At 45.4% G+C, this 574,773-nt stretch overlaps 6 protein-coding genes, 5 long non-coding RNA genes, 2 other non-coding genes and 1 pseudogene across 45 annotated transcripts; 9 read left to right on the top strand and 5 right to left on the bottom strand.

Annotated features, from left to right (window-relative positions):
• Positions 1–1,495: 1,495 nt before the first annotated feature.
• Positions 1,496–3,255, bottom strand: LOC109493458. Its single transcript, XR_002147713.2, has 2 exons — positions 3,022–3,255; positions 1,496–2,794 (listed from the first exon to the last, which is right to left on the bottom strand). It is a non-coding gene; the product is annotated as an uncharacterized LOC109493458 (long non-coding RNA).
• A 43,721-nt stretch (positions 3,256–46,976) lies between these two features.
• Positions 46,977–59,373, bottom strand: SKA1 (spindle and kinetochore associated complex subunit 1). Of its 2 annotated transcripts, none has more exons than XM_006938908.5 (7): positions 59,205–59,373; positions 58,515–58,613; positions 55,845–55,969; positions 54,210–54,307; positions 51,199–51,336; positions 48,084–48,253; positions 46,977–47,295 (listed from the first exon to the last, which is right to left on the bottom strand). In XM_006938908.5, the coding sequence occupies exons 2-7, from the start codon at positions 58,600–58,602 to the stop codon at positions 47,147–47,149; spliced, it is 768 nt and encodes a 255-aa protein (XP_006938970.1). In that variant the 5' UTR covers positions 58,603–58,613; positions 59,205–59,373; the 3' UTR covers positions 46,977–47,146. The 2 variants fall into 2 exon arrangements, with proteins under 2 accessions (XP_006938970.1, XP_023097761.1); XM_023241993.2 differs by lacking the exon at positions 59,205–59,373 and adding an exon at positions 58,778–58,903.
• A 104-nt stretch (positions 59,374–59,477) lies between these two features.
• LOC109493061 lies at positions 59,478–69,647 on the top strand. Its single transcript, XR_002147085.2, has 3 exons — positions 59,478–59,593; positions 62,378–62,414; positions 69,229–69,647. It is a non-coding gene; the product is annotated as an uncharacterized LOC109493061 (long non-coding RNA).
• A 4,781-nt stretch (positions 69,648–74,428) lies between these two features.
• LOC101094632 lies at positions 74,429–78,137 on the top strand (annotated as a pseudogene).
• Positions 78,138–90,016: 11,879 nt separating this feature from the next.
• On the top strand, positions 90,017–95,826 carry CXXC1 (CXXC finger protein 1). Of its 3 annotated transcripts, XM_006938895.5 has the most exons (15): positions 90,023–90,408; positions 91,190–91,308; positions 91,409–91,509; positions 91,801–92,036; positions 92,128–92,331; positions 92,747–92,773; positions 92,851–93,096; positions 93,261–93,368; positions 93,540–93,724; positions 94,016–94,223; positions 94,303–94,413; positions 94,538–94,587; positions 94,726–94,822; positions 95,141–95,293; positions 95,377–95,826. In XM_006938895.5, the coding sequence occupies exons 1-15, from the start codon at positions 90,406–90,408 to the stop codon at positions 95,521–95,523; spliced, it is 1,995 nt and encodes a 664-aa protein (XP_006938957.1). In that variant the 5' UTR covers positions 90,023–90,405; the 3' UTR covers positions 95,524–95,826. The 3 variants fall into 3 exon arrangements, with proteins under 3 accessions (XP_019670829.1, XP_006938957.1, XP_044898213.1); XM_019815270.3 differs by lacking the exon at positions 92,747–92,773 and having other exon boundaries at positions 90,017–90,408; XM_045042278.1 differs by lacking the exon at positions 90,023–90,408 and having other exon boundaries at positions 91,801–91,875.
• On the bottom strand, positions 91,064–96,437 carry LOC123381436. The gene is made up of 2 exons (XR_006588400.1): positions 96,299–96,437; positions 91,064–92,598 (listed from the first exon to the last, which is right to left on the bottom strand). It is a non-coding gene; the product is annotated as an uncharacterized LOC123381436 (long non-coding RNA).
• Positions 96,438–96,876: 439 nt separating this feature from the next.
• MBD1 (methyl-CpG binding domain protein 1) lies at positions 96,877–111,064 on the top strand. 26 transcript variants are annotated; one of them, XM_023241990.2, is made up of 18 exons: positions 96,877–97,030; positions 98,454–98,588; positions 101,016–101,130; positions 101,192–101,388; positions 101,476–101,558; positions 101,709–101,749; positions 102,122–102,268; positions 102,364–102,492; positions 102,665–102,739; positions 102,890–103,009; positions 103,092–103,160; positions 103,737–103,904; positions 104,256–104,555; positions 104,649–104,786; positions 105,138–105,272; positions 105,359–105,420; positions 106,567–106,638; positions 110,095–111,064. In XM_023241990.2, exons 2-17 carry the CDS (start codon positions 98,479–98,481, stop codon positions 106,604–106,606), a joined length of 1,929 nt encoding a protein of 642 aa, XP_023097758.1. In that variant the 5' UTR covers positions 96,877–97,030; positions 98,454–98,478; the 3' UTR covers positions 106,607–106,638; positions 110,095–111,064. The 26 variants fall into 26 exon arrangements, with proteins under 26 accessions (XP_023097758.1, XP_023097757.1, XP_023097756.1 ...); XM_023241989.2 differs by lacking the exon at positions 110,095–111,064 and adding an exon at positions 108,307–108,355; XM_023241988.2 differs by lacking the exon at positions 110,095–111,064 and adding an exon at positions 108,300–108,355.
• On the top strand, positions 105,387–147,650 carry CFAP53 (cilia and flagella associated protein 53). 2 transcript variants are annotated; one of them, XM_045042280.1, is made up of 9 exons: positions 105,387–105,420; positions 111,210–111,544; positions 115,361–115,590; positions 116,063–116,236; positions 130,701–131,004; positions 134,758–134,976; positions 142,007–142,223; positions 144,069–144,171; positions 147,142–147,650. In XM_045042280.1, exons 2-9 carry the CDS (start codon positions 111,311–111,313, stop codon positions 147,368–147,370), a joined length of 1,710 nt encoding a protein of 569 aa, XP_044898215.1. In that variant the 5' UTR covers positions 105,387–105,420; positions 111,210–111,310; the 3' UTR covers positions 147,371–147,650. The 2 variants fall into 2 exon arrangements, with proteins under 2 accessions (XP_044898215.1, XP_044898214.1); XM_045042279.1 differs by lacking the exon at positions 105,387–105,420 and adding an exon at positions 110,187–110,309.
• Positions 147,651–169,740: 22,090 nt separating this feature from the next.
• On the top strand, positions 169,741–172,186 carry LOC123381435. Its single transcript, XR_006588398.1, has 3 exons — positions 169,741–170,150; positions 171,681–171,866; positions 171,983–172,186. It is a non-coding gene; the product is annotated as an uncharacterized LOC123381435 (long non-coding RNA).
• A 611-nt stretch (positions 172,187–172,797) lies between these two features.
• Positions 172,798–513,417, top strand: MYO5B (myosin VB). Of its 3 annotated transcripts, XM_045042264.1 has the most exons (41): positions 172,798–173,065; positions 317,674–317,784; positions 327,530–327,701; positions 332,061–332,205; positions 366,064–366,220; positions 373,164–373,307; positions 374,621–374,702; positions 379,874–379,981; positions 383,513–383,622; positions 389,019–389,284; positions 399,492–399,573; positions 400,032–400,172; positions 408,231–408,353; positions 409,111–409,194; positions 421,707–421,862; positions 422,753–422,850; positions 428,397–428,483; positions 442,056–442,167; positions 446,249–446,460; positions 448,289–448,445; positions 450,303–450,542; positions 457,923–458,156; positions 470,669–470,753; positions 472,007–472,152; positions 473,503–473,622; positions 475,968–476,108; positions 479,728–479,793; positions 483,576–483,815; positions 484,882–484,982; positions 491,323–491,400; positions 494,150–494,348; positions 494,508–494,601; positions 496,749–496,892; positions 498,961–499,112; positions 499,728–500,048; positions 500,844–500,933; positions 503,626–503,776; positions 505,070–505,355; positions 505,945–506,119; positions 508,148–508,228; positions 513,058–513,417. In XM_045042264.1, the coding sequence occupies exons 1-41, from the start codon at positions 173,039–173,041 to the stop codon at positions 513,208–513,210; spliced, it is 5,871 nt and encodes a 1,956-aa protein (XP_044898199.1). In that variant the 5' UTR covers positions 172,798–173,038; the 3' UTR covers positions 513,211–513,417. The 3 variants fall into 3 exon arrangements, with proteins under 3 accessions (XP_044898199.1, XP_044898200.1, XP_044898201.1); XM_045042265.1 differs by lacking the exons at positions 172,798–173,065; positions 491,323–491,400 and adding an exon at positions 281,780–281,898; XM_045042266.1 differs by lacking the exons at positions 172,798–173,065; positions 499,728–500,048 and adding an exon at positions 281,783–281,898.
• LOC123381434 lies at positions 174,043–177,609 on the top strand. The gene is made up of 2 exons (XR_006588397.1): positions 174,043–174,852; positions 174,944–177,609. It is a non-coding gene; the product is annotated as an uncharacterized LOC123381434 (long non-coding RNA).
• Positions 513,418–523,943: 10,526 nt separating the features above from the next.
• LOC111559112 lies at positions 523,944–524,026 on the bottom strand. The gene has a single exon (XR_002740116.1).
• Positions 524,027–524,103: 77 nt separating this feature from the next.
• Positions 524,104–524,246, bottom strand: LOC111559113. The gene has a single exon (XR_002740117.2).
• A 277-nt stretch (positions 524,247–524,523) lies between these two features.
• ACAA2 (acetyl-CoA acyltransferase 2) lies at positions 524,524–558,760 on the top strand. Of its 2 annotated transcripts, XM_003995181.6 has the most exons (10): positions 524,524–524,987; positions 531,133–531,299; positions 535,176–535,304; positions 545,057–545,173; positions 546,505–546,652; positions 548,859–549,034; positions 549,862–549,991; positions 554,693–554,763; positions 556,949–557,103; positions 558,346–558,760. In XM_003995181.6, the coding sequence occupies exons 1-10, from the start codon at positions 524,972–524,974 to the stop codon at positions 558,428–558,430; spliced, it is 1,194 nt and encodes a 397-aa protein (XP_003995230.3). In that variant the 5' UTR covers positions 524,524–524,971; the 3' UTR covers positions 558,431–558,760. The 2 variants fall into 2 exon arrangements, with proteins under 2 accessions (XP_003995230.3, XP_044898198.1); XM_045042263.1 differs by lacking the exon at positions 531,133–531,299.
• Positions 558,761–574,773: the final 16,013 nt, after the last annotated feature.

Here is a 574,773-nt window from a genome sequence, read left to right as displayed (position 1 = left end):
CCCGAAACTCTGTATCATTTTTAGGGTTTGCCCACTTTTTATTTTCATGCATTAGTTAACACCCAATTTTAACAAATCTGGTGGGACATCCGATTTGCTTCGTGAAATTCAGATAGGTTTGAACAGAAATCCGTAAGTAGCACATACAGTGGGAGCGTTCGGAACTAGGTCACAGCGTCTCACCCCTGTCACCCTCTCCTCTTTGGCGCCCCCCAAAGGGCCTGCCCCCCCCAGCTCTGAAACCAAGCTCCCTGCTCTTAGGGAGAACTCAAGACTTCCCTGCCCTTTGATGTTCTCCAGTTTTTTACCCACTTCTAGTTACTACTCTCTGAGACAGGAAGCTGGAGTTTGCTAAGTGTTTGACGAGCGCTGTAGGGAAAAGTGCGCTTCGGCAAAAACCTATATTATCTAGGCTCTAGAAGACACCCTTGGGGTTATCTGATTCGATGGAAAAGGTTTTACTTCTTGAAAAATTGTAGATAATTGACAACAATGCAAAATAATTCCTGTCTATGGACATGTAAATTCTGTTCTGTCTGATAGGGGTTCAGCTGACATTCAGTTGAACCCACCATTTTATTGCAAGCAGTAAGCAAGCCTGTCCTTAGCCGAGGAGGAAAATAGCCTCAAGGTTGCTTACTACAAACACATCCTGAGAAATGCCTCGCATTTTTGTCATACCCAGAAAGCCGGGTAGGAGCACAGAGACCAGGGAGAGCTCTCTCTCCCAATAAGGACCTATAGTTGAGTAAAAAAAGCCGGCCACAGAACTGCATGTATGGTAAATCCCATTTTTATAAAACTCTATAAAATTTTGTAAAATTGTATTTGTAAAATTGTATAAATGTATTTTTAATTTTTTTTTTAAGTTTCTTTACCTATTTTGGAAGAGAGAGAGAAAGAAAGAGCCCAAGAGCAGAGGAGTGGCAGAGAGAGAGGGAGAAAAAGAGAGAGAGAGAGAATCCCAAGCAGGTTCGTCACTGTCAGCACTGAACCCAACACAGGGCTTGTTCTCAAGAACCTCGAGATCATGACCTGAGCTGAAATCAACAGTTGGACACTTAACCAGCTGAGCCACCCAGGTGCCCCTGAAATGTACTTTTTATAAAATGTGTATTTATAAAATGTATAAAATCGTATGGGTGTGTGTGTATGTGTGTGTGTGTGTGTGTGTGTGTGTGTGTGTGTGTGTGTATAGGTATGTTATATAACATACGTGCTACATGCCTGAAAAACTGTTTACCAAGAAGTTAACAGTGGGTATCTCTGAGTGACTAGATCAGGTGATTTTTAAACTTTCATCTCAGTACCTTTGTGTTATTTGAATTAATTTCAATGAGAATGTAATAGTTTTCACAAAAACCATAGTTATTCTTAAAAATACTGGGGGGGATCACAGTTTAGAGGCGATTGCAAGATAAATTCACACTCAAACCTAGGTTGATCAAATCCAGGAGCAAACTGGCAATAGCAGGAATGAAAAGTAACCAGGAAGCCAGGGGCTGACACGCATTTACTGGTTGTTATGCCAAAGACAAGGGAACAGCCAAGGCCATGGTCAAATTCATTTTGACATTTGGGAAGTCTGACTCCATGGTGAAAATCCAGGAATAACCAGGTCCATGCAGACAATGATTCTGACATCATCCTAGCAGATCTTATCCTTTTGAAATGACAAGCCCAAATTAAGCAGAGACAGAAGGAAAAACCAGGATTTCCCCCATTAAGTCGGTGTCTTTCTATATCTCTGGGCTAAGTGAAGTCACTGTTCAAATATAGCACTACCCTGTTACAATACAGCTTGTTAGGATATGCAAGGAGTTAAAACATGAGCCATAAATATAATGGCAAAAGCATTATGATTCTGGGCAAATTTAGGAGTTTCGCTGTAATACCTGATGCCTTTAAAATGATAACAGGTTTACTAGCAAAAAAAAATCTGAACTGTAAAACTTGTGATTGCTAATGAGTAAGTTCACCTGCTTTGAAATGTCAGATAAAGTCAGTGGCATTATCTTTGGGGGTCCTGGCTTTTAGGGTATTAAAGCTGCCTTTACCAGTTGTTCCTTAGTGTGGCAGCTGTTAATACAGTTACCAGGAGGCTTGGTCCCAGCCTTGTCCCAGAAAAGCGATTGCTAATAACTGAGCTGGGCGTAAATGGAACCGTTCACGGGATCAGCGGGGTTGGAGTTGGAGTCCTCTGCCCCCAGTGTTTCCCCGTTACCAGTTTTCAAAAAGAAGACACTGGAGCCGGAGTTGTCAGGACGGTTGTTTGCAGAGAGCTGGGAGCTAATCCAGCAGACGAGGGAGCAGAGGAAGGGCGCTCCAAACCTGGAGCCGAATCAGAAATGAGTGCAGGCTCCAGCAGCCAAGATGCAGGTGCAGGTGCAAAGCGCGGTGAGCCGGCTGGAGAAGCAGCGCTCCCGGGCAGGGAGAGTGCCAGCTCTGGGCTCTGGCCCTCTGGCTCTTCCGGTGGCTACAGGCAGTGCTGGGCTCCAGGACCTCCTGACCTTGCACAACAGCTCAGAGAGGGATGGTCCCAGATGAGGTCACGAAGCCCCTTGCAGCTCTCACATCTGCCGGTTGGTTGTCTGGTCCGTGAGCAGTGCCCGGGAGCATCCTCGGGCCAGGGGCTGAGGAGCAGGGCAGATCCTGGCAGCAGCCACTACCTGAATGAGAACAGATATGACATACCCAGGGCTCTAGGGAAATAACCTGGAGACATCAGCTCCACCGCCATTTTCTGCTCTGCTGCGTCGTGAGGGGAAGGCCGGGCATCTCATTTCATGAGTAACTGAAAAATGCAAAATATCAGATGAAAATCAGAGAAGTCTTCATCTGCTATCTTCACAGGTCGGGCGGGGGGGGGGGGTGTTTTTATCACGACAGCAGTATGTATAAATTTGTTCTATTATTCTGTTGTTGGAGGCATTTAACGAATATCTTCTGCACCTGTAAATCTCATCTCAGACAAAAACCCATCCAGGAACACACAGCACCCTCCACAGAGTAAACACTCACCATCTATTTGGTGGAATAAACAGATGAAGTGTCCAGTGTATAGCGGTCAGAACTGGCCCCTTCCCCCTTAGCGGAGGAATCCAGAAGGATTCTAAATCCTCGGACTACCCTTCTTCTGTGAGGGGGATATCTGCCCCACAAATAGTCCTCACCGGAAAGTAGAGCTTCTGTTGCAAAAGACAGGAAAGGACACATTTCAAAAGCTTTTATGTGCTGTAGGAAATGAAAGCCATCCAGCAGGGATAGACGGTCTGGCTGGCAAGGCATTTTGAAGTGGCCCTCGTTTCTTAGACACCACGGGACCTCTGGGCATTGTCCGTAGGCAGGAAAGAAAGCACTGAAACTGGTCTGCATGGTAAGAGAAAGGACATTATGGGAAGGAGGGACTGAGAGAGATTATGCCATATTCAAGAAAAAGAAGCTTCTCCTAAAGTGGCTTAATACCATGCAGTCTAATAATTACTGTTTGCTCACTGGAAGAATGTATGGGGGTGTGCATCCATGCATGCAAATGCATTTTTCTTACTGCACTGAACCAGGTTTTGCATTTTATTTAACGCCTGAACGTGTTTATGCCTTGTCTCCACAGCTCAACCGTAGGAACCCTGAAAGCAGGAATAGAGTTAAATCTCTGCACCTCTGTGGTCAATAGACAGAAACAAATAACATCTGGCAAATTAAAGCTAATTCCCCCAAACACCAGCCCCGTTTTGCCTGCTCTGTGCTGATTAGAGTTAATAGTTCGACTGATTAGAGCAAAAGGTGTCTTTGCCAGGAAAGCTGAACTTAGAAAGGAGAATGGTGGTGACTTTTCCCACAGAACACTGACTTGTTGCAGCCCAAGGGACCCAGGAGGCAAAGGAAAAAGTAACCCTTAGCTTCACTCACAGTCACTAGGGGCATGGTGTTTAGAAGCAGGGCAACTCAGAGTTGATAATTCTTTCTTTTCTAAACTTTCTGATTAAAATGAGATGAAAGCAGCTAATTTGTTTTTTACTTTATATTTTTTTATTTTTTATTTGGGAGGGGGAGGGGAAACAGGCAGAGAGAGAGAGAGAGAGAGAGAGAGAGAGAGAGAGAGAGAGAATCTTAAGCAGACTTCACGCTCAGCACAGAGCCTGACGTGAGGCTCTATCCCACACCTCTGGGATCGTGGCCTCAGCTGAGATCAAGAGTCGGATGCTCAACCAACTGAGCTACCCAGATGCCCCAAAAGAAACTAATTTTTATCAATCTTCTTTCTTTTCTGTTCTCTCTGCCTAACAGCACATATTTTCCCACGGTCTGGGATTGTCAGTGAATATAATAGGGACATTATGGGAGCAGTAAGAGGAAGCATTACCCCTGTAGCGAAAACTGCACTAGACAAGGGTCTGGAGACCTGGATTGGGATCCTAGCCTCACTTACCAGCTGTATGACCTTGAGAAAGTCAACACATGACCCCAGAGGATCCTCTGAATGTAGAATCCTAGACCAGAGTTGGCAAAGTACAGTCAACAGGCCAGATTCAGTGCACCCCTGTTTTTATAAATAGGTTTTATTGGAGCACAGTCACACCCATTCTTTGACATATTATTTCATGCTACAATGGCAGAGTTGAATAATTGTTACAGAGACTCTGTGTCCTGAAAAGCAAGAAATATTTACTATTTACAGGTGCCTGGGTGGCTCAGTCAGTTAAGCATCTGACCCTTGATCTCAACTCAGGTCTTGAGCTCAGGGTCTTGAGTTCAAGCCCCACATTGGACTTCACGTTGGGCATGAAGCCTACTTGAAAACAACAACAACAACAACCTGAAAACAACAACAACAAAAGACATATCTACGATTTGGCCTTTATTTTTTATATGTATAGGAAAAAAAGGTGTACTCTGTTCTAGACTCAAGCCCTAGCTCCTGTTAGCCTTGGAATTCCAATCCCCACATACAGTTTTCTCATCAGCAAAGCCTAGGGTGCTATAGAGAATAACTAACGATGAAGCACTTATGAAACAGAATTCCACATAAGAGCACCATTTCACCACGGAGAGCCAAAGAGCTCTTTTCTACAGAACCCTGTGCTCCGCCGCCTTACAGAGCAGGAGTGGGCACCTGCCTGCAATGCTGAAAGGTTCTCGTTTATTCCTGATGCTTCAGCAGAACGGAGGAGGGAGCTCAGCCGGCACTGAGCGAGTCTTTGCTGCTGCGAGGCACAGTGACAGGGAATAATGGGAAAAATCTGCTTGCCGCACGTCATTGATTTTAGACACGTATTTTTTAAACATTTTAATACTTCTGAAATCAAGATGTAGTTTGTCATAGATGAGTCCTTGGGCCATAATGAGTAGCATTTTTACTTTCTGAGTGGTGCGTACAATAATGGTACTTCTCACAATTCATGGTTCAATGATACAGGTTCAGTGATACAGGGTGAATAAGGGAGTCAAAGACCTGTTCATTTCACCCAAGTCCTGAGGGCCGAGAACAGGGGAAGGAACATTCCAGATAATGGGATTAGCCTGTGCAAAATCCCAAAGGCAGAAAGTAGTGTGGGGCCCTTGAGGAACCGAACGAAGGCCAGTGCAGCTGGAGTGAGAATATTCCAGGAGGACCTGGAAGTGTGTGCCAGGTCATTCAGTGCTTTGGGGGCTGTGATCAGGTGGGTTTCAACAGGAGGGTGACGCACACCCACACAGTGTTGCATTTCTGACAGCTTTGCCTTTCCAGAAGGGAAAGGTAAAATCCACGTTATTTGTTTATGGGGCGTGATTAGAATCAGGAAGGCTGGGTGGGGGGAATTTTAGCAGCACAGGCAGGAGAAGGCCGTGGCCACCACCAGGGTGGGGCAATAGAGGTGGAGAAGGGGTGATTTGCCGGATGCTTGGAAGGTGCCCCAGACAGGAACCCCCTCATCGTCTGACCACAGACTGGGGGATGAGTGCAATGGGGGAGGGAAGAAGGTGGAGAATACAAGTCTTCCACTGGGCTTGTTCCCGTAGTGGGGGCCTGGCTTTTCTGCCTTTCTGCAGTTACCTCCAAGGATACTCTGTACTCTCCTCTAGTCTCTGCCAAGCCCAGCACCATGGAACCCTCTTAGGGGGAGGAAAGGGTCCCCAGTGACGAGATGGGGTCGCCTCTTTCCACTTCTCAGCCTGCCCTCCTCAGCCCATCTCTCCTTCTGCCCGTTTGCCCGATTAACCACTAGATGCAAATGCTGTGGGGACGTACAACTGCTCCTGCCGTGATTCACCTCGGGCTCTTTGCAGTGTTTTCTGCCACTGAAAAATGGTCCTGCCCAGACTGGTCAGTGGCAAATCCTTAGGGATCCTGGTGTTCACTAACAGCCAGCCCACTGGGCAGTTGTCAAAAATGGTAAGGGAATGATGTGCCTTTGCTCGGGTCCCCAAGCCCCGGCATAGTCCACGGCGGGGGCCAGTGTACAGGAAGCTGGGCTCTCTGCTCCTGCTGGAACGGCCCCTCACCGCTCTCTATTTCTCTAAGCCCACATGCATCGCTGATGTGAAGCCACCCAGAAACCTCACAGAGCACGCACCAGCCTCCCCCACTCGGAAGTGGCTCCTCTGTCTGCTGCCTCCCTAGGGATTTCGGGGCTCTGTGGGTGTTGATGAGTTTAAGTTCAGATAATGACAGGGAACCGCGTGAATGTTCTCGGTGACTGGCTTTCCTGCTGCTCGCCCACCCCCGCCTGCCTCCCGCAGCTTCAGCCACTACCAGGAGGCAGCACCAAAGCCCCGTGGGCCCAGCCGGCCGGCAGCCCCCGCCCCCCACCTCCTGCCTGCTCATTCCGGAGCATCTGGCTTTGCCTCCCCATCATCTGGCACTTGTGGGACCGATGCCAGTGACTGGGTGCTGAATCGGGGGTGGAGCCCTGTTTGCTGCCTCCCAAAATATCTGCTCCTGTGTTTTGAATCCCTCTGGCATTTGTCATCCTTTTCTTTGCTCATTTAGCATTTAGCTTATGATGCCTGGAGTCTCAGGTTCATTTCACGGCGCCGTATCTTATCGCTGCGACCAGATAGTGAGCTCCCGGGGAGCCAAGCCCGTGTCTCCCGGGTCATGTTTCTCCCACAGGGTGCCGCACCCAGTGCCGTGAGAAGAGGGATATGAGCTATATGGGAGAAGAACACATAGTGGCTGACCAAAGGCTTGACTGGGTCTCCCAAGATTTCAGAATTCCGGAAGACAAAGTGTCTTCGCAATTCCTGTCTTGGAATTGTGTCTCAGGTGGACTTGGCCTCAAGAGACGCCCACATTGAAGAGAGAAGAGAGAAACCAAGAGCAGGTGGGTCCGAGGCCAGAGGAGGTCCCAGGCAGGCCAGCAGTGCAACCTGGAAGACCGTGGTGGAGTGGTGTTCCTGGCTAGTATTGACATCCAGAGGCAGGGCCTTCTAGCAAATGGTGACAAATGGCTTTCATCTTGATGGCCAATACTGATCCTTAAGAGTGGCTGCCCGACGTGCTTTGTAGCAAGAGATCCTAAGGCTGCAACCACACCCAGTGGGAAAGATTGCCAGGCCCATTGGTACTGACGGCATGAGACCAGGGGAGGGGAGAGAGAGCGCGCCTTAGCTCTTCTCTCCCAGACGATGCTGGGAACGTGGACTTGGGTGAATGGCAGAATTTGTGGTTCCAGGAGCTCCTTCTGTGAGGAGCAGAACCGTGTCCAGAAGTGAAGATGAGGAAGGTCTGGCCTTCATGCCAGGATGAGCTGGCCCAGTCCAGGCAGCTGGTCACTCAGTGGACAGCTCAGGACAGCTCTCCTGTGGGATACCTGAAGCACAAACAGAAAATAGAGACGGGGATATGCACAATCATGGACACAAGGTGAAAGGAGACAGGCCCAGTGTAAGGCTTCGGCTCCCTGGGTTCACCTCATATACCCCAGATTCTAAGCTCTTGGTGAGCAGACCAATTCTGCAATTCTAGACCCCACTCGTTAGTGGAGCTAAGCATTTTAATATAATAGTAGCCAGATCAGATTTGCATGTGAGGCTGGGCTTTAGTGGGGAGCATGCTGCCAGGGACAGGAATTAGCAAGCATTGAGATCCCGTTTGCATCTTTAACCTAAATAAACACAATGGCCTCCCAGCCCCCAGGTTTATTCCACTCCAGTTCATCATTACTGATGATGCCAGAATGTTCTGTCGAAAGCACACATCTTTTCCCGGGAGCCTCTTGTTAAGATTCTTCAATGAATCTTCACCATCTACAGAGTAAAATCTAAGTTCGCTAGAGTGGTATGTATGATGGGACCTCCATTATAGACACCCTCTTGCTCTCTAGCCTGATAAGAGTGTCCCTGTTCCCCTGGTGGCCTTGGGCCATGCTGGATAGTCTTCACAAACTATGTGATTTATGGCTGGGGCGGGGCAGGGAGGGCTTTGGCTTGCATAGTATCCGTTTTCCCTCTGGAGGGGCTGGAGACTCAAGTCAGCCATACAGGTGGTCAGCCATGTCTGCGTGCTTAAGCCCCAGTAAAAATTTCTGGGTACCAAGGTTCAGGTGAGCTTTCCTAGTTGGCAATGCTCCATGCACACCATCACATATTGTTTCTGAGAGCAACTGGTGCTGTCTGCTGGCCGCTGAGGAGTCAGGGGAAAACATCTGGAAACTGTACGTAGCGTCTCCTGGACTCTGCCCTGTGTGCCTCTCCCTTTGGCTGAGTTTAATCTGTGTCTTTCTGCTACGATAAATACAATTGTGAGTGTAATTACTTTGCTGAGTTCTACGATTCCTAGAAAATTACTGAAACTAAAGGTGGTCTTGGGGCCCCTCAAACCTGCAGTTCGAATCAGAATAGCACGTGCCCTTGGGAGCACTTGGATTTGCAATCGTGCACTCTAGTATTAAACGCTGCAGCAAGGGATGTCCTTATTCACACATATTGAGACAGTGGTATGTGTCTTTAGCCACATTACTAGAGGTTAGTTGCTGAGTCAATGCTTTTGAACATTTTCAATTATAATAGATAACACCCCACTGTCGCTGTGCCCCCAAATAGCCCACCCAGTTGACACTCCATCCTGAGGGTTGAGAAAGTCTGTTTTCTCACATTATCAACCTGTTTTCCCCCAATCTACCAGGCTTGTTTGTTTGTTTTAAAGGTAATCCACAAAACAATATGTATTGTTTTCATCTGTGTTTTAAAATTGTGGGTGAAGTTGAGTATTTTTTCATATTGTGTTTTGATCATTTGTATTTCTTTGAAGAATTATTGATTCGTGATTTTCCTGTTTTTCTCCTGTATTTCCACATTTATCTTATAAAAGCTCTATGTATATCAGGGATCTTAACCTTTTGTCTTTGACCTGAAGTGTTTAAAATCAGAAATCATACTTTCCTATGGAGCAATGTTCCTTCCAAATGCCAAAGGGGTGTTTCTGCATGGGGAAAAATTACTAACACATTTCCTCAAAGGTAAAACTGTATTTCTGCTAAGTCTTGAAGCCCAAACCTATGTTGCCTAATAGAGCTTAAACATACTGACAAGAAAAGTCAACCATTCTGCTTGAGTTTAGGGATAAATAATTTCATGCCAAATGGTAATTTAAAAACTGAATTATTGCAACAAAAATGAGGTCAAATCACAGTGCTCACTTTAAAGCTTTACTGTGGCTTCATCTGAATCCATCATGCCAAACCCACAGCAAGTTGTCTTTTATAAAGGGATACTGTTTGAATCACGTTATCTACCATAGAGTTAGACAATCGCCTATGTCCCTTGAGGCTCGTACCACCCTTAGACCTGGGCAGGAGGGGCCCCAGCCCTGGACTTGTGCTTCCAAAGGCCCACTGATCATATATGCAGTCAAAACTGTGTGCCTCAGTCACTCAACTTATAGTCATTTAGAATACATAGCTTTAAGGGTGCCTGGGTGGCTCAGTCTGTTAAATGTCTGACTCTTGATTTCAGCTCAGGTCATGATCCCAGGGTCATGCTCAGAGCCTCCTAGGGTCAGGCTCTGAGCTGAGCATGGAGTCTGCTTAAGATTCTCTCTCTCTCTCTCTCTCTCTCTCTCTCTCTCTCTCTCTCTCCCTCTGCTCCTCCCCACTGTTTGTGAGCACTCTCTCTCTCTCTCTCTCAAATAAAATAAAATAAACAAAAGACATAGCTTTACACATTGTGGGGGCAGTTCTGATGCCACATTTAAAAAAAAAAGTTTATTATTTTGATAGAGAGAGAGAGAGAGAGCACAAGTAGGGGGAAGACAGAGAGAAACGGATCGAGAAAGTATCCCAAACAGGCTTCTCATTGGCATGTGGGGCTCGAACCCACCAACCGTGAGACCATGATCTGAGCCAAAATCAAGAGTCAGACGCTTACCCTGCTGAGCCATCCAACTGCCCCTAAAAGTTAAATTCTTAACATCAGTGTATGAGATTAGAGGTATGTTTAAAATTTTTATAATGTTTATTCATTTTTGAAAGACGAGAGAGACAGAGCACAAGCAGGAGTGAGAGCAGAGACAGAGGGGGGACACAGAATCCGAAGCAGGCTCCAGGCTCTGAGCTGTCAGCACAGAGCCTGACGCGGGGCTTGAACTCATGAACCGCGAGATCATGACCTGAGCAGAAGTTGGACGCTCAACCGACTGAGCCACCCAGGCGCCCCCGGGTGTATTTTAAAGGATACACCTCAGGAACTACCACATGGGAGAGACGCAGAGTGCAAAGGATAGAGGGCCAGTGCCTGCAGAACTCCCACACCCTCTCCAGGCACATCTCCCAGCATCTCCACGTGTTCACCAACCCAGAAGCTCCTTGAACCCTGTTGCTTAGGGATTTTTATGGAGGTTTCGTTACATAGGCATAATTGAGTAAATCGAGTAAATCACTGACTGCTGGCTCCCTTCCATTCCCTGGAAGCCTGGGGATGGAGCTGGATGTTTCAGTCCTCTAAGTAACCGGCTTCTGATGACCAGCCCCCACCCTGAAGCTCTCTAGCCCCTCCCCCACCCTCTCTCATAAGCCATCTCATCAGGTCACAAAGACAGTCAAGTCCAAAAGTTTCAGGAGCTTGGTGCCAAGAACTGGGGACAAAGACCACATATTTATTCTTTATTATACCACACACATATTCATCAGTTTCACAGTTGTGAAGGTATATTTGTCAAGGCAGAAATGAAATACACTTTAGTTAACTAATTTGTTAGCTGGATTTTTAACTTTAAAATATTTAGACATTTGGTCATGCGGGCTATCGTTTGAAACCCTGTCCTAAGCCCCACAAACGTTAGGAGCAAGCCTGCTCAGCGAGCTGACCAGGCCATGGGGAGAGAGGCTTTGTGTCTGTGAGTCTTTCCCATGCCATCCAAGGATGGGGTCTGAACCTCCAAAATAGAACCCTCGGGAGAAAACAGCAGTAGTGGCCAAGTGGCTTCAGAGCCAGACAATCTGATTTCTGTCCTAGCTCTGTCACTTGCATGCTGTATGACCTTGGGCAAATTATTTCACCTCTCTGAATTGAAAGTACTTCACCTGTAAAAGCCACCTCACTGGGTTATTGCAAGAATTAAATAAGAACGACTATGAAGTGCTTAATACAGTTCCAAGCACTTAGAATACATTCGATAAATGGCTTCTGTAATATTGTTGTGTTAGTACTACCATTCACTCTCATCTAACCAGACCACACAGCTTTGAGGGCTTTTAGAATGCTGGGCACGGTAGCAAATGATCCCCACAGTTCTAACTAAATACAGTCCTGGAAACCTCCTGCCAAAGACCCATCCAGAAAGGCAGACCCCTCGAGTCAGTCCCCTACTCTCAGATGCTAGGGACCCTCCTATCCGTTTTGGAGTGTGCTTAAGTGCCAGGTGGTTGGGAGCAGGAAAATGGAGAATTCTATGTGAATCTGGAGACCTTTCCAGGAAAGAGAGGTTAGAGTCTGGGGGATGGAGAGGACAGGGTTCTAAGGGACTGAAAATGTTCTGAGTTAGTCTTAGGTCTGACCTCACCCAGCATACTCAATTGTGCCCACCCAGATGGTTGGGAAACCCCGGGGAGAGTCAGGTTTCCGAACTCTTTTGTAGGTTTCAATTTTTTTTTTTTTTTTTTTTTTTTGCCAAGAATCCATCTCAGATGCCAGAAGCAGTTTATACTACTACCATTCTGGCCTCAAAATCGAGAATAGTGTAAAAAGCACAGCGATATCACCCTCTGCTCTGGTCTGAATATTTGTCTCCCCTCTGAAATTCATATGTTGAAATCCTAAAGCCCACAGTGATGGCACTCTGAGGCGGGGTCTTTTGAGGTACTTAGATCACAAAGGTAGAGCTCTCAGGAATGGGATTAGTACCTTATAAGAGAGACCCCCCCCCCTTGGCTCCCTAGGCCTTCCACCATGAGGATGCAGCGAGAATCCTGTCTCCACCCTGATCTCAGACTTCTAGTGTCCAGACCGTGAGCAATAAATTTCTGCTGTTCATAAGCCACCCAGTCTGTAGTATTGTACAACTGGAGCCCAGACAGACTAAGATACTATTCATGTTTAGGGGATGCGGAGATGGACCCTACATGATGATGATGATGATGATGATGATGATGTTGATGGTGATGATGATGATGGTGATAATAGCAATAGTAATAGAGCTTGAAATTTGAAAAGCATTTGGAGAAAATTCAAACCATTATTACGATTATCAATAATGTTACAATAAATGGGGGCGCCTGGGTGGCGCAGTCGGTTAAGCGTCCGACTTCAGCCAGGTCACGATCTCGCGGTCCGTGAGTTCGAGCCCCGCGTCAGGCTCTGGGCTGATGGCTCGGAGCCTGGAGCCTGTTTCAGATTCTGTGTCTCCCTCTCTCTCTGCCCCTCCCCCGTTCATGCTCTGTCTCTCTCTGTCCCAAAAATAAATAAATGTTGAAAAAAAAAATAATGTTACAATAAATGAAGACAGAGCTTAACGTTGGGGATAGAAAAGGACCCGGAACATTTTCCTCAACAAAGCTTCTTGACGGGGCTCTTTCTTCTACCTTCAGTAAATGAACGTTATTTATGTGTTCTGTTTCTGCGTAGTAAGAAATTACAGGCAACCGGCTTGTCTGCATTTTACCTGCTTTAAGTTGTTCCGACTCCCATCTTCCTGGACGAGTGAACTTTTCTTTCACTGATCTCTGAGTCCGTTTCCAGGTTCATTTCTGACATACTTAACAGAGGGGGAATAATCTCCACCACGAAAGTAATCAGCCTTTAGGGGAAAAAAATTTAATTTCACATTTCATTCAGCTATACAATCTGACACCAGCCAGTTTGGTCAGTTTGCAAGAGCAAAGCTTGCTTTCTAAAAAAAAAATAAATAAATAAAGTGCATTTAAGACTGGAATGGACTTGGTCTTCAGCCTGCCCAACTCTCTCTTTACAAAGGGGGAGACGGAGGCCCAGGGGAGTGATGTGAACTACCCAGCAGAGCAGAGCCGGTCTGATGCCATGGCCTCCAGCCCAGCGTGTCCCTTCAGAGGGACGAAGGGCACTCACAGACCAGAGGTCCTGGCTTGGAGGCCCCACCATAGAAACCTAAGGTGTCCTTCAGTGATGACAACATCTACCTTTCTAGGTAAACATCTATCAAAAATGCAGCATAGAGAAGATTCTGGGAGAAAAAAAATGATATTATTTCCTATGATGGAAGATCGTTTTATTATACAGAAATGTTCAAAGCACAAGAAAGCTCCGGAAATATAATGAGCATATGAAACGTTCTCTGCATTTGAAAAATCTCCCCTCTTAAGACTGGAAATGGAAAGAAACAGAGATGGGAGGAACCAATACTGATTTTTACAAGGTTTCTTAAAACGGTGTGAGGGGAGGCCTGGATGGGGGCTGGCAGGGCTGAACTGTGTCGCTCACTAACTTACTGTGTAGGATGTGGGCGAGTCATATCACCTCCCGAGACTTCAGTTTCTTTTCTTGTAAAGTAATGGTTTTAAACTAAATGCTTTCTAAGGACTCCTACGAGCATGGAAAGTTCCATGCAAAGTTATTCCAACCACCTGCAAATCCTCACCAGCTTCTTCCAACCTTATGATTGCCTTCTTGATAATGATCACTTGAGAGAGTGCCGTGAGTGTTTTTCCGTTTTAATTAAAATCCCAGCCTGCCTGAAAATTATTTCTATCAAGCCAAGGACCCAGAAGCCCGTGCAAATTAACATGGATTGGCATTGTCAACATTCTCCATCACATCATATTTTATTTTTCATCTTGGAGGTGGATAGATTTTTCAATTTGTTATTTCTAAGTTGTCTTTAACGCTTGCCATGTCTCTGGGTGTGCATAATGGGTAGCCTGCTCATTTTTCCAGCCCATTTTAGTTAAAAACAGGTAGGCCAAAGAATAATTCTTCCAGCTCTCTGCCGGATGCCACCAACCAAGCCACCATATGGTCTTCTGCCCTGAATGTGGCCTTTTAGCCAGAGACATTCTGTTTGGAACTAACAGATTCTCAATGTCAAATCTCAGTGTACTGACACTTGGGTTTTTCTGACTGCTTTCCTATTTTAATTAGAAACTATAATGTATATCTCCAATCTACATCTCAGGAAACCTGCCCAATTGCAAGATAGCGGGCTTACCTCAGGAAGGTAGTGCTGATGTGGGTGACGATGACATAACATTTACCATGGGCTTATGACATACCAGGCACTATACTAAGTATCACTGTGGCATATAAAGAAATATATTTGGGCTTTATCCTCAGTTCCTGGCATATAGCTCCTAAGACTCTAGAATGTCCCAAGGGATATTAGTGTCTTTTGTCATTTGTAATGAGCCCCTTTCACTGCACCTAAGCTTATGCTAAGGAGGTGACTTAGAGTGACCTAGGTAGCCTCCAGATGAGGCTGATTGCCAGAAAGACCCAGTGATTGGAGAGTGGGAACTTTCAGGCCCTCCCACTGACCCCTGGGAAATAGGGGGGTGGTTGGAGAGTGAGCTCCATAAAAAGTAATGAACAAGAAGATTCGGAGAGCTTCTAGGTTGGTGAGCACATCAAGGTGCTAGAAGGGCAGTGCATCCAGAGAAGGCAAGGGAGCTCCATGTCCCTTCCCCATGCCTGGCCCTTTGTGTCTCTTCCATTTGGCTGTTCATGAGTTGTGTCCTTCATAATAAACCAGTAAATTTAAGTAATTTGTTTGGTAGCAAGTGATCTAACTTGAGGTTGGGGTTGTGGGGTCCCCTGATTTATAGCTGTCTGGTCAGAAGTCTAGGTGGCCTGGGACTTACGACCGGTGTCTGAGGTGGAGGCAGTCCTCTGGGACTGAACTCCTAAATCTGTGGTTACTGATTAGTGGTTAGTGTCAGAATTGAATCAAATGGTTGGGCACCCACTTGGTGTCCCGGATAATTGGTGGTCAGTTTGGAAAACACGTATTATCCCATAGCAAATCCTCACGACAAACTTACGGGTCAAGTACCAATATCACGCCCATTGTACAAAAGCGTACCGTGATCATACTCCTTGTACAGATGTGGACCACGCTGCTTGAAGAGGTTAAGCAACTTTCTCAAGGTCACACCATAAGCGGTGTAGGCAGGATTCCAACCCCAGCCATCTGATCTCAGATTTATCTGATGCCTTAGAGAATGGCAAGAGAATAGAATGATCCCCGTGCCTGTGAGTGACTTGGCATGACAACAGCCTGAGAACAAAGACTGAGTTGTTGTCAGTTGGCCAGCACTTGCTTATGCAACCAGCATTTAGGAAAAATCTACCATGTGCTTAACTGTGTGAGGCACCCAGAGCCTAGGTGACTAAGACAGAATCCCTACACCCTTGGAACTTGCAGGCGAAGAGCAAGAGCAACAAAATGTGCATAGATTGTCACAAATGAGCAACAGAACATGCCATGTGGGACATGCCATGGAAGGTACAAAGTACAGGGGATTCAGGGCAGGCCACGCATTTCAAGCTGCAGTGATCAACAAAAAATTGTAGGCTCTGTAAATAACTTTTTCTCTCCAGTTCATCTGAAAAACTGACACCATCCCACCTCAATGTATTATTTCTTTATTTCTGTCTGTATGTGTTTCAGTGAAAATGCATGTAAAAAGTCAAATGCCTATTGCTTATTGGGAGTGGACCAAGTGGCTTATGCATTCTCCATTAGGGTGGAACCTGGCAAGTTCTACCCCCAGAGAAGGTCTCTGGGGCGCATAGCAACCATGGTACCTAGCCCAAATGACTTGAAGTGACAGCATCTCCTTCTCCTGGTGATAAAGAAGGCTCTCCATCGTTAGCACTGCTCATCAAGACTCATCTTCACTGTCAGACTCCTGAGCACAGGCACCACGTCAGTTTAATGCAGAGCTGTGAGGCTCTTTCTGGGGCAATCCTGGTTTAGAATGCGATTCTGTTGTCCTACAGGTGCTCTCCTATTTGTCTGACCTAGTCCCAATTTTATTAAAAGGGTCACTGGAAACTTAATGAAAGGTACTGTAAAGTAGGAGTCAGGAATCCTGGGTTCTGGACCCAGCTCCGGTACTAACCTGGATAATCTTGGGCACAGAATTCCATATCCTGGGCGAAAAACTTCATATCCTAAAGCCACAGCTTTCTCATCTGTAAAATTTGGCAATTGGTCTAAATTTTCCAAAGGGAGTACCACTGACTTTTTAGTTGGGACCATTCTTCTTAGGTTGAATTGCTCATGTATGGCAGGATGTTTAATGTTCCTGAGCTCTAACGGTCAGTTACAGAGCCCCCTACCCTCAGTCATTATGAAAATTAAATATTTCCAAATGCCCCATGGTTGGGGGGAGGAATATGGGGCAGTGAGGAGGGATGGGGATACCACTCCTGGTTAAGGGTCATTGAGCTAAGTAATCTCTAAAAGGGCCTTTCTAGTTGATTCTAGTTGACAAACATTGGGGTAAAGGGTTGTCTCCAGGCTACTTCCTGGAAGTATTTGAGGTGTGCTGTCTCCACAAGAGCCTTGCAAGAGCCTTATCAATACAGACCTATTGGTTGTCAGGTGTGCTGGAATATTCTAGGTTTTCATGTTGGTGTTTTGTCCCATCTGAATCCTATAGGCATATAGAGCATTGAATTAAAGCCATGTAAGCCCCAGTAAAAGGTTATTGTTGACAGCCAGCTTCTTATTCTGACCAGACAGAACATCCATTCATGAGATCATGAACTTGCTATTTCTTCACCTTCTTTAGCAGGTCTGCTATTTCCAGTATGTACCTCTTCTTAGCTGTCAAGGAAAGCTCAGACACTAAAACTTCTTGCTTTATTACTACAAATTAAGAACCCAGAAATGGCCCAAATGTCTTTCATGTGGGCCAGGAGGCCAGTGTTTCCGGGATTCAGACTGGTCACCATGGCTTTAGGCTTGCCAGCTAGCTGCCTCCTGGTAGGAGCCCTCCCGGCCACCAGCAGCTGGAAGAATTTGGGCTGCAAATGGCATCACTTTGCTGTTAATTGAAGTGAAGTAGCATACTGTGTTTAAGGGACTTGAACGCCTGTGTGTGTTTATGAAGCATGAATAAGTTATGACTTTCTGTCTAAGAATCTCCTTTGAAAGCAGCTGCTCTGTGCTCCCGGCCTGGCCCTCGGCTTTGTGGCTGCTCCCGGCTGTGGCTTTGCTTAGTCAACACCTGTGACGTGGGGCTAATTGTTTTGTCTTTTGAAATCTCTTCTTCTAACACAGTCTTCAGAAAGCATCCTGTAAAATGTGATGCTTGTCACATTGTGGCCCTCCCTCCTGAGCCATCAGTGTAGGATCTGGTGGCTGGAACTAACCTGCATGGATGGGGACCTAATTCAGCATGCAGGGAGCGGGGAGTTCAAATTGGCTTCACTGGGGCACCTGGGTGGCTCAGTCAGGTTAAGCATCTGACTTTGGCTCTGGTCATGATCTCACAGTTTGTGAGTTTGAGCCCTGCATCGGGCTCTCTGCTGTCAGCACGGAGCCTGATTCAGATCCTCTATCCCCCTCTCTCTCTGCCCCTTCCCAGCTCATGCGCTCTCTCTCTCTCTCTCTCTCTCTCTCTCTCTCTCTCTCTCTCTGTCTCTCTCTCTCTCTGTCTCTCAAAAATAAGTAAGCCTAAAAAAAAAAAGTCTCAAATTGGCTTCACTCTGTCTTGGGTCACCTCTGCTCCGACCTGCAGCCGCAGGGGGCTTCTGTCCAGCAGTGGTAGAGGAAATGAGCCAACTCAGAGGTGAATGCCAGGAAGCCAGCCTGGGGGAGGAGCTGGGACCGCAAATGTCCTCCAGGCTGAGGAGCATAGGCCAGGCACCATGCACTGACTGAGCTGAGGCCAGAGCTCCCCTCATCAAGGCAAGTAGAAAAGTAGTCCTTGTTATGGACTCCTCTTGATGGTGTTACTGCTTAGTTGAAATATTAAATACCCTGCTCTGTGGAGAATCAATCTTAAAACGTGCCTCCCCCGAGAATGTCCACTGTGCAGAAAACGGAAGCAGTTTTCATTTCTCATTATTTGCAACATCATTACATTCTATTCTTTATTTCTTCAGAAAGTCTCCAGTCTCACTTTTCTTTCCCCAGTTCTGGCCACCACCTCGATCGAGACCCTCATTGATGCACACTTCGATTACTTTTGTAAGCTCTGGGATAGAAACATAATGAAGAGGGTAGGAAATATTCTTCCAGGAGATCAAAAACCTTACAAGCTTACAAGGTGCATTGAATTTGCCGATCATTGCTGTAGACCAAGTGGAATGTTCTGGTCGTCTAGGATTAGTTGAACATTCTCCAGGGAAAAGACAGAAGAGGGATCCCCATCCCTAACCCCCATTCCCCACCCGCAATAGGTGCTTCTAGCTAGAGAGCATCTGTCAGCATCTTGGCTCAGGGCATTGGAGAGGAAGCAGCAGATGAAATCAGAGGAAAAGAGCCTCATCTTGCATAATCTGAGGCAGGCACTGTACCCAGGCAGGCTTCCTGGGCTGCCTTTGCAAATGCCCTAGAGAGATAGGTCATAGCCCTCTATATGTGAAACATTCTCATTCAATATTTAGAAATCGACTCACTTTATGCTGATCCAAAGGATGTAGGTGAAAACTTTGCCAAAATGCAACATGGGACTTGGCTGTATGTTGAAATTTCACATTTTGCCACCAACACTTAAGTCAGAGTCAGTCAGCATTCCATATAGTCACTTGGAATTAAAACACGGGATCTGGACGCCTGGGTGACTCTTGACTTGACTCAGGTCATGATCTCACAGTTGGTGGGATAGAGTCCTGTGTTGGGCTCCTCACTGGGCACGGAGCCTGGTTAAGATTCTCCCCCTCCCTCCCCCTCTATCCTTCTTTTGCTCGCACATGTGATCTCTCTCTCTCTCTCTCTCTCTCTCTCTCTCGAAAATAATTCTCGGGTCACCTGGGTGGCTCAGTCAGTTAAGCAGCTGACTTCGGCTCAGGTCATGATCTCATGGTTCATGAGTTCGAGCCCCGCATCTGTCCTGCTCTGTGTTGACAGCTCAGAGCCTGGCTCTTGCTTTGGATTCTGTGTCTCCCTCTCTCTCTCTGCCCCTCCTCCGCTCACACTCTGTCTCTCTTTCTCTCAAAAGTAAATAAACATTAAAAAAATTAAAAAGATATTCTCTAATTCCAGATTTTCTTTTCTCGATCTTTTACTTTAGAATAGGGGTCAGCAAACTACAACCCATAGACCCACCACCTGCTTTGGTAAATAAAGTTTTATTGGAGCACAACCAAACCCACTCATTCACATTTCCTCTGTGGCGACTTTGGCTCCAATGGCAGAGTTGAGTCATTGGTACAGAGAGCTTATGGCTCACAACCTAAAAATATTGACTATGAGGCTCTTGCCATCCTTTGTCCTAGAACTACCAAGAGACTCCCAATAAAAAACCTAAATGTTTTTAAGAAAACCTAAATGCAATATGCAGGGCCACAGGCCCAGAACACGGGCTTTGACTTCAGGCCAACTTAAATCCGGGGTCGGTCCCTTACTAGCTGTGGAATCGCATAAATGAGCAGCCTTGTCCTTCTCTGCTCAGGTTCCAGCCATAAGTAACATACATCCCAACTCAAACAGGCTGAAAAGCTTCTAAAAGATGTCATCTCATATGAAAGGAAGTCTAAAAGCAAAACAGCCTTCCGGGGTTAGTGGATTCAAAGACTCAGCACTAACTCGGAGCCCCAGGGTGCTGTTGTTAGTGATATCTGCATCCTCAAGCTAACAGCGGTTCCAGGCAACAACCTAGACTCAGACTCCCGGAAGAAAAGAACCCCTCTTTCCCTTTGGTTCTCTCTTGGGAACAAGAACGAATCCCCCAAAGTCCAACAGCTGGTCTTCCCTCATCTGTCACTGGCAGCTGCCAGGTCACACGGCAGTGGTTATGGGTTGCTGAACTGCGACATTAGTTTAATTCACAGTCTCATTCGTTCTTTTTTAAAAACTTTTAATTTATTTTTTATGTATTTTTTTGAGAGCTAGAGAGCAAGCTGGGGGAGGGGCAGAGAGAGAGAGAGGGAGACACACAATCCAAAGCAGGCTCCAGGCTCTGAGTTGTCAGCACAGAGCCTGACACGGCGCTCGAACTCTCGAACTGTGAGACCTGAGCCAAAGGTGGACGCTTAACTGACTGAACCACCCAGGCGCCCCACGTTCTTACATAAAAGCTTGGGGACCAGTCTGGAAACAGTGAATCAGGATAGAACGGGATATAATAGGAAGATCTGAATGCCTCGGAAACATCCAAACCCAGCAGAAGGCGCCTTTCCTTTGCCTTCCGATGAGGTTATTTCTGCCTAGCGAGGATGCCTGAAGATGATGGCTGAGGTGGGTAACTTCCAAGTAGGCTCCTTCTCCTCATGATTTAGCTCAACCACCCCAATTTTTTTGTAGGCTTTTGACTAGATTCCAGCTTCCAGTACCGGCATAGCTTGAGATGTCACTCTAAAGACAAATCCAGGAGGAGCACACACCAAAAGATATGCAAGATATTGCCAATGCTTACTTTCCTTCTTTTTTAAAAAAACATATTTATTTTTTGATAGAGAAAGAGAGCACTGTGGGAGCAAGGGGGGAGGCAGAGAGAGAGGAAGAGAGAGAATTCCAAGCAGGCTCCGCGCAGTTCGGAGCCCAACGTGACTCAGGGCTTGATCGCATGGAACCGTGAGATCGTGACCTGAACCGAAATCAAGAATTGGATGCTCGACCGACTGAGCCACCCAGGTGCCTCTGCCAATGCTTACTTTCAAAAACTCGCAGAATACGGGTTTAGACCAAGGAAAGAGAAACTTAATTTTAGATCGGGCTGAATTTATTGCTATTTGGGTGTACCAGAAACCCTGAATTCAATATTCCAGGTTGAGCATCTGGAAGTGATTTCAGTTGTGCTTTCAATTCATTGACTGATACCTGGGCTCAGGGGTGGCCTAACTGCAAGGTGTTGAGACGCCAGAAATTTGCTGGCATAACCGTAGGTTAGTGCTTCTCGAGCTTTAATGTGCTTACGAATAGCACGGAGGTCTTGTGAAAATTCTAATTCTGTAAGATCTGGGACAGAGTCCAAGATTCTGAATTTCTAACAAGATCCTAGGTAGGTGATGCCAGTATTCCTGGTCCTTACATACTTTGAGTAGTAATGATACAGAGAAATGACCCAATGCCTTGGGGGATATAGGAATGTTGGAGTGGATTTATTATGGGCATCCCACTCATCCATCGTCTATGTGCCTTAAAAGAACCTACAATACATTCCCTTAACCAAGCTCTTGAGAATTATGTTGGTGAGTATTGCCATAATCTTCAAACGTAACCATAGGGTCTATTCTATACAGGCTGAGGATGCTGGGGGGAGAACCTAAGATGGACACGAGTTTCTTGGTTTTTATGACAATGTTGGAATTCCAGGGTAGATCAAATCTCGGAACAGTATTTAATTCCTAGAGGTAAAGTGGAGGAGTTGCTGAATAGGATATGGGACTAAAGTAACAGAATAGTCTTACTCATGGGGATCTTTGGCAATGGTCATTGATTATAAGCAGCTTAGAACTTGAGTAGATGGTCAGTCTACTTAGTTCCTTATCAATCAATATAACAAACAAAATCTAAGTCTGATGCACAGAGACCCGAGCACCTGTAGTAACAGTTATAACTATTTATGGCAATAGTCATAGCTCCTGTCTTAAGTCAAGTTCTTGGAAGCAGACCCTGAAATGAGGATTTCTAAATTTTTTTTTTCAACATTTATTTATTTTTGGGACAGAGAGAGACAGAGCATGAACGGGGGAGGGGCAGAGAGAGAGGGAGACACAGAATCGGAAACAGGCTTCAGGCTCTGAGCAGTCAGCCCAGAGCCCGACGCGGGGCTCGAACTCACAGACCACGAGATCGTGACCTGGCTGAAGTCGGACGCTTAACCGACTGCGCCACCCAGGCGCCCCGTGAAATGAGGATTTCTATACAAGTTATTCACTAAGGAAATGCTCCCAGGAGAAACTGGTAAGAAAAAAGGAAGGAAGCATGACAGGCAAGGGAAATAAGCCAAGCAAGGTGCCTGATCCCACAGGGAAGTCTGGAGTTTAAATTATCTCAGAGCTTTTTCTTTGCTTCAGGCAAGGCAGCTGGGCTTCACACCCTTGCTCCAATCAGTCATTGACTGGGAGTCCCATGAGGGAGGGGATCATGAGCTCCCAGGCACCCCAGCTTTCTGTGCATGTGGCTACAGTGGCTCCAACAGCTAAAGGGCAGATGTCTGAAGAACGTTGTAGGTAATGGGCTGTTAGAAGCAGAAGAACCCAGAAACCAGGGGAGGGTGCACGGAAATTGAAAAAGGGATCCAGGGGGATATGGGTGGACACAGAATTTCTGCTGTAATACCGCATCCCACACTTAGTTAATTCACAGACTTAGAATGCTCTGAATGAAGGGACATTGCAAGGAAAAGATCCCACAGACCAACCAAAGTACATACTTCAAGTGTTCCTTTCATTCTTGTCCAAAGGAAACTGGGGCCACTTACCAGGGCAAATGGACTTTGAGGAATGGCAATTATCCAGCTTCTTGGGGATTATCAGACACAGGTTCTGAGCTGACACTATTTCCATGGTCCCAAAATACTACAATGGGTCATCAGTCACAGAGGGCACTTGTGATGATCCGGCACTGAGAACTTTGCACCGAGTCCATCTCCTGGTAGCTCTAGTGAGACCCCCAACACTGGCCAAGGTTATTTCCCCATTCCTGAGGGTAGAGTCTGAATAAATAGACTCTATAGTGGGCAGAAGTTCCACATGGACTCCCCTGTCTGAAGAAGAAGGCGATTATGGTAGAAAGACATGAAAGGAAGCCCTGGAGCTCTGTCTTCCTTCCCAAACTATAAACCAAGACCAATACTGCTCCCTGAAAGAACTGAAGATCTATTGAAAGACTTGGAGGTAGTAACCACATATTTGGTTAATATAAAAGACGGCTAAGTCTTAGAAAAATGATGCTAGCTTACGCAAGTGATGCAGCAATTGTGGCTGGTGTTCCAAAAGCTGTTTCTATCAAAACAGATTAACACAGTCTCCATGACCTAGTATGTAGTATTGACCAGTATATTTGTAAAAATATATTGAAAGAAAGAAAGAAAGAAAGAAAGAAAGAAAGAAAGAAAGAAAGAAAGAGGAAAGGAGAGAGAGACAGAGGGAAGGAAGGAAGAAGGGATAGGGAAGGAAGGAAGGAAGGAGGGATGGGGAAGGAAGGAAGGAAGGAAGGAAGGAAGGAAGGAAGGAAGGAAGGAAGGAAGGAAGGAAGGAAGGAGGAAAATGCCAGGACAAAATTGTTTATCTTGTTAGGGACTGCAGTACACTTTCACAATTTTATAGAATGTCCCACATTCTGGATTTGTTTAAGTGTTTTCTTGTGGCTGTGTTGCTCAGACCCATTTATATGCCACAGCTCTGAGAGGGCCCACACTGAGAGAAGTCTCATCAGCCAGTCCAGGCTGCTGTACCGCAGCTCTGCCATTTGGTGCTTTGGCCAAGGAGATCTAATGACTGTGGCAGATCGGCATGCTATAAGGAGCCTATGACAAGCCCACGGGGACACGTTTAGCCACAGTCCCGAAGGGTTTTGAAATAAAATCATGCCCTGTTTAGAAAGTAATTATTTTCCTTTTGAGATACGGTTCCTGGATTGCTGCTATACCTTGGTAAATGTTGAGTACCCGGTTGCCATGTGACATAGAATGTGAGTTGCTGCTCATTGATTGGGTGTTTTCTGATACATCAAGCATTAAAGAAAGTTGCATGTGCCCAGAGCACTCCATCAACAAGAAGGAACAATATATGGTAGTCAGTCTCTAAGGTGACCTCCAACGATTCCAGCTCGGGTATTCATGCCTTGTGTAGTCCTCTCCCACACTGCATCAAGTTTGGTCCGTGGGGCCATTGGAATACAGCAGAAGTGACGAAGCTAGGTTATAAAAGACATTGCGATGTGCGCCTTGTTTTCTCTCTTGGATCCATTGCTCTGGAATAAGCTGCCTGCCACGTAATGAAGACACTCAAGCATCCTATGGGGAGGCCCGCCTGGCAACCAACTGAGGGCTCCTGCCAACATCAAGGGAAGACCTGAGACCTCTTGCCCTCAGCCATGTGAGGAGCCCTCAGGGAAGTGGGTCCTCCAGGCCCAGCTCAGCCTTTGATGCCTGCAGCCCTGTGGACACCTGGAGTACAGCTTTGTGAGAAACCCTGAGCCAGAACTACCCACCTGAGGCGCCCCCACGTTCCTGACCCTCGAAGACTATGTGAGATGAGAAACATTTGTTGTCTTAAGCTGCCGTGTTTCAGTGTAGTTTGCTAGGCAGCAATAACAGATACACACTGTCGTGTATTAGAACAGGCCTTAAATCACACATAATCGTCGTGAGGAAGCTCACATTCCCATGGGCCTACACGTCACTACTGCCTCCCTCAACGGATGGGGAGTTTCCTAGAGAGTTTGAGTTTTCAGAACTGTCTGCATGTTACGTAGGTACCAGTGGAGTGACATAATGGGCCGTGAGGTCAACGCAGAAGACAATTCCTCCTGACGGGCAGAACTTAAAGCTGCACATCTCACTGTCTTCTTTGCCTTGCAAACCTGCCTTGTAGCTAGAAGACATGTCAACCAGTCTCTGCCATGTGGACACAGCAGAGTGGATCTTACTTAGCAACGAATGCCAGAGAAACAGAATTCCATTCTCGTGTAGGTAGTGGCAACAGGGGTGGCTGTGTCCAGTTTCCAGTGGTCACAACAATGTCCAGTGCCCGGTACCGATGGTACCAGTGACACCAGTGTAAGTGGTATCTTTATGGAACAAGCTCCGTGGAACTATTTTGGACATGGTCACTGGACTTGTTCCTAGAGCACTCTGGGATATCCTGTAAACTACTCAATCTTCTAATAAATTCCTTTTCAGCAAAAATTGGCCAAAACTGGTCTCTATTGTTTTCATTTAAGAACCCTATGTAATAGATTGGCTATAATTTATTCCTTCCTATCACTACAAGTTTTGCCACAGGGCCTTTGCACATATTTTCTTCCGCCTGCCTAGAACATGTTTCTTCTTGCTTCAGTCAGTTATTTACTATTCATTCTTAGAATCTCAGCTAAATTGTGCTTCTTTTCTTTTTTTTTTTTTTTTAAGTTTGTTTACTTTCGAGAGAGAGCGAGCATGCGTGAGCAGGGGCAGAGCAGAGAGAGAGAGAGAGAGGGAGAGAGAGAAAATCCAGAGCAGTCTCTGCACTGGCAGTGCAGAGCCTGGCGTGGGGCTCGATCTCACAAACCATGAGATCATGACCTGAGCTGAAACCAAGAGTCAGATGCTTAACCAACTGAGCCACTTAGGTGCCCCTACATTGTGCTTCTTAAGGAAGGCTTCTCTAGCCTATCATCAAATATTCTCACAGTGCCATTTACCTCTTCTTCTCATTATTTATCACCTTTACACGCACTAATGTACATATCCCCTTTAGCATATAAACTCCCTGAGAAAAAGGACCATATCTGTTTGGGTCACTATTATATTTCCGGGGACTAGTCCTGTGCCTGGAGCATAATAAGCGCACAACAAGCATGTATTGAATGAACAAACGAAAGAAAGAAATTGAAATGGTTTCCCCAACCTTTCGATGGATTATCACAAGAAATGAATGAGCATATACATAAAGCAGACATCAGAATTCCTGGCACAGAGAGGTAGATCGGCAGATGTCCACGGAATTCTTCCTGGCTTTTCTGCCCCCATTCCTTGCACTCAGCTCCAATCCCTTCTTGGTCTTCAGCTCTACTATCTAAACAGGTGAAGGATATTTTATGAATCCTCGAAACACAGCTGATCACACATACGGAAGCAACTAAATGGTGAAAACACTGGTTACTCTGAATCCTCTGTAATCAACACTAAATTACTCAACGGACAAAGACTCTTTCAATTCTGTTCTACCTGCAGAAAGGATCCAAACTGCTCTCAGAGTTCTGGCTTGTTACAGCTATTGCTGTTCTTGATGCCCCCACGTAAATTACATGCCTGTAGCGCTTTCTAAGCTTAAGAAGTGCCTTTTTGTTCTTAGGTTCATTCACACAGTGTAGGCTTGTGTGCAGGCTTCTCCGTCCCCCTCACTGATAAATTTCTTCAGGGTCTTGTTCTTAGGTTGAAGTACCAATTAGAAGCTGCTTTGGGACGGCTGATATAAGCATATGTGACTAAATATATACAGTTACATGAAGATTTACAAGGGAGACCGATCCAGGCAAAACGCCTGAGCACACATAGGGTGAACTTGCATGTTGGCACGGTCTCATCCGCCCACACGCAGCTTCACAGAGATGTTGCCATGGAATTTCTTTGACAATGAGAAAGACTCCCTGTCTGCGCGCTATTGTTCTTCCAGAGATCTCCTGCACTTGCAAGTTCTGTTTAAATGTCAGGCCCCCAAACAAGGCCCTTAACTACTTTATTATTCACTTTTGCCCTAACTGAACACAAAGCCACCAGCCAAGAGTACGAGCTCATCAAAGGCATCCGTGGGGGAGATACTTGCCATTCAGAGAATTCTAATGGCTAGGTTCTGTTCATTCACTCTATCTTTTGTTAATTCAAAAACGGCAAAAAGCGCTTTTTTTTTTTAAATCTGCAAATGTCTAGTCCTCCATTCAGTTTCATTTTGAAGACTAAGACTAGGCAGACGATCTAAACTACGTTTGCAAGGAAGCAGCTCAGTCCAAATTGCATTTTATGTAACTCACCCTAATTAGCCGGCAAAAGTGCTCAGCAAGGAATCCAGCTGTTTCGCCAGAGTGAACCTTTTGAAGTCTCCCCTCCCCAGCCCCGCCGAAATTAGAGCAGTCACCCAATTTTTCTGTCACAAAAACCAGACATGTAACATTCTGTGACTTAGTCTTCCCACCAGTGTAGGAGGAAAACATAATAAAAGGAAGTCGTTTATGCAGTAAAGAACAATCTAGCAGCACTGAGAGTAAGACTCGCCCAGACTAATCCTAATTCAGTTTCTTTACCCCAGAAAATCAGTGCGCAAGATCAGGACCTTACTCCGCACCCTTACGGGTCCAGGGAGCTGGCAATAGATTGAGGGCCTGCCCCGATGATGGCATCGTAAAATCGTTGGAATCCAGCCTCTCTGAGATGCTGTACTGAAGTTTTATGAGGTGTGTAGGTTTTTTCTTTTTATATCCACTTCATCTGCAAGATTTATTTGCTGCTGTAGATCAAACCAGGACCTTACTGAACTGAGACCTGAAAGCAGCAATTGAGTCAGCCTTGCTTCCAGGAGCACACTTTTCTCTTTTGAGGAAAAAAGAATTTATCTTCATTGAAACAGGAGAGCGAATTGACTTTGAATTGGTAAACTTGAGTTCTGGTCACAGTTGCATCCACCGTCTAGTGGAGACTTCAGCCAAATTACTTGTCCTCTTATTTGCAAAATCAGGGTTGGATTAGGTAATCTCCAAATATTGGAAATTGGAAGGGAATTCTGTTAGGCCAAACCTGATAAACCTAATCTGTCCTAGTGAAAGAGGCATGAATCAGACACATGACTTCAGAAAAACAGTAAATGACAGAGATGCCTGAATGTCCTATGCCCAGCGACAGGTCTACAAACATTTAATGAAGAGCTCTTCTGTGCTTGGCACTTTCATAAGTGGCTTTGATTCAGCTTGTTTTCCTGGTGGTCACCAGAAAAGGACGCTGAGGACCCCAGTTTTGCCCACGGCATTTATTACTGTTAAGCTCTCCAGGCCTGGTCTCTCTAGGACGTCTTAGTATGGAGTGGCTCTCAGTCCAATATATACCCTACAGACCCAACTCTCTGGGTTCAAGTGTCTTTCCTTTGGCTCTTCCTTCTCATTGGGCTCAAGTGTGCAACCACCTAACTGCCTGAGCCTAGCTGGCCTTCGGGCACATTCAGTGGGGGTGTTAAAAAATATTGAACAATTGGTAAAACCAATTGACAGTCTGCCCAGTGTAAACAGCTGAATGTCAGCCCTGAGTTTATGCTAACCTTGCATGATGCAGCACCATGTCCCAGGGCCTTTGCACATGCCATTCACCCTTCCTGGAATGAGTTGTCTCCCCTCTTTACCAAACTGTTGCCTACTGACTCACTCAGATGAGATGAATCCAATCAAGGAATGAATCCTATGCAAGGTACATTCATTTTCTATGCAGACTCATTGTCCTTGGTCTTCTTTCTTCAACAGCAGCATTGATTAAACACTAGCAGTATGCATGGCATGGTAACATTTATATTTGTAGTTCTCTATGTGGGCTGGGAATGAGAGAAGTAGCTTAGCAAAATTTCCCAGAGATTCCTTGGTTCCCTCACCTCCACCTCCCCTGCCAAAGAAAGTTATTAGTTTGGCTAGGCATGAGCTCTCATGTCAATGAATTTTGTGCATAGATCAATCGATGCTATTGAATTCAGGTATGCTTCATAGAATAACACTGATACGCTTTCGAAAGTGGTTTGTAAGACAAATGTTTCTGACAGCAATGATCATTTCCCATTGGTTTTCACTGGAATTTTAAAGTTAATGTTGCCAGTGAGAAAACACTAGTCTCAAAAAACAAGTGGGAATACCATTCAACAATTATAAAGCCATACACTATATGATGCCATTTATATGACATTATGGCAAAGACAAAACCTCAGGGACAGAAAATAGATCAGGGGCATTTAGGGACAGGGGATTAACTTCAAAGGGGCAGGAGGAAACTTTTTGGGGCAGTAGAAATGTTTTATATTTCCATTATGGTAGAAGTTACATGGCTGTACGTATCTTAAAATTCGAAGAAAGGTACACCTTAATTTACTAAGGTATTTGATTTCTACTTCAGTAAACCTGGCTTACAAAAATAGTACAATTTTAAAGTGAACTAAAACTCCAAAACTTTCATGACTTTCTAGATAGAACAATACCTGGTGGTAATGCAATTGCCCTTTTTTAATGGGCACAAGTGTCCCCAGGCTCAAGAAGCACAACATCTTATGTGACACTCCCTGCCAGGGCAGTGTCTGTGAAGGGGTGGGGTCTGGGAAAGAGGGGCTTGGCGCCCCAAAGCCAAGTCAAAGGCCGCACTGCTGTATGGTCAGGCCCAATGTGTAGGACAGGGATGGGGGATAAATTCTGAGCGGAAGGGTAGGAAGCAAAGTAGTGGGCTGGGCTGGACAGAAGTACAGAGAAATCTAGATGCCAAGCTGGACGTCGGGCAGAGCAAAGAGAAGTGATGGAATAAACTGAGAATCAGGATGTAACTGTGGCTCTAAAGATGTAGAAACCAGAGAATCCCGTTGCTCAAAAGAAATCCGTGCCCCACTGATTCTCTACTTCATCAGATTCACACAAACACACATTAGAATGAGGACAGGACCTTCTTTATTCACCACTGTATCTTTGTCACTTAGAATAGTCTCTGGCATATGTTAGCAACTTAATATACATTTCTTGGTGGAATGAATCATCTGTAACATGTGGCGGGCAATAAATACAGGCGTTAAAACCAGGGGGCTGGAGTTAGCAAAAGTGGGTTCAAATCCCAGCCGTGTAACCTTAGGCAGTTTGTATAACTTCTCTGTGGTTCTGTTACTGATCTATGCAATGGGGCTAACACATTGTGGGCTCATACTGGGGACTGAGATGGGAACCTGTAGGTAAAACCAGTGCCCAGCAGGCAGGATACACCAGGAAAGGTCACAAGTGATCAGTTACTGCAGCCCCAATCTAGCCCACAGATACGGATATGACCCACACAGAAATTTTTTAAAATACTTAATTAGCAACATTAATAAATTGGTAACTTTTACATAAATATCTGGATCTTGGGCTTTCCTTTATTTTTTAATTAAAAAAATTTTTTTAAGTTTATTTATTTATTTTTGAAAGAGACAGAGAGAGAGAGTGAGCTGGGAAGGGGCAGAGAGAGAGAAAGAGAGGGAGAGAGAGAATCCCAAGCAGGCTCATGCTGTCATCTCAGAGCCAGATGCGGGGCTCAAACTCACGAACCATGAGATCATAACCTGAGTGGAAACCAAGAGTCGGATGCCTAACCAAATGAGCCACCCAGGTGTCCTCTTTAATAACTGAGCCTGCCTTCCCCCAGGGCAACCATAAACTGGTTCTTACGTAGAGACCCCTCCCTTTAGACAGGGCAAGTAGAGACCCCTCCCTTTAGACAGGGCAAGTGTTGTCCGCCTTTTGTGTTGTCCCGCCCACTTCCTTGTGACACCACCTACCTGGACGTTGTGGAAATGTGTTTGCACACCAGCAATAAATGGCAGCAGTATGGTTCGTGTTTTTACAATTGCACTTTAATAAAGTGCATTTTGAATGGCTTTTCTTAAATTTTCATGACCACTAGAGGGCAATACAGATACAATTTTTTTTAAATAGCCGTTAATATTTTTTAAAACATTACACATGTTTTTAAATATATGAATCATTTTCATAAATACTATTATATCTTTATGTACATACATATACAGAAAGAAGGTTTTTTTTAATGAGGACAATGGTGATATTTTTATTGTTAACATCATCCGATGCAAAGAAGAGAGGAGACACCAATAGGACCCAGCAGAGACCTGATACCTGAATAACTGAGACTCACCACCTAAGTAGTTAATATGGAGGAAAAGCACAAAGAAACAGCTCTTCCCTGTGGTTCCAGGCTCCTAGAGCAGGGAATTCCTACGTTTACTCCCCCCCCCCCCCGACATTATGGGAGTGTCCTGCCCCATTTCAAATCTATATGCTATATGATGCTTGGCTGGTTACTTAGCCTTTCAGTGCAGTGTCTTCTGCATCAGTAGAATGAGGATTATAGGGGCACCTGGGTGGCTCAGTCGGTTGAGGTTCCGACTTTAGCTCGGGCAGTGATCTCACGGTTCATCAGTTCAAGCCCCGCATCAGGCTCACTGCTGTCAGCACAGATCCCACTTCGGATCCTCTGACCCCCTCTCTCTCTGCATCTTCTGCACTCATTCTCTCTCTCTCTGTCTCAAAAATAAAAATAAAAAGAGGATTATATGAATTGATATACTCAGCAACAGCTGCATGGATGAGTGTGTGATCCCTGCGATCTCATAGACCCCTTTCCCTCTCCTCAGAAAGGCCTCATGCTTGGGATTTAACGCCCCTACCTCGTCACCCTCACGAAATTCTTAATAATTTCATCTTTGAGTTTGCATTTTGTAAGTGAAGTCTCATGGGACAATGGAGCAGGTGCCAGGGACTTGGAGCCTCCGTCCACACATAGTCCTGCCTCTCACAGGGAGCCCAGGATGGGTCCTCTGCCACCTGCTCCCGGCCCCGGCCCCTAGGACAATGACAACAGTGAGATAGTGGGAATGTGTCCTGTAGGAACACAAATCATAACAGCCCAGCCTTCGAGGTCAGGGAGGCAGCCTCCATGCTGAGTTCTGAACCGCACCCAAGGGAGGCTCAACCTGACTGGTAACCAGAGAGTGAGGAGTCCTGGAAAATCAGGCTGGGGGTGGGGGCACAGCCTGCAATCAATCTGTTCTAAGCCAGCCACTGCTGCCCCCAAAAGTACCATTAACTCTGGCAAGAAAAACTGGACTCAGACGGAATCACAAAAGGTTTAGCACTTCCCTCAAGATTAAGTATATCTGTAGTACATGGTTCCTTGGTGGATCCTTCTAGGTGATCAAACAATCTATGCAAGAAATTATATATTTTTTCTTGTGTATTTACTTATTTTGAGAGAGAGCACAAGCAGGGGAGGGGCAGAGACAGAGGGGGAGAGAGACAATTCCAAGCAGGCCCCTCGCTGTTGGCAAACGGTGAGATGACACTTAGCAGACTGAGCCACCCAGGCTTCACTGTGCAAGAAATTATCTTTGATCAAACTACTAATGATCTCAAGGGAGCATAAACCATATCCATTACTGGGGAAATAGAAATTTAAGAGAAATTAAAAATCATATCAACATTAAGAAGGTAATAACATTTCAGCTTTTTTCATTATCATTTTAAAGTATTCATAAACTCCTATGACTCAATTGAGAATTATCTATAAACTCATGTTATCATTGGTGGTATTATAATAAGGAAAGCAGTAATAAGTTTATATAGCTTAAGATTTTTTAAATTTATTTATTTTGAGAGTGAGAGAGAGTGTGTGCATGAGTGGGTGAGGGGCAAAGAGAGAGAGAGGGATAGAGAGAGAATCCCAAGCAGGCACCTCACTGTCAGCACAGAGCCCCACGCAGGGCTCAATCTCACGAAATGTGAGATCATGACCTGAGTTGAAACCAAGAGTAGGACGCTTAACTGACTGAGCCACCCAGGTGCCCACATAGCTTAAAATGTTTTACTTTATTTTTTAAAGTTTATTTATTTATTTTGAGAAAGAGAGGAGAGAGACAATGAACAGAGGAGGCACAGAGAGAGAGGAAGACAGAGGATCTGAAGTGGGATCTGTGCTGAGAGCAGAGAGCCCACTGTGGGGCTTCAACTCATGAACCGTGAGGTCATGACCTGAGCCAAAGTCAGATGTTCAACTGACTGAACCATCCAGGTGCCCCAATGTTTTAAATAACTAACCTGAACGGGGAAGAAATCCACCTCCCCCTGCATTTACATGAAGTATTAGTTTTATACCAAATTCACCTACCAATTATTAAGACAATTCTCTTTAATTATCCCTTTCTGTTTTGCAATGGTAAACATTTTAAGAAAACATGATTTTAATTGTATAGTTAAATCTAATATCCACGACTTTTCATTTTATTTCTCTGTTCTACAGAACCTTGGTAAATAAATATTAGTAAATGACAAAGTTAGGAAAATATACATTGAAAATCTTACCTCTAGGGGCGCCTGGGTGGCGCAGTCGGTTGAGCGTCCGACTTCAGCCAGGTCACGATCTCGCTGTCCGTGAGTTCGAGCCCCGCGTCGGGCTCTGGGCTGATGGCTCGGAGCCTGGAGCCTGTTTCCGATTCTGTGTCTCCCTCTCTCTCTCTACCCCTCCCCTGTTCATGCTCTGTCTCTCTCTGTCCCAAAAATAAATAAACGTTGAAAAAAAAATTAAAAAAAAAAATCTTACCTAGATTTATAAAAAATAAATTCATAATGCTTCTTCCTACTCAGGTTTACCTCCACAGCCAAGTTTTTTTCAAACAACTATTTTTTTTAATGTTTATTTTTGAGAGAGACAGAGAGAGAGAGAGAGAGAGAGAGAGAGAGAGCATGCACATGCGCATACGAGCGGGGGGAGGGGCAGATAGAGGGGCTTGAGCTCATGAACTGTGAGGTCATGACCTGAGCCAACTTGCACTGCAAGGTCATGACCTGAGCCGAAGTCAGAGCCACAAAGGTGCCCATCAAACAACCATTTAAAAACTCTCTCTTTTGTTGTATCACGTAACCGATGTGTACTGACTGAATCTCAAATTCACCTTAACAATAGGAAGAATCACCTTATAGATGTTCCGAAGCTAGAAAGATTTAGCGACATAGCTTACAGACTTTTTTGGAAGTACTCCAAATGCCTAACAATAAGGAACTAATTAAGTAAATACATCATATGAGAAAGTATGCAGTTATTCAAATAACGTTGTGGAATAGTATTTAATGGCATGGAAAAATGTTTATGATCTATTAAATAAAAAGAACAAGTTATACCTTATTGCACAAGACTCTTTTTATACATTTAACAAAAAGAGCTGGAAAGAAGTAAGAGTGGAAGAATGTATCCCCATTCTGAAAAGTGGTGGCCTTCGGTGCGGGGGTGAATTTTCGAATGACTTTTCTGGTTTTATTAGTTGCTATGCGTAAGGCACGACGTGTGGTACATTAAACCATTTCAAAGTGCATTGCTCAGCAATGGGTCATACCTGAACTCTTAGTCAACAATTTGCAAATAACTTATGATTTACCCTTTTATTTTTTTATTTCTTTTAATTTTTTTTTAACATTTATTTATTTTTGAGACAGAGAGAGACACAGCATGAACGGGGGAGGGGCAGAGAGAGAGGGAGACACAGAATCGGAAGCAGGCTCCAGGCTCTGAGCCATCAGCCGAGAGCCCGACGCGGGGCTCGAACTCGCGGACCGCAAGATCGTGACCTGAGCTGAAGTCGGACGCTTAACCGACTGAGCCACCCAGGCGCCCCTGATTTACCCTTTTAAAAAGTTAGAGTAGATTCGTATTTATACCTGCAATGACTTTCCTGCTCACTTGCCTTCTTTTTTTTTTTTAAGTATTTGTTTTGAGAGAGAAACAAGTTATAAGTTTATTTATTTCTTTTGAGAGAGAATGAGAGCGAGAGAAAGCACAGGAGGGGCAGAGAGAGATGGAGAGACAGAGAATCCGAAGCAGGCTCTGAGCTGTCAGCACAGAGCCCGATGTGGGGCTCAAACTCACGAACCAGGAGATCATGACCTGAGCTGAAATCAAGTCAGGTGCTTAACCGACTGAGCCACCCAGGCACCCTTCACCTTGCTTTCCGTATGTTCTCTTAAGCAGGAGAAAAAAAATGTGGGTACAGGATACAGTTGGAGGCTGGACATATCCCTGGATCCTCCCTGGGCGTGCGTCCTGCACAGGGATGTTAGAGACTGCCCTGTCCCTTCTGCTTGAAGCCCCTCTTCTCCTAACTGCTCTTAGGCCTTGGCCTACGTATCGCTTCCTCCAGGAAGCCTTCTTTAATCCCTATACATATATGTCAGGTGCTTCTGGGTGTCTCTACAATATCCTCTACACACAATCAACTCATTGATTGCATGTGTTTTTTATATAAGCTTCATGGGAAGGAAACTGGTATCTTCTTTATATCACTGATGCCCAGCCCCTAACATACCTGAGTCAAAGTAGATGCTCAGTAAATGTTTGTCAAGTGGATAATCCAATCGGATTAGGAAAAGAAGTGAGTAGCCAAGAAAACTGGGCCAGTTTCTTTCCATCCTTATAAATAATCCACATGATCCCTTATAGCAGAGAATAGACACTTCCCCATCTGAGATTATAGCCGCCTAGAGGATGTCTTATCAATATAACGTGAGATTTAACCCTTCATAAAATTAAACATTATAGCCCAGCAAAGATCTTGGGGCCTAGTCTCCTAATGTTGCAAACAAATACTTCAAAAACAAGAAGACTGTTTAAAAACAAGAAGACTTTTCATTGTGTCTCTGCCCCAGCAGCATACGCAAGCAGAAAATCACACCTGGCACATGGATTCCCAGCCCACAGGGGCAAAATACTGCTCTTTACTGAACTCGAAAGGGTGCCCTGGGCCCCAGAACCAGGAAATGTAGCGGTTAACGTGGCATCGAGTCTCTTCTGACTCAGAGCAGGTCAAGGAGGGATAAAGAGCAAATTGTCTTGTCACTCCTCCCCCAGGACCGAAGTCAGCCCAAATTCACAAATGGTACAGGTGTTTGTGAATACCCGTCTCTGAATCCAACCCCACCTCCAAGGAGAACCTCAGAATAGGAGAGAACCACCCACCTCCACGCCCTGCCCACACGGAACAGCAGAGGCTTGGGTGTTTCAACTCAGGGAAGCCAATGATTGTACGCTTTCTCACGGTCTCTAACTTGGAAAGGATTACCAGAAGTGAATCACTATTTCTAGCTTATTAATACCAACAGCTTCTTCTGATAACACTCTTCTCTAACAAGAGAGCTCTGGCAGAGGTGCTTTCATCAACAAAAGTATAAACAGGAGCCCAACTCTCTTGATATTCTTCCAAGCTCTGGAAACAGGCCAGAGTTAAGTTTAGGTCTATAAGTGTCCCACTTGAAGAAAATCCTAAACCCCAAATGCAGATGTCTGAAACAGAAAACTGTAGTTTTTGTTACCTTCTACTCACAGAGCACAGCAGGCCCATGACATTTTGGATTACTAATGATCAGGGAGATAAGGGGTAATACCTACGTTCTGAAAGGCTACCTTGGGACACCCGGCTGGCTCAGGCAGTAGAGCACGGGACTTCTAATCTCAGGGTCATGAATTTGAGCCCCATGTTGGGTGTAGAGATTACCTTAAAAAAATAAATAAAAGGCTACCCTGCCGTTCTCATCAAAAAGATCCAGAGGTAGCTTCCTAGGTCCCGATTCCAATAATGGAGGAGTAGGACAATGGGCTAACTCTCCCACAGATAACAACTATAAACCCTATTCAAAATATTTTTAAAACCAGCTATTTGAAAAGTCGGGAAAATGGCCCAAAGCAGGCAAAACTAGAAAGAACATGCCCCTCAAAAAAAAGGGGGAGGGGGTTGCCCCGGGTAAGATCGACATTCAGACAGGTGTTAACCAGCTATCTGCAGGTAAACTAACATCCAGGTAGAGAGCTGCAGTCTTACTTAATGGTTTGAGGTATCAGAGGAAGGAAGGATTTGGGGAATTCTGGAGCAGCTGGAAATAGAAGGGTGAGATCCTGGAAATGAAGGAACCAGAGAGGGAGAAGTCCCCAAATCGATTTACACATTCCAGTGAAATACTTGCTCTGCCTGGGGGACGGGGAGAGCTCCCAGGAGCACAGGGGAGAGCAGCAGCTGGGAGGGTGACCGAGCTGAGTAAAGCCCTCAGTTGCTCCCCACAAAAGGGGAGACGAAGTGTAGACACCAAATCCCGCTAAGTCAGGGGGTTTCATCAAACGTTGTTGGCTTTCCATTGAAACAGCAGAGGGCCTTAGGAGTAAATAGCCTGTGTCCCAAGACTGATGAATAAACAGATGAAAACACGCACACAGTGGGAATACCAGAAGGCAAAGAAAAAAAGGAGTCTGAAATGGCACCACTCACAGAGTTTTCCTTCCTTCTCGAGTGGGGAAATACCCATTTCTTCCCTACTGTGTATTTCTCTTCCCTGTATGTCTTCTTCACCTTTACCAAGAAGGCTTCCCTTCTGACACTCCTGGTCACCAAATATATGAAGGTCTTTCCCCACACCAGGCAATTCTCTATGACACCAGGTGGGTGTCCTACAGTTTAAGTTCTGCCACCATCTACCCAGAGATGGCATCAGATTCTACAGGTTAAGGGCTCAGTCCCACAAGACTGCCCTCCCCTGACCACACACACAAACACACACACACACACATACACACACACACACACATTTCACACACACATACACATTTCACACACTAGTTGCAAGTTGCAAGCTCAGGTTGTTACCTCAAAATCATAACAGTAACTATGTATTGGCTGATCACAGCTTATGGGCAAATGAATGAAATGAATGACAGCAATGTTCTAAGAGACAGGAGGGGAAAATTGGGAATGTAAAAGGTACCTGCACTACCTGTGAACAGCAATTATGTTATTTGGGACTGGACGTCAATTAATTGTAAAAATATATCACAAATTCTAGTGCAACCACTAAGACTATTTTTTTAAACTTTTTAAGGTTTATTTTAGAGACAGAGAGACAGAGCACAAGAGGGGGTGGGGCAGAGAGAGCCAGAGACAGAATCTGAAGCAGGCTGCAGGCTCTGAGCTGTCAGCACAGAGCCCGCCTCGGGGCTCGAACCCATGAACCACGAGATCATGACCTGAGCCGAAGTGGGATGCTTAACCGACTGAGCCACCCAGCGCCCCACTAAGACTATTTTTAAAAGAAGTATGATTTCTATGCTAAGAGAAAAGAAAAAAACCAGAATCATAAAACGCTCAGTTAAAACCAGAGGAAGAGAAGATTAAAAAAACAAGAAATGAGGAACAAATGCAGCAAATAGAAAATGGTAACAAATATGACAGATATTAATCCAAATATATCAACAACCATTTTAAATGTGAACTGGCTAAATACACCAGTTAAAAGGCAGAGATTGACCAGACTTAAAAGAAAAAAAAAAAAAAAAAAGACCAACTATACCTTGCTTACAGAAACTCACTTAAATATAAAGACACATAAAAAAAATTTTTTTTTAAAGGGGCGCGTCTGGGTAGCTCAGTCAGATAAGTGTCCAACTTTGGCTCAGGTCGTGATCTCGCAGTTCATGAGTTCAAGCGCCAAATCAGTCTCTCTGCTGTCAGTGCAGAGCCTACTTTGGATCCTCTGTCTCCCTCTCTCTGCCCCTCCCCTGCTCACGTGCTCTCTCTCTCTCTCTCTCTCAAAGATAAATCAACCTTAAAAGAATTGAATATAAAGACACGAATAGCTTAAAAGTAAAGGGTAAAGATACACCTTGCTAACATGAATCAGAAGAGACCTAGACTAGCTATATTAATTTCAGGTGAAGAAACAAGAAAAATTTTCAGAACAAGAAAAATTGTCAGGGAAACAGAGGAGCGTTAATGATAAAGAGGTCAATTGTCCAAGAAGACATAACAATCTACAATGTGTATGTGCCTAACAGGGCATCAAAACACACAAGGCAGGAACTGATGGGCCGGGCAGGAGAAACAGACAGGGCCACAGTGGTAGTTGGGGACCTGTCCACCTCTCTGTCCGTAACTGGTGTATGCAGAAGGGACATAGTTGAGCTAAACAGCAGCACCAACAAACAGGATTTAATTGACACCCGTAGAATGCTTCATCACAACACTGACAGATTACATACTCTTCTCAAACTCATGTGAAACATTCACCGAGATAGACCACAAGCTAGGCCATAAATCACACCTTAGCAAATATAAAATAGAAGTCACCTAAAGAATGCTCTCAAGCCGACATGAAATTAAACTCAAAATCGGTAACAGAAAGATAGCTGGAAAATCCCAAAACATTTGGAGATTAAACAACACCCTTCTAAACAACACACAGGTAAAAAAGGAGTCTCGAGAGAAATTCAAAAATATTTTGAAGGAAGGAAAATGAAAATACAACTTATCAAAATTTGTGGCAGGCAGTGTAAGCAGGGCTCAGAAGAAAACGTAAAATGGTACAGCCACTCTGGGAAGCGGTTTGACAGGCTAAAAAAAACCAGCAACTAAATATGCAACTGTCATGGGATCCAGCAATGGCACTCCTGGGAACGGCATTCCCAAATAAATGAAGATTTATGTTCACACAAAAAACTACTTGACTGTGTACAGCAGCTTAATTCATGAGAGCCACAAACTGGAAACCATGCAGATATACTTAAACAGGTGGAATGATTCAAGAAAGGATGCTGCATCCATATTATCTACACCATGGAAAACTACCCAACAATAAAAAGGAACACACTGTTGATATATACGACAACCTGGATGAATTTCCAGAAAATTATACTAAGTGAGAAAAAAAGCCAATCTCAAAAGGTTTTATACTATGTCATTCTTCTCTATAACATTTTTGAGATGACAAAATTATCGAAATGTCAAATGGATGCGTGTCACGGGCTAAGAAGGGGGAGTGTTGGGAGGGAAGCAAGTGTGGCTACAAAGGGCAGTAGTAGGGATCTTTGTGGTGGTGGCAATGTTTGTATTTGGATTGCATCAAAGTCAGTATCCTGGTTGTGATCTTGCACTATATCCGTGCAAGACTTTGCCATTGAGGCAAAGACTGAAGGCTAAAATCTCTCTCTGTTATTTCTCACAGCTGTATGTGAACCTATAATTATCTCAACGTAAAAAATTTAAGAAAAAAAGTGATAGGGGTGTGAGTTACACGGGTATATGCACTGGTCAATACTCACTGATCTATATTCTTAAGATCTGTGCACTTTACTGTATGTAAATTGACATACAGCCTTCTAATCATACCATCATTTCTCATAAATATTTTTATATGTGTTCCTTAGAGATTTATCTTTTTTTAAGTTTTAATTCCACTGTAGTCAACATACAGTGTTATATTAGTTTCAGGCGTACAATATAGTGATTCAACAATTCCATCACCCAGTGCTCATCAAGGTCTCTCTTAATCCCCATCACCTGTTTCATCCATCTCCCACCTACCTCCCCTCTTGAAACCCTCTGTTTGTTCTCTATAGTTAAGAGTTTGATTTTTTGGCCTTAGAGACTTAATTTGACTTTAACAGAGTTCAACTGACATTATATTGAATTATTTCTACTTTCTAATCATATGCATGGTCTTGGCTCCAGTTTGAGTAACACTGTTTGAAATATATCAAGGAGGATTCCTTAATAGCTTGAGTAACACTTTTTTTTTTTGCCACTTGTATTAATAGATATGTTTTGGAACAATGACAATAGTTTATTAAGAGATGGGCTGTTTCATAAAAGAAATATTTAGTATTATGAAACAAAACTGCATGCTATAACATATAGTTCTGTTCAATATGCCACCATAATGTCATTTATGATTAGGTATAACATTTAGAAATTGTGAAATCTTACAAGTATTATCTAATAAGCAAAATAAATTAGAAAACAATATCTGCACTGAGAAAGAATTATCAGGGTTTTTAGTCAGTGAAAACTTCTTTTTATTACTCAACTAGTAACTTAGAATTTTAGTATTTCTTTTTTTTAAATGTTTATTTATTTATTTTTGAGAGATAGTGTGGTGTTGGGGGGGGGGCGGGTAGAGGGGCCGAAAGAGAGAGGGAGACAGAGAATCTAAAGCAGGCTCCGAGCTGTCAGCACAGATCCTGACATGGGGCTCAAATTCCTGAACAGTGAGATCATGACCTGAGCCAAAGTTGAACGCTTAACCGACTGAGCCACCCAGGTGCCCCAGGGTGCCATTATTGCTCGAAGCTTAATATTCACAGATTCTTTGCTTAAAAGATGAGATTTCCATGTAATTATCAGCAAATATTTTTTATAATTTTTTATAATCCAGCCAGCCAGAATATCCTTTAATTTCAACACGAATGTATTTCCCAGAAGTAACTGGGAATATTAGAATCATAGAATATTAAAATTGCAAGGTCCTGAGAGAGATTTTTGTTCAACCATCTCTCTATATACAAAAGGAAACTGAGGCATGAAGTCCCTTACCCAAGCCACAAACTCTTCAATGTGCATTCAGAAACATTTATTTAGCACCCTCTACTGTAAAGCCCTATTAGATTGGCTGGGGACATAGCAGTAAATATTAGAGACAAAAACTCCTGGCCTCAGGAGCTGATACTCTCGTAGAGGAGAAAGACAAAAAATCGTTAACATACATAAACCATCAGATACACATACATGCTATAGAGGAGAATAAAGCAGGGAAGGGGATGTATTGCAGAAGGGAGATGTAATTTTAGACATAGCATGGCCTGAGAAGGCCTAAATGATCAAATAATGTCAGATTTAAAGGTGAGAAGGAGGGGGTTCACATGGGTAAAGGGTGAGGAGCTTTCTGGATGGAGGCAACAGTCAGTGCAGAGGCCTGAGGGAGACTCCTATTTGACCTGTTCCAGAAATAGCATGGAGGCGAGAGGGGTGTCTGAGTCACAGAAGGATGCAGGAAGAGCCTTCCAAGTCTTTGGAAGGACTCAGAAATGGGGAGCTATTCAAGGTTTTTGAGTGGCAGAGTGACCTGCTTTAACATTGGTTCAGTAGAGAATAGACAGTAGGGAGGCAAGAACAAACACAGAGACCAGTTAGGAAGCTTTGAATTAATCCAGGGGAGAGACGATGCCGTTTGGGACCAGGGTGGTCAGTACGGAGCTTGTGAGAGGGGGTCAAATTTTTGAAGGTAGACCCAAGAAGGAGGAAATGGCCGACGTAGGACCAGAACCCAGGTTTCTGATGCCCTAGTTTTCTTTTTGATGCACCGTGTTGCTGGATTATTTTGTATAGTCCCAAGAAATCATTGGATACCTGAGTCACAATAAGGATTATAGTTGCAATTTTTCATATGCAGCTTAGGCACGGCTCCCAATCATTCTGGCAAGACGTTTGTAACTGGAAATAACTCACATTTGTCCTGTTGGTCCATCAGAAAGAAGAAAATTTTAGTTGCCTGCACTTTTTGAGTTGCTGAATTGATCCTAGACTTATGGTGAAACATTCTGACATTATATGCCTCCTAGCGTGGCGTAATATGAAGTCGACAGGACTGCCTATGAAATATTGTTAAAGACTTAATCATGAATCTAATTAAGACTTTAGCTCTATCATCCAGTTTATAAGAAACACAGGGGATAGAGACACAAGCTAAATATCATCATGAAGAAACGATCAGACATCCAGATATAAATAACCTGGTCTCCTAAAAACAGTCCAGTAACAGAAAACAAAACCCAAACCAAAACAACAGGGGGAGCCTGTTCTAGCTTCAAAAAGACTTAAGAGCATAACCAAGGATAAACCATGAACCTTGATGGGTGTCTCACATCTTTATTCATTTATCAGTGGACACTTCGGTCCCTTCCATATCTTGACTGTTGTAAATAGTGCTGCGGGAAACATTGGGGTGCACACATCTTTGTGAATTAGTGTTATTTTCTTTGGGTAAATATCCAGTAGCGGAATTACTGGATCATATGGTATTCCTATTTTTAATTTGAGAAACCTCCATACTGTTTTCCAGAGTTGCTGGACCAATTTACATTCCCACCAACAGCGCCCAATAGTTCCCTTTTCTCCACATCCTCGCCAGCACTTGTCTCTTGTCTTTTTTATTCTAGCCATTCTGACAGGTGTCGGGTGATACCTCGTTGTGGTTTTGATTTGCATTTCCCTGATGCCTAATGATGAGTATCTTTTCATGTGTGTGAAGACATGGGTTTCTTGAATTATGCTGGATGTAAATATTATGTTTATGCACAAAACAGTGTATTTGGCATCTTATGCATGGAGAAATGATACACGTATATAAGCTTGATATCTGAAAAATATATCACTTTTCATGAACTTTTACATGTTTTCAAATAAGCTTAGGCAGGGCACACCCTCTACAGGTGATTGATGGGGACAGATTTTCATTTCCAATGCAGGCTTAACTTAATTATTATAAGCCCACTTGCTGCCTTTTCTCACAACTGTAGTGCAATTTCAGACTAATACTTTCATCATCTCTTGTTGTACGATCAACTATGCAAAAAAAATAGTGTCTTTAAACCACTATAATTTATTTTTCATGATTTCTTCCAAGTCCTGAATTCAGTCAGAGCACAGTAGGGGGCAGCTTATCTTGGCTCCTTGATGCCGGGGACCTCAGCAAAAATCACTGGGGGCTGGAATCATTTGTTCACATGACTGGTGGTGCTGGCAGTTAATGTGACCTCTCCATGTAGCCTTGGCTTTCTCCCAACATGGTGACAAGGTTCCAAAGGCACACCTCCCAAGAAAGAGACAGATGGAATTCATATTGTCTTTAATAGCTAGCTTGGAAATCGTGCAGTGGTATTTCCTCTCCATTCTATTGGCTGAAGCTACAAAGATATGTCCAGATTCAAAGGCAGGGAACAAAGATCCCGCCTCTTGATGGAAGTGTTGATAACACATTGAAGGAGTATGTGGGATGGAATATGGAATTATCCCATCCATCCATCTTTGGAAAACACAATCTGCTACAAGTAGTGACAGCTAGATCTCTTCCCTTAAAGTTACATTTCACCCTTTGTCTTAGCAAGTAAGACAAACACCAGATTCACATCCAGAGACACAAATCGGATGAGGCCAAAAGGATCTGAGGGGACACCTATAATAGTTAGGAAATGTGAAAGGGGACAGAGTATCCTAAGGAGAGGTGAAACAGGACAGAGGTTGATCAGATGTACCCTGAACACTTTTAACTACTGTGTTACCTAGAGAAAAAAAAATGTGTTATCTATGAATAACTAACTTAAAAAAAAACAACAAAACTTTTAAAGGAACAGAAGAAAGACTTTATCACATAAAAATTGGTATCTCGGGGCACCTGGGTGGCTCAGTCAGTGAAGCGTCCAACTTTGGCTCAGGTCGTGATCTCTTAGTTTGTGAGTTCAAGCCCCGCATCAGGCTCTGTGCGGATAGCTCAGAGCCTAGAGCCTGCTTCATATTCTGTCTCCCCTTCTCTCTGCCCCCGCCCCATGCTCATGTTCTGTCTCTGTTTCTCAATAATAAATAAATGTTTAAAAAAATGTCTTTTTAATTAGTATCTCAATATAGAAGCCTGAGCAAGGTGCTGGGTCTCTGTTGCCTAGCCCTCTCCTCCCAGGGCCCACAGGCTGGTGGGCCTAGGAGGTGTGAGACCAGGCCTCAGGCTCCGTGGCACCCAGCTGGAGACAGCCAGCTGGAATCTGTTGCGCACCAGGCCACAGGACCCATGGCAGAGAACTGTGGCAGAAGGGGCAAGGCCCAAACTTCTGGAGAGCCATGCTGTGGGGACCATGGGCTGCAGGAGAAAGGTGCTTAAAGACGCAAGCTACTGAAGAGAAGATGGAGAGCAAAGGGTGAGGAGTGAATCTGAGGGCAGAGAGACCCAGGACCACAAGATGCATCCAAACTTAGATTTTTAAAAATGTTATTTTCAAAAATACAGAAGTTGAACAAACCTGTCATTTTTTTTCTGAAAATGAAGTTCAAGTAACAGAGGTTAGTTCTTGTTTGAAAATCAATGTCTTTTTAAAAAAAAATTTTTTTAAAGCTTTATTTTTACTTATTTTGAGAGAGAAAGCACAGACAGGTGAGGAACAGAGAGAAGGAGAAAGAACCCCTAGCAGACTCCACACTGTCAGTGCAGAACCTGATGTGGGGCTTGAACTCACGAACCCTGAGATCATGACCTGAGCTAAAGTCAGATGCTTAACCGACTGAGCCACCCAGGTGCCTGAAAATTAATGTCTTTATTCTTCCTTGAGGGACAGTTTACCAAATGTATGCCCAAATTAACGTAACAAGTTGATTACATGCTAATGATTAACATAGAGACTAACTGCTCCCCTCAGTATCCATTCTACAAGAATTAAACACATTTCTCGACAGTTGTTCACTATGAGTTTCAGGAAGAGATATTTCAAGCAGATAAAATGTTTTTTATGGAGAAAAATGATTTATAGAGAAAAATCAAGCAAGACTTAAAGTAAAAGATAATGCCATTGTTTTTATTTAAAGCAAGACATGAAAAATTAAACACATCTGCATTTAAATTAGGGAGGAAGGAAGGATAACAGTATGTAGTGCCCATAATATACTCCGTGGTCATCACAGTGACAGTGTTAACCAGGCCACCAAGCCTTGGGGGTCATTTTCCCCTCTGCTACAAGAATAGACCTGCCAAGCAGATGGCCGAGACCGGGATGGTTAACTTTATGTATCAACTTGACTGGCTGTGGGGTGCCCACATCAAACCTTATTTCTGGGTGTGTCTATGAAGGTGTTTCCAGAAGGGATTAGCGTATGAATCAGTGGACTCAGTAGACTACCCTCCCCAACGTGTGCGGGTATCATCCAATCGGTGGAGGACCTGAATTCAAAAAAAGGTGAAGGAGGAATTTACTTCTTTCCTGCCTCATTGCTTGAGCTACAACACCTTGTCTTCTCTGGGTCTCAGGCCTTCAGACTTGGACTGAATTGCACTCTGGCTTTCTTAGGTCTCCAGCTTGCAGACGGCAGATTGGGGGGCTTCTCGGCCTCCATAACCACACGCACCAATGTGTCATCACATATCTGTGTGTGTGTGTGTGTGTGTATCCTATTGCTTCTAGAACTCTGGAGAACACCGACTAAAACACACATAGCCAGTCTCCCCAACTGTGAAAGAGAAAAAAACATCCTAAACGCTTGCAATCCAACCACCCATTTTCCATGACAACTCTCGACTTGCTTACACGTTATCATCTTTTTCATCTCAATATACTTTTATTACAATATCATTACAGGTTGATGTTTATAAATTGGTTTACACTGCATGTATTTCAGGTAAGCTGTTTCCAACAACATATGGGAAAGCAGAATCATCACAGGGAGGGGCTGCCTACAAATCCAACTTTTGCCTGTTCGCTAAAATGCCATTGATAGAATTTTGACATTCACGACCTTTAATTCTAATGAGCCTGTGTACTCTTGACCTTATCTTCTCGACCTTTTTCTTCCCTAATCATGTCTGTACCTATCTTATTGGGGTCTACAGCACTGTCACTAAACACAAAAACAAAACCTGAACATTTTTTAATTCCGTTACATGCCTAGCACAGAGGCTCATATGGTAGGGGGTTACCCATGTGCTGAAAGAAAGTGAATTTGGGACACCTGGGCAGCTCATTCAGTTAAGCGTCCAGCTCTTGATTTTGGCTTAGGTCATGATCTCATGGTTCATGGGATGGAGACCCACACTGGGCTCTGTGCTGTCAGCATGGAGCCTGCTTGGGATTCTCTCTCTCCCTCTCTCTCTGCCCCTCTGTACTCTCTCTCAAAATAAGTAAACTTAAAAAAAAAAAAAAAAAAAAAGAGGAGTGCCTGGGTGGCTCATTCTGTTTGGTGGCTCACTCTTGATCTTGGCTCAGGTCATAATCTGTTTGTGAGATCAAGCCCCATGTCAGGCTCTGTGCTGACAGCGTGGAGCCTGCTTGGGATTCTTTCCCTTTCTCTCTGCCTCTCCCCTAAAATAAATAAATTTTATTTATTCAAATAAATAAAAACTTAAAAATATATACCTGGAAAAAATATTTAAGAAAAGAAAGTGAATTTTAAAATACATATGCTTTATTTACTAAAAAGTTTCATTTTTATAGTCAAGCAGAAAAGAAAATAAGAAAAGCAAAGAGTTATATATAAAGAAATTACATATAAGGAAACTATAGGAGTGGCCTCTATACCCGACTCTTGGCCAGTTCTAGAGCTCAGGAGGACTTCAGGTTATAACGTATCGGGTAAGGCCTCCCCCTCGGACCTCGGAGAGCCTCCGGCAGTGTCGTAAGATATTCAGTATTACATGAAACCGCTTGTCAGCTTTCAAAGTTGTGAACTCCTTTATGTCCGCTTCCACTATAAAATAATGACCTGAAAAATAAAGATATTTGTGCCAATTTTCACGAGGACAACTTTCAAGATGAATCTTTAATGTGGTACAATGTGAATATGAATAACATTAATCATTTTTACTATTAGGCAACTGGAGTGAGATGCGGTATTCTTGCTGAAACAATCATTGTTCAACTGCAGTTGCACAATGTTTGTGGTAGCATTTTAGAAATGCACTCATCTGGTGGTACCCACTTTCCAAGAGGGAATATAGTATAGTGGTTGAAAGAATGAAACCCCCGTAGCTCTATCCCTTAACTGGCTGACCTTGGGCAAGTATCTTAAGTTCCTTTTGCCTAATCTGCAAAATGGGAGTAATGGTACATACCTTGTAAGATGTGAGGACTAAAGCTCTCAGTACACTATCTGGTACATGTTAAGTGCTATGTAAGTATGACCAAGTGTTCTTCATTACTATTCTAATTCTGAAAACCCTGGGTATAGTTTCATAATAGACTCTAAAGCCATGTTTCTCAGCCTCGGAACTACAGACGTTTCTTTTCTGTGGAAGCTGTCTTGAGCACTGTACTAAAGTGTACTTTAACAGCATCTGTAGTCTCTAGATGCCAGTAGCACCCCAACCCTAGTTGTAACCACCAAAAATATCTCCAGAGATGGTAAAAATGTTCCTTAGTGGGAAAGGCACCCCTGGCTGAGAACTACCTCTCTAGATTTAGAATTTTCTAGAATAAGTTTTGTTTCTCATGAGTTAGTTACATTCCAAACGGCTGACGTGCACACATACATATATATGCTATCATTTTTACCTTTGGTATCCTTTGTTTCTTCATCAATAAATCTGTGATAGAGATTTCTGGCCACAGAACTCATAGACTTCTTCGGCTGATATAGGATCTTGTATTTACTAACTATTGCCTTGTTGATTTCTTTAATAACATCATTAATTTGACAATAAGTTAAGCGGGATTTCATGTACCTGCAAATAAGTATATGATTCATTTTTTAAAAGAATCATTATACAAAATCATTTTCTTTGAAAAACATTTATGATGACTTTATACAGTAGCAGCTATTAGAACTCTTTATGCCAAAAAAAATGTATATCAACTTCCAAATAAACCACACATCTCAACAATTGAAAAATTAAAGACATACCACAACGTATCAGTTGCTTATCTTCCCTACTTGCACCTAGATATATTAACCTCCATTACCTACAGAAATAATACTACAATTTAAAATAAGGTCTCAAATACTGATTCAAATGGACTGGTAACTGCAAGCCAGAGGTTTAAACATTTTTAAATGTTTGTGAGCAACGGAAAGAAAAATTTAAATATTAATAAATTACTCACACCACTCTAGTTTTCTGCAAACTTATCTGTTCTGAGAAAGAAAGAAAAAGAAAGGAGGAGGAGGAGGAGGAGGAGGAGGAGGAGGAGGAGGAGGAGGAAGGAAGATGCGCAACAAAGGCCACAACAGAGATGGCAATTCCCATCAGGACACAGAGCGGATCGCACAGGATGATGGCAGAGAAGAGGGCTGGGGGTGAGTCAGAGGACGGACTCCACCCCACTGAGCACTGGTCTTTCTCTAAATCTACTCTTCCAATCCCTTCTCCCCCTTGCTATGCTCCCCGTCACCTATAGTCTTAGAACATAAAAACAGGAGACTTGATTTCTCCGTATACACCAAAACCCAAACCCAATGATCTGCCTCAATTCTTCCCTTCAACAAAATGTGGGTTCATTATGTGAAACACTGCCCTTCTCTTCTCTCCAAAGGGACAGATTTCTTTCTTTCTTTTTTTTAAATGTCCATTTGTTTTTGACAGCAAGAGACAGAGCGCGAGCTGGGGAAGGTCGGTGAGAGGGAGACACAGAATCCAAAGCAGGCTCCGGACTCTGAGCTGTCAGCACAGAGCCCGACGTGGGGCTCGAACTCATGCCACAAGATCATGACCTGAGCCAAAGTTAGACACTTAACCAACTGAGCCACCCAGGTGCCCCCAAGGGGGCAGATTTCTAATCAAAACTTACTTAATATAAAATAATACATGAATATGTTTAAAGGAAAATGTTCATATAGATCAAAACACATTTTCATTGTTCTTTTCTAAATTCATTTTTGCTGTTGTTGTTTCTAACCACAATTCCCACAAACTGTTGATCCCACAAACTACCCCCCCCCCGTCCAAAATAATTCCTTTAAATCCTCTGAACTATCACCTTAATTTCCTCAATACCTGTCCCCCCTCTTCTGCCAATGTTCTCCACTTTAACTCCACCCTCAGTATTAACTTTTTAAAGATAAATAAATGAAAGCCCCATGCCTGGAATACATTCTTCCTTACCCCAATCTTCCAAGTCCTCTCATTCACTAAATATCCCCTTAGTTTAAAAATGAATACTCTGGGCGCCTGGATGGCTCAGTCAGTTGAGTGTCCGACTTTGGCTCAGGTCACGATCTCATTAATTTGTGAGTTTGAGCCCCACATCAGGCTCTGCGCTGACAGCATAGAGCCTGCTTGGATCCTCTGTTTCCCTCTCTCTGTGTCCCTCCCCTGCTCTCTCTCTCTCAAAAAATAAACATTAAAAAAAAACACAAAACTCTACCATGCCTATTCCGATTTCCTTCATCTCTTCATGGAAGCATTTTCTAAAAACCCATCTACTCTACTGATCCTCACACACATTTGCTTTTCCCTTTAGCTCAGCTAATGAGCAACAAAAATAACAATTTAAAAAACTGAATAGCGCCAAACAGAATTATCATGAAAATGAAGCAATCATAAAAAGAAATGACTGACCAAAAAAAAAAAAAAAAGATTAAAGAGAAAGGTCAGTCTCATTTTGATGAAATGTAATACAACTATTAAAACCCAAGTTTACAAGAATAGCTAACAATGGCAAAATGCTCATGATAAAAAAGGAAGTAAGTGGTATTTACTGTATAACTACATTGTTGTCATAACAATCAGAAACAACCTATTATATACGTGAAATTAAATAAATATCCGGGTGGCCGAATTACAGAGGAGTTATTTTCTGACATCAAATATTTTCTAACACGTATTATTTGTATAATAGAAACGTAGTAAGAAATGCAGTAATATAGAGCCAAGAAATTAAGCAAAGCCCTGGAACTACATTAGTTTAAAAACATGAGGTTCCATGACGGGCTCTCCATTATTGTCCTCTGTAAAGAGCAAAGACCTTCCTCCAGGGAAGTTATCTGGTCTTACTCGCCCCTGTATTCTCCTCAGTGACCCAGGGCCTGGAACGAGCATGTGGCAGAAGTTGAGGAACAAACAGAAACCAAACACAACACTTGCCATTCCAATTCTCACACCTACGCAGCACGCTTTCCTTAAAAGTACAGCGAAACTGAGGCTACTTCTAAATTTTTTTTTTTTAACGTTTATTTATTTTTGAGACAGAGAGAGACAGAGCATGAACGGGGGAGGCACAGAGAGAGAGAGGGAGACACAGAATCCGAAGCAGGCTCCAGGCTCTGAGACATCAGCCCAGAGCCCGACGTGGGGCTCGAACTCACGGACCGCGAGATCGTGACCTGAGCTGAAGTCGGACACTTAACCGCCTGAGCCACCCAGGCGCCCCCTGAGGCTACTTCTAAAATGTAACTGGATAAATCTCTATCACAAAATGGTCCTGGAACTCAGCAACAGACTGACCCATCTCTGGATCTCGCTATGAAAAGGTTTGACAACTAAATAAAAAACGATTTTAAGCATCTTCAAGAGACTTCCTGCATTTTCCTAGTACAATGTTAAGACTATTTTAGAAAAAAATCAATATTTGAACACAGAATACTATGAATATAATCAAGCTTTATGATTTAAACAATCATGTACGTCGACCATTAAAGAGTTGAATGTTAAAATTTATCTTAAATACTTACGCTGGAATGCCATTAAACTCATCGGAAGTTATAAATGACATTTCTTTAATACTTCTTTGTTCTTTTGGGTGCTTCTTTGTGGGTGCAGGTTCCTCAACTTTGACTGGTTCTCCAGGGTCAACATCTGGCACATTAACACTAGGGAACAGAGATGCACACAGTTGTACAAGTGATGATCAGAATTCTGCGGCATACTAGAAAGTTTTCCCAACTGAAAATACTCAGTAACAAATACAAGATTCGTCTCGTGATTGTTTTAGTCATTTTTTGCTGCCCCGACTCCTATGGTTCATGAAGATCTGAATAGTGAAGAGAACACTGAAAAATTAAATCCCCAAATCTTCAGTAATAGAATTATATTTATATACCCCAAACATGGTGCATGCAGTAAATATGCTAACCATCTTCACCAGTCATTCCTCTGGCTCCTCAAGGCAGTATGTGCAAAGCTGAACTTATCTTAACCTCTCAACAGCTTCTCTTCCTGACTCCCTATTTCTGGATGTAGAAGCATTAATCACCTTCTACTTCTATTTTTCTAATTTATCCCATTGGTTGCTAGTATCAGTCCCTGCCTGTTGCAGACTCATTTTAGTTGCCAGCAATGAGCATGGAACTCTTGGATTCAGTCCTACCCAAATTTTGGAGTCAGTGAGAAGCCTAATATAGCTCCTACCCCACTAGCAAAGAGTCTAGAAATAGGCTGTAGCTTCTGGGTTATTTAGCTGCCAGGGAAGGAACAGACCCTTGTTTCTAGCAGCAAATGAAGCCATACTGGCTCAACTGTTCCAAAAAAGAAATGGGTTATAGGAAAGAGGAGATCGAACCCAGGAGTGAGTGAAGGGAATCCCAAGAAAGACAGGGAAGTGAGACCCCAAGATGACAGCTGAGCACCAGACACAGGGCAACCAGGCCTGACTGAGATGGTAAGACTGAGGATGGCCGTGTTGTGTGTTGTCAAGATGAAGATGCTCAATGCTATGGTCCCATCAACCTTATATGAGTGTTAACGTGAGACATCATGGTGAGGTTGGCTGACTTTTCTCTGTGCTTATCTTCACCAGGTGCTAAGGAAGCTCATGATTTCTCCTTCATGCCCTGCTGTGAGTATCAGCTGAAAAGAACCATTTCCACCTGCAGAAATGTTCTGCTTTGACTTTGGCTGAAAACTGAAACTAAGCCATAGCGAAGTCAGAAGAAAAGTCCTCCTATTCCCCAGACCATATTCCTGCTGGATATCCAACATCTAGTTCACACGACCATCCTGGCAGATCTCCTGTGATGACCTGTGATCCTAGCATTCATTCATGACCTTGCCCATCACTTTCTCCTTGTAGGGAAATCGCAGGGCACCCTGACCATGCCAGGAACTCTGTTGAGCTTATCTTCTTCTGGAGAACTCCAGCCATCAGCAGAAATGTGGCTCTTCTACATAGCAAGGCTCATGCCTTCCTTTAAGTTTTTCAAATTTAAACAGTATATTGTTTATAGAAACACTCAGGTAAGAGTATGATTATCATAAACACCAGGATGACTACCTCTTTGACAGAGGAAGGGTCTGCAAGGGAAGAAGGGTTGTAAGGTACCAGGAATATCCTATTTCTTAATCTGACTGGTAGATACACTGATGTTTGTTTATTCTTCTTCTTTAATTTGCACAAATAATGCTTTAGTCACTTCCTGTGTGTGTGTACATATATATATTTCAAAAGTTAAAAAATTTTAAGTTATCCACGGCGTGTACTTGGAACCCTGGAAGAAGAATCCAGAAGCCTAGAGAGGTGGAGGTGGTGGAACCCTGGAAGGGCAAAACACAGGAGCTCTCAAATCACACAGACAAATGATGATGGGAGATGGCATTCAGAGCCAGGCAATGAGAGAAGGGAGGCCAGGGACAGACAAAATCTTGCAGGGACAGCAGCTTGGCTGAGGGCTACAGAGAGCAAGACAGGCTGAAGGCACGGAGTTCCCGTCCCGGTGATGGGTGGAAGGCAGCAGGCATGACGGGTGGGTAACAAAGAACCAGTCAGTTGAGCCTTGGACACGCACAGTTGGAGAGAACAGCTCATTTATCAAGCTCCCAGCAAGCAATTAAAAGAGCAGAACCAGAGGTCACGTCAAGGCTGGAGTTGGACATTCGAGAGCATTAACAGTGGTGTAAGGTAAGCGTAAGCAAAACTCAGCAAAACTCAGCTGTAATTTAAAGGAGGGCAGCCAAGTCAGAGACGCGGGACAACAAAGCACCGTGGCAGAGCAACAAACAGAATTTCAGGAACAGAGAGACAGAGAGATAAAATCTGAGAAGAAGGATCAGGGCTCAAGGGGGATTTCTTGATGAGTTTCCTAAGTGTGGTAGTAATAGCAGCCCAGAGCCAGGCTCAGGTCAGGGGCTCTGCGGCAAAGGGGAGGCGCAAGCATATACAGGCAGGGAACACAGCGGGGACACGAGTTTGAGGGGAAAAGCGAAGCCAAGTTTTTGGTTCCTTCGGCTGTTTTTAAGATGGGACGTGTATGAATCTTATTTTTACCCTAAGACAATGGTTCTCAGGAGAGAGACTGTCCCCCAGAAGACATATGGCAATGTCTGGAGACATTTCTCATTGTCACAACTGGCCGGGGGCGGTGAGGGCGCCACTGACGCGTAGTTGGTAGGTAGAGATCAGGGTTGCTACTGAACAGCCTCACTATCCTCATAACAAAAAATCATCTAGCTAAGAAGGCAACACAGCCGAAGTTGACAAACTCTGCTCTAAGGGAAAGAAATGAGAAAAAGTAGGAAAAAAGAGCCTAGCGGACACTCACCCGTGGGAAAGAGGGACGACATCGTCCAGAGGCAGCAGGATAAGACTGGGGCAGACAAAGCGAAACACTATTTCCAGTGTAAGTGACAACAACACTAACACTAACATAATCACTAACAAAATCACAAGCACATGAAAACGCAAAAAAGAGCTGAGGTGTTTAACAGTTTTACAAATGCAGACAGGAAAAATAATTATAAATACACTTACAAGTTCTGGGTTACTGTTACTTGAGGCAAATGGGGAGGAATGTTTTCTTTGAGATGTTCCACATCTTTATAATCCTCTTCGAGAGATGCACAGAGTTCCTAAAATTTAAAAAATGCTCCCCAATAAGCGGCTGTCCTGCCTGTGTGTGTTTTAAGACATTTTAAAGAACACAAAAGATTCAACCACAATCACCATGACTGGGAGTGTTCAGAACACAGAAGAGGTGGAAAAGCACAGGTAGCAGCAATATTTTTTTAAGAACCCTTTGGTTTCTAGAGCTGTTTTTGGATGGCAACATTGTATCTTTCTCTACTGTTTTTTTGTTTTTTGTTTTCAGAGAAAACTGCTATAATCACATTACAACAGCTAGGGTTGACATTCAACTTCAGCCTTGGCAAGCAACTAAAAAATGCATGAAGGATTTATGTTTGTCATTCCGGTAAATTGCCTTTGTTGACTTAGCAAACCTTCCCTGGTGTTATCTGTGCAACAGCACCAGGGTGACAATGCATGCCTGGAACGCATGTACGAGAAGCTACACAGAACGATTTCCACTGCTGACCTGCATAATTCTCTAGCTTAATGGAAATTTCCACTGGATCATAATTGCTTGTGTTTGTTTTGTGTTGTCTTTATTTTACCTTTCACTAGAACTTGAGGCTATGAACTCATGCAAATGTAATAAGAAAAATACTCTACACCTTAGGAGCCCTGTCATCTGACTCTCAATCAAAACATGAACAAAAATTCTACGTAGGCTTCACTTCTAAATTTAACATTCACTAGACACACACTTAACTTTGGGTACTCCCAGGCAGGTTAGAACTGAAACCAATATTGGTTTGTTTTGAATTTACAGGACATCTCTCTTTCAAAGAGCCAAATGATGCTCAAGCCACTAATTTCATTTCAACTAATAGTAGGATAGGCATATTCATGCCCATTCCTATGAAAAATCTTTACAGAGCTTAAGGATTATGAGGCTGAAAGGGTCCATAGAGGCCCCTGTTCACTCCCACCGAACACATCAATGGCTCTCAAAGCTTGAGGCAATGATGGACAAATTTGAGTATTTTCTCAGAAGTATACAAGCACTTTCACTAGCTTAGTCAATTAGAAAGCTTATTTAGAACAAAATGGTGTGTGAGTGGGGCTCAAGTTTTTCTTGAGAATCCTTGTATTACATTTTATAGAACAGAGAAATGCAGAATGGAAGGAACCTAAGAAATAGTTCAGTATGCCCCATTAATTTCCAAATGAGGACAACAAGACCCCAAGGCGTAAGATGGCTTTCTCAGCATGGCAGAGGGTGCTAAGGGCAGCCAGAGTGAGAATCCACATCTCCTCACCCCAGGGCTAGTGTTCCTTCCACACCACTCTATCAGATCATTTGTTTCAATTAAAGCTACCAAGAATTATTCAGGAAATCTTCCTTTTTAGTAAAGTTCAACTTCAAGAAGAAAGAAACACCTGTGGAGTTCTGGAGTCCTTTATATTAATACAATGTAAATGACATTCTATACCATTAATAATAATTTACAAATCTAAGAACATTTGAAAGTACCCTTCAGAATTCCCTGGATTAGGCAATTTGTATTTATTGCCCTTTTGTTTCTTTACTGAAAAAAATGTTACCTTGAGTGAATGGTTGGTTTGTTCTTGATACTGAATTTCCAATTCCAATTTATTTAGAAGTTCATTTACTACAATGATCTCATCTCCTATTTTATCTAATGTAGTCTTCAAGGTAGGTTCCTGACCTATCAATAAACAAAGATAAAATGGCAAATAAAATATATAGAAGACTATTAACAAAACTGTACTCTTTAACTCAACTGTACCCAATTAAACTCTTGGACCAGAGCTTTACTTTAGATAGAGATGCTTAGGGGAAGAGAAAGGACTATTGTTTCAACCCTAGGACCTGTCTCCATGGATAATCTTAAGATCTCATTTCTAAGTAATTGGAAGAGAAGGAAGGGAGAGGTAAGTACAAAGCGTCCCCCGAGTCTTCTGTTTCTGGCAAATTCTTCCACCATAATAAAACACTTAGAAATGTTAGATAAAAGAAACACCCTTCTACATGCATAGCTGAGCTTTCATGAGAATAAGGTAAATCCCCAAGGGCTTCAACATGAAGGCAGACACACAGACTAGGCAGTGTGTGTGAGTCAGTGTTGCAACAGCCCTGACTGGGGGTGCAGAGGAAACCTGGGGAGAGAAGGCTGCCAGTCTCAGCAACCTAACACATTTGGTTTTAATGGGGATAAGAGCCAAGGCTTTGGGACTTCAAAGCACAGGGTGTTAGAAGTTAGAATCCCAAATGAGGCTTCTTCATGGGATATATCTTCAGCGAAAGTGTAAACCTTAGAGTTCTAATCACTGGCCAGAGAGAGAAGCTGATGTTTTGGACTGGCCCTCAGGGATGTGTGGAAAATGGGGGAGAGCTTCTCTTCAGAATTTGTTAATAGCGGCTTGGGATTCACTTGGGTTTGAAATTCACATTTACACTATCCACACTATTCACTAAGCAGAAAAAGTAAGATAAAAAGTCACAGGCTAGTAATCAGTCTGGGGTACTTGAAAGAAACAAACACCAGACATCTGTAAAGTAGCATGCTCTCGTATTCCCAACCCCACCTCCTGGCACCTCTCTCTAGCTCCATAGATTTGAGGATGGGAAAGCTAGAGTCTCCTCCTGCCTAGAAATAAAAGAAGTAATAAAAAAAATTTTTTTAAGAACAGATCAAAGGCACAAAAGAAAAACTATTCTCATAATCAAATCTTTCCATCTTTACTTCTAGTAACCAATGAAATACACATAAACAAAAGCATAATTAGGGAGGCAGGAAAAAAAAATAAACAAAAGCACAATTCGACCCTATCTGTAGATTATGAAAGCAGAAGAGTGAAATGGTCAGAAGATTCAAGGCCTAAAGTCAGAGATGCCAGTACCTACTTTAAGGTTACTATGAAGATAAGTGAAAAAGTACATGTAAGATGAGTTGAACACTGTGCCTGGAATCTAGTAAAACATTCAGTAAATGCTAACCCCTACTCATCATTATAATGACAAACAACATATAATTCTACCTAATAGAGCAATGCTAATTGCATTAGGTTCATAACAACTAGAAGAAATTAGTAAGTAAAAGAGTATTGATGTCTCTACCAAGATTAATTTCAGGGGATTAAATAACTAGTTTCGATACACTGGTATCTCCAATAACTTTTAGTCATTCAGGGCCTTATCTACTGATTTGTAGAAATATAATCAACTGAGCAAATACGCTACTTTTGATAGTAGTAATCTAGTACATTACAGCAGTCAAAAAACGTGTGGCAAACAAGTTACTGGGCTCTATTAAATAAGCTATGGAACCAGAAAGTCAAATTATTCTTCCCACATACACATGATGGTTACCCAGTATGTAGTAATCTAATAGGTCACATTGCTTCGGTCAGGTCTCATGCTTTGGTGGGGTCATTTGAATTCAAGGTTTAATAGCTTTATAGATCTCCAAATTTTAGGTGTTTATCCCACAATAATCACGCCTCCAGAAAGAGATTCTAAACAAGTTATTAACACACACAAAACCAAGCAAACAAAAGGTTTAAATTATCAATTCATACTACAAACTACAGAAAAGTTCACCACGATGGTGCCAGTTCTATCTGAACTCTGCCTATCAGTAAACCTTAAGCTTGCCCAGAGTGGACTGGGGAGCTCATAATTTTTATAAATAACATCTTCCCAGACTTAACAAAGATCACCTATTTCTTTGCACTGTCCCTGCCACATCCTTTCAGCACTTCAACACATTCTGGAAGATGGTTCCAACCTCCAAGTTTCCTGACCTTAAAAAACTGGACATTTTCAATTGTTTGCTAGTCATACACACGGAGAAGCTTCCTCCAAAGTAGACTGTGAGATGGGTTATGGGCTATTTCTACCTCTGTGGGTGTTTTCCACTTCTATATTTCTCCCTTACCTTTCAGTATCTCCATTTAGCTTTAGAACCACAAATGCCCCATAACCTTCAAATCTTACTATTGTGCCTTGTGTATCTCAAAAAAACATAAGCAATTAAGTCTAATTAATATCCAGTTCGTTGTTCAATATAACTGGCATTTTAGTACTCTCTGCAATAGTCAAAATATTAATGCTGGAGTGCTTCAAAAAACCACTACTCAAAAAGTTCAAATTACTGGTCACTTAACTAGGTAGGTGTAAGATATTGAAAGTGGAACAATAATTAAAATGCATTATCTATGTATAACATCAGTGAAATCTGTTCTACTTACCACAGTTTCTTAATGACAGCATTCTTTTAATATTGCCAATTTTTTCATTAATATGAGAGCATAACTGTTCCAGGTCTGAGGAGGCCATCCTTTAAGCCTCTGAAGAAACAAACAAACAAACAACCATATTTACCAAGAAAAGGCCAAATTTCTGTTCACTTTCAAAATCCAATAATGGTAAATACCCATTTCTTGAAAAGAAAGTACAAAAACTCAATTTCTTTTAATTTTATAAAATTCAGCTTCTAAACACAGTCCAGTACCTGTCTCTGAGCCTTCTGTAATCAACGCATCCCAAACCAAAGTACACGGAATTTACGGGGACAAATGCACTGTTTACATATAATGACAACGTTGAGATCTTCTTTAAAAATGCAAAGTACACATGACTTTTAAGAAAAAACACAGTTAAGTACACAGAAGTAGGTCCAAGTAAGCATGTCTTCCATGCTGTGGGGGTCTGGCGCTTTACGGTTTGGGGTCCATAAGGAGGCAGAGGGAGGGGAAGGAAGGGAGTCAGTTAATCACTCGCTCCGAGGATAGGACAGAGTATCTAAAGCAACCACTCCAGCTAACCGAGCGGTGGAAAGACAAGGCCGGCTCCACGGCTCCGCCCGGCTGCCCCGCTCCCGCACTCCGCCCCAGGAATGCCTATCGCCGGCTCCCGAGGGCACGACCCCCAATTCCAACCTCGCGAGGGTCCGGGAGCAAAGCGCCCACTCGCTGCGGGTTTCCGAGCCGCCGAGCCCTTGAGTCTCCTCTCGGCCAGAAGCCCAAGATCGCGAGACGCGACTCAGAGAGCGAAATTCAAAGCGCCCGCCAGGATCCGGCGCCGCGCAGGCGCACCTCGGCGTTCCCGGAACGCGGGCTTAAAGACAGTTCGAGTTACGGCGCCTTCCGGGGCCGCCCCTGAGCGGGGGGAAAGGGCGGGGAAAGGGCGGGGAAAGGGCGGGGAAAGGGCGGGGCTGAGTGGGCTTTGAAGCGCCCGGCTGCCTGGGCCACTGCTCCTCCTAGCGCAGGCGGTGAGGCGTGATCCCTGGCCGTCACCACCCACCGGCCAGTGGCCGCGAGCTCAAACAGTGAGTGTCCAAGCTGGCTGCACGTTAAAATCACCAAGGGCAGCTTTTACAAATTCTAATTCCATTGAAATCAGGCGCTCTGGAAGAGGGGCACACTCCCTGATATTTTAAAAAGCACCCCAGATAACTCCAAAAAGCACCCAAGTTTGTGAACTTAGAGACGGGGAGGGACCTTGTCCTCATAGAGTTTACAGCCTCTGTGAGCGCGAATACACATTTAAGATAAAAAAGGTTAGGGGCGCCTGGGTGGCTCAGTCGGTTGGGCGTCTGACTTCAGCTCATGTCATGATCTCGCGATCGTGAGTTCGAGCCCCGCGTCGGGCTCTGTGCTGACAGCTCAGAGCCTGCAGCCTGTTTCAGATTCTGCGTCTCCCTCTCTCTATGACCTAACCCCATTCGTGCTCTGTCTCTCTCTGTCTCAAAAATGAATAAACGTTAAAAAATGTAAAAAAATATAAAAAAGGTTAATTATCCCTGTTGAAAAAAAAAAAAAAAAAAAAAGGGAAAGTATCCCGGAGCTGGTGTGGCATCTCCACAGTCATCAACTATGCAGATTCCTTCTAACTTTTGGCACCACCCTCCACAGCGTCATGCATTCTGGTCTTCAGGTTGTCTGTGAAGCAAGATGACCCTGCCAATTCCTTCCTCAGGTCTTGGTCTAAGGCAGCAGAAAAGAGACAAGGGTCACATTCATGGAAGCTACACCCAATGGCTTCTATCTGATTTCACAGGTCATTCACATTTGCAAGCAAGACTGGAAGAAAAAAATCATCAAAAAGTTTTTTGATTTAGATAGTTACATTGCATCCTGAACCATGTAGGGGTTCTGCTTGTAAGGGAGAAGGAGAGCATAGGTTCTGGATAGGCACATAGCAGCCTCGGCCATTTCTACTTACTACTTTTAAAAATCTCTGAGGGAAAATTTCAAACTTATAAAGTTAGAATTGAAGATAACGAACCCCATGCTCAACCCATCACCCCAGCTTCAACCATTATTAATTTATCTCAAATTTTTTTCATCTGTACCTCCGGTCCTCTTACCTTTTACCTACTGGAATATTTTGTTTATTTTTTATTATTACTATTTTTATTTTAGAGAAAGCATGCAAATGGGGGAGAGGGGCAGTGGGAAAGAGAGAGGGAGAGAGAGAGAATCCCAAGCATGCTCCACACTCAGTGCAGAGCCCTACTTGGGACTCAATCCCATGACCCTGGGATCATGACCTGAGCCAAAATCTAGAGTTTGGCTGACTCAGCTACCCAGGACCCCTGGAATATTTTGAAGCAAATCTCAAATATTATATCTTTCCATCCAAAACATCTACAGATTTATCTCCCGAAAATAGAAACTCTTTAAAAATTACCATGTTAGCATGATCACACATAAGTATTTTAACAATTATTTCTGAATACCAAATATCCAATGTTCAATCCCCTGATTATATCATCATTTATTTTTAAACTTTCGTTTGTTTGAATTAGAATCCAAATAAGAATCACACGTTGTTATTTGGTTGATACATTTTTAACGTTTCTTTTAATTTTGACATACCTACTTATCTAAGGCTAAGTCATTTAACAGGAACAAAGCCTTTCATTGTAGGAATAAATGTAAGACCTCAAATGTCAATATTCTAAGAAAAATAACACAGTAACACAAATTCACCCTGTAGCATCAAGAACAAACATTATCAGATTATTTCCCATGAAAAAATAAATAGGAAGATGAGAGCATAAAGGCACTGAATTCAAGAGGAGAGGGGGGGAAATGTGGAAAAAATATAGAAATGAGTAACTGGATTACACTGCCTAGTTCATATATCTTTCTAAGACAGGATTATTTGTCAAGACAGAAACTCAAGCCAAACTGACTTAAGCAAGAAAAAAAAGACTTCATTTGGCTTATAAAACAATAAAGGGTACATGTGTAGGTCTTAAGTTACAGCTGGAGCCAGAAATTCAAACATTTTATTAAAGAACCACCTCTATCTCTCAGTTCTGCATTCCTCTGGGCTGATTCCATTCCCAGGCAGCCTTTTCCCTATGGTGACCGCTGGTACCTCTAGACTCAGACTCTAATAGGTTAGCAGTTCTTGCTTTCCTATGGAATGTAGCAAAATCATTGGTCTAATTTGAGTCATCTGCCCAGTCTTAAACTAAGCAGCCTGTTTAGGGGGGTGGAATGGTCAGGTTGGCCACATATCCTGGAGCTGGGAGTTAGGATAATCCTACCCACAACACAGGGTCTGAGAGTCGGACAGAAATGGTTTCTGGAATGTAATTTTACAGACAAGGATGAGGAAATTGGGAGGGGTTGTTTTGAACAAAAGTTTGTTGGAGAAAAACAAGAGTTTCTCATTGGCTGAGTTGCAGAGGGAATTGATTTTTTGTAGGGGATGCAATGTACATCTTTCTCTGTTGGGGTCTGTAATTGATTATTCCTTCTTATTGATGATTCTTCTGCTGGGGTCTATAATTGACAACTCTTCCTATAATTGACATGGAATGGTAAGGCTCCTTCTAGTCTCCTGATTCCATGTCAGAGAGGTTTCCCTTTATTTTTATATGAGCAAGATAGAAGAAATTGCTGGACTGGTCCTTGCAAGAAATATAAGCAAGAGTAAAAGCAATGTGAACTCTAGTCTTCAGGGAAAAATAATAACAATGATAACATCAATAAGCTTTTAGTGGGTACTTAGTCTAATTCAGGCATTTTGCACAGATTATCCTATTTAATCTTTGTAATAAACATGAATACTTACAATTATGATCTGTAATTTACAGATGAGGAACTGAGGATTATAATCACGTACTTGCACAAGTGAGTATCTCAGAGCCTGTCCTCTTTTGATGAAACTCCGTTACCTCTTGGAACCAAAAGGGTCTTTCACTCACCCCCGTGTTTTATGTTTTGAACCTAAAGACTTCCATCATTGTTTCATTCTCTCATGCCATGCATATTCCACACGTGCAATTCTGGATTATTTATGAATTCTAAGTGTTTGATACTCAACTGACTTTGACAGAAAATACTTTTCTTTGTACTTTTTGTACTTCCTTTTTGTCCTTTTCTTGCAGCGAGGGGTCAAGTTTAATTTATTTCTGGATGTCCCCAAGTCAGAATCAACTAAGATCCTCATTGTAGAATAAAGATCAAAATCTCTTTAAGCAATAGGACTCTGCGCTTCTGGGAAGCTGGAGAAATATTTAACCCTCTGGTTTTAACGGTGGATAGTGACCAATAAGTTTGGGGACAGCTTCATAGCTCTACTTCCTGAAGAGGGAAAGCTCCCAGTGTAATAGACGGGGTGCATTCTGAGATACCTCACAGATCAGAGATAGGTCTGACCCTTTGGGGAGTTATAACATTCAAGGCAGATTGTGTTTTTACATTCCCTGCTAAACTACGCTCCTTTATCTTGTTCTTAAGTCATTTTCCAACTGACAATATTAAAACCCAAGGCGTATACTCATTACACAGTTCTCATGGGGACCATTTCTCAATTCTCATCGCCTGTCAGAGCAGCTGAGGTGAATCAGCCCAGAAAATCAAACTCCTCACTTTTACAATGTTTCATACCCTAAAATGATTTATGCCTCTTGGTGGCATTTTTTTGGTTTTGTTTGTTTGTTTGTTTGTTTGTTTGGTCGAGGGGTTTTTTTTTTAAACCAGAGAGAAAAAGAGAAAGAAAAAAGCTTACACTTTTCCCCTAGTGTTCTCTCCTCATTTTATGGAGTCTTTATCCAGTGTGTGCTTTTTTAGTGTTATACTTAGAGCCCCAATTTCCGGGCCACCAGGGTGTCTCTTACAAAGACTCAGAGGGATGTAGTATGATTAGAGGCAGGGAAGGAAAGTCACTAGCATGAAAACTACACACACACTTCTCTCTCTGAGAGAATTCCACCCATTAGTGAGAAAGAGGAAGACGGGGGGAAAAAATATCAAGAGACCTTTAGGTAGTCCCAGCTCAGTCATTAACTAGCTCTGTGAACTTGAGGAGTAGATGACTTCTGACATCATGCTCAGCTCAAAGCATTAGGGTTTGTTCCTTTTGAGAAGTATTTCCTGGGGAGCCTGGGTGGCTTAGTCAGTCAAGCACCCTACTTCTGGTTTCATCTCAGGTCATGATCTCATGGTCGTGGGATTGAGCCCTGAGTCAAGCTCTGTGCTGGGCATGGAGCCTGCTTAAAATTTTCTCTCTCCTTCTTCCTCTGCCTCTTCCCCACTCGCACGCATATGTGTTCTCTCTCTCTCTCTGTCTCTCAAAAAGAAAAAAAAAAAAAAGGAATTCCCTCTTCCTGTGACCTGCTTTTAAATATAAACATGACAAGGTGGAGAGTAATAGACTTTTAAGTTAAAAGGGAGAATTAAGACTGACCCACATTTTGCTTTCCCTACTTCTTAACAAATGTCCCCCAAATAAGTTTTTTTTTAAATCCTTGCCTCCCAAAAAATCATTAATAATTGGCAATAAACAGAGATAATGTAAGGTAATAAACTTCAAAAACTGATGTCAAGGAGGGAAGTAGAAGATTCTGGAGCAAAGTGGAAAGGCAGAGGCCTGACTCCTCACCACACCACCACCTGAAACCATATTGGAAAACCCACAAATCTAAGAATTGCGAGCAATCTGAAGATTACCAACTGAGGGATAGCCTTTCTTTCCTCCCTATTCTTGGCAATCACTCCGTCTCTGAGTCCAGTTTCCCATTGGGAAATGACCCAAAGGTTGAGCGTGTTCCCCAAAGGGATGGACTATTCGTTGAAACTGCAAAAAGCAGAACAATGGCTCGGTGCATTTAACAATGAAAATGACAAAGTGGGGGAGGCAAGGAAGGAGGAAATCATGCAAGGAATGGTAAAGAAAATGATCTATAGGAATACGTAAAGGAATAGCAAGACATTTTATATCTCTGTGAATTGTATATATACTAATTAAAAATAAGACTTCATCAGGAAGAGAGTAAAGAGAAACAAAAGAAAATGATAAAAAGGAGAGCTTCAGACTGAAAAATATAAATTGAGGGGTGCCTGCGTGGCTCAGTTTGTTAAGTGTCTGACTTTGGCTTAGGTCATGGTGTCACGGTTTGTGAGCTCGAGACCCACATCTGGCTTTGCCCTCACAGCTCAGAGCCTGGAGCCGGCTTCGGATTCTGTGTCTCCCTCTCTCTCTGCCCCTCTCCTGCTCATGTGTGCTCACTCTCTCTCTCTTAAAACCATACACACACACACACACACACACACACACACACTTATTAAAAAATTAGTGGTTTCCCTAGAATTTGCAATATACTATAATATTTGTGGAGCTAAAAAAATTTTTTTTAATGTTTATTTATTTTTGAGAGACAGAGACAGAGCATGAGCAGGGGAGGGGCAGAGAGAGAGGGAGACACAGAATCTGAAGCAGACTCCAGTTTCCACCTGGAGGGGCACCTGGGTGGTAAGTTGGTTAAGTGACCAACTCTTGATTTAGGTTCCGGTCATGATCTCACACTAATAGAATTGAGCCCTGCGTTAGGCTCTACCCTGAGCTTTGAGCCTGCTTGGGATTCTCTCTCTCCCTCTCCCTTTGCCCCTCCCCCTCCCCCTCTCAAAATAAATAAATAAACATTTAAAAAATATACGTATATACATATAAATTGAGGGGCCAAAAAACACGATTACAGAATTAATACACTGAATTACAAATAGCAAGGAATAGAAGAGACACCTTTGGAAATCAAGTTAAGAGAAAACCTTAAGATGATCAGAGTGCATGCAGTTGAAAAAAAAAAGAAATTAATGAAAACACAGAGAAGCCCACAGAAACAGCAGATAGAAATGATCCAACATGAGGATAATTTGTGTCCTAAATGCAAAGTAACCCCCATAATGGCCAGAAGATTTAATAAAGGTGATTACCCAGAAAAAAAAAATTGAGCTTCTAGGTGGAGATGCACACCACACTCAAAGAAAAGTTATTAAGGGACGCTTTACAACTGTAAATATCAGAGGTAAGTTATTCCACCTTAAGGATAAAGAAAGAATACTTCAACCATTCAGGTGAAAAGCGAATTGACTACAAGAAAGAAAAAAAAATCAGGCTGGCTGGCTGGCCTCCAACAACGGTACAGTAGCATTCCTCCCCCCATATTCTTTTTTTTGAAAAATTTCAGCCATACAAAAAAATGGAAAGAATTGAACAGCAAACATTCATATACCCTTCACTTAAATTCTTCAAATTGAAACATTTGCAATTTTTTCCTTCCTATATATCTGTACATACACAGTGGTGGTTTTAAAACTCCACAAATATAGAACCTGGAGCCTGCTTCAGATTGTGTCTCCCTCTCTCTCTGCCCCTCCCCCACTCATGCTCTGTCTCTGTCTCTCAAATAAACATTAAAAAAAATTTTTTAGCCCCACAAATATTATAGTATATTGCAAATTCTAGGGAAACCACTAATTTTTTTATGAAAGAAGTATAACTGTTTACCAATAAAAAATGCTCAGGGCACCTGGGTGGCCCAGGTTGAGGGGCAGAGAGAGAGGGAGAAAGAGAGAATCCCAAGCAGGCCCCACATTGTCAGTGCACTGGGCTCAATTCCATGAACCTTGAGATCACAACCTGAGCTGAAATCAAGGGTAGGACACTTGACCCACTGAGCCACCCAGGCACCCCATGGGCTATAAAGTACACCTTCAACAATTTAGAAGACTACAAGTGGTACAAAGTATATTTTTAGACTACAATGGAATTAAACTCTTAAAAGTCGTATCTCGAAATTGAGTCACATTGTTGGGTTAGGGCTTCAACATACGAATTTTGAGGGGACACGACTCACTATATCGTACACACACACACACATTTTCAACTATGAGAGGCTAACTTATGTCTCTGGCTTCTAGAGTCTAGCATTTTAACGCAACAGAATGTGTCCATGTAATAAAAGAATAAGGTGAGAAGTTCAGCGGCCTGTTGAGGGGAAGGGACAAGGACGCAAATAAAAAACTTAATATTTTTTCAATAATATTAAGAAGGAAATCTTTCTTCCTTCTACCTCACATATTCTAGAGGATGGTTGTTGCACTTGGGGGGCATAAAATACCCAACCCAAACAATAACAAGGTATAAACAGCCCCTTGAATCCTGACTGGTTGTGGCTAAGCTGACCTCAAGAGAGACTCAGAGCTGACTAGAAATTGGAGCACCAGTTTCTACTAAAAGAAAAGGAGGACGAGATGTATTAATAGAGCAGCTTTATAGTACAAAATCGCCCCAGTTTTCCACAGAGATTGTATGTTACTGTTTTCTGCCATATGCTTAGTTCACACAAAGAAAAGAGTAAACGCACTACATAATCAATGCCTTGACAAAAATAAGACGGAAAAAAACCTGGGTAATTTGAGGAGAATTTAATCAAAGGGACTGCTTGAAATACATGGCAGAGTTTTCAGAAGGTGACAATTGATGGTGCAGTTCCCTGGGGTTTATAACCTTAAGGAACAGTTATTATCTCTAAATGTGAAGACTTAAAGTCACATGAGTTTGGGGAGGCAGCTCTGTGGAAGCGGCCACCTGGCAGGAGCTGTGACCTCTGGTTGGGTTCAGAGCACCCCTGTCAGAAACTCAACAGGAAGGAAGCTAGGAGAATAAATATCTGCCCGTATTCTCCTCCCACCTGTGGGTCTTCTTCTGATAACCCCTACTTCCATTGGCTGGACCCATCCTGAAGCCAGGAGGCAAAGGGAACTCTTGAAGCAGTCCATATAGGTCAGGCTCCCTCAGTCCAGGACTGGGTGGACAATCACGGAGAGTGGACCTTGAGGAGAAGGCAACTAACACGTACACTTAGGTCGTGGCTTTCACATATCGATATACTTTGAATTTGGTAAAATATTTCTTAGAACAGAGCATCAGTACTTTATGTATAAATATTTGAGATCAAGTATTATAAGTCACAAAGACCATATCTTTTGACAGAGACTTTTCCCAAAACATTGAACACGTAAAGGACACTGTTATATTCATATTTATAAACTGGGCCGTTTCCAATTCTCGAGGCAGAGAACAGCAAGCCTTGCCAAATTTTCTAGAATCAATTAATTGCAGAAATACCTGCCAGTCAGATCTCTACTAATGGGTCACAGGAAAACCAGAAAGAACTGTTTGTATACCATTTATATAGATGTGTTCATTTTGCTTAATATGTTCTAATCTTCTAGAACTAAGGTGTTTTTCTTGCTTACCTTCTGCAAGTTCTTCTCCTTAAAAAAAACTTAGCAATAAAAATGAAAACTCAAGGAGTGCCTGACTGGCTCAGTTAGTTAAGCATCAGACTCTGGCTCAGGTCATGATCTCATAGTTTGTGAGTTCAGGCCCTGCATTGGGCTCCATGCTGACAGCTCAGACCCTGGAGCCTGCTTCGATTTCTGTGTCTCCCTCTCTCTCTCTCTGCCCCTCCCCTGCTCATGCTCTCTCTCTCTCTCTCTCAAAAATAAATTAACATTAAAAAAAATTTTTTAATGAAAACTCAATTAGAATTTCATTTTATTAACTGTCATCATGATGTCCAAATCTGTATAATGAGGTGATTTCCATATTTTGGAAAATTCTATCTGTGTAGATATGACCAAGCAAACAGAGTATGCTTCTATGTCTTGTGTAAGCCTTAAAGCTAAATTAATAATAATTCATGTATTTCAAAGATGCTTATAAGATTTTAGATCTTTACATCAAAGATTGATCAGACCTCATTAGAACACTCCCAGGATTTACTATATCTCCCAGACCTCCAAATAAACTTCCCAGATAATTTAGGAAATGGTTGAATTACATCAGAAATCTCTCACATGATGTTAAATTACTGTTATAGCAGAGGGGACAAACCCAAGCACAGATTTATCCTCCCAGTAGCTATTGACGTTTGAGAGAAATGGAGGCTGCCTAGAAGGGTTCTGAGCCGCAAACAACTCCCCAGAGCCTAGCCGCACTCATAGGAAGCAACACAATCATGCCAGCTCAGATGTGCCCATGCCACAGTGGTGCCTACAGCAGCAAAGTTCAATCCTTCCCCTGTCCACAGCTTAGCGGTTCCATGCACATTCTGCAGGTGAGTGGCTCAGCTCTTCCCTCATCACACCTCAGTGAAGCTGCTCCCAGGACCTACACTGGCCCATTTTCTTCTCTGCCAGACATGGGTCCCTATACCCCACTGCCAGACCATGCACTTCCCCTTAATGCCTGGGCCCAGCTCCCTGCCCCACTTCACACGATGCATTTCCACACTACCTGCCCCGTTGCCTGTCGGAGCAACAATCCCCACCATCCATCAGGCTCCATGGGTCTTGCCCAGCTCTTGGTTATGCCCTTCCATCCATGGCAGCTATGGAATGGTAACAGCACCCTTCTCTGTACTGACTGCCTCATGCTTATTGTTCATCAAAATAGGCTGGTGATTCAGCTCATGGAAGGCCAAATCAGAATTCAACTGTGCACGGGCCCCTCCCCCAATTCGGATGTTGAAGTCCTAACCACCACTACCTCAGGATGTGACCTCATTTGGAAATGGGGTCTTTAAAGGGCTAATCAAGTTAAACTGAGGCCAATAGGTGGGTACTAATCCAATATGCCTGATGTCTTTATTAAAAGGGGATATTTGGACACAGAGATACAGATGAAGGGAAGACACGGTAAAGACGCAGGGGGAGTACAGGCCAAAGAGAAGGAAGCGTGGGACAGAACCTTCCCTCACAGCCCTCAGAAGGTACCAATGCTGCCAGCACCTTGGTCTTGGACTTCCATCCTCCAGAACTGTGAGACAACAAACTTCTGTCATTTACGCCACCTACTCTGTGGCACTTTGTTACAGTGGGCCTAGCAAACCAATATAGGATATACTGCTACACCGGGCTCTGGATTTACTGATTCATTACGACGAAACCGGGCTCTTCCCGGTGATATTGTTTTGTTTTGTTTTGTTTCTTAATGTTTACTTATTTTTGAGAGAGAGAGAGAGAGAGAGAGACAGAGACAGAGACAGAGCATGAGTGGGGGAGAAGCAGATTGAGAGGGAGACACAGAATCCAAAACAGGCTCCAGGCTCTGAGCTGTCAGCACAGAGCCCGACGCGGGGCTCAAACTCACAGACCGCGAGATCATGACCTGAGCCGCCGGACAGCTCAACTGACTGAGCCACCCAGGCGCCCCTTGTTTTATTTTTTTAAACCATGAGCTCTAAAAGAAACGTTGTTTTGTTCAATATATTCGGTTTAAAAAATGGTGAGAGTGTTCATTTAATTTTTATGTAGGTCCTTAAGAGTTAAGCTTTGAGTGGAGAAGTTTTGTTCCTTGATGATGCAAAAAGGCTGAGATTTTTACCGTAAAAAAGAATGCTTGACCTGTGTTTGGTATCCATAAGGCTTCGGCAAATCAAAGTTTTAGTCAGAACAGCGTATAGTTGCTGTCTTCTTCAAAGTCGGTAAAGCAAATGTTTGCTTTGCTGAAACGCTGGTTGGAAGGCGCCTCTGCCATGTCGCCACTAGATGGCAGGGCAGCAGCGTTCTTCCTGAGGCCACAGGGAAACCAGAGGCAAATTCAGGCCTGCTGGGAAAGTTTGCGAAGATAGACCAAAAAGTTTAGTTTTAGTTACTTTTTAGCTTATCTTCATAAACTTCACTGTCTTCTTTCTCAGCACTTGCTTTTTCTTTTATAAAACGAGCACATGTTTTTAGCTGCAAATCTGAACAACACGGAAGAGTGTAGGGCATAAAATCAAAACTCTCATTTATTCTACCTGTCAGAAGCAAATAGCTGGAGGTCCTGCTCCTGGGGATAACATGGCTAGAGCATGGACCATTCCCTGAATTCTGTGTAAATACCTCTGCTCAAGGTTCCCTCCCCACCCATTTACTATGTATGTCACTCAAACCTCACAGAATCCCAACTCCAATCCAACCCTAACCCCAACCTACAGTCCCCCCCTTGGTTATTTTTAGAAATTTGTTAGCAGTGTTCCCAGTGCTCACCATAAATACCAAATCTTGTGACAGCTGCAGCATCAGATATTAATCTTGGAAAGATTGATAAACTCTGCCATTTTTAATTATAGGTAAAACACTGACATCTGAAGAGACATCACAGAGAAATCAGACTTTGGTTAAGAAACAAATGTCACTTTGTGTGGTCAGACATAGGAAGTTTACTTATTTCGGAGTTAAATTGTAAATTCCTATTTTTTGAATTAAAATACAGTAAAACTGACTTCTTACAGGTTTAACACATGTATTGATTTGTATAAATTCCATCACGATCAGGATCCAGAGAAGTTCCAGCACCCCAAAACAACTCCTCTGTCCCTTTGTCATTACACCCTAATGGCCTCTAAAATCTATATGTAATTCTCACGTGGCTTAGTCACTTACCAGTTCTAATGCCCAGTCCTCTGGTGTATACCTTCTGCCTCCTCACCACCCCAGCAATGCCCTGCCTAAATCAACCCAAATCTAGGCATGGGTGTAGTGCTCCTTAAGCCCTGAATCTTTCACCAAGTTTTTATATTGATTTGCAAACTATAACAAGGTAAGTAAATGTATTTGATCCTCAATATGACGGAAAGATTCTCAGATAAACACACACACACACACACACACACACACACACAATCCAACTATGCAGTTTGAGACACACCCAAATATATAGAAAGAACAGGCTGTGTGCAGACAGCATTATCGTTTCAATCTCACCTCCAGAGTAAATCTAACCCCTTCAAGTTCATAAATTGTCTTGAATTTAGATTTCAAAGATACTATAGATGTATGTACGACATGCGTAGACTTCTTCAGACTTTCAGGGGAAAACCTGGAAATGCTGAGCCTCCTTTTCTCCTCCTGCTTACACCCAAGGAGAAAGCAGTGATCCTCCCATAAAGATCAATCTCCCCACTCTGTACAGGATTTTGCCCATTAAATTCTGCCTCCTGATTACTGTGTAACTGGTATCCTATCCTATAGGACTTATATTTTATTTTTTTAATGTTTATTTATTTTTGAGAGAGACAGGGAGAGACAGAGCACAAGTGGGGGAGGGGCAGAGAGAGAGGGAGACACAGAATCCGGAGCAGGCTCCAGGCTCTGAGCTGTCAGCAGAGAGCCTGACGAGGGTCTAGAACTCACAAACAGTGAGATCATGACCTCAGCCTAAGTGGGATGCTTACCCGACTGAGCCACCCACGCGCCCCGGATTTATATTTTAAATAAATCTTCTAGCTCTGATCAATTAATCAGTCAATCAGTGAATCATTCAGTACAACTAAATGTCCCTGGCTTCAATTCGTTTGCTTTTAGCACTGTTTTTCACAAACATTTTTTTCTGGTGTCTGCTTAAGATTCTCAATAAAGCCTCTTGGTGAATTTCCTAGCAACGTTACCTGCAGCTGGCAAATATGTCTCTCAATGGCAACAGGGCGCATTACAGCATCCACTATACCTGTAAATTCTATTGCTAAACTATTTCACACCCAGAACGGAATGTGTGGATTATCTGTCCCATTAGCTATCCTGCCCTTTCACCTGGACTGCCCCACATATGTTCAGGACAGATTTGGAATTGGCAACATTGTCTTATGAATCATCACAATCAGATTTGTTATTGCTTAGAAAAATAGGGTCAAATTTAGAGTCCAGCTCTCAGGAGGGGAACCAGATTAGGAATGGTTTGAGACATATGGTCAGGGGGTGAGCTGGGTGATTGTGGCAGGACTCCATGCTTCCCGGACAAAGTTGCCTTCGTGGCTGTCATCTTCAAAGGAAAGCCCAGGTTCCTTGGAATGACACAAAATTCTACTGCTGGCCTGGCTCCTGCCTACATCACTAGCCTCAGGAACTACCCCTCTTGTCCAGCAGTTGATGCCATAGGAGCAGCTAGTAAGATTTGACAGATGAGTTCACCACTTAACCCACCACCAAGAAATAACCCCCATGAGTCAGCTTTCATATATAAATGATCTCTCTGGAAAACCATCATTTGTGGTCTCAAAGGCCCTTCAGTCTCCATGACATTGACACCCGGGAAGGCTGTCGCCTTGTGATGGGGTGTGTATGTCCCAAAGGAGACACAGGGCTGGGAAGCAGATGATCTGGGCACGGAGCTGGCCATTAACCAGCTTGAGATATGGAACTAGTTTTTCATCTCGTGGAGCGTGGGCTATGGAATCTCATGGAGCTGTGGGAGTCATGCCTTTGTCTCTCAGTCTTCTCCCGGCTGTCCACCACCACTTTATGTGACCTGCTAGCAGCCTGGCTGAACCCACCCTGCAGACCCGGACATTGGAGGAAGGATGGAGGGCTGGAAGGACTGCAGTTGTGTAGACGACCAAGGGAATGCTGCTCACCATAGAATATCACTAGGTTCTGCATTCCGCTGTAGACTGTTGCTGTAAGCACCCTATATTCCTTTGTTTCTGCCTAGCCAGTACAATACTCCAGACACTACTCCATCCACACTTATGCAATCACAGAGACACTGGCTTAGCCCCTGCATTGTGTGTGGCGCAATGGAAGACCCAGGTGGTCACAATTATCCCAGGCATTACTGGTGGGAATGTAAAATGATGCAGCCGCTTTGGAAAACAGCCTTGCAGTTCATTGAATGATTAAATATAGAGTTATCGTATCATCCAGCGATTCCATTCCCAGGTAGTAATTCCCAATAGTAATGAAAACACGTGTCCATGCAAAAGCTCATCCACGCATGTTCATAAGCATTATTCATAATTGCCAAAAAAGTGGAAATCCAACCCAAATGTCCATCAACAAATGGATGGATGAAATGTGTTATATCCAAACACTGGGATATTATTTGGCCATAAAAAGGAATGAAATACTGATATATGCTACCACAAGAATGAATCTTGAAATTATGCTAAGAAACCAGTCACAAAATGCTAATATTATATGATTCCATAAATATAAAATGTCTAGTCTAAGCAAATCTACAGAAACAAAAAGTCGATTTTGACTGCCTGGGGCTGGAGAAGTTGGGGAGAAATGAGGAGTGTCTACTAATGGGTACAAAGTTTCTTTTTTGAGCTCATAAAAATGTCCTCAAGTGATTGTGGTAATCTTTGCACAATTATGTGATTATACTAAAAACCATTGAATTGTACATTTTAGATGGGTAAATTCTGTGACTTGTGAATTTTACCTCAACAAAATTGCTTCTTTAAAAAAAAACAGGGAGATAAAATAAAATACATTGTTGGTGAAACTGGTACAGCCGCCTTGGAAAAGCTTGGCAGTTTAAAAAAGTTAAACATACTCTTATCATGTCACCCTGCAATCCCACATAGGTATCTACTCCAGAAAAATGAAAATTTATGTTCACACACAAAAAATTGTAAGCAAATATTTGCAGTGGCTTTATTCATAACTACCAAAACCTAAGGCCTTTCAATAGACAGATAAAACACGGTACACCTATACAAATCTAGCGCAATTAAAAAGAAGAACAGGGGCGCCTGGGTGGCTCAGTCGGTTGAGCGTCCGACTTCGGCTCAGGTCACGATCTTGCAGTCCGTGAGTTTGAGCCCCGCATCAGGCTCTGGGCTGATGGCCCAGAGCCTGGAGCCTGCTTCGGATTCTGTGTCTCCCTCTCTCTCTGCCCCTCCCCCGTTCATGCTCTGTCTCTGTCTCAAAAAAAAAAAAAACAACTGATAAATGCAACAACTTGGAATTTCACAAAACATCCATCCAAGGGAAAGAGGCCTAAGTAAAGGGTTCCTTCTATATGACATTTTGGAAAAGGCAAAATTATAGCAGTAGAAAACAGATCTCACACCTTCCAGGTGGTAAAGATGGGGGGAGAGGTTGACTACAATGGGGTAGCACCAGGGAAATTTCTGGGAGGTGATGAGACAGTTCTGTATCTTGATTATGGTGGCTGTGTACATATTACCGTGCATTTGTAAAAATTCATGGAACTGTACAGGAAAGGAATGAATTTTATCTCATGTAAACTAAAATAAGTGGACTAAAAAAAAACAGGGGCGCTTAGGTGGCGCAGTCGGTTAAGTGTCCGACTCTTGATCTCAGCTCAGGTCATGATCTCGTGGTTTGAGCCCCACATTGGGCTCTGTTCTGATGGTACGGAGCCTGCTTGGGATTCTGTCTCTCCTTCTCTCTGCCCCTCCCCCACTTGTGTGTTTTCTTTCTCTCTCTCTCTCTCTAAATAAATTAATAAGCTAATTTAGTTTGTCATTGGGATAGTGCAGCAGTTTTCGGGACACAACAAGGATTTTCAGTGTTACTTTCAGTGTGAGTACAGCTCATATACTGATATGTAGGGAGGGTTGGTAAAAAGCAAGGAAAATGAAATGTGAGTTGGGGTCTAGTTGGGCAGGGTTTGTCTGCCATCTCAGAAAGTGGTCAGTAAAGAAGACCCTGGGACATCTATGAGACAAAGATGTGGTCTTGTAAGGCCCAGATATACAGCAACTAGAGAGGTGGGGCTGACAAACTAGACAAGAGATGCTGACAATGATTTTCAGACGTAACTAAGGGAGAGTGAACCTAATCACAAGAAAAACAAATGAGGGGCGCGGGGGTGACTCAGTCAGTTGAGCAACTGATTTGATTTTGGTTCAGGTCATGATCCCAGGGCTGTGGGATACAGCCCCCTGTCCAGCTAGGTGCTGAGCTCGGAGCCTGCTTGAGATTCTCTCTCTCTCTCTCTCTCTCTCTCTCTCTCTCTCTCTCTCTCTCTCTCTCTCCTCCTGCTCGTGCTCTCTCTCTCTCCAAATAAATAAATAAATAAATAAATAAATAAATAAATAAATTTAAAAAATAAGTAAGAAAGAAAAATGACTTATTTTAAAATTTCAGTTTATTAAGGAGAGGAGAACAGATTACAGGGGCCCTTTTTTCCTCTCCAAGGCCAGAAGAAAAGCTCAAGTTCCTACTGCGCTCCTAGCAAGAAGCGCCTACATTGATTGTTCCCACTTCCGGACAGGCGGACATATCTACAGCCAGCTAGCAAAGAGTCTGCAGGATCTCAGCATGTAGTTAGGGACTAGATCTAGTTTTTAGGTAATACGCAGCCTGGTGGCTGCTTTGCTCAGCCATTGGGTAAAGCTTTGCAGGTCTGCAGTTCTTATTTGTGTTGTTTTACATAACCCACACAGGTTTTAACCTGGTACTTGTGTTGCTTGCCCCGACAAATAGTGAAATTGTTAACATGTTCCGAACACCCTAAAAGTACAGGTCAGGCCCAAAGATTCCTCCTGATGGATTGAGGCAGCTGCTTGTTCAGTGCTGAAATTAAAATCACTTACCTTGTTAAGGAAGAGTTGTAAGAATGGTTGACTCTTGAACAACATGGTGATTAGCAGCATCGATCCTGTGTGAAGTCGAAAATCCACATGTAAGTTTTGATTCCCCCAAAACTTAACTACCAATAGCCTGTTATTGACCAGAAGCCTTATGGATAACATAAACAGTTGGTTAACATATATTTTGTATGTCATGTGTATTCTATATTGTATTCTTATAACAAAGTAGGTTAGGGAAAAGAAAATCATATGGAAGACTAAATACTATACTGTATTTATACTATACTATGTTATATTCTATATTGTGTTTATTTTTAATCGTGTTTAAGTGGGCTAACTGGTGCAGTTCAAATCCCCGTTGTTCAAGGGTCAAGTGTAATCTTAAAATACTACAGCAATAAGAGGCTTGGTGACAGCTGCCCTGGAGGCAGACAGGACAGGTGTACCCTGTGTGAAGCCAGAGTGCAGTGGGGAGCCTGCAAAGCTCTTGTCTTGTGAAGACCTTGGAACCCTGCAGTCCAGGAATGGCCCCAAAGATGCCCACAAAGATCTGGAGAGAGCAGTGGAGAATAACATCTTGCGGGTGGTGGCCCCAGTGCACTCCCAAGAGGAGCCATCCAGTCCAGACACTCCTGTAAACCACCCTGCACTATTCTGGGCACCCAGGGGCACATCCGGCACAACCTCTATGCTTTGCCTCAGGAGATCTGGCTGGAAGGCCACTGCTGGGTGATCTCTAGACACTGATCCCAGAGATTCCCTCCAGTGGCCTGGAGTCTGGTGATGCATGGGAAACCCAGACGCCGCTAAGGTTGCATGCTTCCAGCTGTTGACCTGGTCCACAAGTAGGGAGTCACCTCCAATGGCTCCTGGAAAACACCTGACTCAGATGTAATCCTCTGCAATTGCATTGAGTTGATCCATGAGCAGTTGACTGTATCCAAGGACAGATGGATCAAGAGCTGGGCACCAGGAGGAACAGAAGGATAACTGTGTATGACAGTTACCACTTGGAGATGGCCACTCCAGAATGGAGCGAGGAATTCCTCCGTGCAGCACGACAGCCAGAAGTGGGAGCTGGTGAGTGAGGGCCAGCAACCACGGGACATTTACGAAGATGAAAATGATGAGAACAGTGAGGAAAACTGGCACAGTGGGTGCCCACAGGAGGCGAACGGTGCCAGAGATGAAGATTCCAGAGGCTCTGATGAATAGGACAGCCTCAGGGAAAAGGAGAAAGGCAATGGCAGACCAGAGGTGTGAAGCAAATATCCTTCAGATGTGCAGGAGTTTGGCTCTGACAACCCCAATGACCTGGATTCAGACTGATGATGATCCTGTGATATCTATGAGGTTCTATCACAGGTCCTTGGGGGCTCTGTGTCTGCAGCATCAGCTGTCCTGGTTATGCCTTCTTGGGTTTCCTAGCTTAACACATGGAAGGAAGATACATGGCCAACATCACCATCCTACCAGTGAAAACTTGTGCTGAAGAAGTTTGTCTTTTCCAGTAACACCAGGGCTCCTTTGCTTCCATCAAAAATGATACTATAGTTAAAAAAAAAAAAAAAAAGCTGTGAAAATGAAGCTTCTTGGCGCAGGCATTTTCCCACTCTCCTCCTGTGCTGAAGCCAGTAAGTGGAGGAGAGGCTCCTGTTTCCTCGGCACTGGGACTTCCTACCTCACCAGGGCACCTGCCTCCAGTAAAAGCCTGTTTCTCTTAATAGAGGGAATCTAGAAGGGCTACGGTGGGACCCTTATGGCAGCACAGGCTGGATAGTAATAGTCATTAGTGAAGGAAATAGAATCTGCCTGAGCTCTGAGAGGCTTTGGTTAACAGCTGTCTCCACCTCCCTGCTTTCTGACTTTGATAATGGTTGTAAATATCGCTGTCTTCCTCTGGCAGTGGTGCCAAGAAACAGGGAATGTGTGAATGTGATACTGTGTTTAGTGAAAGCTAACTTTAAACATGAAAAGGAAACAGCAGAGCAAAAGAAAAAAAAAATCAGTGACTTCCCTCTTCTCCTATTTTTGTTTGATTGAAGGAAAACATCAGTTCAAACGAAAACGTAAGCTTTCTATTTGTTACACTTCTTTGTAGTATTACGAAGATTTCTCGAAATCTTTTGTATCATGAGCAAATATAAGCATGTATATTGTAAATTCGTATAGGATGACATCGAATAATACATTTAAGAACAAACAAAACATTTTATAGCTGCGTTCGTGTTTTGAAATGCAAACAATAGCAGTCCATATGAAGAAACGTAAAAACCATCCCAAACTATTTCAAAGAAATCACACAAGAATGATTTTATTTTTGTTCTTTGTTTTCTTTTTGCGGAATTCCCTGCTTTGCTTGAGATCAAAAGAATATTAGAACAATAACAGTTTTTAGAACAGCACGAAACAAAGACATAACATGGCAGCCTGCCATAAACGTTCTGAAAACTGCAAACCTTTATTTTCCTATTTTAGTGTAGGTCCTGCCAAAGTGAGCGCTTGTTTCATCTCCCTAAATCATCAGGAGAAGAAAGAGGAGTAAGCCAGGAAACACCGCAGGGGGAGAAAGTCATATCACAGTGCTAGAAAAAACAAGTCAGCAAAGAGTGAGAAATTTAGTTCGGTTGTGGTATGAAAGGCGATGCCTGGCAGAGAACAGCAGTTATCCAGAGCAGGCTCCAGCAGGCGTCCCACTTCGTGAAGGGATTCCCCCCCTCCTATCCTAGTACTCAGGGCCCCCACATAGTAGGGAGGACAGGGGTTGGGGCTGTCATATCCCAGAGGAAACAGCCTCGGGTTCCCTGCTCCAAAGAGCCAGATTCCTGAAGGGCTGCAGACGCCAGCCTATGAGGAGGTGGGTTTTCTCCGTGTTTTGCTCCCCATTGTCTCACAATCCCCTGAGGTCCGTGATATACTTCCTGGCCTCCAAGAGGTCAAACCGGTTCCCATCCAGAGATCTTCTTGTGCCACCTGTCCCCAGACCTGAGCTGGCTGGGTTTGGTCTCTGTGATCTTCTCACCACGTGGCGGCAGAGGGTTGAGTCCTTGAGGGGGTTAAAAGTGGCTTGGCCATGGGCTCCCATCTCATGCCACTGTGCTAGGACTTCGTAAAATTAACATTGTTAAGTGGAGCACAGGGTGCTGGACGGTGAGCCCCCTGCTCCCCAACCCTATTTCAACAACAGACCTCAAGACAAATTGCAATACAGAAGTTTATTACTCACAGGTCCTGAGGGAAGTACCCCGCTTTCCTCCAGGGGTGGAGAGATCAAGGCAAAGTACAGATGGGGAGGTGGGACCTGGGCCACATGCCTTTAATTAGGGTCCCTGGGTGAAGTGCTTTGGGGTTCCCAGGCTGAACTGATCAATTCAAACCAAAGAGTGGGGTTTTGGTAAGTCCCAGGAGGTCTTATCTAAGTAGTGAGTAAGGCTTGGGGAGGCAGGTGAGATTGTTGACCACATGGGCTGTTGGGGAAGTCATATCTGGAATTTGCCTTTGCTTGTGACTCTGTGGCTGCTATCTTGGGCCTGCGCTTGCAGGAGGGGGCTAGTGTCAGTTCGAGGCCCTTGCAAGCCCCTTGGCCAAACAGAATGGATGGGGTGGGGGGGGGGGAGAAGGCAATACCTTGGAGTAGCTTAGCTAAACTCTCCATAGAAAGCCTGCCGATGGTCTGCTGCAGACCACGGCCTAGGAAGGCGCGCAGCCTTCCACCGTGACCCTGGGTCTGCTGGGAGCCACCCTGGCCGTGGGCAGCGTCTGCAGGGACAGTGCCAGCCTCGGGGACAGCCTGGGTTTCCTGTCGCTGACCTGAGGCCCCTCCAGCTCCGGGTGCACCCGACCGCCTGGGGATGCGGGATTTTTATTATGGAAATCCAGCCTTGGAGAAGCAGGTTCAGAGGTTGGACAAACCCGGAAAAGGCCCACCGACCCCACGCAGGACTCGATTTCAGGTCGGTTCATTTGCGAGATGCGGCGCTCTTGGAACACCTATGGTCTCTGGTTGGGGCCCCTCCTGCGGATACCACTGCGGGGAAAGCACCCACCAGCGGCGGAGGGGACCAGGCAAAGGGCAGGCAGAGCTGCGGCTGCCCTGGGACTGGGTGGGAGGGCGGGACGGCGGGTGCACCGTGACCGCCACCATCACCTCCGCTGTCCCCAGCCTCTTCCGAGAGGGCACTCTAGCCCTCTCACCCCCATTTTCAGCCTGTACAGTAAATAGCCAGATAACAAAACTCTTCCCGAACTGCTAAAAGAGCCGAACTATGCACTCTTGGAGCCAGATGAGAGCGAGCCATACTTTTATACCTATCATACAATTCACTGTATAAATTGGAGTTGTATTTAGACCTTCAGCCTTTCCAAAGGAAAGATGTACTAGGAATTAGTTGGCCTTCCGGGCAGAAGGGTATAATATCCAGGGAGGCTGGCCTGGGAGGAGAGAACAGTGCAGACACTCAGCTTCTCAGAGTCCAGAGAAAATAGCTAGTTTTGGCGTCCTCGGTTCCCATGGTGACACTGCCCACTCTGGCAGGAGCAAACACAATCACAACCATCCTCCTCAGGGAGTGGGGAGTCCGGGGCCACCTGAATGCCACACCTTAAAGCAGTCCTCACTAGTTACTATGGTTTGTGAGATCGTCCCTCTATGGGGTAGCTGCTGGTATCAGAGGCCTCGAAACTTGCAGACAACTAACCCTCTGATTTCGTGGAAGTCAAAGGCCTCATACCTGCTACTGATTGTGGTGGTAATGGTGACAAGTCAAAGGTAGGAGGGGAGGGGACTTGGAGGTGGTAGGAGTAAGGGAGGAAAGGGTGTTAATGACCTGCACCCTAGACTCTAGAAACTTGTCCAGGCTGCCCCCAATTCCTAGACCCAGCCTAGCCCAACTGGATCTGCAGTCAGGGCTCCTGTTAAGAGGAAAAGGTGACATCTCGTGTGTGTAAATTGGAAGCCTTGATGTTGCTACTATGGCAGTACTACTCCCAAACTGATCTACAGATTCAAACAACCCCTATCAAAATCCCAGGCTGACCCCTTTGAAAAATTAGACAAGCTGATCATAAAATTTTAGGAAAATTTAACGAATCCAGAAGAGCTAAAACAATATTTTTAAACAATAATTTAAATATTTTAAATACTTTATTCTTTAAAGAATAAAGAGACTCACACTTCCTGAATTTAAAACTTACTACAAAGCTACAGTCCTCAAGACATATAGAATATGGTACTGGCATAAGGATAGATGTGTAGATCAGTAGAATAGAGTCGAGAGTCCAGAAATGAACCCTCATGTTTCTTGTCAATTGATTTCTGACAAGGATGCCATAACTATTCGTTGAGGAAAGAATAGTCCACAAACATTGCTGGGACAACTGTATATCCATATAAATATGAATGAAGTTGGACCCCCTACCTCACACCATATAGAAAACTCAAAATGGATTTTTTAACTCAGAATGGACCAAAAACCTAAATGAAAGAGCTTAAACTCTAAAACTTTTTGAAGACAACATAGGTGTGAATCTCTGTAACCTTGGATCAGGCAGTAGTTTTTTAGATATGACATCAAAAGCACAAGTAACAAAAGAAAAAATAGATAAACTGGATATCACAAAAATTAAAAACTTTGTTTTTCCTTTCCCATCCACCCACCGCCCCTCTGGTAACTATCTGTTTGTTCTCTACAGCTAAGAGTCTGTTTTTTGGTTTGTCTCTTTTTTCTTTTCCTCTGTTCATTTGTTTTCTTTCTTAAATTCCACACATGAGTGAAATCATATGGTATTTGTCTTTCTCGACTGGCTTATTTCATTTAGCATTATACTCTGTAGCTCCATCTACGTCATTGCAAATAGCAAGATTTCATTCTTTTTTATGGCTGAATAATATTCCATTGTATATACATAAACTCCATCTTCTGTATTCATTCATCTGTTGATGGACATTTGGGCTGCTTCCATAGTTGACTATTGTAAATAATGCTGCCGTAAACAGCAGTGCATACACCCCTTCATACTAGTGTTTTCGTATTCTTTGAGTAAATACCCAGTAGTATGATTACTGGATCATAGGGTAGTTCTATTTTTCATTTTTTTGAGGAACCTCCATACTGTCTTCCACAGCGGTTACACCAGTTCGCATTCCCACCAGCAGTGCATAGGTTCATTTTTCTCCATATCCTTGCCAACATTCGTTGTTTTTTGAGTTTTTGATTTTAGCCATTCTGACAGGTGTGCGATGATATTGGGGTTTTGACTGCATTTCTCTGATGATGAATGATGTTGAGAATCTTTTCAGGTGTTTCTTGGCCGTTTGTCTTCTTTGGAGAAATGTCTGTTCATGTCTTCTGCCCATTTTTAATTGGACTATTTGTTATTTTGGTGTTAAGTTGTATAAGTTCTTTATATATTTTGGATACCCACCCTTTATTAGATATGTCAATTGCAAATATCTTCTCCATTCAGTAGGCTGTCTTTTAGTTTTGTTGGTTGAAGATTAAAAACATTTGTGCTTCAAAGAACACCATCAAGAAAGTGAAGATTTGGGGCACCTGGGTGGCTCAGAAGGCTGAGCGTCTGACTTCAATTCAGGTCATGATCTCATGGTTCATGGGTTTGAGCCCCGCATCGGGCTCTGTGCTGATAGCTCAGAGCCTGTAGTCTGCTTCAGATTCTGTGTATCCCTCTCTCTCTGCCCCTTCCCTGCTCTCTCAAAAATAAATAAAACATTTAAAAAAATTTTTTAAATAATAAAAATAAAAAGAAAGTGAGGACTTAATTGACAGAATGGAAGAAAATGTTTGCAAATCCCATATCTAATAAGGGATGTATCTAGAATATTTATAGAACTATTGCAGGCAAGTATTTAACACAATGAAAAATAGGCAAAGGGTGTGATATTTCTCCAAAGAAAATATTAAAATGGCCAATATACACATGGAAATATGCTCAATATCATTAGCCATTAGGGAAATGCAAATCAAACCCACAGTGTGATACCACTTCACACACACTAGCATGGCTATAAGCCAAAAGACAGATCATAAGTGTTATTGAGGAATTGGAGACATTAGAATCTGCACACACTACTGGTGGAAATAAAAAACAGTGAAGCCCCTTGGGAAAACAATTTCTTCAAATAGTCAAACATAGGGTTCCCATATGACCCAGTGACTCCATTCCTAGTGTTATGCTTAATAAACCTATATGTTTTTCCTTAGCAGGGTGATGGTTTGCAAGCATCCATCTTGTGCAGCAGGTGAAGGACCCCATTCCTGGTGGGACATAGTAGTGGAATTGGCCAGGTGCTATATGATGCACATGCTTACACACAACAAAGGAGCATATAATGGGTCAGAAACAAAGATATTCCCACACGATGCAATAAGAGCCCCACTGGCTATGAGCAACCAATACCCACTGGTGAAACTGATCTTGCTTTGTCCCTTCTCTATGTGAGTAAAGCATTGTTTTATCTAGTGCCTCTCTAAGTCATGTCTTTTTTGATGACCCTGACAGGAACAGACTATGGAGTGTGTTGATCTCCAGAGACTTCTCCTCTTCATTTCACATTGCTTGTTTCCTGACTAAGATCCTAATCCCTAGAGTCTGATCACCTGGACTATTGATCCATTTTCTGGCTTAGGTCCACTGTGTTCCTCAGTTTTCAGAGCCTGCTGCATTCTGTGGCTCCCCCATCAGGCTTTTCATTTAGCTGCTCCTATGCTGGGCTTCCCTTAGTCAGTGCCGAGCAGCGCTCAAAGCAGGAAGAGTATTATTAATAACATCAGATTTATTATTACTGGCTGTGTGGCCTGGCAAGAGACTTAGGCTCCCTAAGTCTTAATTGCTTTCACTATAAAGTGGGGATAACAATCCTAACTTGCAGGGATTAAAAAAAAAACATTTAAATTAGTTTAAGAATTATTTTAAAAAATATTTATGGACATGGAAAAGTATTCCTCAAAAAACATTAGATCAAAACATTAAAATATAGAAATATTTTAGAATGTATTCTAGAACCTAGAAATACCACAGAAGCCCAAATCTATTTCTTAATGTTTATGTACCTACATGTACATATGTAAATACATTAGCAAGTTAACAATGCTTCTCTTTAATGGTAGGATTATGGGTGGGTTTTGTTTCACATATTCCTAGATTTTCTAGTTTTCCTTTAGTGTGTTAGTATTACAATTAGAAGAAAAGTAAAGGAAAAATATCACAGATCATACTTTCTTTTCCTTGTAAGTTTTAGGACTTTACTAAGTTACAGTGTTTTGCTACAATAAAACTCTAGATTAGAAAGACCTTGAGGGGGCCTGGGTGGTTCAGTTGGTTGAGCTTCAAACTCCTGATCTCCTTGATCTCATTCGGCTCATGTCATGATCTTACAGTTCTTGAGACTGAGCCCTGTGTCCAGCTCTGTGGGTGTGGAAGCTGTTTAGGATTCTCTCTCTCCCTCTGCCCCTCCCCTCCTCAAAAAAATAAATAAATAAATAGAAGACCTTGAAAAGTTACTCTGCCTCTTCTGACAGGATTTCACTGGTGTATTTCTTCGCTGACCCACTGGTGTATTTAAAACATAATTTCTCCTCCCATTTCAGAACATTTTTGTGGCTATCTAGCAACTTTTTGTGTTCTCTTCCTGAGTCATTTACAGAAAGGTAACTGCTGATTATTTTTAAGATCTTAATGAGCATGATTATGTATTAACTAACTGACATTTATCTATGAGGCACCAGGTAGATGGTGCACCACATACTAACAAAAGTAAAGAGCTTGTGTCCCTGACTTCAAAGAGGTTCCAGTTTAGTTAGTGCAATGAGAATAATATATGTTAACCAATCAACGATATTCAGCGGTATTTGATCAATAGTAATCTTTATGGTATGGAAAATTAGTTCTCAAAGTGTTGTCTGGGGATCCCTGGGGATTCCTGAGATTATTTCCGGTGGTGCAAAATCAAACTGTGGTAGGTCCCGTCCCTAAGGGTAAAAAACAAACAAAAAACCTCGAGGCAACCTGGTTATAAGTATATGTGACAACATCCTTCATGACCTTGTAACATAAGACCACTTAATCAGACTACAGGTTTGTATGTTACCATCTTTGGGAGACAAAAAAGTGGAAAATATGCAAAAAACTATACCATGTGGTGCGTTCAGGGCTCAATTCTTCAGTACGAACCCAGGTGAGCAGTGCCGGCAGGAATAAAGTTGCTTCCTGGAAAGAAAAGCCTCGGTGTCACAACTCTCTGTGCAAGAATCCCAGTACAAAACCTTTTCATAATATTAAGGCTCCCTCCCCCTTCTCAGCTTATTAATAGTTGCACCAATGGGGTAAAAGCGATGGTTGGTAAAACTGGAGACACTTTAGCACAAACACAGGCAGTTTCTCCACACTATACACTTGACCCCTGAACAACACATGTTTAAGTTTACATGCAGATTTTTTTTTCAATAAATACAGTAGAGTACTGAAAATGTGTTTTTCTTACTTATGATTTCCTTAATAACATTTTCTCTTCTCTAGTTTTATTGTAAGAATACAGTGTATAATACATATAAACACATAAAATACATGTTAATAGACCGTGTTATCAGTAAGGCTTCCAGGCAATAGTAGGTTTTTAGTAGTTAAGTTTTGGGAGGGTCAAAAGTTATGTCAATTTTTAACTGCATGGTGCTCAGTGCCCCTAACCCCCACGTTGTGCAAAGGTCAATTGTAATTAGTGTATTTTAAGATGGGAATTTTTAACTTTTGGTCTTAGGATTCTGTTATACTCTAAAAGTGGCAGCCCAAAGAGTCAGTTAAAAACAAAAACAAAACCAGCCAACCAACCAAACAAACAAAATAAACATAGGTTCATGAACGGGAATATTGGCTGGGGCTGTGTAATGGCTTCTTCCCACATAGCACAGTAATCGCACCTGCTTTTTAAATTTTTAAAAATTTTTTAAATGTTTATTTTTGAGAGAGAGAGAGAGAGAGACAGACAGACAGACAGCATGAGCGGGGTTGGGGGGAGCAGAAAGAGAGAGGGAGACACAGAATCAGAAGCAGGTTCCAGGCTCTGAGCTGTCAGCACAAAGCCCAAAGTGGGGCTCAAGCCCATGGACCAGACCACGAGATCGTGACCCAAGCTGAAGTCGGATGCTCAACCAACTGAGCCAACCAGGCACCCCAACAGCCTGTTTTTGATTTATAGCTGACAGTGAGGTTTAAGAGAGGTAATAGAGTAGCTTACAGCCTTTCAAGCAAAACCAGGACAACCATAGGGCTAGCTCAATTGCATTCAGCAACACCTGTCTTGTAAGGCACGTTCTATCTGGGGAAGAAAGAACAGTTTTTCTTGATGGCCAGAGTGATTATGCAGCATAAGCACATAAACCCAAAAAACTTAGCAAATAGGCTCCTACATTTGGGAGGTGGTTTATCAGTCAGTCCTGTGGGCAGCCTGTGATGATGCTTTGGGACACTGACACTGAGGCTTTGACTTGCCAACCAGTGGGTTATCTATCATCTATTAACAGGTTGGACAATGGGGGGACCCTTAGTCATCCACCACTTAGGCAAGAGCATTTGCTACTGGATCCCAGGGAGTTTTAATGTTCACTGTCTTAAACTATCAAGTGGACAAGCAGTCCTTAAGCTTAAGTAGTGTGGTGGCTAATAAGGCTACATGTATCACTACTACAGCTGTTCAGCATGGCTTGCCATTCTTCCACAGACTCAGTTAATTAGGAGACAAAAAGCTCAAACACATTCAGACAGTTTATTTTACAAGGTCATCATGGTATCAGTTTCCTGCATCCCTAGTCCCATTAAACAAACAAACAAACAAACAAACAAACAGTAAATCAGAGGAGCCATATGGGTAGTACCAGTGGTGGTCACTTTTCTGCTGAAAAATCACCTCTAAACTTGAGTCAAGTGCTTCTATAACCAGCAGTCATTCCCAAAGCAGAGGTGAAGTGGTAAGTCTTGTGGTCAACTGCAGCCGGGAAGATGGATGAGAAATGGCCTTTGGGCTATTTCTCATAAGGCTGCTTCTCTCCCTTGGTTTTGGGGAAATCCAGGGCATTCCACTGAGACTCAGACTGCAATTAAATTTTGCGTACTTGGCCTGTATGGAGATGTATAAGGTAAACAGAGTGTCATGGTATAACTAGTCACTTGCAATATTTCAAACGTTAAATCAGTCTTGCATTTGGGTGATCATTCCTGGCATAAATACACTTCTTCATGGTGTATTATCATTTTTATAAATGGCTAGATGCAATTGCTTATATTTTGTTAATGACTTTGCATCCATGTAGTAAAAAATTTAACTTTGCCTAAAGACAAGTCTGTCTTTTACTCTCCTTGGCTTCTGGAAGGTAATCTCTAAGCCCTTTAATGTCATTCCTGACAGAAATGTCTTTGCCTGAGGGCCTTTAGTCACCAGACAGTCTAATAATGTGACTTAGGGTGAGGACTCTGAGTCACATGGTATGATCTCCTCCTCTTGAGGGGACAGAAACTGTGATCAGGCACATGGGCAGTCAACAGTGCATAAGTAATGGAACTCCAATAAAGACTCTGGACAGCAAGGGTCAGGTGAGCTTCTCTGGTTGACAATTCTCCATGTGTGTTTGTCACATATTGCTCCTGAGAGCAGCTAACTCTGTCTATGATTCCTAAGGGACAGGATAACTCAAAGCTCTGTATTTGGAACCCTTCCAGACCCTGTTCTATGACAGATTTTGATCCTCTCCCTATGATACCTGTGAATACAATTTTCAGTAAGTTCTGTGAGGCCTTCTAGCAAATTAGTTGGGAACCCCTGAACTTGCAATTAGTGTCAGAAGTAAGCATGGTTTGGGAGAACTCTAAATTCTATAGTGATGTCGAAAGTAAAAGCAGTCTTTTGGAGACTGTTTCTCAAAATTTGTAGCATTTATGCTCGTGGGGTAGGTTGGCCTGTCATTTTCTTTTCTTGTCTTTGTCTAGTCTGGTATCAGGGAAATGATTCTGAAAATGAATTGGGAAGTATTCCTTCTTCCTCTATTATCTCAAAGACTTTGTATAGGATTGGTCTTTTTTCCTCCTTAAATATTTGATGGAATTTATTAGTGAAGCTATTTGGGCTTGGGGTTTTCTTTGTGGAAAAGTTTTTTAATTAGAAATTCAAATAATCTAATAGCTGCTTGGCTATTCAAAATTTCTATTTCTTCAAGTGTTAGTTTTGCTAAGTTGTCTTTTTCAATGAATTTGTTCATTTTATCTAAGTAGTCAAATAAATATATTGCATTAGGTTGGTATAAATGTGTGAATAATATTCTCTTTTTAATATCTGTAAGATCTGTACTGATAGCTCTTTTTGCATTCATGAGGTGAGCAATTTGTGTTTTCTCACTGTTTTTTCTTAACCGAATAAATCATATTTAATTTAATAAATTATACTTAAATATTATAGTAATTGAATATAAATTTAATTCATTCAATTTAGTTATGTAACATTGAAATGTAATGAATTAGGTGAATTTGAATTCAAATTTAAATGTGTTAAATTAAATGGAAATTGAATTAAATTAAATCATATTAAATAAAACGTAAAATATCAAAGTAAAAAAATTAAATTGAAATTAAATGATACTTGAACAAATTGAATTAATATTAAATTATTTTGAACCAAATTAAATTGAGTAAATCAGAAGTCAGTAATGTTAAATTTGAGTAATTACATTTAAGTCATACTTGAACTATATCCCCTTAAACTTATTTTCATACATCAAATTGTAATTAACTTAAAATTGAATTACATGAAATTCATAAATTGATGTTAAACTAAATTTATCTGAGTACCTTACCAACACATATTCATTTATACTAAAACTAATACATTAAATGAACAATTAATTTGATGAATTAAATTGTTTATTAAAATAAATTACAATCAAATAAAGATAACTCAGTATTAATTAATTTAAAAAAGGAGGCAAGTCTGGATTTGAAGTTCCATTTTGTGGATTAAAAACCTGTTTTAGGAAGAGAGGGTTACAGAATCCATGTTGCGGTTTCTGTGTCTTTGGTGTCTGTGATGGTGTGGAGGGGACAACGAGTAAAAACGTTTAGGAAAGGCGAAAAAATAACAAAACCCCAGATATCTGAACCATACACAGGACAACCATCAGTAGCAAAGAAGTTGCTATGTCCAGAGCCAAGAAATCCAGAATAAATGTTAGCAAAGAGTGAAAATTTTCATTTTCCCCAGACCCCTCTCTTCAACCCGAATCAAGTCGTTCTGACTTTGAATGTGGACGTGTGGACACTTAGTATGACCACGACTCGCGTATCCCGTGGGTCAGTGATGGGGGCACTGACCTTTTGTAAGTCATTTGACCTCCGTGGTTGCCAGAGTTAGATCATTACCCTGAGATGCCTAGCTCTCCGATCTGTCCAGATTTTTTTTTTTTGTACTTAATCTAATTTAAAACAGAATGTTAAAATTAATTTTATAGGAAAGAATTGAATGTGTATGAAACAAGAGAACCAAAGCGGACGTCACCAGGAACCTGTCAAATCCACAGGTCGGGGAAGACTTGGTGAAGCTAGTGTCTCGGATTTCAAAATCTACTTTGGTTAGGCCACTTCTCACCAGAGTCGGTCAGTCCACCACCGTTCATGGCCTTGCACCGTTGCTTGGGACTAATTCGGAGAAGCGAAAGCACTCCTGCAAAAGCCCAGGGGCTGAACAGTGCCAGGCCTGGCTGAGCGGGAAAGAGCGGTGGAAGGTAAACGTCGGAGACATAACAGGGAGAATGGTTTCCTTCGCAGCGCACGACACCCAGTCTGCTGGCGTCCCATTTATACATGTGAAAGGGTAAAGTGATTGAATAGAAGAATGAGTGTGACTTGATACAGGTCGTGTTTCGGAAGCCGCCACTTTTTCTGTGAACTTCTCAGCAGGACAAGCCTCCGGCGTACGGAATCGATGGTCAAAATGGCGGCACCTTGTGGAAGCCGCGATTAAGGCGCTGCCATGTATTGCCTGTAAACGTACGGACTCGGCCATCTTACGGAATCAGATTCCAAGATGACGGCATATGCGTGGAAGTGGCGCATAGGCGCGGCCATGTTGCCTGTAACGTTGTGTCCGTACAAGTGGTCACCGTACGGACTCGGCCGACAGAGTGGCGGTGATCTCGGGAAAGCTGCGATGCAGGTGCGGCCATGTTTCCCGCACTTACGGATTCGGCCGCCTTACGGTCTCAGTAGTCAATAGTCAAGATGGTGGCGTCTGAGAGACTTGTAGCGGCTCTAGGCGCCGGATCTACTTGTTTGCTGCGGAGCCGACGCATTGGGCCTGCGCAATAAGAGTACGGTGCCCGGGAGGCGCGACCAAAGCGGAAGTAGTTGTGGGCGCCTTTACAACGGCCGCGAACGCCAGCGAGAGGTCTGTGCAGCAGGTTCGCGGGTCGCTGGCGGGGGCAGCGGAGGGGTGCGCCGAGAGCGGAGAGATGGTGAGTACGAGTCCCGGGAGGGGGTCGGCAGTAGAGGTCAGTGGGATTGGTAGAGGCGGGGTCCGTGAGCAGAGGCAAGAGAGTCTGTGGTGAACAGTAGGAAGAGTCTGGGCAGTATGGTGGGCGCCCGTGGTGAGCCTTAACAGGGGTCTGTGGGCAGAACGTTGGGGGTCTGAAGTTCTGAAAATTTTCTGATGTGTGAACCATCTGGGAGTTTTGTGATGAGCCATTTTAGGGGTTCGTAATGGAAGTTTGGTGGGGGTCTCTCGATAGATAGTTCCGTGGCAATCCGAATGGGAGATTGGGCAGAGCCGCACCAGGCAGTGTGTAATAAGCTGTGATGAGTCTGTGTCAAGGAGTTCGTGGGGAGCCGTGCTGGGGGGCGGGGTTGTCTGTGGGGTTAATAACGGGAGATCTATGGGAAACGGTGTTGGGAAGTGTGTAGAATATATCCCGTGGTGTCTGTGAGAAGAGATGGGGGCAATATGTGATGCGCGGTAGTTTATAACTAACCGTTATGAGTGTGTGGATAGAGTAATGGGGTGTTAGTGATGGGAAGTCTGAGACAGAATGATGGGATCTGAAAGAACGGTATTGGGGTGTTAGGGGTGAGTGATGGGAGTTTGTGGGGACCGTGATGCAAAGATCTATGAGGAACTGTGATAGAAAGTTTATTGGCAGAATGTTGGGGTTTGTGGTGAGCCACGATGGAGCTGTAGCAAGGAATGAGGCACCATGATAGGGGTTCTCTAAGAAGCCATGATGGGGGGGGGTCCCACAGGAGGGTGATGGCTCAGACCCAGAGCCTCCAGATGCTGGAGAGGACAGCAAATCGGAGAATGGGGAGAATGCACCCATCTACTGCATCTGCCGCAAACCAGATATCAACTGCTTCATGATGTGAGCCGGGGAGAGGAGGGTGGGGCTGACACCTGCAAGGTTGGGTGAGGCTGATGGGTCCGGCCCCTCACATCTGCACCACTCACCCCATCCTCTGCAGCGGGTGTGACAACTGCAATGAGTGGTTCCATGGGGACTGCATCCGGATCACTGAGAAGATGGCCAAGGCCATCCGGGAGTGGTACTGTCGGGATTGCCGAGGTGAGGGGGGGGTGCCTGGACAGGGCAGGCAGGTCCACCTGCCTTGAGGGAGAATCCATAAAGGGAGGGTGGGTCATAGGGAGTAGTGACGGGTGATTGTTGGTTTGTGGTGAGTTGGAATGGAGACTCCACTGTGAGCCCAAACACAGGGTCCCACCAGAGGGGTTAGCCTGCCCTGGAGTAGGGGGACAGAGCAGGTGAGTGGGACAGAAAAGAAGAGGAAGAAAGAGTTCTGGGACCATCCAAATCCCTCATTGTTAACCTGTCCTGGTCCCACTGTCTGCCCCGCAGAGAAAGACCCCAAGCTGGAAATCCGTTATCGGCACAAGAAGTCACGGGAGCGGGACAGCAATGAGCGAGACGGCAGTGAGCCTCGGGATGAGGGTGGAGGGCGCAAGAGGCCTGCCCCGGATCCAGATCTGCAGCGCCGGGCGGGGTCAGGGACAGGGGTTGGGGCGATGCTTGCTCGGGGCTCTGCTTCGCCCCACAAATCCTCTCCACAGCCCTTGGTGGCCACACCCAGCCAGGTGAGTGGCTGCCACGGCTGGGATAGGTAGGGTGATCCCGTGTCAGGCCCTCCTTGGGTTCCTGATTTCTGTTCCGGGCCCCTTCCCCCAGCATCACCAGCAGCAGCAGCAGCAGCAGCAGCAACAACAGCAGCAGCAGATCAAACGGTCAGCCCGCATGTGTGGCGAGTGCGAGGCCTGCCGGCGCACTGAGGACTGTGGCCACTGTGACTTCTGTCGGGACATGAAGAAGTTTGGGGGCCCCAACAAGATCCGGCAGAAGTGCCGGCTGCGTCAGTGCCAGCTGCGGGCCCGGGTGAGCATGGGTAGAGCTGGGCAGGGCCAGGTGGGGGCGTCAGTGTGTCCAGGAGGAGCTCATTGAGGCTAGGAGGGGTGGGCCAGGTGAGGTGGGGCCTACTGCACATAGACAGGTGGGAAGGAGCCTGACCTGTCCAGACGAATGGGGCGTGATCAGGTGTGCAGGGCTAGCAGGGGCGCCTCCAACCCCAGATGGGCAGAGTAGAGCCAGATGTTTCAAGGTGGTCAGGCATGTCAGGCCAGGTGGGGCAGGGTTCAGCATGTCCTAGTGATGAGAAGTAGGAGCAGTGGGTGTGTTTCTGGGGAGGCGAGGCAGGGTTAGTTGGTGGGGCTAGGCTCTTGTGGGAGGGGCTAGGGCAGGGCCACCCTCCATCCACTTGGGGCTGACCTGGGCCTTCCTCCTGCCGGCACAGGAATCGTACAAGTACTTCCCTTCCTCGGTGAGTCCAGCCCCCCAGGGCGGGGCGGGGCATGCGGGCAGGGCGGTCAGGGCCAGTCCTGAGATTCTGCCCTGCAGCTCTCGCCAGTGACGCCCTCAGAATCCCTGCCAAGGCCTCGCAGGCCACTGCCCACCCAGCAGCAGCCACAGCCATCACAGAAGCTGGGGCGCATCCGTGAGGACGAGGGGGCAGTGGCATCATCAGCGGTCAAGGAGCCACCTGAGGCTACGGCCACACCTGAGCCACTCTCAGACGAGGACCTACCACTGGATCCTGACCTGTACCAGGACTTCTGTGCAGGGGCCTTTGATGACCATGGCCTGGTGAGCAGGTGGAGCGTGCCATGGTGGAAGGGTGGAGGTTACAGAAGCTGAGTTTCCATGATGAGGAGAGAGAAGGCAGAGTATGGAAGGCTGATTTGGGAACTGAGTAGGGGGTGGGGTAGTCACAAGTGGGGCAGGTGGGTCAGCATATGCCTCACTTGCAGCCCTGGATGAGTGACACAGAGGAGTCCCCGTTCTTGGATCCTGCCCTGCGGAAGAGGGCAGTGAAAGTGAAGCATGTAAAGCGTCGGGAGAAGAAGTCTGAGAAAAAGGTGACGGGAAGGGTGAAGTGGGTGTGGGAAAGCAGAGGGCAGGGAGGCGAGGGAGAGGCAAAGGTCAGAGGCTGGATGGGGCAAGAGCCAGAAGGGGGTGGAATACGGGGGGAGGCAGGCATTCAGGGCTGACTTCAACTCCACCCTGACCTGACTTGCTTTGTCCCATAGAAGGAAGAGAGATATAAGCGGCATCGGCAGAAGCAGAAGCACAAGGACAAATGGAAACACCCAGAACGTGCCGATGCCAAGGACCCTGCGTCGCTACCGCAGTGCCTGGGACCTGGCTGTGTGCGCCCTGCCCAGCCTGGCTCCAAGTATTGCTCAGATGACTGTGGCATGAAGCTGGCAGCCAAGTGAGTCATTCCTGGAGAGTTCAAGGGAGTCGGGGAGTATAGGGTCGGGCACGACCAGATGTCTTCCGGTCAGTCACCTGCACACTGTTCGGTCCATGAAGCACCCCCCATCCACCCCTCATCCATCTACCATTCTGGTGCTCATCTGCCTTTTTATCTACTGCTCAGTCACTTATCCTTTTGCCGTTTGGTCACCCATCCGTTCTACCATTCTTGGATCCACCCCCCGCCCCACCTATTTTGTTGCTTGCCACTTTCCCTGCCTGCACCCAACCAACTGCCTCCCTGCAGCCGCATCTACGAGATCCTCCCCCAGCGCATCCAGCAGTGGCAGCAGAGTCCCTGCATTGCTGAGGAGCACGGGAAGAAGCTGCTCGAACGTATTCGCCGTGAACAGCAGAGTGCCCGCACCCGCCTCCAGGAAATGGAGCGCCGATTCCATGAGCTTGAGGCCATCATTCTTCGTGCCAAGCAGCAGGCTGTCCGTGAGGATGAGGAGGTGAGCAGGCCCAGGCCCAGCGGTGCGGGGCCCAGTACCTAGTCCTGACTGGCCTCATCGTTCTTTCTGCTCCACACAGAGCAATGAGGGTGACAGCGACGACACGGACCTGCAGATATTCTGTGTCTCTTGCGGGCATCCCATCAACCCACGTGTTGCCTTGCGCCACATGGAGCGCTGCTACGCCAAGGTCAGGGTGTCAGCCTGAGGGGGAATCATCAGTGGGTCCGTGGGGGAGAGACGTGTTGTCTGGGGGGGTGTCTTGGGATGCAGCACACATCCACAGTTCCCTCCATTTGTGCTCATCCCTCCAGTATGAGAGCCAGACGTCCTTTGGGTCCATGTACCCCACACGCATTGAGGGGTGAGTGTGGGCGCTACGTGGAGTTAGAGCAGGGAGGTCGAGGCTGGGGTCAGAAGTGGCATGTTGGGGCAGGATACGGGCACGGGCAAGAACAGGTGGGTCTCCCTCCACTACCCTGTCTTTACTCCAAACCCCCAGAGCTACCCGACTCTTCTGTGATGTCTACAATCCTCAGAGCAAGACATACTGTAAGCGGCTCCAGGTGCTGTGCCCCGAGCACTCACGGGACCCCAAAGTAAGGTTTTCCCTCAACTCCCCCGCCCTTCTGTCCTTTCTTCCTCCTCACTGGCCCACATTCATCCCTTGCTCCCTCCTCTCCCCTCCTTCCTTACCTTTTCCCTACTTGACCACTTCCATGACCCCTGCTTTGCCTGCCTCATCATCCTTCATTCCTTTCCTTTTTCCTCTCATCTCCTGTTCCTCCCCTTTTCCATTCCTCTCCTCTCCCTGAACTTTCCATTCCTTCCTTCCTACCTCCCTGACCACTTCCCATTCCTGTCTTCTTTCCTGCCTCACCACCCCCATTCATCCCCGACCCCCCATCTCGCTGCAGGTGCCAGCTGATGAGGTATGCGGGTGCCCCCTCGTACGTGATGTCTTTGAGCTCACAGGTGACTTCTGCCGCCTGCCCAAGCGCCAGTGTAACCGCCACTACTGCTGGGAGAAGTTGCGGCGTGCTGAAGTGGATTTGGAGCGTGTGCGCGTGGTAGGTTTTGATGCTGGACGTGGCTGGGGTCAGGCGGGGCTTCTGGAGCTTCTTCTCATGGCTCTTTTCTGCTCTCCTGTCAGTGGTACAAGCTTGACGAGCTGTTTGAGCAGGAGCGCAACGTACGCACAGCCATGACTAATCGGGCAGGATTACTGGCCCTGATGCTGCACCAAACGATCCAGCATGACCCACTCACTACCGACCTGCGCTCCAGTGCTGACCGCTGAGCCTCACAATGGCGCAGAAGTCCTCACACCCTGCATTCCAGGCTGGGGAGCTGCCCTGAATCCCCCATTTGTCTGTTCTGCCCTTCATATGTTTCTCCGGCGGTCCTGGAGTTTCTCCCTGTACCGATCCACCATTTGACTGCCCGGCTGCTGTTACCAGGGGGTCTCCGAACTTTTTCCTGTTCTTCTCTGTTCCTTTGTTTCTCCATTCTCTGTGCCTGGGCGGGACTGTGGAATCCGCTCACTCTTGCCTCCCCCCTTCCTTGTTTTGTTAATAAAATTTTGAAGAACTAAGAAAGATGACTACTGATGGTTTCCACACTTTATCCAGCTGCGACTGCATTTCTAAAGCCCTTGGGTAGATGGGCTGTGGCACACTTATACCTCAGGAGGGGCTGCAGTATACAGCTTCGAGTACTCTGGTGGCATTTACTCTGTGCTCTGCAGGAGCCCCCGTGGGCGTGGGGGATATGACTTGCTGAGAGCCCAATCACCTACATTCTCAGCCTTTCATTTTGAAACTGGGTATCCAGTTAGCGCTAATTCAGCGTGTGGCTCATTTACCACTTGTGTCAGCACTGACATTCTCCAAACTAGATGTATTCAATGGTGTTCAAGGGACACAAGGTCCCTTGTTCCCCACAAGCCTCTCTTTTGGGACACGTATGTAACAGAAGTCTCCATCCCGCCCTCTTGATGTCAGTCCGGGAGTCCCCACAGCACTACGTTTCCAGAACGGACCCGCCCTTCTCGGTTGCACGGGCCTTCTGTTTACCTGCGGCGAGGCACGCCCCCTTCTCCAGTTCCCGCGGAAGGAGCTGGGCTCAGCGTGCGGCAGTACCAGTCCCCGCGCGCTCCTGTAACCGTTCGGCGGGCCGGAGCGAGCGGGACACAATAGTCCTGGGGCAGATGTTCGTGGAACCGGAGAGCACAGGCGCGACGACGTAAGCGAGAGGTGGGAGAGGAGGGCTACGGCACAACCTCAGGCTTCTCCGCCCCTTCCGCTAGGTTACCCCTGGTGGAGACCGCCAGGGAAACATCATAGGGCCCCAACCTTCCTCGCCCCCTTAAGAGAGCGCAGGCGCAAACCAGGTGGGCGGAGTGGGGCGAAAGCGTCGGTTGGCGAGGTGAGGAGCTCAAGTGTTGCAGGTCTCCGGTGGGGGTGCGAGCCGTAGTTGGATGTTAGAGCGCAAGCGCAGTAGTGCCGGGACGGGAGGCGCGCGCCGCTGTGGGACTGAGCACGCAGGCGCGGAGTCCTCCCCACTAAGGGCCAACGCTGGCGGGGCATTAGCGCGCAGGCGTCTTGCCGGGAGCGGAGCCTTAGAGGTGGGCAGCGGGTTTCCGGTTCCGGGAGCAACGAACGGCCGCGGCAGCGACAGCTATCGCTTCAGAGGAAGCGTCTGCGGAGGAGGAAGAAGAGCAGGGCAAGGCGGGAGTCACAGGCGGGACCCTCGCCATGGGTCCGCGGACCTAGAGCGGCGGAAGCTACCGGCCCGGTGCCGAGCTGGTGAGACAGTCGTGAGGGTGGAAATGGAGAGCACTCAGGCGTAGGATGGGGAAGAATTGAGGCTCAGAACGCTGACGGAGAGGAATGAAGGGCCCTCAGGCCGACGAGTGGGAGGAATGGCGGCGTCGGAATATTGAAGGGAGGAATAGAGAGGTTTTGGCGGAGGACGGGGAGGAATGGGGCTTAGGACGCTGACAGGTGGACGTGTCGGGAGCCTGGACGAGGACGGAGAGGAATGGGGAAGGATCTAAACGCTGAGGAGAGATCTCGGGGCCTCTCAGGTTAAGTAGAGAGAAACGGGGGTTCAGAACGCCGAGAGGGAGAAATGAGGGGTTCTCAGGTTGATGACGGGAAGAGATGGAGGCGTTGGGATGCTGAAAGGGAGCGACGGGGGCTTCCTCTGGAGAACGTGAAGTGAGAGGGGTTTAGAATGCTGAGCTAGGGATGGGCATGATCTTGGGACAAGAACGGGGACGAAAGGGGGTTGGTTCAGCATGCTGAGGGGAGAAATCAGGGTCTCTTCAGGTGATGAGCGGAATAGAAGATCGGAGACACGGAAGGGAAGGGATGGGATGAGAAACTTTTTAGCTGAACATGAGAGGAACAAGGAGGTCTGGGGACTGAGATTGGGGAGGACTTGTGGCTCAGAACACTGACAGGGAAGATGAGGAGGCTTTCGGGCTGAGGAGCAGAAGGAATGAGGGGGTGTTCAGGGTAAAGGTGTGGAGAAGCTGCGGGCTGTCTGGCAGAGGACACAGGAAATTGAGGCAGTAACAGTGGAGGTAGCAGGTAAGAGGACGTCAGAAAGGGAAGGAATGGGAGGGCTTTGACTGAAAGGGAAAGTGGGGACTCCTGGGTCAAGGAAGGGAGCGAACGGGAGGTCAGAATACTGAGGCAAAGTGCTGGGACCTCGGTCTGGGGACGAGCAGAATGGGGGCCTCTTGGGCTGACGATGGGAGGAATGGGCCCTCTCAGGCTGACGATGGGGGGTATGGAGGTTTCAGGGTGACAAGGGAGGAATAGGGGCCAGTGGGTCAACGATAGAGAATGTCTCCTGGGGGGAATGACAGGGTCCTAGGTTGGCAGTGGGGAGAAGTGATGAGTTCTCAGGCTGAGGATGGGGAAGAATTGGGGATCGGGACGTTGAGGGAGGCATGAGGATCTTTGGGTTGAGGATGGGGACTTGAAAGTTGGAGACAGGGCTGCCAGGTCAAGAAGGGGTAGGAATGACAAGCTCCTGGGCCCAGGACAGGGAAGAATGAGGTGGGAAAGGGGATTTTTCTCTTTCTTGTATTGGCCAGTTGCCTGTGGTAGGTCCCAGGTCTTGGAAAAGCATTACTAAGTACCGGCGGTTTGTGTGGTTAGGGCACAACATGTCCTCCCCTAGAGCCTCAGTTTTCCCACTGCCCCCTCCGTGTTGCAGGCCGCTGCTCCTTCCTGTGGCCCCCATGGCTGAGGACTGGCTGGACTGCCCAGCCTTGGGCCCCGGCTGGAAGCGCCGTGAAGTCTTTCGAAAGTCAGGTGCCACCTGTGGACGCTCAGACACCTATTACCAGAGGTACTGGGTGGGTTGTGGACAGAGTCACGGATAGGGCTAAAATCAGGGGGTGTGCTTAAATTTGTGGATGGGTTGAAATTATGCAAATATAGTCGATTCTTATTATTTGCAGATTCCATATTTCCAAATTAGTCTACTCAATGAAATTTGTACTCTCAAAGTCGGTACTCACTATACTTTCATGGTCATTCATAGACATGCACAGAACAGCACAAAATTTAAGTTCCCTGATACACTCATTCCCAGCTGAGGTTGAATGAGGCCTTCTTATTTTAGTTCATATACTGTAAACAAGTGTCTTTTTCGTGATCTGCTAAGTGCTGTGTTTTTCACATTTTTGCACTTTTTATTGGTGATTTTCATATTTACAATGCCCCCCCAAGTATAGCGCTGAAGTGCTGTCTAGTGTTTTAAGTGCAAGAAGTCTATGATATGCTGTAAGAAGAGAATAACACATTAAATAAATTTTATTTGTGAGTTGCAGTGTTGTTAGGTGTGAGTTCAATGTTAATGAATCAAAAATGTGGTACATTTAGAAAAAGAAAAGGAAATGTTCTGATTTCTGCACGAGTCTGCTCTGGAAAATGCTGAAGTAACATGTATGGTATGTGATGAAGTTAAGGGAAAGGTGGAAAAATAGCCAAATTTGAAGATGCATAAGGAAATACTTAGTAAAATAAAATGTAGTAGACAGTGTGAGAGACTGGAAGCCAAGGACATTGATGGTTGTGTTACCCCTGATTAGGAATATGTTAAACCTGTCTCAGCTAGTACTGACTGGCTCACACGTTTCAAAAGGTGTACATCGTGAAAGACGTTAAATTTGCATACAAGGCAGGTCCTGCAGATCAAGAGTTTGCAGAGGAATTTTAAAAATACCTGGTAAGTGTTACGTGTGAAAAGTGTCATGCAGAATAGGTTTTACTGAGGAGACTGGCTTGTTTTACAAGGACCGTGGTAAAGGTAGCTGTGTGACATAAATGGTCTCCAAAGCTCCTGACTTTAAATCATTCAAAGGCCATGCTGTCAGTCATTCGTAGGAATGTATTAAGTAGAGTGTCTTTAAATAGGAAAACAATAAAACAAGGTTACATATCGATTAGTTGACAGAAATGTCCCCTGAGGCTCACATTACCTTAACCTATAGTTCCATAAGAACAGAGGTTCTAGATTCACTAATTCAGTGTTCAGCGTGACTCTGTAAGACATACCAGGAATAATGGGAATCGAGTATAAATGCACAAAATGTACATGTTTATATGCAATTCACATTTAAGGATCTAAGGTGATTATTGAATTTTTTTCACTCTTCCTGAACTTTTTTTTTTTGTCTAAGTAGTTGTTTTTGTGGAGGAATATAGCAAAATCATGAATATAATTATGTTTGTTTATACTTAATTATATGTTTATCCTCATATTCATAATTTGTGTGAAACTCAAAATTTAAAATTTTAAATACTTTTGTCAAAAACCGTAAAGCAACAGGTTTTATCTTAATTAGGGCAAGATAACGAGTATGTTACAATTTTGTGGATGCTGGTAGGATATAGGAGACTCCTGGGTCAGAGATGGAAGATAGTTCATTATTCACAGTAACAGCAGTATCCAGAATGTCATTATTTTTGTGCCAGTTCCCCAAATGCCAGTTCCCATAGGGTAACGAAGAGAACTAACATCTGCCCATGCATTGGGTTGTAGGAAAGGAACCCTGAGCTTAAGGAATCCAATCTTTTATAATGTTAGGACAGTAAGGATGCCTTCCCTTTGCTCTGGAAGGAGAACTTATCTCTTATCTTCCAAGGCTGTTTGCTGTACAAACATCCTTGAAAAGATAGTTCATAACAAAGGACTATCAGTGCCTCTCTTGCAAGACATGCAGAAATGCTAGAGACCTGTGGGGTATTCTCTCTGAGAATATTAGTTGCTCCTCCTTTGTTTTACATGTAGTTGCATTTGTTTGTTTACGCATGTCTTTATATATATATATATATATTTACATGTTCATTTATTCACGTGTACGTTTTCAGACGCTTGCTTCTCTTGTGTTTTTCCTTTCTATGTATTTAGTACGTTAACTTTAATGCATTTATACATCATTCGACAAGTTTGTATTTCTGTCTGTGTTTATATTTATTTACATGAACAGACTACAATTAGTAGTGTATGTTATAAGTAAACATGTATTTATTTATGTTTGTATTTTTCATTTGTGTTTGTATATATGCTGGTATTTATACACATTTTGTGTTTCTGCTATGCAAGCTTAGTTGGGGTAAGACCTGGTAGTGCTCACAGGCCAATCCCAGGCTGCCAGCCCTCTATCCCCTGCCAGCCCTGCAGGTCTGTTCACGAGCCCAGTGGGAGGGTTGTGTGGGTGGAGTGGCCATGGCTCCACCGGGGTACCAATCCATCCTGGCCCATTCCCAGCCCCACAGGAGACAGGATCCGAAGCAAAGTTGAGCTGACCCGATACCTGGGCCCTGCGTGTGACCTCACCCTCTTCGACTTCAAACAAGGCATTCTGTGCTATCCAGCCCCCAAGGTACTATACAGTGTGGGGTACCCAGGCAGGGGTGACTGAGCCACCTAACACCCACCCACAGATCTCTTCCTGCTTTCCCTCTCATTTGCAGGCCCAGCCCTTAGCTGTCCCTAGCAGGAAGCGGAAGAAGCCTTCACGGCCAGCCAAGACTCGAAAACGTCAGGTTGGACCTCAAAAGGGTGAGGTCAGGAAGGAGGCCCCAGGAGATGAGACCAAGGCTAATGCTGACACAGCCCCAGCTTCACTCCCTGCACCTGGGTGAGTGTTGGCTTAAAGTGAGCCAAGAGGGTGAGGGTTGTGGTTGGAGACGTACTCAGCCTCCCACACCCATGTTTCCTATCCCAGGTGCTGTGAGAACTGTGGAATCAGCTTCTCAGGAGATGGTACCCGAAGGCAGCGGCTCAAGACATTATGCAAGGACTGCCGAGGTGAGTGGCCCCAGAGCCCTGGGAGGTAGAGGTGGAGCAGATCTGATGTCAAGCTGGGACACCACTGTCAGCTTTCAGGTTGACTGGTGGATGAGGTTAGATATCTGATGCTCCTTGTCCACTTCTCTTCTTCCGTCTCCCTTTCCTCAGCGCAGAGAATTGCTTTCAACCGGGAACAGAGGATGTTTAAGGTAAGCACGACCTGCCTCCTCCTCACAAGTGTGCGGTGGGAGCAGGATGTGATGGGGGCTGGTAAGAAGGTCTGAAGGAATGATGATGGATCCATAGGGTGTCAGAATCATTTTGTAGGGAGCTAGCTATGGTCAGCGGACAGTAATGTGTTAATGGGGTGTCAGTAGACACAGCGATGAGGTTAACCAGGCACTTGGAGACTTTGGGGATGGCCTCTGGTGACAGCTTGTTAGTAGTTGTCAGATACAGTGATGAGGCATATGGTGGACTACTAGACATGGCAGTGGGGGCTAAAAACATACACGTAAGGGGCAGCATACCTGGAGCTACTCTGTCTGGGCCTGTGACCTCGCCCCACCCATTCCTGGCAGCGTGTGGGCTGCGGGGAGTGTGAGGCCTGCCGGGTAACCGAGGACTGCGGGGCCTGCTCCACCTGCCTTCTGCAGCTGCCCCATGATGTGGCCTCGGGGCTATTCTGCAAGTGTGAGCGGAGACGGTGCCTCCGGATTGTGGAAAGGGTGAGTTGGGCAGGTAGGGTGGGCCCAAGGCTCACCCTGTCCTCTGGCTCTCAGAGCCCTGGCCCCATACATCATACCTCTGGCCTCCCTGACAGAGCCGAGGGTGTGGAGTGTGCCGGGGCTGTCAGACCCGAGAGGACTGTGGCCGTTGCCGAGTCTGCCTTCGCCCTCCCCGCCCTGGTCTCAGGCGCCAGTGGAGGTGTGTCCAACGGCGCTGCCTACGGGTGAGTAGAGGGGCCAGTGCTGTTGGGGCCAGGGCTGGGGCAGAGCTCATTCTGCTATTAAAGTTGCTACTGCTGCTGCTGCTTCCTCCCAGCCTTGCCCACCTCATGTCTTCTTTTCTCCCCCACCTCATGCTCACCTCCCTGGCCTCACCTACCTGCCCCTGTCTGCCAGCACCTTGCCCACCGTCTCCGTCGCCACCATCAGCGATGTCAACGACGCCCTCCCCTAGCTGTGGCTCCCCCTGCTGTGAGTGCTGCACCCCACCTTCTGTCTGCCTGTCCCACGCATGCTTTCTGTACTCCTTTTGGGGGTGGCGGTGGGGGTGGGGGTGGAGGTAGGGGTCCTGTGTCTGCCTGGTTCCACCAAGCCTAAACTTCTCTTCTGGCTTTCTCCCAGGGTAAACGTAGCCGCCGTAGAGGAGGCTGCGACTCCAAGATGGCTGCCCGGCGGCGCCCCCCCCGAACCCAGCCATTGCCTCCAGTTCCCCTGTCACAGCCTCCAGAGTCCCCAGAGCTGGTGAGGCCCTGGTGGGCAGGGGGAAGGCACAACTATAACCTTACCCAGTACCTGCCCTGACCCCACCCATTTGCCTCTGCAGCACCCCAGAGCCCTGGTCCCCTCGCCACCTGCCGAGTTCATCTATTACTGTGTAGACGAGGACGAGCTAGTGAGTGGCCCCACCCTACCTGGACAAGCCTAGACCCTCCCAGGGCACTTGGTTAATCCCAAAGAAGCAACTGCTGCAATGGGCCTAATAGGGGAACAGCAAGACACAGTAATGGGTACTAGTATGGGATAAGTAGACAATGGGGGAGGGACTAACATGGGATCGACAGGTGCAGTGATAGTACCTAACGTCAGATGAATCAACACTCTGGTGGGGCTAATAGGAAAAGCCAGCATAGGGAATGGAGTTCACATAGGCTGAGCAGATACAGCAGGCACAGCATCGGCAACTATAGAGGGTCAGCAAAATGCCGCTGGAGGTGGGGGTCAAAGACGTTGTCTTGGTAACCACTGGTCTAGCAGATGAAGTGATGGATACTGCGTTGGAACAGCCACAGTCCTAATGCTCTTGGGCACTGTCCGGTGCAGTGATAGTGCCTGGTGTTGGAACTAACAGATGCTGAGGTGTGACTGAGACCAGTGCACAGCCAGTTCCCTCTGATGGAGCTAGTGAAGGGGCAACAAGAACACTCGAACAGTGCCAATAACAGCACCTCCCCTTTTGCCTGTCCCCCAGCAGCCTTACACCAATCGCCGGCAGAACCGCAAGTGTGGGGCCTGTGCAGCCTGCCTACGGCGGATGGACTGTGGTCGCTGCGACTTCTGCTGTGACAAGCCTAAATTTGGGGGCAGCAACCAAAAGCGCCAGAAGTGTCGTTGGCGCCAATGCCTGCAGTTTGCTATGGTGGGTGATGCAGAAGAGTGAGGTGGGTGGGCTACATTGACCTAGGGCCATCCCCCCTTCCCCACCGTGCCTGGGAATGGTGGGCAGGCCTGGTGGGTAGGGCAGGCCAGATTCTGCATCTTCAGAGGAGTAGATGGAGCGGTGGGTTCAGGCAAAGATTAGCAAACATTGTGCTGGGATGAACGAATCTGAGTGGCAGTGGCATTAACAGGAGACTAGCAAGCTCAGTGATGAGGGCTTCATGTGAAAGCATGTTCTGTGCCGTGACTAATGGGGATTAGCAGGCATGTTGATCAGGGCAGGGTGGTCAATCATTGCATCAGGTGGCCATAACACCGTATCTTTCTTCAGAAGCGGCTGCTGCCTAGTGTCTGGGCAGGATCTGAGGATGGGGCAGGGCCGCCCCCACCTTACTCTCGTCGAAAGAGGCCTGGCTCTACTCGAAGGCCCCGTCTGGGTCAGATACTGAAGACCTCCTTGACCACACCCACAACCCGACCAGGCCATGCCCAGACTCAAATGAAACAAGAAACAGGCAGTGGCTTTGTGCTGCCTCCACCTGGCACTGATCTTGTGTTCTTACGGGAAGGTGCAAGCAGTCCCGTGCAGGTGCCTGGCCCTGCTGCAGCTTCCACAGAAGCCCTGTTGCAGGTGAGGATCCCATCTTAGCTTGCCCTTCCCAGAACTACCCAGCCTTGTGCCAGGAAGCTGGGACCAAGACTGCTGCAATCCTCCTTCACACAGGAGGCCCAGTGCCCTGGCCTGAGTTGGGTTGTGGCCTTACCCCAGGTGAAGCAAGAGAAGGCGGATGCCCAGGAAGACTGGACACCGGGCACAGCCATCCTGACTTCTCCTGTATTGCTGCCTGGCTGCCCCAGCAAGGTGGGGGTCAGTGATGGGTGGTCTGTGAGCAGAGTGATGGTGAGCCATGATGGTGGTTCTTTGAGCAGAGCAACAGATATGCTGATTGCAGCCTCACCACAAAATTACCCCACCTGTCTGACAGATGCCCCACCTTCCCCAGGCAACTAACTTTGCCTGCTTTGCTGCCCAGCTAACAAAAATGGAACTCTGAGGAATGGGAAAGGTTTGTAGGCAGAGAGATGGATTTTCCAGGCTGAAGTGTGACAGAAGCGGGATTTGTCAGTATACTGACAGGTTGGCTGATAAGGAGACTCTTTTCTTAGGCCAACCCTGTCCTTCTGACTGCTGCCTGTTTCCCACCTCTCCCAGGCAGTGGACCCAGACTTGCCACCTGTGAAGCAAGAGCCACTGGACCCTGAGGAGGACAAGGAGGAAGAGAGCAAGGATGACTCCGCCTCCGACTCGGCCCCAGAGGAGGAGGCAGGAGGGGCTGGCACACCCGTGGTCAGTGCTGGGGGACATTTCACCCTGCCCTGAACCTGCTTAAGCCCCATTGGCCATGATGACCCATGATGTTAATTCTTCCCCAGATCACGGAGATTTTCAGCCTGGGTGGAACCCGCCTCCGGGACACAGCAGTCTGGTTGCCAAGGTGTGCCCCGCACAGTGAGGGGTGGTATGGGGTTGGTGCTGGTCAGATATGGGCCCTGAGTGTTAAAAATAGAGCCAGCAATTTGGCATGAGGCAGTGGGAGGTAGAGGCTTCTGTCACTGTGCTGATCCCGGTCAGTGAGGGATTATGTGTAGGACCCTAGAGATTTCCCCTGAGGTTCAGATTAGGGCTTTCCTTGGGTGTATGGGGTGGGGGCTGGGGAGTAGAGAGACAAGGGTTAGTGGAGGTTAAGGATTTGATGCCCTGTGATGAGATTTGAAAGAAAAAGATAAAAGCCTGGTCCATATCTTTCTAAGAAAATCCAGAAGGAGTCAGATTTAATATATAAATTTTTATCCAGTGAATCATCATTTGGGGTTTTGTGGGTGTCTGGAGTCTCCAAGAGATGACAGGTGGGCTGGATAGTGGTGGGTGGGCAGATCTGGGCCCTGAGATGTGCAACTGTGCAATCTTAGGCTAGTCCACCTCCTGGAGTGTCCTCTATGGAGAGAGTTGGGCTGTGTTTCTTGAACCTTTCCTGAGCCTGTTGAGGTTATTAAGAGTTTCAGCTGCTTCACAGAACTGTCCCTGCAGGCCTGGCAATAGGATGAAAGATAGTTGTCCCTAAGGACAGGGCTGGTGGGAGGAGGACAGGGGAATACTACCTCCTGCAGAATGTTCGCAGGCTGTGTGCGTGGTCCCAGATACAGGCGACATAAACTGTTGGCCTAGGCACCTGGATTCCTTTGTTCCTACAAGCTAGTTTCTGCCGGCTGGAAACTCCTGCATCTGCCTTGGTTAGTTTGCAGGTACAGACTGAGTACCTGCTGGGTATACTGCAGTGTGAGAGATAACATGATGAATGCAATGACCCTGGAAGGCTTATCCTTCAGGAGACATGGATTCCTGTCTTCAGGGAGCTATCATCTAAGGAAATAGTTTCCTTGTGTGTGAAATCATTATATGTTAGTGGAGAAGGTAATGTTTAGTTGTTGGTATTGGAATATTTTAGCAGAGAGATAAGAGATAAGGGATAATTATGGGGAAATGGGTTCCAGGCACAGAATACTAGGAAATGGTTTTGTGATGCTCCATTTTACAATGAGCGAACCTCATTCAACATATAGTCCTGCTCCCTCTTCTCTAGGTCCAAGGACCTTAAAAAACCTGGAGCTAGAAAGCAGTAGACTGGAGGCTTCTGCAGACTGTAGGATTCAAGGTGATAATTTACAGACTGGCTTTATGAGAGACAACACTGATCTACTCAGAGCTGGACCATAGGCTGAGGGGCTTATGTAGGATTCAATAGGAACTGGAAAAACCCACCACCAAACCTGAGAATCAGGCCTGTTCAGTACTTTGAGATTATAGAGGAAGTAAGCAGGAAAGGAAGAGAAAGAATAGAAAGTTGTATCTGCTCCAACTGGTGCGAATCTCGGGAGCTTGACTGATGAGAAGTGTGGATATTATGGGTGGGGGATCTGGGGTGGAGAGGGGATGTAAAAGCCACCACAAAACAGCCTATACAAGCCATCTTCATAATAATTTTTCAATGGCTTCTGGATGAGACCTGGTAGTGTTTCTGAACATTTCCATTTCCACAGAAAGACAGCATTTGAAAATGTAATGTGAATAAATGAGGAAAGGAACTGCTATTTGGTTAGTTCCTCCTACTGATCTATTTAATTCTCAAGTCTTTTTAGGAAGACAATGATTTTTGCCCATTTTTACATACGGGAAAACAGACTCAAAGAAATTACATAACTTGTCCAGTGTCAAACAGCTAGTATCAATAAGCATAGAATCAAATCCAGGTTGTAAAAACCTTGTTGTTTAAGCCACCAAACGGTAAGCCATAATAACTATATTCGATAATGTGTAATGTTATAGTAACAGAAGTTTCCAGTGACCTTGAAAACAAGGTGGACTACTTTAAACAGAACAAATCCTTTACACTGCTGCCTCTAGCGTGGTTTAGGGAGTGCCAAGGTTGTATGGATGGGGTCACCTTGTCACAACACCCTTTCATCCAAGAGACTGGGTTCTTCCCAGGCCTTGGGTGTCGTAAATATTTCTCAAACACTAAAGGACATCCTTCCCCAGTGGACACTTCGTTTTGCTTGTTGCCCTCATTCTCCTCTGCCAAAGCAGTCTTCAGAAGTAAAGCTGCCAGCCTGGCTCATCTTTGCTGACAACTTACCTCCCTTGCCTATTGATGACTTTTGTGCTTGGTTTCTGCTCTTGGCCCCTCTCTATTAGGAGTATGAATTCCTGCTTCCAAGTCCTGCATAAAGGCCAGTCTTGACTCATCCCTGTCTCACTTCCCAGTTCTTCATAAAGTGCCGGAAAGTTCAGGCCTGCAGTTTGTTATGTAGCCAGCTTCACAGGGCTGTGACTGAGTGCATGCCTCCTTAAATTTTGTAGCTGTCTGTCTTCCCCTGCCTTTTTCTAGTCCCAGCCCCGCAGCTTTAGGTATTTCACATGTAGGTTAGATATTTCCCTACCCTTAACCCTTTCTGCCACCCTCCTCTGTTCCTTCCTTTGCCTTACCTACTTGAGCCAGAGTCAAGACTGGATAATTTACTGATACTGTTTTGCCCTCCCCAGGACCCAGCCACCCAACCCTAGTATTCTGTAATGTCCTAAATGAAATTTATATGATGGGCATTCAGACTCTTCTAAGAGTCTGGCTACAGTGTGTATCACAGTACCGTTGGAAAAGCGGCACCACTAATTATATATACATATGCATATGTAGGTATATGTGTATATGTGTATATTTTAAGGGACTTCTAGGGATTTGACCTTATGTAGTAGTGGGAGCTGGTTAAACAGTCTCTGTAAGGCTGTTGTCTTTACATCTAATGCTGGAGCTTGAAGTCTGCAGGGCAGGCAATCGGGAAGGGAAGATGGATGTAAAGTGTGGGAGACGGAGGACGCTTTGGCGCGCAGGAGCACGAGCACGAGCACGAGCTGGAACCGGCGAAGATGGCCTAGAACCCATGTCAGTCTCTCACCACCTCCAACTTCGATAATGTGGGTGTCCTACAGAAGAAGCTGGTGCCCTTCATCACAGAGTTAAATACTCATCTGACCCAGGAATTAGAGACGCTGAAGGAAGATCCCAGGGAAAGTGGAGCAGCTGCAGGCCTGGCTGCAGGCCTGACTGCTGCCCCACACCAACGAGGTGAGCCAGCAGATAAGTGACAACATGTGTGAACTGCAACAGTGCCTGGTGCCCCGCACCAACCTTCCGAGTGTAAAAACAGTATGCTGCTGCTTGACTTCTGCCCTCCAGTTACCAGGCAAAATGTCTCTTGTGGCCCATCCTAACCGGAAGCATACGGGGAAGGGAGTTCTGGGAAACGTAGCCTAGTCAAGGTGACACATTACAAAGCCACCCTGCCATGAATCAGCTCCCAAGGGTCTCACTGCTCACCTGAGGATAACTTGATAAAGCTACGTTGCTGAAAATGCAAAGCTGAAGACCATGGATTTCATGGTGACCCCAGCAAGTACAGAAATTCTGTCAAGCCCACCCAGAAAAAAACTTGCTGGTCTCGGCTATTTTTGTATCATTCATTCAAGTATTGAGAACCTGGCCCATGGTAGGCACTGTACTTGATACTGGGATACAGGAATGAAAAAGATATAGTCCATGCAATTTTATTAAATACATCAATATGTATTACAAATGGTGAATGGATATCCAACTTTATCATGGAATTTAATGGTGAAAATCTAGAATTCAGGAAAACTGTCGGGAGGACAGCCCTTGCGTGAACCTTGTTGGGGCACAATAGGAATTGGAAATAATATAGTTTCTATCTCTGAGCTGTTCTATTTTAAAATTATTTTAAAATGATTTCTATTGTCCTGTTTACTGTTTTCATACATTTAGTGTTTATTTGGGGAGTGTCTTGATGGTGGTAACTGTTAACTCTGAGAAAGCGGGATGGTGGGTGGCAAGATCTAGGTCAGGTTCTGTCCTAGGACCAATCGCTTTCTAGGCCTTGGGGCAGCTTGGCTGAAAGCTGAGGCTCCCCTAGCTGGGCTCTAGTCCTGGCCCCGCCCCTCCACCCTCCGAAGAGGCCCGCCAGGGGGCGCCGGGGCCGCGGTCATCCCACCAGGGCTCGGGAGACGCGCTGCCCCCCACCCCTGGCCTCGGCGGCCCTGGGGCGTGGCCTTTGCCCGGCTCAGAAGCCAATCCTTGGCGGGACCCGGAGAAAAGGAGAAAAGCCGACTCTCCTTCTTCACGTAGTGGTAAAACAGGCAAAACCGAACTGGAGTTAAGTTACGGGGAGCGCCCAGGGTGAGGGTGCGGCACGACGAGTTCTGACCGACGCTGGGACGTTCGAGGGCAGCAAAGTGTCGCCAAGGGTCGCCTTCCCCTGTCGCCGACCTCATTTCGACGGGATCCTTCGGGCTGTACGACCTCTGGGGGTGCCCAACGGGCTCTCTCGTAACTCCGCTGCTGTTCCCAACGCCCGTGCCTGACTGAGGGCCTTTTCATTGCCTCCCTTTTTCCCCAAAGGTGTAGTGTGAGGGGTGGTTCCACCCAGATCAACCGGCGGGCCAGTCGCCCGTGGGACTTGAAGATCAAGGAACTGACCCTCAGGACTCTGTCCAGGGAACCGAGACGACCTCTAATTTCTTTCTTTTTTGTTTGTTTCAGGCTACGTAAACTCTTAGCAGTAAATGAAAATGAGTATTTTACCGAACTGCAATTGAAAGAAGAAGCATTATAGGAGAAAAAAAGACAAAATGACAATTATTAAAAGAGATTATTAAAAAGAAAAAAAAGAGACATTATTTTGTGGCTGAAAAGCTGAACCAGCAATTCAGGAAATGGAATCCAAATCTAGAAACGTACCGCATACAAAATCCGAAGTGGGTGGATTACAAATGATTAAGGAATGCTAATTTACAGTAAATTGCAGCCTTGCGACGGTATACACAGTAGTTGTACTTTGGTTGTTAGATGTCAGTGACTAGGTTCTGATTTTATTCTGTGCTCTAGTGTTTTGTGCTCGTCCCACTTTAGAAGGAGAGTACCAAAGTGTCATTCTTAATCTGCTTTTAGTTACCACCACGTTGCTTTTGACCAGAAGTACAGCTGTGGTCTCCACCTGTGCTGAGGGCCCCTTCTAGGTTCCCTGATCTGTGTTGCCTGTTCCCCTTCCTGGGATACAGATTCTCAGGCCTCATTGCCTGCACTTCTTACTCCTGTCCTGACCCTGTTTTACTGGGATCCTTAACTCAGACTGTTGGCCTTTATTTTGCCCAGCCATGTCATGCCATGCCCTCCTAGCCCATCTGATCTGCCCCCTCCCCCCATCCTAAGGTACCCCGAGTCAGCTCTGGTTTCTGCCTAGTGCAGTAGGAAGATTTTATTAATAACAGGTTTATCATTATTGGTTTGGGTGGGCTGACAAGACAGGCTGTCTAGGCCTTAATTGTCTTAGCTGGCAAATGAGAATACCTGCTGTTCCCATCAACCCTCTAAAGTATTTGTGAGGCCCAAAGGTTTTATGTGTGAAAGTACCTTGCAAATTACCGTAAAGAACTACACAAATAGAAGGTTGTTGTCCTGTGATGATTACTACCATCATCAAGATTCACTTAAAAATGGCCGCAAAATTTAACCTTCCCATAAAATATCCACTAACTTTTCTCATGCTTTTAGGCTGATTACAGGATATAAATAGCAAAGTCATTTGGAATGTAATTAGATCTTCGCCTTCACTTCGGGTTAAGGAGGCTTATTTCTGTTATTCTGATGAACCCTAGAGGAAGGGAGCGAGGTCGCCGGAGGCCTGGCCAAGGGCGGGGTGAGGACCGCGCAGACTCAGCTCCTCGTCTCCGGGAGGAAGTTGCGAGCTCCGGCGTCTATGGTCACCATGGTGACGGGACCGACTTCGGCCCCTCCCACCTGCCCCTCACCCTGCAGGGCGCACCATGGCAACCAGACCTCTGCATTGCGGAAGCTGGTCCGGCTGGTCTCCACAGTCGGGAAACCCGCGGCGGAGGCCGCCCCCATCCCGAGGGACTCGAAAATGTACAGCCAGCGATTTGGCATCATACAGCGGGAGGTTAAGGGCCCCACTCCCAAGGTGGTGATCGTGGTAAGCACGGGATGTGTGTGCGGGACCCTACCGCTTTCTGCATTTCCCTGCACTCCAAGCCCAGCCAAGCCCATCCTGGCCCCAGCCGCGGCTCTCATAAGGGGAGCAGGTGCCTGATGTAGTGGGGGTTGAATTTTGAAAGAAGGAAAGATAGGTCATTCACCTAGCTCCTGTACTCTGTCCCTCAACCCACCCCCTCCCGCCCTCGCACCAGTTATATTTAGATTCTGTATTTGTAGAATCACCACTTGGGATACTGAGAGTTTTCAGTCTCCAAGACACCCAAGGGAGGTCTGTCCCCTTGTGATGTGGCGTGTCTGTCACGGAAAGGGTGCTGGGCTGGGGCAGGACAGGAAATCGGGTCTGGGCTGGTGGTGATTCAGCTGTATGCTCTTGGGCTGGTCCTGCATTCCCTGAGGAAATTGTATAAGAAAGGGGGATTGGGCTGTGAGGGATTGTGAGGGGTTATAGTGCCCTTCCTGTACCAACTCCACTGTAACAGAAGTGTCCCTGCAGGCCTGGAAATAGGACGGTTGGTTGCCTCTAAGGCTCGGGTGGTGGTAGGAGGCTAGGCGAATGTTGTGTGCTGCAGAATTTGATGGGTCTTGCTCAGAACCCCAGACACTTGGTCTATGCACCTGGATTCCTTTGTTCCTACAAACTAGTCTCTACAGGCTAGAAAGCCTTCATGTGTAATTCAGCAATTACAGAGGTATATTCTTGAACCCCTGCTGTGTCCACAGCACTGTGGGAGATACAGGGGTAAATACAATGACCCTAGGAGGTTAATTCTTCATTAAAAGTCTGATCCCTGCCTTCCTCTTGCTTGTTTTCTAATTACAGAAACAATTTGTTCATTCATAAAACCATTAAAGGCTAACACGATAGATAATCATGTGCTATATTATCTGTGATGGTACTTAGTGGAAGAAATATCAGGAATAAAGAAGGATGCAGTTTTACTATGCACCACAGTGCACATAGTGTTTCTCAGTCCACTTATAGACCTGCTCCCTCTTCTCTAGATCCAAGGACTGTAGGTCCTGGGTCTGGAAATCAATAGATTGGAGACTTCTACAGACTGTAAGTTTCAAAGGGATAATTACATATTTCATGAAGGACAGAAACTGATCTATTCTGGGTTCTGTATCCCAACACAGAGATCAGGGGCTGGGCTATTGTTCGTGTGCCATCACTTGTGGTGGGAACCAATAAGGAACAGGAAAAAAAAAAAATATTACCACCAAACCAGAGAAGCAGACCTATTGAATACTTTGAGCTTATAGAAGAATAAAGAGGAAAAGGGAGAAATCAGAGTTGTGCATCTCAGATGTCAGAGTGTGATAAGAAGCGTGGATGTTAGAGATTGCAGAGTTTCGGTGGGGGAAGAATTAAAGCCGCCAGAGATGAGACTTGATGCTAAACAATTCCTCCAGGAGAAAGCCATAAATGATATAACATCTGAAGTAATGGAGAAGTAAAGGAGCAGTTATTTGGTGAGTGCTGCTGAGGGACCCAATTACTTAATTCTGAAAATAGTTTCTTAGGAGCGCATTTATTTTGCTCATTTTGACAGGTGAGAAAACTGAGACTCAGATTAAGTACCTTGTTCAAATTCATAGAGTTATAATGGGTAGAGGCCAGAATCAAATTTAGACTGTAAAACATTGTTTTTTAAGACATATAAACTATAAGCTCTATTGTTAGAAACTGTAATTGAACATGTTACAGTAACAAAAGACTTCAGTGACCTTGGAAACACAAAGTAGTTTTTTTAAATATAATTTATTGTCAAATTGGCTTCGATACAACACCTAGTGCTCATCCCAACAACAAGGTAGTTATTAAACCCTATGTTCTTCTGCCTTTAGCATGGTTTAGAGTTGCAGTGTCCAATATGGTAGCCACTAGCCACAATGGCTTTTAAGCACTTGAAATGTGCCTGCAGTCACATGTTGAAATGACAATATTTTGAATTTATTGGTTAAATAAAATACATTATTAAAATTAACTTCCCGTTTCTTTTTACTTTCTAAAATGAGCTACTAGAAAATGTTGAACTATAGATTTGTTTTACATTATATTTCTGTTAAGCAGTATGGATATTGAGTAATGCTGAGACTGTGCATGGATTGGTATCACCTTGTTAGAGAACTCCAGGTCATATCTTACTCATCCAGACACTGGGCCCTTCCTGACTACCAAGTCCTATACAGGATACCCCAAACCTTGAAAGGTTTCCCGATCCCTGGCTACTGCTAAGGGTGTTTCCCACCACGCTTCACGTCCATTCTCCTTTTCAGTCAACATGTACTTCAGAGCCAGGCTCCTGCTCTGACAACTCAAGATAATTGATTCTTGGTGATTTGGTGCTAGGTTCTCAGCCCATAAATCTACTGGGAGCCTGAGTTCCTGTGTATATCCTGCCCAAGGTGTAGTCTTGACTCTGCTCTACTTTATTATCACTGAATCTGTATTCATAAAGTGTCATATATATTAGAGAACAGTAGTTTGCTAATTAAGTGGCTCTAGGCTGTAAATAGTTCTGATATGGATTAGCTATCTACCATGATGTAACCTCCAACATCATCTGTCTCCAACCCATCTCAGACCTGTCTTATCTTGTTCAACTAAATTTAGGTACCTGTATGTGTACCTTGAGCCCTGAACCTTTTCATCAAGTTATCTGCAAGTGTTGATTTTCTTTTCTCAGGAGACTCCTTTACCAAGACCTAACACCAGTATTCTGGTAATCCCAACAGGGATGTTCTAAGTGTAAATTAGCAAATTGACTTTCTGCCTTATGAGTAAGAATTTTGATACTTGCAAATCAGTATCCCAGAGTCTCACTATTCATCTAAGGTTGACTTGCTAAATATGGCTGAAAGTACAAAGCTCAAGACAGTGGATTTCATGATGGCACCAGGAGGAGCAGAAATTGCATCAAGCCCACCCAGAAAGCTTTCCTTTCTTTCTTCTTTCCTTCACCTTTCACACTGAGAACCAGTGGTGGTAAGGCATTGTGCTCAAAGCTAGGAATATAGAAATGAGGAAGATAGTCCATGTGATTTTATAAAATGTATCAATATGTATTCAAAATGATGTATGTATTTCCAACTCTTTAGTGGAAGTTTGTGTAAAAAGAATATAGAAATTTAAGTTATTCCAAAATGTCAGGAGCACTGCCCTTACATTGGGCACAATAGAAACAAGAATAAAGCTTTGCCATCAGTTTTTTCCCCCTTTTTTCTCTTCTCTTTTCCCCTTCCCTCCTTCCTTACCTTCCTTTCTTCTTAGTGGAGGGTGTTTTATTTATTTATTATTTTTTTTTTTATTGTCACAACTCATTGGAGAGAGTAGCCTCTTCTAGTTGAAAGTATTTTGATGGTAACTATGTTGTCTACCCATGGAAAACAATGCAGGACAGTGGGGGGCAAGATGAAGGTTACGAACTAAAAGATCTCTAATTCTTATTCTATTTAGGTTCACTCTGAGTATTTAAAGACTATTACAGCACTTAATGTTTCTGAGTTTGACTAAATAATCTCTAGAGTCCTGCTCAAAGTTTTAACTTCATAATTCCATGAACTTTTACTCAAACGGCTCTTAAGAAATATTTGAGACTGACTTGATGACATTGTAAGTATAGGCTTCAAAGAATCAAGTTAAACCTTAGGCACTTGAGCTCTTTGTGGTTGTAGCCAGTTGCATTACTTTGATATACCCAATTTTATTTAATATTGGTGGAGATCATGATTAATTGAAAATATGCAATTGATTTTTGATCGATTGTGAGTGATTATTATTTATTTTCAGAGAGCTAAGCCTCCTAAAGTTCAAGGGGCTGAGCAAATTCTGCAAAGAATCCAACGCAGCCATCAGAAACATCATGCTATCTTGGCTTCCATTAAGTCAAAGGAGCGGGATCGCTTGAAAGTTGACTGGGACCAGCACAATGATCACAAATTTGTGGACAGTCTTGTGAAAGCAAGAATCAAGGATGCCATGCAAGGTTTTATCATCAACACTGAAGAAAGACGAAATAAGTAAGGTTCACAAACATGGTGCTTCAGACTATAAAACAATCCCAAAACCTTAACATGAGATTGACCAAAAATCAAGTGAATTTTTAAAGTAAGGATCATGGCTGAGATATTCATATCTCTACCAAATCAATAGCTACTGCTTGTTTGTATTTTCATTTGTGATAACCCACATTTGATAGAAAGCAAAAGAATGTGTTGTTTAATATTGTTACTTTAATTAAAACCTGTTTATATTCTTTTGCTGAAGATGTACATTATGTATCTAATTTGTATGTGATCAAATAAAATAGGGCAAATGTCAGTCTGTTTATTGCGTTAAATGGTGACTAGTATTATTTTATAGAAAACTACAATGATCTTTTCCTTGCAAAATTTATGGCGAAATATGTGCTTTGGGAATCAAATAAATAATCAGTTGGTAAAATGGTCCCTGTGGCATGACAGTTTTAATTTTTTTGTAATTTTCTTTCAGGCTACGTGAACTTTTAGCCTCAGAAGAAAATGGATATTTTACTGAAATGCGGTTGCAAGAAGAAACAATTGAGGAGAAAAAAGATAGAATGAGAGATAAAACCAGATTATTGAAAGAGAAGAAAGAAAAAGAGAGACAGGATTTTGTGACTGAAAAACTAGGCCAGCAATTCAGGTAATGATACAGAAAAACACACACAGAATCTGAAGTTGGTGTATGAAAAACTGATTTAGGAATGCTAATTTATAGCAAAATATGGCCTTAAGATGGTATACACAGTAGTTGTGCCTCTAAGTCTTGGTAATTATACACATCATTGGATAGTGCAGGCACTGAGGGTTTACTGTTGTTTTGTAGTGAGAATGCTTAGGACCTACTGAGTTAGTAAATTATAAGTATTTAATATAGTGTTATTGTCTATAGTCATAATACTGTACATTAGATCTTCAGAACTTATTTATTCATCTTATAACTGGAAGCTTGTGTCCTTTGATCAACATTTCCTCATTTTTCCCACCTCCACTCCCTGGGAACCACCACACCTTTCTACTCTGTATGCATTCAACCATTTTTTTTTTTTTAATTGAGAATACAATATTGCTCTTTCTCTGGCTTAACCCACTGAATAGTGTCATCCAGGTTCATCTATGTTGTCTCAAGTGGTAGGATTTCCTTTTTTATGTTGAATAATATTCCATTTCATATATCTATGTGTATATACATAGATATGTGTGTGTATGTATATCTATATATATGGCATATATGTCACACATTTTATTTATCCATTCACATATCACTAGACACTTAGGATGTTTCCATATCTTGACTATTGTGAATAATGCTGCAATGAACACGAGAGTGCAGATATCGAGATACTGATTTTATTTCCTTTGGATATATGCCCAGAAGTGGGATTGCTGGATCATATGGTAGTTCTATTTTTAGTTTTTTTAGGTTAGGAATCTCTATACTGTTTTTCATAATAGCTGTACAAATTTATATTCCCACCAATACAAAGGTTTCCTTTTCTCTACACCCTTGCCAACATTTGTCATCGCTTGTCTTTTTGATAATAGCTATCCTAACAGGTGTGAGGTGATATCTCATTGTGGTGTTGATTTGCATTTCCCTGGTAATTAGTAATGTCAGGTACCTTTTCATGTACTTCTTGGTCATCATTTGTATGTCTTCTCTGGAAAAATGTCTATTCAGGTTCTTGGCTCATTTTTTAATCGGGTTTTTGGGGGGCTACTGAGCTGTTTGAGTTCCTTATATATTTTTATTTTATTTTCTTTATTTTTTTTTTTAAGGTTATTTATTTTGGGAGACAGAGACTGAGTGCAAGCAGGGAAGGAGCAGAGAGAGAGGGAGAGAGAGAGAATCACAAGCAGGCACCACACTGTCAGTGTGGAGCCTGATGCGGGGCTCTAAATCACTAACTTTGAGATCATGGACCTGAGCCGAAATCAAGAGTAAGATGCTTAACTGACTGAGCCACCCAGGTGCCCCATCCTTATATATTTTGGATATTAATCCTTTAACAGATACATAGTTTGAAAGTATCCCATGATTGCCTTTTCATTTTGTTGGTTGTTTTCTGTGCAGAAGCTTTTTAGTTTAATGTGGTCCCACTTGTTTATTTTTGCTTTTGTTACCATTCCTTTAGGTGTCATATCCAAAAAATCATGCCAAGACCAATGTCAAGGTGATTTTTCCCTATATTTTTGCCTATGTGTTTTACAGTTAACAGATTTATGTTTAAGTCTTTAATCCATTTTGAGTTCATTTTTATGAATGGTATATATAGTAGTCCAATTTTATTCTTTTTCATAAGGATATCCAGTTTTCCCAAGACTATTTATGAAGAGACTATTCAATAGTGTGTAATGCTTCCAGCTTTGTTCTTTTTTATCAATGTTGCTTTGGCTATCTTGATAGCCAATGGCACAGGGACCGTTTATCAAGATTGATTTGCTTCTTTTGTGGTTCCATCTGAAATTTTGGATTATTTTTTCTATTTCTGTGAAAAATTTCATTGGAATTTTGGCGGGGATTGCATTAACTCTGTAGATCACTGCATAGCATGGACGTTTTACCGATATTGATTCTTACAGGACGCCTGGGTGACTCAGTCAGTTGAGCGTCCGACTTCAGCTCTGGTCATGATCTCGCAGTCTGTGAGTTCGAGCCCCGTGTCGGGCTCTGTGCTGACAGCTCAGAGCCTGGAGCCTGCTTCGGATTCTGTGTCTCCCTCTCTCTCTGCCCCTCCCCTGCTCATGCTGTCTCTTTCTGTCGAAACTAAATAAAACATTAAAAAAAAATTTAAAAAAACAATATTGATTCTTACAATCCAAGGACAAATATCTTTCCACCAATTTCTGTCTTCTTTTTTTTTTTTTTTTTTTTATCAATGTCTTACAGTTTTCAGTGTATTAATCTTTAACCTCCTTGGTAAAATATTTTCCTAAATATTGTGTTGTTTTTGATGCTTTTTTCAAGTGGGTTGTTTTCTTAACTTCTCTTTCAGATAGTTCATTTTTAGTGTATAGAAATTGCAACTAATTTCTGTATGTTTTCATATCCTGCAATATTACTGAACTTATTGATTAGTTCTAACAGTTTTTTGGTTGAGTCTTTAGTGTTTTCTATATATAAGATCATGTCATGTGCAGACAGTTTTAGTTCTTTTCCATTTTGGATGCCTTTTATTTATTTTTCTTGCCTAATTGCTCTAGCTAGAACCTCCAGTACTAAGGTGAATAAAAGTGGCAAGAGTAGGCCCCCTTATCTCATTCCTGATTTCAGAGGAAGAGCCTTCAACTTTCTACCATTGAGTATGAAGTGAGCAGGGAGCTTTACATATATGGCCTTTATTGTGGTGAGCTACATTCTTTCTGTACCTAGTTTGTTGAGAGTTTTTATCATGAAAGTATGTTGAATTTTTCAGTTGCTTTTTCTGCAGCTATTGTGATTATCTTATAATTTTTATCCTTCATTTTGTTAATGTGGTGCATCACATTTATTGATTTGTATATATTGAACCATCCTTACATTCTAGGGATAAATCCCACTTGATCATGGTGTATGATCCTTTTTTTTTTTAAAGTTATTTATTTTGAGACAGAGAGAGAGCAAGAGAGAGTGAAGGGGAAGGGGTAGAGAGAGAAGGAGAGACTCCTAAGAAGAGCCTGATGCAGGGCTTAATCCCATGAACCGTGAGGTCACAACCTGAACTGAAATCAAGGGTTGGATGCTTAACCAACTGAGCTACCCAGGTACCCTAGTAGATCCTTTTAATGTGCTTTTAAATTTGGTTTACTAGTATTTTGTTGCGAATTTTTGCATCTATGTTTATCAGGGATATTGGCCTGTAATTTCCTTTTCTTGTAGTGTCCATGTCTGGTTTTGGTGGTAGGGTAATGCTGGTCTCATAGAATACATTTGGAAGTGTTCTCTCTTCTTCAATTTTTTGGAAGCTTTTGAGAAGGATTGGTATTAATTCTTCTTTAAAAGTTTGGTAGAATTCACCAATGAAGCCATCTAGTCCTGAGATTTTATTTACTGGGAGATTTTTGATTAGTGATTCAATCCCCGAGCTCTTATTGATCTTTTCAGATTTTGTATTTCTTCATGATTCAGTCTTTTTTTCTTTTTCTTTTCTTTTCTTTTTTTTTTCACATTTATTTATTTTTGAGAAACAGAGTGAGAGAAGGCATGAGCAGGGGAGGGGCACAGAGAGAAGGAGACACAGAATCCGAAGCAGGCTCCAGGCTCTGAGCATAGCGGTCAGCACAGAGCCTGATGCGGGGCTCGAACCCATGAACTGTGAGATCATGACCTAAGCTGAAGTCGGACGCTCAACCGACTGAGCCACCCAGGCACCCCTTCATGATTCAGTCTTGATAGGTTTATGTGTTTAGGAATTTGTCCATTTTTCCCAGGCTATCTAATTTGTTGGTTTGGAATTGTTCATAGTAGTCTTCCATGATCCTTTGTGTTTTTGTAGGATCAGTTGTAATGTCTCTTCTTTCATTTCTGATTTTACTTATTTGAGTCTTCTCTCTTTTTTTCTTAGTCAAGTTACAGGTTTGTCGATTTTGTTAATTTTTTTAAGAAACCAAATCTTAGTTTGATTGATTTTTTTTCTATCATTTTGCTAGTGTCCATTTTATTTGTTTCTGCTCTAATCTTTGTTATTTCCTTTCTTCTGGTAACTTTGGGAATAGTTTGTTGTTTTTCTAGTTCCTTGAAGTAAAGTTATATTGTTTACTTGAGACTTTTTTCTTACTATAGGTGTTTATTGCTCTAAAATTCCCTCTTTAAACTGCTTTTGCTACATCCTGTAGGTCTGGTATGTTGCATTTCCATTTTCATTTGTTTCAAGATATTTTTTGATTTTCCTTTTTATTTCTTCTTTGACTCATTTGTTGGTTGTTCAGAAGTGTGTTGTTTAGTTTCCACATTATTTGTTAGTTTTCCAACTTTCGTCCTGTTATTAATTTCTAGTTTCATACCATTGTGGTAAGAAATGATGCTTGATAAGATTTCAGTCTTTTTTTTTGTGACCTAGCATATGATATATCCTAGAGAGTATTCCATGTACGCTTGAGAAGAATGTATTCTGCTGCTGTTGGATAGACTGTTCTATATATGTCTATGAGTTCCATTTGATCTAGAGTGTACTTAAGTCCCATGTTTCCTTATTGATTTTCTGTCTGGATGATCTATGCACTGTTGAAAGTGGAGTATTGAAGTCCTTTACTATTGCTACATTGCTACAGTTTCTCCCTTCGAATCTGTTAATATTTGTTTAATATATTTAGGTGTTACCTGTATATATATTTATAATTGTTATGTCCTTTTGATATGTAAGGACCGTCTTTGTCTTTTTTTTTTTTTTTTTACAGCTTTTGAGTTAAAATTTATTTTGTCTAATGGAAGTATAGCCATCTCTTCTCTTTTTGTTTCTGCTTGCATGGAATATCTTTTTCCATTCCTTCACTTTCAGCCTTTATGTGTCCTTAAAGCTGAAGTGAGTGTTTCGCAAGCAGCATATATATGGATCTTGTTTTCTTTCTGTTCAGCCACTCTGGATACTTTCAAATTTCCTGTCTTCGAGTTCTCAGATTTTTTATTCCACTTGATCAAATCTGGTGTTGATGCCCTCTCTTGCATTTTTCATTTCATCCATTGTGTTCTTTAGCTCCAGAATTTCTGTTTGGTTCTTTTTTATGATTTCTGTCTCTGTTGAAACTCTCATTTTGTTCATGTGTTGTTTTCCTGATTTTGTTGAATTGTCTGTGTTGTCTTGTAGCTCACCGAGCTTTAAAACAATTATTTTGAATTTTTTGTCTTTAGGATTGCTTACTGGAAAATTATTGTGTTCCTTTGATGGTGTCATTTTTTCTTGTTTTTTTTTTTTTTTTTTTTTTTTGTGTGTGTGTGTGTGTGTTCCTTGAAGTCTCTTGTGGCTCTTTTCACATCTTGAAAACAGTTACCTCCTCCAGTCTTTACTGGATTGCTTCAGGATAAGTATACCCTCACAGGCTGGCCCAGCTAAGAATTCTGAGGCTTTCTCAGACCTTTTTACAGATGTGCCTACTCCATACTTTTTGTTCTTTCTTTTGGGGAGAGGATTCTCTCAGTCCTGCAATGCTAGGCCGGGTGCTGAGAGACTCCTGTTTGTTTTTCCTAGTATGGCACCCCAAAATGCCTAAATTTGTGCATCTTCTCCCAATCCCACAGAATTGGGCCAGCTTTCTGTACATGCCAGCTAGCCATCTGCAAAGGCCCACACTCAACATCCAGTGGAGCACAAGTAGGAAGCTGGCCATAGGGGGTATGCCATGGAGTATCTGGGGTGTTTGTGGCTCAGCTGGAGGGTCTGCAGGCAAGCTGTCCCCAGTAGTTCATGGGCAGGCTTCCTGATGGAGTCCATGTGGCAGTTAGGAGGCTCTGCATCCCATGATGATTTCCAGACCCTGGTTGCTGTGCTCCTCACCTCTTTCAAGCCCTCAGCTGTGCACCTCAGTATTTGGGGTGAGGCAAGAAAGAAATGGGCCACTTGGGGGAAGTCACATGCTCGCTCGTGTGTTTTCACTTTCCACTCTAAGAGAAATCATGGACTGAGGGGTGTCTGTCTTGGCACTGAGTTCTGCTACCTTGGGGGAGAGGTGACAAGGATAAAATGAAGCTGTTCTTACTCTCTTCAATGTGTCTATTACCAGATTTTTGTCTCTAGTGGTATGCCATAACTTCTCCGCCAGACTCCTGGACTCCCACAAAGGTACTCTCAAACAACCAAAATTGATGGTTTTTAAGGGGATAACAGTAGAAAATTGCTATTCGACCACATTGCTCATGTCCACTCATGCAGGTACTGAGTTGGTGTAAGTACTGTGCTCTAACGTTCTGTTCTTGTCTCCCAATTAGAATGGAAGTACCAAGTGAGATTCTGTTACTGAATTTTAGATATTAATCTCAGACATGCTATTGGCAGAAAGTTCCTGTCCCAGGAAGTCTTTGGTAGAGTTGAGTTTTCCCCTAGTGCTGTAGTCTCTACCTGTGCAGAATGTATGCTTGGTTCCCTGTTCTTTATTGTTTACTTGACTGGCCTCTTGGTCCTTGGAGTCTTAACCTTAACTTTTGATCCACTTCCTGACCCAGACTCACCGTGACTCTCAGTTTTCAGATCTCTGGTCTTCACTATACGCACTCCAATCCTGTGGTTGTCTTCATCAGCCCTTTTTGTTTTGCTTTTTCCCTTTTGGGAATACCCTGAATTTATACTCTCATTTCAGACCAATACTCTAGTTACAGAGGGAAAATTTGAATGGAACTACCTGAGATGATTTATATCATGAAGAGCTTGACGAAGGCTTTTAATTTCACAAAGTGTGAGAGATTCCTTCCTTCTAAAGCAAAGGTATACTAAAAAGCCTCAATGTGTTGTATTCCTTCTTAGATCTACAACTCTTAGAGCAAGAGCACATTTACATATTTATAATTTCATTATATGTGTAATTCCTCAGTTATATTTTCAGTGGCTCTAATAATGCCTTCTAAGAGTGTGCATCAAGAATTACCATTATGTATCTCAGGATGGTGTGTTCATTTTGCCCCCTTTTTTTCATTCATGTCTCTTAATATAGTGATGATCACATGATGTGACCCATGGAATGCCCCCAATTATCCACTTTATCAGTCTCTTAATTTTGGAGTAACTGATTAAGACTTTTATCTTCAGAAGGGATTTTTAAAGTTCAAGTATCACCCGGCAATGCTTAAAACATAGCCATTATCATTTAGTAATTAAATAATTTATTTCTGGGCCCCTACTTTGTGCCAGGTTCTGGGATTGAATAATAGACTGATTGGCTTCACACAAAAACAAATGTCACTTAGGCTATCAGGTCACCAAATGTGAGTGGGGCAGCTTGTGTATCATGTTACTCTGGATTTGGGAACAGAGTAATGTAACAAAGTAACAAAACGAAGTTAATGTAAACCCCGAATTAAAGTCTAGCACAATTCAGAAGGAATGTAAGAGTTCATTTTTCACAGCATGCAGAATTGGAGCCAATGAGAAATCCAAAGGTCAACAGGTGTGAGAAAACAGCAAAACCAGGCATGTAGAGAGATCAAAACATGGTTTCAGAGGCAAGGCTTTTGCCATCTCCTCTCTCTCTGCCATGAAGTTGCTGTTAATCATAGAGACTGCCCTAAATCCTCCTGGTAGAAGCCCAGAGGACAAGTAAGCTAATTCAGTGGGGAGTTCATACAGATCGCAGATACAGCTGTGCCAACAGAGTAAATTAAACTGCTCACACTGGAGGGAATGGCAAGTTCCAGGGCTTAGGGACCTGCTGGAGGAGGGCAGTGAAGAAAACCAGAGTGGTAGTAATGCATATGTCCAGAAGGGACTTGCTGCTTTCCTCATCTAGCATATAGGTGACTTGAGTTCCACAGATATTAATTTTCTTGAGTCTTCAAGCTTGTAGTAACCAAGACAGGATTAGACTTGGATTTTCTAGCCTGTGTAAAGTATAGCCTCACACCTTGTCCTTGATAGGACTTGGACACTCCCTACCGGCTTCTGGAGGGGAAGATGCAGGGAGGGACAAAGGGGACACTAGCAAATGAATTTCAATGGATCATTCATATATTTTCCACTCCTTGGTGAATGCTTCTGAACACAGTAAGGACAATGAGGTTCAAAAGTGGTTTGGGCCATTAAAATACCTATCAATTTGGTAACATCTTACAGATTTCATAGACAAATCTTGTATAACTAAGTATATAGCTTCACAGAGAAGTTGTACAACTTGCTAGTTAGATAAGTTGTTATCTTTTTGAAGAAACAGTTATATCCTACAGCTTTATAATTTATCTGAAAACAAATTGTTTATAGTGCTTTTAACATAATACTGCCAACTCTTTAATACAGAGCATCAAACATAGTTTTCATTCATTATGAGAGTGAAGGGTCAGGGTTAAATTTTGACCAAGGATGCTAAATCAGGCCCCATTATTGAAAATTTAAGTGGAGCTTTAACACATATATGGAGCAAGATGAAATTACTCCCCCTCCTCCACTGCCTTCTCCTCCGCCTCCTTTTTGTATTCCATTGTATGAATATGCCACAACGTATTTGTTCATTTTCCAGACAATGGGCATTTCGGTTATTTCCAGTTTGGGACTCTTAAGAATAAAGCTGCTATGAACATGCTTGTACATGTCTTTGGTGGACATGTGCATTCACAGGGACATGTGACCCATCTGATTGGGTCATTTTTAGTGTTCTTATTCTTCCAAACAGAGACATTATTTTCAGTAATAATTAAATGAATAATAATAAGATAGCCAGTGATTTCTCTCTCTTTTTTTTTAATTTTAAATTTCAAAATAATTATACATTTACAGAGGTGCCATGTACCCTTCTCCCGGTTTCTCCCAGTGATTATATATTACATAACTATAGCCACACTATTAGGGAAATTAACAGTGGTGCAATATGTGTGTACAGTTCTGTCTCCTTTTATCACACGTGTAGGTCCATCTAACTCACCACCACAATCAAGATACAGGTCACACCCACTCCTCTCACCCCCTTCATTCTCGGCCTCGGGCAGCCACTAATCTCTTCTCTTTTTCCTTTCACCATTTCAAGAATGATACATGCATGGAATCACACAGTATTTGTTCTTTTGAGATTGGCTTGTTTTCATTCAACATGGTGCCTTTGTAAGGTCCATCCAAGTTGCTACACATATCAGTGGTTTGTGCTTTGTGTTCCCTTGTATGGATATACTTAGGTTTGTGTAAACCATTCACTACTGAAGGACATTTTGATGGTTTCTACTTTTTAGCTATTATAAATGAATCTAATATGAACATTTGCATACAGATTTTTGTGTGACCATAAATTTTCATTTCTCCTGGATAGTTGTCCTGTGCTATTGCTGGATCTTTATATGTGTGTTTAGTTCTTAAAGAAACTGCCAAAGTGTTTTCCGGTGTGGTTGTACCATCTTATATTTGCACCAGTAATGTATAAAAGACCAAGTTGTTCCATGTTCTTGCCAAGATTTTTATACTGTCACTGTTAGAGGTATGCAGTGATATCTCATCATGGTCTTAATTGGCATTTTCCTAATGACTGGTGATGTTGAACAACTTTTTATGTGCTTATTTGGTATCTGTGTATCCTCTTTGGTAAATGTCTCTTCATGTCTTTGCCCATTTTCTAATTGGATTACCTATTAAGTTTTTAAAGTTTTTTATATATTCTAGATATGAGTCCTTTGCATAGGATATGTGCTTTGGAAATATTTTTCTTCCTAGTCTGTGGTTTGTTTTTTTTTAATCCTCTTAACAGGGTCTTTCACAGAGAGAGAATTTTTAAATTTGATGCAATTCTATTTATCAATATTTCTTTTATGGATCATGCTTTTGATGCATCATGAACTTTGTTTTTAAGTGTCCTATATTTATATACAGTTAGTGACTGGATCCCAGATTAAGGTAGGCATTTTTTGGTTTTGTTTTGTTTTGGAGTGTTTTTATTAAATGAATACCCTAGGATGTATTGTCAGAACACTTGAGGATAGTCTCGCCTCTGTTAATTACTGATAGAGGTGACAGAATGAAGTACCAAAGAATTCAAACTCCAGGGCCAGACTGCTAGGTCTTCAGTCCCAGTTCCACCACATATGAAATGTATGAACTTATCTAAGATGTTTAATTGCTCTGTGCCTCTATTTTATCTGTAAATTGGGGACAATAATAATAATGAAATTGCAATAATGTTCATCGTGACATTGGTTGCTATGAAGATTGCAAGAGTTCATACATGTCGAGGGCTTAGAACAGTGCCTGGCAAATAATACCCACTCCGTAACTGTTGCTAATATTACAACTATTGGCTATGTGGCTTGGGAAGACCATAAGGTTTCCTGAGTTTCAATTGCTTTAACTCTAAAATGGGGATATTACTTGCTGCTCTAAGTTATAAGACACTTGTGAGGAGAAAATAAGACTTTTTTCTTAATTTTATTTTTTTTAATTTACATCCAAATTAGTTAGCATATAGTGCAACAATGATTTCAGGAGTAGATTCCTTAATGCCCCTTACCCATTTAGCCCATCCCCCCTCCCACAACCCCTCCAGTAACCCTCTGTTTGTTCTCCATATTTAAGAGTCTCTTATGTTTTGTTCCCCTCCCTGTTTTTATATTATTTTTGTTTCTCTTCCCTTATGTTCATCTGTTTTGTCTCTTAAAGTCCTCATATGAGTGAAGGCATATGATATTTGTCTTTCTCTGACTAATTTCGCTTAGCATAATACCCTCCAGTTCCATCCACATAGTTGCAAATGGCAAGATTTCATTCTTTTTGATTGCCGAGTAATACTCCTTTGCATATATCTACCACATCTTATCCATTCATCCATCGATGGACATTTGGGCTCTTTCCATACTTTGGCTATTGTTGATAGTGCTGCTATAAACATTGGGGTGCATATGTCCCTTCGAAACAGCACACCTGTATCCCTTGGATAAATGCCTAGTAGTGCAATTGCTGGGTCGCAGGGTAGTTCTGTTTTTAATTTTTTGAGGAACCTCCATATTGTTTTCCAGAGTGGCTGCACCAGCTTGCATCCCCACCAACAATGCCAAAGAGATCCTCTTTTTCCGCATCCTCACCAACATCTGTCGTTGCCTGAGTTGTTCATGTTAGCCATTCTGACAGGTGTAAGGTGGTATCTCATTGTGGTTTTGATTTGTATTTCCCTGATGATGAGTGATGTTGAGCATTTATTCATGTACCGGTTGGCCATCTGGATGTCTTCTTTGGAGAAGTGTCTATTCATGTCTTTTGCCCATTTCTTCACTGGATTATTTGGTTTTTAGGTGTTGAGTTTGATAAGTTATTTATAGATGTTGGATACTAACCCTTTATCTGATATGTCATTTGCAAATATCTTCTTCCATTCTGTCGATTGCCTTTTAGTTTTGCTGATTGTTTCCTTCACTGTGCAGAAGCTGTTTATTTTGATGAGGTCCCAGTAGTTCATTTTTGCTTTTGTTTCCCTTGCCTCCGGAGACGTGTTGAGTAAGAAGTTGCTGCTAAAATAAGACTTTACTGTGAGAGTTGCCTGGGTGGCTCAGTCAGTTAAGTGTCCTACTTCTGCTGAGGTCGTGATCTCATGGTTCATGGGTTTGAGCCCCACGTTGGGCTCTGTGCTGAGAGCTTAGAGCCTGGATCCTGCTTCAGATTCTGTGTCTCCCTCTCTCTCTGCCCCTCCCCTGATTACTCTCTGTCTCTGTATCTCTCTCAAAAATAAGTAAAATTTTAAAAATTTGTTTCAATCTGGCTTTCTGTATTTAAAAAAATAAGATTTTACTGTGAAAGTACTATGTAAAGCACTGGCAAACAAAAGGTTTTTCTCTTATCAATGATTATTATCATTAATATAGATATACTGTCTGTAGATAAAAGTGACCATCCCTGAATCAAGTGTTCTCAAGGTTAAGAGAATAGGTGAATCATTAGGATGTAGGGAGGAAATATTTGATGTTTTTTTTTTTTTAATCTCATCTGTCCTTGGTTTTTTACTTTTGCATATATTTAATAATTTATGTGATATAGTGACATAGTAATAATTGCATATGACTTATAAGTAATAATCCTACCTGTTTGTAGGTACATAGAATTTTTTTACTGAAAGGGATACATAATCAAAAAAGTTTGAAGACATATTGATCTAAAGAAATACTTGATATGGGCATCTTCATACAGTGTTAATTTATGATTTCTTGACAGCATACATCCTCAAATGACTTACAATGTTTTTGTACTCTGATTTTATATTAAGGGAGGGAATTACCTTAAGGAAATGATCAGAGATAAGCAGAAAGAGCTACATTTAAGAATATTCATTATAGGGGCACCTGAGTGGCTCAGTAGGTTGAGCATCTGACTCTTGATTTCTGCTCAGGTTATTTTCTCACAGTTCATGAGATTGAACCCTGTGTTGGGATTTGTACTGACAGTGAGGGACCTGCTTGGGATTCTCTCTCACTGTGTCTCTCCCCACCTCCCCAGCTTGAGTGCTCTCTCTCTCTCTCTCTCTCTCTCTGTCTTCCAAAATAAATAAATAAACCTAAAAAAAAGAACATTCATTGCAACATTATAGTAAAAGTCAGAAGTAACCAATATGTTCATCAAATAAGGCAATTTTTAAATAAACTGATATATTATAGGCTCCAGCCTCTATTCCACAGCTTAATAAATTATAGTAAAGTTTTGAGGTTAGGAATTACTTTTAAGAAGACTTCATGAAGAAACATTCCCAATATAGTGTTAGGTGAGAAAATTAAGATATAAGGAGATACGAATATATGTATGTAGATATGCAGAATGACCCCAATTGTAGTAAAAATGCACATACAGAAGACTGGAAAGAAATATGCTAACATGCTAAAAGCAGTTGTGTTTGAGTAGTGGGATTAAGCATATTGTTAGTGTCTTTACACTTTTCTGTATTTTCCAGTTTTTCTGCATGTGTTAGTTGTGTAATTAGAAAGAGGTTTTCTTTTTAAGAAAAAAAATATCATAAGTCATACTTGTTATTCTTAGGCTTCAGATTTTCATTAATTGAATAACTTTCCTGGAGTATAAGTCATAAGATTTGGAAGGACTTTAGTTAGTTGTCATGGCCAATTCTGATAGAATTTCACGGATGAATCCCAGACAGATGAGTTCATTTTTCAATGTTAAAATGTTTTGGTTTTTTTGATAATGTAACAATTTCAGCTTCTGGAATCTCTTTGAGCTTTTCATAGAATGTAGGTAACTGCTAGTTGTCACTATTTTGCTAATAAGTGTGACTGTATATATAATCAATTTAACCAAGAATTATTTATTGGACATTGGGTAGGTAGTATGGGGCATATATTCCTGAAATGTATTCCTGAGTCCCAGCCCTCACAGAGATTCCCCTTTAGTTAGGGAAATGGGTCTAGTCTTTATCAAATGTTGAATGATACTCTACTCTACAGGGTCAATTTCTGTGGTATTGACCACTCTTGTAATTTTAGATATCATTCTTTCTTTCAGCCTTAGCAACTAAAATTCTTCAAAGTTCTTTACTGAGCCCATTCTCAAATTTTAGCTTCTTGATGTTGAATTTGATGAAATCAGGAAGACTTGATGTTTATAAACATTGCCTTGAATCAGAGGTTCTCAAACTTGGTTGTATGCCAGAAGTTCCTGAGGAGCTCTGAAAAAATATAGATGCCTGGGTGCTACCCCCAGATATTCTGATTTAACTAATCTTTGAGTATCAGGGGGAAGAAGTGGAGAGTAGAACTTTAAAGATACCTCTATGTAATTCTAAAGTGTAGGCAGTATTGAGTATCGCAGCCCTTAAATTAAAAATGGGCTCAATGAAGAACTTTTGAAGAAGTTTGAATTACCAAGAGTGAAAGAAAGGATGAGGTCTAAACACTTACTGAAAGAGCATTTCTTCTGGAATGGTGACAGAAGCCTGGGTATGAAAAGGCAGCATTTGGGCTATTTTCCCAGCTCTGGCAGAACCCCCTTCAGTGACATGTATCCTGCCAGGAAGCCAGGGGCATTGGGTCGACTTCACCATGACATGCTGACCCTTAGCTCTTTCTATGGCATGCAGGGTCTCTTCCTACCAAAGCCTTAATCTATTTGTAATAGTGCAGGGATCCTTGCCTCTTCTGTTTCCTCTACAGTAGTAATAATAGTTACCATTTATTTAGCTTCTATTATTTACCAGATATTTTCATCCATTTTCTCTGATCCTTAACAGAACCTTGAAAAAGAGTTGTTTTACAGATAAAGAAACAGGCTCAGAGAGGTCTAGTTTTTGATCCAAGGTCACACAGAAATGTCAGCTCTCGGATTCAAAGCCTGCTCAGCCTGACTCCAATGCCTGTGTTTTGTCTATGACATCATGGTGCCTACGTCCCTGCCGCCCCTCACATGTCTCCTCGGCTCTAGGTCTTTCATTTTTCTTTCTCCAGTGTCTGTGCAGATGTGTAACTAAATAGAGCCGTGTCTCATGGAAGGCTAACTTTTGCCTTTTTAAAATTCTCCTTTCAGGGAATGCTGCGAGGAACTCCGTGTTCACTTGTTTTGTGTCCATCAGAAGAAGGTGTGCGAGGAGCGGAAAGCACAGATAGCTTTTAATGAGGAACTGAAAAGACAGAAACTGGTGGAAGAGCAAATGTTCTCAAAGCTCTGGGAGGAAGACCGATTAGCCAAGGAAAAGCGAGAAGCCCAAGAGGCAAGGAGGCAGAAAGAGCTGGTGGAGAACACACGCCTGGGGCTGAATGCCCAGATCACCAGCATCAAGGCCCAAAGGCGGGCCGCGCAGCAGCTGAAGGAAGAGGAGGCGCGCTTTGTGGTGGGCCTTTTACAGTGCTTGTCACAAGATGATCTGCTCAGCGGGTGTAGGACATGGTTACATGCGGTTTGCCCAATGGCCTGGCTGCTTCACAGGGGCAGCAGACCATGGTTAGAGTCTGGGATTCCAAGGCCCAGTTAACAGTGCTGTTCCATTGCATTGGGCAAGTGACTTCACTACTGTGACTTGGGTTCTTTATCTAAAAAATGAGTCAGGAACACGTGGGTGGCTCAGTTGGTTAAGTGTCCAACTTCAGCTCAGATCATGATCTCATGGTTCATGAGTTCAAGCCCTGCATGGGGCTTGCTGCTGTCAGTGTAGAGCCCGCTTCTGATCCTCTGTCCTTTTCTCTCTGCCCCTTCCCTGCTAGTATACACATCTCTCTCAAATATAAACATTAAAAAATTAAAAATTAAAAAATTAAAAATGAGGCAAAAGACACTTGTCTTTGTTGTGAGGGTGAAATGTGAGAATCATGGGCAGTACCGTAGAGGGTAAGTGGCAGTTTGGCAACATTCCCCCATTCTTTGATATGGATAACTCCATAGGACTTCCATGACCTATGTAAAGCATTATATAACAGCTATAGAGGCTCCCTTCACCCCAGTCACCAAAATCAATAATTTCAGGTCACTGCCCCTACTATATAGAAACTAGAGGGGCGCCTGGGTGGCTCAATCAGTTGAGTGTCATACTTCGGCTCAGGTCATGATCTCATGGTCCATGAGTTTAGGCCCTGCGTGGGGCTCTGTGCTGACATCTCAGAGCCTGGAGCCTGCTTCGGATTCTGTATCTCCCTCTCTCTCTGCCCCTTCCTTGCTCATGTTCTGTCTCTCTCTCTCTCTCTCTCAAAAAGAAAAAAAAAAAAGAGAAAGGTGTCACTGGAAATGTATGAAAGCATTAAAAAAAGTAGCAATTTTATACGTATATAGAGCTTCTAGCAACTGATACTTTAATACCACCAAATTTAGGAAGAAGGTATATTTTCCTGGGAAATCTCAAGTTCTGAGATTTGGAACCATAATAAATGTTAAAGGTAAGCTTTTTCAGAGCCCCTGAAAACCTTCCCTGGGTTTGAAACTGTTTTCTCTTAGAGAGTTTAGTGGAAGATGCCTAAATATTTTAGCTTCTCTAAGAAAATTGAAACTGCTTCTGTTCTGAGATATCAACACATTAGGTATAGAAGGAGGTGTCTCAACATAATGACAATATATGACAAGCCCATAGCTAACATCATACTCAATGGTAAAAGGGTTTAAGCTTTTTCTATAAAATCAGAAAAAAAAACAAGGGTACCCATTGTCACCACTCCTGTGCAACATAGTACTGGAAGTCCTTAACAGAGCACTTAGGTAAGAAAGAGAATAAAAGTCATCAGAATTGGAAAGGAAGAAGTAAAATGGTCTCTATTGCAGATGATAAGATTTTACATCCAGAAAATTCTAAAGATTGTACCCCAAAACCGTTAGATCTAATCAACAAATTCAGTAAAATTGCAGGATAAAAAATAAACATGCACAAAAAGTGCATTTGAAAGAACAAAACGGGAAATTAATATCGGTATAATACCTTCAATTAAAGTTATTCTTTATTTAAATATAGTAAAACCTTTGTATTTGACCAGTTTCTACATGCACTCTTGGGGGGAAGGGATATGGTTCTAGAAATTTTATCACATGTATAGATTTTGTAAGTACTACCAAAATCAAGATACAGAACTGTTCCACCATTCAAAGAAACTCTTTTATTTTTTTGTAAGTTTTATTCATTTATTTTGAGAGAGAGTGTGTACAGGTCAGGGGAAGAGCAGAGAGAGAGGGAAAGAGTGGGGGAGGGGGAGAGAGAGAGGGAGAGAATCCCAAGAAGGTTCCTGGCTGTCAGCACAGAGCCCAATGCAGGGTTCAAACTCACAAACCTCAAGATCATGACCTGAGCAAAAATCAAGAGTTGGATACTTAACCAACTGAGCCACCCAGGTCCCCCTCAAAGAAACTCCTTTAAAGTTACTCCTGTATAGTCGTAACCTCCCTCAATCCTAACTCCTGGCAGCCACTGATATGTTCTTTATCATTATCATTTTGTAATTTTGAGAATGTTATATAAATTTCACCCCTTTTAATGTTTTATTGTGAACATTTTCAAATGCACAGAAGAGTACAATGAATCCCTCCTCTACCCATCTCCCTGTTTTAGCAGCTGTGTAATTTTGCCACACTGGTTTCTTCTACCTGCCCCCAACCCCACTCCATTTTTACGTTTTAAAACATAAATACCAGGAGGGTCATTTCCCCCTTAAATACATGTCAAGTGTGCATCTCAACAAAGGACATTTCCTGACATGTGCCAATATCAGACCTAAAAAAGTTAACTGTGACTCCTTTTTATCATCTAAAATCAGCATCTAATTTCCATCACAGCCTAAATTATTTGATATTTAGAGAATCCAAACATGGGTCTTATAGTCTCTTTAGAGGGAATGACTGTTTCTTATTCAAGCCAGGGTGCATTTGAGATGGAAAGGATGCAATAAATTCATTACATCAGCACAATAGGTGTGTCATCAGAACCACCCCAGGGAAACCAAGACGTGGCCAACTGCTTTCAGATCTCTTAGTCTTGAACAGGTCTCTGCTGTCCCATCCCATCTCCCCCATGTCTCAGAGTCTGGGTTTGGTTGATTGCTTCCTCCCGGTGTAGTCAGACTTACTGTTAAAAAAAAAGTGTGTCCGGCTATTGCATTGGCTTTCATGTTTGATAGCCATTACTTTTCCTTAGGTGCTGCAGCTCGGTTTCACATTTTTGTTTGAACCTCACAATTCATTATTTACTGTTCATGGCATTACTGGGAAAGTCTAGCCTATAACTCTCTCCCTCACAAACCGGGGATCATGGTGATCATGGCTGTTGTGAGTCTCGGTTAAATCACATTGGGAATTGTACACCATCCTCACTGTTGCCACATCGTCTCTTGTCCCAGCTGGGCAAGTACTTATCTATCCCTCTAGGACGGCTCAGCTGCCTCTGGCAGGAGGGCTAATGCTTCAGTTTTTACCACGTCCAGGCATTTTACCAAACCCACAAAGCCCAACAGCATTGGTGCCCCAGTTGAAACTGCTTGATTGGCCAGGCAATTAAGCCCAGAGGGTTAGAAAGAGAAGAAAATAAGAGGAATGGGGGAATACTTTTAAAGGAGTATTTGTTATTGGTAATTTTGCATGTTTAATTTTGTATATGCAGCTGATGTGCACATTTCCATTTTTGAGCTCCTATTGCTGCATAATAATAGATCCATATCCAGAAGTTGCAGGTGTATATAGAAAAGTCTGGAAAGCCAATGCACTGAAATGTTGAGTGTGGTAGTGTGGGAGGGATACAAGGTTAAAAGTGATTTCTCTTTATATTTTTCTGCATTTTAAACTGTAAAACCATTTATTATTTTATAATCACAGCACAAAGCCTTCTTGCTGACTCAGCAATGAAAAGGCAAGTTTTCTATCCTACAGTCCCTCTAAATTCCAAGAAATCCTTGATTTTCATCTTTTAAGTGAAATGCTTGGACTTATTTGTTTTGTCCAACTGTATTGATACATTGTCTTCATTATTGTTTTACCTTAGGAAAAGGCAAGTTTTCTATCCTACAGTCCCTCTAAATTCCAAGAAATCCTTGATTTTCATCTTTTAAGTGAAATGCTTGGACTTATTTGTTTTGTCCAACTGTATTGATACATTGTCTTCATTATTGTTTTACCTTAGGAAAATGACAAAGCACAGGTGAAACTTGAGAATGAACAGGATAAGCTAAAGAAACGAAAGACAAAACAGGAACTTAGGGCTGCTTTGCAAAAAGCGCTCCTAGAAAAGACAGAGCATACTCAGCAGGAATACAGAGAAGAGCAGGACTTGAACATGAAACTCGTGCAAAGGGCCCTTCAAAACTTACAGGAAGAGGCTGATAAAAAGAAGCAAAAAAAGGTAAGATATTTATTCAGTGCCTACTATGTGCTAGATGAGATTCCTTGCTGAGCTTTTAGTCTTACAGGAACCAGCCACATGTAGAATGAACCATACCCATGCTACTCTTTTTTTTTTTTTTTTTTTTTATGTTATTTTTTAGAGATAGATAGCGCACACGTGTTGGGAGGGGCAGAGAGACAGGGAGACACAGAATCTGAAGCAGGCTCCGGGCTCAGCTGTCAGCACAGAGCCCGACGTTGGGCTCAAATTCACGAGCCGTGAGATCATGGCCTGAGCTGAAGTCAGATGCTCAACCAACTGAGCCACCCATGCACCACCCATGTTACTTTTGAGTGTGGTTCACAAACCAACAGCATCAGTATCATCTGAGAAGATGTTAGAAAGAGAAATTCATAGGCTCCAGAATTAGAATCTCCGAATTGAAATCTTGGCAGGAGCAAGAAATCCGTTTTAACAAGCTCTGCCAGGGGATTCTGATGCTCACTGAATTTAGAGAACTCCTATAACGTGGTGTTGGGACTGTCACAGCAGGATGGGAGTGAAGGAAATGAGTGACTAAGTATGCTGGGAAGCTAGGGAGGACATCAAAGAGAAAGTGGTATTCAAGGGACCTCAAAAGATAGGTAAAGTTTTGTCAAGCAGAGGGCAAGAGAAAAGCATTCCAGTATTCAGTATTCAGCTGTTTCTTTAAAACTTGTATTGAACTCTTGAGGGTGTTGTGCTTTTCCCATAAGTACTATTTTTTGTTCCTTTTTAAAAATTTTATATTTCAGAGTGGTTTTAGATTCAGAGCAAAATTGAGCAGAAGATACAGAAATTTCCCACGTACTCCCTCCTCCCACACATGTACAGTCTCTCCCATATCAATATCCCGCAACCAGAGTAGTACATTTGTTATCATCGATGAACCTATATCGACACGTCATTGTCCCCCAAAGCCCAGAGTTTACGTTAAGGTTTACTCTTGGTGTTGTACATTCTGTGGGTGTGAACAAATATAAAATGTCATGTATCTACCACGAAAGTATCACACAGAGTAATTTCACCAGCGTTAAAATCCTCTGTGCTCCCCTGTTCATTCCTCTCCCGACTCCAAACCCTTGGAAACCACTGATCTTTTTACTGTCTCCACAGTTTTGCCTTTTCCAGAATGTCATAAAGTTGGAATCATATAGTACGTTGCCTTTTTAGATTTGTTTATTTCACCAAGTAATAGGCATTTAAGTTTCCCCTATATCTTTTCATGGCTCAATAGCTCATGTCCTTTTAACTCTGAATAACATAACATTGTGTGGTTGTACCAGTTTATCCATCTACGTACTGAAGTATATCCTTGGTTGCTTCCGAGTTTTACTGATTGTGACTAAAGCTGCTGTACATGCTTGTGTGCAGGTTTTTGTATGGCTGTAAGTTTTCAACTCATTTGGGTAAATACCAAGGAGCGTGGTTGCTGGGTCATATGGTAGGAGTATGTTTAGTTTTGTAAGAAACTGCCAAATTGTCTTCCAAAGTGGCTGTGCCATTTTGCATGCCCACGTTGTTCAGGGTCAACTATACACACTAGAGGCCTGGCTCAGAGCGGAACTGCAAGTATGGGCTCTACTGCTAGTTGAGGCAGATCTCAGTGAGCTCCACTGGGTCAGTAGGGGTGCACCTTGCAAAGGAATGTGGGGTGTCCTCCACTGAGCTTAGAGTCACTGTAACTTGGGCTTGGGCTTCTGTGTCTAATAGAGCCAGGAGTGTCTGGTTATTGCATTTGTCCCAGTGGACCACCAGAGTTGTAAATGGGCGATTGTGCAGGCAGCAGTCGCTGCCAAGTCCCTAGCGTAATTCTCTGGGAAACTGCCAAGCCTGCAGGTCAGGGGAGTTGTTTGGGAAAGAGAGAGCCTTGGGACTCTCTGAAGGCCTTTGAGCCATTAGGATTGGGCTCTGTAGTGAGATAGTCACTTGTTTTAAAGACAGGAGCTTGGGGCGCCTGGGTGGTGCAGTCGGTTAAGCGTCCGACTTCAGCCAGGTCACGATCTCGCGCTCCGTGAGTTCGAGCCCCGCGTCGGGCTCTGGGCTGATGGCTCAGAGCCTGGAGCCTGTTTCCGATTCTGTGTCTCCCTCTCTCTCTGCCCCTCCCCCGTTCATGCTCTGTCTCTCTCTGTCCCAAAAAATAAATAAACGTTGAAAAAAAAAATACAGGAGCTTACTTCATGGTTGTCCCAATATAAGATCATTGGGCACCCCCAATTGGGGGAGCTGCCAGTAGAAGGCCTCCTGCTATTTGAAATGTCCCAGACATTGTTTCCTGACAGCTTTGGCATGGGAGCTCCAGGCCCAGGAGGTGTGACGTGGGTTGCAGAGCCTGGCACCTGAAGGCTGGCTTGGGGGCTGTGGGCTGCCTTGGTACTGTAAAATCTGGTAGTCTGGGTAAGTGTCTCTTTCACAGTGTGGCTATCAAGTCTACTCCTTCCAGTGACTCCTAAATAGTATGGGAGGTCCCTACAAAGTGGAGGAACATGGCCTTGTAATTTTGGAGGAGGGTTCCCTATAAAAAGAATTCTCTGGATTTGGGGAGAATTGGGACCTCTTCAAGATTGGAGATGAAATCTGGGTCATCTGGTTGCTATATTCAGAGAAGTGATAGACCCATTGGACCATACCAGTCTTACCAAGGAGTCAGGCCCCATCTAGTGTGTTCCGCTGGCTTTGAGCCTTTGTGGTAATAAGTATAATAGAAGGGTGAGGTCAGCTCCACACCATAAAAATCCAAGCAAGCAATGGAAGGGATTCTCCCTCCATCTTTAGAGCTGGTGCCTTAGGGTTTGGACTGCCTCGCCATTGGAATTCTTGATTATGGTGTTTCCCTTTCCCAGGTGGAAGGCTAGAGGGGCCCTGCATTTGGGTATTTCCCTTCTCCCAGGTCGGTTAACTGGGATAAAACCCCAGCAGTTTAGGCTCTGGTTAAATAGTTTCTCCTGAGAACAACCTGAGAATAGAATGCTCTGGTGTATTTCAAAATGATTCCTTTTCTCCTCCCTCTGCGAGAAACATGAGAGGATTTTTCTGTGATTTTCACTATGAGAACCTGGTAGAGCTTCAGGAGGTAAAACTCAAGAAAGTGTGGTCTCCCACACTCCTCAATGACTGGGCCCCCTTAGAGTTTTTAACTTCTTAGAGGTGTCCACACTAAGCCTCCAGAAATTCATCAATTACAGGTTTTCCTACCCGAGCACTGGTTCCCACAGATTTCTGCTCAGGGGTTTCCACTGTGGTAAGTTGTGATTCTTTGTATTTACCTGTATGTTTCTCTAATTTGGGGCAATGGTTTGCCCTGTGACCTTGCTTCTGTTATGGATCTAAGGTTAGTTCTTGATTTAAGTTTGTAAGCTTTTTCCTTGATGTTAGGATGACAGAGTTGCAACTTCTAAGCTCCTGACATGCCAGACTGGAAACCAGAAGTCTGCTACTATTTTTTAAATTATACTTTTTTATTTGGGGATAATTTTAGATTCACATGCAGTTGAAAGAAATAAACAGAGAGATGCTATGTACCCTTTATTTAGTTTCTCTCAATGATGCCTTGAAAACCTATAGTCTAGTATCACAGTCAGGATACTGACACTGAACTGTCAAGATACAGAACATCCCCATCACCACAAGGATTCTTCATGTTTCCCTTTTATCTGTTCTCCATTTCCCTAATTTTGTCATTTCAAGAGTGTTATGTAAATGGAATCGTATAGTGTGTAACATTTTAGGATTGACATTTTCCTTCAGCGTAACTCTGGAGATTCATCCAGGTTTTTGCATGTATCAGTAGTGTGTTTATTTTTATTGTTGAGGGGTATTCATGCTATGACTGCACCACAGTCTGTTTTTACCATTTACCTGTTAAAGGTCATCTGAGTTGTTTCCAGCTTATGGCTATTATGAGTAAAGCTCCTGTAGTCGTTCATGTACAGGTTTTTTTATGTGAGCACAAATTTTTGTTTCTTTGGGAAAATGCCCTGAAGGGCAATTGTAATTGCACGTTTGGTTTTTTAAGAAACTGCCAAACTGTTTTTCAGAGTAGCTTTACCATCCCACCAATAATGTACATTCCTACTAACAATGAATGAATAATTCAGTCTCTCTACATCCTTGCCAACATTTGATGGTGTTATTTATTGGTTTTTTACTTTAGCCATACTGATAGATGTATAGTGGTATCTCATTGTTTTTGCATTTTATATTTCCATAATAACTATGATGTCAATCAACTTTTCGCATGCTCATTTGCTATCTGTATTTCCTCTTCAGTGAAATGTTTTCTCATAATTCTTGCCCATTTTCTAATTGGATTATTTGATTTCTTTTTTTTCCTCTTGAGTTTTTGTTCTCCATTTGATCTCCATAGATCATTTTATTTTGTTTTTTAATAGCTTCATTAAGGTAAGTCATATAACATATGATTTGCCCATTTAAAACATACATTTTAGTGGTTTTTGGTATATTCACAGATATGTACAACCATTCCCACAGTCAATTTTAGAACTTTTTTAATGTCTTACTATTCCCTCTTCCCCACCCCCTACCCCTATTCCTAAGCAACTACTAATATATTTTCTGTCTCTATAGATTTGCTATTCTGGACTTTAATATGAATACAATTATATATTCTGTGACTTTTTGACTGGCATCTTTCATTTAGCACAATGTTTCAAGGTTTATCCATGTTGTAACATGTATGAGTACTTCATTCTTTTATGCGGCTGAATAATACTCCATTGTATGGATATACCACATTTCCTTTATCCATTTGTCAGTCTATGGACATTTGATTTGTTTGCAGTTTTGGGCTATTATGAATAATGCTACTGTAATCTTGTGTAAATTTTTGTTTGGACATAGGTTTTTTTTTATCTTTTTTCCCCCCTCTTAGGTATATACCTAGGAGTGGAATTAATGAGTCCTAGGGTAACTTTATGTTTAAGTTTCTGAGTACTTGCCAAATTGTTTTCCAAAGTGGCTTTACCATTTTTTGTTCTCACTAGCAGTGTGAGAAAGTTTTGATTTCTCCACATACTTGTTAACATTTGTTATTGTTTGTCGTTTTTTATTTTAACCATCCTAGTGTGTTTAAAGTGATCTGTTTTGTGGCTTTGAGGTGCATTTCTCTAATGACTAATGATGTTCAGCCTCTTTTTCTGTGCTTATTGACCATTTGTATATCTTTCTAGAGAAATCTATTTGAATCCATTTGAAATTTCAAGAAAACAATTCCAGTCATTTCCCCAATTTTTAATTGGGTTATTTGTCTTTATTATTGAGTTGTTATAGTTCTTTATATGTTCTAGATACAAGTCCCTTACACATAAGTTGTGTATATGTATACACACACACACACATACACACACATATATATATACACACATATATATATACAACCCACAGAATAAAAAATATATATATAAATATATAAACTATATATATATTTTTTATTCTGTGGGTTGTAGTTTCACTTTTAAGGGATGGTATCCCTTGAAGTCCCAAGTCCAATTCATCTATATTTTGTTTTGTTGCATGTGCTTTTGGTGCCCTATCTAAAAATCTGTTCCTAAACCAAGGTCAAGAAGATAGTGGTCCTATGTTTTCTTCTTAGAGTTTTATAGGTTTAGCTCTCACATTTAGGCCTTTGATCCATTTTGAGTTAAATTTTGTATATGGTGTGAGGTAGGGGTCCAACATCATTCCTTTGCATGTAGATATCCAATTGTTCTAGCACCATTTGTTGAAGAGACTATTCTTCCCCTATCGAACTGTCTTGGTACACTTGTCAAAATCAATTGAGAGTGAATGTGAGGGTTTATCTCTGAACTCTCAGTTCTATTTGATTAATCTACATGTCCATCCTTAGGCCAGTGTCACATATCTATTTGTCTTGATCACTGTAGCTTTTGTGGTAAGTTTGAGATCAGGAAATGTGAATCCTCCACCTTTGTTCCTTTTCAAATTGTTTTGGCTTTTCTGACTCTCTTGCATTTTCATATGAATTTAGAAGCAACTTGTTGATCTGCATAGAAGCTATTTGGGATTTTGATAGGGATTATTTTGAATCTGTAGACCAAATGTAGGCTATTGCCATTTTAATAATATTGCCTTCTGATCCGTGAATGTAGGATGTCTTTCCACTTATTATTTCAATTTCTTAGTTTTCAGAGTATACGTTTTGCACTTCTTTTGTTAAATTTATTCCCACATATGAGACTATGAATGCAAATGCATTCTGAGGGTACAGTTCAGACCTTGCTAGCCCCCCCTCAGATCTATGATATTCTCAAAAGAGATCAGACCAGAGACTAGATAGAACAGCACAAATATAATACCATGAACAACAGAGAAGCCAACTAAAATGCCAGCATAATAAAGCCCAGTTTGAAGCCTTAGCTGCACATTAAAATCACTTGGGGAACTTTGTTCATTAGACAAGAATCTCTCAGGATGAGATTCAGTCCTTGGTACTTTTTTAAGCTCCCAGCTGATTCCACAGTATATCTAAGGCTGAGAATGTCTGTCACAAAGCATCAAGTGACTCGGCTTCTAGTCAGAGACTGTGCCATCATAGTAGTAATGACTTACTTTGTTTATCAGGTTACAATTTCATAACCTACATAAATGAAAAGCTGTATAATTGAAAATTATCTGGGAACTGCTTTGAAAAATACTTTGGGAATGTGTTTGAAGTAACTTGTTTAAAAATGTATTATAAAGCACAGGTATAAAGAATAGTACAATAAAACCCTCCTGTGTCCTTTACTTAACTTCAATAACCACCAACTACTGGCCATTCTGTATTTCATCTGTGCCCCACCCATTCCCTACCACCATCCCTGGATATTTCGAAATGAACCCTAGACATAATATTTCATCTGTAAATGTGTCAGTATGTAGTTCTAAAAGGTTGGGATTGTAGCTTTAAAATATTGTTTTAAAACTTAATTTTCCACACCATATCACATCTACATGTTTGACTACATGAGGTAATCTTTCTGTTGTGTAGGAAGAGATGGCAAGAGAACAGGAAATATATCGTCGATATGTGGCACAGAGGCGTGAGGAGGAAAGAGCTCAGGAGAAAGAATTGGACAGAATATTAGAGGCAGAGAAGGAGAAGAAGTTGGCTGAGAAGGACAAGGAGCTGAGACTTGAAAAGGAGGCAAGGAGACAACTTGTGAATGAGGTCATGTGTACAAGAAAACTTCAAGTTCAAGAAAAATGTAAGGAAATGAACTATAATAATAATATAGTGGGGCCTTAATTCAACTTAAACAGCAACCAAAAAATTTATTAAGTAGGTATTATATGTAAAATGATATGAGGATTAAGGCAAGACCCCTGCCTTGGAGAACTTATCTAATTTAGTACATGGAGTATAAACATACGAAGAGTTTTATATCCTAGCAGATTCTAAGTAGTCATGTGGGAGATGTTTCAAGGTTAAAGGAACAGTATGTCTATTGAATGGTCTGTGTGCCTTAGTGATTATAAAGGAGAATGAGGAGGTAGGGCACAGCACGCATACATACCCCTCCTCCCTTTTATCTGTCCTTCTTTTCTTTCTGCAGGTGTCTCTGTGCCTTCATATCTGAATACCTTTACTTGGGTAGTCTTCCCTGTCTATGATGTTTCTGATCTTGAGAAATCCTGGAGATCCTTCAAGACCAGCTCAAATGTCTCATTCCTCAAATATGTCCCCTTATTCATAATAAATCCTCTTTCTGGGGCTCTCCCTGTGGCTTGCTCAATCTCTGTCTTAGCACGCCTTTGTATGCCCTCAGCTCCAAACAGTGCTTGGTCACAAAAGGAAATATCTGTTGAGAGGGTCAACAGCCACCTCCAGATTTCCATCATTCCATGTCCAGCCCAATGAACCAGAGAGGCAGTAGATGAACACATTTACCATTTGGGTACCACTAGACTCCACACTAGTTGTCTTTGCAGGAGAAAGCTCATCTTGGTTCCACTAATTGATTCTCTACTCCATGAATTATAACAGCCATTGAAAATTATTAGGCCCATGTTGGGTGGAGTTGTAAGAAAATTAGAAGAAAGCTTAAAAGCTAAAACGATTTCCGTGTTTACCCATGATAAATGTTTTAAAAGCTATTGAGGCAACATGGAAAATTTAAGTATTTGGGGCCATTTTTAAACAAATAAACAAAATCAACCATAATTCTACCACCCAGTGATAGCTACTATTCACTTCATGTATTTCCTTCCAGTATTATTACTATGTATATCATTTCCCTTCACAAGTTAGGATCATGTTGAATATATTGTTTTAGAGCCAGCCTTTTCCACCTATAAACATTTTTCCAGGTCATATTTCTTCAATTATAGAATTTGTAATGTTGCCTAGAAATCCATTATAAAAATGGACCATAATTTATTTTACCTAAACACAACTAATAGACCTTCAGATTGTCTTGAATCTTTTTACTACTATTTTAGCATTGCAGGTTACTATCTCTGTACATAGTTCTTTTTGGCTCATGTATGATTATTTAAGATAAGTTCCTGTAAATGGATTTGGGGACCAAAGATACATACATTTCAAATGTATATTTCCCAATTGTATTTATTCTTCTGTGAACTCTGTTTCCTTTGTCGTTTTCCCCCCTTACTGGATGCTTATGTTTTTAAAATTTAATTTACAAAAGCCTTATATATTATATACTAAGGCTTTTTCCAATATTTATTTTGTCATAAATAAACTCTCATTAACATAAATGACAATAGAACTGTTTGTCCTCAAGAAGAAAAGGGTGAGAAGTGTTCTGACAGTGGTAACCTGGTTTGAAAAGGCTGATCATAGATTTGCAATGAAAAATGGTTAAGAAAAAAATATGTGTAGATCACAGCACATTCAAACCTAAACCCTCTTCTTCCCTTGATGAAGATGACTGACTACTTGATAAGATGACTACTTATTGACCTAAGATGTAGTCAGTGAGTGTAAGCTCTGCCTCTCTAAAGACAGGATGGCATTGATGCCCAGAGGGATGGCAGCAAGTCTTGTCTGAAGAAGGTCGTTTAGCAAAAATTACTTTTGTCTTTCTCAGTGCAACGAAAGGCAAAAGAACAGGAAGAGCGTGTTATGGAACAGGAACGTATAAATGAAGGTCTTAAAGAGCTTAATCGTGAAGAGAAGGAGAATTTTGCAAGGTATGATTTTGTTTTCTTTATTATTGTTTACTACCTAAAAAAAGGCAGATTTTTAGCGTGGAAAGAGGACAATGTGCCGTTATTCATGCATTATTGACATTTTTTAACATCAGTATTAAATTTGTCTTAAAAGCTCAAGTCGGTTTACAGAATTTCATATAGAAATAAGCACCAGCCATCTTGGTAAAATTAAATTTTATTGCTATTGTGTATATTGTGATTATAGACATTAGATATTAAACTGGACAAACATCTTAAAAAATAAAATACATTAGAAACAATTTTTTAAAAATAGGCCCCAACATTAAATCCTAATGAAATAACAAGAAGACTATTCTCCTCCATGAAACAAACCCTGAAACACAGTGTGGCTTCATTAGTTGGATTAGCAGAAATGGCTTATGGGGATAGCAGTCCATGCAAAATGTCCTCAGGAGAATTTTTGCAGCTTCACTGGATGGGAAAACTGAAGTGTTCTAGGCACTTTGGGAAATACCAGTGCCTTCCTTTGCTAAGTGGCCCTCTGATCACCACAATCAGGCTGTGGTGGAGGAAACAGACAGATAGATGCCTCCTTGCAGCATTTCTTGGACCATAGCATAACCTTTCACTGATGACCAAGATACCCAACTCAGGTGACCAGTGTGGTATAGGAAGATTTGGCTCTTCTAATTGCTGGTCACCCTTCCTGTCCCTTGGGCCTGTCCGCTGACTTACACACTCACTGGATGCATAGAAATAAGTTCTTTTCACTCTAGAAAGACTGTGGTTTATGTACCTGAACCTATTGTTAGTTTGGGGGTACTCACTTTAATATCTGGCCTACCCTACTGACTTCCTGCTACTGCCTCTGTTCTGGAGGTCTTCTCATTTTTAAAAAGTTTATTGTTGGAGATGTGAGGGGACTTGACAAATAGAAACTTTCTTCCCTGCCCAACTTCTGAATCAACTGAGAGAGAAGAAAAACAAGTGTATATGGAAGGTGTCACAGCTACCTATTGGTGCATAATAAAATAACCCCAAAATTTGTGGCTTAAAGTGAGTTATGATTATCTCTCATGATTGGTTGACAAGGCTCAGCTAGGTGGTTCTTGCTTAGGGTCCCACATGTGGTTCAAGTCAGTTGTTGGACGGGGTTGCATTCATCTGAAGGCTCAACTGCCCTGGACTCCTCCAGTATCTTCTCATATACCTGGCAGTGTATGTTGAGTTGGGGAGCTCATCAGTATTATCACCCAGAACACCTTCATGTGGCCTCTCCATGTGCTTGGGCTTCTCCCAGTATGGTGGTTGGTTCCGACAGGGAGAGTTCTAATAGTGAACATTCCAGTAGGCAGGAGGGGAAGCTGCCAGGCCAGGTAAGGGCTACGCCTAGGACTGACATAGCATAACTTTTGTCATATTCTACTGGTCATAAAAATTGTCACTGGGCCTATGCAGATTCAAGGGGATGGAGACATAAGCCCTACCTCTTGATAAGGGGAATAGAGGTTCACATTGCAGAAGAGCATATGGAGGGGAGCTATCACTGTAACCATCTTTAGAAAATGGAATCTGCCACAGAGGCTTATGCATCTTTGTTTTATGATAAAAGCTTCATTTCTGATAAAAGCTGATAAAAAATGTGGCTTATAGATTATAAAATGGCATGAGCACTATGGAGAAAAGTAGGAAGTTTCCTCAAAAAATTAACAATAGAACTACCTTGTGATCGAGCAATCCCACTCGTGGGTATATATCCAAAATAATTGAAAGCAGGACCTTGAAGAGCTACTTGCACAGCTGTGTTTATAGCAGCACTGTTCACAATAGCCAGGAAGTGGAAATAACCCTAATGTCCACTAACAGATGAATGGATGAACCAGATGTGATATATATGTACAATGGAATATTATTCAGCCTTCAGAAGGAAGAAAATCCTGTCAGATGTCACTGCATGGATGAGAACCTTGAGGACACTATGCTAAGTGAAATAAGCCAGTCACAAAAAGACAAATACTATGATTTTGTTTATACAAGATATCTAGAGTATTCGAATTCTGCACGGCAAATAGAATGGTGGTTGCCAGAGGCTGGTGGGAGGGAGAGAGAAGGAGCTATTGTTGTTTAATGGGTATAGAGTTTCAGATTTGCAAGATGAAAACATCCCGGAGATCTGATTCACAACAATGTGAATGTACTTAACACTGCTGAACTATTACACTTAAAAATTGTTAAATGGTCAATTTTACATTATGTGGTTTTTACCATAGTAAAAAAAAAAATCACACTATAAAATTTAATATGTGGTTTATATGTTTAAAATGTGGCTTGTAAGTGGAAGAAATTGTCTAGTTAATACTGAACAGAATGAGGCACCTTTACCCACCCAGTCACCAGCAGTACCAGACCAGTGCAGGTCTCTCCAGTAGAAAGCAGGGGAGAAAACAGGCAGACTAGCCTGTTCCGGTGTTACCATTAGCAAAGTCACTTCTTGGGGCACCCCGGTGGTTCAATCAATTAAGCGTCCAACTCTTGATTTTGGCTCCAGTCATGATCTCACAGTTCATGTGATGGAGTACCGGTGTTGGGTTCCGTGCTGACGGCGTGGAGCCTACTTGGGATTCTGTCTTCTCTTCTCTCTGTCTCTGTCTCTCTCTCTCTCAAAATAAATAAATAAACATTAAAAAAGAAAAGTCACTTCTTCCTTGGGGAAGAGTGGAAGAAGAGATGGAGAGAGGCCAAGGACTCGCTCCAGATAGCAGGAAATATTCTGAGTGAACCAAATCAATATTTGTTCTATGTCTAGCTTAATTATTATTGTGTAATAAACACATTATTGAATTTTCCATTTATTTCTTCCACTCTCACCCTGATTTTCACAAATTATTTTAATCTGACTTCAAAAATTCCATTTTAATTGTAATGCCTTAAGTGAATCCAAATGCTTACCATTTGTAATTCTGTACTTTAACATTTCTAATATCTTAGACGTTCCAGTTTGGCCCAGGAGTACAGGAAGCAACTTCAGATGCAAATGTCCTACCAGCAGCAAGCCCGGGAAGCAGAGAAGGAAGAGGAACGCAGAGAGTTTGAAGCAGGGATGGCAGCAAACAAGATTTGCCAGGACAAGATCCGGGAGATCCTATCCGTCCATCCCGTGCTGCCCCGAAACATTCATCCCATGCGGAGGGCGTGCCCTGATAAGCTCCCACCATAGTCTCACAGATGTTAATATATTTTTTTCTCAGTCTTTTAATGTTTTTAACTACAGTATGAGTTCCTTTCAACTCACAGATAAACTTTCCTTTATTTCTGAGTTTGCATAATTCCACATAATGTTATTCCTTCAAATTAAACTTCATGCCTTTTTTTTTAGGCTTTATAGACAGACTTTCAAGTCTGAATGAGCTATTTCCTATCACACAGTTACTTTCCTGACTTATCCCCATGCCTCTGTTTCATATTCATTTATTAATAGCTACACTTTCTTTCCCCCATTTCCTCTTGCCTCCTTTCTCTTTTGTCTCATATACATGACTCACCATATCAACAGGGCAGAGCTGGGCCTAGGAATCACTTTCATAAGCCCACTTATTTAGATATTACACAAATATGTACCATTCATGTGCCAGGCACTATTCTGGTTCTGGGACTTCAGCAAGAACAGAACAAACCCCTTGCTTTTGTGGAGCTTACTTCCTGGTGGAAGAAACCGGGCGATGTGTTAAGTGTTATAAAGCAGGAAATGGCAAGAGTGCTCAAAGATAAGTTTGAGCAGCTGATACTTGAATGAACCACCCATATGGTTATCTGAGGGAAAACATCCCAGGCAGAGGAAAGAGCCAATGCAAGGGCCCTGGGGCAGAAATCTGCTTAGTGCATTTGAGACATAGAGTGGAGTGAGTGAGGAGAGAGTGGTAAGTGGTTGAAGATTAATCAGAAAGAAGGGGCCAGATGATGTAAGGCCTTGGAGCCATGGTAAAGACTGGCTTTTACTTGGCTGTGAAAAGCTGTTATAGGGTTTTGAGCAGAAGAGTAACATAGGATGTAAGAGGGTTGCTGTCTGCTGTGTTGAGAACAGACTTTAGGCAAAACAGACAAGAACAGACTCAGTTAAGGAGGGATCACAATAACCCAGGTAAGAGGTGGTGATAGCATGGTAGCCAGCCTCCACGATGGCCCCTAATGATCCTCTCCCCTGTATTTCTGCCCTTGTATAGTCTCCTTCCACCCTGAACCATGGCTACCCTGTGTGACAAAGTGTTATAGGATCTTCTAGAGAGTCTCCTTAAAAGAGAAGGGAAGGAATTTTTGGAATGGTCGAGTAAGGGGCTCTGGAAATCCTCTCCAAAATGCAATGATAAAATGGACACCATTGTCAAGAAGAGCCATTTCAGGCCTGGAAATTGACCAAAGGCATGCAACAGGTTGAGAAGCATTTATTCAAGAAAATCTACTAAACCTTCGTAAGAATGGTGAGAATCTATGGCATTTTAGCCTGGAGCTGCTGCCATATCTCCCTCAGCTACATGAGGCAGTGGTTCTACCAAGGCAGGGCATGGTATGAGGACCTGCAGCCTCACTGCCAGATGACGCTGACTTGATTAGGAGCAGAATTTGGAAAAAAAATCCATGCTTGGGGCATTGTCAAAATAATAGTGATTTTTTAAAAAAATATTTTTAGAGTGTGAGTGGAGGAGAGAGGCAGACAGAGAGAGAGAGAGAGAGAGAGAGAGAGAGAGAGAGAATCTTAAGTAGGCTCCATGCTGTCAGTGTAGATCCTGATTGTGGGGCTCAATCCCATGACCCTGGGATCATGACCTGAGCTGAAATCGGGACTTGGATGCCCAACGGACTGAGCCACCCAGGAGCCCCAAAATAATAGTGGTTATAGTGGCAGTCAGGGAAGGCCAACATCACAGCTAACCTGAGGTTGTGATACTGATTGGGACAAGCAACAGACAGACCAGCCAGAAATTTAGAGGAAGATTTGGGGAACATGACAGCCATAATGGACTTTGATGTTTGAATGGGCTTCCATATATTCTTGGTAGTCTGGAAGGCCGTATGGGCATAAAGCTATATGCTTGCTCACGAAAGACCTGAATAGGTCCTAGTAGTCTATGGATCCTTGGCCAAATGTAAGGTCTTGAACATACAGAAGGTAAAAGTTGGGTCAGATTTGCAAATGGCCTAAACTTTAAATGAGTTCCCTAACCTTTACACAGATCTATCAGCAAAAGGTGCAAACCTTACAAGTTTAATCACTCACTGAGTAGTAAGCTATAGTGACCCAGGGCCACCCCTAGGAAGCCAGCCTTAAAAATAAAACAGGAATTAAAAAAATAAGCAGACATCAGCGCTATCTAGCCAGGTTGTATAAAGGTTTAAATGAAGTCTAGAATGTGTATGTAATTTGATTAACTATAGAGTGTTACAGACATGTGGGTATTAGTATCAGACTCATCCCCCCCATGCGAGGGTTCTCTCCTCGTTCTCTCATTTGTGTCCACCTTGCTCTTTTTGCACTCTTCCATTAATAGGGAGGTTCAGGGGCGTCTGGGTGGCTCAGTCAGTTAAGCGTCTGACTTCGGTTTGGGTCATGATCTCACAGCTTGTGAGTTGGAGCCCCGCATTGGACTCTGGGCTGACAGCTCGGAGCCTGGAGCCTGCTTCGGATTCTGTGTCTCCCTCTCTCTCTCTCTGCCCCTCCCCCGCTCACCCTCTGTCTCTCTCTCTCTCTCTCTCTCTCAAAAAATAAACATTAAAAAATTTTTTAAATTAAAAAAAATAGGGAGGTTCTTTATATCAGACTGAAATCTATCTCCTCAAGGAAGTGTTTGCAAAACATATATCCAACAAAGGACTCATTTCCAGAATATATAAACAGCTGCTACAATAAGAAAAAGATAACTCAGTAGAAAAAAATGGACAAAAGACTTGTACTGACACTTCATAAAGAGAATAAGAAAATGGGTAATAAACAGGGAGGTGCTCAACGTTATTACTCACCATGGAAGTAAAATTAAAACCACCATGAATCTACACACTCAGCGAAATGGGTAAAATGAGAAAGACAAGCAAACAAGTATTGGAGAGAATATCAAGCAACGGAACTCTCCTACACTGATGTTAAGAATATAAATTTTAAGGGGGCGCTTGGGTGGCTCAGTCAGTTAAGTGTATGACTTCAGCTCAGGTCATGATCTCATGGTTCATGGAATAGAGCCCTGCATTGGGCTCTTGTGCTGACAGCTCAGAGCCTGGAGCCTACTTTGGATTCTGTGTCTCCCTCTCTCTCTGCCCCTTCTCCCACTCACACTCTCTCTCTTTCTCAAAAATAAACATTAAAAAATATATATAAATTTTAGGGGCGCCTGGGTGGCTCAGTCGGTTGAGTGTCTGACTCTTGATCTTGGCTCAAGTTACGGTCTTGTGGTTAATGGTATCAAGCCCTGCACCGGGCTCTGCACTGACAGCACAGAGCTTTCTTGAGATTTTCTCTCTTTCTCTCTCTGCCCCTCCCCTGCTCTCTCTCCCCACAAAAAAACATAAAAAAAAAAAAGATTGTTCATAGAAGCACTATTCATAATAGCCCAAATTAGAAGTAGCCCAAATGCCATCCAGAGTAGAATGGAAAACTATACACAATGGAAATGAATGAACTCTGCTACATGCAACAGCATTGATTAGCCTCACAGACATAATGATGAACAAAATAAGTCAGATATGTGCTATGATGTTCCACTTATGAAAAACTCAGAAGCAGGTAAAACTAAGTTTTGGTATTATAAATCAGGTGATTACCCTTTTGGGGAGAGTGCCTGGAGAGGGACTTCTGGGTATTATTACTGTTCTGTTTCTTGATTTTTGGGTGGTGGTTATTCAGTGTGTTCACCTTGAGCAAATTCTTCAAGCTGTACATTTAAGATTTGTGCAGTTTTCTATATGTGTGCTGGGCTTCCATTAAGAGTTTAAAAACAACCAACCTTCCTGAAATAGCTACCATTGGTGATAGTGCTGCTTTCTGGATCTTTACCAACTGGATCTAATATTTGGAGACTACTATCCTGTCTCTTGCCATTCTCCAGGTAAACATCTCTCATTGGTCTATGCACTGCAGACCCTTCATCATCAGCTTGCCCTCTAGTGGTCACTGGACATTTTCCCAGATTTATATTAAAACAGGATGTTCAGAACTAGATAAAATCAGTCCAGAAGAGGTCTGCAGAGACCAATACAGTGGGACCATCACTTCCTGTAATCGGCACATTATACTTCATTTAATGCAGTCCACAGTTGAGTGCCCACATTCCAGTCACAATTGTAAAAATGTGGGCATAATTGTCTTGTCCTTGGCAGGCCCTACCTGCTTATTATAAACAATAAGAAGCTAGAAAGGGGAGAGGCTAGAGATTGAGCTGTTTGTAAACCTTTGAATAGCAATGTCTGATGTTCAGAAAGCTCCAGTTGGGGAACACAGGTGGGGAGGGTGGCACACCCAGAGAAGGCATGGACCCTCTGCCTTCCCCATACTTAGCTCTACCTGGCTACTCTGTTTGGCTGTTCCTGAGTTAAATCCTTTATAACAAATCAGCAAATATAAAGAGTGTTCCTGAGTTCTGTGAGCTGTTCTAGCCAATTATTGAAACTGAGAACAGAGGGTCATAGGAATTCCCAATTTATAGCCAGTTAATCAGAAGCATAGGTGGCCCAGGACTTGCGACTGGCCTCGGAAATGGGGCGAAGGCAGTCCTGTGGGACTGAGCTTTTAATCTGTGGGGTCTGCACTAACTGCAGATAGTGTCTGAACTGATTTGAATTGTCGAACTTTGGTGTCTTGGAGAATCACAGAATTGGTCATTTGTATTGGGAAACACCCCAGTTAGTAGGTGGTGGTATTGGCATTTGAACTCTGTCTGGATACAGAGTCTATGGGTTTAGTTTCTTTGATTCACTGCCTCCCCACAAACAGGTCAAAATCAATGAATTATAGGCTTTTAGAACATAAACATCTATCACAAATATTTTAGTTTATTTTGCAAATGATAAAGCAGACCCCCCCCCCCATCTCCTATCTCTTGGTTCAGCACTTTTTTCATATAACATCATGATTTGTTACCAAAATCCAATGTATCAAAGCAGTCTTAATCAACCATATGCCCTTCAAGCGTGGCTGTTTAGGCAATATATAGCATGAGGCTATTTTCACTCCATTTCCAGCACTTTTCGGCCTCTATCCACACCTTTATGTTTGCTAACAGCATTTTGGTGCAAATCCATCAAGTACACTTATGCATACACATTCCACAAATTACACAAGGCATGAATATTTTTCTTTCTACAAAGCATCCTTCTCATATTTTGATTACATTATATAAACTGGGCAAACAGTCTCTCAGAATATAGATGAAAATTTCATTTAATAAAAAGAATAGCTTCCTATATAGGGAAGTCCCTGAGATAACAGGAAAAGATCAAAAGAAAAAGATGTGATTCAGTTTATGCCTCCTGAGAAGCTGTTGGCTGGATGAGGGCTCTAGGAGCCAAAAATTGCCTCCAAGTATAAACTCATTTCTATAAAGTTCTAAGACGTGTGTTTTGGATAGAGGCTGAGTGTTATTAACTTAGTGCTTCCAAGCATTGTGATGTGGGACTTTTATTTGAAGTGGCTTTATAGATAAGGTTCTGGGAAAGCTGACATAACGAGACAGTTTCCTGTTAGGTTCTTGCCCCGTGGGCCATTAATCTGCTGTGTGACTTTGGGTGAAACTGTCTGGGATGCACTTTTCTTGCCTAAAAACCAAGGTGCCTCTAGGCCTGGGAGAGACCTGAAGGAGTGTCTAGTCCAAACCCTTCACTTTATAGATGACAGAGTGTCTCACGCTATGAGGACTTGGCTGCACTTAGGTTATTTGGTAGGTTGTCCCAGAAGCAGAAGTTCGGGATAGGCAGAGTAGCAAGGAGGAGCCAGTACAAGAATGTGCTAGAGGGAGGTTACCACTGCAGGCGATTGGGTCTCATGCCACTTGGGAGCCTTCTGAGGATCTGTGGAGAAAACCTCACAGGTATGTACTGTCCAAGGTGGATGCCAGGCACTTACCACCCCACTCCTGCCCTCTTTTGTTGAGGGGTGCCCCTGTAGTAGTTGGGAGGCTCTGGGGGTTGTGGGAAGGCCCTGGGTGAGAACCCAGAGTCATGTGCGGTATGTGCCTGAGGCGTCCCCTGGTGCCTCAGACAGAACCATCGCTAGAATTCGGGGGGCTGAGGGAAGCAGTGATACAGGGCACCTCAAGGCGAGAGAAGTTATGAAGACTTCTGATCTGGCCAGCAGCACACAGCTAGAACTATACTTTTTGTGTGTGTACATATTTTCCGTGTGTGTGTGTGTGTGTGTGTGTTCTAACTAGACGGATGCTCGAAGCAGGTGCCAAGTCTTAGATATCTCAGATGATCCTAAGCTTTCAGCACAAGACTTTGTCCAGAGCAAGTCCTCAGAAAATATTTCCTCATTTGTTTTGGGGAGAGAAAGGAAGCATCAGTGGCCAGGGTGAAAGGATGACCATGGAGCCTTATTTCTGATTCTTTAGCATCCAGACCTAAGAGGGCCTCACAGGACTGAAATGGGATAAGGCCAGGCCGAGAGAGACAAGCCCCAAAGAACACTACAATGGCCAGCAGCAAGCCAGAGCTGAGTCAGGAGGCAGAGAACCCTGACAACGAAGAGGCCACGCAAGACCTGAAGCAGGCAGGCAGCTGGGCGGGGAGATGTCATCTGAAGTAGCAAGACTTGGCCATTCTATGGCTCCCAGATCTGGACAGGAAATGTCTTTCAGTAGCCACAGACTTTGGCATAGAGCAGGTAAGGGGCTCCTGAAGGCAATGTGACATGTTTGCACTCTCTCTCCCCAGTGGGGGAGCTAGAATTTTCAGAGACTCACATCTCGATCAGACACCCAAGGCTGGTGACCATTGTACACGTCTGCTTTTGCTGTGCCTCTAGATGCAGAGCCCAACTCTAGGGCTTTCAGGTGAGTGACTTCCTGGAGCCAAAAACAGGTTATCCACATTGATGTGGACAGTGCGGGGTTGAAATGAAAGGCATTTTGCCCCTTCGTGGTCTTCTGGTCACTGAGGAAGGGTCCTCCCTTTGATGGCAGGCTCCCCTCTGCCTCTCTGCAGGCATTGGTGGATTTGGGGTTAGTGAAGGAAAGAAGATACAACCACAACCACGAGGGGGCGATAGCAAACACAAGCTTCAGTGTGGGGTGGGGAGGGGGGCAAGGTGCTTGGACAGGGTTGCTGGAGAGACTATTCCTTCACAGCAAGAGACCCAGACAGTAGGGAGAAGGAATAGAGGACAAGGGAAATCCCGGGAGTAAGGGGGATCGGGGTGGGGCTCACATGTCCAGGTGATGTTGGCCAGCACAGTGGGAAGTCTCTGGGTCAGAGAACTCCAAAGGGACTCTGGCAACATGGGGCTTGACTACTGCAAGGCCCTATCTTAGTAACAGCAGTTGGGTGGGGTGTCTTTTGAGAGAGAGAGAGAGACAGAGCGTGAGGTGGGGAGGGGCAGAGAGAGAGAGGGAGACACAGAATCCAAAGCAGGGTCCAGGGATACACAGAGCCTTGACGTGGGGCTCAAACTCACGAACTGTGAGATCATGACTTGAGGCAAAGTCGGAAGCTTAACCGACTGAGCCACACAGGTACTCCTGGTCTATTTTTAAGATAATTGGCTGTGAGTATGGCATGGGAAGGCTTTTGAACTAATAGGTTTCTGCCTTCAGTGAAGAAACAAACAACCCAGGGGCCAATACACGGAAGGCACCTTGGGTTCTTTCCTCTACCTCTGAGCACCAAGAATGGAGCCGTCACCCATCCCTAAACAGACACACACCCTTTTCCCCATGCTATGCCTTTACTCAGTAAAGGCATCCCCCCACTGTGGGATCACAGCCTGCTCTTGGCTGAGAGCCCAGCTCAGGTGCCGTCTATTCCATAGCGCCCCCTCCCACCCACCGCCCACCCAACTCACTGAAGGTGCCAGGCTCCCTGCTCAGCCCCAGCTCTTTGTTCCTCTTTCCTTTTCATCACACATGGCAGTTTAGCTGTGATCTGGCCCGCGTCTACCACTAGATTTGGAGCTCTCTGAGGGAAAGGGCCTGCTAGGAACCAACGTGTGTCCCCCTCAAATTCATATGCTAAAGCCCTAACCCCCAGTGTCACTATTTAGAGATAGAGCCTTCGTGAGGTAATTAGGTTTTATGAGGTCCTAAGCATGGGGCCCTCATCAGACAAGGCTGGTGTCTTTACAAGGCCGGGGGCGGGGGGGGGGGGGGACACCAACAATTGCTTCCTGTCTGCGTGCATGGAGAAAAAGCCCATGAGGAGCAGTGAAGAGGTGATGATCTTCAAGCTGGAAAGGGGGCCTCCCCCAGAAACGAGCAGCCTGTCGGCCCCTTGATCTTGGACTTCCAGTCTCCAGAGCCGTGAGAAAATAAATGTCTGTTGGTTAAGCCACACAAACCGGTACTTGGATGTGGCTGCCCAGGCAGACTAATGCAGAACCCTATCTTCTTCCCCTTAAAAATCTCCCACAGTGCCTAGGACAGGGCCTGGCACATAGAGACTCCTCCACAAACGTTTGCTGAATTGAATTGTGATGTCCGAATGAATGAGTGAAGCGCGGTGTTGGTGGTGCTCAGAACCTCTCACAAACCCGGTGGCCTCCTCCGTGGACAGAGCAGAAGGGAGACCAGCCCACCAATGCTCATCTACAGCTGCACCACCCAAAAAGCTTGGAAACCAGAAAGTCGGATGCTAAAACTCATTTAGCAGCAAAACCTGACCTGCACAAGTGTGAAAGTACCTGAAATGATCTCACTAGGTTTTACTACAGAACTACTAATGCTTTTGATTACTGCCCCAGCTCTCGCTGAGAGTATTATAAAATCTATGGCTGAGGCATTCTATTACCTGTCTAAAATCCAAAAAATTTAGAGTTTCAAAACATATCTGGCCCCAGGGATTTCAGATAAAGGACTGTAGCCCTGTGGCACCGGAGGGGTTAAAACCAACCCCGCAGCTGTCAACCCGAGGAAGACCACCGCTAATTATCTGGTACGTAAATAAACTTCAATTGCTTTTTGAACAGAATGAGAAATAACTTAATCCTACACTAGGGAGATGTGTGATTGGAATGAAAACGTGTTTATTGATATACATGCTACAGATGAGAAGTTTATTTCATCAGCCTACAAAATGTGCTGAGTACAGTTTTTAAAGATGTAATGAAAAAGTGGAGTATTACCTTGGAAAATAGCAGTGGTACAGCTTAAAGTCCAATTGGTTTTTTATAAATTGCCTTTAACAACTGGAGAAATCAATAAAAAATGCAATTATAAGAGCACCAAAGATTATTCTTTATGACTATCGGCAATACTACTATAAATAATACGATACAGTTAATTTGCTGAATGTACAAAGTATAGTAGGTTTTCAGCAGAAAAGTCAAAGTCTTTAGTAATTAGTGCTCTCTTGGCTATGTCAAGCCCCCTGCGAGACCCTATGGAGACAACGATAGAAGACTGATACAGTTTCTTCCCTTGAGGAGTTTAGCCTTGTCAAAGATCAAGACCTTGGAAAAGAAATAAGTGGGAAAAATACAAGGCAACATATGATAGTGCTGTGTCAAATACAATCAAGTGTGTAGAACAAACTAACTGCTCAGCCTCCTTTTAAAGGCTCCAGAATTTCCATGCAGCTTGGCTGAAGGGAGAACCAGGTTGGAAGACAGGCATAGAGATCACGTCTTGAAGGAGCATTTGAATAGCAGCACCCACTTCTGGTTTAGATTTTGTTTCTTGGGAGTACTTGGAGGAGGAGCTTTTGGTGACTGGGAGGAGGGGTGGTATCATCCAAGTTATACTTTGGAGTCGCACCATTGCTACTCTGCGTTTCTGGAAAAGGGAGAGGTTTATTATGGCTGAGGCTCTCAAGGAAGATTTTTGAGAAAAGGTGGCACTTGAGCTGGACTTACAGGTCATGTGGACTGTAGATGGCCTTGAGAAGGAAGAGGATATTTGGAGGGGAGTCTGTTGGGGGCAGGTCATAGTCAGACGTGGACTCAACTCGGTTGGGGAATCTGTCCCATTTTCTGAAAAAGAAAAAGGAAAAATTTCCCAAACTCCACCCGATCTCAACAGAAATTGCCTACAGAATTTCAGTAACTGCGTACCCCACCTCAGGCATGCTTCATGAGCAAACCACCCTACCTCCCTTCTCACTAAGGGTGCAGTTTTGAGTATACGGTTAACACTATTAGACATAATCATTTGGACCACTCACAGCAAGAAGAAAAAGGTGAACCATTGGGTGATGGGAAACAGGGTGCCTGCTGGGCCTTCGTAGCTTTCAGACTCGGGGCCTGGATACTCTACTGACATCCAAGGTCAGGTGAGAGGTCAGACAATTGAGGGCAGTGGGGACATCCCTGCCATGACTGTTAGGAAATTAAATGAGATGATATACAAGGTCAGCACTCAACAAATGCCACATACTATCATTCAACGTCAGAAATTTCATAGGCCATGATACGTATCATATCCTTCCAGTGAAATTACGTAACAGCCCGGAGGTGCTCAGTTTCTACTCCTAGTCATGTTAGTGCTGATTTAGAACAGTATGGCTTTCTTTCTCGAAGCTGTAACATCTGTCATCTGCATTATTATTACTTAACAATAACAATTCATATGTATTTGGTGTTTTAGAAGTGTGTCTAGTTTTACATGGTCCTCACCACAGCCGTGGACACTGGGCAGGGATTTTTCTCTTTTCGTAAGAGGTACAGCATCCAGACAGCAAAACGTGGGAAGTGCACAGTGTGGTGAATGTTTTCATGTTTGCTCCTGTATAACCCCACCAGATCATACTTAGAACGTTTCCAGCACTGTGTCCCTTCCCATTCAGTGCCCCCTCAGAGATGACCACTGTTCTGACTTGTAGCACCATCTGTTAGTTTCGCCTGATCTTGAATGTATACAAATGGAACCTCATGAAGAAAGTAGTCTTCCGTGTCTGGTTTCATTCACTCAACATAATGTCCGTGATTCGTCCATGTTGCTGCATATGTCAGTAGTTTGTTCTCTGTTATTGCTGGGTAGTATTTCACCGTATGAATCTACCAGAATTTATTTACCCATTCTCTTGTAGGCAGGGATTATTACACAAAATTTACAGATGAAGAAATCCAGGACCAGAATGACTTAGTCTCTTAGGATTAAGGGACTCAGTTCAGACAGCTGGGGAGGTCGGGATTTGAACTTGAGTTACCTGGCTCCAAATCCAGTGATCTTTCTAACATACACTGTGAAGCATACCACTTCTGAACTTCTGAAGCTTTTTTTTTTTTTTTAGGTTGCAGAACTTTGAACTACATGACTTATAGTGCCTTAACTCACTTGAAGAGAATAAGTAATTCAACAAAAAGCAAAAGCCAAAACAAAAACCCCATTTTGTTGGGAATCCTCACATGAAAACGTAGGTGTGTACTCCAAGTGAACACCTTGCCCTTGGTAGGCTTTGAACAAATGCTTTGTGGTCCTGAGTCATTCAGAAGTCCTGGGATGATGGATTCAGTTCTCAGCTCTCAAGGTATACAGCTAAAGTGTGGGCAAGGCTAGGGGAAGTACCAGTGCCTCCCTAGAGTGGTCTGCCTGTGGTTGGCTGGCCCAGGGTGTGTGTGTGTGTGTGTGTGTGTGTGTGTGTGTGTGTGTGCGCGCCACTAATCATGGTGACATTCCAAAGCCCTGTTGTGCATATAGGCACTTACCTCTCCCTGCACTGGAAACTGAGGCCCATTGCTCTGTTTCTGCAGGCCCCCGCCTTCCGAGGTCTCTCAGGAACCAGCTGTGGCCTCTCTAGCTCTTTCTCCAAAAGGACTGATGGCAGTCTTGCTGCAGCCCAGGGAAGCAACCATGACCGGCACCTGATGGGGGGAAGAGAAGCTGGAGGCAGGTCAGAGTGATTTGTGGGAAACTGGGGCAGGGAAAATAGACCCAGACAAGGATTTAGGACAATAACACAAAACAACAAATCATTTCATCGTAAATGCTGCAAATCAAATTCCAAGTCTGGGGCCAAGAACCAGAGAAATTTATGTGCAGTGAGAAGGCAAGGGAGGTAATCACTCAGGTTGAATGTGCTTTCCCAACAATGTGTGCTAAATACAGGTGTCTGCACCATCGAGAAGAGGGGAGACTCTTCCATTACTTAGCAGAGAAATCACACATCCAAGCCGCCCAGGTTACAATGGTAAAAAATACAAAAATCAAGTTCTATCTCTGGCAGTTCCTGTGTCCGCTTCTAGACCCCCAGTCCCCACCTCATGATGTGCGCCTCTCCTCCGAGCCCAGCACCCAGTGGGCGGGGCTCCCTTCTACTACCTTCCCATCTCTCATGCCTTTCTCTCCCACAAAGACACACAGCTGCCCATCCTCTCCACCCCGCCCCCCCTGCCACCTGTACTCCTCTCTTTTCTGTTTTTTAATGTTTATTTATTTTTGAGATGGGGGGAGGGGCAGAGAGAGAGGGAGACCAAGGATCCAAAGCGGGCTGTGCGCTGACAGAAGAGAACCCTACGCGGGGCTCAAACTCACAAACCGTGAGATCAGGACCTGAGCTGCAGTCAGACACTTAACCAATCAAACCACCCAGACGCCTGTCCTATCTCTCTTTCCTGGCTCCAGCTCGCCTGCTCTTGGTGTGTGCAATACCCTACCCTCACCAGAGAATGTTCGGGAAATCTAATCTCCGAGACTCCTATGACCCAGGTTTAGACCAACATCTTCAAGGACAAACCTGCTTAAGGGCCTTGTGCCACCACGAGACTCCTGGGGATGGACTTTCAGGTGGCTTTCCGGCGTTTGTTATTTCAAATCACGCCAGCGTGAATAAACTCATGAGCCCATCAGCAACGTGAACTCCTAAAGTGGAATTTCTGGGTCAAAGGGAATGTGCATTTTGATGTTAGATCATAATTGCCAAGCAGGCAGCCATCTCCTCATCTGTGCTACTGATTAACTTCAGAAAAGAAGGGGCTGGTGGACGGCTCTAGGTCGGCTCCGTGAGGAAGAACCTGGCCCCTGTCGTGTTTCTTCAACTTTTTGGTGTATGCTTCAAGTCACGCTTCAGAAAATATCAGCAATTTTGTTGATACATCCGGAAGGATTGAAAGGAACAAAGCCAGGCAAGTCTGAGGTGACTACCACACACCATTCCTGGGGCGGCCCAGCGTCGTGTGGGGTGTGTAAAGCCCCCAGCTGGCACACTGGGCTGATGTGCGTGTGGACAGAGTGCTCGACTGCACCATCTACACTGTCAGCGTAAGATGTGACACAAACGTGTTACCCCATTTCTTGCCTCTCAGTCAAAGCAAAGGGCATCCGGTTCATCAGAGTATGTGTCTTCTCCATTCGCAACACAAATACATGTTACATTGTATCGGAATTTAGTGATCCACCGGTGACCGTTGACGGCTGCCTCAGTGTGTTGTGGGAGGCTAACTAAGAACCACTGAGGGGCGCCTGAGTGGCTCAGTTGGTTCCGCATCCGACTCTGGCTCAGGTCATGATCTCACGGTTTGTGGGTTCGAGCCCTGCGTCGGGCTCTGTGCTGACAGCTCGGAGCCTGGAGCCTCCTTTGGATTCTGTCTCCCTCTCTCTCTGCCCCTCCCCCACTCATGCTCTGTCTCTCTCAAAAATAAATAAACACACACACACACATACACACACAAAAAGAACCACTGACGGCCAAACCAAACAGATCCCCCAGGAGGTAGCAGGAAGTCTGGGAAGGTCCCTGCGGTGAGTGGGAGGAATCCTGGCAGGTGAGTAGAATCCTGGCAGGTGAGTAGATCGCAGCATTGGGAATCTGGAAGCAAGATACAGGCAGGTCCGGGCATCCAGGAGGAAGTGCTGCAAAAATTGGACGAAGGCGTGGGGCCTGGGCTTAAAGATGCATCACAGACCAGGGGGAGACTCTGGTGGGCCAGCCGAGGCTTTTCCTGGGGAAGTGTGGGTACGACATGGGGATTCCAACAGAGAGGAGGACACCGGGGCAAGAGGAGGGTTCAGGCCCTATAACCAGACTGTGACAGAGGCTTGGTTGTAAGGAGTAAAACAGAATCCCAGTGACTGGAACTGGAGTTCAAGGCAAAAGGAGTGTCAAGACCAAGTCAAGGCCATGCATCGACTTTGGGCTTAAAACTGGTCGCAGCCCCTGGGTGAGATTGCCTGTGAGTGCTACCGGAGGTACGAGCCGCGGGGAGCCAGGGGCTGGACAGTTACTGCCCCGACCACTTGTGGAATGAGCTTTAAGACCAGCTAGAGCAGGAATGGCAAAATGCTGGAGTCAAAATCACCTTATATCTGTGAGAATTTTACAGCCTGATTTATGGAGTAACACATGTTGAAATAGAGGCAGACCATAAACTTTTAGCTAAAGCATAAAAATAAAATGCTAAATGATACGCCTCCCCACACTCCTAAGCTGTCAAGGCTGAGGATGCAAATATTTCTGGGGCTCCAGCAGGTGGCTGCTAGTCAAAGGCCCTGGAAAGGAGGTGCACGCTCGCTTGTGCCCATGTGCCCGCCGGTCCAAGGCCCCACCACTCCCCAGTGTCGTCATTTGGTTATCCTCACCAGCCTGGGTTGCTCCCTGGGGTAGGGGTCTTGCCTGTCACTTTGTTGTCTCCGGTGCCTAGTAAATGCCTGGCTCTGTAAAAGCATGTTGAATAAATGGGTGAGGATGACAAGGAAGACTTTGTTTTGCATAAACGATAGCAGCTCCAGCCCCACATTTTTCCTTTAATGGGACAGAACTGCCACTGGACAAGGACATCCTGAGGTGTCACCTGTGATGGTTGAATTACGTCTCCCCAAAAAGATATGTTGAAGTCCTAACCGCCAGTGCTTCAGAATGTGACCTTATTTGGAAATAGTTTCACTGCAGATGTAATTACATAAGATGGGTCATACTAGATGGAGCGGGTGGACCCTTAATCCAATATGACTGGTGTCATTATACAAAGAGGAAAGGACACAGAGAGACACAGACGCACAGGGAGAATGCCACGTGACAATGAAGGCAGAGACCGGAGTCACACAGCTTCAAGCCCAGGGGCCCCAAGGGTCCCCAGCCACCAGCGGAAGCTGGAAGAGGCAAAAAAGGGTCATCCCCTAGAGACCCAGAGGAAGCGCTGCCCTTCTGACACCTTGATTTTGGGCTCCAGCCTCCAGAGATATTACATGTCTACGGTGTTAAGCCACCCAGTGTGGTTCTTTATTATGGCAGCCTCAGAGAACGAATAGTCACCCAAACCACCACTTTCACTTCCATTGGGAAGAATCATGCTTAAGATTAGGACATCCTTGGGGCGCCTGGGTGGCTCAGTCGGTTAAGCGTCCGACTTCGGCTCAGGTCATGATCTTGCGGTCCATCAGTTCCAGCCCCGTGTTGGGCTCTGTGCTGACAGCTAAGAGCCTGGAGCCTGTTTCAGATTCTGTGTCTCCCTCTTTCTCTGACCCTCCCCTGTTCATGCTCTCTCTCTGTCTCAAAAATAAATAAATGTTAAAAAAAAAATTAAAAAAGATCAGGACATCCTTAAGGATTAGAGAATCAAACAGCTCGCATTCTCCAAGGGGAGGGAAACAATGCACAAATCAGTGAGGAAAAGGTATACTATGCTAGACTATGAATGCAGCATGGGGAAAATAGAGGGGCTGGGGAATACGGAATCATAATAGGACTCACAACCTTAAATGAGGTGGGCAGGGAAGGCCTCCTGGAGAAAACCCTGAGGAGGTGAGGGGGAGGAGGGCAAAGGCTTACTGGGGGACTGGCCATGAGGTATGTGAGGGACCAAATGATGCCAGTGGAGTGGAGTGGAGAGCCGAGGCCACTGTAAAGACTTTGGCTAGATGAGTGGGGGAGGGGCAGAGAGAGAGGGAGACACAGAATCAGAAACAGGCTCCAGGCTCCAAGCTGTCAGCACAGCTGACAGCTGAGGCACCCAGGCGCCCCTATTTTTTATTTTTTGAGAGAGAGTGTGCGTGCGTGAGCAGGGAGGGGAGAGGGAGAGAGAGAATCTTAGGCAGGCTCCCCACCCAGTGTGGGCCTCCATCTCAAGGACTACGAGCTCATGACCTGCGTCGAAATCAAGAGTCAGATGCTTAACCGACCGAGCCACCCAGCCAATCCCTAAATATTAAGAATTTAAAGAAAGGATCTGGCAGGTGTTGTGCTGGGTCATATTAGAACCCGAGGCCAGGGGTGTCTTGGTGGCTCAGTCGGTTGAGCATCTGGCTTCAGCTCAGGTCATGATCTCGCGGTCCATCAGTTCCAGCCCCATGTCGGGCTCTGTGCTGACAGCTCAGAGCCTGGAGCCTGCTTTGGATTCTGTGTCTCCCTCTCTCTTTACCCCTCCTCCATTCACGTTCTCTCTCTCTCTCTCTCTCAAACATAAATAAACATTAAAATGGCGCCTGGGTGGTTCAGTGGGTTGAGCGTCCCACTTCGGCTCAGGTCATGATCTCACGGTCCGTGAGTTCGAGCCCTGCGTTGGGCTCTGTGCTGACAGCTTAGACCCTGGAGCCTGCTTTGGATTCTGTGAGTCCCTCTCTCTCTCTGCCCCTCCCCAGCTTGCACTATCTCTCTCTCTCTCTCTCTCTCTCTCTCAAAAATAAATAAACATTAAAAAAATTAAAAAAAAAAAGAACCCAAGGCCAATGGAAAAAATGTGTGTCCCTATTTATATGTTTTGATGTGTTTCTTTTTTTTTTTTAATTTTTTTTTCAACGTTTATTTATTTTTGGGACAGAGAGAGACAGAGCATGAACAGGGGAGGGGCAGAGAGAGAGGGAGACACAGAATCGGAAACAGGCTCCAGGCTCTGAGCCATCAGCCCAGAGCCTGACGCGGGGCTCGAACTCACGGACCGCGAGATCGTGACCTGGCTGAAGTCGGACGCTTAACCGGCTGCGCCACCCAGGCGCCCCTTGATGTGTTTCTTTAATGGTTAACTTTGTCCAGAAATAGATTTTGAAAATATTACTTATGATAGTGTTTGCTTCATTAAAGCAAATACGTAAAATGATAATACATTCTGTTTGGCGGATCGTATCGTAAAGGGTTAAAGACTTGGGGTGTTCAAACCTTTCACATCCCAAAGAAAATTGGTTCTTGATCACCTCTTGGGAGATAACCTGTGGGTCTTTGGAATTCTGCCTGGGAGTGAGTGTCTTTGTATAGCCGGGGCCTAGGGCCGTCCCAGGGAGTTCATACTATCCATGTGGTTTGTGGTGAATGCCTGTTTTTATTCACCTGGGGCCTGACCATGCTGTGTCAGTTTCACCATGGGGGTGGAAGGTTTGGAGACTGGGTAGTTACAGTTAGTCAGTGGGCACTCCATGCCTAGGTGACTGACCCCCAGTAATAACCCTGGAGGCTTGGGTGAGCTTCCCTGCTTGGCGATACTTTGTACATGTTGTCACACATCCTTGCTGGGAGACGTAGGTGCTGTCCCTATTAGTCCACTGGTAGGGACAACTGGAAGCTTGTGCCTGCTCTCTCCTGGACACCACCCTGTGCACCTTTTTCCTTTGCTGATTTCTAGTTTGTATCTTTTCATTGTAATAAACCAAAACCATGAACGTAACAGCTTTGCTGAGTCCTGTGAGTCCTTCTAGGCAATCACCAAACCTGAAGGTGGTCTTGGGGGAATCCCTAATCCAAATATAAATTAAGTATTCAAACTTAAAATAATGTTGTGAGTTTTAGTACACTTACTTCATGATTTTTCAATCTTTTCCCACTCCTTCAATGTCTTGGGGAAGAAAATTGCCTTTAAAAACTCCACAAAGGGGCATTTGGGTGGCTCAGTCGGTTAAACGTGATGAATAGTAACCATGATCACTTTGTGGTTTATGCAAATTTCAGATTACGGCATACACCTGAAACCAATATAATGTATGCCAATTTTATCTGAATAAAAATAATAAAGAGGGAAAAGGAGGTCCAGGTAAAGGCCTGAGATGCTCTCCTTTAAATAAGGTGAACTGATTGCAACATCTATTTTAGCTTTCATTAAGTAAATTTTACTTTTTTTGTCTCAAAAAGAGAAAGGAAGGATGGAAGGAAGGAGAGGAACAGGAAGAGAGGAGGTCAAAAGCATAGATGAAAATGAGGAGACCAATCTGGTGGCTTTTGAAGAGTCCAGCAGGAAATGGCTGGGGCCTGGTTAAGGGTGTGGTGGCAGGAGAGATGGAACGAGGTGGCAGGTTTGGGGACTGGAGATTGAACTTTGGAGATTGAGCTGTGAAGTCTTGCTGATAGATTAGAACTGAGAGCTGAGAGGAAAGGAAGAACCAAGAGGACTTTGGGGTTTTGTCTTGATGGTAGATGCTGAAGTCCTACATCCATATGAGTAAGATTTGAGGGAAGAACGTGTGTGGCAGATAAAAATCAAGATTTTTGTTCTGGACAGGTTAAGTTGGAGATATCCTGAGACATATGTGTGGAAGAGTCAGGAAGGCAGCTGGATGTTTGAGCCCCCCAAACACATTTTATTTTTGTCTAAACATCTAGTCTCTTGTAGGGTGCCTCAAACATGGCGGGTGTTTAATAAATAACATTTACACTAATATTGTGTCACAGGCTACGAGTCTGGAGTTCTCCCTTGTCCAGCAAGAGAGGGAACGTGGAATTGAATACAAGAGACACTAATGTCGGGAGAAGACAAGAGCTCCAAACAGGACTTTCGTCTCCTTATTTATTGAGCTCACAAGATCTTACCCACGTGGTGAATGTGAAGAAAACAAGATCTTACCCACGTGGTATGAATTGAAGAAAACAAGCTCTTACCCACGTGGTGAACGTGAAGAAAATAATCAGACAGTAATCGTTAATTTGTGTGTGTAAGAAGTGAAGGGTCTGGGGGGCAAGTGGAGTTTGTGATCAAGGTACATTGACGCCAGATGGAAAGTAATTTCCTGCAGGTGATATAACAAGTTACTCGTGATCCCATTACAATATCGAGCTAGCTAACCTCGGGCGCTTGGACCCCGTGGTGGTGGCTTTCCCCCTTAAGCTTTTTTCTAAACGATTTATGTAAGGAGAGCCATTTCCCACAATATTTTTAAAGAAGAATCAGAAATGTATATACAAGGCTCAAAGTTAGAAAATGATCCAGGTTTATCTGGTCATCCATCGCAATCAGCTTCTTTTTGGTAGATAACAGTTGTCCAACCTTGAGGTGGTGGCTACAGGTTATAAAGGCCATTTCTGTTCAAGTTCTGCCATATGTACGGACATTTACTAAACAAGACTTCATTGGCAAAGTAGGTAGAGAAATCCTACAACTGGCTTTGTAAGCTTGATGAAATCTCAGGGCTCTGACCTTTTAACAGCTCTGACCATACCTGTAAGGCAGGGGCCCGGGAGGTTTACCTGCATGCATTTCAACATTTCAGAGGAAGGATTTTATGCCTTCTAGTCAGCGTTACACAGTCAGAAATCCTCCTAAACCATTGGCTGCACACAGGACACAATTAGGACCCAGGCTTGGCTACCCTCCCTAATGATGCAGGTTCCAGAACACTCAGGATTCTTGCTGTGGCTTGTTTTAGCAAGGGTGGGGAGTGTCTCTGGCCAATCCCCAAATTATGGAATGTGGCCTTTTCTGATATGCCACCTGCCCACCCTGGAATGTAAATTTCTGATAGCAGGAATTTCCTGATAACAGAATAATACCAGGCTACCCCTAGAATTCAAGCTCAAACTGATTGTGTCTACTGAAGCATTTCAAAGTATATTATAGATATTGCCCATCTCTGGCACCAAATAGAGTAGAAACACATCCATGTAGGGCCAGAAGGCTTCCTAGAGAAGATGGGTCATAGGGTAGCTGTAACGCAGAGGTTCTTGACCTTGGCTCCGCTCTAGAATTACCTGGGGAGTGTTTAAAGAACACACCCCAGAAGAAGTAAATTGGAGCTTCTGAGATACAGGGGTCAGCCTTTGTGAAGTGATTCCCAGGTCATTTGGGTGTGTCCCCAAGATGGAGAATCACGGCCTTAAAGAATGAGTAGGATTTGGAAATGGCATTTTCCAAGCAGGCTTTATTAACTTCCAAGATTGTGTAATTAACAGAAGCCCCGAAATCCATCTTCAGACAGCTCCTGGCTCTGATTCCCCCTCACTTTATCTCAGGATGTGAGAAAAGTCTCATTTGGAATCAGGTAGAAACTTGACCCCCCCCCCCCCCCCGGCCCAGCCAGACCTCTGTTTGATAGTTCAAATTTGATTTATTAATGGGCAATATGGACTGAAGGGCCTGCTTTCTGAGCAAGGCAGGTGGGGAGAGATTGTGAGTGAAATTCTCTGCTACTCAGGCAGGGCTCGCGAGCCTCAACTTCCAAGTTCTTGCCAGAAGTGACAGGCCTCTTGGCAGCCAACCAGCTGTATGGCTCCGGGAGGGTCCCGCCTCCTCTCTGGGCGTCTGTTTTCTCACTTATAAAATGAGAAGGATGGACATCAATCTCTTTGAGGTCTTTCCAGTTGTGACTGCCAAAGATCAGGGAATTGTGGAATACAGAAAATGAGAGAAAAAGCAAAAATAAAACTGGCTGTTGGGAAAAGTGTCCAGAAGAGGGCGCAAGAGGCCGGAGATAAAACATACTGTAGGCCCTGGCCATTCTCTGCAGAGACCCTGCCTCTGCTTCCCTGAGAGCAGGCCAGGCTGAGGGGCGGCAGTCAGAGGACTAGAGGCTCAGAGCGGATGTGCAGACCGTGGCTTGCAGGCTCTTCATTTGCATTTTCTTTGATCCACACCACCTCATTTTTCTCCTCTCTTCTCTCCATTCAAGCTCCAATAGATATGCCATTCCATTCTTGGCCTGGGGAGGGGGGGCTGGTCATGACAGATATTTACATAAACAGCCTCTGGCCATGCGAACAGCTTCTATGAACAGAGATTTTGGGGGTCCTAGGAAAGTGTAAACTCCACCTTTTTCTCTCCCTCTTCCCCTAAGAAAAGAATGCAGCAGTTTGTCTAGTAGGAAGCAAAACCCTTCATTCCATTTGGGATTAAAGTCAAGCTTTCAATGAAACCCCCACTGAAGAGAACAAAGGATTTACAGTCTTACCAGTTGCACAGGACTGATATCAAACCTTCCCAGGGAGCAAGCTTTGAGATGGGGCTTTTCTTCCCTTGATGTTATCAATACCGCATTTGTGACAACAGATCTGAACCCCCCCTTTGGTGTCTGGAGCCAAGGTGGACGGAGGGCACGCCATCAGAACACCATCCCTGCCACCCAGTGGTGGTCCAGCGTCCCACCCAGTGGCAGAATTTATAGCAACCTTGACAGTGATAGTCCAGCCTCTGCTTGAACTATCCCAGGGACAGCAAACTCGCTTCCTCGTGAGAGGCCTGTTCCTCTCTTCAACAGTTTTCCTTATTAGAATGTTATGCTTAATCTTCTTGGTTGTCCTGGATCAACTTCCTCCCTGTGGTCTGAGTGTGGTCTCCACTACGCAGAACCAGCTTAATCTCTCTTTCACATGACAGATTTTTAAGTATTTGAAAATTATTTAAGTTATGATGTCCCTATTTCTCTGGTTGGGGCACCTGGCCTCACTATTCCTCAGTCCCTGGAGTGGAAAGTCCCTCAGTCTTTTCTCTCTCCACCTCTCCTTGACATTATCTTCAGCTATCCCCACATGGCAGGGCTCCCACACTCTTCACCACCCGCCTCCACCCACCTAAGAGTGCAGAAATCCAGGTTGGGTCCTGTGTCAGGGTCTCGCCCATATGGGGGAGGGGGATCAGAAGTCACTGCTGAATCCCTCATGGGCTGAGTGCTAACTTAGAACAGGTGAAAAATAAGTCTGCGTTGTCCCCAGAAAGACTCAGAAACGACCCTGAAGAAACTGCAAAGTTCAAAGCGTTCCACAGCATCAAGGCTGTTAATGCCATTTTATTGTTATTGTTGTTATTATTTTTGTTAAGTGAGCTCTAAGCCCAACGTGGGGCATGAACTCACAAGTCACGGGCTCTATTGAGCCAGCCAGGGGCCCGGGTTAATACCACTTTAAGTCCTAAGTTCCTAATAAAGGCCTAGTTGGGGAGTTTGCTCAGGAGGCTGCCTTCTGCTTGGTGGGCTTCGGACTTTCCTGCTTTCAGACGCTCTAAAGGGATTTTGAAAGACCATGTATGTCTCCACACATTTTTAGTTTAATAACTAAAATTTTAAGAAGTTTAAATAGTTGCAGAAGATGCAATTTTTGGCATATTGTACCTACTGTCGGCTCAAAATAAAACAGTCATAGCACCCTTGTAAATCGATTCAGTGGGTTCTAACTGCCACAGCATTTTGATACCCCAACACTCAGTGGGTCCAAACTGCACACATTTATTATCTCACAGTTGCTGCGGGTCACAGACTTTATTAGCTCCATTTCTTTGAGACACAGCTTTTCTGAATCCTCTGCCTGAGGGTGTCTCACGTGGCTACACTCCAAGTATCAGCTGGGGCTGTGGTCTTCAAGTCCAGTCTGGAGGCTCAACTAGCAAGGAATCCACTTCTGAGCTCACTCACCTATTGGGAGAATTCAGTTCTGTGCACCCTACACCAGCTGGGGTATTTATTAAACACACAGACTCGTGGACTACATGTGGACCAATTGAGTCGGCACCCCTGACACCCCTTAATCCTGCTATACATTAACATTAAGGAATCACGGGCATAAACACAAAGGCTTAGGCTCTAGAGATATAGTTGAGGGTCTGCTTTCTGACCTAGAATGTTTCCCCCACCAGCCTCACCTTGCTCATCTGTGAAAGAGATTTATTACCCACGCTTTCTTTATAGGGTTGCTCTGAGGCTGAGACCAGACAGGTCACAGAGGAAGACACTTGGTAAATTTTCTGGCACAAGGTATGTTTTAAAATGTCTTTATTATTATTCAAAGGAGGGAAGGACCACATCTGATTGTGCGATTAGAAATTCACAAAGCCCTGGCCAACAATAGGATTCTCCTCAGGGAGGAGATTCAGTTCAGTCACATGAACTGAGCTTTTTCATCTGTGCCAGGTATGTTTGAAGCTAGAAAGTTGGAACCAGGTTGGAGGTGGGGAGGAAGGATGGAAACAAATGAGTTTCAGGTTAACGCCAGGTCCTAGTGGTATTACTGGTGTTGTCTACCTGGAAGGTGGAAAGGTGGGTCTATGGTAAGGTTAGCATTGGATTTGAGCGTTAACAATGCTGTGAGAGGCAAAATGGGGCGTGTGGATGAGAAGAAGAGGTTCCGAAAATGGGCCACAGTTTTATTGGAGAACTAGAAAGCAGAGTTAGAAAAGGACATCGCAAAGGGATGGTGAGAGAGGCTGGGAAAACAAAAGGAGAAAAATGATACATGGTAAGGAAGGAGATGGTTTAATCTAGGTGGTTAACCTAGGCAATTTACCTAGTCAATTATCACGCCATGCTTCAGAGGGAGAAGGCAATGTCAATAGGTTGGAGGTGGTGGAATCACTTAGAAAGGGACTAAAGCAGCATTTTTTTTAAAGCTTTTAAAATTCATTTAAGTAATCTCTACACCCAAGTTGGGGCTCAAACTCACAACCCAGAGATTAAGAGTCGGATGCTCTTCTGACTGAGCCAGCCCAGCACCCCTCCAGCAGCATTTCTTAACTTTGGCTATCATTAGAACTACCTGGGAGCTCTTAAAAATCCTTTTGCCCAGGCAGCACCCCAGACAAATCAAATCAGAATTTCTCGGAGTGGGAGCCAGGCATTTGTTTTTGTGAAAGTGCAGAAAGTGTTGAGAACAGGTGAATTATGGAGGACTTTGTGTCAGTGGAGCCAGCTGGTAGCTCGTACCTCGCGAAGTTTCGCAGGAAAGGAGAACAGAGAAAGAGGTGCTGATAGAGGCAGGACCACTGATGAAGCATGGTGGTAGAGAAGCCAATGGGGTCCCAAGCAGAGGTGAGGACTGAGCCTAGCAAAGGGGGTGTCTTAGTCAAAAGGAGAGAATCCTCTGGAGAGGTGGGAAGAGTGTTGGCCCCACCCCCAGCCTTTCTGATTCAGTACATCTGCGTCCTGACAATTTGTATTTCTAACAACTTCCCGGGTGATGTTGATAGCCCCGGGGGCCACACTTTGAGAGCTACTAGAGAATAGGAAAGGAAACTATGCAGACAGATTTTTGAGTGAGAGAGAAGTGGTGGAGCCATTTCCTTTATGCTCCTGTCAGTGATATGAAGAGCTGCATTTCAAATCCATGGAGAATTCTCCAAACTTTGGTCACTGCCTTTGCCAACCTTGAGAGTACAATCATTTAGCATTGTGGAGGTGCTTACAAATTTCGGATACTAGGGTCCCACTGTTTACCAATAAATCAGAATTCCCGAGGGTAAGATGCCTTCCTTGGTACTGGTAAAACTCCCTGGGCTATTCTCTCTGAAGAGGCACAGCTGTGAAGGGCTCGACAGGTGAATTAAATGGAGAGCCTGCATTCGACGTGGGAGGGTCTTAAGTGGGAAGAGTTTAAGAAGCCTCTTCCAGGGCCAGCGGCTCTAGAACAATTTCTGCAGCGGGGACGGAAGGCTGCTCTGCCTGAGAGCTCACCCTCAGAGGAAATTCCTCATCCAGGTATGAATACCATCACTCAGAACGCTGAGACCGTCTTCCCCTACAGTACGCACTCTCCCTTCACCAAACCTGGCCAGTTCTTTGCCTTTCTGGCCGAGGCTTATCTTTTGCTGTAGGTCGAAGAGGGACTGAAGCTGGCAGACTACACGTCCCTAGCAGGGGCGACAATAAATGAGGTAGAAAGCGGCTAGAGGAATGGAGAGTGCATCTAAGAAAGGAGAAAGTGCAAGACTTTCTAGAAAAACCACAGTCCTCTGGGGGGGGAAGCCTAATTAGAAGCCCTCGATGAAACAGGCAAACAGAACAGATATTCCCCTTTCTCCTAGTAAGGATTTCAGCCCAGGGAGTTCTGTTTGATGGAGGCCACCGTTGGTATATCCGAGTCCCCTTCTATAATCTCTTCTGACAACTGAATTTTGAGAAGGAGAATGTTGAATACAGCCACGTAAAGTCGGAGGAAAACGTATGGAACCTTTCAGCCGTAGACTTTCCCCTTTATTCCTCTACTCCCTCGCTCCTTCTCCCCTCGCCTCCTGTCAATTTCCCTCTTTCTTGTCTCTACTCTATCCCTGCCCCGCTTCTCAGGGTCGCAACCCGCGAGCCTCGGGAGCGAGGCGCGGCAGGTGCCGCACCCTGCGCGCACCTGTCCCGGCGTGCGCTCAGCGGCCAGCAGGGGGCAGCCGGCCCCGGCTCCTCGCCCGGCCCCGCCCCCGGCCCCGTGGACCCCGCTGCGGCGGGGGCGCGGGAGGGCGCGTCCAGCCCGGCCACGGCAGGGCTCAAAGGCGGCGGCCGTAGCGTCCCGGCCGCCCGCTCCGCCTCCGGCCCTCCCTCTCCGGCGCCCGCACCTCCTCCCATACCTGAGCGGGGAGCGGCGCCGCGCCTCCTCCCCCGCCCGCAACTCCTGCCCGGCCGCAGCTGCGCCGCCACCGCGGGAGTAAAGGTCGCGCCGGCCGAGGGCGAGCCGGCCGCGGCGCCTCCAGGAAGCCGGCGGGGCAGGTCGAGGGGAAAGAGACAGGGAAACTCTCGGCCGGCCCGGGAAGATGGCGCCAGGCGGGCCGACCGTGAACTGAGAGCCAGCGGGCGGAGAGGAGTCGGGACCTGCCGCCCGGCGGGGCACGAGCGGGGGCCACACGCCAGGCGCGGTGCCCGGGCTCGGGCCGGCCCGCGGGGTCATGTCGGTCAGCGAGCTCTACGGCCAGGTGAGTACGGGCCGCGCGCTGCGGTCCCGCCGGCCCAGGTGAGGGCGGCGCGTTCCCGGCTGCCTTGGCCCTCGGGGGGCGCCCTCTCCCGCAGCCTGAAGAGGCGGGGGGTGGGGGGCGACGGGAGCCGCCGAGTAGCCTTCCCCTCGCCTCCTCTCCGGCGTCCCGAACTTCGGGTGGCCGAGAAAGTTTGGCTGTTCCGGGAGCGCCCTGCGCTGACTCGCCGCGGCTCCCGGCAGCACCTCGGCTCTGCCCATGATCTGGGCTGTCGACCCCTCCCCGAGGCCCTGCCGTCGCTTTTCTCGCGCGGTTCTCCCGCTGACTTTCCCGGTCCGTGGGGGCGTCCTCGCCAGCGCGGAGCCTGGGGCGCGGTGACTGCTCCGCTGCCGCCCCTCCCCTTGCCGGTGGACCCCTCTCTAGCTGCCCTGCAGCGCCAGCTCGCAAGGGCGTCCCTCTGAGGCTTTCTTCGGGGCACCAGTGGGGGGGAACCCCGAACTTTAGGGGGTGTTCGCACACTTGAGGTGGAAAAAGGGACCCACCCTGCTGTGAGGGGCCCGGTAACTTGTGGGAGGTGGAGGTTAAGCGATGAGTAAAGTGAGATGCTTTAAAGGATCTGCAGCGATCCTGGGGGAGCGAATTCTGAAGTTCCCGGAGGTGGGCGGCTGGAGGTGGTCCCTCTGCGTGGGTACCAGGAAGGCCTCAGTAACTGCTAGGAAAGGGTTTGGAGTAACGCTGACCTGGGGGTGGAGTGTGGATTTCCAGAATGCCCTCAAGGTCAGAAGGGATGTGCGGGGCTCGGTCCCCACGGTCGGGAACAGGTGCGGCTGGGTGGAGGCGCTCTGCTTCCGCGGCAGTTCTTTTAAAGTTAAGGACCAGCCGCCGCCTCCCCGAGCGCCCACGGCCGTGCAGCAGCATCAGCCACCGCCGCCGAGGCCGGGCCCCGCTCAGGCTTCAGGGTTTGGGGGGGCGGGGGGGACGGTGAGGGGCCTGGGCCTTTAAGCAAGTGCCCCTCCCCCCAGTAAGTTTTAGATACTTGCACGCCTCGTTTTTTCCGGGGCCGTGACCCGTTTGACGGTGTTTTGTGCGCCCGTCTACGTGCGGAGTGGGGGGGCGGGGGGGAGGTGTGCACGCGTGGGTGTGCGATTCCCGGGGTACACGCCCCGGCCGACAGGTTTAGGCGAGGAGGAAGAACTACTTCCGCATCCTCACCTAGCTTTTGCTGCCAGGTGCCCCGCGCGTGGGCGAGCTGTGCGACTGGGTGGGCTGGCTACTTTTTGTTCCACGAATTTTCCGACTTCTCCCGGAAAATGATGGAACCTACCTAGGCTGATACTCAGGGGAAGTGGCTGCAGAGACTGTAACCCAGGTGGGGTTGTGGGAGCCTCTTACACTTTTACCCCCAACCCCGCCATGGTTCTCGGCCCCAATTGGAGATGGGCTGCAGTTTCTGGAAGGGGCGGTGGGGGGGGGGGGGGCGTTGGAAACGAATGTAAGCTGCAGGGAAGGGGTGGGGGAGGTTGGTGAAAATCTTTGGCATTTCTGGCTTTGGAAAGCGCCCCGCCTGCTTTATCCCTGTGAGTCTTGGGAGGAGACCTCAAAGCGCCAGTTTTCAGCTTTTCCCTTTAGTGGGTTGTCATGAACTTGGATTAAAGCTGGATACCAGCGAGGTGGGGGAGAAACTTGGAGTGGAAAGCGCCGAAGCTTTAACACCGTGAAGTGCATGGAGATACAGTGCCAAATAAAGTGCCTCAACGGGCTATACCTGCAATGTATCAAAGTCTCATCAGGTAATTGCTGTAGCATGTGAAGCGAATCATCAAATGAACCTGTAACTTTTGAAGCCGTGATCTTGAAAAACCATATTGGATTGTTTTTTAGGGACCACACTTCCAGGGGAAAACACTCAATTTTGTTAGAAATGAGTATATTGTACATTATAGGTGAGTATATTACATGTTAATTGCTAGAAATAGTTGGGAGTCTGAGGTAAAGTTAGAGTGTAATTTTCTGGGCTTGTACTTAAGACAGAACTATTCTAGGAAAACCGATTGGGAGGACACACAAGTCAAAGTAGCTTAGTGGGTGTGAGGGTTGGACGTAGCTCAAAATAGAATTCCTTCCTAAGGTTGGGGGGTGGGGTGGGGCTTTACCTGGCCATTAATGGGTTTCTAGTTCTTAATCGTGTCCAGGTTTATGAATCTGAAATTGAGACTTTCTGTGGCCCACCTAGTGGCTTCCAGATAGAATCTCTAAGCAGTTCTGTCAGCTAAACATACTTCTGCCTTACTATGAGAAGCTGTTGCATTGTTTCCTAACCATTATCCCCCTACTTGCTAGGCTGGAGTCTCAGTATGCATATGAATCACAAATTACGTAGAGAAATCGTGCCTGCTACTCAGATTCATTTTCTTAGGGAGATGATTTGTTCATCTTGGTGTATTAAAATAGCCAATGTTCTCCCTTTTAACTTGCTAGGCTAGTCTAACGTGACGAATGCTGGATCCAGGCACGCACTCTAATGTATTATGCATGATGGAAATAATTATCCATTATGTCAACAGCATTTATAAGTGGGATGGAAATATTAAAGCCCTTTATTGACTATACCTGTTGCTTTAGTGGCCTAGTTGGAAGATCCTGTTGTGAATGAAATCTTTAAGTGCATAAGCTAACCTGGAAGTACAGTTTCAGTTAAGAACTTAATGTCTCTGTCTACTCCTAAGAAAACACTTCCAAGTTCCTATTGTCTTGCTCTTTGCCTATCTGATTTCTCCAACTGGAGGCTCTTATGTTGTGTGAATTTTTTGTTGGAGTTTTTAGCCCTTGGCAAAGGGCACTTTGTATTAACAAGGGCACACCTGTTTTCAGATGACTGCATACCTCACCTTTGAGAAATTGGCTTCCTTTGTAGTGAAGCTTTTCTGGGTGGGAAAAGAAAATTAAAGTCCATGGCAGACACTTTAAGGGTGATGTCAAGGTGAGTCAGCCTTAACTACTCTTCCAGAAAGTTGGAGCTGACCATGGGTGATCCTGTCACAAATGGCACGTATGTGACAAATCTGTCTTGTGCGTTGGAAACCTGGGTGAATTTGTCCCGGGAAGGCACCCAAACACATGCAAGCATGGGAGGTACAACTTGATTGTGATAATTGCGGAAAATAATCTGACTTTGAAGTAAAAAAAAAAAAAAAAAACTCTCAGGCTGAATAACTTCTTCCTATAAAACCCTTTATAGAAGGGTTATTCTTGGTGGAAAAACTTAAATATTTCTCAGATCATTCTTTTCAGTATGCTGCTTTTGATTTTTAGAGTGGGAAATCGCCAGACTGAAACCAACATCCTCCAATGACTTTTTCTTGATTTTCCCCCGCCCCTCCCATGAGTAGTTTCAGAGAAGTGGTTGGAGTGCTATCTTATTAGTGGAGCCACCTTGTGTGTGTTAATGGTGGCTTTGTCCTATCCTTTGCCTTGAGTAGTGCAGGTTTCTCCCAAGTGTCTGGAAGATCTCAGGAGCCTCCCGTTTCCTCTGTACCCACTGGTGGAGGCGCTAATGTTGAAACTCCTTAGGCTCCCAGGTGACATTTCAATAACAGCAGTGATGGTAGAGACATTAAGTGCTGATAGTGTTCTTCTGTCGACCCTTGACTCTTCTGGACACTACCTGGTGCTTGTTCACTCCTGATGGCACCTGTTTCCGTCAAAGGTTCCTGCCACCTGAGAATCCATCCCCTCCCCACCCCCACAACCTAGGCGCAGCCCTTCAATCAAGGGAGTGTAACAGTTGTAGTTTCCAATGCCCCCCAACCTCGGGAAAGGGACTGCCCTAAGGTGCGGCCCGTGCTCTTTCTAGAGCTGTGGAGGTTGAGCCAAAGTTCCTCTGCATGAACTTTGCTGAATATCACACCCCTGCTTGCTGTCTTTTCCTTCTGTCTCCACTCCCCTCCCCTGGGAGCACTGCCTAATGGATCACCTGAATCGGGAGTTTTCATTTCCTTCCATTTCAGGATCTGATTGGGGGAACCCTGCAGCTTGGCTGCGTGGATGGTGAGGAACTTCAAGGCTCTGGCCTCCTCAGCGTCCCGTGAAGCTAAGCATGGAGGCTGTTAGTAGCTCCTGCCTCCCTCCTCCCTTCTCAGCATCGCCCTTTTGCTGCTATTCAGTCCCACTCCCTTTCCCGTCTGCTCCCCTTCATCAGATGGGCCTTACAGGCAGAGGGCTCCTAGCTCTGCTGCGAGCATCAGAATTCCAGAGTTCGCATGCAAATTGTTACTGGGTTCACATGGTATGTTCTGTATTGTGTGCAGTGAGCGAGCTTGCCCTGCCCTACCTCCCATTGTCCATGGTTCTGGTCCTGTGCCTTCTTCCCAGTTAGACTGAGCACCTGGAGGGCAGAGGCTGTAGCAAACGTGTTTTTAGAGCCTCCAGTGTTCAGCACTGTGCCTTCTACTTAAGAGATTACTTGAGGGCTTGTCTCTTGGTTCCTTACCTGCCCCCCGGCCCCCAAGTCCTGCTGGAACTTCTCTGTAGCCCTGTGCTGACACCAAGTCTCCCAACTCCGACCTCTTGGGAAAGTTTGGATTCTAGCTGCTAGTTTTCTCCAGTTTTCTTTTGGTTAATCTTTCACTTCATTGGCTGCAGGATGGCCACCCTTCAGAAGGCTTTTTGACAACCCCATGTCTGGTTGAAGTCTTACTGCACTTTAATAGAGCTGGCATTCACTTGCTATTTAGAGGGCTTAAGGCACCTCTGAGTAGAAACTAAATACCCTTTCTAAGGTCTGGCAAGGGCTTTTTGTTTTTCTTTGGTATTTTCTGTGGTAATGGTCAACTATAGACTGCACACAACCTTTAAGTCCAAGTCCAGCCTTCCCCAAGTGATTGTGTATTTTGTTATACGTAATTTTGAAGGTAGACCTGTATCAGTTGAGCTAGTTGACCCATTTTAGATTCCCACAAACCACGTTAAACAGCCCATTTAAAGGGGAGTGAAGGGAGGTGTCGGAGTGGTTCAGTTGGTTAAGTGTCTGACTTTGGCTCAGGTCATGATCCCATGGTTCATGGGTTTGAACTGAGTCCACCTGTCCTGTCAACTCGGGGCCTGGGGACTGCTTCAGATTCTGTCTCCTTTTCTCTCTGCCCCTCCCCCACTGCCATCCTCTGTGTCTCAAAAAATCTTAAAGGGAAATGTGTGTTCTGATGGGCTTGTCTGCACAAACATTTTGCGTGGTCATCAGGCAATGAAACCTCAATGCACAAAATTAAGATAGCGTTGCCATGTGTTGTGGGAGGAGCGCAGATCCTGTTCAAGGCATTTGGTGGAGGCAGTGGTCAGGTGGGCTGCAGTTGGGAGAGACTTAATAGTAGTGGGTTGTGAGTTGGCCTTGAATGAACAGGACTTGAAGTGGCATGGTGACTGGAAGGAGGGTGTTCTCAGAGGACCATGGGAGAGTAGTAGGAAGCATGGGAGCAGGGGTGAGTGAGACTGATCTTGGGGGTAGTAGCCATAGTAATAACTTCACTCTTGATCATGAGAGAATTCTAGACTGCTAGAAAAGTTGCAAAAATAGCATGGACTTTGTGCATTTTTTCAAACTTCCCTAACGTTAATACCTCACATAAGCACAGTCCAGATACAGTGCATACCTATGAACCTTATTGGAAGTTCATCAGTTTTTCCATTAATGACCTTTCTCTGGGTCAGGGTCCTTTGTAGGATTCCACATCTTGTTGAGCATTTAGTGCCCTTAATCTCCAATTAGGGACCGTTCCTTGGTTTCTTCTCTTTCATGTCCTTGGCAGTTTGAGTATTGGTCCGTTATCTTGCAGAATGACCTTCAGTTTGGGCGACTCTGATCTATTCTCCTGCTTACATGGGGTTTTTGAATTTTTGCTAAGATTATATCAGAAGTGATGGGGCTTAGTGCAGCATTTCAGGAGATGTGGGATATCCTTGTGTCCCATTTCTGATGGTATCACTTTGATTCCCTGGTTAGAGTGATGTCTATCAGTTTCCTTCTATTGAGAGGGATTTACATACTGAGATGTATTGCTTGGTATGCCTGTCTTGTTTTTTTAGCCACTTTGCGATTGAGCCTAGAACTCCACAAATGTTTGTGAGCAAGGGCAGGAAGAGAGTCAAATATGACCTTGAAGTTTATGACTTGATGTTAGACCATGAGCAGCAGGGGGAGGGGCAGAGAGGGAGATGCAGGATCCAGGCTCTGTGCTGATAGCACAGAGCCTGACACTGGGTTCGAACTCCTGAACCATGAGATCATGACCTGAGCTGAAATTGGATGCTTTGTCTACTGAGCCACCCAGGTGCCCATGGAGTAATAATAAATTTAAGTGGAACGTATCTTGGAGAACCTAGGACCTTAGAAGGACCTTAGAAGAGAAATGTTAAGATCTGGGGTTCTTACAAATAAAGATGGGTGGAAGTTTCTCTAAAGAGATACAAATCTTGGTGTGATTTTTTTTTTTTTTTTTTTTTTTTTTTTTTTTTTTTTTAAATATCTGATCATGACCTTGGTGTGGACAGTCCTGGCTTCTGGCCATGATCTTGGTATGGAAGGTTCTGAGTATGCAGTTACATGTTAAGCTCTGACAGCTTGGAACAGGTACATTCTGAGCCTTGATTTATCAAACTGGGATGGTACCCATGTCCTAAGACTGTTGGAGGATCATGTGCTTTAAGATATAAAGTGACTGTCGTGCAGTGTCTGGCATGCTGTATGGATGTAGCACCTGCTCAGCTTGTCCCCCTTGAGTCACAGTGCTGGGTGGTGGCCTTTTCTCCTAAGCCTCACTTGCCATTCTGCAGGGGCATTGGCCACAAGGGGACTCGACGAGGGAGAAAGGGAAGAATGGTTTCAAATAAGTCTAAGTTGTAGACAACCAAGGCATGGGAATAAAAGGTTCCACTCTCCCACCACCCCTTGGGGAAGGAGCAAAGAGTGGTTTGAAAGAAGTTTTCAACTTAAACTGTGCCTTAGAGTTTTTAAGGGAAATTAAACATTTTTCACAATGCCCTTTTTTTCTGTGGATACAAATGATTATTGAAACAATGCCTACAATGCGGGAGGGGGAAAGGCAAAGGCTCTATCAACCCCATTTCCAGAAACAGCTGCTCTTAGCTAATGTATAGTTTTCAGACCTGCGTGTTTCAGTGGGGGAACTACTGAGCACTTGAAATGAGGCCGGCCCAAGTGGAGAGGAGCTGGAAGTGGAAAAGAGCTCAGATTTCTAAGACCATACAAAACATCAATGTAAAACATTTATACTCTTAGGTCGATGAAATGTTGAAATACTTTGGGTGTATTGGGCTTAAAGCATTTGGCCTATTTTTAACATGGCTACTAGAAAACTTAAGATTCCATGTGTGGTTTGCTCTGTTGCTGTTGTACATCAATAAAACAGTGATGCCTGATACAAGATCTACTTAAAGATGGGATCATGGCCTATGTATTACTCCAGATCTTAATCTATGGCCCCCTCCTGTAGCATATAGAAGTAACTATCATTTAATGACTGTACAATACAGCATATTATGGACTTCCCATAATGTTTACTGTTCCAATTTTGATGAACATTGAATTGTTTACAACTTTTTTGGTGTTGTGAAAAATGTTGCAGAATGTTCTTGAAGCCTCTTTCAAGTATTTGCTTAGGATATGTTCCTAAAAGTAGAACTACTGGCATGCATGATTAGTCCTCCTCAAGGTGACCAGGAGCTTCCAGAAAAGAAAGGATCTGTTTCTTCAACTCTCCCCAGCACTGGCCATTGTTTTAAGTTTTTTGTTTTTGTTTAATTTTGAGAGACCGAATCCTGAGCAGGTGCCATGCTGTCAGCACCGAGCCTGATTCACCTGATCTAATGAACCGTGAGATCATGACCTGAGCTGAAATCGGAAGTCAGACGCTTAGCTAACTGAGCTGCCCCCGTGCCACCATTGTTGCTCTTTTTAAACTTACACCACAGGTTTCATTTTTGACTTAATTTTCACTGGAGGATTGAGCTGCTTCTGCTTAGTGTGCTCATTTGTAGTTTTCCTTATATTAAGTATTTGTAATATTAAGTTTAGAAATAAGTTACAGAAACCATAATTTTCAGGATAAAATACAGATTTTTTAAAAGGCACATTGGCATTTTCTCCACTTAGAGCTTGCACATTTCTGAGCTCTATAATGGGGTGGGGGGTGGAAAACTAGGATAGCTAACTTATGGAAGCCTAACATTGCAGTAGAGAAAAAAAGAACCCTCGTGAACTATTGGTGAAGCCACTGGAAAAACCTATGGAAGTTTCTCAAATTACCATGTGATCCAGTCATTCCAGTGCTGGGTATTTACCTAAAGAAAACACTAATTCAGAGTCCTAATTTATGGAGTCTTTTTTGGGCCAGCTGTCTTTTTTATATCTCCATTTTATTTCCACTTAAAGTTAACAGTGTTACTGGTTTCAAGAGTACAACCCAGTGATTCATCACTTACCTAGAACACTCTGTGTTCATCCCAACAAGTGCCCTCAATGCCCATCGTCCATTTAGCCCATCCTGCCAACTGTCTCTGCTCCAACCCTGTTTTTTTTCCTCTGTATGGGAGTCTCTTGTGATTTGCCTTCCTGTTTTTCTTTTTTTCTTCCTTCCCCTATGTTCATCTGTTAAATTTCATGAAGGAGTGAAATCCTATGGTATGTGTCTTTCTCTGACTTCTTTCACTTAGCATAATGCCCTCTAGTTCCATCCACATTGTTGCAAATGGCAAGATCTAATCCTTTTTGATCTCTGGGTAATATTCCCGTGTGTGTGTGTGTGTGTGTGTGTGTGTGTGTGTGTGTGTGTGTATCCATATCCATCAGTCAATGGACACTTGGGCTCTTTCCATATTGGGCTATTGACAATAGTCTGCTGTAAACATTGGGGTGCATATGCTCTGAATCAGCATTTTTGTATCCTTTGGATAAATACCAGTAGTGCAATTGCTGGGTCGTTGGGTAGTTAATTTTTTGAGGAACCTCCATACGGTTTTCCAGAGTGACTGCACCAGCTTGCATTTTCACCAACAGTGCAAAAGGGTTCTCCCTGTCTCCACGTTCTCTCCAATATGTTGTTTTGAGTTGTTCATTTTAGCCATTCTGACAGGTGTGAGGTGGTACTTCGTTGTGGTTTTGATTTGTATTTCTGTGGTGAGTGATGCTGAGCATCTTTTCATGTGTCTGTTAGCCATTTAGAGGTCTTTCCTGGAAGAACGTCGGTTAATGCCTTTTGCCCATTTCTTCACTGGATTATTTGTTTTTTGGGTGTTGAGTTGGAGTTCTTCATAGGTTTTGGGTACTAACCCTTTATCTGATCAGTCACTTGCAAATATCTCCCATATACTATACACAAAAATAAATTCAACATGGGTGAAGGAGCTAGGTTATTTCTAAGTGCTATGTAATAAATCACTGGTAACTCCTCCTCATAACCAGTGAGGGAGCTGGGCTTACATGACCTGCCCGAAGCTATACTCCTCCTGAGTGGTGGAGTATGACCTTACCCCTAGGTGTCTGGTCAAGGGCTGGCTTCTGCCAACTTGCCTCTACTGCCTTCCACGAGGTTTTGTTTCATTGAGGGTGGGTCTGCAACCTCTGTACAGAAGAGTCAGGCACATGGGGGGTAATTTCTACCTAGCATTGTCCTGCCCCCCCCCCACCCCCCCCGCAGTGGCAGAGCATCCCCCCAGAGCCAAAAGGATGGTCTGACTGCAGAAACAGGGCGGATGATCCGACCCTGTAGTTCATTCTTTTAGGAGCTTAGTGCTTTTCTTCCTTTTACTACCACCACCCTCAAACCCATGGGCATCTTGGTGCTTCTTCACACTGTCCCAAATGCAGGCAAGATCATCATTGGCTTTCCTTTGTTTTCATGCTCTCGAAGTTCATTCTCAAGAGCTAAATGGAACGAAAGATGTGACACTCCAGCAGTGTAAAACTATAAACTGTAACCGCTTGTTTGCTCCTTTCCAGGCACTTTGTGGCCCCATCTCCCCTCCCCCAACTGCATAGCGGGAGCATGTTCCTCCCTACCATGCTTGGTGTCTACTGAACTTTTCATTCTAAGATTGGAGAGCCAAGTCCAAAGGCTTCTCGGTTAGGAGTATGCCCTGCTCACTGTTGGCTGGGCAGTTACTTGCAAACTGAACACTCTTAACTCTCAGGTTGTCCACTTGGCCGTCTCAGACCAGGTGTCTCCTCCAGCATCTGAGGAGAGCAACTTACAGAAAGATAACCAGGACTCAAACCATTTCTACCGTAACTGTAGGTGCTTATCTGGGGCTTGGTCAAAGCACTTTCAGAAGCTGCCTCCAAGTTAGGGGCTTTTTAGGTTGGACACCAGGAGGGAGGTCCTCGTATTGTCTGGATCCTGGCATGGAGGAGCACCGGTAACATATTAACTTGTGGAAATGATCAAGCATGTATATCTGAGCTCTGAGTTAATGGCTCAGAATGGTCCTCTTAACATGTATTCTACTGGCTCATAAATGACTGCCCTCCTAGGAGTGATTGATATGGGCCTGGTAGGTTTTTCTCTCCTTTGCTGAAGTTTGGGGGAAGGAATGAAGAGGCCCATTAAGAAAAGAAAAGCTAACAATCTTAGAGCTTCTGTTCTAAAGCTCAAATGTGTTGTGATGTGAAATCCTAAAAGTTAACAACATCCAGATGCTTTCTGTATGGAGTTCAGAGACTTTCTTTCTAATATCCTGTATACCACATTCAGGTCCTCTGGCTTAGAGACCAGCCTCCACAAGTAAACATACTGGGCAGTAGAATTCTACTTCCATATGTATTCTGACATGGGTACTGGTCCCCTCTGGGGAAGATGAAAAGGTAAACTGCTTGAGCTGGAAAACCATACGAATACTCTATCTACTTGGTGTGCCCTGGCCATTCACTTGGGATTTAATTTCTCTCTTGGTAACTGGCCACCAGACCCGGGTGCAATTTTGCCAATGATGTGATGCATGCTTACAGCGTATTATCTCATTTTATATGTGGCTAGTATCGTTTAAGGTGCTTTAGAAAAGATTACATATGGAAGGACACCACTTCTATGAACTTCTGAAATTAGCAAAATGGACTATCTTGAAGGATGAGGAAAGTGTGAGGGGAGGAACAACCATAGTAACCTGGGGGGGGGCATAGAGTGGGAGAAATGGGAGTGGGAAGTTTAGCAGTCGGCTAGATTGCATGGTGAGTTCACAGGCATTTGTTACTGTGCTCCATCAATTACATGTCCCACTGATTCTACTAAAAATAGGATGAGTTACAAAGTCCAATTTTATAATAAACCTTTGAGCTAGCTAATCTTGGATTTCTTTTCTTATGCATGTGCAATTGATGGTTGAGTGTGTATTTTGGCAAGATTGCTCTCATTCAAGATGTAGGTTGAATCTTCTCCCATCCCTCTGTTCCCAAGATGCGATTTTTGCATACTGTAGAAAATCAGTAAATGCTATTGAACTGGTTTAAAGCCTACCTGTACTCCCCTCCTGTTTCTGGGCCATGTCGCTTTGAGGAAAGGCTTTTTTTTTTTCCCTCCCTTCCTTAAGGACCCACCTTTACCGTAACATGCCCCCTGTCATTTTGGCTTGGCTTTTGGCTTAGGATACACAGTGGAAGGCGCATCTGTTGCCTCTGGCACTTGCCTGAACCTAGGAGTGTGGAGCCCATCGGGAGATACTTCAATGTTGTTTTTCTTTGTTACTGTGCCCAAAGGCTTAGCACAAGGTGTGAATGTGGAATAACAGCAAAGTAACATTTGTGGGTATGAATGCTAATATAAAATTGCCTCATTTTTTGGAATATCCTAATCTGTGCACAATGCTGTTAAATTTCTTGCCTTTCCGAAAGTGAGTGCTTTACATTAAACGCATTATCTTTTTATTCCCAATTACCTCCTTTAACAGGCTCAGGCAGATCTGAGTCCTGAGTGGGGGTGGAGTGGGGGCAAATACTTCTCTCCATCCTTAACGTGAGGTCGAACAAAGCAGATGGCTTTCAGAGAAGCCTCGATGAGTCATGGAAGAAAAATTAGATGCAGTCTGAGTTGTCTTCTCTCACACAGAAACGGCGATCCTTCATCTTTATCTGAAGATGAATCTTCCCTTAGTTGTTCACTAAGCCAACAAGTGTTCTGGTATCTTCTACCTGCCAGGATAGAGGTCCCGGCCTGTGCATGAGGCAGAGAAGAGCCCATCCCTGCAAAGTAGTCTGTTGACCTTGTGTTCTTCCAATCTGGTGGTTTATCGTATGAATAACCTCTAAGAAAGTATTAGTGCGTTAAAAGGGGATAAATCGCTTTATCTCAGATTTAATCATTCTCAATTTGCCTACACTCATTGAGGGCTAGTGTTTGTTTATAAAATGAGGAAAATGGTTTCTCAGCCAGAAACCAATGTTTCTTGGCTTTGAACTGCTTGCCCTTCTGTCACTTTACTGTGTGCATACGTGTGGGGAACTGGGTAACAAGCTGTGTGTACCACAATGATGAGAATGCCCTTGAAATGTGATGATGGGCTTTATGACAAATATGGCAGATCATATCTATTTGGATGAATGCTATTTCCTCGATATGCCTTTGGAATTTAGCTTCAAATAGCATGTGTTCTTTTTCTTTTGTATGGTGGTAATCTCTTATGCCTGGGAGATGGGTCTTCCTGGAGATCTGCAAGAGTTCAAAGAATCAGGTTGGTTGAGTGAGGTAGGTGTTTGCTGACCTTCACTCTTGTTACAGACTGAGTGACTTGTAGGCATTGGTGCTGGTTTTGTGGAGCCTCCAATTAGCTGTCCTCAGGAGCTAGACTTTGGATGATCTCCGTGATGGATTGGTGTAGAGCCACCCCGGCTGTCAGGAAAAGACTGATTGGAATGTAGTCCTTCTGGTCTGCTTGATTAAACATCTAAAGGTTCATCAAATTTTATAGTTACACTGACTTAGTCTCCTATATACATAAAAAGATATGTATGTTGATATGACCAATACAGGGGTGTATAATTGCCTCAAAGTTACAACAAGTATAATAGCCCTAATATCTTTGGATGATCATATGGAAAGCCCATTCTACCTGACTTCATAACCTCTTTGAAGCTTCTTTCCTCCAGCTATGCATCAGGCAGGATGTTAGCCACTCAGTATAAGAAAGGGCCGAGTAGCATTATTCGTAATAGTCGAGACCGAAGCAAGGCCATCATGGATGAATGGATGAGCAAAATGTGGAATATCCATACAATGAAGTAGTAGTCAGCTTTGAAAGAGCTTGATATATGCTATATCTTGGGTGAACCTTGAGGGCATGACCAATGACAAATATCCTAGGAGTCTACTTATGAGGTACCTACAGGAGTCAAATTCAGACAAAGTAGAATAGGGGTGCAGGAGGGAGGGGACAGTCAAGATCAGAGGTTTCATTGGTACAGAACTTGAGTTTTGCAAGATGAGAAGTTCTAGAGATGCACGGTGGTTATGGTTGTAGGACAACATGAATGCACTTAATGTTACTGAATTTTACCCTTAAAAATGAAGATGGCGAATTTTGTTATGCCATAGTTAAACTAGGGGCAGTAAGTAGAACAGGGATGATAGAAGTTAAGAACATAATCTTTAGATTGGCGAAGCTTGGGTTTGAGTACTGGTTCCCCGTTGACCAGCTGTGTGACCTCGGGCAATTGCTCAACCTCTAGGCTTCTGCTAACTGTAAAATGGGTGGGAAGCTAGTACAACCCTCAGATGCCTGCTGATGATCTAAAAGAACATTTTATATCCTCTCCTAGGAGTTGCTAGGTCTTCTGAGAAGTTGTAGTTCAGTGTGGGGCAACATAAGGGTGAAGTGTGAAGGCTTACGAGGGTGCTGATTCATTGGCTCTAGTCCGTCTACATGGGCAGGCAGCCTTGGATTGGGTCCTAAACTAGCAAAGCCACCAGTATTGGGGAGGCTCTATGGCTATGTGCGTGTCCTCTTTTTCAGGTGTGGAGAGGGAACAAAAGGAGTCTGAAGGCCTTCGTTTTGAAGGCCACCTATTCTCTCCACCTTAAAGCACCAGACCTAACTGTTGCATTGCTTAGAATCGTGGGGCTCTGCCCCAGATTGTACTAAGAGGGCCCACCATGGCACACTAAGACACCTGTGTCTGTCTTTAGCCCTTTCTGGCACTGGGCATACCTGGCTTTTGTTGCAAGGATATTTCAAGATGTTGGCTCTGTTCTTAGGAACAGGCTTAGCTGGTCTGAGCATCCCGCCTAATATGCCAGCGTAGTATTGGGCCAGAAAGATGCCCACGGCCTTTGAGGCTTTTGGGACCAGTGGTGTTTCCTTCCATGCTGATCCCATCAACATGAGTCTGTTACTCTTGGCTCGGCTTTTTTCTTCTGCCCTTTGCCTCAAGTACCCCTTTCTGAGTTTCCAGTTCAGATTGGCTGTAATACCCACAACAGATTGGCGGTTGTTACTGTCACTAATGACAAAAGTTCTAAAGCTTTCATAGAAAGTTGCCCCTTGACTGGCTGTTCTTAGGTAGTACACATGGTCCCAGAGGACTTTGGCTCCCTAGGCCCAAGGAGCTTTTAAAGATGGTGGTCACTGGAAACCATGTGCTTCCCTCAATCTGTGAGTGCTGCAGGTACTAGAGCCACAGTTCCCTCACTTGGGGTCACTTGGGGTGTAACAAAGCCCCAGAGAGCTGGTGAAAATCCAGATGCTGCATCTCAGTCCTGTAGAATTGGATTTGGGAGAGGAGTCCTGTGCTTGGCTTTCTTGCCAGATCATGCTTCTCTATGGTACTCACATCTTTGAGTTTCTGATTTTACTAATCCCTGCCTTAGATTCTGACTGTGGCTTCCAGATCTAACCTATCAAACCTTAAAGATCGTGCTGGATTATGGGCCTTAACAGCCTATTAGAAGTGGTTCGGTAATCCGTTTTCTTGGATTTCATCTATCTCCTCTACTGAATGTTTTAAGGCCATCCTTTCTCTGTAGTTTCCTCTACTTTCTCCTTTGCTTCACATTCCTTAACCTTAATCCACCCTTCATAAAGGCCCCAGGGATCACCTATTGTTGGTATCCGTGAAATCTGACTGGCAGTGTGAAACCAAACCCCGCTCAGGCTGTTGGGGTTCTGCAACACTCAGCCAGGTAAAGCGTTCTTCCTGGATGGGGCAGATGTTCTGGGTGTCTGAACTGTGCCCAGTTGTGGTGTGAACCATCTCAGAACTTGGAAACCTCCTTAAATGCTGGCCAGAGAAGGATGTGCCCAGGATGGTAAAGAACCCCCACAGCCTTGGAACTGTAGTCTGTATCCAAAATGATGTAGTTCAGAGTCAGCCAAGTAACTGGCTAGGCCATGACGGTTTTCCACTTTATCTCCCTCTGTAAGTCAACTCGATGCTGGAACTTAAAATGAAGCCTTCTGTGCTTGTGCTTTGAGCATGTCCTTGCTGAGCTAGCCTATGCATCTCAAGTTTTTTTTTTTCCTGTTAAATGCTTGTCCAAGGTGGCCATCTTAAATGGTAATTTTTCACATACTGCTTGTTCACCGTGGTGAACAGTGGTTCGTATTTGAGTTAGTTCACGGCACTAAGGCGGGCAAGTTGGTAGTTCTCAGTCCTTCTTGAACAGTGTTCTACAGGTGGAAAGTAGCATTGATCTTGCTTCGTGCCAAGTCGAGCCGTGAACTCCGTGGTGAGTCTGCAGCCCTATTTTTGCCGAGATGGCAGTTTTTTTAGCTCCCTGTGCCGGCCTTGCCCTGGCCCACACCTGAAACGTCTTCCACTCTTGGTCTCTGTGGGTTGGGCAGTGTTGTATAACAGATGTAGATATTTAAGCATCTTTATCTGGCACAGTGGTCGGCATAAAAGGTGCATAGGAGCTAGTCTTACTGGAAAACCAACAAAGTCAGTAGAATAAGTGCGGAGAATCAAGGAGGCATCTTAAGACCACAGAAGTGGTGGGTGGGGTTGCTGCTCAGTGGCAAGTTGAGGTTCTGGGGTGCTCCTGACTGTGCTGAAGGAAGTTTGAGAGGAAGTATCCCCCTCTTGCTCCTTGTCAGTCCCTCAGTGTATCCCTCTGTCTCCAGCTGAGGGTTGAGGGTTGAGGGTTGGTGCCCCTGTCTAGACCCCTACTTCAGTGGGTGGGGCTGAAGAGCAGAATCTCCTCACCTTTGAGCTTTCCAGCCCCAGAGCTGTTTGCTACGCTGTGAACTGTTCAAAAGAGCTGCTCTTCTCTCCAGCTTCGGAGGCTCTAAGACTGGGAGTGGGATGTAGGGTTGACAACTTGAGTGCATAGGGTAGGATAGGGCTGATGTCTGGATGGCATAGCCCTTTAAGACTGACGACACCAGGGGCACCTGGCTGGCTCGGTGGGTTGAGTGTTTGACTTCGGCGCAGGTCATCTCCTGTTCTGTGAGTTCGAGCCCCATACCTGGCTCTGCTGACAGCTCAGAGCCTGGAGCCTGTTTCAGATTGTGTCTCCCTCTTGCTCTCTGCCCCTCCCCTACTTGTGCTCTGTCTCTAAAATAAAACATCAAAAAAAAAAAAAATTAAAAACTGACAACCTCAAGGAAGGATCTAAAATAACCATTCCTAGAAGTTACCATGCCACTTGAAGGCAAAGATGGGAGTATATAAAAACCTAAACAATGGCTATAAGCAGCTATAAGAGTATTGTCCTTTTAAAAAGTTCTTCAAAAAATTTTTTCTAGAGCATAAATACAGTAATGCCCAAATTATGAAAATACATCTTCACGAATCTTTTCAGTACTCTCTCCAACGCACTGAGCTGTGCCTTTAATCGGACCATGTAGTCCTTTGTTGAAGGTTATTTTGAGAACAAAGTTAATTTAGCATCAACTTTGCTTTTTTGTAAGATGGCCTTGTTTCCATAAAACACGTAATTGTTATAATTGTTTTACTTTTGATGTAATTGTTTTACTGTTGCAACTTTGTTTTAAATGGGTCCTATGAAGTTTTCAAAGCTCAGTGGTCATAATCTCCCTTAAAGTAACACTTATTATCCTAAATAAGCATTGGCTATGGTTTGTCTGGTGCTGCACTAACAGGACTGAAGGTGGCTTGAGATACAACCAGGGATACACCGGCAAGAAGCCTGTGCCATTGACTTTCACCTGGGATGATAAATGACAAGTGCACAATTGTCTTACAGGTATAAAAATTGTTGCAGCCTTTAGAAAAGGATAGTGCTATTGATTTTATGTACTGGAGTAAGATTGCTAACCCATTAACCTCCTTATCTCTATTGCATCAATACTATGATCTGCAAAAGTGGGACTTCAAAATGGAAGTTTTGCAAAGTTCTTGAGGTGAATTCTGCCCAGGGACTCTTTGGCCATTGTGAAGTGTTGGCCTGGACTGAGGTACAGCTGTGGAGGGGGAGGTTAGATTTGAAGACCCACAGAAAACAGATGTTCTTTGAAGAGAATTAATGGTCCCACTGTCCCACAGCTTTGGCAAATCTGGCTTCTTGATGGATGCGCTTACATGTTGAGAATGCAGCTAGGTGTGCTGTTAAAAGTAATCCCTAGAAACCAACCAACCAAAAATCCCCACAAAAATCTCAGTTCTGTGAGCGATCACCCTGCTTCGTGAGGATATGCTCCATGGTGAGGGTGGGATGAGAGGCGTGAATCTTTTTGCTTAGGCAGTTTGGAGCCTCTTGAAAAGCGAGAGCAACTGTGATGGACAGCATAAAGGATTTTCAGGGGTAATTCTGGTGCTGTATGACTTTTTGATTGGGATTGACTCTCCTCCTCCAAGGATAGGATTCCAACTATGTTCTAATGTTGACCTACTCCAGGGGATCTCCATAAATGGAGCTCAGCCAGAGGTAGATGCCTGAAAACTCTAGTGTTTGAGGAACAGCTGGGGGATCCAGGGCTTATAGGCTGGCGAAAGGAGCTGTTATCCCTGAATACTGCTGGACTTCGTCTCTTTTCGGAGTTTTTCCAAAGATCAGAGTGGTCAACAATGGGTATCTGTTCAGGAGGCCTGTTTAGCTTGGTGTACAGGAGTGCATGGCCACCGAGACCACCCCCTACCTCAACTAGGGGAGATGTGCCACCTCGTGCAGGGATGAAGCCTTTGTCTCTGTAGGTGTTGGAGCAGGCTGGACACCACCCAGCACGGATGATGTAGGGGAGTGCCTCAGAATGAGAGTTTGACCCCTATGACCTAAACTACTTGCCTGCCTGAAAGTTGGCTAGAAAGGACTATATAGGGAAGGAAAGAAGTGACAAGGAAGAACTTCAAATAAAGAAGAAATCTATTTTTTTCTTTTTTTTTTTTTTTGAGATTCTACTTATCTGTAAAGTATGCTAAAAGAAACTGATCTACGGATTTTACGTTTCCACCTCCATTGAATTCTAGTATCTTTCAGGATGAAGGCCTGTATAGGTTGAGTTGAGATGCATACAGGAAAGGGGTGAGGAAAGAGATAGGAAGGGCTGGCGAGGTAGAGGAGAGGGAAAGCACCAGGTGGGCAGGCATGGTGTGGGCTCTGCGGCTGGGCTGGGGGTGGAGCTCTATAGACCCTCTTAACACAGAATGTTGGTTCAGCCCTAGAAAAGCTGCTGCAGTGAAGTGAGATCAAATCCCCTGAGAGCCGGTTGGGCTGTGGTTGGCATTTTTTTTTTTTTTTAAGACCTCAGTTCCCCATAATGCTCTGGAAGCTGAACTTAGCTCTATATCAAGTATCTAACTGGTGACAGATCCAAGATGGGCTGATGTCCTGGTGTGGCTGGCTGCCTTCTGATTCCCCCTGCCATCACTCTGCTTGTCACTTGATAGGAGCCCTGGCATGGGCTGTGTCTTTCTAGGAACAGGGTCTGATGTCTGAGATCAGATGCTTTCTGAAGTTGTAACATGTCTATCAGGCAATTCCCTAGCACACTCTGTGAGGCATTTGTATAACCAAATGAAAGAGAAAGACCTTTTCCACTTATGCATGTGAATCCATGTCTAAAAGCATATTACTGTCCTGCCCCAACCCCCTAATTCTAGCCCTTTGGGAAGGGAGTGATGTCCTTGAAGGAACCCACAGTGGGTTGGCTTCTGCTTTTCCCCTTAAAAATCCGTTTGTTAAAAACGATTGTTCATATCTGTTGCTTTCTAAGTGGCGCACACATAGTTGTCGTCTTGTTGTTCACAAGTACCCTCTGAAGTAGAGCTAAAGAAGCTGACCTTCCAAATTATCAGGTGATGTGCTCAAACTTCCTCTGCAAGGTGGGCAGATGCTAGGCTGCGGGCAGCAAGGTCACATGGCATCCTGGTGTTGTACCTCACTGGGAACTGAGCGCTGGTGGAGGTGGGGGAGTACCATGTCCTGCGGATTTGCTGTGGGTGTGTGTTTTCCTGGATACTCAGTAGCTTGTTTGTATCTAAAGGAGTTAAGTTACAGGTCACTATTTGTTACTATGTGTGTCTTTCCAGTTTCTGGTCTGTTAGTATCTTCAGGCTGACTCCACAAAAATGCACACTGACTTGTTCTATATCTAAGTAGCCTAGAGGGAGTGGGGTTAACGGAGAGTATGGAGTTCTCTGCTTGGAGACTTAGTTGCATATTACAAATTTATCAAGTCTGATTTTTAACACTACCTTGGCCAAGTCCTTGGATCTCTCTAGGCCTCTGTTTCCTCATTTACTGAATGAAGTAGGACCAGGTCTTTTGTTAGGTCCTTCTGTGATTTTGCAAGAGTATCCCTTAATCTGGGTCACAATGTATATGTTGAAAAAGGGAGCAGTGCTGCTTCTTCCGTCTAACTACGTAGGGTGAAACTGTTCAGCCTGAAAGTGTGTACAGTTGCCAAAGATTCTACTCACCATGAAAGATGCTTAGCAAAGATGATCTCCCTGTTTCTCCCCACCACCTCCCTATTCCCAATTTAGTAAGGGCAGCATCCGGGATTTAATCCTAAACCCTGAGTTTAGGGCATCCTCCCTCCATACCCAGTCTATCTGCAAGCACGTTGACTCAACTTCCAAACAGTCCGGATCCTTGCTTCTCTCCTGGCTCACTGCTCCGGCCATCAAACCTACCCCAGTGTCTGGCTGGATAATGGCAATGGTCTCCTGACTGGCTTTCCTGCTTCTTCCCTGTCTCCTTCTAGTTTCTTCTCCCAGTAGCCAGATGAATCATAGAAAGTGCTCATTGGACTCAGTCATTCCTCTTTTTGAAACCATCTAGCAGCTTCTTTGCTTCTGGAAGAAAACCCAAACCTGTGCTGGGCCTATACGACCCTACATAATTTGGCTCTTGCCCACTCTTCCCGAATAGTATCCTAGTTTTCCTCCCTTGCTGGTCGGTCCATTCTGGCTGCCTCCTTGCTTGTTCATGGAGCTCTGCAGTCGTCTTGCCCCTTTAGTGCTTTTGCCCTAGTCCTGCATCAGTGTTCTCTTCCGGTCCTGTCCCCCTCCTCTCCGCCCTCCCCCCCCCCCCCCCCCCAGTGGCTGCTGCTCCTCACCCAAGCCTCTGTGGGGTCACCTCCTTGGACACCTTCTCTGCCACCTACTCCATCTATTCCTCATTCTCTTTGCACTTAGCGTGGTCCCTGGCACTTGGTTGTCTGAGCTAGATCCTGGGGTCTATGAGAGCAGCACTTAGCATAGTCTTCCTCAAATCTCGAGTGCCAACAATGTGTGTAGTACATAGATGGTAGTCAAACATTTAGAGCCAAGGAAACTTGAGGGTGTTGGGGTGGCTCAGTGAGTTAGGCGTCTGACTTTGGCTCAGGACATGATCTCGGGGTCTGTCGGTTTGAGCCCCACGTCAGGGCTCTGTGCTGACAGCTCAGTCTGGAGCCTGCTTCCGATTCTGTGTCTCCTCCTCTCTGCCCCTCCCCTACTCGTGGTCTGTCTCTCAAAACATTAAGACAAAAGACCAATGAAATTAAAGATTCACCTTATAAAGTTGCAGTTGGCAGACTCCCTTATCTTAGATTTTTAGTAACAGAATGAGGGAGATCTACCCTGTCACTGAGTAGGAGTCTTGTTAGAGCCTGCCCAGACTCCAGCATGATAGGACTCACTGGATCAGGAACCTACTGGGAATGTCAAGTCCCTAGGCCTCGGAATCAGTGTGCTTTCTCTCCGGGTCATCTTGTAAGATGAAATGGTCTGGACTCTGTGTTCATCCATTCATGTTCACACTCCCGTGTTGGGATGCCCTAGCACAGTTCAGCCTTGAGGAACACAGGCCCCCAGTGGTCATTAGAACAAAGTCCTCTGCTGATTCTGTGGACTTAAGCAGCCACTCTGGTTAGATCCCTTTTTTGGGGGGTGGGGGGTAAATAAGCACCGGGAGGAGGACTTCTGCATTTGCAGAGCTGGTTTTGGAATTATCAGAGGAGGAGACTAATGGCTCTTTGCCTGTGATCTTTTCAGGTTTGTTTTCAGGGCATGCTAGATGGGACAGTGCTTGGCCCTGCAGTCACGAGGTGGTGACCATTTGTGGTGGCTGGTTCCTTGTTCAGGATCCTCTGCCCCCTCCTCCTAACCTCTTGACAACATCTTCCTGTGCAGCCATGTGTCTTAGGCTGAAACTCTAACTCTCCAACATTCTAGGCTTCATGGCACACGAACCAGAAGTATCCTTCTGTTTATGCCAGCTTGAAGTCTTCTCTAGCCGGAGCATCATGACTGATACGTTATCAGTTGATTACTGCCTTGTAGGACTGACTCTTTGCTGCTGGCAGAATGTCCACTCCTCTCCTGATACACCTTGAGCTTTTCTGTAGGCATGCTACTTCTATGTGGAATATTCTTCTTCCCCTAAGTTCCTTCTCAAGGCTAAGATTTATAGCTTTTTCCGTAAACCCTCTTTGACTACCTCAGCCTGGGGGAATCTACTTTTGGTTCTCCGAAGCAGGTACCTTGAGGTCTGTGTTACTTGGGCTTGGCATTTGCTTGTCTGCTCTTACACCTCTGCTCGTGCCATAGGTCTGCAGTGTTGTTAATTTCTTAGATGATTGCTTAACTTTTTGCATACTTTATCTCCTCAACTCCTCCATGAGGGCAGGGACTGTGCCAAGGGCCCAGCACAGTCTTATGTAATCGGTATTTAGCACTTGCTGATCTGAACAACTGGGCTGCAGGAGGACGGGCAGCCAAGCATTTGAGATGCCGGTATCTCAGAAGCTTTGAAGGGCCTGAAAAATACTGAGGGGATGCTAAGGTGATATAAGGGGAGCCTCAGGGAAGCAGGGATGGGCTCCTCATGGGGAACCATAGTTTACTCAGTGCGCCCCCCCCCCCCCAATTGCGGTATCTTACCAAAGTATAGTAGAAAGTCACACCTAGGATTTTGTCACTGATAAGGTTAAGATACAAAACCCTTCAATCTCCAGGGTCTCTTCCCTCTCCAACATACCTGTTTCCATCCTCTTTAATCTCTAACAACCACTAATTGGTTCTGTTTGTAGAATTTCATCAGAATGTTACACATAGGGAGTCCTACAGTATGTGACTTTTTCCTCACTAAACCTGTTGGAAATTGGCTTCGGTTGTTGCAGGATGATTCTTTATTGCCGTATCACTTCGTGGTGTGGATGTACCACAGTTCGACCGTCTATCTGCTGAAGGACCCACAGGCCGTTTCCAGTTCATGGCTATTAGGAAGAAAGCTCCTATAAACTTTGGCGTACAGGCTTTTGGGTGAATGTAAATTTTAACTTCTTGGAGAGAAATGCCCAGAAGTGCAGATTCTGGGTTTTTGGGTTCATGTTTAGTTTTTAAGAAACTGCCCAACGGGGGCGCCTGGGTGGCGCAGTCGGTTAAGGGTCCGACTTCAGCCAGGTCACGATCTCGCAGTCCGTGAGTTCGAGCCCCGCGTCGGGCTCTGGGCTGATGGCTCAGAGCCTGGAGCCTGTTTCTGATTCTGTGTCTCCCTCTCTCTCTGCCCCTCCCCCGTTCATGCTCTGTCTCTCTCTGTCCCAAAAATAAATGTTGAAAAAAAAAATAAAAAAAAAAAGAAACTGCCCAATGTATGAGTGATCTGGCTTTTCAACTCCTCAGCATTTTGTCATTTTTAAAAATTTGTAATTTTAGAACCTTCTCAGATTTACAGGAAAAAAAATGGTTCTAAAGAGTTGCACATCCCCGTTTCTATTAACCTATTAGCGTGCTACACTCGTTACAGTGAAATCCATATTCACACGTTCTTAACGAAAGCTTGCACTCTGCTCCCAGTTCCTTGGTTCTTAGCGTCCTTGGATGCTCCTGGTGTAGCTGAGGAGCAGTGATGGGGACGTCCTGAGACGTCTCAGGTGCTGTGGTGGGAAGGAGAATCCAGGAAGGGCCCCCCTGATGTGGGCCTTGCGTTGAGAGAGACAAAGGGAATTCAGGCATAGTCAAGGAAGGGACAGCCCGGTTTCTAAAATGCCAGCTGTCAGAACTGTCCTGAGTCTTCTGGAACTGCAGGCATCTGAAAGGACCTCAATAAATCACCTTGTCACCAGATTTTTCACTTTCTTAGCTGTTGGACAAGTTTGACTTGGCCTTCATCCTGACCTTTGGTGTGCTTGGGTGGTTTGAGGGGAGGCGGGCAAAGGGAGAGGTCTGCCTCTGACGCAGTTGGAGTTAGTGGTGAAGCCAGAGGACTGGTCTCCATCGGGCCCTTGCCTTAGGGGTTAGCATTTTAATTAGCCATCTATCAATGCGGTGCTGAATAATGGAGAAATAACAAAAAGCCAAGGCCCCATGTGGTACTTCACAGAAGTACAATATAAATAGCACGGAACCTTGACCTATGAGAAATTTTACAACTTTCTGTAATGATGCGTTGTATTTCTGAGCAGTTGGGTAACCTGGACTGGAAGCCCCCAGGGCAGCCGTGGCCTTTATGCTGAACACACAGGTTTCTACACATGATGATAAAGTGTGCCTCACACATGGGGCCCGATGGCAGATGGGCTTGGGTTTTAGAGATTTAAACATTCAAGTTACATATATAGCTTGAAAAAATGGACGAAAGGTCCCCAAGGCATAGGATATAATCACTTGATGATGGATCATTGCCTGTCGCAGCTGGGAAGGGAGGAGCAAGAGGGCTTCATGTAGGGCAGTGGGTCTTAAACCAGATCTTTAAGTCCATGGGATGTGGGCTGGAGGACAGCAAGGAGGCAGTGTTTACATGAATGTTCATGGGGTAGAATCTGATTGCTAGAGCTATTTCTTGCTGTGACTTTATTCTCATCTATAGATGGAGTCTCCAGATTGAGGCTGGGACAGTTGGTAAACCTCAGAAAGGGGGAGGGTGAATGGGGTGGGAAAGAAACCGATGCTAGGAGTTTCTTACACCCATCACCTATGTGACTTTGGTCTTTTCAGGGGTCAGGAATAATCTCACACATGTAAACAAAAACAAAACAATACAACAAAGCTGTCCTCTGTACCTGGAGACCTGCAGTGACTCCAGGGAAGGCACCCAATATATTGCTTCAAACAAGAGATGCTCAGTGAGGTCTTTGAACTTCCAAATGGTGAATGCATACAAGGAGGCAAAAGCAGAGGGAACCTTGTGCAACACACAGCAAGGATTTTCCTAGGGAACTGCAGGAGAGACTTGGGTGTTTGGACAAACAGTCCCAGCTGGGTTGTGCTTTGCCAGGAGGGTAGTTGATGAAAATGCATTGGGGGATTCAGGTAACTTTTAACTTGTAGGACTGAAACCCTGAATCTAGTGTGTGTGTTCAAGATTGGCAACTCTTCCCAAGTGAAATAAAAATTGATGTCCGAGACTGATAAATGTATACTTGCACTTGGTTTTGCTAAAGATGGAAATGTGGTAGGTCACGCCTGGTGGGGGGAAGCTCTAGTGTACCTTCCTCCTCCCCCAAAGTTATACACTGAGAATGTGAGGGTGACCTGTCACCCCACTGATCTCCACGTTGATCTGATTTGGTCAGCTAGGAGATGTCCCCTTCCTCACCACTGCACATACATCCCTTCCACAACTGCACTCAGTGGAGGAGGATCACCTTCCCCAATATAGGACTGTTCTTTGGTGAAGGGAATAGGTGTAGGTGCCCTTCCCTGCTAGACAAGCCTTCAAGGTCCATTTGCAGGAGAACATAGGGTAGTCAAACTTCTAAGACCTACCACCCTCACCCCCAAATTAAAGCTGTGCATTAAGTTCCTATTAGTGATATCTTCGTGGGAGACCCTTAACCTCTTCTGATGAGGAATCTTAGGAAATCTAAACTCTGAACCGATGATTTTTCTCTTGGTAGCTGGGGATGGGAAGTAAGAGGTAGAGGGCAATATCTTTGTATACAAAGCAGTTCAATTTTTTTTTTTTTTGCAATGAACTTAACTCTTAGTCACAACAAATTAGAGTAAAATATTTGGAGGATTATATGGCCTATAATTGGGATGTACCAATCTTTTTTTTTAACCTGATCTTTAAACAGAAGACATAATTTGCTTGTGCCTATCCTTTCTGTGGCATAACTTAAAGGCTGTTTGAGAAAATAATTTGGGCTTCTGTTACTGATCTTCCCCATCAGTTAGGTGAACCCACTATAGGGATTGCTCAAAATGTGTGGCAGGAAGTCCTAAGGCTGGTATGTGTTCTCAGGAAGACAGGAATGGCTTGCTGAGAACTGGCATAGGGTAATGACTTCTCTGGTTAACTGATAGGACAGGGACAAGTCTGAGTTTCTGCATTTTGGGAGAGAACTTTTGATGAAGTGCCCAAACCTTGGGATGGAAGAGAGCCATCCACTAGCTTTGTAGCTTGAGGGAGCCCTTTAATAACTTCATCAAAGTGGCATTGTCACTGTGTGAACAGACTCCTGTGACAAAGAATCTGGCCCCGGTTTCCCAGCCAGGTAATTTTAAAAGTTAAACAGTGGCCTTCTGGTAGATATTGGTCTCTCTCCTGTGTTGGTCACCAGTTAGCTTTCCAGATCTGCAGACTTGCAGCCAACCCTTGCAAGGTGGGGATCATGCTGAGTGCACTGGAGACCCTCCAAAGCCCTGTTAGATAACTGAGCCAGACCCTCCTGATAGAAGGGAAGTTGGAGGACCTCCCCCCCCCCCCCCCCCCAACAAAGAAACCTATAGCTCATGATATGTCAATTCCAAGTCGATTCCCAGTCTTAACACTTCTTGGCTTTGCTTTGGCTTCAAGAAGGAACATGTCTCTGGGTAGAAACTGTTAAAAATTGTGTCGACTTCAAGACTTTATTCTCAACCTGTGACTTCATGCCTCCAAATAATGTATATGAATACCTTATCAAGGGGACCTTTCCCTTAAATGGAAGTACTGTTGCATAGGGGGCCCCCTCACAGCTGTCAGTCAAGCTGACACCTGTTCTTTTCAGATCCTCCCTGATAGCAGAGGTGAGGTGTTAGCCATGAGAATGCTGTCATGGGTCAGGATGGGATGTTGGGCTGTAGTTGAAGGGCATACTACCCATAATGTGGAGATGTAAGCATGTTGGAGGTCTCCTTTGACCCTCTATTTCAGGCCTAAGGAACCACATAATGATCAGGAAAACAGAAATGTGATGTAAAAGGTGCCCTGGGTTAGACCCTGGGTTACAAGCTTGTGGGCCAGCTTCTGTGGTCTTGGAGTCCTGTGTGAGTCTCGGGCTACCCCAAGATGGTCACGGACAACTATCTTGTGGTTTCAAGCAGAAGAGAGACCCTTGGTTTCCTTGAATTTCCTGTTGCCTGGAATGTTGCACCTCCTCGAGCTTGAATTCTTCGGTGATGCTACTGGGGGTAAACCTAGTAGGGCTCTGCTCCTGCCTATATGGCTAATGTGACTTTCATGGAATTCAGACATGGAAGCAGGGATGTTCAAGGTCCTCTAATCTGTATTTTGGGGATCTCAGAGGAAACTATAGTTTGTCACAACCATGCCACCTCTCTCCTGTTACTGATAGAAGCAAAATAATGGCCCAGAGTCAAGTCCAGCACAAGAGCATTCTTAGGGGGGTTATGTGTTCATCCTGCTGCAGCTTGAGACCCCCTGGTCTGAGAGGTGTCTGGTCCCTGCTGAATGAAGCCATTTGTGCCCAACTAGCTTTTAGGAGATGCTGACTGGACTAGAGGCTGTCTTCTCCAGAAAGTGCTCAGAGTCCTGGCAGAAATGTAGCACAGAGCGGTTCCCTCCATGTCAGGTGCCAGGGTTGCTGGCGATGCCTGCAGTTCATGAAATACAATAGGATAAACCAAGATTTGTGTCCCAGGAGACTTTTCCCGTTTCTGCCTAGAGCTGCTGCTGGGGGTTCCCCCGTCCCTTACGTGGACAGGCTGAAAAAGTAAAATGGCGTTGCAGATGAACGTGTGCTGGGCTGGCCTTGTGGCAGTGGGAAGACCTGCACAAGAACGGCCCCTGTTTACCTGCCTCCTGGGAGAGTGGAGGGCACCCAGAAGAAGACCGTGCTGGGGCCATTCTCTCTACCTGCTGCAAGTTTGACATCGGGAGGGATTCATTTCTACCCGTGATTTTTTTTTTTTTTTTTTCCTCCCTCTCGGAAAGGAAGGAGGTGTTATGGGGAGAAAAAGAAATACAGGCGGGCCTGGTTGGACTTCCTCACCAGAGGTCTCTTTCTACATGAAGTCTTGAATTTGCATCTTGGAAAACAGACAACCTTGGTAGCCATTAATCTCAGAAGATCTGCTGATTGCACTGCGTTCCACGAAGTCATTTTTGTTATTAGCTACAGTTGCATGAACACGAAACAAATCACTGAAATGTAAAACGCGGTTGCCTTAACCAGCTCATAAAAGGTCTCTGCCAAAGGCACTCTACTTCGCCTGGGGATGTTGCTATTAGTACCACAGAACATGATCAGGAGAGCTGCACTGACAGCACTAGAATGGGTTGGGGTTGGAGGGGAGGGTGGGCGGTCAGCTGGGAGATGCCGAAACGGTCGTCTTCCAGTTGGGCAGTGCTACGCTGATCTCTGGGCTGCGGATGATGCTGCCCCCGAAGGTTGGCACGATGTAGGACTCAAGTCTGTAGAGACACCATGACCTGATCTGATCCTTCAGTATCTGCCCACGGAGGGGATGTGTATAAGAAGTTAATGTGATGTGGTTGAGAGTTCAGGCATGGTCCCGAGCTGGCTTCTAGAATATGCCACAGATTTTTTGACCTCCGCCTCCTTTTGTTGGCTCCACAAAGCTGGGTCTGAGCGGTGTTGCCAATCATACAGAAAATATGCCCTTAAGATGCAAATGTCTTTTATGGAAGTGCTGATGTTCCCAGTAAAGCTGCACAATTTTTCCAGATTGTTTAACAACATACTAGACTTTATCCTTGTGGCATCAAAAACTGGGTGCAAGGATTCCTATTTTGAGTGGTAACATTTCAACTGTATGTTAGCGTTTGGCAGGAACTTGCTTGGGTAGGGAGGTGAGGGGAACGTCCTGAAGGTTATTTTCCTTGTGTTGCTGTTGGAGAATGCTAATGTGCAGAAATAAACTTTAGAACCTGATTCAGAGAAAGAATTTGGGCCATACAAAACAGTTGTAGAGAAAGGCCCTTTCCTGCAAGATCAAAGCCTAATGGAATCTGAGAATGTAGTGAAGGCCCCCTTGTAAGAAGGGCGTAACTTCTCTGCCCTGTACTAGGAATACTGCCACTGAAAGAGGGGCCCATTGGACACCTGCCTTGCATTCAGGCTATGTTGTGTATAGTAATTTCCATAAAGCGGAGGGAAAACAAAACCCAAACTGATTAGTCAAAAGCTGGTGGCCCTACCCTTGATAAGGTTTGTCACCCTCAACTTCCTGAACTGGGGCATAATTGAATCCTTAAAAACCACCCACTCAAAATCTTCGACTGCATCCTGTTTTTCCTCTAGAAATGCTCTCCCTCTGCCTTTGGCTTGGCAGTGGGGCTTGGGCTTCTGCACCTTGATCTGAATTTGTGTTCAGGACCCCTAGGACACTTGCTTGGCCTTAGTCTCCTGGTTGTCCCACAATGAAGATCATCTAGAACTTGATGGTAAGGATGCTTTCTAGGTATCACCCAGGTCCCTGCCTCGGGCTGAAAGAAATTGGCATTGGGGCTGCATGTTTGTTCTACAACCTGATGTCTTGAGGGGGAGGTGGAATATAAGAGTGACTCATGCTTCTGGAACCCTAGTTCTTACATCCTCTAAATTCCTTTGCTATCTATGGTCTTAGTCACACAGTTGAGCTCAGGTGTTGAGGGGAGAGGGGTTTCTTCTTGGTTTAATGTGAGCTTCACAAGAGGGTAACTATGGCTTCCAGTGCTTTGTGCCCAACCCCCAACATTGAGTCCTGTGCTCTTAGAGGGACACAGAAAAACTGAGGGATGCCTTGAAGGAGAAAGGCTGGGATGGTGAGGGAGGCAGGAAACCAGAACATGTGAGACATGGTTGAAACGTTTCAAAGGCTTTTCTTAGAGAAGTGTTCAGATGTGGGTTGATAGTGGACATCCAATGCTCACTCCCAAATACTGTGTCTTCACATAGTTGAGTTCAATGTTATGAATCAAGAGTTGGGGTGGGGAGAGACAGGAAAGCTAAGGTCACTGAGGATTTACTTCGGGCCAGTCCTTAAGATGTGTGGTTTCCCCTCTGAGGTCACAGCTATGATTGGCTGGTAGGTGAAAGTCTCCAAAAGAGATTCTAGCCCAAGCTAAGGACACAATCTTCAGATGCCTGCAGTTGTCCCCTGAGCTGCCCCCATGAGCTGCCTCTGCTGGAATTTCTGTGAGGGAGTGTACCTGCTCTATGGCTTGTCCACAGGAATGTATCGAGTTAAAGGACCATCCTTTTCTGAGTTAATCTTTGGGGAGAGATCAAAATGTCTATTTTAGAGGATGCTGGTCATGGTCTCAAATATTAACTGGTCTATAGGTTGCTCAAGAGAAAAATGTTGCCCAAGACCTACCTGTAAGGCCCCTTTCCATACTGGGGTCTTATGGCTGTGGCCTCTTACAGAGCTTTCTATGTAGCCCTGCCCCCGTAGACAGCTGCTAAACATAAAAACCAACACCTCCCATAGAGCAGAATTGAGGAAGCAATCACCCTGGATCGATCCCAAGTTAGGGATGCAGGTGTGCACCCCTAGCAGGTCCTGTTCTACTTCCATGCTTAAGTTGGATGTTCTTGCCTGATCTCTTCCTCCTCCGGAATTGCTGACCTTGGTTACATTGTGCTTAACACGTGGCCTGTGAATGTGGGGAGTTCTTCTTGCTCCTGTACATGCCGTCTTTGGCTGCCTAAATCCCACTTTGTGGTGCCCCAAAATCTGGCTTTGTTACATTCGTTCATCTTGCTTGTCCTATTTCTGTGAGGGTGGGCGGGGGCTGAGCAGAGGAGCTCCTGCTGCCTGAAGCTCAGCCTTCAGTAGGGCAGCTGTGTAAACAGCATTGGAATATGCAGTAGAAGGTGAGGGAATGAAGAGGATGCAGGAAGGGGGGCTACCATGGCCTGGGGTATTCTAAACCGTGGACTTGGAAGACCTTGAAAAGTAGACAATAGAAAAAGGTTTAGGAGGCATGGAGCAGCATGAAGGCCCAGAGACCGAGGACACTGACTTGTTCTTGGAGTAGAAGATTCTCCTTGGAGGTTACTGAGAGAAGTCTATGTAGGGGAGATGAGGTGTGAGTCAATGTGATGTGGGCAGAGGAGGAGCCCCTATGAGCATGAGAAGCTGGTGGTACAATGGTCTAGTGGGCTCGGTGGCTGTCTGGGGGACTGGGTAGGCCCCTTAAGCTCTCAGCTTGAGTTTGCTGGGTTATAAGTTTGGGCACAGGTGTGGCAGGTAATAGACATGGGAAAGCACCTTGGAAATGCCATGGGGTTGGTACATATGGAAGGTTTTCTGTAGGCGTTGAGGTCATTAAACATTAGTCAGGAAGTGAAGGTAAAACCTCCTTTTCTTGGACAGCACGGGGAGGGGGTAAACATGTTGTCCTAGAACTCATGCCTGGTTTCCTAGGAGGCCTTTCCAGAAGTCCGGGGAGAATTGCCTGGGGTTAGCTGTGGGTTTGGTTAACCGGATTTTGAGGCTGTGTACTCTCTCAACTAGGGTCTGTTGATTCCCCCCCCCCCCCCCCCCCCGAAGTGACTGACAGCTGTAGACAAACCTGTCTGACTTCTTTGGAGTCAACCAAGGGCAAGGAGTTGAAAGCTGCTTTGTCTCACAGTTGTTAGTCTTCATGCCTGAGAGGAACTGTAGACTGACCAGTGCTTTGTGCACCAGCTCTCCTTTGGAGATGCCTGTTAATAACGATAACCACAGACGTCATGGTGCCATGGTAATGCCAGGTACACGTCTGTGTCTAACCTGGAAACTTGATGGCAACTCCTATACATTACCTTTTTTGCCCAGTTGTCAACTATTCAACAAGCTTCTACCTGTGCCAAGGGGTTGGTAACCATAGTTTGGTCCTCAGAAGGTCTCAGGGAGACCATGACCGGGCAGGTTTTACACTAGGAGCTGAGGAACTGCCATTCCCACTTGGGTGCTCAGAACTGTGGACCCTGACCCTGGACAAATCACGCCACCTCCCAAGGCTTCGAGACTTTCCCTTGAAAATGAGGCCATTGGACAAGATGATCTTGAGGGCTCTTTCCAGCTACTTCTGTATTAGATGATTCTGACTGTTCATGTATGAAGGCCCTATGTAATTGTAAGTTACCTGAACGGTACAGATAGTAACAGGTAGGAATTCACACAAGAATACAGTTGTAGGCCCTAATGGTCAGAAATGGCTTTGCCAAGAAGGTAGAAAGGGAAAGTCTGAATATATGAAAAAAGAGACTCCCCTGCCCAACTGAACTGTTAGGGGAGGAAAGGGCAGATGTGGTTGAGGATGCTGAAGTGTGCTAATTGGGAGGCCCAGGAATCTTTCCTCCTCCTCTTTTTGTGCTATAAATATTTGAGGATCTATGATCTGCCAGACACGGTTTCTGTTTTAGGCACATGGCCCCAAGAAGACCTTATATAAAACTAATACAACTTGCATATTGATGTCTTTGACCTCATTACTTGGTGATCCCTATTACCCACTCCTGTTCCCTGGGAAGTGGCTTTTGGTGCCCCTTTCCATCTTCGATATCTTCCCATCCTGGTTTCATCTTCATAGATGATTTTCATAAATAGCATTCTATTCAGTCTACAATTGTATAATTTCACCATTACTTAAGGGCTCACTCTATAGCAGGCATTAGGTGTGCATTTGTAAACAAAACAGACCTGGTTTCTGCCCTCAGAGCTTCTGGTCTAGTGGGAAAGGCCAACACTAAATCACTACACAGATAAATGGGAGATTATCAGATGGAAAGTTTAGATTTGAGATTGTAATGACCTCTGGGAGAAAGTGAAGGATGAAGTTAGGGGAAAGGGTGTGACTGGAGTTGGGGAAGAAAAGTCTGTTTCAAGCAGAAGGAAAAGCCAGTGCAAAGGCCCAGAGGTAGGAAAGAGATTGTAAGGTTGGAAGAAGTATAACAAAGGTCAGAAGTGTTGTAAATAATGAGGGGAGGGGGTGCCTTGAGATGAAAATAGGGAGATAGGCCAGGGTCACATAGGGCCTTTTGGTGAGGTAAGAATTTGGGATTTTATCCTATAGCTAAAGGAAATCAATTGTTGCATTTTAAAGCAAGGAGTGACCTAATGGATTTTAGGCTTAATGATTGTGACTCCATTGTGGAGAATGAACAGTTTGGGGGACAGGAGTTGACAGATCAATTATAGGAGATTGTTGTAGCTTGGGTGAAAGACCACATTGGTTTGGACTTGGAGAGAAGTGCTAGAACTTAGTGATGTGCTGGGGATGGATGGAGGGAGAGGTCTCCATTAACCCCTGGCTTCTGGCTCTATATCAAAATGGGAATGCTCTATCCTGATGTTTGATGTTGAGATTCGCTCCTAGAATGTTTCCTACCCATTTCTATACCTACAGAAATAGAGCTAAAGATACGACTTCGTGCATGTGGCTCTTTGCATCATGAAACCACAGATATCTCCATGCTTACTCTGTAGATAACGTGTGTTTAGCGTTTTTTTTTTTTTTTTTAACACAATATACTCAGTGGCTGCTGGAGGAATTCTTAAGGTAGTGAAACTATTCTGTATGCTAATACAATGGTGGGCACGAGTTCTCTTCTACTTGCCAGAATCTGAAATGCAGGACACCAGAATGAACCTGCATGTAAACTGTGGACTTGGAGTAATGTGTCCTGGAAGATGGATTCTAAGAAATACACCACTCTTAAGAGGGCTGTTACTAGTGGGGGGTGCTATGCATGGGGCAGGGGCCATATGGGAACTTGGTACTTGCTGATCAATTTTTGCTGTAAATCTAAACTCTAGAAATCTATAAAAGTTGGGGGAAAGGGATGGACTATTGAGTATGCACTGATACTAGATGGTCCCCTAGAAGTCGATTTTAAATAGGAATATATTTTAATCCATATTTCTTGAAGGCCACTGCACTGGTCCTCATTAGTTGGGACCTGGTTGAGATTTGACTTCAAGCCAGAACAGTCTGAAGGCTCTTGTAGGCTGTGTCCCAGAAAAGGCAGGAGACCTCTCTGGAACCTCCTTGAACATGACCAGAGCAGGTGCTATTTTCTCGTGATCCTAGAACTGGAAGAGCTTCTAGCTCATGTCTTTGACCTACTAGTATTAAAGGATGTTAACGTTTTATTTTTATTATTTACTTTTAAGTAATGTCTACACCCAAAGGATGTTAACTTAAAAAAAAAAAATTTTAATTTTGTTATGGACAGAGTGTGAGCAGGGCAGGGGCAGAGAGAGAGAGAGGGAGACACAGAATCCAAAGCAGGCTCCAGGCTCTGAGCTGTCAGCACAGAGCCCGACGCGGGGCTCAAATTTGTGAGCCACGAGATCACGACCTGAGCCAAAGTCGTATGCTTAACTGACTGAGCCACCCAGGCGCCCCAGGGGTTCACTTTTAAAAACCTCCAACTTGTGTTGAAGGCATCTTTGACACTGTGATCTTTATTTTTGAGTGAGGAAGGGTGTGCCCTCACACGTGTGTGCAAGCAGGTGGGAGGGAGAGAATCCTAAGCAGGCTCCATGCCATCAGCATACAGCCCAATAGGGGGCTCAATCTCTTAAACTGTGAGGTCCTGACCTGAACCTAAATCAAAAGTCAGCTGCTCAACCGACTGAGGCACCCAGGAGCCCCTCTTCTGTATTTCATAAAGCATTTTGACATCTTAGTTTGTAGTGTTTTTTGAGAAACTGGTAGTTCTCAAAAGCTAGCCAGAAAAATGATTTTGCAGATGAAGACCAGTGCCAAGTCTTACGTGAACACTTTGCTTTTTCCTCTTTTTACATCTGTTCTGGTAGAAACTCCTTGTACTCACAGGGAGTGCTGGGCAAAGCGACTTAATGACCTCTCTGATAGACTTGAGAGCTTTTGAGTCTGTCATTGGCATGTGGCTCAACTGTCGGAAGGTGGTTAGGGACGTGTGCACAAATGCGAGGAAGATTTTTTATTCTTCAAGGATTGCCAAGATATGTAGCTGGTTGAATATAAGCCCTGTTGTTCTTCTAGTTTTTAATGTTTTTGACAGAACATGTGAGTAGGGGAGGGGCAGAGAGAGGAGACAGAATCCGAAGGAGGGTCTGTGCTGCCAGCCAGCACTGATGTGGGACTTGAACCCACAAACCAGGAGATTGTGCCCACTGGAAGTTGGGTGCTTAACTGACAGAGCCACCCAGGTGCCCCATCCCTGTAGTTCTTTGAAATCTTGCCCTAACATGGGTCTTTTTTTTTTTTAGATGGTAAGAATATTGGCTAAAGTTTAAATTAAGCTCTATTAATGAAGAACTGTATTTTAAAGACAAAATAGAATGGAAGAAATGACTTGGAGCTGAACCTGAAATGAGGTCTAGTCCTATGTGCCACATGATTGCTTCCTGCCTGGAGTGATGGCAGCTACTGTTCATGGAGCATATTCTGTGCTAGAAACCTAACATACGTTGATGTTTACATTTGGAAAACAGGCTTAACTTATAGTTTTGGAGGTAGTCTGAGAGTTTAAACCACCGAGTTAAAACTACAGATTAGTCTGTGCTCTATTGCAGAACTTTTCAATTGGCTTCTGCTACCTTTTTAGTTTGTTATAAGCAGAGGTACCTAGAAGGTGGATGGAGTGCTAGGCTTGTAAAACCTCAGTCTGCAACATAAGAGCCCATGCCAGGCAGGACTCAAAACTGCCTTGGACAGCTGAGAATCTACCTGATTTCTAAGGGGATTTAGGAGAAGGAAGCTTTGGACAGCTGAGAATCTACCTGATTTCTAAGGGGATTTAGGAGAAGGAAGCTTCAGCACCCTCCCCTGGCCATTCATTCCAGGGTCTTACAGAGCCCCTGCTGTTGTGCAAAGGTCTTCCTTGTGACTAAGTCTAATCACTCCTGCCTGTGTGTGGCCTGTGCCAATTGCAGGCTTGTTGAACAAGCTAGTGGATTATTAATCCATATTTTTGCTTGTTAATCCTATTGTAATGTTCTCATGGTACTTCCAGATAATAAGTAAACGTGAACTCAAGTGGTTGCTGTAGACTAGAAACTTAAGGTACTGAGATGATTGAGGACTATTTGCCCAAGCTCTTCAGGCTCCACCTTGACATTGCCACTACCTGCTTCTCCCCAGTCTGCTGGTGGACTTAGAATTAGCTTTACCAATCAAAGGAAGCATGGTATGGGGCACTGACTGTTAGAATTTTTAAGATGAAAGGAGCCAGAGGTACCTGGGTGGCTCAGTTGGTTAAGGGTTTGACTTTGGCTCAGGTCACGATCTCACCGGTTTGTGAGTTCGAGCCCCACGTTGGGCTCTGTGCTGACAGCTCTGAGCCGGGAGCCTGCTTTGCGTTCTATTTTTCTGTTTGCCCCATCCCCTGCTTGTGCTCTGTCTCTCTCAAAAAATAAAGATTAAAGGAGCCAAACCTAGTATACACAGAGAAGACTCTTGACCTCAGTGTTGTGTGGGCATGGAGTGTCAGAGGTTTCTTGCGGTTGACTACTTTGCTAAGATTTTAATTCACAGAATGGATATGGTAATCTTAGAAAAAAAATTGAAACCACACAGAGATCTCTGAGAAGTGAAAGTCCCCATTTGCTCCTTTCTCAATCCCTCTTCCTTTCAGAGGTCACCCCTGTTCTTTGCTAGGCACATGCCATCTACATACATACAAGTGTGGGGTCTGTTATCTAAATGGGGAGGGCTCTTTGTGAGGTGACCACACAGGTGTAGAGCCCTAGCTGTGACTGGGAAGGGTCCTCTGTGCTCACAGGACCCAGGTGGGCTACCTGCCCTTGTGGTGGTTCACACAGGGGCCTGGGCCTCATTGACTTCCTACTGTATTAGCTGATCACATGAATCCTGACATTAGGAAATTACAGATGGTACTGGAGATGTGCTCTGGGGGCTCCAGAGGGTAAGGACATCGCAGTTTTGGACACCAATTTTATTCAAGTCCCACTCCCAGGCTAATCTAGTCTTAATTTTACAAGGAAGATGAAATCTTTCTCCTAGTTCTAAGGCTGCTGTGCTCATAAATTGCCAGAATATACTCCATCTCCTAGGTGTGTCTTATGTTCTAAGTCCTGTGTTGCTATTAAGATCTCTGTTGGGGTGCCTGGGTGGCTCAGTCGGTTAAGTGTCTGACTTGGGCTCAGATCGTGATCTATCAGCTTGAGTTCGAGTCCTGTGTTCAGGCTCTGTGCTAACAGCTCAACCTGGAGCCTGCTTCGGATTCTGTGTCTCCCTCTCTGCCCCTTCCCTGTTCATGCTCTGTCACAAAAATAAACATTAAGGATAAAACTCATTCACAGGATCCCACCTAGCTTGGGAGTCTGTATTTTGAAGTGAGTGCTTGGATATTGTGCCTCACACAAGGCCTCCCTTTAGTCTTCTAGACCTTGACCATGACCGTAACTCTTACTGAAACTAGAGTGAAGTACATATGTGCTGTGCTATCCTATTGGGTGTTCTTGTGAAAGACCTAATTGAGAAAGAAATTACAGCCATGACCGTGAGACAACCACTTGAAATCTGCATGGAGACCCCACTAGCAGTGACTTTAGTTTATTTTCCTTACAAAAAATGCAGGAAACCAAATTCTTTGTTGCTGACTGTCCAAGGGTAGAATCCAGAATTCATGAAGGTATGAACAAGGGGCATGAGTTACTTTTTGGTATGATCTTTGTTGTTTAGAATACAGATTTCTTCTGATGAAACTATCAGTCTTCCACTCTATGTAGGTTTTAAGAACCCTGATATCAGAGCTAAGGGAACGATGATTTGAGCATTCCTGAGCTCCAACACCTAAATCCTAAAACCTCTTCAGGTTTCTAAAGTCATCTGGGCCTGTGCATGGCTTTGGAAACAGATGACCTGCCCCTACTTAAGTTCTTACCTGGGGGAGCTTTTGACGTCTGGATCTGTGGTCGATCTCCTATGTGATCAGGATGATGGAGGAGGCTTTAAAGCTCCCTTCCGTGTTTAACACTTCAGAAATTCTGAAATAAAAATCACCAGGAAATGGTCCTTAGAACCATGTTGAAACGGTACCTCACTTACCGGGATTTTCTGGTTCTCTTTCATCTGTCTTAACATCGGAGGGATCCCTTTCATTTCCCAGCCCAGACTCCTCATCCCTGAGTATTCTGTTCGGATTCCATGCAGTAAGTGCTGTCTGTGGGGCTAAGCCTTTAAACACCCAGGGAAGGCTCTGGAACCCTGAGGCAGCTTAGGCTGTAGGATTAGTCAGGTGGCTTTCATTAACTGCCTGCCACCTCAGCAGGAAACACGGGCTCAGCTGGGACACGGGATGGGCAGACTGCTTGCCACCAAGGCCTGGAAATCGAACTGCTGTATAACGTGTTGGTCTCTACCTGAGGAATTGTGGTCTGGAGAGGATTTCTTTGTAAGGACTCAGCATTCTTGTTTACATGATTCTCCCTGTGGCCCCAGCTGTCTTAGAGGCAAGGGAGGCTCTGAGCTGTGTGGGTGTCCCCCTGCGGCACAGGTGCTCTGGCTGCTGGATTTGTGCATCCCTAGAACTGAAAGGTAGAGTGAGAAAGCTGGAATCCAGGAGACGGGTTAGAGGGTGGACGCTTTGCCAGAGAAAAAGGGCAGGTCACCATGACACCGAGTGATGAGGTCAGAGGGCTGATCGCCTTCATGTCACTTGAAAGTAAAGGCGTATACTCCGGTGGCCCCGAACAGTTTTGTGATCTAATCCAATCCTAGCTATGTCCAGTCTTCTTAACCAATCAGGGTTTTAGAAAAACCCGTGTATGTTAGGATTTTACTAGAACAGAGGGTCTTTGCTGCATAGTCGTACTAAATTCACATGATAATGCCCTGCAGTTTATCGCAGTTTTACAAATGGTGGAGCCTCTATTCACTTATCGTGAAGATCTTAGACTTCACGTACAGTTGTGACAGTGAAAAATAAATCAAATGAAAAAGGAAAACTGAGTCCATGCTCATAAGTCACATTCATGTCCTTTCTGCAAAAAGGAAAAGCCACACGTTAAACACTTGAAAAGGGTGAACCCATGAGGTATGTTCAGTGTAATTTGCACATGAAACGGCGGCACTATGGTCACTCAAGATGGAACCTGCATTTAAAACCAAATGACTTGAAAGCCGCCTGGTTTCTGGGAAGGCTAATAGAATTTGAAGATGCTATTCTTAGAATCGTGATCTGTAGAATTTAAGAGGGCTGAGATCTAGACCCACTCAGTGACGTCCTCAAGGTGATCCCCTTTCTAGGTGTTCACGAATTTGGGGAAGAACCCAGTGGTGCCCAGCCCACTACTCCCAGAAAGAATTCATGATGGGTCATAGTATGATGGAAATTCTTTATTGTGGGAGTAGCAGATTGGCATGCTACTCTGAACTAGGACGTCTTGGTACGTCTATTTTTTTTTCAAGTGGTCTTCACTGAGTTGGTATGCTGGGTGGGAGGAAGATGAGGGGATTGGAACAAGAAAAAAGCAAAACTTAACCCTGGAGTAAAAAAGGGAGGCAAGGTCTCTGAACCACACTCAGGGGAAGACCAGAAGCTTGTTCTAAGAGATGGTGTCCTGTCTCCTGGGGGACAGGGTCAGGCTCCTAAAACCTGGGCTTAAATAAAAAATCTGGGGCATCTGGGTGGCTCAGTGGGTTAAGCATCTGATTGATTTCAGCTCAGACCATGATCTCATGGTTTGTGAGCCTGAGCCCTGCTGACCGTGTGGACTCTGCTTAGGATTCTGTGCCCCTCCCTGCTTGTGCACACTCACTCTCAATTAAAAAAAAAAAAAATCTGTACTTGCTAACGACCATGAGCCTGCAAGGGGCAGATGCCAGGCCTTGTGTATGCAATGTAGTGGAGCATGCCTGAAGCAGAGGTGTGCAGGGGACAGTTGGGTGTAGTTCATGTAGTTTTACCTTTGGTAATGTGCTGTGGCTTCCACTGCCCTATTTCTGTCAATGCTGTTAACTGTTCCTGCCTCTTGTCTTCCTCATGGGATATAGGATCTGGAAACCTAGTTACTGAGCAGCTTAGGATGCATATCTCTTAATATTTCAGGTGTAAGCATCAGTGTGCTGGGCATGGTAGAGATGAGAGATGGAATAGGGCTTTTTTTTAATTTTTTTTTTCAACATTTTATTTGGGGACAGAGAGAGACAGAGCACGAATGGGGGAGGGGCAGAGAGCGAGGGAGACACAGAATCGGAAGCAGGCTCCAGGCTCTGAGCCATCAGCCCAGAGCCTGACGCAGGGCTCGAACTCACAGAGCGCGAGATCGTGACCTGGCTGAAGTCGGATGCTTAACCGACTGCGCCACCTAGGCGCCCCAATAGGGCCTTTTGATAAGAAGTTTGATACTCGGGGCACCTGGGTGCTCAGTCAAGCGTCTGACTCTTGATTTTGGCTTAATCATCTCACGGCTCATGAGATTTAAGTCCCACCCTTAGGCTCTGCACTGACAGCACGGAGCCTGCTCAGAATTCTCTCCCCCACTCTTTCTGCCCCCTCTCCTCGTGTGTGTGTGTGTGTGTGGGGGGGGGGGGGCGCGGCATGCCCCCTCTCAAACATGAAAAAGCCAAGAAAGAATTTCTGATACTCAGTCCACAAATATGGGATGTATGTGTGAAGCGAAGGGGCTCTGGTGAATGATGTCGGGGAAGGCTTCCTGGAAGAGGTGCCACTTAAAGATGTAGAAGAGAAAGCAGGCAAAGAAGGGGAGGGAATTCTGGGCAGTGGGAATGTTATCTGCAGAAGTGGGAGAAAGCACTGTGTTCAGGGACTTAGAAGTGCTCCAGAGGGTCTGGAGTCTGGGAGTAGGGAGCAGCAAATGGTAACCAGGGAGGTAGGGAGAGGTTGATTGGGGCTGGGTTCATGAAAGGCCTTGGGTGCTACCTATGGTGTCCAGATTTTACCTGAAGCAATGGGGAATCTTAATTGGATCTTTAGTTTCATCACTGGAACGGAAGGTCTGTGAGCATGGGAACGATGTTTGGCTGACCGCTGGTATCTTCAGGGCCTGGGCTGGTGTGTGGCACATAGTGGTTGCTCAGTGAAGACTGTGTGAACTTCATCAGTGTGGTGTATTAAATCTACCCACGTGTTTCATGGTGGATTGGAGGTGGGAAGTGTTAGGAGCTGCTGGGGTGCTAATCAGGAGGTGACTGCGGTAATGGTGACTCAGGAGAGGGCCATAGTGCTCAGAGGAGAAACGTGCCTTGAGAGCCTCTGGGAAGACCTACAGACTCACTGCGGCTGGTGAAGGGAAAGAACGGAGGGTAACTTGGATGCTTTTTGTAGGAGAGAACCCTGTGTGGGGCAGATGGAAGGGTGGGGAATTCTATTAGGGACATGTTGGGTTGAAAAACCTGTTGTGGGTGTTGACCTGTGAACCTTTGAACAGGAGTTTTAGAGCCCAAGAAGGCATTCCTGGAAATGGAGACTTTAAAGACTCACTAGGGATCAGGTAGAAATGGAAACCGTGAGCTGTCAGTCCCCTGAATGCAGAGGAGATAAGCTGGGGACTGCCAATGGAGCCCTCTGAAATAATGATGCTTAAGGCACCCGGAGCAGAGAAGTTATGCAGGGGATGGAGGTCGATAGTTTAAATTCAAAGGTACAGAATTGTATGAAGTCCATTCTGCCCCTTCCTTTCTTTCCTCCTACCCTCCCCAGAAGTAGCTGCAGAAACCATTTTGTCCTGTATCCTTCTAACAGGTTTCTGTGCCTAAATAAGGCTAAATATATATATATGCATTTCACTTTGACCCAGATGCCTTTGACTTCTATAACATCCCTTTATTTACTTATTTATATCCAAGTTAGTTAGCATATAGTGCAACAATGATTTCAGAAGTAGATTCCTTAATGCCCCTTACCCATTTAGCTCATCCCCCTCTCCCACCACCCCTCCAGCAACCCTCTGTTCTCCATATTTAAGAGTCTCTTATGTTTTGTAACCCTGTTTTTATATTTTGCTTCCCTTCCCTTATGTTTGTCTGTTTTGTCTCTTAAAGCTCTTATGAGTGAAGTCATGTGATAGGTCTCTCTAATTTTGCTTAGCGTAATACTCTCTAGTTCCATCCACACTTCATTGTATATACATACCACATCTTTTTCCATTCATCTGTTGATGGAAATTTTGATATTTTGGCTATTGTTGATAGTGCTGCTATAAACATTGGGGGCGCGTGTGCCCCTTTGAAGCAGCACATTTGTATCCCTTGGATAAATATCTAGTGGGGCAATTGCTGGGTTCCAATCTTTAATTTTTTGAGGAACCTCCAGACTTTTCCAGAGTGGCTGCACCAGCTTGCATTCCCACCAACAATGCAAAATGTTCCTCTTTCTCATACTCCTCGTCAACATCTGTTGCCCGAGTTGTTAGCCATTCTGACAGGTGTGAGGTGGTATCTCACTGGTTTTGATTTGTATTTCCCAGATGATGAGTGATATTGAGCGTTTTTTCATGTGTTGACTGGCCATCTGGATGTCTTCTTTGGAGAAGTGTCTATTCATGTCTTTTGCCCACTTCACTAGATTATTTTTTTGGATGTTGAGTTTGATAAGTTCTTTTTAGACTTTTGGATACTAACCCTTTATCTGATGTGTTGTTTGCAAATATCTTCTCCCATCCTGTCAGTGGTCTTTTGGTTTTGCTGATTGTTTCCTTCACTGTGCACAAACTTCTTATTTTGGTAAAGTCCCAATAGTTCATTTTTGCTTTTGTTTCCCTTGCCTCTGGAGATGCGTTGAGTAAGAAGTTGGTGTGGCCTAAGATCAAAGAGGTTTGTTTTTCTTTTCTTTTCTTTTTTTTTTTTTACCTGCTTTCTCCTCGAGGATTTTGATGGCTTCCTGTCTTATGTTTAGGTCTTTTGTCCATTTGGAGTTTATTTTTGTGTATGGTGTAAGAAAGTGGTCCCAATTCATTTTTCTGCATGTCGTGGTCCAGTTTTCCCAGCACCACTTGAAGAGATTGTCTTTATTCCATTGTATACTCTTTCTTGCTTTGTCAAAGATTAGTTGGCCATACATTTGTGGGTCCATTTCTGGGTTCTCTATTCTGTTCCACTGATCTGAATGTCTGTTTTTGTGCCAGTGCCATACTGTCTTGATTACAGCTTTGCCATACAGCTTGATGTCTGGGATTGTGATGCCTCCAGCTTTGGTTTTCCTTTTCAAGATTGCTTTTGCTATTCGGGGTCTTCTCTGGTTCCATACGAATTTTAGGACTGTTTGTTCTAGCTTTGCGAAGAATGCTGGTGTTATTCAGATAGGGGTTGCTATAACATCCCTTTGATTAAGCATCTATGATTCATGAAGAACACCTAAGGAGATGCCGTAGAACATAGATGTAGTCTTGGGGCTGAATTAAGATTTAACAGCTCTTGATGAAAGTGCAGGATTTAAAAACGATTACACAAAATGGTAAGGGCTACGTTATTTGGTGTTTGTGCTTCTTTACTGAATGTACATGGACACAGGGTGGAGAGCATAGCTGTCTGCTTCCTGGTTCCTTCCTACCTGCTGCTAGTGTTTTGGTGTATGTCTCTTCACTGAGGTTGCCAGGCAAGCCCAGTCTCCTGGCTGCACTGAACCAAAGCTGTCCTGTCCAGAAGCAGCAAGGTCCTCGGAGGACAGGCTCCATCCAGGTTGGCTCATCTCTAGCTATGTGTCTGCCCTGTAAGGAGAGGGTTTTCCAAAGTCGTCCTGCCTGACTGGATAAAGACTGTGCTATTCATGGGCTATATGACCTTGTGTAAGTGACTTCACCTCTCTGGGCTTTAGTTCCTATCTGTAAAATGGGCTTGGACTAAGATGTACAGCACAAATACTTTGGGGTAGCTGGCCCATATACTTGCCTAGGGGGTTAGACTGAGTGAAGGTAGAACATGAAAGTCCACTGAAGAGAGACCTTATGTTATATGACTTGCTCTCAATAAGTCCTATTAAACTGAGATGCTGAAGCCACCTTTTCCACCTTCTAGGGAAGTGGCCTGGTAACTTGTGGATTGAGAAAGGCTGCCCTTTTAATTTATGAAACAAAAGGTTAAAAAGTGCTTTGAAGTGTATCACTTCTTGGTAAATGGCTTATTCCATCCATGTCCTAGACACCTGTGAAGGCCATTGGTGTGACAAGTTTGCAAGTTTAGCTAGAAGGGGTCGAGTGTCTAAAACACCACCTGAGTAGAAAACCATTTCCTCCCACACCCCCTCCCATAGGCCTCTGTATCTTTCAAATGTCTTTTTTTCCTTGTTTGTAGAAATCTCTTCTGGGACTACCAATGACAAGTTGAATTCCATCCTCGGATGACTTTGGGTTAAACTGGTTGGATAATCTTTTCAGAAATGTTGTTAAAAGTGTTTTTTAAAATGGAAAAAATACTTGATGAAAACATTTTTAAAATGGTTTCCGTCAGCTTTTTTTTTTTTTTAATGTAAATACCTCCGTTTTGGGGGCTGATCCTGAGGGGATTGCTGCTCCTAAAACTTTTAAAGCCACCTGGAAGTAGGTCACTTTGTAGTAATTCTAATTTCTGCATTCTGGTGGGAGCTTCAACTTTGTAAGAAAGACCTGAAAATTCCTGGCAGGAACAGTGTCCTGATGGGACGTGTTGAATTGCCATCTTCCCTAGAGTCCCTTTTTCAGGGTACCTAGCAGATCAATCGAAAGTATGTACTGAACACAAATGTGTCCCCAGCATGCTAAAGGATTTGAAGAGGTGTGTAGAAATCTTGCCGGAAACTGTTCCCGGGACCTGGAGTCCCCCAGACTGTGCATGTGAAGTAGGAGGGACGTGGTCAGTCTTCTGAAGCCCTGGGATGGGGGTGGGTGGGTGGTAATTTAGATGAACTGTGTGCATCTATTCTATGCTTTCTGGGTTGTGACAGAGGGTTTCAAGAATTTATAACCCATACAGTCTCTGCAGACCCTTGCTGGTATCTTCACTTGGTTGGAATATCTGAGGTGCTCCCAAGCAGTGCTCTATCATCACTGAAGAATAAATTGATCTTCCTCTTGGGTCTGTTTAGGGCCATTTCTGGGTTTATTAGCTACTATCCTGTACGTATGTAGTTCATGGAGAGCATCTTCCGGGAGCTTTTATTTTCCACTTTGGTCCCGTTTCTGGATGGGAGAGTGAGAAATGAATGTTACAAGGGCCTGAGTTCTCAGGACAGCTGTGCCTCTTGTCAGCTTCCTCACTGTAAACCCCAAAGACTTTGGACAAGGTGATGTGGTCTGACTAGAGGGCTGAGTGCCTACTGCGTGCTCAGCCCTAGGCAAGAAAGACCCTTGCGGGAGCAATGAAAGGGCAGAGTGCAGACCAGAAGGAATAAGGTGGCTGCATGGGAAATAGTTTCTCTTCCTTGCACACTAGGCTCTGACTTGATGTTGTATCCTTCCCATGGTGCCTGTCCAGAAAGGATCTTCCTGTACTTATAGATACCCCTAAGAAGACTTTGAGGGGTTCTCTGGATCTGGTGCTAATAATCTATCTAGAACTCTTTAGTTTTTATTCCCAGCCTTCATGGATCTAGATAAATATTTGTGTAATTAATCATCTCGGATCTTAAGACCCAAAGAGGTCAACCATTCCCAACTCCTCTTTCCAGGGCTGGTGTCAGCCAGGTACTGATGGACACCTCCCAATGGCATAAGGCCATGGTTCTGAGCCCATGGAAAACTCACATTGCTACAAGGTGGTTCTACTCCATAATGGAGGGCTTTCTCCTGAGTTCTTCCAGACTCTGCTGCTGCCCTCCTGAGCTAAGGGGAGAATGCCTACTGTATTCTATGTGACAGCTCTTCAGATGTTGTTAGGTAACACAACCTTCTCAAGGCCTCTCCAAGCTAAATAACCATGTCCCATCCTCTGGGCTACTGGTCACTTAACAGACCCTTTATTCTCTTCTCCTTAGGAGTACTTGCTAGTTGGTCAATGACCTCAATGTATAGTGCTCAGGGCTAGATGCTATTACCATGATGGATTGGGACAAGCAAGATAAAACTAAATAGGTGTTCAAATATTTAAGTTAAAACTGTAATGTAAGTGCCAAATTCCCGTGGGCTGGACAGAAGTCTGAAGAACTGATGTGGTTTTTGTTTAGCTCATGCTGAACTGAGTTGGTAATTTATCAGGAGTTTCTGTAACTCTCTTCCATTCTTGAGAAACTCTCCTAGCCTGTCTTCTGGTGCTGGTCTTCACTGTGCTTTCTTAGGACTACAATGATTGCTGTGCTTGGATGTGGTAAATCCATACACTTGGTTTTGCCGGATAAGGTAAACCTAAGTGGACCTTGTTGCTGTGATCATTAGACCCAGTTTGCTCTTTAAGCTCTTGGAACAGCTCTGGCTATCCTTAGGTTGGAAAGGGCTTTTGGGGGTGTGGGACTTTGGTACTCTGGTGCTCCCTGCCAAGCACAGCAGACAGGTGCAACTGAAACATTTAGTTCTGCAGCTCATACCTTCTATTTTGGTTTAAAGGACCAAGCACAGACCCCAAATGGCACAACCCCCCTAAATTTCTCATCAGAACCCTTTTCTCTCCTGTCAGGGACATTAAGAGGCTGCTACATTGTTTGGGAAATAGATGTGGCCGTCATTTGACTGCTCACCAGTGTCTGGTGGTCATCCTCTGGCCCTCTGGTGAAATTGTATTTCTTCCCCTGGTTGAACTTGGGCATGACAATAGGGTTTGGTTTGGCCAATGAGATGTGAGCAGAAGTAATTTGTGATGTTTCAGATGTGTACTTTGCCAAGCTTTTTCTTATCCCCACTATAGTCACCTGGACTATTCCGGTAGGAGCTGCTCCATCACTCTGAATCCAGATGGGCTGAGGCAGAGCAGAATCCCCAGCCAGCCTGTGATGAACTCCAAGCCAGAAACAAGTGTTCTTTGTATGCCAATAAGATTCTGGGTGGTTTTTGACCATGGCGGAATGTAATCACTCCTGATTGATGGATGCATTTGATTATCGGGCTTCTTAGGTTAGCTTCCTAAAAGGTAGCTGGGGAATTATTTGGTGTAATTGGAACAAATGAAGTTCTATGGGTCCTGGAACCACATATTTCCCATGGAGAAACTGTGCTTTAAAGAATAAATTGCATGTGGACTTTTTCTTCCTAGACTTCCAATCCCTTGTCACTGCCTCTTCATCACCTTTATTTAATTTTTTTTAATCTTTATTTTTGAGACCAAGCATGAGCAGGGGAGGACCAGAGAAAGGAGGAGACACAGAATCCAAAGCAGGCTTCAGGCTCTGAGCTGTCAGTACACCTAACTGAGCCAGCCAGATGCCCCACCTCCTTAGCACCTTTAAAGAGATGTGGTAGAGAAGAATGGGCTGGCTCCAGCTCTGGAAGTCTAACCTTGTATCTTGGCTCTGTATTAATGGGTCAGCATATTCTAATTATGCTGGGATTAGTCATTTACCTCCTGGGTATTTAAAAAACAAAACACTTAAGGTGCCTGGGTGGCTCAATCGGTTAAGTATCTGACTTCGACTCCGGTCATGATCTTGCAGTTCATGGGTTCGAGCCCCACATTGGGCACTCTGCTGTCAGTGCAGAGCCTCCTTGGGATCCTCTGTCCCTTTCCCTCTCTCTGCCCGTCTCCTCATGTGTGCTCGCATGATCTTGAGTGCTCTTAAACATTAAAACTTTCCTATAAAAAGGTCTGGCCTCCTCACAGGCTATCAGTGTGATTTAGAATAGGAGCTGGTTGTACCTTAGGGTTCGGGTATGGCCCTGCTGGAAAGATCAACAGTGTGCTACATGGTGGGGGCCATGCCCAGAAGGGCTAGAAATGGGGATCAGCCTGGTAGGCAGCTGTGCACTCCATGCTTTTGAAAAGATATGTAGGTTTTTTTTTGTTTTGTTTTTTAAAGCCTCCAGCACTAACCAGTTTGCAAATACCAGTGGGGTGTCCTATCATTCAATTTTGACCCATCTGCCTGGAGTTAGCCTCAGATCTCACATCCCGCAGGTAAGGGCTCCATCTGCCAAGAGTGCCCCCACTTGAGACCCCACTCACAGGTCTTGGTTTGTCACCAGTACTTCTGACTGGGTACCAGGTGGGATTCCCATGATGTTCCCCCCTTTGGGTTTGATAATTTGCTAGAAGGGCTCACAGAACTTAAGTAAACTTAGCAGTTGGTTACAAAGGTTATGATCAAGGATGCAGGTGAACAACTGGGTAAAGACTACAGTCCAGAGGGTCCTGTGTGTAGGAGCTTCTGTGCTCACAGTGGGGCTGTGCCTCCCTTCTGGCACATGGAGGTTCATCAGCCTGGAAGCTCTTTGAACCCTGTGCTTTAAAGGGTTTTATGGAAGCTTCATCTCGGAGGTGCCATTTGATCTCCAGCCACCTGCCTCCCTCTCCCTCTCTGGAGAATGGAAGATGGGACTGGAATTTCCAAGCTTCTAATCATGGCTTCGTCTTTCTATGTACCAGCCACTACCCGGGATCCCACCAAGAATCCCCTTGTTACAGAAACCAGTTTAGCTACTACCCAAGGATTTCAAGGAAATTAGGAACTGTGTCAGCACTGCTATGGAAACACAAGAGTGTTTTAGGAACCAGAGTCAAAGACCAAATATCGGGTACTAGGGGCAGAAGCTGATATATATCTTCATGGTAGTCGTTCATACTTAATGAGCCCTAGTAACTCTAAATGCTGAGGCTCAGGTGAACTTCCCTGGGTGACCACGTTTGCTAGATATGGTCACCTACTGATACCAGGACTGTAGTGCACTGGGTATTGCTCTGAACTCTGCCCATGTCTCTTCCTTTGGCTGATCTTCTTGCGTATGCTTTTCTTGTAAGGAACGGTGAGGATAGTAGCTTTCAGTGAGTTCTGCTAGTACGTTATTGAACCCGAGGACCTGTGAGCTGGGGCTTGCTGGCAGAAGTGAGGGTGGTTGAGTGGACTGTGTACCTTCTGACTGGATAGTTGGCCCTGACTCTTAGCACCAACCCCCTCTCTTTCAAGACTCCCGAGTTTGTTAGATCCCCTTCCTATTTCTCTGCTGAACAGAAAGAAGCTATTTCCATTCCCTTGAAAGGCTGCTTGCTGTTTTGATTATAAATGCGGGAGAGGAAGGACTGAGAATCGTTCTTTGCGGACTTGGAGAATTGCCATTCTGTAGTGGGTGTGAGATTAGACACACCTACGACTCCAGTTCTGTGGAACCATCAACCACGTATGGGAGAGTTTATCTCTATATTGCTCAACAGCCCCAATAACTGGAAACTTCTATCTGCAGTCAATCAAAAATTCTTATGCACTGAGGCATCCCTTCAGTTTTTCTCCTCTGTTCACCTACTTTGGCCCCATGTTCGGAAAGAGTTGCTATCTTCTAGTTTGAAGAAATCACTTGTGTTGTTTTCCTTGGGTATCTTGCAATAGCAAGCAAATGGCCCCTTGTCTTCCCCAAATGGTAACTAACAAAGATAGCCTAGAGCAAGTAGCATAGAGTCATTTTAAATGTTCTGTGCAGACCTGAACATGAAATTTGGGGGTCTCCTCCAATTAGAGTTTTAAAGAATGACCTAAACGTCACACATAGCAAATAGAAGTGTAAAATTATACATCCAATTTATGTTGATGCCTCTTTGTTAATGGTTACACCGATCAGTTCCCTGTCCCCCACCCCGAGGGTGATTATAACTTTCAAAAATAGAACTTGCTGAATTAAGCTTTTCCAATGAGCTAAAGAATTCATGCTGGTCAACTATGGTGCTTAATAAATTTTGTAAACTGGTTTTTGAAGGAGCTGTAAAGAAAATGGGTTGAGTCCTGGTGGGGGTGAGTGGTGGATGTGGGAAGGAGCAGCCTTACACTGAGTCCTCCTGCTTGCCTTGGGGCTGCTGGCTGCATCTTAGGGAATGGAGTGAGGACACTGGCATATAGGTGGTACTAGCCTGGTTCCTCCTCCCTTAAATTCAAGGCCCTTGTTACTGGTTGTATCTGTGGAGCAGTGTACTAGGCAGTGTGGTTTCTTTAAATGTTGGCACCACAGTCCTTCAAGGGGCTTCCTTCACTCACCTGCGTCTTTTGCGTTGACAGCCTGTGACTTGGTTGTACCCAGATCATGACCATGGAGGAAACCAATGCTGAAAACTCCGAAGCTGAGAGTCTTATTTAAGGGTTTATTTAGAATTTCTTATTAGAATAAGAGTAAAGTTGGAAATCATTTTGATCATACATTTTGAGGTTCCCCTTTGGGAACCTTAAGGAAAGAGCCTATAATCTGCTAGGGCTCAGACCAAGGAATTTTTTTTTTTTTTCTCCAGTTAAGCATCCCTTTCTAGTATGGTTTGGGTCTCTTAATGCACACCATGTGAAGTCGGGAAAGAGTCCTAGCTAGAAGTATCCCTCCGGATGCTGTGCACCCTTGGAACTAGCACTGTCTCCAAGAACAACAATCAGATGGTGGGAACACAGGGATGTGGAGAATGGGTTTCCTAAATGCCTGTGGACCCGAGTACTTCCTGTACTCTGGCCTGCCCAAGGTGCTGCTAATTCTTCATGCTGGTGAAACCTTTTCACATTATTCTACACAAGCTGCTTGGGCAGGCTAACAAGAAATTTATTAGCCTGCATTGACTTACTTTGTTTACGGGTTGGGAACAGAGTCCTAGGAAAATGGAAATGGGAAGTACCTATTGTGGGTCCACCCTGGGTGGCCCTTGTCATGCGGATGGAGGCACAAGCCTCCCTGCCCAGGAGACCCTGGACCTTCTTCCTCAGAGTGGACCTCCCAGGCCTATGAGGTTTCATCTCCCGAGGGAAATGGCTGGGCTCTGGCCTAATAAATACAGGGAAACTTTTACCCTATTTCCTGGTGGTTCAGAGGAATAGGTTCTTTTTGCAGTTAGCTGAGGACTTTACTGAAGCACCAAAGTGCTTCATAAATTGTCTTTGGAGGATCTATCACAGAGGCCAGTGAGCATAATTCCACTTTATTTTCTTAAACTCCGGAGTCCCCAGAAGAACTTAACATTTTAGTGTGGTTTAGCATGGGATTCTGTCAGGGTCTGATGACCTGGGCTGGGCCTTTTCTCCCTCTTGTAAATGGAACCAGAGTAGTGCAGCACTGTATTCTTAGGACATTCTTTAATCTTCTCCTGAGCTGCCTGCTCCTGTAGGCCCTGTTGCTGCTTGAAGCGGCATGGCTCATGTTTAGTGTTCCCCTCCCACTGGACAGATTTCACGTGTTCCTTTTTGCCCATAGCTCCTTGCCATGACCAGTTTGTTTCCTGGGTGGGAAAGATGGCAGGAATGCCAAACACTAGTAAGTTGTTTTTTTTTTTTTTATGGAAAACTTTGCTTTTAACATAAGTTACGTTTAGAAATGTACTTTTGTTCTTGTCTCCAGAGGTAACTTATTAATAAACCAATTGACAGAGCTGTGATAGACCTTGGAGATAATCTATCCAACATCCTTATTTCCAGGTGAGAAAACAAAGGCCCAAATGGAGACGGACAGAACAGGACCTTTTCTGTGCTCTTTTGTGCCCTTAGTTTGATGGCATTCCGTTATGCCAGGGCTGACCTGAAGGTGGGTTTTGGTTCTCAATCGTGGTGATGCCTTGCTGCGGTGCGGACATATAGTAGGCCGTGAAGTGTTTTTAAATATGCCCATGGAGTGTGGACTTTCCTTGTTGGTAGTTGGGACTGAGAATCCTCTAGAAGTGTATCAGTGGTATGTATACCTGCAAAAGCTTCTGGTTGTTGAACTGCCCTTGTACAAGCCACGTCTCCCCTGAATTAGCTCATTCAAAAATATTGGAGACCCTGTTGTGCTAAACACCTTACAAGAGGCTGTGAGGGACATAAAGGTAAGAATTGGCCTTTGTCCCAAGGTGTTTTATGTATTTTGGACAGATAAGCTGTTGACACCAATCATATGTGTGTGCTTATGGCAGGGCCTTGGAATATTTTGGCAATTGAGGATGGAAAGATCATGGTGGAGTTGCTGGTTAGATGTTTCATGGAACTAATAGTAAAACACTGAATAGCTACTATGTGCTGGGCACTGTACTTAAACCATTATCTCCTTTGATCTTTGCTATGCAATTCATGGTAGGAGGTTGTCTCCTTATTTAAATTAGAATTGAGAGGAGGATACTACTTTCCCAAAGAGCCACTAAGTGGCAAGGCTGAGATTTGAACTCTGATGTCTGAGGCTCTAAGGCCCATATTCTATTTTTCTGTGCCCTGCCTACTCTGGTTGCACTTGGGCCTGCACCACACCCCCACACCCCCACGGAACTCTGTTTTGAGCTGAGCACATGGAGAACAGGCCAAATTCCTTCTAAGTAGGGGGGACGTCAGCACAAAGGCTTAGCTTGTGTTTGTGCATCCCTTGCTAATAGTCACAACCTCATCTGATCCTTCCTTACTGATGTGCATAAATATGAAAATAAGAAAATTGTCCTTCCAGAGTCTGAAGGCAGCTTAGGCAGTAATGTGGGTAGAAGGCTTTCTCATCCCCTGAACTTGATATTCCAGTCAAAATGGTTACTCTAATTAGCAAGAATAGAGGAGAGCTTCTCCATGGACCTGCTGCATGATCTTGGAAACATCACCTGAGTTAAAATGTCACCCTCTGAAGTTCCTGAATGAGTGGATCTTGGAAAGCTCAGAGGGTTCCAAAGCTCTGTCCCTGAGAAGAATCTTTCCACGTGGACTCAGCAGATCTCCTGCTTTCAGGCTCTGTGGCTCTGGGCAAGTTACTTTGTCTCCTTTCCCCAGCAAATGGGATGATGAGCATCATCTGTCTCCTGGGGGTTTTTGTGGGGATGAGAAGATCTGAAAGACACTCTGTGAATTCTAACCTATCGGACTCTTCAGCTGTTCACAACACATGCATATGTCCATGCACCTGCCACTGTGCAGCACCTCCAGGTCTGGACAAAGGGTCCATGTCATGAAATCGTGGTTTCTAACACCCTGACAGCATTGAGGCACTTGAAAGTTTGCTTTTCCAATAGTGGGACTGAGAGTACAAGGAATCTCCCTTAACTTTAACATCCCCACTTAGGTTTAAGAAATAAACAGAAAATTCCCCAAGTCAGCAATTCAAATACATATACCCTCTACTATGGGGGAATGATTGATCCAAATCTAGTGGTTAATTGTGTCAAATTCAGGGGATGGGGTGGCTTTGGGGCAGCCTGGAAATCCCTTTCCTTGGTGGTGGGTTCCAGGCTCTTGAAGGAAAAGTGTGTGTGTTTACAAATGGGACTGAAGTCACCTTTAGAATGGATTTCTTTGCAAGGATGGATCTGATCAAGTCTTGTTTTGCAGGATTATCTCTTCTTTCACCATTACACAACTGATTTTTGAGCTGCTCCTGCACTTAGGTGGGTTCAGAAGACAACCTCCTATTAACTAGTGTGCCTTGAAAAATCTCATCAGGCTTCCTTGAGAGAAGTGAAATTGGGAGGAAATGGGGCCATTTTGACCTCCCCATGGAGTATAAGAATGAGACTGGGCAGGTGATTTCGGGCCTAGAGGGGCAGAACGTTGCTGCAAACTTGGTCCTGAGGAATAAAGACTGTCCTTCTCTTCTGTCTAGCACAGTGTGTAGATGAAGAGAGGTTGGGGGGAGGGTATTGTCATCTTAGAGGAATGTATATCTTACAATCAAGCCAGCAATTCAAAGCAGCCTTTATAACTGCTGCCAAGAACTTAATTCCAGAGCTCTGGGTCCGTCTCTTTAAGTGACTGTCTTATCTCCTGCAAAGAGATCTGGGAGTGAGCTGCTGTAGGCATTGATGAATTGATTCAAGCCATCAAGGGGAGATATTAAGGTGGTTGAAGAATAGTCTTTACTTGTGGAGTTTACAGTTGACTTGGGAGACGAAACTCAGCACTATTGACCTTACCGGGGCGGGTGGCTCCACCTCAGCTTGTGCTGCAGCCCCAGGCAAGGGAGAGGAGGACACTGGGCCAGAGCTAATGGTGCTTGTGCACAGGAAAGCCTGGAAACTGCTGCGTTGATTTATCCCTGATTCAGGTTTTTTTCCCCTAAGTTTTAAAATTCCAGTTAACATACAGTGTAACATTAGTTTCAGGAGTACAATATAGGGTGAATGACTGGTCTCACTTTGCTGATACTTCAGTCCTTTCAGCTCCAATCCTCTTGAAAGTAACAAAATTCCTAGGTAATGAATGGGCATATTTTAGAATTCAAGAGATCAAAAGGAGTGTGGTGATGGGTTTTTCTCCTACCTTTATCTCCAATTAGGCATTTCCTTTCTCTGGAAGCAAGTGGTGTTCCCCACTTGTGGTTTTTAGATATTTTATATCTAAATAAAACATCTATATATCTGTATATTTTCCATATATTAAAATACAGATTATATAGGTCTACTTATATATGGATATTTACGTGGGTATACAATTGCATGTCTGTATCTTACCCATTCTTAAAATTCCTTTTTCTCCTGTTTTGAGATGATGGTGACCTACAACATGTAACATGACACGATGGTTTAGGGTATACAGAATGGTTTGATGTCCTTCTTGTATTGTCAAACGACTACCACAGTACTTAACACCTGTCACTTCACATGATTTTTGTAGTGAGGATACTTAAGATCTACTAGCAACTTTCAAGTACATAATGTGGTATTGCTAACTATAGTTACCATGCTGTACATTAGAGCCTCAGAATAGATTTATTTTATAACCGGAAGTTGGTACCCTTTGACCAACATCTCCCTGTTTGTTCCAACCCCCAGCCCCTGGCAACCATCACTATTTCTAGGAGTTTAGGATTTTCAGATTCCACATATAAATGATTTGGTATAGATCTTTGACATCGTTTCAGATTATGCCATCAAGGTCCATCCGTATTGTCACAAGTGGCAGAGTTTCTTTCTCCTGGCTGAATATTCCATTGTGTGTAAACACTACATCTTTATTGTATCCTCCCTTAATGGACACTTAAGTTTCCATATCTTGGCTATGGTGAATAATGCGATGAATTTGTTGGCATATAATTGTTCATAGAGCTCTCTTGGAGATCTTGATTTCCTTTCTTTTGAGTATACACCCCAAAGTGGATTGCTGGATCTTATGGTAGTTCTATTTTTAGTTTCTTGAACCTGAGTATTGTTTTCCATAATGACTGTACCAATTACCTTGCCCCTGTCAGTGCACAGGGGTTCCTTTTCTTTACATCTTCAGAATATCTCTGGTCTTTTCGAAAAAAGCCAGTCGTTCTTATGAATGTGACGGGGTATCACATTGTGGTTTTGATTTGCATTTCCCTGATCGTTAATGAGGAGGATCGTTTTTGATGTACCTGTTGGCCATCTGGATGTCATCTTTGGAAAAACGTCTATTCCCTTCTCTGCCCATTTTAAGTTAAAGTATGGGCTTTCTTCTGTTTTGAGTTGTATGAATTCCTCATATTGGATATTGATCCCTTAATAGATATTCTATATGTATCTTGTCCTACTTCATGTTACCTTCTCATTTTGTTGCTTGTTTCTCATGCTGTACAGAAGCTTTATAGTTTGATACAGCCTCACTTATGTATTTGCTTTTGTTGTGCTTTTGCTGCCCCATCCAAAAATTGCTGCCAAAACGAATGTCACAGAACTTTTCTCTCCTGTTTTCTTCTAGGTCTGTGTTTAAGGCTTCTTATAGTTTCAAGTCTGTTTAAAGCTTGCATCCATTGTGAGTTAAATTTTGTGAGGGATGTGATGAGGGTTCATTTTATTCTTTGTTTTCCGGTTATCCAGTTTTCCCAATAAAACGGAACAAACTATCCTTTCCCTACTGAGAATTTGCTTCTCTGTCGAATATCAGTTGACTGTACATGGCAAGGATTTATTTCTGGGCTCTGAATTCTCTTGGTCTAAGGATTGGTTTTTATGCCAGTACTGTAGTGCTTTGATTCCTGTAGCATTGTAATATAGTTTGACATCAAGGGTGTGATGCCTCCAGCTTTGTTCTTAAGATTGCTTTGGCTATTTTGTAGGTCCATCTGAATCTTAGGATTGCTTTCTATTTCTGTGGAAAAATACCATTGAACTTATGAATCTGTATATTGCTTTGGGTAGCATGGACATGTTTTTTGTTTGACACATTTATTTTTGGGACACTGAGACAGAGCTCAGTTAAGGTAAGGTATATCGGACACTTAACTGACTCAGCCCCACTTTCTTTGTGGTTTTTTTTTTTTTTTTTTTTTTTTTTTACTTTTGAGAGACTATGAGGGGAAGAAGGGCAGAGAGGGGGGACAGAGGATCCAAATGGGGCTCCTCACTGACAGCTGTGAGCTTGATGTGGGGCTCGAATTCATGAACTGTGAGATCATGGCCTAGCTAAAGTCAGACACTCAACTGACTGAGCCACCCAGGTACCCTTGGGTAGTATGTACCTTGTAACAATAATTGGTCCAATCCAAGGACCCCGGATATGTTTACATTTTGTCTTCAGTTTCTTTCATTAGTGTCTTAAGGTTTCAAGTGTACAGAACTCTCAGTATCTTGGTTAAACTTGAATATTTTGTTTTTGATGGTACTAAAAGGTTTAAAAAACTTCTCATACTTAAATGTTAATGTAGAGAAACAAATGATTTCTATATGTTGATTTTTATATCCTGCGACTTAATTGAAACTGTTGACTAGTTCTAACAGGTATTTTGGTGGAATCATCAGGATATTCTACATATAAAATCATTTCATCTGAAAAGACCAATTTACTTTCAGATTTGGATTTCTTCTTACCTGACTACTCTGGCTAGATTTTCCACTACATAGTGGAAATATTCCACTATAGTGGAAATAGGATTTCCACTATTAAGTTGAATAGCAGTGGTGAGACTGGGCACCCTTGTCTTGTTCCTGGTCTTAGAGGAAAAGCTTCTAGCATTTCACCATGGATTATGTTGTTAGCTATGGGTTTGTTGTACGTGGCCTTTATTATGTTGAGGTATGTTCCCTTTGTGCCCTAGTTTGAGAGTTTTTGTCATGAAAGGTGGTTGGATTTTGTTAAATGCTTTTCTGGATCTGTTAGCTTTTATTTGTATTAATATGCTGTATCACACTTACTGATTTGTATATGTTGGTCCATCCTTGCATCCCAAGGATAAATTTCACTCGATCATGGTATATAATCCTTCTAATATACTGTTTAGTTTGCTTATGAGATACACATTTATCTTCAGTGGCAATGTATTGGCCTGTAGTTCTTTCCTAGCATGGTCCTTATGTGACTTTGGTGTCAGAGTGGCTCTGGCCTGCTAAAATTGCTTTGAAACTTGCCTGTCTCTACTTTCACAGAAGACTTTGAGAAGAACTAGCTTTGATTCTTTTTTGAATGTTTGGTAGAATTCACCAGTGAAACTATCTGGTCCTGAGTTTTAGGGGAAGGGTTTTGATAGCTATTGGATTCTCCTTAGTTGCTGTTGGTCTGTTCAGGTTTTTAATTCATGACTCTGTCTTGGGATTTGTAGGTTTTTAGGAACTTAACCATTTCTTTTTGGTTATCTAATTTGTTGGCATATAATTGTTCACAGTACTCTTTTATCCTCTGTATTTTTGTGGTATCACTTGTAATGTTTCCTCTTGTTTCATTTGTGTCTTTTTCCTGAATAGAGCTAAAAGCTCGTCCATGTTTTACCCCCCAAAAAACCCAGCACTTAGTTTCATGTTTCCTATTCTTTTTTATTCTGCTCTGATCTTTATTTTATTCTAGCTCTGGCTTATTTTTTTTTATTTTTAGGTTTATTTTGAGAGTGCATGAGTTGGGGTGGAGGGCTGGAGAGAATCCCAAGGTCCCACGCCCATATGGGGGGGGTTCAATCTCCTGAACTGTGAGATCATGACTTGAGCCAAGATCAGGAGTCAGATGCTTAACACTGAGCCACCCAGGTGCCCTGGCTTCATTCGTTTTTGTTCTTTTTCTAGTTCCTTGAGATAGAAAGTTGAGAACTCTTTTCCTAATGTAGATGTCTATTGCTATGAACTTGTTGCTTGGGAACTGCCTTTGGTGCATTTCATTCCTTTTGGTATGTTTCCATTTTTATTTGAGGATGTTGTTTGATTTCCCTTTTGGTATCTTCTTTGATCTATGGTAGTTGAGGATTGTTTAATCACATTTTTTTCATTTTCTGGTTTTCCTCCTATTGGTGACAACTAGTTTCATACCATCATGTTTGAGAAAGATATTTGGCATGATTAGTTTTACCTGTCCTGGAGAATGTTCTGTAAGCGGTTGACAACGTGTGTTTTGTTGGACAGGACGTTCTGTATGTGTTAGGCTATTTTGTCCAAAATACAGTTTAAGTTTAAACTGTGAGTGGTTTTTTGTTGTGGTGGTGGGTGTTTTTTTGGTTGGATGCTCTATCCGTTGTTGAAGGTAGGTATTAAAGTCCTGTATTACTATTAAAGTATTTTTCAGATCTGTTGGTATTTGCTTAACATATTTAGGTGTTTTAGTGTTGGATGTAATTGACCTTTGTCATATAGTGTTCATCTTGATATCATTACAACTTATGAGTTTATTTTGTCTGATCAAAGAATAGCTACCCATGCTTTCTTTTGTGTTCCATTTGCATGGAATAGCTTTTCCGTCTCCTCAGAGCATATATGTGTTCATAAAGCTGAGAGGACTTTCTTGTATGTAACATATAATTAGGTAATGGGTGCTTTAAAAAAAAAAACCCCAAAAAAACCCAGGCATCATATGCCTTGGGATCAGACAATTTAACGTGCTTACATCTAGAGTAACTATTGATATAGGCAAGGACTTACTAGTACCATCTTCCTGCTTTTGAGGTGTATGGTTTCTTCCTTTCTCTCCTGCTTTTGTCTTTTTAGAATTGATGATTTTCCATGGGGGGGGGGGTATGCTTTCTCTGTATTTTCTTGGTATCTGCTCTAGGATTTTGCTTTATGGTTACCATAAGCCTTACATAAAACACCTACTGATGCTGATACCCACTTGATTACATACAAAAACTTTACCTTTCTACTCCCTTTCTTGTGTTGCCAAAAAATATACTTTTTTATATTGTATATTAGTATTGAAAGTTTTATATTGTACATTAACAAAATTATAGCTTGTTATTTTAGTACCTTTTTCCCTCCACCTTTTTAGTAGAGTTGACACACTACCTAATGACTGTATTAAAGTATTCTTAAATTTGTCTGCTTTACCAGGGTGGTGTATATTTTCATGTTAGTAATTAGAATCCTTTCATTTGAGCTTGAGTAACTTATTTCAGCATTTCGTATAAGGCAGGTCTAGTAATGAACTGTGTTTCTCCATCTTCATTTCTGAAGGATAACTTTCCTGACTTAAAGTATTCTTTGCTGACTGCTGGAGTACTTTGAAATCTATCCTCCTCTTTTCTGGCTTGTAAGGTTTCTACTGAGAAATTTTCTGATGGTATTATGGTAATTCCCTTGTAAAGTCATAAGCTTTGTTTCTCTTGTTGATCTTAACATTTGCCTTTGAGTTTTTACAGTTTTATTACAGTGCGTATTGGAGAAGATCCTGGTGAGTTGAATTTGGAAAACTAAGCTTCATGAACTTGGATGTCCAGATTACTTTCCAGATTTGGAAGTTATCAGCCATTCATATTCATATTCTCTCTCTCTCTCTCTCTCTCTCTCTCTCTCTCTCTCTCTCAAAATGTTTGAGAGAGCATGTGTATGTACACATTAGAGGGGGAGGGGAGGAGAAAGAGGCAAAGAGAATCTCAAGCAGGCCCCATGCCGTTAGTGTGGAGTCTGACATGGGGCTCGAACTTGGGAACTGTGAGATCATGACCTGAGCTGAAATCAAGGTCAGACACTTACCTGACTGAACCACCTAGGTGCCCTTCAATCATTATCTCTTTAAGTACACTTTCTGCCTCCTTCCTCCTCTTTTCCCCCTGGGACTTGAGTGTTTTAGATGGCTTCCCTTGATGGTATCTAGCCAGTTCAGAGGCTTTCTTCACCCTTTTTCATTTTTTTTTTTTTTTACTCCTGATTATTTCTTCTGCTTGATGCACTCTGATGTTTCTGCTCTCCATTGCACTTGTCATTTCATTCATTTTATTCTTAACCTCCAGAATTTTTTTTGGTTCTTTGTGATTTCTATCTTTGTTAAATGTCTCATTTTTATGTATTGATTTCCTGATATCACTTCTTTCTCTGTTTTGGAGCCCTGTGAGCATTTTTAAATCCACTGTTTTGAATTCTTTATCTGGTAAGCTATAGATTTGGGTCTTTGGGGTTGGTTACTGTAAGATTATCTTTGGCTGGTGTCCTGTTTCTTAGAATTTTTATTATGTTATTTGAAATTTTAAGTTGCTGTCTAGGCATTTGAAGTAGCAGTCACCACCTTTTGTCTTTACTGATTTCCAGAGACCAATACCTTCCATCAGCCCTGCTAGGGATTGAGGCTTTTTTCAGATCTATGGATACATGTGGAAAAATATGGATATATATTTTTTTCTTTCCTGGCCAAATTCTTAAGCTTGTACACCTTCTCTCTGTCCTGCAATACACCAGTATGGGGCAGATGTTTTCCTTTTTGTGTTCTCGTGGGTTGTGTTAGAGTTCACGTTTGTGGTCTGTCTCTGGCTTGCAGATTCTGGCTGGTTCACAGAATGTGCTAGCTTAGCCATCTGCTAAAACTTGCTCTCACTGCCACTGGGAGTACCCCTGGAGCTAGCCATGGGGTGGAGGTGTGTATGGGCCAGGATTGTGGAGTGCTGGGGGGTGCCTATAGGCCAGGTGGAATCTACAGGTGGTGTCCCCAGCAACTTGTGATTGGGCTTCTGTGATGAGGCTTCCGTTAGACTCCCCAAATGTGCTCAACTGAGAGGAATGGTCTGTGTTCTCCAGGGGCTTCTGGGCTGCAGCCAGGAGGGGCTGGAGCTAGTTCATAGGCTAGGATCTGCAGCCCCAGGACCAAGGTTCCTTGATGTGTGGGTGGGTGAGATCCCTCCAGGGTCCCTTGGTATATGATGCTGGATCCCACAGCTCTTTGAAAGGTACTTTTGTCCATGGATGGGTGCCACATGGGGTGGGGGGGGGTGAGGGGTGGGGATAGGACAGGTGATGACTTATTCATCTTACAGCACTCTTCCCCCTTTTTCTTTTATCCCCCCACCCTGTCCTTTATACATGGTAGCTAAACATACTCCTATGCATTTGCTTCTGTAACAACATAGCTTGAAGATCGTTCCCTTTTGTTGTTTAAAGAATTTGTTTTCATGGCTACATGGCTGTTATCCCTAGATGTGTGTAGGATCGCCTGAGAGCTAGTAGAGGACCGGGAGACTCGAGCTTCTTGAATCAGGACACAGCCTAGACCTTTTGACCACCTTGCCCAGAGATTCTAATAAGGCCCAGAGCAGAGAGCTGCTGCCCTGTGGCCAGAAGAGTCCTGTCCTATGGCTCTGCTGTATATATTGACCCAGGCCCTGCTAATGGAATGTTTTTGGAGTTAGAGTTTGGGATACCCAGGCAGTGGTGGGAAGGCTGGAGCTAGGTGTTCTTAGCTTTTCTTGGTTTTGGGAAGCAGAGAAGTCTCCACCCATTCCTCAGGAGTTTCTATGGTTGTGTTTGCACCTGCCTTTGCTTCGGTGTCCTGTGTCTCAGGTCCACAGCCTGTGCATCTTGTCTGTCTGGCCTCTTTCCACCTCTCATTCCATTTCTGTCCTTTTCAGCCCATCCTTTCTAAGCCAGGTCAGTCATGCTTCCTGAACTGTCATTCCCAGGGTAGTGTTCAGATGGAATTGTTGAACTTCCCCAGATGGGTTCTTCTGTGTGGCTGTAGGAAGTAGAAAATAGAAAAAGGAAGAATGTTTAAGAAGTACGTGAAGCTTTGGGAACATGCTTGAATGCAGACGTATCCGGGGACGTCACAGAAGTGGGGCACTTTGTCTTTTTGAGCAGCTATTCCAGATTGACGTCTGGGTGTGACGACAGGCAGATTAATGTTCCTCACATCTCCCTGCAGCTCCAGGGGCGCTCCTGGCCTTGAGTGGACACTGGGGATACCTCTGTGTGAAGCAATGGGGCAGGCCTGGCATGGGGTATGAAGGAAACACGGTATTCTGTGGTCAAGGAGTTTTAGACTTCAGATCTCAGAAGTCCTTTGGGCATCTCTGAAGACCTTGGGTCTTTGAAGTTTCATTTTTTGGTGAAATGATCCCTTTTCTCTAGCAGCTGATAGGCAATAAGATATTAAAAGATGTTTATAAAACTTACCTGCCTTTCAGGTTTCCCTAGGTAGTTTCTGAATTTCATGCCCCTACTTTTTTAAACACTGGAGCTTAAAACCTAGTGCCTGTTTGCTCTTGCCACCTGCTTGATGGTAACCACCCTAATCGGTTACTAGACCAACTCTGAGCCGGCAGCCCTAGTCCCAAGAACAAAGATGGTAGAGAAAGGGGGCAGTTTGGCATAGGTAGGCATCTTCCTGGATACAATAAAAATGCTAATACTAATTTTCTTCAGCCTATGGCAGACTGCTATTGACCAGGCTTGTTAGTCTCTGTAAGAGTTAATGACCATAATTAATATTGAACATTAGGACTGAAATCCTATCCCAGTACCTAACCTATATATTAACTTCATATTCAATCTTTACAACTGTGGAAGTTTATCTTTTAGATAATGGGAGACTCAGGCCAGAGAGGTTTAGTAACTTGGATAAAGGCACACAGCTAGGAAGCAGCAGAGCCAGGATTTGAGCCTCAGGCTCCATAATCACTACTCTGTACCCCACAAGCATGTTCTGATGTTCAGTCCTTAAATTCCTGGAAGATCCTCAAAGGACCACAGCAGACACTGCAGAGAGTGGATGGTGGTTTGGAGGGAGTAATACTCAGTCCTTGATTTTGTTCTTGAAGTGGAGAGAGGAGGTATTGGCATGTTAAGTCGGGAGTAAAAATCGCAAATGTGGTATCTTTGTCAGTGCCCATTGTGGAAGCAGGAGCCCCTTTCAATAAAGAATTCTGCAGATTCTTTGTGGGGGGAAATGGTGACGATTGGGGGGCACTGCAAGTACAAAAGATACGATTGTGGACTGTGGTTGGTTTGGTATTCAGCCTGCTGAATAATTAGAGTGATTTATAGTTCATGCAGAGTGTGTGTTTGGAAGTCTAGTACTGCTACAAATAATGGAGGGGAGGGCATCCTCCTGCTGTTCTCAAACTTGTGAAATGTCCCATTATCACTTCCTGTCATGGTGACAAGTAGGCTTTTGCCCTGATCTCTGTATCCAACTAAATGCTTTCAAACTGCCTGTTGCCCCATAGGTTTTCAAGCTACAAATGCTTTTAAGGCACTGCTCAGCCTACCTTGCTATCCAAGAATAATAATTATGATGATTTAGCTCCAGGGAGTACAAAGCACTGTGCTAAGTGCCATGCAGTATTCAAATGCTTGAGGCCAGGGTCAGAAAGGCTTACTTAGTGGGCGTTTGTAGGAAGTGGAAGGTGGGCAGGGGGCTCAGCACCGATTGCTCTTCCATTGATTGATGCTGGATGTGGTTTAAGACCACTTCCGATAGAGCTTTGGCTGCCTGTCTTACAGTCCTACTGATGTGTTCAGATTCCCAGCACAAACTGTGCTTGAGTAGAGTGAAATGTAGCTAACACCTGGAAATGCTAGCCAGGGAGTTAACCCAAGGAGGGTTGGAGTATGAAAATAAGAGATTCTTAATAAAAGATTAATGTATTGTGATCTGTTAGGAACAGCTCAGGTAATTGCCTTCCAGTAATAGTTCATACAGTGTTAATACAGTGAAACTTGTCTCCCCCCCCCCCCCCCCCCCGCTGTCTGGGTATTGTAAATTCAGTGTTCTCCCTTTAACGTTACACTCCGTGTGCGTTTTAGTATGCTCTTTTGAGAGATGGTGTTGAAGCAGTAGCTGGGATTTTTCATGCTCTGTGCAGTGCCTGTGAAAATGTAGAGTGTATCAAGCTGTGAACCTCAACTGGCATTGACCTGTCCCCGGAGGGAAACAGTTGGAGCCTCGCTGAAAAGAAATTGTTCAATCTTGTCTCTCACTCTGGGGACTTAGTAATCAGTTGTAAATAATCACATAGGAAACATTTATTTTTGGTCAGTAGAAATAGTGGGGAACAGGATGTGAGAGTAGAAGGATGCTGGGGCCCACCTTACCTCGATACCAAGGTGGAAAGCAAGGTATTTTCCCTTCTCCCTTAGGGTCCTCTAGGAAGCTACAGGTAGGAGGTGTGGAGGAGTAGAAGGAGCAGGTGGAGGAGTCAGTGCAGATGTGACTGAGCTGAGACCCGCTGGGCCTGGAGAACGAGCATCATGGGGGAGGTTTAAGGAAAAAGGTCAGCTCTCAGGCTTACAATTGAGGTGGGTGATGAGATGAAAAGGGCACGCAGATAGTGGTAAGTGCTAAGTTCCCGAGCCAGTGAATCAAAGTTGACCCTGAGGTGCAGGGTGAAGTCTCACTGCTCCATCAATTGATTGGGCTTTAAGGGGTTTGTACTTGTGGCTCAGGCATGGAGGGTTTGGGATTATATGGGGTAGAAAGGAGAGAGGGTAGATTCTCCTGCCATGAAGGGCTTCCTGAAAATGTTTGGAGTTCATTTACCCTGATAGCAGAGGAATGACTGTTATCCATGATCCTATTGGAGTTCTTAGAACTGTTGTCTTGAGCTCCCCTCACTCTTCTTGGCCAGCCAGAGGAAGTTGGAATTCACGGTGAAAATGAAGATCAGGTGGAAAACAGAGCTAGAAGTGGGGTTTTGGGTGGTCTCCCATTATGCTGTGTGTCTATGGCCTCTGTGCCTGAGGAGTTCCACCCTAGGACCCACTTAGAGACGAGGAGGCCATCTGACAGGGATTCACTGAGACTCCTTGAGCTGGCAGCAACCCCCACCTACAGTGACCCTCACTGAGGGTTGACCTGCTGCTGATTCTTGGAAGCATTTTCCCCTTAAGGGAACTACTTTTAAAAATGTAGAATAGGGTTGCCTTGAGTGGCCCAGTCAGTTGAGCATTTGACTCGATCTCGGCACAGGTCATGATCCTCACAATTCAGGAGATTGAGCCCCTTGTCAAGCTCTGTGCTGGTAGTGCAGAGCCTCCTGGGGACTTCCTTTCTGCCCTCCTCTCTGCCCTTCCCCAGCATGTGCACATGTGCATTCTCTTTCAAGGATAAAAAATAAAATGCAATAAAGATGTTGACTCTGGAATAGGACATGTTAACTTAGAAACACGAGAGTGAAAATTTCAAATCGTGACTTGGAATTCCGTTAATGTTGGAGTTACTTGACCCTAATTCCCTCCTCTTAAAAATGAAGGCACTAGAGCTGGGGAAGTGGCTTGCCCAAGGTCCCAGAGCTGGTTGAGGCTGGTGCTGAGACGGGAATCAGGCTGGCCTGTGGACCAGATGTTGTCTTCCACCTTTATTGTGGTCCTGCAATGGCTACCATGACTTTCATTCAGGGAGCAATGAGGACTCGAGGAAATGCTCCAGCTCCTCCAGTGGTTACTGGAGGGAGGAGGCCATCTGTGTATCACAGGCTGGAGTAGTAGGGAAAAAGTCAGCATGAGAAGGGGAGGTGGGCTGAGGCCAGTGGGAGGCTGAAAGAAGATCGTGCCAGGAACAATCCTGTGTGTCCCAGGTGCTTTCTAAAGAGTGGTCCGGTGATTGCCTATGGGACAAGTACGGTAGGAAGGACACCATTGTCCAGGCTGAGCAGTGGGGTGTCCTTTAGAAAAGGACCTAATCAGCTAATACCAGTGTTATCAATTGGTTGACCATATCATCATGTAACAATAATTTAAGGAATATTTGGATCTTATTAGGGGTCATGGAAAAAATCTCTTCATAATTTTAAGCTTGTGATATGCCTTTCCATCTTAGTGTTTGTCACAGGCAAGTGTAGAAGGCTTGATTTTCACCTCCAGTCCTTGGCATTGGGGATAACTCTGGGTATGCCTGTTACCCAGAGGGGGACAGGGTCACTTCTTTACCCAGGATATTAGATGGTGGTGATGGCATTTCAGATCCTACCTGGTCTGCTAGTAAAAGGAAAGGGGGGATGGTCATCATAGAGGCATGGTACCTATAACCCCTACAAAGGGTAGCTGTAAACCAGTTTCTCTGACTTCTTCCAGTGCTACTCAAGAGAATCGGATTTTGTTCAATAAGACTGTTTCTGTGTCATCTGCAGCCTGAGTTGTATGCATTAAATGACTTGAGCATTAGGTCTCCCTTTCAGATCTAAGTTTCAATTAACTCCATTCTGTGATTTTGTGTAATGAATAATACTGGCTCACATAGGGCTTTGATGTTTTTAAAGCACCTTGACATAAATCCTACCATTTGATTCTCACAAAAATCCCTGTGACCAGAGCAGAACATGGCTCTCCTCTGACCCCAAGGATCAAGGGTTGGAGGAGAAGTTTTGCCTCACACTCCACAGCTGGGACGTGATAGGCCCTGAGGCCAGAGGCCAGTGCTTCGGATGGCTGAGCCAGAACTTTTCCTGCCATGGAACTGCTCAGTGTGGGCGAAATGATGCCTGGAGCTCAAGGCAGCATGGACCAAGGGGCAGAGGAGCCTCCTCATGGCTCAGAAGCCCTAGGGAAGCTACATTCAACCCTTATACAGATGAATTCATTCAGGATTCTTGTTAGAGTGGCAAAGCACCTCACAAAACCAGTGGTTTGCATTTATGTGTAGATAATGTCCAGGGAAGGGTTGATGGCATCCTGTATAGATCCTCATCTGTACTACTTTGTTCACTGGCTTTGAGGAGTTTCACAAGTGGGGTAGGGAGGGGTCACTATGTGCTTTCCTGGGACAGGTGAGCCCTCCTAGGCATTCCTGACTTAAAAAATCTGGGGCGCCTGGGTGGCTCAATCAGGTAAGTGTCTAACTCTTGGTTTTGGCTCAGGTCATGATCTCCTGGCTCGTGAGTCTGAGGCCTGTGTTAAGCTCCATGCTGGCAGCACAGAACCTATTTGGGATTCTTTTTCCTTCTCTCTGCCTCTTCCCCTGCCCCCCCCCCCCACTCGAGTGCTGTCTCTCCCTCCTTCCCTCCCCCCGCCAAAATAAATGAACTTAAGCACCCTCAGCAGATTGTTTTTCTCTCATGACTTCTGTATCCTTGCCCACCAGTTGGGTGGACACTACTGGACTTCATTCCTGTCTCTTCCTAAAGGAGCCTTTGCCATTGGCCAGTAAGACCTTCTGTAGCAGCTGCACAAATGGACTATGTGTGGGTGCACTTACCAGGATAACTTCTCTGCAGCTTGTCTGCACCCCCTCCACAAGCGCTAAGGATGTTTTCAGGCATAAGCCATCTGACTCCCATCCATCAAATTCTATGGGGCAGCTGGGGAGTTTTCTCCTCTTCCAAAAAAACTTAATTACCAGTCCAAGTGCCTTCTGGCTAATCATTAACCAGCAACACTTTTTACTTTGTCAAATAAGTTCTTAGAAAAAGTCACGAAAGGTTGTGTGTGTGTGTGTGTGGGGGGGTTTGGTCGATGGGACTGATGTATTTTTAATTGTTCTCCCAGTGTTCACCAACACTTGTTAATCGGATCACTAGGTAGCTGGCAGCTGATGGCAGCCAGCCTGGCACTCAACCTTGCTGTGCTTACACTAGTGTGTTGTGGCCCCCCCCCCCCCCCCCCCCCCCCCCCCGCCGCCCCAAGTGTGTTCCATGTAGGCTGCTGTGGATGTGCTGAGTGTTCAGGTGGGCTGGGATTCTCTGCTGCTCCTCTCCTGGGGGGTATAAGTGGGAAGGTCATCAAAAAAACTGGTTTTCTTTTTTTCCTTTCTGCTGAAAGCACATTCTGTTCATTTTAGGAAACTTGGAAGTCGGGAGACAAAGCCACTTGTGTGACCTTTCTTGTAGGGCAGAGTCTCTTGTTAATGGTAGGCTCATCGTTTGCCCTTTAGAAGCAGAAGGTAGAGAATATTAGGCTGTGCTTACTGTCAAAAGGGCACAGATTTGGGAGGCTGACTCCTGCCTGAGTTCAAATCCCAGCTCCACTAGTGACCTGGGGGCAAGTCCCTTCATTTCTTCATGCTTCGACAATTTCCTCTTCTGCAAAATGGAGGCGATGTCTCCCAGGGCTGCATGATTGCAAGGGTGAGTACATGAAGGGCACTAGGAAGTGGTACCGGCACATGATGAGCTCTCTGAGTGTAGGTGTTATTACTTGCCAATGTTAACCTGCTCCTGGGTCATTTGTCTGCTTTTCCCTAGTGTCGAATGTATTGGAACTTATTTCCTGTCTCCTGTTCCAGCACGTGTCACTTATGGGGTCTATGTTGCAGTGGTGGTACAGGACAGCATTAATGTAGGTCAGACGCTTGCCAGTGACAGTGTTCCCTGGAAGGGAAAAAGATGTGATGCCCTGGGTTTTGTGGTGCGTGAGCTGTTGTGGATGGACTTGGCAGCCTGTGGGTCTGTAGCCAAGGGGTTCTGAGTACCACTTACAGGAGTTTTCTGTGGAGGTCCTTGCCTCCTCTGGAGTGCTACTCTGGCAGAGCCTCCCCTCCACCCATCCCCATTCCTCAGCCTCCACCCCCACCACTAGGGGGTGAGACCTGGCCATTTCCTTCAACTTAGCTGGGTGTTGCCTACCTCCTGATCATGCCTGAGCTGGCTAGGACCTCTCCATCGTGCATCGTTAGCGTGGAAAGTAAGGGGGTTTTGAGACTGATTCATCACTATGACTTAGCAGGTTGTTTTACTGTGACTTTAATTAGGCTCCACGTGTTTCATGGAAGCTGTCCTTTGCAGCTTGGGCGATGAAAAGCCTATTTTTCTAGTGGACTGCAGGCCGATTAGGTACTTTCAGACTTCACACCAAAGCTGTTTGCACTGGTGCCTACCTTCTCATGGGGCCACTCCTGCTTTAGTGTTCTTTGACGTTTTATCCTCCTAATCCTTCTGAGGTGAACAACATGATTCTCCATTTCATGGATGGGGAAACGGAGAGGTTAAGTGAGGGACTTAGGAAGTGTTAAACAATCTGATTCTCTGGTGCCGGGATGGGGCCTTCTCCCCAGGCTGTTTGCCCTTTATGTGAGTGCGGTGTTGAACTGTTCCTTTAGCTCTTGACTAAGTCAGAGGGAGTGTTGAGTTCTCCACTGTCACAGGAGCAAGAGGTGGCCCGTTAACCTGCCCTATGCTATCTCAGACACACCTCTCTCTCCAACCTGGACAAGGACAGTGGCCACCTTGCTCCAGCCTTTTCTACTATCCACATCGGATTCCTTTTCTTCCGTTTTTGTGTGATTGGCAGGAGCACAGGTACCCTATGTGGCTGCTTGCATGGAGGGTCACATTCAGAATCCACCAATGGTCTTTAGATGATCTGGTCTACCTCTTATGCCTCTGTCTCCCCCTTCCCCCTCCCCCCCCCCAAGCCACTTGCTCATGGCCTTGTTCATTCATTTGAATGCATCGTTTCATTCTGTTTCTTACTTGTAGGAACTAACTTCCCCTTTTCGCTTTGCCAAGCCAATGGTGTAGCCTATTAGTATGTGTTCTCCGGAGAGATGAAAACTGGGAGAGAGGGAGTGTGTGTGTGTGTGTGCGCGCGCGCGTGCACGGGTTGGGGGCAGGGGAGGTAACTAGCTCATGGGATTATGGAGGCCAAGTAGTCTCCCAATTTTCTATCTGTAAGCTGGAGACCTGGGAAAGCTCCTGGGTAGTTCCAGTCAGGGTACAAAGGCCTGAGAACTGGGATTGCCAATGGAGTAAGTTACAGACCAAAAGCTAACAAATTTGAGGCCTGGGAGGAGGCACAGTTTCAATTTCAATTGAAGGGCAGGGAAAAACAGATGTCCCAGCCTGCAGACCAGCAGAAGAAATGCTCTTCTGGAGCCTTTTTATTCTGTTCAGGCCTTCAGCTGATGGAATGAGGCCCATCCACATCAGGGAGAGCAAACGTACCTTCCTGTGTCTGCCATTGAAATGTTAATCTCACTCAGCAGCATCCTCAGACCCAGCAGAATAATGTTGACCAAACATCTGGGCACTTCTGTGGTCTAGTAAAGTTGGCACGTAACATTAACTAGCACAGGTAGAAATCTTTAAAGCCTCATCTAGGGGCTCTTCATGGTTGTGGGATTGAACCCCACATCAAGCTCCATGCTGAGTGTGGAGCCTGCTTAAGATTCATTTCTCCCCCCCCCCCCCCACCTTTGCTGCTCGTGTTTTCTCTCAAAAAAAAAAAAAAAAAAAAAAAACTTAAAAACCCTATCTAAATCCCACTTGCTCTGCAGTGCTTTTCCTGACTACATCACCTCCCTTGCAACTTGGCTTAGCTGGATTCTTCTTCAACTCGGTTGCCCCACCAGAGCTCAGCATTTAGTGGCCCTGTTTTGCATTGTTCTCCAACTATTTTTGCTGGGTATCTCTTAGCTCCTCCACTAGGTTTGAAGGACAGATACCATACGTAACTTGTAATCTTTCCCCTTCCCCATGGGATAAAGTGCTAGATCAAGAAAAGCTTCTCTTAGCTCAGTTTCTCAATGGATAAAATGATGCTGAACTTGGCTCCTGGGGTTTTATAGACCAAGGGCAATGGGTTTGGAGAACCTGGGGTCTTCTTCCTACAGGCAGCCAGAGAAGGAGGGTAGCCAGGATTTAGTGTATAGTAGGTGCCCAAGTATTGCTGAGATGTTTGACTTTTTTTAATAATTCAACTTTATTTTTTTATTTAAGATTTATATCCAAATTAGTATAGAGGGAAGCAATGATTTCAGGAGTAAATTCCTTAATGCCCCTTACCCATTTAGCCCCTCCCCCCTCCCACAACCCCTTCAGCAACCCTCAGTTCTCCATATTTGAGTCTCCTTTGTCCCCTTGCCTGTTTTTATATTATTTTTGCTTCCCTTCCCTTATGTTCATCTGTTCTGTGAGATTGCTTGACATTTTAATTAATGGTTTTGGATTGTTGTAGGTTCTATGGCGTGGTGGGGTGGGGGGAGGAGTAGGGGACTCCAACTAGCCATGTAACCTCAAGCAACTTGCTCTCTGGCTTTACCACATTTCCTGTTTAATGGAGATAGTTGCTTCTGCCCTACCTGCCTCTTGGGTCTTGTGAAGGTAGAATTAAGGTAATAATAGCTAACTTTATTTTTATATATGGTAGGCACTGTTCTTAAAACACTTCCCATATGTCAACTTAGTTGATTTCATCTAGCCCTTGCAAGTATGTATTTTCTAATTTGGCAACTGAGGCTCAGAGAGCCTTAATTCATTCAGGGTGACAAAGCCAGAGAATAGCCGGACCTGGGGTTCCAACTCAGGGAGTCTGGCTCTCAGTGCACACTCTTAACAAGAGTGTGCTGTAAGATTGTGGGGAAGGGTGTTGGAAGCTTGGAGAACTCTAGCTAAGACCCATTTGAGTAGGTCCTGGAGATGATCATGCATGACTGCAGTTCCCTGGGGAGCGTGCCAGGCCTGGACCATGTATGAGTTGAGAGCAGGAATGTGTACCGCAGGTCTTGTCAGCACCTTTGCTCACCAGAGTGACCCGTTGCATTCACGACACGTTTCTGACAACTGAGGAGTCTGTTTTCCAGACAGTCTGTCCTTAGCTTCCCTGTGATTTGCCCTCTTAGCTCTGGTCTTCACCTTTGTGGCTTGTGCATCTGTTGTAACTAAGTGACCCTTGGTGTTAGTATCTCTTGTGGAGAGCAGACCCTGTCAGGGTTTGGGGGCAGAGGCTGTTTTCTCCACAGTTTTGTCACTAGTGCTCTGTGTGGCATCTTGCCAGGGGTCCCACATCTGGAAAATGAGCATGATAAGCAATGGACCTACCTAATCGAGTTGGTAAGATAAGTATATGGAAACTTACTACTATCACCATTTTTCATTGTGTAGTTCTGGTTCATTAACTACATTCACTTTGTTGTGCAAACATCACTGTTCTCCATCTCCAGAACTTTCTTCTCTTCCCAAAGTGAAACTCTATGCCAGTTAAACATGAACTCCTTATTGCCATTTGCTTCTCACCCCTGACAAAAACCACCATTCTGCCATTTCTCTCCAAATTTCCCTGTTTCTAGTCCCTCGTATAAGTGGAACATAGATTTGTCCTTTCGTGTCTGGTTTTAGCATAATGTCTTCAAGGTTGGGTTCTGAGCATTTCCTTCTTCCTAAGTAAGGTAATTTTCCATTGTATGTATACACCAGTTGCTGTTTATCCATTCGTTTGTCCCTGAACATTTGGATTGTTACCACCTTTGGGCTTTTGTGACAGATGCTGCTATGCACTTTGGTGTGCAAGGATCTTTGACATCCTGCTTTTAGTTCTTTCTGGCATATACCTGTAGATGCTGAATAATCAGTTGTAGGGTTGTTTAGAAGATTAGGTAGGCTGGTAATTGGCAAAGCTCTTACAACAGTTCCTGATGCATAGCAAACACGAGGTATTTGATAAACGAAAATAAAACTGTGCCTTTGTATCAATGGATTCCTTAACTCAGACCATTTCTTTTTAGTATTTAGAAAGGTGTGTTTGGCCTAGTACTTCTTGAAAAAAGGGAGCTCTAAAAGTAGTTTCGTGCCTCCCCTCTGACCCCACCTAAGTGGCTGGGCCTCCCTGGCCCCTGTTGCTACAGGGAGGAGTTGATAAAGGAAACATCTCCTGGCAGATGGCTGCAACCTCAGAGCAGTGGTTGGGGGAATAGCTGACAAAGGGGTAAGGGGTGCAGTTGCAGAAGACTTTGCAGCTGTTCATATCTGGTCCTTCGAGTCTGGTTTTCAGTGCTGTGGTCTTTTTATTGATCTTTGTAGTGATGCCTCTGTCCTCTCAGGAGATGATATGGCTTCTCCATTCTTGGATGTCTGCAGTTTATTGGGGGGGGGGGAGGTAATAAAACATTTTTGTTAGACTGCTCAGAATTATCAAGTTAGCAGGAGAGATGTCCCAAAGCAAACAATGCCATGAAGTTAATGATGGGAAGGAGGCTATGGTAAAGGTTTGAAACTTGGGTCATGGGTCTGTGCGTTTTCTAGGTTGGAAAACAGAAGAAAGAGCATGGTGATGGCTTCTGTAATGGAAATGCTACTACTCCGTGACTTGAGGGCATGTGATGGGACCACGGGGCTTGGGACAAGATAAACCAGTCTTCCCCATGGGCATGTGTCTGTTCAACTAAAGATACCACATCTTGATGAAAATGTTCTAGCCTGTGTTGGAAGACTCGCAAACCTGTTTCTACAGTGAACTCTGTAAAGCTTTGAGAATAACATTATAGTTGCTAGAACCTATCTCTAAACTCAAGAACCAGTTAAGTAGTGTTATCAGAGGGTATGTCTGGTATTTGCAGACAAAGCATGAGGAAATTTCATGCTAATTACAGGTTAAAGTGTGCCTTTTCTGAATCTTTAGATTGCAGTTCAATCAAATTTAGAGCAAAAGCGTAAGTTATATGCTAGTAGATATATTTTATGAGTGTATATATACATTCTGTGTATATGTATAGAGAGAGGGTTCATTGGCTTATTAGTGATTCACATGACTGCTTTCAATGGGAGGAAAAGGCATTCTCCATCAATGGCCTGTGTCTGTTGTGTACATGCACAAACAGACCCTATCTGAGGAGACAAATGATCCACTAGATAAGATACCTGAAGGCAAGGGTCAGTATCAAGCCTGGTGCCTGGCACACAGCAAGCTTCCACTGGGTATTTGAGAAACAACTAAACAATGACACATTTGTACCCACTCTTTGGAAACGGGAATCTTGTTATCTTCTAGAACCTATTAAAAACGATTCCAGGTGAAGTTTACGAACCCTACAATGTATGCAGTAGAGTGGCATTCAGTACATGGACAATGTTGTGGAACTACCACCTCTGTCTGGTTCCAAGATGTTTCCATCACCTACAAAGGAGTCCCTGTACCCATTTCTCCCTCCCACTAGCGCTGGTAACCACTACTCTGCTTTTTGTCTCTACGGATTGGTTTATTCTGGATATTTCACATAAGTGGAGTAATAGAAGATGTGACCGTCTATGTTTAGCTTCTTTTAGTAAAGCATGATGTTTTTATCTGCATTGTAGCTCATGCCGGCATTTAATTTCTTATGGCTAAAGTCCAGTGTATAGATCTACCACATTTGGCTTATTCCTCAGCTGATAGACACTTGGGTGGTTTCCACGTTTTTAGCCATCAGGAATAGTGCTGCTGTGAACATTTGTGGGAAGGCATTTGGGTACCTGTTCTCAATTATTGTATGTGCCCAGGAATATGCTGAATCATGGTATTTCTATGTTCAACTTTGTCAGGCTACACCAAATAGTTTGCCGCACCAGCTTATATCCAAACCTGCGATGCATGAGGGTTTGGATTTCTTCACGTCTTTGCCAACTTGTTTTCTATTTGGACTTAGTCATCCTCGTGGATGCAAAGTGTTTATCTCCTTGTGGATTTGATTGGTAGTCGAGGACTGCCTTTAAGCAACACCAAGAACAACCTTGTTTTTACTTGTGACAGACTTCTTGGAAGGAGTGACCTTAAAGTGAATTGTGCGTGATCAGGAGACCAGTGGATTTGGTGACAAAATTGTCATTGAGTGTTTAGCTCAATGCCTCTTCTGTCCGTGTCATAGTACTTTCTGCGCATTAGGTTTAGTTCTCAGATGGCCCTGTATTTTACGTGTGAGGAAACAACCCGGAGTAGCTAAACTGTGCTTAAGGTGGTGTGGGTACTAGGTGTGGCTCTGGGGTTCAGTTCAGGGCTGCTTATCTGACTCTCAAAGCCCTGAAGAGCTCGTGTTCTTTCCCTGGGGAGTTTGAATCTCAGCAGTAGGCAAAAAGAAACCTGTCTACTTGGAACATTTTAGTAAAAAGCAAAGCCTTCAGATTGTGATGGAACAGTCTGATGTTGACATTTGTTTGAGGTCCTGGAGTCTGGGGTGTCTGCTGCTACATCCATGAGTTGGGGCCTCAGCTGCTGGTGCATCCCTCGGCTGGCGGCTCCTGACGAAAATGCTCGCTTCTGTTAGAATAGGGCTGCATGGTCTTTCTGTCCCAGTGTCTTGTTCAGTGAAGACTTCGTAATTGAATGATGAGGTTGAGGAAGCACATACGGGGAGCCACGACTACAATGAATTTTGAAGAACATCTTCTGTCAGGTGAGAGTTGGTTCTCAGTCAATATTGGCCGAACTAAATTGAGTGGATTTTCTGGGGGGGAAAAAAATCAGACTGAATCCTATTTCAAAAGCATGGTAACCTGATGTTTAAAAGAGTCTTTGGTGCATCCTGTTCTACATAACCCTTTGGATGTGTCTTTTGGTTTCAAATATTAGGTTTGTTTAGTGTGAGATGAGCATTGGAAATTTCCTTATAAATCATTAATACTATAACTCTTACTGTATAGAGATCAGTTTATGTAGTCTCTGTGTTTATTAAGCCACTTGGGAAATTGACAGGATGATGGAATAATGGAGGCCTCAAGCTTACACATCTGGCAGGGGGGACTGGAATGCCAAGTATGAATTAAAGACCACGTAGGGATAGTGGTGTGTACACTGGGGGATTACAGTGCCCCTGGGGGAGTTCAGAGAAGGCTTTGTGAAGGTGCTTGGAGGGAAGGACGGGGAAAGCACTCAGGACAAAGACTTGGCAGGGGAGGGACCCAAACATGGCCTGGAGGAATTTGAAAAGCTAGAAGAAGGGAAAATATTTCAGGTATGGGGAGCAGTGTAGGCAGAGGCCCAGAGGAGAGAGAAAGTACAGCTTGAATTGCTACTGAGTTGCTGGACTTGGCTGGCTTTTTGGCTAGAGGGCAGGTTGGAGGCGGACAGAACAGATCCCTAGTGGAGTCTGGCCCAGAAGCTCCTGGAATATGTGAGGGCTTCTAAGCAGGGTATGGGCGTGTTTTCACCATCTGCCAGCTACCCAGGAAGCTGCTGTGCTCATCAACTACTTCTGAAGGTGGACTAACCTTGAGGTGTAAACTGGTAGGTGGACTGGCCCAGGAGCGGGGGCAACCCCTGACCCCGGCACAAAGCATCACCCAACAGCACCCCATGCAGGGGTTATTTGCTTTTTGGACGTGAAGGACTGAAGGCTCAGGTATGGAGTGACCCACGTGCAGAGGGAGGCAGCCTCCCTGGCGAGGGGCCATGGCTCTGCCCAGGAATGCGGATGGATCACACCGGCTGAGGAGCAGTACCCTTGACAGCCTGGAGTGCTTCCTTAGTCTGCGACCCACTGGGGCCTCACGGGGTTCTGTGTGGCCCAGAGAAGTGCGGGGTCTTCCTCCGGCTGCCCCCATCTTCTTCCATTTTGCACCCTCTGTGAGTTAGGGCAAGGTTTCAGGAAACAGACTCTAGGAAGTCAGCTTGCTTGGCTGGCCAAAGGGGGACTTTCTGGAGAGTAGGTCCTGTGACCCTGGGGAGCATGGGCTTTGTAGGAGGCCAGTCTTGAGCAGACTTAGCCTTCAGCCTGACTCGAGTCTTGTCCACCTTTCAGACTCTAAGGGCTCCCTCAAGAAGAAACACGTATTGTGAAGGTGGGGAAGCAGACTAGCGTCCGATGTGATACTCTGTCCCCAAAAGGAAACTACACTGAAAAGTACTGCTCGATGAATCTTTTTCTTCTCAGCATCCTATAAGTGGAAGCGGGTTTCTTAAATACTTAATTTGGCAAATGTATATACACACAATATTGCTTGTGGAGTACACAGTGGTGTTTCTTGTTTAATACCTTTCTGAATGCCCCATGGGCTTGGAAGGTGGATATTTTAAGATTCTGTTCTTGGTGAACCCAACATCTAACTTCAGAGTTAGGAGGAGGCTGTACCCTCCCCTCCCCCAAATCTTCCCCCATTCTTAGGTTACTGTGGGAGCAGAGTCAAGTTAATCAGCTCATTTAAGATATTTGTATTAGAAGTATTCAAAGCAAACTAAATTTTCTTGCAAGATCCCTTCTAGCTAGTCCTATTTCTACCGTTTTACTTTTTGATGTTTTTATCTATTTTTGAGAGATAGTGAGTGGGGGAGGGGCAGAGAGGGGACGGAGGATCCAAAGCAGGCTCCATGCTGACAGTCCTATGTGGGGCCTGAACTCCTGAAGTTGGACACTTGACCGACTGAGCCACCTAGATGCCCCTTCTAACAGTTGTCCAAGAAGCCCTGGAAGAAGAACTTGAAAAAGGGCAGGAGTAGATCTCTGTGATGTGCCTGACTCAAACAACTTGGGTTGGTTTATATCGGTGGGTTTTCTTCCTTGAATGAAGGAAGACACTTGCAAATACTTGTGCTGGAGACGAAGAGCCCTAATTCTCCTCCCTGACTCTGGGACTTCGTGCAAACCACTGCATCTCTGAATCTTCCCTTGAGAGTCCCAAGATTGTCCTTTCTGCCTGAGTTTTCTCTCTGGCATTGTCATGGGAACTGGGCAGACCATTGAGCAGAAAACTTCTCCTGCCCATGAGATTACTCTGCAGCGACAGCAATCTCTGAATCCACAGACAAAAGGTCTGAGGGAATGGAATGCAGCTGTTGGTGTAATGAGTGAGGAGAGAAAATAGAATTTGAGGATTAAAAAAATATTAAGGTGAAAGATGTGAAGAGCCTGTAGCATAATTGCTATTTGGTTCCATGTTTGCAGTTGGGTTAAATATTGTCCAAGGGCCCCTGTGTTGCAGAGCAGGGCTAATCAGAATGTGCATCCATCGTGAGCTTGTTAGAATCCAGCTTCTTGGACCCACCTCAGACTAGTTGAATCAGTATTAAGTGGGAAAGAGCCCAGGAATCTGCCTTAACAAGTCTTCCAGCTGATTCTTCATGCTGAAACTCAGAGAATCCCTGTTGTGGAAGTCTAGTGTTTGAGGACAACTTAGGGATCATGTACACTTATAAGTGAAGAAACCAGCCCAAAGAGGTCAGGGGCTTCCCAGGGAGGTCCATAGTTGACTCAAGTCTTGTTAGCAAGTTAATAGATGAGCAGTGGCCTAGGCCGTTACTATTTCTAGTATGGTTTGTGATCAGCATCCTTGGCACCTGGGAGTTCATCAGAAATGCAAATGCATGGGTGCCAGGCCTATGGATCAGAATCTCGGGGTGAGGGAGGGTGGTTAGCATGGTTGAGGGGATTCTCAAACATAGCCATGCATGTGAATCACTAGCCTAGGCTCTTAGCTCTTTGTTGTGCTTCTCACACCCAGAGACACTTTAAGTTACTAAAGGCCATAATCTTGTGAGATTGGTTTTTCTTTTGGTGGGGGGGAGATTAAGATTGGAAATGTGGTCTTACTTACGGATTTTTCCTATAGCAGCAGATTAGGATCTGCTGGTCTGAGGATGAACAGTTGTCCCAGTTTGTCTAGGATTGACATTTTCCTGGATGAGGGGCTTTCAGTGTTAAACTGGGAAAATCTGGGACAAGTGGGCCCAGTTGGTCCTGCTAGCTGGTCTCAAGCATCTTTTTTAAGGTTGACTATATTCCATTGAGTTAGAATGATTTGACAAACGTTGTTTTTTCTTTTTAAACTTCCTTTTTTTGAGAGAGCGGGGAAGTGCATAGAGGGAGAATCCCAAGCAGGTGCTGTGCTGTCCGTGCAGAGCCCAACATGGGGCTTTATCCCATGAACCCTGAGATCATGACATGAGCCAAAACCAAGAGTCAGATGCTTAACCACCTGAGTCACCTAGGTGCCCTGACATTTTCTTGACTGTATTGAGTGGAGGAAGTGCAGTAATGAAAAGGCTGTTTTTTTAACCTTTTTTGTGTGTATTTTGAGAGCGTGCTCAAGCTGGGGGGGGGGGGGCAGAGAGGGAGGGAGGGAGAGAATCCCAAGCTGGCTCTGCACTGTCAGCGCAGAGCCTGACACGGGGCTGGAACTCAGAAATTGTTGAGAATGCTACCTGAGCCAAAATCGAGAGTTTGATGCTTGACTGAGCCACCCAGGTACCCCGAGAAGGCCATTTTCATTAAGTGCATGCTAATGTATGGTTGCCATTCACTTGAATCCATTATCCTTCTCCACGTGAAACCTGGCAGTGCAGGAGGAAATAGGATGGGCAGCCCTAATTTGTTCCTTTGTAAGTGGTTACAGTTCTGAATTGTGAGCCCCTTGGATGCACAGCATGTTGTGCCACGTGGCAGGGAAATTACATAAGCCAGAGACCTGTTCTGTGGGCTCTAATGGCCTTGTGTTTTTTTTTTTTTCCTCACTTTTGTCTGGGCTTTTCAGAGCTTTTAAGGGGTGCTTAGGTATTAATCCTATTTTCTAGAATACAGGTTTTAGTTCTAGACAGGAAGAAAACCAGACTCCCAGGGAGAGAGGGGGCAATGGCATGGTGTGCAGAATTATATAATCCAAAGTTATTTTTCCAAGTGCTTAACTGATGTCTTCTGGAGTTTCGTGTACTGTGCTTAGAGCTCATGGGAACTTAGAGTTCAGACTCACTGTTCCTGATTGGTGAGTTGGGGGTGGAAATGGTTTTCCAGGACTGTGGAGACTGGTTTTAGCAGAAGGGTAGGATGTTGGCTCTTCCTGGAAGGACCTTGCAGGAAAAGCCCAGAGAGCTTATGATTTATGAGCAGGCTTGGGAAGCCTGAGGTCCCCCTTGACTTAGTTGTAGAAATTTACTGCTGTCTCTTTGTAGGAACTTGTTCAGTCATTCTCACTCACGTTCCTTTTTTACTCCCAAATTGGGACCAAAGAATATATTCAATCCTTCCTTAATAAAGGGTACTTTATTTATAGGTAGACTTTTTTTTTTTTTTTTTTTTCCGACAGAGTGAGCACATGAGCAGAGGAGGGGTGGAGGCAGAGGGAGAGAGAATCTTAAGCAGGCTGGGGCTTGATCTCAGGACAGTGAGATCATGACCTGAACTGAAACCAAGAGTTGGATGCTTAACCAACTGAGCCACCCAGGTGAAAGGGCATTTTAAAAAGTTCTTAAATTCCAGTTCTTAAACATACAGTACAACATTAGTTTCAGGTGTACAATATAGTGATTCAACACTTCCATGTGTTATCTGGTGCTCATAACAGGTGCACTCCTTACTTAATCCTCATCAACTATTTCACCCATCCCTGACCAACTCTGGTAACCATCAGTTCTCTGTAGTTAATAATCTTGTTTGGTTTGCCTTTTTTTCTTTTGCCCTTTTTTCTTAAATTCTATGTATGAATGAAATCATACGGTATTTCTAATTCATTTCATTTATCAGAATATTGTCTAGTTCTATCCATGTCATTGCAAATGGCAAGATATTCTTTATGGCTGAATAAGTGTCTCTCCCATATCTTTTTATCCATTCATCAATTAGATGGACATTTGGCTGCTTTGATTAGGCTATTTTAAATAATACTATAAATATAGGGGTGCATGTTTCTGCTTGAATTTGTGTTTCTGTAGTCTTTGGATAAATGTAATGTGATGGCTGGATCACAGGGTAGTTCTATTTTAACTTTGTGAGGAACCTCCTTAATGTTTTCCAGAGTGGCTGCACCAGTTTGCATTCCCACCAACAGTGCAAAAGGGTTCCCCTTTGACCACAGCCTTGCCAGCGTCTGCTGTTTCTTGTGTTGTTGATTTTAGCCATTCTGACAAGTGTGAGGTGATGCCTCATCATAGTTTTGATCTGTATTTCCCTGCTGATCAGGGATGTCGAGCATCTTTTTCTGTTGGTCATCTGTGTTGTCTTTGGAAAAACACCTATTCATGTTTTGTCGTTTATTAAAAATTTTTTTAATTTACATCCAAGTTAGTTAGCATACAGTGCAACAATGATTTCAGGAGTAGATTCCTTAATGCCCCTTATCCATTTAGCCCATTCCCCCTCCCACAACCCCTCCAGTAACCCTGTTTGTTCTCCATATTTAAGAGTCTCGCAGGTTTTGTCTCTGTTTTTATTACTTTTGCTTCCCTTCCCTTGTATTCATCTGTTCTGTGTCTTAAAGTTCTCATGAGTGAAGTCATGATATTTGTCTTTTTCTAATTTCGCTTAGCGTAATATCCCCCAGTTCCATCCATGTAGTTGCAAGTGGCAAGATTTCATTCTTTTTGATTGCCAAGTAATACTCCTGTGTGTGTGTGTGTGTGTGTGTGTGTGTGTGTGTGTGTGTGTGTACACAGATACATACTGCATCTTCTTTTTCCATTCATCCATCGATAGACAATGGGTTCTTTCCATACTTTGGCTGTTGTTGATAGTACTGCTATAAACATGGGGGTGCATGTGCCCCCTTGAAATAGCATACCCCTATCCCTTGGATTAATGCCTGGTAGTGCAATTGCTGGGTCGTAGGGTAGTTCTATTTTTAACTTTTTGAGGAACCTCCAGACTATTTTCCAGAGTGGCTGCGCCAGCTTGCATTCCCATCAGCAGTGCAAAAGAGATCCTCTTTCTCCTCATCCTTGCCAACATCGGTTGTTGCCTGAGTTGTTAATGTTAGCCATTTTGACAGGTGTGAGGTGGTATCTCATTGTGATTTTGATTTGTATTTCCCTGATGAGTGATGTGGAGCATTTTTTCATGTCAGCCATCTGATGTCTTTGGAGGAGTGTCTATTTATGTCTTTTGCCCATTTCTTCACTGGATTATTTGCTTTTTGGGTGTTTGATAGCTCTTTGTAGAGTTTGGATACTACCCCTTTATCTGATATGTCATTTGCACATATCTTCTCCCATTCCGTCGGTTGCCTTTAATTTTGCTGATTGTTTCCTTTTCTGTGCAGAAGCTTTTTATTTTGATGTCCCAATACGTTCATTTTTGCTTTTGTTTCCCTTACCTCTGGAGATGTGTTGAGTAAGAAGTTGCCGTGGCCAAGATCAAAGAGGTTTTTGCCTGCTTTCTCCTTGAGGATTCTGATGGCTTCCTGTCTTGAGGTTTTTCATCCATTTTGAGTTTATTTTTGTGTATGGTGTAAGAAACTGGTCCAGGTTTTTTTGTTTTTGTTTTTGCATGTTGCAGTCTAGTTTTCCCAGCACCATTTGCTGAAGAGACCATCTTCATTCCATCGGATATTCTTTCCTGCTTTGTTAAAGACTAGTTGACCATATGTTTGTGGGTCCATTTCTGGGTTCTCTATTCTGTTCCATTGATTGGAGTGTCTGTTTTGTGCCAGTACCATACTGTCTTGGTTACAGCTTTGTCATACAGCTTGAAGTTTGGGACCATCATGCCTCTTGCTTTGGTTTTCTTAAGATTGCTTTGGCTATTCAGGGTCTTTTCTGGTTCCATACAAATTTTAGGATAGTTCTAGCTCTGAAGAATGCTAGTGTTATTTTGATAGGGATTGCATTGAATATGTAGATTGCTTTGGGGTAGTATCAACATTTAAACAATATTTGTTCTTCCTATCCAGGAGCATTGGTATATTTTTCCTGTGTGTGTGTGTGTGTGTGTGTGTGTGTGTGTGTGTGTGTGTATTAGTTTTCAGTGTATAGATTTTTTTTTTTTTACCTCTTTGGTTAGATTTTATTCCTAGGTGTACTATGGTTTTTGGTGCAATTTTAAGTGGGATCAGTTCCTTGGTTTTCTGTTGCTTCATTGTTGGTATATAGGAATGTAACTGATTTCTGTGCATTGATTTTATATCCTGCCACTTTGCTGAACTCATGGATCAGTTCTAGCAGCATTTTGGTGGAATCTTTTGGTTTTTCCACATAGGGTATCATGTCATCTGCGAAGAGGGAAAGTTTGACCTCCTGGCTGATTTGGATGCCTTTGTGTTGTCTGATTGCCGAGGCTAAGACTTCCAATACTATGTTGAATAACAGTGGCGAGAGTGGACCTCCCTATCTTGTTTCTGACCTTAAGGGGAAAGCTCTGTTTTTCCCCCATTGAGGATGATATTAGCGTTGGGTCATTCATATACGGCTTTTATGATCTCGAGGGTATGATCCTTTTTTTTTTTAATTTTTTTTTTCAACGTTTATTTATTTTTGGGACAGAGAGAGACAGAGCATGAACGGGGGAGGGGCAGAGAGAGAGGGAGACACAGAATCGGAAGCAGGCTCCAGGCTCTGAGCCATCAGCCCAGAGCCCGACGCGGGGCTCGAACTCCCGGACCGTGAGATCGTGACCTGGCTGAAGTCGGACGCTTAACCGACTGCGCCACCCAGGAGCCCCGAGGTATGATCCTTCTATCCCTACTTTCTTGAGGGTTTTATCAAGAAAGGATGCTGTATGTTGTCAAATGCTTTCTCTGCATCTATTAAGGGGATTATACGGTTCTTGTCCTTCATTTTATTGATGTGAATCACATTGTTTTGCGGATATTGAATCAGCCCTGCATCCTAGGTATGAATCCCACTTGGCTGTGGTGTATAATTTTTTTTAAATGTATTGTTGGATCTGGTTGGCTAATATCTTGCTTAGGATTTTTGCATCCATGTTCATTAGGGAAATTGGTCTATAGTTCTCCTTTTTAGTGGGGTCTCTGTCTAGTTTTGAAATCAAGGTAATGCTGGCTTCACAGAGTTTAGAAGTTTTCCTTCCATTTCTATTTTTTGGAACAGCTTCAAGAGAATAGGTGTTAACTCTTCCTTAAATGTTTGGTAGAATTCTGTCCCTGGAATCTTGTGTTTTGGGGGATTTTTGATTACTAGTTCAATTTCTTTACTGGTATGGCTCTGTTCAAATTTTCTATTTCTATTTCAGTTTTGGCAGTGTATATGTTTCCAGGAATTTGTCCATTTCTTCCGGATTGTCCATTTTATTGGTGTATTATTGCTCATAACATTCTCAATATCTTTTGTATTTCTGCTGTGTTGGTTGTGATCTCTCCTCTTTGATTCTTGATTTTATTTTGGTCCTGTCCTTTTTGATCAAGCTGGCTAGTGGTTTGTTAATTCTTTCAAAGAACTAGCTTCTGGTTTCATTGATCCGGTATTTTGTTTTGGTTTCAATAGTGTTAATTTCTGCTCTAATCTTTATTAATTTCCTGTCTTCTGTTGGGTATTACTTGCTGTCCTTTTTCCAGCTCTTTAAGGTATAGGGTTAGGTTGTGTATCTGAGACCTTTCTTCCTTCTTTAGGAAGGCCTGAATTGCTATATACTTTCCTCTTATGACAGCTTTTGCTGTGTCCCAGAGGTTTGGGGCTGTGGTGTTATTTTCATTGGCTTCCATGTACTTTTTAATTTTAACTACTTAGCCCATTCATTCTTTAGTAGGATGTTCTCTAGTCTCCAAGTATGTTACCTTTCCAAATTTTTTTTTTTAATTTTTTTTTTCAACGTTTATTTATTTTTGGGACAGAGACAGAACATGAACGGGGGAGGGGCAGAGAGAGAGGGAGACACAGAATCGGAAGCAGGCTCCAGGCTCTGAGCCATCAGCCCAGAGCCTGACGCGGGGCTTGAACTCCCGGACCGTGAGATCGTGACCTGGCTGAAGTCGGACGCTTAACTGACTGCGCCACCCAGGCGCCCCTCCAAATTTTTTCTTAATTTCAAGTTTCATAGCGTTGTGATCTGAAAATATGCACGGTATGATCTTGATCTTCTTGCACTTGTTGAGGGCTGATTTGTGTCCCAGTATGTGGTCTATTCTGGAAAAACATTCCATGTGCACTGGAGAAGAATGTATATTCTGCTTTAAGATGAAATGTGAATGTATCTGTTAAGTCCATCTGGTCCAGTGTGTCATATAAAGCCATTGTTTCCTTGTTGATTTGATTAGATCTGTCCATTGTTGTAAGTGTGGTGAAGTCCCCTACTATTATGGTGGTATTATCAATGAGTTTGTGATTTTATATATTTGGGTCCTCTCACATTTGGAGCATAAATGTTTACAATTGTTAGGTCTTCTTGTTTTTTTGCCTATTTTTTAATTGGATTACTCATTTGTTGAGTATTGATTTTTGTAATTTTGGACGCTAACCTTTTATCAGACAAGTCGTTTATAAATATCTTCAATTCTGTAGGTTGCTGTAGTTGATCTTCCTTCACCGTGCAGAAGCTTATTTTGATGTAGTTCTAATACTTTGTGTTTCCCTTGCCTTATGAGACTTCCCTAGGAAGAACTTGCCATGGCTGACGTAAGAGAAATTATTGCCTTCACTCTCATCAAAGACTTTAATGGTTTCAGGTCTCACATTCAGGTCTTTAATCCATTTTGAGTTTATTTTTTGTGTATGGTGAAAGACAGTGGTTCAGTTTCATTCTTCATGCTGCTGTCCAGTTTTCCCAGCACCATTTGTTGAAAAGACTTTTTCCATTGGATATTATTTCCTGCTTTGTCAAAGATTAATTGACCATATAATTGTGGGTTCATTTTTGGGTTTTCTGTTGTGTTGATCCGTGTGTCCATTTCAGTGCCAGTACCATGCTGTTTTCATCACCACGGCTCTGTAATAAAACTTGAGGTCAGGAATTGTGACCCCTCCAGCTTTTCTTTTTCAGGATTGCTTTGGCTATTTGTGGCCTTTTGTGGTTCCATAAAAATCTTAAGATTGTTCTAGTTGTGTGAAGAATGCTGTTGGTGTTTTGATAAGGATTGCATTGAATGTGTAGATTGCTTTGGTTAGTATAGACATTTTAGGACTCTGATTTTCTTGAATTTGGGGCCTGTTTTGTGGCCTAACATGACTTATTCTGGACAGTGTTCCAGGTGCACTTAATGTGTGTTCTCCTGTTGTAGGGTGTAAATGGGGTGTTAAAGTTTCCTACTGTTAGTGTATTATCATTTAGTTCACTTGTCTGGTAGATCTGGGTGCTTCCATGTTGGGTGCATAAATACAACTGTTATATATTCTAGGATTGTGCCCTTCTTTGTCTCTTGTTAGAATCTAAAGTATTTTGAAGGAGTTTCCAAATAGACTCCTCAAGTACTTGACATGTTAGTCAGGAAATGCTACAGGTCTCAGAGTTAGAGCTGAAGCTGTTTCTGGCCACAGAAGTGACTGAACCTAGCATGTGTCAGTGATGCCAAGCCTATGTCCTGGACTGGCAAAGTGACATAGCTCGTGTCTGAGCTTTTCTCTTGGATTTGAGAAACTGGTACCTTGTTTTGCATTTATTTGGTAACAGAACTTTGAAGACTCTTGGTGGGTACTTAGATGATGGCTGTAAATTAAGGCAACTCTTCACTTGAAGTACTCCATCCATGCAGCAAGAAGACACCTCTTAAGGGAACAAATCTCTCTACATATTACTTGGGGGATTGAGAGGGAAAGAAAAGCGGCCACATCTTTGGAGTGAGGGCAATTGCTGTATGTCCCAGAGCTAAGAACCTTGGTCTTGTAGAAACACAGGGAAGTGTGGCATGATTAGTCTTAGGAGTCTATCCTCAACTCCTCTATTTTTCTTCTACTTGTTGGAGACATTTTAGATCTTTGAGGAAAACCCACTTATGAGGAAAATTTTAATGTTTATTTTTTAAGAGCGTGTGAGTGGAGGGGCAAAGACAGACAGGGAGGCAGAGTCGGAAGCAGGCTCCAGAGCCCAACGCAGGGCTTGAACTCACAAGTTGTGTGAGAGCTTGACCTAAGCTGAAATCTGGATGCTTAACTGATTGAGCCATCCAGGTGCCCTGGAAAATCACTATTTAATTCAGTGTCTCAGTCCTGGAAAGATGGGGAAGCTAGGTAGGGACTGGGTTAGAAGATGGGAGGAGGAATGATATTTATCTTGTCATCTATGATTAGTTGTAGCTGGAAACATTCCAAGTCTGCTTCCCCCCCCCCCCCCCCCCAAAAAAAAAGTGGCAGGGAAACTGACTTTGGCTCAGGTCATGATCTTGTGTTCCATGAGTTCCAGCCCCGCCTCGGCTCTGTGCTGACAGCTCAGAGCCTGGAGCCTGCTTCAGATTCTGTCTGTCTCTCTCTCTGCCCCTTCCCTGCTCATATTCTGTCTCTCAAAAATGAATAAAGTTACCCCCCCCCAACCTTACATAGTAATACCTCTCACCAGAAAAATATTCACTGCTCCTAAAAATCCCCCAACATATTACAAGTGCAAATATTTGATAATGGGGCTTTAAACATTTAGTGGTTCTAGAACGTTCTGTAAGATATTTGAAGCCATGCTAATGATTAGAGTTCTTCTAATTAGACTTAGTTTTAGTAAACCATTAGCTGAGGACGTGGACAACGTTGGGGAACACTTTCTAGGGCCTGGCCATGGTAGGTGCATAGTACACATATTTGATAAACTGGGAATAAAGGGGCTCTTCTAACAGGAGAAATGACATAAGGCAATTGAGTCTAGCCTTAAGTGTCAATTCCACCGAATTTTTTTTGGAAGATAAGCCAAGGGCCCACTCCTGTCTGAGTACGGTGAGGCGTCTTGGGGGGGGGGTGCGGGGGGAGAGCACCTTGCAGTGTAAGTGAGGTGCTGAGAGGCAATGAGAGTAAGCAGTCAGGTGTTGATCCCGCCTCAAAGGTCGGGATCAGTGGTGACTTATTGTCACTAAGAGGGCAGGTATGATTGAGCAAAGGACAGAGGTGCAGGTGTGGAGTCGAGTGTAAATGATGGCCAAGAACAAAGATGCGGCACCTGAGTGGGCCACCAAATCCTGGGACTCGGAAGGGGGCAGGGATTTCAGCTTTGTTCCCCTTGTGTACTATGAGGAATCTGAGGCTCAGCAGGAACAGGACTTGTTCAGTACCAAATTGCCTGTTACTGGGAGAGCCCAGAGAAAAACCCAGATCTTGTGGCTTTCTGGTTCGTTTTCTGCTACATCCTTGACTTTCAAAGTATTCTGTGTAGGGCCTGGGAGATTCCTGGGGGGAAGAAAGGAGTGGGCATGTAACTGTGTGCATCTTTTGCAAAGGAGGGTTTTCTGCATAAACCAGATCTTGGAAAGCCCTCCATGGGCTTCGCCAGGGAGGCAGCCACGTAAGCACACCCTCCACCTGTTGATGTAACGCCAGCTCTGGTCTCCCAGCACCTCCCAACCTTACAGTTGCATTTTTGCTCCCAGGTGCAGTGGCACCAGCCCCTCAAGGAGAAGGATGCACTCTTCTGTTCTGGTCCTTCAGGTCTTTGCCAATTTCCCTCTAGGGCAGTGTGAGTTGAGGCTTTTGAAGGAGTCAGCTGACACTTGAACATGCTTTGCCCAGCTCAAAGAAACGTCCGATTTGGGAACCGGTTATGTAATTTTATTACATAAACCTGTTTCTCCCTGAGGCCTCAGTTACCCCTTAATTAGAAGCCAGCTGCCCTTCTGGGCTCTTGGAGGATTTACCCTTTTACGTGGTGGGTCTTCTGAATGAGATCTTGGTGACCAGGAAGAACTAGTGTGGGTTTGGAAGTTGCCTAAGAGATAAGTTAGGCAATTGGTTGCTTTGACTTTGAAGCCCATGGTTTTTCTAGTGACTTTTTTTTAATACCATATTTGCCAAAAGCACTGATGTGATAGTCTGGAAACTTAATATCCTTTACTTTTACCATGGATGGTTGGAGAAGGTAGAAGTCCTCAGCAACCTCACTTAGTGCTTTGTGTTAACGGTTACTAAACACATGTTGTGTGTTAGGCTTTATGCTAATTGCTTTAAACATAATTACTGGGTCACTTAGGATCACCCTATAAGGGCAACACTTGAGTGTACTAGAATCTCAGCTTTACAAATGCAGAATCTGGGCCTCTTAGCTCACCCAGAACCAAACGGGTAGTAGGAGACAGCAGAGTGGGGGCTGGACATCAGGTGTGCCAGCTTCAGAGCCTGGCCTGCACCGAACCCCTGTGTGGTTCAGCATCCAGAGCATGTCGGGGGCGGTGGGGTGGGGGGCAGGTTTGTTCCCAGGGCTGGGCTGTGGCCCCACACTGCGTTGGACATGATGGGTGGACGACTAGCTGGCACCCTTCTGTCTTCCTCCTACCCCTGTCTCCCTGGCTTTGTGCTCATGGAATGGGCTGCCATCAGAACAAAAGGACGGCAATTGGCATTCATTCTTACTGAACGCGTTATTTTTTTTCTTGGTCACAATGTAATGCCTTGTGCCACGCACTAAGGTTTGGGGGGAAAATAATCCCCCGTGGAAATGAACTCCATGGTTGCAAGTGCCCATTTATAAAACATAGGAGTTGGCACACTCTTGCCTTTCTCCCTCCTGATACCTAGACTGCTGCTTCCCCTCTGTCACTTTGTGGCATGGCAGGCAGGACCTGCTGAGGATTGCAGGATGGGCACAAGCCTTCCTAAGAAATCTAGCTGAAGACTTGGGCTGGAGTTGAGACATGGGTTTTCCTTACTCTTTGGGCAACTGTGACTTTTTGTGCATTGTCCAAATTTTAGATAAACTCAGTATTGTAGTATATTTTTAGGAGAGAACCAATTTCTACCACCTTTTCCTTCTCTTACCTGTGCCTCGGTGTATTCATCTGTAAAACGGTGCTAACGCTTGACTATTGCCGCTATTTCATAAGGCTGACATCAAGCCAAACGAAGTAAACCCGGCATGCTGGGTGCCTTAACGAGCAGGCAAAGGACCATTAGATCAAGCTCAGGTGGTAGATGGATTTTAATGATCTAAATGGGGCTGTGAGGCGGAAGTTTAATCTTTTGCAATCTGATCCCATTTGTTCAGTCTCAGGACTTGGGAAATCGATAAAATGAGTTAATTGCGTGTTCTCTCTTTCACTGGTGTTAGCAGCTCTTTAGGCTTTGGACAAAAGCTAAACCCTCCTGTACTTGAAGCTAAAATTGCATTTGAGATGCCTGGGAGATAAGAACAGCAGCCCGAGTTGCTCTCAGCAGAGGATAACCATGAAAGCCTGGAAGGGAAGTGGGGACGAGGGCCTTTCGGAGGCACTCCCTGATGTAGTCTGCCTCCACAAACCCCTGCACCAACTTCTGTCTTCATGGGCCCTGCGGTACCTTTCTCTGGGTAGCTGATGCTCTTTTGGACACTCTTAAATAAATCATTTGTTTTTATCTTTATTATTTTTTTTAGTAATCTCTAACCACCAATGTGGGACTCAAACTCATGACCCTGAGATTGAGTTGCATGCTTTACCGACTGAACCAGCCAGGTACCTCTCTTTGGGATACTCCTTAACACACGGAAACAAATTAGAGTTCCCTGTCTGAGCCTGCTAGTTACAAGGCCACACTGGATGTCCAGACCTATAGAAGAAAATAGCAGCTCTCTGACTTAAATAATTAAACCCTATCAGAGCAGCGTTCCATGGCTGAGTGATGAGCTTTGCTCTGTTCACTTGTCCCTAATCTTTCCACAAACGTGAAACGTATCGCCTGCCTCCAAATCCATGGTGAGCCCTGTAGTAAAGCTTGCAGAATTTGTCCTAGCAGGGAGACATCTGTGACTCTTGGGAGACTAGATCAGGCTTCTGGTTTTATGCCAGAGTACTTCTTGAAATTGCTCTAGAAGGTTAACTTTCCAAGGACAGGTGTTTCGTCTGCCCTGTTCATGGTTCTGTGCCATGAACTTAGAACCAGGCTGGCCACAGAGGTGATGAGCAGTTGTTTTTTTTTTTTTTTTTTTTTTTTTTTTTTTTTTAAGAGACTGGATGGGAGCTTTAGAAAATGTTAACATTCAGTGTAGATGGATGGGGGCAGGGCCAGGGACACAAGTGAAGCAATTTCCCCCTTATTTTGGGGGGAAACTGCTATTGAATCCTGGCAGTGGGAGAAGTCTCCACTGGTACATTATTCATAAGCAGTCATGGAGCTTCCATGTAACCTTAATTAAATGATTTGAAAGTTTAATGGTGGTGATAGGCTTGGGTGTTTGGGATTTGATGATTTTACTGCATTAATAAACATCACACTGTAATAAGTGGCCCAGTTTGTTTTAATACAACTTTATTGTAGTAAAAGTAGAAAGCTGTTACACGGGGGGGGGGGGGGGGGGGGGGGGAAGTGTTGGAAATTGGTTCATTTTCATAGCGTCTTTACAATAGGGATTTTATTGTCATTGTTACTCCTCATAAAAAAGTTACTGAGCTCTACTTTGTGCCAGTTTAAGAAACCTGCAGTGTGTTGGGTGTGTGTGTGTGGGGGGAGGGGGTGTTAATTGCTACAATGGACATGTATACAAGGGGTATGGGGACCAAAAGGGCCTAAGGCTAAGTGAGGCAGACAGAAAGGGTTTTTCACAGGGGCGGGGCAGGGGGGAAGCAGGGGACCATGTTGGGGTACCACACAGAGTGGGTGCTCAAAGAAAGGCCTGGCTGGTGGTGGTTGGCTGGTTAAGGTAGCATGGAGTTTCTGGCCTGGGGCATGAGTGCCCCTACCACTTGCCTACCTGTGGAAACCTGGTTTGGTGGGTGTTAAGGCTTCTATGAAGCCAGCCAGCCATCTACCTTTTTTGTGTGTTATTTTTTAAATTTTTTTTTCAACGTTTATTTATTTTTGGGACAGAGAGAGACAGAGCATGAACGGGGGAGGGGCAGAGAGAGAGGGAGACACAGAATCAGAAACAGGCTCCAGGCTCTGAGCCATCAGCCCAGATCCCGATGCGGGGCTCGAACTCCCAGAACGCGAGATCGTGACCTGGCTGAAGTCGGACGCTTAACCGACTGCGCCACCCAGGCGCCCCTTTTGTGTGTTATTTTTGAGAGAAAGTGCAAGCAGGGGAGGGGCAGAGGCAGAGGGAGACAGAGCCTCCAAAGCAGGCTCTGCGCTGACAACAGCCCGATGTGGGGCTCAAACTCATGAACTGGGAGATGATGACCTGAGCTGAAGTCCAGCGCTCAACTGACTGAGCCATCCAGGTGCCCCTTCGCCTATCTTTACCTCTTTTTTTTTTTTAACGTTCTTAAATTTATTTTTAAGTGAGCATGAGTGGGGGAGGGGAAGAGAGAGGGAGACAGGCATGCGTGCGCGCGCACACAATCCAAAGCAGGCTCCAGGCTCTGAGCTGTCAGCACAGAGCCCCAATGTGGGGCTTGAACTCAAGAGCTGTGAGATCGTGACCTGAGCCAAAGTCAGACGCTTAACTGACGGAGCCACCCAGGTGGCATCCCTAGCTTTACCTCTTGATACGGGATGTCTCTGTGTTTAATGCTGTAATTTGGGTCAGTATTGTCATTGTCCTGTACAGAGGACTCCTCGTTTATTCTGTAGCAGTGTCTCAAAGTGAGGCTCAGAGAGCACCTGTGATACAGTTGCTTTGGTGGGTTATTAGAAATGTGGACTCCTAGACCTATCCCAGCTCCTCTAGCGAGCAGCTTTTGGTTTGTTGTTATGCTTTCCCCCCACTTAGTATTTACAGGCCTTGCTTCCTCATTTCCAGCTTTTCTCAGTTGTCCCTCTCCAGAGTAATCAGAGAAGGCCTCTCCATCTAAAGCAGCACTCTGGGTTCTCTTACTTGGGTTTGCTCCCGAGCCCCTTATCACACTTTGCTTTTCTTTGCAGCAGGTTTCTGCGTCTGATTTTGTCCTATTATTCACAAGTTCCATGAGCGCAGTGACCTCGACTTTTCCTCCACTTGAACCTCAGTGCCTAGAGTCTGCCTAACATATAGTAGGTGCTGCATAAACATTAGGAGACTGTTAAGTGTGCTTGAGTTGCCTTACAGGAAGAGGAGATGAGTTAGAGGCAATCTCTCAGAAGGTTGAAGGAATGACTGAAAAGGCTGAGACTCAGATGCTGCCCTCTTAACATCCAGTTTGCAAACTGAGTTTTACTTTCATGAGCTAACTTGACTAGCATAAACTGGAGAACCGAAGGACCTGCACACTGCATTGGTAGAAGTAACCATGATGGCCGTTTTCTAGACCTTAGGACTGACTCCTTGAGGAAGATTGGGTTCTTTAGAGGGCCTCTGGTTCTTTTGAGTTCTGTGTTAGCTAGTTGAACCTGGAGGACACATGTTTGAGTGAAGAGGAAATCTGTCTGGAGAACTTGTCCTCTCTGCATGCCCCAGACCAAGACCCCGAAGGGTCTGGTCTTCTACCTACTCATGTAGATCATGATCTTGAAGTTGGGTGCATATCTGTTTCAATCTGTGACTAAAAATTTACTGTGCAGTGCCTTTTGCAGGGCAGGGACTTGGCAGTTTTGTGAATAGAATTTGCTTCTGTAGAAAATAAATGTAACTTCTCTAGTAAGAAATGCTACTGATGATAAATGGCAGTAGGGAAACCTTTAGTACTGGCCTCACGGCATACCTTCCAAGTGGTAGTGGTTAAGCTGAGAAGCCAATGGTGTTGAGAATAGAAGGCACAGCTTAAAGCTTCTACTCTAGAAATCCTGGTGCTAATCGAATTTGAATAATATTTCTTTAGGCCTTTTTTTTTTTTTCCATTTCCTTAATGTCCTCCACCAAAGAATGAAAACCTTAACAGAACCTTTTCAGAGGGAATATGTAACATCCTAAAAAGAAATTTTAGCATTGTGGAAATCTCATTACTGTAACCATTTTCAAGCAGTGCTCCTATCTGCTGTGATTCTGTTTATAGTGCACTATGACATGGGATGTTTTTCTGATGTATTTAAGACCTTTTCTAATCTGAAATCATGTTTGGTTTTGTTTGCCTTTCATCTATTAGCTGTATTGTTGGCTTAGATATATTTTTTTGATCCATAGTCTACATTAAGATTTTCCAGGTGGTTAATAGCCCTATCTCTTGAAATTCTTTACTGATGGAATAAAAGCTTGGTTTCCCTGTCTTCAGTGGGTTCTATACAGGAGGGTTCTGCATTTATAGCCTGTTACTGGCTGGTTTGAGTGACACGTGTTTAGAGCTGAAAAGCCCATTTCTCATGGCAAGATTTCATTTTTTATGGCTGGATAATATGCCATTGTGTGTGTGTATACCATATTTTTGAGGGAGAGAGTGCGTGAGCAGGGGAGGGACAGAATGGAAGACATGGAATCCAAAGCAGGGTCCAGGCTCTGAGCTTGTCAGTACAGACAGACACCATATATTTACCAGTCAATTGATGGACACTTGCCATTTGCAATGACATGGATGGAGCTAGAGTTTATGCTAAGTGAAATAAGTCAAAGACAAATACCATATGATTTCACGTGTGTGTGGAATATAAGAAGTGAGCAAAAGGACAAAAGACCAAGAAACAGACTCTGAACTATAGAAAACAGATGGTTATCAGGGGAGGTAAGTGGGAGGATGGGTTAAAGAGGTGATGGAGATTAAGGCATGCACTTGTGATGAGCACTGGGTAATGTACAGAAGTGCTGAATTACTATACTGTCTACTATAATGTACATTAACTGGAATGAAACTGTGTATAGGGTGCCTGCTGGCTTGGTAGAGCAGGGAGTTGTTCCTTCGTCTCTCAAGGTTGTAGATTTAAGCCCCATGTTGGGTGTGTGGAGATTACTTAAAAACTTTTTTTTTTTTTTTTTTAAAGAAACAGCACGTTTAACTGACACTGGAAGAGAGGCAGGGTGATTTAGAGCATTGCTTTGGAGTCCAATAGAGCTAGGATCAAGTCTCAGCTCTGGTAACTTTCAGTAAGTTATGCTTGGCAAGATTGCTTAATCTTGCCAATTATGTACCCCATTTATGTAAAATGAGAGTAAGCATTATTTTATTCGCTCAAATACTTGAGTGCCTACCAACTGCTGGGGATCCCTAGAGCAGATGGTAGGGGCTGGCTGTAGCCCACACAGAGCTTACGGAATAGTGAGGGAGATAAACAAGACAGTCTTTAGTTTATAGACACTGTTGAGTGCCAGGAGGAAAAACTGAAGCAGAGAAGGGAAATATGGAATGGCAAAGGGGGTGATGGTGGTATTTGAGGCTGTATGTGGAGAAGTTCACATTTGGGCAAAGGCTTTAAGCAGTGAGCAGCATGGCTATCCGGCAGAAGGACATTGCAGATGAAAGGAATAGATGTCCAGGCCTGGTAGTTCTGAAGAACAGCAAGGAAGTCTGTGGCTGGAGCTGAATTGAGGGAGTGGAATGTCAGGGTTGATAGAGGCCAGATTGCATAGGACCATGGAAACTACTGCAGGCCTTTAGACTTCTACTCTGATGTGAGGAACCAGCGGAGAACTGTGAGCAGGGCAGTATGTTATCCTAATTTTCACGCCACTTTCTGTGGGTTGACACTTGTGAAGGGTACCAGCAGGTGTTCTAGCACAGTTCTCTACAAGGTTGGTATTAGTATGAGGATGGAACCCATGTCTTGTTCTCTGAGCACTTCCACCTTTGACAAAGCTCCCATCAGGTGTGGGTAAGGTTGGAGGGCTGGTGGTCTGGAGTGCATGTTGTGCAGGATGACTTGACTCTTGGGGGACGTTTTTCAAAACTGATGGTGGTTTGTGCATGTGGAGGGTATTCATGATTTCTATGGACATATCTAGTATCATTAGTAGTACTGATTCAGATTTATTAGCAAAGAGCAAGACTTCATTTTTAGGACCCAAGATGATTGCTGTTTACGCACTAAGGAAGCACTGTGGATTGTTGAAGATCCATGTCAGTAGGAGGTCCATCTGCACGATTCCTATTTCTGGGCTTTTTAGAAACATCCACATAACTGAGGAATGCTTAGAGAAGTTGTCATGTTTCTGCCTTTGGTTCAGATATTTTCATTACAATCCTAATGAAATCATGTGGACTCAGTTGACTCAATGTTTATGTTAAAACATGGGTGAAATAACCTTTGATATTTAAAGTGGATTGAAACATTGTGGTATATTTATAAAAGGGAATAGCACATAACAGCTAAACACACACAGCATGAAAAGATCTCCATTTTTAGAGGAAAAGTAGTAAGATGCAACACAGTACAAACTTCATGAAGTTGGATTATAGACCAAGCTCAACCTGGTAATTGAGATATTTATATAAGTGGTCAACTGATAGAAGCAAAGGATTTCCTGAGAGGACAAGATAGTGGTTTGCCTCTACAATCGGTTCTATGAAAAGCAGCTGGAGAGGGTGACAAGTAAGTGGGTTACCTGACAAGGCCAGTTTATAAGGCAGCTGAGAGCTCTGTTCTAGAATCACTAGGATGAGTTAACTTGAGAGGGCTGGGGGGTGGTGCTTGCGGAGTGACTGGTGATTTTGCCCTTAACTGATGTGCCCAACTAGGCTCCGTGCTCTGAATGGCTTATGTGAGGCCCTGTACTTTTGTTACTCTAAAGCAGTGGTTTTTTTCCTAACCATTTTTGGGGGTTACATATCCCTTTAAATTGGATGGAGCCTTTCCTCAGAAGAATGACCACTGCAAACACAGTAACTTAAGCAAATCTTGTTTAACCTGGCAGCTTCTTACCTGTTCTCCATTGCTGTAGTTGTGCATTTTCAAGAACATTGTAAAAATGGAATCTTGTGGTTCAGAACTTGAGATGGTCTAAAGTGTACGTTTTCCCTTGTTTCTTAGGTTCTGTATAGCTGGTCCAGAGCTCACAGGTTAAGGAGACATTGGTTCATAGCTACACTGTTTTGGTGGAAAATAGCAGCTCAAGACTGCAATGATATTCTGGCTTTCAGCATCCATCCGATTTTTGCAACTAGAATCCCTCCAAATTGTGCCATCCTGGCTGTTGACCCAGATCTGATCTACTCTGGGACCAACAGCCATTCGTTGCTTCTTACCATGCAGTGCACTTCTTGTTGATGCCCCACTGCTAGTGACCAGTCTTAGTCTTGTTTGTTCTAAGTCTCATCCTGGTCTGAATTCCTACCTTGATTGCCTTTTTTTCTTTTTCTTTTTTCCCCAGACACTTCAGTCTGTGGTGACAGTCTCCTAAACCCCAGAAACCAAGTCTTCACTTCCTGCCACCAGACATCCTTGTGTACCTTCTTGAATCTTCCCGATGTGAGCTCCCAGAGTGCTCCATTTTGGCTCTTCCAGCTGAGCCCCCAATCAGCTCACAGGTGTTGCTGTTCTGGCCTTCTGTGCTTCTGTGATGGCTAGTGTTTACATCTGGCAGGGCTCTTGTCCATCTGCTTCTAGTTTGAAGGTTACTAAGGCTAGATGGTACTTCTAGGGTCCACATCTGTGCATTCTCTGGATACGAGTTGACCCCGAGGGCCCTGCAGAGGCTTGGCATGCTGATGACATGGCAGCCTGTCACCACATTGGCTTGATTTTTGACCCTCCCCCCCCCCCCCCCCCCCCCCCCCCCCCCACTTCTGACACCAAATATCTCCATTTCCACGTTTAGGTGTAGGATTCAAACACTGAGTCATCTGGGTTACCCTCTTGCCTTTTCTCTTTTCAAATCCTACCTTTCCAGAACAGTCTAGTACTTTCATTCTGTTCCTACTTCCGCATGTACTGGGTGCTTAGGTGCCACCTGTTTCCACAATGCTATACTCCCAAGGCATATGCTGCTGTTGTAAGGAGTTGAGAATGGATTTCACAGATCATGTACCTTGCAGTCTCTTGGAGCTGCTACTGCTCATGCTGGTGACTCCAGAATAAAACCTGATATGTGAAATCTGTTGGCTGTACAGGCTAGAGTGTGGTGACCTACTTTCCACCTCTGTTCTTGATTTCTGTTTGCCTGAGTGTGGCCCTCTGAGGCGTATGGGGAGGAAACTTCAGCCCCTATTGAGAAGTTTTAAATTACTTTTATATCTCTCAGGTTTTCTCTGGTTGTAAACTGATTTCCAGGGAAACCAGGAATCAGGGTTATTAAGTGCAATGTGAAAAAGCAAATCAATCAGATTGGAATTGAGAAGAGATGCAAAGAAGGAAGACTAATCTCTCAATTGCTCCTCTGCCTCCCCCAAAGTCCTAAACTGTTACTTGTGGGCTTGTGATGGTTTCTACACACCTGGGGATTTGAGGGTGTTGTATTATTTGAAGGGTGTCTGTATGTACCTGCTCACAGATCCACACCCATTTGATAGGATCCTTGGAATACATGCATGTGAAGCCAGGTAAAAGGCCAAAACTCTAGTGTTAGACCCCTAAGTTCCAGTATCCAAGGATATGAATTGTTCTTTTTGACTTTGGGAAAGGCTATAAAAGACTTGTTGATTTAGCTGTAACTTACAAGAGCATGGTTTGAAATTCATTGTTAAAAAAATTTTTTTAATGTTTATTTTTGAGAGAGACAGAATGCGAGTGGGTTAGGGGCAGAGAGACAGGGAGACACAGAATCCGAAGCAGGCTCCATGCTCTGAGCTGTCAGCACAGAGCCCAATGCGGGACTTGAACTCACGAGCTGTGAGATCATGACCTGAGCCAAAGTTGCTCAACCAACTGAGCCACCCAGGTGCCCTTGAAATCCATTGTTACTAAAATTAATGATATTAGGGAGGAACTGTTTCCATTGTTGTAGGACACCCCAAAATGTATTTTCTGATGCCCACACTATGTGAGCATTGTTCTTAATCCCAAAGAAAGAACAACCACAAAGATAGGAATAACTTAATTATATAATCTTTCAAAGTGGTAATCTAAACAAAGTCAAAGCATTTTTTCAAAACATAACATTGTATTGTAGACCAATGTTCCAGAATGATGCTTTCTGGTTGTTCAACCCATCTGGAACTCCATAATCTTGATGGAAAATTACTAGGATCCATCGAATTTCAAAAAGATCTGGTATGTTAGAAAAAAGTTGTTAGGTGTTTGAGATCTCTGTAAAGAAAAGATTGAGATTTAATCAGCCCACACTAAGGAATTTGAACAGGATAGGATTGTGAGATACTGATGTTAGCTTCTAGGCAGAGTTGGACTATGGAGGGTCTTTGGCCCTCCCCAACCTCCATGGTTTAGGTTGAAAGAGTATCGACACAAACTAGTTAGAAATTGGAGACCAAAGCAGTGGCTTAAGGAACGGCTAGGCAGCACTCTTTCACTGTCCAATTCAGGTGTATTGGTAAACTGAGGTCCTGGCTTGGCCAAAATGCCAAGATGGCTCTGCCCACAGCAGGCTGTCGGGTCTGCTAACTGGGAGGCTGGAAGCCCTGGGTGAGCCCAGGAAGAACAAGGAGGTGTAGGGGGTGGGACAGGTAGGAAAGAAAGCCTGTTTTGAGAGCATGATAACCACCTGCTGACAACATCCAATCCTGAATTAGCTACTTCTCTCCTTCTGTGGAGGAATGAGTTTCCAGGGTAAATAAAGACAAAAATCTACCTCTTCTTTGCTGGAGAGCAATGTCCTTGGAGAGGACAGAAAAGTCTGAGGACCTGAGGCAGAAAATGGGGAGAGGAAAGAAAGGACTTGGAGAAAGTCATTGGTTCATGTAATTCTTTTGCCTTGGTGATTTGGTGAGAAGTTCAGACCTCAATATGCATGCAGAACAGCTGGGACATTTTTATGGGGAGATTGTTACACGTTCGGTTAGGGTTTGGGAGATGGCGTGTTTCAAAGCGGCTCCTGGGTGCTGCTACTGCCCCTGATCCGTCGACCCTACTTGGAGCAGTTGGGCTCTGATCCTGTCTTCTGGCCATGCTAGACTGGGTTGGAGCAGCCTCTGCCCTGAATCAGGGGCATTTACTAATTGCAGACTTTTCCTCTGACTTACTATTCCTAACTTGCCTACACCCTACTTCCCTAGCTTCTCTGTGGGTCTGTGTGATGCTGACCCATTGGGGAAGCTGGCCACCTGGTTTTTCTCCAGCTGGGTTGCATTTCTGAGTTTTCTCTGAATACTTTCTTCCTTTCCCTAGGGTTAAGGCTCAGGGTGGTTTTTAGTCTTTTTTTTTTTTTTTTTTTTTTTGGTTTGTTTTTAACCTTTATTATATATGGCAATGAAGATTACTTTAAGACTTAAGGTGAAGATTACATGGTACAGAGACAATCGAGGTACAGATGATCATGGTACAGGGATGACTCCAGGATACCAACTACTGCCTCACTATAGTACTCATAGTACTCACTCCCTGGGGCTGCCTTAAGGGACCGTTGCCAGATAGTAAACAAAGTTCCACTAGATTTTGATGAGCCTGAAGGCCAATGCCTTCCAAAGCGGAATTTGGGGTTTTGAACATCAGTTTCATGTGGTGGTATTGGCTCCAGCTCCCCCTGAGCCACATCCATATTTAGGAGTCTTTACCATGCTCTAGCTGTCCCCTGCAAAGCACAGAACAGAGAGGGCCCGACACTGAGGAGACAGCCTCTAGCTCGTTAAGTTTGCTGATCCCTAGACCTGGAAGAGAGAAGGTGAAGAGCACCATGTATGAGCCTTGGACCCTAGTGACCTGGCCCTTGTAGTAGTCAATATCTTGGAGTTTAATGAATCAGTATTACCTGCTTGGGGGAAGAATAAGGAACTAGGTGACGGGTGCCTTTCATACCATGCACACCGTTTTTGACTAGAATGTAACTTAAGGATCGCTCTGGTGCGTAGTGGCTGAGGTTTTGTTAATGGGCCTGTTGCTGTGCGGTAATAGATGGTTCCTAGATGTTCGGTGAAGCTGGGATTTCCATGCCTCAAAAGGTACTCTCTCCAGCCGTTGCTTGAGCAACAGAACCAGTGTGATGCATCAGTGTCTTTAGTGTGACAGCTCAGGAGAAACAAGATCCTGATTTAGCAGAAACAGATGTCACAGAAAATACTTGCTTTAACCATGACAAAGTGAAACTGTGAGTTAGTCATTTGAGAATTTACTCTAGTGAATATCCAAACAGATGTGCTAAAATAGAAAAGAAAAAAAAGCTCTCCATCATTGGACCACTCCAGCTTATGGTTTTACACTCTTCTGGCAGTTTCCAGACTGGGCTATATTAAAATACTTGAGCTGTGAATCTTGGCTCTGAGCTTGGAAGTTGACCATCAGGTTATGGGAGGTAAATCCTTGAAGGTGATTTTAGGACACTTGAGGGTCTGTGTGTGAACTAGGGAGGCTTGGCCTTGTGTCCAGTGTTTTCAGCCAGCCTAATAAGCTCATGGCACATACTATTATGTGGCCTTGTTCAGTATCTGTATTTAGTTAGCCCTTTTGGTAGAGGATAGGTTCATGTGTCTAATGTTGAATGCCCATTAGTATCCGTGAAGCCAGTTGGTTTTGGAGGGGAAATCACTGCAAGAAACCTTGTATTCCTCAGCTAACCATTCTGCAAATGCAACATGGGAACAGTGGAAGGGATGCAACTCCATCCCTACCACTTAAAAGTAGCTCACAGCTCAACCAGAAATGTCTTCAGACCTTGTCAATGTCTCCTGGTCAAGATCATCTCTTGCTGAGAACCTCTTGTTTATACAGTCATTGTGTTCCAGGGTATGAACCCTTGGAGGTGAACATCCCAAGAGCCAGTTACATTTGACTTTGCTGAGAGGCAAGGCTTGTGGCTCTGCATCAAAGCCAGACCTTTGTGAGTGCAAGGAACCCATAGGCACCTTGTCAAATTGCTGGACACAACCTGTCCTTCAGGACACCTGTTACTAGCCTGCTTTGGAGCTGCTAACAGCCTCCTGTGCTGAGAAGCCTCACATTTTCTGTCCAAACCCATTTCCCCCATTGCTTGACATGGATTTATTATTTGGGGTGGGCTTTTTTCGTCCTTATATTTGAGTTTTTATTCTGAGCAGTAGGTGCGAAACATGAAGATGTAGATGGGTCTTGAGTTGGAAGTGTGAGATTTCAGACCTCGTTAAGGAACTCCAGATTGAGACATGCTGGGATGTGGATTGCATCTGTTGGTTTCAGAGAAGATGGGTTAAATGGAAAGGAAATGGGAAACTTGTTGAAATGGAACCGCAGTTGGTAAGGGTCACTCTGCTCTTCGAGGCCTACAGAGGCCCCTGCTACCTGTTCCTCAGATTCATTCATGGGAGGATAAAGGTGCATGATATGGACAATTGCCTGAGTGCTGAGGGAGCTATGTAGGGAGCACATGGCCTTGGCATTTTGGGGTTTTCTTGAATGGAGGGAGTTGGGCTACGGGCCAGAGGTTCATTGGTCTGACCCGCTCCCAATTGGTGGAGGCCTCTTCCTTGTGCCACTCCTCAGTGGACTTCTGTTGGTACCTGAGTTACCTGTGGCCCAAGGGCAGGTAGTTTACACTCAGTGCTTTGATCATACAGGAGAGCTTACTACGTAGTGTCCCTTACCTTTGTCTACATTAGTTCCTTCCTGTTTCTAGGCCTTTTGCCTTTTTCTTCTGTTTAAGTCCCACCATTTCCAGCAGCCTTTACCAGTTGGTCTGGCTCCCATACTACTGCACTTCCAGTCTTTGCCACACAGTTGAACACTTAAATGTTTTCAAAGCTAAGTTGTGGTTCACAAGCTCCTTGAAGTTAGGGTTGTATTTTTTTTTTTCTCTGTGCTCATGACAACTAGCTTGGAACTTGGTTATTTCAGTATTGGTTTTGATGCAGCTCTTTGGGACATCTAGTACGCATGTTATACTTTGGGAATCCAGAGAACCTAGCAACTGGGTTTGGAGCCTGTTAACTCCAAAGGAATAATTAACAGTTGACACCTTCATCTTTTGATAGTTTGGGCAATGTGTCTATGTGATCTTACACTGCTTAAAATCAGTTTCTGTCTATGGAACTGAGTTAACTTTTTAAAAAAAATTTATTGTCAAATTGGTTTCCATACAACACCCATTGTTCTTCCCAACAGGTGCCCTCCTTGCCCATCACCCACTTTCCCCTCTCCCCCACCCTCCATAAACCCTTAGTTCGTTCTCTGTCCTTAAGAGTCTCTTATGGTTTGCCTCCCTCCCTCTCTGTAACTTCTGAGTGTTAACTCTTAAAGTATACTCCTAAGTAAACAAATTTGTCTTGCTTGGCAGAGAATGTTAGATCTAAGCAAACTACACTGAGGAGGAAATGTTAAATATTTTAATTGCAAGGAATCATTTACTCTGATCTTGAGACATGGTCTCTTGCCCAGAATTCAGAGGCCGGTCAGTCTCCTTTTTCCTGGCTCACTCCACTAGCTTCTTTGGCCAAAACAGCACTCAGTTTCCCCTTTGAGGGTTGAGTGTCTGTTTCCTGGATCATGACCTCCTTTTGCCAACACCAAATGCTGCTGCCTCCAGTTTCCTGTCACTGCTCCATCTGTGCCACTTGAACCTGGGTGTCTTCAGGGGCTGTGGTCTGCTGCCCTGGCTGCTTTGTTGGCATCTGGTCCTTTGACACCTGTACCTGCTTCATGAGCTGTCCAGGGCTTGCCTCTAGACCTTGCAAGGCTTGGGATCTGCGTCAGAGGTGGATTCTTTTTCCCTGATCTGATTTGTGTTTGGTGATCCATTATCTGGAACCAAAACTTTTTGCCTGTTCTGTCTACACCTCCATCGTACTCATTGCTTGGGAAATAAGCCCCACATTCTGCTGCTACACAGGGATGGAGTTTTTAACAAACATCCCAGAACTTAATGTCTAGATAGATGTTTATTGTTGAGTGAAGTAACTTGAGGACTATACCGGCCACACTGCTATTGCCTAAGTTTTGGGAATTCTCTCATGGTGTTCCAGCCATTTTATAAGCTGCACATGGACCAAACAGGTGTCCTCAGTGTAACTCAGTTTAAAAAAAAAAAAAAAAAATTTTTTTTAGTGTTTTATTTTTGAGAGAGAGACAGGGTATGAGTTGGGGGAGGGACAGAGAGAGGGAGACAGAATTCAGAAATCAGGTTCCAGACTCTGAGCTGTCAGCACAGAGCCTGACGCGGGGCCCGAACCTGTGAACCACGAGATCATGACCTGAGCCAAAGTCGGATTCCTAACCGAGTGAGCCACCCAGGGGCCCCTAACTCAGTCTTTTTGAGCACTTCTGTCAGGCTAGGTAGTACACTAGATCTGGGAATCAAAAGGCTAGTTAAGGTTACTTTCTTGGAGCCTTCAGTCAGGTTGAGATAAGTGGATGAGCAGCTGTGTCCAGCCAGAAGCAACAGCATGTCACAAGAGAGTCAGGATGGGTTTGAGAGATTTGTCTGTGGGGAGTGGGTATGGGAGGAAAGTTAGAAGGCTTGAGTCAGGGGCGCCTGGGTGGCGCAGTCGGTTAAGTGTCCGACTTCAGCCAGGTCACGATCTCGCGGTCCGTGAGTTCGAGCCCCGTGTCAGGCTCTGGGCTGATGGCTCAGAGCCTGGAGCCTGTTTCCCATTCTGTGTCTCCCTCTCTCTCTGCCCCTCCCCCGTTCATGCTCTGTCTCTCTCTGTCCCAAAAATGTTGGAAAAAAAAAAAAAAAAAAGGCTTGAGTCAAAAAGGATGGGGAGGGTTTCAAGAAGAGATAGGAAAGGAATGGAACATTCCAGAAAGAAGAAACCATATTAGCAGCAGTATTTTGAAAAATCTGGGGCTTGCTCAGGAAATCGAGTAATTTGATTTGACTGACTTAACTGCGTGGGGCAGTGACAGTGCCTGTTCACACTGGCTCATGGGTGGGTGCCAGGTGAGGCTGCAAGGTCTGCGGGCTCAGCAGGGCCTCCCAGGGGAGCTGAGAGCAGACTATGCCTGGAGGTAGTGGAATATCACTGCCGTGTTGAGGAACCAGCAGAGAATCCAATGTTGTGCCTGGGGTGGGAACGGGAATGCAGGGGCAGGGTAGAGGGGATTGGAGTTTTTGTCTTCGTTTTTAAAGTCTATTCCATGTGCTCAGGCCAGTGGAAAAGGCTTTTAAAGGTCAGGTTGAGAGTGGAAACTGTGGCCAGTGGAGAGTCAGCCTAGAGGGCCTTGAACAACAGCCTAGGATATTTGGTCTCAAAGGGGCTCTGGAAATGCTGATCCTTCCTGAACCAGGAGTGACTACGCCAGATGGGTGCTTTGAGTAAAGTGGATCGACCAGCTGCTAGGTAGGATGGGTTAGAGAGATTAGAGACCTGGGACACTCACCAGCCTATGTGGAAAGGCAGAGAACAAATGTGTGGACCAAGATGATTCCCATATGTAAGGGGAGTGTTTGGCAGTGGGGGAGCGTTTGGTGGCGGGGATGGGGGGCAAGACAGGTGGGAAAGAATTTTTTAATTTTTTTAATGTTTATTTTTGAGAGAGAGGGAAACACAGACTCGGAAGTAGGCTCTAGGCTATGAGCTGTCAGCACAGAGCCCGACATGGGGCTCAAACCCAGGTACCATGAGATGAGCTGAAGTCGGATGCTTAACCAACTGAGCCACCCAGGGGCCTCTGGGTGGGAAAGGATTTGGGGATGGCTTAGATGCTAGGTGACCACAGGTCCTTGTTGGCTCTGGAAATGCCTAGTTTATGCCTATTGATCTGACTTGGGTTAGTCATGGAAAGCTGCCTTTCTGTTGGTGAAAAATGGTCAAGTGAGGCAATTTCATATGGTTCAACCTAATAATAAAAGTGCTTCCCTTCATTCTCAGATGTCCCTGTTTAGACAGGAAACGATGTGATCATCCTAATGGTGAAGCGTTGAGGCACAAGTCATGCCCAAAGTTCTGAGCTTAGTGATGAGGAGAATGGCCTGGCACTAGAAGTAATCAGGATTGTGAGGTGGGTGATACTGATCTACTTTGTTTACTACGTTTGGGACAGACTGACCCTTCCACATGATTCCATTCTCTTACTGAAGCTAGAACAGTTTTACCCCTGAGGGATACCTTCAAGCATAATGGCTGTGAAGGTTGTTTTTCTAGGAGCCATAACAGCCATCATTTGGGCTCTCGGAATATTGCTTTGAATGGCATGGCTCACTTTAGGGGGTGTGAGTTCTGGTGGCTCGGTTGCTGAGCAGCCCCCTGTACTGTGGAACGTTCCTCAGGTGGTCAGAGCAAGTAGCTGGTCAGTCAAGGCCCTGGGGTTCATTCTTTTTAACCATGTCTCTTAGATGATTATAGACTATTTCCAAAAAGGCAGCCAGCTTCACATGTGGTTGCTCTTAGCAATGGAGGCCGGGCATGGGTGTGTCTTTAGCTCAGGGGTGATCCCCCGTCCTCACCCATGGAGCCCTGTGGGCATACCTGCTTCATTATGTGTCCAGTGGATAAGCAGAAATGCTGCTGTAAGCTGGTTTTAGTCTTTATAGCAAGATGTTGCTTCAGTCCCTTGACTTCCTGAGTTAACTGTAGGCCATGGTGTGCTGAGGAAGGAAATGCAGGTAATTGCTCTATTTCATGGGTGGAATCTTTGGCCATGCCAAGGCATTGGTCCTCAAAGGATAAATAGCTTCGACAGGCAGACTGTGACAGAAGGTAGTTTAGTGAGAGCACATTTTCATTTTTATTTTTGAAATGGGTGCACTCAAGAGGGTCCCTCTGCGGGAGATGTTGCAGGGAATGTTTAAAACCTACAGGTTTAGGTTAATGGGCAGATCAACAGGAAGTGGGCCCTGGTTTCAGTTTTTGTTGGTCTGATCGTTACAGAAAGAGTTAATATTGTATCAAGTGGCATCGGTGTGGCATGTACCAGATGCATAGATAAGAATTCTAAGGACACCAGAGTATTCAGTCTGTGTTAAATATTTGATAAACTACCTGCGGGATCGCTTTTGCTTTTTTTTTTATTTTTCCTTGTGAGATGTGGTCATGGGGCAGTAGTACAGGGTGAAGGCTATGTCTGCATGTCTCTCCTGGATGGCAGTTCATTCTGAAGGGAAGGAGTAAGCCATTTTCTAGGTTTCTTTATGCAGTCTTGCACATCTTAATTCCTTACACAAGAATTCATGAGTATGATAGAAAATCAGAAAGATGTAGAAAACAAAGTAAACTTATTTACCTTACCCCTCCTTCTCAACAGATCTCCTCTGTTTAATTATTGTTTCTCTATCAGATTTATCAGATAAGCTGAGGTTTGGTGTAACCTTCCCAGACCGGCCCTTTGCAAACACAGACTATATATATCTGTAGATCATTACAAAAAAGATCATACTACATATGTTTTGTAATGGTGTTTTTCATTTAATACACCTTGATTATCTTTCCAAATCACACGTACTTGTGTATTCATGACTCACGTGGATGACTGCACAATCTTACTCCCCCACTGTTGATGGAAACTTACGCCACTTCTCCAATTTTATAATTATAAACCAGGCTGTAGTGAACACCTCCATGGAGTCTGTCATCCAGCAAGTGCTTGTGTAGAAGACACGTCTACCTCTTGATGTGAGCAGTCTTTTAATTTCTTTTTTTTTTTTTTTTTTTTTTTTTTTTTTTTTTTTTTGCCAGATGCATAGGTTAAGTGGTATTTTTTAATGGTCTTGAGTCCTGACTGAGGTGGAGCATCTTTTCATATGTTGGCCCTTTATAGTTCTTTGAATCCTCTATTTATAGATTGCTCATATTTTGTACCTGATTGAAAGGAGCTTCAAAAACCATGGACAGTAAACTGTTGTCTGTTGGTGAATGTTTTTTTTCTTCTGTCATTTGATTTTAAAACTGTTGAGGGAGGGTCTTTAAAACAATGAATGCTGTCAAATATGTCAGTTTCCTTTAGGCATTCTGAATTTTATGTCCTGCACAGGCTTTCACATTCTTGGAAATAAAGTATTTTTGGAGCCCAACGGTCTTGACATTTATTCAGTGATTCAACTAATATTAGAGGATCTACTTAATGTGTTCTGTTCCTGCCGACTACAGTAGCCTTTCCTCCCCCACTTAATTTCCTTTTGAGTTCCAGTATGTCACTGGCATTCATTCATCGTGGTGGCTTTTTAAAAACTGAATATCCCCCTGTTGGAAAGCTGAAAGTTCTGGTCCGGCTCAGCATTTGACCAACCTCTTCCAGGAGCCCCATGGTTTCCATGGTGGCTTTATAACCCTTTCATAGCTCCTTGAGAAGACTGGGTGCTTTCTCGTGATCTCTGGGCCAGAACCATGGGCTTCAAACACATCTGCCTTACTGAGGTCACAACCATGACCGGAAGCAGGAGCTCTTCGCTCTGTTCTCCCTTCCCCCATTAAACTGGGTCAACCTTGGGCTTGCCACTGATTTTTTTTTTTCTCCTCTTTTGCTCATTCTCCAATGTGAGACCCAGTGGTCTCTTCTCAAGCCTCTCCCATCATTGGTGGTTGGCTTCATGATTCTTCAGAATTTCAGCTTCGGGCTGTGTCTGCTACTCTGGTTTTCTCACTGACCATTTATTTCTGCTACTAATCTTCTCTTCCCATCTTTTGAGCCTCTTATTTGAAATCCCTTCAAGGCAGGCAGTTATTCATTTGGATTCTTCTCTTTGTTTCTGCAGGCCCTTAGATGTGTCTGCCTCATTTCCTGGACTCTGTCTTTGCAGCTGAAATTAGAAACCTGCAGAAGCATAACAGATGCTAGAGTCTCATGAAGTAACGGGCTCAAAATAGCTCAAGTCTACTGGCAGAAGATTTGGCTATGATTCAGTGAGTGCCCACGATGGGGCTGCCCTGACTTAGGTCTCTTGTTTCCCAGGCTTTTGAGGATGGCTTGAGCACATCATCCCCTTGGCCCAACCTTTGCCTTTTCTTGTCTGATTTCCCCTTTTTTTCCTTTTAGTATATTTGAAGTTTTGGGAGACTTGTAGGTACAAACCTGTATGTAAATGGAGTTGAAATCTACAGAAGCTGCAAGCAGACACTGAACAGAAGCCAGGGGCTACTGAGTGGCATGTAACAGGGTGTGGCTGTATGTCAGGTGGCTCTGGGCATGTGGCTCATTTGATAAACAAATGACTGCCTGTGGATCACAAGAGCGTCCTTTACCAGGAAAGCAGCAACTTGGACCAATGGAAAGCAGAATAGTAGCTAGATTGGGGTTGAAGTTTGGGGCTACCAGTTACTTTCTGCGTAGGTGCCTCCCTTAACTTGTCTGAGTATACCTACACCATGGGATGGCTCTGAGGATTAAGGGATGAGATTAGTGTACGTTGAATACTGTTAAAGTGCTGTCTCTAAATGGTAATGACCACTTGAGTATTTGTGGATATTGAATTTCTGAGAATACAAGGATAGGCGTGTCAATAAGTTGAGTGAGTATATTTGTAAATGCCCTAGGAGACTTTGCAGACGGAGTCCTGAAGAACTACCTCCTGGTGTAGGAGGGGAATGCACAACATTTATATCCCCGAGTGCTCACTGATAAAGCTGCTGTGAGAGGGACTGCCAGACATTTGGCAACTCCTTTATAAACCTCTGGGACATTTGAATGATACTTGAGGACTCTGTCCAGTTTCCTTTGACCAGTGACAAGTGGTTGCAGTGCATCCATATGCGCTGGTGGGGCTGTTCCTCTTCAGGTCTTCAGGTAGGGCCCCCTCTTACGAGAATTCCCTTATGCTGGTGGCACAGGGCTACCCAGGCACACATCTTCTGATACGTGATTTGACATGCATGTCTTCATAGAAACAGGTTTACTCTATTTGGGGTTTATAGGTTGTGTGGGCTGTCCTGGGGAACCTATCGTTTCTAGGATTGTTTCTATGGAAAAAGTCAATTCTGACTTCCACATTTAGAACTTAGAACATAGCTTATTTGCATGTTGATAAAACCCTTACTTAGGCTGTAGAAGAATTGGGGACCATGTTATAGGAGAAGTGGTGATACAATCTGGTTCTTAATGGATCCAAGAGGTGGTAACTCCCCTGTATTGTATTATAACACATGCCAGGTCAGTTGTAGGAAGTCTTTGGTGCATAAAATGCAAGGAGGCTACTCTGCTTTGATTTTTAAAAATAGATTTTGAAATCTTGGTTCAAAAAAAATCAAGGATTAAAAGGGAGCAGGAGCAGCTGCAGAAAACCCACTGTGGTGGGATGGTGGGGATTGCCCTGTTCATTGTAAATGCTAGTTGTAGAGCACGTGGAAGTTGGTAGGGGAGTTACAGATGGATGTGGAAGCAAATCCAGTGAGGGATATTAGTTAACATCCTATAGCTGTTTCCTGGAATCCCCGTGTTTCAGTTCGTTTGGGCTGCTGTAATAAAATGTCATAGACTCAGTGGCTTATAAACAAATTTATTTCCCCAAATTCTGGAGGTTGGGCAGTCCAAGATGGAGGTGCCAGAAGATTTGGGGTATGGTGAGGACTGTCATCTTGATGTGTTCTCACCTGGTGGGAGGGAATAATTCTGGTCTTTTCAGCCCTGCATAAAGGCACTTATGCTACCTGTAAGGACTCCACTCTTGAGACTTGCTATGACCTTCCAAAGGTCCTACCTCCAAACACCATCACACTGGGGATTAGGTTTCAACGTGAATTTGGGGCAGGGGACACAAAATTTTCCTCAGAGGAAGTGTTGATTTGCTTTTCCTTTTTTTAAATAAATTTGTCATCAAACTGGTTTCTGTACAACACCCAGTGCTCATCCCAACAAGTGCCCTCCTTAATGCCCATCATTCATTGAGCCCATCCTCTCCCCACCTCCCCCCAGCAACCCTCAGTTTATTCTGTGTATTTGAGTCTCTTATGGTTTTTATATTTTCCTTCCTTTCCTCTGTTCATGTTTTTTTAATTCCATATGAGTGAAATAAAAAATATTTCACTTCTGACTTATTTTGCTTAGTATAATACACTAGTTCCATCGACATTGTTGCAAATGGCAAGATTTTATTCTTTTTGGTCACTGAGTAGTATTCCATTGTACATATGCCACCTCTCCTTTATCTGTTCATTTGTCGATGGACATTTGGGCTCTTTCCATAATTTGACTATTGTCGATAGCACTGCTATAAACATTGGAGTTGCGTGTGCCCTTCGAAACAGCATTTGTGTATCCTTTGGATAAATACCTAGTTGTGCAATTGCCTGGGTCATTGCAATAGAGGGTAGCTCTATTTTACTTTTTTGAGGAAACTGCACACTGTTGTCCAGAGTGGCTGTCCCAATTTGCATTCCCACCAATGGCACAAAAAGGGTTTCCCTTTCTCTGCATCCTTGCCAACATCTGTTGTTGCCTGAGTTATTCATTTTAGCTGTTCTGACAGGTGTGAGGTTGGTGTCTCATTGTGGTTTTGGTTTGTATTTCTCTGAGTCATATTGAGCATCTTTTCATGTCTGTTAGCCATCTAGATGTTGTCTTTGGAAAAAAGTGTCTATTAATGTTTTCCCATTTCTTCACTGGATTATTTGGGGGGGGGTTAGGTGTTGAGTTTAAGTTCTTTATAGACCTTGGATACTAACCCTTTATCAGATATTATTTGCAAATATTTTCCGTTCTGTCATTGCCTTTTAGTTTTGATTGTTTCCTTCTCTGTGCAGAAGCTTTTATCTTGAAGTCCCAATAGTTAATTTTTGCTTTTGTTTTCCTTGCCTCCAGAGACATGTCTAGTAAGAAGTTTCTGTGGCCGAGGTCAGAAAGGTTGTTGCCTATTTTCTCCTGTAGGATTTTGGTGATTTCCTAGCTCACATTTAGGTCTTTGACCCGTTTTGAATTTATTTTTGTGTATAGTGTAAGAAAGTGGTCCAGGCTCATTCTTCATGTTGCTGTCTAGTTTTCCCAGCACTATTTGCTGAAGAGACTTTTTTTTTTTCCATTGGATACTCTTTCTTGCTTTATCAGAGATTAGTTGGTCATGCATTTGTGGATCTATTCCTGGGTTCTCTGTTCCATTGATCTGTGTCTGGTTTTGTGCCAGAACCATACTGTCTTGATGCTTACAGTACAGCTTAAAGTCTGGGATTGCAATGCCTCCAGCTTTGGCTTTCTTTTTCAGGATTGCTTTGGCTATTTGGGGTCTTTTCTGGTTCCACTGATGTGCTTTTCCTATCTCAACCCCTAAAGAAGGGTTCCTATTATGTAAGCTTGAGATGAACTGGAACAAATTATATTTTCAAAAGAAAACAGACTTGCCTTCTGGAAGGTTACTTTTGCCAGGTGAGTGGCCAGAAATAATGGACGTTTTTCTACAAGGGTCTGTCAGGCACTAGCATGCACTTTCTACTGGATTGAGCATTTTGGAAAAACCAAAGATGTATGATACACAATCCTTCAAAAGTTTATAATGTGGATGGGTAGATAAGATAGATATGCAAAACAGTGACTGGAAAAGACAGTATGAAATGAATTGCTTTGCTACAAGTCATTTTTGGAAGATGGGGATATAAATTATACATACACGAATGCATACATTTTAAATGACCGTGTGCTCAAATGCCTAATCCAGGTAATTAGAGAAATTTGGTGATTTCTGAAGTATAGGCTCAAGCTTGAAGGAGGGCAAGACTATGGGTTGTGCGAGAGGATGTGTCAAAATGTAGATTTTTAAAAAGCAATTCATTGTTGTCTGTTCTGTTCCTAATGAGCTAACCTGGAGTTAAACCGAAGAAGACCCATTTTTGTCAGAAAGATTTTGCCTCTGCTTTCCCCAGTGTTCCCACCTATAGTTAAGCTGCCTGGGGTGGGGACAAAAGGAATGGAAGCCACTTTTCTGATGTGTGTGGTAGCTCTTCCCACTGACACCTGCCCAGTGAAGCTTCCTGAGGCTCAGCTCTGATCTCGCCTTTATCTGGTTCAGAAACTGAGTAGTTTCCTAGAGCGTGAAGTCCTCTCTTCTGAGCATGGTGTCGAGGGTCCTCTATCATCTGTAATCCTGACTTCCTTGTACCGTCCTTTGTCCACTAAACCCACGGCCGGCCTTCAAGCAGGCCCCCTCCCCCACAGTGGCTGCCGTGTGTTCTAGGAGAGATTTTCTTCCTGGGACGCCTGTTCCCTGTCCTTGCATGTCCTTCAAAGCTCTGCTCCCATGTTAATGTTTCCACAAAGCTTCCCTTGCCTCTCTAGTAGAATCCCTGCCACCTCTTGGTTAGTGGCATCTAATGCCTACTGCTCTTGGGGCTCTTGGTACGTTTCTCCCCCTGTATTGTGGATGTACGTGGAAGTTTTTTCTCCTCCCCACTGGAAAGAGCAGAGTCCCCAGGCCCTTCTCAGCTTGGTGCATGTGCACCTAACATCACCTGTGCTTCCCTCACAAGAGATCTTCCTTTCTTTTTTTTTTTTTTTTTGTTTTTAATTTTTTTTTTCAACGTTTATTTTTGGGACAGAGAGAGAGGGAGACACAGAATCGGAAACAGGCTCCAGGCTCCGAGCCATCAGCCCAGAGCCTGACGCGGGCTCGAACTCACGGACCGCGAGATCATGACCTGGCTGAAGTCGGACACTTAACCGACTGTGCCACCCAGGCGCCCTGAGATCTTCCTTTCTGAGGAAGGTGCCTCACAGATCAGAACTGGCAGCCTGAGCTTGGTACCCTGTACTCTGTTACTCAGGCCTTCAGCCCTAACTAGAAAACACCTGGGTCTCTTTGTTGCTATTCTCACATGTTGGTGTGGTGACTTTTGCTCAGGTCTGCATAGCTGATGGACAGAAGCAGACAAGCACAATATGATTCCATTACCATTCAGCTTTATAATCGTCTCCAAGGCGTTTGTCCAAGGTCATTTCCCAGAGCAGCTGGGGGTATTAACAGGCAGTGGTTTGCCAACATCAAAATCCTACCTGGCTGTAGCTCAGGGAAGGCTCTCTCAGGATGCTGGGAGAAGGCTGAAATACTGGGATGCGTCCTTGGTGACGTGCTGTTAAGGGGTTGGGTAATGGCGATGCGTGGTTGTATTTACAGCTGTTGGACACCCTAGATGTGCCATCGTTGTGGGTCTCTGCATGATTTTCTAGAGAGGGCTACCACTCTGTTGGTCTGGTTTGGGGATATTACAGAGTGACTACCTGTTTTGGTCATTGGTTGCTGTATACAAACCACCCCATCATTTAGTGGCATGAAGGATGTATTTTCATGTTTTGTGATTCTGTGGTTTGACTCTTGGCCAACCTGTCTGTGCTCGTGGCTTTAGCCTCTACCTGTCACTGTGAGACCTCTAGGCTCATTTCCTAAGACTTTGTCCCTCTGGGCTCTACACATAGATGCCCATAGCTGCTGGTGTGGTCAGCAAGATTCCTCCAACGGTGGCATTTCCACGAGGGAGCTCTTTATTTTTGGCCTATGTGCAAGAGTTACATAACTTGCTTTTAGATCTTCAATGCCTCCATGGTGCGTGACATCCATAATAGATACTGAGGAGTGTGAACACTTACGAGGATCACCAGTTGGAGAGTTGGATAAACAATGGTATATACACACCTACAGTGAAACACTGAAATTGGTGCATCAGATATCTGTGTAACAAGGGAAGTATCAATGGTGAGTGGGCAAAATTATGGAGTATATAGTATATGCTACCATTTGTCTCAAGTAGACAGCCAAACTACACTGTGTATTTATGGATGTAAATTGATGTAGTCTTGATACGCCAACATGCATGTGAGAGAATCGCTACACTGTCCAGTTTTTTAGGTAGACAGTGCAATGATGAAGGAACCCTCAACCATGAGTTTGTGTTTGTTTTTAAAAACCTAAGGAGTAGAAACAGGCTATCACATGTTAAAATTGTATGTTGGGGATATGGCTATCTTCAACTCCTCTGTACATAAAATCTGCAATATTTTATAGTTAAGTGTTTTTAAAAGGAAAGATCCTGACATGCCAGAGATTCACAGAAATAAACATAGGCTCGGTGAGAAGGTAAGTAAGGGATTTGATGAGACATTTCTGTGCCAGAGATTAGCACCCCCAGGTGACTTGGTTTGCACCTGACCCGTTTTTTCCACTGCCCCATGTCATCCCATTGTACTCAAACCTAGAATGTTTGGTGACATTTATGACTTTCCAGCCACATTGGTAATGACTGCCTATGGCATGTGTCTGTTAGGCTCTGTTCTGGGCACCGAATAGCCAGATGATATTTAGGGCCTGGCTTGTTAGACCAGTGTTCTGACCTCTCTGTAAGGAGAATCTCTGTTGGCCTCCCTGTAAGACCTGGGGCTTCGCACAAGATTGTTGACTAAACCTCCCTGGCAAAAACTGTGTGTGTGACTCCAGAGGCCTGAGGAGACCTGGCCAAGCGTTGGGAAGTGCTGGTCGCCTGGACTAGGGACTGTCTGAATTGTCCGTGCATCTGTCCTGGCACCTGCTACATTGGTGCTTAAATATTTATTTGAACTAATGGATCCAAGAATGTTTTATTAATGTGGCATTGTTAATCAGGATGGGGATGAGACCTTCTCCCTGTAGGCTGAGAGTAAAAAATGATTTATTAAGTTTTAAAGAGTAATAACAAAGAGCCTGGAAAGAAACCTTTCACCTGGACGGAGTTTCCTGGGAGCAGCTCTTGGAGGTTCCTTTGCAGGAGACCTTGAAGTTCTGACCTGTGTGCTGGTGGTCATGCCTGGCTGCTTTTCTCAGCTTCCTGGGGGCAGGTGGCCACAGCTCCCCTCCTTGTACCGTTGGGCAGACTTGACCCACGGGGCTCCCCTCCTCTTCACCCCCTCCACTGTGACTACTTCATGGTCAACTCAAACTGCAGCGTCCCACAGAAAGGGAGCTGAAGCATTTATGGCGACCTTGCAATTTATGGGCTCAGGGAGGCAAATGGATAAGATAATTGTGTCCTCTCCCCACTTGACATGCCTGTGTTAACAGTGGTCAAAGCTAAAATGGGAAATAGGGGGCGCCTAGGTGGCGCAGTCGGTTAAGCGTCCGATTTCAGCCAGGTCACGATCTCGTGGTCCGTGAGTTCGAGCCCCGCCTCGGGCTCTGGGCTGATGGCTCGGAGCCTGGAGCCTGTTTCCGATTCTGTGTCTCCCTCTCTCTGCCCCTCCCCCATTCATGCTCTGTCTCTCTGTCCCAAAAATAAACGTTGAAAAAAAAAAAATGGGAAATAGGGCTTCTCAGAAAGGAATTGAAAACTAGGAGCGTTTCTACTCTATTCTGAGTGGTTGCCTTTGCCTGTGGGCCACAGCTCTGTCATAAACAGCCTACATGTGTTAAATGATCTTTGCACTTTTATGGGTGATTACATCACCTTGTAACTTAGTTTTAAACGGTTTGGTTATCTCGGTTTCACAGTACACGTAATTTCAAGAAGGCGGTGATAAGCGAATGGCTGGTGCCCTTTGGAAAAGTAAATGGATAAAATAGTCTTTGTTTAGCCTGGGAGTGGAGATGGGCTGGTTATTAGCTAATGATGACTCTAGGGGTTACAGATTGAGATTTTATGAAGTTCTAAGAAATAGGTCTGAAGGCTTTTCCTGATACACTTTTGGTTTCCTAATTCAACTAATATGCTGTGTTCATATGTTGGAAAAACTGCTGGCCACTCATGAGTAATGTAGACAGAAGCTGGGAAGGCTGGTGATGTTCTCACATACGGCGGGGAACGTGGACATGTCATGGCTCTGAACTGGGCACAAGGTGGAAGTGGCCAGAAAGCTGCTTCAAAAACATGGGCTCCAGTCCTGACTCTGCAGTCACACAGGATAAGTGGACACGAAGTCCCTTTCAACTTGCCAAGCCCTGCCTCCTCTGCCCCTTTATTTTTATCATTCCAGAGGTGGAATGATATTTATCCTACCTACTTCTTAGGGGAGTTGTGAGGTTTAAGCCAGGTAAAGATAAAAGGTCTTTGGAACTATAAGCCAGTTCTGTTGTCATTTCCATCATAGCAAACATCAAGATCCTCAGGCTGTGTAGATCTGGCCATAAGTTCCCAGAAGGTAGGAGCATAGAGAACTCTGGAAGTCTCTAGCAAGGCAAACACTGCTGTGAGTGAGGAGTTCTCTAGCCCTGACTGTATGTAGGGCCCAAACTGGATAACCATATTTCTGCCAGGGATTGCAAAGAAGGGATTTGGAAACTGAGTTGATAGTTCCTTTTAAGGGTCTCTCTCTTTCTCTCAGGTGTCAAGTGATGTCATTTAGATTCCCAGTGAACACACTTTTGCACCTAGCGACCCACTGCAAGGGACAGAAAACAGAATGGTCCAGAGAGAACAACAAAGTGGTAAAGCGGAGGTAGTAAAAATAATAATAAAATAAATAAATAAATGGTGTATAACCCAGAAGATAAAGCTAATAAAAGATAAATCTTTCACTCTGTTGGAATTGTAGTTTATCCTGGGTAAAAAGCTAAGGGGGAAACAGATGTTCCTCTTTTTTCTTTCCCTTCTTGCTTTGCAAAGGAGGAAATTGAGGCTCAATTTCCACGAATTGAAATGGCCACTATGTTAGCTAACTAGATGCCAGGGATTGATCTAAAAACTCCATATAATATGTCCTGGAATCTTCCCATCTACCCCACAGGAGGCACCTGATGATAAACTGAGGCCCAGGGAGGTTATGTGACTAGCCTGAGCCACACAGCTAAGAGGCAGACGGTCTGGCTCCAGAATCTTTTTTACTAGGACACTCCTGTGGCAGTTGTTCAGGGAGATGACAAAGTCCTATTCTGTAATTGACTTTAAATTGCAAATCTCCCTTGCGGTGGACTGGAGTAGGTGCCTGTGGATGGCAGAGTTTGAGATTCCTGCTGGTCTTGTGGGTCAGGGTGACGATGCTCCCTAGGGGGTATACCCCCATTTCACCCACAGTGGTATGTGGCCTTGGGGAGCAACCTTGCAACTGAGCTGCTACGTTTTCAGAATAGTTGGCCAGATGCAGGAAGCCTTCTGAGGCTGTGATTGAAAGCGAAGTTAATGTCCTTAAGCAAGGACTGAATTTTCTACTTTGTCTTTGCATCGTCAGTGCTCTACTAGCCTGTCGCGTGCTTGCTAAACTGCCATCTTCTCCGTCAAATCCAAAAGTCGTCTTTATCGGGGTGGTAGTTTCAAGTTCTTAGCTAAACTGAAATGAATGTCAGTGACTAAGTGAGCTATTAGGAGACAAAGCAGTTGGGGTAGGGGATCAGAATGATATTTAGGTCCTACTCCTGCAGTTATTAGGCCAGTCTCTTGAGGTAGAAGGGATCGGGGCTCCAAAAAAGTTAGGTGGAACATGCTAATATCACACACATCTACTTAGGGTCCTAGCTTTAAGCACAGTGAAGAGTGAGGCTCTTGATCCTGAATTGGTTTGACTTTTCAAGAATGCATTTTTAAGTGTAGGTTGCCCCTAATATCACTAGACAGCTACAAAAAATTCTCCCAAGTATTTAGAGTTGTCTTTTAGAAACCTTGCTGCCAGTGACTGTTTCTGGGTCAACCTATTTGGTCCATAATACACCTGAGTTATGAAATTCCCACTGTGAGGCTGAGGGAGGCCTTGGGTCTTAGAGTCTAACCATGGGGCATGGGGTATGCTTCGTGGTTTAGACGTGACAGTGATGTCTGGCATTTTGCCTACCTCCTATTAGGTTTGGCCCTCTTTTCAAACCTCCAGCCCTTGGTACCTTCATGAGCCCTGAGGTTCACTGCTCTTGAAGTTGCCTTGACAATGCAAAAAAGATATTTCCTCTGAGAGACTGCTCTCAACTCTTTTTCTCCAAAAGGCACTAAACAGGTTTGTTGTAAGGGTGGGAATTCCCAACATACTATATTCTTAGAGGCTTATTTGCATTTTTTAGGAAAGAATTGCTAAAACAAATCACTTTTCTAACGAAGAATTTGGGGAATGTGAAGTAAATGGTGACGGGGCAAAAAGGGCCACTAGGCTAGTCTAAAACCCCTCTCCCTTCCATGGTTCTTTCTTGGTAGACAATTAAGAATTTCTGGAACTCAGGTTTTATTTTCCAACAGGGGGAGGATCGAGAAGACTGCATGTGTGAATCATGGTATTAAAAGTTACCAGCCCTGGGGCGCCTGGGTGGCGCAGTCCGTTGAGCGTCCGACTTCAGCCAGGTCACGATCTCGCGGTCCGTGGGTTCGAGCCCCGTGTCGGGCTCTGGGCTGATGGCTCAGAGCCTGGAGCCTGTTTCCGATTCTGTGTCTCCCTCTCTCTCTCTGCCCTTCCCCTGTTCATGCTCTGTCTCTCTCTGTCCCAAAAATAAATAAATGTTGGAAAAAAATTAAAAAAAAAAAAAGTTACCAGCCCTGAAAAAATTGCCCAGAAATAGGACTTTTTCTATGAGAGTCTTTATATCCCGGGATACCTGGTTTGTGTACTTGATCAAAAACCCTTCCAAAATTCCCAAACCAGCCTCCGAGTGTGGTAACTTGTTGTTTTGGAGAGAGCTTTTTAATTTTATCACAGTGAGGGGATTGTACACCTTCACAATGAGGACATTTCCCTCATGGTGTTTTTTTTGCCCCTTTCCCACCACCTTTACAGTAACTCCTGGATGAATCACCTGCGTGTAGAGAAGGTGAATAGCTGGCAAGATCCCGAGCCATCCGTTAGCTTTTGTTAGCTGTTAGCAAGTTATTTAAAAATAGAGCTTTGTTTTCCCAAGGGTTTAGGATCCTCCTGTGTGGGAGAATGGGCTTGGAGGGTCCCTCAGGCTCTGGAGATAGGGCGTCTTCACCCAGCACTGCCAGCCAGTCCCCTGGTGACTGTAGGTCAAGATAATTTATCCTGAGGGCTGCTGGCCCCAGGGGAGGGAGGGAGCCACTGGAGAGGCTGACCTAAATGCAGGCCTTGTCAGCTTGTTAAAAGGTGGAGGATGAAGGGAATACTGGCAAAGCTGCTGGAGAACACAGCGGATGCTTGCTTGGAAGGCGTGTTGGAGTCAGGTGACTCATAATTGTCTTCCAAGTTCAGGTTGCTCCCAGTTGCGTGAAAATGATATTCTTAGCCCCTATCTCCTGGTCATTTTAGAGTTAATGAAGTTTAGTATTTTAAAGTAATCCCCCAACTTGAAATGTAGGCCCCTGGACAGAGTTGGGATGGGCAGACACCTGGCCAGAGACTCCTCAGATACCTTCCTCCGGGTGCAGGCACACTCCATGACGTTGGACAGAACAGGAGAGCTTTGCCCCTGCATGTCTTCAGTCCCCTTAGCGTGGGAGTGTGGTGGCTCATCCTATAGTCCCTTGCATGATGCTTTTGCATAGCAAGTGTTCTGTAAGCAGTTACTGTTGAGCACAACTCCCTCCAGTGAGGCTTTGGATGTATTTTTTTTCATTTGTCTCTCTTCCCTTTGTCTTACTCTAACACCTTCAGGAGACTTGGTTTGAATGTGGCTGACCTATAAGTGGCATGTGGAGGTCTGCTGGCCTCTTGTCACCACATGATTGTTGGGGGCAGCTGTGGGGCAAGTTGGTTTCCCACCATACTTGGTAAAGATGTCTACTTGGGAGTAACCTGTGGACCAGGAGCACTGAAGGGACAGGTGGAGAAATGACGATTAGGAAGGGGGTTCTCCAGTGGGTTTGCTTGGATAAAGGTGAAGGTCTGGAAGGGGCTACCTGGGAAGTGATAGCATGTTCTCTGTCCCTCCTTCATATTTCCTTCTGGTGCCTAGACACACAGCCTTTGGGAAAGGGTCATGTCTTAGACCTTCTAAACTGCTGTAACAGAACATCCTAGAGTAGGGGGCCAAAACATTGATTTCTCATGGTTTGGAGACTGGAAGGTCCAGGATTAAGGGGCCAGGATCTGCTGTCTGGTGGGGGCCTGTTTCGGGGTTAGCCGTTGTCTTGCTGTGATGTCACATGGTGGAAGGGCCAAGGAAGATCTCTTTGGCTCTCTTATAAGGATACTCGTCCCATTCATGGGGTCTCATGACCTAATCACCTTCCAAAGGCCCCACCTCTGAATACCATCATATTGGGTATTAGAGCTTAATGTGAATTTGGGGGGCAAAAACATTGAGTCTATAGTTAAGTATGGGTAGTTAACTGGGTTAACCTAGTAACTAATATCAAACCACTATAGTGTCTGGCTACTTGAAGGGCTTGCTGGGACACTGCCCTGTTATCTCTCTCCATTATTGTCTGCCCCAGTGTAGAATCGACAGAATGGAAAGCAGGCATGCCTTTGGAGACTGCCCAGCTGGGCTGTTGCCGAAGGGTGAAATAGGTGCTTTGCCCCACACTGAGTCTCATCCTCCTGGTACAGAGGCTCATGCCTCTCCATGCCTTCTCTCAGTGCCAGCTCCCTCAAGGCCAGGTTTCTCCAAGGACCTGGGAGAGTGGCAAATGTCTGTACAGAAGGAGTGGCAGTCATTCAAGCAGTCATCCATTCATGAGCTCCAGGGGAGAGTCTGGCAGGTATTTCCAAGTGAATGAGATTTCTCCATCCTGGGGCTAGAGAGTGGGCTCTGCCCAGAGGAAAGGAAATTAAGAGGGTTTTCATCACTCAGAGCTAACTTTTTTAATGTTTATTTATTTTTGAGACAGAGCATGAATAGGGGAGGGGCAGAGGGAGAGAGAAGGTGACACAGAATCGGAAGCAGGCTCCAGGCTCTGAGCCATCAGCCCAGAGTCCGACGTGGGGCTCGAACTCATGGACTGCGAGATCGTGACCTGAGCTGAAGTCGGATGCTTAACCGACTGAGCCACCCAGGTGCCCCAGAGCTAACGTTAAAGTGGCGGTAGGAAGACCATGATTGGTCTGAGGGGCCCCACAGGTAGAAACAGCAGCTACAGGCTAAGTGTGGCATATTGTCCTGGAATGTGAATCCTAAACATTTTTGGGAAAACTGAAATAACATAGACACAAAGGTGAAGGGGTTTTAAAACCAGATAGAAAATTCACTAGCTGCTTTTACTAGACTTTTTGTGGAAACAACACCCATTTAGGAAAACACCTACTGGTACAGCCTGATGACTGTCACATACTGAACCCACCCATGACCAGCCCCTGATGGAGAGCTAGAACTTTGCACACCGGAAGTTTCCTTTGTGTGCCTGTGCAGTCACTATACCTTTTCCAAGAGTAAGTGTATCTTGATTTCCAGCATTGTCACTTACTTGCCTTTGCTTGTTCTTGAAGTTTATATAAATGGAATAATTTCGTGTGTATTTGTACATCTGCATTCTGTTGTTTTTTTTAACCTTTATTTTTGAGACAGAGACAGAGCATGAATGGGGGAGGGTCAGGGACAGAGAGAGGGAGACACAGAATCGGAGCCTTCTGAGTGGTCAGCACAGAGCCCGACGCGGGGCTCAAACTCACGGACCGCGAGATCATGACCTGAGCCGAAGTCGGATGCTGAACCGAGTGAGCCACCCAGGCGCCCCTACATCTGCATTCTTTTACTTGATGTTGTTTAGGATTTTTTTTTTTTTGGTCGCTTGTACTGTAAGGTAAATATACTGGAATTTATTTGCCCATTCTAATGGATATTTGAGTTATTTCCAATTCTTGGTATTAAAAACAATGCTGCAGGGAATAGTCTTGTACCTATCTTGGGATAATCATTTTTATGCATTTTTAAAAATCACTTAAAATTTTTTAAAATGTTTATCTTTGAGAGAGACAGCATGAGTGGGGGGTTGGGGAAGCAGAGAGAGGGAGACATGGAATCTGAAGATCTGAAGCAGACTTCAGGCTCTGAGCTGTCAGCACAGAGCCCGACGCAGGGCTCGAATCCACGAATTGCAAGATTGTGACCTGAGCTGAAGTCAGACGCTTAACTGACTGAGCCACCCAGGCATCCCCTTACTTGTATACATTTCTGTTGGGTATATGTCCAGAAGTGGAATTGCTATCTCACAGGGGATGTTGTGTTCAGCCAGAGATAGTACCAAGTAGGTTTTCCAAAGTAGTGGTGCCTGTTTGCGCGTCCATGAACAGTGTATGAAAATGCCAATTGCTTCGCCTCCTTGGCAACACTTCTATTGTTTTAGCTATTTTCAGTGTATATCTTGGTGGTGTTATGGTATATATTTTTTTTAATGTTTGAGAGAGATTTGGTGGGGGGGGGGTGGGTAGACAGAGAGGGAGACACAGAATCTGAAGCAGGCTCCAGACAGAGCTGTCAACACAGAGCCTGAAGCGGGGCTTGAACCTGCTGTGTGATCATGACCTGAGCTGAAGTCGGGTGCTCAACGGACTGAGCCACTCAGGTGCCCCAATATCTTCTGTTCTTAATTTGTGTTTCCCTGGTAGCTAAAGTTGGGCCCTTGTTCAAGCTATCATGTACTAGAAAGGTGAAATATTTCCATCAGGACTCTATTGGGCCACTCTAGGACTTAAGTAGAAACGCTGACTTTTGCCTTTAGAACCAGAATGTGTGCTAGATTCGCTCACTGCTTACCCGTGTTCCTTCATTTCCTTAGCGCTTGTGTCCTTACTGCAGAAGGCTGTTAACCACCTGAGTGAATAGATCCCTGAAGGTAGATTGTTGTAATTTTGACCCATGGTTATCACTTTTGGGGAGAGAGAGGAGGTGGTGATCTCTGGTTAGTATGCTATTGCTTGGAGTTAATGTACTTTTCCCCACTTCTGTCCTGAGGCAAGTCCTACCTCTCCAGTACCTAGTGCCCTTTATTGTCAGGGTGTTGGAAGGGAACACGGTATGATGCCCATTGCTCCCACCTTAAGTGTGTAAGCTCAATCTTTGGCACTTCTTTTGCAAGTAAAGAAAAAAGAACCGTCCTGCCAAACTTTTCTCTTTGTTGTCCTCATAGCTATGGCTGCATTTGAGACTGTTTTTTAAATGAGATCATCCAAGAGCTGTCAGTGGAGGGTTATCGGGTGTTGAGGCATTCTTGGATGCGTATTGCAGTTTGCACTCAACCTTGCTGAACCAAAGCCTAGTCCTTCTGATCATTCTGTGGCATGGCATGCGCTGGCATGATGTACATTTACTGTTAGAACCACACATTGTCCCCGATATTTCTCCTGGGAAACAGGTGTTGGTGGCAGGAAGGAGTACTGAGAGGCGGAAGTCTTTGGCCTGGGTTTCTGGCCCCATGCTCCTGTTATGGATGAAAGCTTGTCACTCTTAAATCTAAATTGTCAGCAGCTTGTTTATAGGGGACTTAGGTTTCCTGTCCTGGGGTCCTCTCCTTTTTGGTGCCACTTCTCTGAATCAGAAGCCTAGAGCTCTTGCCCTTTCTCAGGAAATGCAGTGTAGTGTGGTAGGAGAGGAAGGGACCTCGGACACCCTGGGATCTAGGCTTACCCTGCTGTTGCTGCATGAGAGGCCTGCCTGCTATGGGATGCAGCCCCCTGCCCCCCCCCCCCACACTGCTTTAATAGAAATGGGGAACACAGTGCTTCATGGGAAGGGTTAAGACGATTAAATGACAATGGACAGAAAAGACCTGGTATGATGACTAGGATGGTGCTCAGAAAAGTCCCCTTTTAAAAATTGAAAGAAGGGAAACAGACTAACCCATGCTATGGAATTAATGCTACTACTCCTTTGTATCTGCCTCCCCCCTGCTCCCACTCCTTACTATCTAGTAGATGCTTAAAACTTGGGACTCCTCTGTCTGTGCATGCACCTGAGATCGCTTCTTTCATTCTCCATCCTGCCTCTTCCCCGTGAAGCCTCCCCAGACTCATGGGATCCAGAGATTTCTGTCCCTTCTGAACCTTAGCACTGGGGCAAGAACAATTGGAATGTTCCTACTCTGTCCCCAGATGAAGCACCTTTGCAGATTCGGTCCCTCTGCAAACATTTGGCCATCTGTCCTATATCAGATACTGTTCTCGGCCCTGGGGATGCAACCATGACCCAAGCAGATAGGTCTCTAGCCTGCTGGAACCTACATTGGTGAGCTGGAGGACCAGCAAGTGGTGAACACACTCATTTCAGATAAACGTAAAGAAGAGAATACAATCAGTGGTATGGTAGAAGAGAGTCTGTTGGATTAGTTGGTCAGGAAAGATTCTTCAGAAGGGAGGGGATAATTAGGCTGGGATTGACCAGACCAGGCACAGACACAGAGGAATGGAGAAGGGTTGCAAAATCAGAGATGCAAGAAAAGAACAAGGAGAGTGTGTGACTGGAGTGCAGTATGCTGGGGGGATGTGGTAGGCATGGTAGGGAGGACATAGGGTGTGGCTGCTTCCATGAAGAGTTTGGATTCTATTTCTGATGCAGGGGAGTGGCATGATCTACACTTAGCTGTTGAGAGAATGATTGACAGAGGTTGAGCCTAGAAGCAGAGACCAGGAAAGGGAGTAGAAACAGCCCAGGAGAGAAGGGAAGGGCCATGGTAAGTGGGGACGTGCCTGACCCAGGATACCTTCTGGAACCAGGGCTATGGGACTTGCTGCTTGGTGGGATGTGGGTATGATGGACAGAAAGGCAGCCAGGACAACTTGGAGGCTTTTGGCTTGAGCAACCAAGTGGATTTGGAGGTGGTGTTTTGTGAGATGGAAATGACTAAGAGAGAAACGGGTGAGTGATAGGCTAGAATTCAAAAGTTCTATTGGGGCTTTTAAACTTTCATTAAAAGTATTAGGTGCCAGAACAAAGACCTGAAGTTTGAATATGTGGGTCTAGATCTCAATGGAAAGGTCAGGACTGTTCTGTGTATGGGAGTGTGCCCCAAGATCACATCGGGGGTGTGTGTATGTGGGTTACGTATGGTGCGGGGAGATAGCTGAGAGGCAGGGTTCTCTCCATCATTTACAGGTAGATGGAGGAGGACCAATAAATTCAACAGTGAAGAGAAGTTGCCAGGAAGACCAGGACTGTAGTCCAGGAAGCCAAGGTGTCTTGGAAACCTGGCTCCTGACAGCATATTTGTATAGAGGAGGATTTTTCACTCTAAGCTCATGGTTTGATTTCAGCTGCGTAGCCTCCAGAGGTCTTCTGCTTACCTTGCCAGTTCCATCTGGGTGCAGAGTATTGTTAAGTGATTAAATTGATAGAAGTTATTCACTATCCTATCTTTTTTAATGTTTTTATTCTGCCATCTGGGCACCCTTTACTCAGTGCTGGGCTTCAGCACTAGGTGCCAAGAATAGCAATGATAACAATTAGCATTTGTATCATACTTGATAGCTGTACTCCTACTTTGTCTTACGTTCCCCCACCCAAGTGACCTAGACATTTTTGGCTGCTCTGGGTAAAGGATTAGGTGACAATCCCCTTGGCTAGGAATTAAGTCCTTTGCTATGATAGGGCTCTAACCTGTCTTTGAACTTCTTGCTCACCATGCAAACCCACATGCCCATCGGCTTCAGCCCAGTGGATGGCCTTGTACTTGCCTGCCTGGAGTATCTGCCCATGTTTCACAGCTGCGTCTGGTCCTGCAGGGCACGTTCCCTGCTGGGGTTCCTCCTGAACTGCAAGCCAGAGTGAGGTCCCATGTCAGCATGTCTGAAGGCAGGTAGCACTCACTAGATTGAATCCCATGCTTAATCTCTGGAACCCTGCCTCCTGCCACTTACTTTTAATTGATGACTAAGGTTTACTTTTTAAGGCTCAGTCTGCTTAGCTATGCTGTTAGCTTCCCGAGGGCAAACATGTCTTAGAAGATTTGCTTGCCACCACGGTGCCTAGCAATGTCCTTCTGGGGCCATATGACGGGCTGGTTGGATTTCCTCTCCTTTGATGCCCTTGTGAGGTAGGACAGGCATTTCCCACAAATGAGGAAGTGAGGACGCAGTTAGTCTGTCTTGGGTCACACAGCAGTTGGTGACAACTGTTGGGACCAAATTTTAAACCACGTTGCACTTTTCACTCTTCCTCAGACCATAGTTCCTGAACGCAGAATCATTCATTGATTGTTGTCTCCTACATAAATCATGGTGCTTCTCTATGAAGATGCATGACAGACTTTGGACCAGATTGCCTCTGCTTGTAAGAGCCTCAGCTGGACTGTGGTCTCTTTCCTCTGTCCTTGCAGGTCACAGCAAATGCTGCAAGTACTCTTTTTGACCTTTTTTGTTTCTGGTTATGTAAACTACAAAGGTGTTATGGCTGCCACTTGCCTGGGCAATGGGAGTTCCCTACTCCCCCGTGGCACGAGTTCCCACAGGGCTGAGAGGAGTGTTTTCTGGAGCCCACCAAGAGGTTCTTGAGAGGAGGCCCTGAAGAATTAACGTGGTGTGGCTGTGCCAAGGAGACCTTTGTGACCTCTGGTTCCTTCTGTTTGCCTTTAGCCTAAGCCTTGTGGAGGGTGCTCATTCCTAATGATGGAAGATGAATGGCCTGTGACACAGCACATTCTGGAAGTCAGCTATTGATGTCCCCCTTGTTGACAGGGCAGAAGCTTGGGACTTTGTGGAAAGTCTTTGACGTTCCCCTATAACTGTTATGCCTGGGCTAAGGATCTTGCTCTCCACCTCCTTCCTTTTAGCTTTAGAGAAACCCCAAACCCCACATTTAACACACCCATGCCATCAAAGCATTCTCAATTTTCAGGATCCAGAAATTCCCACGGAACCAGGAGTTGTGGCAGATGAGACCTCCGAAGTACAGGAGCTCTGGGTGTGCTAACTCTGCAGAGAGAAATGCAGCGTCGTCAGACCTCCCTGCAGGAGTCCAAAGACAAAGCTGCTCATCCTTATGCCCAGATGTTCCCAAGCTGGTGACGGCCCTGTGCCGATGGGTTATTTAGATGGTACTATATTTAGCGTTTCTGGTGGGGAGAGGCTGTGGTTTATTGCTATGAGAAGCAAGAATCTATAACTGTAGAGTATGCCTTCATCCATTGAACCAACACACACTGAAAAAATACTTTGCAGGCAATATTCTATATGCATGGGACATAAAGATAAATAGTTTATTCCTACCCTAGGGACTCAACTATACAAGGGGATGCAGTGCAGTTGAGTGCTGTTATAGTGAAAACGGGGAAGAGGCCGCTCAGGCGAGCAGGAATACTGAAGCTCCACAAAAGCAGCAATATTTAAGCTGGACCTTTAGAAGGTGAATAGTGGTGGGGCAGGTGGAGGGAGGGGAGGGAGGCAGAGGAAGAAGCCTGGGCACAGGCAACAGGTTGTTTTCTGTGTTTTGTTTTCGATGAAAACTCTAGAGCAAAGTTCCTCAGCCACGGCACTGTTGATATTTGGAGCTGGGTAACATTTTGTTAGGGGCTGTCCTGTGCGTGGTTGAATGTTTAGCAGCATCCCTGGCCTCTACCGACTAGAAATCAGCAACCCTCCCCTGCCCAGTTGTGACACCAAAAATGTACTGACATTGCCACATGTCCCCTAGGGACTGTTTTGTCCATCCTCCCCACTTTCGTGCCCCCCCACCCACCCAGTTGAGAACTGTTCCAGAAGCAAAAAGACTAGAAAATAAGTTGGAGTAAGAAGAAATCAGAGACAGGACATCCAATTAAGAATAGGTTGTAATATTTCACATAAGCGAAGTCCTGAACTAAGGCGACAGAGCAGGAATCAGGAGGTTCTAAGGAGGTGTCAACAGTAACAGGCATGTTCTAGGCACCTGAATGAATGTAGGTGAGTCTGTTGGTGACTGACTGGAATCCCTCAGATTTTAAATATTGGATAAGGCTTGGGGTGGGGGGGATGGAAGGAGCACTAGACAAGGGAGTAAGCACTGTTCCTGGGTCGATTGTTTTTTAGGGGCTTGAGTTGGCCAAGTCCCTTAAGTTGCGTGGATCTCAGGGTCCTTCACATGTAAAACAGGTCTATAAGAGTACCTGTCTTTCAGTATTTTTGGACCCAATTCCAACCTTCCACACAACACTAAGTAATTCTTAGAAACTATCAGGGTGTCAGAGAATTCAGAATTAACAACAAATCCCACAGGTTAAGGGTTCAGTCCTACAAGACTTCAGATACCAGTTGCAAGCACCAGACTGTTACCTGTGCTTCTGACTGCCTGGCTACAGGCCAGGTTCCAATGACCACCTCCTTAGGTTAGATTAACTTGATAGAGTGGCTCACAGAACTTGAGGAAACACGTAAGTACATGCATCAGTTTATTAAAGGATGTGATGAAATAAAACAACACCCACATAAGGAGAAACATGGGTCAAGATACCCAAAAAAGGAGCTTCTGTCTTCGTGGAGCTTGGGGCATGGCTCGATGGCATGTGAGAGCATTATAGTTCTCCCGGCATGGAGGCTTGCCAACAACAAGCCAAAAAAAAAACTGTCCTCTGAGGTTTTTATGGAGGCTTCAGTACATGATCATGATTACTAAGTTATTGGCCATTGGCTAACTAAGTCTCCAGACCCTCTCCCCTCCCCGATGTTAGGAGCGAGACTCCAAGTTTTAACCATCTAATCACATTGTTGGTCTTCCTGGCAGCCAGCCCTCATCTTTAGGTGGTGTCCACAGGTCACCTACTGACACGAGACACATTTAACCTCTCATTAAGAAATTCCAAGAGTCTTGGGACCTGTAAGCCAGGAACTATGGATGAAGACCAAATATGAGAAATGTATTTTGGTCCTCTTGAATGATCAAATAAGTACTACTTAGAAATCGCAATATTGCACCTGTGCTTCCTATCCCATGGAATTCTAAGATTTCATGCTTGTGGAAACCCCTTGAAACCTGCCATACACTTGCTAAATGAGGAGGACTTTTCTAGCTGTAGAACACTTAAGAGTGAGGGCAGTGGGGATGAGCATATGTGAGACATCGGTGGAGAGGGAAGGCAGAGGACAGGGTGGTGCCTCCAGCTGTGGGCTTGTGGATGATGAGGCTAGACAACACAGCTCATGAAGCCCTTGAATGTGGGCGCAGGACGTTGGGACTTGGCAGGGAGGAATCTGCTGGTGTCGTGGTGATTCACATCTCCACTGTGAGGGGTGGAGCTGTCACAACACGGTGCTGTTCTTCATCCTTCTGTCAGCAGAAAAAAACAGACTCCAGAGCCAAGCGTTAACCAAAATACGAAGGTGCTGTGGAAAACACAGGCAGATGGTGGATACAGCAGGAGAGGGAAGGGCCAAAGAGTAGTCTATTGTGAACATCTGATTTTTTTTTTTTTTCCACCAGAGGACATTCTCTTTTCACCCATTTCCTACTGGTTTTCAGGATACTTTTGGACTCTAAAGAGCAGTGGGTACTTAAGAGAGGCACTAATTGTCAGGAGGCCTTGTTTCCCTCACCTAAAGGAGAGAGCCTGTGATCAGAGGGAGGCCTTTCTGATGAGCCACCAACCAGGGATCTTTCTGCGGATGTATTCTGAGTCAATGCGAGAAGGTTGGGGCCACAGGCAGCCTTCTTGGGAAGCAAGGAGGTGCTTGATGAATGTAGGCATAGTATTGGAGCTTCTTTTATTTCAGCCTACTCACTGGGAGAACCAAGGTCTAGAGGATTTGATTTGTTGAGGGATGTTCTATTTGGATACCAAGGGAGGACCCCACCCCTTGATAACATGCCTATCAGACCCAACACACCTGCCACACCAATACGCGGTTGCCTTTGGCTGAGTACTTCCAGTGCCATGTTTCTGCTCTCTTGAATAAATATGACTCAGCCTGTGTCCAGAACTTGAATGGTTGCTCTTCTTCTGTAGTTTGTTTGTTGAAGGTGGTGACTGTTTGAATCCCTTTTGTTGAAGGTATTGGGGTCATTCTGTTGTGATGTTTCCCAAGGCTCTCTGCTGTGCTGGGTCTCCAGGAAGGCCCTGGAACCAGGGAATTGGTAAGGATCCCTGGGGAAGGTTGGAACTGTAGTCCTGGACTACACCCCTATTTTAACACCTAAATGAACCCGCAAAGAGTAAATGTGACTCTAGCTTTGTCCGGAATTAGGATGATGGAACACTTTGTACATGTACCTGGGACGTGCACCTGTTAAAATAGGGATGTCACACCCCCTGTTCATCCCCCCAATGCATTTGCTTTAAAGCTTACTGGTTATCTAGTGTGTAAGACATTTGCATGAAAGTGAGAATTTTGTTGAGGAATGAGCCCTCTATTGTCCTAGTTTCTGAGAAACTTTGAGAGAGAGCACAAGCAGGGGAGGGGCAGAGAGAGGAGGAGACACAGAATCCAAAGCAGGCTCCGAGCTATCAGCACAGAGGCTGATGCGGGGCTTGAACTCATGAAATGCGAGATCATGATCTGAGCTGAATTCAGATGCTCAACTGAGCCAACCAGGTGCCCCATAAAATGTTTCCAGTTTAAGAGCATTGTGTACAGAACACTTGTAGAACATGCTTGAATACCCAGTAAAGAAAAGCCCAAGACTAGAGGGTTTGTCACCTTTCCTTGGGGGGTTGCTGCATTAATAGCAACAGTGGTAACTTGGACCCTGAAAAATAGCCTTCCAGAGCAGCACCACTCACCTGATAGTGTGTGAGCACTGCTCAGGTAAGGGGAAGAGGCAGCAGGCAGAGACTGCCACTCTCATGTCCAAAATGAGGTCTAGCAATGCATTTACCTATGTACAGTTTCAGTGGGATGTGCTGGTGATTCCCTCATTTCATACCTCCTCAAATGGTTTTCCATGATGCCTGCATGAGGGTGGAGGAGGGAAGTTTTTGGTGCAGAAGATGAACCTATCCTCACTGAGATGAAACTCCTCCCCTGCCCCTTAATCCTTTAGAGAGTGTAAAATGTTCATTTCACACCAGTCACGCCAGTTCTTCGCTTTTTCTCTAAAACTCTAAGTCTTTGCTGGGTGACCCCCATAGGGACTCAAGCTTAGGTGTTCTTTCAAGCCGTACCCCTGCTTTTCAGCCAGACCAGAAGTGACCTTGTGAAGTGTGTGAAACCACATCTAAATTAGTCTCTCAAACACAATCACTTGGCATAGAGGGCCTGAGCTAACCGTGATCATTCCTAGACCATCTGTGGCCATCTGACAGCAGGTTTGGTTGGAGAGTTTTAGCGAGTGTTACTGCCAAAGAATGGTTCACTTCCAAGTAGTAGGGTGCTGACGGCTGCCCCATGATTGCTCGCAACCCCAGGATGAAAATTAAAGGCATTGCTTTGAGGTCTTTGGTTAATGGTGATTCAGGTAGAAGACACCCATTTACCTTCCTAACTTGGAAGTCAGAGTCTGTTTCATGGCTGCTATTCAGTGAGAATGTGTGTTGGTTTCAGAATATTTTTTCCCTTCTGAGGTCCCAGCAATGAAGATGCTATTGTGCCTGTTTGCCGATGTACTCAGATTGAACATTCCCTCTTGATTTTTGGTTAAACTTCTCTGCTAAGACCATGAACAAGTTCCCCACTGCAAAATACAGCAGAAAAGTTGGAAGAGCTGGATTGGATAAAGGTGAAATATATGAAGAGATTTAGAAGCTGTATGAGTAGCATTAAGGTATGGTGGAAATGGTATTTCAGTTTGGAATGGTAAAGCACTGAGTAAATGAAGTAGTAAGAGTAATAGCAAAAGAAGAATTTCAAAGACTTTTTTTGGGCCTAGGGACGGGATAAATGGTGTCCCTGATTTCATTTGCATTGAGTGTTCACGCGAGGACGGGAAGGATGCATGACAGAAGATCTAACTATCTTCCTGTTGAGGGTTCTTTTTCCTTGTAGGTCAGTTTGTAAGTACAGGCCTTTTTTATTTGACTACAATTGACACACAGTTACACCCGTTGCAGGTGTACTTAGTGATTCGGCAAGTTTATACATTAAGCTGTGTTCATCACAAGTGTAGCTACCATCCGTCCTGATATGTCACTATTAGAGTATTGTTGACTGTATTCCTTCTGCTGTTCCTTTCATTCCATGACTTACTCCATAATTGGAAGTCCATACCACCTCCTCCCTTTCACCCCTTTTGCCCGGCCCCCCACCCCCTCCCTTCTGGTATCCATTGGTTCTCTGTAGTGGTCTGATTTTGCTTTCTGCTCATTTTTTTTTTTTTTTAAAGATTCTACATGTGAATGAAATTATATGGTATCTTGGACTTACTTCACTTGGCATAATACTCTCTAGGTCTATCCATGCTGTCACAAATGGCAAGATGTCATTCTTTTCTATGGCTGTGTGATATTCCAGTGTGTGTGTATACCACATTTTCTTTGTCCATTCATCTGTTGATGGGCACGTAGGTGGCTTCCGTATCTTGGCTGTTGCCAATTTGCACTATTTGCAATAGTGCTGCAGTGAATGTAGGGGTGTATGTATTATTTTGAATTAGCGTTTTTGTTTTCTTTGGGTAAATACCAGCAGGATTATTGGATCATATGGTGTTTCTATTTTAATTTTTGGAGGACCCTCCATACTTTTTTTTTCCACAGTGGCTGCACCAGCTTACATTCCCACCACTGGTGCGTGAGTGTTCCTTTTTCTCCACATGCTCATCAACACTTGTTTCTTTCATTCTAGCCATTCTGAGAGTTGTAAGGTGACAGCTCCTCATGGTTTGGATTTGCATTTCCCTGATGAGTGACGTTGAGCATCTTTTCATGTGTCAGTTGGCCATCTGGATGTGTAAATACTAATATTATTCAGTTAGACCACATCCCTCTTTGTATTTAAAACCCATGTACAGTTTTCCATTGGTTATAGAGTAACCTGAACATCCTGTAATGTGACTTCCATGAGCCTCCTGCACATCTCAGTCACTGGAGCCCTTGCCCTCTGAGGTCTGCAGCTCGCCCACACTGACTTGCAGCTTTTCAGTGAGTGCTACTCCTCCCTGTCCGAGGCTTGTCTGCAGCTGACTTTTTAGCCTAGAATGCTCCTCCCTCCTCACCAGGCCTAGCCAACTCCTTGTCCATGTAGGTTTCATCTTGGAACTTGCTTTTTCAGCAAAGCTTTTCCTGTGATGACCTGGACTGGGTGAGGTCCCATGTTGTATGTTGTGAATGTCTGTGCTGCTGAGGCAGTTAGGACCACCGGAGTAGATGAATTACACAATGTGCTTGGGTATCTCTGAAGATGGGGACGTGTCCTTTCCCTCTGCTGTGTGTCCCAGCATCTTGCATGCTGCCTGTCATGTGGTAGGTGTTCCGTAAATCCTTATGAACAAATGAGCTAGAGTCTATTTTCTTGTTGGTAGGCCTTGTAGCTTATGGGGATATGCAACAGTTGAATATCTGTTGAAGAATCTCAAGATGTGTTTGACTACTGGGGGGAGGGGAGGCTGACATGCTTTGAGCTGTGAAAGAAGATGGAGAGCTGGCTTCAGTCCCAAATGCAAATGTGTAAGGCATTTAAATTCTAAGTTGGATGGATCTCTTCTAGGCAAAGCAAGAACAGGTCAGCATACTCGTGTGTTGGGGCAGTTCCCAAAAACTTCCCTGGAAAAGAATGGTTCTAATGCATTTTCTCAGTTAACGTTCTGTGAGGTTGTGTTTGCAGAAGAGGGCTTAGCTTGAAATGACTTCGCTGTTGGCTTTTGTTGCTTATAGAGGTCAGAGTGGAACAGGTTTTAAATTAAAAAAAAAAAAAACCCAATGGAATTACCTCTTAGTCTAGGGCTGATAGACTTTTTAATAAGTGTCACTGTGATTAAAAATTAAGACTGTTTCTCTGGGGAGAGAAATATATTAGTCTTTGGTGGTGGAGAGCAGGAGTATATACCTACATAGCGAAAGAGAACAACAACTATCCAGTGATGGCATCATAAATGGAATTTATTTTTTAAAAAATTTTATTTTTGAGAGAGACAGCATGAGTGGGGGAGGGGCAGAGAGAGGAGGAGACACAGAATCCAAAGCAGGCTCCAGGTTCTGAGCCATCAGCACAGAGCCGGACGCGGGCTTGAACCCACAAGCTGCGAGATCATGACCTGAGCTGAAGTTGGACGCTTAACCGGCTGAGCCACCCAAGTGCTCCCATAAATGGAATTTAGAAGTAAGAGTGCTTCAGAGAGCTTAGGTGGAAATGAAGATGTTGTGCTCTGGAAAACTGTCTTCAGTGACTTACATATGTGTGATAGGACTGTGGATTACTTAATTCACATACTTGATCCCTCTATGCAGAGAGAGTGCCTATTCCAAGGACTATAGTCATGTTGCTGGAAGTAGGATTTTAACAAAGCATTAGCTGCTTGGTGGGGTCCTGGCATATATTTAGCGGCATGGAATGTACTAGCTTTGAGTAAATCTTTTTTAGCATCTTCAAGTGTCTTTAGCACCTTACAGAACCAACTTGTCATTGACATGCAGGACTTTTGATGAATTTTCCAAAACTTCCACCTGAACACATTGCTTTGTAGTGGTTTCTAAGCCTCTAGTATAACGGCAGTTTCCAAGTGTACCGCTGGATAAAATGACTCAGCAGTGCTCCCTGAACACCAGGTCCTTCCCATCTTGGTGTCAGTCTGTCACTTGAGGATGTACTGCTTAACCTTTTAACATCTGTAGAGCGGGAACTGCTAAAGTTGGCCTTCACCAGCCACGTAGACATTTGCTTTGTTCCTTAGCTTCACATGTAGGTAGTGAATGTGAATTCAGACAGAATCATGCCTGATCACACGATCAGGTGTCAGAAAGAGTGGAGCCTTCGTTCAAAAGTCTGGATTGAGGTGATGTTGTGTTGTAAGCATGTAAGAAAACAAAGATCAAAGATAGGCTTGTGATGACCAGTGACGGGAATAGGTAGATGGATCTTCCTTCTGATAAATTTGACTTTTTTGTTTCATTTATTTTTAATTTATTTTGAGAGCACACATGCAAGTGGGGGAGGAGCTGAGAGAGGGAGAACGCCAAGGGGGCTCTGCATTGTCAGCCCAGATCCCGATGAACCACATGAGATCATGACCTGAGCCAAAATCAAGAGTTGGATGCTTAGCTGACTGAACCACCCAGGTGCCCCTTGTTTCATTTAAATAACAGGAAATATTGGGTTTTGTAACTTTGCTATTTAACTGCATTTAATCTGTTACAGAATGAAGCTCGCTTCTTAGCTCCCCCCTCCCCCCCTTCTGTCTTCCTTTACTTCACGGATGCTGAGTGGCTTTTTTCTATCCCAATCTCTCTGCATGAAGTTAAAGTTCTTCCTGGCATTCAGGTTAGCTTAGTTCTTTTTTAGGAAAGAACATGGAGCAAGTTCAGTAGAGATCTGGGTTGGGGCTCAGGGATCTACCTGTGGCCCAGAATATGCATGGCTTTTGAGTTGTCAGTGCTGGACGCACAGAAGATTTACATATAGTTCCCTTTGGTTGTAAGTTACAGAGCTTCCCAGTGAAGAGCATTTGGGGGAAAAGGGAAGGTTATTACCAGTCTGGGAAGACTCATGGGATGAGCAAACAGAGAAACCAGGAAGTAGGCATTAGTGCTGGAGGAGGAGGAACTAAATTCAGGAGAGAAAGCAGAGGAGTTGGGCATGTGTTCCCATGGTGCTTCGTGGTTCTGCTGGGATTACTTGCTTGTGTCTGTACTCCCCTAGAGTAGATGTCTCCATGTCTCATTGATGCCCCCTGGGCCTCAGTTCCTGCTGGCATAACAGTAACTACTGAGCCCTTACTGTGTGCTGCATGCTGTGCTAAATGTTTTCTATACGCCAGTTCATTTAATCTTAACAGCTCTAATGTGGAAGCATTTCCTCACTGGATAGATGGAAAATCTGAGCCTGAGCTAGAAGTTCAGGCCAGTACCTGATTGCTGAGTCTTTTTGGAAAAAAAAAAAAATTATGGAAATATAGTTGACAAAATGTTCCATTAGTTTCGGGTATACAACATAACAAGCAAGTCTATAGGTTATGCTCATCATAAGTGTAGGCTGTCTGTCACTGTTCAGTGCTATTACGGTACCGTTGACCCTTTTGCCTATGCTCTACCTTTTATCATGACTTTCTCTTTCTATAGCTGGAAGCCTTACCTCCACTGCTCTTCACCCATTTTGCCCATTCCTCCCCACCTGCTTCCCTCTGGCAGCCATCAGTTTTGTTCTGTTTATGGGTCCATTTCTCCTTTATGTTCACTCCTTTGTGTTTTTTTTGTTTTGGTTTCATACATAACTGAAATCATGTCATTTGTCTTGGACTTACTTCGTTTAGCATAATATCCTCTAGGTCCATCCAAGTTGACACAAGTGGCCAGATCCTTTTTATGGCTATATAATCGTTATATATATGAACCACATCTTTCTTACCTATTCATCTATCAGTGGATACTTAGGCTCTTTCCATATGTTAGCTATTTTAACTAATGCTGCAATAAACATAGGGGTGCATCTGTCTTTTTGAATTAGTGTTTTGTTTGGGTAAATATCCAATAGTGGAATTAATGGATTACATGGTATTTCTATTTAAATTTTTTTTCATGTTTAATTTTGAGGGCAAGAGCAAGCAGGGGAGGGGCGGGGGGCGGGTGGACAGAGGATCTGAAGCAGGTTCTGTGCTAACAGCACAGAGTTCGAGCTCGAACTCACGAACCATGAGATCGTGACCTGGGCCATCCAGGTGCCCCTGGTATTTGTTTTTAATTTTTTGGGGGAACGTCCATACTGTTTTCCACAGTGGCTGCGCCAATTTACATTTCCACCAATAGTGCACAAGGGTTCCTTTTTCTCCACATTCTCACCAACACTACTTTGTCTGATTATAGCCATTCTGACAGGTGTCCAGGGATGGCTTATTGTGGTTTTGATTTGCATTTCCCTGATAATCATCACTAATCAGTGATGTTGAGCCTCTTTTCACGTGTCTGTTGGCCATCTGTATTGCTCCCTGGAAACATACTCAGGTCCTCTGTCCATTTTTAAACCATTTTTTTAGTGTTCTTTAAGTTCTTGATATCTTTTAGATGTTAACCCCTCAGATACTTAAATCTTAACCTCCTTGCTCTCCAGTTCATCCAGTAGGAGCCCAGTATGAGGGAAGGGAAGATGCTCAGCAACATACTGGTTGGGGGATATTCATGACTTTGTCCCCTCCAGTTTAGGGGTTTAATCATCAGGCCTGGGTTCAGGATGCACCTGGTGTCTGGGCCCATGAACGTGATCTTCAGGCCTATAATGTGGGAGAGGATAGTGGGTGGTCCTGCTTGGATAGGTGGAAAAAGTCTAGTCTTTGTCTTGCAGACTTTATTATGTAGAAGGATGAAATGTGACCCATTTCCTCCTATAAGGGCAGTTAGCTGAGGTGTTCTCACGGTTCCTACAACAGGGCAGTACCTGCCAAAGTGTTTTCTTTCCTATTCATAGAAGTATTGTTTCAAAATGGACACCATTACACCAAACAGAGGACATCACTTACGACATCTCTGCAAAGTATGTATGTGCTTTCCTAACCTCGAAGAATGGAGCTATGAATATTTCAAATTTTTATGAGGAGTATGTGTTTTTCTGGCCTAGAGGGATTTGTAGCCTCTTAGCACTGGTTCTCTGCTTCCCCTCCTTGCATGTGATGCCTTGGGCTCCAGGCAAGGTTGGGGAAGCAGCTTATGGTCCTTTGTGGGAGTGAGCCTTCCTGCCTCAGGCGGCATCTGAGCCCCAGGCCCTGCCTTCTAACATGTGTTGTTCTTTGGAGCCCACAGCCTATCCACTTATTTCAATCCTGCTGACTTTTGTTCGCTGATGCTGCTTTCTGTGATCAGGCTGGTCTTGTGTGGAGAAATGTGGATTCTGTGTTGCTTGAGGGGTAGAGGCTGACCAACTTGACCTTACGTCTTCGTGGAGTTCGGGCACGAAATTCGTGTCCTGAACAAATGCTATGGAGTATTGTCAGTTTTAGCAAAAGGGACTCCCCTTGCACCCCCAACCAGAGCCCTGATTTTTTAATCCTAGAGCAGAGATCTCCGTGCCTACTAACCGTGACATCATGTCACTGCGAAGGGTACAGCTGTGAACAGGCAGGCAGTGTGCCGGCTCCTGGTGCCCTAACATGGGGAGGAGGGGACGGGCAATTTATCCAGTCAGCCACCAGGTTAGGCTGTGGGCTCCCCTCTAGTCCGTTCCCAGGAGACGGTGCCCACACTGCCTTGCTTCAAGTTTCAAGGCTATGTTGCAACCCAATCTTCAGTCTCTGATTCTTAAAATACCTGGTGGCTTAACTTGGCACGTCCCTGTAAGTGGCTGTATGTACTTGTTTTTGTGTGTGCTTGCAGGACACTTTGCCTGTGTCAAATACAGCCTCGGTGGGACCTGGGCTGCTGGAATCAAGTTAGCATTTCTCCACGAGGGGGCGACAGCAGAAGACTCGAGGTCACAGATTTCTCTGGTCATGGCTTTGACCCTAACTATGCACTGTGAGCTTGGGCAAGTTGTTCTGTGTTTTTTCTACCCTCAGTGTTCTTCTCTGTGATACACAGGTTATAACCCTCCTGCTCTCCAGTTTTAAACTAAGATGAAAGGATTAAAGTACTTAAAGTTATTTATTTTAGTGTAAGGCTGTGGAGGTGGCACTATTAATAATTCTAGGGAGTGAATGTTCTCCTTTCCCCAAAGTCCATTTTGATTCTGAGGCTTCTTCTGAAACCATGATTTTTTAACTCTGGCACATCCATTTGAAGCCTAAGAAAAAATACAGTGCTTGGGCCCTACTCTGAGATCTTAATTACTCAAGTGTGGGACATGGGCATTGGTGTTTCTCTTCTTTTTTTTTTTTTTTTTTTTTTTTTTTTTTTAAGATCTGCAGATAATTCTTAAATGCCAGCCAGCATTGAGAATCCCTTCTCTCGGGGTTTTGAACTTTAGGCTAGATCCATCTGATGATTTTTAGGCATGGCATGGCTATCTATGAACAACAATTTGCAGGACATTGAAAGGATCCCAGTAACCTGGAGGAAATCCCTTAGGCCTGCTATTTTCCTGTTCCCTAATTCTCTGCAGGGTCCCATTCCGGATCCCACTCCTGGCCTAGGATTCCTAGATGAGTGTATACTGTTACCACTGTCGCTGTTGCCTAAGGCTTGTAATTCTGATGCTGTGGGATTACATTTTATTCTTGGGACCACGTCCTGAGATACATCTTTTTACCTGCACTGTACAGCTGAGGAAACCAAGACTCAGAGCCACTCATCAACTTAACCCAGGCTAGTAAGTGGTGCTTAGATTCTTACCCAGGCTGTCTGGCTGTAGAGCCCACACAGCCATGCTCCTGTACTGCATCATGATCCATGCAAACGGGTAAATGTGATTCCCTTCTCGACAGGGCATTTATATTTTAGCACGGGCTCTCTGGAGATTATTCTTGGATCCTGAGCTACAGTGTTTTTGGGCTGGAATGTCCTGTTCAACCACAGGTGGGTAACGAGAGACCTCTGGGTGCATGAGGGTCCATGGTGCCTGCAGATAAGTTACCAAATAAAACCCTAAGCCTGCTCGCTTGCAAACTTGGGGGGCATCGGATGCGCCTGTGGAGCTTTAAAAACCGCTGCCTGGTTCGCACCCCCCTTCCCCCTCAAGGATTGATGTAGTTGGTCAGAGGGCGTTACCTAGCGTGGGAAGCTTTAAAAGCTCCTCAGGTGGTTGTAGGGTGCAGCTGGGGTTGAGCATTACTGCCATGGGCCATCACTGCCTCCAGCAGAGAGCTGCCTTTGCAGGCCCTACAGACAGGGGAGGGAGGAACCTGCGTCTGGAGAAGAGCTCTCCGTGCTGATGCATCTCAATTCAGAGAACTCTGCCTTCTCCGGTTAATATGCGGGGCTCTTTCCAAAAGAAAAATCGCAAGTTTTTTTGGTAATTGGGTCAGATTGCTATCTCTTTAGATATGACGGAGTTAAACATTGTTAAAACAGGATAGTGACAAGTTCAGTGGTGCTATAATTGGGTTATGTGAGTCAGCTGGTCTTTCCTATAATCTGCCTCCAGGAAAGCTGGTAGAGGTCGGATTTGTTTGAAGGAATTCCTTGAAGGTGAGAAAGTGAGAGGCAACACAGAACCTTGGCTGTGGGGAGTTTCTATCTGGCCTGTAGAATCGATGATTTTCTGTTAAAAGAATGTGTTTTATCTTCCTGTTTCTTCAGGCATTAGAAGTGCAGACCCATGCCAATAGAGCGTGTACAGGATACTGTTGGTGTCATCTGCAACAAAAACAGTTTTATGTTAAATGGAGGTGAAATTCACATAACATGAAATGAACTATTTAAAGTGAACAGTTCAGGGGCATGAATACATTTGCAGGGCTGTGTGGCCACAACCTCTATCTAGTTGGAGAATATTTCCATCACTCCAGCAGAAACCCCTTCCAAGTTCTTAGCCTGTTCACTTGACTGTTTACTCTGAATTGATCATGTTTTGCCTTGTTTGGGGGTTACAAAGGTAATGGATCTTCCTCAGGTGGGTAGGTCTGGGGTGGGGGGCGGGGAAGGGACAGTGGTGTGGTGGTCGCTAAGTCAGCACATAAAGCAAAATCTGGTTAAAATTGTGCTTGGCAATCCTATCAATTGCTCATCAAGTGTGGCATGCGTGGCATTGGGTAACTGAGCTCTGCTCAGTAATCTGTGGGCGCTTTAAGCTGAGAATCCATGAAATAGGATAAAGGTGGGAAGGCCTGCTGCAGATGTTGCCCATCCTGTACCATCATAATGCAGGGTTTACCTCGTTCTGCTTTCACAGTGAGCTGCTCTCCTCTCCGCGCACGGCCACATGTATCTTCATTGTGGACATGGAGGAAATGACAGCATCTAGCACGGAGTGGGCACATATTAGGTGCTCAAATGTTTACTTGATTTGAATCTAAAACTTGCTTGATCAGGTCTGTAATACACAAGGTCTGTTAAAAGGAGGAGCACTTGACCATCTGTTTCCAGAGTTGGCATCAATTGTTGCTGCTTGCCCACCTGTGCTGAATAACTATCACTCTTGTTAGGAATTGGTCACAACACCCTTCAGAGTATATTTTCATGTGAATTATCTGCTCAACTAGATGGTACGGTCCTTAAAGTCAGGGTGTAGATCTCCATGTTTATACTTGATTACATGGTGCCTACCACAGTGTGTTTACCATATAAACCGGGTGCTTCATAAGTGCATCACTTACTGATTCCTGTCTCAGCACACGTGATTGAGCATCTGTTATATTGCCAGGGATACAGAGATGCCCAGTAGTATATTGGAAAGAGCTTGAAGTAGTGAGGTGAAACTGATGTAAAAGAAATGCCTGCAGAACCGTAAAGTTAATCCTGGAAGGGGTTGCGGCACCTCAGAGTGGGTGAGGGCTAACCCGGGGAAGGTAAGGGTTCAGTGAGGACAGGGCACTGGGACTTGGATTCTGCCCACATGGACAAGTGAGGGAAGGTCATTTTGGACTGAGGAAATGACATGTATAAAGGGTGAGGGCAACGAACTTCACAGCGATGGTCAGATAGTAAACCTTTCAGGCTTACACAACCATCCTCCACATGCAGAAGCAGCCATAGACCATATTCAAATAGAATGTGCTGTTGTGTACCGATAAAATCTGTGGACACCAAAATTTGACTGTCACGTAATTGACATGTTATCATCTGGATAGCACCTTTTTTCCCCCCCTGCAAACCCTTTAACCATTTAAAGACCATTCTTCACTCCAAGGCTGCACAAAAACAGACAGTACCTGAGATTTGGCCCAGGGCTATAGTTTGGCTGACCCAGGTACAAAGGGAAGTATGAGCACAGATTGCAGGAGCAGAACAGCAAGTACTTAGGGTACGCAGTGATTTGGTTGGGTGTGGGTGGAGGCTGAGATGCTACATTTCTTTTTTTAATTATTTTTTATTTTTAAAAATTTATATCCAAATTCATTAGCATATGGTGCAACAGTGATTTCAGGAGTAGTGCCCCTTCCCCATTTAGCCCATCCCCCCCCACAACCCCTCCAATAACCCTTAGTTATCCATATTTGAGTCTCCTCTGTTTTTGTCCCCCTCCATTTTTATATTTTTGTTTCCCTTCATCTTTTCATAGGATTTTGTCTTTGACTAATTTCACTTAGTATAATACCCTCCAGTTCTGTCCATGTAGTCACAAATGGCAAGATTTCATTCTTTTTGATGGCTGAGTAATACTCCAGTGTGTGTGTGTGTGTGTGTGTGTGTGTGTGTGTGTGTGTGTGTGTGTGTGTACACACACATATACCACATCTTCTTTATCCATTCATCCATCTATGGGCATTTGGGCTCTTTCCATACTTTGGCTGTTGTTGATAGTACTGCTATAAACATGGGGGGGGTGCCTGTGTCCCTTTAAAACAGCACATCTGTATCCCTTGGATAAATGCCTAGTGCAATTGCTGGGTTGTAGGGTAGTTCTATTTTTAATTTTTTGAGGAACCTCCATACTGTTTTCCAGAGTGGCTGCACCAGCTTGCATTCCCATGAGATGCTACATTTTTTTTTTTATTTTTTTCAACGTTTATTTATTTTTGGGACACAGAGCATGAACGGGCGAGGGGCAGAGAGAGAGGGAGACACAGAATCGGAAACAGGCTCCAGGCTCCGAGCCATCAGCCCAGAGCCCGACGCGGGGCTCGAACTCACGGACCGCGAGATGGTGACCTGGCTGAAGTCGGATGCTTAACCGACTGCACCACCCAGGCGCCCCGAGATGCTACATTTCTAACAAGCTCCCAGGGAATTGTGAGGTTGAGGTCCTCACAGCAGCAAAGATCTGAAGCATCATTCTAGTCCCCTTATAGCGCTGATCCTGTGCTGGGCTCTGTGGGATAGGAAAATGGAGAAAATCTTCTGCCTCGAGGTGCTTTTAGTCTATTTGGAGAGAAGAGATTTGTATAAGTAGATGAGTGGACCCTCCCAGAATAAGAATTAAACAGCTAGTGCCAGGCAGTGAGCCTCCCTGATGCTGGGTGCAATGGACAGGTGTGGCATATGGACAGTAGGGATCAGGCTGCTGGATCCCCTGTGTGGGTTGGGACTGGGCCCCCTTGGCTTCCAGGATGTCGCACAGCTTGATGTCCACATAGCATCATTATCTCTGCTCAGTTCCTATTGGGACTTTCCTCATTCTTCTTTGTCACTCTTGAGCCTTTCCTGACACCTTTTATATGGAGTGGAGACTTTGAGGACTGTTTCTCGGGTGTGCTGTACTCCCTCTGCCTGGAGGGGAAGGCCCAGGAGCAAGCTCAGAGGGACAGGAACTGTAGGGAGGCCAAGGAAAGATCCCTCATCTGAAGCTTGGGGACAGGGCCAGGGCCATCAAAGTCCTTGGAGCTGGGCGGAAGATTGGCTTCCATCACAGCGGAGGAGGGAAGTTAGGACACCTGAGGGGAGTAGTGTTGACAGTTATCGTTGGCAAATACTGAAAGTTTGCTCTGGAGGTAGCTCAGAGCACTCTTAATGTCTTTCTCTCAAGCACTCAGGTACTATAAAGCTCGATAGCATCTTCATAAAGATGCAGTCATTCCAGCAGGCTCACAGGCAGAGTGGAGATCCTGTGAGAACCTGATTCTTCATAATGCAAAAAATGACTCTGGCTTTGTATCCTGAGCTGGGACACCAGGGATGCAAATTGGTGGTGGTTTGCTTTCCCACTAATGAGTATTGATGACTCGCTCTCGATACTGACCTAGAGACCAGTGCAGGCAGGGTCAGCCGGGCACCTGGGTGGCTCAGTAGTTGGAGCTTCCGACTTCAGCTCGGGTCACGATCTCACAGTTCGTTGGTTTGAGCTCCACATCAGGCTTTGCCCAGACAGCTCAGAGCCTGGAGCCTGCTTCGGATTCTCTCATATTCTCTCTCTCTCTCTCTGCCCTTCCCTTCCCCAACCCCCCCTCAAAAATTAATGTTAAAAAACAAAACGAAGGGCCAGTGACCATCTGGAGGAAAATACCATGTGAAAAGAAGCTGGGGATGGCAGGACTAAAATTAAAGCCTGCTGGCTGCTTGTGCCCGGGCAGCTGACTGACCACAAGGTCAGGGCGTGGAGTCGTCACTCCACAAGGTTGGTTATACTGACCCAGGCACACATTCTGGTTGGCCTTTCAGTCCTAAGAGCTGTTCGTTTCAGGATTGCTGAGAAGGTTCTGTGGCCACGACACTGTGTGCGCGGGTGCACCCGTAGCCAGGTTGAAAGCAAAGAGGCCCTGTGGCAATGACATACCTACGAGAGGGAGACAGTTGTCTGACAGGCACGAGGAGTGCTATCAAGAGCAGCCGCCGGCAGGTCCAGATGCCTCAGACGTGTGGTGTCCACGGCTGCACGCGCCACTCGCCTGGGGCGCTCCCGTCTCCTCCTGTTCTGAGCTGGTCTGAGGTGGAACTCGGACTGGGTATTTTCACGTTCCCAGGTGATTGTAGTGTGCAGTTGGGGCCGACCCTCTCCCCCCCCACCCCCCCCAGGTGGATGGAGAGGGCTTATTCACTTACCAAGGGCTGTATTCTTCCCCGCTAGGAGTTCTCCAGCTTAATGACTTTGCAGATCTCCTAGCTGCTGGGGGAGGCGGAGGGGAATTTTTTTGGGTATGTTTGTGGCTCAAAGAATGCACAAATGAATCGAGGTTGCTGACGACTTAGGAATATGTAAATACACTTTCGATTTGCTGACCACTGTGTTTCACTTCTGCGGGAAAATGGCTTTGTCCCCGAATGCAGCATATCAGAGCAGAGGTTCCCAGGATTTGAAGATTGGCTCTCCTGTCTCAGTCTTGGCATGTGTTGTTCTGTTCTTTGTTGGCTGGACGCTGCCTCTGACATTGCTCTTTTGTACCACCCTTGAGGTGATGGTGCAGAGCTCTGGTGGATGTAACCAGATGCTGGCCTGGCAGTCTTGCCGGGAGAATTATAATTAGAAGTGGTGTTCTCTTAGGATCTATAAAGTGCCCTCTGTCCCCACTCCCGTGGGTTACTTACCTGTTGTCATGGTATTAGACCATCTTGTGTTTTGAAACGAGAAGGAAGAGGCGTCCAGATGGCCTTATAACTTCTCTGGAGGGCCCCTCGTAGGTAGCGACACATAAGTAGAAACCTGAAAGCTTTATTGGAGTTTCTTGTTTTAATCTTCCAGTACACGAGGGTCTGGATCCCTGACCCTGATGAAGTGTGGCGCTCAGCTGAGTTAACCAAGGACTACAAGGAGGGAGACACGAGCCTCCAGCTCAGACTGGAAGATGAAACGGTAAGTGCAGGTGGTGGGAGCGGGGAGCACAGGGCTGGCTGGTAGATGGTGGGCTTGAGTTTCCCCTGCAGAGTGGAGCCGCTGAGTCCCTGGCATCTTTCTGTTGCTGCTGGCAAACTGTAAAACTGTGCTGGGGCTGTCCCATAAGTGCCCACTGGTGGTATAGCTAAGAGATCGCTGGTGGCCAAGGCAAGAATCTGCTCAGAGTAGAAGGAGGGTTCCCTTCATGGGGCTGTGGTGTCAGTGGGAGGTGACAAGGAGGGACCATAAGAGACAGCGCACGGGAGAGTGGTCAGAGCACTGGTTCTGGACCCCAGCCTATCTGGGGATTGGGATCCTGGCTCATCCATTGTTAGCTCTGTGCTTTTGGGTGAGTTAGCACTCTTTCTGTACTTGTTCCTTCATCGGTTACAGGGGAATGAAAGTTGGTCTAGGGGGCTTATGAGAATAAAATGACCTACTATGTGACATGTCCTTAGAATAGTGCCTGGCACACAGCACTCCACATGTGTTAGCTGTGCAGCACGAATTCTTTAGTAGTTGACTTTCATGTGGCTTCATTCAGAAGGAAGACAAGGTGGTTAACTGAAATCTTCCTCCTGTACTGTCCGATTTTCTGCTTTTCATGAGCCTTTAGTGTGACTACCCTTCTCTGTTGTGTGCATTCTACAAATACTTAAATACTTGCACTGTGCTGGGTCATGGAGGTATATGTGGCCCTGTCATTTGGGGGAGGTCACGGAAGTCCAGCAAAGTGTTGTGACACATGGCATTAGGCACAGAAGCTTGTGGATAAGGTGTGGGGTGAGGTGAAGGTGTTGAAGGGGTCATGGGAAGGAGCCAGCAGAAGACTGGGTGGGGGGGCGAGGAATGAGAGAACAGTGTCCCAGCGGAAGTTGTGTGTGCCAGTGGCCCCAGGCTGCGGTGTGTTCCCTTGGGGTGTGTTGAAGGAAAGGAGGCCTGTGTACCTGGAAGGACTTGAAGGCAAGGGGTCAGATGGGTGGCCTGAGGACACAGGCAGAGGTCATTTGGCCTGTGGGGTTTACAGTGGGGGAGACCGGGAGAGAAACAAGTTTTTGAAAAAACAAAAACACTTTTGAGTATCGTTGACACACAAGGTTACATCAGTTGCAGGTGTACAGCCTAGTGATTGGACAAGTTTATACCTTATGCGCTGGGTGTTCTGCTAAGTGAAATAAGTCCCACTGACCGAGATGAATGGCACGTGAAATCACTCAATTGTTTTAGATTCCATATGAGGAACAGGTTTTGAAGGAAGTGGCAGGAAGAAACCAAGACGTGGCTCTGGGATGGGTTAAGTTGGAGGGGCTGCAAGAGCAAGCATTGCTTGGGGGGAAGGCTGGCGGCACTGGTGTGAGACATTTGCACCACGTCTTTTAGCCTTTGATCATTTACTGTCCGGCTGTTTCTTCTTTCAGGCATCTTGGTCTTGTCTTTCTAGTTAGTGATGACCTACTTGAGAAATGGACCTTGTCTTACACTTTGCCCACATAGTACCTACTGTGGTTGGTGATTAACTCACTAGTAGAAAGAGGGAACTCTCCTCCTGCCATCTTGTTTGCAACCCTCTCCCCAAGCCTATCACTTGGTAAAACTGGGACAGTGAGTTTGTTAAATTTTTTACACCAAGGTGTGCATGCCTCACCTTTCCCTTCCTGGCCGGAAGGGTTGAGGCAAGAAAAAAAAAATTCCCAGCAGATGGAATCCTGTTGATTGTGTTGAATAACATCCCACCCCACGACCAAAACAAAATGAAATTAGCTCCCCCCGCTTGAAGGCTGTAACTTCTATTCCAACAGATTGCATTTTAGTTGATCTTTTAAGTGGGTGGGTGTTTTTAAAGGGTTATATGGAGATAGTGAAGAAGGATCTGCTGTGCCGCTGAAACAGAGCAGATGTGTGCCTCCCCAGCTGAAAGTCTGCCCAGCATGACTAATCCTAGCAGCTGCCCGGGAGCCCCCCACCCTGCTATGTGGCCAGTCAGTGTGCAGTCAGGACTCTGAACACCTAGCTCTGTCCAGGTCACTCGCAAACTGCTTTGTCCAAAGCGGGCTCTGAGTGGTCTCTAGGAGTGACTAACCTGAGCTGTGGACCAGAGGCAGGAGGGTAGAAGTTGGAGGACTGGCCTCTGCAAGCTTGGAGAACATCTACTCTGCAGCTGAGACCTTCCTTGATGTACGAGGCTGGCTGGAAAATCCACCTGGTGGTGTTCCCACCATCGCCCTCCTGTCCAAGAGTGTGGGTTTAACTGTGGTGGCAAAGGAGGAAAAGAAATTCTATTCCGGAGAACAGTGTTCCTAATTCCCAGCTTCTACCTTACTGCTCCCCTGTGTTCTGCTCAAGGTGGTCAGGCTCCTTGGTGTTCTCGAAGAGGTGTCTTCTTGGCTGTTGCTTGCTTGTTGTTGTGGTCAAGTACACAAAACATAAAATTGACCATGGTAACCATTCTTAAGTTCACAGTTCAGTGGCATAAAGTACTTCCACGTGGTCGTGCCCACCATCACCACCATCCATGTCCAGAACTCTTGATCTTGCAAAACCGAAACTCCCCACTCGCCTGCAGCCCTGATAGCTCTACTCCACTGTGTCTCTCTCAGTTGGGCTGCTTTGGGAACTCCTAGAAGTGGAATCCTAGACTATTGGTCCTCCTGTGTCTGGCTTGTTTCACTGAGCACAATGTAAGGTATTTTATATTTAAGCCTGTGGGAAACTTGTTGGAAAAGGATAGTGTCCTCTCTTCTCCCCACAGCTGTGATGGGTGCAAGGTATCTAGGCGTGCCGACCCTTAGCACAGTGCTGCCTTTACTGGATCAAGCGTCTTGGTGGAGACTGACCTTGATGATGCATGTAGCTCCCTTGTTTGCCTCGAATAGAGAGATACCAGGCAGCCTTCCCTCGCCGGCCTCCGCCTCCCTTACAGACTCCTGCCCTCTAGTGGCAGGGAAAACTTCCCGTTTCCATGGTTTTGCTTTTCAATTGTTTCTGACTGGAGTTGCTATCCAGTGTCCTGCAGCCACTTGGTGGGGAGTACTCCCCGTACCCAAGGTCCTGCGGGAGTGTGCGTGAGAGGAAGACGGGTACACGGTGAGCCTGAAGGAGGGGGCCGTGTGGCACCTGTGTCTCGGCACACCCAAGCCCTGGAACGTAGGTGGGGCCAGGGCGAGAGGATGGATGTCAGCCTGTGTGTGTTTAACAGTAAAGGCCTGCTTTATCAAAAATAAAGTAAAACTGACCTTTCTAATTTTTGGAAATGAAAACCTTTAACGTCTTAAAGATATATTTGCAACTCTCTACTCTTTAGTCTCCATGTAGCTGCCGTTGTCAAGAACCATGATCTTGAAGCATGCTGTGCCTCTACCTATATATAAACAAATTGAAGAGGGCCGTGAATTGTTGAGTATTGCAAACTACTCACGTCACGTTGCTGTGGTTGCAGATACTGTACTAATTTGTGAGCGCCTGTGGAGACGCCGGGAATTAGACACGGGGCGTGGCTGGGAAATGAGATCTCCTTGTGTGAGTTTTGTTTGCAGTTGTGCCCTCTGAAAGGAGAGATCAACACGCTCATTGGCCTGTCCTCTCTCCGCCTCTTTCCTGTCCGCTTCCTCCCCACACCCCCGAGCAGTGTGTCTCTCTGGCATTGGTGGTGGTACAGTTGGCAGACCTTCGGGGCACCTGGATGCCATTACCTTCCTTCAGGGACATGTGGCAAGAGGCGTGCCGAGACATTTTCCCCAGGGGCCAAGGTGTTCGTCCCGGGAGTGTACGTTGAGGATTGCAGGGCTCAGATGTGTCCCCACGGAAGCTTGATCCCAAGTGGCAGCACGATCGTGTGTTCAGTAAGCTTCTATTTTGTGTTGAAGATGACGGAATGCTTGAAGATGAAAGGCCCAGGGAAAGGCCCCTCCTACTCAGGTCGAAGGACAGGGCCAAACGTGCCCGGCTGTTAGGAAATGACAAACTTGGTTCTTTATGGCAGGAAGCAAATGCCGCAGAAGAACGAGGACCCCTGCACTTGACCGTTGATGCCCTCAGCCCTGGGCATCCTGAGAATGCCCACAGGGCTTGTCAGCCCAGTTCAGGTCAAGTGTCACCTGTGTGCACATCTTGTGAAACCAGAGCTAAGAGTGGCCAAGACTCTAGTCGCAGTACAACTTCTTAGTGCAGGCGATTTTGATTACTAGTTTTTTTCTTTGTTCTACTGGTTATTTCTGTTCTTATTTTAATATTTGGTCACCTAATTTTTTGCTCTCCACTGCTCAGTAATCTACACTTGAGACCGTCTTTGGTTGGCAAGGATAACGTGAAGACCGTTATCATGTTTATATTGTATGCATACAAAAAACATGTAAAGTTACAAAAACTTGCATGTAAACATTAGTAATATTACCAATGTAATTAGTTATCTTGCTTGAGGTAGGCTGTAATTTGTTTTAATTAAAAATATTTTTGTCAGGGTGCCAGGGGGGCTCAGTCAGTTGAGCGCCCAACTCTTGGTTTTGGCTCAAGTCATGATCTCACAATTCGTGAATTTGACCCCTGTGTTGGGTTCTGTGCTGACGGTGCGAAGCCTGCTTGGGATTCTCTCTCTCTGCCCTTTCCCTCCTCTTGCTCTGTCTCTCTCAAAAAAAAAAAAAAAAAAAAAATTATTGTAAAATACATCTAAAAGAAAAATGGTGAAGATGGCATTTTTAAAGTATACCATCCAGGGCATTAGTACATGGACACTGTTATGTAATCCTCACCACCATCTGTGTCCTTCCTGTAATTGCCCTTTTCCTCCTCTGTATCTGTGATCTCTTCCATCAGTGAGGATACTTTGGCTGCTTTTGCTTAGTGATTTTTTTTTTTTTTTTTTGCCTCTGCTCTCCTTGCACTCCCCTCCCCCCTGGACAAGGGAGGTTTTGCAACGTCTGGGTACATTTTAGGCTGTCAAGACTGAGGAGGAAGGTCTGCTCCTGGCATCCAGCAGGTAGAGGACAGGTTTGCTGCTAAGCATCCTGTGGTGCACAGGGTGGCCAGCACCCACCCCACCCCCTGTCCTAGGTAAAGATGGTGGAGGTTGAAGAATTGTGGATTTAACCCATGCAGGACGGCCTGGATTGTTCATGGCTGAGAGACCCCAAGTCAAAAGCCATATTGAGATTCCAGGATTCTAACAGTGTGTCAGCTGTGTTTCCTGCAATAAATTGAAATCGAAAGATTAACTTGGACTCCATATTTAAAAAAAATTTTTTTTTAAATGTTTATTTTTGAGAGGCAGAGTGTGAGCAGGCAAGGGGCAGAGAGAGAAGGAGACACAGAATAGGAAGCAGATTCCAGGCTCTGAGCTGTCAGCACAGAGCCCAACTCAGGGCTCGAACCCGCAAACTGTGAGATCATGACCTGAGCCGAAGTAAGACATTTGACTGAGCTACCCAGGCACCCCTAAAATTCAAACTTCTTAATTCTGTTTTTGTTGATGGCCATTTTCTTAATTACTTGTATCATTCATTATTAAAAACAACCGAGCAATTCTATGCGAGGGCTTGTTATACATCTGTGCATCTGTGGAAATTTGTCCCGCTTGTAATGAATGTAATACATGAAGTGTTATCAGGATGAGACTATAAAAAGGTCAAGGCCAGGAATCTTTAGAAATTTGGTGAGATACTTGACTCTACCCCCATGGCACTCTTTTAGACGCTCCCCCCAAATCCACACTCTTCTTGAAACCCTTTTGGGCAGCTACTTGGGAGTTTCTTGTTGACTTCACAAAGCAGGAATATTTGCCATGGTAGAGACCTACCTAAATGCTCCACCATGGTTCTCTACCCCCTTTGTCTCCTAGTTGGGTACCATTGCCACTAGAGGATGATGTGTGTAGCTCTTGTGTTAACACCAACCTCTTGCCAGCTGGTAACCCTGTTTTTACTAGCTTATCTTTTGTCTGGATGTCTTAGCTGTATGGGTAGAGTAGGAGCAAGAAGTTGCCTTTATCTACCATATGTGCTTCTTATTAGCTCCAGGTCTTTGTGTTGGGAGCTGTCATTCAAAGATATTTTTTTTAATTTTTTTTCAACGTTTATTTATTTTTGGGACAGAGAGAGAGCATGAACAGGGAAGGGGCAGAGAGAGAGGGAGACACAGAATCAGAAACAGGCTCCAGGCTCTGAGCCATCAGCCCAGAGCCTGACACGGGGCTCGAACTCACGGACTGTGAGATCGTGACCTGGCTGAAGTCGGACGCTTAACTGACTGTGCCACCCAGGTGCCCCTCAAAGATATTTTTATGGTTATATTCTATTTATATGGTTCTGTGTAATGTAACATGGATATGAATTGGTATGAGAGAGGTCATGAAACAAAATCAGACATTCAGCTAAGTATTCTAAAACCATAGACCCATAGAGTATAGAGCAATATGGACCAATGCTTTCCAAAGGATGACTGTGCTATAGTAGAATGTTGTCTGTCTGTATTGTCTAGTGTGGTGGTCACTGGCCACATGTGTCTGTTGAGCCCTTGAAATATGACTAGTGTGGCTGAGACACTGAGAAATTGTAACTGTACTTAATTTCAACAGATGTAATTTCCCTATGCTACCTTAGTGGAAAGTGCAGATATGGACTTAATCCCCTAACTACTTCCTCTGTATTCTCAAGTTTTGGTTAGTCCCAGTATGCTAGGTAGGGGCGGACGAAAGATGCCCCTCTCTTCCTAGTCTCAAGGGGAAGGTTGAGATTCATTCCAGGTGGGTGACAGAGAATTCAATATTATGATGAGTTAACATCGAACCTCTTCCTCACCTCCAAAGGCCTTGTTGTTACATAGTGAAGTCTTCTATGCCAGAAAGTGTTCATGGTGATCACATCCTAAATGCTTAGATTTCAAGTAAAACCACATTAGCTGTAAATGTTCGATACTAACATCAGTGTGGGAATCAAAATCCTATTTTAAAAAAATCTTAAGTTACTCATTCCCTGCTTCCCTCTGGACGAACACACACCACAAAATCATCCCTGAATCATGAGTTTGCCCCTCCTACATCTTGGTGACTGCTCTGGGCATTTTTACTTCTCTATTTCACTATAACCAGAGCCACTGGCTTATTTGTGAGCCATATTTTCACAAAATTGCATACACCCTTCCCTCCACACTTGGGGGAGATTTTTTGAGGGAAAGATTCATGTGAGGAAATATGGAGGAAGACCAGCATTTCTGTCTCAGGGTTTAAAGACTCTGAGCTCAGGCCCTGGCTTTCTAATCTGAGAAATGAGGGGTTGATCTAGGTGAGCTTTGTGGTTCTGCACTTGGCTACATCTTGTGCCGGTGGTAGGGGGGTGGTGTGGAGAACAACACAGGACATGCAGAGTGAATGTGCTCCTTTCTCGGGGGGGGGGGGGGGGGCATGAATCTCCATGGGGAAGTCTTCAGAAAGACTCAGAGTGGGAGAGTCGGGTTAGAGTCCCAGTGACACCAGTAACTCAGCCAGAGATGAAGGGGACCATCACCTCTAGAACTTAAAATCTCAACATGTTCTGTTTTCCCCTGTTGCCCACTTTTTGGAAATTTTGTGTCCTGTTCAGGATAGCTAGTTTACTGGTCTCCCATATGGAGTCACCTTTGCACAAAAAAGAGAATGGCCTTGATTAACACACAAACCCCCAACAGGAACCTGTACAAGGAAAACCTCGCTTACGTGGCTAACTGTTGATAATTTGTGGGGATGTCATTCTATAAAGTTTGCAATAAAAGGAATCCTAGATTTCATTCTGTAACATGCCTCTTTGTAAATTCAGCAGGGTGCTGTGGGGAGCTGCTTGTCTTTAAATACAGGTATATGTCATGTTTTACCTTCCTGTCTCTAGATTGTGGATATCTTTGCTCATTTATAAGATGGTCTTTGGAGGCCAAGGAAGAGTCTATTCATGAAAGTTTCAGACTCAAGTGTTGCTAGCTGTCTTCCAAAAAGGTCCATCAATCCGAACCCACAAACAACCCACCTGTTGGGCCACATCCTTCATATTTAAGGTCTTGGTAGTTTTTACACCTTTGCTTATGTGATATAATGCTAATAATCTATTTGCATCTGTTTGGTTAATGTCACTGAATAGCTTTTCATGTTCCTTTTGTACTTTTTGTGGCTCATAGCCTCTGCATAATTTTCTGTTGGGGTGTTGGTGGTATTTTTGGCTTCTTAAAACTTTGGATATTAAGATTAATTCTGTTAGGTAATGCAGAATCTTTGTCCTCTGCACATGGTGTGTTTCATGATGGCTTAAAAATTCCATTTATAGTCAAAATAAAAAATGTTGTGACCTACTACTGGCTCTTGCATCATCCTTTGAAAGTACTTCCTTCCAAAGCTCTTAAAACTACCTGACTACATTTTCTTACTGGTTTTGTTTTTTATTTTAGTGGCGTTTTTATTTATTTATTATTTTGTATTTTACCTAAAACTTACTTTGGTCTTTGAAGGAATGAGAATAGAACCCTAGCTCTATTTTCTTTTTCCTTAAAAGGCTTTGTTTATCTGCTGCTATTAGAGGGGAAATTCATTTTTAACCATTTGCTTCAGCATTCTTCTGAACAAATTTTCCTTCTGTGCTTGTTATTTCGGGATCTGCTATTAGGTTTCACTTACCTGCCGATTTTAGCAGCATTATTAAACTTGCTGGTTTTAATACACCTTAATATCTGGTTGTGTGTGACCATCTAAAAATGGGAGAGATGGGAGAGAACATTGATATTTATGTTCTTGTAAAAAACTGTTCCTCTAGTAAATTGAAGCTATGTCCATAGACTTTCTTGAAAGGCTTCTATAGAATAGTGGTTCTTAAGATATCTGTAAACCGCCTGTTGCAGAACTACTTGTGGATTTTTCAAAATTTCAGATTCCTGGGCCCCACCCCAGAACTCCTAAACATATAAGTAGTGTTTGGGGAAATTGTTTTTACAAGCTCAGATGATTTTTAACAACACTATAAGGAATTTAGATAGGACATGATAAACTGTAGCCAAGATTCTCCTATTATGTGGATAAGTGTGTACACGAGTCAGTTTTAAACATAACGTGTCAGAAAGCATCTTTGAGTACTCCTGTCCAGCTGCTATGCTAAGGATATAAGAATAGCACCTTGCATTTGAGACTTCCTGATTATACACACCTATAGATCTCGAGCTCCTATTATATGTTAGGTCAAAGTAAAATTCCTGCCCTAGAGTCGCTTGTTGTCAGGATGTTGAGGAATATGTGTACACCTGGAGGGCATTTATGGAGAGCAGTTTGTTATAAGGTAATCCAAAAAAAAAAAAAAAAGTGAACGTGTTGGATGATGGGGCAGAGGAAGGCATCAGCATTAAATGGGGGTGAAGAAGGTTGGCTGCATGGGAGACAGAAGCAGTACTCCTGTTGCGACCAGGATTCAAGACTCAGTATCTTTTCTTTGAGAAGCCAGTAGAACATGTCATTAAATCTTGTGCTTCCTGAATCTCTCCTGTCATTCAGTCTTTTATCTTGATATACTGGGATTCTGTTACCAGCAAATTTTCCTCCAGGGCTGGTCTCTTAGGGCAACATAAGTACTTTGTTCGGTTTGCTCATCTTTAAAAGAAGGTTATCTGTCTTCATCAGGTATGATCATGTTAGGACCGTGATCCTAGCCAATGTGACAGGATATTGGATACAGGCTAAATGGTTCATAACCCTGCCTTTTTGTGTCTATTACTTGCATTTCTTTAGATTCGGGAATACCCTATTGATGTCCAAAGCAACCAGCTGCCCTTTTTGCGGAATCCAGACATCTTGGTGGGAGAAAATGACCTAACTGCCCTTAGCTATCTACATGAGCCTGCAGTTTTGCATAATTTAAAGGTCCGTTTCCTGGAGTCGAACCACATCTACACTTACTGTGGTAAGTGGCGTACATCTGTTGGCTGCATGTGTTTGAAAGTGCTTACAATCTTCAGACTTGATGTGTTAAACTCTAATGGTTAGGAATCCTACTAGCATTCTCCTGAGTACCTCTCAACTGAGACCCTTGAAAGGTTTGCAATCAGTGAATGTGGCTTAATTAGGCTGCCCTACATCTCTGTGGGATGATTGGTGTTAATCACAGCTCAGCCGGGGAGGAAGTGGACCACACGATGTGGCCTGACTTAGGCACAGTCCCAGAGCCTGTAGGACAGCAGTAAGTAGATCCCAGGGTCCTAGCTCAGGAGTCTGGTCTCGCCACTGAGCGCACTCCTGTGAACATGCCTGGCTGGCTTCTGTCCTCTAAGGAAGTCCTGTCTTTGTCTGACTCTCTCCCTTGCCATGTACAGATGTGGTGTGTGATGAATTTGTCAAATCCATGAGCAGAAAACATGGCAAATACTTTACAATAAAATGTCCTCAAAATTCTCCTGTTTGGTTTTCTTGAAACTTCTCAATTTCCCACATCCCAGTTTTTTTCTTTTTTGAATATTAAGTGGTATGGTAAGATCTAGATCCCTAGAAACCATTGTCTGTGGGGCAAATCATTTTAGGATCTGGTTGAGGAGTCAGGCTATGGGTTTCTTTGTGGGGGTTGTCCCAGCTGTGCCTCAGAGCCGTGGTCTTGTCATGATCACAAGTGAGGCCTTGGACCAGAGTTCTTCTCACAGTGATAATCCACTTGGGTTTGGAATCGATGGGTTGGCTACTAAGTTCCAGTGAGCTTTCCTGTCAGACGTCAGTGCATGAGAAGTAGTTTCCCCAAAACAACTTCAACCCAATGGCTAATGGCAATATTATCTGAAAAAGACCATTAATATTCAGAGGTTTTAATAAGTTGTGTTTTTTTCCAACAACAACAAAAACCTCTCATTTGAGGAGAAAGGAATAAACCACCATCAGCTTCAGCGTTTAAAGGTATCCCTTCTAGAAGAGGTCCTGGTGTCTGTACACGCTTACCCAAATGCCCATTGACTCCTATAGCATCAGCTGTTGAGAGTGACCAGTGTTGCCCAGAGCTCTGAGTCATCAGGAAACACTTGTTTTCTGCTGTGAAAGTGGCTGAGATATTTTAGGAGAATGTGTGGCCTTAGAGTATAATATCAAAATTTGAATGCTGTGTGAATTAGGGTTTTGTACAACTCTAACAATCAGTAGAACACGTAAGGCTGTTTTGAAGAATTCTCCAAGTCATTAGCCTTAGGAGGAATTTATCAGGGTCTGGGGCCTTGGTTTTTGGTCCAGGTGGTCTTTTCGGGCAAACTTCCATTTGAAGACTTGGTGGGTGTCCTTTTCCTCCCTTAGCTTGAAATGTAACAGACAAGATTCTTCCAAGTATTCTCTGGCATTTCTTTCTTTTAGACTTTAGTGTTTAAAGCAACTTTAGGTCACAGCAAAACTGAGGGGAAGATACAGAGATTTCCCGTATAATACCCTTTCCCCAACCGTTGATGAACCCACAGTGGCACATCATCATCAAAGTCCATAGTTTCCACTGGGGTTCACTCTTGGTGGTGTACATAGTGTGGGTTTGGACAAATGTATAAGGACATGTATCCACCATTATGCTATCCTAACCATAGATTCACTGCCCTAAAATCCCTTATGATCTGCCTCTGCATCCCTCCCCACCCCACCCCCTCTGCTGCCCCGTCCCTGGCAACCCCTGATGTTTTATACTGCCTCTATCATTTTTCCTTTTATAGAATATCATGGGGTTGGAATCCCCATATGTGGCTGTATACACATTGGCTTCTTCCGCTTAGTAACACTCTAAGCTTCATCCATGGCTTTTCATACTTGGATAAATCACTTTTTATAGCACTTACAGTCCATGGTCTGGATGTATCGCATTTGATTCACTTATTGAAGGACATCTTAGTTGCTTCTAAGTTTTGTCAGTTGTCAAAGCTGCCACAAGCATCCACCTGCCAGGTGGTGGTGTGGATATGTTGTCAACTCCTTTGGATAAATACCTAGGAGTGTGAATGCTGAATCCTACGGTAAGATTGTTTTGTGTAAGAGACTGCCAAAGTGGCTGTGCCATTTTACGTTGGACAGCAACAAAGAGTTTCCACTTCTCCACAGCCTCACATCCAAGTTAGCTGGCATATAGTACAATGATTTCAGGAGTAGATTCCTTAATGCCCTTTACCCATTTAGCCCGCCCCCATATGAGTGAAGCCCTATGATATTTGTCTTTGACTAATTTCACTTAGCATAATACTCTCTCGTTCCATCCACATAGTTGCAAATAGCAAGATTTCATTTTTTGATTGCCGAGTAATATATACCACATTGTGTATGTATGTATATATGTGTGTGTATGTATGTGTATATATATGTGTGTGTGTATATATATATGTATATATGTGTGTGTATATATATGTGTATATATATATGTATATATATATATACACAAACACACACACACACCACATCTTCTGGATCTCCTTTGCACTGCTGATGGGAATGCAAACTGGTGCAGCCACTCTGGAAAGCGGTATGGAGGTTCCTCAATTGTTTCTATGTGTTTTGGGTACTAGTCCTTTATCAGTTATGTTTTTTTTGCAAATATTTTTCTCATTCTCTGGTTTGTCTTCTCATTTTCTTGACTTGTGTCCCTTTTCAAACACCAAAGGGAGACACAATGGTGGAGATCTCCCACTTGGCAATGACTTTTCCATTCCTGTTTTCCCCACATGCCTGGAAAAGCTCAAATATTTTGTACCCTTGTCAGTGGTTCTTTAAAGATCCAGAATGTGCTCTTTTGGGAAAGAAAAAGGCATGCATTTCTCTCTTGAAGATAATAATTTTTTTCTTTTTACATTCTCAAATATTATGTGCCCTTCCATAAAAGATCTGGAATGTTAGGTGATTTGCTGACTCTTCATGCAGTGTGTATTTATTGAGTCCATCATTGTGATGTATGGTTCTGGGGATGCAAATTTTTTTTTAAAAAGTAAAAGGAAAGATAATACATGATATGATGTGATGTGAGCTAATAAAAAATCTAACACACAGTGCTTACTATGCAAGATGCTGGTCTAAGTTCTGTATTAATCATTGTCCTCAGGACAATCAAGTAAAGGTAATTGCTGTTCCCAATTTTATAGTCCAGGAAACTGAGGCACTTAGAGGTTAAGTAATTTGCTAGAATAACTCAGTTAATAACTGGCTGAGACAAGATTTGACCTTAAGATATGTAAATCATGTTACACGCCCACAATTTGTATTTAGGTAAGATAACCCATACACAAATGAAAATTTGTTCATTTCCTAGATTTCAATTCAGAGATGGCTTATATTTATATTTATTTTTATTTATATTTTAATTACTTAATTATAATATGAAATTTATTGTCAAATTGGTTTCCATACAACACCCAGTGCTCATCCCAACAGGTACCCTCCTCAATGCCCATCACCCACTTTCCCCTCTCCCCCAACCCCCATCAACCCTCAGTTCTCAGTTTTTAAGACAGAGATGGCTTTTTTTTTTAAATTTTTTTTCCACGTTTATTTATTTTTGGGACAGAGAGAGACAGAGCGCATGAACGGGGGAGGGGCAGAGAGAGAGAGGGAGACACAGAATCGGAAACAGGCTCCAGGCTCTGAGCTGTCAGCACAGAGCCTGACGCGGGGCTCGAACTCACGGACCGCGAGATCGTGACCTGGCTGAAGTCGGACGCTTAACCGACTGCGCCACCCAGGCGCCCCCAGACGGAGATGGCTTTTAAAGCCTAACACCTGTTGGAGCACCTGGGTGGCTCAGTGGGTTAAGCGTCTGACTTCGGCTCAGGTCATGATTCCACAGTTTGTGGATTTGAGCCCTGTGCCAGGCTCTGTGCTGACAGCTCAGAGCCTGCTTCGGATTCTGTGTCCCCCTCTCTCTCTCTCTCAGTCCCTCTGCTGCTTGCTCGCGCTCTCTCTCTCTCAAAAATAAACATTAAAAAAATTAAAAAATAAAGCCTAACACCTGTTGACAGAATTAAGCATCCTCTTCTCTCTGGTTGTGCAACATTTTTATGTATTTCAGGAATTTGAGCAGTGGTGTACGTGTGTACATGGACCTGTGTTTATTCCAGGCACTAGGGCATGTGGAAGCCCAGCTTTCTTCAACAGAATTTGGCACAGTACCTGGACAACAACACAGATACGTCTTGATTTAGTTGAGTGATTGGTTGCGATTCATTTCATTTTTCATGTTTTAGTTTGATGGATATGAACAAGGGCCTTTGAAAGTGGATGTCAGGTGGCTGTATTGCTATCGGAATCTGACTACATTGTCTCTTTGCAGGTATCGTGCTTGTTGCCATTAATCCTTATGAACAGTTGCCAATCTATGGTCAAGATGTCATCTATGCCTACAGTGGCCAAAACATGGGGGACATGGACCCCCACATCTTTGCTGTGGCAGAAGAAGCCTACAAGCAGATGGCCAGGTAAGAATGACCTCAGCCTGGGAGTCCTTCTGGGTAGTCCTTCTGGTAGAAGTTTCTGCCTTCCTTGACTGCTTTTGCCTAGCAATCAGTTGGTGATCCTGGGATTGAGTAAAAGTACTGGAAACAGAACCAGCCCAGGTTCTATTTCTTAGTGCATTTCCTCATGTCTTCAGCATCTTCTTGGGAACCTGAACCTATTCTTGAACAGTGGCTCCCAAGACCTTGTTCATTTTCTGAGCAATGAAATAAATGGATGCCTTAGATTTCATGTCTCCTTGGCTTCCTTCTGGCACTCTTTCCTTCCCCTCTGGTGTCACAAATTCATTTTCTAGCATCACCCTTCATTTTGCAGATTCCACTGCAGATTCCCTTTGAAGGAACCAGGATTCTTGGACAACTTCTTAATATACCAAGCATTTAGATAGGAATTTCAAAATAGTAGTTATGTGTAGTAGGTTGGGTGGTTTTGTGTTTTTGTTTTTTTTTTTTTTTTGTTTTTTTTTTTTTTGGTATTTGGTGTTAGAGTTTCTCTTTAGACACTGAAGTAAATCTCTGTATTGCTCTTTTTTAGCTCTGAAAGATGGGTACTCGTCTGTTTCATTGGAAAATGGGCTAGGTGATTGTACTAAGGTTCTACAGGTAAATGGAACAAGTAAACCAGGGATGAGAAAGAGCGAGAGAGAGTGTGTGTGTGTGTGTGTAAGGAATGGCCTCATGTAATCGTGGAGGCTTGGCAAATCCAAAATCCACAGGAGAGGTTAATAGGCTGGAACCCATGGAAGAGTTGATGTGTTTGAAGTCTGAGGGCAGTCTGCTGTCATAATTCTGTCTTGGAGGAAGGCCTTCATCTGATCGGTTGAGGCCCACCCACATTATGAAGGGTAATGGTAAACAAAAAAATCTGATTTGAAATGTTAATCTCATCTAAAAAATATCTTCACTAGCACTATCTTGACCAGTGTTTGACCAAATGTCTAGGTACTCTGGCCTAGCCAAGTTGACAACTAAAACTAATCACCACATTGATGGTCTTAAGCTATTCAGGCATAAGGTAGGGAAAGAAAGTTTCACCAAAGTTTTGGTGGAAATGCATATTCCCGTTCACACTAACATGCTGGATCTTGTCAGCCATCTTTCTTGCCATTTCTACAGAACACCTTATGGAGCTAGCAGCAAATGTAGGAAAGTCCTTTGTGGGGAGTAGGGCCGCTTAGGCTAATTTAATGAGAAGGAGAATCCCGTTTAAGATGGTCTGTGCTTCAGTGGATCTCAGAGTATAATTGTCAGCCCGATTAACTTTTCTAAGAAAGAAGGCTGCGTTTATAAGCTTGTTTATAGATTTAGTGTGGTATTGCTGGTTGTAGAGCTCTGTATATAAAAAGTTCTGCTTCCTTCTAGATCTATACTATGTTCAAAATAAGCAGTGATGGGAGAACTGAGCAATTTAACACAGAATGATCCGTAACCATTTTATTTCTCCTAAATGTAGTAGGAGAGTCGGGGCGGGGTTGGGGGGGGGGCGCTAAAATGGTCTCAACCTTTGATCTCTTTAATGCCATAAGAAAGACCACATACTGTATAAATCTACTTCGGGGCTTGGCCAGAAATCACTTACCTTGCTAACTTATGCAAACCTAACAAAGTGTGGTTCAAGGCCATGCCATGTGGAGAGAAGAATGGGTTTTAATGTGTTTTAGTACATAGCCCCATTCATATATTACTGTGGGAGGTCAAGTGTGTGGCACACTGGAGAGAGATCTGGGGTCTGGACAGGCTTCCATGCCTTGGGAGAATCACTTAAGCTGAATCTTAAACTATCTTTCTCCTTTGGAGGATGGTTTCTTTATGGTTATAAAACAGAAGGTGGGTGTGGGTTACTTGTGACTTCCTACCATGCTAAAAGTTCTAGTAGCTCTTTGACGTCTCTTTGGATGGATGTCACTGATAATTATTTTTCGTTTCATTCTCCTCTTTTACCCAGTTGTGCTTAGATGTACCAGAAGTTGTTCTTCACCAAAGACTTCTTGAGGTGCCCCCAATAGCTTTTGGAATTTCTTGGCCTCCAGCTTTATCCACACCATAGATCCTCTTGCCTAGATGCCTCCATTATTCCTTTCCATGCTTGAAGCTGGGTTCATGGTTCTTCTACAGTCGGGTTATTTCAGTTGTTTGGGTCCTTGTTCACATCCATTAGAAGGGGATGTGGTTGTACAGGGTGGTGTATAGATGGGTTATAAATTTGGCAATTAAAGGGCTTGGAGGTTAAAGTTGAATGAGGAATTGCTTCCTTAAGGGTTTTATTTTAAGGTTTATACTCCTTGTACTCTGAGTCCTAGGGTGCAGCCAAATAATTTTACTGAAATTCTTACACAATTTTTGCTCATGAACTTAGACTAGAAGTAGAAGGACCAGCACGTGTGGCCATAGGAGAGAGCTATTGTTGAATTTGGTGGGGTCAGTGACTTAGCGTTTCTGTTACTGATCTGAGAGATGCACTGGAGGCCCCTGGAGAATCTTTGCTGTGTAGGGAAAGAGGAGACCCATTGGTCAGATGCAGGGGAGGGAAGGGAAGGTTGTTGCTATACTTGCAGTATAGATCTGCTCTGTTAATTCTAGATGCTAGAACATATTTAACAATACCTGCCAACTGTGTTGTGCTCTTCCTGACGCATCAGTTATAGTTGAAAAAACCATTAATTCAACAGTGTGGCTTTGAATCTGAGCCTCTGTAACAGCTGGGCAAAATGAAGGGTGTAAGAAACCAAAGTTAATCACTTCACCCAGCATTACGCTGAGTTTGTGACTTAGTTTGCCTTGGATTCAGCAATTCTTTCTCGTGATTCACTGAGGATTTGATTTTTCTTTCTTGATATGGCTCATGTCAGGGACTCTCCAACTCTTGATGTGTTCTGAGTGGGTCAGGGAGCCTGTCACAGCTCAAAGGGATAAATACAGACCATCATCCCCATCCTGAGAGCTCCCACGGAGTCCTTTGCTGGAGGAAAGGAGGTGGAGGAGGAGACACAAGGACAGCCAACAATTGGTCACTGTCCCCATCTCTGTTGAATTCATTAAGGCTGGACTTGGGAGTAAATGGAGATTTGAAACGAAGTAGAAGAAGAATCGTACGAAACCTCACATTCATGAGTTCTGGCCTCTGCATGACAACCTATAGTTACTGTGAGATGGGGTGGGGGGCCGACCTCCACTGGTTAGTACTGCTCCTTTCTCCCACTCAAAGATCCAGAATGCCCGCTCTTCCAGTTTTACCTTTCTCAGCCTCAGCTCCTGCATTAGATTGTATCTGCAGACATTGGTGTGGTATGCATCATTTGCTGGGTTCCTTACTGAATGAACACTGAAAAATGTAAGAACTTGCCTTCAACTCTGCAGAGCACACAGTCTGGTTAGAGAAGATGTAATGGTGGGCCAAAAACACCTGTAACAACAGGAAGTGTATATAAAAGCCATGCATGGGGTCATTTGACTTGAGTCTGGAGTCTTGACTGTCACAGATGGTCCAAGAAAACTGCAGCGTTTAAGCTGGATCTTGAATTGGTGGGATATGTAGTGAGAAGAAGGCCTCTGGGGGGCTAGAATAGGGTGATCATAATTCCAGAAGTGGGGCATCAAAGGCATGGTCACAAAACCACAGTTACCTGTTGCTTCATACCCCTTGGGATGTGTAATTAAAAAAGCCAAATGACAAATGTTGGAAAGGATGTGGAGGAATTAGAATCTTCATGTGCTCCTAGTGTGAATGTACAGTGTGCAGCTACTTTAGAGAAGTCTGACAGTTTTCAGTAAGTTAAACGCAATTATTGCATGACCCAGCAATTCCACTCTTATGTAATTACACAAGAGAAATGAAAATATGTTCACGTAAAAGCTTATATACAAATGTTCATAATAGCATTACTCATAATAGCCAAAGGATGAAAACAGTCTATCAGCTGATGAATGGATAAAAAGTGGTACATCCATACAGTGAAATATTATTTGGCTATAAAAAAGAACGAAGTCCTGATACATGCTACCACAGAGATGAACCTTTAAAACCCTGCCTAGTGAAAGCAGCCAGATACAGACGACCACATATCATATTCCATTTACATGAAATGTTCATCTAGAGAGAAAGCACATTAATGTTTGCCCTGGGCTTGAGGCTAGAGGTGAAATGGGGGAGCGGTTGCATATCAGTATCTTTTTAGGGAGGGGATAAAAATGTTCTAAAATCGATTGTGGTGATGGATCTATAGTTGAGCCAATTTTCTTAAAACGCTTTGAAATGTATACTTGAAAAGAGTGAATCGGGTGTTCTGTGAATTATCTCAAAAAAAAGCTGTTAAAAAACAAAGGTATGGTCATGTACAGTTCGGGGCCAGACTGGAGACCTGTCAAGGCCGGGGTCAACTTTGGGAAGATAGTGTGTGTGCTATTAATAGAGGGATGAAGAGATGGTGAAACAAGTTTGGGAAACCCTGGATTAATCCAGTGAATCATCTTTAACACAGATTCTCAGAGCAGTGATGTTGACGTGCTTTCTGAGTTTTAAGGTGGGGATGCATTTTAGACACAACACTGTTTTCAGGGGTTTTCTCAAGGGACTGATTTCACTCTTTGGGAAACACTGGTCTAGAGTATGGAGACATCTTAGAGCTTGTTACATAAGGGGGTAGTAGGATGTGGAATATTCAGAGAATATTTTTTTTTCCTCCAGTGGGCCCTGTTTCATAATATTTTCTTTCCCCACATTCCTATACCTTTTCCAGGGATGGAAACATCTTGTGAGCAGCTTCTGTTCTTGTGCATAGAATTGGTCTGTTGTAAATAGCCTCTATATAGTGAATGATAGGGAACTATGGGGTGTGAGACCCTGGGACACATGTCCCTTTCATTTGCTTTAGGTCTGTGATATTCAAGAACGGGAGGGATCAACATATTAATGCATTTCTCCAAGTGAGATCCATTATCCCCACCTTGCAGGCAAGGATAGAGACTTAAGGATGTTAAATAATCATCGAAAGTTATGAAGATAGTAAATGGATGAGGCTGGTATCCAGGCTTGGTCACTTTGCCCTGAAGCCCCTGCTTTAGCTGAGAAGCCTTACTTCCCTCCCTCAGTGGTACCTCCTGATCCAGATGGTCTTCCAGAACAGAGCCGATCCAGGACACCATGAGAGCCAAAGGGTAGACCTTTTCCCTTTGGCTTAAAAGTATCTAAGGTTGCACAGTGAGACTAGAGTTTCAGTGCATTTTCTAGCTTTGTTGGTGAAAGTGGGCCATCTTATTGGACTGGCCCTTTTTTGAGTTGTGTGTTGTTTTCTTCTGAAAGATTGGGGATACTGCAAAGCAAATCTATTTGCTCAGGTAGCCAAGGTAATTGAACACACACATTTCCATCTCACTCTGCTGTGTTGCCAAGCTGTGACTAATGGTGAAAGATGGGACAGCTATTACCTGGGATCCCGGGGAGGCGTGTAAGCAGGCACACCTGTGGCCCGGGGGCCAGTGGTGAATGGAACAGGCTCTTGTGGGTGGGAGCCTTCTCAGAGATGGGGAGGAGCTCCTTGAGAGCAGAAAGCCTGTGTTCACAGGGGAGAGAAGGAATCAAATTTATAAACCCTGCTTGGGTCCCTAGAGAGGGTATCTTGGTGGCTTTGTGTCCCTAGAAGTATGCAGGGTTTCTAGAGAACTCGAAGGTTTTCCAGGGAACAGTATGGAAAGGAATATCCATAGTATAAAAGTGGTGCCCCAGAAATCTAGAGGCCTTTCAGGTAAACAGCAGGAAGAGAGTTAAAGGGTTAAAGGTACGAGTAGAAGTGAGAGGCTGGAGATGTGTGCTGTAATAGAGAGGAGATAAACCCTGAATTTTCCATCTTTGGAGGTGAAAATGATTGGACAACTTTACCTTCTTGGTAATTGGGGTGGAGTATTTGTGGGTTATTGAAGAAAGGACTCAGGACTTTGTAGGGTTTCTTCAGCTACACACTCTGGGATTAGGACTGTTGGGAAGATAATTTTTAAAAAAAACTATACGTAAGTGGTCTAAATCCGCATTTTGTTTTGAGATCTGTTTCTTCCTTATTTTGTGACATAAGTTGGTTGTTACTCAGGATCTTTCTGTGGTTTGGGGGAAGTTGGGATGTGAAGTACTTTGTGATTGGTCTCCAGTTTTCAGTGAGAACACGCGGTCATGCTGAGGAGAGCAGGGCCACGTTTGGTTTCACTGAAGTGTTTTCTGTCCAAGTTCTGTTTTCTGGTAATGTCTATGGGCAAATGTTTTGGCTTCTGTGCTTCTTGGTATCCTAACCCTTTTTTCTTTTTCTTGAAAATTTGTTTGATTTATGAGAGAGGGAGGCAGAGAATTCCAAGCAGGCTCTGCACTGTCTGCACTGAGCCCAACTTGGGGCTTGAACTCATGACCCATGAGATCATGACCTGAGCCGAAACCGAGAGCCAGATGCATAACTGACTGAGCCACCCAGGCACTCCTTGGTTTCGTCATCCTTTATGAGAACATTGGCTCTACCTCAGGGACTAGGACCCAGTGGGAAATTATGAAGAGTCTTGAGAAGCTGTCAAGCACTGTGAACATTTGGGGTGTGGATGTTGAAGTTCATTGGCTGGTGTTGAGTACAACAAATGACAGAATCACTGGGAAGACCAGTGAGGAGCACCAACTTGTTGAATTTTTACCATAAACTTTGAAATTATGACTTGAGTCAACCCTGATTGATGGGTGAAGTTGTGTTTTCCTTCCCATTCATGATGGCTTCAAGTCAGGACTGGTTAGAACTAGGTTGCTTTAGGATGAGATCCAGAAGATGCTCAGGATGTCTGGACACAGGAACAGCTTTTAATTTCTTCTCTTACATTCTGTCTTATTTATAGAACATGCCCTGAATAGTCCCCCTCTGTTCAAATTCTGGGATGCTCTCCTTACCTAAGATATTACAAAGGGCAATCCTTAGGTATAGAACATAAAGCACTATAAAACCTATCCTGTTTAAAATTCTAGCTCCACTGTTTAAATTTCTGAGTGTAGGGGAAAGTTATTTAAGTGTGCAGTGAATGTAGCTAACGATAACATCCCTGTGTTAAAAGAAACTTGAGTGTAAGTGTATATTCTGCTCTTAAAATGGTGAGTTTAGAAAAGAATAGCCCTGGACCATTAGTTGTCCATGCTTGGTGAAGTTAAGGCCCGTATCAAAAATCGTAGAGCTAAAAGATTTTGGCTCCCGAGTCTTCGGTTTAGTAATCCTCTTTCTCTTCCCCGGGGGAGTTTAGCATGTTGGAAGGAGAGAGCCTGTAGTCGTGTGGTGGAAGTCAGTTGTGCTTTGAGAAGGCCAGAGACCATGCCCCAGCAGTTGGCCCCTTTGGGTGCTGCTTTTGCACATCCCCGGTGCAGGGAACTGTGTCTGAAATGCTGCCATACTTAACTGCTTTCATCGTCTGGAGTTTCTTGATTCCCCAATGCTCTGCTTGGTCTCCCTTGGCTTTGACCCACAGGTCTGAGCTCTGTGCAGATGTACAGGATGGTGGGCATTTTCTTACGTGTGGCGCTCCCAGCTTGAAGCCGGATCCTGGCTGCCACAGCCGTTCCTGCCAGTGTGGTTTTCAGACCCTGTCCCAGAGCGGCCACCCTTAGATACCATCTGGTCTTTCAGATACTGGTGCTCATTAGATGTGGTGTGCCAGATGAGGTGAAGAGTTGATTTTCATACAGAATTTCTGTTGGAGGAGCCTACAATTGCATCGGCTTTTGGCAGTCATTTCATACTGTTGAATTTTCATAAGTTTGCAAGCCGTTAAAATTCTCTTCCCACCCCAATCTGTCCACATATGCATAAGAACTATTTTTTTTTTTTTTACAACTTTAACTAGATTTAATTGACTGGTAGTAAAGTGCATACATTTAAAATGCAGTTAGATTTAAATTGCACATACAAGTAGACACATTTTGACATATTTATATACCCAAGAAATCATCACCACGATTCAGATAATGAACATTTCCTTAACTCCCAAAAGTTTCCTTCTGTTCCTTTGAACTCCACCCCTCTGCTCCCAGATAACCACTGATCTTTGTCACTATAAATTTAAACTTATTTTAAGATATGTTGCCCTCCTTCTGCATTTGCACAATTGATTTTTTTTGGCTCTGAGCAGGATTCCAGTTATATTAAATTTCACCTTTATGCCTGCGCCTCACTCTAGCCCGTGTATGTTTTTCAATCCTGATTTTCGCATCTGATATAGTACCTCCCCCTGGCTTGATACACAGGGAGATTTACCAAATCTCTTGCCTCTGCTCTTATCCGTTGAGGAAGAAGTGTTAATCTGGTTCGACTCCTGTAACATTCTGGGAGTAGTTCTTTATCTAGATACTAATAATTGAAATAAAAGGGTGCTTGGGCGCTTGCCTCTATTTTTAAGTCTTGTTCAAACCTGCACACGCTGGGCTTGGGAGCACATGGGGGGTGCTCCCATGTGAGGAGGTGGGCTAGCACAGACCCCAGTTAGCATCATCCTAGTCTCCTGCCTCTTTTCCGTGTTTCTTCCTGGGCAAGTTCTCTCATTTAAAGCTCGTCTATTCCTCCTCTGAAAGGGGAGGATGCACCTCTGCACTTCCTTCTCGGGGTCGGTAGCAAATAAACCGACTCTGGAGTGCGGTGTGCCATGTACGGAGTCTGCCCTGGTCAGTGCCCCGTGGCCCCAAGCTCCTGTGGTTCGTTGACTACACGCTGTTCTTGTGACACAGCTTTTTTCTGATCCCAGAGTCAAACTCCCCACCCCTCATGGGTTTCTTTTGGAGTTTATAGTGGTGGTGACATGTGGCTAGGATTTAGTTTTTTCAAGGTGTCTGAAATAATTTTTGGTTACAAGGCTAATAAAATGTGAAGCCTGGCGCAATGAAATGACATTTCTGTTTATATTGCAGTAATGCCTTTCACGCCGTGTTAACCACTTTCTTTTTCACTTTGAACTGCCTGTTTTTACATTTCTATCTGGGAAGACTGAGCAGCTGTAGACCATCTGCCAAGTGGCTGAGTTGAGTAGGAAAGGAAGATGCCCTGAAGCAAAGGTGGCTTGGTGTCAGGGTCCCAGGATGAGACTGCTTGGCTTCTCAGAGCTTGGCTGTGTGACTTTGGGCAAATGATTTGAGTTGAATTCACTTTGCACCAGTGTCTCTAAAATGGGGATGAGTATAGTGTCTAACTCACAAGTTTGTTAGAATTCATGGGTTGATTTCACTCATATGTGGAATTTAAGAAACTCAACAGATGAACATAGGGGAAAGGAAGGAAAAATAATATGGTTTTTCTCCTCTTTTTATAAGGGACTCTTTGAGGGTTGCTGGAGGGAAGTGGGTTGGGGGGTAGGCTAAATGGGAGATGGGCATTAAGGAGGGCACTTGTTGGGAGGAGCACTGGGTCTTGTATGTAAGTGATGGATCACTGGGTTCTACTGAAACCAATACTCCACTGTATGTTAACTAACTTAAATTTAAATAAATATTAAAGTTCATAGGAATTGATACCTGAGAAGTGCTTAGAATGGTTTCTGCACAAAGTAAGTGTTCAATAACCATGTGACTTAGTCATGGTGATGGTGGTAATACTGGGATAATTAGTAGGTGGTATCCTATCCAAATGAGAGAAGAGCTGGAAGGAGACTTCAAAGCTGAGTGGGGTTCTCTTCATGGGTTTCCCTCAGAGAACAAATAGTAGCTTCAGGGCCAAATGAAGATGGCAATCCCATGTGATTACAGAAGTTCTTTGGGACTCTTTTTTTTTTTTTTTTTTTTTTTTTTTTTAATAGGGTTGTGTTTGAAATTAGAATTGTAGAAGTTGATAGGTGGTTGCCAGTCTGTTTAGAGGAAATGCCGCTTAAATTGAATGCTTCAAACTTCTTTATTCTCCTACACAGAAGACAGACAACTTTCCACTTTGCCTCGAGAGTGAAATTGCACTCTGGTTGCTTCTGGAGCAGCCCCTAGAAGAGGGTTAGAACGTTGGGCACCGCTGCCCCTTTGGCGGTATCGCCTGTAGTCTTTGGCACCAGAAAAGAATACAGGATGCTGCGGTGCCCAGCCATCATGCGGTGGTTTCCTAGGTGTTTGAGAGACAGCCTGCCAGGGTGCCACTCACTAAGCGTGTGATGTCGGCCAGGAGCAGAAAGCAATTTAGGAATCTATATGTTCTCGGTTCCCCTTATTGGTAGGGGTGCGTGTTCAAAAAGGATGACGATTTTAGAGTCCAGGGCAGTGTCTAAAGTCCATTAGTTTTTGTGGGCTAGTTTCCTGGTCCACAGAGAAGCAGTCCCCCTGCCTCTGGCTGCAGGGCTCCTGTCAGTGTGTTAGAAAGCGAAGGAGGTGATGTAAGGTAGCTGGCTCCGTGCAACCAATCCCTGTTATGGAGACGTAGTGGGGAGTCCTCTTTCTAGACTGGGTTAAAGAGCACGGCTTTCTTTCAGTTCCTCATGGTTACCATGAGCACACGGGTATACAACAACAGACAGTGTTTTGGCTTAAAAAGAAGAAAGCCTTGGGGAGGTCCTTTGTCATGGAGGTAGTTAGATTTGAATCCTAGTGTCTGACAGGGTCTGGTCTTGTCCATGGTGGAGTAAACAGGTTCCCCTAAATAGCTCTGCCTCAATATCCCTGAGAGATCCACTGCCCTCGCTGCCCCCGCCCCCCCCCCCCCAATCAGAATCTCATGGGTGGAACCAAATCCTTTTTTTTCTTTTTTTCTAAGCTCTATAAGTGATTAATAAAAGAGCAAAGTCTTTGGACCAGTGTTGAGGAAACTTGTGGGACAGAGTATCTGATCTGTGGGATTCAGACGTGTCCCTCACAGGAACAAGTCCCAAGTGTTGGTAGTCTCCCCAGTTCTGAAGCCCTGCATGGTTGCTTTTGACATCTCAACATGAATTGAGGATCTGAGCATGGGTTTGGATCGATGAAAGAAGTTAGAGAATTTGAAAGCCATTTGGAAGGTAGAGGACCCTCCAGTTGCAGTGAACGTCTGGCCTCTTCTGCCAGGATGCTCAGCACTGGCTGCTTGTGAGAATCCTCGCAAGGGTTTCAAGCTGCCCAGGCCTCGCCTGCGGAGCTTGAGCTCATCAGTAGAGGCTCAGATGTTGATACTTATTGGCTCATCTGTGTGCTAGGTTACAGGGTTGAGAGCTTCCCTGTAACCACCTGTGTGACCAGGTACTAGACCTGGTCTTTGTCAACAGCAGGGTCATCTCCTCCTCTGTGCATGAGGGAGGCCGCGGAAAGCCTGCGGGTGATGCTGTGTGGGAACGTCCTCGAGAACCACGGTGGACAGACTTAAAAGCAAATGGTTCCTGAGCCTGCCTGGCTCCTGCCCCCATCATATAGAGCCATGATATTGGAAGCCAGAGGAGGGGCACCTCTAGCTAGAAGATGATGGAAATGATTTAGGTCTCTTGTATTCCAGGAATTAGAGAACGCAGTGCCTCGTGATCGATGACCTGCTTTGAAAGAGCTGTCCTTTTTGGTTAGAGAGGGAGTTAACTTCCTTGAGAAGAAAAAGTACCAAGAGTACTTAGAATTCTGGGATGTCTTTTCAGAAAACGTCTTGGACCTTGTAGGGGAGAGAGCAGGGGTGGGATCCTGGCGACTTCTCTGATGAGCCACCTTTACTGGCTAAGAAGAGCTGTTCCTCTAACATGTGTTTGCTGAGAGACTATGGAGGACCTATCGGTATAGACGTGTGAACTACTTAACTGCATTGGTCTGAATGTGTAGTCTCAAACTTCTGTTAGGATCTTAGGAATCATTACATGCACATTCCAGCTGTTCTTCCCTACTGGGTCATGGGCCTCCCAAAGTTTTACCCCATTTGTCATGGCACATATTGATCCATCGTAATTACCTGATGTGTATGAACTCTGGCTCAGCAATCCAAAGCAGAGATTTTTCTTAGTGTTTCGGTGAGGTTGTCATTTCCACAACTCTTTTCATTTTATCATCTTGTTTGTAGAACCCCTTATGTCTTAGTTTGCAGAGTATGTGTTTATGAAATGCCTAGGATGATTAAGATTTCTTCAAGTTAGAGGTCACATCTTCTATCATCAGGGTTCCTTTTTCAGCAAGTTTAGTGTTGTGACACCCAGCCTGGGCTAGAAATGTCTTCTCCCCTCAGAAGGCAGCTATTCCACAGTTGGAAACTCTCAGAGGAGGGTGAATATCTCTTTCCCCTCACTCCCACCCGAGGGCTCAACTTCTGGGGAGACGGCTCTGGGAATGTGCCCATTTTAGTCTCATCTTCTCCCACCAGACTCTCCTGGCCTGGCTGGCACTCCCCATGCAGCCATTCCTTGTTGTGATTGCCTCCAGAATATATTGTACACTTAGAATATAGCCCCGTGAACTATGGCATCTGTCATGTAGCCAGAAGTGTGGGTCTTGACTGACCATAGGAGTAGCCTGTGGCCCTCTCCTGTTCTCCTGCGACCTAAATCTTTGGAGGCTGCATTAATAGAGGTTAACCAATAACTTCTGACTGTGATGGTTGATCATGAGTCAACCCCAAATACTCTAATGCTTCTTACCTGTGGTCACAGATTGATCACAGTCCGGTGTAATACCACTGGGAGACACGCTCTGGACCCTGTCCAGATGGTAGAGCTAAGTGGCAGTGCCTTTGTTGGTACCCAGTTTTTCCTGCTTTCCAGTGTTCTTTCCCCTCCTATAGAGTTGGCCGGATGACACAGTATTCTTAGAACTAATCGAAGCTGTCTTTACTGTCATGGTAGTAAATAACCAAAATTACTTTTTCACAAGAATTTGAGTTTCTCACATAGGCGATCTGTAAGAATACATGGTTTACCCTTGAAGGCTTCTGGAACACCTTTGGAAACTGTGAGAAACAATAAGTGAATTCTGCTTCCCATCATCCCATAGCCCTGGTGGGTCATCAGTTGCTTGCTCCATCTATACTGGTACACTGTCCATCTTACACCAAAGATGCCAGAGCTGAATGTGGGCTCCCTCCTCCCCTGACTTGAGGCTTGGGCTCTTCCTTAGATTGATCCACGGGATCCCCCTTGGCTGGGAGGTGGGGAGGAGTGGTGAAGGGTCCAAACTGGGAATAACACTACATGGTTCCCTTGCCCCCATTGTGTCTTTTCCCCCAGACTGCTTCTTCTGGTTCTTCTCAACAGGTGCATCTTCCCTTACTTCATATCCTGAGTTCTGTCTACCCATGGTTTAAGTTTTTTTTTAATTAAAAAAATTATTTTTAATGTTTTACTTTTGACAGGCAGAGGGGGGCAGGGGCAGAGAGAGGGAGACACAGGTTCTGAAGCAGGCTTCAGGTTCTGAGCTGTCAGTACAGAGCCCGACACAGGGCTCGAAGTCCTGGACCATGAGGTCATGACATGAACTGAAGTCGGATGCTTAATCGACTGAGCCACCTAGGTGCCCCTCTCTATCCATGGTTTAAAATGAAACTTGATGTCCACACCCCCCAGGTCTGGCTCCTGATTTCTGAATGAACATTTAGCAAACTGTAAAAAATCCCTTTCTCCATACCAGCAGACAGGATTTCAAGGCAATTACCATGCTAGGAGCTCAGAAGTCGTCTTTTGATAGTCAAAAGGTGAACTTTGGCACTTTCTTTACCTTCCTATTAGAATTATCCTAGTCCTCCTGAGACAAACTAATGTGCTTAATTGAAGGAGAATGCCGTGTTTAAAAGAAATGTAAAGCCTACTGATGTATCTCAAAAATATTTTCCTACTTTGAAATGCATGATAATGACAAGGAATGTTTCCTAAGATTGTAAGGGCTATGCAGGCATTACCTGTCATTGTAGCACTGAGTCAGTTTCATAGGTTTGTCTGTGGAACCAGGGGGACGTGAATCTGGATGCCCTAAATCCTAACTTTGTACCTCTGACCACTTTGGTGTACTGCCTCCCTGGAAGAGAGGACTCCTCAGGTTCTGGCTTCAGTAACTGTGTAGAAGAAGTTTTGTGCTGAGGCCAGAAGGGGGAGGAAGGGAGGAGACACTCTAGAGGGTTGAAAATGAGTTGATTAGAGGATCCACTCTACTTTCCCCAGACACCTGGCTAGAGCTGTCGGACCAAATTGATGGAGTTGAGAGAGGTTGGCCTACAGACGGTACTTAAAGCTCTGGGAACGGATGACATTATCTTGGGAGAGAGAGTTGGGGAGGAGGAAAGTTGGTAGATCTAAGGCCAAGTAAATGTAGTGTTCAGAGATCTGGTGGGGGAAGAAGAGCCCGGTAAGGGGGTGGGAGTGGTGGCTCCTCTGACGCAGCTATTGGCTGGGGATGGCGTGGGGGGCAGGGAGTACTGTTCAGTGCCCGGGCATGGTGGACGAATGGGGAGTGCCCTGCGGTGTGCGGGGCTGTCCTGTGCACCTGAGAGCTGCCTCCCATTGTTCCATGTCAGCTGCCCGAAGTGATCTTTAAACATTCTTCGTGACTCGCACATTTATGCTGCACTTTGGTTTTTAGGCTGCTTTTTGGTCTCCCTTACCTCCTGACTCCTCACCCAAACAATGTGGAAGGGCAGGCTTTTTTCATCTCCGCTGTTGAGAGCTGAGGCCTTGAGAGGTTCGGCCAAAGTCACCAACATGTACATGACAGGCTGGGGTCCTGGAACCGACTCTCCTCGCCCACTGCAGGGCTCTTGCCGTTCTCCTCTTCTGTGCCTCTGTATGGCTTGAATCTGGAGAACTGGCTTTCCAGCCGAACTCCCACAGGGGTGCTGGGCTTGCACGGGTTAAGTGGCTCCATCCAATGGGAAGAAGCCATCATGGCTGCTGCAGGACAGGGTCTGCAGGGAGGCTGTGTGAGCTGTCGCGCTGGACCCTGGATTGCTGCTCTGCGGATGGTCACAGAACAGGTGAGACCTGAACCTTGCCAGGTTCTGTGCATAATATGACACATGCCAGAGGTGGATTTCAGGCAAATACATTCCTTGCCCTTCCCTGTTCTCGGCCTTTCTTTCATACTTTACCCCATCTGTGCGTACGTGGGCGACTTCTGGGTGCACGTAAGATGTGAGCTGCACATCTTATATGTGAACTCTGGGTATCAGTTCCTCCCCCTTGAGATGACAACAGTTCTTTAAATTCTCAGAGTAGACAAGTGATAATGTACTAGTAATTAGACACTGTCCAAAGAACCTCCTGCCTAAAATATCCATCTCCCTAGCCTGTCACTTTATTTAAAGTATTACCTTTCTTCTCAGCTGAGCCAAAAACTATTAAAAAATACTTCTTATCTGAGAGGATGTCCTATGTGTCACACCTTTTAAAATGCAGCTTGGGTCTGTTGGCTCCGATTCCTTTCCCCATTGCTGCAGTTGAGAGCCTCATCCTTCATTTGGGTCACTGCTGCAGCCTCTGAACCAGTCTCAGTCTTGACCGTGTTTCTTCTCACTCCCGAGTCTATCCTTTGTGCCACTGCGGAGGAGGGAGTATGTGCTTTGTGGTAGAGGGTCTCAATGTTAAAACAATGGCGGGGAGGAGGGAGTATGTGAGCAGAGCAAGGGGGTAACTGGTGGAGTGGAGTGCCGGACGTAGGGGTGGGATCCAGGGCTCAGGTGGTGACATTTGCCTCCTGGAGAAGGCAGAATCCTCCTGTTAGAGATGGGGAGGAGAAAAGCCAGGTGCTGATGAAGCAGGAAGGTTGGTAGGTGGGGTGGCAGGAAGTTGAACTGTCCCAGGACTTTCCCTTGGATTGCTAAGATTCCTATCTTGATAGCATGTGGCAGATACTGACATGTTGGGCGAATAATGCACAGATTCCACAAATGTGTCTCATAATGGAGGTGTCCTCCAGAAAATTGCTGGGGTGGGAATAAGTCCCATGTGTGTGGGGAGAAGACCAGCTGAATCCGTAGGGTGTGCTGGGATCTAATGTACCGTCACTGCAGAGACGGGTGGCCGATGAGAGGACTGTCTTTCCTGGCCCAAGTGACAGGGTAGCCAGGGTGCCCCGACATTTTTCTAAGGACTTGTGTCAGGTGAGCTTGTGAGCCAGTGTGTGGTTACCTCTGCCCTGGTCGGTGGCCAAAAATGGTCTTCCATCCAGCTTCCCTTGCACCTGTCACAGGTGCAGTAGAGCATGTAAGAGAATCCTTACAGACTTTGACAGCTGCAAGGGTCCCTAGATAATTTTGCTCCAACTCATTTATTTTACCGAGGATGAAACTGAGTTCCAAGTGGGAGGCAAGGACTTGCTAGGCCCTGCACTGAGTTTGTGTCAAGGCCTCCAGGGTCTTCAGTCCCCCGGTCAAGGGCTCCCCCTAAGAAAGGCCAGCTCCCTAGGCCACAGTCAGACAGACCCCCATTTCTGCTCAGAGTGTGTCTTGATGCGATCTGAGAAAGACCTCCGGCCAGGCCCGAACCTTCCTTGTGCCTTGGCCAGGATGGAAAGCATGCTGGGTGAGATGGTTGAGAGACCTCCCTCAAAGCAATGGCTGGCTGAAGGCTGGACTCGAAGAGGCAGGACCACAGAGCAAGTGAGTAGGAAAGGGCGGGGAAAAATCTAGAGCAGAGGTAGCATCTTCTGGAGCAACATAGAATGGCTGGTACAAGGAGAGCACATGTGGGATTCTGGAATGATCTGGAGAGAAATGATGAGGGCAGCAGGGGCAAACTCAAACCCCGAGTGGCATGTACCTTCTTGTTTGTAGGCTAGCAATAGCCCTTCAGCCTTTTACAGATCATGCCAGAAAATATTAAGAACCTTGACTTCTACAAATTCAATTATGTAATAGGTTATGGTTCCTCCACTAATGACTTGATAATAGTGTATTTTAAAAGGTTTGTGGATGAACTTTGGTTTTTCAAATGTCCATCAAATTTTATTTTGGAGACTGTGTTTGCTTTGCTGTCTTCTCTCCCAAGCGAAGAATAAATGACTCTGGAGTGTAAAACGGCTTCACATTGTTCTTCAGTCAAGTTTAGTAGTACCAGCTGGGTGATCACACAGACTAGGGACAGAGGGTCACCTGAGCCCGTTGGAGAAAAGTGTTACCTCTTTAATTAGTTGGGGATACCTTTCTACCTACTTCTCTCCCTCCCTCCTGTCATGTGACTCACTGAAACTACTTATTAAACCTACCATTTATTAGCCTGAGAGTGGTAGCTGAAGTGGTTGCACGCCAAAATGATTGTGTTAAGAAGCCACACTGCAGTGGCCACCCCCGCATCCCGGAGGCAGCAGCCTGGCGCGATGGCATGGAGCATGGATGCCTGAGCCTGCTGCCTGGGTCCGAGTCTCATGCCCCCTCTCTTTGGCTGTGTGACTTTAGGTGAGGCTTCTTGCTCTGTGTCTGTTTCCTCATCTGTAACATGGGGATGATCAGAACAGGACCTTATTCCTAGGAATGTTCTGAGGATCAGTTGTTTGATATGTGGAAAATGCCTGCACATGGAAGATGCTACTTGAGAATTAGGTATTAATTTTTTAAAGCATTCCATGATTGACCCTATCTTTAAACCATATCTTCATATTGGTGTTTTAAAGATTGCAAATGCATTACACAGGTTTTTATAATGAGTTCTATAGTACGCAAGGAATGAACAGTCTAAGAAATTAAGGTCCTAAATGTGTGTGTAGGACCATGTCTTAGAGCAGTTTTAGCTTCCTAGTGAAGTTGAGAGGATGGTAGAGAGTCCCCATGTGCCCCCTGCCCTCACATCTGCACGTCCTCCCGTGTTATCTGTATCCCCCACCAGAGTGGTACATTTGTTACAATGAATGAACCTACAGACCTGTCACAATCACCCCAAATGCATAGTTTACATTCGGGTCCATGCTTGATGGTTGTACAGTATGTGGGTTTGGACAAATGTGTAATGACACATACCCATCATTATGGTACCCATCAGTAGTCTTGCTGCCCTAAAAGTCCTCTGTGCTCTGCCTGTTCATCCCTCCCTCCAGCCCCCCATCCCTCACAACCACTGATATTTTCATGTTTTCCCAAGTTTTGCCTTGGCAAGTAGGGTGTAAAAAGACTCAGTATATCATCATGCAAAAGGGATTCAGTGATGAGGGAAAACACAGTCTGCAGGCAGCCCACTGGAGCTCCTATTTGAGGTCAGATGCAAGAAACAGAAACAACAACTGCCTGAATAATCATACTGAAATCCCCAAATTGAATTCTCCATGAAGGGGTGGTTGGATTTTTCAAAATTTCCCTAGGCAATCAAAATTTAATACTAATTGGCATTTCTAGGAATTGGAAGTGTCGAATGAGTTCACTCATAAGGAGTATCACAATTTGAAACATTTGATACACATTTGAAAAAAAAAGGAAGGGCTTTAATTTGATAAAATACCTTAGAGTTGGAGGATTTCTATTCTAGCTTGGCTGCTTTAAAAAGTCACCAAATAAAACTTATTACAGAATCAAGTAATTAGAATTGTCCCTGAATGTCTCCTCTGTCTCCTCTTTTTTTTTTTTTTTTTTTTTTTTTTTTTTTTTTTTTTTTACAGAGCAGATCTTGATAGGCACTGAAAATCCCTTTTGCTTGAAGCTTCACAAAGCTGTTTATAACCCAAGACAAAATAAAACCTGTCCACACAAAACCCTGCACACAAGTATTTAGCTTTACTCCTAATAGCCGAAAAGGGGCAACAACCCCAACATCCGTCAACTGAAAAATAAAAATGGTAGATCTATGCAATGAAATACTGTTGTTCAGACCTAACATGGATAAACCTTGAAAACTTTATGCTACATGAAAGCCAGGCAAAAAAAAAAAAAAAAAAAAAAAAAAAATCACGTGATTCCGTCTCTATGGAAGTTCAGAATTCGGGAATCTGTTAGAGACCAAGTACATTAGCGAGTGCGTTGGGGGCGGGGGTGGACGGATGGACGGGCGCTGAGAAGGGGCTGGTAGTGACCACAGGGCTGCTTTCTGAGGTGGTGAAGATGTTCTGACATTGATTTGAGCGATGGCTGCACAACTGAGCATCGTAAACACCACTGTACACTTGAAATGGATGAATTGTGTGGTATTTGAGTTGCATCTCCATAAAGCTGTTAACTTCCCCCCCCCCCCCCAATAATAAAAAGTGGTAGCAGATTTAGAGATGCTATTTTAGAGAAGGTGAACTGGAACTATATTTCCTAGATGGTATCATTTGAGCTTAGACTTGATAAAATAAGGCTGTGACAGGTGCGACGTGGGCAGGGAGGCAGGTATGAATAATACTCTGTTGTAAAGAATCCTGTCCAGAAAGATTTGTGTTTCTGTATGCATTACCTGGAGGGGGATTCAATACCACACATGCTAACCAGTATGTCTGCAAATCTATTTTACTATATGCAAGAGGGTTTTTCCAAACCATAAGCCAGTCTTTTAAATTTAAGTGTCCTTAAAATGAAGATTTAAAAAGAAAATATTTAGGTCTTAGGGTACCTATAGGACTAGATCCTGGGCTGATACAGATCTTGGCGGCCTTGACAGTCCCACACAGCAAGGAAATGAAGTAAAAAGAGAATGGGATTAAAGAAAACATCTGGGCGGTAGGGTGGCAGGTTGCATAGCTCTCTGATCTTCCCTGGGTTCTGGAGGCATGGCCCACCTGGCACCTCGTCTTTGACCCTTTCTCTGTCCATTCTCCACCAGCCAGGAAACCAAAACACGGCTCAGCAAAATGCACCATGCCATTGTGGTTGCTTACCTTGTTGATGATGATAGCTTCCCAGTCCGGCCCTGGAGCCTGTAGTATTCCAGGAGACCAGGACTGGAGAGGACTCCAGTACTGGCAAGGATCTTCATACATTCCAGGTCAGCATGTGATGAATACAAAGAGGGCTGCAATCGTGGTGCCCATGGCACAACCATTTTCCTTCATTAGGCAGCACAGAAAGGGTGAGCTGCCCCAAGAAGGCTCTGGGAGAAGAGCTAGCATAGTGTGACTTTATGTATCCTTGAGAAAGATACCTGGAAACTCCCAGAAAGCCGGCTTCCCTCACCCTGGGCACACCTGCTCCAGGAGAATATTTCTTACCTTAAAATCTAAAGCTATGGATTTTGATAAGTGACACTAAACACTAAAATAACACATGACCTTTGGGGGTCTTAGAATTGAGGAGGGACTTCAAGGGAAAGTCCAAAAAGGTTTTAAAGACACACAGCAAGTATAAATTCTGGCCCTGGGAAGGTTTTAGGATTGCCTTAATTATGCAGCCCCCAAAGATTCAGAACCCAAAATCTTTTCAAAGGTGTGGTCAATCATCTGCATTAAGATAGACCCTCTGTTCATAGGGAGTCACCGTTGAGTTTTTTAGAAAAGGAGTTTGGGATTAATTTTTGCCCAGAGGACAAGGTAGCTCCATAATTAGGTTTGTACCCCAAAAACTGCTGTGCAAGGAAAGACTGGGAAAAGCTTTAAGTCTTCGGTTCAGCTCTCTGGCCCCTGTTCTGTGACTGCACTGCACAGCCAATTCCTGTTTCTGAACTTGTAACTCTTAGTCAAGGTCAATGTTAGCGTTATCATTGATGTGGAACAAGGTCCACTGGGGTCTTTGCCCAGGGTCTCAGCCATCCCTGATGTTTTCTCCAGTCTGAGGCTATTGGTCTTTTGTAGGTTTTTTTTCAGCACAGATGCTGTCTTTTGTTTTAGGTGTCGCTTTCTTGTTGGCCTTTCAAGGGAGCAATTTCACACACACAGAAGCTAGTTCAATGTTTTACCCCACGTAGGTGTGTAGTGAAGAATTGCCATGTGACTGGTGGGCCCCTGAGTCCCCCTTGTCCTTCCCTTCTCCCCTTCCTGCTGCTGAGAGGCTTGTAGGTGCTCGAGTAGGCCTTAATTCCACTTCTGGGGTCCCTGTTGACTTACCACCCATGTCCAAGGGCATTTGGACTGTTACTCTTGGAAAGTACCCAAAGCCCCATTCTCTGCTGGGCTTGGCAGTGGAGGGGGAAAGAACACTGGGATCTGTGGAGGAAACCCTGGCTTTAGATAAATCATTTACACTTTGTATTGGTTTTTGTGCCTGCAAAGTAGGGGAAGGAGTGTTATCTGACCTGCCTCACAGTGCCAGTGGAATGCTAAACAGAAATTTCAGATGCGATCGTGTAGTAGGCTAGAATTGAGATTGATTACTGTGAATTTTGATGATGCCTGTTATTTAGGTCTTCTATTTTATTGCTAATTTCTCACTGCTTATATCTGTGCTATATAAAAAGGTATTTTATAGGGGGCACGGAGGTTCCTATTGATTGATAGGAACTGTCTGTTAGAACCAAGATCTTACTCTCTTGCCCAGCCCAAGTGATGAAGGATCCTGTGATCTCTCAAGGCTATTTTTGCCCTAAAAAGCTGCTGTTGCAGAAGTTCAAGGCTTGACATCAGTATGGTCTCTTCATCTACTGAAATGGTTTCATTCATTTACAAGATTAAAATCTCCAGGAGTGGGTGCAGGTGGGGAGGAAGTCTTGGCCAACCTCAGCCCCGAATACTGTGAGGAGGAGGGGTCGGCCCACACAGACGTGTAGGTGGGATTTCCCAGATGGTGCAGACCTCAGGCTGTGTCAGAGGCCTGCATGTTGAGAGAAGGCAGGAGGAGCCCTAAGACTTCAGTTTTGCTAGAGCTGTTTTTGCGCCTCAGCAAGTTTTCCTGACAACCTAACGAATGGTTGATTGGCTTTCCATTATTAAATCTTTTCCAGCCCATTAAAGCACGTCTTTGTTTTGAGGACTCAGAGGGGTTTCGAGACCTGATGGGTATGATTCTTTTCTATCTCCAAATCCACGGACTTGGGGGACATGGTGCCATAGAGACCCACTGTTGATAAATAACCAGAGCCACTGCTCAGTGCACATTTGCTCTGAGTGCGGCAGTTCCTTGAATGACCTACTAAGCCACAGGGGTGCTTTTACTTTCACTTGGACCTCTTCAGGCTGAAGCGGATGTTTTTCCCAAAGCAGCCCCTCCTGTGGTTGGATGCACGATGCATTTGAGGGCCCCTGACCTCTGGCAGGAAAGAGCGCTGAACTGGATGCCCAAGTGCGGCTCTGCAACTTGGAGGGACTTTGAACACGTCATGTGGTGTCCTTGCCTTGTTTCCTCCATGGGAAAGAGAAAATGGTAGGAACACCTACTTACAGCTGGTTTTTCGGTACTAGTTTCTTAGATCACCTCTGAACTGGTCTTGAAGGGAGAGACAGGATTTGAAAGTGAGGCTGAGGGAAGGCAATGGAGAAGGGAGAATTCTGTGTTAAGAGGCAACAGGAAGAAAGCTGAAGAAAGTGTGGGAGAGCCTGGACAGTTCCATCTGACTGGAGCTAAGATTTTGTCACATGGCACTGATGACAACTTCCTGATGATGTGTAGGTGTCAGTATTCGCTCTACCCAGGTGGTAGTCAAAGCTCATGGGGTCAAGCTGGTTGCCCACTCCCCACAAAGTTTCAGATTTTTTTTTATAGCCTGAAACCCTTGGTTTCCTAATCTCCTACTTCCCACAACCCTATATGTCTGAGGTCCCCGGTGAGGCTCCGGAGTGCAGAGCACACTGGGAATTCTGCCCTAAACTCAGCTGGGTGGCTGTTTCCTGTGGTACCTGCAATGGAGCCAGCTGAGGAAAACCTTTGGTCACGTGAGGCCCTTCCCTGGGCCATACTCTCTCTCACCTTCTATACCCTCCCTTTGGGCCATGTGAGTGAAGTAGCTAAAAGCTGGAAGCAGGAAGGGGGACTATGTGTGGAAGCTAGAAAAGAGCATGGTGAGCTGGAATGGACAGAGAACCTAAAAAGTGAAGAGCCTACTCTTCTTTAACCTGGAGGCCATTGTGGAAACGGTTAGTGTTTTTTGCCAAAACAAAACCCCAAAAACCGATGTTGAAAAGCTAAATGCTGAGCCTTATTTTTCAATTCTGTGTTAAGAATCCTGAACAGACCCTCCTTGCTTAGCTAGGGGACCCATTGAAGAGAAAAGGTTGGAAAGCTCTTACCCTTCAGATCTACTAGCAGAACGTGGGCATTGACATAGCTAGCTGCTCAGTTTTGCCACCGATCTGTCAACTGACTTTTGCCTGAGAGAAAGGCATGAATTCTCTTCCCCGTATCAGATCCCTTGTCCAGGATCTCTTGGAGCCTTTATTCATCTGGGGGAGCCTCTGATCTGTCAGCTTTGTTATTTTTAAGGAAAGAGAAATCAAGTCGCAAATACTTTCTTTGACCTGAGCTTCCCTTATTCCCTTAGCATATCTTTTTCTTAGAAGCTTTGCAATTGAACTTAATTGTTGCTTAGGCTCTGCTGCATTTTCAAATTCACACCTGCACAGTTCCCCTTCCTGTATCAGCCTCTGGGACTCTTGAATTTAGTGACCAGAATATTGAATCATCATGAGATTCCTAAGGCAGTTTGCTTCCCCATGTTTTAGGTCTATCGATTTGTGCCTGGAATCAGTAGTCTAATTTTTTAAGCTATATGGGCAAAATTCTGTGGAGGTTGAGTGTGCATTTTTGTAATCAAGTAAAGCCTGCAGCAGCATTAGTCTAAGATGATCAGTGATATTCATGATCAAGGTACATAATTGAGGCATACATTTCTAAACAGCTGGCATGAATGACCAGTTGGCGGTACTTTCCTGTAGCCAAACTGAGTTCTCTTCGCCTTCAGTATCTATTCATTCATCACGAACTATTTATTGAATGATTGGGTGCCAGACTCTGGTTTGTCCACAGTATGTCCCAGGGCCTTTGGTTCCCACCATCAGCAAGTGCTGAGCACCTGTCCTGTTTTCCCCACCCCAACCCAGTCCTGAATGTCTCCTATTTAAAGGGTTGAAGAAAGCATTTCTAGATTAGGAATGGGAGGGTATGGAGAGAACACATAACTCATGAGTCTCCGAATGGAAGCATGTGGAAACCAGAAGCAGGGATGGAGGGCTGAGGCCACAAACATGGTCTCTTTTGAGCCAAACCCTTACCAAATGGAGCAGACTCCCTAAGATAACCAAGGCAGGTTCAGCTTTAGGTCCAGGTGTTAGAATTTCATGCCAAGGAAGAGAATCATGAAATATCAAAACAGCGCAAGGGATGGAGAAATCTAGGGAGTCTCATGGTGCCCAGGCTAGTGTCACCCAGGAACTTGTGAGAAAGTACATCTAAAAGTCGTTGCATTCCCAAGGGACAGTATTGGCCTACTGAGGGCGATAGGATACAAATCAGAGAATCACTGAACTTCTGGTAGGCTTCCATTTTAAGGCTTGGAAGTTTGTATACTGGCTTTATGGTTGAAGCTGTTTTCTAGTGAAGAGAACCTTGCCCTATAGCCAGAGGGGTGTTGGTGAGGGGTAGGGGGTGGTCTCTGAAATCTGCCCTCTGTCTCTTCCAGCACAGATAATGGTGTTTCTGATTGGCCTTTGGGAAATAGAGGGCCTGATGTAAACATGGTCTCCTTAAAAGTTGGCGTGATTAGTGCTGTGTAAAGAGGCATGGTTTTGCAATTGGGCGCGCACACACAAAAATCTTTTGAAAAGAGAATTAGGTACTTAACCTTCTTGTTCCACTTAACACATTTACATGTATCAAATAGAATGTATACAATTAGAGAAGAAATGGGCTATCTCGAAAGTGGCCAGAATATTTTAGGGAGTTGTGATCTAGAAGATATGAGGGATTTGTTCATTAGTACACTAATGGCGATCCAATAACTTTTTGTAGTGAGGCATGTAAATATTTAGTAGCTGCAGCAACTATAATATGGTGTCAAAGCCACAGGGTTGGTCTGATAAAGCTGGAGTTTTTTTTTTTTTTCCCCTCTCAACTGAAGGAAATGTCAAAGTTGCTAGAATTTAGTAAAACCGAAGGTGTGGTTTTTATTCCATCTAAGTTTGTGGGTCTCTGAATTCTATCCAGTGGGCCCTGGGTTAAGCAACCTGGAAGTCGGAAATAGTATGAAACTGTCTTTATTTTTCCCAACTGCTGGCATTAGCAGGCACGAGTATGTTCTTTGTGTTGTGTTTCTGTATTCTAACATCCAAAGCTGCCTAGCCTGTGCCATTATGTTAACTGTGTGCGGGTATCAGTAATGTAAATCCAGTTGACAAAACTGATTTCTAGGTGATTGGCCGTAAGCCGTTTGCTAGAATACTGGAAATTAAAGGCTTCTATTGTCTGCACCCAGAAAGAATTGGTTAAAGATTCTGTTAAGCTTCTCAAAGCTAATCTTTGTTTTAAAATCCACGTTGCGCTGTATTAGGCTGATGTTGACAGATGTAGGTTGCAGGGTATTTGAACTGCTAATTTAACCTTAGTGGGACTAATGTGGCAGAAATGTGGAATTAAACATCCCGGCCCCACCCCACAATTGGATTGTGATTCAGTTGGTTTGGTGTGGGATCCAGCTGAGATCAGTTTGGGAGCTCTGCAGGTGTTTCTAGTGTACATGCAGGGTTCGTGAACAAATCTGGGTTCTTTGCAGAGTATTGCCAAAGACCTCTGACTTGCCAATTGGGATCTGATTGTCCTAAACTTGACATCTTCCCTGAACACTGCCTGCTCTTCCTTGTCTTCTACACGGCCTGACGCCTCTGCCTGGAGTGGTCTCTGGGAACAGATCATCATGAAGGGCCTGGCACGCTGAAAACGTTGACTGCATCCTTCAGGCCCCAGGGTGTCTCATGCAAGGGTGCTGGGCAGGGCCTGGGTACATTTGAATGAGTGTCGTAGAAATAGCTTTCCAGCAGTGGTGAGGAGAACAGGTGGTGCTTTGGGAGGATCTGGGAGAGAAGGGGTGAGGAATGGGATTTGGGTCTAGATGAGAAAAAGAATGGAGGCACTACAGCCAGCTTTGATGGAGTAAAGGGGAGAAAGGAGTCAAGGGCCCTTCCCAAGTGCCTCCTTGTTGCCGTGCGGAGCACCCCAAACCGTCCGTGCAGGGAGCAGAGTGGGGATCTGGGAGAGCTCCATTTTGGATGTGCAGACTTCTGGAGTCCTGCGCAGCCTCCACATGTACTTGCCCAGTGGGGGGTGGTGCAGGTGTTTGGCTCCCAGGATCAGTGTGGGTGGGGAGCTGTAGCCAAGTGTGGACAACTTTGGGGTGGCAGGGGCACTAGGGCAGATGAGATCCCCTTAGAAGTAGCCTGGAGAAATGAGAGATGCTGAAATGTACCTTCACAGATGCCCTACATCGAACAGATGAAAGAATAAAGCATCTATGAAAAACTAAAGGACCTCGTGTCTTGCTGGTCGCTTGGCAGAGAGGCTGTGTGGTACCAAGAAAGAGCTGGGCTTTAGCCTGGGGTGGCCACATGCACCTGGCCTCAGGAGCCAGCTGGACTAACGCAATTTACTGGGATGTGTTCATTCACTGATAAAGTTTTCAGAGAAGAGTTGGAAAAGTGATACTTACTTGGCACTGTAAGGTCCGACCACGTGTGTGTCGTAGTTCGCCCCACCCAATGACAACGTTTAAGACAAGTTTGTAAAGTGTAAAATAGCACAAAACATTAGCTTCTGGTGCTCCTCCTCCCCTAACCCCCCAAGTTTCTGAGTTCCAAAATGTTTATGACCTTAGTAGGTAATTGTGGTTAACATAGAATGTATCACACAGCTTGACTCTAACTTGGATCTGGAATCAGAGTGTGGGAGTAGTGGGAGGTCTTTGGGATCATCTTCCAGCCCCTTATGTTAAGAGCAAAGAAAGGGGCACATTCCCATCCGTGCTGAGGAGCCCCTAACCGGTTTGTCACCCCTGTACCTGCTTGTCTGCCAGCGAGAGTCGGGCTTGGTTAAGCTCCCCACAGTTCTGTGAAGCTATCACATGTGAGAGGAGACAGCCTCTCTCGGGAGCACCGAGTAAGTGGAAGGCGTGGATTCATTTTGCTGCTGCCTGTATCATGCTATACCTCGGAGATTTATAAATAGAAGTGAGCACTCCGAGAGCCGCTGTGAAACTGGAGTGGGAAAGTGATACTTGGATGTTAAATGCGCTAAGTACTTCTACACCGTCGGAAGGTTCAATTTCATCTTCCTGAAGAGACACTTAGAACTCTTACCGCTAAATACAGACTGAGCAGTTTCTAATGAATATTTTTTGACGGCCTTCCCAAATGACTTGAGTTGGGGACTGTGCCTGAGCACACATTCCCTTATCTGGTGGAGGGGGGAGGGTGTGGTGGTGCAAGAAGTCGGTGCCTGATGGCAGAGGGACTTGGGGATGCCCATCTGCCTCGCTCCCTCTGGGAACCCCTCACACAGGGTACTCCTTCTGGGCGCTCCCTCCAGGTGCCCAGGGTGTTTGTCTGCCTTCCCACGTGGAGGTTTGGCTCTCTTGTTGGAAGGGGTCATACCTTGCCGGCCTTACTCTCCTCTCCCCACAGAACCATTCTGCTTCAGCCCTCCACACGACTTCCCCTAACTTCTTCACTCCAGGGTTTTAATACCCTTTTGTTTCAGCACAGCTGTGTGTTCGTAGCCCTAAACGTTGTATTGTTTCTTTGCACTTGAGTTTCTAGAGACAGTATACCATATTACTATTGTCACTTTTTAGTCAGCATTGCTTTGAAGATTACTTTTAATTTTCTTGGCCTGTTTCCCAATGATGAACTCTGTACATGGTACTGACACAAATCTCTTTACTGAACAAAATTCTTAATTAAAAATGCTTTGGATCCCCTTTTGCTAGCATAGTTTTTTGTTTTGTTTTGTTTTGTTTTTTAACTATAGTAGATGATCTGTGTTGTGATGAGGGTGTTGAAAATACAGAGACTCCATAGACAGGCAAGAAACAGTAGATTGATTATCCCATTAGTGAACAGAATATATTCTACTGACACCCAAATTTCTGGATGATTTGTTGCTAGAGGAGGAAGCGATGGAGGGGCTTAATGATGTGTTCAGAGACAGGGTGTCCTTCCTGCCGTGCCTGAGCCGGGCTTCCCCTCCCTCCTCTTGGGCGATGGCTCTGTGTCGGGGGCTTTATGCTGTGAAGGCAGGGTGGTCAGGGAAGAGTTTCTGAAGAAGTCCTGTCAGGCTTTAAGCGGAAGATGTCAAAAGCCAAACTGTACTGAGGACACCTGATTCACATCTAATCTCTTGCATTAAGCCTAGATTTGTTCCGGGGCAGGGAGGTGCGGCTCACTGAGGGATGCCGTCTTCTACAAGAAGGAGCACGATGATAGTGCCGTCCCAAACGGCCCGTTGTGAACTGGTGCAGACAGAAAGAAACCTACATGGGAGTTTGGGCTTGGTGTCTCGCTGGCTGAGAACTCTGGGCGTATTTCTTGGCTTTCCTAAACTTTACCCTTCTCTTCTTTAAAAGGGGAAGACTGGCACCCAAAAGTCTTAAGAGTCCTAAGCAGGGGGTACGTGGCTAACAGTTTTATGTACCATCCTAGCATGGTGTAAATGGGTGGTAATTAATTGCACCGAAAAACAGTAATACAAGAGCTGCCAAAGGCAGAGGGGGCGTGAGTACCAGGCATCAAGAAGTGGGAGATCAAATAGAATCCTTTCGAGCTAGCAATGCTTCGGGCAGCTGTAAAGTAGGAAGGGGGTGAAGAAGCCCTGTGTGGCGGCTTCAACTTAGCAAACAAGGGGAGGAGTGACCAAAATAAAGCTGGGCCTGGAGCACAACAGAGCTGGGCTAGCAGAGGCTACCCTTTGAGGGCCGAAAGCCGGGGAGAGAGGTGACCCAGTATTCGCATACAGAGGGTCCCAGGAGGAGGGGGTGTGCTGAGAGAGGTGGGAGTAGATGTCAGAAAGCTGTCCTCATCGGGGCACCTGGGGAGCTCAGTAGGTTGAACGTCCAACTTCAGCTCAGGTCATGATCTCACGGCTTGTGAGTTCGAACCCCACGTTGGACTCGGTGCTGACATGACAGCTCAGAGCCTGGAGCCTGCTTTGGATTCTGTGTCTCCCTCTCTCTGCACCTACCCCACTTGTGCACTCACTCATGTGCGCTCTCTCTCAAAAATGTTAAAAACAAAAAAAACTTAGAATGCTGCTCTTGTTACGCGTGTCAGAGGTGGTGATGACTGGGACTGAGGTACAGAAAAGGGGACACAGAAATGCAATAGGACATACCAACGTGGGGCTTGAGGGAAAGTGAGGGATTCACGGTGATTCCTAGGTTTGCGGCTGTCGTTGGTGAGTGGAGGCTGGTGCCACTTCTGTGGACAGGGCGTGGTGGGAGGGGGGAGGAGGGATGGGGGAGAGACTTTGGTGCCAGGAGGCCTGAGAATTCAGGGTTAAAGTGAGTGCTTGCCCTCCGCGGGTTCTTCGTTCAGTGACTAGTGTGTGGGCGGACTGTGGCTGCTAGAACACAGGGCCGAGTATGAGGACAGGGGTGCCACACAAGCCCCCGGGTGGGGCACGTGGTGTTGCCTTCACATCCAGGGTGGTGGTTCTGGAGCTGTTCTGGGGTTTCTCTCAGAGTCGGCTGGAGTGGTGTCTCCCTGAGCATTCTGTGTACGCGTTGTCGATTGGGAGGCCACAGGTGACAAATTACTCTCCACGGGAAACCCAAACAAGACCGTATTTCAGCAGGATTTCTTCAAAATAAAGTTCCCACGGTGTCTGGCGGATGAGCAGAGCTTCCCTTCAGTGGAGCAGCCTCAGGGGCATTGAAGTGGTACCTGTTTCCACTGTCCTTCCCAGGAGGGCCGCATCCAAAATGGGGAGGAGGGGGGATTGACCTTGCTCAGGGAGCTCAAGGCCTTACACTGGTTTGGTGGTGAATGTTTTCAGAAGGTGGTCTAGCAATAGTCCTGTCTCTCGGGGGTCAAAGATGGGGATCCGCTGTGAACTGGGGAGCAGCTGTGTGTTGGTTGCCCGTGTTTTCCCTGGTTGCTAGAGGATGCGTAGGTCCCTTAGGGTCCTGTGCTCTTGCCTGAGGCACAGGCCTTTGAGGGACTTTTCCTGTTGGGGGTAATGCATACTTTCCTCACGACAGCCTGGACCTGAATAACACTTGGGTACGAAAGCCCTTGGCCATTGGCTTCTTTTTCTAAAGGGAGTTCTGCTGGGCTTAGGAGAAAATGATTTATTAAAAAAGCAAATTGACCCAAGTTGCCAGCTAAGTCCTATTCACAACTGGGATGAATGGATGGATTATGTTTTTGAAGGATATTGGGTAGAATTCCACGCTTACAAATACCTAATGCAGAACCAGCCCGAAATAACCAGGATTTGAAATGGAGTGCTTTTCCCCACCTATACTTCCTATTAGGACTTTGGTAGTAAAATCCTCCAATGTCGGAGACCAAGGAGATCAGTCGGGGAGTCCCAAGTCACAGCCTGTTCTCTAGAGGTGAAGAGACAGAGGCCCAGAGAAAAAGAAGTGACCCAAAGTCACACAGCAGGTGAAACAACCAGGAGTGACATCAATACAAAGTGGAATGCAACAGTGTCTTAAAAGTGGTATAGAGGCAATGATGTAGGCTTTAGAAGATGGGGAAATAATGCCCCGCTGGGATGCCTGAGTCAGGATGTGGGTGGGGGGGGGGGATTTGCTTGGAGCAGGGCTTGAGAGAAGGTACATGGCGAAGGGGCGAGGTCAAGTAGAGGGAAAACCATGCAGGGCGGTGGTGGGGAAGTGTGCAGTTTCAGAGCCAGTAGTCCAGTTTGGCTGAACTCCAACACCATCATTGCAAAGAGTGTCGAGATCGTCTCCTATAACCTTGCAGCAAATTGGGGGGATGGGTGTACACTCTGCAATGTGGTGAAGGGTTACAAAGCTCCTGCTGATGGCCAGAACCGGGCCATCTGCGAGCCCTGGGCCTCCAGGTCCTGAGTCACTTACCATGGCTGATGTCATTTCCTGTCAAGGAGCTGAAGCTGCTCCCTGTACCTGAGAGAAAGGAGTCACAGAATCCCAAACAGCCTCCAGACCCTGTGGTCTCAGCTCAGAAACTCCCGGGGAAGGTCCGAGGCATGGGAGACACAGATTCCCAAGCAGCCCCTCCAGGGGCTGTGCAGCGAGCCCAAAATCCCAAGCGAGACACAAGTGAGAAACCCAAAAAGCCTCCAGACCCTGTGGTCTCAGCTCAGAAACTCCTGGGATAGGTCCGAGGGATGCGAGACACAGAATCTGTAGCAGCCCCTGTGAGGCCCCTCAATTAAAAATGCTTTAGAATGGGGGTGCCTGGGTGGCCCATTTGGTAGGCTCTGTGCTGACAGTGTGGAGCCTACTTGGGATTCTCTCCCTCACTCTCTGCCTGCCCTGCCCCCTGCCCTCACATTCTCTCTTGCTCTCAAACAAACTTAAAACATTTTAGAATGGTCTAACAAGAGGTGAATTTGGGGCTCCTGGGTGGCTCAGTCAGTTAAGTGTCTGACTTCGGCTCTGGTCATGATCTTGCAGTTCAAGAGTTAGAGCCCTGCATCAGGCTCTGCACCGACAGTGTGGAGCCTTCTTGGGATATGCGCACGCACTCTTGTGTGTGCGCTCTCGCTCTCTCTCGCTCTCTCTCGCTCTCTCTCGCTCTCTCTCGCTCTCGCTCTCTCTCGCTCTCTCTCGCTCTCTCTCGCTCTCTCTCGCTCTCTCTCGCTCTCTCTCGCTCTCTCTCGCTCTCTCTCGCTCTCTCGCTCTCTCGCTCTCTCGCTCTCACACACACACACACACACACACACACAAATAAACTTTAAGAAAAAAAAAAGTGAACTTACCTGACTTTAGCCTACATGTCAACATCAGATCTGATGTCCATCAAATTAGGCAGCAGTTAGCACTAATGCCATTGTCCACACGTTGTCATGCCCCAGAGCATGTTCTGTGTCTCCAGTTTGCTGTGTGTGCTGCTGCCTCAAGGAGCCTGGCAGCTCTCACCCCTGCCCCCACTGCTCTGGCTCCTTCTCTCCTGGCATCCATATGTAGTTCCCAGAGAACCTTCCTGAGTTCTTTGGGTAGTCTTTACTTTTCCTTCGCATGTGATCCTCTGCTCAGGACTAAGGCTCAGATGCATCCTGTGCTTATCGATTTATTTTAGGTCGAGCCTGTGGGTGTGGCTCCTGCAATTCAGTTCTCCTTCTGGAAGTTACAGGTTGTCTTAAAGATGGCGTCAAGCTCAGGTCTGTTTCAGAGTGTTGACGGTCGAGGTCTGGAGGTCCAGCTGCTAATACTCTTAGTTGTCTGGGAGGGCTGTGCTTCTGAGCTGTTTTCTAGGGAGTTTATTGTGAAGTATTGAGAAGAGAGGTGACACCTGTTATCCCCAGGGTCCGGTGGAGGTCCTATGAAATTCAGTGAACATGGGAAACACAAGCATCCGCTATAGGCTTCTTTATACAGCATCTTTCAATGTAAAGATTTCTCAGAAACAAGGGGAGAAAAAAAGACACTCTAATGACAACAGGGATATCCTAGAACTATAGGAGATCTCAGAAAGCCACTTGTTTTTCCTCCAAATATTTGGTGGGATTTACATGTTTTCAAGTAATTGCTTGGATAGCCAATTTGGAGCATCCATTTTTTCCCCCATCTTAATGGTGTCTACTGGGCAATGGTATTCACTCAGATCCATCCCCATTTGATGATGAGTTTGTGTGAGCTGAGACCACATTGCTCTTTGCTGCACTTGAATGGTGGCTATGGGTTAGGGTTTCTTCAGTCCAGCTACCACACCTGAGCCTACCTGGGCTCCCACGCCTAGCTCAGATCTCTCCTATCTTTCTAGTCGTCCTCTGGTTGACATCGGTGTCCTCACGCTGCTTCCTCACTTCTTGGCTGTTGATCCAGATCAGAAGCAGGGCCAATATTTGTTCCCCTTGCTGATAAGCTGCAGTCTACTTGGGTTGATAATGAGCAGCCTGTGGTGCTTCTCTGTTCCTTCTGCCCATAGCCTGCTCTGCCCAGGAAGCCACAGGAGCTGGTAGTAGTAGTGGGCCAGTGCCAGGAGGTCTGTGTTTTAAACTCACTTCCACGTTCCTGGGTTTTCTCCTCTGGAAGTGGGGTGATGGTTAATCTCTAGGAGTATATATTTTGTGCCATGCTCTCTAGAGGGACTGGAGACAGAGAGCAACGTGTCCTCCTGGCAGTGGATTTGTGAGCTGGATGTAGATGGCTGAGTATAGCCCTTAGAAGCAATTCGTTTGCCGAACCTGTTTCCCAAACATTTGTTCTCTCTCTCTCTCTGCTTGAATGTCCATGTTCCTCAGATGTCTGAGAGGCTGCTCTCACCATTACCTGTCACTCATTCTGCTATCTGTTTTAAAGGGATAAATATAGATGCATTTATATCTGAGGGAGAGTATCTTCTTTCCCCTTTCCATTTGGTCTTACTGAAATCCCTCTGACTGCAATTGATAGCTGTTTCATCTCATTTCTGATAAACTTGGAGCAAGATCAGTCTGGTGGTTAATAGCATGGCTTTTATGATACATACGTATGAATAAGAAATTCAAAACCATATCTTCCGGCTCAAACACAAAAGACCCTTGTTTTTGAAAAAATACATTTGCAGTGGCACAAGATGGGCATGTTAGAGAATCAAAAGGTGAGACTGTATACCTGAAAAAGCATATATGTAAATTCTCAGGGTGTGTGTGTGTGCACGAGCATGTGTATGTACATAGAGAAATGTTTTAGGGTGTGCTGCATCCAGAGAGGAAGTGAAAGCATGACCGGCTGGCTGTGCCTCCCTTCTTGAGGGCCCTTAGGAAGGGTATGTGCTATTTGTAAGCCCTTTGCTGAACTCTTCCTTCTCCTGTTTGTGGATCTTGTGGAAGCCTCCGAGGGAGGGCAGACTGTTTTGGCAATGTTCTTCATTGTTATCCTTAAAAGAAGGCAAGATTCTCTTGGGCTCAGGCCCTTGTCAACAGAGCCCCTGGAAGGCAACAGTTTATCCACAGCAAGTAAGTGACCAGAGCTCTTTCCTTCCAGAGATGAGAAGAACCAGTCCATCATAGTCAGCGGGGAGTCTGGAGCCGGCAAGACTGTGTCAGCCAAGTACGCCATGCGCTATTTTGCCACGGTTGGTGGCTCAGCCAGTGACACCAACATTGAAGAGAAGGTCCTGGCATCCAGTCCCATCATGGAGGTAAAGCCTTTCCAAATGTATTTGGCTTTTCTGGCTGGAGTTGCTTCCTCTGGCAGCAAGACTGCTGGGTGTCCAGCCTTATGTGGTTGCCCACAAGAATCCTTAGAAAGCAGTGCATGTGCCCACATTCGTGCTTCCCCTGAGAGTCCATTGTCTACGACTGAGGAAAAAATTCCAAAGGTGTCCCTAAGACCACGGAATTGGGAGTACTCTAACCTGGTAGTGCCTTTCAAGTCTCTAGTATAGAGTGGAGTGTCCTTTTCCTGTCCTCCTTGTCCCTTGACTCCGCTGGATGCTCTAGTGAATGTCCCTCCATTCTACCTTCCCCTCTGCTGCTGGTCCCCTCCCCTCCTGCCATCATGTGTTAGCAAATCTGCATTTCACCTGAACCATCCAATGCTTGAAGGCCTGCTGGATCAGGAGGGCAATTTGCTTGGGCGGGGGTGGGAGGACTATGTAGAAGATTCCTTTTTTCCTCCTAAAAACATTTGGACATTTTATTTTATTTGGGGGTTGAGGGGAAGGGTGGGACCAAAAGCTATGCGGTGACACAGAATCTATTGATCCTCAGAAAGCAGTTACCAATTATGGCATGAACTGGCCAGCTTGGGTTCTGTCTGGATCTTGACTCCTCACCCCCAGCCTCAGAGCAGTCAGTACAAGTACAAGGCCAGAGAGATTTGCTAAAACTTAGATCCTGCTGTAACTCATCATGTTTTAGGGTCACAATCCATTTCTCTCTTTCTTTCCTCCATAAAAACTTAATTCTGATAAAGTAGATCTAAATGGGCACGCAGTCTCTGGCCAACTTTGGTTTCCTGCCTCTGAAATGGAGGCTCTTGATTATCGTCTAGGTTACAGTCTGGTAGGAATCGGCCCCCTGCCAGTTTGGGGCAGCTCCTTTGTTTTAGGAAAAATTCATTTGAGACTGAAAGCTGCCAAAATAGCATCAGATTTCTCTGCAGTGCCTTGAGCCCCATCGATTAAGAGCCAAGTCACCAAGATGATTGGTCTCTCAGATTCTTTTGGAGCTGGAGGAAACAAGAACCTGCCTGGACCTTCCCAGATCCCCTCTCTCCACCCCCCCCCCCCCCCGCCTCTTCCTTTACCAAGTGCTGGAATAAATTTTGAGTCTCAGTTCATAGGAATTCATGGCTTTTACAGGCATAGTCTCCTGACTACACAGTTGGATTATCTTGTAGAACTTGCTTTCTCTGTCTACTGACAGGACACAATATATTCATTAACAATTCAACAAAAGCCAGTTTCCATACTGTTCTTATATGGATTGGGAAATGGTCAATACAGTTGGAGGCATTTTTATTAAACAGATGTAAACAGGAAAACTTTTATTCTGTTACAATGGTTCTTAAACGTGACTGCATCAGAATCACCTGGAGGGTTTGTTAAATGAGATTGCTGGATTCACCCACAGTGTTTCTGATTCAGAAGGTCTGGGGTGTAGGGGTCCCAAAACTTGCCTTTCTATTAAGTTCTTAGGTGATGATGATTCTGATGGTTTGAGAACCATTGGCCTATGAAAAAGGTAAGGGCTCACTGGAAAATATGGACGAGTAAAAGGAAATAAGTCCCTGCCTAACCCTACAGCTTGCTGAGGATTGTTCAACATTTGGGTCTGTTTCCTTTCAGTTGTTTCACTGAGTATTGCAGTCCTAAACCTTATCCCCCATATCATTGAGCTTTTTTATGAACTGCCTTATTGGCTGCAAACATACTAATATTGTTGGACATTCAACTTGTTGATAGCCTGTTTGCTCATAGCATTTATTCTAAGCCCAAGATGGTGGCCTGGCCATGGCTTCCATTCAGAATGTGGTGGACCATGGCTTCGGCCTACCCTGGACCATCCATCTGGGCAGCTAAGATTGTAATCTACAGTTAACATCATGTTTCATCTCAAATGGGAGTGAAACCAGGCTTTCGGCCTTTCCTTCGCCCCTGAGTTTCAAACCTCAGTGCATTTTTAAGGTAGTAAGTTTTCAAAGCTACAGAATGCTGCCTCTTTTGGAAGCAGTATAGAGTTGTTCTAGGCAAAACAGAGAAGGGAAGTTCTCTCTGGTGACTGAACAAAGTAATTTTAGTCGAGATGATAATTTAATGAAGGTAGATCACCATATTAAACATGTTCAAGACAAGATTTTTTAAACTGTTTAACTACCATAAAACAATACATAAAATATACCATTTCAATTATTTTACGTGAACAATTGAATTAAGGACATGCACAGTGTTATGCAACTGTCACCATCATCCATTTCCGGAGCTTTTTCATCATCCCAATTTGTACTTGTTAAAGAACAACTCCCTGTTCCGCTTTCCAGCCCCCAGACCCTAGTAACCTCTATTCTACTTTCTGTGTCTATGAATTTGCCTGTTTGAGGTACCTCTTATAAGTGGAATCACACAACATTTGTTCTTTTGTGTCTGACCTATTTCACCTAATGTTTTCCAAGTGTATCCATGTTGTAGAATGTAGGAGCATGTCTTTGCTTTTTATGGTTGGATCACATTTTGCTATGTGGGTATGCTGTATTTTGTTAATTCATTCCTATGTTGATGAATCATTGGGTTTTCACCTTTTGGCCAGTGTGAATAATGCCACTGGACAGTAGCATGCAGGCATCGGCGTTCCTATTTGGGGAATGTTTTTTTTTAAATTATAGTAATCTTAAAAGATCTAACATTTCAATATCTATTATGTCCTGAATGGGCTGGTGCATTGCTGGGGATTCAGGGTACTTTGGCATGGGAGAAATGTGAGAACAACACACACTCCCCAAAACACACAATGTGGTTCACTTGCTAAAGTCTAAAGGGGAATGTACACACAAAGCAGCCTCCTCATGCACGATGTCACATAACTAAATGCTACAGTGGTTTGGATGCGCAATGTTAAATTTCTGCCTTGTGCAAATTGGTACTTTGGAAACCATCTGGGTAATTCCTTAGGGCTCAGTCTGTCAAACTACAGAACGTGGTCATCTTAGAGGCTGTCCCTTGACCTTTAAGTGTTACATTTGAGAGAAATCTTGGCTATAAATGTGGAAAGGAAGAGTCCCAGCCAGCAAAGAACTCTGGGTGGGTTAGGAAGTATTGTTGAGCAGAGAAAGCCGCTTCTACGGTGCTAAAACCTAACTTTTCATGACTTTGGAGTCTAGCTGGGTCCTTGTGTCCGGAAGCCCAGTCAGCTGTGTGGCTCCTCCGAGGGTTATAGGCAACACAAGTTTGTCCTAATCAGGAGACAGCTGATGACTGACGACTCTGCCCCTGTCCCAGCTCAGGACGGCACCTCCTGGCTGAGCAGTCAGTTATGCTCCTCGATCATCTCATTATTTCTGCACCCTGGCAACTGCAGCCGCCTCCTGGGGAGACAGAGTTGAGGACAATCTGAGACGGTGGAATCCCCAGCCAGCTGCGCTAAGTGGCAGTTGTTTGAATTAAAGGCGACTCGAGGGTGGATTGGGATGATTTACTCTCCGCGCCAGAGCTCTCTGCCCCCCGCTCTGTGTAAGAGCTTGCCAGCATCCCGGCAGCGATTTGCTCACAAGTCTGCACTGATTAAAAGGATATTGGTAATCAGGAGACTGTTAGAGCAGGGACAGAACCAAGTCCAGACCAGATGCATCATGGAGCTTCTTGGGATGACCAGAGTCTGCATGCACACAAGTCCAGGGGCCAGAGGCTCCCCCATCCTGGGAGGAAGGGGGGCGAGGGGTACAATGAGCACACACAATATAAACTAAGACCACTTACTATGTAATTTGGGGGATTTGACTTTTTTTAAGCTCAAGAAACGAGGCCTACAACTATTAACCTATTCATATGAGAGTCTGTACCCAAAATAACTTCGCTCTTGTCTCGTGTCGACACACTCTGGCCATCCCACACTCTCAGGTGCCCTGTCCCTTTGCCCACACCATATCCATCACTAGAACCCCCTCCCTCCCTGCTATCAGATTCTACTCACCCTTGAAGACCCTCGATTTACACTCCTTAAAGCCATTCCGCTTGTGCTGGGAATGGCTAATAGCTCCCTTCCCTGTGCTTCCACACTATGGGTATGTCTCTCATATTGTATAATCTTAATCCTACTGAAGTTATTCCGGGCCATTTGGTCTCACTACATATTTGCATATGCATAAACAATGAAGAAGGTGGTCTTCTTATGTCCTATGTGAATGGTAGTGTATTCTGTCACTTTTTCCACTCAACATCTTTTAAATTTATCCATGAATCATGCTCTAGCTTTTACTAGCTTTATAGTGTCCCATTGTGTGAACACACTACACTTTATCTGTTCCCCTACTTGTGTGCATTTAGGATGGATTTCTTTTTTTTGTTAAATACAACCTGCCTAGAACATTCTTGTGCTTACCCACGTGTACACTTGGGTATTTTTCCAGGTGCTACTTATAGAGTTGCCTGTTAGGTGTGTGTATATTCAATTTTACTAGAAAGGTCCAGTTACTTTTCAGGATGGTTGTTCTTGTTTCCATGTGAGCCGGCAACGTAGGAGAGTTCCTTTGTCCTCACACCCTCCTCATTCTGTAGTGTCAGAGTTCTTTGCTGTGGTTCCTCTGGGCTGCTGTTTTAATCTACAGTTCTTTGATGACCACTGAGGTTGTCTTTTCTTAGGTTTATTGGTCACATGAGTTTTGTATTTTGTGTGTGTGTGTGTGTGTGTGTGTGTGTGTGTGTGTGTGTGTGTGTGAGAGAGAGAGAGAGAGAGAGAGAGAGAGAGAGAATTTCCTGCTGTAGCATGGCTCGTTTTCCAGATTTTAACCACTTGCATCATTTTTGCTTTTTTTTTTGTTGTTGTTGTTTTTGGTCTGTGAGACTCGAGGTTAAAACCTGTTTTTCTGTTATCTATGATAACTGGACTTGTTTTCCTTATGCATCAAGACGTTTCCCGAGTCAGGGGATAACCAGAAAAATCTAGCCACAAAAATCAAGTGAGACCTTTACACACAAGTTGGGAGTCCTTCCTACCTAGGTTGAGTTTATGGGTTGGCGGTAATAAATAACTTTCTTGTGGGTGACGTTACATACTTTTGAAAGTACTTACAGGTGTATCATTTCTCAAAACAGTCCTCGTGAGGTGAGAAGGATAGATCTTTTGACGGTGATCGTTAGGCCCTGGGCAAGCACTCCCTAGGCCTTTACAGGGGGTGGTCTCAAGTAGGGCCGAGGCTCTTGCTGCTGCTTTACAAATCATGGAATTTGAATATTTTGACATTTTGAAATGGAAACGTATTTATGGAAACAAGGTTATCTTTTGGAATTTTCCGCAAGCTGGACTTTGCTAATTGTATCCTCATGATGTTGGTAATATGTTCCCTTTCTCCCCTATGTTTCCTGTAAAAGGGCAGTAAAATTCAGAGACTTGATTAAATTGAGGCTGGATTATTGGTGCACATTTGGGACAGAACACTCGGTGTACTTGGATGGTGAATTGGATATGTAGGGTGCAGGCACTCTTGGACTGAATAGCTTCCTTAGTGCAAGCTAGGCTCTTTGGTTTCTGCGAGTGAATGGTTGCGTGCCTGAAGGTCTCACTTGCTCACCTCAAAAATAGGAATGGAACGTTTCCATGAGCATTTATTAATGTGATCTTTTAAAATTTTTTTTAATGTTTATTTTTGAGAGATGGAGCAAGAGTGGGGAGGGTGGGGTAGAGAGAGAGGGAGACACAGAATCCAAAGCAGGCTTTAGGCTCTGAGCTGTCAGCACAGAGCCCTACACTGGGCTCGAACCCATGAACTGTGCGGTCATGACCTGAGCCAGAGTTGGATGCTCAACTGACTGAGCCACCCAGGTGCCCCTCTTATTGTAATCTTTTACACAGTGATTTGCTTTCAGCTGTGTTGTTTGCCTTGTTAATAACAAATGCCAGCTAAGCCTTGTGTAGTTTTAGGATGTCCAGAGATCCCGGTAGTTTGGTAACTTGGATTTGGCTGAGAAGGGGTAGAGGGTGGAATGGGATTTTACATTTTTTTCAACCTCTGTGTGCCACAAATTTTCTCGACGACTGAAAACGTATAGTGGATATTTTTCAACTATGTAAGAATGTAAACATGTGAGAGGGACTAAAATATTGATATATTCATTACCAATTTATTAGCAATGTGATGTTTTATAGAAAGTGAATAATCAGGTTATTTAGCTGCTCACCTTTTAAATTATCCTCTAGGGGCATCTGGGTGGCTCAATTGGTTAAGCATCCAACTCTTGGTTTCGGCCCAGGTCATGATCTCACAGTTTGTGGGTTCGAGCCCTGCATTGGGCTCCATGCTGACAGTGTGGAGCCTGCTTGGGATATCTCTCTTTCTCACAATAAACAAACAAACATTAAATGTAAATAAATGTCTGCTGTTTTGAATGGTGCCCCTACAGCTGCATAAGAAATGGTACCAAGAGGGTGATGTCTTCCTGATTTGATCTAGTGATGAGGTGCAGAGACGTTGGTTGATCTTTGGTCTCTTTCTTGGAAATAGTTTATCAGTTTGGAATGACATTTGACTGCTTTGTCATGGAGGTCTGATCAGAGCACACTAAGGTTTGTGTGTCTCAAAACAATTCAGAGCTTTTGGATACTGGCTTTGGTTTAGTAGCTCAAGTAGTGCTCAGAATGGTGCTCTCGGTGATTCTCTAGACCTTTCCTTCATGTGGCCATCATATGCACATTCCAGGTAGGATAACTTGACAGAGTTCACCAATCCAGTCCTTACTCTCACTGGCCATTCTTAGGAGTAAAGGAGGCAGGAAATGAACTTTTGTTTTTAGCTCAGCTCATTGTCATCCCAATGGTAGGGGAAGCCCTGTAAGGAAGGGGGTGGGGGGGAGGAGATGCTGCCACAGACCTACAACCTTGAGATCAAGAAAGCTTTCCTGGTTTTGCATGCCTTCTGTTTGTTCTGTGCAGGCCATTGGAAATGCTAAAACCACTCGCAATGACAACAGCAGCCGTTTTGGGAAGTACATTCAGATTGGCTTTGATAAAAGGTACCACATCATTGGGGCCAACATGAGGACCTACCTGTTGGAGAAGTCCAGAGTGGTCTTTCAGGTGAGTGGTGGGATGTGGGCTTCTTTGTACTTTCTCCCATGAATGGCGTTTACTTGCCCCCTCATCTGCCTCCTGTGCCCAGAGAGCACCTCCTCTTGGAAGTGGAATTGGATACGCTTGTTCTTGTGGTTTTCTTTCCTTTCATCAGAAAGGGTTTGTTCGAATACTATGGTCGTCTACCCAGTATTGTTTTGAAGTGGGTATTGTTTTCAGTTTCAGTCAACAAACCTAATGAGTGCCTGTTACATGCTAGATACCAGAGACAGGTGAAGAATAAGATGGTCCTGTTCTTTGTGGGTTGTAATCTTAGGATTAGAGGATTGTTGTACGGGGTCTCTGGGCTTCAGCACTCCCCAGGAACCTTACTTTGTAGGTTATATTTTTAAAAACGCAAAAAACGCTACTTGGACATGCACCTAGCCCAAAAACTGTCCTCCTCCAGCCCCCTTTCAATGGTCCCATACTTGAACTGGGATGGTGCGTGTCCTGGTCTGAGCCAGCCACACCCTCTTCCCACCCCGACCCTCGGCAGAGGGGACATCCAAAACAGCCTCAGCTGTTTCTCAGAGATGCCTGTGTACATGCTGATGCTTAACATCTAATGATTTTTTTTAACTAATTTTTTCCCTTTGTTCAGGCTTTCTCTCCACCTCCCAAATTTTGGTTCAATAGCCCCATATCCTTATCTCACCGCAGCAAAGTAAACAGCCTACTATACTGGGTACAGGTCTGATCTGGCTGTGACTCTGTCCAGACTCTTCTCTGAACACTCCTTGAACCTCCTTATTCCTTTGCTCAGGCCTCCTGAAGCTCCCCCCACCGCCACCACTCTGCCAACTTAATGCAGGTGTAGCCTGAGTGTCTGCTCTAAGTCCTGTCTCTGTCTTGGACTTGATGTGACTGCCCCAGCCTGTCATGATGGGCAAGGGCATAGCTCTTAGTCCCAAGTCTCCCAGGGGAGAATGGGAGTCTACTGCAGGCAAGTTACGATCTGTGCAACATGAGCCAGGCAACACGGATATCTGAGCAAGTGTGTGTTGTCTGACCATTCCACTATTTGCGAAAGAGCAGTGATGTTCTATGTGGGAGAAAAAATACACTAGAGGTAAAAATCTTGAAGCTTGAAGAAGGCCCCATAATAGTGAAAGAGAAGTCCGGGGGTGGGAAGTGAAGGTGGCAGAGGGTGTGGAGGAAAACCTGAGCAGAAGTCCTGACCTCTGTCATGTGACCGCCGGACCCTGGGATTAGAACAAGTGAGGGGGCGATCTTGGGGGTCACTGCCCTAAACCTGTTTAACTTTTTCCCTCCTTCAGGCAGATGACGAGCGGAATTACCACATCTTTTACCAGCTCTGTGCTGCCGCCAGTCTCCCGGAATTTAAGGAGCTTGCACTGAGTACGTAACGTGCGTGTGTCTGTCCTCGGGTGGGCTGCTGCAGCACCAGGTGCTACATCTGGAGGCGCGGACTGGAGGAAGGGTGCTCTGCTCAAAGCCCTCCGTTGTGGGTTCTTGTCCCAGCTCTGCCCCTACGTGGGCACGTCTCCCCAGACCTCTTTGAGCATCCATTTGAGAGGATCAGAGGCAGGGGGCAGAACAGTATTTTGCAGAACGCAAAATACTTTCCATGCATTGTTTTGAAAAACGTTTCCACTTTAAACTTTGCAAAAATCTAGAGATTTAGCTAAGGCACATCGTGTAATTGAGCTAGTGAGTTTTAGGTCCCTTTCAAGGATGGAGATGAAGAAAAGGAGGGAGGGAGAGGCCGGAGCAGGATGAAGATGGACGGCTGGATGGCACAGGCTATGATGGCGTAGGGCTGCGGCGACTCTGGTTTCTTCTGAGCAGGTGGGGCGCTGTGGCACCCACGCACGGGAGCGTCGCAGGGCGACACGGAGTGACTAAAAGCACCTCTCCACTGAGTCACCTGGCTGTTGCCATGAGATAAAAAGACAACCTTTCAGTTGTCTGCTAACACTGTGTGCCGCAGGCTGTCGGCAAGTTTAGTTTGCCTGGAAGCTGTTGACATGGAGCTAGGGCAAAGCAAGAGGCGTGAGCAGGCTTTAGTTCGAGATGCCACCAACGGAGGGCCTAGGCTTGGGGCCTGGAGCCTGGGGCTTTCCCCCTTCTGAGCCGTGGGACTTTGTAAGGAATATTGATGGACTCTGGGCTGGAGTCCTCAAAGCCATCTCCTGACAGATGCGTGTGATGCAGGCAAGCCCGGGGGCCATGCAGCATCCTGTGTGTGCCAGGTGTCCTGTCTCTGGTCTCTTGGGTGTCTTTTAGGTGAGGGCAGGTTCAGTAGTAGCAGATGGCGTGACAACGAGCTGGGTGTCTAGACAGAGGCTGGTTGGTCTTTGTGCAACTGTGAGAGAAATAGACTGCTGGGGCTTTGCTGTTCGTGACCCAACTCCTAGCTGTCTTGAGGGCCCAACACCAGATCCCCCTCTGACAGCTCCAGCCTGTGCTCCTAGTAGCTAAAACACACCAAGTGGTTCAAACTTCAGTCTGTGCTCTTAACTCTCTGCTTCACTTATGACTTCCTACAGCACTTGGTACCTGGGCACGCAGTTTAGCCTTGGGTCCTTCGTTTGTTCATCGAACCCTACGAAGGTGGTGGTAGGTACTGCGGGTGTAGTGCTGAGCATAACCGTCGTGGGCCCTGCCCTTGCTTAGCTTACAGTCCATTACAGTGCAGAGAGAGAAGGGTATGCTGAGTGAAGTGGAGCGGAGATGGGTCAGAAGGTTCCCCAGGGAAGTAAATTGAGAACCAAAGTGGGAAGCCCAGGATGGCATATATTATGCTGGCCTTCTGCTATACTCTAGTCAGTGTTTACAAATCTGAATCTCCCCCACTGAAGCTATCAACTCCTTGAGGACAAGGAGGGACTCGTACAAGCCTTGTTTGATGAGCACCTCCCTGAGCTGGCACCTTGGGCTCTGATGTTGGCTTATGGCCACAAGTGACCAGGAATGTAGGCCATGCTAAGGGCTTTTGTCCCCCCACCTCTTTCCTTCCCAAAGTGGGGACATGAGCCCAGCTAAACTTCTCAGAGCCAGCCTGCAGGGGATCAAAACTTTTTTAAAGGTCATTTTTGGGGGCACCTGGGTGGCTCAGTCTGTTAAGCCGCCGACTTCGGTTCAGGTCATGATCTCGCGGTCCGTGAGTTCAAGCCCCGTGTCGGGCTCTGTGCTGACAGCTCAGAGCCTGGAGCCTGTTTCAGATTCTGTGTCTCCCTCTCTCTGACCCTCCCCTGTTCATGCGCTCTCTCTCTCTCTCTCTCAAAAATAAATAAACGTTAAAAAAAAAAATTTTTTAAAAATGTCATTTTTGTAGAAAAATAAGTTCTGGCGAGATCCTTTGTATTTGGACCATTGTATCCCAAATGTAACTTTAAGGAAATAGGAAAAAAAAATCCTAATTTTTTTTTTTGCACTTACGCAAGTGCACTGAATTAAACAAAAAACAGCTTTTCCATATTCTTTCTCTTGGCCTCTTCCTTGGGCCTCTGACTGGAGCAGTTGAAAACTACCCAATTCGATCCATTTCTTGCACTGTTCTACCTATGTGTGCCCTCCAAGAACATCTGGAAGGAAGCTGAGAGGTGTTGAGCTCTTCTGCTCAGGGGGTGCGGCCGTGTTCGGCCTCGTGGGTGCATTGGCTGTGAGCTCTGAAGCTTGACATTTAGTTCTGCTGATCTTCACCTAAAACATGCTACTCAAGTATACAGACGTCTCTGCAAGACTCTTGGCCCAGCAAGAGTTTTGTGCATTTGAGCACAGGGGAGATTTGCAGCCAGTCGTCTGTATTTCCCTCTGCCCTACTCTATTGTTGGTGGCCTGTTGCATTAAAATGACCTCAGGATGAGATTTAAAGAAAAGTACTCCAATAAGTGTCTGCAGTGTGAACAAATGATAGTAAAAAGATGTATAGTGGGCTTATATTTTCCTTAAATATAGCCCTTAGGCAATGAGGAATAAATTCTTTTCCACTTCTATCGATAGTTTTATAAAAAGCCTCTCTTGCACAGTTAGAACATAGCCTCCCAGGTGAAGTGCTAGCCCTCGGTCGTGGCCCCTGATGGTCGGTCTGCTGCTCTAATCACTGGGCTCACTTCCTCAGTGGTCTAAACACTGTCTGACCCGGCATCTGCCTGTTGAGCCAGTTACTAGGGGGCTTTGTGGTATATTTCTCCTTGGAAATGCTGAGTAAAGAGTGCCAAACTGGAAGATAAGAGACGTTGCTCAGATGAGATGGTCAGTGATGACTTCATAGGCTGGAAAGGAGAGCCAGGATCCAAGGTGGCTAAGCAGATGGCAGAGAACCTTCTGTTGGGATGTCTCTTACAAGGGTCTGGAGTATGATGGGGACACAGGCGATTACAAACCTAAAAGCTGATAATCTTGATTGGATTCAAATCATTTAGTGGAGTGAGCTGTGACTACCCAGGGGACCCCTGCAGTGATGAGCCTGAGCCAGAGGAGGTTCCCCTGGTGGGCCCGAGTTTGGGAACTGGCAGCAGGGAAGGTGGGGGGTCTGACTCAGAACCTCAGGTCGTAGGCCCTGGTTGTTGACCATGAAGGGTCTTGGTAGATGCTGAAAACTCCTCCTTTCCTCCAGCAGAGAGGTCTGGTGCCTTCCTTTGGAGTCTCAGGTGCCTGTTTTTCTGGTGTGTCAGCTGATAACTTTTGACAACAAGTTAGGTTGTGTTTATGACAAAACCATGTCATAAACAACCCTCTCCACAATCGGGTGACCAAGTAGTGGGCTCTCCCAGGCCTGGCCAAAGTCTGGGTGAGTCTGAGTGATCCCTTCAAGCCTTATGTCCCTCAGTTTGCCTGTCTGAAAAATAGGAATAAATATGTGCAATCATCTTCATGTGGGCCCTGCCAAAATCATCAAAGGAGGTACTTTGAAAGGTGAGTGAAAAGGAAAAATGAACGGATGCTTTTCATAAGCCTTGGAAACTATTGTGTCCTGTGCTAGAGCTTGTGGGGTGATTAGATATAAGAGAGGTGAGTTTGGCACCTTCCAAAGAGACCTTCCTTCCTAACAGTTCGCCTTTGCTGTGGCTGTCAGCCCGGGGCTCAAGTCCTTCCTCTCCCAGCTCAAGTGCCTCTAGTCGTCAAAGTGTGTTTGGGCTACTCCCCCGGGAAGCCTTCCGTCATAAGCTATGACTGATACTCGGTGCCCCATCCCTGTGGGCAGTGCGGGTCCTGGCTCGGGCTGTGTGGGCAGGGCTTGGGTCTGGCTTCTGCCACTTCCTCGCTGGGCCTGGCAATGTGCACTTACCCAGCGAGTGTGGCTTGGAGCAGAGGGTGCAAGGTGGGGAATGGAGGAGACCAGAAAGGAGAGGTAGGCGGGGCCCCTGTGGGCCTGGACCGAGAGTAGAGCTGAGGAATGACAGGAAGCCGGTGGATCTGAGACCAGAGATGTGGAGGCAGCCCTGAGTCCGGAGGGGAAGGAGGAGGGACCTGCAGCTGCTTCACAAAAGACCCTGGAGGTCCTTTCAGGGTGCTTGACCCCTGTCTTGGGGGCAGAGGGGTAGGGAGGGGGTCTCTAAAGGGCTTTAGATAGGGTTGCAGTGTGATCAGAGTTACCAGCAATTTGAAAGTGGACTCGAAAGGACAGGAGAAGGAGACTGGGTTAGTCTTTGGCAACAGTCCCCAGACAGCAGGTGCTGAAGGTCAGACCCCGGTGATGACAGGGGGAGCAAGGAAAGAGACTCAAATTCTTACGGGATCAAACAGGCAGATCAAGGTGTTGAAGGAGGACCGGGAATCACAATGAAATGGCCTCTATGCATGTTTAACTGATGCGTGCTCAAACGGTACGAACTCAGATCAAGGCGAAGTAATTGGGTCTTTACAGGAGAAGAGGAACACCAGCCAGTGTCCAGCTTTGGCATCTTGTCAAACATACATTTAGAAATTCTAAACACTGGTCAGGGTGGTATTCCACAAAGGTACTGTATTTTCTGGAAAATGTGATTTTCTGAAGTAATTCTGACGAGGTGCCCTTGTTACCCTAAATGCCGACTTCCAGCCTATTGTGCGGCTACTACCCACGGCTTGTTGCATTTTTGCCCCCCTTCTGGGGTTGGCTCTGACTCCTAAGGCAGAACTGAGACTCCTCCTTGCCACTTGTCCCCCAGGCTGTTATCAGAGGCCTGACTGAGGAGGAATTGAACTGGAGGTGAGAGCAAAACACAAAACAAGGGTCTCAACTCGCTTCTGTTCACCTGTCTGAAGAACTCGGGTGCCCAACTTGGTAGAACAACTGAGCAAAAAACCCGGTGAATCCTGTAAATTGAACTACCTGTGACTATCTCATTCACTGTTTTTCACATGCTGGTTTTATACAAACACAACAGTGCGTTCGGTCAGCATGGTGTAACGTTCTGTGTTTCCTTATCCAGTTTTCTCTCCATTTGCCATTGTCAATAAAGGTGATACCTTAAATGGTTCCACATGCGGCTGGGAATAAAACTTCACCTGGGATGAGTAGAAATCCTCTTGGGTCGTGATCATGGGTAAACCGGGATGCCTTTCCTCCTCTCCTCCCACAGCATGCGCAGAGGACTTCTTCTATACCTCACAGGGAAGAGACACGTGTATCGAGGGTGTCGATGATGCCGAGGACTTTGAGAAGACGCGGCAAGCCTTCACACTCCTCGGTGAGCAGCTTCTGAGTGGGAACGGGCCCAGAGGATTGATTTCGTGGAGGGTAGAAAAGCCTGACAGTGTCCCGCTTGGCCAACCTTCATATGCTGATAGGGAAACCCTGTTGCCCTCAGTGAATGTCCTCCCACTCTTACTCCATCCCAACCCTCGGTTCCGAAGTTTAAGAACAGCTTTGTTGATATGTCTTAAAAATCAGGGATTGTGAGTTTCTCTCTCAGGCACTGCAAGATAGCCCTTTTCGCTTCCTCAGGCCATCAAAGCCAGTGGAGGAAAATGAAAAAGAGCTACATCCTCCTGTGCTGTGGTCTGGGTTTAGAGGCCATGTGTTCTGGCAGAAAGAGCATGTCTTTTAAACCAAATCACCCATGTACCTCAGTCATGGGATCTGAGTTGGAAACAGACTATATAAAGGTCTGGTGGCACCCTCATAACACAATGTCACTTCTGTTGTCACTGTTTCTGTACTTCAAGATTTCTGTGTCTTTATGGGCATAAAGGGCCATAGAGTGAGAGAAAACTCCTCTCCCTTGCCCTTTCTTAACTGGGAAATTGAGTAAAGTCCTGGGACCAGAAGAAAACAAAGTTTGGCAAAGCAGCCTGTAATTCATGAAGTTGCTCAGGATGGGCCTTGTGTTTTTCCCCAGCCCCTTCTGACAGAAGTAGACATTTGGCTTGTGAGTCATGTGACTACTCCAGAGCAGCGTTTCTTAGGTTCTTTGGTGGGAATCTGGCAAGTCTTACCCAATGTCTAAATAAAACACGGCCAACCAGGACTTGCCCTAAGGTCGCTATGGGTAGAACCAGGACTTCATGTGCTGAAATCTCAGTGCTGTTCGCTTCTCTGGATAACCAGTGGGTAGACACAGTTTGTCTTTGGTACCCGTGAAATAATCGGGACATAAAAGCCACACTGGTTATTCCAACAGTTGATGATTATTAAAAGATTATTAAAAGTATAAGAGGATTTTAGGGGTACAGAAATAGCAGGTGCAAAAGAATCGCTGCTCCCTTTAGGGCAAGGAAGAACAGCTAGTAAAGGAACTGTTGTTGCCTGGCTGAGATGTCAGTCCGTGGTTACCACAAGATGGGGTGAAGAAACTTGCCGGAGGGTGTGGCCATTGCTGGTCAGTCTGCACAGGGAGCCTGCAGGTGCCCCAGGGTGTGGTGGAGCCAGAAGGTCTCAGAAGCAGCTGCTAATGGGGAGACCGTGGCTTGCAGGCATCGCAGCGGCTCATCTGGGGAGGTTGCCGTGCTGCCGGGATGAATGATAACTGTAGCGGACCAGAACCAAGAACAGGCCTGTCTCCTTGCTGCTCTTGCATCACTGAGTCACTACAGTGCTCTTGACCAAGCTGGACATTCCACCATGGGCAAAGGGGAAATGTTGACAGGGTCTAGCTCCAGTATCACAAAGTGGGACAGATTTGAAACAGGTAATAAAATGATAAGTGGCACCCCTGACCTCTCCCACACCCCATCACCATTGTAGTCTTCAGCTGGGAAGCCGGTTTGGAGGGGACTTGATGCTCAGCAGGGTAACATTCTGCCCAGTTTGTCAGGAGGAGGCCCCTGGCGGCTGCCCCTGTATTGCTACTGTGAGCAGTGGGCACGCACTGATCGGGGGAGAAGTTGGTTCCCTCCAGGGCCTCTAAGAAACCTGGGTACTTGTGTTCACAAAGCAAAAGGCATTTGCAAATCTATTGTAATAAGCCTTTCTTCTTTACTCTTCAATAAACTTATCTACTTTTTTACTCTGGGGTTGACAAACTTTGTTAACAGGATTATAAATATTACTTGGGGCCCTTTGAGTCACGTGGTTTTTGGAGCAGCTATTCAACTTTGCTGCTGTAGTGTGAAAGTGGCCAGAGACACAACATAAATGAATGGGCGTGACTTCTAATAAAACTTTATTTACAAAAACACACTGTGGGCTATAGGTCATAGGTTGCCAACCCCTTTTACTCCTTCAGTTTTGTTTGGTTTTTGTTTACTAGTGCAGGAATCCTAATTATTGTTAGGATTTAATAGTCATTTGATATCTACTACTTACATTCGTACCATGACAGGGTGGTGAAGGCTTTGGAAATTGACAAAGCATCGGTTCTTAAGGATAAGTGAAGGAGAGAGAAAAGCGATCTGTCCTTAATGTCCGCTTAAGGTCCAAATGCCCACTTCCTGACTAGTACTTCCGAGAGGACTTACTTGAGAGCAGGACACTCTGAGCTCTGATCCAAAGCCTAGTACAAGCCTCCTGTCTTGTCTGGGGTAACAATCCCCGGCCTTTAACCTATCTTATTTTCTTCGGTCTTAATCAGTTACAGTAAATTCTTTGGCCTCGAGCTCTTTGTTTCTTAATTAGATTAAATGAAACTAGATATTTGAATGGCTCCTGCATTTCTGTAGACCTTTGGGAATACTGGCAGTCTGTGTAACAGCCATCAGTTCACTTCCATTATTCATGTTCCTGAGCCACCCGTGTGCCAAGGCAAGAACAGGGATTCATTATATTGCTATTTCCTTGTATATTTTAAAACTTCATATTAACAAATTAAAAAATAAACCCCTGCCCCTATGAAGCTTAAACAGCAATGGTCATCTCTCATTAATAAAGTCTAGGATCCATTTGTCCAGTTCATGCTTGGGTTGTCCACTTTGTGGATGGTTTTTAATCCTAGTGGGTGACATCTTTACCATCCACTTATATTGGTGTCACTTTTTTTTTTTGGCCTGAGTAAAGTATTGCCTTAAAAATTGCAGCTGGAGAGAAATATGGGAGACCACTGTATTATTTCTTAAACTGGGGGGTAGGTTAACTAGTGTTCTGTTAGTCTGTAGCCTGTTTTTTTTATGGGTCTGATTTTGTATTCAAAAATAAATGATAACGCCTTAAATCTAAAGATAAATTTTAAGAGATCGTGCATGTCTTTGATAACTTAGGTACTCAAATGCGGCATCAGGTGTTTGCTGCCACAGCGGCTGTAGGTTCGGTGTGTCTAACTGAAGGAGCATGGAGCACGGCCCCAGCTGAGAGCCAGCTGGCTGTCCAGCTCCAACAACAGCACTCCCAGAAGTTTCTCCTCTTCCTCCCCCGTTGGCACTTGGGATGTGGGACACAGATGTTTGCTGGATATTGGGTTTGGAGAGAAGTGACTACAGATAAATGGCCATTGTTATTAAACTCATGAAAACGTCCATAAAGTATTTGGTCGAGATGAAGACGAAAATGAGTCTGTGTGATTGCTGTCTCTCCTTTGCTCTTAGAGAAGTTAAAATGGTAGCATAACCCATCTGGTTTGAACAAGACAATCAGAAGATATTTCCCTTTTAGCCCAGGGAGCCCCTTTGCCCTCTGAGCTGTTACTATGAGCGGTAATTACTTGGTGAGGAGCCTGGATCATTTTAGGAGTCGTTGGCCCAGGAAGGAAAATCAAGGAAAAAAAATTTTTAAGTCCTTAAAAAAAGGGTAAAATGTCCTTTCTATCCTACCATGGATGTTAAGTGTCATTCATTCTTCTTTTTTTCAGGAGTGAGAGAGTCCCATCAGATAAGCATTTTTAAGATAATTGCTTCTATCCTGCACCTTGGAAATGTGGAGATTCAGGCTGAGCGTGATGGTGATTCCTGTAGTATATCAGTAAGTTGCACACCAGCACCCAAGATAAAACATACACAATTTACTCTGCTCTTACAGTTTTATACAACTGAAATGTGTTTTGACGCTCAGAGGACACTCAGAGGTTATTTATTCTTAACAATAGTGGCTTCTGTTCTTACTGATAATTTTTTAAAAGAACACATCCTTTTCAAATCAGTTGCCATCAAATTTCTGTCACCGAGGGGAGGGAATTTAGGGGCTATTAAATACTTTTTTTTAAATGGATTGCTTTTCCAAGTACGCTGAGGTCCGTGGAATTCTACAGAGTGTTACCAATCCATGAGTACTTTCTGAACTCCTGACTAAGGTCCATGCAGCAAAGAGATGGACATCATGGACATCATGTTGGACATCAGGAAGGAGATGAAGGACTGTCTCCAAGGAGCTTACAATCTAATTGGGCGGACAAAAGATAACCACACTTAGCAAGATTTTGACAGTGTGATGCAGAATATTGAGACATCTATGCTAAAGTATTATAACCTATGAATTACTCCAAAAATTCTCATAGTGACTGTTATTTTCCTGGTGCCCAACGTAGCACCAGATATGTGCTACATAAAAAAAAATGGGTGGGTGTTGGAATGGGTACCAGTGAGGTCCTAGAGACAGCAGCTGGGGTGTGCTCTCTGGTATTTAGGTCAGTCTAGTCTCTCCTCTTAATAAGTGAATCTGCAACTGTTGATTATAGACCTTTCCTCGGCCCCTTAGTGGCTAAGTCTTGGGGAGATGCAAAGTATAATTCTTGTTCCCAAGGATGTAGAGTTTAGAAACCTGGATCTTGGGAAAAGACAGAAGACAATACTATAGAATACAAACGTGGGCATGTGTCCATGCCACTCACACCTGATGCTTTTTCAGTTGAACGAATATTTCCTGCTGTTTGCTTGGAGTTAGGGCTTATCAGAAGTTGAAATTGGCCCTGTCTTTAGAGAGAGGAAGACCTGAACTGTAGTTGGCATCTGGCATCCCCTCCCCACTGCCCCATACGTTTTCCCTGACAGAGAAATGGTCTTGGGGGTGGGAGGTCTCCTGGGCCCATCAAGGCTGCCACCATCCTTAGCATGGAATCTGCCACCTAGCGAGAGCTTTGAGGCTCATGCACCTGGGCTCAGTTTGAAAGGAGGGAACGTTGGAGCTTGAGCAGTGTCAGGTGACCGTCGGGGTGTCACTGTGACATTGGGGTGTGTATGTTGGGTGGGCGGGCAGTGAGGTTGGCAGCGATGGTGCTGTGAGAGCACCTGAGCAATGCAAGGAGGCCCTGTGCCTTGGCAGTGTGGGGAATGGGCCCCCAGTGCGAGCCAAGCACTCCCCTAGACTGAGGCCTTCAGGCCAGTGAACTCTTGCTCCCATGTCTTTTTCCTTGTGAGGAAGGGGTCGGTGCCTGGGTGGCTCAGTCAGTTAAGCGTCCAACTTCAGCTCAGGTCATGATCTCGCAGTTCATGGGTTTGAGCCCCTCATTGGCTCTGTGCAACAGCTCAGAGCCTGGAGCCTGCTTCGAATTCTGTGTCTCCGTCTCTCTCTGCCCTTCCCTACTTGTACTCTCTCTCATTCTGTCCCTCAGAAATGAATAAACATTAAAAAAAAAATTTAAGGGGTCTGTGCCTAACCCACTCACATACCCCAGTAAATGCCCCTTGGTTTCTTAGGGCAGCCGTGTATGTCCTGGTGTCTGGGACAGCTGAGATTAGAAATGTTTGCTTTGAGAAACTCCTGGTTTGCGTTGGTGAGGTACAGGAAAGGTGACACACGTTCCCAACACTCCCCTCCCCCCCTCCCGCCCCCCTCAGTCTCCTCCTCCCACATCATGGATTTCTACAGCGTCTGCACCTGTTCCGCATGGTGCCTAGCATGGTTGCAATTTTGCATTTTCTGTGGGGTGGTTTGCTGCATGTCTCTCTCCCTTGAGGGAGTCCACAATCTACAAAGGCAGCTACTGTTTCTTAATTATTGTATCTCTACCACCCAGGATGGTGCCCAGCACTTGGTAGGTGCCTGATTGGCTATTTGATCAATGCCGGTTTCCCCGACTAAACTCGAGGGCTGTGTCTGATGTGTTCTCTCTTCCAACTTGACACATGTTGGCACCTGCTGAGTGTTTCTGTAAACACTGCAGGAAGGTGGGGATACCGAGGCTTACACTTGGAGAAGCGTGGACGGAGGATACAGTTATGGAGGGGAGGTGGGAGGAAGTCTGACAGGTAGAAGCTGGGATACCTATCTCTTAGAGCTAACAGGAAGTCAGGTTTTTGAGCACAGTTACTTGCTCTTTCATTGTCCTCCAATTAGAGGCTGCGTGGAGAACACATTGTGAGTGAGAGCTCTGAGTCAGGACTGCCAGGGTTAAATCCTGGTTCTGCCACTTATAGTTAACGCTTCTAAGTCTGCTTCCTTATGTGCACAGTGCAACTGACATGAGCTACCTTAGTCCGGGGCTCACGTGTGATTGAGTTCTTGCCGGTTATCCTTGTTGGAGCCAGAGTGGGCTTTCTGGGTAACCCTGTCACTTAACAGGGTTGGAAAAACTAAGGCCCAGAGAGATCATAACAGTTAATGACAGGGCCACGTTGGGCCCCAGCCCGTGTGTCCCCTGTACCACTGCCAGCCCTGCGCCTTCCAGCCCACCTTGGGCTGAGGCTGTCCTCCCCATGCTGATGTCCCCGGCAGCGCCTAGCGCAGTGCTGGGCACACAGTACATGCTCAGGAAGTGCTCCACTAGTGCACGTCTGTCTCGGATGGATTTGGGTCTATTCCTCAGGTGCGTGGGGTGGGCCGCCTCCTGGAAAGGCTGTCTGTCCGTACGCAGTATGCCTTCTGCTCAGTAGTTTTTAATCAAAGCATAAAAATGTGTTCCATGACGGCCAGAGTTACCCTGGAGAGGCAACAGCATGCAATTACTTGGACACCAGCGGCAATTTGTTTTTTGAATTTGGCAATATGGGCCCACAAAACCTAATCTACCTATGATGCTGGCTGTTTTTAATGGATTTAGCACCATTTAATTAAGCTTAAATGTAATTGCATGATGTTAAATCAGTCTCACTTAGCACCTTTAATCAACAGTCAGAAGGGGTAATAGAGGGGCAAGCCACATCCCGCTGCAGCAGATGGGAACCTGTCCCGAGGCGGTGATCAAACCATTCCAGAACTCGTGGTTCTTTCTCCACTGCGTTCACCCGGGAGGTGCCAGGGAGGCTAGGGAACCAGCGAGCAGGCCTTGGGCGGTCATGTTTGCTGCCAGCAGGCCATGTACGTGTCAGGGAATCCAGCTGCAGTGCTGTGCCTAGCAATTAAGAATTTCTTGGAAGCAGGTCAGATTAAGAGGTTGGACTCTTTCCACCTCTGAACCTGTTGCTTGCCAAGTGGTCCCTACGCATTTAATGCGGCTACATGTGGCTTTCTGTCTGGGGGAGGAGGAGGGCAGGCACAGGCTGCTGCAGAGAGAAATGGGGTTGGCCTGGAGAGGTGGCCGCAGCAGCCCCACCTGCTGAGTGAGAAGACCGGGCCTCTGCGTGCCCACCCCGCTGGCTGGATCAGGAGCTCTGGGCCAGGGCCAGGGGGGCTTCTGTTCCCCTCATTTTTCGTCACCTGAAAAATAAGGGGGATTGGATTAGAATGATGGTGCCCAAGGAATTTTCCCCCAAAGCTTAGCCCTGGGCAATTTCTTAAGAAAATAAGGGTTCTTTGGTCAATTAAGTTCAGGAAATGCTGCATAAAATAGGTCTCTTGGTGCTTTCAGGGTACATTAACCAAGGAGTCCAGCTGTGTCTCACCTGGTGCCGTCCCTCTGGTTAGGTAAAGCCAATTAATGTGCTTTGGAACTATTGCTCCACAGACCGCATTTTGGAGAAAAGGTGGCCTTACTGACTTTTGGAAGTTCGTTCCTACTCTGACATTCTAATTTGTAATCGGGTTTGTTTTGGCTAGATGGATTTTAAATATCTGTAGGAGGAAAAAAAATGGCCCGGGGAAATGGTACAGTTATCTGCGTTAATTTTCATTGAACACGTAAAGTCTCGTTTAAATCCTACAAAGCAGCCTCATTAGAAAATGAGTCCCACGAGCCATGTAAGGTCATTATAGAAAGTGGCACATCATGTTCTAAAGGATTCCCTTTCTGCCCGAGTTAATAAGCAATCCAGCAGGCTCCTGGCTGGGTTATCAGCTTTCCCAGGGAGAGGATTTAGGTGAGAGAGCAAAGAACAGGATTTTTTGTGGGGTGCCCTCTGTGAAAAGCAAGGAGTATCTGACTTACTGGGTGTAAAAAGACCAGACCTGTGGGTGATGTGTTTATCAGGGACCCGAAGGCTAAGTGCTCTGATTGGGACTTTGGGTAAGTGGGTGTCCAGATCAGAGGCAGCTGGGTAGAAGGCACCCTGGGCAAGTCTCTGGAAATGCGCTGCCTCACTCTGTAGAAGAGGGACTTCATCTCCAGGAATTCCTAGTTTTTCCTCCAGCTCTAAAAGGGCGGTGGTACCGCTTAACCGTGTTCCAAGTGGGCTGTTCTTCTCAGGTCACAGTTCTGTATTCTTGCCGCTTGTCCTAGCTTTCCACCTTGATTGGCTTTTTTTCCCCCGAGGCAGCAAGTACTTTAAGAGTAAAACACCAAGCGGATCCCCCGAGAGGCTCAGTCGGTTGGGCATTCGGCTTCGGCTCAGGTCATGATCTCACGGTTCGTGGGTTCAAGCCCTGCGTCAGGCTCTGTGCTGACAGCTCAGAGCCTGGAGCCTGCTTCAGATCCTGTGTCTCCCTCTCTCTCTCTGCGTCTCCTCCATCTTTCTCTCTCAAAAATAGTAATATATAAAAAAAAATAACATCAAGTATGTGTTGCTTAATGTCACTGAGGCTAAGGCAGCTGTTAGACCAGGTGCTGGTCAAGGGTAGTGCCTGCACATGAGGACTTCTTTTTGGGCTGTGGGTTCAACACTGCAGGTGGGACTCTGTGGATGGAAACTAAACGTTCACTGTGATTCTGTGTGCACTTCTTTGTACAGTTACTGCTGCCTTCTGGCTCCTTACTGGATTATCCGTCCCTAAATTATCAATTCTCATTCTCCCTTTGCTCCCAGATTCTCTCCTGCCTGTCACTAGGCAGCTGGCTGGCCATGGAGGGGAGGGCATAGGAAAAGTTGAGAAAGCTTTTGTTTTTTACAGCCCTGATAATTCGGTGTAATTGATGAGTTTGAGCAACATTTTCTGGGCTCTGCTTGTCCCTCTGCTCATCCGTATGAGAGCGTGTGAGTCCGCCGGTGCTGTGGCTGGGAGAAACAAGGCCCCACCGTGCTGGGCGGGCTCATTCTGTCCTAGGGGAGAGGGCGTGGTGGCGGGTTTGCTCTCCATTCCCCTCCTGAAACCATCTCCCGTGTCTCTCCCAGCCTCAGGATGAACACTTGAACAGCTTCTGCCGACTGCTAGGGGTGGAGCACAGTCAGATGGAGCACTGGCTATGCCATCGAAAGCTGGTCACCACCTCAGAGACCTACGTCAAGACTATGTCCCTGCAGCAGGTGGTCAACGCCCGCAACGCCCTAGCCAAGCACATCTATGCCCAGCTGTTCGGCTGGATTGTGGAGCACATCAACAAGGCCCTGCACACGCCTCTCAAGCAACACTCCTTCATTGGTGTCCTGGACATCTATGGGTAGGCCTGCACACATCCTCCTGCACTCTACCTGATGGTTGTTAGTGTCTTCCTGCCAGCCTTTCAGAGTTGGCAGGGGGCCTTGTCGTGCTCCCCAAGCCCCTGGGATTCTCAACCCAGGAAAGTGTGAAATGTAGGAAAGCATTTTTTTTGGTTGTCACAATGACTGGGGTCTCTACTGGCACCTAGTGGCCTCAGGTCAGGGATGCTAGGTGTCCTGCAATACGGAGGGATGGTTTTAAGGAAGAACAGACCCTGTCAAAACCCCAGTAGCTTTCCCTTTGAGAAACCGTGTAGTCGCCTTTCTTCACAACTGAGAAACAGGCCTAGAGAGGGAAGTATCTCACCCAACATTGGACTGGAAGCTACTATGAACTTAAGCTGTTTTATTCAAATCTACCCTTTGAGCTCATTCCCTATATGACCTGTCTAGATGGTTATTGTACTACCACGATTTTGTCCAGCACTGTAAGACTCACGTGTGGTCATTCTTGAGATTTCTCTTCCTTTCAGACTTCGAGCCTAATGGCAAAAACTGTTGTTTATAACTGTGTGTTTTGCGGGGAAAGGCAGCATGGCACAGTGGAAAGTCTCCTTGACTAGGCCTCGGGAGATGAGTATTGTAACTCACAGCTGTCACCAGCTCACTGGATGGTTCTCTACAGATCACAGCCCCTTTCTGGTCTTTTATTTCCATAGCTTAAAATGAAGAGTTGAGCCATAGTCTCTTTGAGGTTCCTTCCAGATCCTTCTAGAGGTGTTTGAAATTATATGTACTGGTTTGCAACCTCCCTTGAACATCTTTTATGATCAATGCCTTGCCCTCTTTAAGCTAATAATAGGTTGAATCCTCCTGGATCTTTATATCCTAGAAGTCATGACTTCTATCTTAAAATAGAAATTGAGACACACGGAAGTGCAGAGTTGTAAGAACAGGAATGCTGTGGTGGAAGCAGCTGCTTAGTCGGCTGATGAGCTGGGATTTGCCTTATGTTGAGGCTGTAGTAAAGGAGAATCTCCTAGAAGTGGCCACTTGCCCCTGTGAGGACAGGCTGTCCTACTTACATCTCTGTCACCCTTGTTCATTGTTGGCTTTCAAATCAAACCATGTTGCATAGTGTAGAGGAAATGGAAGAAGGAAACTTGATTTTTTTAGCATCACAAAGGCCTCCTGCTGAAGAGTTAAGTCACATGCCTGAGTTATGTAATACAAGAGGCAACAGAAGAAATTGTAGCAGAGTCCGTTGGGGGGTTTGGACACTTGGTGTTGGGTGAGCTTCAAGGCAGGAGTAGGCACACTTATTGGCACCATCAGGGAAAGCTTAATGTGAAAGGTGAGGTCTGAACTGGTCTTTTAAAAATTTTTTTAAACGTTTTTATTTATTTTGAGACAGAGACAGAGCATGAGCAGGGGAGGGGCAGAGAGAGGGGAGACACAGAATCCGAGGCAGGCTCCAGGCTCTGAGCTGTCAGCACAGAGCCCCCGACACGAGGCTCGAACTCATGGAGAGATCATGACCTGAGCTGAAGACAGATGCCTAACCGACTGAGCCACCCAGGCACCCCTGAACTGGGTCTTTTAAAGGGAGGGAGTAAAATATGGGAGGTAGGGAGGCACCTTTGGGAACATGAGCACTAGCAGTAGGAAAAAGCAAAGTGTGAAAAAAGCTCACTCAAAGAATGAGCAAACAGTGGAGCTTCACCCAAGAGTCGGAAGGAGGATGTGTCTGCTCCAGGGCACTTGAGGGTTTTAGCCGAACACCCCTGTGCAGGCCACCCCTTCTCCTGGCCAGCTGAGTGCCTGTTTTGTGCTCCAGCTGCTTGAGTTGCTCTGTGGAGAGTACAGGACAGTCTCTGTATCCTGGGAGCATACCTCTTGGCTGTCAGTAATTCTGTTACTCTCTCTGCCGTGAGTATTTCAGGTAATTGGGTTTCCCCCAGAAAAACTGACCTTTAGTGTTCCCTTTTAAGGTAAGACCCAGAGAAACTCAGGCTGCAGCATTTGACCTGATTCCCTTAAACCTAGGCAAGAATCTAATTTTACTGAGTTTTTGATCTGGGAAGACTAACATGTAGACTCAATGTTGTGAATAGCACGTAATACTGTGACTTGAGGGGGGTGCCTGGGTGGCTCAGTTGGTTAAGTGTTCGACTCTTGGTTTCAGCTCAGATCACCGTCTCACAGTTCATGAGTTCAAGGCCCATGTCGGGCTCCACACTGACAGCGTGGAACCTGCTTGGAATTCTCTGCCTCCCTCTCTCTGCCTGTCACCCCTTCTCAAAACTAAAGAAAACTTTCTTTTTTTGTTTTAGTATCGTGACTTTGGTGCTACTGGCACTCAGCTCTGTTTTGGTTACTATCTTAGCGGTGTGTGGCTTTTACATAGATGGTCATCCCTTCCCTGGGATTCATGGTGACAGTGAAAGGCTTTGCTCATTGGTGGGGTATCCTCTAAGGTCCTGTCACTGCCCTGAGAGAAGAAATAGATTTCAGGGAAGGCTTGCTTGTGGTTGCAGAGATAGATTTGACCGTGGTGGGGTGAGAATCCTGGGAATGCCATCCCCCTCTTGGAGTGACCATGGGTTCCTCTGGGAACATCTGATGGCTTTCCAGTGAGAGTAAGTTCCCAGTAGGGAAAGTTTCCTACCCTTTGTGCTTCCTTCAGATATGCTAATCTGTTTTCTTTTTTTTTTTTTATTTTTAAAATTTTTTATTTTTGAGGCAGAGATGGAGTATGAGCAGGGGAGGGACAGAAAAAGAGGGAGACACAGAATCTGAATCAGGCTCCAGGCTCTGAGCTGTCAGCACAGAGCCTGACTTGGGGCTCGAATTCATCCTGAGCTGAAATCGGACGCTTAACTGACTAAGCCACCCAGGTGCCCCTCTTTTCTTTTTTAAATCCTTGTTCTTTCTCAGGAGCTAATTTCCTTTTGCAGACTCTGCCACAAAGTGGTCCTATTTGCAAAGCCATTCACTCTCCTCTTGCAGAGACAGAATGCCATATTCCTCCATATGCTCAATGTAGTACCGCGTTCATGTCCTATATAGGTAGAGTTCGATGGCAAGTGAGATAGGGGTAGGTTCAGACTTAACAGCCTGGCTATATCTATGTGGGCCATTTGTTGCCAAGAAAGCACTTAGAGACATTCCCCGAATGTAAATAAGCATGCACCTCAGCAGTTGTAGTCTGCCGAGAAATTACTGTAGAAATTTACGCCGGCCGAGGCTCTTTTCTGGCCAATGGGTATCTAATGAACTCTTAGGAGGTCAAAACCAAAAACCACCACAGGAAAGCAGGTCACTTGGACCTTGGAGGTACTGTTTCTGATCCATCAGGTCAGTGACATCATTTCTTCATCCGGGAAACAAAATGACAACGTTTGGTTTAAGTCTGGGCTGACCTTGCATTGAGCTGTTGACTGTCTTCTCCCTTTTGCATCCTGGTGTCTGTCTCCTTTCCTTTGGAACTTCAGACACCTTCCAGAAAGGCGCTGGATCTTTTTTTTTTTTCCAACGTGGCCATTTTTCTGTCTTCGGAAAGTAGGTGTCACGCTGGACATTCCACTGCTTGTTGTCTCCTCCAACCACCCCCCCATTCCAAACCTATTCCAGTCCTGAGGGTTTATTTACAACGTAACTATGGGAAGTGATTCTAAGGAGCTTTTCATCCTCCATGGCTTCAGAAAACGCCAACACTGAGTTGTCTACCCAAATCCCTGACTACCAAACACTGAAGAGAGGGACCATCTCTGAAACCATGGTCTCATTGTTTCTCAGCCCTAGGATGAGGAGACTTGGTGCACATAGAAGATGCCCTTGGGATGACCTCAAGTCTTGGATTGTTGTATTACTTGTCATCTGTGGGCCAGCAGGGTGGCAGGTGGAAGCTAGAAAGAATGGGAAGGATTAAACCCCATTCGATAAGAAGAAAGGAATAAGGAATTATCTCCTTTATTTTTCATGCTTATTTTTAAGAGAGAGCGAGCATGAGAGGCACAGTGAGTGGGGGGAGGGGCAGAGAGAGAGGGAGACACGGAATCCGAAGCAGGCTCCAGGCTCCGAGCTGTCAGCACACAGCCCCACACAGGGCTGGAACTCACGAACTGTGAGATCATGACCTGAGCTGAAGTGGGACACTTAACTGAGCCACCCAAGCAACCCGGGAATTAGCTCCTCCTAAATCAGGTTACAAATGCACCACAGCTAGCAAATGAGAGCAGAATTGCCTTTGCCTCCCCAACGAGTAGACACTAATTTGTAATTAGTGGGATAACTGTCCCCAGGTGGACTGTGGCTCCTATTTAAGGTGGACTCCCCAGTCAAGCTCATTGTAAGAACACCTGAAAAGAGTTCTGTGGTGTGGGTAAGCCACTCCAGAAATTTCTGTAAACGTTTAAAGTGTTACTATAGAATCAGCAGCCAGAGCGGACACTCCTTTGTGTATAAGGAAACAGTGGACTTAGCGTCACACAGGGGCATCTCCCCTCATCGTGGTGTTCCAGCCGGTAGTTCAGACTGTAGAAAAGGCTGTGAACCCCGAAATAAATGGCATGGGCCTCAGCTGCTTCCACCACAGTTACTGTGAGCCCCCAGTCAGAGGTGAGTCTCTCAGACTCTCCTGAACGTTTCCCGACGCGACAAGCAGTGCCCTGGCAGAGCGATGGCTTCCCCACGACCTGCTCCCCCACCTCAGCTCCAAAAAGCGCAGAGCAGGCAATTTAGCCACCCTGAGACCAGCTCTTTCCTTTAACTGAGGATCTGTGAAGCTGCCTGCGGGAGTTTCTTCCCAGGCCAGGGGTTTCCTTTTCATGTTACATTAACCAGCGTTTGCCTCTACAGGTTTGGATAATTGTAATTGTAATCCTTCATTCCTCTCCTCTGAGGCAAAAAGAAATAGATGGCTTCAATTTGGGGAAAATGCATTTATTCGTCTCGGACTTGAGCCTTCCAAATGCCAAGGTGGCAGGGGCTTTGGCTGCGGCCGGCTCCTTCTTGATGAGAGGACAGTTGGCCTAGGAGACTTGGGGAGCAAGGCAGAGTGTATAGATGAATGCTTAATGCTGAGGAGCAGAGGAGATGGGAGTGGGTAGGCCCCAGGAAGCAGGAAATGAGGTTTGCGGGGATTTTCTATCCTTCTCAAAGTCCTCACATTACTTCCTGTGTTTGTTGCCGTGTTTCCTAACTTTAAGTTAGCACTCAGGTCTAGTTAGTCCTTTTCAATGATACGTTTTTAAAAATAATTTTTTTAAATTACAGCTGGAAAAGTACCTAACATAAAACTTACATTTGTAACCATTTTTAAGTATATGGTTCAGCGCTGTCAATTAAGTATATTCACGTTGTTGCGCAACAGAACTCGGAGCTCTTTCCCGTTGGAAAACTGAAACTCCACACCCACTGAACAACTCCCTTTCTCTCCTGGCAGCCCCTGGCAACCACCACCCCTCTTTGTTTCTGTGAATGTGACTGCTTTAGATACCTATGTAAGTGGAACCCTATAACATTGGTCTTTTTGTGACCGGCTTAAGTTACTTAGTGTAATGTCCTCAAGGCTCATCCATGCTGCAGGCTGTGACAGAATTTCCTTTTTGGAAGCTGAATAATGCTCCATTGTGTGTACAGACCACATTTTACTTACCCATTCTTCTGCTGATGGATCTTTGACCTCTGGGCTATTATGAACAATGCTGCAGCAAACAGGGGTGTGCAAATAGCTCTTCTTTTAATTCTTTTGGACATAGAGCCAGAAGTCGGATTGCTGGATCACATAATTCTTTTAATTTTTTGAGGAACCTCCAGATTGTTTTCCATAGTGGCCGCAGCAGTTTGCATCTCTATCAGTAGAGCACATGGGTTCCAGTTTCTCTGCATCCTTGGCAACATGTGTTATTGTGTTTTTGCTCAGAACTATCCTAATAGGTATGAGGTAATCTCTCACTGTGGTTTTGATTTGCATTCCTGTAGTTATTAGTGATGTTGATCATTTTTCATAGGCTTCTTGGCCATTCATGTATCTTTGGGAAAATGTTCAAGTCCTTTGCGTGTTTTTTGAGTTACTTGCTGCTTGGTGAACTGTAAGAGTCTTGGTACAGTCTACATATTCACCCCTTATCAGAAATTTGATTTGCAAATATTTCCTATCAGGTTGCCTTTAATGATCTATTGTAAGGAAATTTCTTCCGTCCACTGTTTGCCTTCATTTTAATGGGAATTTTGTTTCCTTGGTCTCTTCAAAATAGACTTAATTTTTATAATCTCAGTTTATTCAGTGAAGACTACCCAGCTCTTCTCTGACCTGTATGAAAAGTTTCACAGAGAATGGAGGAGGGAAAGTCAGGGGCATTTTCCTTTCAGCCTGTGAACAGTGGACCAGACTTGGGCAGCCCAGAAGACCGCTGGCCATGTCCTTTTCAGGGTAAACAGTACTCCCAGGTCTAGCAGACCCCTGAAGCCATTGGGTTTGCACTGGAATCTCTGAGTCTCCCAGGAGAGCCTTATAACTCAGATCGCACTAAAGTCAATCTCAATCTTGCAGAATTTCTCTGACCTAGCTCTTGGGGGTTCACCTGGAGCCAGACACCTATACGTACTCTTGGGGCTCAGATAAAGTGACCATTCTCTCTGTCCATGCCATCACCTCTGTGACCTCACCCTCCATTAAAGTCCTATGGCACATGAAATCTCTGTTCCTTGGGAGGCTTCATACACTGGGTTCCTGTGGTCTTCCTGATAGCTCTTTTGGGTAGGAACCACGGCTGGAGACAGTTGACTGATGGCCTGGGAGAGGATTTCCATCTGGTGGGAATTTTTTGGTCCCACACCACGGTTCCCGGCACAGAGAGGAGGCAGGGAATTGGAGCACAATGCAAACTAAAAAAGGCGTAGGTCCTTCAGAAGAGTAACTGTTCTTGGCCTCTGGATGTGAACAGTGACTAGGACTGTGCTCTCCCTGAAGGTCAAGTTCTGCATGGGGGCATCTAGTCACAGCAAAGCACATGGGCAGAGTTCAAGTCCTGCCATTCGCTGGTGCAGCCAGCCTCCCAAGATTATTTAGTTAAGAGATGAGAAGGGCTGGCCTCGCTAACAGACCCCGGGGTGCCTTTGGGAGGTTTCATGGGCTTCAGGAGGGAAAGAGACCTTGACGGGACTTGTCTGGCTTTTAATAATCATTCCTTGGAAGCCCCCCTCCATATCCAACGTATAACTCCTATCTTGTCATTCGGCCTTCGCTAGAAGGGTAGAGTGTGGTCTTGGTAGAAGAGAGGAGACTGAGGTAAGGAATTTAGTTCCTTTGAAACATTCTCCAGGGGAAGAACTATCTCCCAGTCTTCGAAGCTTTACGTTGCCTCTGCCCTGCAGTGAGAGGTTTGTGGAGGTTGATAATTAACTCAGAGGGACTGGTTGACTTCTTTTTATTGCAGTTTCACTTTCAGACAGACACTACCTTCTTTTGAGAGACATTTGTGACCCTTCCCACACCCTGAACTTGGAGCAGAAAGAGAAGGAAATTCTATCCTCATCTACGCTTTGGGGATAGGAAAGTGAAGGAGGGGGCAACGGTTGTACCACCACGAATACAGATCTTGGATCTCTGCATCAAGTCGTTGTCTGTGTTTTGACCTTCCTCCCACCCAAGGATTCTAGTCTAAGTGTTCTCAACATTGATTTTACGGGAGAAATCCAGCTCACTCTAGTATATAAATTTCTTTGTGACAGTTTAATACTGTGAGCTATAAATTGATCCATTGTGTTTATTTTAAAAAATCATCTCTGTTGATGGGAAGAATTACTACCAAGATAATTCTATTGCAAAGAAGCTGCCCTATCTCCCTGACTGTGGCTTTCTGAGGTCAGTTATCTTAAACATTTTCCAAGCTACCTACACCCCTCATTCATCTCTGGCCCTTCAGCAGGCATTACAGTAATTACACTAGACGGCAGAGGAATTGTTACTAGATAACATCTTAAAATAGGGAAATTAGGAGCTAATTTTAAGCCATCTTAAATTAATGAGAATATTCTTAGTGGAGCGCTACCAACATAAACCTTTAAAAAATGTTAAGTGGGACATATTGAAATCCTTTATCTGTGGGGCTCAGTACAAGCCCTCCAAGTACACCCAATTGCTATTATCTGGCCATTTGCTAGGGTGGCTTTTTTTTTTTTTTTAATCTTCCTAGGTTTTATTAAGTTTCCTTGGGGGGTTTGCCAGTGTCAGCAACCTGTCTTGGGTTTGTGGGGGGGGAGCAGAGAATGAGGTTCTAAATGACAGAACTCCATGTATAGGATCATGTGGACCGAGAGGGCCCCAGTGCAGCATGACAACTGGCAGACTCAGTGCCCCCCCCCCCCCCCCCATGGTCTGGAGTGCAGCTCCTGCCTGGACTCAGCATCTTTGATCTTGTTTTATTAGCTTACAATTATTTTTCCAATGTGGGCATGACCAAGGGCTGCTTTTTAATGTGGTTGTCTCCAAACAGTTGATTCCTTTGATCTCAAAATGACTTTTTGGGGTGCCTTGGTGGCTGAGTGGGTTGAGTGTCTGACTCTTGATTTCAGCTCAGTTCATGATCTCCTAGTTCATCAGTTCGAGCCCCATGTCCAGCTTTGCACTGACAGCACGGAGCCTGCTTGGGATTCTCCCCCTCTCCCCACTCCCCCCAAATTTCTATTTGGGAGTTGTCATTAGGGAGTACAGTCTATTTGAGAGGACTGGCATAATTTTATTTAAGATCAAGAAAGTTGTCCATACTGAAGAATGAGGGAGTACAGATTTAAGGTTATGGGGGAGGCTGAAGCCTGTGCCCTCTCCCACCCAGGGTCCCTCATTGATATTCCCAAGTCCACTGCCCTTCCCTGATCTCCTTTTGTTTGTTTGTGTTTTTTTTAAGTATTTGGTTTTTTGAGAGTGTGAGCAGGGGAGGGGCGGGGGCGGGGAGGGGGGGTGGAGGGGACAGAGGATTCAAAGCCGTGGCTCCACGCTGACAGCAGTGAGCCCAGTGCAGCACTCAAACTCACTATGAACTGCAAGATCATGACCTGAGCCACACAGGTGCCCCTCTCTCTTTCTTAATGAAACTTTTCTCTAAGAATGTGGCCTCAGACCTCACTCCCTGGGTTCAAATACTGGCTCTTGCACATACTGACCCTGACTTGAAGCACATTATTTAATCTCTCCAGTTTGTATTACTTGGAGTAATAAACCCTAGCTCTTGATAGTTGCGGTGCTGAGTGAATGAGAACTTATGAAGCTGTTGGGGCCAAGTGCTCAGTAGGTGCTCATTCAGCCAGTGGTGTGAATGAAAAAAGGCCCCTCTTCCGCCTACATTTCTGCTTCTCCACTGCCTCGGCCCAGTGACCTTGCCCAGTGGGCATGACGGCCCTGCTCGTTTGCAGCTAAAGCTGCTGATCTCGCTCGCCCCATCTGACTTGGTGAGCTTTACTGCATCCGTTCAGCTGTGCAGGTGAATCTCGGCTGCATGCCCCATTGGTCACTTGTGGCCCCCTCGTGTTCACCTCCCATAGTGTCTTTCGATCCTTTTCATTACTTGGTCACCACCAGCTTACTTCCCCCAGATCAATTTTTCTCCGTCCTCCTGCAGGTTCAATGAGATGCACATCTGACTGTCATTTCTCAATTGTTTGTAAACTCAAACTCCATGAAAATGAATCAGAGAAACAAAACATCCTTAACCAGTATTAGGACAAGAAGATGCTTTCACCCATTGGGAGGCTGGGGTGGATGTGGGGGGATAACAAAAATTGGTTCCAGCTTTCTGGAAGTCAATTTTCTTCTACCTTTTAAGAAACCATATTCTGACATGGTGATTCGTCTAGGATGATGTCATCCTACCAAAAGAATCATGAATTCAAAGATGTATACACGATATTTGTCACAGCATTGATAGCAGCTAAAAGTTGGAAGAAGAGGCAAAACGTCCTGTAATAGGGGATTCGTTTAAATCGTGATTGACTTGTGTGGGGTGAGGGGAACACTGCCAGCCTATGAGGGGCCTTTGTGTGTTTTGGAACAAAGCAACCCTTTGGGTGGAGTGCCCCTTCCAGGCTCAAGGGACTTCTGTGCTGGAGTTAAGGGTGGGACTGGATCGGCAGGAGAGAAGAGATGAGGGCAGCCTTGTTGGAAGTCCTAGTGATTGCTTCTGTAAGAGGAATGTCTCTCCGTTCTCCTCTGTCTTCATTCTGCAGGTTTGAGACATTTGAGGTGAACAGCTTTGAGCAGTTCTGTATCAACTATGCGAATGAGAAGCTACAGCAGCAGTTCAACTCGGTAGGCTCAGCTCCTGACCCAGGGTGTCGAGGTGGGGACACCTCTCTCCCTGGGAGCAATGGCCTGGGGCACTTCTCCTCTGCCTGGGGTCAACCGGCTCTGCCCCAACCTTCTTTTGGTTTCTTGATGCTGCCCCAACTTTGCGAAGGCGCTCCATGTCGCTTGGGAGGAGGTCTGAATGGGGCAGTGGGGTTGAGAGGGTAAATGATCCTTCCCTTGGTTTTGCTGCCTACACCCCCTGACCCTGGGCTTCTAGGGTAGTTGCTGAATTGCAAGCCAGTTGATTACTAGAATATTCTAGAGAAGGGTTCCCAGGGGAATGGGGATCACCTAACTGAGCTTTCCTTTTCTGTAGCCATGTCTGGGACTCTAAACTCACATGGTTGAACTTGAGGGGAGATGGATATCAGGACGTGCCTGTAGTTCACTAACTTTGACCTTTTCACTTCTTATCCTAGCACGTGTTCAAACTAGAGCAAGAAGAATATATGAAGGAGCAGATACCTTGGACCTTGATTGATTTTTACGATAACCAACCTTGTATTGACCTCATAGAAGCTAAACTGGGCATCTTGGACCTGTTGGACGAAGAGTGTAAGGTACAACTGATGATGCGCTCATTGTAGTAGTTCAGTTCCAGGCTCGGAGGAGATGCAGGGGACAGCTGTGTGGTACAAAGGAGCATGTGAGGCCTCAAAGTGGAATTCTTTTTGCCATTAGCCCACCTTTAGTGTGCTGAGAGAAACCTTGGTGTCCGTTCTACGTGCTAGAAGGTAACTGTGTCGGTGAGTGTGTACTTCTTTTGGCAGAGACTGGATGGTATGGACTGGCACGATATAATCGTGGTCTGGATTTGGTGCTGCAGATGCCTAGGTGCGGAGAGAAAACCCCAACCTCTAGACAGGCATCCCCAGAGAAGGGACAGTGAGGGTCAAGAGCCCGCCCACCACCTGATGCTTGGTGGCAGATGAGGACCATAGATTCCTCCTGATCTAGCTTTTTGTGGATTCTACTTTGTAGGACAGGAGTGTTCTGAGTTGCTAGCATGGGGAGAACCAAGCAACTTTGGAAATGTGGAGCCGGGGTATCTGACTTTTCATAGTCACCTAACTTCTTTGGCCTTTGTTTTCCTGCTCTGTGAGTTTAGTAGGTTAGGATCTGATGATCTTCAGAACTTTGCCTGGTTTGAAGTTCGCTGACAAGAGGGTAAATGTATCCCCATTCCTCCAACAGTGGAAATTAACCAAAAAGGGGTGGAAACCATATGACACTTGGTATTGCAAGGGAAAAACCCAGTTGATTTTACTTTCTGGTCTCACATGTCTTGCCTGTGAAGGATTGGGTGCAGTTTGATGGTTTGGAGGATGAGGTGTTTCCCTTTCAGAAAAGTGCTCCTGCAGTTTCATTGCCTTTGATGATGAAAGGGAGTGGTTAACAGAAAAGTAGAAGACAGAGTGAAATATGCTGAAATCCAGTTTGTGCATCTTTATTAATTTTTATTTTTTAATTTTTTAATGTTTTCTTATTTTGAGAGAGAGTGAGTGAGAAGGAGAGGAGCAGAGAGAGAGGGAGACAGAGTCCAAAGCAGGCTCCAGGCTCTGAGCTGTCAGCACAGAACCCTACATGGAGTTTGAACTCACAGACTGCGAGATCATGTCCTGAGCTGAAGTTGGATACCCAACCAGCTTAGCCACCCCAGTGGCCCTTTATGTTTGTTTTAAAGATTCTCTTATTTTTTTTTTTTTTAATTTTAGAGAGTGCATGCAAGCAGGGGAGAGAGAGAGAATCTTAAGCAGGCTCTAAGCTCAGTGCCAAGCCCAGTGTGCTTTCTGGGTTCAGTGTCCACGGCCAACAGCTCCCTTTGGCACACACTGGGACCATGCTCCCCTCCTCCGCTTCCTTATGTGCTCCTATCAGTAACCACCTCCTCCCACCCCACAGGCAACACCATGTCCTTGTTGTCCAGCCGGTCTAGCTTCCCAGGCCCTGGCTCCAGGTCTCCAGCCCTCCAGCCCTTCACTCCCTTTCCCGGTGCTGAAGGGTAAGGCCATACGAGGCCCCGAGGAGTCACGTGAAGCAGGTAGCTTACTTCAGGGGCTCCACCTAGTTCTGTGATGGAATGCTAACGATAACGTATATCCCTGGCACACGGCCTCTCCCTCCTTGTGTACACACACCTCTCAGAAAAAGGCTTAATGCTTCAGGATGTTGGATTCTGTGAATCAAGCAGCTGTGTCTGATTTTCAGTGATTTGTCCTACCTTTAGCAGGCAAAATGGGAGCCCCTTGCAGGTTTGTTTTGGCTTCTGGTTTGGGGATCTGAGAGGTACCACTGCCCAAGGGAACATGTCCTGGGAATGTCCGGTGAGAGTGGCAGGAACACAGGTGCAGGGACCTCAGACGGCTGTCCAGGGGGTAAGGGGAAGCCGGAGAAGTGCGGGCTGGGGAGCAGGTGGTTACCAGAGTGGTCGCAGGGGGCCTGAGCTGCAAACCACGTTAGACAATTGGGAAGGTAACCTCCCCAAATCCCTGCACTTTGCGGCTTTGGATATTCTTAGTAGCATCTTCCTACTGAGTGCAGAGTACCTGGAATATCCGTGTTGGAATCCGTTTGACTTCTGAGAAGCTAATGGAAAATCTGACTCTGTGTGGATGATCTCTGCCTTAATGTTCCATGGAGCCTTCTCTCCAGGTCAGATTTATAAAATTAGGTGATGTCAGTTTAAGATTGCATCCGCCTCTGATTCCTGCCCCTATATTCTGTCAGACACCTAGAATGCATTATGCACCTGCCGTATGTCAGGTCTTGGGAGAGGAGGAAGGGTTCTCCCTGCTGGCCAGAAAGGATGAAAAGGGGGACAGGCTCGTGTTCTGAGGGGCTGGGCCTGAGTGTGTGGGGGTGGGGGCCGGGCAGGGCAGTTCCAGAGCAGGCTGGAGGAGGCCTGGACCACAACCCAAGGGCAGCAGAGTGACGGCTAAACAGAATCAAGGGAAGGGGTTATTGACATAGAAAGCATGCCGTTCTCTTAGGTCTCCTAGCTTCCTTGTCGCCGAGGCTTTGTGGAGGGGTGGGTCTGAGGAAAACCTGGATTTCCAGTCAGTCAAGCTGGTGTTGAGGGGGTGACGCTGCCCTTGGGACATTTTGGAACCTCACTGGCTGCTGAGGGCGTGGGCGGAGCAAGGCAGGCCAGATGAACACCAAATCAAAGAGTATGCAAAAATCCCAGTGTGGAAATCTTTTCCTCCCAGATTTAATTGCTCTGGGAGTTGAGTGATCCAGGGCAATCTGATGCAGCTGCTGGTAGCAGGTAGCTTTTGCACCGACAGGTGTCACCTTTGTCAGAACTCCTGGAACTGGACCCTTAAAAAGGGCATGTTTTCCTGTAGGGAAGTCCTACCACAATGAACCTACCTTTACGAAATAGGCCTGCTGCACCTTTTGGAAGTGCTGCTGGCTCTGAGCCTGGGCGGGGTAGGATGTCCCCTTGGAGTTGGCCAAGACCAGGTGACTTGGCGTCCCTCGGGACTGTCCTGTGGGACTGTCCCAGACACGCTCCTTCCCTCCGCTGTCACTCATGCTGTACAGAATGAGAAAGAATAGTGAGGTTGCACCGTGAGGAATTGGGTTCTGTGACCCCCATATGAAAGGACACAAAGCCAAATGAAGGATTGGACTCGTGGTATAAAAGCAGCCGCTGGGAAAATCAGGTTTCCTGGAGAAGAGACACTGCATCGGGCAGAGCCAGTGAGCTGGGATCTAAATTAGAAATATGGAGACGGGGTAGCTGTGGATCTGCAGGAGCAGCACATGGGGGGGCTCTCCCCAGAGCCTGTGAGGGGTGCCCATGGCTGCACAAGGGGGCTCACGGAGAGCACAGTGAAGCACCCAGGCTTCCTTCAGGTGGAAAAAGCCTTCCTGTAGCCGTGGATTCATAATCAGCCCCAGACCAAGCCACAGACTACAGCTGCTCCTCAGTAACCAAGGGGTCAGGACACGGGGTGTTTGCTGATGGGAAATGGTTATTTCCAGGATGCTTTTAACAAAACCCTGCCATTCCCAGTGCTCTCCAAGGCTGCTGTGGGGCTTGAGGGCTGCACGACATAAGCCACATTCAGACTGAGCATTCCCTGCCCTCCCTCTTGGCAGAACCTCAGTCATTGTTCCCTCCCTCTTGGTGGAACCAACTAGTTAGGGCTGAGGGGATAGGAGAGGTCAGCACCTGTTTCCTCCTAACTGATACTTGGCATCGGTAGGAACTGTCTGGAAATGACAACCCCTGGAAGCAGTTCTTATAAGTGACACTACAGATACTGTTTGGACAGTGTTAGGGACCCTCAGGGCCACGCTGAGGCAAGAGGCAGGCTCTGCCCTGAGTGGGTAGGATTTTTTTGTTTTAGGGACCCACTCCTGGAAGAGCTGCCCCGAGGGTGGACGGTGGACTGTGAACCTTCCAGTAACTCACTGCTGAGGCACTGGAGGGAAAGCATGTTGAAGGTCTCTGCTTCCTCACCTGGGTCCAGCCTGCTCTCACAAGAGCTTACTTAGTATTAGGGTCAAAGGTTCGTAGTTGCTTAAGTTGCCCTGGAGGTCTCCTTGTCCAACATGTTTGTGAACAGGTTGAAACCTTGAGAAGGGAGGCCTTCCTGTGTCTGTCCGTTCATCTGCCCAACAAACCCCACGTCCCTATGTAGCCAGCTGACTCCCTGCCCTTCGCACATCTCTGAGGGGTCAGGCAGGCACCAAAAGTCGTCACTGTGGTGACTGAGATGGAAAAACTGAGGAGGAGGTGACTGAGAAAGTGTTGTAAGAAGCATCCCCCAAAGGACTGTTTAAGCAAAGAAGTTGGATTGTGGGGGACGGGAGCTCTGCTGGGCAAAGGGAATGTCATGTCAGAAGAACTTGAAATGGTCTGACTTCTCCAGACCCCATGGCAGGTGAGGTTGGAAAGCAAGAACCATCAGGACAGGAGGCTCTGTCCAGAAGAGACTGGACTCTGAAGGCTCTGGGGACACAGGGCTGTGAGGCAGGGACAGGTGTGATCAGATGGGAATAATTTCTCAGGGGATGTCACCCGCCACCGTGTGGAAGCCGAGCTGGAGAGAGACTGAACGAGGTGAGCAGGGAGGCATCCTCGTGTGGTCCAGGCAGGGAAGACAAAGGCTTGCGGGCAGAGGCGGAGGGGGTCAGGGAGGAGCTCAGTGCCGGTGAGGGGCTCCGTGGTCCTGCCTTTGGCGGCCGGCCTGTGGGTTACAGAGTTTGGTCAGGGAGCCGTCTGGGCGTCCGGGAGGCGAGGTGAGGCCAGGCGAGGCAGCAGAGGTGGCACGTTTTGAGCGCCCCGGGTGCAGGCCTGGCTGTGAGAGGGCGTGGGTGAGAGAAAAGGCAGCGGGCGCTGTGCAGGAGGCAGGCATTGAGTGCACGGGAGCCGGGTGGGGAGGAGGGATGGCGTGGCTGTGGCTGCGGGTGAGTTTCTGCATGTGGGGCAGCAGGTTTCCTGCTTGTTGGCAGCCTCTGTTTCCCTGTGAGGCAGGAAACGAGGCCTGTGCAGCAGGCGGCAGGCTCTGAAGCTGGGGGAGCCTACGGAAAGAGGGGAAAGGCTCTCCTGGCCACAGGGAAGGGAAGTAGCAGAATGCACCGATTGGTCGGCCAAGGTCAAAGACCATCCAGAGAGGGGAGCCATCAAGACCGACTCCCCGCATAGATCTGAGCACAGCGGCCTAATCTGAAGAGGTGCGGTCTCACGGTGAAACGTGATGGTGTCTTTTTAGGCATCAGTACTGAATTATGCACAATGACCAGCCGGACTTGATTAAGGAAAGAGGAGTTGACGTGGCCTCAGCCACCCAGGTGTGGGGAAAGGACCCGATGGGTAGTCGGCTTGGTCTGGAACGGGTGTTGTGCTGAGCACACAGCGGGGGCGGGTCTCATGAAGGTGGAAAAGTCAAGTCCTGGAATGGGCATTGGGGGTGGCAGCCAGGAGGGGAGGAAGGAGTCTGAGAGAGAGTGCAGTGAGCTCCTGGGCTCCAGGGTTACAGCCCAGCCTGCTGGGGAAGAGGTGCCGTGGAGCCCGAGGTCTCGCGCTCTTCCCTCTTCCTTATTTCTTTAAACTTTTATAATTTCAGTAACAGTAAAATCAAGTATTAATGCGTTTTTACTAGCTTTATTGAATGTAATTAACATACCACACTATCTGATCAAAATATACAATTCCCTGGTTGGCAGTATGTTCAGAGTTGTGCCACGACCCCCACAACAATCAATCGATGACAGGCTCCTGGTCCAGTGCCCTCTTCACGTTATTTTGAGGAGAGAGTAAGGCCACTTGCATGAAGCTTGTAAAGGATGTGATTCAGCATATTTCAGAGCTACTGATCCCCCAGCCCAGATTTTATCAAAATACAAGATTTGCTCTCTCTCTCCTATGTTCATTTTGAATCTTTTTTGGAGATAAGTGCCTTCCCCCTAACCCTGTCTTGGTGGCTGCCTTTAAAGCTGTTGTCGGGCAGGAAAGCACAGTAGCAGGGAGGACGTGCTCCGGAGCCAGCCTGTCCTGGTTTGAACCCCGGCCCGGCTGCTTCCCAACTGTGTGAACTTGGGCAAGTTCCCTAACCTTTCTGTCTCAGTTTCTTCCTCTGTAAAATTGTATGAACATAGTGCCTAGCTGAAAGGATTCTTGTGAGGATTAAATGAGTTGATGCTTCTAAAATGTATAGAAAACTGACAGATTGGAAGTGCTATGGGCATTCACTGTTAGTATTAATTGTTGTGAATTCCTGCTGGCCCTTTTCATTGCTGGTGGTGGTGAAGAAAGAAGACCCTTGTCAGGAAATGCATAATACTGTTTTCCTGCTTTGTTCGTTGACTCACGCCAGTCTGAGTGAGGGAATACGTAGGATTATGGCATTTACTAACAGAAGTCCAATTCCATTGTCAAGACAAGATGATTTTGATGCTGGCAAATGTGTTGACCTAGGTGAGTCTTCTCTTCGCAGTCCTGCCCTTCCTGTTCTGTCTGCCCCGGTTCTGTCACTGTCCGGTCCGCTGTATTCCTGTCCTGACCTCCAACAGCCCTGCCCAGCTCACCCTTCTCCTCCCCTGTACCTGCTGTTTCTAAACACAGAATACTTGGAGACAAATGTAAAATCGTACACATGAAAGTGCTGAATCGGATGTATTTTGTCTGCTTAACACAATTAATAGCCTCTGTCAAGAAAGTTTTCTTTTTTTGAATTACCTACGGCACTTAGCAGTGGGTACTCAATAATAGTTACGTTAAATTGAAAATGAGAAAAATCTGTTTACTTGCTCTCTGAGAAATGTGTTCTTAAGCGTGTAAGCATTTTTCTTATGCCACAGATGGTGTTAGTTTACTAAACAAATCCCTTTTTAAATGGCTGGTGTAAGGGTCACCTTCAGCCCTGCCTCATCCGCATGTACAGTGTAAACTAAGGAATGGCGGGTCCAGTAGTGACCCAGGGCTGGGGAAAGGGCGTGTGCAGTGGTCTTCGAGGATGACAGAGGAGAGTAGGTACAGGTAACTGGTAGAGTTACCATCATCCTGGACAATTTGGACAGTGGTTACAGTGACTGTGTTCTGTTTTCCACAAAGCAAGACGCTTTTTTGTTTTTTGAAGCCAGCTCTAAAGATAAAGAATGCTTAATGTGTGCTTAATGCCCTTCAGAATGCTTAATGTAGTGAAACATGTAAATTTGAGGATGGCAGAGAGTACTATGTAGCTCATTCGCTAGGTGCTTAATACCTGGTGTGTGCCCAGAACCCAATTCTTTTTGTTGTGTTGTTTTTTTGAGGGAGGGTGCACGTGAGTGAGGGGAAGAAAGAGAAGCGGGGCTCGTGTTTTACCTGAAGTGGGGCTTGAGATCACGAACCATGAGATCATGACCTGAGCTGAAGTCAGATGCTTAACCAACTGAGCCACCCAGGCGCCCACCCGGAACCCAAAGAATCCTCAGGTCTTTGAGGGGCAGGTGAAAAAACAGTGAGGCATACTCCTTGAGCCTAATAAGCTTGCACTTCGTAGCGACAAGGCAATGTACAAAAACCAACGGCAAACTGGATTAGTGTATGTGTAAGTGCTTAATCATGAGGGATTCCAAAGTGAGATCAAGAGTGGCCAGGATGGGCTTCAGAGACGAGGACAGACTTGAGTGGAGCCTGGACAGTGGTGTTTAGATGAGCATAGAGGGGGGGGCTCTCCTGCTCTTGGCATTGGGCTGAGTGAGCAGGGACATGGTGCTAGCGGTAGCCATGGCACATTCATGACACTGAAGTCACGGGCCCAATGGCAGGGAAGACACAGGGTCACATTTGTCCCAGCTCTGCTCTTGTGACCTTGGGCTCCATGCTCATGCTCTCCTAACCCCTTCAGTGGCTACCAACCAGCAGGCTCTTTGAGGCTCAGTGCACTCCTACGGACACTACTGGAGCCCGCCCACATGGCGTGTGGAAAGCATGGCGTACGGGATCCAAAGTGTTTGTGGCCGAATCTTGTTTTCCTTGTCCAGTTAGGGTCCAGGTCTGAGAGCTGAATCCAGCCCCTGTGAGGTCAACTTACCGCTGGACTCCCATCTCCCTATGGCATGGCTCTCTGCTTGCTTCTTCCTTTTCACACAGCACTCTGCCCTCTTCTGTGTTTTTGCAGGTCCCTAAAGGAACTGACCAGAACTGGGCACAGAAGCTCTATGACCGGCACTCTGGCAGCCAGCACTTCCAGAAACCCCGCATGTCCAACACAGCCTTCATTGTGGTCCACTTTGCTGATAAGGTGAGTGTCTCTGTGGGCTCTGTGCTCTGTGGGCTCCCCCTACGTGGGCTCAGGGCTCACAGGGAGTGGTTTCGATTGAAGTGGCCTAAACCCTTCTTAGGTAGGGTCCTCTTGTACCCTTTCTTTCCTTCCCCACACCCCTCTGTGATCCATCAAAGTGTCACCACACGGCAGAGCCCCAGGCGGTGGAGGGAGGCTCTAGCTACCCAATCATATGCTTAACCAATATTTACTGAGGGTCTCTTCCCTGGGAATGCAGGAGCTGTAAGATAGTCATGAATCTCCCCTGGACAGAGGAGGAGGAGGATGTAAGAAGAGAGTGGTGCCCTTCTTTGGGCAGCTTCTTTCCGAGGAACTGGTGTGCACAGAATTCTGCTACATGGAGCTCTGTTTGTGCGAGCCCGTGCTTCCCAAATTTTAATCTGCACGTAAATCATCTGGGGTCTCGTTAAAATGCAGATTCTAATTCAGTGGCCTTTTCGGCACCATAAGATGCCTTGGGCCATCTTATGGGAACTCCTTTTTTGAAACCATGTTTTTCCACAAAATGAATACTCAATTTGCTCTGTGTAATTCCTGATCACATCTTGGGTTTGCATTTTAAATGGCAACCTCTGTGGGTTCCCCAGTTACTCACTACTGGTCAGAAAACAAGTATAGATGAGCCGAAAGGATTTAAGTGCTCAAGCAGCTGCAGAAGGCTCCAGGTCCCGCTGAAGCGCTTGACTTCTGTTTCTGTTTCCCTCTGGGGCCCCAGGTGGAGTACCTTTCAGATGGTTTTCTGGAGAAAAACAGAGACACGGTGTATGAAGAGCAGATCAACATCCTGAAGGCCAGCAAGGTAAAGGGCGTCAGAGACGGGGAGCTAGGGCAGGACCGTCCATGGCCAGGGCTGCGTGTGGTGGTTGGGGGCCCTGCTCTGGAATGGTGGCAGGCAGGGGGAAGGCGAAGGGGCTGGTAAGTTATTTCCATCTGAAAACACTTGAGGATGGTGTGGTGGAGGGAAGAAAGGAGGTGGTGAAGGATGGGGGGTGGGGGGGGCGTAGGGTTGGCAACTGGGAAAGATCCCAGCTAATGGAGGGACATTGCGAGGGGCGGGGGTACCAGAGGGGACCATCAGGAGAGGGTACAGCAGTGAGTGTATCCATGAAAATGTCACTGGCATTTATTATGTCTCTTGTCATCATGTCCTACCTGCCAGTATAAAATGATTTAAATCCTCTAAGATCCTGGTATTCGTGCATCTAATTTCTGCTTAGCACCTACAGAATCTTCCTATAAGCAAACACTTAGATGTAATAGAAAGGGGGCCCTTGGGTGGCCCAGTGGGTTAAGCATCTGACTTCGGCTCAGATCATGATCTCACAGTTCATGAGTTCAAGCCCCGTGTTGGGCTCTGTGTTGGCAGCTCAGAGCCTGGAGCCTGCTTGGGATTCTGTCTAGCTCTCTCGGCCCCTCCTCCAGTTGCACTCTGTCTCTCTTTCTCAAAAATAAAGAAAATTTTAAAAAAATTAATAGAAATAAACGGAACAGAAGGTAGAATTTGAGGGAACGTTAACTGTCTTTTATCTGCTTAATTTATTGTGAGCACAACAAAAAGACAGCCAATTACTGTGTCCATTCCACAGGCAGAGGTTACAAGGCACCGAGTCACCTAAGCAAATATTAAGCGCCAACCTTGTGAGGCACTGCCCCCTACACAGCTCGCATCATACAAAGGTGGACAAGACAGATTCTACCTTGTAGGTGCTTATATCCTAGTGGGCTATGAGTGGCAGATAACCACCCAGGAGCTGCACAGCAGGGAGATGCAGGAAGAGGGCCCTGCGGCCACAAGAGGCGGGGGCACCGCCATTCCAGAAGGCCAGCGTACTGATGCACGTGCTGTTGGCGGCTGCAGCCCTTCAGAGAAAACCCAGAAACAGACTCGCCAGGATTTGGGAGGCTTTCTCCCAGACCTCGTGATACTGCACTCCCTGCGGGGGCCTGATAACACTAGACATTGCAGATTAATGGCTTTTTGTGATAAGCTTCAGACAAATGGCAATAGGGGGAGATGCTGGAATGGAGAAGGTACACCAACCAGAATGGACCCAAGGACAGAAGGACAAGTAAAGCCCATTACATCACATGACCCCAAGCAAGGGCTCTAGGGAAGTTTTGGCTTCGTACCAGCATGTGGGTGGCTCGGGGCAGACCCCGGCTCAGTGTCCTCTCTGGATATCTGCACCATTAGTTACTGAGGGAAATTTGGGTAAGTGTGTGTATCACTTTGGAATTCAACACAAGAGCAACCTCTCAGCTTGCCAAGTCTGCAGCTCTGTAGTCCGTGGTCGGTAATAGGGCTTGTTCTATTCTGTGAAAGGGAGGTGGGGACAGAGGAGGCACAGGCCACAGGGAGAAAAGAAGCACGGGGAGCTACCAAGGCGTGAGCTCTTGGAGCACGTTGCTTCATCGTGCTTCAACGCTTGCAGCCCTGTGACCACCTGTTAGTGACACAGTGACGTCAGAAGCTGAGAAACGTCACTGTTTTGTTAGAAGTTTCTCCTTCCAGGTAGGAGCACAAGTGAAGGGTGGGGAGTGGTAACGAATACATACAGTTAAGCTCGTGGATCTTAGAGTCTAGTGAAAAAGACAGGGATTTGTGGTATGGAAAAAGCAGTTTGTTGGGGTCCCCAAGACCACCCCCAGATTCAACTATTTGCTGGTAACACTCACAGAACTCAGCAGTTACACCTCAGGCTCTGACTTATTAGATCAGAAGGTTACATAGCACATCAGCAAAGGGCAAGGTACATGGGGTGAAGTCCAGGGGAAACCAGGCCCAAGGTGATAGGAGTCCTTTTCCAGTGCACAGAATGTGCTTCATTCCACAGCAGCGAGTTGTGATGTGAAGTATAGACTAGGGCAGCTGGTCTGAGCAGGTGTTCAGAGTTTTTATCGGGAGTCAGTTACGCAGGCCCCCTTTGCCTGGCATGTACCAAAATTTCAGACTCCCAAAAGGAAGGCAGGAGTTCAACATACACTGTATTGTTTGCATGAACCTCTTGGACCCAGTGAACCATTCTTACCAGGGATTGGTGAAAACCCTCCCAAAATCAAGTTCCCAGCCAAGGGTCAACCTTACAAGGAGGCCCTCCCAGGGATAGCAGTCTTAAGTGTGCCGTGTTAGGTCTTTACTGTATAGGAGTGTCATGTTAGTTTGGGGGTACTGGGTTTTTATTAGAAATGAGATATAGACTCATAAATTTAAGTAGCATAAATCATTCTCTGCCATTCCTTGACTCACCTTTTCATCAGTTACCATTCTGCATAGACAAGCATGTTGGTACATCTTTGTAAGATTGAAATGAATCCCATTATATATAGTTCTTTAGTTTTTCACTTATATCTTTGCTGTCTTTCCACATGACTGTATCATTTTTTTAATAGTTGGTATTTTGATAATTCAGATAATCTACAATGAATGCCCTTTGCATACATCTTTTCTTTGTGCAATTACATCAGTTAGGTAAGTTTTTAGAAGTGAGGTCAGTGGTTCAAAGAGTATGCACGTCACATTTATAGATAATCCCGGATTGGACGTGTAGGCTAGGTCCATGATCTACTCTCAGAAGATAATGGTCGTCCTTTTCCCTACCCACCTACTACACTCCAGCTTTCCTCTTGACCGACTAATCTTTCTAAAGAACCAGTGACCTTGTTGCCAACCCCCAGCTGCATCCCAGCACACCCTCACAGGTGCCGTGATGGTGGCCAGCGGCATTCAGAGATTAAGAGGGGCTTCCTGTCCTCCCAGACCCTGGCAGGAGGAGGACTAAGAACTCTCCACCCTGAGCCCATTCCAGACATCCCAGAAAGTAGAAGGCGAAGATTGAAATGAGGTCACTGTAAACCTACAGATGGGCCCGACACAGACCACAGCTACAAATCAAAGAGTGGCTCCAACTGTGCTTCAAATCCTTTGGACAGATGGACATGTCTGGCAGCACCTGTCGTGGTAGCATTTTTGAAACTCATTGTTCATTGAGCCCCTGTCATCTTTAAAAGTTTGTTTTTACGGCAGTCCTAGAAGGTTTATGTTTCCAACTCCGTATTACAAAGAGAAAACTACCTGGAAGGACACAAAGCCCTATGGCATGGAGTTAATGCCCAGTTTTGGGGTTGGTTTTCTTCTCCCTAAGCACAGATAAGTCTCGAATCTTATATGTAAACTCATAGTTTTATTTGAAGTATTTTTATTTTATGGGAGATCTATTAGCTTTTTTCTTTTTTTTTTTTTTAATGTTTATTTTCGAGAGACTGACAGAGTGCAAGTGGGGGAGGGGCAGAGAGAGAGAAGGAGACACAGAATCCAAAGCAGGCTTGAGGCTCTGAGCTGTGTCAGCACAGAGCCCGACACGGGGCTCAAACTCACAAACCATGAGATCATAATCTGAGCCGAAGTCGGACGCTTAACCAACTGACCCACCCAGGCACCCCTCCTATTAGCTTTTTCTCTTTGGTGTGGTACCCCTGATAAGAAATTAAGAAATCATTGCGAATAATTAAGCAGTATTGGCTGCAAGACTCCCACGTACCCTACCAGCCAAAGGGATGTTTGAAGAACTCCCACCAAGAGCAACGAAATAAAACAGTGTTAATGAGAATGTAATTAGTAAAGCCAGTTATACTGTCTAAGAGGTTATAATGTAGCTAATTGCTTTCTCAGCTATTGGAGAGCTATAAATAGAGACTTAGGAAGTGCTTCTTTAAAACATGACTTTAAGTCATTAAGAGACTGATTTGTTTCAGGTAGTAAAGATGGAGATTTCTGCCTCCCAGTGTTGATGATAAAAAAGTGTTTTATCTAGGGAAAAAAAAACCTCAAAAGGAGCATATGTTTAAGATTTCTGGGTGGCTCAGTCAAGCGTCTGACTTTGGCTCAGGTCATAGCTCACAGTTTGTGGGTTCAAGCCTCACGTTGGGCTCTTGTGCTGACAGCCTGGAGCCTGCTTCGGATTCTGTCTCTCCCTCTCTTTCTGCCCCTCCCCTGCTTGCGTGTGCTGACTCCTGATTTTGGCTCAGGTCATGATCTCATGGTTTGTGAGTTCAAGTCCTGCATCGGGCTCTGCACTGATAGTGCAGAGCTTGCTTGGGATTCATTCTCTCCCTCCCTCCCTCCCTCTCTCTCCTCCCCCTTCATTGCTTATACTCTGTCTCAAAATTTTTTTAGAAAAAATTAATTTTTGAACTTGTGTGTTCATGTTCTGTGAGTAAATACCCAGTAGTGGAATTTTACTACATCATGTAGTAATTTTTTGAGGAACCACCATACTGTTTTCCACAGTGGCTGCAGCAGTTTGCATTCCCACCAACACTTGTTATTTCTTGGGGTTCTTTTAGTTCATCCATTCTCACAGGTGTAAGGAGCTATCTCATTGTGGTTTTGACGTGCATTTCCCTGATGATTGGTGACGTTGAGCATCTTTTCGTGTATCCATTTGCCATTTGTGTATCTTTGGAAAATTGCCCATTCAGGTCCTCTGAATTAAAAAAAAAAAAAAATCAGTTTTTTTAAGGTTTATTTGAGAGTGCCCTACAGTGCCCAAGCAAGGGAGGGACAGCAAGGGCTAGAGAGAGAGAATCCTAAGCAGGCTCTCCTGAGCCAAAACCAAAAGTCAGATGTTTAACCGACTCAGCCACTCGGGCCCCTGAATTTTTAAACACTTTTAAGGGTATTTGGAGTGCTTCTTATTTAAAATCATTTGGTGTTGGTAGTTTAAAAAAAAAAAAACTGCCACCAATATTGAGAAAAAAACAGATCACTATGTAAGAGAGAACTTTTTAGTCAATAAAACAGTATCCTCATCCCCTTTCCAATACAGGAAAGTGCACCTCTTTCTTTAACATTAAAAAAAAAAATACTGAGGCTTTTCCTTCAAAGCTCATTTAAAACCCCTGCAAATGAAATATTTTTTAGCTAAAAATTGGAGATTTTTTCCCCTAAGGGTAGCACTGGCCAGGTGACAGAACAGCTGGGAAACAAAATGTATTTTTTTTTAATAGGTTTACAGCTAGGTTTTTAAAGATAAGGTTTTGGGCAAGAGATTCCAATCAAACGGTTATTCGAGCATGTCCTTATTTTAGTTTCATGGGTCTGTTTTTAAAGGAAAGGTGTTTTATGTTCTTACAGAAGCGAACAGGCATGATTTCCAAGGTAACAGCTGTATATACAGGTGTAATTGACATTTTTCTTAAACTATCAAATGGTTTTTAAAAAGTGTTTTCATACTTCTTTTAATCCCTCTTCAAATAGATTTGCCTCAGGCTTCTTAAAATCTATCTATAGACTTAAATAGCAGAGCATGCCCAAGCCGGTATCTTTGGACACTTGGAAATAAGTGACAACATCAGGGAAGTGCTTGGTTTGTTTGAAGGTATTATCTGAGTGTTTTCGTAGTTGGAGGGAGCACATTTTCAGAAAGACCCAGATGGATGTTGCTCTCTAGGCCTGCCCTACATGAATTGTGGTGGTTGTGTTATTGGTCACTCAGCTCATAAATAGACTTTCTGGTGCTTCTAAAGCATAACTGGAGTTAGTCAATTAAAGGGAAAGCTTTCTCGGAAATTCATCCTTTTGCGAGAATTATTAAGCAAGAGCTTGGTGTAACTACTCATTGAGACTTGAGGTTGGTTTATAGTTGCGACACTGCTGAGACCAGGAGGTCCCTGTCTAGCCCAGTGGGTGGATGGGGTTGGGTGGTACAGTCATCAGTATTTGTCTGTTCTTTCACTGCTGCCTACAGCCCAAGATTGAGCATATGGTCCTGTGCTCGAACTCCAGGTGTCTGTGTCTGTTATTGGAGTTTATGAAGTTCTGAGTAGAATGTAAAGCCTACCCCCTTTTCCTAGAGTTGATGTCCCAAACTCCTCTCCCTCGCCATCCCAGATATCCTGCCATTTCTAAATGCAGTCTCGAGAGCCGAGACTTGGAATTAAAACATAGCTTTTAAAATAAAATGTAGATTGTCCAGACTAAACCTTTGTTGGGTTCTTTCCCAAATTGTAGCATAGGGCCAGCGTGGGAGCTTCTGATTGAAGCAACAGAAAGGCGCTTCAATTTTAAAGTATTCCTACTGTTGATTCTGATTTCAAAGTTCCTTGTGTGGTTCTAATGCATTCTCCTAGCCTTAGAAGTTAAGTAGACTCCTGAAACAGTGTAATCATGCATGTGGGGACTTCTACCCTTGACCCTAACATCTTGTAAATCCATGTCAGAAAGTATGTGAACTAGAATAGTTTAATCAGTATTTTGTTTAGACATGGCAGACTGAATGAATCTGTGATGTCTTTAAAACGTCGGCCGGCCTTTAGTTGCTAATTATTTCCCTGTGGAAATTTCTCCGTGCCAGTCTGGCTGGGCACTTGACCCTTCCTCACATGTGCCTTCTCTCTCTGGCATCAGATCCCCCTTCCATCCCTCCTGTGCCCAGACTGTCTCTCCCCACCTCCCAGTCTCTTCTATTTTGCCACTGACCCATGTTTTCAGTTATTATGTGTGTGTCAGTGAGGACCCACGAATCTTTAAACGAGGAGTTGCTGGGTATAAGGTTTGTATTTGGAGAAGACTCTGGCTGATGGGAAGACCATGTTGGGATACAGGTGTGTCTGGAGGAGGGCACTCAAGCTCTAGGCACCTGCAGTGGTCTGGGGGAGCTTGGGTAGACTTCAACTAGGACAGTAGCATTCTGGTGATTAAGGCCTACTGGACCCCGACCGTGGACAGAACTTTGTAATTATTAGGATAGGAAATGCTATGTTGGCAGGCTATCTAATGTAAATTTAGGAGGCCCCTGGGTGGCTCAGTCGATTGAGCATCCGACTTCGGCTCAGGTCACAATCTTGAGGTTCGTGAGTTAGAGCCCCTCTTTGGGCTCACTGCTGTCAGTGCAGAGCCTGCTTCAGATCTTCTGTCTCCACTTCTCTTGCCCCTCCCCCACCTGTACTGTCTCAAAAAAATTTGGGAAGTTGGTGGGTGAGGGCCATTTGGGCCGTGTCAAATTTGGAACACCCACAAGGAGGAAGATATGGAGCAGATAGTTGGCACTGTGGGTCGTGGGTGTGGAAGAACATTAAGACTGGAGAGACAGGCTGGCGGCGGGGGGGGGGGGGGGGGGGGGTAGGCAGTTGAAGCCATAGGTGTGAAGGAGACTGTGCAGGGAACCAGTGTTAGAAAAGATAAACAGTAAGGACCCTGTCCTGGGAAACAGCCACAGGAAGGGGAGATGTGCAGGAAGATGGGCCCATGGAAGGGAAGCTAGGCTGCATGGTCAGGGGAGAGGGCCTCAAAGAGGAGGTGTGGGCCCCTCAACAACATCAAGTAGGACCAAGAGTGAGGCTGCACCCCTTTCAGCCGCTGGATTTAGGAGGTCGGGTCCCCAGAAGGCGTTCTCAGGATCTGTTTCGGCAGTGTGGGGGGCAGACCATGGAATGCGGGGTGGAGGCAGGTGTGAGGAAGGATGACAGAAGGTGGTGTCTCTGGACCCCTTGCCTGAGATAGAGAGGGAGAGCCAGCTGGACAGGGAAGGCTATGTGTTTAAGGGAAGTAGCCTGGGAACAGGGAGAGAGAGAAAATGCAGGAGTCTAAGGCTGAAAGGAATCACCTTCCTCAGTTCCCTTATTTTTATGTATCGGAAGAGTCAGATCTAAAAGGTCTCCTGACCCGAGGTGCCTGGGTGGCTCAGCTGGTTGGGCGTCCGACTTTGGCTCTGGTCATGATCTCGCAGTCTGTGAGTTCGAGCCCCGTGTCGGACTCTGTGCTGACAGCTCAGAGCCTGGAGCCTGCTTCTGATTCTGTCTCCCTCTCTCTCTCTCTGCTCCTCCCCTGTGTTCGTTCGTTCTCTCTCAAAAATTAATAGACATTAAAAAAAAGTAAAAAAAAAAAAAAAAAAAAACAAACAAAAAAAAAACAAACTAAAGTGTCTCCTGACCCTAGCTCAGTGCCCATTCTATAGCACCTCACTTCCCAGATACCTGCTGAGCTATTGGCTTTTCTGTCTCTTAACTGCTGTACTGTAGTGCCTTGTTTGCAGTGGACTTCGGTCTGTTTGTTAAACTGCAGCCAGAGAGAACTTTCCCAAAAGATCACTGGTCACTGCTACCCTCTGTTCTATGGGCTCTGGAGCCAGGCTGTCTGGGTGCAGATCCTGGCTTTGCCACTGACTAACTCTGTGATCTTGTACTCTGAGGCTCTGTTTCCCCATCTGTAAAATGGGTTGTAATAACCAAGTGGTTATTGGGAGAATTAAGTGAATTTTCATATATGCTTTGCACCTTCTAAGTGCTCAGTAAATGTTAGCTGCTCTTATTTAAAAAAAAAAAAATCTTTAATGGCTTCACATTGCTTTCAGGATAAAGACCAAAATGTTCAAGGATTTTGTATGAGCTGGTCTTCCTTGCTTCCCACCCTGCCCCGCTTCACGGTGTATCCGATAGCTGCACTGGCTTTATATGAGTTCCCCCAGATATGTAGAAACTTCGTAACATGCTTTCCTACCCTCTGAATAACCCAGTACCTCAAACTTCCCTTCATAAGAGAAGTCTTTCCTAATTTCTGCTCTGGGGCCGTGATTCAGTCATGTGTTTTTGTTGTTTATTTCCTTTGGGATGCTCATCATCTTGTCATTAAGCTTTTAATTGTGGGGTTAATTAGAGTTCACCTTCTATGCTAGATCATAAACTCCATGATCCATAAGAGGCTCTGTTTTTCTTCATTTTTGTGTTCCCAGTCCCAAGCACAGTATTTATTTGTTGCATATTTGGTGGTCAGTTAAGTATTGGTAAGTGAAAGAACGAACCAGTCAATCTAGTTTTTTTTTTTTTTTATTTTTTTTAATGTTTGTTTACTTTTGAGAGAAAGAGCACGAATGGAGAGGGGGCAGAGAGAGGGAGACATAGAATCGGAAGCAGGCTGCAGGCTCTGAGCTGTCAACACAGCCCCATGCGGGGCTCGAACCCACAAACTGTGAGATCATGATATGAGCTGAATTGGACGCTTAACCAACCGAGCCACCCAGGCACCCCATCCATCTATTTTCTTGACATTCAGGGACCTAATATTTATTTTCTCTTCTTTGAAAGCACATGGAAATGATGAGTTAATGTATCATCTTTATGATGGCACCTGCACATTTTTAGCCATAGATTTTTTAAATCCTGAATTGTCTTTATTCCTCTGACAGCCTGAGTACCTTCCCCTATAAAAAGGCAACATAAATGATTTTGAAATACCCTGTATGAAGAGGAAGTTGATCTATTTCAAAAATGCTGAGCATAGGAACTGAATTGTCACCTGTTGGCACCTGAAACCGGGAGACATCCTTAATGATTTCATTGGGGTGACCTCCCAAGCCATCTGGCTGATGATGAGGCCCTATGGTGGGGATTCAGGGAGTCCTTTGCTCAGGACTATGTAGCTTCCCCTAGTGCTATCATGGTGTGACCAGCCTGTTTCAGCCACAGAAGAGCCAGTAGTGAGGATGGACTTGAGCTGCTTATCTGAGATGATCGTTGGCCTTAAGGTCATTGGTTGGTGCGTTTAGACTGTGCTTCAAACCCAGACCACGGAGTTAAAGAAGCACAACCTTTATTTGCAGGTAGATAGCTGCAGTAAAAGGTGGAAGTCAGGAGCTTCTGATGCAATGCTGGTGAAAAATGAAAAGTGTGAAGGGAGAACGGAACTTAATAGAACACGTGTGTTTCCTCCGGCACATGCACGTGCGTGCACACAGTTTAACTGCTTTGTTTGTAGCCCGTATGGTTAGCTAATGTGTAGTATAAAACCAACTTCTGACCTGCGGTATGCCATTACTTTCGACTCTAATATGGAATTCTTAAAACCTGTTTAACTGATAATACCTAAGAGTAAGGTTAGGTAGGGGGAAGTGATTTGTTTCCTCTGTTTTAGTTTAAAATCTTCATACAGAAGATACACTTATAACTTCAACTGGCATTTGATGCTGGTTTCCAGCATTAGCCGTCGTCATGCTTTCTCTGCGACTGTGAAGTATCTCTGCCCAGGGCTGGGCTTCAGGCTCAGTGAAGATAGGTGTGTGACCTATGGAATTGCTAGAAGTTCCCTTGACGGGCAGAGCATAGCAGAGGTCCTCAAACTGAGGGATTCTCGGTGAGCAACACACCTGCACCCCCCTCGTTTCTCATGGAAAATGCCTGAAGTTACTGCCAATGGTCCTATGGGTGTCCGTGTGTATTTTGTACCCCCAGCTCTAGGTGCATCACCCTGCAACCCAAGCATGCTACCTAATAAGGTTGCAGAAGCCATCTCTGAGTGAACGAAGTCACCTGGACCTCACACCCAGTTTCTGGGACAGGTTGACTGTGCCCCTAGCACCATCTTTCTCTTCTGCCCAGACAATGTAATGTGCTACTGTTGAGACCTCCCACGTTTGTAATCAGATCGCAACTGCATACTGTGTGGTGTTTCCGATTGAAGGACCTACCCTGGACTGTAATATGAGAAAACTATATGTGTTGCCTAATATAGCTTCTACAAGTTTTTTTTTTTTAATTTTTAATCTTTATTTATTTTTGAGGCAAAGACAAGAGTGTGAGCAGGGGAGGGGCAGAGAGAGACGGAGACACAGAATCTGAAGCAGGCTCCAGGCTCTGAGCTGTCAGCACAGAGCCCAGCCCAACGCAGGGCTCGAACTCCTGAACTGTGAGATCATGACCTGAGCCAAAGTCGGACGCTTAACTGACTGAGCCACCCAGGTGCCCCTACAACTTTTCAGAATACCTCTGAAATACTGATGTGGAATACTGATGGGAGTATGCCATTAAATTGTGGAATTTGGACCTCTCCTTTATAGGATTCTTGGACTTCCCGAACTGTTGGCATGGTGCTCAGTATATTCTCCACTAAACTGGGACTCAACTTGTAAAAGGTCTGGGAAGTTAAATGCAGGACGGTGTCAGCATAAGTGGACGCTCACTGCCATTTTGAACCTGTAGCCTTCCATGGAGATGGTGTTGCCTCTTAAGCTTTCCTTAGCCTAAGACTCCTGCTATGAATTTCAGGGGATGTTGTCAGCTGCAGGAATGCTTCATAAGTTACCTTTTAGGTATTCTTCCTCCCACTGCCACATCTGAGAATGGATCACCTTCAGATACCAATACTGGCTCCACCAGATCCCCACACTGAAGCCTCCAATAAGGAGGATGTAGTACAGGTGCATCAGAGATACACATGGGCTTAAGATACAGTCTATTTCCACTTCCTTGATATTGCTGGTGTAAATGACCAGGATATCGTTGTGTATTGAAACAAACTCTGACCTGGGCATCTGGAGGTCAGGGATCTAGTCCTTGCTCGCTTGCTAAACAGCAGCTCCAGGGAGCCGACATTGGCCACTGTGCCTGGTGCTGGCATGAACAGAGATGGAAGCAGGATTGAGTTCCTCTTTCCTCACTTGCCACCTGAAGTGGTGATCTTTACGCTTTATGCTCCAGTTCTAAAGTTCTGTGGTTCTAAATTTCTCCTCTTCAGCCCAGAACTTGATCATGTAGACCAATTTTTCATGTATATACCCCCTAACAAAATAATAAAACTGGACATTTGAGAGCTTATAATATGTTAGGCACTGTATTATATGCTTACGTGGACTCTCTCCTTTAATCCTTTCCCTGGTCCTCCTCCTTTGTCAAGAATAAGGCTTAAATGCTGTGGGCTCAGCAAACATGGGGCTCAGGGCCCATGGTACCTCAGCTGGTACCCGGGTGCATGATGGAGATGCGAGGGAATGATCTGGGAAAGTCCATGGAGGATGCAGGGCTGGACCTTGAGAGATGGGCTTCTCAGGAGTAGCAGAGAGGGGAAACTCTAAATTCTAGGAAATTTGCATTAGTCCACACAGACACTCTGTACATGTTACTACTAATTCTTTCTTCTCACCCAGCCCCTGGCCACCACTAAACTACTTTCCATTCCCTGGACATTTCTTGTAAATGGAATCATGCACTAGAAAGTCTTTGTGTCTGGCTTCTTTCACTTGGCATGTTCTCAAGGTTTGTCCGTGTCATGTGTACGAGGATTTCCCTCCTTTATGTTGTCGGATATTATTCCATTGTACAGAACTTCCACGTTCTGTTCATTTATCAGCTGATCCATATTTACAGTGTTCCCACTCTGGCTGCAATGAATAATGTGGTTATGGACTTGGACGTTCAAGTGTTTGTGTGCATGTGTGTTAGCAGGTCTCTTGGGTATGCACTGGAAAGCTACTTTGAAGGAGTCAAAGTACCATAAAGTCCAAGAGAACTTGTGTTCATTGGTCTTCCTGTGTTTGTTTCTAGTTCCCACTAGTGGCTGATCTGTTTCATGATGACAAAGACTCTGTTCCTGCCACCACTGCATCTGGGAAGGGCTCATCCTCAAAGATCAACATTCGCTCTGCCAGACCCCCTCTGAAAGTCTCCAACAAGGAACACAAGAAAACCGTGGGCCACCAGGTCAGCCTGTGGCAGGAAGCTGTGGGTCGGGGTGCGTGTGGCAGGGCCGGCCTCTCTGCAGATGAAGAAGGGCGGCAGAGTCCGAGGGAGGCCGAAGTGGCCTCAACATCCACATCTTCGGCCACACAGCTCAGTCTGTATGTGCCTTTCAAAGAAGGAAACTGGGAAGCCCCCTCTAGAGGCAGTGGGCAGGAAAGAGGAAGGGAATGAGCATAGCCCCAGCAGTGCATCTAATACCTCTGGGAGGACCACACACACCTGGTAGAAGAGGCGAGAGGGTCTACAGTCAGCAGGTTGGGGAGTGAGGACTAAAGAAGCCTGGGGACTAGAAAACCGAAACGCTTTCTGTGGGGCTTTTGTGGGATTTTATGTCCAGTGTGATTTCCAAAAGAAGGGAGTTCCTGCCAAGCCCGAGCAGCCATTCACCTTTCTGTTGCAGGGGATTTGCCTGTTCTGGGCATTTCACTTTACTGTAACAACTTCCAGGATGTCCAGGCACCAGATCTTGGGGCTCCAGGGCCTCAAGTTGAGGAATAACCAGCCTCCAGTCACCATGATGACTTCTGTACTATTTCCTATTATTGACCCACCTTTCATCTCCTTTGATCTACCATGCTGAGTTACACACGTTGGCAGGTGGGCTCTCCCTGTGTGGGTTGAAGAGCGCTCGTGTCAGTGTGGGAGGGGCTTAAGTTTGGATCTACAGCAAGGCAGGCGTGTCAGCTAGAATCTGACCTTGAGTCTCTGAATTTTTCATCCTTGATTAATAATAACCGTGACCATAACAGTATCAACAACTACCACCACCAGTCTGTGGGCGTTTCTTTACGTTTATTACACATCTACAAAATGTTAGATAAATAAGCAGGTGCTGACTTGTGTCTCCCCAGTTCCGTACCTCCCTGCATCTGCTCATGGAGACCCTGAATGCCACGACCCCACACTACGTGCGCTGCATCAAGCCAAATGACGAGAAGCTCCCCTTCCAGTAAGTGCCTGCGTGGGCGGGGCCAGCTGCCTCTCGGTTAGTCAGGCCAGTGAAGCCTGGCCTCTTCTTCCTTACAAGTTCAGGTGGAACTGACACGGGCGCAGCCTTGAGGGGGATTCTGCAGCAGGATGAATAGTTGCTCTTACACTTCACAGATGGTTTCCATGCTGAATACAGTCCAACAGACATTTACCAAGTTCTACCTGTATGCTATCTAGAAGGTTTCAACAAGATGAGAGGGTACGCTTCCCTAATCCCCACGGAGTCTACAGTGGTGTTGAGGAATCAGAGAACCACATAAGTGTGTCATTAAATGCAGAAATGCCTGTGTGTCATAGCAGACGTTCAGTTCCGAGATGGGAAGATAGCTGGAGTGGTCAGAGGAGACTTCCTCCACTGGGGAGACGTGACCTCAAGTGACATGTCGAGTGATGAGACGTGAAGATTGTCCTATTTCTCACATGCCTTCTACCACTGAAATTCCAGTTATTCATACCCGCTCTCCTTCCTCCACCCCACTCCTTGGCCTTCTCTGGCCTAAATTCTACTTCTACCCCTATCTTGGAAATTGTCTTCCAGCTTTACCCATGCCCACATGGTTGACCCCACCCGAATCTATATAGCAGTGACTGTTCAGGGTCTGTGTTCATCTCTGGTTTTTGCCAGGTTCCAGACCAGTATTTCTGAATGCCTGCTGCGTTTTCATTGACTCACACCCAGCATGTCTGAAGTCAGACTCCTTGCCCCTCCAGAAATGGTCCCTCTTTGGTCTCTTTTGTAGTAAATGGCATAATTATTTCCTGACCGCTCATTTACCCACCACCAAACCCCAGAGTCCTTCTGGACCAGTGCTGTCCAATAGAACTTTTTGTGATACATGAAGCTGTTCTATAATCTGCATTGTCCAACATCGTAGCCACAGGTCTACCACGCGTGGCAATTCTGTGCTTGGAATGTGGCTGGTATGACTGAGGAACTGAATTCTGTCATTTTAATTATATTCAAATGCCTGTAGCTGACTGATGGCTACCATATTGGATAGCATAAACCTTGTCAAAGGCCCATAGAGTCTACTTGAAGTTTTCTTAGGTTGGTCTCCCTTTTCTCTTCTGTCACCTTGTTTTAGACTCTGTTTCTTGCCTGAAATACTCCCCTAAGCCTTGAGAGCAGTCTGTCCCTTACCTCTGCAGCGTCTCATTCCATTGCCATGAGCCACCACCCAAGTTACGTCCCCTGGCCAGAAGAGGTATAATTCTAAATTTTTGAAGCACCTTATTCCCGGCTTTCTGACTTTCTTTTGGACCTAGCATAATTTCTTTCTGTGAAATAATTATTTTGGCAACTCTGTCAGAGTATCTGAACTACCCCCTGCTGCTCCTATTATTTCATAAAATTTGACCTATACTCAGATGGGCCTTGTGCTGGAAAAGGTCAGGAAGACAGCTTTGAGTCAGCCTTCCTTGAAGCATGCTGATTGTTGACTCTTTTCCTTTCCTCCACATTTCCAAGAAGTGGTTAGGAATTCCCCCCCTGTGGCATCTGTGTACCAGCTGACTCCGGGAGAAGAGAGGCTATTAGAAAGGCAGCAAGCGTGAAAGACTTTGATTATGTGTGAAGGGCAGGAGCGGTGTGCAGGGGCCCCAGAGGAGAGTCGGGGGTTGGGTACCAGCTCTGCCCTCAACCAGCTGCGACCTGGGGCCGTGGGTTCCTCAGAACCTGGTGCCTGCCACGTGCTGTATTCTCTTGCTGGGCCTCCCCTCAGATGAGAGGAGATGCTGGGGGCTTTCAGAATAAGTGTCTAGTCCTAATGGCCCATGTTTCTAAGACCTTCCATTGCCTTCAGGACTGAAATCATCCTTGTAATAAAGTGGGGAGAATACTGAACCAGGTCAGAGCACTTGGATTCTAGATTCAAACTGAATTGTTTGGCTGCTCCAGGAGCTAGCCCTGTACTGTTGGCCTCACTCTTCACCTGCTAATTGTGGTTTAAAATGATCATCCTGATGAAAAAATTCAAGGAGATAATGTAGATTATTTGTGAGAAGTATAACAGATTTTGATGAGTAGAATCTATAACATCGTCTAAAATAAATATACGATGTTACTGACATTATTCTAGAAGGAGAGTTCTGTAGGCCTCCTCCCATCTCCTCCTACCGCTTTCTCAACCTTAGGACCCTTGACATTTTGGGCCAGGTAATGCCCTGTTATGGGGGGCTGTCTTATGCATTGTAGTATGCTAGTAGCATCCCCATCATTGTGACAACTAAAAACGCTTTAAGATGTTGCCAGGTGTTTCTTGGAGGACAAAATGACAACCCAGTGGAGGACGGCTGTCCTAGACTAAATGCTTTTGATAGCATCTCCTGTAGAAAAGTCTTTTTTCCTCTGCTGTTTCCTTTATTAAAAAAACATTCATCATACCCACTATTCACTGGACACTGGGCTAGGACAAGTGAAATGACAGACCTGCCCCTCATCCTTCAGGAACTGCCAGTCACAGATCAGTGTGGAAGTGCTACAGGAGCAGAGAAGCGAGAAGGTGGTTAAGTGTCCAGGGAGGAGGTGGCCCGGGGAGTGTGATAAATCTGGGGTCACTGGTGGGAGGAGCTGGCCAGTTTCCTGTGGGCCGGTGCCCTGCTCTCAGCAGTGACATTCCTGAGCGTCCTGGGGTCCTCAGGTATGACTCAGCACACTGCAGAGCCTGAAGAATGGGTGGGAGCTGGCGGTCTGTACAAAAATCAGTAGTGGCGCATGACTGCTGAGGGGGAGCTGGGTTCTAAGCTTCCGGTTCTGCTGAACCTGCAAGTTCATTGGGAGGAGAAAGTATAACCCTGCGTTTCAGCAGGTTTGACCCTATATTTCTTTGGTGATTTTGCAGTCCGGAGTTCAGTGTCTCTTGTCCTCACTGTGGTCCTCCAAAATTTACTAGGTGGGAGGGCTGATTTCCACTCCCCGTCACCTTGTCACCTCGTAACACAGGTAGCAAGGCTCGTGAAGAGATGCCATTGACAGTGAGCATTCTTTACTCTTGAAGAGATGAGATAAAATACAGAAGGCTGGGGCATGTGAACAAGGAAAGAGGATGGCAGAATCTTTTTGGTTGTAGTGTCTGCTTGTTTCCTTTTAATAGGGTTGTTCTCTTCTGTCGCTTAGTCATTGCAACAAACCAATGAATGACAGTGGGACAGGTATCCTCCGCTTCTGTTGGAGAAGCGAGGCAAAGCTACAGAGATTGTGTATTGCCTGGAGGGGCACTAGCTGTTGGCGGCCCGTACCAGGTTTTCTGGTTTGCCCTTGCTCTTTTCCCCCATCCCGCGGGGAAGAGAATGGTGCCAGCTCTGGAGGGAAGTGGGAAGACCTTGGTCTACCCACCGTGGCCACAAAGGATGAGCGGTCACCGGTGCTTGCTACGTGTGCTGCCCGTCCCCCCACACACTGCAGAGGGAAGCAGACTCTGGCCTGGAGATCACAGGTGCAGAGGGAGAGGTCTGCAGCCACAGAACACCTTCCCCAAGGCTCAAGCCCATCCACCGTGCTTTCATAACTCGGCCCAGCTGGCCACCCGGGAGACGAGAGAAGCAGACCTGTAAACAGCAGAGCCCACGTTGCTGCTTAGACTCCTCACTACCACCCCGTGTTGGTTAAGGTTTTCTTGGGTCCCGGAACTGTGGTGCATCCTGGTGACACCTGAGACAAACTACAAAGGGGATACACTTAGGTTTCCTTTTGTTTTCTTTCATCCTATAAGCTCTTCCACGGAGGAGCTTTTTGCCGACTTCAAAGAAAGAAAGAAATTAACTCCTGCAAAGTAACGGTCTTGTTGTTCAGGACTGTGCAGACTTGAATGCCCACTTGTCCGGTACATACTCAAGTGCCAGGGGCACCTTGGGGCTGGAGGAATCAGGCAGACTTTATGGAGGAGCTGGCAAAAGTGGCAGGACTTGGGCAGATTTTGGGGGGAGGCAGGAGGAGGCTGTGGGTGACTCCCAGACACCGAGCCCCAGGGCTGACCTGGAACACACAGAGTTCCAGGACTCCAGGTCAGCTCACGGTCTTCAGTCACTTGGAAGGTGCCTGCTGACCCAGGCCGCCTACCTCAATAGACTTCTGGGTTCTTGGTGTAAGAGACCAGCCAGCGCTAGGGACCTGAGCGGTTCATACAAATAGATCTGAGGGAAGAAGTCTCTGGCGGAGAGCTATGGATCTGGGTGTGGCGGATTCCAGCCCTGATCCATCCTGCAGAGCTCCAGAAGCTGCTGGGAAGAGAACACCCAGGCTTATCTGGAGGTGGCAGACAAGAGTAGCACGAGGAAGTCCCCCGGGGTCCTAGAGATGAAGAAGCTTCCTGTTTCTCTTTCTCTGCCAGGGCAGACAGGTTGCCCAACAGCTTGGCCAAGGTGTGTGCTCAAGCCAGTGTGATCCCGGGAGCTGGGCCTCAGCCCGCCCACTTCCCAGAGTGGAAGGAGAGCCAGACGCATGGCCCTTGGCTCTAGCTGAGCTGAGGAACAGCCAGAAAGAAAGGGAGCATTTACTTCCCATCCCTCCTCACAGAGTGGGACAAGGGTCTTGGCAAACTACAAGTGGGGATTAATTCCAGTTCAGCTTAGTACTTCCCCCATGAAGACGCCCTGATTACCCCAGCTGACGCTGACCACTTTCCCCCTGGACTCTTCCAGCACTTTTGCCATGGTTATCACATGCTGCTTTGTATGCTGCTTCTATAGACTTCTCCTCCAGTGTGGACACTCTTCGCCCAGACGGCGTCTGACTGCCGATTCTACAACATCCTGCTCAACTTAGGTGTTGGAATAAATACTGGTTTTTCAGTGTTAAACAGCATTGTACAGGCATATGAGCTGTTGAAGATGCGGCTCGCATCTCTGAAGACAGATGGGAATATAGATTTCTTTTTCGTAATGAGGCAGCTGTCATGAGAGCTAGCGATGCCTGTGTCCTAAAGTCGTGCCAGGTGGTGGTCTAACCGCTTTCATGGGCCTTTATGTTTAATCTTCACACTAACTCTGAAGAAGGGATACTATTATTATCCCCGTTTTATAGGTGAGGATATTGAGGTGACGTTGCTTTCCCCAAATTACACATGCAACTGGTCAGGGACCATGTCACAATTCACATCCAGGTCTGCCTGGCCTGAAACTTCCCCTTTTAACTCCTGAGCCAAATACTGCTTGTGGTGGCAAGTGTCTGTGATTTGGCTTTTGAATGAACACAGAATTCCCACGGATGGAAATAATAAGGGAAGGCTTAGAGAGGAGGCAGGAATGGGTCCTGGAGGGTGGACAGAATTCAGGTGTGCAAAGAAGAGATGTATCCCAGGTAAGAACAAGAACTTGCATAGAACTTAGGTACTGAAATCATTCATGCACCTGCCAGTCAGTGTCTTTTAGTCTGTGCTTGGCCCCTGACCTTGAGATTGAGGTGCTTGATGGTCTGTCTCCCGGTGCAGGAAGAAGTCATCTTTCCCTCTCTCCTGTTCCATTTCTTTGCCAGCATGGCCATTTATGGAATGTCTTCCTGTTTTGCAGCTTTGACCCAAAGAGAGCAGTGCAGCAGCTCAGAGCGTGTGGGGTGTTGGAGACCATCCGAATCAGTGCAGCCGGCTACCCATCCAGGTAATGTGCCCACCGGCCATGTCCTGGTGGGGCAGCCAGTGTTTGGTGTCCTAGGAAACCTGTTTATGTGCTGTCAGCCAGAGACCGATCCTCCGTAATGTTCCCAAACACTGAGGGTCCAAGCAGGATACTGACAGAAGAATATCATTTTGGCCTGGGAAGTCTGGAAGTCAACGGCAGTGTCCTCTTGGGCAGCTTTTCACGTTTCAGGCTGGCGTTGGTCTGGGCATTGAGCTAGCTAGAGTTGTAAAGGGGATTTCTCCTTTCCTCCCACCTGTTCCCTTTACTTTTTTGTTTTTATTATTGTGGTAAAATGCACCGTTTATTGTCCTAATCATTTTGAAACGTATAGTTCAGTGGTGGTAAGTACATTCCTCTTTATGCAGCCATCTCCAGAAATGTTTTCATCTTGCAAAACTGAAACTCTGTCCCCATTAAACACTAAATCCCCATTTGCTCCACCCCCCAGCGGCTGGCAGCCACCACTCAACTTTGTCTCTGTTTTTGATGAGTCTCGGTCTTCATATAAGTGGAGTCCTACAGCGGTGGTTGACTGGCTCATCTCACTTAGTCTAATGTCTTTAAGGTTCACATCGGTAGATGTGTCAGAATTTCCTCCCTTTTTATGGCTGAATAGCACTCCACTGTATTTATAGGATGTATTTTGTCCATCCATTTGTCAATGGACGCCTTTACCTTTTAACATAGAACCAAATCTATGATAGAGGGTATAATTTTCAATTTAAAAAAACACTATCAAGATGTAATTTGCATTGTGAATAAGCGAGCCACCTAGTGTCTCTCAAAGCTCTGTCAAGACTGGATCCTTCCTAGATGCTTGCCTGAAGTAGGAGTGGGGTGTGGATGGTGGCCAGCTAGCTTTCATGGGGTCATACTGCGTCCCAGTGTCACAGAGGCCAGATATCTCCTGCCATGACTTGGAGCTGAGCTGGGCAGGGATGCTACCAGTGTAGCATCCCAGAGCCCGTGGTGGTTTCCGCAGGGACCCCCTGTCCAAAGAAGTTCCATATGTGCCAGGCGGTGGAGGGAGACAGAGGAAGCCAGAAATGGGAGGAGGACATGTCTCCAGGCCTCCCCTCCTCCCTGCCATCTCCAGCCAGCCCTTGGCCACTACAGTTAAGGAACCACTTCGTATGCAGCAGTATTGTATACCAAGAAGCAACTTGACCGTGAGCAGTTCCCAAAAGTTAGACCTGGGAATCAAGTTAGTGGTGAAATTAGGAGTTTGCATTTGACCCGGAAAGTACAAGGAACTGTCACTAATCTGCAACCTCCAGGCAGCTTTTCCGAACCCAGCAGGTTCGAGCATTGTTCAGAGCGGTCTACTCTGGCCAGGGCAGAAGTCTGTTAGTATTTTCTTTGACCCACATCTCTTCTGCTTAGAAGAAAGACTGGGAGGACCCTGGGGTTCCATCTCCTTTTTCAGCCCCAGGGGCTGAGCGTGAACTGCTGGCAACTCCATGATCAATGAGGTGAGCCCTGCTTGCCTTTCTCAGATGTGGGCTGTGTCTGCCCTGCAGTGCCCAGCATCAGTCTTTTGATTGAGAGAATGGGGCTCAGGCCACGGGCATAGTAGTTCAGTCTTGAGTTCAAGGAACTGTAGTCTAGCCGGTTGGATCCACATACAATGGCTGCTCCAAGCACATGGTTCCTACAACTTAGGAACGTGGCAAAGACCTGAAGGAGCTGCCCGGCCATGGCTTTTCAAAGCAGGCTCCCCAGGCAGCCAGGCCCCACTCCTGTTCCATTGGACTCCCAAAAGTCTTTAGTCTGCTGCCCTCAGTGTTTCTAGGAACTGCTTCACAGCCCACTAGTGGCTCAGGAAATCAGTGTGACGGGTCATGACCAGCATCTTGTTTATTTAATGAAATAACCAGGGATGGAAAATGGCAATTTGTGGTAGAAAGGATATTACAGTCTGACCTTACTTGAGCTTTATATATAGACCCAGGTGGGTCGTGATTTAAAAGGCACTTTTGCTGAGGAGGCTCGAAGAAAGAAGTGAGCTGCTCAGGGTCGCCATTTGCTGTGGTTGAGTGAAGATTAGACACACCCTTCCTCTGCCCGGCTATGTGGTGATTGCCAAGCATCTTCCTGCTCATGTTAGAGTGTTGCCATCCAAACTGGTTCAACAGGAGTGAAGAGTAGAGTAGGGTTCTATGCCTGCCCGCTGGGGGCTGGGCCCAGACCTGAGGCTTGGCGTAAAACTGCACCCTGCCTGCTCCAGCTTGTAAATAGAAGTCCAGATTGTAGAACTGAACCCTGGGCCATAGCCAGAGGAGGCTTGGCCTTGGTGGAGTCAGGCCTGGCTTCCATTGTCTGCTCCCATTCTCCTCGGCTAGGTAACCTCAAGCGAGGAAATTAATCTCTGAGCCTGCGTTCCCGGATCACTAAGTAGTTACATCATAGGCGTGTGTAATGAATGGCATAATGCCTCTAAAGTCCTCCACACAGTGCTGGGCACTTAAGCATTTAATAACATGTTTATCACTCATTTAGATATGAGTAAGAAACTACATGCTCATGGGTGCAATTATCTGGGTCAAACAGGCCTGTACCAGAAATATTTAGCTTTGTCTTTGTGAAACCCTGAAGCGTCTGGTCACCTCAAAAGATCATTGCAAAGTCCTTTAAGGAATTGGAAAGGTCAGTCCAAGAATTATCTAAAGTCTGTCAAAATTGGAGCTGAGTTGTCCCCTGTTAAACTGTTGAGGGTCCTTGTACAAGAAACTTAGGGATCATGGGTCCTCACGGCCACACCTGTGCTGTGCAGCACAGAGCCCTCCAGGTGAGCCCAGAAGCCCAGGGGCTCATCTTTGTCTATAACATGACAGTGCTACTGATGGTGAGCTTGTCTGGGAGGCGTGAACATTTGGGACTTTGCCAAGCCCGGGGAGACGGAACCAGGGAAGCGTGTGAAAATGAGCTATTCTAGGGCAGGTGGGACTGGGGGGATCTGTCTCTGTATGTAAGGAGCCACGTGTTTTTGCTAAGAACTTTATAACAGCGAGGAGTTTGCTATCAGAACAAGCGCTCTGCGGAGGGCGTGGACCTCTCTTCTTGGAGAACGTCAAGGAGAAGCTACAAGTCTGGGTCTGATGTGGTTAGCTCTAGACAGCGCTTCAGGCACAGGTCCCGCGCATCTCTGCCACCTCGGATTCACCCGCCGTACTTGCTTGCAGCCTCGCTGGGAAATCAGAGCGACAGGGTGTGCCACCCACACTCCCGATTTTGCTGCCGCAGCACGGAATCATCTGTTCTAGGAGGTGGAAGAGGAAGCGGGGAGAGGACTTGACTCCCGTGGTCTCACATGAGCTGCTGTAGAAAATGTTTTCTTGCCTTCATGCCGCCCTTCCTTGTTAATCTGGCCACCTGTTCTGTGTCCTATCCCCTGTTGAGCATCTAGCTCTGTGCCAGTGGCTGGGAGGGGATTAAGGATCTAAGTCCCGGCCTCTGCCTATCAGGAGCTCACGGTCTGGGAGAAGTGATAAAAACCTAAAACACCAACATAGAATTAGGTGCAAGTTGGAGAAGAAATGTGGCTTTGTGGAGGAGGTGAGGTTTGAGATGGGCCTTGAAGAGTGAGGAGGCTTTGCACTGGGGGGGTGGTGGGGAGAGTGGGAGAATACTGCCAGCCTGGAAGCAGGGCGGTGTCCAGGCACGGAAGGGACGATAATGTCCCCTGCGCAGTGATCAGGGAAGAGGCTTTCTCTGTCCGTCAGTCCTCCATCAGTTCTTCCTGTTCAATCTTGCATCCTTAGCATGCCAGCCAGGCTTTCCTCCTCATCCAGACAACCTCTTCCTTGGCAGCTGAGAGAGCACATTGCCTCCAAGTCTTGAGACCCATATGGAAAACGGCTTCTCCTGCTGTTCGTTCCACCTGGCTGCAATCAGAGTTGCCTCGAAGTTGAGATGCCCGCAGACTTGCCTCTTAGGGGGCAGCTGATGGGTGTCTTTCCCTGCCTCCCTAATGGATCCACACCTCTTTCTAGGAGGTGATCGCGAGGGGCATCTGTACCTTTCCATAATTGCAAGTATTGTGGAGAGCTTAGGGAAGGAAGGAAAGACTGGGACTTTCCGGTATCACAAAAAATGTTAACGCTGTGATGTAAACATTTGGGCTTAGATCCAGAATGCTGCCTTACCTTTGCTGTCTTAGCAGATTTTGCTGAAGGCTCAGAGGATTCCCTCCCCGAACTGCCATTTGAAATATTACCTTTTGGAAAGAGGCACCGTAGTTTTATGGCACTTTTGTTAGTGTTGAGGTAGAGCTGAATCATGCATCTACTCCATTTAGATCTGAATCCCCTTTCCCCAGCCATAGGGCCCGGGGGGCGGGGGGGGGGAGCAGTGGTGAGGGCTGGGGAGAGGGCTCTGGGGCAAAGCTACCACACCTGCAGTCTCCTGACTCTGCCCCTTGCCTCCCTGTTCTGCCCCTGCCAATCATGGTAACCATTTGGAGTGACCTCACGGCTTAAAAAAAAATAAAAAAAACCTCCCTCCCTGCTTCATCCAGGAGAGAGGTGCGTCTGCTGTGTCTGGGGATCAAGTAAGTGAGGTGTTACACAGCTCACGCGTGCCCATGAGGGGGTTAGCTTTTGAAGGAAGTACCAGGGACTCACGTGTTACCTCAGAATGTAGAGCTGAGCAGTCATGTTGTTACCTTGACTTGGGGAGTCCTTCCTGAGCCCAGAGGGACCTGAGTGGATTGGGAGTCATCCCCAAAGGAACTCACCTCCTTGTTTTTAAGACTCAACACAGCAAAGTGATTTCACTTGGTTTAGCTCGTCAGGTGACCACAACTTTGCCCAGCTGTTTTCCGCAGGAAACTTCCCTGCCTTCTTTGATGAGGGGAGTTAGGACTTAGAACGTTTTCCTGTGTGTCTCCAACTTCAATGGCCAAAGGGCACATGCCACTTTGCAGAGAGGAAAATGCCAAAGAGGAAGACTGTGCATGGCCCAGGGTCACAGGGACTCGTGATAAAATGCCCAGAGGGCACTTCCCCGGGAGCCCATGCAGAGGGGCAGCCCTTTCCTACTGATGCCCTGGGCATAGGATGCTTGGCCCTGTTCTGAAACAAACACATGTCCTATGCCCCCAAAGCCCTGCGAGCCCGGACACCAAGTTGGCAGGCCAGTGGCGGCTCTCTGGGGCGCCCTCACCCCACCCTCGGGCACTAGTATACTTGTCTATTTTTATCTCTCTGAGAATTATGGCTCTCTGGGAGTCTGACTTAAAATACATCATTCAATTTGAAATGTACTGCCGTGGCAAAGAAATATGTCTGTTACGTACACAAAGCACCGTGATAAATGCCCTGTCTGGACGAGAGGCTTGGCCACTATCCCCGGGCTCCTGTGCTGTCCTCTGGCTCCCTCTGTGGGGTTCAGAGCAGTGTTGTGTCCCACGGGATTTGCGAAGCAAGTTCCATTTAACCACAACATGTGTGTTGGAGGGGTGAGGGTACTTGAATACGCAATGCTTATATTTAAAAAAACATAACTCCTCCTAAGCCTTCCATTCATTTCCTGTTCACCTTAGAAGAACTCACTGATGCTTTCTGAGAAGACTTCACTTGCCAACCTCTGTCCCCTCAGCCCCGTGTGGACGAAACCGCACAGGACCTTGGAAGTAGGCGGAGTCTGGAGAAGTTGCTTTGTTCACCTTTCCATTTTAATCACGATTAAACAGCCACGTGGTTACCTGCCTTGCTGTTAAAGGTCCCACCAAGGGCTCAGTCGGTTAAGCGTCTAACCCTTGATTTCGGCTCAGGTCATGATCCCAGGGTGGGGAGATGGAACCCCATGTCAGGCTCCACGCTGGGTTTGGAGCCTGCTTGAGATTCTCTGCCCCTCCCTTGCTTACGTGCACATGTCCGCATGTGCGTGCATGTGTGCTCTCTCTCTTTCTCTCAAAACAAAAATTTTAAAGCCCACTAAGAACGAACTTATTTCAGACTGAACCAGTTCTCCGTCCCAAGATCTTGCAGCCTTTAATTCTGGTGCTTTTGCCTGAGAGCTGTGCTCCCTTCCTTGGACCACACACAATCTGTCACATGGTTCTCAACCGGGACTGCACATCACAGCCACAGGGAAGCTTGTTTGTGAATGCACTCTGCCTCGAAACTCTCCCTTGGAGGCAAGTGTTGGTCACTGGTCAGCTGCAGATGCTGGGTTGTATCTGGGCAGTGCTGGGACCGAATACATTTTCCATTCCTCATTTTGTATCTTGGCTGCAGCTCAGAGCCAATGGGGAAGAATTCGGTTATGGGGGAAGGATTTGGTTTCCTTCCTTCAGACCTGGGGCTACCTTGAAGTCTCAGCCTGTGTTCCCCTGGGAGGCCCAGGACAGAGGGTGGGGATAAGGGGGAAAGCAAATCCAGGCTGTCGGTGGTATGAGTGGGGGGTGAACACCCTGCTGCTTCGGCACTCAGAGCCTTCCACGAATACCTGTGCTGAAATAATGACAAATGCCGTGTGTTATGTATTACTTTACAAAGCGCCCCCCCCAACAAACCTCATCTCATTTGTTCATCACGTTGACTTTTTAAAATTGAGATGTAATTTATGTACAAGAAAAAAAAATCCTTCAGTGGTTTTCATTATATTCCCAGAATTGTACAACTGTCACTACTAATTGTGGATGTTTTCTCACCCCAGGGAGAAACCCTGTTCCCACTGGTGGTCACTACCTCTTCCCCCTCCTCCTAGCTCTGGTGACCACTTACTTGCCTTTCCTTTCTATAAATTTGCCTACTGTGGACATTTCATACAAATGGAAGCATATAAATGGCCTTTTGTGTTATCCAGGTTTTAACACGTACCAGAACTTTATTCTTCTATGTTGCCTGATACTGTCATATCGTAAGGATACCCTAGGTTTTGTCCACTCATCGGTCAATGGACATTTGGGTTATTTCTGCTGCTTGGCAAGTGTGAATAATACTGTTGTGAACATCCACGTACGTATTTTTATGTGAACATATATTTTTATTTCTCTTGATTATATACTTAGGAGTGGGATTGCTGGCTCACATGGCAACTCGGTTTACCCTGTTGAGGAGCTGCCAGACCATTTTCCACAGTGGTTGCACCATTTTACACTTCCACCGGTGATGGATGTGGCTTCCTGTTTCTATGCATTCTTGCCAACACTTATTGTTTGTTTTACTATGGCCATCCTAGGGGGTGTCAGGTGGTATCCCACTATGATTTTGATTGTATTTCCCTGATGATTACTGGTGTTGAGCGTCTTTTCACGCGCTTATTGGCCATTTGTGTATCCTCTTTGGAGAAATGCGTTCAGATTTTTTGCCCATGTTTTAATTGGGTCGTTTGTCTCTTTGGTGCTGTAGGAGTCCTTTATGTTTTCTAGATGCTAGATGTTTGTCAGATTAGACTTGCAAATAGGTTCCCCATTTTGGCCCTATGGTAACCTGACATGCCATCTTCAGGGGTTCTTTCTGGTGGCCTGCTGTTGGAGAGAGCGTGTGACATAGAGCCTCCTACCCTGGTCTTCTTGGAGGGACTCTTAGAGTTGGTCTAATCCAGCCAGGCTTGCTTGAGGGAATCTATCCAAGAGAAGGGAAGTGCAAAGTGCTACCACTTTGATGGATCCACTCCATCTGTTCACATTCATCCATGGAGGGCTTCACAAGGAGACATGTTCTCTAGAATGTCCCACATGTAGATGGTTGAATCTAGTATCTAGATGAGAACTCAGACAACCAAAACATCGCCTTACTGTGTTTGCTCTGCCATTCACAGCAGTTGTGTTTACCGTGTGCTGTCTTGAGCCTTGGAGCTGGTTACCAGGAAGTGTCTGTCCAGCCTCGCCTCTGCCTCTGATCTCCCCTTTCTTACCAGGAGCAATCACACCCCCAGTTGTGACGACTTTACCAGATCTACACATCTCCCTAGCAGGCCAGGGACACACAGGGTATGTCCTTGATGTCCAGGACATTCAGCCAGGCCCCTTGCCTGTGAGTCCAAATCCAGGGAGAGCTGGGATGAATGTGACTTCTGTCCCTGAGGCCACTATGACTCTGTATAACCCAGGGTTGAGGCCACTATTGGGGCCTGGTAATAGACTAAGGATGGAAGCTCTTCTACCAGCAATAATGTGAAATGGAAGAGCAGCCGGGCTCGGGATTGTCTTAAAGGATACATCCAGACCCATGAGCCACACAGCCATGCTGTGAGTGGGGGAGGAACTGTCCAGGGCCACCTGAGGAGGGCAGAAAGAGCAGGAATGGAAGCAGTGGACTCACACTGTAGAGGCAGATGGTAGGCAGGGTTGGTTCTCAAGATGGTGGTTTTCTAGATCAGAAGTATGTTCTAGAATAAAGATTTTGTAAAAGGGAACATTTTTTGCATATTTCAGCAAATGGAGTAGCAGGTGATGGTCTGAAGATGTTTTGTGTCCATTTGAGCCCAAAAGGATTGTCCTGCCCCAAAGCCAATAGTGCCCTTTGGGAGAAATGCTAGTAAAGAGAAAAGATTTAATGTTGGGATTCCAACCATTGGTCAGGAAAATACTTATTCTTTTAAAATGTAAGTGTGTATGAAGATACCGTGAAAGGTGCAAAGAAGTTTAAAAATGTAGCCTTACCCAGCCAAGGGTGTCCAGAGTCTAGCAGAGAAGCTAACATATGTATGAAAACTATCTTGTGGAGAAGGCATAAAGCTCTGTATCCCACATCTCCGTGAAAACGCTGAGGGAGGGAGATTCCATGGTGGTAGAGTACCTCAAGTGGAAATCCTGGACACCCTGTGGTCCTGTAGAGGGTCTTGCTAATTTTTACATGACCACAAAAAACCTCCATCCAGATGTTCCTACCAAATCAGGAAGTTCTGTTAAGAAACGCTACTTTTGGAAAACTAATCACGTATTCTGTTTAGCTTCGCTTGGAAAGTTTTCCTTCTACAAGTGAGCGAGCCTTTCATGCAAAGACTTTAAGAGCACAGAGTTGCATGGAAAAGGGAATCCACAATTGATTCTGGGTCCTTGGCTGAAGGACACTTGTATGTGCCCAGACCCCATGGTGGCCACATTCCCCTTTGGTAGCTCATGAGGGAGTACCTGCCCAAGCCCTTCTCAGCAGATGGTCTGTCTGCTGCAGGCACACTCCTCCCCCATCAGTGTCACCCTGGTGCCAGTATCCAATGAAGCCTTTGTAAGAAAAGGGGGAGAGCATTTGGTGGGAAGGGAGAGACCTTAGATTTTGGGAAGCTTTCTAAGCAGTCCACATGCATGAACTCCTTGGCCACCAAAGTGTGGGAGGTACTTTGCAAGGCACTTGATGTCCTCTCCAGTTTGGAGACATCCATGTGGGATGAATCCAGGATGTGACTTGCCTAAGGTCACATCCTGTCCGTGTCAGAGCAGGCTTCTTGGCTTCTGTACTCCCAGCTCGTTCTGTACTGGCCTTGGTGTCTTTGCAGTCACATCTGCCTACCATCTTGTCATTTCCTTGAGCCTGTAACCTCCCTGAGTTATGGAACTGTCAGCAGTTAAGAGATCTTCAAATTAGAACCGTTTGAGGTTTTTAGCCCAGCTAAATGCTGCTCTGATTATTCCCCCAGAGAAATTGCAAACTCGTAGGGAGAGAGAAGGCGAGTGAGTACACAAATAACTGTATTGCAGGATGGGGGAGGTGCCCGCAGAAAGTCACACACAAGGTGCTGAGTTGGCTTCAAAGGAGAGCCCACATCTCCCTGTGGACAGGAACAGATGCGTGACAAGGCACATGTTGATGGGCGGGCAGTGGAAGAAGACGACTTAAGACTTCACAAAGCCCTTTATCTGTGTGTACATCATTCTGTTTGCATCTTGCCCAACGTGGAAGTATCAGTAGAGAGCGAGGCCTGTTTTTAAAACTTGGGGGTTGGGGCAGAAAGAGCTCAGAAGTCCGGTAACATTTGCATGTGTCAAAAACACACATCTGATTTGTGGCTTATCAGCTCCAGCTCTGGTCCTAGGCCTCCAGAATTGAGATCGGTCAGACCTCAGAAGTTTTCTTGACGTTTATGGTACATGACTGGAATAACTGAAGCAGCATTTAGCTAGGTAGATAGTCTTACATGTTTCCACGTTTAAAGCCACCTGTTCTAGGGGCTCCTGGGTGGCTCAGTCCATTGAGCGTCCGATTTCAGCTTAGGTCATGATCTAGCGGTTTGTGAATTCAAGCCCCACATCGGGCTCACTGCTGTCGGCACGGAGCCTGCTTCAGATCCTCTGTCCTGCTCTCTCTGCCCCTCCCCTGCTTGTGCTCTCTCCCCAAAAGAAAATAAAAACTGCCTGTTTGAGATGGCCTGGGAGTCGGTGGGCTTGGTTCACAGCCCCTCTGCAGCTGGAGGGTCAGGAAACAACTTGAGCTCAGTCAGTGAAGGGCATAAGGGCAGCAGGAACCTTTCCCCAGACCTACAAGAGGCCTCGGGGGCTCCTAGCACCTCTCTGCTCTCCCACCGAAGGAAGGGGGGGAATGACTGATAATGGGAATGGGAGCTTTGCAGGAGACTATGAAAACGTTCTGGAACTTTATATTGGGTATGGTTGCACAACTCTGCAAATATACTAAAATCTATTGTCCACTTTAAAATTTTATGGTATGTAAGTTATCTCAATAAAAGTTATAAAAAGCAGAACTTCTCAACAGCACTTTTACACTGTAAAAAATGTAAAGGGGAGAATGCTTTTTGTTACTTGCTCTTAGGCTGACACCCTCTCCGATACCCGTAGCTTTGTTAGACACCTGCCACCAAACCAAGGAAGGTGATGGACGTGATGGAGAGGCAGGGAGCTTGGTCTCCATTTCCCTTTGCCCCCCAGGGTGCTGAGGAGCATGGCCCGGGAGGGAGAGGGGGACCCGAGGGAGGCCCACGCTGGTGGATGGTCGTGGAGCACAAGAAGGAGCTCCAAAAGAACCAGCCTGCCAAGCGTGCCCTGCTCACCACCCAGCAGGAGTTCCTGATACTCCACCGTGCTCCGTTTTTCTCATGAAACTTCTGGAGGACCCCATTTCAAGGCAAATGTGCTTCAGGAGAAAGGGGTACAATCCATTTACTCCTCAGTAATACTTCTTGAAAAACTTTTATTTGGTAAATATCTTTTAATGTTGATTTATTACGAGAGGGAGCACGCATGCATGCAGTGGGGAGGGAGGGAGGGAGGGAGGAAAGCGAAAATCCCAAGTAGGGTCCATGTCAGCACGGAGCCCAATGTGGGGCTCGATCTCAAGAACCGGTGATGATATGGCCTGAGCTGAAATCAAGTCAGATGCTCAGCCGACCAAGCTGCCTAGGCGCCCCCCACCCCAAGTAACACATGAGAATGAGATGAATGAGTTCACTGGACACTCAGCCAGGCCTCAGATGCACAATCTGGAGGCAGCACCTAAATGATTTCCAAACAGGCGACGAGAACCGCGTGTGTTCCCACGGACAGGGCGTGTATGGCAGCCCCTGATGCCTCTGACGGGGCGAGCTGGGGCTGACGGACGCCTCTGCCAAGGATGCAGAACCGATGGGGACGGATGGCCGAGCTCACCTGCAGAGGGATTCAGATGGGAAATTCTGTCCCCTTAGAGTAGAACTGTGTAGAAACAGAATGTGTGATGTGAGGAGGTTGTGAGCTGGAAACGGAAGGAGCATGGAGGGTCAGAGTGAACATCTGTGTGAAGGAAGATTTAAGTAGAGAGCTCCTCAGAGGCCGAGAGACAGCCTTGAGGCCTTCTGAAAGATTCCCTTCCAGAACATACCAAAGCACAATTACTGAAAAGGTGGCGGGATTGTGAGTGCTCTGGGTTTTTTGCTTTTGTTTTGTTTTTAATTGGGAGTTGAATACCTCATGGTGGGCTCACATTAATGAAACAGGAGAAATGATAGGTGAAATCTGCTTTGGGCAGGAAGATGGTTCTGGGGCACCTGGGTGGCTCAGTCGGTTAAGCATCTAGCTTCAGCTTAGGTCATGATCTCGTGGTTCGTGGGTTCAAGCCCTATGTCGGGCTCTGTGACAGATAGGAGCCTGGAGCCTTCGGATTCTGTGTCACCCTCTCTCTACTCCTTCTCTGCTCGTATTCTCTCTCAAAAACAAACGTCAAAATTAAAAGATTTCTTCTAACGTATACCAAAATGTGTGAGTGGTAGTGTCGCTGGGGGTTAGGATAAGGCCAACTTTTATTTGCTGATGTATATTTTCTGCATGTAAATGGGGTGCCTGGGTGGCTCAGTCAGTTAAGCTTCCGATTCTTGGTTTCAGCTCAGGTTATGATCTCACAGTTTCATGGTTCGAGCCTTGTGTCGGGCTTTACACTGATTGTGGAGCCGGCTTGGGATTCTCTGTCTCCCTCTCTCCCACTCATGCTGTGTGTCTTTCTTTCAAAACAAACTTTAAAAAAAAGTTTTCAGGAATTTATCCAAGGGATACAGGAGTACTGATGCATAGGGCCACTTATACCCCAATGTTAATAGCAGCACTCTCAACAATAGCCAAATTATGGAAAGAGCCTAAATGTCCATCAACTGATGAATGGATAAAGAAATTGTGGTTTATATACACAATGGAATACTACGTGGCAATGAGAAAAAATGAAATATGGCCTTTTGTAGCAACGTGGATGGAACTGGAGAGTGTGATGCTAAGTGAAATAAGCTATACAGAGAAAGATACCATATGGTTTCACTCTTATGTGGATCCTGAGAAACTTAACAGGAACCCATGGGGGAGGGGAAGGAAAAAAAAAAAAGGTTAGAGTGGGAGAGAGCCAAAGCATAAGAGACTGTTAAAAACTGAGAACAAACTGAGGGTTGATGGGGGGTGGGAGGGGAGGAGAGGGTGGGTGATGGGTATTGAGGAGGGCACCTTTTGGGATGAGCACTGGGTGTTGTATGGAAACCAATTTGTCAATAAATTTCATATATATTTAAAAAAAAAAAAGTTTTCAACGAGAAGTACTAGCTTTATGAGAGAAAGCCAGCATTTAAAACCAAGCTGTGGGGGCGCCTGGGTGGCGCAGTCGGTTAAGCGTCCAACTTCAGCCAGGTCACGATCTCGCGGTCCGTGAGTTCGAGCCCTGCGTCAGGCTCTGGGCTGATGGCTCGGAGCCTGGAGCCTGTTTCCGATTCTGTGTCTCCCTCTCTCTCTGCCCCTCCCCCGTTCATGCTGTCTCTCTCTGTCCCAAAAATAAATTTAAAAAAAGTTGGAAAAAAAAAATTTAAAACCAAGCTGTGTCCCAGGCAAGGTTCCTCCTCTAGCAGCCAAGGGGAGCTCCGTGCTTGGGCAGAAACCCCGTGAGTGGTCCGGCCTCTGGTCAGTCCTCCCAGAGAGACCTCAAAACCCTCCTTTTCCCTCTTCCACTCATGACTGTATAAGTCAGCCACACACTGAAATTCTCACATTGGAGGAAGACAGTATGTCCAGGAATGGTTTTTTACTGCTCCGAGAACAGCTTTATGCCGGGACTAGCGACCCTATGGGGCACTGAGATGGCTGCGGCCCTTCCGTGGCTGGGAGGCAGGCCATGCCACCTGACGCACCTGCTTTCCCTCCAGGTGGGCCTACCACGACTTCTTCAACCGGTATCGGGTGCTGGTCAAGAAGAGAGAGCTCGCCAACACAGACAAAAAGGCCATCTGCAGATCTGTCCTGGAAAGCCTCATCAAGGTGAGCTGGTGCACCCCTGGAGGCTTACCCGGAATGCCTTGGGAATTGGGGGAGTGATCAGCCCTCGTGGTCTTCGTCTTTCTCATTAAAGCTGTTTGACATGCTCATCCATTTTCCAACATCAGCGACTTTAAAAGAGAAGTCCCTTCACGTATATAGCGGACTTTTTTCACGTCTCGGCACGTGTAAAAAGTAAAAATGTGTGTACATATTGTGATGAAGCCGCTACTGGCCTGTGGCTCTGGCTTCTCCAAAGCCTGAGGCTCCATATTATCTGCCCACACCGCACACCTGCCCAGGGGCTCTGACCTAGCCCAGGCACAGCTTGGAAGTCAGCATTTGGGAAAATAGGTGCACTTTTCCTATCTTCTTCTTGTACAGCTGGCCTCCAGCCTTCCCCTAAAGGCTTGTTTTAAATAAGGCAACAGATGTAATTAACACAACCTGAACTCAAACCTGAGCCTTGAGCCTGGAGCTACTTTGGGGCCCTTTGTGAGGGGTGTATCCTAAATATTAGCTCCACAGAATTCAGGGATTCTAGCAGGACATGGTAAAAATGGTCTTGATAAAGGGTTAGATTACATCAAACATCTTCCCTTTCGAAAGGTAACGTAGTGGAGAGAACTAGATCAAAAAATTTTCAATTTTAAATACAGTTCACTCTCACACATTGTAGGTGTAAAGGGCATCACCCCCACCCCCCCCGGGCCACACACACACACACACATTAAAAAAAAAAAAAATTCACATATAACTTCAGACTTCCTAAAAGTAAGCCACTAATAAATAGCCTGCCATTGACCAGAAGCCTGGTGCATGGTGTCCTGTGTTGCAGACACATGTATCCTTTACTGCAGAGGACAGTCTTTGTGTTAATGCCCAGCCCCTGCTTATAAGCAGTGAGCCGATCACAGCTGGAGCATTTGGAATGAACTAAGTGTATTCCCTAACGAAAATTGTATGAATGTGTGCTGTTTCCTTTGCTTGAAGGACTTTCTTCCTCTTCCCCTTGTCTGCCTAGGTTCCACCCTCCTTCCCGACTGGGCTCTTAAAATGCCTTCTGGTCTGCAAAGCCTGTTCTGATCTCCCAGAAGGAGTTAGCGACCCTCGTCCTCTTTTGGCCACCAGCACTCCGTTTCTGTCTTCCATTATTGCATTTACCTACCCCCTTGTCTTGCAGTTGAGAGTTTGTCATTTCACCAGACGATGAACACAAATGTCAGGGATCCCGTTGTTGTGTCCCTGGCACCATGACTGGTTCTTACAGGAGCTCTGAGTTTGTGCAGGTGGCTGCATGGGTTCCCAGCTGGGGGAGGGGCAGTCACGACTGTCACCTGCCACTAATAGCTCACGGTTATGAAGTGCTTAGGAGTCACTTTAACCCTTCACATCCCTCTTCTAGTCCTCGCATGGCGCCTTAGGGGGATGCAAGCGTCTTTCTCATTTTGTAGATGAGGAGACTGAAGTATAGAAAGCCAATAAAAGTTCCCCAAGGTGTTACAGCTGGACCGGCTCAACACCCCCCAGCCACTCTGAATCACAGTGCCCATTGAGCCAGTCTGATTGACTAATGTCACTGTGCATAATTAACCTTTCCTGCAGAAAGAATAGGGATCAGTGCTTCAAGACTTCTCCGGGGACCTTGTATTTCCTGTATCCCTCCCCTTTTTGGGGCCTCATCTTCTAGTCACCAGTGCTATCTAGGGTGAAGCTACATGTTAGCCTAGAAGGGCACCTGCCAGCACCAAGCAAGTGCCAGTGCATTTTAGAACACAGTGACAAGGAGAGAAGCCGGTGGCATGTGGGCCAGGCAACAGGTGCTTAATAGCTGGGAGTTTAATGGGAGGGAGGCTGGGGCCAGCTTCATGAGGTGGTTCATGAGTGATTGTCTCCTCCTACAGGGATTGTAGGAATGCCCTTCATCCCCTACTGGAGTGTGTTTATTCTTTAATCCCACCAGCGTGTATTGCATCCTTTCTACGTACTCTAACCTAGAATGGTCGCTCATCGTGAGCCTTATAAAAGAGCATAACACATGCGTCCTGCCCTCCAGGACTGCTAGTACCTGGTGTGATTATAGACCCCACCAGAGGGAATCAGATTATGGAGACCTGAGCCTTGATTGTGACAGGGGAGCAGAATATTAGCAAGCGTCCGCTGGGAGTCCAGGGAGCGTAAGGAAATATGTGTGCACGGCGTGCGGAGAGGAGATGGTGTTGCAGAGGGGGCGTGGTGCGATGAGAGACCGCTGGCCTGGGAGTCCTGCCTCTCGATGTCTCCAGTGAGACCTAGAGGGAGTCCCTGCATGCCAGGCTTTGGTCTTGGCATCCGTGAGGTAAAAGGAGTGCCTTGGGGTGGATTGCTGAGATTCCGTTCTGCCCCCTCAGTCTACGATTCTTAAGAGGAGCTCTCAGAAGATCACCCCTGATTGAGTGGTATGTGAACGGTGTCATCAGCAAGTTCCGAGGGTTAGAGAAAGCAGGTCTGAGGTAGGGGACGTGCCCCAGACATGTGGGCTGAGGAGAGAGTGGCCATCAGGCTAGTGGTGACTGGCTACAGCAGGTGGGACCTTCAGAAGGACCCTTACTTGTGAAAACAGTGGCTTTGCAGACCAAGTCATACCCTTCCTGGTGGTTTTTCCAGAAGAGGAAACAAGCGTGTGTGCTCTGGTTCCTGGGATACAGCAGACACCCCCAGGCCCTGGCTCTGCTGAAGCCTGAGCTGCCAGGCGTCTTTCCAGACTGTGAGGGCTGAGCCACCCACCTTTTGCTCCCTAGCCCCTCTTCACTGAGAGGGAGCCCTGGCCAGTAGGGCAGTGATGAAGGCAGAGCCTCGGCTGCCTGGGGGCTTCTCCCCTCATCCAGCCCATCCCTCCCAGCGTGTGCTGAGGGCCCACTGGGCACATGGCCCTGAACAGAGGCAGGGATGAGGACCAGGCCCACACCTAACCTCTCCCAGCTTCGCCTGCGGCCTGGCTGTGAATGGGGACAGTCGGCGACCGTCCAGCTGGACGCTGTGTCCCAGCTTAGGCAGTTCCATCTTGCCTGTGTGAGGAACCTGTAAAACGTGGTGATTCAGCATTATTTCAGAGCTGTTTGTCAACCTGAGACATTCTATCGTGTGTGTGTGTTTCTTAGACCTTGGCTCATTACTTCTTCCTTATGGTCTTCGTGCCGATGAACAAAATTAGATAGGAGTTTCTCTACGAAGAGCACTCAGTTACAGCGGGTTAACTATCAAGTGCTCTACCCCATCTACCCCAGCTTGTCTGCAAGCACACTGCTGGGTCGTCTTTCCTTAGCCACAGGGGTGAGCACAGGGAAAGGTAATTAACATTAACCTAATTAGATACAATTAAGACAGTAATTATATGTCAAATCTCAAAACCTAGTCTGAAGTCAAATAAAATTTCTTTGGAGAGCTATATGCAATCTGAGATTATGCATACAATGGTGTGGCCATTTGAGGATAATCTTTGTAAAATGATCTGAGCGGGTCATTTCCTTGCTCAGAGCACCACCAGGGGCTTCCCATCCCAGTTGTGTACTGTGGCCTGCGGGGCCTTTGGTGATTTGTTCTTTCTGCCCCCACACTTGACCCTCCTTGACTTTTCTGTTCCTCAAACATACCCAGCTTTTGCTACCACAGGACATTTGCATCTGCTCTACTCTTCTCCTGGGGATGCCTCCTTTAGTTTATTTAGGTTTTTGCTCAAATACCACCTCCATAAAAACGCCTTCCTAGATTACCCTATTTAAGCATCCCCATCCCACCCTTAAATCCCAAGTTTTACTGTCTTCAGAATCTTCGCTGCCTGAAAACCTTGCCTTGGTTTGCTTGCCTTTCTCCTCTCACCATGATGTCAGTTGCCTTGACAGCAGGCATCTTGTTCAGTGCTGCGGCCTGGACACCGTAACCCCATGTCTAATAGTAGGGACTTAGTGTCTGTTCAGTGAATGCTGAGAGTTGGCGTGTGTCTCAGGAGCAGGGGTATCCAAGCTCTGACCAGGGAACGCTGCATGGAAGAACTGGATGGTAGGGTGTGTTACCTCACTGATGTTCCCCTCCCTGCTTTGTGAAGGATCCCGACAAGTTCCAGTTTGGCCGCACCAAGATCTTTTTCCGGGCAGGCCAGGTGGCTTACCTGGAGAAGCTTCGGGCTGACAAGTTCCGGGCAGCCACGATCATGATCCAGAAAACTGTCCGGGGCTGGCTGCAGAAGGTGAAATACCGCAGGCTGAAGGCCACTACCTTAACTCTGCAGCGGTATTGCCGAGGGCTCCTGGCCCGAAGGTGAGCCAAACTGGGGCACATCTGGTGTGTCAGGTCGCGGGGGAGCGGGACTTGGTTGGTTGGCCTCCCTCAGCCTGATTAGAGTGGTTCTTTCTGCACCCAGCTTCTCTCAGGAACTGGGTACATGTCTCCTGTGCTCCTTCTCACCTGAGGGAGTAAGTCTAACTCCAAGTCTCCTGGTTCTCCCAGTCTGTCCCCATCCCACCAGCACTAATCTAGGATGGGCCCTGTGTGCCACAAAACCACTATTTTCCCTTTGCCTAAATCCCAAAGTAATCTTCTTTTAGAAAAAAAGACCAATTCAGCCTTCACCCCTTCCACTAAGCTTCTTTATTTTATAGCATCATTTTCCAAATCCCCCGGGAGTTTGGGAATGAGAGCTGGAAAGATCCTGGAAGGTCCTTAGGTAGATTCATTGCATGGAGCCAGTACTGAAGGGTATGACTTTAGCCACAGGTGGCTATGCAGGGGCAGAGCAGCCCAGAGCCATGCAGCCCAAACTACTTTCCCTCCCACCTGGTCTCGTTGGGTCGATAAGCCTCTCCACCGAGAGGGCACGTGGGACACAGCCTCCCACGAGACCCACCCCTCGTTCTAGATCCACGAGCTCACGATGTAGGGATTTCCTTATTCCATGAAGTCTTGCATTTGGAAGTCAAACTTTGACAAGTGGCTGTTCAGTCACTTCTGCTGAAACATTAAAAGGAAAAAAAGCCCCTGAGTTACAAGCCAGATCGGGCATCCTTTGTATCCGAATGTTCGAGATTGCTCATGCTGGCCTTCACATCCTTGCTGTAGGCTGTTTCCCCGGGCTTAACCAGAGATGACGAATGCCACTGATCACCTCTGAATCACCAAGAGATGATCTCTGGAACAAAAGCTATAGAAATAGAAAGTTGTCAGTAGCACCAACGCTAAGTAACCATCAGCAGTCTGTGCCCGTAAGCCAAGTCATTGCTGAGTGCCCCTGTGTGTGCAACTCTGTCTTACCCAGAGGACAGGGAGAACCTAAAACAGAGTTGGCCTGTGTTCTCCCTGCGGGAGTTCGTGCCCCGGGGGACATGCAGGGCCCACATAGGGAGAAAGTACCTACGAAGAGTTAGACTGTCGAACCAGACTCCCTTCACGCGGGGTGGGGCTGGTGGGTTCCCTCCTCCTCTGCTAGAGGACTTCTGAGAGCCTTTCTAACTTTTAATACTCTGAGTTTCTGAACACTTACTATGCACCTGGCATCAAACAAAGCCCTGAAGGGTAAGAAGTGTCAGACTAACTTTGTCTTACTTGGGGGTTGTGGGGAATGGAGAAGCGAAACAAGGAAGTAGAGATGTCCATGCTTCATGCGTCCCAGACGGAAAGGGCAGGGGAGATGAGAGAGCAGGGAGATAGGGTGCAGGCCTGTGAAGGTTTGATTCATTCAGCAAATATATACCGAGCACCTACAGGCCTGGCCCTTGCTAGATATGGGGGGCATGATTGAGAGCTGGCTGTTGGCACCTCCAAGCTGAGTGAGGTACCGGAGACCGACAGAAGCGTAAACGTGGTGTCAGTGGGGACTGCCCAGGTTGGTGTGAGGGGTTCACGGGAGGGGGAGTGAGCAGGGCTTGGGAGGCTCAGACTGAGCTTTAAACTTTTGGGAAGACCTCTTAGACAACACGGAAGATGCTCATGCTGCCATTCAGGGCCTGAGCTCCAGGTGCCCGTGGCATTGCTGTGTCCTGAGAGCGTGATCAACATGGGCTCAGCCTGGAGCGTCCAAGCACATGGCTTGCGTTCACACACGGCTCCCAGGCCTCCGTCAGCAGGGCCCGCCTGCGCTCTCCCTCCCCAGGCTGGCCGAGCATCTGCGGAGGACGCGAGCAGCCATCATGCTCCAGAAGCAGTACCGCATGCGGAGGGCCCGCCTGGCCTACCAGAGGGTCCACAGGGCCACCGTCACCATCCAGGCCTTCACTCGGGGCATGTTCGTGCGGAGAATCTACCAGCAGGTGTGTAGCCACTCCCCCCCCCCCCCCCACCCCGCCAGCCCTGCCCCGGAGACTCAGGGGCTGCAGACTGGGAGTCAAAGCAGCAGCAAATGGATTGTCGCCACCACGAACATTGTGGGTGTGCTCCTAACTTTCTTCTAAGTGATTTGGCGCCTTTGCTCCCACTGAGTCCTTTCAAAGTCCCATAAAGTATAGTATATTAGAGTCTTCCAGAGAAATGGACTGTGTGTGTGTGTGTGTGTGTGTACAAATATGGGGACTCTCAGGAAATTGTCCACATGGTTATGGATGCTGGGAAGTCCCATAATCTACCATCTATAAGCTGGAGGCCCAGGAAAGGCAGGGGTGTAAATCAGTCCACGTCTGAAGGCCTAAGAATCAGAGGAGCCAGTAGTGTAAATCCCAGTCCCAGTGCAGGAGAAAATGATGTCCTAACTCAAGCAGTGAGGCAGGAGGAAAGGGGCGAATTCCCCTTCCCTCTGCCTTTTGTTCTCTTTGAGCCCTTAGGGATGATGCCCTCCCACGTTGCAGGGAGGACAGTCCCCTCATTCAGATGCTCACCTACTGTAGAAACGCCCTCAGACACACCAGAAGCAGTGTTTAATCTGGGCACCGTGAGGCCTGGCAAGTCCACACGTGAGAGCAACCATCATAGGTTGGATGGGTGTGTGTCGTCATGCTCCTTTGACAGCTGAGATGCTCGGGGACGCTGTCCCCTGCCCAAGGGCACTTGGTCAGCCAGTGGCAGAGCCTGGTGACCTGTCTTGGGCTCGCTCAGACTTGAGAGCAGAGGGCAATATGAGGTATCATCAGGTCTCACCGCTTCATTTAGTGGGTTAGGACTCTGAAGCCCAGCAAGGTAAGGTCAGGGCAGCGGGACCCTGACCTCCCTGCCAGGCCATTATTCCAGCGAAGCCGAGTTACCCAGTAGCCTTGAGTCAGGACACAGCCATTCCAGCATATCACTCCGATACAGCTGAAGCCCAAAGCTAGGATGAAGGACAGATTGGAAGGAAAGGTCTAAAATATTCTTTTTTCCTAAAGAGAACATTTTTCTCTTTTATGGTCAGAGAAGGTCTGATTTTCTAATAAAACACTGAAGTGACCATGAAAAATCAAATGTGATCAGACACCAGGGTGACACCGAGTGATGTAAGATGGGGAAACCCAGGTCAGTGGGAGGTCGTTCTGTGAACGTTCCTGGGAGATCAGTGACATCTGTGTGATGTCCTCAGGGAAGGGGCACATGACATTTGGGAGGCACTAGGCTTGAACCCAGCTCTATCTTAGAGCTGTGATACTGGACATATTTGCTCGTTTATTCATTTATCCCACAAATACTTCTTTTGCCAGGCATTAGGGTAGACACATTGAGAATCTCGTTTTCTGAGTGGTTGGTAACTTGATAAAGGAAAGTGAATTACAAGCCATATTTGTACCTATAAGTCATTGGCTCATCATGGACTCTGACTAGAGAATCTCATCCCCCAGGCTCCCCATCACCAGGGAGGGGAGCTGAATCTGTTGAATGGGAAGATGCCAGCAGGGTTTATCTTCAGGTCCCTCCAACTTGGGAGGTTTTTATGCTGTGGTTCCCTAACCAATAAAACAAAGTAAAACAAACTACTAAAAACAAGAGTTTAACAGCTGCCTCTCTGCAGGTAGATAGGCTGCTGCAGAACTTAGTTAAAACTTGTTCATGAAACAAATGGCCACCAAAACTTTGTTAGGCATGTCCTCTCTGCATCTCCTAAAACTAGGCCAGTCTTGGCTCTCCCTTCCTCCAGGCAGTGTGTGAGCGTCCCTCATTCCTGTCCTGCAGTGCAAACTCACCAGGTGTGTGCTTGTCCCTACCAGGTCCTCATGGAGCACAAGGCCACCATCCTCCAGAAGCACGTGCGGGGCTGGGTGGCACGTAGGCGCTTTCAGCGGCTGCGGGGCGCGGCCATCGTCATCCAGTGTGCCTTCCGCATGCTTAAGGCCAAGCAGGAGCTGAAGGCCCTCAAGATCGAGGCCCGCTCAGCAGAGCACCTGAAACGTCTCAACGTGGGCATGGAGAACAAGGTGGTCCAGCTGCAGCGGAAGATTGACGACCAGGTCAGCACCAGGAGCTCCCTGCCAGGGGTTGGGGGCTGTGGGAGGCACCAGGGGGGGCCTTTGAGAGAAATCCTCAGGGAACTGCTTGTGTCAGAGACCTGAGGGAGCACAGACATCCCAAGAAGATCACTCGGCAGGAACATCTACTGACTATGGCAGACAGAATAGTGCCCCCAAAGATGTTTGCATCCTAATTCCCAAGGCCTGTGAATATGGGACCTCACACGGCAAATGGGACTTTGCAGATGTAATTAAGTGTCTTGGGATGGGGAGACAAGCCTGGATTATTTGAGCGGGCCCAGCGTATTCACAAGGGTCCTCGCAAGAGGGAGGCAAGAGGGTCAGATTCAGAAAGGATGTGGTGACAGAGGTTGGAGTGAGGCAGGGCCATGAGCCCAGGATGCAGGCAGCCTCCAGAACTAGAAAAGCAGTAACATGGATTTCCCACTGGAGCCTCCAGGAGGAACACAGCCCTGCTCTGACCCCTTTTAGGCTTCTGACCTCCAGAACCATAAGGTAATAGATTTGTGTTGGTAACTTTATGGTAATTTGTTACTACAGTAGTCAAAATCATGGTCTCCTGCCCTTGTAGAGGCAGCCTGGGGTAGTCATCTTAGCTGATGTTGATGGGGAGGTTTCGCTGCCTGCCAGGCTCTGTCCTGGTGCTTTGTATGAACTTGTTTAACCCTCACAACAGCCCCATAAGGTGAATAGCATCATCCTCCATTCTTGACAGGTGAGGGTCACACAGGTGACCTTGGAAGACCATGATTTGAACCCCACTGGTCTGGCTCTGGAGCCCATGTTCTTTACCACTTTGCTCTTTGGCCTCTGTTGCGTTGTGTGGTGGGGAAAACACATGCTTTGGAATCCGAAAGAATCCAGTTCACATTCAACTCTGCTGCTTAGAAACCAAGTGACCTGATCCCTCCACGCGTCAGTTTTCTTATCCATAAAATGGGGCTTCTAGGGCTGGAAGAAGAGTGAGTGAACATGCACAAAGGATCTGGTATGCACTAGGGAGCCCAGGAAATGGTTACCACTATTATATTTATGCTTTTTCCTTTTCCTACCCTAACCACCTTCTCAACCAGTCCCACAAGTGACAAGTCATTGGTCAGGTCTCTATGGGTGTGTGGGGTATTGTGCAGGGCACTGCAGGGAATCCGAAACAAGCCCAGGATGCTCGACACCCCCCACCAGGTCGGAAAGATGAGAAAGGCATGTGTGCACACACTCCCATACACCCACTTTTTTGGTGGCTCCAGTGGCCAATCTTCTTCTTTCTCCTCTTTGGGACAACTTGGTGCTTGACAGTTTCTGGTGCTTCGTTAGGCTTGGTGAGCAGAGGATGACTTTGACACACATGGATGCTGTATTGCAAGGGAACAATATCAAGGTAGTGTGGCTAACAGCATCCACTACCCTGATGATTTCCTGTGCACTCTCACGTGCCACGCCCTGTGATCAGTGTTTTATGTTCACTCTCATTTGATCCTATAGCAACTTTGTGAAGTGATTTTACAGATGAGGAAATTGTGGATCAGGGACATTAAGTACCTTGCTGAGGTCACAGAATTAGAAAGTTCTAGAACCAGTGTTCCAGCCCGATCTGTCTGATCCCACAGCCATAATGAGGATGATGCTAGTTTTCTTAACCCCAAACATCACTAAACTGTTAGCCCTTCCCTGTGTATTGTCCTTGCTAATATGGGTTCCCAGCGTTGAAAGCAGGCTCACAGTTAGTTTGCCTCATGCAGGGTGGTAAGATGACCATAGGAGCAGGCTCCTGCAGTGGCCAGGAGGGTTTCAATCACCTCCTGAGAAAGGACAGGGGAAAGGAGGGAGAAGAACACAAAGAATGCCACAGTGTGTTTGTGCAGTGTTGAGAGAGAATCCGAGTTGGAGTCACCAGGCACTGCCCTGGAGGTCACTCCCTTGTATTGCATCTATTCTAGGCTGGGCGTTTTTTAAGCTTCACAAGACCACAATAGGGCAAGAAAATAAGCCATTTTGTACTTAACCACCTACCCCAAACAGCAGCCCAGAAGTATTGTATAGACGGTAGTAAAGTGTCCCTGCTTCTCTGCTCTTGCAAAGAGCAGTCTTCTCAAGAAGAAGCTGTTGTCCTGGATGTTTATGTTCCTGATGTGAGTTCAACAGGGTGTCTGTTTTGCTTGAGTACTTAGGGAGCAATACAGCAAGTTGAAGTGCAGGGTGGAGGACACTAGGTACCTGCCCCTGGTCGGCCTGCAGTGATAATGCCCAGTCGTGGATGAAGGCACATCTGCCCAGAGGGATAGGACTGGAAAGGATTGGCCATTTGAAAAACTCAAGTACAGCGAGGGGCCCAGGTTTTGTTATTGTCACTGTTGTTGTCCTGGCCTTTGATCACTGACCACAAAAGACATTTGCATGGTTAAAATTTGCCAATTAACCTTCTGAGTAAAGTGTAGTCAGACGAGTGGCTTTGTTGGCCACCCTGCCGGGAGCCCTGTGTACTGCCCAGTCACTGCAGCCCTCGGTTTCCAGCCCCAGGGCCCTGCATTGGCGTTGCTGATTTCTGAAGTTAACTGGTGAGGTTAAAAATAAATCTGATATTTTACAACCCACGTGCTGGAACATCAAAGAGAAGCAGATTTAAAGGGCCTATTTTTAAAAAGAGCTTTTTGCCTTAAGCTTCCTGCTTGGCAAACATCTGTGAGTGGTGGCAGGTGCTATCCACCCTGGGCAGGCTGCCCTACGTGCAGAGGGTGATCAGAAGAGAGGCAAAAGGGGTGGATTAGATCCTGCTTCCTGGTACCCCTCCCTACATTGCCCAACTATGTACCAGGCACATTCTCCTGTATTAATTTATGTAATCCTCACCAGGACCCTGTGAGATAATCTCATCCCCACTTTAAACTGAGGCACAGAGGCTAAGCAGCCTGCCCAAGGTCACACACTAGTAAGTAGCATGGCTAGGATTGAAAAACTTGGCAGTCTGGCTCCAGAGAAGGTTCTGTCCCCAACCAAATTATAGGATATCTGCACATTAGGAGATTCTTTTGACTTAAGAGAATTCCTCAATCCGAGGAGGACTCTTAGCTTTGTTTTGGGTTCATTCACATATAGATGGCATTGTCCTTGGACCAGTTGGTCTTCTACCGTGGGGTGTGTGACCCGGTATCAAACATGCTTGACATTCTTTCGTGAGAAGGAGGCATCAGCATAATCTTGGTACCAGGTCTTCAGAGATGCTTGTTTATTGAAGTCTCTTGGCAGATGGGGCTGGCCATTTGGAATTGTCTTTCCGTTCTTTGTGTAATGCCCAGAGACATCTCTGGTCACTGCTCTCCTGACACACGAGGTTCTTAAGCCGGAAGGAGAGGACAGGCAAAGACGTCCCAAGGTATTTGTCAGAACAGCATGGGGTAGTGGACAAAAATCCTAGCTGGATGGGGGCCTGAGTTCTGTCTCAGTTATACTTGTACCAGAGTTGACAGCTTGGGATTACGGCTGAATCTGTAAGCAGAGATTGGCCTAAGATTTCTAAAGTAACCTCTAGCTCAAAAATTAACCGATGCTATGATGTGGCTAAAGTAGTGGCTGCCAACTCCAGGCTGCACTATAAGATTACCTGGTGGAGTTTTTTTGTTTTGTTTTAAAAGTATTCCCAGTGTCAAGGGGTCAGCAAAAGAGGAAATTGAAGGATAACACGAGGGTAAGGTTCGTGCCAAAATTCATGGCTAAGGTTTCGTGCACCCAACTAAAGTGACAAGACAAAATTGGCACCAAGTTCCCAAGCAAACAGAAAGAAGGAAATAGGATCATTTGAGAGTTTAAGAGAAAAACTGTTGGAAGAGGATTGGAGCTGTCCCTTGTACTGAAACTTTTTCCTGTGGGCTTTTGTAATCTGTGATCTCAGAAACTGCTACTTCAGAATATCTTTAAACAGTAAATAACAGTAACAGTTCCTGGGGCCGTTTCTTACACTGTCCCTGATGCAGGCCTGTGCTGTGACATTTTTTAGCCAAAATGATGTAGCCTATGAACTTGGCTGTCTACAATTCTGGCTTTATTCAGATACAACATGTGGAGTGAGTAGGCCATTTGAACCTACAATTTTTCTTTTATAATGAGGGTCAAGTTTTAGACCTTTAGGAGTACAATGCTGTATTTAAATGTTTTATCTGAAAAAATATGATAGAATCATATGGATTCAATTAGCCTTTTAAATCAGACTGGTTCAGTATATTTAGTATACACTCAGTAGATACGTTAAATTAGTTATTTTATGATTCACAAGAGCATCCAAGTACGTTTGAGAAATAGCATAATTCACAGTTTTCTGGCCTCCAGTGCCTCAGTCTCCTTAACTGAAATGGGGATATGAATCAGTCTCACTACATAGGATTTTGAGAATTGGATGGAGTTAGTATATGTGAATTATGTAGTACAGTGCCTGCCCCATAGTAAGCACCCAATTGAGTGCTGGTAGCACATGTGAAACATGTTATTTTTCATGATGCAGATAGTCTTGCAATGATTTCCTCACCTCCTTCCCCAGGGGTCTGTAGACCATTAATTGGGAACTACTTGAAGCCTCTTCCATACAGTTCGGCAGGTTGTTCACTGCACAAGGATAGTTGGCTATGGGGACAAATAGGGCTGAAGACCATCCTATGCTCTGCTCATCTGACTGTGAGCCCTGGAGCATTGCTGCCCTGTGGAATCTGTGCACCCCTGCAGCTGTGTCCATGCAGAGACGCAGCTCTGTGGACCTCCTTCCTCCCTGGAGGTGGTGCCCTTTCTGGTTTATACAAAAGTGCTGTAGAGGTCAGCACAGGTCTTGGGATCATGGACTAGAGGAACAGGTGAATGCCATATCCCTCAGGTGGGGTAATACTTCAAGCCTAAAAAATCTTGCCAAGCAGACCTTTGAGAGGGAAAAAAAGCTTTTGAAAGAGTAACAAATAGGAGAGTCTCAAGTTACCTTCCCAAACAGGTTTCTTGTTGGCAGTTGAGGACAGATCTGTGCCCTTCAGTAGTAGGGGCAGGGTGAGCATCCTCTCAGGATATCTGAGGAACCCAAGGAGAATAGGAGTCTGTCTGGAAATCCCCAGATTCTGGTATTAGGAAAGGGCCTTCACTGGGGCAGGACAGAGTGGGCCAGCTCTCCAGGTCCTACTGACAAAGGCAGCGCTGAGGAGCTTAGCTGCCATTGTAAGGAGGGTTTCTGGGGTCTATGGGGGAGCAAGTCCCCACCTTCCACCCATACATACCCCGTGTCAGGCTTGGCTGCACAGCCATGGGCACCTGATATGGACCTCATGGCATGAGGATAAGATGGGAAACTGCTGGGTCCTTCTGGGGTCTTCCTTTCTGAAATCATGCCTGCAGAGCACAAAATGTGCAGCTGTAGTGAGTCCCCAGCAATGATTTTTGGATGCTGCTGATGACCTAGGGAGGTGCCCAGGTGCTGCTCTTAGGAATCTCCCCACCACCTCAGGTGATCAGCCAAGAGTTCAGACTGAGCAAAGAAGACAGCTCCCGTTTATGGGGCACTCCAAGGAAGGGCTTACCATTGTCCCCCTTCCACATATGAGGAAACTGGGGCACAGAGAAGTCGAGTGATCTGATCGGACATATGCAGCTGATCAGGGATAGAGCTGAGATATGAACCCAAGTCTGTCTGCCTCCATCCACTCTTAACATCCTGACTTCCCCGAGTCCCAGGTCCACCTGGATGTTAGCATCCACGAAGAGTCGACCTCCTGGAGAGTCACGTTATCTTTGCATGAGGGTGCTAGGGTGTCCTCTGTGTCTGTGGCAGGATGCTGTCATCTGCAGAACATAGTTCTCCCTGAGAGTCTACAGAGGAGTGGAAGGTGCCTGTGCCCCTTGCTACCACCACCATATTTTGTGCCTTCTTCCATACTCCACACTAACTCCAGTCGGAAATCCCTAGAGCCCAGTCCTCTGCTCCACTCTTGTGATGATCTGAGCCAGCTATGCCATCTGGAGGTGACCGTTGGGCTGAACCTAACTGCCAGTCTGGAGTGGAGAAGAGTGGACATGGCTAACCCACCACACACTCCCTCCCTGAGTCCACTCCCCTTGTGCAGAGACCTTTCAGCCTCCAGGCAGAGGACTCAAACCAGGGCAGGGGTGGGTACAGGCAGGATTGAGTTTTCTAAATGGATGACACCTAACTGGATTTCTCATGATTACTTCAAGCAGCGCTGGCTGCCAGACCAGACATAAGGGCATTTCCTATTGTAACCGGAGGATTTCCCTGGACTGTAGGAGAGTCTCTTTCTGTGACATGAAAATAGGACATGTTCTACTTGGATGCCAACAGCAGGTCCCAGGCTTGAGGTCCCACAGCATGAATGGCATTGTGCACTGGGCCCAATGGCCATTCTTCGGCTTTCCGTGAAGCTTAATTTCTGATGTGAATTAGTAATTGATTCCTGATGCCCCAGTTTATTGGTATTTTAACCAACAGCTCTGGTCTACTTGGAGCTCCCACAGAGAATACCAATGAAGAATAATCAGTGGCTGTTGGTTGCTTGGAGAGCCTTACTTCACTTTCCCCACAGACCCCTTTCAGCGGGTGCTCTCAAGTCCTGTAGCACCAGTTTTTGCCCATGTTGACACGAGCAGTTGACATTGGCCCTAGGTCCCCCGTGTTTCCTCTGTGTGAGCCCTTCTGTAGTGCCCTCGCAAACCTGTACCAGGCACCTGGGGGGATGTTTCTCACTTTCCTGTTGTTCACTTGGGTGCCCAGTCTGCAGGGGCACAGCATGGACGAATCTGCCAGGGCATCAGTCTGTGGAGTCAGAGTCTTACAGGGTGAGGTGACAGGTGGTGAGAGGGACCCCGGGGCCCTGTAAAGGGCCTCCTTGGAGGAGGGGATACTGAAGGGGTCCTTTGTCTCTGAGCTGGCGATTAGGTTGCAACTCTTTGTGCCAGCAAGTCCAAGGGCAGGAGGGCCCTGTGTAAAAGAGCAAGAAAACCTGAAAAGCAAAGGCTGCAGATCCAGGAAGCCAGCTACGTTGTTCCCACAACTTAAAATTGGCTGCAAGGTCTGTTCAGCTAAACGTAGAAGGCTAACTGCTGTCAGCCAGCTTCCAGCTCTGCCCTCGCTCAGAAATACTTCTTGAATGTCAGCTTTGGTGTTTTTTTCTGTTCCTGTATTTCTCCTGGGTTCACAATAGGGTTCTGTCAGGGGGGATGCTGGGAAAGCACTCAAGTATGCAGTGATTGTGAGATTTAATTCCACCTTGGAAGTTCCTTTTTTTTTTTTTTTTTTTTTTTTTTTAACTGCCATCATGTTTTTTTCCTGCCCCAACAACCTTACTCTCCACCTCTCCCTCTCTGCTGGCTTTCTCACAGAACAAAGAGTTCAAGACTCTGTCGGAGCAGTTGTCGGCGGTCACCTCCACACACACCATGGAGGTAGAGAAGTTGAAGAAGGAGCTGGCCCGCTACCAGCAGAGCCAAGGTGAGGACGGCAGCCTGAGGCTGCAGGAGGAGGTGGAGAGCCTGCGGGCGGAGCTGCAGAGGGCCCACTCGGAGCGCAAGATCCTGGAGGACGCCCACACCAAGGAGAAGGACGAGCTGAGAAAGGTACGTCGAGGCCAGAGAGAGCCGCTTGGCGGTGGCCTGGCCTCCAAAGCACCCCTTCCGAGACCATTTCTTCTTCCAGCTGTAAAATTGACACAGACTTTACTGGGGCTTCTGCCCACAAACTGACCATCCCTCTGCATTTGGACGTGAAGTGTGCCTGCTTTGGGGTTAACACACATGAGCACGTGCCATTCACCGAACAAGTGTTATGTTTCACCATTGGCTGAACACCATGGCATCCCCTGAAAGGAATACACATGTGTGCCTCGGGGCGTATTTCTTACAGTCTAGAAATAGCCACCACATCGTCTCTGTGGTCTGAGCCCTTGTTAGCAAGAGGCATGGTACAGAGGTAGTGGCCTTTCTTCTTGACATTGCAGGGATTGGGGCAACCTTTAGACATCCCTACTTGTAGCAATCATATTTTGGGGACTTTGCCTTAAGTGTCAGTGCTGATGGTTTCAGCCTGACTTGTCCATTCTGGTTGGTGTGCTCTGTTTTTCTCTACCGCATAAAATAGAACTTCTTGGGATTGGCCCCCACTCCCCCATCTCAAAGTCCGGATACGAAGATTCCCTTCTCCTCTCCCATGTTAGCTGTTCAAACCAGGAATGTGCCAAGTGCCCATTGGAGAGTCCTCCATGGATGCAGGGCACAGCCATTTGCTCCTGCATCTCCGCAGTGACCCACAGACCACAGGGCAAATAGCGCCTCGCCCCATCACTTAGTGCCTCCATCACTGGAAGGTCACAGTGGGGTGAGAAGCTAAGGATGAGGGAGGGATTCAATGTTCCTAATTTTGGAATAATAACTTTAAGTGTTTAAAAATTGAAGTGGGCTAAATGCTGCCTCAGAAAGGGTCCTGGGGTAGATATTGCAATGGCCAGATTCCCATCCCTGGACTGCCATTGCCAAGCCCACATGGGAAAGCTTACTGGCCTTGGTTCTCTCATATGTTTGTCTGTTTTTAAACAGTATAGATCATCTCTCAGGTTTCTAGTGAATGTGGCAACTGGCCAACTCCACGAGATACTATTTGGTGGCTTCTAGAAGGAAAAGGCCCCCAGCCCTGCTCCATAGTGCTTCCCTCTCCCTCTGCCCATTACCTTCTCCTGGCCTGAGAGTCCCCCAGACACCACTAGGGAACATGCAGGCTGCTGTTAGAGATGACGGAGTACAAAGCCACTTGGGCCAGCTCATGCTGAACTTGCCTACATCATTTCCCCGTCCCAGGCAGAATTTCCACACCACCAGCCACTGCTTTCCCTGATCCTGCGGATTTCCCAGGTGTCGGAGGCGGGGCCAACACGGGGACTGGGTGATGAGTGAAGTGAGACCTGGGGCTTCCTGGTCGCATGTGGCTAGCCCAACACAGAAAAGTAGGAGCTTCTGTCCCCAGTATGCCACCCAGATAAACCTGTCAGCTCACCCACCAGGAGGCCTGAGGTGGACTTCATTCTTTGAGATAAAGCATGGGGTGCTAGGAAGCTCCTGTTCGAATGTAGCTGTAAGCCTGTCACCTACAAACCGTGGGATTCCACCCTTGAGGTCTATTAACTGTGGGAATGGGGGGACAGTAACCCTTCTATGTGAATAAAAAAACAAGACCGTGGAATCCAAAGGCAGAGAAGAAGCCAGGATTAGGACTGGAAACCCTTGAGATTGACCCTAGGAGGGAAAGAAAAGCAGGTTCCCTGCATGTGCATACCCGTCGGATGAGACACGTGGGAAGTATATGTACTCAGCAGATCCACAAAGCTAGCTGTCTCCTGTCTCCGCCTCCACAGAGAGCACTTGACTTCTCAGCTCCCCAGCCACTTCTCTGCTTCCCTGCTTCCCCTTGGGCACTTTGATTTGAGGACTTGGTGCTTTAAAGATGTCCAAGTCTCTATCCAAGGGAGTCTGAAGGCTTACATATGAAACTCGTCCTGGGCAGGGCAAAACAGAGAAGAGCCTCCTTCCTTTGCTCCTTAAAATAGTTTCCTAGGAGTGTGTTGAGCTAGGTTTTAAACACAATGAGAGCTTGGAACTGGCAAGAAGACCAGTCTCAAGGCCACTACAAGAAGGGGAAGAATAAGCACAGAGGCAGGACAAGAAAAGCACCTTCTCCGACTCCAAATGTAAGCAAATCCCAAACTAGCAACAGGAGAAGAAACTGGCATGAGATGATTCATTAGGTGCAGCATCCACCTGTCTCCAGGAAGAGAGTGGAAGCAAAATGGCCTCCTCCTCTCGGGTCTGGAAAAGCTTTTTTATTCTGGTGGCTGTGAGGTGGGTGAGTAGCAGAGCTAAGCTTCCCCCCGCCTCCCACCCTCCATCTTTTGTCCCTGGTCAGGGTTTAATATTTATCAAAGGCACCGTGTCCAATCTTAACAAATGCTGAATAATCAGACAATTGGTTTCCTCTCGGGCTCGTCTAGAGGCTGCTCTGCCTTGAGCGAGATTGATGAGACGGGCAGAGCACAGTGAGGAACAGACTGCTCGTAGGTGTTAATTAATGGGTTTGATATGTCTGTCAGCAAATGCTTTATTGGAACTGGTATCCTGGAAAACTTTGGGCTCCCCACTGCTGATGATACCCATTGTCTGGCCACGTGGCTGAGCTGCCCTTGGGTGGGGGGGGGGAAGTTGGGTCTCCCTGGGGGCAGGAATTCCCCACTGTGGCTGCAGACCCCCAGCCACGTGTTAGTGGGCACCCTCTCTGCTGAAGGCCTCCATTGCTGTGGCCTTCCCCCCAGAACAGTCGCACCCAGGCCTTTGGCCTCCCCTCCTTTTAGCCCGTGTGATGGGTTCTTTTTTAAAGCTATCAGTTACCCCATGCTGGCTGTCGTGTGCTGCTGTGCTGTCTTGTACAGTTGAGCTGTTTTGTGTCTGTGGGGAAAGAGACGTGGTGCCCAGGGCTGCCCTTGACACAGAGTTATGGCTCATTGTCCAGAATCTGCTCCAAAGGCCTGGCTCGGGGCAGGGTTGCGGGTGGGTGAAGAAGAGTGGCCCCCAGCCAGCTTCCTAGCTCTGAGCAAAGGTCCTTGACACATGTGAGGGCTGAAGAGCAGCCCCCGGGCTGAGCGTCCAACAGTTAGGGCCATGTGTTGTATTGTGTCCTCTGTCACCGATCTGCCAGCCTCTGCTTGCTTACCTTGGGTAGTTCCAGTATAAACGTTTGGGGTTTTTCCAAATAGAAGTGGAGAAGTATCGTGGGGATAGTGGGTTCCTTGCAATGGGGTGTTTCCAGTCTTTCCCCAGAGATGCAGAGTAGACTTCTCTGGCCAACTAAGACATCGAGTTGTGCTCCCAGAGCTCCAGGGTTTGTGGTTTGGAAGGAGGCTGATGGTTACCGGAACCAGTATTCTGTGCCAACTGTGTGGAAGGATATCAGCTCATTGACGAAATCATGGAAATCCAGGTCCTTCATCCATTCACCAGGTAGTTATGGGCTGCCTCTATTTGTTAGGTGCCGTTCTACGCACTGGGGCAAAAGGAAACTATTTTTTAAAGTCCTTCTTGTTCTTATGGAGCTCACATATTTGGGATTATGAGAGAATGTACAGACAGGAATCGAACACAAATGATCCATCGTGTGCCATAAAGAAAAATAAAGCAGAGTGAAGGGGGATAAAGAGGGACCTCTGGGGACAGGGAGAAGTATGGCTTCGCTTATGGCAGCCAGAGTCTCTCTGAAAACACACCTTAGTGAGGGGCGGGTGAGCCATGAGCATTTCTAGGAAACAGATAACAAGCGTAAATAGCAGTTGCAATGGGTGGGAATAGGCTGGGTGGGTTTGAGGACCAACCAGCCATTGGGCTGAAGCAGAGTGAAGGACAGAGGACTCAGGACACAGCAGTGGGCGGATGATGAGCCTTTTCTGATAGACATTGTCCAATCAGTTGGTCCTATGGTTTTCTACTAGAAACCTTGCACTTGGCTCTTTTTTTTAGTATAAATACCCAACTTGATAAAAAAACAGAACTAAAAGCTCAGAGCTACATTTGTATCCCTAAAGATGAACTAGTAAAGGCAGTTCTTGAGCATGAATCTGGGGTATTTGTTTCATTTAACTTACCAGGGGCTAAATTAGCCTGATAGTGCTAGGTTTTACCCCCAATGTTGGTTCTGATGATCTGTCCCAAATAACCTTTTAGAAGAAACGCTCCAAGTAATGTGGCGTGCAAGAGCTAAAAGATGCTCGCTCCACCCCTCGCCCCGCCCAAGAGAAAATGGAGCTGCTGAATGTGTGAGTCCTGAACCCTAGTGAAGATGTTAGCGTGCTAAAGGGAACACAGCTGCCTGGTTCTGTGTTCTGTCTCTCTCAGTGTAGGCTGCATTCCTGACCGTTCACAAAAGGGAGACCGTTTAGCTGCAGGAGTTTGTCACCTTACTGTGCCTGCCAACAGACATCCCATGTGCTAGCTGGCTGGGAAGACTGAGGGGTGGCCAGTACCTGGGGAAATGTGATAGGGAAGCCTTCTCTGTCCTCCCAGGGTATGGAGCCGATTGTGGGACCTGCCCCTCCTGCTGTTCATGGAAGAGCAGGAACGTGGGCCCACCTCCAGGGCTGTTCAGGCAAGGAAGAGAACAAAGCTCCCCAGGGTCACTTTGATGTAGGGCTCAGAATGACAAAGCTGAGTTCCTCAGAGGCCTGCCTTCATGAATCAAAGCCTCAGGGGGAGACAGAGGGAAGAAATGAGGCTCAAGCACATTAGAAGACTTCAAGCTAGGTACATGCTGTTGACCATGGCTTTCTCAAATTAGTCTTGCCTGAGATTCTAGATCATAAGTGGTTGCAATAAACTTAGACTGCATTGCTAGGAATGGAGGTCTCTGGTCCAACCTAGTGGTAACGGCACGCACACTCTACTGGCCAGGCGCTGTGTTGCATCTCAGAGGGTGTTGACTGTAGGAAGTGCAGAGCGAAGTAATGACCGTGAGTGATCTCAGATGCGTTCTCAGGTGACCACATGCTCCGTGAGCCATCTGCATATTCAGAGGGTGGTTAAGGGGAACACACATGGACTTAGATCAGGGAATTCAGAAGTTACAGCCTTGGGCCTTGTTCCTGGCTGAGGGAGAATGGAGTGTCGCCCTCCAGATGTGGCACCGGGTCGAGCTTCACTTGAGGCCCCACCAAGGCTTTCTTTTGTAGAGGCACGTGCCTTGTGGTTTCTTCCGTTGGCTGTTTTCAGCTTGTGCATCAAGGAACATGAGAGCCATTTTTACCATTTGCCAAGGTACTCATCGGGTGAACCGTCTTCAATAATAGAAAATGAGAAGCACTTGAGTACTTTTTCCCCACACTGTTTCTCTTGAATCATTTGATTAAGTAACTCTTGTGTTCTAGATGTTTTAGTCAACCACAAACCCATTCATTAAAAAAAAAAAAAATTGAACCCTTTTTTTGTTTGTTTGTTTAACTGAGAAAAGCACAGGCCTCTTAATGGGATGTGTGGGGTCCTCCCTCCTTCAGTCGCATTGGGCCGGGCTCTGATGACACGACAGCCTGGCGGTGGTCCAGGGGCCCAGGCTGCGCAGGTGGGTGAGGAAGCAGAGCAGTCTCTCTGGGTCTCTGGAGGGACCGAGACTCTCTGGAGGGTCTCTGGAAGAGCTGAGCATGGGGCACAGCCCACATGTGCAGGATAGGAGGCCTTCCTGGAGGAATGAATCATGGTCCTAACCAGATGAGGAGAAGTCCTCAGTAAAAGGCTAGGGAAGAGTGTGGCAGAGGGAACAGGGAAACGCTCAGGTGGAAACCAGAAGTGGGGAGAAGCTGGGCTCCGCTCAGCCCGTTTTAGGGAGGCGTGTGGAGGAGTTGAGCTTATCCTGAGGTCAAAGGGTGTGAACCCATTCTCCAGTTCTCACTTCTGCTGCCCGCCCGGCCTCGTTTCTCAGCCAGCGCCCCCTGTCCAAACCACACATGACCACAACAGAGCTGTTCCGCCCCCAGACCGAGGCTTCCACACCTCCACACCTGCTCATCTTCCCACCCGGAGTGCCCTCGGCTGCCCGTGAAATCCCGCACGTCTCATTGAGATGACCCACTTCTCCTGGGAAACCTTCTAGGGCCTCCATCTGTTCCTTGTTACCTCCTTTCTAAATCACCTCAGGGGTGCCTGGGTGACTCAGTTGGTTGAGCAGCTGACTTTGGCTCAGGTCATGATCTTGTGGTCTGTGAGTTCGAGCCCCAGGTCGGGTTCTGTGCTGACAGCCTGGAGCCTGTTTCAGATTCTGTGTCTCCCCCTCTCTCTGCCCCTCCCCCACTCATGCTCGCTCGCTCGCTCGCTCTCTCTCTCTCTCTCTCTCTCAAACATAAACATTAGAAAAATTTAATAAATCCCCTCATAGCTGTGGTTCTCAACAAGAGGCCCACAGGAGTATTTTACAATGTCTGGAGACATCTTGGTAGTCACAATTAGGGGGGTAGAGTTACCAACATCTAGCAGGTAGAAGCCAGGATGCTGCTCAGTGCCTGACAGGACAGCACCCCCACTCCCGCCAACAATGACAAATTAGCCTAACATGTCAACAGTGCTGAGGCTTAGAAACCCTGCTTTCCAGAGCTCAGCTATGAACCTTACTGGTTTTCTGCTACACACACGTCCGCCTCTCCCGTTGGGCTGGATGCTGAGGGCGGCCACCTCTAGTGTTCCTTATTTTTGCCTCTCTGGCTCCTGGCACAGAGAATTCTGTCAGGAACTGTCTGATGGGTGACTGACAGCTTTGCCCTGTATCATCCCCGGGGATAGAGCTCGGCCTGGTGAGCAGCGGCCTGTGATGACCAAAGGGCACCACTCAGTGTTTTTTCTTCCATTTCTCACCCTCGCCACCAAAGCAGATTTCGGTCTTTGCAGACACACCACATCAACTGTGTTAATTGTAATAGGCAATAACTTGTTGAGAAAGAAGAGTTTGTTATAGTTAGTTATATGTATATCTTTAAGAAAAAAATTTTTTTAATGTTTTTGAGAGAGAGAAACACAGAGTGTAAGCAGGGGAGGGGGAGGGTAAGAGAGGGGAGACACAGAGCCCGACATGGGCCTTGAACTCCTAAAGGGTGAGATCATGACCTGAGCCAAAGTCGGACACTTAACCAACTGAGCCACCCATATATGCATATCCTTTTCCCAGCCTTTTCTTGTTTGATATCCTGAGGGGAGACAGAACATGCCCCTTTGCCTGACTCTCCATGGAAGGGTTTATAATCTGCCTGGTGGGTGAGGGCTCTGCTCAGTACCCAGAGTGGTGTCAGAATGATTCATACTGGTCAGAGCCTCATTCCCACAACTCTGAGCAGTACATTCACAGTTGAACTTGAGGTAGAAACCAAGTTTGTCTGAATTGAGAGAATGAAAAGCAGCAATGTCCCGTGGCAGAGAAGGCAAACAGTTTCCTAGAAGGTAGTTTCGAGCCTCATTTTGCAGGACGTTGAAAATTCTTTGAAATGAAAAGATATTGGATTGTTTCAACAGACTGTTGACAAAGTACTTGGAGCTTTTGGTAAGCTTCCAAAGGTATTGTGTATCTGCAGTTCTCTGTTTGGAGCCAGAGAGGGCAAGCCACCTGCAAATCCATTAGCTCCCTAGAGTAGCAGAGGCATCTGTGAGAGTCGCCGCCTTCCAAGCCCCTAGGGAGGACAGGGCCAGGTGACCTTGCTCTAGGACTCCAGCCTTGTAGAAATTCTTTCCTGACCCTTTCCATGCGATGTTGAGGGTGGAAGGAGCCATACTCATCTCTCAGCACCTTAAGCTGAACTTTCATGCTAGGGGGAAGGCAAGGGAGCACTTACTCATAACCAACTGAAATTCAGACGTCAGGAAGGTTCTACCCTTGAACCAGTCTGATGGGTCCATCAGGGATTTGTCTCCTAGGTAGCGGTCCTGGTGGGTTACCATCTAATCTCAGCTGCCATGCACATGTTATCGTTGTTGTACCATGGATGTCTTTCTACACAGGCTGGGAGGAGTCTTCCCCAGCCCAACACCCACCCCCCTGCAGTAGATCATGAAATGTACCAAAGATGGCTGGAAGTGAGGACTTGAACCAGGGAGCAAGCTCATTCATTGTGTCACCCGCTACAGTCTTGCAGGTGTCTCTGGAGGAGCTTATCACTCAGCCCAAATCTGGGAGCCTGTTTCATACTCATATTTTTATCTTGTACCACATCTAGCACAGGGTACTGTGCTTAGTAGATTGGTTAATTTGTGGAATGATTTTTTAGTAGCTTTATTGAATATAATTCATATACCATAGCTTACTCATTTAAAGTATACAATTTTTTTTTAATATAGTCAGAGTTTTGCCACTATTGCATAGTCTAATTTTGGAATATTTTTATTACCCCCCAAAGACCACTGTATCCATTAATAGTCACACCCCATTCCCCCCTTATTCCCTGTCCCAGCCTTAGGCAACTAATCTACTTTCTGTCTCCATCGATCTACCCCTTCTGGACATTTCATATAAATGGAATCCTACCATATGCAACTTTTGGACTGGCCTTTTTCATTTAGCATAATGTTTTCAAGATTTATCCGTATTGGAGCATTAATCAGTACTTTATTGCTTTTTATTGCTAAATAGTATTTCATCACATGGATATACCATATTCATCAGTTCATTGATGGACATTTGAATTGGTTCCACTTTTTAGCCCTTTTGAATAATTCTCCTACAACCATCTGTGTACAAGTTCTTGTGTGGACATAAGTTTTCATTTCTCTTAGAAACCTAGGAATGGAATTGCTGGTCAAACAAGGGTTAAAATGCAACTTTCAAGGAATTTCCAAAGCTGCTGCATTGGTTTACATTCCCATCAGCAGTATATGAGAATTATGATTTCTCTGCATCCTCACCAAACACTTGTAATTGTCTTTTTTTTTTTTTTTTTTTTTTTTTTTTTTTTTTTTTTTACCATCCTAGTATATGTGAGGTGATAAATCATTGTGGTTTGGCTTGCATTTCCCTAATGACCTTGAACATCTTGCGTGCTTATTGGCCACTTGGAGGTGTCTACTCAATTTTTTTCCCATTTTTTGATTGGATTTCTTTTTATTTGTTGAGTTATAAATGCTCTACTCAGGGTCCAAGTTCCATATGATATAAATGATTTACAGATATTTGTTGTCATACTGTGTGTTCCCTTTTCCTTTTGATAGTATCCTTCTAAGCAGAAAAGTTTTTAGTTTGGATGAAGTCCAATTTAAATATTTTTTTCTTTGGCTACTTGTGCTTTTGGTGTTATATTTAAGAAGCCATTGACTAATCCAAATTCAGAGATTTTGCTCCTTTGTTCTTTTCCAAGAGTTTTATAGTTTTAGCTCTTACATTTAGGTCTTTGATACACTTTATTTTTTGTGTATAGTGTGAAGTAGGAGTCCAATTTTACTTTGTGGAAATACAGTTGTCCGGGCCATTTGTTGAAAAGACTATTCTTTCCTCAATGAATTACAACATGAGGGTTTATTTCTGGATTCTCCATTCTATTCTATTGATTTATGGTCTACCCTGATGCTAGTGTCTCACTGTCTTGATTACCATAATCGTGTTTGAAGTAGTAAGTGTTAAAATTGAGAAGTGTGATCCTTCCAAATAATCTTTCAAGATTATTTTGGCTATTCTGGATCCCTAGATATTCCATGTAAATTTCAGGGTCAGCTTGTCAATTTCTGCAACAAAGCCATCTGGGATCTTGATAATGATTTTGTTGAGTCTATAAATCAATTGGAGGAGGGTTATATCTTAACAACATTAAGTCTTCCGATCCACTAACTTAGGATGTCTTTCCACTTTAGATCTTCTTTAATTTCCTTCAACAATATTTTGTAGCTTTCAGAGTATAAATTTCTACTGCTTTTGTTAAATGTATTCCAGAGTATTTTCTTCTTTCTGAAGCTTTTGTAAATGGAATTGCTTTCTTAATTTTGCTTCTCAGATTGTTTACTGCAGTGTATAGAAATACAATCAAGTTTTGTGTATTGATCTCGTACTCTACGACCTGAACTCATTTATTCTAATACCTTTTAAGTATATTGCCTGGGATTTTCTACATAAAAGATCATGTCTTATGCAGATAAAGATCATTCTACTTCTTCCTTTCCAATCTTGATGATTTTTATTTCTTTTGTATTTGCCCTGGCTAGAATCTCCAGTACATTGGTGAATAGTTTTGGCAAGAGCAGGCATCCTTGTCTTTGTCCTGACTGTGGACACAAAAGGTATTCAGTCTTCTGCCATAAAGTCTGATGTTGTGGGTTTTTGTAGATGCCCTTTATCAGGTTGAGGAAAGTCCCTCCTATTCCTAGTTTAAGTGTTTTTATCATGAACATTTGGTAACATTTTTGTTAAGGATTTTTGCATTCATATCCTCAAGAGGTAATAGTCTGTGGTTTTCTTGTGATGTCTCTAGTTTTGGTGTTAGGATATTACTGGTCTTGTAAAGGGAACTGAGAAGTGTTGCCTCCTTTTCTGTTTTATGAAATAACCTGTGCAGAATAGGTATTAATTTTTCTTTCAGTTGTTGCTAAGTGATGGAATGATTTTAAAGTATATGCTTCAGCTTGGCGCCTGGGGAAGGTAATGTTGTAGAACCAGCCACATACATTCATCAACAGCTCCATGCCATTCCTGCTGCTTGAACTCCACATACATCATCTCCTTTAATGCTGAGACCAGACCTGTGGGGTGGGTGTTTGTTTTCCAGAGGGGGACCTGGGCTTTACAGAGCCAGAGATCCGTGGCTGTGGAGCTCCTTGTCTTTGCCTCAGGCCAGATTTGCTGAACTTTGATTGTGATGTGATCGCAGGAGTTTTTTCTGTGCTGACTTGCCAGTGGTTCAGGGAGCCTCCAAGGAAGTGGGACTCAAGTCTGGATGCCTGAATCGAGGGCCCCTGGGCACGTGTTCCTCCTCCTCTTCCTGTCCAGTTTCCACAGTGCTCACTCACTTGCTTACCTTTGTCAGGAAGACAGGGGTGCAACATTGGTGAGGAAAATTACTCAGTGGCCTTCTGCCAGATGAGTCTCCAGGGGCTCCAGAGAGAAACATGCAGAGGTGGATCCATTGTGCTCCAGCTCCCATGTTACGACAGACCCCTTTCCTATACTCTTCTAGAATAACTAATGATTTCTGATTGTCTTAGAATATGTATGAATTGTTACATTTTTAAATCTATACAAATATTTGCTCCAATACTAAATAGCCAAAACTTCCTTTTTTAAAAAGCTTGCCATACAGGGGCACCTGGGTGGCTCAGTCGGTTGAGCATCCAACTTCAGCTCAGGTCACGATCTCACAGTTCGTGGGTTCGAGCCCCACATTGGGCTCTATGCTTGACAGCTCAGAGCCTGGAGCCTGCTTTGGATTCTGTATCTCCCTCTCTCTCTCTGCCCCTCCCCCACTTGCAGTCTGTCTCTCTCTCAAAAAATAAACATTAAAAAGAATTTTGTTAAATTTTTTTTGTTTTTATTTTATTTTTGAGAGAGATACAGAGTGTGAGCAGGGAAGCGGCAGAGAGAGAGAGAGAGAGGGAGATACAGAATCCAAAGCAGGCTCCAGGCTCTGAGCTGTCGGCACAAAGCCCGATGCAGTGCTCGATCTCATGAGCTGTGAGATAATGACCTGAGCCAAAGTCAGACACTTAACCGACTGAGCCACCCAGGCACTCCTTAAAAAAAAAAATTTTTTTAAAGCTTGCCATACGCTGTTTGTATTCTTCCTCTGAACAGAGCAGGATCTTTCTTTAATTAGTCTTTTCTTTTTGTGCCATTTTCAGTAGCATTCACTTCATGTTTTCTTTGTGGTGGGGGCGGTGGGTATCATCAGAAACTAAACACTAGAGTTCTCTTTCCTTCCGCAACACCTGACCTGTGCTGCTCCACTGAGACCGGCAAGGGCAAGTAGGATGAAGACCAGAGATAATTCTTCATTGTGAGCCTTGGGCTCTTCTGCCACTCAGATTCGAGAGCTCAAAATTTACCAAGACAAGCAACCAAACATGAAGTGAAAGCCTATTATCATTGTCCATTCCTGCACACGGCCTGTGAGCATGTGCAGACTTCTCATGAGACTTCTGTGGGCGCTGGAAGACTGTACAGAGTGGTGAGCTCATCTGTCTTCTTTTAATGGGACTTTTCTTTCACTACAACAATTTTTCCCTCAAAATGAAAGCAGTCTTGACTGACTTGATTCTCTTAAAAAGAGGATGCAGGGGCGCCTGGGTGGCGCAGTCGGTTAAGCGTCCGACTTCAGCCAGGTCACGATCTCGCGGTCCATGAGTTCGAGCCCTGCGTCGGGCTCTGGGCTGATGGCTCAGAGCGTGGAGCCTGTTTCCGATTCTGTGTCTCCCTCTCTCTCTGCCCCTCCCCCGTTCATGCTCTGTCTCTCTCTGTCTCCAAAATAAATAAACATTTAAAAAAAAAAAGAGGATGCAGACATAACCAGCTGCACTTCAAACCCCACAAAAGGAGCCTCTCCTTTCCCCAGCCTCAAAGGGCAAACATTTTCCCCTCTTGCTCTCCCTTTCAGCGCGTTGCAGACCTGGAGGAAGAAAATGCTCTCTTAAAAGATGAGAAAGAACAGCTTAACAACCAAATCCTGTGCCAAGCAAAAGGTAAGTACCAAAGCACTTGATTTTTCATTTTGGAGTTTAACTTCTTTTCCATACTGATTTCTGCCCCCAAAGCCTCCTAGCAAGAACACAGTCAAGATGGTGCAGGGAGAAAGGGCTTTAATAAATGAAAAAGAAGCAGGGGGGTGGGGGGGGGCACCTTTAAGACTCTGCTGTGACTCCTGGTTTTGAGTTTAATGCACATAATGGACAATGTAGTGGACAGGATTTGGAGTTCAGGGGACTTGTACTCGAAGAATAATTACCATATGCTACTGCCTGGCCTTGAGCAACTCCCTTAATGACTGTAGTCCTCAGTTTCTTCATCTGCAAAATGGGCGTAAAAGTATAGCTCTCCGAAGCATAAAGCATTTAGCATGGTGCTTGATACCTAATGAGCACCTAGGAGCTGTCATTATTGCTGATTTTAAATTTATCTTTAGTGTCCATAGGACCTGTTGTGGTTTCTTCTGCCCAGTGGGTCGTCTGCTAATGTTTGCTGAAGAGAATGTCCTGGGTCGGATCCCACCGAGCCCTGTGCCACCATCAACCCCCATGGGCTGCCTGACCAAGGAGGAGCAGTGGGTGTCCACAGATCCCAGTCCTTGCCCAGCTCAGTGGGTTCCTTAAGCAAATCACTCACCTTTTCCTCTTAGGTCTCTCTCCCGTGCCACGAGAGGATTGAACCATCTAAGGACGTGATTTCACCCAGCATGAAATCTCATTGAAAACTTAAACTTCATTTCCCTATAAATATTGCTTCTTTCTGCTGATATGAATAATAAGTTTTGGTGACGGCGGGGAGAGCCCATCCATGTGATCTGTTTACCTTCCCTCCTTCCCCCAACCTGACATCTGGCCTTCTCTCCTTCAGTCTCCCTACAGTTCCAGAACCCGAAAGATCAGGAATGGGGACAAAACTGGGGAACAAAACCTGGGTTCTTCCAGGCATCTTGCCAGCAGCTGCTGTGACCGTTGTCACAGGAGAGAAGCTGGTGCATTAAGCAAGGGAATGTCCTGTCCGCTGCCTGCTTCTCCCCCCCCCCCTTCTCTGAAGACTTAAGCTACCCTGACAAGCTTCCCTTTGCTCTGCAGTGGGTGAAGTTGCTGCTGAATAAACTCATCAGGTGGTGGTGGTGGGCACTTGTCATGGGCAGCCTTGCAAAGAGAGATTAATCACAAAGCATGAGTCAAGACTCATGCAAGGGGAATCCATTCAGAAAGCAAAACTGCAGTTTCGTGTGCCTGCTTTCCAGACGAATCTGCCCAAAACTCTGCCAAGGAAAATCTGATGAAGAGGGAGCTGGAGGAGGAGCGCTCCCGGTACCAGAACCTCGTGAAGGAATATTCACGGTTGGAGCAGAGATACGACAACCTTCGGGATGAGATGACCATCATCAAGGCAAGGAGGGCAGTTCTGGCTCCGGCCCCACCTCCGGCTTCCTCACCCCCGTTCGTGCACATCTCCAGCCACTGCACTGCCATCCAACACGGTCGTGCTCAGTAAATCTGTGCCTTTCTGGCACAGATCGGGTCCTTTCTGGCAGCTGTTCTGGCCGTGCCTGCCAGTGGTTATCACATAAGGAAGTAGTGGGGCCAGGTGCTCCTTCCCAGGGACGGCTCCTTTTTCCAACTTTGGGGTCTTCTAAAGATCTCAGGAGTTTAAGGAAAATCCCACCGTGGTGCGTATTGTCAGTCATGTTACCTGCCCCAGAAACATCCCTACACTGAAACACTAGCAGCGTGGGGGAGTTCAGATCTCCGCATTGCTGGTGCATGCTGCAGAGAAACCCACAGCGTCTGATCATTTCTCCTAATCTTTATACATAGAAACATCCTATTTCAGGATTTATCGTTCCTTTTTACCCCACATAAACATTCCCTCCAGAAATGCATATTCAAACAAGATTGATAAGTTAATTGCATAGGAACCAGGAAGATAAGCTGAAGAGGAACATATATAAATACAGAATTTTCTGGCCAGTTCTTATTCTCAAAGCCAAATCATATGCAAGAAAAAGAAAAGTATTTTTACATGAACAACCTAAGTATAAATGGTAACCTCTTTCTTTTTTCAAAATGTTTTAAGTTTGGTTTAAAACATTTCAGTTTGGTTTATTTAGAGTATGTGCATGAGTGGGGGAGGGGCAGAGAGAGAATTCCAAGCAGGCTCCGCACTGTCAGTGCAGAGCCTGACACTGAGCTCTATCTCTCAAATCATGAGACCGTGACCTGAGCCAAGATCAAGAGTTGGACACTTAACTGACCGAGCCCCCCGGTAACCTCTATTTCTAATGTGCTTACTATTTTCATAAAATTGGAGCGCAAGTTGAAGGGCCCTCTAAGGGGCCCTTAGAAGCAGGCTTGCTACATTCTTTTCAAGTGGGGGCCTAATGACAGGATGACCTTTGTGTACTATCAAGGCAAGACCAGGAAGATAAGGCTTGTTTGCTCAGGACTTTATGGAAAAAACGGCTGAGATGTTAGGGACTCAGGTCTCATTAGGAGAGAGGGAATTTGATCCGGCTACGGAGGTCCCTCCTCATCGTCATTTTGTTAGCTAGACAGATGACTATAAGAACTGTAGATGAAGTTTTCATGGGAACAGCTCCATTTAGCTATCATTCCAAGACCTGTTCTTGTTGACAAATGAGGCCAGAGTCCAACTCTAAGATCTACTGGCCTTTGAAAAAGAAATAGTTCTCATGAGCATTCGTTTGTTAGGAGTACTTACATTTTTCTCCTTCAACAGCAAACCCCAGGGCACAGGCGGAACCCATCAAACCAGAGCAGTTTAGAATCTGACTCCAATTACCCCTCCATCTCCACATCTGAGGTCGGAGACACAGAGGATGCCCTCCAACAGGTGGAGGTGAGTAAGACAGGCTCATGGCTGCTGTCTGTGCTCCAGAGGGAGTGGAGCTGCTTTGGGTTTACCAACTGTGTAGAGATGTACTCTTCTGGCTGATGGTGACCAGAGTGTCCACAGGCTTCTTTCTGACCAGGGGATCACTTGGCCTGCAGGCAACTTACAGATCCTGGAGTCAATATTTACCGTGCAAAGAGATAGATTACTGTTCACCTTACCCACTATCCAGAAAGAAAGGAAGAAGGTAAATCCCTGATCCTTCCTCTTATAAAACTGAGAGCCTGTTGCAGAGAGGTAAATGCCTGGCTTAAGAAGGAACAGCTTAGGTGAGGATGTGGAGAAACGGGAACCCTCTTGCACTGTCGGTGGGAAAGCAAACTGGTGCAGCCGCTCTGGAAAACAGTGTGGAGGTTCCTCAAAAAATTAAAAATAGATCTACCCTATGACCCAGCAATAGCACTGCTAGAAATTTACCCAAGGGATACAGGAGTGCTGATGCATAGGGGTACATGTACCCAAATGTTTATAGCAGTGCTTTCAGCAATAGCCAAAATATAGAAAGATCCTAAATGTCCATCAACTGATGAATGGATGAAGATGGGGTTTATATACACAATGGAATACTACGTGGCAATGAGAATGAAATCTTGCCATTTGCAGCAATGTGAATGGAACTGGAGGGTATTATGCTAAGTGAAATAAGTCAGAGAAAGATATCCTATGTTTTCACTCATGTGGATCTTGAGAGACTTAACAGAAGATCATGGCAGAAAGGGAAAAAATAGTTACAGAGAGGGAGGCAAACCATAAGAGACTGTTAAATACAGAGAACAAATCGAGGATTGATGGGGGGTGGGGGAGAGGGGAAAGTGGGTGATGGGCATTGAGGAGGGTACTTGATGGGATGAGCACTGGGTGTTGTATGGAGGCCAATTTGACTATAAATTATACTAAAAAATACAACATCAGAGAAAAGAACAGCTTAGTCATTAAAATGGAAATAATTTATCATCCCCAATTTGGAATATTTGGAACCACAGATATTTGCTGAGTGACTATATCTTTGTCAGTAATAGTCCCAGAGTTTCTAAATACTGTACCACACAGTGGACTTTGTACATAAAACCTTAAGCACGTGAAAGACAGACCTGGAAGAGAGGCAGTTGTAAATACAAACGTGCTTTGAGCACATCTTTGTGCAGGGTGCTGCAGGTGAAGTAGTGGTCACCAAGCCAGGGACGGTCCCTGCCCTCGCAGAGCTTGTCTGGTGGAAAGTCGGCAGTAATCAGGTGACGGGAGAAGTTTGTAATAGAACCTCAAGTGTTCGGTGCTAGAAAGAAAAAGTATTGATAAGAGACCGCGAGTGACAGGGTAAAGGTGGCAAACGATAGAAAAAGAGGTCCTTGGGATGGGAACGTGTTCTCTCGTACAGTTCAGTGTGGTCTGCTGCTCGCTGTAAGCACTTAGCTCATGTTAGCTTGAGAGAGGCCATTGCTGTCACCACTGCAGCGTCCGAAGTCTGGATCCTGGAGGCTTCAGTCATTTAAACTCCAGACATGCCACCAGGCGTATATGTGGCCATTTCTGTGCAGACGTAACCACCTCCATCAGCAGATTGACCTTCTTCAAGGAAATTGAGGCTGGTTCTTGGGATCAGCCAGGACAGCTAGTACAGTGCTGGCTAAGTGCGAAGTGCTCGTGAAATGCTATACATGTACTTTAAAGATCCACATAGATAAGCTCATGCAGATACACCTGTTTGTACATGCGCACCCACACACAACAGAACCCCAGAGGGCAAACCCAGGCATGAATCCAAAGGGAGAAAATCTGGGAAATCGATGCTCTCGGGTCTATGGAATAAACAGGTTGCATGGCAGGGAAGTCTTGTGTAGGTTCTGTTTCAAGGTACAATCAAATGGTGTTTGACAACACATTTGCAGTGATTAGTAACCACATTGATTCTTCCATCAGGAAGTGTCGAGCCTGAGTTTGACAATTTCTCTGGTATGAGACCATTTCCATCAGTGAACTCTTTTAACTTCCAAATAAAATGGCTGTGTCTTTACTCTTGGAATGTATGAGTGGTTATCTTAAGTGGCTCTCACAGGAATATAAATGGGCCAGACTCAAATGTCATCTAGACAGAAAATGAGCCTGGAGTGCCAACTTCACTCTGAGAACTGATGGTTGGTTGGCATTGGCTCTGCCTCTGGGGCGCAGGTTGATGTTTGTTCAGAGAGAGAGGACAGGCAGCTGATACAGAGGCAGGCTGGGAGGTGCCATATGTCCCCTGAGGCAGCTATGCTATTGAAACCTCCTTCCCGGCTCCCTGTGTTCCCCTGAAGGACATCGGCCTGGAAAAGGCAGCCATGGACATGACCGTCTTCCTGAAACTGCAGAAGAGAGTGCGCGAGCTGGAGCAGGAGAGGAAGAAACTGCAGGTGCAGCTGGAGAAGAGGGAGCAGCAGGACAGCCGGAAGGTCCAGGTGCGTGCTGGGGCTGCAGGCCTGCAGAGCGGCCCCCAGGTGCCGGCGTCAGCACGCTCTTTCCCAGGGTTCACGTGGCAGGATGACCACTTGGGCTTATGCAGGTGCTCGGTTTCAGAGAGGAGCTTCCACCTCGTGTTGGTGTCACACTGAGACTTCTCTACCTGCCGACGCTCCCAGACCACTCCAGATGGACAGGAGTAGGCTTCCCAAGTGCCCCCAGGGCAAGGGATTCCCAGTAGCAAAGCTAGGGAGAGCCTGTGGCATTGTCACCTATTTGCAAAGGGCACTAGGACGTGTGATTAAAGTATAAATACAAGCCAGAGTCTAATTTTAACAGAGACAAGTGACTGCCCTTTACCTGGAGTCTGGCATGGACTTTAGTCTACCCCCACTGGGTTAGGGGTAGACCAGGTTTGTGGTCACTCACTTTTCTATCCCATGATTGCTCCCTGGCCTCAGTCCAGATTATCATCAGTGCCTTGGGTCTCAAAAGGGCATGTCTTGAGACCTTAGCGTCCCCAGATGTATCACTGTCTCAGGGACCCCCCCGGGTACCTATGCAATGCTCAGCACTGTGGTAGAGCCAGGTCGTAGTAGGTATTCAAACTGTTTATTACACAAGAGGAGATAAAAATAGAAGAAGAAAAACCCCTAGCCATTGAGGAATTTATGATCCAGTTGGGGGGACCAGACATATAACACAGGTGACAAGTGAAAACATCAATAGGGCTCAAATAAATGCAAGGTTGGGTACAGATTGGCACTGTAGGAATAAAACCCACTGAAGTTAGCAATGATAAGGAGATAAGACCCATGTGTTATTTGTTGGGAGGTAGAAAGACCACTTCCAATGGGATAGAAGGCCAGTTCTGACACTGGTCATATCACTAGCTGGACCTCATCATGGGTTTGTCAGAGGTCTTTGTTCTGAAGCCTGACTTGCCCATTGTGGAGTTCAACCCCCTCCCCGCTTCTCAGGCCTGCTCCCTCCTCTACACATGGTCTCCTTTTAGTGGTAACACCTGGCTTCCCTTTCCCTTCAAATGTGATACAGACATTGGTCTGTATTGCTAGAATATTCTCTGGTATTCTGAGCACAAAGTGGGGAGGTAAATCTTGTTGGTGGACTTCAGTCTCTCAGGTGGATTAGACTGGAGATTGAAGGGGTTAGATTTACAAACGATTCAGTCCATAGAAGAGAAGGAGCCCTGACAGGCAAGTGCAAATCAAATCTATGAAAAGCTACACGGACCACATCAGACCATCCCTGATGTAGAAGTCCCCAGCCCACCCACCTACCCCCAAAGGTCCAGGCTCCAGATTCCCCACCACAGAAATGCCAGATAACTTTGAAATCTTGGCTTTAGGCTTTCTCTTTGTCTTGCTACAAAATAAAAAGGGATATCCCTTTCTTGAAAAGTAATCCTTGGGGGTGCCTGGGTGGCTCAGTCAGTTGACCGTCTGACTCTTCCTTTCAGCTCACTCAGGTCATGATCTCACGGTTCATGGATTCAAGCCCCCAGGCGAGCTCTGTACTGACAGTGCAGAGCCTGCTTTGGATTCTCTCTCTGCCTCTCTCTCTGCCCCACCCCCTCTCTCAAAATAAACTTTAAAAAAGTTATCACTGAACAAGAGTTAGAACTATAGGGTTGGCCTATAGCCCTGAATGTGTATTGAGGATCTCCCTTTAAGGAGAAAGATCTTGTTTCTGCAGAGTTTAGTAAGAAAGGCAGGAGTGGGGCAGGGGACGGAAGGTGTGGAATCCCTCTACAGCACTCTACAGGATCATGTTCTTGGATCTGCCCCTGGTTCCAAGAGGAATCCTGAGCCACCTGAATCTTTCCTCCAGAGAGATGTGGCGTAGGGTCGCAGCTACAGAGAGAAGTCTGTAGATTGCGCCATCAGTATGGGTGTGGCAGTCTGCTGTGAGGATGGGGCCCTGTGTTTGACTTCCCATCCAGCCAGCCCCCTTTCTCAGGGCAGAGCAAAGTCACTTTTGCCACCAGGGTGATTCCAGTGGGCTGCCCACTTAGAAACATAACTGCCAGTCCACCTTAATACAGCCCCTTGGACCATGGATGATCTCCGTTTTCTGAGAACCGGATGCACTCAACAATTATCCATGGCCATGCGGCAAATCCACGCTCCACAGAACACAAGTGCAGGCCTCTCACTGGGGCAGAGATGAAGAGCCCACTCTGAAGAGTCCCATCCGGTACCACTAATGGGGTGGGAGCCAAGCAGAGACTGGTACCCTGGACAGCGGCTGTCCCAGGTTGCAGGGGCAGGAAACCATGTGGTCCGTGCAGCAGCCCTACATCTGGACAGTCTCCAGGAGGTGCTCACATCCATCCTGGTCTGTATGCCTGGGCACACCTAATCCATGCACAGCAGGGAAGTGGCCTTACCTTGGACTTAAGGTTGCTAGCACTGCAGATAATCTAATTAAGCACTGTCAGGTTTTAGCTCCAAAACCAATCTTATTCAAGGACTTTCACCCACTACTTAAAATCACCCCATGCAGCTAACCATTTATGAAGGTGTTTCTGCCCCTTCTTATTGACAATTCAGGTTCAGTAGCTGCCAAACAATTATAGGAGTCATTGGTTCAATGAGTATGATGGGCTAGCATTACAGCTGTTGCTCTCCACATTCCTTGGAATTGAAATCGGCATTTACTGAGCATCGTAGGGGCCAGCTGCCAGAGTCCCTGTTGTGGGGTGATATGGAGGAAGCAGGCTTCTCCACAAAGTGCTTAGTGATTCAGTTGGGAAAACTGAATACACATGTTCACACACACCCCAAAAAAACCAAAGGTAGCTCATTAATCTCCTTAATAAGCATGTAATTATTATGTATTAGCCTTAAGAAGTACATAAGTGTTATGGTGCTGATTTCCTTGGCTGCTGAAACAAAATCCCACAAACTGGATGGCTCAAAACAACAGAAATTGATTCTCTTGTAGTTCTGGAGGTCAGAAATCAAAAAGTAAGGTCCCAACGGGGCCATGCTCTCTTAAAGGCTTTTGGGGGGAATCTCTTCCATGCCTCTCTCTGAGCATCTGGCATTGCCAGAAACCCTTGGCATTCCTTAGCTCCAGTTCCTTGACTTGGCACTGTATGACTCCAATCTCTGCCTCCATCATCATGTGGTATTCCCCTGTGTGTGTGCGCGCGCGAGAGAGAGCGCGCACATGCTATCGATCTCCTTGTAAGGGCACCAGTTGTATTGCATTAGGGCCCATCCTTATGACCTCATCTTGACTTTGATTTTATCTGCAAAGATCCCATTTCTAAGTCACATTCACAGGGTACCAGGCTTTGGACTTCAACGTATGTTTTGTGGGGACATCATTCAACCTGTAGCACAGTGTATACATATTTATATGCCTAAGGGCCTGGGAATGAAGTTATGGAAACGGTGAAGACGGGCAGGAGGGTAATTTACGGAGAGCTTCCTGGTGGCCTGAAGTAGGGTACTACATTCTGGAGGCGGGAAGAAAGCAGACACAGAGCAGGGAGTGTGGGCAAAATGAGCATGTCTTCTGTGGTTGAAAATATCACCATGGGACAGCTGCCTGTGGTCCCTGCTCACCTCTGTCTCCTCATCCGTGCAGGTGGAACAAGCAAAGAATGACCTGGATTTGGACCAGGATGCAGATCTAGCCTACAACAGTCTGAAGGTAAGATTGTCAGCCAACAAGTTCCCCAAACTCGTACCCTGTGGAAGATGGGTGAGCAAGTCTGTGCATAAGTGGAGCCATAAGCGGGCAACTTGACCCTTCAGTTTCTTCATCTGTGAGATAGAGGCAAATGTGTACTTACTGCAAGGAGCCATAATCTCTACTTACAGGAGACACCAACTATAGGTGTCCCACAGTTTAGTTCAACATGGGCCCTAACTACCTGCATTTAGGATAGACCCCACTGGTCAGGGCCCTCGTCCCTCAAGACTGCCCTCATTTCAGATGCCAGTCACATTGGTGAGTCCCCAGGTTACCCACACTTCTGTCCACTTGGCTACCAATCGGGTTCCCGTGACCCCCCTCCTCAGGTTTGATCACATGTTAGAGCAGCCCACAGAGCTCAGGAAAGCATCTTATTCGCTACTCCTGGTTTATTCTAAAGGCTGCAGCTCGGCAGGCGAATGAAGCAGGCACAGGTGTGTGGGAAGGGGCCCAGAGCTTCCAGGCCCTCTCCAGGTGTGCGCTCCCCCCACACCTCCATGTGCTCATCAACCAGAGGCCCTTGGAACCCTTCACCTACGGGTTTCCATTACACAAGCACCGGTGATAAAATCATTGGCCATTGGTGTTCAGCTCAGTCTCCAGCCCTCCTCTTTCCCTCTCCAGGCATCTGTGGGTGGGGCTGTAAGCCCCAGTGCTTGGATCTCAGGATTGGTTCCCAGGCACCTGGTCCCTCTCCTCATTGGCATGAACCAGCTGGGGATGAAAGGGACTTATTATGACTAACAAAGGACACTTCTCTCACCCTTATCAGGAAGCACCAAGGGTTTTAGGACCCCTGAGCCAGGAACCAGGAGCTAAGACCAAATAGAACAAAAGATGTTCCTCTCACCTCTGTCACTAGGAACCTGGGCCAGAGGCTAAATATATGTTGTTATGTCACATATGTCTTACTTGATATAGTTTGAGTTAAAGGAACATGTGGACAGTGGGGTGAATTCACTTTGAAAAGAGATCCAGACTTGCATGGAGAGATGTAAGGCAGAGGGATGTCCCCGTGCATGCAGTGCTGGCCCAGCAAGAGCTGGTGAGATTGGAGGGTGCAAGGCCTCAGGTCCCAGGGTGAGCAGGCCTATGTTTACTGCAGTGATGGGGGTGCTAGGCCTCCAGCCAGGGAGGGGGGGCACAGGAAAGGGCATCATAGCATTCCCCCTCCCCTGCTTCCATTCCCAGGGGCTTGGGAATTGATCCAGTCTGGCAGGGTCAGTCCGGTCCCACTCACAGAACCACAGATAACTCTGGTCACCACTACATTACCCCAGGAGAACAGCCCTGAATCATGCCCATGGCTTTTTGAACAATTAGGGTCACAGAAGTGGGTGCTTTGTAAGGGTTTTCCTTTTTTGAGTTATTGATTTAGACTTATTTTCCACATGTGATATTTAAAGATTTAAAACCCCGTGAGAAGGGGAGTGGGTGTGACAGATGTCTGTGGTGCATGCCTTCTGCATGCCGTTCCTCAGCTGCCTTCCCCAAGCAAGTGAACGGCAGGCTGTTTTAGAACTGGAAAAGATAAGAGGCATCTGGGTGGCTCCATGGGTTAAGCATCCAATTTCGGCTGAGGTCATGGTCTTGCTGTTCATGAGTTTGAGCCCCGCGTTGTGCTCTGTGCTGACAGCTCAGAGCCTGGAGCCTGCTTCGGATTCTGTGTCTCCCTCTTTGCCCCTCCCTGACTCATGCTCTGTCTCTGTCAAAAAACATAAACATTAAAAAAAAAAAAAAAGGTAAAGTGGGTCTAGCCCAGTGGGCCTCCAGGAGTGGTCCTGGGACCAGCATCATGGCAGACATGCTAAAAATGCAGATTCTCAACCTCCTCCCAGACCTGTATCACAAGCTCTGAGGTGGGGCCCAGCAGTCTGTTCTCAGCCACCCGCCTGGGGTTTCCATTGCCCACTCAAGTCTGAGAGCCACTCTTCTAGTCTATGGGCAAAGTCCTACCTCCAGGACTCCCATCTTAAAGTCTGCTTAAAAACTCGCTCTGCGTTCAGCTCCTGGGGAAGATGCCCCACGCTGTTCCTGCAGGCTACATCTCCGCTGCTAGCTCAGGGCCTGGCTCTGAGAGGGCTCAATGAGCGCTTGTCCCAGACTCTTGAAACTCCATGACCATTCTGCTCTGTTGGGCCAGGATTCTGAGGTTACAAGACCTGGTTTTCCTTTCGTTGTCTCTGGTGAAACCTGACTTAACTTTTGCGCTGTCTCAGAGGCTGGTGTCCGGGAGGACCAATGCTGGGGAGGCTGGTTGCATTTCTTCTCACTTAACAGACCCAGACGCTGAAGGAAACAATGAAAAATGGGGCTTTTAGGCAAAGCCCCGTCAGCCTGTATTTAATGGGCCCCTGCTGTGTGTCCAGCTGAATGCTTCCTGAAGGCACGAGGGAAGGAGCTGTCCTCTGCCCTCCCAAAGTGTAGACTCTGCCTGAGCAGACCAAGATCGAAGCAGATCATGAGTCTGCACACCAGACTATTCAGCCCTCTTTTCCAACCCGATCCTTACCAAATCGGATTTGAAAAACCTGCCCACAAGTACATGGGTGAGATGAGCCTACTCTGGGAAGGACCCCTTGACAAGTAGTGATTTTTGCTGAAACAACCAGAATTTCAGAAGTTCCCGCTGATCCTTCTCTAACGCATAAAGGGACGGAAGCACACCATTTGGGTGCTGGTCTCAAGGCTTAGGCATGCCCTCCCTGTGGCGGTGAGATGGGGCGGAAGGGTCCTTGGGCTGGTTGCACCTGGCAGAGATTGCTGGAGGAGGCCTGATATAGTGTGGCCAGGCAAGGTGGGATCAGGTGTCCAGAATCGTGGGCTCTAGCCCTGGCAGAGGTTCCTAAACTCACTGTGAGTCTTCTCTGCTCGGTCCTTAGCCTCCCTCATTCAGAAAATGAAGAGATTATTTAGATGGTCTCCTAGTTTTGTGGTCCTATGTCTCTGTAATAATTGTGCAACCAATCCCCACTTATCCACCATTTGGGCATTTGGGGGGAAATTTTGAATCCCATATATCCCAAGACCCTAAGAGTATTATATATGTGAGTACCAAACTTTCTATGGTCTGACTTTGTGAAATCCAAAGCTAAATATTACACCCAGAAAACTTAAAATACATTCTAAAGTTGTTTTGATGGCATTTTTGCACACAGGTAGCTTTTCTTCTGGCATTGACAGTTGGTGGCTTTCCGTGTGACCGAAACAACAAAAGTGCGTTCCTAATATACTCTAAAACATTGGTCTGTGTGGTGCTCCTTGGAATAAGGGCATCGGGTAGGAAGGCTCTCTAGATAGCTAAGTTTGGGAAATCCTGGGATTTTTATGCTGTCTTGGAAAGTCACAAAGTACATCAAGAAGTTTCTAGGAAGTCTAATGTTAAAAGCATGTTGTTTAAAATTAACCTGGCATTTCCTCAAGGGCAGGTTTCATGGCCAGATACACTTAGAGATAGGAACACTATTAATCTGTTTGGGGAATGCTGTCATAGAGGCCTCGGGTCAGATGCTTCACCCCAATAACTTAGGGTTGTGGGTTCAAATCCAGGCCCCAGTTTTAACTATTACTGAACTTCTCTCATGGGTTTTAGTGTTAAAACAAGAAGGTTGCTCCAAGCTTCACAGGAGGGACAGGGCAGGCTGATTCCGGAAGGTGGAGGAGGAAGCCCGCATGGGGAGAGGAGACTGTTCTAGGTCCAGAAGGAGATGGAGTGTGCTGCTTGGGCTGTCTTCCAGAGGCAAGAGCTAGAGTCGGAGAACAAGAAGCTGAAGAACGACCTGAACGAGCTGAGGAAAGCCGTGGCTGACCAAGCCACACAGAACAACTCCAGCCACAGCTCCCCCGACAGCTACAGCCTGCTGCTGAACCAGCTCAAGCTGGCCAACGAGGAACTTGAGGTTCGCAAGGAGGAGGTGCTCATCCTGAGGACGCAGATCGTCAGCGCCGACCAGCGCCGACTCGCCGGCAAGAGCACGGTAACAAGATGGCAGCCCAGTTGGGCTTGCCAGGGGGCGACACTAGGTAATACGGACGGTGTTTTGCTTACGTAGCTTTACCCGTGAGCACTTTAAACCTAAAAAAATGCAGGCGCGCTGACTCTAGGGTCTCGTCTAAAGGGAAAGCAAGGTACTTGCTGCCTTCTCAGCATGGCCTTTCATGGGAGACTTTGCTGGAAGTCTCTAGAATCTTCTGAAGTTACTCAATATGAACATGTTCAAAAAGAACAAGGCACAGAATTAGAAACAAGGGCAATGGCCTGAGCAGCCCCCTTGGCCTTGTTTTTCACCCCATGCCTTGTGTCTTGCTGTTTGATTCTGAGGTAGAGTAAGTCTTTTCCTCTAAGCCCACCCAGGGTGGCAAGTCCAGCTTAGCATTTGTTCCTAATGTTTTCACCTTCTGGGACAGAGTGGGGAGTGGGAAAGAGGGGACAGAGGCCACCGGGATCAACTCTGGACATGGCCCTGGGATGACTTAGAGGGGGATAAGTAGGCAGTCATGAGTGTGGAGGACCAACTCTGAGACAGATTTTCACCCTGTCCTTCGGATTTGGGGGGTGCTGGTCACCTCAGAGACACAGTCACTGCCATCCTCCCTCACAGTCCAAGTTCGGGGCTTTTGCAGCCAGGCCTTGTCATTCTGTGCCTTTGAAAGTACCATTCCTGCCTGGGTTTAACTGCTGTTATCCGAGGTCATCCTGAGCCTTTGTTTTTTCCCCAAAAGCTTGGTTTTTGTTTTTTTATTTTTCTTAATGTTTGTTTATTTTTGAGAGAAGTGAGGGAGGGCAGGGAGAGAGAGGGAGATGCAGAATGCAAGGCAGGCTCCAGGCTCTGAGCTGTCAGCACAGAGCCCAGTGAGGAGCTTGATCTCATGAGCCGTGAGATCATGACCTGAGCCAAAGTCAGATGCTCAACCAACTGAGCCACCCAGGCACCCCTCAAAAGCTTGTTTTGATGCCTCTGTATGTACAAGGTCTATAAAGTCGTTTTGCAACAGTTGTTTATGTAACCAGAGTTATTTCTCTTTTAACCTGGGACCTTCTAGGAGCCGAACATTAATGCCAGAACAAGTTGGCCTAACAGTGAGAAGCATGTAGATCAGGAAGATGCCATCGAGGCCTATCATGGGGTCTGCCAGACAAACAGGTAAGTCCCCCCTCATGGTAACTAGAGGAGGCAATGGAAAAGGGTCTTGCCCAACCTGACACGTGATGCCTGTTTCTCAGACACTGCTCAGCATCAGGGTTTATGCATTATAGGAGGTAAACGAGAAGGAGCAGACTCTGTGAATTCCACGCCCTTAGGAAACCACTTGTCAGCTTCAGCAAGACTCTGGTAACACAGCCGGGGCATCCAGAACCCAGATCTTATGAAGAGCTTTTGGAAAGGGAGCCTCCCTGGAAGTGTGGACAGGAGGAGCGAGAAGGACTGGCTGAGAGTGGCTTTTCCCCTAGAGGGAAGCCAGCACCAGATGAGCCCAACCAAGTCCTGGGAGGGGCTGCTCCTGCTCCAGTTCTTCGCTTTTTTATTGCTTTTTAGAGCATGTGTGTGTGGGGCGTGAAGAGGGGCAGAGGTAGAGAATCCCAAGCAGGCGCCATGCTGTTAGTACAGAGCCCAACGTGGGGCTTGATCCCATGACCTGCGATCATGACATGAGCTGCAATCAAGAGTCAGATGCTCAACCAACTAAGCACCCCGCCCCCACCAGGCACTCCTGTATCTTTGCTTTAATATTAGCTTTACTCAACCCAGCTGGTGGGCCCCAGTGCCTGTCATTTAAGAGATGGAACCCAAGCTAGGCACCCCAGAGGTTGGGTGGAAGAACTTGACCACTATCATACTGGCTCAAATGAGTTTTCCCTGGACTTCAGTGAACAGACCTCTAGTCCCTCCTTAAGAATGGACTGCCCAGGGGCACCTGCGTGGCTCAGTCGGTTAAGCGTCTGACTTCAGCTTGGGTCATGATCTCGCAGTTTGTGGGTTCGAGCCCCGCTTCAGGCTGTGTGCTGACAGCCCAGAGCCTGGAGCCTGCTTCAGATTCTGTGTCTCCCTCACTCTCTGCCCTCCCCTGTTGCACTCTCTCTCAAAAAATAAACAAACATTAAAAAAAAAAAATTAAAAGATCTGCCCAGGTTATGGCCAGGGAGCCTGACTGAGGGAGGCAGCAGGGCCTGGATGAGACCCCAGGGCCTTGTGGCAGAGTGCTTGCACTCTGGAGTCCACTCGCCAACTACTTAGTAACTCCTTTATAACCACTCAGTGCCTCAGTCTCCTCCTCTGAACCGGCGACAGTCACAGCAGTGTACTTCGCATGGAGATTGAGAAGGTCAGGTGAGTTAGTCCACGTCTTGTACTGAGAACACTTCCTGCCGTTATTACTGTCTTGGCCTCTCGGGGCCCCTGCGGGCACCTGTAAGAACAGAGCCAGCCTTTTCCCTGGCTACCTTTCTCTCTCGCCTCAACTCACCGACGTGATCAGTCACGAAGCGTTTGTACAGAATTGATGAAAACCGCAAGCACATCTAGAACCTGTCAGCAGGTGCCGCTAACTGCAACGTGGAGTCAGCAAGAATTGTCAGGGACTTGAAGACTTTAACGCTGTGATTTCCACGTCTTCTAAACTAGCCCATGTCTGCAGATAGGGAAACTGAGGCCCAGAAGGGATGAGCTACTCTGGCAAGCAGCCAGCCTGAAACTGAGTCAAGGTACAATCCAGAAGGCCTGACTGCCAGGCCGGGCCGCTTCCCGCGCACTGTGTAAGTAATCAGAAGATGCAGGCCTTCTAGCAAGACCCCCCAGAGGAAAGTAAATTTCCAGAGAGACGCGATTCTGGTCCCCAAAGGAGAGAGAACAGGAAATGAAGGTGACCCTCTCAGTGCTGAAACTGGAGTCCAGATTTAGTCATTCAGAATTATCTTGGGTGAAGAAATACACTGAATAAGAAAAAAGAGCACAGGTGATACTTGGAATTAAAAAAGGGGGGAGCAGGGAGGACAAGCTGGACCTTGACAGGCGAGGGAGTGCTTATCTTTCTGATCTTCTGCTATTATCAGCTCTCAGCTCCCTTTTTATGCACCTCAATGGTTGTCCGGGGATCCAGTCCCAGGGGCTGCTTACTACCCTGGATTTGTCTTCCTTTGCAGCAGTAATAATGCTGGTGATGAAATAAAAATAGCTTTTCTTAGATGTTAAAATAATTCCATTCCCCAGTCAAGCCTAGGGTACAATAGGGAACTGATAGCCTGTGAAACCAAGTACAGGGAGGAGCCTTTGGGAGCCTGAAGTGCCTGCCACACTTGGAAAGCGAGCTTTGTGGTTTGTGCCTCACCCACACCGTGATCTCTGCAGTGAGAGAGGATGGCGGCAGGCAGGTGGACAGGGCAGGAGGATGCAGGCTGTGATTGCTGGAGCTCGGCAGCCAGGACATCGGTTACAAGGGCCACCCCTGGGATAAGAGTGCCCTGAAGGCCGAGCTGCGGTTCCTCTCCTGTGATCTCCCCCTGAGGGAGAGTGTTCTGGTTTGAACAGAAGTGGTATTACGCACGTGTGATTTGGGGTGGGAGGGATTGCAAAAGTCGACCCTCTCTCAAGGAAAAGCTTACAGTGCTGCACTGAATTTTGCTTAGGTTTCTGGAGGGATTCTAGACACTCTCCCATGCCCAGTCATCGCCTCTCTCAGAATCCACGGTCCTTCAGTTTGGAACTTCTCTCCCTCGCTACTCTCCCTCGCTAACTTCCAGAGTTTATGGAGTTCTGTTTGATCGTTACAATTGTCTTTTCCTTTGTTTTCAAGTTTGGGAGGGAGGCCAGTTAGGAGGGTCGGCTCTGGGGGGGAGACACAGGAATGTGGCTAGCTCTTCCACTTAGATGCAGAATGTGCTCCCATTTTCACATTCTGGGAACTAAGAGAAACCAGCAACATTATTACCATTTTCTGTATGGCCATAGTCAAGTCAACCAGGCATGTGCTCAAGGTCGCGGAGCTAAGGAAGAGCAGGCATGTGTGGTGAGAGCTCAGGTCTGGGTCCAGCAATGGTGCTCCTTTGGCCACCAGCCATTTCCGCTCAAGTCTGTAGAACTCCAAAGGGAGACTTAGAGCGCATTGTTGGACCTTTGCTTGTGTCCCAGGAAACTGCAGCCCCACCTCCCAGCAGGTTCCAAGAAACAACAGGAGGCCCTTGGCACAAAAGGTAGCTTTGCCTGATGCCACCTGGGCTTGGACAGATAAACCTGGGGCTATTACTCACCCCCTAATGGGCCTGCTTGGGACACTGAAGATCCTGTTTAACCAGACAGGGGTGTGTGCGGACTCCTTAGGATGGGCTCGGAGTTTTGTGGCTCCTTTGGCCCTGAGCCCCGGCTGCTGTGGGATGTCTGGCTCAGAAGAGCAAAGGAGTAGGAAGAGCCTCATGCTCCCCAACTCCCTCCTCTCAAGTGCTCACTGTAACTGTTCCCGGCTAGAAACTCTCGGCTTCCTTCTGTGAGGTGATCATGCCCTCCTAAGGTTTCCCAGGATTCAGTGGGTCCCAAGCCATCAGCGTAATTCCTGTCTGCGGTAATTCAGTGGTATATTTGTCCACAGACAGTCTTATTCATGGCATTGGGGTTGCTGCCTCCCTTTCTCAGAGATTGCAGGGAATCTCCTGGGCAGTTGGGTGTAGAAAGTCTAGGTGTGAGCTACAGAAATAAGCATATCTGTGGAGCACCACATGCTTTTTTCCAAAACCGAAAACTGACCATCATCATGCTCATAGGAACCTTGCCTGTTTCGACAGGGAGGCGGGTCCTTGGGCCAGGACAGAGGGATTGCTGTTGGGTCATAGTCCTGATGTTCTCCACAGAGGGAAAGCAAATATTATCCTAGGCCTTTTCTGGTGCCTGATATTTCTGCTGCCTGATATTTACGGTTAATAAGGTTGTGTAATAAAAGATATAGAAGAAACCTCAGATCGGTGAGCTGAGCACTTTCATCGTAATAGGCCCGGGACATGTAGGCAATGACCACAACATGCCCTTTGGGGTGCCGGTTCTCCAGTCTCCTGCAGTTGGAGACTGTACCTGCGGCTTATTCAAGTGCATCTGCAGCCTCTTTGGGAACGGAGCTCAGCACAGTCGTGTGTACCCAGGAGATTTTCCGTGAACGTTTGTTGATTTAATTGACCTAGGTACTTTACATTTAAAAAAAAAAAAATTCCTGTAAGCTGTCGTTTGGGGTTTTCCTTCTCATGCCACCAGGTGGCGCTCCCTCCTAGGCCTTCGGTCCTAATAGCGCGCAGAGGGGAGGGAGAATCTCTCCGGAGGGAGGAATTGGTTCTCTTTCATCTAGCAACAAAGGCTGGACCTGGAGCTGGTTGACTGCTTTTTAATTTACTGGTTTGCCTGACTTCCTGAGCACGGTGGGATGACGGGCCTTCACAGTCTCCCCTTTTATCTTTGTGCATACTGCCTGGCGTGTTTCAGAATTAAGAATTCTGAGAGTGTCTCCCCCTGAGCAGGAATTCAATGCTCACTTCCTCACTGTGTAACTCGGCAACACACAGGCACCGGCAGAGGGTGAGCGGTGGCACTCAGTCTGCCATCGAGGGAACTATAGGAACGCGGTGACCCTCCAGGAGAGAGCCAGCAGCCCTCCTCGGAGCATGAGGGCCAGCCGGTGTGGCAGGGAAAGAGCCAGAGGCCAGGTGCCAGAGCCCACCTGGGTTCTAGCCCAGGTGTCAGCGTCAGGCAAGTCCTCTCCATCTTGGGGTCTCTCCACACATGGCAAACAGGATGGTTGGAGCAAAATACCCTGCATTCCTATTCAGCAGCGATGCCTCCCCGCGGCTGCCTGTTGGGTTAAAGCCCTAGCTACTAAAAGGCCCTAGTTAAACGTGTTAATAGTTGAGAAGGGCAAAGGGGCTAAGCTGTCAGCTCCCCCTTGACGCGGCCCAGCTCACTTTTTGCGTTTGCTAGGATAAATGGAACACCCAGGCGGGGTAAGTGCTAAGCACGGGAGGGGACAGCAAAAAGTCTACAATAAAAGGCAGTCTCTGGGGAGGCCAGGCCTAGGTGACTGGTCTGGACATTTGAGGAGCCAGAGTCCCAAGTGGGAGAGGTCCCCAGTATATGCTTGTTGGCAGTAACCCCCACACTGCCCAGCCAGATGGAGTACAAGTTGTGACAGTAAAGGGTAGGCTTGGGGCACAGAAGCCAGAGTAGCACCAGAAGCAAGCTCACTGTGGTCTCTGCCTCCTGCCCTCTGCTTCAAGCTTTTCAGCGTAGGACCTGGTAGCCACGTGACCAGCTTTACCCAAGAAGCAGCTTATGTGAGTGGTGCAAGGCCCAGAGCTCCTGTCCACGAGGCTGAGCTCCTGGGAGGTAAAGTGGGCAGCTGCACCCCCTGGACCTCCCGCAAAACCCAGCAGGAGCGGTACTGTGGCTCCTGGGGACAACTGTTTCTCCCCTGTGAGTTAGGGAGGGGTTGCTGGTCCACGCACACCATCTGTAGCTCCTTTGCGATTCCTGCTGGGATCCAACCAGCAGGAGAATCCCTAGGAGCAGGGGGGGGGGGGGGGCAGGTTCTCAGCGGGTATAGACGAGGCTCACCTGCTGCCCTATCCCACTGGACTTTTCGTGTCTCCTGTGTACCCAGGGCTGTGAAGGTGGTGGAGGTGCGTGGATGGGGGAGCACGGGACGTGTGCCTGATCTCCTGGAGCTGCCCTTCCGGCATCGGGCAGACACTGGGCAACTGGGGAGGGCAACTGGCCTTCTGCATTCCAGGTTGGGTCAACAGGAGTAACGCACCCCAGTCCCCGGGCAGAACAGAGAACGTTCAGTTGGCATCCCGCTTGGCACCGTTGTTATTAGTGGTTTCTTTCTGTCGGAGTGCACTGAGGGCTGGAGGTGAGATTAGCTAATGCTTTTTGTGTCCTTAGTGACAGAAGAGAGCAGCATTGAAAAGCAGACAGTAGGTAGCCTCTTCCTCATCATCACTGAGCCAGACGTCCGGGTACAGCCAGATGCAGCATCCCAGGAGCCCCTCTGCAGCCTCCACTGTGCATGGGGCCTCCTCTCCCTGCCCTGTTTGCATCTCTCCTGATTCTCCCTTTTCTTTTCTGAATCCTTCTGGTCAGAGGAGGGGTGGGGGCAAGGGTGGAGTGTGACAGCAAGGAAATGCCTCTGCCCAGCCTGCACCGCTGCGGGTTACAGAATTTACTGGGACAGGTGCAACCCTTTGCTCTCCTCTGCAACATGCTCCCCAGCCTCTCGTGATCCATGAGCCCCCATGAGCGTGCACGAACCCCCTTCTGAGACCCAGCCTGGGGGAGAGGTGATGTTCTTAGGTGCTCAGGTGCTGGTTATAAGAAAGAAAGAGAAACTTGGGGGTTCTTGAGCTTTGCCTTGGTTTCCAAACCTTGGCTGAAATGGCCTCGCTTTCCTGGTCTGTCTGCCTCCCTGTCTCTTCCCTCTATACTGGATGCCCTCTTTTTTGTCCTTTATTTCTAGCAAGACTGAGGATTGGGGATATTTGAATGAAGATGGAGAGCTCGGCTTGGCCTACCAAGGCCTAAAGCAAGTTGCCAGGTCAAATATACACCTTTCTGCCTCTGCCTGCTTTGTCTGTTCCGCCTGCTCATGTCTACGCTTAACTGTTTCTCAGCTGGAGTGGAGGCAAGGGCACGACTCACAGGGGCCCCTCGCGTTACCCGGCTGGCGCTCTGTGTTCAGGCTGTGTGGGTGAGATTGGAGAGGCTGTTTGGCGGGGTCCAGGCAGTAGCACCTGATGTGGCGATAGAACCTTCCTTGGGGCAAGGACACTGATGCTTCAGTGGAAGATCCAGAACTTGAATCTGGTTCCACTTGACATCAGAATCTGAATCCATAAGCCATTGGTCTTCAGCTGTCGGTGACCAGTTCGGCAAGGGAGGTAAGACATGCGCGGAAACAGCAAAACGTGGTGGTCCTGGCCCTCCATCGGCTGCCAGCGTGTGGCTCGTTAGGACTATGGCGTACCTTTGTGCATTTGAGCCTCCCAGCAACAGATGGGGCGATGGTCTGCAGGCCTGTTTCCCAGAAAAGGAAACTGAGGTGGAGTGGGTGCTGGCCCAGCTCACTCACCCTGGTGATAGCAGAGTGGGGATGGAACCTGATGGCCTCACACACTATCTCCAAAGCTTCGCCTGCTGATGACCTCGTGGCGGTCCCATTACAACAAGAGCGTCTGTTCCTGGGAATAGAAAGTCCAGGTCAACTGGTTCTCAAGGGAGTGTGTCTCCAGTGGCCCCCCTGCCTGGGAGTGAGGTGACCTCTGTCTCTTCCCTTGGTGGTCTAATGTGGATCAGAACAGCACCTGCCTCATGGAGTCGTTATAAGGAATAGGGTTAACACAGGTGAAGCATTTTGCATGTGCCTGGCATGTAGTAAGCACAGAATGAAAGCTGATGCTTCCGTTCTAATGGCCATTATTCAATAAGTTCTGTCCCACCCAGAAGTTTAGTTTATTAGAGCAGGATCCTCTGTGTAAAACCAGGTGATTCCTTGTGGCTCTCTATCAGTAGATTGGGTGGTTTTTTTTAATAAGCACATGAATGCGTTCACAAAACTGAAAGTGCAGACCTATGCATCAGGATTCCTGGCTTCTAGAACCAGCTGTGTCACTGGCTGTGGCCTCAGATCTCTTGACCTCAGTTAGATGAGGTGTCTAGTCTGATGCTTGGGCAGGGATTCTCAGACCTTGCACAGAACCCTGGGCTAAGCCACCCAACTGCAGCCTGTGTGGAGGAGAAGAAAGACGGGAGTACAACCTCACAGCACAAATCAGGAGCTGATCCTTGGGGTGGAGTCCCTAGAACCGAGGTATTTCTATTCTGTCTCAGTAGGTTCATGACTTCCTGGTGATGCTTTTAGTGTATTGTAGCCAAGATTGGATGTTCTCTAAATATCGTGTGTCCTGTAAAATGCTGATGTGATTATAGAACTGTGCTCCACAATCCACATGTCAGTAGCTCTTTCAGTTGGTGAGGCAGCCTGTGGTGAATGGGTGAATCAGTCATTTCTCCATCGTTTCTTCGTTTGTATGAGCATCGAGAAGCCCCTGTGTTCCAGGCATTGCAACAGTGCCACTGTGGGGCCGACAGAGCTACAGAAGACCTGGGCATGTCCGCGGGGGAGTTGACAGCCGACTTTCTCTCTCTTTCGCTCTCTCTCGCGCTCTGTCTCGCTCTTTGGGAGACTTGCTCCCTCCTGTCTTGCAGCCAAACTAGCAGAACTGTAAAAAACATGGCTCTTTGCCTCCCTGCCTCCAGGGCAGCTGGGAGACTCCTACTGGTGTTTCTGGAGCACTTCCGGGTTCCTCACTCTCCTGAGCTCTGGTCACAATCTTTGCATCCCCGGAAAAGACCGGCGTGAATTTTCAACATATGGACCATGCCAGACTGCTTTTGATGTACCATTTGCCCAGAACCTCCTTCCTTTCTCTCATGTGATTGTTTACTGCCCTGGGTCTTGAATCCGAGAAGGTAGCACCTGGTTCACAGTAGTGTGCCCTGAGGAGAAGCCTGCCTAGGAAGCCTCTCTAGTCCCTTGCCTTCTCTTATGATGGAACAGGTGCCTCCCAGGATTGCCCAGGTAACTTTTAGACTCAGAGTCTTCTGAGACGTGTCCCCAACTTTCCCCGGATCTTCTCTAGGTCTTTCTGCTTCTGATCATGACACCAGCTGGTCTTACACCTTCCCCCCAAATGATTTGCAAATAGTCTTAATTTCTGTTTTGACTAGAGATAAAATGGTATATTTACAGCCACAGGGGGAGTGGGGTGGCGGTGAAGATAACAACAAGGAAGGAGGCTGATGTCTTGCCTTTCTAAAACTTCGCCGATCATCTAAACAGGGAAATACACAGGTGATAGAATTAGTGCAGTCTACTAGGGTTTTGTCTTAACGAGGAGATTCTCATGCGCTTTGGGCAGATGTAGATAACGTTTGTGTAAATGATGCTGTAAGAAATTTATTTCTGCTGGTGACATTTTGACACGGAGACAATCTCTCAGTCCCAAACAGTAGACTGCACAGAGTGAGGAATAGGGGAGGGGGTGTCCTGAAAAAGACCGAAGACCAGGGGTGCGTGTGTGGCCCCGAGTTCCCATCCTCAGAGAGGACAGGCCGGCCCGCTTGCCAGTCTGTTCCCCTCAGCGTCCGCGTCCTTCCCCTGTTGGTTCGTGCACTTGCTGCTGCCGTGTGCTTGGCTGCTCCTCTGTTGCGTGTCCGTCTGTGGCCCCTCACGTGGGGCGCTGACCCGAGCCCCGTGGCCACCTGCCCTCCTCTCCCCGGTGCAGGTTGCTGGAGGCCCAGCTGCAGGCCCAGAGCCGCGAGCATGAGGAGGAGGTGGAGGGGCTCCGGGCCCAGGTGGAAGCCCTGAAGGAGGAACTGGACAAGCAGCAGCAGACCTTCTGCCAGACGCTGCTGCTCTCCCCAGAGGCCCAGGTGGAATTTGGCGTCCAGCAGGAGATATCCCGGCTCACCAATGAGAACCTGGTGAGTGGAGATGCCCAGCGGATCCTGCTCTGGGAAGGGATGGGGCCGGAGATGGCCTTTTGCCAGAAGGGCGAGGCTTGTGTCCTTGGGCTTGTCTCCAAGGGCTTCTGACCCGGCCAGGGTGGGTGGCCACCTCACGCTGCTTCCTTTGGATTGTAGGACCTTAAAGAACTGGTAGAAAAGCTGGAAAAGAATGAGAGGAAGCTCAAGAAGCAGCTGAAGATTTACATGAAGAAAGTCCAGGACCTAGAAGGTAGGTGGGCACGGGCGCGAGTGCGTGTGGTAAAGCACGTGTGTGCTCAGTCACGCGCGCGGGAAGGGAACTGACTGCTGCTTCCCTCTGCAGACTCATTCTGCTTTACCAGTTTCTTGGTGCCTCTGCCCAGAGCAGTCATGTGACAGAGTAAGAGCTGCCCACAAGCTCCAACGTTCTCTGTTGGCCAGAATCTGGACTGAGATCCATAAATCAGCAGGTGTTGGGGTGCTTATTCCGAACTCTGCACCAAGGCCGTGTCCTTGCCCTCAAAGGACTTAAAGCTGGAAGCAAGACTTTTTGGTCGGGGGGTGGGGGGGGGGGGGATGCTACATGACACACAGACCCACACCCCACTCCGTGGATGGGTAGTCAGGAAGGAGAGGGGTCAGTCCTATGATTAAATTTCCAAACTGGAATCTGGCCCAGAGAGGTCAGGCAGGTTTAAATTGCTCTTCCAGAAACATCCAGAATGTTCTCTTGCTCTGACTCCTTACTATAAATCGATCACTCTCCATGCCTTCTTGTCACATGCCACCTAGCATGGAATCCTCTCTTGGTGCCCTCACTGCTTGGGTTTCCCCGCCCCCCAACACTGCCTGAATCCCTCCCCTCATCCCTTCACCCTCATCTCAAGAGCCACGTCCCCAGGGCTCGAGGGCTGTGTCTCACTGTCCTAATACCACATGCCTCTGGGCACAGATGTCAGTTGTTTAATCACCTGTTCGTGTCCACCTGCTGCTCCGGAGGAAGCTGTAGGAAGCCAGGACTTATCCAATCGGCCCCTCTCCATCTTTGGATTTCTCGGTTCTCCTTGACTTCTCTTTCTCCTGGTCATGCAGGCTTCAGGTTTCTCCCTTTTGTTCAGTCTTAAGACCTATCATCAACTCTCCCTGAATGCTTCTGTGCCCGCCCCTCTTCCCCTAGTCCCCCAGCGACGGTGGCAGCCTCCAGTTCCCTACTTGTGCCCCTGCTCCTGTGTATCCGGCCACCTCCTCTTTCCCCCATGGAATGAACTGTGCCCTCTCTCCAGTCGCTCCAGCTCACCCCACCCCCACACGGAGCCTCCCCTCCAGCACACCCCTGCCTCTCGGTGCTCACTCTGCCCGCTCGTCTCCTGTGCCTCTGGGAGCCTTGTGTGCCCCGGGGCCCGGTGGGTCAGCTCCTTCCCACCTGATTGTTCAGGTCTCCCCCGTACCCCCTCAGCCCTTCTCCCTTGAGCTCCAGTAGTTGGTCTGTTCAGCTGCATCACCACAGTCTGCTCTCGGGGCTGGGCACCTGGCCGGGTTGTGCTGTAATGTGTGTTGCCACATAAACGTCCAGATGCATCTCCTTAGCTAGACTGGTAGATCCATGGTGGGATGCCCCATCATGTCTGACCCCACACTTAGAACAGTGCCCCGTACGTAGGAGGCCCTCAGACACACCTGGGGAGACCCTGCAGGTGCCCACCAACCCGTCGCATAGTGTCAGGCCTCAGGAGGCCTGAGGGAGGTCTGACAAGCCTTTGTACCCCCAGCCATGCCAGCGAAACGTCTCTTGTATCCTTTGCAACCTTCCATTGTTGCAAAGACTGAATGTAGCAGTCCTGCTCCTCGATCTGCATCTGGGGGGCTACAGATGGTCTCTTACCTTCTTGTGCCAGTGCCACCACCCTGCTCCCTGTCCACGGTCACAGGTGGTGCCCAGGCCTCGCACACGTGGGGCTGCACTGCAGCTGTCCTGACAGCTGCCCTGTGGCCACACTCAGGGAACTGGATAGGGCGGGCCTGGCCAGGGCCCATGACATCCTCCCAGACAGATGGCAGGCCCCATTTCTCACAGCTGGGTGGGAGGAACCCACTCCCTGGCAGGCTGGGGTGTGCAGCCTGTGCCTTCCGTGCTTCCCCAGTTTTCTCTGGTCTGCCTACCTAGTGGGATGTTTCCCCACCCTTGTCCTGCACGGACCCTGGTGCCTGGTGCTGAGCAACTTGGGTCACACTTGGAGTGTGGCCTGGGCTGAGGGACAGACCATGAGAGAGGTGGGGGAGCTCAGAACGCTGGGTCCCCAGACCCAGGCTCAAACGCCGCTGACCTAAGGCATCCCTGCCTCTTGAGCCTGCAGCCTGGAAGTGTCCCTTCACGCTCCCTGTCTCCTTCCTGCTCAGCTGCCCAGGCGCTGGCCCAGAGTGAGAGGAGACGCCATGAACTCAACAGGCAGGTCACTGTGCAGCGGAAGGAGAAGGACTTCCAGGGCATGCTGGAGTACCACAAGGAAGATGAGGCCCTTCTCATTCGGAACCTGGTGACAGGTCAGGACCCTCCATGGCATCTCACCCCGCCCCCCCCCACTCCACTCTGCACTTTGCACCCCCCACCTCCCTCCCAGCCTCAGCCCTCCATCCCCCTCACCTCGCCCGCAGTCGGTTCCGGGTCTGGTTTGCCAGTCCCATCGGCTCCCTCCCTTCTAGTCCTGCTCCATCCGGCTTCAATACAGCACCTGCCTGCAGCATGGCAGGAAGAGGCGTGGAGAATAGAGTCCTGGACGAAAAAAAGGAGGACTCTCTGGTCGCCTGGTCCTCTGGGCCCTGAGCCACAAGCTCCTTTCTCTGGAGCCTTGGGTTTTCTATAAAATGGGGATGAGGCAACTGACCCCCACCTGCCCCCTGTTGTGAAACATGACGGGTGAAAGTCGGTGCTATAGCCACAAATCTTTCTCACACATGAGGGATTTGAAGAAGCAGCAGCTTCTGCAGGGTTGTTTGAAGTTAAAATAAGACCTATGTCAGAGAAACGTAAGTTTACAGAGGTCCCACCCTGTCGGTGCCAGGCCGGGGCCGCAGAAGAATGGGGTGACTCCAGCCTAGCACACAGTTCGTTTCAGTATTTTTAGTAGTTGAGTAACCTTTTTTAAAAGTTAACTTCCGGGGCGCCTGGGTGGCGCAGTCGGCTAAGCGTCCGACTTCAGCCAGGTCACGATCTCGCGGTCCGTGGGTTCGAGCCCCGCGTCGGGCTCTGGGCTGATGGCTCAGAGCCTGGAGCCTGTTTCCGATTCTGTGTCTCCCTCTCTCTCTGCCCCTCCCCCGTTCATGCTCTCTCTCTGTCTCAAAAATAAATAAACGTTAAAAAAAAAAATTAAAAAAAAAAAAAGTTAACTTCCCCTACCGTTGTCCTACAATTTGACAGGAGTCCTCTCAAATTTCATTAAACAGGCTGCATCTTGTTCTAGTGCTGCTAGGGATGAGCTTCTGATCTGTGGTGAATGGAACTCAACGTTCACGACGTTAGAGTAAAACCAGAATAACGGAGGCTGCGTGTGCCGGCCGGCAGGTGGCTCCTCCCCGCTGCCCGGCAGGTGGCTCCTCCCCGCCGCCCGGGCTCAGGCAGCCCCAGACAAGGCCATTTCCTGCCAAGCTGCCTACACACAGCACCCGGTCACCTTCCCTCCGCCATTCCGTCCCTCTCGTCATCCAGACGAGTGCCAAGCCTTGATTTGGCCTCCTCTGGGGTGTACCCAGCATTGGCTAGTTGTTACCGTGGAGGATGGAGAAATGTAGAACCATCGTCCCTGCCCCCAAGATGCTAACATTCGGCTAGGCAGACCAAGAAACTCTATGGGAAACGGGACTCAAGTCACAATAGGACATTCCAAGACAGGACAAGCTGTACGCTGCATGTGGGTCAGGCCATTAGGGGAGAGGCTGGTGAGACACCTGTCATATGGTGGCCCTCCGGGAGGTGCAGGCGTGGCTGTGGCCAGTCAGCAGCCTACTCGAGCTATTACCGGCTCTGAGAATGGGCAGCCCCTGCCGGCTAAATAGTTTCCACACTGACAGCTGTGTGGACTAAAGGTCCCTGTGGCCTTCCCAGCCTCTGGCACATGGGCTCTGTCTTTGGGAACATGCAGTTTGCCAAGTTCTCCCGGGACTCCCTCTCACGAAAGGGCCATTGTGCCTGTGACAGGCAGTGTGGCCGTGGGCTCAGCGGCCCCACCCTGAGCTCTTGCTGGCTGGGGAGCAGGCTCCTGTCGGCCACTGGCCCCGGGCCCCTTCTTGTGGCCAAAGGCCATGGCCTCTGGAAACTCAGGCAGCAAGCTACCTGTGGGTTTTTCCCTTCACCTTTTAAGGGCGAGGCATTAGAAGCCTGTTTTAATGATATAGTCCAATTAGGCAGAAGTTTTTAACTAGTTTCTGAAACTGGTAGGGTCAGAAGGTGTTTGTGTATCCAGGGAAACTTCTCGCCTACTCCTCCCATGCCCCCACGAGAGGTTATTCTTAGAGGAGCATCAGGAAAATATTGAAGAGATTTGTATGTCAGACCGGGATTCTCCGACCCCAAGCATCTGCTGAAATCTGATTCTCGGCTGTTCGTTACCATCAGACCTGAAGCCGCAGGCGCTGGCGGGCACGGTGCCCTGTCTTCCTGCCTACATTCTCTACATGTGCATCAGGCACGCAGATTACGTCAACGACGACCTCAAGGTGCACTCCTTGCTGACCTCCACCATCAACGGCATTAAGAAAGTCCTGAAGGTGAGCGCCCCGTGGCGGAGGTGGTGGTTTGCAGTGGATTGAGGGAAACCCGCACCTCCCCGTAGCTTCCGTCTGTCTGGGCTCTGCAGCAACAGGTTTTCTCCAGGCTCCAGCTCTGAAGGTAAACGATGTAAGCCCAGAAACAGCTTGCCGGTGGAACCAGGATGCCCAGGCTCAGAAATGGCAGGATGCCCAGAAATCCAGGGCACCCTGGTGCTTCCAAAAGACCAGAGGTGCAAGGAGGGGATGTTCTGCCTTAGTGAGGGTGGGCTAACCCTGCCCTGGAGTGACATTCAGGAGCACAACCTGCATACAGGCCTTCTCCCAGACCTTTCCAAGGAGCTGGGTGCCTGCTGCCCAGGGTGATGGCACAGTGAAGGGTGCAGACATTCATCAGCTTGCAAAGTGAGGAGGCCTGGGCTGGGACAGGGCGGCCTCCAGGGCTCTGGGGCGGTTCAGCAACTCCACCTGAAGGCACAGGACTCCTCACCAATGTAGTGGTCGCCACTGCAGAGAGAGGCTGGCCTGCAGGCCGACCCCATGGAGGCTACGGGGAGCAGTGAGATTTTTAAGGGAGATCAGTCCTCGCTAGGAGGGATTTGTCCCTCCCCACAGGCCCAAGCCCCAGGTGGCATTGCTCTCGCTCTCACAGACCATCCTCCGTTCGCCTACACTCTCCCACTTCAGATGCAAGCCATCCTCGAAAGCATGGAGTCCGGGCCCATTCTGAGATCCGCCAAGCTGCTGTCGCCTGCCCCCTTTTCCCTTCTGGGAGCACGCCGACACCAGCCTTTAACTCCTAGCTCCCTGCCCACTTGGTCTCTGTGTCTGCACCACCTGCCCCGCCTTGGGCCCCACAGACCATCTTATCCACTCCTGCCTCTAAACAGACACGCTGGGGACTCAAGATTGGGGTCTCCTGCCTCAGCCTCTAAGGCAAGCGCCATGTGGGGGCTTGTGCAGTCTGGGTAAGCCATGGGCTGACTTCACAGGTCACTTCCTCAGGGAAACCTTTCCTAATGACCAGGCTCAGCCCCTAGCATGCCAAGCCCTCCCCCCCGCCCCCACCCCTGGTCACTTTCTGTTGAACTCTCTCATTTTATTGTCATCATATCTCCTACCTTCAGACGTTTAAACAGTGACAACTTTACCTAGCAAAATGAGCTCTGTGCAGTCATTGGCCTTGGGACAGAAACTGTGTCATAGCTCTTTGGGTTGTCAAACAGCCTTTTTCGTCAAAGTTATGGTTCATAGCCCTTTTCCAGAGAGTTGAAGCCATGGGACATCTGCCCTCTAGATAATAGGGTACCAGAGTATCTCACTGGCATGTTCCTTACATCCCTTAGGTGAGATCATGATAGTTGAGGACCTGCCAGGGCCAGATGCCCAGTGGTTCATGTACAGCTGAGGGCAGCTAGCCTCATGCCTCATCTGCCACCTGGCTTTGTGCTCTTCAGCCATAGAGCCAGCCTAGCTTTGTGAGCGTGCACAGGTGTGTGCCATGGACCAGGGAACCAGGAGAGAGGTCCGTGGGACATCTCCAGTAGCGAAGGAATGGGAAGCACAGCCTCTTGACTGTGGATCTCATCTTCGTGACTGGTAGTTGCCTGCCTGTGACACCTACTTGGGGCGTGCTGAATGGTTGTGGAAACCCGGAAAGAGACACCAGGGGAGACTTTAACCGGATGGGAGCCACTACGCATGACTAGGGATGTCTTTCTCTCTTCACAGAAGCACAATGATGACTTCGAGATGACATCATTCTGGTTATCCAATACCTGCCGCCTCCTTCATTGTTTGAAGCAGTATAGCGGGGATGAGGTGAGTGCTGCACCCAATCCCCTGGGGAGCACTTAGAAACCATGAAAGTGCCTCAGATCCTCCTGTCAAATCTTCATTTCCTTGCATACAGCAGTGTGTGTTCTGCTTCAGAGCACCTCCGATCTCCGCTCAGAATGGGGGTTAGGGGTGTTGTGGAAGGTAGACCTGCTCTGTCCATATGTGGTTCTACCTGGAAGACAGCATGTAAAGTCTTGGGAGAACCGTCTGGGACTTCGGGCTGGAAGCAGTATTAAGCCGGCAACAGGATACCTGTCTCTAGGTGGCCTCCAGAGAGCACCTGAATCAAATAAGTAGAGTTGGTGGAGAAATGAGTTTATATGACCCATCTGAATGCTCCTGGGACTCTCTGGGGAAACGCTTAAATGTGACCTTAAATTTCTGGAGCAGCCCCGGAAGAGCCCCAGTTCACTAAACACTGGAAGAAAGCCCATGTAGTTGTCTGATGTATGAGACTATCTCCCAAGCCAACCAATTAGTTTGTTCGTTTTAAGGCAGACCCAGAACAGAGGCACAACATAATCAATGTACACATTGGTGTTAAGGCCCAGCTTTATTCTCCTAGCCAAACTTGATTCCTTGGCCTGCAGCCCAACTGACTGCATTATTTTCATATTCTACTCTGAACCTTGAGGGCCCAGCTTCATCTAGAGCTCACTGTTCCCAACACTGGTCCCCGAAAGAACTGCGCCCTACTCTGCATTCAGCCCAGTGACTTTGTAACATCATGTCTTCACTCTGGTTTCTCCAGTAAGAATCCCAACTCATCCCGGACACCACTTCCAGACCCCTGGAGGTTGCCTTGACTTTCCTTTCTCCCCTTCCTCTTTTGCTTATACTGAGAATAACACAATGAGAAGCATAAGACTTGAAGCACAATATAGCCAGGTCTGGGTAGCCTAAATAAAGAGGGAGAAAAATATATATCTTAGCTATTTCACCTGCTTTTTATTTTTTATTAAAAATTGCTTTGTGGGGCACCTGGGTGGCTCAGTCGGTTAAGCATCTGATTTTGGCTCAGGTCATGATCTCACGGTTTGAGTTCAAGCCCCACATCGGGCTCTGTGCTGACAGCTCAGAGCCTGGAGACTTCTTTGGATTCTGTGTCTCTCTCTCTCCCCCTCCCCCGCTCAGGCTCTCTCAAAAAGAAACATTAAAGACAATTGCTTTGTAATGTGACCTAGTATGAGAGGCTTTGCTGAGGGTGGTCACTCTTTTGAAAATAATCTATTTGGCTGCTGTTGGTTTACCTTGGCCTGCATTGGGACATTGGTCACATGAATCCTTTCAACATTAGCAAATCTTTCAATTTAACATTATTTTATCTTGTTAGCATAGAAAGCCAAGAGGACTGGCACTGTAGCTGTGAAATCATTTTGGTTTATTAATTCTGACACCCAACAATAGAATCCATGTAAAACTTCTCATTATCAAAACCATCTGACCCAGGGTCGCACTCATTTAGTGGGCATGTATTCCACATTTTAAAGTAACCTGGCATATTAGGAAGGAAATTGGACAGAGAATCCAACAGCAAGTATCCCTCTTTGCCTAAACCTGCTACCAACCTTATATACACAATGGAGTACTACGTGGCAATGAGAAAGAATGAAATATGGCCCTTTGTAGCAACATGGATGGAACTGGAGAGTGTTATGCTAAGTGAAATAAGCCATACAGAGAAAGACAGATACCATATGTTTTCACTCTTAGGTGGATCCTGAGAAACTTAACAGAAACCCATGGGGGAGGGGAAGGAAAAAAAGGTTAGAATGGGAGAGAGCCAAAGCATAAGAGACTCTTAAAAACTGAGAACAAACTGAGGGTTGATGGGGGGTGGGAGGGAGGGGAGGGTGGGTGATGGGCATTGAGGAGGGCACCTTTTGGGATGAGCACTGGGTGTTGTATGGAAACCAATTTGACAATAAATTTCATATATTGAAAAAAAAAAAGAAATTGTGGTTTATAGACACAATGGAGTACTACGTGGCAATGAGAAAGAATGAAATCTGGCCCTTTGTAGCAACGTGGATGGAACTGGAGAGTGTGATGCTAAGTAAAATAAGCCATACAGAGAAAGACAGATACCATATGGTTTCACTCTTAGGTGGATCCTGAGAAACTTAACAGGAACCCATGGGGGAGGGGAAGGAAAAAAAAAGGAGGTTAGAGTGGGAAAGAGGCAAAGCATAAGAGACTCTTAAAAACTGAGAACAAACTGAGGGTTGATGGGGGGTGGGAGGGAGGGGAAAGTGGGTGATGGGTATTGAGGAGGGCACCTTTTGGGATGAGCACTGGGTGTTGTATGGAAACCAATTTGACAATAAATTTCATATATTGGAAAAAAAAAATAAAAAAAATAAACCTGCTACCAACCTGGGTTTGCTGCCGTAGGGAAATTACCACCCCAGTGGGTGGACGATATGATTTAGGCTTTTTAAATTAAGCAACTCTGACTTATCTATCATGCTGAGTTTTTGTTCTGCCTTCAAATTCAAGGGTCATGACTGAGGCCTCAAGAAGCTTGACAGGTTCTTGTGAAATCTCCTATTAGTAGAGCCTGATAAGGCCCCACAAATAAGGTATTATGAAAGTCACCTGAGGCCCAGAAGTCCTGCTGAGCCCAGCAGACCACTGAGCCTCTGTAAAGTACCCCCTCTGTCTCTCTCTGTAGGGCTTCATGACTCAGAATACTGCCAAACAGAATGAGCACTGTCTTAAGAACTTTGACCTCACTGAATACCGCCAGGTGCTGAGTGACCTTTCCATTCAAATCTACCAGCAACTCATTAAAATCGCCGAGGGTGTGTTGCAGCCTATGATAGGTAAGGTGGCAGCAGGTGATCTCCAGCACTCATCATGGGGCCCGAAATGATGGGGAACGTGCCTGCTTTTAGGGAAGCAAATATCTTAGGCGTGGCCTCCAGGAAACCAGGACCTTCCTGACGAAGGCAGCGAGGTGGTGTGTGTTTGCTGTGTGCTCGGAGCTATGAAATCTCCCATAGGTGATAAATATAAATTCAAAAGGTATAAATAAATGCGTACTTTATTTGTGGGACAAAAAGCAAGCACATGCGAGAGAACACGGTAGTAAGCATTGGTGCAATAAATGTTGAACACTCTGTCCAAAACAGTGTGCTGGACACTTCACATGAAATCAGATTGAAAAAATAAGAGCCATCCTTTTATAAGTTACGAGAAAAATGACATGTGCACGCATCACTCCGTGTGTTCCATAAAGGCCAGGGAGGAAATTGTTCCTTGGACCAATGCTGTAAAGCTTTCCCCCAGGTCCTTAAAACACAAATAGGTTGTAGGTGAATTCCAAGTAGCATAGGGTCTTTCATGCCATCCAGAAATTTGTCTTCTAGGATATGTTTCATTCCATATCCTTATCCCTTTTAGAGGGATATCTTTTAGAGGTAACAGGCTTAGGGAGAACTGGGAATACTTCACGACTCAAAATAACGGGATGGTTAATAGCACCAGTTCTGGAGTTGGCCGTACCTGGGTTCAAATCCTGGCTCTGCCAACTCCTAGCATTGTGACCTTGGGCAAGTAATTTAACTTCCTTAGGCTTCGATTTCCTGATCAGGAAATGGGTTGTTGGAAGATAGAAATGACTGAGCATAAAGCGCTGGCACATAGTTCAACATTGTGCAGTATGACAGACCAGCTAACCTAAGATTTATATGGTCAGCGGCTCATATCAAAGAGTTGTTTGAACATCAGGACGATCTCAGGGCCTAGGGCCAAGTCAGTGGGTGGACCAGGACTACACCCAAGTTGCCCAATTCTCAACTTTGGACCCCTCACAGAAGCCAGTACAGAACTGAGTTGCTACATGCCCATTATCTTTGTCCCATCACCAACAAGCTTAAGTGAAAATTTGGTCCACAGATTTGATCCAAGATTTATCTGTGGAAATTTTATTCCACATAGAGACCAACACATTAGAAACTCAGTTGCTAAATGCTTTCAGTTTCTGAGCACATCAATATCGTGTGCCGGTAGACGGTGGCATTGCCGAAGCCCAAAGTACTATATGATCTGAGTGGTCCGAAAATGGGTCGTCTCTGGGAAACCTGCAAGCTTCTCTCATCCTGCTTTTCTTTCAGTTTCTGCCATGTTGGAAAATGAGAGCATTCAGGGTCTATCTGGTGTGAAGCCAACAGGCTACCGCAAGCGCTCCTCCAGCATGGCGGACGGGGACAACTCCTACTGCCTGGAAGCCGTCATCCGCCAGATGAATTCCTTTCACACAGTCATGTGTGACCAGGGCCTGGACCCGGAGATCATCCTGCAGGTGTTCAAGCAGCTCTTCTACATGATCAACGCTGTGACTCTCAACAACCTGCTCCTGCGGAAGGACGTCTGCTCTTGGAGCACAGGCATGCAGCTCAGGTAGGAGAACGGCGCCTCGCCCTCGCCACACTGTTGGAGGGGCCCGCACGCACTGGCTGGAGTCGAGCACAAGGCCTTTGTCTCTGAAAGTGGAATCCAAATCTAACTGGTGATGGTCAGTATGTGACTCAGTTCCATCACCTGTCATCTGTTGGTGGAATTCAACAACACGGAGTCGGTGACCTGGTAAACAAATGAGTTAAATGCTTGAAAGGCGTTTATATACTCTAAAGATTATAAAGGCAACGTGGATATGTCAGAGGGAAAAATCAATGAGTTGAGACACGAAGGCTCACACAGAAGCATAAATATGTTTGTGAATGTTAAGTACCATTTATTTTAATTCAATCTATATGATGTTTCAGGGACCTCATTTTTGCTTGATTTTAAGCACCCGTTCATTCATTTATTCAGCAAAATGTTACTGAGCGCCAGGTGCTTTTCAGGCTTTTGCCTATGTGAGCTAATGAAGGTGAAGAGAATGATCACACTATTGGCAACTAGGCCATGCAATGAACACAACAGGTGTGCTCGCCCCGGTGAGTTAGGAGGACCGGCTTAACACAGCTCACTTTGCCTTGTATCTAAGGTACAATATAAGTCAACTTGAAGAGTGGCTTCGGGGAAGAAACCTTCACCAGAGCGGAGCAGTCCAGACCATGGAACCTCTGATCCAAGCAGCCCAGCTCCTACAGTTAAAGAAGAAAACCCCTGAGGACGCAGAGGCCATCTGCTCGCTGTGCACCTCCCTCAGCACCCAGCAGGTATGACCGTGGCTACCCCGCCAGCTCTGGCGCTCGACCTTCCCTTCCAAGTCTGTTCTGGACAGTGGGTTATTTGTGCAGTGGATGGGATTTCCTGGATGAAGTAAAGACCACCTTGGTCTTTGAAACAAGATGCCACCGTTCCCCCAGTAACTTTCTAGTCCCTCTTGGTCACTTAGAAAGATAAGATAGTGTAAGCCCACAAAACCGTAAGCTTGGGTGAAAACATTTTTTGGTTGTTATTTTTGGCTTTTTGTTTGTTTTTTGAGAGAGTGAAAGTGCTCCCACACACACACACAAGCCAGGGAGGGGGAGAGGGAGAAAGAATCTTAAGCAGGCTCCACACTGGGTGGAGGGTCTCCCTGGGGTCTCAATCTCACAAGCATGAAACCATGACCTGAGCCAAAATCCAGAGTCAAATGCTTAACTGACTGAGCTATCCAGGAGTCCCTAATTTTTTTTAATTTGGTTCATTTTTTAAGGTAAAAACATTTTTAAAACACTATTCTAGAATGTTTCTCACTAGAAATTTTAACTTTTGTTTAGAAATGGGCAGCACCAGGCATTTGGCATTAAATCATTTTCTTTACACCTCTACTTTCATTATGGTCATGTTTCTACTTAGAATCCATTAGCATGATTTTAAGTAGTCATTAGGAACCTAGAGACATTTGAATGTGCGTTTCCTCCCTGCCCTACCCTGGCCAAGTCGTATTTGTATCAGGACTCCTTTGCAGAGCTATTACCAGTCTATCAAAAGATAAATCCGGACCACACACATGGTGTCTTGTCCTCCATCATGGTGTGCCCATTTGGAAATTTGCCCACACATGGTGGCCTCACAAAACGAGATCAGCACAAGGAAATCAGACTTTCTGAGCTAAATCATGCACCTTCTTCTCCCTATCCAACACCTAAAGAACAAAATCCAAACTGTGTATTGTAAAGTAAGTACACCTTTCTTCATCTCCCCCATTAACTGCCAAAAAGATGAAATGCCAGACTCTTAAGAAAAATGCTTCTGGCATAAATGTACTGAGAGTTTTCAAACTTTATCCCCCTTTTAAAAATATTTTGCTTTCAGAAGTTTACTTCTAGAATTCAACTGGCATTGCTTTGCATTTGGGCAGGCTACTTCCACTAGACAATTGGTAGGCAGACAGGAGATTATCCCCTGTTAAATAGGAAAAAAAATCTGTTCCTTTGTAAGTGATTTTGGGGGTAGTGAGAGGTAGATACCCTACGTGTGTGTGTGTGTGTGTGTGTGTGTGTGTGTGTGTGTGTGTGTGTATATGTGTATATATGTACATACATATATATGTATATATGTGTATATATGTATATATGTGTGTGTATATATATACACACATACACACACATACACACACATACACACACACCTTATATAAGGTAAGATGTCCAGTATTCTTTAAAAGAAATGTTTAAATGACTACCAGATAAGAGGCTGAGGATTTCAGGGGCACCTGGGTGGCTCACTCAGTTAAGCATCCGACTTTGACTCAGGTCATGATCTCACAGTTCATGAGCTTGAGCCCAGCATCAGACTCTCTGCTGTTGAGTGTGGAGCTTGCTTCAGATCCTCTGTCTCCCCTTCTCTCTGCCCCTGACCCATGTGTGTGCATTCTCTTTCTCTCTTTAACAATAAAAACATTTTTTAAAAATCTGGGGTTCACCTGGAAGGTGAGCTTCAGCGGATTAAAAAAAAAACAAAAAACTGAGGATTTCAGGCAACCTTTTCTTAGAATCCTTATCTTACAAGCAGGAGCTAGAGGGGCGGGTGGGGATATAGGAGGCAGGAATCCAGTAAGAGGGTTCAGATCTACCAAACAAAACCTATGGACTGTAGCTTATTAAGTGTAAGATTCCCAGGTGTCGCTCCAGCTCCGAGTTGTGGGTCTTGTCTAAAGGGGATTGTGCTCTTGTGCCGATGTCCTATATTCTCTGAAATTAAAAATTCATCTTCTGTTCCTCTAGCTCTGTGCTAAGCGTTTGTTTTAATTCCAACAGATTGTCAAAATTTTAAACCTTTATACTCCCCTGAATGAATTTGAAGAACGGGTAACCGTGGCCTTTATACGAACAATCCAGGTGAGTTTTAAAAATCTTCATCAATTTTATAAAATCTTGGTCTAAGCCTACTAAAGGAAATCAAAGTTTAGGTTTTAGCCTTGCTTCTCTTTATTAATAAATTTTTGGTGATATTCTATGCCAAAGAACCTTACATTCTTAGGCTTTCCCTTTAGGTAAACACTAACCATATCACCTATAAATAACTTTATATATATGATATACACACACACACAAGACTGAACTTTTATCATCTCTGCTCAGATTTTAGACCTAGTCTAAGTATTATTTGCCACTATCACTTCACTGAACTATAGCACCAAATAGAATTAACAAAGTAAGCAGAATATCTGCCCCACCCATGAACCGAACTAAGAAATATTTTTTAAGAAAACAATTTAAGGGGCGCCTGGGTGGCTCAGTCGGTTGAGCAGCCGACTTCGGCTCAGGTCACGATCTCGCGGTCCGTGAGTTCGAGCCCCGTGTCGGGCTCTGTGCTGACAGCTCAGAGCCTGGAGCCTGTTTCAGATTCTGTGTCTCCCTCTCTCTGACCCTCCCCTGTTCATGCTCTGTCTCTCTCTGTCTCAAAATAAATAAAAACGTTAAAAAAAATTAAAAAAAGAAAAAGAAAACAATTTGAGCTCTTTAGTCTTGTCTCTAAGACTTATAATATTTGTCCTTGGGAATACGCTTGAGAGAAAATATATTAGGGAAATGATTATTTAAATCTGTCTTGAGATTATGGGATTTTTTTTTTTTTTTTTTTTTTTTTTTTTTTTACTTAATGATGAGCTTCCTAAAGCTGAGCCATAGAGGATTTGAGCTGAATGCCTAATTTTTATGTGTGACTGTGGCTGATAGCATCTGCATAATGAATCACATCCAGATGACTCAAAAACAGTGATAGTTTCTCCTGTTGTTATAAATGGGGAACATCTTGAGGAGATACAATACTTTCTCACGCTTCTAAACCTCTTTAGCTAGTGAAGTGACACCAACATATGAAACACAGATAAAAAGAAATGGAGGCAAATGATCAGAGGAGTCAGGAAAGGGGGATTAAAATCGGGGTTTATCAAAGACACTGAAGAACCTTGAGAAGACATGGGGTATAAGAAGCTATTCCCTTTGACGTGTACTTGGGGTTCTATTCAGAGCACCTTACAGCATTTCATTGTAGAGATCCAGGGATAGAGAAAGTCAGCAATGGCAAATAAACTCCAGCATTGTGTATAGGTAGAGAACAGATGCCTGCAGGTCAAGGGCGGGAAGCCAAGTCAGATAGAAGGTTGTTCTTCCAAGGGCAGGAGAGAAAACGTAGTGACAGGCAGACCACAGGGAAAAGCAGACAGAGGTTTGACCTACATGGCTATTTCAAGAGGCAGGGACACTGATGTGGAAAGATCCGGTTAGGGCACAGCTGTAGTCAGCTACTGAAATTAGAGGAAGAGTTTGATGACAGAAGAGAAGCTACTGGGCTGACTCAGCGCTGATTTTTATGGGGCAATGATAATTTACACGAACCAAAGTATGAGTTTAGGAAGTCTTATTTGGCTTTAAATATCTGAGACACACACATCAGAGGGAGAGCTGGAACTGCTTGTTGACAGAGGCACTGTTTAGGAGAGTAGCCAGGCCAAAGGTCAAAGAATACTGCCGTGTCAGACTTTGGCTTTGAACTGAGGGCACAGACAAAAGGCAGCAGAGGTTGAGCAGATGGCCTCTGAAGATCCAAGTCAGGTTCTGAGTCTTCTTCAGCTACCAATTTCAGTAGCTGGCAATACTATCCAAACTTTTCGGTTTTGGGGGTGTCTGGGTGGCTCAGTCAGGTAAGCGTCCAACTTCGGCTCAGGTCATGATCTCACAGTTCATGGGTTCAAGCCCCGTGTCGGGCTCTGCACTGACAACTCGGAGCCTGGAGCCTGCTTCGGATTTTGTCTCCCCCTGTCTCTCTCTGCCCTTCCCTCCCTCGCCCCACCTCTCAAAAATGAATAAACATTAAAAAAATCAAATCGACAGCTGGAAATTGAAAGCATCTTCCACTCATTGTCCATGTAGGTACACTTTTATGCGCTCCACAGCCACCATAGAATCCCCTCTCGATCCTATGCCCACACTGATTTTGTTCTAGAAACCTGTTTCCCAACACTTTTCAAACACCACTGTGTTATTACTGACCTCAGCCCTGCTTGAAGGCTTTAGAAGACCGGAGGTGCTAGGAGCGTTAGTCAGATGTGATGTGCTAATGAATGCGGGGGGAGTTTAGCAGATCAGCATCCTCAGCCTTCTCCAAAACGGGGAAATAATGAAACCTGTAGAAAGTTACAACATGTCAAAATGTTGTCACTACCTGAGGCAATGGGTGTGGCTTCCTGACAAGGGGGAAAGCTTTCATAGTTGAAGCTCGTAGGAGACGACCTGTGTTTTTACAGATTCAGGCTGCGTTGATTTTCCTCTTGGAAGCACTCAGTGAACCAGTCTCAGCAGCGTTTATAAAAGTACAGTTGCACCTGGGTTCACGGTTCAGAGGTTGATGGGATGTGCACAGGCAGAAGGTACAAAGGAACATGTAAAGATCAGAGCAAACATGGGACTCACCTAGTGCCAGACACCATCCTATGTACTAAACACGATGTGCGCTCCATCAGTAATCACATCTGACATGCAGCTACTGGGATTCTGTGTGCCTGCCTAGATTTTATGTTCCTCGTGACTGCCTGTGTGTGTGTGTGTGTGTGTGTGTGTGTGGTTTTCATAGTATACCATTTTGACTCCCTGCTTTCATTTCCTGTATATATTTTTTTTAGTTGTCACCTTGTTGATCACAGTTAACACCTGAAACTCTCAACAACCTAATTTAAGTTTGTTTATTTTTGAGATAGAGACAGAGCATGAACGGGGGAGGGGCAGAGAGAGAGGGAGACACAGAATCGGAAGCAGGCTCCAGGCTCTGAGCCTTCAGCCCAGAGCCTGACGCGGGGCTTGAACTCATAGACCGCGAGATCATTACCTGGGCTGAAGTCAGACACCCAACCGACTGAGCCACCCAGGCGCCCCACAACAACCTAATTTAAATAATACCAACTCAGTTTCAGGAGTACGTGAGTTCCACTGCTACCCATCTCTGTCCTTCTGTCGTTATTTTGTCATTGTCACAGGCCACGTGTGCTCCACATATGTTCCCATTGACAGAAATTTATCATTATTTTCTGTATCTGTATAAACTGCATAGGAAAAAGGAATTACAAACCAAAAGTCCGCTGCTGGCTTTTACATTTACCTATGTTCATTTCTTCTGTGGCTTTGAGTTACTGTCCAGTGCCCTTTTATTTCAGCCTGTAGGACTTTCTTTTGTTTCTTCTGCTTTTGTTTATCTGGAAAGGACTCCATTTCCCCTTCATTGTTGAGGGATGGTTTTGGATGTAGAGTTTTTGGTTAACAGTTTCTTTCAGGACTCCCTTCTGACCTCCATGGTTTCTGATGAGAAATCCATTCATAATCTTCCTTGAGGACACCTTGTTGTATGCAGGAGTCCTTTCTCTCTTGCTGCTTTCAAGATTCCCTCCTTGTTGTTGGGCTTTGATAATTTGACTCTAATGTGTCTCAGTGTGAATCTTTTTGATCCCACTTGGGTCTTTTTTTATCTTGCTTGGAGTTTGTTGAGTTTCTTGGAGGGGGGAGAGAGGGGTGTCTTTCATCAGATTTGGGACATTTTTGACCATGATTTCTTCAGATATTTTCTTCCCCTTTCTCTTTTCTCTTTCTGGACTACTGTGACATATACGTTGTATGCTTTATGGTGTCCCACGGGTCCCTCAGGTTCTGTTCGCTTTTATTCATCTTTTTTCTATGTGTTCCTCCAACTGGATAGTTTCAGTTGCCTTGTCTGCAAGTTCACTGATCATTTCTTCTGCCTGCCCAAGTCTGCTGTTGAACCCCTTTAGTAAACTGACAAGTTTCCTTTCAGTCATTATACTTTTCCTAAAATGTCTGGCTGCAAATAGAGGGGGAAAGGAAAGAGGCTTAAATCTTCCAATTGATGCCACTGGGGGAAGCCACCGTCTCCCCAAAGAAGCCAAAATCAAGGCAGGCATCTGTGCCAGTCCATCAGGGAATGCCAGACCAACAAGTGCACAACCCCAAATTTTTGGAGGACAAGCTTCCACTGCCTGCCCTGCCACACTGGCCAGCTTCTCCAGGAGTGTGGGCTTCTCCCCCAACAGCTGCAAGGGGCTGGAGACTGGGGAATAGTGGCTGGTTCGTACATACTGCTCTCTTAGTGAACATAAGCAGCCTCCCCCTTCATCAGGCATACTCCTGCTCGTTGTAAGCGTCCAGTCAGTTTCCAGAGTTCCAAGAGAGTTGATAGCAATTGCTTTCTCCAGCTCAATGGTTGCTTCAATGGAGGGACTGAGCCCCAGTGCTTCCCACTCTGCCATTTTGTATGCTGTCACTCTCCCCATTCCAGTTTACAGATGAGAAAACTAAGGTGTAGACAGGTTCAGAAATTTGCCCAGGGTGGTACCAGATCAGAGCTCAGGCTGTCTGTTTCCAGAGCCCACGGTCTTAACCACTTCACTACAGTACCTGTCCACATGATTTGCACCTGAAATGTAGTTTTTCTATTCTAGCATTAGGGGAGAGCTTAAAGTCATCTCTCCAACAAGCCTACAACAGGGCTCCTCTCCTGCCAAATAACCCCAGGGACAGGGAGGCCACGTTTTCCCAAAGCCCAACCTAATTGTGTTAAATATTTCCATGATACACGCTAATTCACTTTTGTGAGTTCACCTAAACTGGCTATCTTTAGGTGTTTTAAGTATTTTACATGGTCTCATTCTTCCCCACAGGCACAACTACAAGAGCGGAATGACCCTCAGCAACTGCTGTTAGACTTCAAGCACATGTTTCCAGTGTTGTTTCCATTTAACCCATCCTCTCTGACCATGGACTCCATCCACATCCCAGCATATCTCAATCTGGAGTTCCTCAATGAGGTCTGACAAGGCACCTTCCCACCTTTGGCTCCATTTCCAATGAGAGCGAGAAGGAAATCTATACTGTAAAGTGAATTCAAGGATCTATTACATCTTTAAAAGTGGATCACATCAGAGACTGAGAACCTGCACAGAGTGCTGAACTATACGAAATAAGACACATCTGTCATTATTTTTTGTACCTACTACTCAGAATAAAACACTTGAAATATGGACAGTTTTTTTAAGTATATGATTTCAGTCTAAATGAGTTCATATTATAATAATCTACAGCCACCCAGCAGTCCCATGGCCATATAAAAGGTGCCAATCTATAAAATGGAAACTGCCTAGTTTTGATCTTTCCATATAACTGGAGAATGCCCAAAGTAAAAGAATATTAAAAATATGTAAATCACATAAATTGCCTTCAGAGGACTTTTAACAAATAATGGTACTAATAACCCTGATACTGTTGCATACTGGATAACATTTTTGCAGGTCAACAAACCACAGGTGCAGATGAGTTTGTGGGGAGATGTTCTGAGAACAAAAATACAGGGGCCTTGTGAGAAGTTTTTCAAAAATATTTTGAATGCCTGGTGATGCAGAGACAGTGGTGTAACTGACCTCCCAATGAAACATTCCAAGTACTGGGAAAGCAAAATTATAGGACTCAGTCCCTAATGTGCTTAAACCCTTTTTGCATAGTCTTGGGTTTATGAAGGAATAATGCTAAAAATGCTGTGGTCCCAAGGGGGCACCTGGGTGGCTCATTTGGTTGAGCATCCAACTTCTGCTCAGGTTATGATCTCGCAGTTTGTGAGTTCGAGCCCTGCATCAGGCCCTGTGCTGACAGCTCAGAGCCTGGAGCCTGCTTCAGATTCTGTGTCTCCCTCTCTGCCCCTCCTCTACTCACACACTTTCAAAAATGAATAAATGTTAAAATTTTTTTTTCAAATGCTATGGTCCCAAACTTAAAATGTGAGCAAGATGGAAAGATATTCTTTGCTTCTAATGCTAGTCCAATGAAAATGTGCATAAGCTAAATATTAGAAAAGAAAACCAAGTTTTATTTACAGATTAAAAACCAAACAAGTTCATATGAAAGCCTGCAATGCCCTTAATGCCATAAAACTTCCAATAAGAGCATCATATAATTCACTGTAATTCCAGATGATCAAAATAGTAAAGGAAAAAAACTTCATCTTGAAAACTGGATTATTTGAAAAAACATTTTTAAAAAAACCTTTTTAAAATCAGGGATTATTATTACCCAAGTTCTTTGGGTTTGTGTATGTGTGTGTGCTCTTTTTAAAGAGTGAGAATAACCTATGTCCCCTTTTCAGGTTATTTTCAATATTTATTTTTAAATTAACACATAAACATCGGAAATATCTCTGCTTTGAAAAAAAGGATTAAAGAATATTAAGTATTACAGACTTTGTTGCTTTTATTGGTTTTTCCCTTGCCTCTTCAAAGGAGGCATTGGTTAGAAAACCCTGCATAGTTCTCCACGCCCACTTTTTTTAATGATTTTTTTTTCCATATTTCTAGTAGATTAACAGTATGCTGTTCCCATGACCAAACACCATCTGTTCTGCAAAACCAAGGAGAGCCTATTACGCTGAGAAGATAAGACTTCTCCGTGACCTGCAGGTAGAACATCCCCCCTACACACACACACACACACACACACACGCACACGTGCACGCGCGCGCGCGCGCTGTTACTCAGCCAGGCAACTAGGAAGGCTCCCAGAAACATCACACACTCCAAGCCCTGAATGGTCCTGCATACTGTGCCCTTTCGGCTCCACTTTCTCTGCCATTCATGCGGCTGCTGGGGTAGGACAAGGCCCAGCACCTGGGCGAAGACTCTTGACCATCCTGTCCAAATCCGGGTCTCCAGCGTGACCCCTCCGCAGTAAACATGCTCCTCTTGGCTATCTGCAGAGCCGTGCCTGACCCTCGGCCCAGTACACTTAAGTTCATCTGATGCCCACAAAGACTTTGGAAGGCCAGTCTAAACCTACTAGGTCTGTGGCTACCTCTTTTTAAAGTTTATTAAGTATAATTTGCTTGTTGCTGCACTTTAGTTTAAAACGGAGTCTCTCACGTAAGGACTGTCCTTAATCTTCAAGATAGCCCCAAATGGCTTTGGTTAGAGTGTGTTAAGGAGTTTGAAGGGCAGTGATTCCATAAAAGCAATGGTTTACTGTCCTTATATTCTGTCGTACATCCTCCTCCTCTCTATCCCTGTGGGTCACTACCTCTGCTGTCACTGGTTAATCACTAGGTGCCAAGGACTCATTGAATAAAAGCTTGGCAATTAAATGCAGGGCGGGAGCGGGGGTGGGGCATTATGAATAGTCCTCTACTTAGTCCAAGAAATGGCAGATTAAGTTCTTTTCCAGAAGAGAGAGATTTCACTGGAGCTATGTTTAATTTATGTATGCTTTAAAAACAAATGGTCTTTTATAGAGCACTGACAAGAAATACAGTGATCGGTTAATGTTTCGATCGGCCCTATTTAACACTTGGAGACTGGAAGGAGCATCGTCAGAGAAACTTGAATCACTTATTAGCATTTTTATTTTTCGCATTTTTAAAGTTAAACATTATCCACCTTCATGAAATCAATGACTTAATGTAACTTAATTCAACATCAAGATTTGAACTCTGCACTAGATAGCTGTCTTTATTTTTTACTGTTTAAAATTTAGTCGACACCCCTCACCATGTGCCTTCGGCAGTTACTAAGATAACTGAGTCGCCAATTATTTCTCTGGAATAAGTGTTGCCGTGGGAAGAATGTTAACATTCGACATCATGGTGGAGTTTTGACTGGTCTCTTGAAACAGCATTTTAAAGATTACCCAAGAATCAAATATTTATAGACAGTTTGTGTTTTAGGTATAAGAGGGAGCCTCTCTGCTTACTGGTAGAAGTGTGCGTGATGTACCTATTAATAATCAGAGCTGACAACAGCCGTGTGTTCTCCCTGGATCGTCATAGCTGCGGTGAGGTGGATGGTACCTGGAGAGCAGAGTAGACCCAAAGGAAAATACTGTTCTTCCCCTTTCAGTAGGACTTTCTTCCCTTGATTGTCCTATACCATGAAATTTTCAGGCTTTTATAAAAACAAAACAAAACCAGGAACTTGGAACCCTTAGAAAAAAATTAACACTGCTGCCACCAATACACCACTATTTAGAGTTTTAATGCATTAAGATTATAGCGAATAAATTAGAATCCCTTTCTTTTGCATCTATGTAATTGTTTTCATACGTTTGACCTAATTCTAGGCAGCAAGGGATATCCTGAATTGAAGCACTTCTATCCTGCCTATGGGACTAAAGGGTTACTACAGTGTGACGGCATGGGGCGGGACCCCTTAGTTTATCCTCATAGAATATTTCTCTGCAGTCAATTTCTCAGTTAATTTGCTGCATGAGCCAAATAGCCAAAATTCCTTTTTTTGTACATGTTGGTGCCATAATTAGAGAATTAGGGGGTGTAGAAAAATTAGAGGTTAATGCCAATGACAAATATAGAACTGGGTTTTTTTCTTATTATAAAGGTCATTAGATACTAAAGATTGGTTTTCCTAAAGACATTTCTAACTCTAATAAAGGCAATCAGAAGTGAATTTAAGCTACTTTCTAAAACGATACTGTATCAGAATAACCCAGATTTGGATATAACATTTTGCCAGCAACTGATGTTTAGATGAAAGACTGCTTCTCTGTAAAGGGTTCACCTCCAATCCTGGGGTGAATCTAACATTGTAAGAGGAAATACTACTGATAAAAATATTTTTTCATTTTGAAAAATCTGTAAACTACACCTTTGTTTATAGAAAGATGCTTGTATTAGTCACTGTAATATTCAGCTGTGGATAAAAATTTGTGGAAATAAATACTTTTGAATATGGTGTGCCACATCTAAATGAACTTTAAAACTCTGAGGCTATCTATTGGCTGAAAAGTTTATTTTTAATGCCTGCTTGAGAAACTTCATTCCAGGGCCCCCTACGTCCAAACATGCACCATGATCATTTAAACACGGGGTTGGCAAGCTTCAGCCCACGTGCTGGATGTGGGGGAAAACTTTCCCTGTAAAATAGCAGACTTATTGAGCAATTACTTTAAAGCTACAGAATTCAAACAAGGTAGTTTGGTGTAGGAAGACCAGTAGATCCATGGTACAGGGCACAGAGCCCAGAGATCGAGTCAGTCCTTTGTATAACTTTGCACATGGCATTAAAAAATAGTGGGAAAATATAAGACCTGTATGGAGGAGTTTATAATGTAAGTGAAACAATGACAACCTGGAGAAATTCTATCACATTTACAGATCGGAAGACTCAATACCACAAAAGCATTGTCAGTAGTCTCCAAGTTGATCTATGTACAGAATCAAAAAATCTCAAGTTTTTTGGTGAAAGTTGACCAGCTAATTCTAAAATTGACATAGAAATGCAAAGACCCAGGGATAAGGAAAACCTTACTTCAGAGAAAGGGAAAACTTTCCTGACGAGCGTCAAGACTTAGTATAAAACTTCAGTAATTAAGATGTGTGGAAAAGGCACAGATAGGCAAATTGGCCAATGGAACATTGTAGCCCAGAAACGACACTTCTACAGAAGCACGGGTGCGTTTCTTACCTACAGGAGCACACACCAAAACACCCTGGAAATCTTTGAAAGCTACATCACAGCCCCACCCATAGGTATAGAAATAAGGCTTCTCTGGGGATGGTGCCCTTCAACACCCATCACCAGGAACCGCTATGAAGTATTTCATGACACACAAATACTGGTGAGTAAAAAGTTACCTGTGAAACCCAACTTCCAACCTGAGAACGGGCTCCCCCTCTTTTCTGAGTGGCTGAGGGAAGAATAAACTCTTCAGGACAGCTTTCACCTCATACTCAGGTCTAGGCTTACCATCAAGACCTCAACACGAAAACCATCTGCAAAGAGCCAAAATTTCATACAGGACACACTTAACGACTTAGAGTTGAGAAAGAAAAGCAGCCCGACATCCGGGACCTGGTCTTGCCCTTAGAGCGAGGCCTGGGTGGCGTGAGAAGCAGGACGGGCCCTACAGTGTCTCCCTTCACACCAAGTCTCACAAAACAACAGACAGGGTCGCTCTCTGAATAAGTGAGACAACACGAGACCACTTGGTAGTTCTGTCTAAGCACGAAGACAAGACCACTGGCAAATCACACGCTGCCACGCCTGTCCTCTCCCAGCCAAAGGGAGTGAATGCAACTTCACCAGCTGCCATTAGTCCAGCTCAGACCCGCCTCCTCCTGGATAGGCTTATATTACCCAAAGACTTGTTCCTACTTCCAGACAGCACCCAACTCAGAGTGAAGCCCTGCTTCTCTGGACTCTCCCCAAATCACCTAACCACCTCCTAACACCCTCTCACTGAGATGCCTCACTGAGATGCCTCTCCACCCCCTAAGCCCTGCCCCTGCTGAGTGATCTCCCTTGTTGCAGCCTGTATTAAAGCCCGCACAGAACCGCTCAAACAAGGGTGTGTTCCAGGAGGAGTCTGGCTGAAGGGCATCAACATAGTGTTTCTCCCCATCCACCAACATGAGCAATTTGCAGAATAAAATTAGAACCAAAGAAGTATAGACATTTGCCTATGGCTATATCACTAAGTGTAATTCTAAGCCTTGGTAAGGATGTAGACACTGCAAACAACTTTTAACACGTGGAGGAGAAAAACACAGATATATATCCTTCACCTCAGTTTGTGACAATGTCTTAAGGTTATTACAATACACCAAGATTTGCGGTAAACTTGAGAAAATTCAGCAAATCGGCGTCTATTTCGGTCTACATTTCATTTTTTTAAAATGTTTATTCGTGGGGCGCCTGAGTGGCTCAGTCAGTTAAGTGTCCGACTTCGGCTCAGGTCATGATCTCGCGGTCCATGAGTTCGAGCCCTGCATCATGCTCTGTGCTGATAGCTCAGAACCTGGAGCCTGCTTCAGATTCTGTGTCTCCCTCTCTGTCTGTCCCTCCCCTGCTCACGCTCTCTCTCTCTCTCTCTCAAAAATAAAGATTAAAAAAATTTTTTTTTAATATTTATTCATGAGTGAGAGAGAGGGAGAGAGAGAGAGAATGAGAGCAAGCAGGAGCAGGGGAGGGGCAGAGAGAGAGAGGGAGACACAGAATCCGAAGCAGCCTCCAGACTCTGAGCTGTCAGCACAGAGCCCAACATGGGGCTCAAACTCATGAACCACAAGATCATGACCTGAGCTGAAGTCTGACGCTTAACCGACTGAGCCACCCAGGTGCCCCTACGTTTCATTTCTGATGTGCTTGTTTAGTAACTTGAACTTTCTGACGAGTAGGTATTTATTGTGAAGGCAAGACCACACCAGAGGTAATAATTGCCTTTTTAACGATCAAAAATTGAAGTCACCAAAGCAGATTAACAGTGAGCACATACGTAATATTCCAAACTACTGAAGATTAGCAAACTCTCTTCTTTCATTCATTCAAATTCATATGCTCATTTTGAAAATTTTTTCTATCTCCTAATGACTTCACCAGCTCTCCCTAGTTTCCATTACTGAAACTACTAAAGCCATTGCTGCTTAAGCTACCATTAATTTTTAATTTTTTTTTCAACGTTTATTTATTTTTGGGACAGAGAGAGACAGAGCATGAACGGGGGAGGGGCAGAGAGAGAGGGAGACACAGAATCGGAAACGGGCTCCAGGCTCGAGATCGTGACCTGGCTGAAGTCGGACGCTTAACCGACTGCGCCACCCAGGCGCCCCAAGCTACCATTAATTTTGGGTATTATGGGATGTTTAAGTATAGGAAAATTATCCAGAAAATGTGGGAGATAAGGCTGAGGCTTAATATTTATGAAATCTTAATTAAATCTTAATATTAGAATTTACAGGTTTACAATAGAGTGGCTGATTTCCAGTTTTATACTAAGCTACTTGTTTTTCCCCAAAAATAAGTACAGAAATAATACATTAAAAAAAATACTGAAAGCTAAATGTCTAAGACTTTACATCTCATGAGAGGTTTCATGTCTAGGCCAAAAAAATTATAAAATAATTTGGATATACATACTTAGTGTAATATATATTGGCTGTATGGCTAAACATGAAAAGGACTACAGATTTTAGAAAATAATTTGTTTCAGATAATTTTGGGGCTTACTTGAAAGATCCTTTTGCATTCTTATATTGAGAAAGTTAAAACCTATAATAAAGTTATAAAAACAAAATAATAAACAACCATACACTCTTGATTTAGATTCCCTAGTTGGTAATATTTTGCCATATTTGCTTTCTCTCTTTCTCTGTCAGCATATTTGTATGCATTTTTTTTTCTGAGTCACTGGAAAATGAATTGCAGACATCCTTATTCTTCACCACAGCTGCTCCTAAGAAAAGAGGACAATCTCCCACATTTCTACAATAAAATTAACATCAGGAAAAGTATGTCAATACAACTATCTCATATAACTTATATTAAAGTTCCTCCCAAATGTCCCAATTCTGTTCTTTTGAGTTGCTGTTTTTTTGGGGTTTTTTGTTTCGTTTTGCTTTGGAGTTTCTTGGTTTGTTGTTGCTGTTGTTTTTTAGAGGAGTTGCTTTTAACCCAGTTTCCAATTAGAGATCCCACATTGCATTTGACTGTTAATCCCTAGTTCCTTTAATACCAGCCTTTTTTTTTTTTTTCTACAACATCGATATTTTTGAAGACTTTAGGTCAGTTGCTTTGCAGAACATCGCTTCATTTGGATTTATCTGATTGTTTCCTTAGGATTACATTCCAGTCAGACATTTTTTGGAGAGATCCCACATAGGTGAGGTTGTGTCCCCAATGCTCCAAGGGGATGTATGGTGTTAGCTTCTCCCATTATTGGTGATGCTAAGCTTTGTCATTTGGTTAAGGTGGTAATATTCCCAAGATTTCTCTTTTGTGAGGGTACATTTTCCTCTTCATGATACTCTGAGACTATGTAAATGTCCTTACATGTATTTACAGGTTCTTATATATGTAAACCATTTACCCAAGGGTTTTAGGATCCATCGATTTAGTGACATTTCTTTTTTGTTGTTGTTGTTTAATGTGTATATTTTTGAGTCAGAGAGTGAGTGGAAGAGGGGGAGAGAGAGGGGGAGACACAGAATCCAAAGCAGGCTCCAAGCTCCAAGCTGTCGGCACAGAGCCCCACGTGGGGCTTGAATCTGTAAACCGTGAGATCATGGCCTGAGCCGAAGTCAGACGCTCAACTGACTGAGCCACCCAGGCACCCTGTTTACCCATTTTAAATAAATGTTGACACTGGATTCAGTAACAAATTTGAGCAATTGCACAGTACCTTTCGTCTAACCAGAGGACACTGCTAAAGCAGAACTCTTGATTGACAGGGAGTGCAAAACGCCAGAGCTCCAACTTCTCATTCATGGGCTAAGCTATACAAATCCAAATTCATCATAGCAATTTAGAGATGTCAGTATGCAATATGAGAGGGTGTAGGTTGCATAAAAGTCTGTGTAATTGCTAATAGAGGGCTTCGTGCCTGACACTGAAGGTCACTTACCCAACAGCCTTTCCCAGTTTTCATCCTTACTGGCAGAGCCTGCTTTCCAACATAGAAATTGAAAAACACAGACCTGTTTTTCCAGCCACTTTTGCAACTACAGCATGGGCAAACAACTCAATTCTGGCCGATGAAACAGAAGAGAAAGATGTCCCTTCTTGATAAAGACATGGGAAATACTCACCTTCCTCTCTTTGAACATGGTTTTGTGCAGACATGATGCCTACAGCTGTAACAACTAAAAGCCTGAGTGCTTGATGACATGGTAACGCTTGGAGGCTTCTTCTTATGTGAAACAATGAAAACTTTATTGTGTAAGACAGTTTAAGTCAAGTCTTCTGTTATTTGCAGCCTAAACCATCCGAACCAATAATTAGCCCTAAAGGAAAAAATAAGCCTTGAACACGGGAACTATAATGGCAAAAAAATACTAACACTGGGTTACTAGCTGTCACACCCAAATCAAGTTTGAATGCCCCAAGGTTTCCACTATATGCAATGAAATAACTCCTGTGCATCTGCAATGGTACTTGCTCTGTATCATCTTTGAGAAAATTTAAAAAATTGTCACTCAAATCGTTTCCTGTCGGAACCCTGGTCAAGAAAAGGTAAATATCTAGTACTGACTCATTGCCTCACCTCTCCACCTGCCTGAAACCACTTTATCTCACCCACACCTCCTCCGCTGCAGAAAAAAGCAAATAAACCTTCTGAACCTGAGCCATCATACACTGAAAGTAACAGGATTTCTTCCCAAATACAGTATTTCTTCCTCTAAAGAAGATTCACTTAACATTCACCTTTCATTTTGTACAACATATACCTTAGCTAATGATACCTGTCCTCTCTTCTACCCTACTCCTCTATTCTATATCCTGTAAATGCCAAAGACAATACGGGCCTGGGGCATTGAGGATCAGGGCTCAAAATTCTAATCCAGCAATTTTCTGGATTTGACGCCTTGGCAAGTTCTTTGGTTTCTCTGGGCCTAAGCTTCTTCATTTACAAAATGAAAAAGAAAAACAAAACAAAACATCTATCTCCTGGGGTTGTAGAATGACCCTCAGAATTTGTCCAATGCATATAAATTGTATATCATTCCATTTTATGTAATTATTGTACCACCTGGGTATAAGAATTATAAACAGTGTAAGTGCCTGGCACAATGCTGGGCACGCAGTATCCAAAAGATGGCAGCTTTTATTACAACTCCCTGTTAATCATCAGAAAATGCAGGTGTAAAATATCATCTAGCAGATGGGATGCTTTGACCTCAGTCAGAATTCTATTGACTATATACATTTGTTGTGAAAAACTAGGTTGCCTTTTTTTTTTTAAGTTAATAACTCTCAGAACGTACCTATGTATTAAATCGATTATCAATTTCCAGCATTCACACAAATTAAAGTAACAGGAGAAAAGGAATAAATCTGAGGGTCTTCTTATTTTTACAGCTGATGGCAGTTTGGGTTACAAGAAGGTATGTACTTGCGCAATTCAACCAATTTAAGATTTGCACATGTGACCACATGGAAATTCTGTCTTAAGCAAAGCTGTAAATGTTGATGTCTAACGTGACATGAGCCAAGTGTTCATGGACTTAAGAGTATAATTTAACCCTCTCATCTGCCATTTCACGTTCCTCCATTTTCAGTTACCCAAAGCCACTTGTGGTCAACCAGGGTCCCCAAAGCAGATGATTCTCCTTCTAAGGTGTCAGAAGGTCAACGGTAGCCTAAGGCTGTGTCACAATGTCTAGTCCTTAACCTCACTTGACTTCATCAGGTAGACATTTGATCACCTCACATTATCACAAGATATTTTGAGAGATAAAGACCACATTCAGATAACTTTTATTACAGTATGCTGTGTGCTATTGTTAATCTCTTACGGTACCTAAATTATAAACTTTATCATAGGTATGTACATATAGGAAAAAAAAAAATAGTATATATAGGACTTGGTACTACTTAGTTTCAGGCATCCCCTAGGGATCTTGGACCGTATCTCCCTCCCCTCTCCCCGTAAGCAGGGGAGGAGTCCCTGAGGGTTCACAGAAAACCTCAAGGCAACCCACGGCAGCTTCCCAGGCATAGGAACCTGGCCCACCCCAGAGCCCTGTGGCTGTGCCTCCGCCAGCCTGGTGTCCTGTTCGCCCCGGTCTCAGTCAGCTCTCAGCACACACTCCATCACCTGGTTCCTAGAACTCAGATTGCGCAGTGGTCACGTCATCATCGACCAGGGCTCACAGTTACAGCGGCAGAGGCCTTCCTAAAGCTCCCTCATCTCCAGCCTACCCGCTGCCCCTAATCTCCCGGCTCCCGGTCCCCAGCCCCACTTCGCCGGACACATTTTCATAATCTTTTCAGGCTCCGGGCTAGCGGCGTCGCCACCAACGGGGCCTGATCATATAAGGAAAATACTGCGAGCTCATCGGGGGCTATTTCGGGGACTCGGGGCGTCCCTGCCCTAAGACACTCACTACACTCCCTCGGACGCCAACCTCCCCACCCCACCACCCCCCTCGGGCCCGCCAACTAGCTTCCAGTCCTAGGGTCTCTCTCAAACCCAGGGGCCTAGGCCTCCAGCGGTCCGCGCAGCCGCACTCCGCAGCCAGCCAGCCAGCCCCAGCCAATCCGCTCGTGCCGTCCTCCACGCCCTGCCCACCCCCACCCCAATTTCCGGCCAGCGCGGGCCAGCGCCCCCCATTCCTCTGGCCTCTTCCACCTTGTGGCTGTCTCCGCGTCGGGATACCTGGCCCAGTGATGATGGAGATTTGCTGGGGGGTGAAGGGGAACATTAATTACAGGGGCGAGTAGAGGGGCCAGGGATAGGATGGACAGGGTAGAGTCAAATCATCCTCTCGCTTTAGAGGTAAAATCTTTAAAAGCGAAAATGTGAGGGGGAGATGCGCTGGCAAGGAACACTCTTTGCTGCAAGGCCCGGCTGCTGGCAGAGTTGTGGTTACCACGCTAATGCGCAAAGAGGGTGGCGTGTTGTCTAAAGGGAGATAAGCTCCTTCCAGGCAGAGGAGGCGGCAGCCAGCCAGCCAGGCCCGCGAAGTGAGTGAAAGGGCGAGGGCGTGGCTTCGTGGGGCGCCGCCCTCACGTCCTTAAGTTGGGGTGTGGGCGGGCGCCCCTCTGCGTCGCTGGACGGGATACTCTGCGCCGCGTCTCGCTCGCCGCCATGGCCCTTCTCCGAGGTGAGCGCCGCTAGGGTCTTATCGGCGGCCAGGGGATTTGCTAAAAAGCCCAACCAGAAGGGATTGGTCGGGTCTAGGAGAAAACGTGCTTGTAAGGCACTAGCGACAGCAGGGCAGTTTCCAGCTGAGGGCTGAGGACAAGATTTGCCAGCTTCTGATCTTGAAGGTCAATACCGTTCTTTGAGTAGACCCCGCCCCACCCCGTTAGGGGAACTGGGGCGGTGCCTTAAGCACCCGGCGGTCTAGGGCAGGGGATTGCATTGCGGAGGAGCCGCAGCCTCTGACTTGGTCCGGGGTGGGGAAGGCTTATGGGGAGGAATTGATGGTCTCTTAGGGTCATTTCTGCCCCAGTGACCTGCTCCACCAGATGTGTGGTGGTATTCTGTTGGAAGACCAGCTTGCTCCCTTTCCCTTCCATTACTTTAGATTGACTGACTCCAGGAAAGTGCAGTCACTGAGTACATAAATACTAGGGTTATTAACTTTAAAATATATATATATATATGTATATATATATATGTATATATATATATATATATATATATATATATATATGTAAACTGCCTTCTTATAACAAATGGTCACAGTCAGTGGAATTTTAACTTTAAGGAACAAGAAGAACCAATCCCCCAGTTTATTAACATACATCCCAGTGCTTGGTAGGTGGTTGCTCCCGAGGAAGAGTTGTCTCACCATTTGGCTTTGTTGGCAACGTTTGTGTATCCCTTCTAGGCACCTAAGTATGGCTGCCAAATTACTTCAGAAACAAGTGCGTGCTTTTGGCAGCAGTTGTTCTTAGTTTGTTCTGATTGCTCTTTTGTAGTTGGTCTGGTTATATGAGTTAATATTTACCTAACAGTGTGACAGAAAGGAAGGTGGAGTTAATCCTTTGCCTTCTAGTGGCTTTCCACTCCCACCCCGCACCCCCCATGCTGTCAGCACACCTGGCAAGCCCTTGGGCAACCACGGACCTTTTCACTATCTGGGTAGCTTTGCCTTTGCCAGATGTCTTGTAGTTGAAATCCTACATTATGTAGCTCTTTTAGGTTGGCTTCTTTCACTTTCCAATGTGCATTTAAGCTTCCTCCATGTGTTTTCATGATTTGATAGCTCATTTATTTTTATTGCTGAATAATATTCTGTGGTATGGATGTGCCACATCCATTCACCTACTGAACAACATCTTGGTTTCTTACGAGTTTGGGCAGTTATAAATAAAGCTGCTGTGAACATTCATGTGTAGGTTTTTGTGTGGACGTAAGTCTTCAACTCATTTGTATAAATACAGAGGAACAGCGATTGCTGGATAATACGGGTAGAGTATGTTTTGTTTTATAAGAAACAGCCAAAATGTCTTCCATAGTGCCTGGATTTTGCATCTGGCAGCAACGAAATAATTTCTTTTGTTCTGCATCCTCACCAGCATATGGTGGTGTTAGTATTTTGGATGTTAGCCATTCCAATACTTGTATAGCAGTATCACTGTTATTCTAATTTGTACGTCCCTAATGACATATGATGTTCAGTGTATTTTCATACGGCTATTTGCCATCTTTATATCATCTTTGGTGAGGTATCTATAAAGATTTTTTGCCCACTTTTAATTGGGTTGTTGGTTTTCCTGTTGTTGAATTTTAAGATTTATTTGTGTATTTTGGATACCACTCCTTTATTAGGTAAGTGTCTTGTAAATATTCGCTCCCAGTTTGTAGCTTGTTCTTTTCATTTTTCTTTAACGTGTCTTTCGAAGAGCACAAGTTTTTAATTTAAATGACATTCAACTTAATCACATTTTTCTTTCATGAATCAGACTTTTGGTGTTGTATTTAAAAAGTTATTGGGGCACCGGGGTGGCTCAGTGGGTTAAGCCCCTGCACTTGATTTCGGCTCAGGTCATGATGTCACGGTTCATGAAATCAAGCCCCCGTTGGAGCCTGGAGAGCAAAGTTTGCTTGGGATGCACTCTCTCTCAGTCTCAAAATAAAGAATAACATTAAAAGTTATCACCAAGCCTAAAGGCACCTAGATTTTATCCAGTATTATCTTTTACAAGTTTTATAGTTTTTCATTCTACATGTAAGTCTATGATCCATTTTTAAAAATGTTTATTCGTGTTGAGAGAGAGCACGCACATATGCACACACAAGCAGAGGAGGGGACGCAGAGCCTGATGCAGGGCTCAGTCCCACGAACCGTGAGATCATGACCTGAGCCAAAACCAAGACATGGATGCTTAACAGACTAAGCCACTCAGACGCCCCAAGTCTGTGATCCGTTTTGAGTTAGTTTTTATGAAAAGTTTAAGGCTGTGTCTGGTTTTGTTTTGTTTGCATCTGGGTGTCCAGTTCTGTTGAGAAAATAAGTAAAATTATACACCATAAGATGGCCCACAGGACAAACATAAGTTCTAGTTCCTAGCTTAGAGACTCTTCCAGGTTCTTCCTGCCCTGCTTGCCATGCACCAAATACTACAAATGCGGAGTGCGGTTGTAACAGACGATAAATTGTCCCCCATGCTTGTGCTCAGGACTCAGATCTCTGGAGAAGGATCTCCTCTGAGCCTGCCAATGTAAAATAAAACTCCGATCCACCAAGATCTCCGAGTGCCGCTTGTTTTTTCTGACAGTGATCCAGCCTGCTTCTGTAACAGTTCCAGCGCCGTTTGCTGAAAAGACTACCCCTTAATCCATTGAATTGCTTTGTTCCTTTTTCAGACTTTGTTCCCCTATCAGACTTTGTCAGACTTTGAGGTTCTGACCCTTTGTTATTTTTCCTGTTCTTCCGGTTGGATAATTTGTTTTTACCTGTGTTCCAAGTCACTGAATCTTTTTCTTTTCCTTTTTTTTTTTTTTTAATGTTTATTTATTTGTGAGAGAGAAAGAGACAGAGTGCCAGCAGGGGAGGGGCAGAGAGGGGGAGACACAGAATCAGAAGCAGGCTCCAGGCTCTGAGCTATCAGCACAGAGCCCGACAATGGGTGGGCTTGAACTCACGCACTGTGAGATCATGACCCAAGCCAAAGTCAGACACTTAACGGACTGAGCCACCTAGGCGCCCCTGAATCTTTCTCCTTTTATTTCCATTCTTTTGTTAAGCCCATTCAGTGGATTTTTTATTTCAGATATTTTTCAGTTTTAGAATTTCCATTTTGATTTATAGTTTCTATTTTTTTTACCATTTATTATGAACATATTTTCCTTTATATCCTTGAGCACAGTTACAATAGATAGTTGCTTTAAAATCCTGTCTGTTAATTCTAGCATTTGGGTCATGTTGGGGTTGGTCTCTGTTGATTGTCTTTTCTCTTGAGAATGAATCATATTTTCTCATTTCTTCATATGTGCAGTAATTTTGGATTGTAGCATGGACATTGCATATGAAACATTGTAGAGGCTGAATACTGTTATATCCTTTCCAAATGTGTTGGTTTATTGATTGTTTGGTTGGCTGTTTATTTTTGCAGACAGTTGATTTGGCTGAACTCAGACAGCAAACTCTGTCTCCCCTGTAGAGGGCAATAGCTCAAATCTCAGTTCAGTTAGCCTTAGCTAAGGTATAGATGCATTGTTAAGGGGTTAGACAGATATTGCTGAGGTATAGATGCGTGGTTAAGGGGTCAGACAGATATTTAGGCAGAGTTTATATGTATATGATTTGGGCTCCCCCTGTGGTCCTCTCCTTTCCCAGATTCATTCTCATTTACCAGTGGCTGTGGTTGGCCATGAACTCAGTTCTCTGAATCATCAAGCCAGTGAGATTGTGAGTTTCTGAGTTCTAGCCATTCACATAGTGTGGACTGCTTGGCTTCAAGTCGGAGGCTATAAACAGATTGAATGCTCACCCTGTACTGTTCCTTTCTTCCATATCTTCTCCACATCTGCCCAGTTTTGTTCATTCTCCAACGCCTTCAGGTAGTCATTTTTCTGTATTGCCACTGTTATCTGCAGGAGAGTTGGTCAGATAGCATACTAGGCCATGACCACACACAGGCTGTAATGAAATTAGGAAGAAGACATGGGAAGGCAGAAGAAAAATGAAATAAAACATCAGTATAAAAATAGGTAGAGGGGTGCCTGGGTGGCTCATTTGGTTAAGTGTCTGACTCTTGATTTTGGCTCAGGTCATGATCTCATTGTCCTGAGATTGAGCCTTGCATTGGGCTCCACTTGGAGCCTGCTTGGGATATTCTCTCTCTCTCTCTCTCTCTCTCTCTCTCTCTCTCCCTCCCTCCCTCCCTCCCTCCCTCCCTCCCTCCCTCCCTCTGCCATTCCCCTACTTGGGGGTTGCTTGAGCTCTCTCTCTCAAAAAAAAAAAAAAATAGAGACTGTTAAGTAACAAGAATTAGAAGACATTTGCAAAAATTCAGGAAGGTATAGTGGCACAGAATAATCTATCAGAACAAAATATTTGTCATACCCTGAACTAATATTCATGGTCTTGTAAATACCTGAATATTCTATCTGTAAAGAACTCATTGGATCTGTTCTAAATTATAGTTGCATATGTTACTCCTAACTCCTAACATTCTTTTGGACTGTGGGTTTCTCAAAGTAGCAATGAAAGGAGAAGGTGAAGTTTTTTTTTAGGGTAGGTTTAATTTGTTCCATGGAAAGATGTCATCTCTACTAATATAAACAGGAGAATTGTACTTAAATAGCAGGAATGGTATAATGTTTGTATTGTCTCAATTCGAGGTTAATATCTTGGCACAAGCCCATTGTTAAAAGCCCCATAATTTCTTGGCAAAATGTGGAAATGTGAGCACAGATTGTTTTGGAGTATACTAGTGTATACGTATACTAGTGTGTACGAAGCGCCAAGCATGAGATCTGTCATGTAGTAAGTGCCACCTGTATGCGTCTCTGAAATATTTACCTTGCAGGATTGTTGGGAAGATTAGATAGTATACGAAAAGTGATAAAGTGTCGGTGCCTAATAAGCGTTAGTGTAATGAAACTATTATAATGGATGTGCCAGTTTTGCATCACCCAACTCTAGTGGGCATCACTTCACATCATCAGAGACTTATGTAACTATAGCAGATTGGAGGGGAGAGGTGACAGTAGAGTGTCTTGGGTAAGGACAGTTTTTATTTTTTTGCACCAGGACATCGGTTGGATTGATAGTAATACCATAAATTTATAGTGCTAGTTTACATTAATACATGTATAGATAATTCCCGTTTTCTTTGCAGTTAGATCAAATGCAGGAAATTTTGTTGTATTCTAAGTAGCGCATTTTAATAGGCTACTGGCAAACTAGAAAGTCTTTAGAAGAAAGCAGGGAGAACTAATGTCAAATAAAGAAGTGTGGAAAGATGCTTTTTGTTTACTTAGGGAAAATACGTGTTTTTTATCTACTTAGGGAGGGAGTCTTTAGATCCGGGATATTTTACAGGTTAGTAAACTCCAGATCTGGAGGGGATGCCCGTGTAAAAGGTGATCTTTTTTGCCCACTTTATTCTAAGGGTAAAAGATAATAGTTAATATGATTTGGAATTTGTAATGGAGTCATCCTGTGGCTCCAAAAGGAAAGGCGTGTATAGTTCACATTCAAAGCATCATAAATTCTAGAAACTATTTGGGATGCATTTGGGTTGAACTCAGATTGTTGGATTGAAGACTTGGTGAGAGGAGCCAGTTCAGTATGAGGAAAAATCATACTTCAGGTTGTCCGTTCACACAGTGGACTATGAAAGTTTTCTAGCAGAGGAATTTTTTTTTTCTGTCTCTTGTCAGGAATTTCCTGTGGGGTGAGTGGTTGGCCTCAAACCTCAAAAAGAATTTCTAGTGTGGAGATCGTTGGTTCTATGACTAGGCAACATACTTCAGCACATCAAAGAAACATTTCAGTTTTAAACAAGTGTTTCTAGCATCAGAAGTCACCAGAGGCTAAGAATGCAGAGTGGATTTATGTTCCAGCACGCACTAGATAGTTCTTGGTGCCAGCATGTAGGTACTGCTCCAACTGATAACCCCTAAGACTGCTTCCAGGAGTGTGACCCGTTCTGTGTATTATTATGCGACAAAAATTTTCAGTTATCTAATTGAAAATGGTGCCTTATATACTAAGGTTTCACACTGTGATTATTTAAATAAAGCATGTTAGGGACACTGGCTATTCAAATCTCTCCTCATTCCAATAGGTGTCTTCATCGTGGCTGCTAAGCGAACGGCCTTTGGAGCTTACGGAGGTCTTCTGAAAGACTTCACGGCTATTGACTTGACTGAATTTGCCGCCAAGGCTGCTTTGTCTGCGGGCAAGGTCTCACCGGAGACCATTGATAGTGTCGTTGTAGGCAATGTCTTTCAGGTTAGTAGGGCAGAAGGGAGGTGTTCATTCTTGTTGCCGGATGTTATTAAAAAATAATGTCTTTAACATGTCTCGCTGGTGAACTAGTTAATAATAGTTAAAGGTATTTATGATTTAAGTAATCCTCTGACTCTACAAGCAATGGCATTTATAATTCAAAGCCACATATAATTTGGGAGCTCTCTGTCTGTCTCATTGGGGTTATATTTCATTGCTTCTTAAATATTAGATTCATTTCCTTGACTCATCTCAAGTTAATTGGTTCTCTCTGTATCGACTAAGGAGGGTAGAAAACCCAGGCAACACAACACATCTCCTATGAATTCTTAAATCGTAGGAGCTCGGTCAGTATTTTTTGTGGGAAATAAGAAGTTCCTCTACCTTCTATCTTTCTGTGTTATGGAATACATACTAGGTCATTCATTTGCAGATAATGAAAGCTGTGTATTCCTTCCTGGTGTGGCCAAGAGGTGAGGGCTCCTTTTACCCAGCCTTCATCGGTTTGACAGAAGCGCTACATGGAATGCATTTCTGCTGAGAGTACTGAGGCTCTGTCGCTGTTCTGCTGGCTCAGAAAGTGGTTGTTCCATACAGGAGAGGCAGGCTGAGAAGACTGGAGGCTGCTATGGCCCCCTTCACCAAGTGCTCAGCTCTTAGGGTGGGGTTAAGGCTCAGAAACAGGTGTGCAGTTATTTCCACCCCCAGCTCTAGAGCCATGACTCGAGATTTTGCTTCTACCCAGAACGGGTTTTGTTTGCAGTGGAGGATAGAAGACTTCATTTTTGTGGCAGAATACTATTCCATTGTATGGAATACTGCATTTTGCTTGTCCATTATTCATTATTCTGTTGATCTTAATGTATGTTATGACTTCATTAACATGAAACTCTTGGCCAGCAGCGCTATAACTAATGCCTGGTTGAAGTTTCTCTAACACGTATTTTTTCCCTGCTGTCTTCTACTTAGGCACACTAGACAGCATTTCAGCACTCTGCTTGGGGTTATTTTGAATAGCACAATCACCAACAGAAGCCACAAAAATGCAAACACACACACACACACACACACACACACACACACACACACACAAAACCCTTGGCACTAAGTAGACTGCAGAAAGGACATCTGTTTATAACATGAGAGCTAAGACAAGAAGGCCAAGTGTCCCCTTGTTCATCCTCAGCTGGGAAAGTGTGTATCACATTAGACAACTACAATTTTCCTCCACCCTGTACATGTCTGGAAATAACCACAAAAGTGCCACAGGTATTGATTTGGGGGTTACAAATACATTTTAACAATTAGGTGAATTTGCAAGTGTGGAATCTATGAATAATGAGAATCGACTGTATTTTGAACTTCTCCATATGTGTTTTGAGAGGTAGTAAAGGTACTAATGTATTGTGTTCTAAGAAATCGTAATATATGAAAATAGCTTTATAATAAGGAATAATTAAATGAGTTCCGGAGGTCAAAAGGTATAAATAAACTTCCAGCTATAAAATAAGTAAGTCTTGAGGATATAATGAACAGCATGATGACTATAGTTAATAATACTGTACTGCATATTTGAAAGTTGCTAAGAGAGTAAATATTAAAAGTCCTTGATGGGAGAAAAACGAACAAAGGCCAATTTTGCTGCCGCTCCTAGTCTCAGGCAGAATTCCTGAGGCCTACAGATTATAACACTCCTACAACTCCTTCAAGGACTTCCTTTCATGTTTTACCACTATAGCTGTGCTCTTAAGTGTTACTTTCCTCTGATAACTGTAAACACCCTCCCCCCAAGATATATGTTAGCAATCATCTTTCAAACTTGTGGCCCAGTGATATCCATCTAAAGGGTCTCAAGACTAATGTTTTACTAGACAGTAGTAAAGAACCTTATCTTAACAGCAGCTAGCCCCTCAGGGTCCTGAAAGCCTTGCTTCCAAATTCCTTAGAGTCTTACGCTATCCCTGACTTCCACTAACTAGAAGTATATAATCAGTCACTCCTCACAACGCTGGTACAGCTCTTTCTGCCCACGGGTTCTATCCATGTGCTTTAATAAAAGCACCTTTTTGTACCAAAAACGTGTCAAGAATTCTTTCTTGCCTGTTCACTCTCAGCCCCACATCAGTCCTCATCACAAGAAAAAACATTTTTGTAACTGCGTACGGTAACAGATGTCAACTAGACTTACTGCGGTGATCATTTTTCCAATACCTACAAATATCGAATCCTTTTGTTGTACGCTTGAAACTAATACAACATTATATGTCAGTTACACCTCAATTGAAAAATAAAACAAGAATAATTAGAAACTTTTTTTATTTATTTTATTTTATTTTAATTTTTTTTAACATTTTATTTATTTTTGAGACAGGGAGAGACAGAGCATGAATGGGGGAGGGTCAGAGAGAGAGGGAGACACAGAATCCGAAACAGGCTCCAGGCTCTGAGCTGTCAGCACAGAGCCCAACGCGGGGCTAGAACTCACGGACCGTGAGATCATGACCTGAGCCGAAGTCGGACGCTTAACCGACTGAGCCACCCAGGCGCCCCAGGAACTTGTTTTAAAAAGGTAAGCTCTGAGTAAGATTTATGGAATGTAAAAAGCCAGAAGAAACCCTAGAGATTTTATAGAACTCCAGGCCTCTCTTAACACATAAGGAAACCTTATGTTTCAAGAAGTTTCAAAGAGTTGAGCCGGGGTGATCTATAACAATCCTGGGCTAGAATGCAGATCCCCTGGCTTCTAGTTCCATGTTTTTTCTCCTGTACTAAGCTCTTCCCAGCAAATCTTGGTGTCAAAAGGGACTTAAAGTCATTTCGTGGGACCACTTAGAGAATACGCTACCAAAAAAAAAGAAAGAAAAAATGTCAGTGGGAATTTGTTGAATTTTATTGTGAAAATTTTCAAACCTATACAAAAGATAAAAGAATACTACAGTGAGGGGCACCTGGGTGGCTCAGCTGGTTAAACATCACACTCTTGATTTCACTCAGGTCATGATCTCATGGTTTGTGTGTTCGAGCCCCACATCGGGCTCTGTGCTGACAGTGCAGAGCCTGCTTGGGATTCTCTCTCTCCCTCTCTCTCTTTGCCCCTCTCCTGCTCATGCACATTCTTTTCTCTCTCTCAAGAACGAATAAATAAAAAAAATTTTTTTTTAAAGAATAATACAGTGAACACCCTAAAATTCCCTTTACTTTGATGGGCCAGTTCTTTACATTTTGTCAAATTTGCTTTAGCAAATTTGCTTTAGCAAATTTTAGCATTTTAAAGCAGGGGAAGCAGTGGTCTAGGCCCACTTCTTACTCTTCTGACCAGTTGCTCATCTCTCGCCTTCCTCCATCATCAGGTCTCTGCCTCTGTTTCTCATTACAATCCCCTGAATGTTTTTAAAAGTATCTACTGATGCCTGGCCTGTAGCCTTTCTGGTTTAATTGGTTTGGTTAGGATCTTGAGCATCAGTATGTTAATAAAGCTTTCCTGGTTATTCCAGTGTGCGGCCAAGGTTGAGAAGCACAGCCTTGGATACTTTCTGTGTTAAGGAACATACTATTTTGAGATAACCTATTCTATTTTTAAACAGCTCCAATTGTTATAAATTTCTGTCTTGTATTGAGGACTTAATATAAGGGTTTCTCATACTTTGTTTAAAAACCAACTAACCAAGTTACAGTTTTTATTCAAATAATAAACACACGTATTATATGAAATACACGATATCTATATGCATTGCATCTATATGCATTGCATCCTACCATTATAAACTTAGTCCCATAGTTTATAATGTTTGATAGATTGCCAACATTTCCATATATTTTGTCCTGCTTCTTAATGCTGAGATTTACAGAGGAAAGTCTTTTTCATTTCCTTTGTTCCAGAGTTCTTCAGATGCTGCATACATGGCCAGGCATGTTGGTTTGCGTGTGGGAGTCCCACAAGAGACCCCAGCTCTCACTGTTAATAGACTCTGTGGCTCTGGTTTCCAGTCCATTGTGAGTGGATGTCAGGTATGGGCAACGTTTTATTATTTCTCTGAAATTGTGTTAAAAACGGTTGGAAGAAATGCCCTACCACAGTTGTAACACTGTAGGTTTTTATTTTATGGTGCTTATTAGAAGAGGTCAATACTTGATTTTTCTTGGAAAAGAGTTCACAGGAAGAAAATAGTTTCTTAAAAGTGATTAGTAGATCTTTGAAGACATGCTAAATGGAATAAGCCATTCGCAAAAGGACAAATACTGTATGATTGCACTTATATGAGTAATCAAATTCATAGAGGCAGAAGGCAAAACAGTGGCCGCTGGGGCTGGGGGGCAGGAGAGAATGAGGAGTTAGTGTTTAATGGGTACTGAGTTCCAGTTTGCAAAGATGAAAAGATTTCATGAGATGAGTGGTGGTTGATTACACAACAGTGTGAATGTACTTAATGAACTATACACTTAAAATTGGTTATAATGGTGACATTTTTTTAAATTTTATTTTTCACTTTTTAAAATTTACATCCAAATTAGTTAGCATATAATGCAACAGTGATTTCAGGAGTAGATTCCTTAATGCCCCTTACCCATTTAGCCCATCCCCCCTCCCACAACCCCTCCAATAACCCTCAGTTTGTTCTCCATATTTATGAATCTCTTCAGTTTTGTCCCCCTCCCTGTTTTTATATTATTTTTCTTTCCTTATGTTCATGTGTTTTGTCTCTTAAAGTCCTCATATGAGTGAAGTCGTATGATATTTGTCTTTCTCTGACTAATTGCACTTAGCATAATACCCTCCAGTTCCATCCACATAGTTGCAAATGGCAAGATTTTATTCTTTTTGATTGCCGAGTAATACTCCATTGTATACATATACCACATCTTCTTTATCCATTCATCCATCGATGGACGTTTGGGCTCTTTCCATACTTTGGCTATTGTGGATAATGCTACTATAAACATGGGGATGCATGTGTCCCTTCGAACAGCACACCTGTTTACCCCTTGGATAAACACCTAGTAGTGCAATTGCAGGGTCGTAGGGTAGTTCTATTTTTAATTTTTTGAGGAACCTCCATACTGTTGTCCAGAGTGGCTGCACCAGCTTGCATTCCCATACAATGATAACTTTTAAGTTATGTATGTTTTATCACAATTTTTTTAAAAGCTAATCATGACCTGTTATTTTGACCGAGGGCTTCCTATGTCCCTGACCTATGCTAGATTTACATTGAATATCTCAATCTTCACAGCCATCCCTTGTGGCAAGAACTATTAATATTCCCATTTTATCGGCAAGGAAACTGATCTTTAAGGTTACTAAGTCATAGAGGCAGAACTTGAACCCAGGTCTGTGAGAGTTCCCTGTGAGGCAGTTTGAAACACTGAATAAAGACTATAAGGCTAGGAAGAGAGTTGGAGCATTTAGGGGATGATGATAAATGTATTCCTTTGGGAGATGAGTTAGGATGGAGAAAATTGGTTTTTCTCATCCCTCAAACACAACTGTATTGTGATCAAATCACTCGGAACACCCAGCAAACCGATCTGAACACTGTCAGAAGGATCTGCACGGTTGGAAGGAGACAGTGTAGCAGGTGTGAGGTGCATGGAAGTGAATTGGGGGAGAGGGAAATGGCAGCACCATGGATGGGGAGGAGCCCTTTCCATGGAGAGACAAAAAGGAGAGAAACGGGTTGAGAGTGTGCGGTGTCAGATTCACACAAGACAAAAACCTCTCCGGACCAAGGACTGGGGAGCGAGGGGTACTGAGCATCACGGTTTTTTTGCCAACAGCGTGTGGAGCTCAAACTCTGAGGTTTTGGAAGTGCGTGACTTTCTCTGGAGTGGAGCTGTGGCCGGCGCTCCTCGGAAGAAGGAGGAAGGGGGCCCTGCAGTGCACAGTGTGGTGTGGGGATCTGAGAACATTCCCCTTCCTGGAGTACATTTGCAGGAGGGTATATTGCCTCCCCAAGGACAAAACCCCTGCAGGCGCCAGCAGAAGGCCTTTTATAGGAAGGGGACAGACGGCAGATAACTTGGTTGCTGCTTTTTGCGGTGCTGCACCATAGATTGCGGGCACCGTGCAGGCATGGGACTGGTTTGCAGGGACAAAGGACATCAGAGGCAGTGTGGAGAGGCTCTACTCCAGGGGAGGGGAGCGGGTCCACGTGGTGCCAGGTCCTTTAAGATTTCCGGTTTTAAATCCCGGCCACGTGCCAAAGCTGTGGTGCATGGAGCCCTGACAGCCCTTGCCCTTCTGCAAGGGCTTCCTGAACAGCAGGTTCTGAGATCCCCTGTCTGGGGACGAGAGATTGGGGTGATGCCATTTTCCCCTTAACACCAACGTGGGGACTTCGGAGAGAAACACGGTGGCCCCCCAGTGGAGGCGGGACCCACTTACACCAAACCCCGCCCCCCTGTGCCTTGCAACTGTGTGTTTACTGGGGCAGCGCAGACTCTGAGCCAGCGCAGTGGGCGTCTCCTCCGGAAGAACAGCACAGACAGTAGCCCACAGGCACCAGATTAGGGAACATGCGGTGCTTCAGAGCATCACCTGCAGTTCTGGTGGAAACAGGGTCAGGCTTACTTTTTTTTTTTTTTTAATTTTCTTCTTTTTAAAAGTTTCTTTTTTTTAATTTTCTTCTTTGGAATTGGGCTTATAGTTTTTTCTTTGTTCGTTTGTTATTTTTCTCTTCTTTTTGGATCAAGCTTCTTTTTTTTCATTTTTGTTTCTTTTTTGTTTTTTTTTTCTTTTTCTTTAGAATGAGGCTTATAGTCTTGATTGTTTTTTTTTCATTCCTTTCCTTTTCATTCACTCATTTATTTATTTATTTTTGGAATCAGGCTTTTGTTTTTCTTGTTTTCCAGGCTTATTTTAACAAACAAATCAAAACATACCTAGTTAAAGGTCCAAACACTCCCCACTGCAACCTAGGAGGAGCTCTGCAGAGGACCGACCAGTGGGAAAGAGCAGCCAAAACGTAACAGCAGAGTGCACACAGCATACGTCAGAAACACTTCTGGAAGGGTTTCTCCTGAAGTGTCCAGGCCTTGAACAGTGTACAACCCCTTTTTAATATAACATCACTCTCAAGTTCAGGAAACTAACAAGCTTTCAAAACATGCAAAAGACAGAAACTTAGCCAGAATGACAAAATGGAGCAATTTTCCCCCAAAAGAAAGGTCAGTAAGAAATCACAGCCAGGGAGTTGCTCAAAACAGATATAAGTAATATATCTGAACAAGAATTTAGACCAACAGTCGTAAGACTACCAGGGAGCTTGAAGAAAGCATAGAAGACACTGTACACAGCCTCCCTGTAGAGATAGAAGACCTAAAAACTAGTCAGGCTGAAACAAAAATGTTGTAACTGACATGCAAAACAAACTGGATATAGTGACAATGAGGGTTGAGGAAGCAGAGGAGAGAATAGGTGATATAAAAGAAAACATTATGGAAAATAATGAAGCTAAAAAGAAGAGGGAAAGAAAATGGTTAGATCACAAAGGTAGACTTAGGGAACTCATTGATTCTACAAAGTAAAATAATGTCCCTATCATAGGAGTCCCAGAAGAGGAGTGGGGAAAAGTGGCAGAAGGTTTATTTGAACAAATTATAGCTGAAAGCTTCCCTAATCTGGGGAAGGAAACAGGCATTCAAGTCCCTGAGGCACAGAGAACTCCCCTCAAAATCAACAAAACATTCAGCCCCATGACATATCATAGCAAAACTTGAAAAATAGAGAATTCTGAAAGAAGCTAGGGGTAAAAAATCCTTAACCTACAAGGGTTGACACGTAAGGTTAGCAGTAGACCTATCCACAGGAAGTTGGCAGGCCAGAAGGGAGTGTCAGGAAATATTCAATGCGCTGAATGGGAAAAATATGCAGCCAAGAACTCTTTATCCAGCAAGGCTGTCATTCAGACTAGAAAGAGAGATAAAGAGTTTCCCAGACAAAAACTAAAGGAGTTTAGTTTGTGACCATTAAAGCAGCCCTACAAGAAATTTTAAGGGGGACTCTTTGGAGAAAAAAACCCAGAGACCAAAGCAACAAAGACGAAAGGATCAGGGAACATCACCAGAAACGCCAACTCTACAGGTAATACAATGGCACTAAATACATATCTTTCAATAATCACTCTGAATATAAATGGACTAAATGCTCCAATCAAAAGATATAGAGTATCAGAATGGATTAAAAAAAAAAAAAAGATCCATCTGTATGATGCCTACAGTAGACTCATTTTAGACCTAAAGACACCTGCAGATTGAAAGTGAGGGGATAGAGAACAATCTATTAGGCTAATGGAGATCAAAAGAAAGCCAGAGTAGCCATACTTCATACTTACATCAGACAAACTAGGTCTTACTTATTCATTCACTCCATTCATTTACAAATGATTGTTTTTGAGAGAAAGCATGAGCTTTCTCTCAAAAAAAAGGCAGAGAGAGGCAGAAAGAGAGGGGGACAGAGGAACTCACGCAGGACTTGCACTTACAAACCATGAGATCATGACCTGAGCTGAAGTTGGACACTTAACCGACTGAGCCACCCACGTGCCCCAAAGACAAACTAAATTTTAAAACAAAGACTGTAATAAGAAATGAAGAAGGGCATTATTATCATCATTAAGGGGTCTATCCCTCAAAAAGATCTAACAACTGTAAATATTTATGCCTTCAACTTGGAGACATCCAACTGTATAAGTCAATTAATAACAAACATAAAGAAACTCATTGATAATAATACCCTAATAGTAGGGGACTTTAACACCCTACTTACGACAATGGACAGATCATCTAAGCAGAAAATCAACCAGGAAACAATGGCTTTGAATGACACACTGGACCGGATGGACTTAAAAGATATATTCAGAACTTTTCATCCTAAAGCAGCAAAATTCACATTCTTCTTAAGTGCACATGGAACATTTTTCAGAATAGGTCACATACTGGGTCACAAATCAGCCCTTAGCAAGTACAAAAAGATCAAGACCATACCATGCATATTTTCGGATCCCAACACTATGAAACTTGAAGTCAACCACAAGAAAAAATTTGGAAAGCCCTAAATACATGGGGGTTAAAGAACATCCTACTAAAGAATGAATGGGTTAAGCAGAAAATTAAAGAAGAAATTTAAAAATACATGGAGGCAAATGAAAATGAAAACACAACAGCCCAAAACCTTTGGGATGCAAAAAGGCAGTCCTAAGAGGCAAGTTTATTGGAATTCAGGCCTTTGTCAAGAAGCAAGAAATGTCCCAAATACACAACCTAACCTTACACCTAAACGAGCTAGAAAAGGGATAGCAGAGGGTGCCTGGGTGGCTCAGTTAGTTGAGTGTCTGACTTCAGCTCAGGTCATGATCTCACCATTTGTGGATTCGGGCCTCGCATTGGGCTCTGTGCTAACAACTCACAGTCTGGAGCCTGCTTCAGGTTCTATTTCTCCCTCTTTGTCTGGCCCTTCCCCGCTGACACTCTCTCTAAAAAATAAATAAATATTAAAAAAATTTTTTTCAAATTAAGAAAAGTAACAGCAAATAAAGCCTAAAGGGAGAAGGAAAATAATAAAGATTAGAAGAGAAATAAGCAATACAGAAACAAACAAACAAAAAATACAGTAGAACAGATCAATGAAACCGGGAGCTGGTTCTTTGAAAGAATTAACAAAATTGATAAGTCCCTAACCAGATTTATGAAAAAGAAAAGAGAAAGGACTCAAATAGATAAAATCACAAATGAAAGTGGAAAGGTCACAACCAACACCACAGAAATATAAACCATTGTAAGAGAATAGTATGAAAAATTATATGCCAACAGACTGGAGGAAATGGAAGCAATCTAGAAGAAATGGACAAGTTCCTAGAAACTCACAAACCTTCAAAACTGAAATAGGAAGAAATAGAAAATTTGAATACACCCATAACCAATAAAGAAATTGAATCAGTAATCAAAAATTTTCCAACAAACAAAAGTCCTGGGCCAGATGGCTTCCCAAGGGGATTCCACCAGAGACTTAAAGAAGGGTCAATACCTGTTCTTCTCAAACTGCTCCAAAAAGTAGAAATAGAAGGAAAACTTTCAAACTCATTCTACAAAGCCAGCATTACCTTGATTCCAAAGACCCCACTAGAAAGGAGATTGATAGACCAATATCCCTAATGAACATGGATGCACAAATTCTCAAGAAGATATTAGCAAACCAAAATCAATAGTACATTAAAAGAATTACTCACCATGATCAAGTGGGATTTATTCCTGGGCTGCAGTGCTGGTTCAATATTCACAAATTAATCAATGTGGTATACCACATTAATAAAAGAAAGGATAAGAATCGTATCACCCTGTCAATAGATTTAGAAAAAGCATTTGACCAAATACAGCATCCATTCTTGATAACAGCCCTCAACAAAGTAGGGATAAATGGAACATACCTCAACATCATAAAGGCCATATCCAAAAGACCCACAGCTAATATCCTCAATGGGGAAATGCAAAGAGCCTTTCCCCTACAGTCAGGAGCAAGACAAGGATATCTGTTCTCACCATCACTATTTAATATAGTACTGGAAGTCTTACCCTCAGCAATCAGACAACAAAAAGAAATAAAGGGCATACAAATCATCAAGGAAGAAGTCAAACTTTCACTGTTTGCAGATGACATGATACTCTGTGTCGAACACCCAAAAGACTCCAGCAAAAAATTGCTAGAACTAATACATGAATTTGGCAAAATCACAGGATATAAAATCAATGTACAGAAATCTGTTGCATTTCTATACACCAATAACAGCAGACAAAGAAACCATGGAATTGATCCCATTTGTAGTTGCACCAAAAACAATAAGCTACCGAGGGATAAACCTAACTAAAGAAGTAAAAGGTCTGAAAACTATAGAATGCTTATGCAAGAAACTGAAGAGCACACAAAGAAATGGAAAAGCATCCCATGCTCATGGATTGGAAGAATAAACATTGTTAAAGTGTCCATACTACCCAAAGCAGTCTACACATTTATGCAATCCCTATTCAAAATACCACCAGCATTTTTTGCAGAGCTGGAAAAAAACCATCCTAAAATTTGTATGGAACCACAAAAGACGCTGAATAGCAAAAGCAATCCTGAAAAAGAAAAACAAAACTGGAGATATCACAATTCCAGATTTCAAGCTATATTACAAAACTATAATGGTATTGGCACAAAAGACAGTATGGTATTGGCACAAAAACAGATACAAAGATCATTGGAATGGAATAGAAGACCCAGAAATGGCCACAACTATATGGTCAACTAATCTAAACCAAAAAAGGAAAGAATATCCAATGGAAAAAAGACAGTCTCTTCAACAAATGGTGGTGTTGGTAAAACTGGATGGGGACATGCGGAGGAATGAAACTGGACCATTTGCTTACACCACATACAAAAATAAATTCAAAATGGATGAAAGACCTAAATGCGAGACGGGAAACTATCAAAATCCTAGAGGAGAACATAGGCCATAACCTCTTTGAACTTGGCTGGAGCAGCTTCTTATTAGATGTATTGCTGAAGGCAAAGGAAACAAAAGCCAATGTGAACTATTGGGACTTCATCAAGCTAAAAAGCTCTGCACAGCGAAGGAAACAACCAAAACTAAAAGGCAGCATATGGAATGGGAGAAGATACTTACAAATGACATCTGATAAAAGTTTAGTATCCAAAATCTATGAAGAACTTGTCAAACTCAACACCCAGAAAACAAATAACCCCGGTAAGAAATGGGCAGGAGATGCTTGGGCAGCTCAGTTGGTTAGGCATCTGGCTCGGGTCATGATCTCACAGTTCATGGGATTGAGTCCTGAGTTGGGCTGTGCACTGGCTGTGTGGAGCCTGTTTAGGATTCTCTCTCTCTCTCTGCCCCTCCCCCACTCCCCCAAGCAAATAAACTTAAAAAAGAAAAAAAATTGGCAGAAGACATGAATAGACATTTTTCCAAAGAAGATATCCAGATGACTAATAGACACATGAAAAGATGCTCAACCTCCCTCATCATCAGGGAAGTACAAATCCAAACCATGAGGAGATACCATCTCACATCTGTCAGAATGGCTAAAATTAACAACACAAGAAACAATAGATGTTGGTGAAGACATAGAGAAAGGGGAACCCTCTTGCACTGACAGTAGGAATGCAAACTGGTGTAACCACTCTGGAGAACAGTATGGAGGTTCCTCAAAAAACTAAAAATAGAACTACCCTATGATCTAGCAATTGCACTATTATTTGCCCAAAGCATACAAAAATACAGATTCAAAGGGTTACATGTACCCCAATGTTTATCAATAGGCAAACAATGGAGAGAACCCAAATGTCCATCCACTGATGAATGGATAAAGAAGATGTGGTGTATATATATATTACTTGGCCATCAGAAAGAATGAAATCTTGCCATTTGCAATGACATGGATGGAGCTAGAATGTATTATGTTAAGTGTAATATGTCAATCAGAAAAAGACAAATACTGTATGATTTCACTCGTGTGAAATTTAGGAAACAAAACAGATAAACATATGGAAAGTGGTGGAGGGGAGTTGGGAGGAGAGAGGGAAACAAACCACAAGAGACTGTAAATGATAGAGAACAAACTGAGGGTTGATGGAGGGAGGTGGGTGGGGGATGGGCTGGATGGGTGATGGCTACTAAGGAGGGCACTTGTTGTGATGAGCACTGGGTGTTGAATGTTAGTGATGAATCACTGAATTCTCCTGAAGCCAATATTGCACTGTATGTTAACTAAAATTTAAATTAAAAAAAGAAAATAAATATATTCCTTTTTAAGGGATAGTTGGGCAAATGCATTTGTTCCTTTGAGCACAAGGGAAAAGGGATATAGTGAAATGCAATTTTATTTGCCCATGTCTTCATATTTTTACAGAATGAAAGACACAGACATATTGTAATGAATAAATTGTTTTCAAGTTAATTTCTTTCTATAATGATATAGCTGAAACAGTGATCCTGATTTTCCTAGCAGTCACTGTGAAAACTGGGCTCTATGGAAGCTTGTTATTTGCTTCTTTTCTAAGAAATGCAAATAGTGGAAAGCTAGAAGAATGAAATGGGTTTCTTTTTATGAGCCCCCTCAGTTAACCTGTTCCTTGTAAATCTGTGGTCTGCTTCAGACTCATCCATTAATATAAGGATAAATTCTACTTCTGTCTTAAAATAATTTTTTTTAATGTTTATTTATTTTTGAGACAGAGACAGAGCATGAGTGGGGGAGGGGCAGAGAGAGAGGGAGAGACAGAATCGGAAGCAGGCTCCAGGCTCTGAGCTGTCAGCACAGAGGCTGATGCAGGGCTCGAACCCACGAAGTGTGAGATCATGACCTGAGCTGAAGTCGGACACTTACCGAGTGAGCCACCCGGCGCCCCTACATTTGTCTTTTTAAAGGATTTGTTCTTGATCATTGGCTTACAATCTGTGTTATGCCAGGCATTAATATCTCTGCTGATTTTCAAGATTTATATTGGGTTCAGAATTACCATTCCTTGCCAAAACAGAGGTAGAATTTGTCACTTGTGTACAAACAGTTGAAGTCTGTTAATTTTTTCTGCCCTTGTGTCTTGGGAATAGGTGCTGTAGCATTTGCCTTACAAGTTACAAGTATTTCCTTTTGAGGCACGGTACACTGGGATTCATAACTCATTAGATTTACTGGGAGTTTACTGCTTGATACATACTCCTGCCACAATATAAGGTTTTGTTTGTTGCTCATTTGTTTTCAAATAGGAAATTTGTGTGAAGGATGCTGAAGTTGTCTTGTGCGGAGGAACTGAAAGCATGAGCCAGGCTCCCTACTGTGTCAGAAACGCACGTTTTGGAACCAAGTTGGGATCAGATCTCAAGGTTGGAACCATTAAAGTGTTTAAAAATTTTTTGTCATGCCATTACACTAATAATTTTAATAACACCATGTTGGGAGAGAGAAAACAAATTTTGAAACCAATTTACTTAATAGGGGATTGACAAGATGCGAATGATTTGAAATTTGTAAACTATTTCAAAAGCCCAGTTTGGTTTTTAGTTTTGACATTTTAACCCACATTAAAAAAAAAAAAAACCACATGGACTTTATCTCCCCACACCTCTGGTAGTGGAATTAATACTTGGAGAATGGAGGAAGGGAAGAGGCAGATCAAAAAGATAGAGCTTGAATTGATTAATTTCTCATGAATAATTGGGAAACCCAGTAATTAAATCTTTACTGTGATTTATGGAAGTTTTATTTCTGAAGCAATCTCCAATGAATAGATACTTCATCACAGAAAACGTTCTCTTTGTTGTTGTTTTTTTTTAAACATTCTCTTTGAATACAGATTATATTGTCCTAAATCAGACAAAAACTGATCTTCACATCTTTGAGAGCTATGGCGTGGGAATGACAGTGCTGATAAGGAATGATCGTGTGCTGTCCCTCCCATGTGACATTCTATATTGTTAGCATTTTCCAACAGTAATGACAGATTTACACTCTTCAGGCCAGTTCCTCACCTGGTCTCTTTGAAAGTTGGAAGGGATAAGACTTAGGAAATATGAGATAGTATTTTAGACGAAGTATATTTGAGACAGCCTTCAGAAAGGTCGGTGACTCAAAGGCGCTGAGGCCATCTAGAAGAAACAGAAGAGCATGCTTACCAGAGACCAACTAACTGGATAATAAGTAACGACTTTTTCTGTTCCTCAAGAACCTACGTGTCCCAGGTCTCTTCAACTTCACAGTGACTGATAGAACAAGCTGTCCCTGTCATCGAAGGCACAGGTTGAAAAGGGCACAGACACGTGCAGGCTTGTCTACAGAGCTCACAATCATGCTTCACAAAGGTGGCTACAGGGCAACATTGCATGAGAACTCAGTGTTAGGTTTCTTCCAAATGTGGCCCTGAGGGTGTAATTTTTGCTTGTAGGTTGACTTCCTGTGTTGTCTCCCTGTACATTTAGCACCGTTGCCTCTCTTTAGTGCCCCACGTTTAGAGAGAGGGGGAAATGTGTGCATTTTATAATGACATTGGGTGTTTTTTAAAATGTCGCAGAACCAAATATGTATAGGAGTAAATGCTGTCAGGAAATGTAATTTTACTTTCCTCTTATTAATTATTTAAATGTAAAGACATTATAGCATATTACTTTCAAAAGATATGCTTTAACAAATCATTTTATTATGCATGTCTTTTTAATAGCTGGAAGATATTTTGTGGTCAGGATTAACAGATCAGCATATCCAACTCCCCATGGCAATTACTGCAGAGAATCTCGCTGTGAAATACAACATAAGCAGAGAAGACTGTGACAAATACGCCCTGCAGTCCCAGCAGAGGTGGAAAGCTGGTCAGTGAAATTGGATATTATAAATATCTATACAAAACTATGGGTGTGGGTGAAATGGGTAAAGTGCATCAAAGGTTATAAAATAAAAGAAGTCATAAAATAAAGGTTGTCAAATAAGTCGTGGGTATGTAATGTGCAGCATCGTGACCATAGTTAACGATACTGTATTGCATATTTGAAGTTGCTAAGAGAGTAGATCTTAAAAGTTGTCATTACAAGAAAAAGTTGTTGTAGCTCTGTATGGGGACAGATGTTAACTAGACTTATCATGGTGCTCGTTTTGCCACACTGTATATATGAACGTTGAGTCATTCTGTTGTACACCTGAAACTAATATAACGTTACATGTCAGTTGTACGTCAACGTAAAAAAAAAAAAAATAGAAGAGATTTCTTTCATTTCAGACAATAATGGTCATATAATATTTGTTTTAAATTACACCTTTAGATGGGCGCCTGGGCGGCTCAGTTGGTAAAGCGTCCGACTTTGACTCAGGTCATGATCTCGTGGACCATGAGTTCGAGCCCCGCGTCAGGCTCCGTGCTGACAGCTCTGAGCCTGGAGCCTGCTTTGGGTTCTGTCTCCCTCTCTCTCTGCCCCTCCCCCACTCATACTCTGACTCTCTCTGTCTCTCAAAAATGAGAGACATTAAAAAACGTTTTTTTAATTACACCTCTTGAAAATCACATTTTTCCTTCATTCTTTTGTTTTTAGATGGTCAGGCATTCTATTAATGATTGCAAAATTAACCAGAAATTTCTCTTTTGCAATACAGTAATACTCCTTAAAAGTGGCCTTGTTAACTGACCTTATCTAGACGCTCACATTTTGCCCTGAACTGGTTCTGTTGTTAGTAGAACGCTGAGGGCTCTGATACACTGTGAGAGATGAAGGGTCACAGGGGCTGCCGGGACAGAGGATGTTTTCCTCTGTGAGGCATATCCTACTCACAGGGAGGGGACGATAATGTTTGGAAAGGACCCACTGGGCATCCTTTTGTGCCTTCCTCCTCCCGTTCCTAATTGAGCATCACTGCACCCAACTGGAAGACATAGCACACTACCCCACAGCCAGAGCTACAGCGTCCTTGGTATAACATTCCACGCTGCTGCCAGGCCAGCCCGAAGCGGGTACCCCGCCAGCAGCGTTTCATAAGGATGGTGAGTTGAAGAAGCTTGTGAGTCTCCTGAAGAAAGTTTTTGAAATAAACTGTTACAGACGAGCAGAAACTCTTATTTAGGGATGTTACGTACTTAGTGAGCATGAAGTCCATCTTAGCATTTCAGCGGGAGGAGTGGGCTGGAGCTGATGCCAGCCAGTTCATTCTCTGTGTTTTTCGGTGACACGTTTAAAGTGCGAAGGTGTTGGTGCAGAGGTCAAGAGTCATCAGTTCTCTCTCTGCCTTGGCCACATAGAAGTTATCTGACCTCAGTCATGTACTCACTGAGCGTCTGTACAGTGGAGATAAAAAATGTTTGCCTTCCCTTTTTTCCCTAATAGAGTTGTGAAATCCAAATATGGGAAGTGTTTTAGCCTGCTATAAAGTGATTTCACACTTAAGGTGGTATCACTCCCTGCTTATCCTTATTTCTGACGCGTCAGATTACTGTAGTCCATTCGAGTCAGTGGAGATGGAAGTAGGTAAGCTGTTACACTTGGAACTGGGTCAGTAATAGCTCATATCGTTTCTTCAGGTTGCTTGTCACTACATTTCGGTTACAGGTTTCTTGGCTCACTTCTTTTAGAGACCACTTCTTTTTTCTTCCTGTGCTAAACACTTAACGTAAGATCTACCCTCTTAGCATATTTTTAAGTGTACAATAATTATTGTTGTACAACTTGGTACCTTTTAAATTACTTCTCAACTCAGAGAAGTTTAAATAAGACTTAAATTTACTTAGTGCTATTATACCTGTAGCTAACAGACCAGGACAGCTAATAATCTAGCAGTACCTTGTAAAAAAAAATTGTAGTAAAAAAGGTCAAAAATTATAAGGTAAAAAAGATGCAGAATGCATTTGTATAGATTCATGGCAGTACATTAAATCCTCCGACAGGCAAGGTCAGTTGTACATGTAGTAAAGGCTTATTTTAAAGTAGGGCTGTGGGGAAAGGGGAGACCAGAAGTTACATTGAAGGATGTGTTTGATTTCATTTCTTATATCATCTTTTTTTTTCCCATTCTTATGATGGTCTCCTATTTCAGCTAATGATGCTGGCTACTTTAATAATGAGATGGTACCAATTGAGGTGAAGACTAAGAAGGGGAAACAGATGATGCAGGTAGATGAGCACGCGCGGCCCCAAACAACCCTGGAGCAGTTAAATAAACTGCCTCCAGTATTCAAGAAGGAAGGAACCGTTACTGCAGGAAATGCGTCGGTAGGTGGCACATACCTTGAACTCTCGAACTCTTCTTATTGTGTTCAGTGCAGAGTAATCGTGAGGTGTCTTTTAGATACTTTTCATACTAGTCTTTAGTAATTTAGCTTAAATTAGTAGTGTTCATAGGGGCACCTGGGTGGCTTAGTCGGTTAATCGTCTGACTCATGGTTTCGGCTCAGGTCATGATCTCACAGTTTGTGAGTTCAAGCCCCACGTCAGTCTCTGTGCTGTCAGCGAGGAGCCTTCTTGGGATTCTCTCTCTCTCTCTCTCTCTCTCTCTCTCTCTCTCTCTCTCTCTCTCCCTCCCTCCCTCCCCCCCCACCCCTCCCCCCGCTAGCTCTCTCAAAATAAAAAAACTTTAAAAATTTGAAAAAAAAAATTAGTAGTGTTCATATTCTGCTAATTGGGGTTTTCATGGTCCAAACCAAAATATTTTAACTAGGTGCTCTCATATAATACTCTTCCAATTTCTTGGTTCTTTCAGACTATTATCTGAGGAATCTGGAAGGAAATCTACCTGTGTTCCTGTTTTGTTTTGTTTTGTTTTTTCCCTGATGCATACAGCTCATCAGATTTCTTACCTCTCCCCACTTCTGGATATAAGCTCCTCTTGCCACCGTTTCCTGTTTTCCGTCGGTGAAGTGGCATTCTGTGCCCGAGTCAGTCTCCGGCCCACCCGAGCACTGCGGGCACTACTTGCTATCCCCCAAATTGTGGCGCTGCTTCCTCTGTATTACCATCATCCTAACATTACCCCGTTAGTTCAGATCATAATTAACTGGATCCTCTTGCCCTCTAATTAATCTTCTGTTTTTGTTTCCAAGGGGATATCCGATGGTGCTGGAGCTGTTATCATAGCTAGTGAAGATGCCGTTAAAAAACATAACTTCACACCACTCGCAAGAATTGTGGGCTATTTTGCGTCTGGATGTGATCCCTCTATCATGGGTATTGGTAAGTTTGCAGTGAAACGGACCGGTCTGTTATGTCTCCAGAGTTAACTCTTCTCTGACATTCAGATACCTTAAACAGTAGCCAAATCAAGGTCACTTGTGGAGAAAAGGAGATTGGTAATCAGTCATTTAAACAACTAATCTTCATGAAAAACGGTGCCAGGCACAGTAGGAAAACCAAGACTGTACAGACTCTTGTGGGCGGTTAATCATGTCTTACTGTCCATTTGAGATATTTATTTATTTATTTATTTATTTATTAATATGAAATTCATTGTCAGATTGGTTTCCAGACAACACCTCAATGCCCATCACCCACTTTCCCCTCCCTCCCACCCCCCACCAACCCTCAGTTTATTCTCAGTTTTTAAGAGTCTCTTATGGTTTGCCTTCTTCCCTCTCTGTAACTTTTTTTCCCCCTTCCCCTCCCCCATGGTCTTCTGTTAAGTTTCTCAGGATCCACATAAGAGTAAAAACATATGGTATCTCTCTTTCTCTGTATGACTTATTTCACTTAGCATCACACTCTTCAGTTCCATCCACGTTGCTACAAAAGGCCATATTTCATTCTTTCTCATTGCCAAGTAGTGTTCCATTGCCATTTGAGATCTTTAAAACTAACACCCAGAATAGAACAGAGAAGAATTACAAGGTGGGGCAAGATGAGAGAACATGTGATGGGGGAGAGATCCTGGGGTGAAACAGAGATTCCTGAATGCTGGCTGTTCTGCATGTGGTCACTAGTATATCTCATTTCTTCTTCCCACAACCCCTTTGTGAATGAGAAAATTGAAACTTAGGGAGGTTGTCTTGTAAAGTTCCAGACCAGTAAGTGATGGAGCCAGGATGAGAACCGGGCCTCTCTAATTCAAGTGCTCTTCTCACCGTGTTGTCTCAGGAAGGCAAAGTCATGCCCACCCGGCTCAGCTGGGCCTTAATAGGAAAATGAAGAATTACAGTGTATCTCACTTGGCAAAGATTAGCAGAACCCCTACAAACGTGTACAGTTGACCCTTGAACAACGTGGGGGTTAGGGGCACCAGCTGTCATGTAGCCAAAATCCAAGTATAACTTTCAATTCCCCCAAAACTTAACTACAAGCCTTACCAATAACATAAACTGTTAACACATATTTTATATGTAGTAAATACTGTAATCTTACGATGAACTAGAGAAAAGGAAATGTTATTGACAAAATGCATTTATAGTACTCTACTATGTTTATCAAAAAAATCTGGGGGCGCCTGGGTGGCGCAGTCGGTTAAGCGTCCGACTTCGGCTCAGGTTACGATCTCGCGGTCGATGAGTTCGAGCCCCACGTCAGGCTCTGGGCTGATGGCTGAGAGCCTGGAGCCTGCTTCCGATTCTGTGTCTCCCTCTCTCTCTGCCCCTCCCCCGTTCATGCTCTGTCTCTCTCTGTCCCCCCAAAAATAAATAAACGTTGGAAAAAAAAATTAAAAAAAAAAAAAAGTTTAAAAAAATCTGCCTGTGAGTGGATCCACACAGTTCAAACTTATGTTGTTAAAGAGCCAACTGTATACTCTTTCTTGGCTTGAAAAATATGAATTAGGGGAACGAAAAGCTTTTCGCTGGATACACTCCAGGAACCGCAGCTGATGCTGACTGTAATAGTTCCTGTCATCGTCGGAACTAATGAGGGGCCTCACTTACAAAAACATTCATGCCCAGAGGCTTTGATGTGTCCCACCTGTACCCTCATACCCCAAAGAAAAGCCTATGCCAGGGCTATGTTCAGATTCTTGATAGGCCCAGAGATTTTGCTATGAACTTAATTAGGCCTTCTTCAACTAATCAATTTTTGAAGTAGGTCCCACGCTAGAAGGGGGTTGACCTGTTGTGACCTGCATTCCCAGAGGTCCTTCAGTGTGAACCTCAAGCTTCTACCTGAGTAATTCCAGTATGCTGATTGGGACTGAGTTGGTACCCAACCGTGTTTGCTGCCATGTCCTTCGGAGATGTCTCTCTACAGAATTCCTAAAAAAGAAAGCTGGCATGTCCATACTTTGTCGGCTTTCACTGTGCTTCAGATTACTTTAACTAAACTTTAAGCTGTGTAAACATCTGTTAAAAGTCCATTTGCGGGGTGGTGGGGGGCACCTGGGCGGCTCAGTCTGTTAGGCTTCTGACTCTCTTTCCGCTCAGGTCTTGATCTCACAGTTTCATGAGTTTGAGCCCCACATCGGGCTCTATGCTCACAGCGCAGAGGTTGCTTGGGATTCTCTCTGCCCCTCCCCTGCTTGCGCTCTCTCTCTCTCTCTTTCTCTCTCTCTCAAATAAATAAACTTTTAAAAAAAAGTCCATTTTTTCTATGTTACAGGTTTAAAAGCTTATTAGCTTTCAGCTACTCGCTATCAACAAAACATCAGCTTTTGTTTTAGAGATGGAAGGTAGCTTAAAAACTTAAACATCTGTGTATTGGTATGGCATTTATCATTTCAGTGTCTAGAACAGTGGTTCCCAACCCCAAGTGATCATCAAAATCTGCCTGTAATCCCACCTCGAAAGATTTTGTTTCAGTACTTCCAGGGTGGAGCCTGGGAGTATGGCTTTTTTTTTTTAAGTGTACCTAGGTGGCTTTGATGATCAATCAAATCTATCTGATATAGGTAAGTAGTTATTTTGTAGTTCTTTTTCAGTTTAACCTCAATTTTTACTAGGTTCTGTTACATTAATATAGTCAGCAAAAAAAATATATAATTTTCCTTCGTTCTCTTCCAGGGTCTGAATGTTGGCCCTGTAGTACAACAAATACCATTGTGGAAGGCTTGATTCTTTCCCCCTTCAGGGCTTGAACAGATGCATATATACTGAATGCCCCACAGTGTCAAATGTCCCTTCACCTAAACAGCTGTCTATTGGTTGTCATATGGGATTAAACAAGTTAACTACATGAAATGGCACCAGATGAATAAGCCAGGAGAGCCGTTATTGAGTGGTGGGGACTGACTCATCAATCCAGTTTCTAAGAATAGTTTCCTCAGTTATGCAGTTCTCCAACATCAAGCAATCCTTAGCACTGTAGAGTAGCTACTGACCCAGAAAAAGGGGAAAAGCCAGGACCGGGAAAGAACAGTAATGGCTCCAAGGAAGGACACATATGAAAAGACAGTGCTCCCTGGAACTCGCCAGTGATGGCAATAGTAGGTGAAGCTTGGAACCTCTTTAGCTGTAGCAGCTCTGGCTTTATCTTTTATTGGGCTTTATTTGTAGAAAGGATCCCAGTGATTAAAAAGAAAAATGTTAAAAACCAACTCAGAGCACTTCTGATGAGAAGCTTGTAGCCCAAAAAAGGTACCCAAGGTCACATAGCTATTTAGTGTAGGTCTAGAAATGAGATCTCCTTTTCCCAATGAGAATACTATAACTTCCTGAGTCCCGGTAAATAACAGTGTTATGGGAACATCCTTTAAAACTCAAGTTGCGGCCCAGGATAGTGTAATGATTCTAAGTTAACAACATATCGAGTCATGCCTAATATGGATATGAAGGCAAGGAAGTATGTAGGATGGTGGGTGTCACATCCTCAGCTTTTAGTTCTGAGTGTCTTTCACAGGATGCTTCATCCCTGACCATGCTGGAAAACATGCTTTCCTGTTGACGGTCCATCCTGCTTTGGGGCCTTAGAGATACAAAGAGAATCTGGAACTAGGTTCTGTGCTAACGCGCAAAACTGGTTCTTCAAATTGAAAAGCGCTGACTGGGTGCCCTCAACCAATAAGCATACTGTTGTCCAAAGAACATTTTAACTAGGTGACAAAACAAGTTACGTTATATTTAGATTGCATTATGCTTCTCATACAGACTGATTTCTCATTTACCTTAGGTATATTTATGAAACTTGTTGCGGGATATTTGACTGCTTGAATTCAGCAGAACATACCAGATAGATAGATAGATAGATAGATAGATAGATAGATAGATAGATAGATAACTTATGGCAATTTCGTTCTTTATGAACAGATAAAGAAGTAGATAATCTTCTTTAGCCAGATTTTTTATCTTATGGGAAAAATGTCAATATACCTAAAAATTATGAGCAGCATTAAACAGCCATGGGTGATCATCAGTAATCTGGGAGCTAAAGTTTCAGAAGTCTTACTAGGTAGATTTTGCATCTGCAGAGGGGGTTTTGTTTTGTTTAAATTCTCTGCCTACTGTCGGCATTATTAACACCTCTTTGCTTCAGAGATCTTTTCCCTCAAGTGCCTCGTGGCTTCCTGTCTTGCTGTGCCCACGTGGAGATGCTACTGCTGCTTCTTGCCTTTTGCCCAGATGGCCTGCAAGTTCAGAGTAGCCACAGTCTCTTCGGTACTAGGCATGCATGTGATTCGTATGCAGGAGAGCACTCGGTCTGCCTGGCCATTTGGTATGAAGCGTGGTCTGTAAATGCGGAACCCCAGATAGAACTCCTTTGGCTGTCTGAACCCTTAAAGCTGTTTATGGTAGAACGTCTCACATGAGCCTCTCATCTACAATTGGACTGCATAACCAGCTTTTCCCTTGGGTTCTTTTTTCTGTTTTTTTATTGTCCCATCATTGAATAATGTGCTATCAAGGTAGTAAGAACTGTGGCTCCTAATAACTGTCACATTATTTCTTCCTTCCTTACCTGTTTAGTAAAGAAGGAGAAATTTGATACTTAACTAAATATAAGAGGAAATTGATTTTTGTGCTTATATAGGTCCTGTCCCTGCTATCAATGGGGCACTGAAGAAAACAGGACGGAGTCTTAAGGACATGGATTTGGTAGAGGTAAGTGTGATGCTTTTTTATATGAGTAAACCACCAACTTCTACAGCATTAATGGCTTTATTTGGTATTTTATAGCTCTTTTGTTTTAGTGCTATTGCCTTTCCAAATGATGTGCATCTAAATACGTATTACTTTTCATTACATGCCTGGGTTGGTACTTTTGTCTACCTGATTAAAATGCTTTATGTATATTTGAATAATTAAAACAGCCTGATTTTTTCTACTAAAATATGAATTTCTGGAAACTTCTTTGACCCTTATAAGACTATTGCATTTTAGACTATTAATGTGCTTGTTGAATTCAATTGAATATGATATAAGGTGGGTGAGAAATAAACAACTTTAACCTTCTTTTATGGATGAAAATGAAAAAATACAAGCAAAAGAATTGACATAATAGAAAACTGTATCTGATGCCAAATCTAGAAGTTTCTGGCCCTCTCCCCAAGTTAAAACTCCCCCTTCCCCAAACTTATCTTTGGCTTTTACACCACAGTGCAGCTAGATTTAGGATGTCATAATTTTTCGCATAGAAAACTTAAGTTTATTGGTATGGTGATTTTTTTTTTTTAAATATTAGGTTAGAACAAAGGCATCTTAAATGTGTAGAATAATTAAAAGTAGGAGTAGAAAAGAAAATACTTAAGGCTGGATTATATACATTTTACATTTGGGGAGTATTTGAAAATTTTAGGTAACTAAACATATGCTCCTTGACATTGAAAGATAACAAATACAACAAAGGAAACGTCTCTATTTAAATTGGTAGAGAAGGGGCGTTCTCTGGGCACACGTGTGATCTCCTCTGTGGTAATCTCTCATCCAGGAAACCATGGTTTTAGACAAATGGCTTATCCTTAAATCTCTTCTTCCATTATTAGAGCCTCAAGGGGGCTAATTAATTACCATATTTGTATTAGCAAATAATGTCATTAAATTTTTTACTTTAGATTTCACACTTAAAAACTCTGTTTAAATTTGTCAGCTCTTTAAATCTGTTCATAATCATTTATAAATGTATATGTACTCAACGACATAGTGCTCAACATCTTGATATGATTGTCTTTGGGACTTTTGATGATCATGCCGATATAAAATGCCGATATAAAATGGAAAAATAATGTAGGATCTAAAGACAAACAAAGCACCATCTTGGGGAAACAGAAAATACAGTAGGAAAGAACACGACTAGATTTTGATCTCGACTCTGTAAAAGTTACCTCTCTTAACAGTTTTCCTACTGACACAATTTTCTAGCTACGATCACGTTGAAAATATACTGCTATGAACTTGAAGGATGGTAATTCTTTTTTTTTTTATTTTTTTTTTAACATTTATTTATTATTGAGAGACAGAGAGACACAGAGCGTGAGCAGGGGAGGGGTAGAGAGAAGGGGAGACACAGAATCTGAAGTAGGCTCTAGGCTCCGAGCTGTCAGCACAGAGCCTGATGCGGGGCTCGAACTCACAAACTGAGATCGTGACCTGAGCCGAAGTCAACGCTTAACTGACTGAGCCACCCAGGTGCCCCAGGAAGGTAATTCGTATAGCCAACCTTGTTAAGTAATAAATACAGTACTTTTCAGATCTGCCTAGTATCAGCATAGTAACCATTCTGTGTGTCTGGCTCTGAAGGTTTATCCTTTGTCATATGTCAGTTTCTTCTAGGAAGTATGGCAAGTATCACTGTAGTAATAATATTAACAGCGATCATCTACTGAATAGTTGGTATGTGTCAGGTGCTACACTAGACACTTAATACCCATAATTTCATTTAACCTTGACAATAACTCTTAGGCTGTACTGCATCCACATTTTACTGTTGAGGGAACGTCGAGTGTCCAGAACTTAAAGAACATGCACTCAGCCAAGATTTGAGCCATCTCTCTGGCTTCAGAACCTGTGGACCATCTCCCACTGCCTCTAGTAGGTACGTTTATAACATTACTGAGGATTCCTTTTCTCCAAGGGATGCAGTAGACTTAAAGTATAAGTTAGTAAACACACCCATTTTCAAACCTGATGTCTTTACAAAGAGTGGTTGAAGATAAACTAAAATAACCTCGCAAGGTAGTTTAAATAGAAAAAAAAAAGAGCAAAATTAGCCATCAGTAGGACTGGACAATTCTCGGTCGAAAATCAACTTATGAGTAAGGATTTTTACCAGTGTTTTGATTATTTTTAGGTGAATGAAGCTTTTGCTCCTCAGTACTTAGCAGTTCAGAAGAGTTTGGATCTTGACCCAAGTAAGACCAACGTGAATGGCGGAGCCATTGCTTTGGGTCACCCACTGGGAGGATCTGGAACAAGAATTATGGCGCACCTGGTTCACGAATTAAGGTATCTGCTAGAAATTGTTGCATTTTATATTTGCCATCATTGGTAAAAATGCACGGATTTAGGTTTCCCCAGAACAGTCCAACACTTTTCATTCCTCCTTATATCCCCCCGTACTACTTCTCACCAGGAACAAGTTATACCCTTTCCGGCTGAGATTAGAGGTGACTCGGTTGACTTTTTAGGGGCTCTGCACTTGGGGTGTGCATGCTTCCTCGTGTTTGCCATGGGCTCAGTGTAGCCCCTCAGCACATGCCCCCTCCTGGCTCTGCCCCCACCCGGTGCTGGTACACAGCAGTCAGCACTCACGAGGCCACCGTCCTCATGGTGCTCGCACTCTAGTGCCCATTACAAGAGCGAGATAAAATTATTTAGGAAACCAGACAACATATTGGGAGGGTTCCCATCTAGATGCTGTCATTTAAGAAACCGAAGCAAACTGCTAGTTTGGGTCTGAGCTAAGTGTTTCCTTCACTGTTGCTGGGGTTCCAGGAGGAGCCTTCTGTGTGTTTGATATCTTTCAGTCCTAATAGAAGAGCTCCTCCTTCCCGTGCTGTGTGTTTTGGGCCATTTCTTTCTGTTAGGAACGTTGCAAACAAAACCAAATATGTCAGGCCTAAAAAAAAAAAAAAAATCACTCTGGCTCCTGTTAAGGTAAATGGGACTCATTTCACTTAATAAGTAATTGAATTGAAATGAGTGACGTGCACCGGAAAGTTCCTAGGTGGCTTTCTCAAGGTCGTTCTGTTAGATTGAGGAATGAGAACAGATTGTGATCCAGAGGAGTCTAATTTTTATGAAAGGGGCATGAAATGCTTCTAAATTACCTGCCTTTTCACATGGACAAACTTCACTAATTGCACTCACTCCAAGGTGCATAAAAATCCAAAACCATATAAATCAAAGAGGCCGATGGCTCCTCACTCCTCCTCAGGAGGAGCCCGTCTCCGCCCGTCTCTGCCACCTCCTGTCTCTTCTTTCCCCCGGCACACCTCAGCATCTCTGTCTCTCGGCTTCCCCCTTCTGTGTTACCACTTTCTTTTAGTACAAGTATTCCGCTTTCTAAATTATCTTTCTCCTCTTGCGACTGTAAACCGATATTGAGGATTGGGGAAAAGATTGAGATGAGCTGAATGAGAATGATTAATGTAGATGTGACCATTATTAATTCTATTTAATTAGTTTTCGAATTAACTCTGTTCGTTTTTTATTCGGGTGGATTTCAGCCACTGCTTTCTCTTGCAGGCGTCGGGGTGGAAGATACGCTGTGGGATCAGCTTGCATCGGGGGCGGCCAGGGTATCGCAGTTATCATCGAAAGCACAGCCTGAGGGGCCCGCCGAGGCCCGCTCGCACTTCGAGGGGCCAGGGCCACAGGGAGCCAGGTGACCTTCAGAGCAGCTGCAGAACCACACATGCCCTGTACTGAAAGTGATTGAGCTCAATGAAGGGATAGTGAAGCAAAAAGATGTGTCTCTCATGAATAAGAGCCCACGCCAGAATAAATAAGTTCTCTCAGATTTGCATCAGATGGGATCTATCTCTGAGCAAACGTCCAACCACAGAGGCCTTAAAAGAATTGGTATAATGCTGAATAATCACCACTTATGCCTTAGATAATACGAGTGCAAGAGAATTGAATAAATACTGCTTTAACTTCAGTTAATCCTTTCCTGTCATTTCTTGCATTTTTAAAAATTTTTAATTGAGGTAAAATACATGTAAGATAAAATTTACCATCGACCACATTTAAGTGTTATTAAATACATTGATGTTATTGATATAATCCCCGGTAGCATCCATCTCCAGAACTCTCTTCATCTCATGGAGCTGAAACTCTGAGTCCCCGGTGCCCTCCCTGCGGCCCCCGGCCACCACCATTTGACTGTCTGCCTCTAAGAATCGAACTACCCAAGGCCCCGCACAAATAGAGTCATACAGGGTTTGTCCTGTTGTGACTGGCTTATTTCACCAGCATAATGTCCTCAGGGTTCGTCCACGTTGTGGTTCATGTCAGACTTTCCTTCCTTTTTTTTAAGGCTGAAGAATATTCCATTGTATGTAGAGAGCACATTTGTTTATCTCTCCATCCATCTGTGGACGCCTGCTTTGCTGCGGCCCCTTGGCTTTTGTGAGTAACGCCGCTCTAAACAAGGCTGGCCAAATCTCTGTTCGTGGCCCTGCTGTCAGTTCTTTGGGGCATGTACCCAGGGGTGGAATTGCTGGGTGTCGTGGTAACTCTGTTTCTAATATGTCCAGGAATTGCCAAACCGTTGTCCACCCTGGCCGCCCCGTCTTTCGCTCTCCCCAGCCGCGCGCAAGGGTTCCTCCCATTTCTCCACATCCTCATTGATACTTGCTGTTTTCTGTTTGTTTTTTATAATGGCCCTCCCAATGAGTGTGAGGTTAGGTACCTCGCTGGTTTTGAGTTGCATTTCCTTAATTAGTAGTGATGTGAAGCATCTTTTCCTGTGCTTATCGGCCGTACATATATCTTTTTTAGAGAAATGTCTATTTTAAGTCCTTTTCCCACTTGTTAAATGGAATTCTTTTTTGGTTGTAGTTGAATTGTATTTTTCAAAATTTTGAAAACCAGTTTAACTTGTGGTGTTTAGTGATGTTCGTAATTCGTTCTGAGGTAAATATCCAAGAAGCAGATTACTGAACTTGGTCCTGATATGTGCTGGTTATGTATTTTAAGTCTTCAAAGACATTTGAGTGGGAACGTACCTTCTTTTTAAAACAAAATTTTTTTAACGTTTACTAATTTTTGAAAGAGAGAGTGTGAGTGGGGGTAGAGGCAGAGAGAGAGGGAGACAGAGAATCCGAAGCAGACTCCAGGCTCCAAGCTGTCAGCACAGAGCCCAGTGCGAGGCTCGAACCCATGAACCACGAGATCATGACCTGAGCCGAAGTCAGACACTTAACCAACTGAGCCACCCCGGTGCCCCTTAAGAACCGTATTTTTTTTTTTAATTTTTTTTTAACATTTATTTATTTTTGAGACAGAGAGAGACAGAGCATGAACGGGGGAGGGGCAGAGAGAGAGAGACACACACAGAATCAGAAGTAGGCTCCAGGCTCTGAGCCATCAACCCAGAGCCCGACGTGGGGCTCGAACCCACGGACCGCGAGATCGTGACCTGAGCCGAAGTCGGACGCTCAACCGACTGAGCCACCCAGGCGCCCCAAGAACCATATTTTTAAATGGAAAATGTGGGGCTGGGAAAAGACTAGAAGTCCAGTCTCACAAGAAGGCATATGATACCTCTCTCTCTCCCACCACCAGCACTTCTAGCGGTCAGAAAGGAATGTTGCTGCTAACGTGGGCTGCGCAGCCAACGAAAGTGGGGAAACAGACAGTAGAAAGTGGCTGTTAGAAATCACTGAGCTTACACGACAATTTAGAGAAGGCTAGTTGAGTGTCACTGGAGCCACAGATGGGAGACCAGAGTTTTGCCCGGATTGCATCCTCCTCCTTCAGCCTCCTCAATTTATCCGAATTCTGCCCTGTCTTCAGTCCTTTTTTATGCATACTCTTAGCCCAGTGGTTCTCAACAGGGGACGGTTTTATCCCCAGGGGTATTTGGCACTATCTGGAGATGTGTTTGGTTGTCATCACTACTGGCATCTAGTGGGTAGAGGCCAGGGATGCCGCTGAACATCCTGCAGTGCACAGGACGCCCCCCCCCCCCACCAACAAAGAATTCTCTGGCCCCAAATGTCAAGATGGCTGCTATTAAAAAATCCTGCTTTAACCCTCAATCCACCCATGTCCTTCTCATGTCCCTTCTTCATTCTGTGTTTGTTTATATAGGTATTAGCTCTGTGTGCGTGTGTGTGTGTGTGTGTGTGTGTACATACATAGACACCTTTAAATATAAAAATATTCAGCTTTCCACATTCTGCTGTGATTATATATGAACCAATATTGAGGACCAGAGGAATTTGGGAAGGTGAGATGAATGGGAACAAGTAATACAAATGTGACCATTATTCACTCTTTAGTGCATAAATTCCTTGTAAACACAGGGACGTCTTCAGTATGCTTCACATATAAGCCTTCTCTCTCTTGCCCCAGCGTCTCAGGTCTGCATGGCAGTGGCCTTGCTGCCCTTGCGTGCTGCTTCCAGACCAGTTGTCTTCTCCCTTTTGCAGAATGCTGTGCTAGTTGGAGGTTTATGCTACTCAGTGTTACCACCCTACCACTTATCTTTATTTCCATTTCCTGGCTTCCTGCTTGGATGCTGTCCTCCAGTGGCTCTATGCTCGCTGCCTCCATCACCTTTTTTTTTTTTTTTTTTTTTATCATTAGAGAACATCTTGGTTCTCAGAAGCTTTAGATCCATTTGGTCAAGGACCCCTCCGTTCCATGACCAAAAAAATACCAAGGACTTCGTCTTCATTCTGTATCAGACACCGGCTCCCTTGGTCATGTCAGCAGGGATTGTCACTGAGAAATAGTTGAAAAGAGGCGCTTCCTAGGGAATGTCCCAGCACATGCCTCGGAAAATTTTATCACCTTTTCCCATAATGGTTTGGTGTCGTTTTATTTGGATATAAAAAGAATGAGATCTTTTTTCTATTTTATTTTCTATCTGGCTGTTGCTAACGAACAGTGTTTGAATATTCCGCATGTAGCCGGCTTGCTGAACCCTTGTATCAGCTCTGGTCACGTAGACAATCTTACTTACCTGTACCGCCCTTCTACACAGGGCTGGGACCTCTGATACAATGTTGGGAGGAGGGAAAAATGCCAAATCCCGGGTTCCCCATTGAGTATCCGTGATCCTTATGATAGGTGTGGGATAGGTACAGTTTACCAAACGAAGGAAGTTTCCACCTATCCCCAGTGTTACTAAGAAATGTACGAATCGTTCACTGTTTCTCCAAAGCACCCTAACCTTGTGTTGCCTCCACTACTTAATGGAACCCTCTAATGTCACAGCCACCTTCGTGTTACCAAATCTACCAGAAACCTTTCTGCCTTCATCTTACTTTTCCAAAACATGACACAAGGGACCCTCCTTTGGACTTTTGCATCTGTTCCTCCAATAAATCTCTGCTTGTCGCTTTCTCAGGATTGGTCCTCGGCTGTGTGTCTTCTCTCCCTGCATGATTTCATCCCTGGTCCTGGAAACCATCACATTTCCATCCCAACACTGGTCTCTCCAACTCCAGTCTCTTATCTAGCTGCCCTCTAGACATTTCTCTTGGGCATCTCCATCTTACACACGGCTCACACAGTAACTTCACCCAACCAACCCTTCTTAGTCCTTCCCTTCATGATTCCGGTAGCTCAAGTCAGAGGCCTCTCCCTCACCCCTTCTATCCTGTTCATCAGCAAGTTTTATCAGTTCCTTCAGAATAGGCCTCAGATCCACCCTCTTCTCTCCACCTCCACCACTTTAGTCCAAGCTACCAGAATCTCTTGCCTGGACAACCGTAAGCCTACCTCCAGTCTTGGCCCCCTTTGTTCTCCAAGAAACTGCCAGGGGCACCTTTTTAAAATACAAATTATAGGTGGGAATGCAAGCTGGTGCAGCCACTCTGGAAAACAGTATGGAGGTTCCTCAAAAAACTAAAAATAGAACTACCCTATGACCCGGCAATTGCACTACTAGGTTTTTATCCAAGGGATACAGGTGTGCTGTTTCGAAGAGACACAGGCACCCCCATGTTTATAGCAGCACTATCAACAACAGCCAAAGTAAGGGAAGAGCCCAAATGTCCATCGATGGATGAATGGATAAAGAAGATATAGATATATACAATGGAGTATTATTCAGCAATCAAAAAGAATGAAATCTTATCATTTGCAACTACATGGATGGAACTAGAGGGTATTATGCTAAGTGAAATTAGAGAAAGACAAATATCATATGACTTCACTCATATGAGGACTTTAAGAGACAAAACAGATGAACATAAGGGAAGGGAAACAAAAATAAAATAAAAACAGGGTGGGGGACAAAACATAAGAGACTCAAATATGAAGAACAAACAGAGGGTTACGGGAGGGGGTGTGGGGGGGGATGAGCTAAATGGGTAAGGGGCAGTAAGGAATCTACTCCTGAAATCCTTGTTGCACTATATGCTAACTAATTTGGATGTAAAATTTTAAAAATAAAGTTAAAAACTAAAAAATGAATAAAATTTAAATAAAATTTTAAATTAAAAAAATTAAAAAAAAAAAAAAGAAACTTGGGAAAGGCTTAGCTCAGGGACACCCAGAAACTCTCTGGGAGCATCTGAGGTAGAGAGGAATTCACTAAAAACCCTTTCAATAATTTCAGTAAATTTTACATTGAAAAAGGAAAAACAAAATACAAATTACAGGGTGGCTCAGTCAGTTAAGCGTCTGACTTTGGCTCAGGTGATAATCTCACGGTTTGTGGGTTTGAGTCCCACATCGGGCTCTCTGCTGTCCACGCAGATCCTGCTTTGGATCCCCTGTCTCTCTCTCTCTCTCTCTCTCTCTCTCTCTCTCTCTCTCTCTCTGCCCCTCCCCTGCTCGTGCTCTCTCTCTCAAAAATAAACAGAAAGTACAAACTATATCAGGTCAACCTTCTTCAAAGCCCCGAAACAGGTTTATGTCACAGTTGGAATAAAATCCAGCCTCTTTGCCCTCCTTCCCTGTGGCTCCCTGTGCTTCAAACAAATGGCCTTTGACTCTTCACATGCTGCGCTCTCTCATGCTTTCAGGCTGTGGCAGATCTTCCCTCTGCCTGGAATGCCATTTCCTCTGCCTTCTCAGGTCAGACCCCTACTCCTCTTAAAAGTCCCAGATGTCCTCTGCTCAGTCAGGGGTTCTCTCTTCCCACTGAGTTCCCCTCCCCGTGACTCGATCGGAGCCCGCTGACCTCCATGGAACTCTCCCGAGCTCCTGTTCACTTATTAGCTTGTTTCTCGCCTGTGTCCTTCATTCGACTGTAAGTTCCATGAGGGGAAGGACTTCGTGTGCAAGGACAGTGCGTGGCACGCGGTAGACGCTCCGTGACGTTGAGAGGACGGATGGGTGGGTGGGTGGATGACGTTTGAAGAAAATGAAAGATGGGAGGATCGCTCAAGTCACACACAAGTAGAGCGAGCTGCAGGCAGCCACTCTCACACAGGTTACCTTTTCTGTCTCCGCAGAGCATAGTGGAAGTGGCTGTGGGCCTGTGTGTTTTCGTGAGAGAAGGAATGGAGAACTGGGCGAAATGCTCCAGGTGTTGCGGCCTGGTGCTAAGGACCAGTAGAAAACAGTAGAGTAACTAGGGGCACTTTACTTGGAACCTAACTACGTGTGCTAGAGAAGTGTTAGGAGAGAAAGCCCCCTCAGTTCCGCCCTAGGATGAGCACAGAGTGGATCATCCAACCCAGGTCACTGTCGAGAAGTGAAGACGCTGTTATTTATAACCCGGGGTGGGGGGGGGGGGGCAACAAGTGTAAACTGGGACTGTCCTAGGCAAACTGGGACATATAGGCACCCTACTTTTAATTAACCCAAGTACACGCCAGTGACTCCCCCCCAAGTTCAAGAAAGCTGAGCGAATACTGTTTGAGTATGGATTGTCGGATTTGAAGATTATAAAGTTGGTCACTGAGTGACAGCTGAGCAAACACTTCAAGGAGGTGATGGTTAGCCATGCAGGTGTCTGGACGAAGAGGGGGAGAAACCGCCAGGGGTGGTCCTAAGGCAGGAGTGTGCTTGTGCAAGGAGCCCGTGTGGCTGAGCAGAGTGAGCAAGGTGGAAAGGGGTCGGAGTCAGAGAAGCATCTGGGTGCAGATCGCGTGGGGCCCGAGAAGCCATTTGTAGGGACTTGGGCTTTTATTCTCAGTAAATCGGACGCACCGCAGGCTTTGGAGTCAAGGACAGACCTCATTCTGCCCTACTGAAATGAACTGTGGAGGAACAGAGCTGGAGGCCAGTTAGGAGGCTCCTGCAATAATTCAGGCCAGGAAATAACGGTGTCTCGGAGCTGGAGGCAGCAACAGGGCAGTGAGAGGTTGTCAGACTCTGCTCATACTCTGAAGACGGAAATTTGAGATTTCCTCACGGATTGGCTGTTGGTTGGCAGAGAAAGGAGTCGAGGATGACGCCTGGGCTTCTCAGCCGCTGGGATGGGAACGCTGTGAGTGAAGCAGGTCAGGGGGGTTCGGTAGTTCGTTCAGATGCCGGATGGGCCCTCGGGTGAGGGACTCTGGTGCGTGGGGTGGAGCCAGATCTGTAAGTCACTGGCGTGTAAGTGGCATGGATCAAGAATTAGTGGCCTCTGTCCAAGACGGATCCAAACAAGGAAAGAGAACAATTTTTCCTCCTATCGATACTCTTCGGTTTTCGTTTTTTCCTCACCCGACATAAATAAGTGCCATCTCTTCTAGCTTCGTGGGAAAAAATTGTAATTTTTTACTAAATCAAATCACTTAAAAGGTAGGATGGGAGCATATGTGTTTTGAGGTACTCTGGAGGGAATGCCTTTGTAAAATGAGAAATCATTGAAGTCATTTTCACCACACGAACAATGACTCCCTTTCCCTTTCTCTTCACCTCGTTTTTTATCCTGAAAGTGAATCCTCGGTTTTATAAACGAGGTTGACTTGCACGGAGGAGTCTTTGTGCCAGCAGCCAGCCGGGGACACTTCTTCCCCTAGGTGGCACCACCGGCCTGTGCTGCCTCCGTCCCCTGCTCCGCGGCATCTCACGGGTGGCTTCTCTCAGCAAAGCTGGCCACTCTTGGTCCTTCTCACTTCCTGGGAATTGAGGCAGGGAGAGAAGGAGCCAGAAGTAAACAAACCTAGCACCGCAGGTAGGGGACAAAAATCTCTTTCACCTGCTGGCCATTGGGGTCCTGGTGCAGGAACTTGGGAGTCCCGCTGGCCAAGGACACTCCCTGTATCTGTCCTCGGTGAAAACAGCAGAAGCAAAACCCCAGAGCCAGGGGACCAGGGTTACGACCACCTCTGAACGGCTACTGCCAAGCCCCCTGGAAGCTGTCAGCCCGGCTCCCGCCCCCACCAGCTGGTGGCACAGGGAGAACCGGCCTGAGCCGCAGAGGACGAGGCAACAGTCACAGTCCCCCCTACTTTTCCCGTCAGGGACACTTGGAGCCTGGGAGGCCCCTCGTCTTCACTCCAGACCCTATATATTTCAGAGTCCCCAGCTGCCCACAGAGCAAGGGCGGCGGGGGCTGCTTGTATGCTCCCTGTCACACGTCCATGGACCTCAGCGGATGGGGCCCCAAGCAGTGAGGGCTGAGGGCTGTGGCAGCAGCCGGGACACGGAGATCGAGGAAAGACACATGGCGAGAGCTGTGCCCTGAGCCCTAGCCTTGCTTCCCCAGGGACAGGACCCCTGCCTTGGACTCCATATATACCCCAGCGCCTCTGGTGTGAGAGCCTTGGTAAAGGAGCACCTGACAGACGGACGTAAAACTCTTCAGGACCTCGGCCAGTGTGGAGGACAAGGCCCCGGCTGCGTGTGCTGCACAACATCCACCCTCCCCACCGTTCACCCTGTTCCAACAAGTTAGAGCAAAGGAAACTAATGAGACGGGGTCCTTCCTGTCTCAGCACAGGCAGCACGCAGACGCGTTCGAGAGGCCTGAAGCCATTGCAGAAACAAGGAACTCTGGCAGAAGTAAAAGCCAGGCTTGTGCTTTGAACATGCAGCCCCCCTGGAGCCTTTAGTTATTTAAGAGAGAGAGTAGGGGGGAAGCAGAGAAAGAGGGAGACTGAGGATATGAAGCGGGGGCCCCGTGCTGAGTGGAGAGAGCACAACCTGAGCCAAAGTCGGGCACTTAAGCGACTAAGCCACCCAAGCACCCCCCTCAGGAGCCTTTTAGATACAAGACAAGATGAAATCAGAAACTACAGAATGAGAGAACACGCCAATACTGAAAGCAAAGAGCAAGCTATGCTGGCTATTTATACACACACACACACACACACACACACACGCACGTATGCACACACACACACACACACACACACACACACACACACACACACGGCATTTCTACCTTGCGAAGAGAAGCAAAGTCACCAGGAGCTGAGGCCCACAGTGCAGATGAAATAGAACTCACAGCCCAGCTAGTCTTTACATGTGTGCCTGGTCGGACATGGGCCTGGGGCTGGGACACAATGGGATGCCGAGCCAGGACCCCAGGCACACCATCCCCCAGGCCCCTAGGCCTGCATCTTCAGGGAGAGAACCAGCAGCATCCTGCAACCAGCATGGCTCCAGACTTGCTGGAGACCGACTGTATGCGTGGGTCGTCACCCAGCCTGCTTTCCAGGCCCCGTGCGTAGCTCAGAGCCTGACGACGCGCAGATTAGCCCAGCCCTGAGGAAGGGCGCTCTGCCAGGTGCGAGAATTCGGTTCCGCATGCTGCTGTGTGTCCATCATGTGAGCTCCCGGAGGTGAGCCCGGGGCCCACCAGTGCGTTCCCGCTGCACATGGTGAGTGGAGACAAGACCTCAGCTGGCAGGATAATGGCGGAGTGAGGACAAACCAAGTCATGAAGGATACGGCCGTGTTTAGCCCCTTTGAGCTATTTTTAAAATTTTTTTAAGTTTATTTGTTTGAGAGAGACAGAGACAGCATGAGCGGGTGAAGGGAAGAAAAAGGCGGGGAGAGAGAGAGAGTCCCAAGCAGGCCCTGCACTGTCAGCACTAGCCGGATGCAGGGCTCGAACTCACGAAACTATGATATCATAACCTGAACCAAAACCGAGCGTCGGACACTTAACCGACTGAGCCACCCATGCGCCCCAGCCCCGTGGAGTTTTCTCAATGACATTTTTAGAACACATAGGAGGAAGTCCTCTTTACATGGGTGCAAAGCAACGCCAGCAAATTCTCTCCAGGACGCAGTAGAGGGTAAAAATAGAAAGACTCGTAAGACCAGAAATGTCAACTATAGACAAAAACCACCATAAGCTCTTGTACACTGACTTACTAACTATGCTTTAAAGCACATACGCAGGGGAAAAATAAGTCATTCCATTAAAATGCTCATAGTGTTCATACCAAGATGGTGAGGTGATGACATAAATGTGGTGGAATATTCTGCAGCAGTGAAACAAACTCCCAATAGACACAGACTAATCTCACAGGTATGTTTTTGGGGGAAAAAGACAGCAAACAATGCATGCTATATAATTCCACGTATATGATGTTCAACAAACAGGCGTAATCTATGATGATAGAGGTCAGAACAGTGGTTACCTTTGGAGGGAGTAGCTCCTAAGAGGGACACCAGGGAGTGTACTAGGGTGCTGGAATATTCCCCATTTTTATCTGGGTTGTGCTGACCCAGACACACACATATGTAAAAGTTCACTGGACTCTACACTTAATAGGTTATTACAAGTGGCTTAGTAATGTAAACCAAGGGAATGTGAAGTAATATTTGAGGAGACTGTAGGGGCCAACCAGGCGTGTCCACGCATACATGACTGTTCCTCATTTGGGTAGCATTGTTCTGGGTGGATCGTGGACTTGATATGGTGGGTCCATGAAACTATCATTTACGATTCAGAAGATACCCCTGGAAGTGAGCACCGTGGAGTTCACAGAAATGTAGGGTCACAACCAAGGGACCTTAAGAAATCTAAGAAAACACGAATGGCACATTGGCACTATATACAAATATCAAACCATTATGTTATATGCCTGAAACTAATATAATATTTTATGTTGATTATATCTCAATTAAAAGAAACTTAAAACATAAAAAGCATGATGAACTCTACCCCTGCTCCGAGCGCCAAGGGAGGGTGACACATGAGGCCTCCTGGGACTTTTGTATACACCTTAGAGTGAACCCAGCTCCTGAGCTGAGCCAGGTGTCTCTGCTGCCTGTAAGAATACCACCGATACATCCAACCTCTTTCCCTCATCCCGAGCCTCCTCTGCGTGGGGCAGGAGCTACACGGATCCCGGACTCACAGCCCAGCCTACCTTTGTGGCCAGTCCCTGTTTGTCTTGTCTGATGGGACTCCCTCTTGGCCGCCAGCCCAAGCGTACTGGGGAGACTCAAAATATCTGGGTTGCCTGGGACTGCTCCCTTGAAATCCGTGGACCTGTGACCTAAGTTCACAGGAGGATTCTCAATGACCTCGGCCATGCTGGAGTTTACCAACAGAGAGGAACTATTCTGCTCCCGGGAATGGCCAGAGGAATTCTGGCTAATGGACCACAAGCCGTATTTTTTCAAATCAAAGCTATCAGGAGCCAGAGGCTTCTGCAGAAAGCTAGGACACCCAAGGGCTCCGTGCAGTGGTACCAAGCAATGAACCTGCCTCACGGTGCGGGACAGCAAGGAGATTTCATGTTCAACCTTGTCACAGTGGAGAGGAGGGAAAGAGGTCTCTGAAAACGTGAGCCGTATGCTCGTCGCCACACAGGTCTGCAGTCTGAATTCTCACTACCGACGTGATCTGGAAAACAAAAAGCCCTACAGCCGGAGAATTGTAAGTGGTTCCCAGGTGCCCAACCAAAGTGACTGCAGCCCTCTCTGGAAGAGCTTGCCTTCAATTAAATAAGATGCATCCTAACATCAGAGATACTCACAGAATGAGCGCTGGCAAATCCATGGACTTGGCTGGCTCTGATTGTGGGAAGCGTCAGGAGGCAATACAGTGTACCGAAAACTGAAAGTGCTTGAGTGTCTCTGAATATGTGTGACCGCTCCGGTCCCTCCGGTCCCCCGGGACTACCTCTGTCCTTACAACACGGAGCAGACAGCAGCCAGGCTGCAGAGAGAGAGTGGCTTTCTCCTTGAGTAGGTGCCAGCGAGGAAATTCCTCTGTGGATTAAATTTGCATCAAGAAGCCAGCAGAGGCGAGAAAAAGCAGAGCACATGGCACAGGGAAAAGACATGCACTGAGGACAACTGAGCAGGAAGAGGTGTGGGCGGGACACACAAGTCAGGGCTCGGCTGTGGCACGGCTGCAGGGCGGTGAGAAGTGAGCGGGTGGAACCACCAAGTCCACAGACACGCCCCTCGATTCTTCTGAAAGGGACTCCTTTCCTTCTCCTACAGGGAGGGGACATGAAGGTCCCTGGAGGGATCATACCCTATCTGGGAACGCACTGAAAAAGCCCTGAAATGATGAAATGCAAGACAGGAGAGAATTATAGGTTAGCTGGTCTGGACCGTGTGAGTCAGAGAAGAGTTCCGGTCAAGCTGAGAACCAAGGAAGGGTTGCTTTTCCCCACCTTTTCCTTTTTTTTTTTTTTTTGCTAGTAAAGAGGTTTGCATTGAGGAGATAGGCTCCAAGATGGGTCTCAAAGGTTGAGAGTGCTGTCTGATGCCCATGGCCATTAACTCTTTATTGCCCGAGCTGTGCCCAATGATGCAGCAGTGGGCTTCTCGGCGAGCCATCCATGGCACCCTCGCTTCTGGAGCCTCCCCTCACTGCCTCTGGGCAGCTTCAAGCCGTGCCCGCAGGCTGCCCCATCTGCAGCAGATGTGAAGAGTGTGGTCTCAGCAGCTACCCCTCCCAGCAGCAGGCCAGAGGAAACGCCCATGTTTGAGTGCCTGCCCCAGGAGGACCCCAAGGAGGAGGCAGAACGCGCCATAACACACAGGCCAAGTGATGGAAGGCCTGGTGCCCACAGAGGGCACCCAGGTCCCACCGGAAGCCAGCCCAGGGCTCCAGCCAGGGTTCTTTCTCCCCAACACTGAATCTGACCCTCCAAGTCCTAAACGTCTGCCAGGCCTCATTCTCCAAATATTTAGTGAGCATCTTCACGTAACAATAAAAACAGAGAGGAGGGTCATTATCAGTAACGTTAGCCCACACAGATGCAGAGGCTGTGATTGGCCAAGAGAGGCACGTTAGAGACCTTTCCTTGCTGTTCACATGGAATCCCGTCATCCGAAGCCTGACAGGCCTAACCTCCACTTCACCTGGGGACCCTGAGACCCAGAGAGGGAAGTGATTTGCCCTAGATCACGGCTCCCATCAACAGCCGTGCTGGCAAGTCAAGCACCACACAGCGTGGTGTTTTATCTCTTTTTCTTGCCGTTTTGTAAATTCTCAAAGCTCATCCCCTGACCTCCCAGGATGCCTTTTACAGCCGAGCACAATAAGCTGAAATATAGCCCCAGAAGTTCCTAAAAGGAATCTACAGAGCCCTCATTCCTGAAATTTCCTAAGTCTCTCCTCCCAGAACATTCCAACCCCAGACATCCCTTCTCCCCAAACATGCCAACTCTAGATTTTTGGCATTAAAACTTTAATAAGGTCTATCTGCTTCCAGACGAGCCTGATCCTGCTCTGCCCAGAAACGTCAACCCGATTTCTGTCAAGCCTAGTGTCAAAAAGAAAACCGTAGGCCCAAAATGGTGTCACTTACGTTAAGGCCCCAAGCCAGAAAACCAAGGCTTAACACATAAGCTAACTGCAGTTAGGATTAACCACCCAGGAATGTAACCCCCAGGGATGTAATCTTTAACCAGTCAACACGGGAATTTCCCCATCAGCACTAGGAAATTTACTGATAGACCCTTTACTGATAGTTCCCCTTAGGAGGGTGACCTTGCCAAAATCATGAATTCTTTACCAATAATTCCTTTTTTCTGTTCCCTCTCTACCTTTAAAAACCTTTCCTTTCCTGTAGCCCTTTGAAACTCTCCCTACTTGCTAAATAGGATGCTGCCTGATTCAGGAATTTGATTTTTAATTTTTTTTTAAGATTATTTGTTTTCAGAGAGCATGCGAGTAGGGAAAGGGCAGAGAGAGAGAGAGAGACAGAGACAGAGACAGAGAGACAGAGAATCCCAGGCAGGCTCCACACTATCAGCCCGATGTGGGCCTTGAACTCACGAACCATGGTATCATGACCTGAACCTAAATCAAGAGTTAGAACTTAACCAACTGAGCCACACAAGCACCCCATGAGTTCAACTTTTTAATGTTTACTTGGTTGAATTTTTGTTATTTAACAGACTGGCTGGCAGTGACAAAATCCAAAATGAATTTCTTGGAGGCATTTGGGGACAATGAGAACACAGGCACAGTACCCTGTGAACCCGGTAAGTTCACTGTCTTCCTTGCCATTTCCTAGGGGCTGTGAGTTCCTCTTGGTTCCCAGCTCTGCTCTTTCTGCATCCAGGCGCCTGATGTGCCTGACTTTCCTTTACAGGGCAGGTCAGTTTACACTGGCAGATGGGTCTGCCCCAAGCCCAGCTGAGCTGGTGTATTTGCCCAGAGCCCACATGAGCTGGTAGAAGGGTCCACCAGAGCCATGCCCCCAGTCTTTCAGACCACAAGACCCTGGGGTGGAAAACCCCAGTCCTTAGCTCTGTCCCTGGATTCCACACTGGGAACCATTGGTGGTAGCTGCAGTCTTCCATTTTGTTTGGAATCAACCCACAGTCCTCATTCCTTGGGGTTTGCCGATTCAATCCCTCCCCCAGCCCAAGTTTCCATGGGAATTGGTGCTGGAGCGCACAGCGCCTCCTTGTGGCCAGGACTCAGTTGACATCTCTTGTTTACTGCCAATATGTTAAGAGGTACATGTTTCTTTGTCTTGTTCTGTGTAGATAAGGGCTATTGCTAATGGGGATCTCAGAGGTCAGAAAGCTGAAAAAGTTGGCGGGCACTGGTCAGGAGTTTAAAGGCTATTAGAGCTCAACACTTCAAGAAGACTCTCGTGATGGGATAAGTTGGTCACGGAACAGGTTGGATTGGACTAGGTCACCAGCCAACCTCAAGAAAACTTCCGAGCAACGAGGTACGCTCTAAAACGTGCAAGATCCCCAATCCAACAGCGATCCCTTGTAGGCATTAGTCTGGCGCCACAAAACCCCAAGTCTTCGCTAACAGGTTCCTTAAATTCTAAAGGGCCAAGCGCGCCACCTTCCAGCACACCTGCTTATTTTGCATCTAAGAACTACAGTCCCGGAAGTTGTGGGTCATCTTGCAAAAACAGCAAAATCTCTCTCAGCTTGTTTCATGTCCTAAAGCACGTGGCGACTGTCAGGCTGGGGGCCCCAAAATATGGCTGGACAGAAATGTGAGTTAATTCCATTTTGCAGCTAGGGTCCTCCCAAACTACTGCCAGCCCTCAGGGGAATTAAGCCCTAGCAATAAAATGGTTAAGGGGAATGTTCCAATTAGATAAGATCACTTCAGCACTTGAAACAGAACAGGAAAACTGTTTTAATTGGCAAGCAGAAGCCTCCAAAAGGTTTCAACATTCCAAAGCAGTCTCCAAAGAATTGGAAGATTCATTACAGAAGGCTAATGAAATATTAAAGATTGCAAGAGGTACCTAAAACAAAAGACTCTAAGACCAAAATCCTACTGCTCCCCTCTTTCCTGCTTGAGTGCTCATTCAACTAACCCTTTGTCTTTTCCCACCCTGAAAAGTCTACACAACTGCAAACAAAAGTCCGCCAAGTTAATGGCCTTACAGATACCTCTGTATCTACCTTCAGAGGAGGGGCCCCTATAAGGGACCCTTCCAGAATGGATGAAATTAAGGAATCACCTGGGAAACTGCTATGTTATTCCCTTAAAAAGCCAAGGGGTAACTGGTAAATCACAGAACCAGCAAAGGCTGAAAATTCTTACTGGAATTGGCTCTTCTGAGTCTTTGTCTGTAATGCCCAGTTGAGAGAGGAGAAGAAAACTTCACACTGTCCCTTGCTTTCCAAATCCAGACCTATTGGTTATTGATCTTTTCTGCACCAGAGACAGCCACTGACTTCTTGCTCACCTCATTTGCGTAATCTGGCTCGGCTTCCTGCCTGCCTGGGACGCACAGGTTCTTTCTTTGCCTCTCACTGGGAGTGACTCTAGATTTGGGAAGGTGAGTATCGTTTGCACCCTCTTGGGAGAGCCCTCTGACACCAAAGGGGGGCTATTCAATACTTCCAGAACTATTTAAAATCACAAGTATGTAGCCAGAGGGAAAGAAGCAAATTGGAAATAATGTCATTTAATTTCTTTGAGGAATTGAAAGCAACTGTCCTCATCTTACTCACTTTTGCAAAATGAGAAAGTCATCTCTGAGAGGCAATTCAAAATCCACCTATTCCTTTCCCAATCCCCAAACTTCTGTTTAGCTCAGAAGGCTTATTACAAACTCTTGGCCTTAGGAAACCAAAGTCCTTCAAAGAACTTTCATTTCCCTCTTTGTCCCTTGAAGATATAAATCTTGTCATGTCAGTGAAATGTAAACACATTTACAATGAGACTAAAGGGGGGAAAGGGGGATTTTGCACCCAAACTCCAACATAGCTTCCTTAAGATTAATTCCTGGGGCAAATACAAATCTTAAAAATTTGGGCGCCTGGGTGGCTAAGTTGGTGGAGCATCTGACTTCAGCTCAAGTCATGATCTCACAGTCTGTGGGTTGGAGCCCCACATCGGGCTCTGCGCTGACAGTGTGGAGCCTGCTTGGGATTATCTCTTTCCCTCTCTCTCTCTGCCCCTCTGCCGCTCACGCTCTCTCTCTCTCAAAAATAAATAAACATTGGGGCGCCTGGGTGGCGCAGTCGGTTAAGCGTCCGACTTCAGCCAGGTCACGATCTCGCGGTCCATGAGTTCGAGCCCCGCGTCAGGCTCTGGGCTGATGGCTCAGAGCCTGGAGCCTGTTTCCGATTCTGTGTCTCCCTCTCTCTCTGCCCCTCCCCCGGTCATGCTCTGTCTCTCTCTGTCCCAAAAATAAATAA

The sequence above is a fragment of the Felis catus genome, chromosome D3, assembly GCF_018350175.1.
Source record: "Felis catus isolate Fca126 chromosome D3, F.catus_Fca126_mat1.0, whole genome shotgun sequence".
Lineage (NCBI taxonomy): Eukaryota > Metazoa > Chordata > Mammalia > Carnivora > Felidae > Felis > Felis catus.
This window is presented reverse-complemented; position numbering and strand designations above follow the sequence as displayed.

Bases quoted from the DNA above. Each gene is read 5' to 3' on its own strand.
- MYO5B (XM_045042264.1), top strand. From the start codon at position 173,039: ATGTCGGTCAGCGAGCTCTACGGCCAG. The intron at 408,354-409,110 runs GTGAGTGTCTCT...CTGGGGCCCCAG, and splicing joins TGGTCCACTTTGCTGATAAG to GTGGAGTACCTTTCAGATGG. The intron at 442,168-446,248 runs GTGAGCTGGTGC...TGCTTTGTGAAG, and splicing joins TCCTGGAAAGCCTCATCAAG to GATCCCGACAAGTTCCAGTT.
- CXXC1 (XM_006938895.5), top strand. The intron at 92,332-92,746 runs GTGAGCATGGGT...CTGCCGGCACAG, and splicing joins AGTGCCAGCTGCGGGCCCGG to GAATCGTACAAGTACTTCCC. The intron at 93,369-93,539 runs GTGACGGGAAGG...TTTGTCCCATAG, and splicing joins AGAAGAAGTCTGAGAAAAAG to AAGGAAGAGAGATATAAGCG.
- SKA1 (XM_006938908.5), bottom strand. From the start codon at position 58,602: ATGGCCTCCTCAGACCTGGAACAGTTATGCTCTCATATTAATGAAAAA. The intron at 54,308-55,844 runs GTAACATTTTTT...TTTAAATTTTAG, and splicing joins AAACCAACCATTCACTCAAG to GAACTCTGTGCATCTCTCGA. The intron at 47,296-48,083 runs GTAAAAATGATA...TTTATTTTTCAG, and splicing joins AGAAACAAAGGATACCAAAG to GTCATTATTTTATAGTGGAA.
- CFAP53 (XM_045042280.1), top strand. From the start codon at position 111,311: ATGGTCACCATGGTGACGGGACCGACTTCGGCCCCTCCCACCTGCCCC. The intron at 115,591-116,062 runs GTAAGGTTCACA...ATTTTCTTTCAG, and splicing joins ACTGAAGAAAGACGAAATAA to GCTACGTGAACTTTTAGCCT. The intron at 144,172-147,141 runs GTATGATTTTGT...CTAATATCTTAG, and splicing joins GAGAAGGAGAATTTTGCAAG to ACGTTCCAGTTTGGCCCAGG.
- MBD1 (XM_019815259.2), top strand. From the start codon at position 98,479: ATGGCTGAGGACTGGCTGGACTGCCCAGCCTTGGGCCCCGGCTGGAAG. The intron at 101,131-101,221 runs GTACTATACAGT...TCTCATTTGCAG, and splicing joins TGTGCTATCCAGCCCCCAAG to GCCCAGCCCTTAGCTGTCCC. The intron at 101,559-101,708 runs GTGAGTGGCCCC...CCCTTTCCTCAG, and splicing joins ATTATGCAAGGACTGCCGAG to CGCAGAGAATTGCTTTCAAC.
- ACAA2 (XM_003995181.6), top strand. The intron at 546,653-548,858 runs GTCAGTGAAATT...CTCCTATTTCAG, and splicing joins CCAGCAGAGGTGGAAAGCTG to CTAATGATGCTGGCTACTTT. The intron at 557,104-558,345 runs GTATCTGCTAGA...TTTCTCTTGCAG, and splicing joins CACCTGGTTCACGAATTAAG to GCGTCGGGGTGGAAGATACG.